This window comes from Carcharhinus amblyrhynchos, unplaced genomic scaffold (assembly GCF_965287045.1).
Source record: "Carcharhinus amblyrhynchos unplaced genomic scaffold, sCarAmb.v2.hapA scaffold_38, whole genome shotgun sequence".
NCBI lineage: Eukaryota > Metazoa > Chordata > Chondrichthyes > Carcharhiniformes > Carcharhinidae > Carcharhinus > Carcharhinus amblyrhynchos.
Window position 1 is genome coordinate 8,372,432 of NW_027649779.1, and position 539,074 is coordinate 8,911,505.

General features: G+C 44.9%; 24 protein-coding genes, 32 non-coding genes, 4 pseudogenes and 1 gene segment (V, D, J or C); 29 read left to right on the forward strand and 32 right to left on the reverse strand.

Annotated features, from left to right (window-relative positions):
• Positions 1–253: 253 nt before the first annotated feature.
• LOC145362533 (uncharacterized) lies at positions 254–27,975 on the reverse strand. Of its 2 annotated transcripts, none has more exons than XM_080218555.1 (2): positions 15,277–16,221; positions 254–1,479 (listed from the first exon to the last, which is right to left on the reverse strand). In XM_080218555.1, the coding sequence occupies exons 1-2, from the start codon at positions 16,197–16,199 to the stop codon at positions 357–359; spliced, it is 2,046 nt and encodes a 681-aa protein (XP_080074681.1). In that variant the 5' UTR covers positions 16,200–16,221; the 3' UTR covers positions 254–356. The 2 variants fall into 2 exon arrangements, with proteins under 2 accessions (XP_080074681.1, XP_080074682.1); XM_080218556.1 differs by lacking the exon at positions 254–1,479 and adding an exon at positions 27,221–27,975 and having other exon boundaries at positions 15,273–16,134.
• On the forward strand, positions 5,480–13,829 carry LOC145362316 (uncharacterized). Its single transcript, XM_080218395.1, has 2 exons — positions 5,480–6,590; positions 13,797–13,829. Exons 1-2 carry the CDS (start codon positions 5,808–5,810, stop codon positions 13,827–13,829), a joined length of 816 nt encoding a protein of 271 aa, XP_080074521.1. The 5' UTR covers positions 5,480–5,807.
• A 7,359-nt stretch (positions 27,976–35,334) lies between the features above and the next one.
• Positions 35,335–36,653, reverse strand: LOC145362516 (uncharacterized). Its single transcript, XM_080218535.1, has one exon. It carries the CDS (start codon positions 36,402–36,404, stop codon positions 35,463–35,465), a length of 942 nt encoding a protein of 313 aa, XP_080074661.1. The 5' UTR covers positions 36,405–36,653; the 3' UTR covers positions 35,335–35,462.
• On the reverse strand, positions 36,653–84,113 carry LOC145362481 (uncharacterized). The gene is given in 8 exon segments (XM_080218492.1): positions 36,653–36,741; positions 39,790–40,542; positions 59,930–61,123; positions 65,855–65,858; positions 67,622–68,115; positions 70,209–71,139; positions 79,469–80,859; positions 84,033–84,113. Coding segments are annotated over 7 exon segments (4,746 nt in total). The 5' UTR covers positions 80,799–80,859; positions 84,033–84,113; the 3' UTR covers positions 36,653–36,701.
• On the forward strand, positions 44,179–45,465 carry LOC145362317 (uncharacterized). Its single transcript, XM_080218396.1, has 2 exons — positions 44,179–44,970; positions 45,085–45,465. Exons 1-2 carry the CDS (start codon positions 44,479–44,481, stop codon positions 45,463–45,465), a joined length of 873 nt encoding a protein of 290 aa, XP_080074522.1. The 5' UTR covers positions 44,179–44,478.
• Positions 84,114–85,074: 961 nt separating the features above from the next.
• LOC145362536 (uncharacterized) lies at positions 85,075–92,529 on the forward strand. Its single transcript, XM_080218557.1, has 3 exons — positions 85,075–85,180; positions 85,272–86,729; positions 91,432–92,529. Exons 2-3 carry the CDS (start codon positions 85,628–85,630, stop codon positions 92,202–92,204), a joined length of 1,875 nt encoding a protein of 624 aa, XP_080074683.1. The 5' UTR covers positions 85,075–85,180; positions 85,272–85,627; the 3' UTR covers positions 92,205–92,529.
• Positions 92,530–96,514: 3,985 nt separating this feature from the next.
• Positions 96,515–99,352, reverse strand: LOC145362457 (uncharacterized; annotated as a pseudogene).
• A 3,145-nt stretch (positions 99,353–102,497) lies between these two features.
• On the forward strand, positions 102,498–106,784 carry LOC145362494 (uncharacterized). The gene is made up of 2 exons (XM_080218514.1): positions 102,498–102,660; positions 103,848–106,784. The coding sequence occupies exon 2, from the start codon at positions 103,950–103,952 to the stop codon at positions 105,378–105,380; it is 1,431 nt and encodes a 476-aa protein (XP_080074640.1). The 5' UTR covers positions 102,498–102,660; positions 103,848–103,949; the 3' UTR covers positions 105,381–106,784.
• A 583-nt stretch (positions 106,785–107,367) lies between these two features.
• LOC145362509 (uncharacterized) lies at positions 107,368–113,767 on the forward strand. Of its 3 annotated transcripts, none has more exons than XM_080218530.1 (2): positions 107,368–107,461; positions 112,516–113,767. In XM_080218530.1, exon 2 carries the CDS (start codon positions 112,598–112,600, stop codon positions 113,633–113,635), a length of 1,038 nt encoding a protein of 345 aa, XP_080074656.1. In that variant the 5' UTR covers positions 107,368–107,461; positions 112,516–112,597; the 3' UTR covers positions 113,636–113,767. The 3 variants fall into 3 exon arrangements, with proteins under 3 accessions (XP_080074656.1, XP_080074655.1, XP_080074654.1); XM_080218529.1 differs by lacking the exon at positions 107,368–107,461 and adding an exon at positions 107,742–107,803; XM_080218528.1 differs by lacking the exon at positions 107,368–107,461 and adding an exon at positions 107,750–107,803 and having other exon boundaries at positions 111,631–113,767.
• Positions 113,768–122,394: 8,627 nt separating this feature from the next.
• LOC145362504 (uncharacterized) lies at positions 122,395–125,530 on the forward strand. The gene is made up of 2 exons (XM_080218524.1): positions 122,395–123,126; positions 123,230–125,530. The coding sequence occupies exon 2, from the start codon at positions 123,689–123,691 to the stop codon at positions 124,835–124,837; it is 1,149 nt and encodes a 382-aa protein (XP_080074650.1). The 5' UTR covers positions 122,395–123,126; positions 123,230–123,688; the 3' UTR covers positions 124,838–125,530.
• Positions 125,531–132,396: 6,866 nt separating this feature from the next.
• Positions 132,397–146,757, reverse strand: LOC145362458 (uncharacterized; annotated as a pseudogene).
• Positions 137,420–151,790, forward strand: LOC145362513 (uncharacterized). 2 transcript variants are annotated; one of them, XM_080218534.1, is made up of 2 exons: positions 137,420–137,936; positions 149,012–151,790. In XM_080218534.1, exon 2 carries the CDS (start codon positions 149,922–149,924, stop codon positions 150,882–150,884), a length of 963 nt encoding a protein of 320 aa, XP_080074660.1. In that variant the 5' UTR covers positions 137,420–137,936; positions 149,012–149,921; the 3' UTR covers positions 150,885–151,790. The 2 variants fall into 2 exon arrangements, with proteins under 2 accessions (XP_080074660.1, XP_080074659.1); XM_080218533.1 differs by lacking the exon at positions 137,420–137,936 and adding an exon at positions 148,326–148,399.
• A 20,162-nt stretch (positions 151,791–171,952) lies between these two features.
• On the forward strand, positions 171,953–175,311 carry LOC145362529 (uncharacterized). Its single transcript, XM_080218551.1, has 2 exons — positions 171,953–172,022; positions 173,658–175,311. The coding sequence occupies exon 2, from the start codon at positions 174,003–174,005 to the stop codon at positions 174,594–174,596; it is 594 nt and encodes a 197-aa protein (XP_080074677.1). The 5' UTR covers positions 171,953–172,022; positions 173,658–174,002; the 3' UTR covers positions 174,597–175,311.
• A 4,888-nt stretch (positions 175,312–180,199) lies between these two features.
• Positions 180,200–184,003, reverse strand: LOC145362460 (uncharacterized). Its single transcript, XM_080218473.1, is given in 3 exon segments — positions 180,200–180,316; positions 180,319–181,176; positions 183,478–184,003. Coding segments are annotated over 3 exon segments (1,461 nt in total). The 3' UTR covers positions 180,200–180,239.
• Positions 184,004–189,803: 5,800 nt separating this feature from the next.
• LOC145362514 (uncharacterized) lies at positions 189,804–197,719 on the forward strand (annotated as a pseudogene). Its single transcript, XR_013889990.1, has 2 exons — positions 189,804–189,815; positions 195,895–197,719. The product of XR_013889990.1 is annotated as an uncharacterized LOC145362514 (transcript).
• On the forward strand, positions 191,254–192,608 carry LOC145362461 (uncharacterized). The gene has a single exon (XM_080218474.1). The coding sequence runs from the start codon at positions 191,490–191,492 to the stop codon at positions 192,606–192,608; it is 1,119 nt and encodes a 372-aa protein (XP_080074600.1). The 5' UTR covers positions 191,254–191,489.
• A 5,944-nt stretch (positions 197,720–203,663) lies between the features above and the next one.
• LOC145362502 (uncharacterized) lies at positions 203,664–204,951 on the reverse strand. The gene has a single exon (XM_080218522.1). It carries the CDS (start codon positions 204,949–204,951, stop codon positions 203,746–203,748), a length of 1,206 nt encoding a protein of 401 aa, XP_080074648.1. The 3' UTR covers positions 203,664–203,745.
• A 3,507-nt stretch (positions 204,952–208,458) lies between these two features.
• Positions 208,459–447,355, reverse strand: LOC145362485 (uncharacterized). Its single transcript, XM_080218498.1, has 7 exons — positions 446,472–447,355; positions 438,994–439,460; positions 333,334–333,340; positions 222,902–223,387; positions 222,647–222,817; positions 220,752–220,753; positions 208,459–209,769 (listed from the first exon to the last, which is right to left on the reverse strand). The coding sequence occupies exons 1-7, from the start codon at positions 447,270–447,272 to the stop codon at positions 208,833–208,835; spliced, it is 2,871 nt and encodes a 956-aa protein (XP_080074624.1). The 5' UTR covers positions 447,273–447,355; the 3' UTR covers positions 208,459–208,832.
• LOC145362318 (uncharacterized) lies at positions 216,987–217,661 on the forward strand. Its single transcript, XM_080218397.1, has one exon. It carries the CDS (start codon positions 216,987–216,989, stop codon positions 217,659–217,661), a length of 675 nt encoding a protein of 224 aa, XP_080074523.1.
• Positions 239,160–239,230, forward strand: trnag-gcc (transfer RNA glycine (anticodon GCC)). The gene has a single exon. It is a non-coding gene; the product is annotated as a tRNA-Gly (tRNA).
• Positions 239,661–239,734, forward strand: trnan-guu (transfer RNA asparagine (anticodon GUU)). The gene has a single exon. It is a non-coding gene; the product is annotated as a tRNA-Asn (tRNA).
• Positions 241,467–241,540, forward strand: trnan-auu (transfer RNA asparagine (anticodon AUU)). The gene has a single exon. It is a non-coding gene; the product is annotated as a tRNA-Asn (tRNA).
• trnae-uuc (transfer RNA glutamic acid (anticodon UUC)) lies at positions 242,085–242,156 on the forward strand. The gene has a single exon. It is a non-coding gene; the product is annotated as a tRNA-Glu (tRNA).
• Positions 242,577–242,649, forward strand: trnav-cac (transfer RNA valine (anticodon CAC)). The gene has a single exon. It is a non-coding gene; the product is annotated as a tRNA-Val (tRNA).
• On the reverse strand, positions 243,720–243,801 carry trnal-uag (transfer RNA leucine (anticodon UAG)). Its single transcript has one exon. It is a non-coding gene; the product is annotated as a tRNA-Leu (tRNA).
• trnae-cuc (transfer RNA glutamic acid (anticodon CUC)) lies at positions 244,997–245,068 on the forward strand. Its single transcript has one exon. It is a non-coding gene; the product is annotated as a tRNA-Glu (tRNA).
• Positions 246,185–246,257, reverse strand: trnat-agu (transfer RNA threonine (anticodon AGU)). Its single transcript has one exon. It is a non-coding gene; the product is annotated as a tRNA-Thr (tRNA).
• Positions 247,314–247,386, forward strand: trnav-aac (transfer RNA valine (anticodon AAC)). The gene has a single exon. It is a non-coding gene; the product is annotated as a tRNA-Val (tRNA).
• On the forward strand, positions 248,139–248,212 carry trnan-guu (transfer RNA asparagine (anticodon GUU)). The gene has a single exon. It is a non-coding gene; the product is annotated as a tRNA-Asn (tRNA).
• trnai-uau (transfer RNA isoleucine (anticodon UAU)) lies at positions 250,855–250,936 on the reverse strand. Its single transcript has one exon. It is a non-coding gene; the product is annotated as a tRNA-Ile (tRNA).
• trnaf-gaa (transfer RNA phenylalanine (anticodon GAA)) lies at positions 253,610–253,682 on the reverse strand. Its single transcript has one exon. It is a non-coding gene; the product is annotated as a tRNA-Phe (tRNA).
• On the forward strand, positions 254,605–254,675 carry trnag-gcc (transfer RNA glycine (anticodon GCC)). The gene has a single exon. It is a non-coding gene; the product is annotated as a tRNA-Gly (tRNA).
• On the forward strand, positions 255,098–255,171 carry trnan-guu (transfer RNA asparagine (anticodon GUU)). The gene has a single exon. It is a non-coding gene; the product is annotated as a tRNA-Asn (tRNA).
• trnak-cuu (transfer RNA lysine (anticodon CUU)) lies at positions 258,467–258,539 on the reverse strand. The gene has a single exon. It is a non-coding gene; the product is annotated as a tRNA-Lys (tRNA).
• Positions 259,570–259,642, forward strand: trnar-ucu (transfer RNA arginine (anticodon UCU)). The gene has a single exon. It is a non-coding gene; the product is annotated as a tRNA-Arg (tRNA).
• Positions 261,447–261,519, reverse strand: trnae-cuc (transfer RNA glutamic acid (anticodon CUC)). Its single transcript has one exon. It is a non-coding gene; the product is annotated as a tRNA-Glu (tRNA).
• trnav-cac (transfer RNA valine (anticodon CAC)) lies at positions 262,801–262,873 on the reverse strand. Its single transcript has one exon. It is a non-coding gene; the product is annotated as a tRNA-Val (tRNA).
• Positions 263,294–263,365, reverse strand: trnae-uuc (transfer RNA glutamic acid (anticodon UUC)). Its single transcript has one exon. It is a non-coding gene; the product is annotated as a tRNA-Glu (tRNA).
• trnan-guu (transfer RNA asparagine (anticodon GUU)) lies at positions 265,754–265,827 on the reverse strand. Its single transcript has one exon. It is a non-coding gene; the product is annotated as a tRNA-Asn (tRNA).
• Positions 266,237–266,307, reverse strand: trnag-ccc (transfer RNA glycine (anticodon CCC)). Its single transcript has one exon. It is a non-coding gene; the product is annotated as a tRNA-Gly (tRNA).
• Positions 348,827–349,427, reverse strand: LOC145362319 (Ig heavy chain V region-like). The segment is given in 2 exon segments: positions 348,827–349,203; positions 349,336–349,427. Coding segments are annotated over 2 exon segments (423 nt in total).
• On the reverse strand, positions 386,328–389,432 carry LOC145362320 (putative G-protein coupled receptor 139). The gene is made up of 2 exons (XM_080218398.1): positions 389,189–389,432; positions 386,328–387,226 (listed from the first exon to the last, which is right to left on the reverse strand). Exons 1-2 carry the CDS (start codon positions 389,430–389,432, stop codon positions 386,328–386,330), a joined length of 1,143 nt encoding a protein of 380 aa, XP_080074524.1.
• On the forward strand, positions 394,090–408,120 carry LOC145362322 (putative G-protein coupled receptor 139). Its single transcript, XM_080218400.1, has 3 exons — positions 394,090–394,285; positions 403,391–403,465; positions 407,219–408,120. The coding sequence occupies exons 1-3, from the start codon at positions 394,090–394,092 to the stop codon at positions 408,118–408,120; spliced, it is 1,173 nt and encodes a 390-aa protein (XP_080074526.1).
• Positions 413,356–413,429, forward strand: trnan-auu (transfer RNA asparagine (anticodon AUU)). The gene has a single exon. It is a non-coding gene; the product is annotated as a tRNA-Asn (tRNA).
• On the reverse strand, positions 415,046–415,122 carry trnar-acg (transfer RNA arginine (anticodon ACG)). Its single transcript has one exon. It is a non-coding gene; the product is annotated as a tRNA-Arg (tRNA).
• Positions 416,488–416,560, reverse strand: trnaf-gaa (transfer RNA phenylalanine (anticodon GAA)). The gene has a single exon. It is a non-coding gene; the product is annotated as a tRNA-Phe (tRNA).
• trnat-ugu (transfer RNA threonine (anticodon UGU)) lies at positions 417,470–417,542 on the forward strand. Its single transcript has one exon. It is a non-coding gene; the product is annotated as a tRNA-Thr (tRNA).
• On the reverse strand, positions 418,880–418,952 carry trnav-cac (transfer RNA valine (anticodon CAC)). The gene has a single exon. It is a non-coding gene; the product is annotated as a tRNA-Val (tRNA).
• Positions 419,330–419,401, reverse strand: trnae-cuc (transfer RNA glutamic acid (anticodon CUC)). Its single transcript has one exon. It is a non-coding gene; the product is annotated as a tRNA-Glu (tRNA).
• On the reverse strand, positions 420,683–420,755 carry trnav-cac (transfer RNA valine (anticodon CAC)). The gene has a single exon. It is a non-coding gene; the product is annotated as a tRNA-Val (tRNA).
• On the reverse strand, positions 421,795–421,868 carry trnan-guu (transfer RNA asparagine (anticodon GUU)). The gene has a single exon. It is a non-coding gene; the product is annotated as a tRNA-Asn (tRNA).
• trnan-guu (transfer RNA asparagine (anticodon GUU)) lies at positions 423,582–423,655 on the reverse strand. Its single transcript has one exon. It is a non-coding gene; the product is annotated as a tRNA-Asn (tRNA).
• trnag-gcc (transfer RNA glycine (anticodon GCC)) lies at positions 424,097–424,167 on the reverse strand. The gene has a single exon. It is a non-coding gene; the product is annotated as a tRNA-Gly (tRNA).
• On the forward strand, positions 425,225–425,296 carry trnaq-cug (transfer RNA glutamine (anticodon CUG)). The gene has a single exon. It is a non-coding gene; the product is annotated as a tRNA-Gln (tRNA).
• Positions 447,356–463,886: 16,531 nt separating the features above from the next.
• LOC145362522 (uncharacterized) lies at positions 463,887–465,058 on the reverse strand. Its single transcript, XM_080218542.1, has one exon. The coding sequence runs from the start codon at positions 465,034–465,036 to the stop codon at positions 464,194–464,196; it is 843 nt and encodes a 280-aa protein (XP_080074668.1). The 5' UTR covers positions 465,037–465,058; the 3' UTR covers positions 463,887–464,193.
• A 22,216-nt stretch (positions 465,059–487,274) lies between these two features.
• LOC145362462 (uncharacterized) lies at positions 487,275–509,576 on the reverse strand. The gene is given in 8 exon segments (XM_080218475.1): positions 487,275–488,134; positions 489,890–490,000; positions 496,736–496,838; positions 498,467–498,522; positions 501,639–501,813; positions 507,449–507,578; positions 507,581–507,988; positions 509,507–509,576. Coding segments are annotated over 8 exon segments (1,779 nt in total). The 3' UTR covers positions 487,275–487,408.
• On the forward strand, positions 499,500–502,578 carry LOC145362520 (uncharacterized). Its single transcript, XM_080218540.1, has one exon. The coding sequence runs from the start codon at positions 499,918–499,920 to the stop codon at positions 500,800–500,802; it is 885 nt and encodes a 294-aa protein (XP_080074666.1). The 5' UTR covers positions 499,500–499,917; the 3' UTR covers positions 500,803–502,578.
• Positions 509,577–509,620: 44 nt separating the features above from the next.
• On the forward strand, positions 509,621–511,734 carry LOC145362518 (uncharacterized). Its single transcript, XM_080218537.1, has one exon. It carries the CDS (start codon positions 510,517–510,519, stop codon positions 511,438–511,440), a length of 924 nt encoding a protein of 307 aa, XP_080074663.1. The 5' UTR covers positions 509,621–510,516; the 3' UTR covers positions 511,441–511,734.
• A 5,836-nt stretch (positions 511,735–517,570) lies between these two features.
• LOC145362463 (uncharacterized) lies at positions 517,571–519,153 on the reverse strand. Its single transcript, XM_080218477.1, has one exon. It carries the CDS (start codon positions 518,774–518,776, stop codon positions 517,571–517,573), a length of 1,206 nt encoding a protein of 401 aa, XP_080074603.1. The 5' UTR covers positions 518,777–519,153.
• Positions 519,154–522,859: 3,706 nt separating this feature from the next.
• On the forward strand, positions 522,860–533,986 carry LOC145362464 (uncharacterized; annotated as a pseudogene).
• Positions 530,373–531,411, reverse strand: LOC145362512 (uncharacterized). Its single transcript, XM_080218532.1, has one exon. It carries the CDS (start codon positions 531,339–531,341, stop codon positions 530,373–530,375), a length of 969 nt encoding a protein of 322 aa, XP_080074658.1. The 5' UTR covers positions 531,342–531,411.
• Positions 533,987–539,074: the final 5,088 nt, after the last annotated feature.

Below are 539,074 nucleotides of genomic sequence, written 5' to 3' on the forward strand. Positions count from 1 at the left end.
GGACTAGGGGGCACAGCCTCAAGATAAAGGGGGGGCGGTTTAGAACGGAGTTGAGGAGGAACTTCTTCACTCAAAAGGTGGTGAATTTCTGGAATTCTCTGCCCGTTGAAGTGGTGGAGGCTGCCTCGCTAAATATTTTTAAGAAGCGGGTTGATGGGTTTTTGATAAGAGAGGGGATTAAGGGTTATGGGGAGAGGGCGGGAATGTGGAACTGAGCCACAACAGATCAGCCATGATCTTATTGAATGGCGGGGCAGGCTCGAAGGGCTAGATGGCCTACTCCTGCTCCTATTTCTTATGTTCTTATGAATGTGCTCGGGGATCATCAGCTCCTCAGAGCTTCTGAAACCGGCCTCTCAGGCAGAGCATTTAAAGGGGCTCTCCTCGGAGTGAGTGGCTCTGTGTCTCAGCAAGCTGGATGAGTGAGTGAATCCCTTCCCACACACACAGCAGGTGAATGGTCTGTCCTCAGTGTGAGTGCGCTGGTGTACCCGCAGGTTGGATGATGTTTTAAATCTCTTTGAGCAGTAAGAGCAGCGGAACGGTCTCTCCTCAGTGTGAACACGCTGGTGGATCATCAGTTCCTGAGAGCTTTTGAATCCACTCCCACAGTCAGAGCATTTAAAGGGTCTCTCGTTGGTGTGAGTGAGACTGTGTGTGCGCAGGTTCGATGAATGAGTGAATCCCTTCCCACACACCGAGCAGGTGAACGGCCTTTCCCTGGTGTGAACTCGCTGGTGTGTCTGCAGGTTGGATGATGTTTTAAATCTCTTTGTGCAGTGAGGGCAGCCGAATGGTCTCTCCTCAGTCTGAATACACTGGTGGGACACCAGCTCTCCAGAACTTTCAAAGCTTCCCCCACAGCCAGAGCATTTAAAGGGTCTCTCCTGGGTGTGAGAGAGATTGTGTTTCAGCAAGCTGGACAACTGAGTGAATCCCCTCTCACACACAGAGCAGGTGAATGGTCTCTCCCCGGTGTGAACTCGCTGGTGTGTCTGCAGGTTGGACGATGTTCTGAATCTCTTGGCGCAGTGAGAGCAGCCGAACGGTCTCTCCTCAGTGTGAGTGCGCTGGTGGGACACCAGCTCTCCAGAGCTTTTGAAACCACTCCCACAGTCAGAACATTTAAAGGGTCTCTCGTTGGTGTGAGTGAAATTGTGTCTGAGCAGGTGGGATGGATGAGTGAATCCCTTCCCACACACCGAGCAGGTGAACGGCCTCTCCCCGGTGTGAACTCGCTGGTGTCTCTGCAGGTTGTACAATGTTCTAAACCTCTTTGAGCAGTGAGAGCAGCTGAAGGGTCTGTCCTCAGTGTGAACGCGCCGGTGAGACATCAGATACCGAGAGCTTTTGAAACCCTTCCCACAGTCAGAGCATTTAAAGGGTCTCTCCTGGGTGTGAGTGAGATTGTGTTTCTGCAGTCCGGGTAACTGAGTGAATCCCTTCCCACACACAGAGCAGGTGAATGGCCTCTCCCCGCTGTGACTGCGTTGATGAATTTCCAGCTCAGATGGGATTTTGTATCTCTTCCCACACTCCCCACATTCCCACGGTTTCTCCATGGTGCGGGTGTGACTCTCCAGGTTAAACAATCAGTTAAATCTCACACAGAACACGGGTACACTCTCTCCCCGCTGTGAACGCTGCGATGTATTTTCAGGCTGTGTAACTGGTTAAAGCTCTTTCCACACTCAGTGCACTGGAACACTCTCTCTCGGGTTTGTGTGTATCTCAGTGCATTTCTAGTCAGTGATGTTTACAATCTTTTGAGGCCAAACAAGTATTTCTCCTGCTAGACTCAAAGGCCGATGATATTCAGGTCCCAGGAAATTGAGTCACTCTGTCAGATTTAGCTGTGACGTTGGCGATTTCTGTCTGATTTCTCCTTGTCTGATATCCTGTAAGTCAATTTAGCAAAAAAAAATCGCAGTTCAGAATACGATCAAAATTCAAATCTACATTTCTCATTTCTATGGAGCATTCATTAAAGACACAATCATGGAACATTAAACACGCCTCACAGGGCCTCCCGTATCAGCACACAGGGAGCTGCTTTGTGAGACTGACAGCAGTACAGACAAGTCAGGGATAAGGGGGTCCTCAGAAGTGGGATTCACTGTGAAAGCTCAGGGACAGTTGATAAGATGTAGCAATACTATGATCCTGATGAACGTTCTTTCCACTTTCATTCCCCAAAAGCTGTAAATCTCCATCCCACACATTCTCCCTCCATTCTCACTCTGCTGTATCTAATATTCACCCTCCCAATTCTCCTGAAGGTGCTGATGGACAGATCCATGCTCACTGCTTCCTGTCCTGGACACACACATCATAACAAACAGGAGCTGCAGTCAGCATTCAGCCCATCGAGTCTGCTCAAACATTCATTGGGATTATTGGTTGATCTACCTCTGCATTACTTTCCCCACACTGTCCCCCGTATCCATCGATATCTTCAATATCTAGAAACCTATCGATCCCTCTCTCGAACATTCTTGATGACAGAAGCTCAATAGTCCTCTGGGGTAGAGAATCCTAAACATCAGCACATCCTTGAGTGAAGAAATCCTTCCTCATCTCAGCTTTCTCTCCATTTTCCAGTCTGTTCCCAAAATTTATTGACTCCCTTGTTATTCTAACTCATCCTTGAATATATTCAATCCCTCCACTGGTCCCCATGGAAGAGAAATCTAGATCCTAACAATTCTCTGAGGGAAGAGATTTCTGGAAATATGTAATATAGCTACAGTCCAAAATTACATAACCAGATGTAATGAGCATATTTTGTTACAGAGCGGTAACAATATATCTAATCTGTACCATATAACAACATGGCAGTTGATAGCCTACTGGTATTATCGCTAGACTATTAATCCAGAAACTCAGCTAATGTTCTGGGGGACCCAGGTTCAAATCCTGCTGCGGCAGATGGTGGAATCTGAATTTAAAAACAAAATCTAGAATGAAGAGTCTACTGATGACTATGAAACCATTGTTGGTTGGCCAGAAAAATCCATAGAACAGTACAGCACAGTACAGGGCCTTTGGCCCGCAATGTTGTGCCGAGCTATGTCCAATCCCAAGATCAAGCTATCCCACTCCCTACAATTCTGGTGTGCTCCACGTGCCTATCCAATAACCGCTTGAAAGTTCCTAAGGTGTCCGACTCCACTATCAGAGCAGGCAGTGTATTCCACAGCCCAACCACTCTCTAAGTGAAGAATCTACCTCGGACATCCCTCCTATATCTCCCACCATGAACCTTATAGTTATGCCCCCTAGTAACAGCTACATCCACCCAAGGAAATAATCTCTATCAATCCCTCTCATCTTATAAACCTTGATTAAGTCACCTCTCATCCTCCTCCACTCCAAAGAGAAAAGCCCCAGCTCCCTCAACCTTTCCTCAGAAGATCTACCCTCCAAACCAGGCAGCATCCTGGTAAATCTCCTCTGCACTCTCTCCAATGCTTCCTCGTCCTTCTTGTAGTGAGGCGACCATCTGGTTCATTAATGTACTTTAGAGAAGGGAATCTACTGTCCTTACCAAGTCTGGCCTGTATGTGACACCAGAGCCACAGCAATGTACTTGACTCTCAAGCATCCTCTGAAATGGCCTGGCGACCCATTCAGTTTGAGGGCAATTAGGGATGGGCAATAAATGCTGGCCCAGCCTACAACAAAGATGAATTTTTAAAAAAATCAGACACATCTCTGTCCTATATTAGTTTACTGTCCCCTTTAATATATTTCATAAATTAGATGGACACATGAAGGAAATAAACTTGCAGGGGAAAGGGAATATAGAAAGGGAATGCAACTGACTGGATTGTCGACAAAGAGTTGGCATGGATTCAAGTTACTGAATGGACTCTTTCTGTGCTGTAATGATTTGATGAGTGAAACTATGTAACATAGCTTCAGTGCTACATTACAAAATGAGAAATAATAATAAATGCACTTTGTGAACAGAACCATAAATAATATACCAAATCTACAATATAACAACACTAGGCATATCTCTGTCCTATATTCATTTATTGTTCTTTTAAATTTCAGCCATTTCCTGGGGAAAACCAGTCCTTTAATTGTGAATATTAGGAAAGGGATCTTTTAGCCAGATGAATAAATGTGTCAGGCTGAGGGAGTAAAGGATATCAATGTCTTTAAGAGAGAGAAAGACCTGGGCCAACCTTTCCAGAATCTGCTCCCTCCCTGGATTCACTTCCTTTCCCTTCAGTTGCTGCAGGTCCCCAATTTCCCCCAGAATGAGAATAGAAATGGAAAGGGGGGAGAAAAGAAAGTGTTTTACTCACAGATGTTGTAGACAGGATGAAGTTTGAGTCAGTCTGAAGCTCAGTCTCCATTCAGAGAGAGAACAGCAGCACCTTTCCTGGGCAGGAATGAGCTCCTTATCCAACTTCCGCATTCAGACAATGGGGAGGCTCTGATTGGCTGGCGGACCAGTGTCCTTCCGGTCCTCCCACTCTTCCCATTGGTGAAAACCTCAGCATGTCTGTCAGCGAGTGGGGTTTCCCCTACACATGCGCATCTTCCCCCTCTCCCTTGGACATGCGCAATCCCTGGCCGGGGGGGGGCGGTATGGGGAGAGAACCGAGAGGCTTCTCGCTCTGGGCGGAGCCGCCAGCCGCTTGTCTGGAAACCTTGGCTCGAGGAGGGGGAGGGGAACAACGGGTGGGGGCGGGGCTCCCGGGAGGGGGAGGGGAATAATGGGTGGGGGCGGGGCACCCGGGGGGGGGGGAAAAAACGGGTGGGGGCGGGGCACCCGGGAGGGGACAATGAGTGGGGGCGGGGCGCCCGGGAAGGGAGGGGCCAGTGGGCGGGGGCCCGGGTTGGAGACGGGAACAATGGGTGGGGGCGGGGCTCCAAGCGCCCGGGCCTGCGCACTGGAACCCCAAAACGTCACCGCAGAGCAGAGTGATTCCTATTGGCTGATTCAGGCAGGGTTCCATTGTGACCTCACAATGCGGAAGTTGGTCAATGAGCTTCAGAGTGAAACTTCCTCCTCTGGGCAACATCTGGGAGGAAATCAATGTTTCCCCCTTTCCATTTCTCATTCTGGGGGAAATTGGGGACCTGCAGCAACTGAAGGGTAAGGAAGTGAATCCAGTCTGTATATTCCACACATTTTTAATCCAGTCAGACAAACATAGATCTGTCTGGCAGCCTGCATGGAGATTTTCAGCTCTCTGTGTGTCCAGGACAGGAAGCAGTGAGCATGGATCTGTCACTCAGCCTCAATCAGCATCTTCAGGAGAATTGGGAGGGTGAATATTAGATACAGCAGAGTGAGAATGGAGGGAGAGTGCATGGGATAAAGATTCACAGATTTTAGGGAATGAGAGAGGAAAGAATGTTCCATAGAAACTGGAATTGTCTGTTCTGAATTTCTATCCTGTGCTGACACTGATGACTTGTGTCAATTTGTTTTACAGGATATTGAAAGAGGAATCACAGGCTGAAATCACAAACGTCACGTCTAGTTCTGGCAGAAGCATATTCTGTGGGACCTGAATATCATCAGCCATTGAATCTGGAAGGAGAAATTGTTGCCCGGTTTGTCGATTTGAAAAGATTTCAAACGTCAGTGTGACTGGAAAAGCAACAACACGCTGCCAAATTCAAGTGAGAGTGTTCCCGTGCACTGACTGAAGAGCTTTAACCAGTTACACAGCCTGAATAAATATCACACCGTTCACAGCAGGGAGAGACTGTACACGTGTTCTGTGTGTGGACGAGGCTTCAACTGATTGTCCACACAAGAGAGAGGCAGGGACACCTGCACCATGGAGAAACCATGGAAATGTGCGGACTGTGGGAAGAGATACAGATTCCCATCTCTGCTGGATGCTCATCGGCGCAGCCACACTGGGGAGAGGCCGTTCATCTGCTCTCAGTGTGGGGAGGGATTCATTTGTTTTTCCCACCTGCGGACACACCAGCGAGTTCACACTGGGGAGAAACCATTCACCTGCTCTCAGTGTGGGAAGGGATTCACTTGGTCATCCAGCCTGCAGAGACACCAGCGCGTTCACACAGGGGAGAGGCCCTTCACCTGCTCTCAGTGTGGGAAGGGATTCAACCAGTTATCCAATCTGTGGACACATCAGCGCGTTCACACTGGGGAGAGACCATTCACCTGCTCTCAGTGTGAGAAGAGATTCACTCGGTTATCCGACCTGCAGATACACCAGCGAGTTCACACTGGGGAGAGGCCATTCATCTGCTCTGAGTGTGGAAAGGGATTTGCTGTGTCCTCTGCCTTCCAGAAACACCAGCGAGTTCACACTGGGGAGAGGCCATTCACCTGCTCTCAGTGTGAGAAGGGATTCAACCAGTTATCTGACCTGCAAACACATCAGCGCATTCACACTGGGGAGAGGCCATTCACCTGCTCTCAGTGTGGGAAGGGATTCACTCGACAATTCCACCTGCGGACACAGCAGCGAGTTCACAGTGGGGAGAAGCCGTTTACCTGCTCTCAGTGTGGGAAGGGTTTCAGTCAGTTATCCAACCTGCGGAGACACCAGCGAGTTCACATGGGGAGAGGCCGTTCACCTGCTCTCAGTGTGGGAAGGAATTCACTCAGTTATCCCACCTGCTGAGACATCAGTGAGGTTACACTGGGGAGAAACCTGCTCAGTGTATAAAAAGGGTTCAGAATTTCATCACAGCTGCTGAGGCACCAACAAGATCACAGGGGTTTGGATTCAGCTGTTATTGTTCCTGCTCTCAGTTACATCCAGGACTGCATTTTGTTCATTCTCACAGTTAGTCAATGGGGAGGGTCAGAGCGTTTCTTTCTGCTCCCTGTTCGAATGTAGCGCTATCCTTTATTACGAGAGAAATTGAACATAGATGTTCTGCTTTGGTTCTACAGGGCATTGCTGAGGCTGCATCTCGAACACTGGCTGCAGTTTTGTTAAGAAATGATACAAATGCATTGGAAGTGGTTCAGAGAAGGTTTAATAGATTGTTTCCAAATTCTTAACCCTCACAGGATAAATTTTGTCCAATTTTTCCGTGTATTCACCTCTGACAAAGAGTCACCCTGACTCAAAATGCTGTCTCTATTCCCGCCCTATAGATGCTGTCAGACTTGCTGAGATTATCCAGCATTTTCTGTTTCAGTTTCAGGTTCCAGCAAAGAACAAGGAACAACACAGCCTGGGAAACAGGCCCTTCGGTCCATCGAGCCCACGCCACCCATTTCTACATTGTGAGTCCCCTCTTCCACCCATGACCCTTGTCTGCACTTATGGCACTCCAGATTGGAAACCAGATTGAGGGGAGACTAGGGACAATTTGTTACACCAATCAGCCTAAGAGCACATCTTTGGGGTGTGGGAGGAAACCGGAGCACCCGGAGAAAACCCACGCAAGCACGGGGAGAATGTGCAAACTCCCACAGACACCGGCCCAAATCCATGTAACTGGACAGCAAACAGTGATAGTCACTGAGCTGTCGTGTTGCCCAGCATCTGGTCCAGTTTAAGCGTACACTAACGACGTGAAGCACTAGGCGACTCTCGAAGCAACATCCAAGAGCAGCCCACGCACGACCCACCGTGTGTATGCCCCTTGGTGGACAACAAGGCAGACCGAATCACGTAAACCCACGCAAGTACAGGGAGAATGTGCAAACTCCCACAGACACTGGCCCAAATCCATGTATCTGCACAGCAAACAGTGATAGTCACTGAGCTGTTGTGTTGCCCAGCATCTGGTCCAGTTTAAGTACACACTAACGACGTGAAGTACTAGGCTACTCTCGAAACAACCAAGAGCAGCCCTCGTACAACCCACTGCGTGTATGCCCCTTGTTGGACAACACCTGTGGATTAAAAGAGAAAAACATCAATACCATGCACATCCTTATACAAACATTCAAGGGAATCCCCAGAAGCTCAAAAGTAAAACTAGTGAGCCAGAAAATATGTTGGAAGGTCCAGAGGAATTAGTTGATTCCCAGGGACATCCCAAGGCTCCTGAACCTTGTTTAAAACAGTCTCCTATATCCCTCCATCTCCATCCCGCTCATGTGCCTGTCTAAGTAACTCTTAAACAAATCCAGTGTGCTTGAGTCCACCACCTTGCTTGGCAGAGTATTCCATACTCCCACAACCCTCTGTGTGAAAAACCTCCCTCTAATATCCGAATTATACCTCGCCCCTCTCACCCTAAGCAGCAGCAGAATTTTGCCTTTGTACCAATTTTTGTTGGATAAGGGAATGTAAAGTATCAGCTGGAGAATGACAGTGTGGAATGCAACACAACCAGATCAGCCATGATCTCAGTAAATGGTGGGAGCGGACTCAAAGGGCCAACTTCTGCTCCAATGTCAAATGTTGGTCACAATTGTGAAACAAGACTGGAAGATTCACCTTGCTTGTGTTAAAACCATCACTGTGAAATTCAGTTCTAAGACTAAAGTTTGCCAGACTGGAGAAGGAAAACAGTGGAAATACACTCTTGGGGAGTCACCTTGTCGGAATCATTCCTGGAGAATTAACATCAACATTCCAGAGTAAAACAGAACCATTGAATGGGATATTTGAGTGCGTCAAGAGTAAAAGGGCAAAGTTTAATTTTACAGCTTGTGTTTCTACAAGAAGTGTTTATTCATTGTTGCTTCCAGTTTTGTCAGAGTAAAATTCATGAAACTTGAAGTTTTGTCTTGTGGTTTTTTACTCAATGGGTTTACATTCATTTCTTTAAATTATTGATCATTTCAGAGATCCTAATAATTCATCTAAAGCCCCGAGTTTTGACTTCCCGTCTGAGCCTGGGGCACCTTTCTGTCTCTCTGTTGCTTGTCTCAATGATAGCCAGGCGATGGAGCTGAGGGCTGAATTTAGCTGAGAATAATGAGGCCTGTGCCCCAGTTGGAAAACTGCCCTGGGCGTCGCAGTAATAGAGAGACAGGAAGGTGCTGGAGAACTCAGTGGGAAATGGGCCTCCAGCCAATTATTGTATTGGTCTCTCTCTTCATTTTGAATAATAGCAAAATACTAATTCTGTTTCTCTCTCCACAGTCAAACCTGCTGCAATTTTCCAATTCTTTCTGCATTTAGTTTAGATCTAGCTGCAGAGGTAGGAGAAACACTGTTTACTATCCAGGATAAATGTCCTTCATCAGCTTTTGTGAATCATTTCAGTGGGAAATGTGCTCTCCCAGGCTCAAAGAGCATCAACCCACTGGAAGCAAAGGCACATAACAGGCCAGTCCAACAGAAAGAAACCCTCCAACCCTCCGTGAGTGGGGTTTACGAGGTGGCCGGGCATCGCCAAAACTTCAGCGAATACAAAGACTCACGAAAGCCATTTTCCCAATTTAAAGATGTATCTTTTATTTCACCAGCTCAGTGCAGGAAGAGATTATCGAAAAGTCCGAGGTCTCTCCAGAGGGAAAGCAGACTGACATCTCCAATAAACTTTGACCAATACAGTTTAGGATAAATCAATTATACATTTTTCTTATCAAATTCTCCCACCTATCATTAGCTTTGAATCAATCTTCAATATACTTAAATCATAATAACATCTGTCACGTACTTTAGACAATTGCATTATACCCTCTTACAGGATGGTTATTCATTGAACCTGGATGTTACAAGAGGTTATTGCAGAAGGTCGAGGGACATGGAGTTGGGGGTAAGGTGTTAGCGTGGATAGAGGATTGGTTGTCAAATAGGAGGCAGAGAGTGGGGGTCAACGGGTGCTATTCGGATTGGCGGATGGTGACTAGTGGAGTGCCCCAGGGGTCGGTGCTGGGGCCTCAGCTATTTACCATTTATATAGATGATCTGGAGGAGGGAACCAAGTGTAGGGTGTCGAAATTTGCTGATGACACCAAGATTGGGGGAACGGCAAATTGTGCGGAGGGTGTGGAGAGTCTGCAGAAGGATCTAGATAGGCTGGGTGAATGGGCCAGGAAATGGCAAATGGAATTTAATGTTGGCAAGTGTGAGGTGGTCCACTTTGGTAGGAATAATGGTAGGAAGGACTATTACTTACGGGGCGAAAAACTGCAGCAGGCGACGGTGCAGAGGGACCTGGGGGTCCTTGTGCATGAGTCGCAAAAACCCAGCTTGCAGGTGCAGCAGGTGGTCAGGAAGGCGAATGGGATGCTGGCCTTCATAGCGAAGGGGATTGAATATAAAAGTAGGGAGGTCTTGCTGCAGCTGTATAGGGCATTGGTGAGGCCGCAGCTGGAGTACTGTGTGCAGTTTTGGGCGCCGCACCTGCGCAAAGATATTTTGGCCTTGGAGGGAGTGCAGAGGAGGTTTACTAGGCTGATACCGGAGTTGAGGGGGTTGAGCTATGAGGAGAGGCTGAATAAACTAGGCTTGTACTCGTTGGAGTTTAGAAGAATGAGGGGAGATCTCATTGAGACGTATAAGATGATGAATGGGATGGATAGGATAGAGGTGGAGAGACTCTTCCCGCTCAAAAAAGACAGTAGGACTAGGGGGCACAGCCTCAAGATAAAGGGGGGGCGGTTTAGAACGAAGTTGAGGAGGAACTTCTTCACTCAAAGGGTGGTGAATCTCTGGAATTCTCTGCCCGTTGAAGTGGTGGAGGCTGCCTCGCTAAATATTTTTAAGACGCGGGTTGATGGGTTTTTGATAAGAGAGGGGATTAAGGGTTATGGGGAGAGGGCGGGAAGGTGGAACTGAGCCGCGACAGATCAGCCATGATCTTATTGAATGGCGGGGCAGGCTCGAAGGGCTAGATGGCCTACTCCTGCTCCTATTTCTTAGGTTCTTATGTTTCCTTCCCCCTGTATCAGTGACTCCACTTCTTCCACTGCTTAGCAACCTCAGATGTTCAGGTCAAAGTTCATTTTTCCACCGTTTTCTTCCACGTCACTGGTCCCATCAGACTAATGTACATTCTTGTGTCTTATCTAGATAGGGAATAACTCTGTTCGTAAGCAGCCCTGAGAACCTTACTGCTCGCAATTCCCGATGAGAAGAACATTCCGAGGTTTCATTGTTTCCTAAGAATGTGGTTCTCTCTGGAAATCCATCAGGCCTTGGGGCAACTTGCTCCTGGCTAAAGCGCACACTTTAACAATACAGTTAATACCTTTAAAATATCAAAATGAAATCATAATCACTTGTTTTAATCGCTTACTGCATTCACATGTGTGTAGTTTAGAAGTCTGATTTGTGGGATCTTCAAGAGCTCATTGAAATTGTTTGTGCCAAATTGGAGAAAATAAAAATATTGTTTGTCAAAACTGAATTGCGACTGACTCTGAGTGGAACGAAATTTGTTATTCGATGAATCCCTTGGTTAATAAACAATGTCAACATTTACAAAAACAGAAGCGGGTTCAGACCCCTCTGATGAAAGGTAATCTAGACTCCGAACGTTGACTCTATTCTCTCCCCACCGACAATGTCAACATTTCTTTACTCCTGGAATGTGGGTGCCACTGGCTGGTACAGCATTTATTGCCCATTGTTCTAAATAAGGATCAAGAGCCTCAGGACATTTCTGGGAATCAATAGATTCCTGTGGACCATCCAACATATTTTATGGCTCACCTGTCTTACGTTTGCCTTCATTAATCGAGGGATTGAGTTTAGGAGTCGGGAGGTAATGCTGCAACTTTATAAGACCCTTGTCAGTCCCCACTTGGAGTACTGTGCGCAGTTCTGGTCGCCTCACTACAGGAAGGATGTGGAGGCTATTGAGATGGTGCAGAGGAGATTTACAAGGATGTTGCCTGGATTGGGAGGCATGCCTTATGAAGATAGGTTGAGGGAGCTCGGTCTCTTCTCCCTGGAGAGACGAAGGATGAGAGGTGATCTGATGGAGGTTTATAAAATGTTGACAGGAATAGATCGGGTGGATTCTCGGAGGCTATTTCCCAGGGCTGAAATGGTCGCTACGAGAGGACACAGGTTTAAGGTGCTGGGAAGCAAGTACAGAGGAGATGTTAGGTGTAAGTTTTTCACTCAGAGGGTGGTGAGTGAATGGAATCGGCTGCCGTCGGTGGTGGTAGAGGCGAACTCGCTGGAGTCTTTTAAAAGACTTCTGGATGACTATATGAGATCTAATGGGATTGGAAGTTACAGATAGTTCTATGGATTGGTAGGTATAGATGTGATCGGTGCAACTTGTGGGCCGAAGGGCCTGTTTGTGCTGTAGTGTTCTATGTTCTGGGGATCTTCCGTAAATGTCTGTATAAGCTGTGTATGTTGATTGATGTCTATTTTTTACATCCACAGGGGATTCGGTCTGCCTTGTTGTCCAACAAGGGTCATACATGCGGTGGGTCATGCGAGGGCTGCTCTTGGATGTTGCTTCGAGAGTTGCCTAGTGCTTCACGTTGTTAGTGTACGCTTAAACTGACGGGCAACATGACAGCTCAGTGACTATCACTGTTTGCTGTGCAGATATATAGATTTGGGCCGGTGTCTGTGGGAGTTTGCGCATTCTCCCTGTGATTGCGTGGGTTTTCTCCGGGTGCTCCGGTTTCCTCCCACACCCCAAAGGTCTGCTCTTAGGCTGATTGGTGTAACAAATTGTCCCTAAATTAGTCTTCCCTCAATCTTCCCCAACAGGCGTAGACAAGGGTCATGAGTAGAGGAGGGAACTCAGAATGTTAAAATGGCAGCGTGGGCTTGTTGGGCCGAAGGGCCTGTTTCCTGTGCTGTGTTGTTCTTTGTTCTTTGAAATTCTGAGTGAAATTAAGCTTTTATTGGATCCACAGTCATTGTATATTTCGTATTGTTCGCTTGAGATGATTCTCCAGCGGTTTGGGGCAACGTTATGGAGCATGAATATTTGGGCGACATGGTGTCACTGTGGTGAGCACTGCTGCCTCACAGTGCCAGGGACCCAGGTTCAATTCCTGGCTTGGGTCACTGTGTAGAGTCTGCACATTCTCCCTGCGTCTACGTGGAATTCATCCAGTTTCCTCCCACTGTCCGAAAGACGTACTGGTTAGGGTGCATTGGTCATGCTAAATTCTCCCTCGGTGTAACCGAACAGGGGCAGGAGTGTGTCGTCCGGGGGGATTTTCATTAACTTCGTTGCAGTGTTAATACTTTGACACTAATAAATAAACTTTATTAATCCGGTCTATAAATTACAGAAAAAAAGCCAAATGATTAGCAATAAATTATTTATAAAATGTCCAGGTTTTGAAGTTTAGGGAGTCAGTGAACTGAATACTGCAAAGATTTTGGAAGAAGCAAAAAAAGCCTGAAAATTTGCAAAGAAACTATTGACTTTAAAGGCTAATGATCATGAATTAAATAGAAAAAAAACAAGTTTAAAAAATAGACTGGGTCTGTACTCGTTGGAGTTTAGAATGATGAGGGGGGATCTTATAGAGATGTATAAGATAATGAAGGGGATGGATAGGGTAGAGGTAGAGACATTCTTCCCGCTTAGAGGGGACAGTAGGACTAGAGGGCACAGCCTCAAGATAAGGGGGGGTGCAGTTTAGATCGGAGTTGAGGAGGAACTTCTTCACTCAAAGGGTGGTAAATCTCTGGAATTCTCTGCCCATTGAAGTGGTGGAGGCTGCCTCGCTAAATATATTTAAGACACGGGTAGATAGGTTTTTGACAGACAGGGGAATTAAGGGTTATGGGGAGAAAGCGGGAAAGTGGAACTGATCCACTTCAGATCAGCAATGATCTTATTGAATGGCGGGGCAGGCTCGAAGGGTTAGATGGCCTACTCCTGCTCCTATTTCTTACGCTCTTAAAAGTGTTCTGTTTGTACAACTTTGAAGTCTGCATATATTTCAGTTTGTGGACGAGTCTTTGGAATGCTTTGGGTGAAGATTTGTGTAAATACAGTTCTAAAACAATGTATAAGCTTCAAATGTTAGTTTATATGAAGTCATGGAACAAAATAATATTATCTCTGAGATTAATAGAGATACTATTTGAATAATCAGAACAAAATAATGAGAAAATGATGAAGTATTTGATCTGTATTTGTGAAAAGGGGTTGAGATTTATAAGTTTGTACTTTTTCTGAGTCCTTTTTGATCAGGTATTTATTTTGTTTATGTGCAGCGTAATATAGTATCTTAGGGCAGCACGGTGGCACAGTAGTTAGCACTGCTGCCTCATGGCACCAGGGACCCGTGGTCCATTCCCGGCTTGGGTCACTGTCTGTGTCTGCACGTTCTCCCTGCGTCTGCACAGATTTCCTCTGGGTGCTGCGGTTTCCTCCCATAGTCCGAAAGACGTGCTGGTGGGGCACCCTGGCCACACTAAATTCTCCCTCAGTGTCCCCAAACAGGCGCTGGGCTGTGGTGACTAGGGGATTTTCACAGTAACTTCATTGCAGAGTTAATGTAAGCCAGTTTGTGACACTAATAAATAAATATACTACATATAAATAAATCAGTTGTGTAACTTTGGTAAGGGGCCATTAATTACTCCCACAAGAGACCTCATATCTTTTCTATTTCTTATCTCGACCCAAACCCATTCCTCATCCTGATCTTTCAGGCTAAGATGGTCTCTCTGTACTGAACTAACGTCGTTGTTAATCAATGGGAGAGATCCCGTCACTTTCCTGCTATTCCGTTATGTCAATTACCCTTCAATATTTAGATCCCAGCCTCGGTCACCTTTCAACTAAATCTCTCTAATGTCTATCAGGACAGACATTTATCTCTACCCACGTGGACAATTCATCCTTTTTGTTATAAATGCAGAGTACATTTTCAGAGATTTAATTATCTAATAGGGAGTTCAGTGAGAAACCTCTTGGCCCAGCGAGTGGTGAGAATGTGGAACTCGCTACCACAGCGAGTGGTTGAGGTGAACAGCATGAATACATTGAAGGGGAAGCTGGATACATACATGAGGGATAAAGGAATAGAAGGATATGCTGATGGGGGGAGATGAAGAGGGGTGGGTGGAGGGTCATAAATACTGACACAGACTGATTGAGCCGACTGGCCTGGCACTGTGCTTGTAGACTCAATGGAACAGAGAGAAATGTATTTATTTTAGATCTACCTGTAGTGGTAGGGAAAACACTATTTATAATCTAGGCTAAAATAAATCTCCTTCACCAGTTTTTGTGGATTATTTCAGTGGAGATGTGCTCTCCCAGGCTCAAAGAGCAACAGCCCACTGGAAACAAAGTCCTGAGACCTGCCAGTCCAGCAGAAAGAAACCCTCCGACCCTCCCACTTCACCCACTGTCAGAATGAACGTGGTTCAGTCCTGGGTGTGATTAACAGCAAAATCCAATGCTTGTAATCACTTGTGAACTCGCTGGTGTCTCAGCAGGTGGGATGACCGTGTGAATCCCTTTCCACATTCAGTGCAGGTGAACGGCCTCTCCCCAGTGTGAAGTCGCTGGTGTGTCAGCAGGTTGGAGAATCGACTGAATCCCTTCTGACACACAATGCAGTTAAATGGCCTCTCCCCAGTGTGAACTCGCTGGTGTGAAATCAGGTTGGACGAATCACTGAATCCCTTGCCGCACACAGAGCAGGTGAATGGTCTCTCCCCGGTGTGAACTCGCTGGTGTGTCTGCAGGCTGGATGCCTGACTAAATCCCTTCCCACACAGAAAGCAGGTGAATGGCCTCTCCCCAGTGTGAGTTCGCTGGTGTGAAAACAGATTGGATGAATCACTGAATCCTTTACCACACTCAAAGCAGGTGAAGGAAGCCTCCCCAGTGTGAAGTTGCTGGTGTCTCAGCAGGTTGGCAGAGTTACTGAATCCCTTCCCACACACAGAGCAGGGGAATGGTCTTTCTCCGGTGTGAACTCGCTGGTGTGAATATAGGTTGGATGACTGAGCAAATCCTTTACCACACATGGAGCAGATGAATGGCCTCTCCCCAGTGTGAACTCTCTGGTGTGTCTGCAGGGTGGATGAATCGCTGAATCCCTTCTCACACACGGGACAAGTGAATGGCTTCTCTCCATTGTGAACTCGCTGGTGTATCAGCAAGTGTGATGACTGAGTGAATCCCTTCCCACAATCAGAGCAGGTGAAGGGCCTCTCCCCTGTGTGAACTCGCTGGTGTGTCAGCAAGATCGATAACCGAGTGAACCCTTTCCCACAATTGGAGCAGGTGAATGGCCTCTCCCCAGTGTGAATGCGTCGATGAATTTCCAGCACCGATGGGGAACGGAATGACTTTTCACAGTCGCCACATTGCCATGGTTTTTCCATGATCTGAGTGTCTTTCTGTCTCTCCTGCAGTTTTCACGAAATGTGCACTGGAACACTGTCACTTTGGTTCCACGTGCCTCTATGCTTTACTGTTCACACCAAATTGTTCACCCAAGTCAAAAAGATAAACGTTTCTGGTTCCAGATTCAAAACTGATGACATTCAGTTCCCATGAATTGAGTGACTGTTCGATCTTGAGATTTCTATCGGCAAATCGTCTCCTTCTAATATCCTGTAAAAAGAATTTACAAAAGTCATCACTGTCAGAACAAGATAGAAATTCAGAACAGTCATTTCTAGTCCCTGTGGAACACTACAAAGGATGCCAATGTCTTTAAGAGAGAGAGAAACCTGGGCCAACCTTTCCAGAGTCTGCACCCTCCCTGGATTCACTTCCTTACCCTTCAGTTGCTGCAGGTCCCCAGTTTCCCCCAGAATGAGAATAGAAATGGAAAGGGGGAGACACTGACTTCCTCCCAGATGTTGCCCAGAGGAGGGAATCTGAACCTGAAATCTGAATCAATCCAACTTCCGCATTGTGACGTCGACAATGGAGCCTGTCTGAATCACCCAATAAGAATCAGTCTCTTCTGTGATGACGTCATAGAAAGTCAGTGCGCAAGCGCGCAGACCCTGGTGCCCCACCCCCACCCCTGCCCCTCTTCGAGCCAAGGTTTCCAGACAAGCGGCTGGCGGCTCCGGCCAGAGCGAGAAGCCGCTCGGTGATCTCCCCCTCCCCCCCCCCCGGCCCGGGACTGCGCATGTCCAAGGGAGAGGGGCGGTTGCTCATGTGCGGGTTAGCCCGCCTCCTGACCCTCGTGCTGGGGTGTTGACCAATGGGAGAAGTTGGAGGACCGGAAGGACTCTGGTCCTCCATCCAATCAGGTCTTTGTGACACTCAGATTGAGGTCCACAACAGACTAAAACCTCCTCCTGTCGCCTTCATTTGTGAGTAAAACACTTTCTTTTCTCCCTCTTTCCATTTCTATTCTCATTCTGAGGGAAATTGGGGACTTGCAGCAACTGAAGGGTAAGGAAGTGAATCCAGGGAGGCTGCAGACTCTGGAAAGGTTGGCCCAGGACTCTCTCTATCAGAGACATTGACATTCTTTCACTCCCTCAGTTTGACACATTTATTTGTCTGGGTAAAAGGATGATCTCTTTCCTAATGTTCACAATTAAAGAGATAGTTTCTCCAGGAGTTGGCTGACTTTTAAGGGGACAGTAAATTAAGATAAGCCAGAGATGTCTAGTCTTGCAATATGGTACTGATTAGATCTGTATTTGTAATAAAATACAGTAGTTACTTCTAACCTTGTATTATTCCGCTGCAGCTGCAATATGCATTTCCAGCAGAGTCATTATGACACAAAGTGTCCATTCAGTAACTTGGGCTCATGCTAACACTCTGGAGGACAATCTAGTCACTCCCATATCTTCTCTACATCCCCATTCCCCCTACACGTTTATTTCCTTGAAGAGCCCCTTCAATTTAATTCTGAAATTATTCTCCTCTTCTACTTCAAACAAGCTAGTCGGCAGAGAGTTTCAGGTCAGCAACACTTTTGAAATAAAATACTCCCTAACAGTTCTGTGTATCTCTAATCATGTGATAGAGTACTGTATAATTATAGATCATAGTGTTATTGGGTGTGTATTGAATACAGCAGAATGTGAATAGAGAGTATGTGGTCCAGATATTTACAGCCTTCAATAAATGAGAGAAGAATGAATGTTCCTTAGCAATTAAAATTCTGTTCTGAATTTCTACCCTGTACTGTATCTGATAACGTTTGTAAATTCTTTTACAATATATTAGGAGAGGCAATATCGCAGACAGAACACTCAAAGTAGACAGCACATCAGGATCTGACAGAGTCATTCCATTCATCAGGAGCTGAATATCATCAACCTTCAGTTTTTGTCTGCTGTGAGAGATTTTAATATCAGTGTGACTGGAATAATACAGAGAAAGACACCTGACTGAGAGTGTACAATGCGGTGACTGTGAAAGACATTTTAATCAGTTACGTTGGCTGAAGAAACATCACATCATTCACAGCAGGGAGAGACTGCACATGGGTTGTATGTGTGAACGAGGCTTCAACTGATTGTCAGACTTGGAGAGACACAAGGACATCGACACCATGGAGAAACCATGGAAATGTGGAGATTGTGGGAAATGTTTGCGTTGCCCGTCTCACCTGGAAATTCATCGACGTTGTCACACAGGGGAAAAGCCATTCATCTGCCCTGTTTGTGGGAAGGGATTCCGTAACCCATCCATCTTACAGACACACCAGCGAATTCACACTGGAGAGAGACCATTTGTCTGTCCTAATTGTGAGAAGGGATTCACCCAGTTATCCCACCTACAGTCACACCAGCGAATTCACACTGGGGAGCAACCATTCACTTGCTGTGTGTGTGGGAAGGAATTCAGTAATTCATCCATCCTGCGGACGCACATACGAGTCCACACTGGGGAGAAGCCATTCTCCTGTTCTGAGTGTGAGAAGCAATTCAGCCATTCATCTGACCTCAGGAAACACGAGCGAGTTCATGCTGGGCTGAGGTCGTTCATCTGCTCCCAGCGCAGGAAGCGATTCAGTGATTCATCTGACCTGAGGAGACACCAGCGAGTTCACACTGGGGAGAGGCCATTCACCTGCTCTGATTGTGGGAAGGGATTCACTCAGTTATCGAACATGCGGACACACCAGCGAGTTCACAAGTGATTACAAGTGTTGGATTCTGCTGTTAATCACACCCAGGACAGAACCATGTTCATTCTGACAGTTGGTGAAGTGGGAGGGTCAGAGGGTTTTTCTCCTGTTGGATTGGCATCAGCAAGTTCACAAGTGATTACAAGTGTTGGATTCTGACTGATGCTGTTCTGTCGGTAGTAATGTTCATCAGTTCGCATGTCCGGCCGATATCTTTGTAAGGGGCAATGTGCAGCAGCGCGCAGGTGCAGACACCATGTTTGTTGGGATCTGAACCACTGCAGTCCATATGGTGTAGGTACATCCATGCTGCTGGTAGGGAGGGAATTCCAAGATTTTGACCTTGTGACTGCGAAGGAATGCGATATATTTCCAAGTCAGGATGGTGAGTGGTTTGGAGTGGAGCTTGCAGTTGGTGGCGTTCCCATTGTCTCTGCTGCCCTTGTCCTTTTAGATGGAAGTGGTTGTGGGTTGGAAGGTGCTAAGATGAATTTCTGGAGTGCATCTTGTAGATAGTACACAATGCTGCTCCTGAGTTCCCCATTGTTCAGAATGGAGACGACCTATCCATCAAACTACATCATCCCTCTGAGTCCCAATGTCTTATTGATCAGACAGAGCAGTGACAGCGCAGGAATGAAAAGGAAGCAAATACTGTTCTCCAAAACCTATTCCCTCATGACAACGTCCGAGTCTCATAGAATTCCTACAGAGCAGAAGGAGGCAACTTTCATAGTCGCTCTTTCCTAGTGCCGGCCCCACAAGTTACCTGATTCATTCAGCTCAATTTTAAAACCTGCCTTTGTGTTTTTTTTGGTTCTGTCTCACTCATTTTCTTTCTGTTTTAAATCAATTTGATAGGGCCTTAAAAGGGGAAGTTTTGTATTTGGGGAACAGGAAACGAAACATCACACCAGGGTCTGATAAGTTCACCCAAGTTATTGGAACTGAATATCATTGAGTCTTGAACATGGAAGGAAAAAGCACCATTCAGAGTGGGGAGAAACCATACACCTGTTCTGTGTGTAGATGAGGCTTCAATCGATCATCAGGCTTGTGGCAACATAAACATGTTCACACGAAGAAACTATGGAAACGCAGGGATTGTGAGGAGTCATTTTGTTGCCCGTCTCAGCTAGAAACTCATCAACAAGGTCACACTGGGGAGAAACCTTTCACTTGTTCTAAGTGTGGGAAGGGATTCAGTGATTTATCCAGCCTGCTGAGACACTGGGGAGAGGCCATTCAGTTATAATGTGTGTGGGAAAGGATTCAATGATTTATCCAACCTGTTGAAGCACCAGCGAGTCCACACTTTGGAAAACCGTTCACCTGCCCCAAGTGTGGGAAAGGATTCACTGATTCATCCCAGATGTTGAGACACCAGCGAGTTTACAACAAGAGACCATTTAAATGCTTAAGTGCTTTAAAGGTTTTGAGAATCTGATGTCCCATCAATGTGTTCGCACTGAGGAGAGACTTTTCCAATATCTGGACTGTGGTAAATGTTATAAAAGACGTTGAGATCTGATGTTCCATCAGCGAATTCACATTGATGAGAGACCGTTCAGGTGCTCCAGCTCTGGGACTGGGTTCAGGCGATCATCCAAACTCACTGTACACCAGCAAATTCAAACCAAGAAAAGACTGTGGAATGTAGAAAGGGATTCACTCCGTCATTCCACCTGCTGAGACACCAGCAACTTTGTGAGTAACTTCAGTCAATGAATTCATTGGAGTCTTTTTCTGTTCTTTTTCAAACCCCAGCCCAGTTACAGGGGCTAATATTTTTTGCTTAAGAAAATAGTTTGTGTAAAATACACTGTGCTGAATCTTTTTTAATAGCTGTTACAGTTTGTTCCTTTTGAAATTCTCTCCCCTGTCTCGTCCATGCTCACCAACAACAAGTGTGAGAGGCTCGTGGAACTTTTTGGCACTAACATGGAGACAATCTGGTCAGCTGCCTCTGCTGCTTCCCTTCCTTCCACAAGCCCACCGGGCCAAACTATCCTTAACTAAGTCTGGAACTCACATTTTTCTCCAGTTTCCCTCCCATCTGTCTCTTATGCCCTGTCAGAACTCAGCTTGTGCATGACCCCACCCCACAACCCCCATGACCCTTATGTTCTATTGACCCTATTCACACTAAGCTGCTGACCATTTGCCTTCTCTATATTAATTGATACTGTTTACTTGTGGTCCTAATCCTTCTCACCTTTAAATCCACTGTCACCACACATTCTGAAAAATCAATCTTTGACCTCCTCTCCAGCTTCCTTTTCCTCTCCAAGGCCCCTGAACTTGATGTTCCCCAAGGATCTATCTGTGGTCCCTCCTATTTCTCATCCACATGCTGCCATTAAGTGACATCATTCGAAAGCACCGTGTGAAATTTCCCATGTACACTGATAACACCCAGCTGTAACTCACCCTCATCCCTCTCCATTCCTCCACTGTTACTAAATTATCAAACTGCTTCTCCCACATTCAGTACTGAATGAGTAGAAATTTCCTCCAGTTAAAAATTGAGAAGATCAAAGCGATTGTCTTCGGTCACCGTTACAAATCCCATTCCCTAACAACTGAGCACATCCATCTTCCTCGGAACTGTCTGAGGCTGTCCCACACCCTTCACAATCTCAATGTCAGATTTGACCCCAAGATGAGTTTCTGACCACATTTCCACACCATCACTAATATCAGATATTTCAGTCTCCATCATGTAGCCCGTGCACCCCACCTGCTGCTGAAACCCTCATCCATGCCTGTTACCTTTAAACGGAATGATTCAATCCATTCCTGACCAGCCTCCCACACTCACCCCACCCCCACAGTAAACATGTTTAGTTTTAATTTGTGTAACTTGGGTGTCTCTGGCTGGCCAGCAATAATTCTCCATCCCTAATTGGTGGGCAGTTGAGGGTCAACCACATTGCAGTGGGCCTGGAGTCACGTGTAGGCCAGACCAGGTAAGGACGGCACATTTCCTTCCCTAAAGGACATTAGTGAACAAGATGGGTTTTTCCAATAATCGACAATTGTTTCATGGCCATCAGTAGATCCTTAATTCCAGGTTTTTTTTTTATTGAATTCAAATTCCAGCACCTGTCGTGGTGGGATTCAAACCTGGGTTCCCAGAACATTAACAATAGTCTAGCGGCAGCACCACCAGGCCATCACCAATGCAAGTTATTAATATAATATAATAATATAAATATAAGTTATTACTGATCCCAGCAGTCAGTTTGTGCACAGTAAGATTCCACAAACAGCAGTCTGATTAATCCACAGTGACGTTAGTTAAAACACGAATGTTGGTCCCATTGCACGGTTGCATTGTGGTCAGCACTTCTACCTCGCAGCGCCGGCTTCAACTCCAGGCTCGGGTCACTATCTGCATGGAGTTTGCACATTCTCCTTGTGTCTGCATGGGTTTCCTCCAAGTGCTGTGGTTCCCTCCCACAGCACAAAGATGTGTGGCCATGCTGAATTGCCTGTTAGTGTCAGAGGATTAGAAAGGTGGGGTTATGGGGATGGGGCCTGGGTGCGATTGTGGTCAATGCAGACTCGGTGCCGAATGGCCTCCTCCTGCACTGTAGGGATTCTATGCAGCAGAGGAACTCCCCTGTGGACAGTATGTGAAGTTGCTGAGTTCTCCTGAACTGAGAGTGGAGCTGACTGAACTACCAAGCCTGCAATGTACCTTAAAGGACCTGATCTTTCCTCTTAATTCTTCCTGATCAGTCAAATAATTAACTCTGAAATCAATCCCAATTTAATCTTTGAAGCAAAATCTACCGCCTTAAATCAGCTGTGAAAGAGAAAGAAATTTCTTGTTCAGAACCTTTCACACCCTCAGAACATCCCAAAGTGATTTAGTCAGTGATAGATTTTGGAAGGAAGAATGTGGAGAGGCAGAATAAACAAAATGGGACAGTTTTAAACAGGGTGCAGGAACACAGTGACTGGGAGTGGATGTACACAAATCCTTGACTGTGTCAGGACAAGGAATCGAACCTTGGCCCTGGGTGATGAGGCAGCAGTGCTAACCACTGTGCTACTGTCCTACTTGTTGTCTGTCTTGAATCACAACCTTTATTTTAATCAAAAATGTTGATTGTCCCTAATTGGATTTTCCCTCACGTCCCAGAGTCTGGTCAAAGATCATAACAATAAATAAGAGGGTGAAAAGTTATCAGGGGCTTTGGAACTGAGATTACAATCAGATCAGACATGAGCTTACTGAATGGCAAACCAGACTCAAGGGGCTGAGTGGCCTACTCCTAATTCATATATCTGCATATATGTTCACAAATGTCCTTGAGGGAAAGAAATCTGCCATCATTACCTGGTCTGGCTTCCAAGTGACACCAAAGCCACAGCAATGTGGTTGACTGTTAGATGCTCACCAAGGGCAACTAGGGATGGGCAATAAATGCTGGCCAGCCAATGATGACCATGTCCCACAAATGAATAAAAAAAATTGTAATGATAGCCATGTACTCAATATCAATGTGTATATATATATATTTCTTATTTAAGGGGGGGTGGTGTTTAAAATTTCAGATTTCTTCCGTAGGTAGCCAGTGTGTCTGGAAAACATTTAGCTTCAGGTGTAAAAGCAAGTTAGAACAGAAAGTCCAGTGGTTAGTTCAGAGCTTTCTTCTCCCCAGGTCAGTTCTAATAAACTGTGTCCACCTGAGTTACATTTATACAGATTCACTCGCACAGTGAGCAAACAGATCTCACTGAACTCGAACAACAACTTATATTTATGTAGAGTTTTTCATTTAATAACATGTCCTAAGCAGTTTCACAGGAACAAAAGGACATATTGCGTCAGATGATACAAAGAGATTGGTTATAAGGACAGTCTTTAGGAAGGAAAATGAAGTGGAAAGGTGGAGAGGTTTAGGGAGGAAATTCCAGAGCTTAGGGTCCAGGCATCTGAAGGCATGACCACCAATGGTGGAGTGATTTAAATCAGGGGTGAAGGACATCCGTGAATGATGCTCCATGTGTGTGGCCCCATAGCCCAGGCTCAGGGCCCTAATCTGAACTTTGGGACAGAGTTTGACCGTCCCTGGTCTCACAGAAAAACAATTCCCCTGATAAACATCTTGTAAGATTTGTGTTTATTTATACTATAAAAAATTGGGTCCAGTCCTCCTGTGTACTGAATGGGGATTGATTTTAACAGATTTAAACTCCTTTGGATTTCAGTGTTACAACTTGAATATCTTTTGGTTAAAAATGGAAATAAATAAATATTGGAAAAGTGAACAAAACAAAAATGGGGAAACACACCCAATCTCCTTCATGTGCATTGAACATTCCTTCACCCACTCATCCACCCAGTGGCTCCCAGCCGGATTGATAATCAGCACAAAGCCAGAGAGAGGGGGAGCTGGTTCTCGGGATGTAAGAATGGACAAGGGCTGGAAGTTTACAGTTTATGGTCATGACCTGCATGGAGGTAAGTCAGAATCGTACTTGAAGCTCCATAGAGGCAGCCACTTTCTCCATGATAGACAGCCTCTGGAACCTCCACTAGCCCCTTAACCTTCCAACCTCCCTGCCCTCCTCCAATTAGGGAAGAAGGTGACATAGTGGTAATGTCTTTGATTGGATTTATTATTGTCACCTATATTGGGATACAGTGAAAAGTATTGTTTCTTGCACAACATACAAACAAAACATATTGTTTGTAAAGTACATCAGGGAAAAAGAAAGGAGACAGTGCAGAAAATAGTGTTAGAGTCATAGCTAGAACATAGAACATTACAGCACAGTACAGGCCCTTTGGCCCTCAATGTTGTGCCGAGCTATGTCCAATTCCAAGATCAAGCTATCCCACTCCCTATAATTCTGGTGTAGAGAAAAGCTTAATGCAAGGTAGGTCCATTCAAGAGTCTGATGGCAGTAGAGAAGAAGGTGTTCTTGAGTTGGTTGGTCTGTGATCTCAGACTTGAATGCTTTCTATGATGCATCTGTAAAAGCTAATGAGAGTTGTAGCAGACATGCCAAATTTTCTTAGCCTCCTGAGAAAGCAGAGGTGTTGGTTGGGTTTCTTAACTATAGTGTTAGTGTGGAGGGACCAGGACAGGTTGTTGGTGATCTGGACACCTCAAAACATGAAGCTGTTAACCATGTCCACTTCTGGAATAGTCATCTTGAAGTCCAGCCTAATGCTCTGGGGACATGGGTTCAAATCCCCAATTCAGTTAATGAATCTGGAATTCTAAAGCTAGTCTCAGTAATGATGTCCACGTTAGTTATCATCAATTGTTGTAAAACTTTACTAAGTTCCTTTAGAGAAGGAAATGTGCCATCCTTATCTGGTCTGGCCTACGTGTGACTCTGGACTCACAGCAATGTGGTTGAGTCTAGAGCCGAGCAAGCCACTCAGTTCAAGGACAATAAGGGATGGGTAATAAGTTCTGGCCTTTCCAGTGATGCCCACGTCTCAGGAGACAACAAAATAACACGTCCTGACCTTCTTCAGCTCCCCCAACTGGCTTCACTTCACTTATACTTTCACCAGCTGAGGTCCTAAAGGATGGAAATCCCTCCTAAATTTGCCTCCTTACCTTTTCAATCCAGCTTCTTACTGTCTGTGAAGGGTCTTGGTACATTTTAACCTGCTACTGGATAAATACTAACTGTTACGGTTAGTAACTGAGTTCGGTTACGAGTGGTGTGCCTCAGGGATCTGTTTTGGGGCCGCTGCTGTTTGTAATTTTTATTAATGATCTGGATGAGGGTATAGTTGGGTGGATTAGTAAATTTGCTGATGACACCAAAGTCAGAGGTGTGGTAGATTGTGAGGAAGGATGTCATAGTTTGCAGGAAGACTTGGACAGGTTGCAGAGCTGGGCTGAGAGGTGGCGGATGGAGTTTAATGCGGAGAAGTGTGAGGTAATTCACTTTGATAGGAATAACAGATGTGTTGAGTATAGGGCTAACGGGAGGACTTTGAATAGTGTGGATGAACAGAGGGATCTAGGTGTATGTGTACATAGATCCCTGAAAGTTGGGAATCAAGTAGATAGGGTTGTTAAGAAGGCATACGGTGTCTTGGCGTTTATTGGTAGGGGGATTGAATTTAGGAGTCGCAGCGTCATGTTGCAACTGTACACAACTCTGGTGCGGCCGCACTTGGAGTACTGTGTGCAGTTCTGGTCCCCACATTACAGGAAGGATGTGGAGGCTTTGGAGAGGGTGCAGAGGAGGTTTACCAGGATGTTGCCTGGTATGGAGGGGAAGTCCTATGAGGAGAGACTGAGGGATTTGGGGTTGTTTTCGCTGGAAAGAAGGCGGCTAAGAGGGGACCTTATTGAAACATATAAGATGATTAGAGGTTTAGATAGGGTGGACAGTGATAGCCTTTTTCCTCTGATGGAGAAATCTAGCATGAGGGGGCATGGCTTTAAATTAAGGGGGGGTAGTTATAGGACGGATGTCAGGGGTAGGTTCTTTACCCAGAGGGTGGTGAGGGATTGGAATGCCCTGCCTGCTGCGGTTGTAAATGCGCCTAGTTTGGGGGCGTTTAAGAGATCCGTGGATAGGTTTATGGATGGAAAGGGATTGGTTTAGGTTAGTGGGTCATTGTTTTTCAACTGGTCGGCGCAACATCGTGGGCCGAAGGGCCTGTTCTGCGCTGTAATGTTCTATGTTTTGTTATTGTCAGTGCTTTTCATCTGAAAACTCAAATGCCACAAAAACATTTGGAAACTTCAGATCAGAGACGTTTTCAGACTGGGAATAGTCACTTGTGATCAGGAATAGCTCACAGTTCTATATCAATCTCAATCAATCTGTAAACAATCACTATCTAATAATCTTCATAAGATGTAAAAAAAATTCCTTGAAAATTAACAGAACAGGGCTCTCTGTCCTTCCCTCTCTCCTTATGAAGAAAGCTTCCACAGCAACTTGCCGGGTGACAACCCAGAGTGGACCTGTTTTCTCTACCCAGATAAGGAGCTCTGATCCATGGAAGAGAGTGGCTGGGACACATTTCTTACACACCTCAGGATTAACCCACACATTCAGTCCTCAATGTGATTAACAGCAGTAAAAGCAGTTGAATCCAACCCCTGCACACACTCATGAAATTGCTGGTGTCTGAGCATTTGCTGTAAGTCAGTGAATACATTCGCACACTCGGAACAGGTGAACAGTCTCTCTCCAGTGTGAACTTGCTGGTGTATCATTAGGTCATTGCTACTTTTAATGTTCTGCTCAAAATCAAAATATTTATAATGTTTTATATCAGAGTGAATCCGCTGATGTTTCAACAGGTTGTATGACTGAGTGAATCCCTTCCCACACACACAGCAGGTGAACGGTCTCTCCCCAGTGTGAACTCGTTGGTGCATCACAAGATTTTTGCTGCTTTTAAAGCTCTGCTCACAGTCAAAACATTTAAAAGGTTTTATATCGGAATGAATTTGCTGGTGTTTCAGCAGGTGGTATGACTGAATGAAGTTCTTCCCACACACAGAGCAGCTGTATGGCCTCTCTCCAGTGTGAATTCGCTGGTGTACAGTGAGTTCAGATGATCGCCTGAAGCCAGTCCCACAGTGAGAGCATCTGAATGGTCTCTCATCAGTGTGAACACGTTGATGACACGTCATTTCACCGGAGGTTTTAAAGCACTTCCTGCAGTCTGGACATTTAAAGGGTCTCTTGTCAGTGTGAACTCGTTGGTGTTTCTGCAGGTTGGATGTAGCAGTGAATCCCTTCCCACACAAGGGGCAGGTGAATGGCTTCTCCTCACTGTGAATGTGTTGGTGCCTCAGCAGATACTTTTTGCTTTTAAATGCCTTCTCACAGTCAGAACATTTGAAAGGTGTCTGATCAGTGTGAACATACTGGTGTGTCAGCAGGCTGGATGACTGAGTGAATCCCTTCCCACAGGTGGAGCAGGTGAACGGCCTCTCCCCAGTGTGAGCGCGTCGATGCATTTCCAGTTCGGAAGGGTAACTGAATCCCTTCCCACAATCCCCACATTTCCATGGTTTCTCCATGGTGCCGGTGTCCTTGTGTCTCTCCAGTTTGGACACACAGCTAAATCCTCATCCACACACATAACATGTGAATGGTTTCTCCTTGCGGTGAATGGTGTGGTGTTCTTTCAGGCTGTGTATCTGGTTAAAGCTCTTTCCGTAGTCAGTTCACAGAAATACTCTCACTCAGGTATTTGTGTGTCTCAGTGCTTTTCCAGTCACATTGATGTCTGAAATCATTTCTCACAGACAGAACAAACATTTCTCCTTCCACATTCAAAGGCCAATGATATTCAGACCCTGATGAATCGAGTGACTCTGTCAGATCTCAATGTGATATCTGTTTCTGTCTGTAATTCCTCCTTTCCAATATTCTGTAAAACAGTTTACAAAAGTCATCAGTCAGTCCAGGATAAAAATTCTGAACAATTTTAGTTTCTCTGGAACATTTTTTCCTCTCTTGCTTGCCTTTATTGGCCAGAACATCAAGTATAAAAGTTGGCAAGAAGTGTTACAGCTGCATAAAACTTTAGTTAGGCCACATTTAGAGTATTTCATGCAGTTATGGTCACCTCATGACCAAAAGGACGTGGGTGCTTTGGAGAGAGTATAAAGAAGGTTTACCAGACGTTGCCCGGTCTAGAGGGTTTAAGGTATGAGAAGAGGTTGGATAAACCCGGATTGTTTTTACTGGAAAGACAGAGGCTTGAGAGGGTGACCTGATAGAGGTCTACAAGATCATGAGATGCATAGATAGGATGGATAGTCAGAGGTTCTTTCCCAGGGCGGGAGGGTCAACTACGAGAGGGCACAGGTTGAAGAAGAGATGGGGAAAGTTTTTCACACAGAGGGTTATGGTGCCTGGAACGTACTGCCAATGGAGGTGATGGAAGCAGGCACTTTAGCAACATTCAAGGCGTGTCTTGATAGATATGTGAACAGGAGGTGAACAGAGGGATAGAAACCACGTAGGACAATAAGTCGTGGATCTAAATTAGGAATCAGCACAGGCTTGGTGGGCCAAAGGGCCTGTTCCTGCACTGCATTGTTCTTTGTTCTAAATCTGTAAATCCCTGTCCCACACACTGTCCCTCCTCCTTGGTCTGAAATCCAAACCCATCTCACCATTTCTTTCCTCCCTCCCTGTCCTCTGTCTGGGTTCAGTTCTCCAGCTCCTGTCTGCAGACTGACAGTAAACCCAATGGGTCTTATTGGGGGGGTTTGGAACCTCCTCCACTCACCCGCCTGAGTCCAGCTTCACAGTCACACTGCGCATGCTCCAGCTCACAATGGGCCGGGGAGTGATTGACGGGCAGATCCGGGCCAATAGGAAGAGGATCATCCGGGACTTGGATTGAACCCAGGTCACCGCCGCCATCTTGGGAGAGGAAGGCGTGTCTTTTGTTCAGGGAGCGGAGCGCGGGGACGGCCATCTTGGTAAGGGAGGGGGGGTGAGTGGGCGGGCTTCCTCCCCGTTGCCTGGGCCCGGTTACCCGGGCAACCGGCGGGCGCCGCCATGTTGTGGTGGTGATTGTCCATCCGGGTGTTTAGTGAAGGAATGGACAATGAGCTGGAGGTGAGTTTGGAAAGTGTTCAGAGGAAGGTGTGAAATCAGATTGACATCCAGATCTGTGTAAGAACTAGAAATTCACATTCAGAATGTTTCTCAAAGCTCAGCACAATGCTGCAAATACTCAGCTCATCAACAACAATCCCCTGGCATTGCAAATGTTAACTCTGTTTCTCTTCACAGAAGCTGCCAAAACCTGCTGAGGATTTCCACAACTTACTGTTTTTAACTCCCATTTCCACAACTTTCTGTTTTTACTTCCCATTTCCACAACTTTCTGTTTTTACTTCCCATTTCCACAACTTTCTGTTTTTACTTCCCATTTCCAGCTTCTCCAGTCTTTAACCGCAATTATTATCAAATTCCTACAGTGCAGAAGCAGGCCATTTGGCCCATTGAGCCTGCACTGAACAACAGTCCCACTCAGGCCCTATCCCTGTAATCTCACCTAGTTACCCTGTTAATCCCCCTGAGGGTACTAAGGTCAATTTAGCATGGCCAGCCCACCTAGCCTGCAGATCTTTGGACTGGGGAGGAAACCGGAGCACCCGGAGGAAACTCACGCAGATATGGGGAGAATGTGCAAACTCCACACAGATAGTGACCCAAGCCGGGAATCGAACCCAGGTCCCTGGCGCTGTCAGGCAGCAGTGCTAACCACTGCTTTTTTTTTGTTTTTGAAGTTAAAATTTATTTATTAATCACAAATAAGGCTTACATTAACACGGCAATGAAGTTACTGTGAAATTCCCTGAGTCGCCACGCTCCAGCATCTGTTTGGGTCAATGCACCGAACAGCACACCTTTCAGACGGTGAGCGGAAGCCGGAGCACCCAGAGGAAACCCACACAGACACGGGGAGAATGTACAAGCTCCACACAGAGCCAAGGCCGGAATTGAACTGGGTCCCTGTCGCTATGAGACAGCAGTGCTAACCACTGTGCTTTTTTTAAAAATGTCACCATTTAAATATACAAATCAGCAATGTTTATTTGTTTAACTGAGACTGGGGTGTTCAGGAGCAATATCAGGAATCACTTCACGGAAAATAGAAATCTGGAATTCTGATCAGATTCAGTCAACAGAAAATTTAAAAACTGAGATTGTGAGAAGGTTGTGAGATGAGAGTATTAAGGATTATGGAATCAAGGGAGATGGGTGGATTTAACAATCAGATCAGGCAATTCATCCTCAAAGCCAAGAGACTACCAATGAAATAGAAAGTCAGGGCAGATTGGGAACATAAGAACATAAGAAATAGGAGCAGGAGTAGGCCATCTAGCCCTTCGAGCCTGCCCCACCATTCAGTAAGATCATGGCTGATCTGTCGTGGCTCAGTTCCACATTCCCGCCCTCTCCCCATAACCCTTAATCCCCTCGCTTATCAAAAACCCATCAACCCGCGTCTTAAAAATATTTAGCGAGGCAGCCTCCACCACTTCAACGGGCAGAGAATTCCAGAGATTCACCACCCTTTGAGTGAAGAAGTTCCTCCTCAACTCCGTTCTAAACCGCCCCCCCTTTATCTTGAGGCTGTGCCCCCTAGTCCTACCGTCCTTTCTGAGCGGGAAGAGTCTCTCCACCTCTATCCTATCCATCCCATTCATAATCTTATATGTCTCAATGAGATCTCCCCTCATTCTTCTAAACTCGAACGAGTACAAGCCTAGTTTATTCAGCCTCTCCTCATAGCTCAACTCCCTCAACTCCGGCATCAGCCTAGTAAACCTCCTCTGCACTCCCTCCAAGGTCAAAATATCCTTGCGTAAGTGCGGCGACCAAAACTGCACACAGTACTCCAGCTGTGGCCTCACCAATGCCCTATACAGCCGCAGCAAGACCTCCCTACTTTTATATTCAATCCCCCTCGCTATGAAGGCCAGCATCCCATTTGCCTTCCTGACCACCTTCTGCACCTGCAGGCTGGGTTTTTGCGACTTATGCACAAGGACCCCGAGGTCCCTCTGCACCGTCGCCTGCTGCAGTTTTTCGCCACGTAAGTAATAGTCCTTCCTACCATTACTCCTACCAAAGTGGACCACCTCGCACTTGCCAACATTAAATTCCATTTGCCAGTTCCTGGCCCATTTGCCCAGCCTATCTAGATCCTTCTGCAGACTCTCCACACCCTCCGCGCAATTTGCCGTTCCACCAATCTTGGTGTCATCAGCAAATTTCGACACCATACACTCGGTTCCCTCCTCCAGATCATCTATATAAATGGTGAATAGCTGAGGCCCCAGCACCGACCCCTGGGAAGGTGGGGCTCTTTTCGTGTCATGCCCAAGGTACTCAGGTGACCAGATACCACTTAACAGAGGAAGCTGGCGAGTCTTGTCCAGCCAACAGGGTACAGGTGTGACTGTCATAGTGAAGGGGCATTGAGTAGATGGGGCATCAGGGATGCAGTGAGCAGGAGAGAAAATGATTGAATTTATTCTTATTCTGCAAACACAGCTGGAGATCTGAACACAGCCCAAGGGGGAGGGAAAACTGGGAGTGGAGGAAAGACACTTCACTGGATTCTGGATTCTGATTGTTGGGATGGGGAACAAAACTGAAACTGGAATTGTCTGTTCTGAATTTCTATCCTGGATTTACAGTGATGACATTTTAGAGCTGCTGCCTTTAGGGCGAGATGCCACCCAAGTACCCCATCTGCCCCTTCAAGGACATAGATGTTGCCATGGATATGATTTTGAAGACTGGGGGTGGGGCTATCCCCAAAGTCCTGACCAATATTTATCAATCAACATCACTACAAACAAATCATCTGCTCGTGATCATGTTGCTGCTTTTGGGATCTTGCTGTGTATGCATTAGTTGTCACAGTTCCTGCATTACAACAATGACCACACTTCAAAGACACTTCATTGGTTGGAAAGTGCATTGGGAGACCCTGTAGTCCTGAACGATGCTAAATGCAAGTTTTTAAATTTCAGATTTGTGTTACCTGATCTTGATATCTGAATTTTAATTGACTTCAGCCCCCTCCAACTTGCCATTTAATAAATTAAATGGATGGAAGAATATTTTAACCAGGTAAGGCAACAGCAGGATTCTCCGGTGAGTAAGTTTTAAAAATAAGTTTACTCGTCGAGAAACGTTTACTGCAAACTTTGGCTTTTATAATTTGACGTGGGTGATCAGTCTGTGAAAGGTTAACCCTCTCTGGCTCCTTGGAAAGGAATTCTTGTGGATTTGAACCTCAGAAGTCTGGTTCCTTCTTTGACAATAATTTATCTGGAACTCGACCCCATGAATATTCAGTACTTGGCTGGCAAGTACTGATGTTGGGATGTTGGGAATCTCTACTTTTATTCCCAAAGTGAACATTACCTGACATCAGAGTTGGGTTGATTGTGACATGACACTTGGTCAATTTGGTTACAGATTAATTAAACCCAGATCCCCAATTACTTACACCACCTTCTCTCATTATCTTCGACAGAAATACAATTGCAGAGTTTCGTATTAACCCCGTTATCTGATTCTATACAATCAGATATTCAGACAATTTCAAATTCTGAGATGAATCAGAGTTTGAAGTTCTCTCTTGAAAGTATATTTATTGTATTTGCACATTCTTTATATACGCAGTAATTCAGATCATACCTTTTTACAGCAAATAAAACTCAGTTTTTTTTACTATAAGCTTACATGTGACACTAATAAATAAACTTAAAAATAATGATTCTTTATTATTAATTGTAACCCAATTAAATCTCACTACTACTACAATTATTTATTTATTACTGACTGCTAGCTAATTAATACAATAATCTTAATTAATATGCTTGTCACTACAAGATAGACTGGTTCAAAAAGACAGTTAACAGCTTTCTTCCTTATTAATCCTGACCAGACTGAACAATGAACCTTATTCGTCAGCTGGACTTTGGAAGAATATGATATCCTGTAGCTTATTAAAATTAGAAAATAATTTCTTCCTTTAAACAATTTCTACCAGGTCTGCAGTTTCTGGAAACATTTCAGGTTATTCAGTGTTAATATTTATAAATAAAGATCTAGTCTTTACGATATAATTGTCTATTATATTGAGTCACGAACAATATCTTAACCAAAGTTCAATACTGAATCTGTTTCATGACTGGTTTTTAATATAGAATCAATTTGTAGCGAATAAAGACAACTGACAGAAGGTGAACAGACTGTGAGAAGCCACATGTTCGAGTTTAAAATGGCTTCCTTGACCTTGTTACTTATAGCAATGAATATGGTATGGAAGTGATTGAATTTTAAAACTAAATTTGATTACCCAAGCCTGCAGTTTCCTCCATTACAACAGTCACTACAATTCACAGAACTTCATTCACTGTATAATGCTTCAGGACAAAGGCAGAGTGAGATAGGTTCCAGATAAACAAGGTGCTGAAAGGTATTGGGGTAGGTGGGAATGTGGAGTTGAGATTTCAATCAGATCAGCCATGATCATGTTGAATGGCAGAACAGGCTCCTGATTCACATGTTCAGCTGACACCTTGTGGTTGTGAGAGGTGCTATAGAAATTCATTTTTTTCTTATTCTCCACAATGTTGGATATATCACACTCAGTTCTTGCATCAAAGTCATTGTTAAAGGCTTAGTCTAAATTTGACACATTTTGAATGATGGGCTGCTTTTCTCCAGAAACGAACATAAGAACATAAGAAATAGGAGCAGGAGTAGGCCATCTAGCCCCTCGAGCCTGCCCCGCCATTCAGTAAGATCATGGCTGATCTGTCGTGGCTCAGTTCCACATTCCCGCCCTCTCCCCATAACCCTTAAACCCCTTGCCTATCAACCCGCGTCTTAAAAATATTTAGCAAGGCAGCCTCCACCACTTCAACGGGCAGAGAATTCCAGAGATTCACCACCCTTTGAGTGAAGAAGTTCCTCCTCAACTCCGTTCTAAACCGCCCCCCCCTTTATCTTGAGGCTGTGCCCCCTAGTCCTACTGTCCTTTCTGAGCGGGAAGAGTCTCTCCACCTCTATCCTATCCATCCCATTCATCATCTTATACGTCTCAATGAGATCTCCCCTCATTCTTCTAAACTCTAATGAGCACAAGCCTAGTTTATTCAGCCTCTCCTCATAGTTCAACCCCCTCAACACCGGCATCAGCCTAGTAAACCTCCTCTGCACTCCCTCCAAGGCCAAAATATCCTTGCGTAAGTGCAGCGACAAAAACTGCACACAGTACTCCAGCTGCGGCCTCACCAATGCCCTATACAGCCGCAGCAAGACCTCCCTACTTTTATATTCAATCCCCCTCGCTATGAAGGCCAGCATCCCAGTCGCCTTCCTGACCACCTGCAGGCTGGGTTTTTGTGACTCATGCACAAGGACCCCGAGAAGACTGAAGGGTGACCTGGTGGAAGTCTCTAAGATTATGAAGGGGTTCAATAATCCAACAGGGAATTAATGAGAAACCTCTTTACCCAGCAAGTGGTGAGAATGTGGAACTCACTACCACAGTGAGCGGTTGAGGTGAACAGCGTGAATACATTGAAGGGGAAGCGAGATACGTACATGAGGGAGAAGGAATAGAAGGATATGCTGATGGGGGAAGATGAAGAGGGGTGTGTGGAGGCTCATGTGGAGCATAAATACTGACATAGACCAATTGAGCTGACTGACCTGGCCCTGTGCTGTAGACTCAATGGAACAGAGACAAATGTACTTATTGTACATCTACCTGTCGTGGTGGAAAAACCTCTATTTACTATCCAGGATAGAATAAATGTCCTTCATCAGCTTTTATGGATCATTTCAGTGAAAATGTGCTCTCCTAGATTTAAAGAACATCAGTCCACTGGAAGCAAAGTCGTGAGACCGGCCAGTCCAGCAGAAAGAAACCCTCCGACCCTCTCACTTCACCCACTGTCAGAATGAACATGGTTCAGTCCCGGATGTGATTAACAGCAGCAATAACAGCAGAATCCAACCCCTGTCATCACTTGTGAATTCGCTGATGTCTCAGCAGTTGTGATGATTTAGTGAATCCTTTCCCACAGTCAGAGCAGGTAAATGGTCTCTCCCCAGTGTGAACTCGCTGGTGTGTCCGCAGGTTGGATGAATTACTGAATCCTTTCCCACACTGAGAGCAGGTGAATGGTCTCTCCCCGGTGTGAACTCGCTGGTGTGTCTGCAGGTGGGATGACTGAGTGAATGTTTTCCCACAGTCGGAGCAGGTGAATGGTCTCTCCCCAGTGTGCAATCGGCGGTGTTTTTGCAGATTTGATGCATAAGGGAAACGCTTCCCACACTCAGAGCAGATGAACGGCCTCTCCCCAGTGTGAACGCGCTGATGTATCAGCAGATAGGATGAATCAGTGAATCCCTTCCCACACTCGGAGCAGCTGAACAGTCTCTCCCTGGTGTGAATTCGCTGGTGCCTCTGCAGGTTGGATGAATTACTGAATCCCTTCCCACAGTCAGAGCAGAGGAATGGCCTTTCCCCGGTGTGAACTCGCTCGTGTGTCTGCAGGTGGGATAACTGAGTGAATCCCTTCCCACACTCCGAGCACGTGAACCATTTCTCCCCAGTGTGAACTCGCTGGTGCATCAGCAAGTTGGATGATTCACTGAATCCCTTCCCACAATCGGAGCAGGTGAATGGCTTCTCCCCGCTGTGAACCCGATTGTGTTTCTGCAGGTGGGATGAACTTTTGAATCCTTTCCCACACTCGGGGCAGGTGAATGGCCAGTCCCCTGTGTGAACTCGTTTGTGTGTCTGCAGGGAGGATGAATGAGCAAATCCCTTCCCACACTCCAAGCAAATGAATGGCCTCTCCCCAGTGTGGTTACATCGATGAGTTTCCAGTTGGTGTGGAAAATGGAATCCTTTACCACAGTCTCCACATTTCCATGGCTTCTCCATGGTGCTGGTGTCCATGTGTCTGTCACAGTTTGACAGTCAGCTGAAGCCTCATCCACAACAAAACACCTGAACGGTCTCACCCCAATGTGACTGGTGATGTCTTTTCAAGCTGTGTTGGAGTTTTTTTCCACAGTCAGTTCACTGGAACACTCTCACTCGGATCTGTGTGACTCCATGCTTTTCCAATCACACTTATGGTTGAAATCTCTTGAAGCAGGCAGAACAGATAAGTATTTCCCTTTGTAGATTCCAAAGGCTGATGTTGTCCAGGTTCCGATGAATGGAGTTAATCTGTCAGATCACCACGAGTATTTATTTTGAGGTTTCTGTCTGGAAATCCTCTTCTGATATCCTGTAACACAAATTTCCAAAATTCATCACTGTCAGTGCAACTTAGAAATTCAGAAAAGACAAATCTAGTTTTTATAGAAAATGCTTCACTTTTCCCCACTATTCTTACCCTGCTGTATCCCAATAAATAGCCTCCCAGTTCTCCTAAAGGTGCCAATTCATGTTGGTTAATGAATCCATGCACATCACTTCCTGTTCAAATGTGTGCATTATGCGGCACTCATTACCTGGTTGGAGATATGGTGGGTGCAGCAAGTGGTCATGATCTGGAACTAGGTGCCCATGGATCTGGTGGCAGTGAAGGCAGTTAAAGATTTCAAAATGAAATTGGATATGCATTTGAAGCAAATACTCTTGCAGGAGAATGAGTATATGGAGGGACAATGGGTCTAACTGGATTGCTCTACAGGGAGTTGACATACACTCCTTCTCTATCAGAATAACAATGCCTTGAAATATATTAACATAGTTACAATATTCTATTACAAGACTAGAATTGTAGAATCCCTACAATGCAGAAGGAGGCTATTCATCTCATCCAGTCCACACCGACCACAATCCCACCCAGACCCTATTCCTGTAACCTTACTTAATAACCTTCCTATTCCCACAGACACTAGGGTCAATTTTACCATGGTCAATCAACGTAACTCACATGTCTTTGGACTATTCCGTGTAAGAGATATTGAAAAGGCATAGCACCATGTGTTTAACACAAAGCCAATTTATTTGACTATTATTAACAATATTAACAGACATATAAATGGACTGCTGTTTATTAATAGAAACAGACCCATTCAAACATAATAATTAGGAACAGAAAGAGGCCACTCAACCCCTCGAGCCTGTTCCGACATTGGGGATGACCTCAACCCCACATTCCTGCCCACTACCCTCACCAATAATCTTCCATCTCCTAGTTAATTAGGAGATCATTTTGTTCTGTCTTCAAAATATTCCAAGATTCTGGTTCCTCTGCCTTTTGAGGAAGAGAGTTCCAAAGATCCATGATCCTCTGAAAGAAAACATTTCTCCCCATCTCTGTCTTAAATGAGCAACACATTTTAAACAGTGTCTCCTTCTTCAAGATTCTCCCACAAGAAAAAAAAATCCTTTCCACATCAACCCAGTCAATAACCCTCAAACCTAAAAGGCTTTAATCAAAGTACCTCTTACTCTTTTGAACTCCGGTGGACACAAGCCCAGACACTCCAATCTTTCCTCGTAAGACAACCTGCCAATTTTATTGTATTAATCTGGTAGGCATTCTCTGAACTGCTTCCAATGCATTTACATTTTACTTAAATAAGGAGTTCAGTACTTTAATAACACTCCAGATGTGGTGTCACCAGTGTCCTGTATGACTGAAACATAAGCTCACTCCCTTTGTAACCAATTTCCTCAGAATAAACAACAACATTCTATTAACTTTCCTGATTACTTGTTGTACTTGCGTTTCAGCCTTTTGTGATTCATGCTTTAGGAGACCCAGATCCCTCTGAATCTCAGAGTTCTGCAATCTTTCACCATTTAATGTTTTTAAATTTGGCAGGAATTCCAGCCAAAATTGATAATTCCACATTTGCCCATCTTATACTCAATTTGCCAAATCTTTGCCCATTAGCTGAACCTATCTACATTCCTTACATCCTCTTCACAACTTATTTTCTCCTCAGCAAATTTAACGACCATGCTTGCATCCAAGTCATTTATATAAATTGTTAAAAGTCGGGGTCCCAGGTCTGATCACTTTGGCACATCACTTGTCACATCCTGCCAACCAGATAAAGATCCATGTGTGCCAACTCTGTTTCCTGTTAGCTAGCCAATCATCTTTCCATGTCATGTTACCCCTCTACACTGTGAGATTCTATTTTCCGTATTAAGCTTTGATGTGGCAGCTTATCAGATGCATTTTGGAAATCTAAGTACAGTACATTCACCTTTGCTGCCCCATTTACCAATACATAAAGTCACCATCTCCCAGTTGTCTCACTGAGAAGGAGAGCTGACTGATGGTCACTTAACCTGAGGATCATAAATTCATAAGATATAGGAGCAGAATTAGACCATTCGGCCAACTGAGTCTATTCCATCATTCGGTCACGGCTGAAATGCTCCTCATTCCTATTTTCCTGCCTTCTCCCCAAAACACTTCAACTCATTACCAATTAAAAATCTGTTTAACTCCTCCTTAAATTTTCTCACTGTCCCAACATCCACTGCAATGTGAATTCCACAGATTCACAACCCTTTGGGAGAAGCAGTTTCTCTTCAACTCTGTTTTAGATTTGCTACCCCTTATCCTAAGACTAGACCGCTCATCCTAGAATGCCCCAGAAGAGGAAGCATCTGCTCCACGTCTACTTTATCCATACCTTTCATCATCTTAGATCACCACACCTCAGGTGAGGGGCAAAATTGAGGAGACAGCACCTTCATGAATAACCTTGGTTGGCACGACAATTGAACCTGTGCTATTGGTATCGCTGTGCATCACAAACCAGCCACCCAGCCAACTAACCCCCTTTATCCAAAGCATATGTGACTCCTTCAAAGAACTCCAATAAATAGGTTGAATATGATATCCCTTTCTCAAACCGTGCTGACTCTCTCTTATTGTCTGACTTTTTCTCATTCTCATGATATCTTTAATAAAGCTTTAATATTTTCCCTACATCAGATTTTCGATTAAGTGGCCTTTAGTTTCTTTTTTGCCTTCTTCCTTTTTTTGAGTAAAGGAGTTACATTTGCTATTTTGCAATCTACTGGAATCTTCCCCAGATCTCGAACTTTTAGATAATGAAAACGGTGCTATTTTCTTCCACGTTCAAAATTTTTTGCTGTTCAGGTTATAATACGTTGTACAATTTCATTCAATCCTGATCTGATGTTCTGTGCAAGTTTCCTGACCCCATATCCTCCCCTTTAAGACCAATTATAACAACACCTATAACAGAGCTGGAATCGCTTTTCAATTCAGCAGAAACAGACCCAAAGGTTCAACAGTCTGAACATGAAAACAGCAAAATCCAATCACAACAGTTACTTGTGAACTCGCTGGTGTCTCAGCAGATTGGATGACTGATTGAATCCCCTTCCACACTTGGAACAAATGAACGGCTTCTCCCCAGTGTGAATTCGCTGGTGTGTCAGCAGAGTGGATGAGTGAGCAAATCCATCCCCACACTGGGAACAGGTGAACGGTCTCTCCCCAGTGTGAGTGCGCTGGTGTACAGTCAGTTGAGATGATTGCTTGAACCCAGTCCCACAGTGAGAGCACCTGAATGGTTTCTCATTAGTGTGAACACGTTGATGATAGTGCAGATTTACAGAATTTTTAAAGCATTTTCCACAGTCTGGACATTTAAAAGGTCTCTCATCAGTGTGAATCCGCTGGTGTGTGAAGAGGGTGGCTGACTGAGCAAATCTCTTCCCACACAGAAAGCAAGTGAATGGCCTCTCCCCAGTGTGAATTCGCTGGTGTAACATGAGGTTGGAAGACTGAGTGAATCCCTTCCCACACACAGAGCAGGTGAACGGCCTCTCCCCGGTGTGAATTCGCTGATGTTTCTGCAGATGGGATGAGGTAGTGAATCCCTTCCCACACTGGGGGCAGGTGAATGGTCTCTCCTCAGTGTGAGTCCTCTGGTGAACATGTAAGCTGTTTGACTGAGTGAATCCCTTCCCACACTGGGAGCAGGTGAATGGTCTCTCCCCACTGTGACTGCGCTGATGAATCTCCAGCTGGGATGGGTAATCGAATTCCTTCCCACAGTCCCCACATTTCCACAGCTTCTCCCTGTTGTGACTGCAATTATGTTCTGAAAGGCTGGATGATTGGTTGAAGTCTTGACCACACACAGAACACGTGTACAGTTTTGCTTCATTATGAATGGTGCTATTTCCTTCCATGTTCGAAACACACTGATATTCAGGTTACAATAAATTGGCTAGCTCCACCAGGCTTTGATATAATATTTGGTTTCAGTTTCCCAACTGCAAATCCTCCTCTTCTAAAACCCTGTGAAACTGATTTAAAACAGAAAAAAAAGTGAGAGAGAACCTACAAAAACACAAAGGCAGGTTGTGAAATTGAGCTGAATGAAGCTGGTCATTTGTGGGGCTGGCACGAGGAAAAAAGTGATCATAAAAGCTGCTGGATTGTCATAAAAACCCAGTGGGTTCACTGATATCCTTCAGGTTAGGAAATCTACCACACGGTCTGGACACAAGACTCTGGACACTGTGAGAGAAGATAGAGAGAAGTAGGAGAGGGATTTGGACATTGACAACTCAATTAGGACTTTGGCAGAAAGTTTCCCAAACCCTCAACCTCCACCCATCTAGAAGGACCAGTGTAGCAAACAGATGGGAACACCATCACCTTCAAGTTCCCCTCCAACTCACACACCATCCTGACTTGTCTGACATCCAGTAGCAAAAGAACAGAAATTTCTTTCATATAAACACTGGGAAGACTGAACCCATTGTCTTCAGTCCCCACTACAAACTCCACTCCCTCACCAGCAAATCTCTCCCTCTTTCTGGCAGCTGTCTGAGGCTGAACCAATCTCTTTACAACCATGGTAAAATATTTCAGCCCAAGTTGAGCTTCCAGCCACATTGCCACATCATTAAGACCACCTATTTGCACCTCAGTGCCATGACCCAACTCCACTCCTTTGGAACTTCCATTGTGACATGAAACACGGGGGAATGGGGATACAGAGAGAGAATGGGATTGACCTAATTGCTCTACAGAGATTGGCATGGATTTGAGTTGCCAAATGGGTGCCTTCCATGTTGTAATGTTTCCATCACTGGAAATAGATAATGTTGATACACTGCTACATATTTTAAGACAAGAAATAGGGAATAGTAAATAACATAGTACATACCATGTATATTGTATACATTAAACATATTTCTCTCCCATACAAATTTACTGTTCATTAAAATGTTAGCCCTCTCCTGGGAAAACTCCCCCTTGAATTATGAACATTGGGTAAGAGGCCATCCGATTAGCCAGATATATAAACGTGTCACAGTGAGAGAGCTAAAGGATGTCAATGTCTTTGAGAGAGAATGAGAGATACCTGGGCCTGGGCTGCTCCTGCTCCTCATTCCGATGTTCGTCTGTAATGTTTCCAGAGTTTGCAGCCTCACTGGATTCACTTCCTTACCCTTCAGTTGCTGCAGGTCCCCAATTTCCCCCAGAATGAGAAATGGAAAGGGGGAGACATTGATTCCCTCCCGGATGTTGCCCAGAGGAGGAAGTTTCACTCGGAAACTCAGTGGACAACTCGTGACGCCACGACAGAGCCCAAATCAGCCAATAGGAATCACTCTGCTCCGCGGTGACGTCTCGGGGTTCCAGTGCGCAGGCCCAGGCTCGCGGACCCGGGAGCCCCGCCCCCACCCATTGTTCCCCTCCTCGAGACAAGGTTTCCAGACAAGCGGCTGGCGGCTCCGCCCAGAGCGAGAAGCCGCTCGGTGATCTCCCCGTGCCCCCCCGGTCCGGACTGCGCATGTCCAATGGAGAGGGGAAACTGCGCATGTGCGGGGCGTGTCCCCCTTCCTCGGCCGTCGCGCTGAGGTATTGACCAATGAGAAGAGCTGGAGGACCGGAAGGACTCTGGTCCTCCAGCCAATCAAAGCTCCCCATTGTCTGAATGCGGACGTGGACATTGAGCTTGTTGAGCTGCTCATTCCTGCCCAGCAAAGCTGCTGCTCTCTCTCTCTGAATGAAGACTGAGCTTCAGGCAGACTCAAACTTCCTTCTGTCTCCAACATTTGTGAGTAAAACACTTTCTTTCCCCCCCCCCTCCTTTCCATTTCTTTTCTCATTCTGGGCTTCAGTTTTTTTTAACTTCCAGGTCACTCTCGCTGCCTAAATAAAGACCCTCCTCACATTCTTCATGAGTCTGTAACCAGGTAATACAGTGTATTACAAACATCATCAGTCTGCTCATTAATGGCCAAATGTAAAACTGTAACGTGGCTGTCAGCTTGAAGATTTTCAGCTCTCTGTGTCCAGGGCAGGAAGCAGTGAGCATGGATCTATCAATCAGCCTCAATCAGCACCCTCAGGGAAATCTTTTAATTTATTCATTCATGAGACATGGATGTCGCTGACTGGTCAGCATTTATTGCCCATCCCTAGTTGCCGTTGAGAAAGTGGTGGTGAGCTAAAATCTTGAATCGCTACAGTCTGTATTTGTGGGTTAACCCACAATGATGTGGAGATGCCGGCATTGGATTGGGGTAAACACACTAAGAAGTCTCACAATGCCAAGTTAAAGTCCATGATGCAGGTGTCCTTGTGTCTCTCCAGGTCAGACAATCAGTCAAAGCCACAGAGGGTTACAGTTCCCCCCACTGCTGGTAACCATGTGGTTTTCGTTCAGGCTGTAGAACTGGTTAAAGCTCTTTCCACAGTCAGTTCACTGGAGCACTCGTGCTCGGAAGTGTACGTGTCTTGGTCCTTTTCCAGCCACACTGATGTTTAAAGCCTTCTGAAGCAAACAGAACAGACAAAGACATTCACCTTCTAGAATCAGAGGTCATTGATATTCACTTTGCAATGAATCAAATGCAAATGCCAGATCCTGACATGACGTTTGGTTTGAGGTTTCTTGCTGAAAATTCTTCCCTTCTAATATCCTGTAAAAGAGTTTACAAAAGACATTACTGTCAGTACTGGGTAGAAATTCAGAACAGACAATTCTAGTTTCTATGGAACATTTTTTCCTCATTCATTCCCCAAAAGCTGTAAATCTCCATCCCCCACCCTCTCCTTCCCTTCTCATTCTGTTGTATCTAATATTCACCCTCCCAATTCACCAAAGATCCTCAGACAGCACCTTGCAAAACCAGGACCATTTCCATCTGAAGGATAAGGGCAGCAGTTACTTGGGAGTAAACCCAAAAGCTTTAGGGGTTTGCCCCTTCATCAGGTGTGTGGAGAGTGAACTCCACTCACCTTTAAACTGGTGTTGTCAGACTTCTCACCGTGTTAACCCACACTGCTGGTAGGGAGGGAATTTCTGGATTTTGACCCAGTGACTGAAAAGGAATGGCGATATAGTTCCAAGTCAGGATCGTGAGTGGCTTGGAGGGGAACTCCCAAGTAACTGCTGCCCTTAATCCTTCAGATGGAAATGGTCCTGGTTTTGCAAGGTGCTGTCTGAGGATCTTTGGTGAATTGGGAGGGTGAATATTAGATACAACAGAATGAGAAGGGAAGGAGAGGGTGGGGGATGGAGATTTACAGCTTTTGGGGAATGAATGAGGAAAAAGTGTTCCATAGAAACTAGAATTGTCTGTTCTGAATTTCTACCCAGTACTGACAGTAATGTCTTTTGTAAACTCTTTTACAGGATATTAGAAGGGAAGAATTTTCAGCAAGAAACCTCAAACCAAACGTCATGTCAGGATCTGGCATTTGCATTTGATTCATTGCAAAGTGAATATCAATGGCCTCTGATTCTAGAAGGTGAATGTCTTTGTCTGTTCTGTTTGCTTCAGAAGGCTTTAAACGTCAGTGTGGCTGGAAAAGGACCAAGACACGTACACTTCCGAGTACGAGTGCTCCAGTGAACTGACTGTGGAAAGAGCTTTAACCAGTTCTACAGCCTGAACGAAAACCACATGGTTACCAGCAGTGGGGGGAACTGTAACCCTCTGTGGCTTTGACTGATTGTCTGACCTGGAGAGACACAAGGACACCTGCATCATGGAGAAACGATGGAAATGTGGGGACTGTGGGAAGGGGTTTAAGTATCCATCCAAACTGGAAACACATCAGCACAGTCACACTGGGTTGAGGCCATTCACCTGCCCTCAGTGTGGGAAGGGATTCAGTGATTCATCCAGCCTGCGGATTCACCAGCGAGTTCACACCAAGGAGAGACTGTTCACTTGCACAATGTGTGGGAAGGGATTCACTCAGTTTTCCAATATGCAGACACACCAGCGTGTTCATTCTGGGGAGAGGCCATTCACCTGCTCTCAATGTGGGAAGGCATTCACTCAGTTATCTCACTTGCAGACACATCAGCGAGTTCACACTGGTGAGAAACCGTTTACCTGCTCCAAATGTGGGAAATGCTTCACGCGGTCATCCAGCCTCCTGACACACCAGCAGGTTCACACTGGAGTCGGGTCATTCAATGGCACCAAGTGTGGGAATGAGTTCACTCAGTCATCCCATCTGCTGATGCACAAAGTCACTCAAACCAATGAGAAACCCTTTAAATGCTCCCACTGTGGGCGTGGTTTCAAAAGGTCTCAGAAGCTGATGTCCCACCAGCGCAGTCACACTGAGGAGAGACCGTTCAGCTGCTCTCACTGCACAAAGAGATTCAAAACATCATCAAACCTCCGGGTGCACCAGCGAGTTCACACTGGGGAGAAACCATTCACCTGTTCTCACTGTGGGAAGGGATTCAGTGATTCATCCACCTTACAGACACACCAACGAGTTCACACTGGGCAGAGGCCATTCACCTGCTTTGTGTGTGGACAGCGTTTTGCTCAGTCTTCCGCCCTGCTGAGACACAAAGTCACTCACACCAACGAGAGACCCTTTAGATGCACCGACTGTGGGCAGGGATTCAAAAGCTCCCAGGTACTGATGATTCACCAGCGCTTTCACACTGGGGAGAGACCGTTCAGCTGCTGTCACTGCACAAAGAGGTTTAGAACGTCATCCGCCCTGTGAACACACCAACGAGTTCACACCGGGGAGAGACCTTTCACCTGCACTGACTGTGGGAAGGGATTCACTCAATCATCTGCCCTGCTGAGACACCAACAAGTTCATAAGTGATGACAGGAGTTGGATTCTGCTGTTATTGCTGTAGTTAATCATATCCAGGACAGAACCATGTTCATTCTGACAGCTGGTGAAGTGGGAGGGTCGGAAGGTTTCTTTCTGCTGGAATGGCCAGTCTCACTACTTTGCTTTCAGTAGATTGCTGTTTGAGTTAGGGATTGGTGAGAGGGTGAGTGAGATCAAATGACAAAAATGTCCTGGAACGAAAGGGAGAGGTAATGGTTGTTGCAAAGAAACAAAGCATTGGTCCAGAATAAGGTGTTAGTGGCAGAACAAAGGACAGCTCCATCTGGCAGCAAAAAAACATGAAAACAAGATGCAGGCTGCCACTTGGCCAAAAAAAGAGAGTAGATTGATGCAATGTTTGTAAACTGAGTGAGACGAATTGGCAAGTTCTTCAACAGAAAATGAATCCCTCACAAATTTCTCATGTGAGTGTCCCTGTGTCCTTAGTTGACTCTGTTGCAAGGGTCAATATTTGGCATGCCTGGGTGGACACAGTTAAGTAATAGCCTTAAAGTCACATTGTGAATGAATCATAGATGTACCAGACAAATAGCAGAGTTATAGAAAGTTGCACTGGGAGACCAGACACCTAAAAGAAACAGCATGTAAGCGAGTTGATAAGAACTATTCAGGTCCAAAGTCAAACTCCACAGAGATGGGCAGTGATAGAATGTCATCAGGAAAAGAAGAACGGAGTGCCATGAAGAGTGCTCACTTTTAACATTTAAGATAAACTTGGACAGGTACATGGATGAGAGAGGTTTGGAGGGATATGGTCTAGGTGCATGTCAGTGGGATTAGGCAGAAAAATGATTTGACGCAACCAAGAAGGGCCAAAAGGCCTGTTTCTGTGCTGTAATGTTCTATGGATCTATGTTCTAACAACACCCCAGATTGTAGATAGTAAATCATTGAATCCCTATAATCTAGAAGACCATTCAGCCCATCAGGTCTGCACCGACTCTCTCGAACAGTGACCTTACCCAGGCCCTTTGTCCCACCCTATGCCCATAACCTCACACACTTAACATGGCTAATCCATCCAACCTACACATCTTGGAACACGAAGATGGAATTTAGCATTGCAAATCCACCCAACCTGCACACCTTTGGTCTGTGGTTGGAAACTGGAGCACTTGGAGGAAGCCCATGCAGACATGGAGAACGTGCAAACTCCGCACAGTCACTCAAGTCTGGAATTGAAGGTGGGTCCCTGGCGCTGTGAGGCAGCAGTGCTTGGCACTGTGCCACCCTATAGTTGAGGCCAAAACACTGATTGATTTCAAGAAGAAATTAGATACAGCTCTTGGGGTAAGAGGATCAAGGAATATGGGAGAAAGGGGGGATCAGGATATTGACAGGAATTTCCTTGGAACTCCGCCTCGGGAGTCTTCAATATTTGATTCGCAAGGAAGACCTTCAGAATCTCTACTTTTATCCCCAAAGTGATGATTACCTCATGTCAGAGTTGGGGCTGTTGTTACGTGACTATTGGTCCATTTGATCAGTCGATTAATTTAACTGGATCCTAAATTACTGACACACCACCTTCTCTCATTATCTTAGACAGGAATACAAGAGAACTGGTTCAATATATCCCTTTAGCTGATTCTGTACAATCCCTTATTTACACAGTTTTAAATGTTGAGGCTAATCAGAGTTTGAAGGTCTCACTCGTCAGTACGTTTATCTTCATTGCACATTCTTTACATACACAGCAATTAAACTCTTACATTTTTACAGCAAATAAAACTCAGTCTTTTACAATAATAATTCCAGTTTCTGTGGAACATTCTTTCCTGTCTCATTCCCTAAAAGCTGTAAATCTCCATCCCACACACTCTCCCTCCATTCTCACTCTGCTGTATCTAATGTTCACCCTCCCAATTCTCCTGAAGGTGCTGATTGAGGCTGATTGACAGATCCATGCTCACTGCTGCCTGTCCTGGACAAACAGAGAGCTGAAAATCTCCATGCAGGCTGCAGACAGATATCTGTCTATCTCACTGGACTGACAATGTGTGGAATATACAGACTGGACTCACTTCCTTACCCTTCAGTTGCTGCAAGTCCCCACTGACCCCCCAGAATGGGAAAAGAAATGGAAAGGGGGAGAAAAGAAAGTGTTTTACTCACAGGAGGAAGTTTTAATGTTTCTGAAACTCCATCTTCAGTCACACAAAGCTCATACACTGATTGGCTGGAGGAGCAGAGTCCTTCCGGTCCTCCAACTTTTTCCATTGGCCAACACCTCAGCACGAGGGTCAGGGGGTGGGCGCTCATCGGCACACGCGCAGCTTCTCCTCTCCCTTGGACATGCGCAGTCCCAGACCGCCCGCCTGCGCGGCGGATAGAGTGGTTTCTGCGGCGCGATGGAGTGTGGGAGATGCAGCCGCCATTACGCATCCAGACCGCAGTATCCAAAACCCTGGGACTGGAATGGAAAGTTGGGCGCAGTGACCCCGCCCTTTCATAAAGTACAATGGGATATCACTGGATTGGATTGGAATGTCACCTTATAGTAAAATAGGTTGTTAAATTTAGATGGAATGACTTAGAGAACTGGGTGACATATTGGGGAGGACAATAGGTGAGTATGAGACTGAAGTCGAGAGGCAACACCTTCAGGGGAGGAAAATTGGAGAAAAAGCAAGAGGAGGATAGTAGGATGACGTAATTTTACAATCAATAGGTCTGCACGGATTTTTCCCGGGGCTCTGGTTACTTCTCACAGTCTGAAAGATGTACTGGTTAGGTGCATTGACCCGAACAGGCGCTGTAATGTGGCGATTAGGGAAATTTCACTGTATCTCATTGAGACATATAAGATGATGAATGGGATGGATAGGATAGAGGTGGAGAGACTCTTCCCGCTCAAAAAAGACAGTAGGACTAGGGGGCACAGCCTCAAGATAAAGGGGGGGGCGGTTTAGAACGGAGTTGAGGAGGAACTTCTTCACTCAAAGGGTGGTGAATCTCTGGAATTCTCTGCCCGTTGAAGTGGTGGAGGCTGCCTCGCTAAATATTTTTAAGACGCGGGTTGATGGGTTTTTGATAAGAGAGGGGATTAAGGGTTATGGGGAGAGGGTGGGAATGTGGAACTGAGCCACGACAGATCAGCCATGATCTTATTGAATGGCGGGGCAGGCTCGGGGGCTAGATGGCCTACTCCTGCTCCTATTTCTTATGTTCTTTCTTATGTTCTCAAATTCATTGCAGTCTTAAAGTAAACTTTGCTTTTGACTGATAAATAAACTTTACTTCAGAAAAGACGGAGTGTGTGGGGACATATATTTATAATTTGAGATGAAGAACGATTTTCTGTGAGAACTAGAATTGTCAGTTCCAGATTTCTATCCTGTAATCACAGTGATGACTTGATGATATCAATCCTATCACACCCATTAAAATCTCTGTCAGGTCAGTCTTCAGCCTTCTCTTTCCTGGCAAAATTATCCCCAGCCTATTCAATCTATCCTGTGACTTAAACACACTCAGCTCTGTTAACATCCTTGTGAATCTTATTTGAACCTTCGTAAAGCTTTTCTGTCAGCTTTACAGGGATATACTATTAATATTTAGACACAATTTGATTTGGTTACAACAGCATGGTAACTCAGTTCCATATTGACCCTCTAAATGCTTTAGTTTGAAAGGGACTTAACCATCAAGAAAAGCCTCTGAAACAGCAAATGAATTGAAATTTATTTTAAGGTACAATGGTGAACTAGACAAGCGACTTTAATCACTTCAGTTGGGTGGCCATCCCTGTAGAAATATGAATTTTCCTCAGGTTCCTGAACCAAAGGCGATTTCCCAAAATCCTGCCCCCGGGGCATTCAGTACCTCCACAACCAGAGTCCAACCTGCAAAGCCCAAATTCACTCACCAATCCCACTGAGCTTTCCAACACCGCTCTCAGCTGCAATACAGATATCAATGCTATACTGTTAGTCAAAACACAAAACATTGTTCTAAAATTCCTACCTTGCCAATGTAGGTTTATTATTAAAACTTCACCCAAGGCTTGTCTGTAATCTAGAAATTGTTTGTTCCTCAAACAAGTAAACAACCTTGCTGATATTAGAACCTTGACGTAGAGCATTTGACAAACATGTGATTTTACTCGAATGCAGGGGTATTACATCTATCACCTCTTTTATGAAATCTATTAATTCACTCTGATATTTCCCCCCTTTTGTTCATTGGCCTTGTCCAAGATAGCCAACTTCCTTTCCCTTTACAATCTTCTTCTCATAACTAATTTTTAGATATAATTGAACCGGTATAATTGGATATAAAAGCAGTGATAACATATAATTCCTATACAAATTGCATAGACTTAAAAAAAATTCTCAAAGCTGTTCCTTCACCTGTATCCATCTTGTAATTCATTCTGATTAACTATTATTTCTCCCTCGGCTTCATTTGATCTAATCAAAAATTCCATTTAGTTTGGTCTTACAATCAGTTTCTCTATGGAGTATGTGTCAGTGCCTTTATCATTTCAAAGTGATTTCTTACTCTTCAGACCATATTAACCATTTCATGTCATGCTGTTGGTCAAGTAGCTGAGAAAGTCCCATTTAAATCATAGAATCATTACAGTGCAGAAGGAGGCCCATCAAGGCTGCACAGACCACAATCCCATCCAGGCCATATCCCCATAACCCCACTTATTTACCCTGCTAGTCCAGCTGGCAATAAGGCACAATTTACTATGGCCAATCAACTCGCACATCTTTGGATGAAGGCAAAAAACTGGAACACCTAAAGGAAATCCACGCAGACCCAAGGAGAATGTGTAAACTCTATACAGGCAGTCATCCAAGGCTGGAATTGAATCCAGGTCCTTGGCGCTGTAAGGGAGTAGTGTTAACCACTCTGCCACTGGACTGCCCTTCACTTTTCAGTGCAGCTGCACCGTGTACTCTCGGATGTAAGTTAATTCCCAATTTACAAACCATTTCTGCAGTCTCACATCGGTGTTCCAATTTCTTCTTTAATTCTCTGTTGGAATCTCACCTTCACTTATTTCCCTCCCTGTTAAATGTTGTCACTCATTTTCTTTCAAACCAGACAGTGTTCTTTTGCCCTACTTGTTGGCATCTCTCTGCCCTCTCCCACAAATCATTGTTTTGCATTTGTGGAAGGATTATCAGGTCTTTTGGGATTGTGCTGTCTATTTTACCAATTAGTTTCATCATCCTGGATTCCACTGTCTTACAAAGGATGCACCATTCAATAATTCTGTCAGAGTCTTCAAAAGAAAATCCAAAGTCAGGTTTACAGGTGTCCTTCATCTCAATGTCTTTACTTGTTTCCTCCTGTACAGTCCCAGTGTTTTAGATGGTGGCCAGATTATCAAATTCATTTTTCTCAAATAGTTCATAGACAAAGAAACAAGTATCTCCAAGAGAAAACTGTCACCTCATTCATCTCATCGAGACGTCCCTTTCACTCAAATCTTCATAAACACCCAAATGTATGGATTTAAACTACACTTTCAGGAGTTCTGGAGAATCTTTAGAGTCAAATAAATTATTAAGTATTCTTATAATATGTTTTTACAGAAATTAAACATTTCCATTTGATTCCAGGCATTATCAATTTTATTCTTTCCTTTAAACACCAGGTAATTTCCATTTCAAATGCTTGAAATAGCAACTCATGTCAGATATTTATCAATTCCAATCCCAAAAGCAGTCTTGTTGGCTTTCTGAAAGGTAAAGTCTTTTATTCTCTGCTTTCATTCTCAAAACTGCTGCCTTCACTCAGAGCTGGAAACCATCATCACCTGTTTAAACAAAAAACACAAACAATCCATCTGGCTCTGGTCAAGATCTCAGTGAGTTAATGTGTCCAATCATAGGTTACATTAAAAAAAACAAAGGCTGTGTGTCGATTTATAAAAATCAACTGTCTACTGAAAGGGTTAACTTTTCTGTAGAACCTAGAGAGGTGGGGAGTGGGCAGAGGAAATTTGGCATGCAAATAAATTACATAATTTAAGAAACTTCTCTCGTGTTATTTTCTTCAAATTTCATCTCTTTTATCCTTTTTTGAACACCAATTTCAATTTTCAATATTTGCTATTTAATCAAAGTTGAAAGAAGTACTTTGTGAAATGTATTGTTAATTGAATCTCAACAATTTTAATTCAAATGTTTTGGAAAGTTGAAACTGGTTTGCAGCCTTATCTTCATGTTTTGGGAGCAAAATTGGCCTTCACAATCCTAACCTTGAACAACTTAATTTCAAACCCAAATCATTCCTTTTATATTTAGGTACAGTCTGTATTTATTTCAAATAGAAACACACAGCAGTTCAAATTAAATTAATTTTCATTCCCTTTCCAAACTAATTCTTCAAATCTGCGATGCTTGCAAACAACACTCTGCTTCAACAATTATGACTCAAATGTACGGTATTCCTTCAGCTGAGCAAACAAACTTGGAGTAAGTGTTGTGGATCATGACAGTGCAAAAGTCATGGCTAATCACACACACACTGGCATTCCCTTATCACACAGGAGAGGTGGGAGTACTTTTAGTGATTCTTTTTTTGAAGAAAACAACTACATCTGCTGGCTGGTGACTCATTTGTGTCTCAAGTTGTTTGGTTTTAGCTAAACACAGGGAGTGGACTGCTTCAGGGAGGTGTCACTTTGTGGCTGAATTAGCTCCCTCAAAGTCCCCATGCCATCTTCGAACTCTTCACTGGATCTGATATTTTCTGACTGTAAATCAATATCTTGTTCCAAGGTTTGGCCGAACAGCAGTAGGTTTTTCTGAGCACCACTCACCCTATCATCTGTCCCCTGTTCCCAATGTAACTGATTGCCCAGGACAGACATGCTCTCCTGCCAGCAATCAGGTCCATTATGCAGTTTATCCACCAGTTCCCTGAACCCTTTGTATTTTGTATTCAGTTGTAAGGCACAGTTTCCAGTGCAACTGTAGATTAATTTATTCTGGACTTTTTCCAACTTGCTACTTCCTTTGGGAATCTCTTTAGAAAACCTACCAAGGACCCACTCGTAATCTCTGTCACTTTCTTCTACACCTCCCAAGGTATCTTTTGCTCCTGATGCCCTTGACTCCATTGTGAAACTGTCAGTCACATTCTAGTTTATGCCAAAGCCATTGTTGTGTTTGCTTTTTTAAGGCAGCAATGCTAACCACTGTGCCACTGGATGGATTGCTGGCACAGTGGAGAGAAACATAGAAACTAGAAGCAGGAGTAGGCCATTTGGCCCTTTGCGCCTGCTACACCATTCATCTTGATCATGACCTTCGAATTCAATATCCTGTTTCTCCCCCACCCCCACCACCTCCCATATCCCTTGATCCCTTTAGCCCCAAGAGTATATATCACATCTTCTTGAAATCAGACAATGTTTTGGCCTCAACTATAGGGTGATATGGTTGCAAAGAGGTTAGCACTGCTACCTCGCAATGCCCCGCATTTAATTCCAGCCTTGGGTGAGTGTCTGTGTGGAGTTTGCACGTTCTCTCTGTGTCTGCATGGGCTTCTTCCAGCTGCTCCAGTTTCCACCCACAGACCAAAGATGCCCAGGTTTGGTGGATTTGCAGTGTTGAATTCCCTCTTAGTATCCCAAGCTGTGTGGGTTAGAAAGGTTAACCATGGTAAATGTGTGAGATTACAGGGACAGGGCAGGGTCAGGGCCTGTGTAAGATGCTCTGTTACAGAGATGGAGCAGACTGGATAATCTGAATGGTCCCTTCTGCGCTGGAGAGATTCTATGATTCAATGAACACAGGATTGGTCAGAATTATAGGGAGTGGGATAGCTTGATCTTGGGTTTGGACATAGCTCAGCACAACATTGAGGGCCAATGGGCCTGTACTGTGCTGTGCTGTTCCATGTAATCTTTTCACGTGTCCCAAATTTTAAATAACCATTACAATTAAAATTCTCTCATACTCACATGTGTGAGTTTGGATCTGGATTAAAGTCCCCACAAATTTAGAAAAGTCTCCTGGAATCATGTCTCTGGCCAGTGAATATGGCTCTAGGTTCACAACTTCTGTGAAAAAAAAGCTTTATTTATTACACTTCCTTTATTTAAATCTGTTTGACTTAAATCACAGACAGAAAACCTCAAAGCTTGAAGCATTCAACCCACAAATATTATCCTTACCCAGAGAAACATAGTATTAGCTGTATAACAACAATAACCAGAATGAATTCCTTAAACGTTCTTGTGGTTCTGTTTCTAAACTTCCAGGAATGCCTTTAAATAAAGACTCAAGATAAGGTTAATTCCCCTGAAAGATAAGCCTTAACAAATGTAGCCCAAAACAATGATAAAACACATCTACAAACATCCACCAAAACAAACAAAACACACCAATTCTCACAGCTCGTAAATTTCAAACAATGAATCCTCAGCATTTTCTCTCACAGCTTTAGCTTCTTAAAGTGACAGAGCGCCACAAACATTTCACAATATACTTTAATGATTGGAAGGTGGTGCGCGACAGACTGGAGGGGCTGATTGTGGACAAGTCCCCAGGACCGGATGGAATGCATCCGAGGGTTCTGAAAGAAATGGCGGAGGTGATAGTGGATGCCTTGGTGGTTATTTTCCAGACGTCGCTGGATTCCGGGGAAGTGCCGGAGGATTGGAAAACGGCTAATGTTACGCCGTTGTTTAAGAAGGGTGCCAGGCAAAAGGCGGGGAATTACAGGCCGGTTAGTTTAACGTCTGTGGTAGGTAAAATGTTAGAATCCGTCATTAAGGAGGAAATTGCGAGGCATCTTGAAGGGAATTGCTTGATAGGGCAGACGCAACACGGTTTCATTAAAGGGAAGTCGTGTCTGACAAATTTACTGGAGTTCTATGAGGATGTGTCTAGGGCGGTGGATAGAGGAGAGCCGGTGGATGTGGTCTTTCTGGATTTTCAGAAGGCGTTTGATAAGGTACCTCACAAGAGGTTACTGCAGAAGGTCAGAGGACATGGAGTTGGGGGTAGGGTGTTAGCGTGGATAGAGGATTGGTTGTCAAATAGGAGGCAGAGAGTGGGGGTCAATGGGTGCTATTCGGATTGGCGGTTGGTGACTAGTGGGGTGCCCCAGGGGTCGGTGCTGGGGCCTCAGCTATTTACCATTTATATAGATGATCTGGAGGAGGGAACCGAGTGTAGGGTGTCGAAATTTGCTGATGACACCAAGATTGGGGGAAAGGCAAATTGTGCGGAGGGTGTGGAGAGTCTGCAGAAGGATCTAGATAGGCTGGGCGAATGGGCCAGGAAATGGCAAATGGAATTTAATGTTGGCAAGTGTGAGGTGGTCCACTTTGGTAGGAAGAATGGTAGGAAGGACTATTACTTACGTGGCGAAAAACTGCAGCAGGCGACGGTGCAGAGGGACCTCGGGGTCCTTGTGCATGAGTCGCAAAAACCCAGCCTGCAGGTGCAGCAGGTGGTCAGGAAGGCGAATGGGATGCTGGCCTTCATAGCGAGGGGGATTGAATATAAAAGTAGGGAGGTCTTGCTGCAGCTGTATAGGGCATTGGTGAGGCCGCAGCTGGAGTACTGTGTGCAGTTTTGGGCGCCGCACCTGCGCAAGGATATTTTGGCCTTGGAGGGAGTGCAGAGGAGGTTTACTAGGCTGATACCGGAGTTGAGGGGGTTGAGCTATGAGGAGAGGCTGAATAAACTAGGCTTGTACTCGTTAGAGTTTAGAAGAATGAGGGGAGATCTCATTGAGACGTATAAGATGATGAATGGGATGGATAGGATAGAGGTGGAAAGACTCTTCCCGCTCAAAAAAGACAGTAGGACTAGGGGGCACAGCCTCAAGATAAAGGGGGGGCGGTTCAGAACGGAGTTGAGGAGGAACTTCTTCACTCAAAGGGTGGTGAATCTCTGGAATTCTCTGCCCGTTGAAGTGGTGGAGGCTGCCTCGCTAAATATTTTTAAGAAGCGGGTTGATGGGTTTTTGATAAGAGAAGGGATTAAGGGTTATGGGGAGAGGGCGGGAAAGTGGAACTGAGCCACGACAGATCAGCCATGATCTTATTGAATGGCGGGGCAGGCTCGAAGGGCCAGATGGCCTACTTCTGCTCCTATTTCTTATGTTCTTATGTTCTTATGAAGATGGAAAAGAAGGTACTGTTGCCTTCTAGTATATGCCAAAACCATTGTTGTATTTGCTTTTTTAAGGCAGCAGTGCCACTGGATGGTCTGCAGATGATACAAAGATATGTGGAGGGACAGGTAGTACTGGGGAAGCAGGAGGGCTGCAGAAGGACTTTGATGGGCTAGGAAAGTGGGCAAAGAAGTGGCAGGTGGAATACAATCTGGACAACCGTGAGATTATACACTTGGGTAGGAGGATTGGAGGCATAGACTATTTTCTAAATGGGGAAATGCTTTGAAAATCAAAAGCACAAAGGGACTTGGGAGTTATTGTTCAAGATTCTTTTAAAGCTAACATGCAGGTTTAGTCAGCAGTTAGGAAGGCAAATGCAATGTTAGCATTCATGTCAAGAAGGCTAGAATACAAGAGCAGCGATATACTTCTGAGACTGTATAAGGCTCTGGTCAGGCCCCATCTGGAGTATTGTGAGCAGTTTTGGGCCACACACCTAAGGAAGGATATGCTGGTCTCGGAAAGAATCTGGAGGAGGTTCACAAGAATGATCTCTGGAATGAAGAGCTATGTGAAGAATGGTTGAGGTCTCTGGGTTTGTATTCATTGGAGTTAAGAAGGATGAGGGAGGATCTTATTGAAACTTAGTAAAAAACTAGAACTAGAGGGCACAACCTCAGGCTAAAGGGATAATCCTTTAAAACAAAGATGAGGAGCAATTTCTTCAGCCAGAGAGTGGTGAATCTGTGGAACACTTTACCACATAAAGCTGTGAAGGCCAGCTCATCGAGAGTCTGTAAGACAGAGATAGATAGGTTCTTGATTAATAAGGGATCAGGGATTATGGGGAATGGGGATGAGAAAAATATCAGTCATGATTGAATAGTGGAGAAGACTTGATGGACTGAGTGGCCTAATTCTGCTCCTATGTCTTATGGTCTAAGCTCACAACGCCTTGATTAAATAAGATGTAAGATCCTTCATTCCCCTTCATTATAACAACCTTATTTTTAAGCCGACCTCCAAGGCTGATTTTAGAGGCAACATCTAGTCTTTGTTAATTTAAAATCCCAAACATGTTGCAGGTGTAAAATATTTGTTCTTTATCTGGGACTGGGTTGACAACACAATAAAAGTCTCAGTTATTCCAAGTTCCTCCAGGCTACGCTTAAAATTTCTACATTTAACTGGTTCCCATAAATCCTCAATCAAAAACTACCAGGTGATTTACAAACAAACCAACTGTTCACTGAAAGTGTTAGCTTTTCTACAGAACTTAAAGGGGTGGGGAGTGAGCAAAAAAAACTTGGCACACAATTACATCACTTTACATATGATGGGAGTTTTTCTCAGAAGCCAAGTGTTGGGATGAACCCAGTTCATACAAAGATTTGCGGAAGACACTGTATTGGTTTAAGACATTCTTTATTGACCAACGCGCACTGGGAGAAAGGCAGCTGGGCAGTCCAACTCCTTTATAAAGTTATTCATTGGCCATATAGTTATACTATTTTGAAGGTTCATTTCACCCACCCACTCTGTCATCCCAACTGGATGCTCCAATCATGTTCGTGCACAATATTTACCTTGGCCAATAACGTTCCATCTTTTGGAAGAATGGGAATTCATTGGTCTGTAGAATCTGAAAGTTCCTGCCCACTGTTACTTTGCAACTTTCACTTATGGAGGTCCACAGGGTTCAAAGGTTGCTTTCTAACTGATTCTCAGCAACTTCTATTACACAGCTTATAGAGTTCAAAAGTTTCTTTCCACTACCTGCTTAGCCATCCCTTATCAGTAAAAAATGAATAATTCTATTCATTCTAATGTCTGGGAAGCGTGTACTTTTATAACTCATACTGATAAAAACTGTGTTCTGTGGCTTCACTATTCTGAAAGAATGTGGCCTGTCTCACTCAGTTTTTATCCCATTATACTTTATGCGGTCTGCAGTTTGGCCAAGGTACACATTTTAGTAAAAAAAGTACATATTTAAATCTGAAATACATGTTTAAATTCTCTATGTGTCTCTATGCAGACAGTACCTTTGTATTATATAAATAAGGCACACTGTGGTCCTTATTCTACGTTAGTCTAAGTCAGTCCACCCTGTTTCAATAGCCTTTATTAGTTTTTAATCTCAAGGTATTCTGAACCCATATAACAAAATAATTTTAACAAACTTAAAGCTTATAATTAGTCTCAAGTAGGCTTCACTGCAATGAAGTTATTGTGAGAAACCCCCTCTCTAACAACAAAAGAAACTTGATTTTAAACTTCATCTATTAATTTTTTTTGTTATATTCCTCAAACTATTTTAATTTGATCAGTTTTTGTTAGGGATGGGTAATTTCTGTTCTTCTCAACTGGTTCACTCATTTTCTTAATTCTACACGGGCTCAGAGAATCAGAACCCACACTTTATCATCCATATCCTTCTTCTCCTTTTGTCACCAATTTCTCTCTGTATTGCAGGAGGGTCGTGGGGATTCCAATCAGACTTAATCATTTATTATAAAAGTCAAACAAAAACAGAAAATGTTGGAAAATCCCAGCAGGTCTGACAGCATCCGTGTCGAGGTGCAAGATCCGTGTTCTTATGAGAGCATAGAGCCAACTTTTCAAGTCTGGATGACCCTTCACGAGAGGTCCTATGAAGTGTCATCCAGACTCAAAATGTTGGCTCTATTCTCAAATCATTTTATCGATAAGTTTCTGGCTCTTAGTTTCCAAAACGCAGATAAGAAATCTGTCTGGTGCCCACTCGAGCTGTGAATTTTTCACTGTCCACGCTTGGGTCGGATTATAACCATTAGAATCCACTCTTAGAGGTCAACTTTTCAGTCCAGTGCTGCTTGGAGTGTATTGTCACTTCACTGACTACCGGATAACAAAACCTTCACAGTTCTTATCACAAATCTATGATAAAATAATTGAAGCAATGCCTGAGAACGCTTCTTAATATACTACCTACCATCGTTTGTTGATTGGTCAGACCCGCTTTTTTACAGTTTCGGACATCTCAGCCGCTGAACACCAGCTGGTTATTCATAGATTCATAGAATCTTATAGTGCAGAAGGAGGCCATTTGGCCCATTGAGTCTGCACCGACCACAATCACACCCAGGCCCTATCTCCCATGCATTTACCCTAGCTAGTCCCCCTGATACTAAGGGGCAATTTAACACGGCCAATCCACCTAATCTGCACATCTTTAGACTTTGGGAGGAAACTGGAGCACCCGGAGGAAAGGAGGACATGGGGAGAATGTGCAGACTCCACACAGATAGTGACGTAAGCCAGGAATCAAATCCTATGAGATAGCAGTGCTAACCACTGTGCTACCATGCTGCTCAAACTTATGGAGTAAGTTTAATGCTAATGCATTCTGTGTAAATATTCTCACCAGGTCCTCTTTTGGAGCCTTGCTAAGCAGCTTTAATGATCTGTGATTGCAGAAACTGAGTAGTCACAAGAATGTGGTCAAGAGAGTCCAGTCCCATAATCTGCAGTCCTTTTATAACAGAATATGTGGCTGTATGTAGCTGCCTCGGCCATGGTCAACCCCAACACTGCCTTCTTGAACTGCTACAATGCCTAAGGTGTAAGTATGCCCACAGTGCTATTAGGGAGGGATTTCCAGCTACACATTCCTGACAAGATTCTGACAGGTTTAAATCAGGTGGACAAAGAAAAGCTGTTCCCATTCGTTGGTGGGACAAGAACAAGGCGGGGTCATAGATTTAAAGTTTTGAGTCAGAGATGGGGGGGATGTGAGGAAGAATAATTTGATGTAGCGAATGGTGATGACCTGGAACTCGCTGCCTAAGAAGGTGGAGAAAGTGGAGACAATAAATAATTTCAAAGAAAATTGGATGGGCATTTGGGGGTTCCAAACAGAAATCCTTACTAATTATCTCTGAACTTCCTAACATCCTGTCACTGATGATACTTTTGTGAAATTTGAAAGCAGGTATTTGCAACAAGTCTCAAAGATCATTAACCCACTGGATGCAATGTCATGAGGCCAGCCAGTCCAGCTGAAAGAAACCCTCCAACATTCCCCATTGTCCAACTGTGAGAATGAACAAAATGCAGTCCTGGATGTAATTGAGAGCAGAAACAATAAACAGAATCCAACCCCTGGAATCACTCGTGAACTTGTTGGTGTCTCAACAGCTGGGATGAAAGTCTAAAACCCTTCCCACACTGAGAGCAGATGAACGGCCTCTCCCCACTGTGAACTCGCTGGTGTGTGCACAGGTTGGATAGGTCAGTGAATCCCTTCCCACACTGAGGGCAGATGAATGGTTTCTCCCCAGTGTGAATTCGCTCGTGTGTCCGCAGACTGGATATCTGAGTGAATCCCTTCTCACACTGAGAGCAGATGAATGGCTTCTCCCCAGTGTGAACTCGCTGGTGTCTCCGCATGTTGGATGAATCACTGAATCCCTTGCCACACTGAGAGCACGTGAATGGTCTCTCTCCAGTGTGAACTCGCTGGTGTATCTGCAGGCTCGATAAATGAGTGAATTCCTTCTCACACTGAGAGCAGGTGAACGGTCTCTCCCCAATGTGAACTCGCTGGTGTGTCTGCAGGCTTGATAAATGAGTGAATTCCTTCTCACACTGAGAGCAGGTGAATGGCCTCTCCCCACTGTGAACTCGCTGGTGTCTCTGCAGGCTGGATAACTGACTGAATCCCTTCCCACACTGAGAGCAGGTGAATGGCCTCTCCCCAGTGTGAACACACTGGTGTGACTGTAGATGGGACGATTGTGTGAATCCCTTCTCACACTGAGAGCAGGTGAACGGCCTCTCCCCACTGTGAACTCGCTGGTGTCTCTGCAGGCTGGATAACTGACTGAATCCCTTCCCACACTGAGAGCAGGTGAATGGCCTCTCCCCAGTGTGAACACACTGGTGTGACTGTAGATGGGACGATTGTGTGAATCCCTTCTCACACTGAGAGCAGGTGAACGGTCTCTCCCCACTGTGAACTCGCTGGTGTCTCTGCAGGTTGGATAACTGACTGAATCCCTTCCCACACTGAGAGCAGGTGAATGGCCTCTCCCCAGTGTGAACACACTGGTGTGACTGTAGATGGGACGATTGTGTGAATCCCTTCCCACACTGAGAGCAGGTGAATGGCCTCTCCCCAGCGTGAACACACTGGTGTGACTGTAGATGGGACGATTGTGTGAATCTCTTCCCACACTGAGAGCAGGTGAATGGTCTCTCTCCAGTGTGAACACACTGGTGTGACTGTAGATGGGACGATTGTGTGAATCCCTTCCCACACTGAGAGCAGGTGAATGGTCTCTCTCCAGTGTGAATTCGCTGGTGTGTCCGCAGGTGGGATAACTGAGTGAATCCCTTCCCACACTGAGAGCAGGTGAATGGCCTCTCCCCAGTGTGACTGCGCCGGTGAACCTCCAGCTCTGATGGGAATCTGTATCTCTTCCCACAGTCCCCACATTTCCATGGTTTCTCCATGGTGCAGGCGTCCTTGCCTCTCCCTTGGGTGGACAATCTGATTGGCTGGAGGACAAGAGTCCTTCCGGTGTTCTAACACTTCCCATTGGCCAGCTACGGTGAGAGGCAGTGAGTCGGAAGTGCACATTGGCGGAATTTGGGGAATGCGCATGTGCGGGTGTGGGGCGGGGCCCGGGACAAAGCCGGCGCACTGACCATTGTCTGTCCGGGTCTTCCAGCCTTTCCCATTGGACAGCCGCTCAGCGCGGCTGGAAGGCAAAGTCCCGCCTACCCCCACGTGGGGCTCCGCCTCCCATTGTCTGTATGCGGGGGATTGACCAATGGGAACTCTGGACGACCGGAAGGACTCTGTTCCCCCAGCCAATCACCGCTCTTCATTGTCTGAATGCGGAAATGGACAATGGGCTTGTTCAGCGGCTCACTCCTGGCCAGCAAAGCTGCTGCTGCTCTCTCTCTCTGAATGAAGATTGAGCTTTAGACAGATTCAAACTTCCTTATGTCTCCAACATTTGCGAATAAAACACTTTTTTTCTCTTACTCTAGTCTTTAATTTTTAACTTCCTGATCATCACTTGTTGCCTAAATTAGGATCCTCCTTACATTTTTCATGTATCTCTTGCTTTGTATTATACACATCGTTGCAGCGGCACCGTGGCAGAGGCTGGCACAGCTGCTTCACTGATCCAGGGACACTGGTTCGATTCTCCGGCTTGGGTCACTGTCTGAGCGGATCTGCAGATTTTCCCTGTGTCTTCATGGACTTCCTCTGGGTGCTCCAATTCTCTTCCACACTCTAAAGATGTGCAGCTTAGGCTGATTGAACATGCTAAATTGTCCCTTACCTCCAAAGATGTGTAGGTGAGAGGGAATGGCGGGGTAAATAGGAATGGTGTCTGGGTGGGATTCTCTGTCAGAGTCATTGCAGACTCAATGGACCAAATGATCTCCTGCACTGTAAGCATTCTAAGATTCCGTGATTAGTCTGTTCATTTATGTCCAAATGTAAAACTTTAACATGGTTGTCAGCTTGAAGATTTTCAACTCTCTGTGTCCAGGACAGGAAGAAGTGAGAATGGATCTGTTAATCAGCCTCAATCAGCACCTTCAGGAGAATTGGGAGGGTGAATATTAGATACAGCAGGGTGAGAATGGAGGGAGAGTGTGTGAGATGGGGATTTACAGCTTTTGGGGAATGAGAGAGGATAGAATGTTTCATAGCAACTAGAATTGTCTGTTCTGAATTTCTATCCTGTACTGACACGATGACTTTTGTAAACTCATTCTACAGGACATCAGAAGGTGACAATTTACAGACCGAAATCTAAAATAAACATCATATCTAGATCTGACAGAGTCGCTTGATTCATCGGGGCCTGACCATCATTGACTGTTGAATCAAGCAGGAAAAATGTTGCTCTGTATTGTCTGCTTCAGAATACTTTAAAATAAGTGAGATTGTGAAAACTCCGAGATATGCAGACACCCAAGTGAGAGTTTTCCAGTACACTGAATGTGGAAAAAGAACTTCAATCAGTTACATAGCCTGAAAATACATTGCAGCAATCATAGCAAGGACAGACTGTACCTGTGCTCTGTGTGAGATTTAACTGATCGTTTAATCTGAAGAGTCACAAGGACACCCACAGCATGGAGAAACCATGGAAATGTGTGGACTGTGGGAAAGGATTCAGACACCCATGTTGACTGGAAATTCACCAACGCATTCACACTGGGGTGAGGCCATTCACCTGCTCTGTGAGTGGGAAGGGATTCACTCAGTTACTCTCACTTGTTGAAACACACTGTCACTCACAGCAATGAAGACCCTTTAAATGTTCTGACAGTGGGAGCGGCTTCAAAAGATATTGGCAACTGGTGTCCCATTGTGACATTCACACTAAGGAGAGATCGTACAGCTGCTCTCACTGCACAAAGAAGTTTAGAAGGTTATCCAGCTTGCGGGCACACCAGTGGGTTCACACTGGAAAGGGACCATTTGTGTGTGGGAAGGGATTCTTTCAGTCATCCCACCTGGTAACACACCAGCAAGTTCACAAGTGATGACCAGGAGTGTATTCTGCTGTTATTGCTGCTGTTAATCACATCCAAGACTGCACCATGTTCATTCTGACAGTTGGTGAAGTGGGAGGGTCGGAGGGTTTCTTTCTGCTGGACTTGGCAGTTTCAAAACTTTGCTTCCAGTGGGCTGATGCTCTTTGAGCCTGGGAGAGCACATTTCCACTGAAATGATCCACAGAAGCTGAAGAAGGACATTTATGTTATCCTGGATGGTAAATAGTGTTTTTCCCACCCATAAATACAGAGAGAGCTGGAAAAAAGCAGCAGGTTTGGCAACATCTGTGGAGAGAGAAACAGTGTTAATGTTTCATGATGTAACTCTACTTCAGAACTAAAGAGCAGGAGAAATGTGGTGAGTTTGTTGATGGGGGAGGATCAGATAGAACAAAAGTTTGTTATGGACAAAGTACTCAATGACTTGCAAAAAAAATTTGGGACGGGTGGGGAGAGTGGATTTTAGTAAAATAAGGCAGGATCTGGCCTTGACCGCTGAAGTGTTCGCCAACAGGAAGGGAACAGTCTTGCCTGGTGATTGTCGAGCGATGTTCATTCATCCGTTGTCGTAGTGTCTGCATGGTCTCCTTAATGTACTATGCCTCGGGATTTCAGTGGTCATGGGCATTTGGCCTCTGATCTTTGGGTAAATGTTCTCCAAGGTGGCCTTCATGACATACGACAGCGCAGAGTCGTTGCGCAGAAACTGATAGCCAAGTTTCGCACACATGAGGACGGCCTCAAGTGGGATCTTGGGTTCATGTCACACTATCTGTAACCTCCATGACTTGCCTGGGCTTGCAACATCTCACTTTCTGTCCTGTCTGGAGACAATACACATCTCTTTAACCTGTGCTTAATGCTATCTCCACTCACATTGTCTGCACCTTTAAGAATTGATTAACTGTAAAGACTCACATTCTAATCAGTATTCTGTAAACTGTGTGTGCCTTTATATGCTCTGTTTCAGACCAGAACTCTCCACTCACCAGACGAAGGGGCAAACCCCGAAAGCTTGTGGGTTTACTATCAAATAAACCTGTTGGACTTTAACCTGGTGTTGTGAGACTTCTTACTGTGTTTACCCCAGTCCAATGCCAGCATCTCCACATCATAATTACAGCAATGGTAGAGTGGCTTCTTTCTGAGCTGTGGTGAATCTGTTCTGCACCATGTGTCATGGCCTTCCTGGTGTCAGATCCCCAAAACCTGACTCAATTCTCAAACAGCAGCTGAACCATTGTTGAGAAGTTTATTTTATAAAATGTCAGATGATTTTTTTAAACACACCCTCCAGCTTGAATGATTTCTGTGTCTAAACCCTTTATAACTTGGTGGAAATTTATTGAGGTACAGGGTGTAATATTTTGTGCGCTGTGGGAGAAAATAGTTTAGTCTGAGTTAGAGAGTCAAACAGGCTCTTTACTGCAGACAGCTCACCATGGCAACACTGATAAGATATTCCATTGCACAGAATCGACTCTGAAACCCTTGCCTCAGGCCTGGTTGTACTCAGTAGCCATTGATGATTTAATATGTTTTTGTGACTGTCTTGAATCAGTGACTTTAAGGCTGATGTTACTAATTTAAAATAAACCCATTCAAACTAATTTATAAAAGTCTGCATTAAAATATCAGATGGAGGAATTCACCGGAGCCTGTTAACCGCTGGGACAATGATACAACAGACATTGAGTGAGGTACAGATCCGACCTGGAAACTGGAGGAGTGAATATTGGAAATACTGTCCCTCCAGCACTCAGTGCCTTGTGACTTCACCCAAAGCTTTGGGCTCCTAGACACAGAACAGGAGCTCCTTTACATCTGGGCTTAGAGTCAGGAAGGACAAAGGTGAAGGCTGGAAACGTGCTGACAAATCAGAGATCAGTGTAAAACTGGGATCTATTCCTGACCGAGAGTGAAACAGTGGGTTTAAATTTCAGGGCTGAAAAATGATTGGTAATTATTACGGTTCCATCTAGTCAGCAGAATTTCTAATACCAGGGAGAGACACAGAAGTTCTGCTTCCCAGTCTGGAGTCCAATAGCTTCTAACTAAAACTGAAAGTGAATCCTTGGATTCTTCTGTGAAGGAACCACCTGACCTTGACCTGTCAATCAATCTTCCCACAACAATTCAAAAGGGATGTAAACTCAGAAAACTACAGGACATTCCATTAGGCCCAAATTACAAATAAAAAGGCCAATTGTGCTTTCATCAGACATCAGGCAATGAAAGAAAAAACACAGAAATAGAATTAAAATACATTCCTTAAATGCACAGTAGCATCACAAGTGAAATGTGAGCTCACTGGTGTCTCAGAAGATGAGATGCCTGATTCAATCCTTTCTGTAAGTAATTGTCAGGATTGCATTCTCATGGATGTTCCACATCTTGTACTTTATTTATGGTGGCACATCATTAAAACAGGAAATTATTGGATACAACCTGCAGCTCCTTCCTTTTCAGATATGTATAAGAAATAGGAGCAGGATTCGGCCATTTCACCCACCGAGATTGCTCTGCCAATCAATGAGATTGTGGCTGGTCAGATTATGGCTGATTGCAGCCTGAACTCCACATTCCTGCCTTGCTCCCGTTACCTTTGACTCCCTTTTGATCAAAGCTCTGGGGAACTCAGCCTTGAATATATTCAATGACCCAGCCTCCGCTGCTCTCTAAGGAGAGAGAATTCCAAAAGTGAATGAGAAGAAATTCCTCCTCTCCTCTCGTTTAATTCCTCCTCACCTCCCCAATTATTATTAAACTGCGCTTCCAGTTTGAGATTTCCAGAAGGGAAAACATCCTCTCAGCATCCACTCTGTCAAACCCCCTCAGAATCTTAGGTTTCAATAAGATCATCTCTCATTCTGATAAACTCTGTGGTCAGACCCAACCTTTCCACATAAAGTAACCCCTTCATCCCAGGAATCAGCCCAGTGAACCTTCTCTGAACTGTTTCCAACACAATTGTATTTTGTGCCTTTTACTGAAAACAGGAACAAATATTTGTTCAGAGTCTGGGCCATTCCATCATTTATTGCTCAGTCTTAAAGTTTAAAGTTTATTAGTCACAAGTAAGGCTTACATTAACAACAGAGATGAAGTTACTGTGAAATTCCCCTAGTTGGCACTCTATGGTGCCAGTTCAGGTCAATGCACCTAACCAACAGGTCTTTTGACTGTGGGAGGAAACCGGAGCACCCGGAGGAAACCCACGCAGACACAGGGAGGACGTGCAAACTCCATACAGACAGTGACCCAAACCGGGAACTGAACCCAATTTCCTGGCAGCGTGAGGCACAGTGTTAACCGCTGCGCCGCTTCGTCTCACCTGCCAAGGAACCAATGCTCACTTCAGCTTCTCTTTCCCAATTTATAAACTTGGAGAAAGTTTAATTTGAATTTTTTCCTGTGAGTTTCCCCGCATTCTCCATTTTCCAAGACATTCAGTGATTTTAGAGAGGAATGGGAAGTTGAAAATCGGTAGTAGTTTGCTCGGACGGTGGGAGCAAGAGCTGGTTCTTTGAGGAGGGGGTGATGTTGGCAGTTTTGCAGATAGTGACAGGAGCCGAGGCAAGGGAACAATTAAAACAATCAGCTCAGACGGGGAAGGTGATGGTCAGCAACCTAGTGAGAATAGAGTGAAGGGAGCAGAGGGTGAGTCTCACGGAGAAGGCGAGCTCTAGAGGGGATGAGAGGAGATAGGAGAAAAACTAAAGAAAGAGGCAAGTTTAAGGCTGAGGGAAGAAGGAGATTTTAGAGACAGTTTGGCCCAATGGAAGGGAATGAATCAGCGGAGGCAGCTGATCAGATTGTCTCAATCTTAGTGACAAAGAAGCTCCATGAGCTCCTCACTCTTGTTGGAGGAAACGGGGGAGGGAGAGAATTTAAAAAGGAACTAACTTATGTTGGTGACAATAAAAGGACTTGTCACACTATGTTTAACACAAAGCTGATTTATTTGTCCTTTATCCAGAATATTAATCTCTACCTGAAATGGAACTCATTAACATCAGAAACAGACCCAAAGAACATAGTTCAGTCCTGGATGTTATTAACAGAAGAATCCAATCTCAGTAATTACATGTGAACTCTCAGGTCTGTCAACAGGTTGGGTAAACAGATAAATCCCTTCCTACACACTGAGCAGTGAACAGCCTCTCCCCAGCATCAGTGTGCTGGTTTACAGTGAGTTGAGATGATTGTCTGAACTCAGTCCTACAGTGAGAGCATCTGAATAGTCTCTTATAAGTGTGAACACATTGACGGGACATCGGTTCCTCCAATCTTCCATGGCACTTCCTGGAGTTGAGCCTTCAAACACATTTCTTATCAGTGTGACTGCGCTGGTGTTTTCGCAGGTTGGCTAACCGAGTGAATCCTTTCCCACACTCGGGGCAGGTGAATGGTTTCTCCCCAGTGTGAACTCGCTCATGTGCCAGTAGGTTCGATGAGTGAGTGAATCCCATCCCACAGTCAGAGCAGAGGAATGGCCTCTCCCCGGTGTGAACTCTCCGGTGGTTCAGCAGGTTGTATGAATGAGTGAATCGCTTTCCACAGTCAGAGCAGATGAACGGCCTCTCCCCGGTGTGAATTCGCTGATGTGTCACCAGACTGGATGACTGAGTGAATCCCTTCCCACACACCGGGCAGGTGAACTGTCGTTCCCCAGTGTGATTTCGCCCATGAGCTTTCAGTTCAAATGGGTAACTGAATCCCTTCCCACAGTCCCCACATTTATAGGGTCTCTCTCCAGTGTGAACGTGCTTGTGTCTCAACAAGCCAGATGATCGGCTGTAGCCTTGCCCACACTCAGAACACGTGTACGGTTTCTCCCCACTCTTAACGGTGCTTTTACATTCCATGTTCAAATTCTGATGATACTGAAGTTCTGATGAATTGGGTGACTCTCAGATCCTGAGGTGATGTTCAAATTTCCCAACTGTAAATCCTCAACTTCCAATACCCTGTGAAATTGATTTAAAACAGAAAAAAAGGGAATGAGAGAGAACCCACAAAACACAAAGGCAGGTTGTGAAATCGAGCTGAACGAATCTGGTAATTTGTGAAGCTGGCAGTAGGAAAAAATGACCATGAAAACTGCTTGATTGTCACAAAAACCCAACTGGCCTCTATGGGAGGTGAGAGAAAGAGGTGAAGGAGAGAGATTTTTTATATCTACAAGACATACTAAGAGAGTAGTCAGCAAAGCAAATTTGACCCCGAGCTTCATAAAGTGTGATATTGATATATAAACAGGGAAGTTATTCTGAATATTTATAAAGCTCTGGGCACCACTTAAGACCCCGCCCCTCATTCACTCTGATTGGTTGGAGGATGAGCCGCTCTCCCTCGGTTCTCTTCCTATTGGTTCAAATCAGCCATCAATCAGCCCCCGGGCATTGTGACACGGGGCACGTGCAGTGCGGCTCATGTCCAGGGACAGACACTTGTTAGTTTCACCTTCAGGCGGGAAGGAGGTGGTTAAGCAGAGGCAGCGTTAGGGGCAGTAAGTGGGAGGGGAGGCCTCAACATTCAGGGCAAACCCCATTCATCAGGGTCTGGATATTATCAGCCTTTGAGTTTAACAGTTGAGTTCCAGCTCATTACCATTTACTTTTTAAAAGAAGTCCTCATTTTCCCTGTCTCTCTTTCCAAAATCTTAAAACTGTGTTCATAAGTTTGTAAGATTATAGGAGCAGAATTAGGCCATTCGGCCCATCAAGTTTTCTCTGCCATTCGACCATGGCTGATATGCTCCTCCTCCTCATTTTCCTGCTTTCTCCCCATAACCCTTCAACCCATTACCAATTAAAAATCTGTCTAACTCCTCCTTAAAATTTACTCACTATCCCAGCAACCACCGCACTTTGGGGTAGTGAATTCCACAGATTCACAGCCCTTTAGGAGAAGTGGTTTCGCCTCAACTCTATCTTAAATTTGCTATCCCTTATCCTTAGACTACGACCTCTCATCCTAGAATGCCCCACAAGAGAAAGTATCTGCTCCACATCTACTTTATCCACACCTTTTATAATCTTGTATACCTTAATTTGATCTTCCCTCATTCTTCTAAATTCCAGAGAATATAAATTGGAAAAAATTGTTCAGAGTGCGGCCAACTCCGCACTCCAAATGAGGATGGATAAAAGACAGCACACCTGTTTGTGTGGAGTTTGCACATTCTCCTCTTGTCTGCATGGGTTTCCTCCGGGTGCTCCGGTTTCCTCCCACAATCCAAAGATTTGCGGGTTAGGTTGATTGGACATGCTACAGAATTGCCCCTTAGTGTCCTGAGATGCGTAGGTTAGAGGAATTAGTGGGTAACTATGGAGGGATATGGGGGTAGGACCTGGGTGGGATTGTGGTTGGTGCAGACTCAATGGGCCCAGTGCCTCTTTCTGCACTGTAGAGATTCTACGATTCTTCTATGACCTGTAGTGGTCGGAAAAAGACTATTTACGATCCAGTATAAAGTTAATGTACTATATAGAAACTAAGGGCAGGCCATTTGAGTCTGCTCCACCATTCAATATGATCATGGCTGATCCACTACCTCAATGCTATATCCTCCCCATACCACCTGAAGCCATTAAAATCTAAAACAAAAACTATCTCTTCCTTGAATATATTCAGTAATTTGAATTCCACAGCCTTCTGTGATAGAGAATTCCCCACGGTCACTGTCCTTTGAATTATGAATTTTTTCCTCATCTCAGTCTCATCTGACATCTGCTTTCGTGGATCATTTCAGTGGAAATGTGCCATCGCTCAAAGGGAATCAGCCACTGGAATGAAAATTGAGAGACTGGCCAGTCCAACAGCAAGAAACCCTCTGACCTCCCACTTTACCAACTGTCAGAATGAACATGCTTCAGTCCTGGATATGATTAACAGCAGCAATAACAGCAGAATCCAACTCCTGTCATCACTTGTGAATGGGCTGATGTTTCAACAAGGTGGATAACTGAGTGAATCCCTTTCCACACACAGAGCAGGTAAATGGCCTCTCCCCAGTGTGAACTCGCTGGTGTCTCAACAGGTGGAATGACCGAATGAACCCCTTTCCACACACAGAGCAGGAGAATGGCTTCTCCCCAGTGTGAACTCGCTGATGTGTCAGCAGGGTGGCTAACTGGGTGAATCCTTTCCCACAACTGGAACAGGTAAATGGTCTCTCTCCAGTGTGAACTCACTGGTGTGTCTGCAGCGCAGATAAATCACTGAATCCCTTCTCACACTCTGAGCAGGTAAATGGCCTCTCCCCAGTGTGAACTTGCTGGTGTCTCAACAGGTGGAATGACCGAATGAACCCCTTTCCACACACAGAGCAGGTGAATGGCTTCTCCCCAGTGTGAACTCGCTGATGTGTCAGCAGGGTGGCTAACTGGGTGAATCCTTTCCCACAACTGGAACAGGTAAATGGTCTCTCCCCAGTGTGAACTCGCTGGTGTGTCAGCAGAGTGGATGACCGAGAGAATCCCTTCCCACAATTGGAGCAGATGAACGGTCTCTCTCCAGTATGAACTCTCTTGTGTCTCAGCAGGCTGGAGGAATCTCCGAATCCTTTCCCGCACACAGAGCAGGTGAACGGTCTCTCCCCAGTGTGAACGAGCTGGTGTGTCAGCAGATGGGATGACTGAGTGAATCCCTTCCCACAACTGGAACAGGTGAACAGTCTCTCCCCAGTGTGAACTCGCTGGTGTTTCAGCAAGTTGGAAGACTGATTGAATCCTTTCCCACAATTGGAGCAGGTGAACGGTTTCTCCCCAGTGTGAACTCGCTGGTGTGCCAGTAGGGTGGAGGAATCTGCGAATCCTTTCCCACAATTGGAGCAGGTGAACGGTTTCTCCCCAGTGTGACGGCGTTGATGTGTTTCCAGCCCAGACGGGAATTTGAATCGCTTTCCACAATCCCCACATTTCCACAGTTTTCCCATGGTGTGGGTGTCTGCATCTCAGTGCTTTTCCTGTCACTCTGATGGTTTCCCCAACGTAATGAATGACTCTATCAGAGCTTGACGTGAAATTTTGTTTGAGATTTCGGATGGCAAATCCTCCCCTTTTAACATCCTGTAAAAGGAGTTTACAAATGTCATCACAGTCAGTACAGCTCAGAAATTGAGAATAGGCAACCCTAGTTGCTGTGGAATATCCCTCACTGGTTTAAAGTGAATAATGAATTTAAAACATCACTGCGAGTCAGCAAATCAATCAAAATGCTCACATAGGAGTAGAATTTATCTCCAGATGTACAGAAATCAGAAATAATGAAATTATGTTCAATTTGTACAGAATTTTAGAATCCATAGAACCCTTGCAGTGCAGGAACTGCATCAAGTCTGCACCGATGACTTGGATGAATGAACATGGTTCAATCCTAGACATAATTAACAGCAGCAATAACAGCAGAATCCAACCCCTGTCATCACTTGTGAACTTGCTCGTATCTCAGCAGGTGGAATGACTGAGTGAATTCCTTCCCATAGTCAGAACAGGTAAATGGCCCCTCACCAACGCGAACTCACCAATGTGTCAGCAGGTGGAATGACCGACTGAACCCTCCCCACACAAAGTGCAGGTGATCAGCCTTTCCTCAGTGTGAACTTGCTGGTGAATCACACCAGCCCTAGAGCCATGGAATCTCACACAGATAACAGAGCGCAGCACTAAAAACTCTGAACTGTAGATGAGTGTTCAATAATACTCACTTCTGGAACAATTTCACTATTTTCAAATTTAAACTTGCTGCTGGAGCCTGCAGCTGGAAAGATGTCAGAAGCACTGGAGTCAGAGAAAAATTGCAGTCTCTAAATCTTCTCACTCCCTTTAAAAGCAAATTACAAGAGTCATGTGTCAACTGTGGTTTGAAATTACGAGATAAACTTTTTTTTGTTTGAGATTGCTGTGTAAATCCTCCCCTTCTAAACCCCTGGAAAAGGAGTTTCCAAATCCATCATTCAGTCCAGGATAGAAACAGGGAATATTCTCTCCTCCTGTTTCCTAATGTAGGATGATTTAAGATCAATATGTTTAAATTGGGAGTAGTTCAGACAAGGTACGTTAAGCTGATTTGGGACACAAATGGGTTTGTTTTATGAAGAAAGTTTGGGCAGGGTGCATCTATAATCATTGAAGTTTAGAGAAATGAGATTCTAACTTATTGAAGCATATAAAATTATCTGGGTGTTTGACAAAATAAGTCCTGAAAGGATGTTTCTCCTCAACGGTGAATCTAGAACACCAGGTCATTTAAAAATAAAGCTCTAAGACAAAGATGCTTACCACTTGAACACACCACCCTGACTTCCTGTCCACACATCCATCCTTGGCCTTTTGCAATGTTCAATTGAACCCCAAAGCAAACCAAAAGGACAGTACCTCATCTTCCGAATGGGCACTTCACAGCCTTCGGAACTGAACATTGAGTGAACAACTTTACAGCGTGATCTCTCTCCTCCATCACCTGCGAATTTCCATTAGTTTTACTTAATTTTGTTTCATTTTTTTCATCTCTTTCATCCATTTGTATCATTCTTCTTTCTCTCTTCCATTTTTCCACTTCCCTATTCCCACTCTCCTTCTTGTGCCTCCCCACTCCTGGCCAACTGCCTTAACCATCTATACCTCTGCTCTGCCAAACAAAACATTCTGATCTCTTAATGGTCACTGCTAACCACTGTGCCACAGTGGTTGCACTGCTGCCTCACAGCACCAGGGTTCAATTCCCAGCTTGGGTCACTGTCTGTGTGGAGTTGGCACGTTCTCCCCATGTCTGTGTGGGTTTTGTCCAGGTGCTCAGGTTTCCTCCCACAGACCCAAGATGTGCAGGTTAGGTGGAATGGCCATGCTAAATTGCCCCTTCGTATTAGGGGTACTAGCTTGGTAAGTGCATGAGCTTATGGGGATAGGGCCTGGGTGGGACTGTGATCAGTGCAGACTCGAGGGGGCCAAATGGCCGCCTTCTGCACTGTAAGATTCTGATTCTCTGATTTTTAGCAACTTCTCAGTCATCTTTATCCTCACTTACATTCCCTTCAACCCATTCCACCCCATAGTATAATTTTTTTTGATTCTCTTTACCCTTAGCTCTGACATAGGATCATCGAGACTGGAAACATTACCTCTATTTTCTCCCCACAGAAGCTGTCAGACCTGCTGAGATTTTCCAGCATTGTCTGCTTTAGCTCCGCCCACTGACCGCGCATGCGCTCTGCTCCCCGCTGAACAAAGATGGCGGCCGCGGCGCGGGGCCGAATCCCCGATAAAATCCCCGCAGCTGCAAACCCGGGACCCGCAGGCTCTGATTCGGACCTTGCGGTCTACAGCGGGTGTTTGTGAAGCCTCCGCTCCCTCCCCACCTCGACTCCCGGCTCCATTTCTACCTCCACCCCACCGACTCTCACCCGCTAAAAAAAACCGTCTCCCGCACTCGCAAGCTCCGAGGAAAGTGACACTGCGCATGCTCCAGAGGCAGCACCGCGCCTGCGTACTGGCCACCTGTGGAGTGAATAGGGGACTTTCACACCCGCAGCGAATGCTGGGTGATAACTGCACCACTGAAATTTCAGAGTTAATACAAAATAAAATTGTTAACATTTGAGATAAATTAACAAAATATTGTGAATTGGTGATCTTCTGTGCTCCATTTCTGGAAGTTCTGCTGTGGATCACACAGAGGTATCAAAGCTTTTTTTAACGTTTCCCCTCTCACTCCTTCCTTGATTGTGTTGATTCTGGCTGGGTTCAATTATGATGTGGAGATGTCGGCGTTGAACTGGGGTGAGCACAAAGGTCTCACAATACCAGGTTAAAGTCCAACAGGTTTATTTGGTAGCACAAGCTTTTGGAGTGTTCTTCCTTCAGTTGAGTGAAGAATTGTGTTCACAAACAGGGCAAACATAGACACAGACTCAATTTACAAGTTAATGGTTGGAATGCGAGTCTTTACAGGTAATCAAGTCTTTACAGGTACAGACAATGTGAGTGGAGAGAGGGTTAAGCACAGGTTAAAGAGGTGTGAATTGTCTCCAGCCAGGACAGTTACTGAGATTTTGCAAGTCCAGGCAAGTTGTGGGAGTTCTCATTTCACAGCAGAAATATGTAATAACTCTCCAAAAGAAAAAATCCAGAAGAATAATTTTGAAAAAGAGTTGACTAATTTCGTATTCTCCAGTCAAGTTAGGATGGTTATTACTGTCAGAAACAAAACCTGACTCTCAGAATGAACATTGTTCAGTCCAACTGGGTGGCATGGTGGCACTGTGGCTAGCACTGCTGTCTCATAGCGTTAGGGACCCAGGTGCAATTCCCAGCTTGAGCCACTGTCTTATGGAGTCAGCACGTTCTCTCTGTATCTGCATAAGTTTCCTCTGGGTGCTTTGGTTTCCTCCCACATTCCGAAAAATGTGCTGGTTAGGTGCATTGGCCATGCTAAATTCTCCAAAATTCAGTGTATCCGGACACTGGAGTGGGGCAACTAGGGAATTTTCAGAGTAACTTCATTGCAGAGTTAATGTAAACCTACTTGTGACACTACTAAATAAACTTAAAAAAAAGTAGTAATGTCAATAGAAGCCAATCTCTGTCGTCGCATGTGATCTCATTGGTGTTTAATCAGGTTGGGTGACTGAATGAAGCTCTTCCCTGTGTGAGCTCACTGGGGTCTCAACAGGTTGAAAGGGCAAATCCTTTCCCACACATGGAGCAGATGAATGACATCACCCTTGAATGAATGAGCATAAGATCATAAGACATAGGAGCAGAATTCGGCCACTCGACCCATCAAGTCTGCTCTGCCATTCAGTCATGGCTGATATTTTTCTCACCCCCATTCTTCTGCCTTTTCCCCACAACCCTTGATTCCCTTATTAATCACGAATGAGTTGGTGTTTCAACACTTCTTGTCTGCTTTTAAAATTTTTACACATTTAGAACATTTAAAAGGACTATTTTCAGTGTGAAGAATTTCAGTGAGGCAGGATGACTGAGCGAATCCCTTCACACACAAGTTAGGGTCTGTAATGCACTTCTGATTGTGTGGTGCAGACAGATTCAATTGAAGTATTCAAAGGGCAATGAGACATCATTTGAATAGGAAGAATGTGCAGAAATACAGGGCGAAGGTGGCTAGTTGAGTTATGCATTCAGAGAACCGGGGCAGACATAATGGGTCATGTGGCCTCCTTCTGCACCAAAGCTATTTGGTGATTCTGTGAAATCTTGAAAAGCACAAAAATGCTGGAATAAAACTCAGCAGGTGAGGCAGCATCTGTGCAGAGAAAGAAACAGTGTTAATATTTCAGGTCTGTGACCTCTCATCAGAACTGGGAAAAGTTAGAAATGTAACAGGTTTGGAGAAAGCGGAGGAGTGTGACATGGACTAAAGGAAAGTCTGTGACAGGGTGGAAGACAGGAGAGATTGAATGAGAGAAAAGTAAATCCCCCAGAGCCAGAGGGAATGGAGATGGAGTGGGAAAAAAAACAAAAGCTGTGTCAGGACCAGGGGAGTGGGGGAGGGGGGGGGGAGGGGTTGGTTGTTGACTGAAAGGAGGAAAAATGAAACAATCAAAGACAAAGAAACAGAATGGGCTGAGAGTTAACTCTCTGAAATTGATGGACTGAATGTTGAGTCCAGAAGGCTGTATAGTGTGGAGGGAGTGGGTGAGTGGGAGCATGTTCTCCTGGGCCTGCTCTAGACCCTGGTTAGAACAGTAATCTGTAGATCCAGGATAGGAGGGGCTGAAGGGGGAGACAGGGGTCACTCTGGTTGATCTTCTGTGGTCTTTGTCTGTGCCCAGGTGGCCCTGAAGAGGGAGATTCTGTTGGGACTTTGTTGTTGATTTTGGTCTTTTAGTTTGATTGAACTATAAGTTTGGGGAAACGAGGGGGAAGAGTGTTCCAGAGAAACTGGAATTATCTGTTTTGAATTTCTATTCTGCATTGACAGTGACACTGACACCGTCAACTCCTTTTTTTAAATTAAAAGGGAAGGATTTAATGATAGGAAATTAAAACCAAACATTAGATCAAAATTCGACAGGGTCACTCGATCCACCAGGACCTGAATTTCACAGAATCGTGGTGCAGGAGACCACTTGGCCCATCATGTTTACACTGGCCCTCCAAATGAACATTATGGCTTATTGCCATTCTCCTGCCTTTTCTCCATACCCTTTGTTAGGGAACTTTACTAACTGTCCCATTCTTCACTCCCCCGAGAATCCAGACAAATATTTTCAAAGTTTAAAATTGGCCTTTATTCAATCTAATAGCAGGGGAAACCTGATTCCACACGTGACATACAGGCTCCCAGAGCAAAGGAATACAACAGCAATTATATCTTTAACATCAACTATGAGTCATTAACACACAAATCAAAGTTGTAAACTTATTCAAATGTACTCAATATCCAATCCCAACTAATAGTTCTGATTACTTCATTTGTTTTCCACATTAGTGTTTTACCAATGACAGCAGCCCTACGCTTGCCTAATTACAATATTCAGTCAACAGGGCACATCTACACAGTTACATTATCAATAAACACATGAATGTGGTCCTTGACTGTTTGGCAACCTGAGTGGTGACTTATGATTTCTGTCAAAATACACTGCAGTCTGTTATCTGAAAGCAGTGATGTTGTAGTTACAGCCCTCCTGTGGTCCATCAAAGGCCCCATGTCGATTGTTTTTGCGGCTGTATCTTGCAGCTTGAGCAGTTTCTCAGGAACTTTGCTGCATTGAATGATTTTTAACCCTTTCGCCATCTATCCCAGGTATTAGTGCAGTGGACCTTCTCTGAACTGCTTCTTACACATATATATCCTTAAGGAGATGAATAATACTCCAACTGTGGTCACATCAGTGTTCTGTATAACTGACGAATAACGTCTCTTCTTTTGTAACTAATTCTTTTCACAATAAACAATAACATTCCATTAACTTTCCTGATTACTTGCTGGACCTGCCTTTTGTGATTCATGCACAAAGACACACAGATACCTCTGAATCCTTCACTGTTTTGATGATATACTTTGTTTTTATTCTTCCTACCAAAATGGACAATTTCACATTTGTCCACATTTATATTATATTTACTGGTTCTTTGCCCACTCGCTTAACCTATGTCCCTTTATAGCCTCCTTCCATCCTTTTCATTACTTACTTTTCCAGCTAGCTTTATATCATCAGCAAATTTAACAACGATATCTTCAATTCCCTTATCGGAGTCATTGAGACAAATGGTAAAAAGGTTGAGGTCCCAGCATTGATCCCTGTGGCACACCACTCTTCACATACAGCCAACTAGAAAAAAGACCCATTTATGCCAACCATTTCCTATTAACTAGCCAATCTTCTTTCTGTGTCAATATGTTACCATTCCCCCCCCCGCCCCATGAGGAGTTTTCATTTTCCACAATAACCTTTGATGTGGTAGCTTACAAATGCATTCTGGAAATCTCAGTACATTCACCTTTACGCACCTCTGGTTCCCCTTTATCCACGGCACATGTGAATCCTTCAAAGAACTGAAAAAATAGATTGAATATGATTTCCCTTTCTCAAAACCGTGTTGACTCTCCTTCATAGCCAGATTTTTTTCTCACTACCATGCTGTAACATATTTAATAATAACTTCTAACATTTTTCCTATGACATGTTAACTGTTCTGTAGTTTCCTGCTTTTTGCCTCTCTCTTTTGAATAAAGGAGTTACATTTGCTACTTTCCAATCTAATGGAACTTCCACCAAAACCAGAGAATTTTGGAAAATTAAAAATAATGCATCAATGATCTCACCAGTCATTTCTACCCGTCTTCAGCTGAAGAACAGCCTCATGGCCTCAAAACGTCAACTCTGTTTCTCCCTTCACAGATGCTGCCCGACCTGCTGAGTCTTTCCAGCATTTTCTGTTTTCAATTAAGATTATCAGTATCCACAGTACTTTGCTTCTAGTTTACGAGCTACTTCTTTTAAGAGCCTAGAATGGAGTACATCAAGGCCCAGGATTTGTCAGCCCACAGCTCCAACCATTTGCTCTGTACCACTTCATAAGTGACAGCAGTTTTCCTGAGTTTCTCCCTCCTTTCCACACCCTGATAGGATATAACTTCTATCCTCGATACTATCGGATACAGTATTAAACTACAGTGAAGACTGATGCGGAATGCCTGTTGAATTCATCTTCCATCTCCTTACTTTTTATTATTAATTCCCCAGAATCACTTTCTCCTGGACCAACATTCACTTTGTTAACTCTTTTTTATTTAAATATCCAGAGAAACATTTACTATCTATCTTTATATTTCTAACTGCCTTCTCTCGTACTCAAATTCTTCTCTCCTTATTAATCTTTTTATCATTCTTTGCTGTTTATATTCTGTCTAGTTTTCTGACCTGCCACCCGTCTTTGTGCAATTCTTGGCTTTTTTCTTTAAGTTTTATACTATCTTTAACTTCTCTAATGAACCACGACGGTGGATCCTCCTCTTGGAATTTTTCTTTCTCATTGGAATCAGTATCTGTTCTGGGTTTTCTGAAATATCCCTTTCAATATCTGCCACTGCACCTCTATTGACCTGTCCCTTAACCTCATTTGCTGGTTCACTTACACTGAACACAGCTCAGTCCTTGATGTGATTAACAGATAAATCCAATCATTGTGGTTAGTTGTAAACTTGCTGGTGAATCAGCAGTGTGGATGGTCGACTGTATCTCTTCTGAAACTCAGGGCAGTTGAATGGTTTCTCCCCAGTCTGAACTCACTGGTGTGTAGTCAGCTCAGAAGACTGAGTGAATCCATTCCCACACTCAGAGCGGGTGAATGGCCTCCCCCCAGTGTGAGTGCACTGCTGAGTTTCTAGCTCTGACAAGTAACTGAGTCTCTCCTCAGAGTCTCCACATTTCCACTGTCTCCCTAATGTGACTGTGGTTGTGAATGGTGTTGTTTCCTTCCAGGTTCAAAATTCTCCACTGTTTAGGTTACGGTAAATTGTGTGGCTCCATCCAATCCTGATCTGACATTTTCCGTGAGTTTCCTGACCCCCAAATCCTCCCATTCTCAGACGAACTATATTAACACCTGTAGCAGGGCTGGAGTCACTTTTCAATTCAGCAGAACTGACCCAAATGGACATGGTTCAGTCTGAATATGATTCACAGCAAAATTCAATCACAATAGTTCCTTGTGAATTCGCTGGTGTTTCAATAGATTTGATGACTGACTGAATCCCTTCCCACACACAGAGCAAGTGAATGGCTTCTCTCCAGTGTGAACTCGCTGGTGAGCCTGCAGCGTGTGTGAGTGAGCAAAGCCCTTCCCACATTGGGAACCAGTGAACATCCTTTCCCCAGTGTGAATCCGTTGGTGTATTGCTAGGTTGGATGATTGACTAAATCCCTTCCCACACTGGGAACAGATGAACGGTTTCTCCCCGGTGTGAACTCGCTGGTGTGTCCACAGATTGCCTGAGTGTGCAAATCCCTTCCCACACTGGGAGCAGATGAAAGGCCTCTCCCCGGTGTGAGTTCGCTGGTGTGCCAGCAAGTGAGATGAGTCAGTGAATCGCTTCCCACATTGGGAGCAAGTTAACGGCCTCTCCCCAGTGTGAACTCGCAGGTGTATCAGGAGATTGGATGAGCGAGCAAATCCCTTCCCACACTGGGAGCAAGTGAATGGCTTTTCCCCAGTGTGAACTTGCTGGTGTAATGTTAGGTTAGATGACTGACTGAATGCCTTCCCACACACAGAACAGGTGAATGGTCTCTCCCCAGTGTGGGTCCTCTGGTGTATATGTAAACTGGATGACTGAGTGAATCCTTTCCCACACTGGGAGCAGATGAATGGCCTCTCCCCAGTGTGAATTCGCTGGTGTGTCAGCAGGTTGGCTGAGAGCGCGAATCTCCTCCCACATTGAGAACAGCTGAATGGCCTCTCCCCATTGTGAACGCGGTGGTGTTTTGTTAACATGGATGATGCTTTGAAGCCCTTCCCACACACACAGCAGGTGAATGGTCTGTCCTCACTGTGAACTCGCTGGTGTTTTGCTAGGTTTGATGACTGATTGAATCCCTTCCCACACACAGAGCAGGTGAACGGTTTCTCCCCCGTGTGAGTTCGCTTGTGCAAGGCTAGGCTGAATGACCGATTGAATGCCTTCCCACACACAGAGCAGGTGAATGGCCTCTCCTCAGTGTGAGTCCTCTGGTGAATATGTAAACTGGATGATTGAGTGAATCTTTTCCCACACTGGGAGCAGGTGAATGGCCTCTCCCCAGTGTGACTACGTAGATGAATTTCCAGCAAGGATGGGGATTTGAATCCCTTCTCACAGTCCCCACATTTCCACAACAGTTTCTCTCTGTTGTGACTGCAATTATGTTCCAAAAGGTCAGATGATTGGCTGAAGTCTTGTCCACACACAGAACACGTGTATAGTTTCTCTCCACTGTGAATGATGCTATTTTCTTCCATGTTCAAAACACATTGATATTCAGATTGCAATAAATTGGCTGGCTCCATAAGGTGCTGATACCAAGCTTGGTTTCAGTTTCCAAACTGCAAAACCTCCTCTTCTAATACCCTGTGAAATTGATTTAAAATAGAAAAAGGAAGTGAGAGTGAACCCACAAAAACACAATGGCAAGTTGTGAAACTGAGCTGAAAGAATCTGGTAATTTGTGGGGACGGCACTGGGAAAAGGTGACTATGAAAACTGCTGGATTGTCAAAAAACCCAATTGATTTCCTTATGTCCTTCAGGGAAGGGAACCTGCCATCCAGTCTGGGCACTATGGAAAAAGACAGAGAAATAGGAGAGATCGGGGATGAAGGAGAGGGATTTTATACATCTACAACTCAATGAGAACACTGACAGAATCTCCCAAACCCTCAACCTCCACCATCTCAAAGGATCAAGATAGCAGGTAGATGTGAACATCAACTCCAAGTTCCCCTCCAAATCATGTCTTGACTTGTCTGATAGCCAGTATTAACGAACAGAAATTTCTTTCAATACTGGGAAGACTGAACCCATTGTGTTCAGTCCCCATCACAAACTCCACTTCATCACCAGCAGCTCTATCCTGCTTCCTGGCAACTGTCTGAGGCTGAACTAGGCTGTTCACAACCCTGGTGAAATATTTCACTCTAGGAGGAGCTCCCAGCCACATATCCACATCATCATCAAGACTGCCTATTTCCATCTTCATTCATTGAAACCCTAGTGTGAGGAGGCCATTTGGCCCATCGAGCCTGCACTGACAACAATCCCATCCAAGCCCTATCATCCCCATTTATCCTATGTTTTTACCTTGTTAATCCTGTTGATGCCAAGGGTTAATTTAGCCTGGCCAATCCATCTAACCTGCACATCTTTGGGCTATGGGAGGAAACTGGAGCACCTGGAGAAAACCCACACAGCCACAAGGAGAATGTGCAAACTCCTCATAGTGCCCCGAGGCCGGAATTCCACCTGGGTCCCTGGCACTGTTAGGCAGCTGTGCTAACCACTGTGACACCGGGCCACATGTCAGTGCCATCGCCCGAGTCCACCCAAGTCTCAACTCATCTGGAGACCTCACCCATTGTGACGTCACACATTCAATCATTCATAAGAACATAAGAAATAGGAGCAGGAGTAGGCCATCTAGCCCTTCGAGCCTGCCCCGCCATTCAATAAGATCATGGCTGATCTGTCGCGGCTCAGTTCCACTTTCCCCCCCTCTCCCCATAACCCTTAATCCTCTCTCTTATCAAAAACCCATCAACCCGCGTCTTAAAAATATTTAGCGAGGCAGCCTCCACCACTTCAACGGGCAGAGAATTCCAGAGATTCACCACCCTTTGAGTGAAGAAGTTCCTCCTCAACTCCGTTCTAAACTGCCCCCCTTTATCTTGAGACTGTGCCCCCTAGTCCTACTGTCTTTTTTGAGCGGCAAGAGTCTCTCCACCTCTATCCTATCCATCCCATTCATCATCTTATACGTCTCAATGAGATCTCCCCTCATTCTTCTAAACTCTAACGAGTACAAGCCTAGTTTATTCAGCCTCTCCTCATAGCTCAACCCCCTCAACTCCGGTATCAGCCTAGTAAACCTCCTCTGCACTCCTTACAAGGCCAAAATATCTTTGCGCAGGTGCGGCGCCCAAAACTGCACACAGTACTCCAGCTGCGGCCTCACCAATGCCCTATACAGCTGCAGCAAGACCTCCCTACTTTTATATTCAATCCCCCTCGCTATGAAGGCCAGCATCCCATTCGCCTTCCTGACCACCTGCTGCACCTGCAAGCTGGGTTTTTGCGACTCATGCACAAGGACCCCGAGGTCCCTCTGCACCGTTGCCTGCTGCAGTTTTTCGCCCCGTAAGTAATAGTCCTTCCTACCATTATTCCTACCAAAGTGGACCACCTCACACTTGCCAACATTAAATTCCATTTGCCATTTCCTGGCCCATTCCCCCAGCCTATCTAGATCCTTCTGCAGACTCTCCACACCCTCTGCACAATTTGCCGTTCCCCCAATCTTGGTGTCATCAGCAAATTTCGACACCCTACACTCGGTTCCCTCCTCCAGATCATCTATATAAATGGTAAAAAGCTGAGGCCCCAGCACCGACCCCTGGGGCACCCCACTAGTCACCATCCGCCAATCCGAATAGCACCCATTGACCCCCACTCTCTGCCTCCTATTTGACAACCAATCCTCTATCCACGCTAACACCCTACCCCCAACTCCATGTCCCTCGACCTTCTGCAATAACCTCTTGTCAGGTACTTTGTCAAACGCCTTCTGAAAATCCAGAAAGACCACATCCACCGGCTCTCCTCTATCCACCGCCCTAGACACATCCTCATAGAATTCCAGTAAATTTGTCAGACACGACTTCCCTTTAATGAAACCGTGCTGCGTCTGCTCTATCAAGCAATTCCCTTCAAGATGCCTTGCAATTTCCTCCTTAATGACAGATTCTAACATTTTACCTACCACAGACGTTAAACTAACCGGCCTATAATTCCCCGCCTTTTGCCTGGCACCCTTCTTAAACAACGGCGTAACATTAGCCGTTTTCCAATCATCCGGCACTTCCCCGGAATCCAGCGACGTCTGGAAAATAACCACCAAGGCATCCACTATCACCTCCGCCATTTCTTTCAGAACCCTCGGATGCATTCCATCCGGTCCTGGGGACTTGTCCACAATCAGCCCCTCCAGTCTGTCGAGCACCGCCTCTCTAGTAACAGTAATGTCATCAAGACCCTCCAGTCCTACCACCTTTCCATCTCTAACACCCGGCAAATTATTCACGTCCTCCTCCGTGAAGACAGAAACAAAAAAGTTATTCAATACCTTAGCCATATCCCCATCCCCTACCACTAGGTCCCCTTTCTCATCCTCTAAAGGACCAACGTTCACCCTAGCCAGCCTCTTCCTTTTTATATATTTATAAAAACTCTTGCTATCCTTTTTTATATTAAGCGCTAGCCCAGCTTCATAGTTTCTCCTACCCTTCTATATTCCACTGTGACAGCACATTCTCACCCACTTCCATTGTGACGTCACACTCTCACCCATTCCATTGTGACGTCAGGGCTTCACTCTTCATTCACAATCTGCCGGCCTCCCACATTCAGCCTCAATGGCGGCAGTCAGCCCGGGCCCAACACTACCACCTGCGGCTCCATTTGATACAAACGGGGTGGAGGGGACCGGAAAGTTCTTTTCGGGAGTTGAGTTTAAGAAGCCTCTCCACCCACCCGCCATATTTATCGTTCCCCGCACGTCACCCTCTACCTCGTATCGATCTCGCTTCCAAACTAAAACTGTCCATCCATCGCCATTACCCGCAATGCGCATGCTTCAGGTCACGCCCCCCTCTTTCACTCTGATTGGTTGGAGGATCAGCCGCTCCAGCTCGATCCTGAAGGCCCGCCCCTCATTCACTCCGATTGGTTGGAGGACCAGCCCCTTCTTCCGCTCAGTCCTCCAGGCCCACCCCCCTCTTCCTATTGGTCCGGAGCCGCCGTCAATCAGTCCCTGGGCATTGTGATGTGGAGCATGCGCAGTGTCATTGCTGTCCTTGGTGCTGGTTTGTCCCGGAGAAGCGGAGTCAGCGTTAGGCGGTGGCTGGGCGGGTCTGGAAACACTTTGTGGATTCGCTTTAGAATCATTGTCAGCTCCCTGGTTTGCAGCTGTGGGGCCTCTCCCTCCCTCCCGGGAACAGACCCAGGTTAACGGCCCCATCCTGGCTCAGCCACTGGAGGATGGTTCACATCAGAATATGGGGGAGGGGGACAGTAAACAAGAGGTTTCACTTTGGCCTCAAATCAATGAGGACTCTGATCTCTGGGAAGGAAGGAAACCCTGGGAGGATTCACAAACACCCACCGGAGGCCCCAACACCCCCAATAAGACCCATCGGTTTTATTGTCAGTCTGCAGAGAGGAGCTGGAGAACTGAACCCATGATGTGGGAATGCCGGCGTTGGACTGGCATAAACACAGTAAAAAGTCTGACCACACCAGGTTTTAGTCCAACCGATTTATTTGATAATAGACTCACAAGCTTTCGGGGTTAGTCCCTTCGTCAGGTGAATGGAGAGTTCTGGCCTCAGACAGAGCATATAAAGTATATAAAGTATATGCTCTGTCTGAGGCCAGAACTCTCCATTCACCTGACGAAGGGACTAACCCCGAAAGCTTGTGAGTCTATTATCAAATAAATCGGTTGGACTAAAACCTGGCGTTGTCAGACTTTTTACTGAACTGAACCCAGACAGAGAAGAGGGAGGGAGAAAACTGGGAGTGGAGGAAAGAAATGGTGGAGATGGTGAGATAGATTTGGATTTCAGCCCAGGGAGGGGGGAGAGTTTGTGGGGTGGGGAATTACAGATTTGGGAGAACAGGTGAGGAAAAAATGTTGCAAAGAAACTAGAATTGTTTGTTTGGAATTTCTATCCTGGACTGACGGTGATGAGTTTTCTCAACTTTTTACAGGATATTGGAAGTGGAGGATTGGCAGATGGAAAACGGAAACTGAACATCACGTCTGACAAAGCCATTTGGTTCATCAGGAGCTGAATATCATCGGTCTTTGAATGTGAAAGGAGAAATGTTTGTCTATTCTGTCTGTGGGCAAAGATTTTAAACATAGTGTGACCGGAAAAGCATCGGGACAAACATGCACCCAAGTGAGAATGGTCCAGTGAACTGACTGTGGAAAGAGCTTTAACCAGTTACACAGCCTGAAAAATCATCACACCATTCACAGCAGCGTGAAACTATATACATGTGAGTGTGGGTGAGGCTTCTACTGTTCATCCAACCTGGAGAAACACAAGAGCACCAGCACCATGGAGAAACCGTGGAAATGTGTGGAGTGCGGGAAGGAATTTGGTTTCCCGTCACAACTGGAAGTTCATCGGCGCAGTCACACTGGGGAGAGACCATTCACCTGCTCCGTCTGTGGGAAGGGATTCACCCATTCGTACAACCTTTTAACACACCATCGAGTTCACACTGGGGAGAGGCCATTCACCTGCCCTGTGTGTGGGAAGAGATTCACTCGCTCATCTCACATTGTGACACACCAACTTGTTCACACTGATGAGAGACTGTTTAGATGTTCTGACTGTGAGAAGAGTTTTAAATGCGAAAAAGATGTGCTGACACACCAACGCATTCACACTGGGGAGAGACCGTTCACCTGCTCTGTGTGTGGGAAAGGATTCATTCAGTCATCCCACCTGCAGACACATCAACTTGTTCACTCTGACAACAAACTTTTTAATTGTTCTGACTGTGAGAAGAGCTTTAAAAACAAAAAGGATCTGCTAACACACCAATATACACACACTGGGGAGAGGCCATTCACCTGCTGTGTGTGTGGGAAGGGATTCAGCCGTCCATCTGCCCTACTGAACCACCAGAGAATTCACACTGGGGAGAGGCCCTTCACCTGCTCAGTCTGTGGGAAGGGATTCATTAATTCATCCAATCTTCTGATACACCAGCAGCTCCATACAGGGGATCGACCGTTCACCTGCTCTGAATGTGGGAAGGGATTCACCCGTTCATACAACCTTCCGACTCACCAGCAGGTTCACAGTGAGGAGAGGCCATTCACTTGCTCCGTGTGTGGGAAGGGATTCACTCGTTCATCCAACCTACTGAACCACCAGCGAGTTCACACTGGGGAGAGGCCGTTCACCTGCTCCGTGTGTGGGAAAGGATTCAGTCAGTCATCCAACCTGCTGACACATCAGAGAGTTCACAGTGGGGAGAAGCCATTTACCTGCTCTGTATGTGGGAAGGGATTTTCTCATTTATCTTATCTTCTGCAACACCAGCGAGTTCACACTGGGGAGAGGCCGTTCTCCTGTACTGTCTGTGGAAAGGGATTTGTTCAGTCATCCCACCTGCTAACACACCAGCGAGTTCACAAGAGATTGCGAGGTTTGGATTCTACACATATTGATGCTGTTAATCATACCCAGGACTGAATTATGTTCACTCTGACTTTTTTCTTCTATTGAGGTTTGATATTCTGAATAAATGTGAAATAGACATTTGATGGAATTATTGTTGTAGATTTTTGTCAGTTCCATTTGAGTGTTCAACATCACCAAGCTGCAGCTCAGAAAGGGCAGTCTGAGGGAGGATCATACAGTAAACAGAACTTCATTCTTGACACAGTCCTCCATGGTCACGCTAAGAGGAACACACAACACTTTGGTCTTTCTCGTCACTTTTCCCTGACAGCGGAGTCCCCATGTGGGTGAATCCTGAGGAATGTAAGAAATGTGTCCCAGTCGCTTTTTTCCAATGTTCAGAGCCTCTGGACGTGGAACAGAAGCTCCTTTACAACTGTGTTTAGAGTCAGGAAGAACAATGGTGAATGCTGGAAACATGCTGTCAAAGATTGGTGTAAAACTGGGATCTGTTCCTGACTGAGAATGAAACGGCAGGTTTAGGTTTCCAGACTAAAAATGCAAAAAAGTCTGAAACGTTTTAATGTGTGTGCGTGTGTGTCAGTCATGGTTTATTGAACAGAAACTGGCTTAAAATAAATTGGTTGAAGTCTGCATTAACGTAGCAGCTGGAGAAGTTCAAAGGATGTCATGATGTGGGTATGCCGGCGTTGGACTGGCGTAAACACAGTAAAAAGTCTGACAACACCAGGTTTTAGTCCAACCTATTTATTTGATAATATACTCACAAGCTTTCGGGGTTAGCCCCTTCGTCAGGTGAATGGAGAGTTCTGGCCTCAGTCAGAGCATATAAAGCACAGACAGTTTAGAGATTACTGATTAGAATGCGAATCCTTCTGCTTTCTTGCATCTCTGTAAAAACTTGATGTCTGTGTCGATATGCGCAATCTTCTTGGAGATCCTCTCAGAACTCTCCATTCACCTGACGAAGGGGCTAACCCCGAAAGCTTGTGAGTATATTATCAAATAAATAGGTTGGACTAAAACCTGGTGTTGTCAGACTTTTTACTGAGTTCAAAGGAGCCAGGTAACTGCTGGGACAATTAGACAACAATTTTGATTCTCAGATGAATAGAGAAAGAGCTGCAGTATGTGTCCAAGAATTCTCAGTTTTGATGATGTGTGCTTCCCACACACTATCGTTTTAAATAAGCATCACTCCTAATAGCCTTTAACCATTATAAACAGAACAGAGAGAAGCTGAGCAGCATCAGAGTCCTGACTGACCATTTAAGAATGAGTGACTTGTTTAGCTGAAGTTTCCTGTTGGTAGTTTTCTGGGTCATCTCCTTATTTTGATCATTGTCAGTGATCCCTAGGTATGTGAACCTGTTCTCCTCTCTTTCAGACATTCACTCACTTAACATCTCTCTCTCAGAAACTCAATATTTAACACCCCTCATCTCTTTCACATTCACTGAACGTTGCTCTTTCTCTCCAGGCATTCACTCACACTTACCTTCCACCTCTCTCACACTCTAACCTCAGTCCTCTCTCACATTCACTCAACCTCTCTCCTCTCAGGTTCTGTCTTTGTCACTTAATGTCTCTCTATCTTTCTTTCAAACACTCTCTCATTTAACCTTCCTATTTCAGATAATGCTTAAACTTAATCATTGTTTTCTCTCTCTCGTTACCTCTCTGAAAAAGCACAAACACTTCATCACTTTGATGTCTGAGAAAACATCCCATTGATGGAGATTCAATCTTCTCTGTTTCTCTCTCCCACTTCCTCCGACAGGCCCTGACTCACTTTAAATCTCTTTTCTAATAACTCTCTTTGGGAAAACTCATTTGTTCTCTAATTCCTCCACATTTCTCCCAGTGATGACCCTCAATCCATCTCCCAATTCAATGACTGTGTTAAAAATCCAAATTATCCCCTTTCTTTATTGTTTAACATAGGAATGGAGGTGAATGTAATGCTGAGACCAGCAGCAATCTGTGTGGTCGTTCTTGATGCTGTCAGAGTGAGTTCACCCTCACAGGCAGGAAGACTGTTCACGATGATAACAGCAAACTGACGTGGGCTGTTTCATTCTCAGGTAACACAACTTCCTGTTTCTCTGCCAGTTCCAAACCGCACATCTCACTTCTAAGCAGAAAATAAATCCAGGGACCACAATCTGGTGAGAACATCTGTCAATGCAGCCTATATCTGTTCACAGGGTCAGGGCAGAATCACACAGGTCACATTGTGGTGACATTTACAAATGAGCCAGTTATTTCTGTTCAGAGTTTCCATTCACAGATATAACCAGCTGTGTCTGTGGATCAATTGCTGAGTTCCCTGTACTCCCCATAGCCAAGAACTGATAGCCTGCTCCCTTATATTCTATATTATTCTCTCTGTATTGCTTGTTTCCGCTGTTTCTCAGCTTTTATCTTTGACCGCCCCATCTTTCTGCTTTTTAAAATCTTTCTCAATTTTTCTCTCAGTCTTTCTGTCTCCCCTTTCCTCTGTATCTTTCTCAGGCTGAGTGTGTTCCTATTTAATCGAGACGTTCAAGATCATGGAGAGTTTCTGATTGATTATAGAAGGAAAGACAGGGAGAAAAGCAAAAAAGCCCAACAGGTCTCATGGCATCTGTTGAGAGAGGAACAGTTCATATTATAAAATAATAATTTTGAGTTCATATAATTCTTCAGGGCAAGAGAAACATGTGTTATCCATCTTAGATTGGGGAATATGATGGGGAGATTTAATAAAGGTGTTTAAAGTGACAAATGTCAATGGAAAGAAACTATGTCCAAGGAGCAGGAGGGTCTGTCAATGGAGAGAATCAATTTCCCAGGTGCAGGAGGCTCTGTAAGCAGAGGACACAGAGATTTGATATAATTGTCAACAGAATTGAAGGGGTTAAAAAAGAGAATTTTTTTTACACAATAAATTGAAATGATCTGGAGTGCACAAACTGACTGGTTGCTAGAAGCAGGTTTAATAGTAATTTTCAAAGGGAATTGGATAAATACTGACAGAGTTATGGTGAATGGGATTAATTAGATACTTCATTCATCTTTGTGACAGTCTGAATGTTTCTCCCCTAAGGTTTTAATATTTGATCTTTTCAGTCACCATGTGTCTCAAGCAGAAGATTTAAACATTGGGTTTGATGAGCTGTCAGATCTGTTTCCTATGTATCTTTGTAACTTCAGAACTGCAGATAACCATGAAAAGGAACTGATTATTTTCAATTTCTCTAACAGATACACTTCAGATATCAGAAATCTCAGGAGATCCTCATTTCCTCATTATTCTCGTCTCAAATATAACAGCTCTCAGTCAGGCCAAGTCAGTCACATGTGTCTCTGTTACGATGTTTCCACTTCTATTTTATCACTCACCTCCCAGTGACACTCACCATAACACAGACACCTTAAAATATCATTGCTCCCTTACATCTTGTCCTCCTATTATAATCGAATGTTTGTTGGGCCTCTTGTCTCCCTTAAGGTCAGATTACCTGCAGTTCAAATGACCTTTGTGATTATTATACCAGACTCCAATCAGCCCCAGGAGCTGCAGTTGTGAAATACAGCAAAATTGGAATAACAGACAGGTTATTGTCTGATACTGACAGTGGGAAAGTAACACACACCGGAATTTAAATATATTACATCAATAGACCATGACTCACACACTATCAAATGAAACCTAAACTTTGATTATGGTGCACTAGATACTGACTGTACTATCATTACATTGGATCTAATGCTGTGTTCACTAACATACTGCAATGTGACTCTTATTATGTGAACAAACACTGTTTATGTTACACTCAGAGTCAGTCAGTGTTTTGCTGGGTTTTCTCTGTGCTCCATCTCCACTCTGATTGGACTGGAGCCTGTGTGTGTGTCATTGTTACACTGAGACTCTTATTATTGGACAAGCAGCAAGTCACCGTCACAATGCTCGGATGATTGACGGCAGCACGGACCAATGGGAAGAGGGGGCAGTGCTGGAGGACCGATCGGGAGCGGTCGGTCCTCCAACCAATAGGAGCGAATGAGGGGCAGGGCCAGCTCTGATTGGAGCATGCGCAATGTGAGTAATGGCAACGGAAGGGGGCTTTTGCTTTGGGCTGGGAAATCTCTGAGTGATTGGCGGTACGGAGAGAGCAATGGATCGCCCAGGTGGGTGGAAACGCTGCGTAAGCATGTGGTGTAAGCAGCAAACCGCGGAAGAGAGCTTCCCGGACCCAGTCTGTACCGAGCAGGGCTACAGCTGCTCATATTCGCCACCTTTATTGGGGGTAATGTGCAGCAGTGAGCACGCGCTGTATATGTTTGTAGAGGGCAATGATGTCATTGAGTGGGAGGAGCTTGTTCCCCATTGTTCAGAATGGAGACAACTTGTCCATCAAACTGCATCAACCCTCTGAGTCCCAATGTCTCATTGATGAGACACATTTCCCTAGTGCCGGCCCCACAAATTACCAGATTCATTTAGCTCAATTTCACAACCTGCCTTTCTGTATTTGTGGGTTCTCTTTCACTCTTTTTTTCTGTTTTAAATCCATTTCACAGGCGATTGGAAGAGGAGCATTTGGAGTTGGGAAATTCCATCCAAGCATCACGTCAAAATCTGACAGAGTTGTGTCGTTTATCATAACCTCAATATTATTGGATCTTGAACATGGAAGGAAAAAACACTGTTGATAGTGGAGAGAAACCATACACATGTTCTGTGTGTGGACGAGGCTTCAGCCGATCATCTGGCCTGGCAAAACACCAGCGCAGTCACAGCAGGGAGAAACCGTGGAAATGTGGGGACTGTGGGAAGGTGTTCAATTACCCATCTGAACTGGCAACGCATCGACGCAGTCACACTGGGGAAAGACCGTTCATCTGTCCTGAGTGTGGGCAAGGCTTCACTCAGTCATACAGCCTGCTGCTTCACCAGCGAGTTCACACCGGGGAGAGGCCTTTCACCTGTTCAGAGTGTGGGAAAGGATTCACTCAGTCAACCCACCTGCTGAAACACCAGCAGATTCACACTGATGAGAGACCTTTTAAATGCAGAAAATGCGGGAAGTGCTTTAAGAGTTCTCGGGAACAAGTGCTGCATCAAAGAGTTCACACAGATGAGAGACCTTTTCAATGCCCAGACTGTGGGAAATGCTTTAAAAGTTCTGGGGAACTGGTGTCCCACCAACATGTTCACACTAACGAGAAGCCGTTTAGGTGCTCTTACTGTGGGACTGGGTTCAGGCGATCATCTCAACTCACTGTACACCAGCGGGTTCACACTGGGGAGAGGCTGTTCACCTGCTTCAAGTGCGGGAAGGGATTCATTCACTCAGGCAACCTGCTGAGACACCAGTTCACAAGTAATTACAGTGATTGGATTGTGCAGATAATCACATTCAGCACTGAACAATACTCATTAGAGTCTGTTTCTGCTGATATTTATAAATGTCAGCCCAGTTACAGGGGATAATATTCTGGATAAAAGTCACATAAATCAATTTTGTGTTAAACATGCAGTGTGTCGAATCTTCTTAATATGTCTAACATGAATTAGTTCCTTTTAAAATCTCCCCCTCTCCCCTGTCTCCTCCATCCTCACCTCTAACAAGTGTGGGGAGCTCATGGAGCTTCTTTATAAGATAATGAAGGGGATGGATACGGTAGACGTAGAGAGATTCTTCCCGCTCAGAAAGGACAGCAGGACTAGAGGGCACAGCCTCAAGATAAGGGGGGGACAGTTCAGATCAGAGTTCAGGAGGAACTTCTTCACTCAAAGGGTGGTGAATCTCTGGAATTCTCTGCCTGTTGAAGTGGTGGAGGCTACCTCGCTAAATATATTTAGTCACAGGTAGATAGGTTTTTGATAGACAAGGGAATTAAGGGTTATGGGGAGAAAGCGGGAAAGTGGAACTGATCCACTTCAGATCAGCAATGATCTTATTGAATGGTGGGGCAGGCTCAAAGGGCTAGATGGCCTACTCTTGCTCCTATTTCTTATGTAAGATTGAGACAATCTGATCAGCTGCCTCTGCTGCTTCCCTCCCTTTCACTGTACCAGCCGGACCAGACTCTTTTTCTGAGCTCTGTCTGAACTCTCACCTTTCTCCAGATTCTATTCCATCTTCTCCCTTGCGACTTATTATCTAATGGGGAGAGACTTAAGGATGCTCCGGTGCAGAGGGATATGGGTGTCCTTGTTCATGAGTCACAGAAAACTAGCATGCAGTTATAGATAATAAAGAAAGTAAATGGAATGTTGGCATTTGTAGTTAAAGGAATAGATTATAAATGTAAGGAAGTGTTGTTGCAACTATACAAGGCATTGGTGAGACCGCAGCTGGAGTATTGTGCACAGTTTGGTCTTATTTGAGGAAAAATGTAATGGCATTGGAGGCAGTTCAGAGAAGGTTCACTAGATTGATTCCAGAGATGAGGGGTTTGTTGTATGAAGAGAGATTGAACAGTTTAGAGCTATACAGTCTGGAACTGAGAAGAATGAGGGGAGATCAAATTGACGTATACAAGATGATAAAAGGTACAGATAAAGTCGACATGAAGTGGATGTTTCCTCTTGTGGGGCATTCTAGGATGGGAGTTCTTAGTCTTAGGATAAGGTTGAGGAGAAACAACTTCTCCCAAACGATTGTTAATCTGTGGAATTTGGCTACCCCAAACTGCGGTGGATGCTGGGATAGTGAGTAAATTGAAGGAGGAGTTAGACAGATTTTTAATTGGTAATGAGATGAAGGATTATGGGGAGAAGGCAGGAAAATGGGGATGAGGAGCATATCAGCCATGGTCAAATGGCGTAGTTACACCACATAGCACCACAGAAAAGTTACAACACGAGAGGAGGTCATTTGGCCCATTTTGTCCATGCCAGCCCGAAGTTGCCCTTTCTAATCCCACCTCCTGTACCCGGCCAATAGCTCAGTAGCTGGCAGCACTTAAGGTGCAGATCCAGGTGCATTTTAAAAGAGTTTAGGGTCTCTGCATCCACTACCACCTCAAGCAGCAAATTCCAATCACCCACCACCCTCTGCGTAAAAAAGTTTTTTCTCATGTCTCCTCTACCCCTACTGCCACTTATTTTGAATCTGTCTCCCCTGGTCCAAGAAACATCTCACATTTGCACACTCACACCGGTATCCCAAAATAATGGGTCCATGTGCTGTCTAAGACAGTCCACTCAAATTTTCAAGTGATATTAAGGTGCTGTCTATAATGAAGATGTTTGCTGATCTCTCTTGTGGGTTCTCGCTCACTCTATTTTTTCTGTTTTAAATCAATTTCACAGGGAATTGGAAGAGGTGTATTGCAGTTGGGAATTCCATCCAAGCATCACATCAAAATCTGACAGAGTTGTTAGTTTATCATAACCTGAATATTATTGGATTTTGAACATGGAAGGAAAAAAACACCAGTTACAGTGGAAGTGGTTCCGATAGTTTCTTCCTTCAGGTAGTTGCCAGACTTTCAGATTCAGTTTCATTTTTAAGTTCACAAGCAAGGATACAAACTTCTCCAAGAGAAAACTATCAATTACTTGTCACATCGTCACTTTCCTAACTTCCACTAGAATGTCCCAGAGTGAATTATTCAAATTCCCAATCACCGGTGTGAATTTTTTCCATCTTTGATTCCAAATGGGGCTTCCCATTCTCTCTGTTTCAGGAGACCGCGGAAACTTTACTGTCCAGTTAGACTCCCACATAATGGTGTAATTGTGATCACAGACAGTTGTTTCAGTTTGGGGTGGGGGTAACGCTCAGGATCTCCTGTTTTCAGGAACTTTGTCTTAAATGACAACAAATGGGATGAAATAAAATCTTCAAGAGCAGAATCTTTGGATTAAATTGTCACCGTGCTGCCTGATTGTAAAAGGGTGAAGCAAGGGCTCACAAGTATGCACATTTGTGTCAATTTGATTTTCAGATTAAAAATGAACCTATCACATTTCGATCTTATCTGGTCTCAAAAGTTTTTGTTGTCTTTCTTCAAGTGTCTTTCTAAATAACTGTTATAACTCAAGAAAAGAATAAACTAAAAAAGGTACCTCTTCAACCTTCTTAGACAAAAATGTTAAAGAGCGTGGACCCTCTCACAGCTGAAGTTGATTTTCAGGGAACCAAACATTTTTGCACCTTTCCCAATTGTACAAGTAAACTGTGATTCACTTTCAGGTTTACTTTCATTCAGTAATTAGAACATTTCACTTTTCTCAGCACAGGAACTGGCAGCATTTTCGATTCAATACCAATTGTTCACTTCTCTTGTAGCTGGTGTGTGCAGAAGATCACGTTCACTACAGATCTTTCAGCACAGAAACCACACTGTGATTCTGGACACACTCAGTCGGCAAGTAGCTAGACTCTTTTAAAGATGACCCTAGTGAAGGCCTTCCCAGTGATGTTAAGGAGTGAGATGTCCCTGTGGTTGTTGCTGTCTCCTCTGTCACTGTTGTTACTGCATATGGTGAAAATGTTCATGTCACATATCTCCTGTGAACCAGTCTCACACCCAAAAGAGGAGGAGGCTGTGAAGATGTGGCAGTGGATGGGACTTTGTGTTTGATCGGTTCAGCTGGAATTCCATGCTTGCTGGGAGCCTTTCTACTTGCTCTGCAACCAATGGCCTTTTCCAGGTCAAATGATGAGGGTTCCTTGTTGAACTCAACCAAGACAGGAAACTGCAAGAGAATCAAACAGAGACTGCATGGTATCTGTCTCACAGTATAGCTCGGTGGCACAGCGGTTAGCACTGCTGCCTCACAGCGCAGGGACCCAGGTTTGATTCCCGGTTTGGATCACTGGCTGTGCGGAATCTGCATGTTCGCCCTGTGTCTGCATGGGTTTCCTCCGGGTGCGCCGGTTTCCTCCCACAATGTGAAATTCTCTCAGTGCACAGGTGCCGGAATGTGGCATCTTGGGTATTTTCACAGTAACTTCATTGCAGTGTTAACATTTGCCTATTTGTGACAAAAAAAACTTAAAAACTTCAAACCAGCGGGACTTCTGTCAGTGAAAACATCACCGTCTGCCAATTTCAGGGGCCAAATTTCGAGCCGGTAGCACCACTTTCTTAATCCCATCAAACACAGCAGAGATATTCATTATCACAGGCAGTTTGGAATTACTGGTGTAGGATTGTCCTGTGTTTATTAACAGCGTATCTCCGTTTTCAACACTTCTTTCAACTGATGCAGTGTTCCAGCTGTTGGGTTTATATTGTCCATCAGACAGGCTTCATTTTTTGCTTCAATGGCAGGTGTCATCTCTGCTGAATGGATCTCAAACCAGTCTTTGTTGTGGGTCTCACCTTTACCAACATTGCTGCTGCTGTGCCAGAAATGATTGAACTCCCAGTTTCATCAATATCACTGCTTATTCTTAAAGTTTTCATGTAAACTTTTACTGTGCCTATATAGTATTTCACTATTTGTTTAGGATCCTTCATAATTTATTTTCATAACAGACGTGAAGATATCAGTCAGAATTATCAGCAAGGATTAATTAGCATTTTCTAACTGGAGTTGTTAATCAGGAATCATTCACACACTGATTTGCATCAAAGATTAGTTTAGGATTGAGGTAAAGTTCATAATTTTATGTTGAACAGGTTCTTGTTGAGGATTCTTGAATTAAGGAGAAAGATCACAGAAGGTGTTTTCAAAAAGGGATATTACAGCTCCAAAAATCAGTGACATCTCCAGAATATTAAACTCCAGCTATTTATAGGGATGTCAATATCAGCAAAAATTGAACCAATATTGTTAGGCTATCAATCCTGGCTGTGATTAAAAGCAGAATCCAATCCTTGCATTCTATTATGAATTTGTTGGTGTCTCCACAGGCTGGAGGACCTTGTGAATGTCTTTCTACACAAGGAGCAGGTGAAAGGCCTCTCCCCAGAGTGAGTACGTTGGTGAGTAAGAAGGTTGGATGACTGCTTGAAACTCTTTCCATAGGTACTGCAGCTGAATGGATTCTCCTGAGTGTGAATGCGGTGGTGGGACTGGAGGGTGAATAACCGAGCGAATCCCTTCCCACACACCGAGCAGGTGAACGGTCTCTCCCCGGTGTGAAGTCGCTGGTGTCTCACCAGATCGAATGACTGGGAGAATTTCTTCCCACACACGGAGCAGGTGAATGGTCTCTCCCCGGTGTGAGTGCGTTGGTGTGCAGTCAGGGTCGATGACTGTCTGAAATTCTTTCCACAGGAGGTGCAGCTGAATGGTTTCTCCTCAGTGTGAATTCGCTGATGTGTCCAAAGGCCGGATGACCGAGTGAATCTCTCACTGCACACAGAGCAGGTGAACGGCTTCACCCCAGTGTGAATTCGCTGGTGTGTAGCGAGGCTGGATGTGCTGTTGAATCTCTTCCCACAGTAAGTGCAGCTGAAGGGCCTCTCCTCAGTGTGAATTCTCTGGTGTAACATCAGGTAGGTTGTCTTGGTAAATTTCTTCCCACACACAGAACAGACGAATGGCTTCTCCCCCGTGTGACTGCGTCAATGGATTTCCAGCCGGAATAAAGACTTGAATCCTTTACCACAGTCCCCACATTTCCAAGGTTTCTCCATGGTCTGGGTCTCTTCCTGTCTCTCCAGCCTAGAGAGCAGTTGAAACCTCGTCCACATACAGAACACGAGTTTGCTCCCCTCTGCGAATGGTGTGATGTTTTTTCAGGCTGTGTTACTGGTTAAAGTTCTTTCCACAGTCAGTTCATTGGAACACTCTCACTCAGGTGTGTGGATGTGTGTCTTGGTGTTTCTCCAGTTGCACTGATGTTTAAGATCTTTTCCACAGATAAACATATCTCCTTCCACATTGAAAGATTGATGAATAGTTGAATGACTCATACCAAAATGTTGTTTTGAGTTTTGCATCTACAAATCTTTCCCTTGTAAGATCTGTAAAAAAACATTATAAAATTAATCACTGTCAGTCCAGGATAGAAATTCATTTCAAACATTCCTAATTTCTCTGGAACATTCTTTCCTCTCTTGTTCCCCCAAATTTGTAAAGCCCACTCTCCCTCCTCCCTGGGCCGAAATCCAAACCCATCCCACCATCTCTGCCCTCCACTCCCTGTTTCCTCCCTCCCTCCAGTCTGTCTGCCTTCAGCTCTCTTGCTTCTCTGTGCAAAATCAAGAAGATTGTTTTCTCTCCTGGTCACTGGGACCCTCAAGACCCACCCACTCTCTGGTTCACTGTGACTGTTGGCTGCAGAGACCAATCTGTGAGAGGCAGGTTCTGCTTCAAGTGCCACATATTAAGTGGTTCTCAGGTCTGGTTATGGGTTGTTGTTTTCAGTTTGGCTCTTGTTGCTGAGCTGTTGGAATGATCATCCTTTCTCCTGTGAATGTACCCAAGCTGGCAAAGTCACCTCCACTTGATGAAAACCCATATTCTCAGGAGACAATGAATTGTAGATTTTGCATCTAAGATCAATTTAGCATTGAAGTAAAAATTTCAGTCTTATCACAACCAGATTTCTGTTGAGAGTTCTTGAATTCAGCTGAAAGATCACAGATGGTGCTTTAAAAAGGGACACTGTAGCTTTGAACGTTAGTGACACCTACAGACTATTAAACTTCAGCCAGTTATAGGTTGTTAATATCAACAGAAACAAACTTAAACTTGTCCAACAATCAATCCTAGATGTAATGAACATTAGCAGAAACAGCAGAATCCAACCTCTCAGTTACATATGAGGACTAGGCTGCAGGACCGAGTAAATCCCTTCCCACACACAGAGCAAGTAAATGGTCTCTCCCCAGTGTGAACTCGCTGATGTACAAAGAGAGCAGATGAAGACCTGAAACTCTTTCCACAGTCAGAGCAGCTGAATGGATTCTCCTCAGTGTGAATTTGAGGCTGGATGACACAGTGAATCCCTTCCCACACACTGAGCAGGTAAATGGTCTGTCCCCGGTGTGAACTCGCTGGTGTTGTATGAGGGGATATGTTTGCTTGAAACTCTTCCCACAGGAGGTGCAGCTAAATGGCTTCTGCCTGGTGTGAACTCTCTGATGACTCACCATACTGGATGACTGAGTGAATCCCTGTCCACAGATTGAACAGATGAAAGGCTTCTCCCCAGTGTGAATTCGCTGGTGTTCTTCGAGGCTGTGTGAAAATCTGAACCTCTTTTCAAAGGAAGTGCAGTTAAACGGCTTCTCCTCAGAGTGAATTCGCTGGTGTGTCACCAGGTTGGAGGACTTTGTGAATCCCTTCCCACACATGGAACAGGTGAATGGCCTCTCCCCAGTGTGAACGTGATGATGTTGACTGAGGTCTGATGAAGATCTGAAACTTTTTCCACAGTGAGTGCAGCTGAACAGCCTCTCCTCAGTGTTAATGTGCTGGTGTAACGTGAGGCTGGTTGGCTGAGTAAATCCTTTTCCACATACAGAACAGGTGAATGGCTGCTCCCCAGTGTGAATGCGTCAGTCGTTGTCCAACAGGGATGAGTAATTGAATCCTTTCCCACAGTCCTCACATTTCCACGGTTTCTCCAAAGCGTCGGCCCCAGTGTGACTGTGTCTATGATATTCCAGCTGGGATCTATAACTGAATTCCTTCCCACAGTCCTCACATTTCCATGGTCTCTCCATGGTGTCGGTGTCCTTGTGTCTCTCCAGGTTGGATGATTAGTTGATGGCTTGTCCACACTGTGAATGGTGTGATGTTTTATCAGGCTGTGTAACTGGTTAAAGTTCTTTCCACAGTCAGTTCACTGGAACACTCTCACTCAGGTGTGCGTGTGTCTCTTGGTGCTTTTCCAGTAACACTTAAAATATTTTCCCTCGGACAGAACAAAGGAACAATTCTCCTGTAAGCCTCAAAGCTGATGATATTCAGGTCACAATGAACCAAATGACTGTCAGGTGAAGTTTGACAGTAAGTTTGGTTAGGGTTAGCCCTAACCCATCTGCATTCATCCTTTCTAATATCCTGTAAAATGAGTTTACAAAAGTCATCGTCGTCAGTCCAGGATAGAAATTCTGAACAGAGAATTCTAGTTTCCCTGGGACATTTTTTCCTCTCTTGTTCCCCCAAATCTGTAAATCCACATCCCACACTCTCCCTGGTCCCTGGGCTGAAATCTAACCCATCTCACCATTTCTTTCCTCCACTCTCAGTTTCCTCCCTCCCTCTCCTCTGACTGGGTTCAGTTCTCCAGCTCCTGTCTGCAGACTGACAATAAAACCCAATGGCTCTTATTGGGGTGTGCGGGCCTCCAGCGGGTGTTTATAAATCCTCTCCCTCACCTCACAATGCCCCAGGGTGATTGACAGCAGACCCGGACCAATAGGAAGAGGGGGCGGGACTAGAGGACCGACCGAGACAGACTGGTCCTCCAACCAATCAGACTGAATTAGGGGCGGAGCCCTCCTCAGTGCGCATGCGCCTAGCCACACAGTTTCCCGATAAACATGGCGGTGGGGAATCTGGGCCTAACTCCGGGAAAAGTCCGAACTGATTTCCCAGGTTCACAACCCGCACCGGAGCTTTGTATACGGGGCTCGGCGCCGACACGGCGTTATTGAAGCCTCCAGCTCACCCGCCGGCTCCATCCCTCCCTCATTACCCACCCGCCGGTTTCTGATGCGATGAGAATTTTCACCGCCTCAATCCTGAGTTTCCAGTGGCACTGCGCATGCTCCACATCACAATGGCAGTGATTGACAGCAGCTGCGGCCCAATAGGAAGAGGGGGCGGGGCTGTTCCTCCAACCAGAGTGGATGGGGGCGGGGCTGGAAGACCGAGCGGAGCGGTTGGTCCTCCAACCAATCGGAGTGAGTGAGGGGCGGGGCTGAAACCGGGTCTATCTCATTGGCTGAAACTCTGCATCATTGTGAAAGCTGCTTTGTGTCAAACTCCAGCAGAAAAACTGGACCTTTCTGTTTGTAACTTTAAACAGATGAGCAGAAAGAAAGGGATCTGAAAAGCAGCAGACACTTCAGGTTATTCTGGAAGAAGTGAGGCCTGTGTAATGTCGGATTTCACACAGCACAGCTTGTGGTTTCAACCTGGATGATGGATCTGCTAATTGTATCACTCAAATCACTCAATGGGACTCTTAGGAACACAGTAAAAAGTCTGACAACACCAGGTTTTAGTCCAACCTATTTATTTGATAATATACTCACAAGCTTTATCAAATAAATAGGTTGGACTAAAACCTGGTGTTGTCAGACTTTTTACTGTGTTTACGCCAGTCCAACGCCGGCATACCCACATCATGACTCTTAGGAACCACATTGCCTGCTTGGCGGAAACAGTTTGTGCTAAGTTGATGAGAATCAGCACACACAGACACCTAAACACAGATCCACAAACACTCTCACCCTCTGTTACACACACACATCCTCTCCACACATGCACCCACACAGATATATTTCACAATACACAACTCATGTATACACCAGCTCCCACACATACACCCACAAGGGACACTTCCTGTCCTTTCCATGGCCAACAGCAGCCTAATGTTGGGCTAAAGTATTAATGTCAGTAAGAGCCAAAAATGAAAAGAAATTCCAGGAAAAAATGATGTTCCAAAGGTGATAAGCAATTTTGACCATCCAATTCCACCTCTTTCCATGAACCTTAAATCTATACTGAACAATAATTGGTACAGAGGCAACTACAAAACATTAAAGAACAATTTAGTATGGTAATCCACCTAACATGCACATCTTGGAGTATGCTCGTCCCCTGACACTAAGGGGCAATTTACCATGGCCAATAAGCTGGCCAATAAATACACATCTTTGGACTCTGGGAGGAAACCAGAGCACCTAGAGGAAACCCTTGCTGATAATGTGCAAATTCCATACAGACTACGCACATTCTCCTGTGATCTGTTTCCCAACTTCATTGTTGGCCTTTCAGTCCTGATAAAAGCAAAAGAATGATTATAAGCTATTTGTGAATCTGAAACCAAAAGAGAAAGTGTTGGAAAATCTCAGCAGGTTTGGCAGCATCTGTACAGAGAGAAAAGAGCTGACATATCATAGAACCTATGCAGTACAGAGTGAGGCCATTAGGCCCATCGAGTCTGCACCAACAACAATCCCACCCAGACCCTATTCCCGCAACCCCACATATTTACCCCCAATCCCTCTAACATACGCATCCCAAGCTACCAAGGCGGAATTTAACATAGCCAATGCAGCTAACCCACACATCTTTTGGACTGTGGGATGAAACTGGAGTATCTGGAGGAAACCCATGCAGACATGGAGAGAACGTGCAAACTCCACACAGTCAGTGATCCAAGCCAGGAATCAAACCCAGGTGCCTGGCACTGTGAGGTAACAGTGCTAACCACTGTGCCATTTTGAGTCCAGATTACCTTTTGTCAAAGCTAAAAGGCATAGAAAGTGGGAGATATTTATACTGCAGGGTGAGGGAATGAAAGATGAATCATACCCACAGAAACCAGGGGAAAATGTTTATTTGGAATTACGAGTTTTTGGTGCACTGCTCCTTCATTAGGTGAGTCGCTCACCTAACGAAGCAGCAGCGCTCCGAAAGCTGGTGATTCCAAATAAACCTGTTGGACTTTAACCTGGTGTTGTGAGACGTCTTACTGTGTTTACCCCAGTCCAACGCCGGCATCTCCACCTCACCCCAACTCAGGCAGCAGAGGAGTTCCGCGCAGGCGCAGTACAGACCATGTTCTGAGTTTGCGCAGTGGGAGTGCTGGCGGTCGGGAGTTCCTTGTTTCTTGTCCTTGCGGCGGGTCCGAGGGAGAGACCGCCGCAAAGGGAAGGTGGAAAGGCTTCATAAACAACCAGTGAAGGCTGCAAACCTCGAATAAGACGGTTCCAGGCCAGTCCCGAGTTTGTCCTGAGCCGCTCTGCTTCCCGCAGAGACAAACCCGGAAGAAGGACCGCCAGCTTCCCCAGGCAAGGTGCAGCAGTGCGCATGCGCGGTGCTCCCTGCCAGCAGGAGGAGAGAGATTGTCAATGTCTATCCTGGAATGAGAGTGATGGATTTTAAAACTCCTTTTACAGGGAGTTAGGGTTTATTTATTGGTGTCACAAGTATGCTTACATTGACACTGCATTGAAGTTACTGTGAAAACCCCCAGGTCGCCACACTCCAGTGCCTGTTCGGGTGCACTGAGGGAGTTGGAGGGCGAGGATTTGTCAATGAGAATTTTAAGCCAAGCATCACTTCAACATTGATAGAATCTCCAGATTCATTAGGATCTGGATAGTTCACAAAGGAAATTTCCGTTCATCCAATTCTGGATGCCATAAGAGTTAAAGAACAAAGAAAATACAGCACAGGAAAAGACCCTTCGGTTCTCCAAACCTGTGCCGATCATGGTGCCCTAAATTGTCAAAAAGGTACCTTCTGCCCTTACTTCATCCATATCCGTCTACTCCCTCCCCATTCATGTACCCATTCAGATGCCTGTTAAATGTCGCTAATGTCCCTCCTTCCACCACCTCCTCTGGCAGCATGTTCCAGGCATCCACCACTCTCTGCGTGAAAAACTTCCCCTGCATATCCCCCTTAAACTCCCGCCCCCCCCCCCCCCCCCCACCTCACCTTGAACCTGTATCCCCTTGTAATTGACACTTCCACCCTGGGAAAAATCATCTGAATAGCCACCTTGTCTATGCCTTTCAGAATTTTTTCACCTCCATCAGATCTGCCCTCTGCCTCTGTCTTTACAGTGAAAACAATCCTAGTTTGTTCAACCACTCCTCATAGCTGATGTCCTTGAGACCAGGCAACATCCTAGTCAACCTTCAGTCAGGACAGTGTGTGAATACCAGTGATGATGTTCACAGACTCCTGAGACCTCATCTCACCAAGTGATAGAGGTTGAGCATTTGGGAGATTTTAAAGAAGTCTTGGTTGATTGTCGATATGACTCCTGCCTCTTCCATCTTCTCCTTCTCACCCCTTTCCCTGAAGGAAATTTGTTAATCTGTTGAATTTTTTACAACAATCTGGCAGCTTTCATGGTCATGTTTTCCTCCTGTCGGCCCCACAAATTACCAGATTCATTCAGCTCAATTTCACAACCTGTTTTGTGGGTTCTCTCTCTCACTCCCTTTTTTCTGTTTCAAACCAATTTCACAGGATTTCGAGAGGGCTTGCAGTCAGGAGATTCAAACCAAACATCACATCTGGATCTGACAGTTGCATAACTTATCACAGTGTAAATATCAGCAGATTTTGAACATGGCAAGAAAAAGCACCGTTCACACTGGGGAGAAACCGTACACGTGTTCTGTGTGTGGAAGAGGCTTCAGCCAATTATCTTACCTGTCGATACACAATTGCAGTCACACCAAGAAGAAACCGTGGAAATGTGAAGACTGTGGGAAGAGATTCCAATCCCCATCTCACCTGGAAATGCATCGCCGCAGTCACACTGGGGAGAAACCATTCATCTGCTCTGACTGTGGGAAGAGATTCACTCAGTTAACCAACTTGCTAAGACACCAGGAAGTCCACAATGGGAAGAGGCTATTGAGCTCCTCTGAGTGTGGGATGAAACGCCAGCGAGTTCAGACCGGGGAGAAGCCATTCATCTGCTCCGAATGTGGGAAGAGGTTCTCAAGGTCGCCTAACCTGCTGGCACACCAGCGAGTTCATACTGAGGACAGACCTTTTAAATGCCCAGACTGTGGGAAGTGCTTTAAAAGTGCAGGGGAACTCATGTCCCATCAACATATTCACACTGACGAGAGACCTTTCAGGTGCTCTGACTGTGGGAGTGGGTTCAAGTCATCCAATGCCCTAACTAAACACCAGCGCACTCACACTGATGAGAGACCTTTCAGATGCTCTCAGTGTGGCACTGCATTCAGGCAATCGAGTGACCTGTCTGTACACCGGCACACTCACACTGGGGAGAGGCCATTCTCCTGCTCTCAATGTGGGAAGGGATTCACTCACTCATCTAGTCTGCAGAGACACCAGCGAATTCACACTCATGAGAAACCTTACATCTGCTCCAAATGTGGGAAGGGATTCAGTCAGTCCACCAATTTGCTAACACACCAGCAAGTTCACACTACTGAGAGACCATTTAAATGCCCAGAATGTGGGAAGTGCTATAAAAGTTCTGCGAAGCTGCTGTGCCATCAACGTGTCCACACTGATGAGAGCCCATTCAGGTGCTCTCACTGTGGGATTGGGTTCAAGACATCATCTGCCCTCACATCACATCAGCGCACTCACACTGAGGAGAGACCTTTTAAATGCCCAGAATGTGGAAAGAGCTTTAAACGTTCAGGGGAACTGGTATGCCATCAACGAGTTCACACTGAGGAGAGACCTTTTAAATGTCCAGATTGCGGGAAGGGCTTTAAGATTTCCTGCAATCTGGTGTCCCATCGACGCGTTCACACTGGAGAGAGACCGTTCAGGTGCTCTGATTGTGGGACTGCATTCAGAGAATTATGTCATCTCACTGTACACCAGCGCATTCACACTGGGGAGAGGCCGTTCACCTGCTCAGAATGTGGAAAGGGATTTTCTCATTCATTCAACTTGCTGATACACAAGCGAGTTCACACTGGGGAGAGGCCTTACACCTGCTCTGTGTGTGGGAAGGGATTTGCTCATTCATCCAATCTGCTAACACACCAGCGAGTTCACAAGTGAGTGGATTTTGCCATCAATTACATCCAGAAAGGAAGCATATTCATTGGGCTCTGTTTCTGCTGATGTATATTCCATCTCAGGGTGGTACGGTAACAGTTGTTAGTACTGCTGCATCACAGCGCTAGGGATCCAAGTTCAATTCTGGCCCTGGAATGCCGGATGACTGTCTGCGTGTGTTTTCTCCCACAGTCCAAAGATATGTGGGTTAGGTTGATTGGCCATGCTAGGTGGCTCCTCATTGTCAGAGGGATTGGCAGAGCAAATACATGGAGTTACTGGGTGGGAATATTGTCAGTGTATGCTCAATGAGCCAAATGGCCTCCTTCTGCACTTTGGTATTCTAGATTTGTCTTAAACATTGTGAATATTTTTAATATCTCTAATACAAGTCATTTCCTTTTGAAGGGCTCTCCCTCTACCCTGTTTTCTCCATCCTCACCTCCAACAACAAGTGTGAGCAGCTCATGGAAATGCTTTGTCACTAAGATTGAGATAATCCCATCAGCTGTCTCTGCTGCTTTGCTCCATTCCATTAGCCTAATGGGCCAAACTGTCTCTCAACATCCTTCTTGTCTGAGCCCTGAACTCCCACTTTTCTCCATCCAGTCTCACACACACCAGTGGGTTCATACTGCAGAGAGAGGATTTAAATTCTGCAACTGTGACAGGAGCTTTAAAAATGCACTTCACTGATGGTTCACCAGTGCATTCACTCTGGTTCCACTCCACTCATCTGCTCTCAGTGTAGTAAGAGATTCAGGCAATTGTCCATCCTGCAGCAACTGCAGACAGTTCACACCAGGAAGAGGTCATTCACCTGCTCCATGTATTGAAAGCAATTCACTGATTCATTCATTTTGTTAATTCACCAGTGAGTTCACACTGATGGAATATATTTTAAATGTCTGGATTGTGGAAAATGTTTTAAAATTTCTGTGGATCTGATGAGCTAGCAGCAGGTTCACACTGACAGCAAACCATCCAGAGTCTCTCACTGTGGAACTGGGTTCAGCTGGTCATGTGAACTGAGTGTTCACCAGTGCACTCACTCTGTGTGAGGCCATTCACCTGCTCCAGTTTGGGAAGAGATTCACTCAGTCATCGCACCTCAATACACATCAACTTGTTCGCACTGATAAGGAATCTTTTCAAAGTTCTGACTGTGAGCAGAGATTTAAATGGAAAATGTATCTGCTGATACACAGATACATTCAAAGACTATTCACCTGCTCCATGTGTGAGGAGAGAGTCACTCAGTTATCTTACCTTCTAACACAGCAGAGTGTTCCTAAGTGACTACAGGGGCCGGATTCTGTTGTTATTCCTTCTGTGAATCACATTCAGCACTGAACTATGTTCGTTCTGATATTTGAAATTTGTTTCTAATTATGTTAATAATCTCTGTAACTGGACTGAAGTTGAGTATTCTAAATAAATGTGAAATAAAACAGATTTGTTTGAATACATTATTGCAGATGTTTGTCTTTCCCAGCTGAGTGTTTAACATTGACTGGCTGGAGCTCAGAAAGGGCAATATGGGGGAGGATCATACAGCAGGAACAGAACTTCAGTCTGTTCCTGCTGTAGGGTCACACTGAGAGGGACAAACAACACTTTGGTCTTTCTCATCTCTCTGACAGCAAAGTGGGTTAATCCTGAGGTGTGTCAGAAATATGTCCCAGCTGCTCTCTTCCATTGTCCAGAGCTCCTAGACATGGAACAGAAGGCTCTTTTAAAACTATATTTAGAGTCAGGATGAATAATTGTGAAAGAAAATCAAAATACTACATATGCTGGAAATCTGAAATAAAAACAAAGCTAGAAAAACTCAGCAGGTCTGGCAGCACTTCTGCAGAAACAGAGCTAATGTTTTGGAACTGAAGAAGAGTCATATTGGACTGGAAACATTGACTCTGTTTCTGTTTTTACAGATACTGTCACAGCTGCAGAGAGTTTGCAACAATTCCGGCTTTTGAACAAACGTGAAGGCTGTCAAATCAAAGATTAGTGTAAAACTACGACCTGCTCCTGACTGAAAGTGAAACAGCAGGTTTAAATTTCCAGACTGATAAATGATTGTGGTAATTACACTATGCACACTATTTCGAGGAAGGTGTTAACTAATTTAAAATAAGCCTGTTTAAATATATTTTCATAGAAAATAGGAGCAGGAGTAAGCCATTCTCGGCCAGTCATTTTGATCATGGACCAGGGAAGATGTATTTATATTTGATAATATCAAGTGGCAATGGCGGTGCTATTACCCAGCGTGCACCGAGAGAGTGACTACACCCTATCTTGAATACAGGCGATCATTGCGCAGGCTCAGTGCCGCTCTGGCTGGAGCATGCGCAGTGCAGTGTAGGCCGTGATCGGATGGGATGGTGTTGGAGCAGCAGGGAGAGCAGAAACTGGAGATAGCGGTGAGTGAGATTAAGTGGAGCCTGAGGATCAAAAGGGAGGACTCATAACACCCGGTGTAGGAAGCAAAGCTTTCATAAACATCGGATATGAGCTTCAAACCACAAATAAGACGCCCGAGGCCCTGCTTGACCGATTTTGTAGCCTCCATCTTTAGAGAACAATGGGCAGCGTGGCCGCCATATTTATTGGAGGCAATGGACAGCAGGGCGGTGGCCATCTTTATAGGGGGCAATAAGCAACAGGGCGCATGTGCAACACCACCTCTATAAGAGGCAATGGGCATTGATTCCAGAAGTTAGTTCCTGGCCTCCAGAATCGGTCTCTTTTCCATTAAGGCACAGAAACATTGAATTATTACACTACAGAAAATGACTAACCCGTCATGCATGTGCTGGTTCTCTACAAGGGAAATCAGTTCATAAGAACATAAGAAATAGGAGCAGGAGTAGGCCATCTGGCCCTTCGAGCCTGCCCCGCCATTCAATAAGATCATGGCTGATCTGTCGTGGCTCAGTTCCACTTTCCGGCCCTCTCCCCATAACCCTTAATCCCCTCTCTTATCAAAAACCCATCAACCCGCTTCTTGAAAATATTTAGTGAGGCAGCCTCCACCACTTCAACGGGTAGAGAATTCCAGAGATTCATCCCACTACTCTGTCTTTTCACTAACAAAACCAACAGAAAATATTTCCCATCCCAATTACCTGTGGAGAAAATTGTGATCAATTGCAGTCCATGTCGTGGAGGTGCTCCCCGTTAGGTCAGGAGTTACAAGCTATTCACCCAGTGATGATGAAGGGACGGTGTTACATCTCTGCATACATCTCTGTGGCATGGTAGCACAGTGGTTAGCACTGCTGCTCCCGGGACCCAGATTCGATTCCCGGCGCGGGTCGCTGTGTGTGTGGAGTTTGCACATTCTACTTGTGTCTGCGTGGGTTTCATCTGGGTGCTCTAATTTCCTCCCACAGTCCAAAGATGTGCGGGTTAGGTTGATTGGCCATGGTAAAAAAATTGCCTTAGCGTCCTCAGATGCATAGGTTAGAGGGATTAATGGGTAAAATATGTGGGGGTAGGCCCTGGGTGGGATTGTGGTCGGTGCAGACTCAATGGGCCGAATAGCCTCTTTCTGCACTGTAGGGTTCTATGATTCTATGATCTCTGAATCAATAATTACAATATGTATTTATACAGCATCTTACATGTACTGAAACATTCTGAGGTGTTTCTCAGATGTGTTATAAAGCAACATTTGACACAGAGTCATGTGAGCAGACATGAGGGTGGATGGTTAAAGGCTTGGTTAAAGAGGTAATTTTAATGAGTATCTTAAAGAGGCGGGTAGGATGATATAGAGGGGGAGCAGTTTAAGGGGAAATTCGAAAGATTGTGGCCTTGGTAACTGGGAGTGCGTATACGTGAGATAGAGTGTTTAAAACTGTGAATGTTGAGGAAGCTGGAATGAAAGGAATGCAGAGATACTGGAGGGTTGTGAGCCAAGAGGAGATTACAGAGGTAGGGAGGGGCAAAACCATGGAGGGATTTGAGAACAAGGATGAGTAATTTAAAATGTTGATTCGTAAACAGGAGCCTTTGTAGCACAGGGGTGATGGGTGAACAAGATTTGGAATGAGTAAACACGTGGGCAGCAGAATTGTGATGACCTGAAGTTAATGGACAGGTTGAGTGAGGAAGACAGGCCAGGGGTGTGTTAGAATTATTAAGTCTAATGCTAACAAGCACTCAGATCCTGCATGGACCAGCTGGAGGGGGTATTCACAGACATCATCAACATCTCTTCACAACAATCTGAGGTCTGCCTGCTTCAAGATGGCGACCATCATCCCAGTACCAAAGAAAAGCCAAGCAGTGTGCCTTAATGACTATCGTCTGATGGGTCTAACATCCATCTTTATGAAGTGCTTCAAAAGGTTAGTCATGGCACGAATCAATTCCAGCCTCTCAGACTGCCTGGATCCAATACAGTTCACGTACTGCCTCAACAAGTCCACAGCAGACACTAATTCCCTGGCCCTGCACTCAACCCTGGAACATCTAGATTACAAAGACAGATATGTCAGACTCCTATTTATTGACTACAGCTCAGCCTTCAACATCATTATTCCCACAAAACTCATCTCCAAACTGCATGGCCTGGGCTCGGTTCCTCCCTCTGCGACTGGATGCTGAACTTTCTAACCCACAGACCACAATCAATAAGGATAGGCAACTACACCTCCTCCTCGATCATCCTCAAAACCGATGCTCCACAAGGTTATGTTCTCAGCCCTTACTATACACGTTATACACATATGACTGTGTGGCCAAATTTCCCTCCAACTCGATTTTCAAGTTTGCTGGTGACACCACCGTAGTGGGTTGGATCTCCAGCAATGATGAGACAGAGTACAGGAATGAGACAGAGAATCTGGTGAACTGGTGCGGCAACAATAATCTCTCCCTTAAAGTAAACAAAATTAAGGAAATTGTCATTGACTAAAGGAAACATAGTGGAGAACATGCCCTGTCTACAACAACGGGGAAGAAATAGAAATGGTTGAACATTTCAAGTTTTTAGGAGTCCAAATAATTAACAACTTGTCCTGGTCCCCCCAAGCCAACACTGTAGTTAAGAAAGCCCACCAATGCCTCTACTTTCTCAGAAGACTATGGAAAATCTCATAGGATCCAGGGTGAGGTAGCTAAATGCATACAAAATTGACTTGGTGACAGAAGCCAGATGGTGGTTGGAGAGGGTTGTTTTTCAAACTGGAGACCGGTGACCAGCAGAGTGTCTCAGGGATCGGTGCTGTGTCCACTGTTATCTGTCATTTATATTAATGATTTGGATGAGAATATAGGAGGCATGGTTTGTAAGTTTGCAGATGACACCAAGATTGGTGGCGTAGTAGACAGGGAAGAAGGTTATCTTGGATTGCAACAGGATCTTGATCAATTGGGCCAGTGAGCCGATGAATGACAGATAGAGTTTAATTCAGATAACTGCAAGGTGTTGCATTTTGGGAGATTGAACCGGGACAGGACTTACCCAGTTAATGGTAGGCCACTGGAGAGAGTTACAGGACAAAGAGATCTAGGAGTACAGGTTCATAGCTCATTGAGAGTGGAGTCACAGGTGGCCAGAGAGTGAAGAAGGCATTCAGCATGCTTGGTTTCATTGGTCAGCATATTGAATACAGGAGTTGTTGAAATTGTATAAGACATTGGTAAGGCCACTTGGAATACTGTGTTCAGTTCTGGTCACCCTATTATAGAAAGGATATTATTAAACTAGAAAGAGTGCAGAAGAGATTTACTAGGATGCTACCGGGACTTGATGGTTTGAGTTATAAAGAGAGGCTGGACAGACTGGGACTTTTTTTTATCTGGCGCGTTAGAGGCTGAGGGGTGATCTTATAGAGGTCTATAAAACAACAAGAAGCATAGATCAGCTCGATAGTCAATATCTTTTCCCAAAGGTAGGGGAGTCTAAAACTAGAGGGTATCGGTTTAAGGTGAGAGGGGAGAGATACAAAAGGATCCAGAGGGGTAATTATTTCACACAGAGGGTGGTGAGTGTCTGGGACAAGCTGCCAGACATAGTAGTAGAGGTGGGTACAATTTTGGCTTTTAAAATAAGTTTAGACAGTTACATGGGTAAGATGGGTATAGAGGGATAGGGGCCAAATGCAAGCAATTGGAACGAGCTTAGGTGTTTAAAAAATGGCAGTATGGCAAGTTGGGCCGAAGGGCCTGTTTCCATGCTGTAAACCTGTATGACTATGAAATTTGGCATGTTAGCTGTGACTTTCACCAACTTTTACAGATGCACCATAGAAAGCATTTGCATCAGCTTGGTATGGCTCCTGCTCTGCCTAAGACTGCAAAGAACTACAGAAGGTTGTGAATGTAGCCCAATCCATCACACAAACCAGCCTGCCATCCATTGACCCTGTCTACACTTCCTGTTGCCTTGCTAAAGCAGCCAGCATAATTAAAGACTCCAAGCACCTCGGATATTCTCTCTTCCACTTTCTTCCGTCGGGAAAAAGATACAAAAATCTGAGGTCACATCCCAACCGACTCAAGGATAGCTTCTTCCCTGCTGCTGTCAGACTTTTGAATGGACCAACGTTGCATTAAGTTGATCTTTCTCTAAACCCTAGCTATGACTCTAGCACTACAATCTCCTTTCCTTCTCTATGAATGGTATGCTTTGTCTGTATAGCATGCAGGAAACAATACTTTTCACTGTATACTAATACATGTGACAATAATAAATCAAATCGAAACAAAGGAATGAGTGACAGTTTTAGCAGCAGATGAACAGAGTAGACTGGAGTTGGGTGATGTTACTGAGGTGGAATGGGTCGTGGTAATGATACGGATTTGTGGTCAGATTCTCAGGTTGGGTGAAATATTTTGCTGTGGTTGTGAACAGTCTGGCTCAGTCTCAGACAATTTCCGAGGAAGGGGATGGAGTCCAATGGGTAGAATTTGTAGCAGAGAGTGGAGACAATAACAATAGTTTTCCCAGGATTAAAATGGAGGAAAATTCTAGCCCAGAGCTGGAGAGATCTTTCAGGGAATCAAAGGATTCGGGGAGGGGTGGGAAATTGGTGCTAAAACCAGCTTAATTTCACAACCTGCCTTTCTGTTTTTTGTGAGTTCTCTCTCACTCCATTTTTTGTGTTTTAAATCAATTTCACAGGGCATTAGAAGGGGAAGATTTGCAGTCAGGGAAACTGAAACCAAACATCACATCAGGATCTGAATATCATTGGGTTTTTACCATGCAAGAAAACAGCAATGTTCACAGTGTAGATAAACCGTGGAAGTCTGGGGACTGTGAGCAGGGATTCAGATCCCCGTCTGAGCTGGAAACTCATCAGCCCTGTCACACTGGGGAGAGGCCGTTCACCTGCCCTGAGTGTGGGAAGGGGTTCACTTGGTCATCCAACCTGTTGAGGCACCAGCATGTTCATAATGGGCAGAAGCCATTCATCTGCCCCGAGTGTGGGAAGGGATTCACTCGATCATCTGGGCTGCAACAACACCACCGAGTTCACACCGGGGAGAGGCCGTTCACCTGCTCCAAGTGTGGGAAGGGATTTACTGATTCATCCACTCTGCTGAAACATCAGCAAGTTCACACTGATGAGAGACCATTCAAATGCCCGAACTGTGGGAAGTGCTATAAAAGTTCTCTGAACCTAATCCGACATCAGCTTGTTCACACTGATGAAAGACCCTTCAGATGCTCTCACTGCGAGACAGGGTTCAGACAATCATCTGAACTCGCTGCACATCAGCGAATTCACACTGGGGAGAAGCCATTCATCTGTTTCAAATGTGGGAAGAGATTCACTCGATCATCAGGGCTTCTACAACATCATCGAGTTCACACAGGGGAGAGAACATTCACCTGCTCCAAATGTGGGAAGGGATTCAGTGATTCGTCCACTCTGCTGAAACACCAGCAAGTTCACACTGACGAGAGACCTTTCAAATGTGCTGACTGTGAGAAATGCTACAAAGGTTCTGCGGACCTGATGCGCCATCAGCTTGTTCACACTGACGAGAGACCGTTCAGGTGCTCTCACTGCGGGACTGGGTTTAGACAATTATGTCAACTGACTGCACACCAGCGGGTTCACACTGGGGAGAAGCCATTCGTTTGTTTGCAGTGTGAGAAAGGATTTACTCAGTCAGCCACCCTGCAGAGACACCAGCGAATTCACACTGGGGAGAGACCATTCATCTGCTTCGTGTGTGGGAAGAGATTCACTCGCTCATCCACCCTGATGAGTCACCAGCGAGTTCACAAATAACCAGTGACTGGATTTTACTATAAATCACATCCAGGAATGAATTATGTTCATTGACGTCCATTTCTACTGATATGTCAAGAAAATCTGAGAAATTAAAATATTTTCTGTGCGTACATTCTGATTTTTTTTAAACTGGTGAAGTGGGTGATAATTAGAAAAGGAGACGGAATGGCTGTGTGAATTTAAACTGTGAGGATGTTTTATGCATTCATGGGACATGGGCGTCACTGCACAGCCAGCATTTATTGCCATCCCTAGTAACCATTGAACTGAGCAGCTTACTAGGCCATTTCAGAGGGGAGTTGACAGTCGATCACATTACTATGGCTCCAGAGTCACATGTAGGCCAGATAGGTAAGGACAGCAGATTTTTTTCCCCCGAAAGGACATTCATGGGGTGTCACAGTGGTTAGCACTGTTGCCTCACAGCGCCAGGGACCTGGGTTCAATTCCTGGCATGGGTCACTGTCTGTGTGGAGTTTGCATGTACTCTGCGTGGGTTTCCTCAGGTAGTCCAGTTTCCTCTCAGTCTGAAAGACATGCTGGTGAGGTGCATTGACTCAAACAAATGCTGGAGTGTGGCGGCCAGGGGAATTTCACAGTGACTTCACTGCACTGTTAACGTAAGCCTACTTGTGACTAATAAACAAACTTTACTTTTTACGTTACTGAACCAAATGTTTTTTTTTCTGACAATTGACAATGGTTTCATGGTCAGCAGTAGATTCTTAATTCTGATTTTTTTTATTGAATTCAATTATTTTTATTGAATTAGATGTACGAGGCAAGTTTTTTTTTAAACAGTGGGTAGTAGATGCCTGGAACTCAATGCCGGGAGTTAGTGGAAGCAGATATGACAGTGACTTAAGGGGCGCCTGGACAAATGCATGAATAAGATGGGAAGAGAGGGATATGGTCCACAAAGGGGTTTTTAGTTCAGACAGGCAGCATGGTCAGTACAGGCTTGGAGGGCCAAAGGGCCTGTTCCTGTGCTGTAATTTTCTTTTTTCTTGTTCTTTGTTCAAATTACACCACTTGGTATGGTGGGATTTGAACCCAGTCCCCAGAACATTAGCTGAGGCTAGAGATAATAGCACTGGGCCATCACCTCCCATCTGGAACAAAACTCTTTTCATCACTAAGGCTCCGCTGTGATGTAATAGTCTCTATGACATCATCGCAGCAGAACTGGATGACATCATCAGCGTCCATTGTTTCTGAATGATCCACATCAATAACAGGAAATAAGAACAAAGAACAACCCAGCACGGGAAACAGGCCCTTCGGCCCAACGAGCCCGTGCCGCCGCATCACCCTACACCTATTTTACCCTGCATGTCTACGAATGGGACCCTACTCAGTCAGATTCAGGGAAGAAATAGTGTCAATTTGGTGGAAACCGATTAGCCTAAGAGCACATCTTTGGGGTGTGGGAGGAAACCGGAGCGCCCGGAGGAAACCCACGCAACCACAGGGAGAATGCACAAACTCCCACAGACACAGGCCCAAATCCATGTATCTGCACAGCTAGCAGTGCTAGTCACTGAGCTGTTGTGGCGCCCGTCTATCGGTCCAGGATCAAGCACACACACCGACATGAAGTACTAGGCCACTCCTGGACTTCCAAGAGCAGCCCACGCACGACCCGCCGTGTGCATGCCCCTCGCTTGACACGAGGTGGACCTCCACCTGTGGAATAAAGACAAAAAATATTAATCATACAGCCTGCCCTTCCGGTGTCTCCCGAGGTTTAACCCTATTTAATAGCCCCTACCATATCCCTCCATTCTTGTTTCACTCATGTGCCTATCTAACTGCATCTTAAACGAGTCCAACGTTCCTGCCTCCACCACCCTACTCGGTAGCGCATTCCAGACCCCCACAACTCTCTGCGTAAAGAACCTTCCTCTTACCTCCAAATTATACCTCCCCCCCCTCACCCTTAAGTGATGACCTCTCGTGTTCGTACCCAGTCTAGGGAGCAGTCTCTCACTATTAACTCTATCTATTCCCTTCAGTATCTTATATACCTCTATCATGTCCCCTCTCAATCTCCGTCTTTCCAAGGAGAATAGCCCCAGTCTCTTCAATCTCTCCTCATAACCCAGTCCCCCCATGCCAGGCAACATCCTGGTAAACCTCCTCTGCACCCTTTCCAGAGACTCCACGTCCTTCCGGTAATAAGGTGACCAGAACTGGACGCAGTACTCCAAATGCGGTCTAACCAATGTTCTGTATAACTGAAGCATTAGACGGCAGCTTTTATACTCTAAGCCCCTTCCTATAAAGGCTAACATCCCATAAGCCTTCCTAACAACGTTCTCCACTTGTGACGCAACCTTCATGGATTTGTGAACCTGCACTCCCAGGTCCCTCTGTACGTCTATACTCCTAATCGGCCTACCTTTTATCACATAGCTCCTCTCTGCATTATTCCGTCCAAAATGCATCACCTCGCATTTGTCAGGATTAAATGCCATCTGCCACCTATCTGCCCACTGCACCAACCTATCTATATCCTGTTGTATCATCTGACAATCCAGTTCCGTACCCGCCAACCCTGCCATCTTGGTGTCATCAGCAAACTTGCTGATCACACCACCTATGCCCTCTTCTAAGTCATTTATGTAGACTACAAAGAGGAGAGGTCCCAGTACCGAGCCCTGCGGCACACCACTGGTCACTGGCCTCCAGCCCGACAAGGTACCCTCCACAACTACCCTCTGTCTCCTATTTCCCAGCCAGTTCTCAATCCACCAAGCTACCTGGCCTCGTATCCCATGCGCCTTAACCTTTTCTACCAGCCTACCGTGAGGGACTTTGTCAAACGCCTTACTGAAATCCATATAGATGACATCAACGGCTCTCCCATCGTCAACCGTTTTTGTCACCTCCTCAAAGAATTCCACCAGATTCGTAAGGCAAGACCTCCCTCTAACAAAGCCATGTTGCGTATCCCTAATCAGATCGCAACGCTCCAAATGCTCATACATCCTACCCCTAAGTATTTTTTCCATTAATTTCCCTACCACCGACGTCAAACTCACCGGCCTATAATTCCCAGGGTTATCCCTACTACCTTTTTTGAACAACGGGACCACATTTGCTACCCTCCAGTCTTCTGGGACCTCACCTGTGTCCAAAGAAGAGACAAAGATGTGCGCCAGAGGCCCAGCAATTTCATCTTTCGCCTCCCTAAGCAGCCTGGGATAAATACCATCAGGCCCCGGAGCTTTATCCGTCCTTACGCTACCTAAAAGCCCTAGCACTTCCTCTCTCGTAATAACTATATCCTGCAACTGAACCTCCACTCCCTCCAAGAGACCGCACGATTCCGAACCCCTCTCCTTCGTGAATACCGACGCAAAGTATTCATTCAGGAGCTCCCCCATTCCCTCCGACTCAATACACAACTCTCCACTCTTGTCCCTAAGAGGACCAATTTTCCCTCTAAATACTCATCAAGCTGAGCACATTATCTAGGCTGACACTCCAGTCTGACATTGAGGGATTGCTTCACTCCGACACACACACTGTCCTTCACATGGAGCTTGTGCAGTTCTGGCCACAACTTTCCAATCTTCCTTACAGAGTAATGGTGACAAAGGGTTGTGAGAGATTGTAAATGTTACATCCCTATTCAAAAACACAGCAATTACAGAACAATCAGCTTAACATCAGCAGTAAGGAAAAGCTAATAATCTGAGACACAATCAACTGACATTTGAAAAAGTATGGATTATAATTTCCAGTATGTTTTGTTTTTAAATACTGAAAAGTTCCCTGGATCTCAAGGCTTGGACAGATACTCTGAAAGGTATAGGGAGCTGGGACTTGTCCATGATAGGAAACAATACTTTTCACTGTATGCTAATACATGTCACAATAACAAATCAAATGTTAAAAAAATGAGTGTAACTGAAAGTCTGAAATAATCTAGAGTTAGAAAGGAGAAAAGAATGGGACATCAATTAATCTCTTATCCTGGAGAAATCAAGAGTTTGACACACCATGTGTTTGAAACAAAGCTGATTTATTTAACAGACATCAGGATATGAAACTCCCGCCCAGATACAGAGATTATTATCAGAAGAAATAAACGTAAATTGTCTGAATGAAGATGGTCGAGAGGAGATTGATCGAGGTATTCAAGATCCTGAGGAGTTGGGCAGGTGAAATAGTGAGAAAATATTCCCACCAAGAGAACATCAAGAACCAGAGGACACAGACCTACGTTAATGGGGAAAACAGAGTCAAAGTGATGTGAGAAAAATTATTTTCACCGAGAGGGTGGTTGGAATCTGGAATAAACTTCCTGTGAGGGCAGTGGAGGCAAGTTTGATCAAGATACTCAAAAGAGAATTGGATTATCTGAAAAGAAAGAATGTGCAAGGTTACAGGGGTTATGGCAGGGGGGCGGAATTAGACTCTTTTCATTCACAGGTTTTAAGTCGGTCCACCTCGTGTCCAACGAGGGGCGTACATGCGATGGGTCGTACTGTGGCTGCTCTTGGTTGTTCGAGATTGGCCTAGTGCTTTTTGATAAGCGAGGGGATTAAGGGTTATGGGGAGAGGGCGGGAATGTGGAACTGAGCCACGACAGATCAGCCATGATCTTACTGAATGGCGGGGCAGGCTCGAAGGGCCAGATGGCCTACTCCTGCTCCTATTTCTTATCTTCATGTCGTGTGTCTAAACTGGACCAGATACTGGGCAAGACGACAGCTCAGTGACTATCGCTGATTGCTGTGCAGACACATGGATTTGGGCCGGTGTCTGTGGGAGTTTGCGCACTCTCCCCGTGCTTGTGTGGGTTTTCTCCGGGTGCTCCGGTTTCCTCCCAAAGACCTGCTGTTAGGCTGATTGAGGGAATCTGATTTAGGGACAATTTATTCCTGCCAATCTGGATGGCCATAAAACATTAGACAGGGGTCATGGGTGGAGTAGGGGGACTGGTGGTGTTGAGATGGCGGCGCGGGCTCAGGCCGAAGGGCCTGTTTCCCGGGCTGATATGGTTCTTTGTTCTTTCAGTGAGCCAGTGCAGACTTGATGGGCTGAATGGCTCTTTCTGTACTGTAAAGAATGTGATGAGAGTTCCTGAATGATGGGGAAAGATCACAGATAGCAGTTCTTAAAGAGAAACTGCAACCCCCAAAACGCAATCAGCTCTCGATCGAGAATATTAAGCTGCAGCCCACCTACAGGGATTAGTAACATCAGCAGAAACAAACCTCAAATTTCAGAATGAATGTGGCTCACTCCTGGATGTGATTAACAGCAGCAGCTACAGCAGAATCCACTCCCTGCACTCACTCATGAAGTCGCTGGTGTGTCACCAGGTGGGAGGAGGTGGTGAATCCCTTCCCACACTCTGAGCAGGTGAATGGTCTCTCCCCAGTGTGAAGTCGCTGATGTGCTTTGAGGCTGGATGAATGTCTGAAGCTCTTTCCACAGTCAGTGCAGCTGAACGGCCTCTTCTCAGTGTGAACTCGCCGGTGTCACAAGGTTGGATGAATTAATGAATCGCTTCCCACACACGGAGCAGGTGAACGGCCTCTCCCCGGTGTGAACTCTCCGGTGTAATTGCAGGTTATACATCTGGATGAATCCCTTGCCACAAACAGAGCAAGTTTATGGTCTCTCTCCAGTGTGAACTCGCTGGTGTAATATTAGACAGGATGATTGAGTAAATTCCTTCCAACACACAGGGCAGGTGAAGGGTCTCTCCCCAGTGTGGCTGCGTCGATGAGTTTCCAGTTTGGATGGGCAAGTGAATGCTTTCCCACAGTCCCCACATATCCACGGTTTCTCCATGATGTCAGTATCATCATGTCTCTCCATATCGGGTGATTAGTTGAAGCTTCGTCCACACAAAGAACACATGCACAGATTCACATTGCTGTGAATGGTGTGATCTTTTTTCAGGCTGTGTAACTGGTTAAAGCTCTTTCCACAGTCAGTTCACTGGAAAACTCTCACTCGGTTGTGTGAATGTCTTAGTGCTTTTCCAGTCACATTGATATTGAAATTTTTTCCTGCACTCCATGTTCAAAGGCTGATAGTCTTCAGGTGCTGGTGAATCGAGCGACTGTTAAATCTTGATTCCATTTTTCTGACTGTAAATCTTCCCCTTCAAATATCCTGCAAAAGGAGTTTACAAAACTACTGTCAGTCCAGCACAGAAATTCTGATCAGATAAATCTAATTTTGAAACAATATCTTTTCTGCTGTTGTTCCCAAAAACAGTAAACCTCTCTCCCAGTACTCCCTCCTCCCTGGGGAAAAGGCAGCACAGTGGTTAGCACTGCTGCATCACAGCACCAGGTACCTGCGTTTGATTCCCAGCTTGGATCACTATGTGTGTGTAAGTTACATATTCTCCCTGTGTTTGCATGGGTTTCCTTCGGATGCTCCAATTTCTTCCCACAGTCCAAAGATGTGTGTTTTAGGTGGATTGGCTATGCTAAATTACTCCTTAGTGTCAGGGGGTCTAGCTAAGGTAAATGCATGGGGTAATGGGGATAGGGCCTGCATGGGATTGTGGTCAGCGCAGACTCGATGGACTGAATGGCCTCCTTCTGCACTGTAGGATTCCATGAGATCCAAATGAAATGTTGCATATTTTTCATGCATCCTTACAACTAATTTGTACAAATCACTGCAATGCCAGTTTCCCCCCTATCTCTGGAATCACCTCTAACATTGCTCCGATTCTGGCTTCCTGCACATTCCCTATTTTAATCACTCCAACATTAGTGACCAGACTTTCAGGGCGCAGGGATGAATTCTCAAAGAATTCCTAGAATGCAGAAGGAAATCATTTGGCCCATCAAGTCTGCATCGACTTTCTGAATATTTTACCCCTGATCTGTACCTGTAACCCACATTTTTACCCCACTAATCCCCCTTACACGCACATCTTAAAGCAAAGCGTAAAGGAGAACATACCCCTGTTTACATCAACAGGAATGAAGTAGAAAGTGTCGAGAACTTCAAGTTTTTAGGTGTCCTGATTACCAACAACCTGTCTTGATTTCCCCATGCCGACACTATAGTTAAGAAAGCTCATCAACGCACATCTTTTACAGATGCACCATAGAAAGCATTCTTTCTGGTTGTATCACAGCTTGGTGTGGCTCTTGTTCTGCCCAAGACTGGAAAGATCTACAAAAGATCATGAATGTAGCCCAATCCATCACACAAACCATCCATTGACTCTGTCTACACTTCCCACTGCCTCAGCAAAGCAGCCAACATAATTAAGGACCCCGCACACCCCGGACATCCTCTTTACCACTTTCTCCCTTTGAAAAATGATACAAAAGTCTGAGGTCACGTACCGACCAACTCAAGAACAGCTTCTTCCCTGCTGCTTCAGACTTACCTTGCATTAAGTTGATCTACACCTTAAACATGACTATATTCTGCACTCTCTCATGTCCTTGTCTATGAATGGTTTGGCCTGTACAACGTGCAAGAAACAATAATTTTCACTGTATGTTAATACATGTGACAATCAAATTAAATCAAATCTTTGTACACAAAGGGGCAATGTAACATGGCCAATCCCCCCTAAGCATCACATCTTTGGATGGTGGGAGGAAACCAGAATGTCCAGGTGAAACCCACGCAGTCACAGGGATAACGTGCAAACTCTGCACAGACAGTGACCTAAGGCTGAAATCGAACCAGAGTTCCTGGAGCTGTGAGGCAGCAGTGCAAACCACCCTGATATTAATGGTATTTTATGAATATAAGTTGTTGTTGGCTATAATCCTAACTTCCGATTTTACAACAATGGATTGACTTAATAACAAACTCTATCTCTGATTTTTTGTCCCCTGTGGGTTATTCATTTGGTTTCATCCTCAAGAACTACCGTGGCTGCGCATGCGCTGTTCCAATTTACCTGAATAAAGATGGCGGACGCGCATGCGCTTTGCAGTACCTGGCTCCCGATAAAGATGGCGGATGTGAACTCGGGCCTGAAGCTTCGGAAGGCCCGAGGAATTTTCTTCGCAGATTGAGAGTTTTTGGTTAACGCCGGGTGTTTATAAAGCCTCAGCAACCACCCACCAACTCCATTTATATTTCCGGTTTTATTTCGGGCTCTGGACCACACTCGGTCTTTGTAAAAATCTCCATTTAAAACCCGCTCGCTCGAGCTCCTGACCGTCTGTCTCCAGGCACTGCGCATGCTCCAGCTCCCAAACCAGGATGGCGCCGTTAACCTGGGCCTGTTCCCGGGAGGGAGGGAGAGGCCCCGCAGCTGCAAACCAGGGAGCTGACAATGATTCTGAAGCGGATCCACAAAGTGTTTCCAGACCCGCCCAGCCACCGCCTAACGCTGACTCCGCTTCTCCGGGACAAACCAGCGCCAAGGACAGCAATGACACTGCGCATGCTCCACATCACAATGCCCGGGGGCTGATTGACGGCAGCTCCGGACCAATAGGAAGAGGGGGCGGGGCAGGTCCTCCAACCAATCGGAGTGAATGAGGGGCGGGGCTGGAGACCAACACTCTGAAGAAACCCGGTGAATGCGGAGCGAACGTTGCAGCAGCGGAGGGGGAGGCGCTGGATATTGGGGCGGGTCTGGAAACACTTTGTGGATCTGCAAACCCTTCAGAATCATTGTCAGCTCCCTGGTTTGCAGCTTCGGGGCTTCTCCCTCTCTCCCTCCCTCCCTCCCTCCTGGCAACAGGCCCAGGTTAACGGCCCCATCCTGGCTTAGACACTGGAAGATGGTTCACATCAGAGGATGGGGGAGGGGACAGTAAATAAGAGGTTACACTTTGGCCTCAAATCAATGAGGACTCTGATCTCTGGAAAGGAAGGAAACCCTGGGAGGATTCACAAACACCCGCCGGAGGCCCCAACACCCCCAATAAGACCCATCGGTTTTATTGTCAGTCTGCAGACAAGAACTGGAGAACTGAACCCAGACAGAGGAGAGGGAGGGAGAAAACTGGGAGTGGAGGAAAGAGAATTGTCTGTTCAGCGTTTCTATTGTGGGCTGATTTTTAAAACTTTTTACATACCGTTACAAGTTGACGATTTACACAGAAAACTCAACCCCAGTAGAAATATTTGTCTCTCTGTAATTTATATTCTGCATTGGTTGTGATGGTTTTTGTAAACAGAGATTACAGCTTTCAGGAAAAATTAAATGGATTGAAGTTTTTTCCTGTAGAGCAGTGACCTGATACAAGTCTTTAAAATTATCAATGCCTTGGACAGGGGAAATGTGGAAAGAATGCTTCCATTTGTGACAGAATCTAAAAGGAGGAGCAATCAATAAACAAAGACTCATTAATACTAGATAGTTACTAATAAATCCAGGAAGGCAATAAGGACAAATTTGTTCGCTCACAGGTTGAGAATTACCACAGAAATTAGTTGAGGAAAGTGCTGAGATTGTTTCAAAAGGAAATGGGAGAAACGCACAAGAGAAAAAGAAATAGAAAAATCAACTGAATGGCTGAGATGAGGTATATGGGACGGGAGAAGCTGTGTCATATATAAAGAATTAAACTGAATGGTTTATTTGTGTCTTGTATATTCAAAGTAATTCAATGTAAACTCCTTTTCCAGAATATCTGCAGACGGGCGATTCAAACCAAACGTCTTGGGATCTGACAGTGTCACACAATTCTTCAGGATCTGAATATCAAAGGCCTATGAATGTGGAAGGAGAAATGTTTGTCTATTTTGTCTTTGGGAAATTATTCAACATCATTGTGACTGGAAAAGCCCTGAGACACAGACATCTGTTATTTTTCCACAGCTGGAGCAGATCTTTAACCAGTTACACAGTGTGAAAAAAAACACATTTACATCAGCTAGACACCGTACTCGTGTTCTTTGTGTGAACCTGGTTTCAACTGATTGTATAACCTGGAGAGACATGAGGACACCTGCACCATGTGAACAAGGAGCAGCAATAGGCCATTCGGCCCCACAGGCCAGTTCCACCATTTAATAACATCATAGCTGATCTAATAGTGAGTTCAAATCTGCATTCCGCCTACGCCCGATAGCCTGTCAATAATCATGGAGAAACCGTGGAAATGTGCGGACTGTGGGATGGGATTCAATTACCCATCTGAATTGGAAACCCATCGACGTATTCACACTGGGGAGAGACCATTCACCTGCTCTGTGTGTGGGAAAGGATTCACTCAGGCATCCAGCCTGTACACACACCAGCATGTCCATACTGGTGAGAGGCCATTCACCTGTCTTCAATGTGGGAAGGGATTTAATGCCTTATCAAACCTCCGGACTCACCACCAGGTTCACTCTGATCAGAGACCATTTAAATGTTCTGACTGTGAGAAGAGCTTTAAAAGCAGAAAGGATTTATTGATTCACCAACGCACTCACACTGGGGAGAGGCCGTTCATCTGCAACATTTGTGGTAAGGGATTCACTCAGTCGTCCCACCTCCTGACACACCAAAGTGTTCACACTGATCAGAGACCATTTAAATGTTCTGACTGTGAGAAGAACTTTAAAAGCAGAAAGGATTTACTGATTCATCAACGCACTCACACTGGGGAGAGGCCGTTCATCTGCCCCGTGTGTGGGAAGAGATTCACTTGTTCATCGCAGCTCCTGAAACACCGATTTGTTCACACTGATCAGAGACCTATCAATTGTTCTGAATGTGAGAAAACATTTAAAAGCAAAAAGGATCTTCTGAAACACCAGCACACTCACACTGGGGAGAGGCCATTCACCTGCTCTCTCTGTGGGAAGGGATTCACTCGATTAGCCCACCTTCTGAGACACCATCGAGTTCACACTGGGGAGAGGCCATTCACCTGCCCTGTGTGTTGTCAGGAATTCATTGACACATCCGACCTTCTGATACACCGGCGAGTTCACACGGGAGAGAGACCTTACACTTGCCTCCTGTGCGGCAAGAGATTCACTCAGTCATCCCACCTGACTACACACCAACTTGTTCACACTGATCAGAGACCGTTTGAATGTCCTGATTGTGAGAAGAGATTTAAAAGTAAACAGAATCTGCTGAAACACCAGCGAGTTCACACTGGGGAAAGGCCGTTCAACTGTTCCATGTGTGGGAAGGGATTCGCTCAGTCAAACAACCTGCTGAAACACCAGCAAGTTCACAGGCGACAGCAGGGGTTGGATTCTGCTGTTATTGCTGCTGTTAATCACATCCAGGACTGAATAGTGTCTGGTTACCAGTGAGGGGCTGTCTCACAATGCTCCACTTCTCCAGTTTCCACCCTAAACATGTTAAAGAAGCCATTCCCTATGGACAAGCCCTCCGTATACACAGGATTTGCTCAGATGAGGAGGATCGTGACAGACACCTCCAGACCCTGAAAGATGCCCTCATAAGAACAGGATATGGTGCTCGACTCATAGATCGGCAGTTCCGATGCGCCACAGCGAAAAACCGCACCAATCTCCTCAGAAGGCAAACACAGGACACAGTGGACAGAGTACCCTTCGTCGTCCAGTACTTCCCCGGAGCGGAGAAGCTACGACATCTTCTCCGGAGTCTTCAACATATCATTGATGAAGACGAACATCTCGCCAGGGCTATCCCCACACCCCCACTTCTTGCTTTCAGACAACCACACAATCTCAAACAGACCATTGTTCGCAGCAAACTACCCAGTCTTCAGGAGAACAGTGACCACAATACCACACAACCCTGCCACAGCAACCTCTGCAAGACATGCCGGATCATCGACATGGATACCATCATCACACGTGAGAATACCGTCCACCAGGTACGTGGTAAATACTCTTGCAACTCGGCCAACATTGTCTACCTGATACGTTGGAAGAAAGGATGTCCCGAAGCATGGTACATTGGGGAGACCATGCAGACGCTATGACAACGGATGAATGAACATCGCTCGACAGTCACCAGGCAAGATTGTTCCCTTCCTGTTGGCGAACACTTCAGTGGTCACGGGCATTCAGCCTCTGACCTTCGGGTAAGCATTCTCCAAGGCGGCCTTCACGACACACGACAGCGCAGAGTCGCTGAACAGAGACTGATAGCCAAGTTCCGCACACATGAGGACGGTCTCAACAGGGATCTTGGGTTCATGTCGCACTATCTGTAACCCCCGTGACTTGCCTGGGTTTGCAAAACCTCACTTACTGTACTGTCTGGAGACAATACACATCTCTTTAAACTGTGATCAGTGCTCCTTCCACTCACATTATCAGCCACTTCAGGTCTTGAACAGCAGGTTAGATGTAAGGATTCGCATTCTAATCAGTAATCTCTAAACTGTCTGTGCTTTATATGCTCTGTCTGAGGCCAGAACTCTCCATTCACCTGACGAAGGGGCTAACCCGAAAGCTTGTGAGTATATTATCAAATAAATAGGTTGGACTAAAACCTGGTGTTGTCAGACTTTTTACTGTGTTTACGCCAGTCCAACGCCGGCATACCCACATCATGTCAAATAGGAGGCAGAGAGTGGGGGTCAATGGGTGCTATTCGGATTGGCGGATGGTGACTAGTGGAGTGCCCCAGGGGTCGGTGCTTGGGCCTCAGCTATTTACCATTTATATAGATGATCTGGAGGAGGGAACCGAGTGTAGGGTGTCGAAATTTGCTGATGACACCAAAATTGGTGGAAAGGCAAATTGTGCAGAGGGTGGGGAGAGTCTACAGAAGGATCTAGATAGGCTGGGCGAATGGGCCAGGAAATGGCAAATGGAATTTAATGTTGGCAAGTGCGAGGTGGTCCACTTTGGTAGGAATAATGGTAGGAAGGATTATTACTTACGTGGAGAAAAACTGCAGCAGGCGACGGTGCAGAGGGACCTCGGGGTCCTTGTGCATGAGTCGCAAAAACCCAGCTTGCAGGTGCAGCAGGTGGTCAGGAAGGCGAATGGGATGCTGGCCTTCATCGCGAGGGGGATTGAATATAAAAGTAGGGAGGTCTTGCTGCGGCTGTATAGGGCATTGGTGAGGCCGCAGCTGGAATACTGTGTGCAGTTTTGGGCGCCGTACTTACGCAAGGATATTTTGGCCTTGGAGGGAGTGCAGAGGAGGTTTACTAGGCTGATGCGGGAGTTGAGGGGGTTGAGCTATGAGGAGAGGCTGAATAAATTAGGCTTGTACTCGTTAGAGTTTAGAAGAATGAGGGGAGATCTCATTGAGACATATAAGATGATGAATGGGATGGATAGGATAGAGGTGGAGAGACTCTTCCCGCTCAGAAAGGATAGTAGGACTAGGGGGCACAGCCTCAAGATAAAGGGGGGGGGGGGCGGTTTAGAACGGAGTTGAGGAGGAACTTCTTTACTCAAAGGGTGGTGAATCTCTGGAATTCTCTGCCCGTTGAAGTGGTGGAGGCTACCTCGCTAAATATTTTTAAGACGCGGGTTGATGGGTTTTTGATAAGCGAGGGGATTAAGGGTTATGGGGAGAGGGTGGGAATGTGGAGCTGAGCCAAGACAGATCAGCCATGATCTTATTGAATGGCGGGGCAGGCTCGAAGGGCTAGTTGGCCTACTCCTGCTCCTATTTCTTATATTCTTATGTTCTAACTTATGCATCCGGGCAATTTAGCATGGTCAAGCCACCTAACCCGCACATCTTTGGGCTGTGGGAGGAAACTGGAGGAAATCTGTACAGATATAGGGAGAACCTGTAAACTCCACACAGTGACCCAAGCCGGGAATCGAATCCGGGTCTCTGGAGCTGTGAGACAGCACTCCTAACTACTTGCCCATCCCTAACTGCCTTCCCAGCATCAGAGGAAACCCATGCAGATACGGAGAGAACATGCAAACAGTCACCCAAGACTGGATTTGAACTGGATTCCTGGCACTCTGAGGTAGCAGCGCTAACCACTGTCCCACAGCTCTCTGTGTGGAGTTTGCATGTTCTCCCTGTGTCTGCGTGGGTTTGCCTAGTGTGCTCCAATTTCCTCCCACATTCCAAAGATGTGCAGATTTGGTGGATTGGCCATGCAAATTACCTCTTAGTGTATGGGTTAGGGGAATTAATGCAGTAAATACATGGGGCTAGGGTTCAGCCTACATAAGAGTCTGTAAGACTCAATGGGCTGAATGACCTCTTTCTCCACTGCAGTGATTTTATAAGAAACATTATTTAATATCTTCAGACCTGATTCAGCATTCCTCCTCTTCACAGCACATGAATTTTTCTTTAAGGTGAGTTGTTCCTTTATAGTCTGTGTTGTTCTGAATGATGACAGTATTAACCTTATCCCAAACCTGCCCTAACCTTCCTGTTGGTTCATTTATTGAAACAAGGGTGTATTGTTTTAATGGTGACAATCCCTGTCTGCTTGGTTATTCCTTTAACTCAGCCCTATAATTGCTGTGAATCGCTGTCTCATTTCAGTGACAAATGTTGATGTGTTTGTTCCACACCCACAGGGCTCCATCTGTTTAAAGCCACAAACAGAAAGGTCCAGTTTTTCTCCTGGAGTTTGACACAAACCAGCTTTCACAATGAAGGCAGCACTGCTGCCTCACAGCGCCAAGGACCCAGATTCTATTCCCAGCTTGGGTCACTGTCTGCATGGAGTTTGTACATTCTGCCCATGTCTGTGTGGGTTTCCTCCAGTTCCCTCCCAGTCTAAAAGATGTACTGATTTAGGTGCATTGACCCAAACAGGTGCTGGACTGTGGCGTCTAGGGAAATTTTACAGTCACTTCATTGCAGTGTTAATGTAAGCCTACTTGTGACTAATAAATAAGCTTTACTTTGATGCAGAGTTTCAGCCAATGAGGGAGATCCGGGCTCAGCCCCGCTCCTCATTCACTCTGGTTGGAGGACCAGCCGCTCCTGCTCGGTCCTCCAGCCCTGCCCCCTCTTCCTATTGGTCCTGAGCTGCCGTCAATCAGTCCTGGACATTGTGATGTGGAGCATGCGCAGTGCCGATACTGGAGTGATGATGTTGGAGGGAAATTCACAGTGAGTCAGATTCAGAAACTGGAGGTGAGCGGGGAGGAACGGGGCCAGTATTTGAGTTTGAAAGGCTAAATAAACAGCCTGTGTAGGCTGGGAATCCAGAACTGGCAGCTACAGATCCCTTGTTTGCATTGTATGGCCGCAGTTGCATTTCTATAGCAACTTTCAGAACCACAGGATCTCCAAAAGCATTTTACAGCCAATGAAATACATTTGAAGTGTAATCTCTATTTAAGAAACGATAGGTAGCCCTGGGTAATCAGATTTTAGTTTAAAACATCAATCACTTTCATATTCTATTCACTGTTACTGGTAACAAGGTCAAGGAAGCCAATTTGATCATGTGGTTTCTTGTAGTCTTTCCACATTCTGTAGCTTCTCTTTATTAAGTCTGTATTGGTTTTGTATTAAAAGCCAGTTATGAACAGATGATTATTCAGTGATGAATTTTGATTAACTTATCATTGATGAATCAATGTAATAGACCATTGTAATGATTGGATCAGATAACATAAATCTTACACTTATTTGCATCTACATAGTATCTTACACATCCACAGGAAGTCCTAGAACATTTTACAGCCATTCTCAAGTGTAGTCACTGTTGCAATTTAGGAAATGTGGCAGCCAATTTACACACAGCAAGAGCCCATAAACAATGTCCATTGATGTGTTTTTAGTGATGTTGGTTGATAGAAATTGGCCTGCACTCAGGATAATTCCTCAATATAGTGGGCATGGGATACTTGGTAATTTGACAAAGTGGATTCAACATAGGCTCAGTTGTAGGAGACAGAGGGTGATGACAGAAAGCTGCTTTAATAACTGGAGGCCAGGGTCCAGTGACGTACCCCAATTATTTATCATTTATATAAATGACATAGATGACTATGTGGGGGATAGGATTGATAAGTTTGCGGATGACACAAAGATTGGCCAGGTGATCTGCCAAAGACCTACAAAAGGTCGTGAATGGAGCCCAATCCATCATACAAACCACTCTCCCATCAATGACTCTGCTACACTTCCCGCTGCCTTGACAAAGCAGCCAGCATAATTAAGGACCCCACGCAGCGGGACATTCTCTCTTCCACCTTCGTTCAGGAATTAGATACAAAAGTCTGAGGTCAGATACCAACTAACTGAAGAACAGCTTCTTCCCTGCTACTGTCTGACTTTTGAATGGACTTACCTTGCATTAAGTTGCTCTTTCTCTAAGCCCTAGCTATGACAAACACTACATTCTGCACTCTCTCGTTTCCTTCTCTGTGAACAGAATGTTTTGTCTTATAGCGTGCAAGAAACATGTGACAATAATAAATCAAATCAAAATCAGTGAGAGTGTGTGTCTTCGGCTGCAGGAAGATATAGACAGAATGATCAAATGGGCAGATAAGTGGCAGATTGAGTGTGAGGTGAGGTCCACTTTTTGGAAGGAGTAATTTGACAAGGAAAAATTCAATGATCGGCATGACGCTGGTAAGCTCTGTGGAACAAAGGGACCAGGGTGTGATTGTCCATAGATCTCTCAGGCAGAAGTGTATGTTAGTAGGCTGGTGAAATAGGCATGCAGGACACTTGCCTTTATCAATTGAGGTATAGATTACAAAAACAAGGAAGTCATGTTGGAGTTGCATAGAACCGTGGTGAGGTCACTGCGAGAGCACTGTGTGCAATTCTGGTTGCCACATTATAAGGAGGTGATTGCACTGGAGGGGGTGCAGTGGAGATTCACTAGTGAAGGTGTGTTACAGATGAGAGGGACAGTATCAAAAGAGACAGAACCATTGACAGTATTAGAAAATGTGGAGAAGTTGGGTTATCAGTGGTTTAGAGAGTAAAGGGAGATGAAGAGAGGTCTCAGGGACAAGATGAGCAGTGAGAGGGTTTGATGGGAGATAGCAGAAGAATTGGAGAAAGATGTGAGTTCAATACTTAGAAAAAGGGAAATTTCAGAGACAGTTTGGTCTGGTGGTCCAGTGGAAGAGAGGGAAGCAGCAGAGGCAGCTGATCAGATTGTCTCAATCTCAGAAACAAAGAAGCTCCATGAGCTCCTCACACTTGTTGAAGATGAGGATGGAGGAGACATAAGAAATAGGAGCAGGAGTAGGCCATCTAGCTCCTCAAGCCTGCCCCGCCATTCAATAAGATCATGGCTGATCTAAGGTGGCTCAGTTCCACTTTCCCGCTTTCTCCCCATAACCCTTAATCCCCTTGCCTACCAAAAACCTATCTACCCGTGTCTTAAATATATTTAGTGAGGTAGCCTCCACCACTTCAACGGGCAGAGAATTCCAGAGATTCACCACCCTTTGAGTGAAGAAGTTCCTCCTCAACTCCGTTCTAAACCGCCCCCCCGCCTTATCTTGAGGCTGTGCCCTCTAGTCCTACTGTCCTTTCTGAGCGGGAAGAGCCTCTCCACCTCTAACCTATCCATCCCATTCATCACCTTGTATGTTTCAGTGAGATCTCCCCTCATTCTTCTAAACTCTAACGAGTACAAGCCCAGTCTATTCAGCCTCTCTTCATAGTTCAACCCCCTCAACTCCGGCATCAACCTAGTGAACCTCCTCTGCACTCCCTCCAAGGCCAAGATATCCTTGCGCAAGTGCGGCGACCAAAACTGCACACACTACTCCAGCTGCGGCCTCACCAGTGCCCTGTACAGTTGCAGCAAGACCTCCCTGCTTTTATATTCTATCCCCCTCGCTATAAAGGCCAGCATCCCATTCGCCTTCCTGACCACCTGCTGCACCTGCAGGCTGGGTTTTTGCGACTCATGCACAAGGACCCCCAGGTCCCTCTGCACCATAGCATGCTGCAGCTTTTCGCCCTTTAAATAGTCGTCCCTCCTGCTATTATTCCTGCCAAAGTGGATAACCTCACACTTGCCAACATTGTATTCCATCTGCCAGGTCCTCGCCCACTCGCTTAGCCTATCCAGATCCCTCTGCAGACTTTCTACACCCTCCACACAATTTGCTTTTCCACTTATCTTTGTGTCATCAGCAAATTTCAATACCCTACACTCAGCTCCCTCCTCCAGATCATCTATATAAATGGTAAATAGCTGAGGCCCCAGCACCGATCCTTGGGGCCCTCCACAGGTCACCAACTGCCAATCCGAATAGCACCCATTGACACCTACTCTCTGCCTCCTATTAGACAGCCAATCCTCTATCCACATTAACACCTTACCCCCAACTCCATGCCCCCTAACCTTCTGTAACAACCTTTTGTGCGGCACTTTATCAAACGCCTTCTGAAAATCGAGAAACACCACATGCACCAGTTCCCCTCCGTCCACCGCACTAGTCACATCCTCATAGAATTCCGATAAATTTGTCAGACACAACTTCCCCTTAACAAATCCGTGCTGCGTCTGCTCTATCAAACAATTCTTCTCAAGGTGTCTCGCTATTTCTTCTTTGATGACGGATTCAAGCATTTTTCCCACAACAGACGTTAAACTAACTGGCCTATAATTCCCTGCCTTTTGCCTGCTACCCTTTTTAAACAGTGGCGTAACATTAGCCGTTTTCCAATCTTCCGGCACTTCCCCGGAATCCAGCGAGGTTTGGAAAATAATCACTAAGGCATCCACTATCACCTCTGCCATTTCCTTCAGAACCCTGGGATGCATTCCATCCGGTCCTGGGGACTTGTCCACCATCAGTCCCGCTTGTCTATCGAGCATTACCTCTCAAGTGACAGTGACAGGAGAGAGGCCCTTCAAAAGGAGAACCGTTCACAGATTTTAAAAAGACAACAGAGAATACATTATCACAAAGACAGTGTATTTGAATTTTGTTCAGAATATTAGCCTCTATAACAGGCCTGAAATTTATGAACATCAGCAGATGCAGACCACAATGTGATTGACAACAAACTCCAATCTCTAGTTATTTGTGAACTTGCTGGTGTCTCAGCAATGCAGATGACTGAGTGAATCTCTTCCCACACTTGGAGCAGGTGAATGGTCTCTCCCCGGTGTGAACCCGCTGATGTACAGTGAGATGAGATGATCATCTGAACCCAGTGCCACAGTGAGAGCATCTGAATGGTTTCTCGTCAGTGTGAACTTGTTGATGGGACACCAGCTCCTGAGAGGTTTTAAAACATTTCCCACAATCCAGACACTTAAACGGTCTCTCATCAGTGTGACCTCTTTGGTGTGTAATTAGGATGGATGAATTAACAAATCCCTTTCCACACTGGGAGCAGGTGAATGGTCTCTGCCTGGTGTGAATTTGCCAGTGTGTCAGCAGGGTGGATTTGTGAGTGAATCCCTTTCCGCACTCAGAGCAGGTGAATTGCTTCTCCCTGGTGTGAACTCGCTGGTGTGTAAGCAGCGTGGATGATTGAGTGAATCCCATCCCACACACAGGGCAGGTGAATGGTCTCTCCCCAGTGTGAATTAGTTTGTGTTTAATCAGGGTGGATGACTGAGTGAATCCCTTCCCACAGTCAGAGCAGGTGAATGGCCTCTGCCCAGTGTGTGCGCTGGTGATTTTGCAGGGTGGATAACTTAGTGAATCCCTTCCCGCAGTCCGAGCAGGTGAATGGCCTCTCCCTGGTGTGGCCACGCCGATGGGTTTCCAGCTGGGATGGGTAATTGAATCCCTTCCCACAGACCCCACATTTCCACAGCTTCTCCCCATCATGACTGCATTTATGTTTTAACAGGCCAGATGATTGGTTGAAGCCTTGTCCACACACAGAACACGAGTATGGTTTCTCCTCACTGTGAACGGTGCTTTTTCCATCCATGTCCAAAATCCAATGATATTCCGATTACGAAAAATTAGGCGACTCTGTGAGATCCTGATGTGGAGTTTAGTTTCAGTTTCCCAACTGCAAATCCTAATCTTCTAAGATACGATGAAACTGATTTAAAACAGAAAAAAAGTGACTGAGAGAGAACACACAAAAACAGGTTGTGAAATTGAGTTGAATGAATGGGGTCACTTGTGGGGCCGGCATTAAGAAAAAGTGACCATGAAAGCTGCTGGATCGTCATAAAAACCCAACTGATTCGCTCATGTGCTTCAGGGAAGGAAACCTGCCACCTGGTCTGGACTGACACATAAACCAATATCTACTGGAGGGGTGAGAGGGAGGTGGAAGAAGCAGAGGGTGAAGGAGGGGGTTTCTCTACATCTACATCCTGACCAGAACTCTGACAGAATCTCCCACTCTCTCAACCTCCACCATTAGCTGGACCAGGGTAGTAGGTGCATGTGAAGATCATCACCTTCTAATTCCTGTCCAACTCATACAACATCCGGAGTTGTCTGACATCAATTACAGAAGTTTCCAGCATTTAAATATCAGGAAGACTGGAGTTACTGTCTACAGTCCCCACTACAAACTTCACCACCCTCACACCTGACTTCACCCTCTCCATGTTAAATGTCTGAAGCTGAACTAAGTTGTTCACAACCATGATGTCTTACTTGAGAAGACTTTTAGACCACATATCCACATCATCGCCAAAATTATCTACTTCCACCTCAGTAACATCCCCCAACTCTGCCTTAGCCTCAGTCAACCAAAGAATCTCTGCAATGCAGAAGGAGGCCTTTTGGCCCATAAAGCCCACACCAACAACAATCCCACCTAGGCTCTATCCCCATAGCCCCATGTATTTACCCTGACACTAAGGGGCAACTTAGCATAGCCAACCAACCTAACCCACATACTTTTGGAGTATGGGAGGAAACCGACACAGACACGGGGAGAATGTGAAGACTCCAACAGACAGTGATTCATGCTGGGAATTGAACCCAGGTCCCTGGCACCGTAAGGCAGCAGTGCTAACCACTGTGCCACCATGTCGCTGCAGAAACCATCATCCATTCTTTTCTTACCTCTAGACTAAACAACTTCAATACAGTTTCAACTGGCTTCCAACATTAAGCAACCCCCTCCAAACCATCCTAAACTGCTCATATGCTTACTCACACCAAATCATGTTCACCCATCGCCCCTATGCTTGCTGATCTACAAATGATTTCTTTTAAGAAGCATCAGAATTTGAAAGTTCTTATCTTTGTTTTCCTCCATGGTTACAATCATTCTTGTGTCAGTAATCTTCTCCAGCCTCACACTCCTCTGAGATCTCTACTGTAATCTAATTCCTCTTCAGCATTCTCAGTTTTAATCGTTGTACCATTACAAACTATCCTTCCAGTTGCACAGGCCACAAGCTCTGCAATCTCTTCTTTAAATCTCTCTGCCTGTCCATCACTTCTGCTTTCTTTAAAACCCACCTCTTTGACGAAACCTTTGGTCACCTGTCCTAATATGGCTCAGTATCAAGTGTCACTTCTGAGAAACTGTCTGGGGCTGTTTTATTATGTTAAAGACACAATATGAATATAAACGATTGCAACTGCCCTGATATCGTTGTTCTCATCAGTCAGAAATTGGAAGTTGAAGGGTGCAGCAGTTAAATAGTCAAGTTGTTCACATTCTGTCACTGGCAATTCCAAACCATCGCCCCAAACAAATATGGCGGACGCGCCTGCGTCCTGCTGCTATGCCCCGATAAAGATGGTGGACGCGCATGCGCCCTGTTGCTATGCCCCGATGAAAATGGCCCTGATTAACCCGGGTCTGTAACTGGGAGAATGCTGAGGCCCTGCTCTGCGCAAAGGGCTAGGACCATCCTCTGATATCGGTAGGTTCTTTTTAAGGGTCCGCGGTTCACGTAACATGTTTACGAAGCCTTTCCAAACCCCCGCCTGGTCCATCGCGTCCTCCGCCCCGCCATTCCCACCTTTACTGATTGTGGATCCGAGAATCTCTCCATCGCCATTAACCACACTGCGCATGCTTCACACAGTCCCGCCCCTCACTCACTCCGATTGGTCGGAGGACCAGCTGTTCCCTCGCAGTCGTCCATCTTCTTCTTCTCCTCCTATTGGCCCCGGAGCTGCTGTCAATCAGTCCCTGGGCATTGTGAGGTATCGGGTGAGAGGTCAGTGCGGGTAGGGGGGCGGGGTTTACAATGACCATTCTCCACTCTCACTATCCGCCGCTTCCGGCTTCTCCCCACAAACCATCTCCAGCAAAGAGAGAAGCTGACACACTGACTTAGTGGCAGTGTTACTGCACAATGTTCTGGGGATAAGGCTTCAAATCCATTCAATTAATACAATCTGCAATTTAAAGTTAGATTCAGTGATGGTAATCATAAGATCCCTACAATTGAGAAGAAGGCCATTGAGTCTGCACTGTCCTCAATCCCATGTAGGCCCTATTCCCATAACCCCACACATTTACTCTGCTAATCCCCCTGACACTAAGGTCAATTTAACATGGGCAATCAAGCTAACTTGCAAACCTTTGGACTGGGAGGAAACCGGACTACCCGAGGAAACCCACGTAAACATAGGGGGAAAGTGCAAACTCCACAAGCTGGGAATTGAACCTGGGTCCCTGATACTGGAGGCAAACCCATTGTGAACGCCAGCTGACTAAGGCTGCTCTGAGAAAATCTCCACACACACAGTTCTGGATACAAGGTTAGAGTCATAGGGGTTTACAGCATGGAAACAGGCCCTTCGGCCCAACTAGTCCATGCCATCCTTTTTGTTTAAACCCTTAAACTACTCCCAATTGCCTGCATTTGGCCCATATCCCTCTATACCCATCATACCCATGTAACTGTTACTGTTAACTTCTGTTATTCTGTCTGGTCAGTCAAAGTGATTCAGATTCATGTTTTTCACAAGTAATGAATGAAATTATGCTCAATTTGTTATTTTGTTAAAATTGATTATTTTTGTTAAAAGGATCGCAAAAGAATACCAAAACTTAATTTGGATTTCCAGGGAGGAAGAGTGTGTGGGATGGGGATATACGATTTGAATTGTTTGTTCAAAATGTAACTGTCATTGGTTACATTTGTAAACTCCATTGACAACATATTAGAAGCTGAGGATTTGTGGAGAAAATATTTCATTTAGGATCAATTCAGGATCAAATTAATTTGGGGGAATGAAAGTGGAAAACATTCCACCAAAAGAGAACTATCTGTTCGGAATTTCTACCTTATAATGACAGTGATGACTTTTTAAACTCCTTCATCAGGTTATTAGAAGCAGAGGATTTGGAGATGGGAAACGTAAACCAAACATCACATTAGCATTGATTCTTAGTGAATTGAATTGAGAGTATCATTGGTCTTTGAATGTGAAGGAAGATTGTTTTAACAAATTGCATAGCCTATAAAATATTGCAACATTTGAAGCAGAGAGAATCCACGTGTACTGTGTACGAAGCTTGAACTGGTCAACCAACCTGGAGAGAAACAAGGATGTCGGCAACGTGGAGAAACCATGTAAATGTGGGGATTGTGGAAAGGGATTCAAATACCCATCCCTGCTGGAAATTCATCGACGCAGTCACACTGGAGAGAAGCCATTCACCTGCTCCGTATGTGGGAAGGGTTTCACTCAGTCAACCACTCTGCTGAGACACCAGCGATTTCACACAGGGGAGAGACCGTTCCCCTGTTGTGTGTGTGGGAAGGGATTCACTCAGTCATCTGAGCTTCTGGTACACCAGAGAGTTCATACTGGAGAGAAGCCATTCACCTGTCCTGTTTGTGAGAGAGGATTCACTCAGTTATCCCAGCTGCTGACACACCAGCGAGTTCACAGTGGGGAGAGGCCATTCACCTGTTCTGTGTGTGAGAAGGGATTCACTAATTCATCAAACCTTCTGACACACCAGCGAGTTCACACTGGTGAGAGACCATTCATTTGTTCCATGTGTGAGAGGGGATTCAGTCAGCTAGCCCATCTGCTGACACACCAGCAAGTTCACAAGTGACTAAAGGGTTTGGATTCCACTGATGTTGCTGGTGTTCATCATACCCAGGGTGGATCCTTGTTCATTCTGACGTTTCAAGTTTGTCTCTCTGATGTTACCAAATATAGTACGGGCTGGAGTTTAGGATTCTAGTTAATCAGCTGCTTACGTTCTTGGGCCTCTAGTCTCCCTTTAAGAGTGTGTGTCTGCAATCATTCCCCTGAATTCAGAGAATTCCACCAGCAATCATTTTGCCACAAATATTAAACTTTTACTTCAATCCTAAATTGATCTTCAGGACAAGCTCCACAAATCACTGTCTGAGAGGCTCCACTAATGAACATCTCCAATCAGAAAGCGCTGATCAATCCTTGCTGACAATTCTTACTGACTTCTACATTATACACAGTGATACCTCCATTATCCACCAGAAAGAAGGGGGATGGGAGTTGGTGGAGAATTGAGAGTCTCCAAATGTTACCCCTCCAGTTTGGTACAGAAATCCCCTCAGCTCAAGAATGAAGACAGGTCCAATTGAAATAATTAACTTTTGTATATTCTTTCTGAGAAAGAGGCTACATTATAATCAGACAGGAGGGGATTTGGTGTCAATCTTTTTGACTCAACAAGTAAACTAAATCAAATTAACTGAGGGGAGGGGATTGGTGTCGGTGACTGTGGGGTTGGTTTGTATCAGGCAGGAGGAGATTGGTGTCGGTGACTGTGGGGTTAGTTTATATCAGACAGGAGGAGATTGGTGTCAGTGACTGTGGGGTTGGTTTATATCAGGCAGGAGGAGATTGGTGTCAGTGACTGTGGGGTTAGTTTATATCAGACAGGAGGAGATTGGTGTCAGTGACTGTGGGGTTGGTTTGTATCAGACAGGAGGGGATTGGTGTCAGTGACTGTGGGGTTGGTTTGTATCAGACAGGAGGAGATTGGTGTCAGTGACTGTGGGGTTGGTTTGTATCAGACAGGAGGAGATTGGTGTCGGTGACTGTGGGGTTGGTTTATATCAGACAGGAGGAGATTGGTGTCGGTGAGTGTGGGGTTGGTTTATATCAGACAGGAGGGGATTGGTGTCAGTGACTGTGGGGTTGGTTTGTATCAGACAGGAGGAGATTGGTGTCAGTGACTGTGGGGTTGGTTTGTATCAGACAGGAGGGGATTGGTGTCAGTGACTGTGGGGTTGGTTTGTATCAGACAGGAGGAGATTGGTGTCGGTGACTGTGGGGTTGGTTTATATCAGACAGGAGGAGATTGGTGTCGGTGACTGTGGGGTTGGTTTATATCAGACAGGAGGGGATTGGTGTCAGTGACTGTGGGGTTGGCTTATATCAGACAGGAGGAGATTGGTGTCGGTGACTGTGCGGTTGGTTTGTATCAGACAGGAGGAGATTGGTGTCAGTGACTGTGGGGTTGGTTTATATCAGACAGGAGGGGATTGGTGTCAGTGACTGTGGGGTTGGTTTGTATCAGACAGGAGGGGATTGGTGTCGGTGACGGTGGGGTTGGTTTGTATCAGACAGGAGGAGATTGGTGTCGGTGACTGTGGGGTTGGTTTGTATCAGACAGGAGGAGATTGGTGTCGGTGACTGTGGGGTTGGTTTGTATCAGACAGGAGGGGATTGGTGTCAGTGACTGTGGGGTTGGTTTATATCAGACAGGAGGAGATTGGTGTCGGTGACTGTGGGGTTGGTTTGTATCAGACAGGAGGGGATTGGTGTCGGTGACTGTGGGGTTGGTTTGTATCAGACAGGAGGAGATTGGTGTCGGTGACTGTGGGGTTGGTTTATATCAGACAGGAGGAGATTGGTGTCAGTGAGTATGGGGTTAGTTTATATCAGACAGGAGGAGATTGGTGTCGGTGACTGTGGGGTTGGCTTATATCAGACAGGAGGAGATTGGTGTCAGTGAGTGTGGGGTTGGTTTGTATCAGACAGGAGGAGATTGGTGTCAGTGACTGTGGGGTTGGTTTATATCAGACAGGAGGAGATTGGTGTCATCCGGCATGAAGAGATTCCACCTTCCCTGTAACCAATCCCAATGTGCCAGGAATCTAAAACTCTCCTTGCACCATCTCTTCAGCCTTGCTTTGATCTGCTCTATCCTCCTCCTCCTGTATTTACCAGCACGTGACACTGGGGTTGATCAGATTTATTGTCTGAAGTTCTGCTTGCTGATAGATTTATTTGTGGATAGGTTTATGGATGGAAAGGGTTTGGTTTAGGTTAGAGGGTCGGCGCAACATCGTGGGCCAAAGGGCCTGTTCTGCGCTGTAATGTTCTATGTTCTATGCTGCTCTCTTTCCAGATCCCAAAGATCTGCCGGCAGGACCAGGACTCCATAACATCCATGTGTTTTCCTTTTTATTGTATGGATATTATCCCAGTATTCTGGAGACCACACTGGAGATGTAAATTCAGACATGTCAGGAATCACAAGTCTTAAAGTGGGAAGGTTCGGGAAATACTCAGATGTTCAGTCTCCATTTATGAAAGGAGGCATGAAGCATTGCCACACAGGTACACACACTGGGGACAGGCCATTCACCTGCTCCAAATGTGGGAAGTGATTCGCCAGTTCATTCAACTTTCTGAGACACCAGTAAGTTCACCCTGGGGAGAAGTTGTTTACCTGCTGTGTGCGTGGGAAGGGATTTGCTCAGTCAAACACCCTGGTTAGATACTAAGCAAGTTCTCAAGTGACTACAGGAGTTGGATTAAACTGTTATTGCTGCTGTTAATCACATTTGTCACTAAACCATGTCTATTCTGACTGTTGTGTTTTTTTCTGCTGATAATTGAACTGAAGTTTAATATTCTGGATATATCTCAATTAAATCAGCTCTTGTTTAAAGGCATTATTGTAGATTTCCTTTCTGAACCTCAGAAAGGACAATCCGGGGGAGGATAGTACGGCAGGAACAGAACTTCAGCCTGGACACAGTCCAAGGGCAGGCTGACCATCCACATCTTGTCCCTGTTGGATAAAATCAAACACAGCGTTTATTCTCCATCCAGTTGTCTGAACTTTTCATTTTGCACGTTTCACAATGATTGTTATGCTAACACAGATATTGTGTTTCTTCTTCATTTCCACGTGATTATTTTTGTTTTCGACAAACAAAATATCATATGGACCTTCACAATTAACTTCTCAATCCCATTTCTTTCAGCAATGCTTTTAACTTTCACTGTTCAATAGCTGATTATTGCCCGTAGCAGGGAGAATGGTATGGTTTATTGGAGTTTCTGTAGAAACTGGTCATGAGTCCGTTGAGTAGCAATGGGGAGTGGGACCCTGGTGGAAAGCACGATCTGGCTTGGCCGACCAATTGTGAGCTGAAATGGGCTGTGAGCAGGGATTTGAAAAGGAGAATGGGCAGCGGATGAGAGTTGGTGGGGCGGAGGGAGGAATGGAGCCGGGAGCCGGGGTGGGGAGGGAGGAATGGAGCCGGGAGCCGGGGTGGGGAGGGAGGAATGGAGCCGGGAGCCGGGGTGGGGAGGGAGGAATGGAGCCGGGAGCCGGGGTGGAGAGGGAGGAATGGAGCCGGGAGCCGGGGTGGGGAGGGAGGAATGGAACTGGGAGCCAGGGTGAGAGTGGGGGCGGGGAGGGAGGAATGGAGCCTGGAGCCGGGGTGGGGAGGGAGTGGAGGCTTCACAAACACCCGCTGAATCCGCAAGGCCCAAATCAGACCTTACGGGTCCTGACTTTGCAGCTGCAGGGATTTTATCCAGAATCAGGGCCAGTTCTGTGGCTGCCGTGTGAGGGAAGGAGATTAGTGGGATCAGCATGAGTGATATCAGCAAGGTGACTGGGGCGGCACAATGGTACAGCCGCCCCACTGCACCAGGGACCCAGGTTCAATTCCAGCCTTGGGTCACTGTCTTTGTGGAGTTTGCATGTTCTCCCCGTGTCTGCATGGGTTTCCTCCGGGAGCTCCAGTTCCCTCCCACATTCCGAAGATGTGTGCTTTAGGTTGATTGGCCATTCCATACTGCTCCTTAGTGTCAGAGGCACTGGCAGGGTAAATATGTGAGGTGACAGGGACAGGGATTGGGGAGGATTGTGGTTAGTGCAGACTCGATGGACCAAATGGCCTCCTCTTGCACTGTGGGGATTCGATGATTTCTATGATTTAATGGGAAGTGACATCAGCAATACGACCAATATCCTTCAGGGACCAATCAGACATTGATCATGCACCATTTGACCAATTGGGGACTGATCATGTGCTGTTTGGACCAATCAGAACCACAGCAGACTAGTGACAAAGCCGAATATAAGTAGAGACTAACTCGGTTAGGATTATATTAACTGGAGTTTAGAAGAGAGAGAGGGGATCTTATAGAACTTATAACACTCTAACAGGGTCAGACAGTAGATTCAGAAAGAATGTTCCCGATGGTGGGAGAGTTCAGAATTAGGGGTCACAGTTTGAAGATAAAGTTTAAACATTTTAGGACTGAGGTGAGGAGAAATTTCTTCACTCAGAGAATGGTGACTGTGGGGAATTCACTACCATATTAAGTAGTTGTGGCCCAAACGTTGTGTGATTTCAAGAAGAAATTAGGTATAGCTCTTGGGGCTAAAGGGATATGGGGGGAAGACGGTATTAGGATATTAAATTTGGTGATCAGCCAAGATCAAAATGAATGGGGCAGCAGGCTCGAAGGGCCAAATGGACGATTACTGCTTCTGTTTTCTATGTTTCTGTATGTCTATGTTTCTATGCACTGTAGAGGGTGTCAGAGCATTGACCCTAACGGAACGCATAACAGTGAGAACAATTTGAGTCGAAGCTTCAGTTTGAGGTGATGTTGCTTTTCTCTTCAAAGGGCATTTCAGTAGCTGACCGTTCCACTGTGTCCTCTTCACTCCACTCTGACATGTTAGTGAGAATCATTGTTTCATCATCAGCAACATCCTCGTCAGTGTGTCCATTAGAACATCTCGGTTACAGAATTGAAATGATGGATTTAAACTGGGAAGGCATTATTGATTTAGACATGAATAATGAGCAGTAACCTTGTTCCACAATAACTGCAACTGCAGTCTGAGAAATCCTTTACCAGAGACAGAAATACCTGCTCAGAAATTGGTCTGCCACCAACTATCACGTGTGTTTTCAGATTTCAATCAATGGCATTGCAATAAGTGAATACAATATTTACCTGTTTCCTTCTCCAAACTGGCCTACCTGCATTGTTGAATTTTCTGCTGTTCAAAGCAGTAATGCACAATCTATTACAGCAATTTAGAATCTGGAATAATACATATCTCTGTTAATTATTTGATAATTGGAGGCACAGTGGTCAGTACTGCTGTCTCAGGTTCAGTTACTGCCTTGGGTGAGTGCCTGGGTGAAGTTTTCACATTCTCCTCATGTCTGCCCGGGTTACCTCCGGGTGCTCCGGTTTCTACCCACACACCAAACATCTGCCAATTAGGTTGATTGGCCATGCCAAATTGCCCCTCACTATCACAGGGATTAGCAGGGTAAATTCACCAAAGGTCCTCAGACGGCATCTTCCAAACCCGCGACCACTTCCATCTAGAAGGACAAGGACAGCAGATACATGGGAGCATCACCACCTGCAAGTTCCCCTCCAAGCCACTCACCGCCCTGACTTGGAAATATATTGGTATTCCTTCATGGTCGCTGGGTCAAAATCTCAGAATTCCCTTCCTAACAGCATTGTGGGTCAACCCACAACACGTGGTCTGCAGCAATTCAGGAACATAGCCCACCATCACCTCCTCAAGGGCAACTAGCAATGAGCTCCCTGACCTCAGCCTCAAAAACTTCAAGCAAAATCAGAAATGTTGTAGTTTAGGATGCAATGAGAGGAAAGAAATGTTTGTATTTTTAACTCTGTACGCATATTAGCAACTTGTTCAGTCCACAACAGAATTCAGTGGGTTCACAGATGCAGGCAAACATAGTTAATCACCATCTGAAACACATCTAGTAATACTGATTGAATTATAGAATCCCTATAGTGCAGAAGGAGGCCATTCCCACCCAAGCCCTAGTCCCGTAACTCCACACATTTACCCTGCTTCTCCCTGAACACAAGGGTCAATTTGACATGGCCAATCCACCTAACCAGCTCCTCATTAGACTGTTTATGTCTCATAAAGACAGACAGAAGTGATACTGCAACTGAATGAGAGGAAATGGCGCACAATGGTGCGAAACCATCTTTTTAAAATTATCATTATAAAGAAATAGGAAAAATCACTCAGGCAGATGAGGAAATCGAGACTCAGATGAGATCTGCTAGACTTTCCTTTAGATGAATGTGATTTAGGCACCAGAATGTTTCACATCGAAAATAATGAGGATCAAATATAACTAACAGATCATTCTTAAATCTCCTCCCTTGAAAGATATTTTACTTTGGTTAAAAGCTGACTGTGGCCAATCTCAAATAAGCACCATGAGATGTGTATTATCCAGTGAATCGATTTCTTTTGTTGATCAGTCATGTTTGCAATTCAATGTTGCATATTCCAGAGATATTCAATTCAGAATGAGGACATCTGTGTTAAGTAAATGTCCTGATTTTAAATGTTGAATATAGATGCACAGATTCGGTGGATTGGCCGTTCTAAATTGCCCCTCAGGTGAGCAAGATTAGCCACGAGAAAAGTGTGGTGTTATGGGATAGGGTAGTGGAGGGGCCTCTGTCAGAGGGTTGGTGCAGACTCGATGGGCAGAATGGCCTTTTCTGCACTGTAGGAATTCTATGATACTTTGAAACAATTCTGGGTAAAATTGAATGAAATTATTCGAAGATGAGAATGATGCATTAATGATTGAGCAGAAATCATTGCTCCCTTAGACATTTGTTGGGTGAACACTTTTAAATTTTGAAGTTCAAGATAAGTTGAGACATTAGGTGGAAATTAACGGTTGTCTTCTTGTATTAAGTGACAGGGGTTCTCAGTCGAAACATCAGACCCTGCAGCAGCACAGCAGAGTTGAACATCGCAGACAGGCCGATTGGATCCCGGGTGCAGTTAGTTGTTTCTGTAGTGTACTGGTTATCACACTCGCCTAATACGCGAAAGGTCCCCAGTTTGAAACCGGGCAGGAACATTAATCAAACCTTCTCATTTAGGGTGAGGGATGTCTGCATGATTGGAGTTTGTTGCTGAACATTATCCGAACCTCGGTGTTGCAGCTGTATTATCTTCACTCTGATCTCAGCCTGAAATGTTTTAGGAAATCAGAACTGTTGTAGTTTAGGATGCAATGAGAGGAAAGAAATGTTTGTATTTTGACACTGTGCGGATATTGGCGACTCATTCAGTCCACAACAGAATTTAATGGGTTTATAAATGCAGGTAACACCATTTGAAACATGTCTAATAGTATTCATAGAATCATAGGATCCCTACAGTGTAGGAGGAGGCCATTTGGTCCACCGAGTCTGTACTCACCACAATCCCATCAAAGCCCTATTCCTGCAATCCTACACATTTACCCTGCTAATTCCCCCTAACACTAGGGTCAATTTGGCATGGCCAATCCACCTATCCCGCACATCTTTGGGTTTTATGTGCTCATAAAGACAGACACAAGCCTGGCACCAGTGTCCTGAACAAAGTCATGAACATTCTCTGGGTTAAAGGTTCCTCCTGATTCTTGCTGTCTGTTGTGTCCTTTGTCACTGTCTGTACCAGGACATCTCTATTGAAAGGTTGTTAAGAAATTCCAGTGAATTCCAGCCCCTTGTGTAATGTTCCATTTGGTGTACGTCAGATTCAGAGATGTCCACGTGTGTGTGAAAAGGGTTCTGGGTGAGGATTTTAGCCCTTCTTTACCTGTAGTAACAATGCACCCTTTATTCAATTCTAAAGTATAAAGTCCTCATTAGATATCAATTCTACCTGTGATATACATTTCACTGAACCAGTCTATATTTTCATCACAAGATTACACAGGGTGAGGGATGTTAACACATGTTAACATTTGCGATCTCCATTTAGAAAAAGGAAATAGAGACACAGGAAAAGGCACAACAAAGATTTACAAGAATAATCCCAGAACTGTAATCACTTGTGAACTTGCTGGTATCTCACCAAGTTTACTGACTGAGTGAATCCCTTCCCACACACACAGCAGGTGAGCAGTCACTCCCTGGTGTGAACCCGCTGGTGTACCCGTAGGCTGGATGACTGAGTGAATCCCTTCCCACACATGGAGCAGGTGAATGGTTTCTCCCCAGTGTGAACTGGCTGATGTTTCAGCAGGTCAGATGACCGATGAAACCTCTTTGTGCAGTGAGAGCAACTGAACGGTCTCTCCCCAGGGTGAACTCACTGGTGTGTCTGCAGATCGGACGACCGATGGAACCTCTTTGTGCAATGAGAGCAACTGAATGGCTTCTCCCCAGTATGAATTCGCTGGTGTGTCTGCAGGTCGGCAGAGTGAATGTATCCTTTCCCACACAGAGTGCATTTGAATGGTCTCTCCCCAGTGTGAACTTGTTGGTGTGCCCGCAGGGTGGATGAATCATTGAATCCTTTCCCACACACAGAGCAGATGAATGGTTTCTCCCCAGTGTGAATTCGTTGGTGTGTCCGCAGATCGGATGACTGAGTGAATCCCTGCCCACACTCAGTGCAGGTGAATGGTCTCTCCCCCGTGTGAACTCGCTGGTGTCTCTGCAGAGTGTATAACCTTTTAAATCCCTTCGAGCAGTGAGAGCATTTGAACGGTCTCTCCCCAGTGTGAATGCGCTGGTGGGTTACAAGTTCTGCAGTGCTTTTGAAACCACTCCCACAGTCAGAGCATTTAAAGGGTCTCTCCTGGGTGTGTGTGAGATTGTGTGCACGCAGCCTGGATAACTGAATGAATCCCTTCTCACACACAGAGCAGGTAAACGGTCTCTCCCCAGTGTGACTGCGTTGATGAATTTCCAGCTGAAATGGGAACCTGAATCCCTTCCCACATTCCGCACATTTCCACGGTTTCTCCATGGTGTGGGTGTCCTTGTGATTCTCCAGGTCAAACAATCAGTTAAATCTCACACAGAACAGGATAGTTTCTCCCTGCTGTGAATGCTGCGATGTATTTTCAGGTTGCGTAACTGGTTAAAGCTCTTTCCACAGTCAGCCAGTGCAATGGGACATTCACTCGGATGTTTGTGTGTCTCTCAGTAACGTCCCAGTCACACTGATGTTTAAAGTCTTTAGAAGTAGACAGAAGAGAGAAATATTTCTCCTTCTAGAATTAAAGGCTGATAATATTCAGGTCCCAATGAACTGAGTGACTCTGTCAGATCTTGACTTAATATTTGATTTGAGATATCTGTCTGCAAATCCTCCACCTTCTGGTATCCTGTGAAAGGGGTTTACAAAAATAATCACTGTCAGCACAGGCTAGAAATTCAGAACAGACAATTCTAGTTTCCATGGAACATTCATTCTTTCCTCTCTTGTTCCCTGAAAGCCATAAATCTCCATCCCACTCACCCTGCTGTATCTAATATTCCCCCTCCCAATTCTCCTGAAGGTGCTGATTGACAGATCATAGAATCAATTAGAATCATAGAATCTCTACAGTACAGAAGGAGGCCATTCGGTCCACTGAGTCTGCACCAATCACAATCCCAGGTCCTATCCCCATGTATTTACACCGACACTAAAGTCAAATTAGCATTGCCAATCCACCTGACCCACACATCTTCACTCTGTGGGAAGAAACCGGAGCACCCAGAGGAAACCCGCACAGACACGGGAGAATGTACAGACTCCACACAGACAGTAAGCCAAGGCTGGAACTGAACCCCGGTCCCTGGTGCTGTGAGGCCACAGTGTTAACCACTGTACCACTGTATCGCCCTAAATTCAAATTTCACCATCTACAGTGGTGGGATTTGAAGCAGGTCCCTAGTACGTCACACTGGGTCTGTGACAATACCACTATGCCATCATCTCCAATGCTCACTGCTTCCTGTCCTGGACACAGTAAGAAGTCTCACAACACCAGGCTAAAGTCCAACCAGTTTATTTGATAGTAAACCCACAAGCTTTCGGGGTTTCTTACTGAGACTTCTTACTGTGTTTACCCCAGTCCAATGCCGGAATCTCCACATCCTGTCCTGGACACAGAGAGCTGAAAATCTCCATGCAGGCTGCCAGACAGATATCTGTCTATCTGACTGGACTGACAATGTGTGGAATGCAGTAAGAAGTCTCACACCAGGTTAAAGTCCAACCAGTTTATTTGATAATAAACCCACAAGCTTTCAGGGTTTGCCCCTTCGTCAGGTGAATGGAGAGTTCTCACCTGTGGAATGCACAGACTGGATTCACTCCCTTGCCCTTCAGTTGCTGCAAGTCCCCAGTTTCCCCCAGAATGAGAAATGGAAAGGGGGAGAGAGGAAAGTGTTTCACTCACAGATGTTGCAGACAGGAGCAAGTTTACAGGGGGTGGGATCTCCGGCGCGCGGACCCGGGATCCCCGCCCCCACCCATTGTTCTCCTCCCGGAAGCCCCGCCCCCACCCATTGTTCCCCTCCCGGGAGCCCCGCCCCCACCCATTGTTCCCCTCCCGGGAGCCCCGCCCCACCCATTGTTCCCCTCCCGGGAGCCCCGCCCCCACCCATTGTTCCCCTGCCCCTCCCCCTCCTCGAGCCAAGGTTTCCAGACAAGCGGCTGGCGGCTCCGGCCAGAGCGAGAAGCCATTCGGGGATCTCCCCCTCCCTCCAGCCCGGGACTGCGCATGTCCAAGAGAGTGGGGAAGCTGCGCATGTGCATGTGCTCCCCGTTCCCCCGGCCCTCATGCTGAAGTGTTAACCAATGGAAAGAGTTGGAGGACCGGAAGGAGTCTGGTCCTCCAGCCAGTCAGAGCTCCCTGAATGCGGAAGTTGGACAATGAGCTTGTTCATTCCTACCCAGCAAAGCTGCTGCTCTCTCTCTGAATGAAGATTGAGCTTCAGACAGACTCAAACCTCCTCCTTTCTCCACCATCTGTGAGTAAAATACTTTCTTTCCTCCCCTTTCCATTTTCAGCTTCAATTTTGAACTTCCAGGTCACCACCCGCTGCCTAAATAAAAACCCTCCTCACATTCTTCACGTGTCTGTAACCAGGTAATCCAGTGTATTACACACATCATCAGTCTGCTCATTTATATCCAAATGTAAAACTTTAACGTGGCTGTCAGCTTGAAGATTAATCATGGGTCATTTGCATGAGGCAGCGGGTTCCAGGTAATGACCTTTCTGTACTGAAGTAAAAATCTTCCCCACATCCTTCTCTTCTCCCAATCCAGTAATTCAGTCCCGCATATGGCACAGATTTTAATTCCGAGCGTGTAGGCCGGTCGTTACACGTAGATTTTCATATCTCTGTGTCCAATACAGAAAGTAGTCAGCATGGATCCGTTAATCAGCCTGAATCAATAGACTTGGGAGGTTGTATATGCAGGAGAGCAGAGTGAGAATTGAGGGACAGTGTGTGGGATGGAGATTGACAGCTTTTGGGGAATGAGAAAGGAATGAATGTTCCATAGACACTAGAATCGTGTGTTCTGAATTTCTATCCTGTACTGACACTGATGTCTGTTGTAAATTCCTTTCATAGATATCAAGAGGTGAGGATTTACAGACAGAAATTTCAAACTAAACGTCACATCAAGATTTGACAGAGTCATTCGATTTATTGGGACCTGAATATCATCAAGCTTTGAATCTAGAAAAGCAATGTTTCTCTGATCTGTTTGCTTAAGGAGATTTTAAACATCAGTGTGACTTGATCACACCCGAGTGAGGGTGTTCCAGTGCACTGATAGTGGAAAGAACTTTACCCAGTTACACAGGCTGAAACAATATTACACTGTTACAGTGGAGAGAGACCATACACGTGTTCTGTGTGTGGACAAGGATTCAACTGATCTTCAAACCTGGAGAGACACAAGGACACATGCGCCATGGAGAAACTGTGGAAATGTGACGATTGTGGACGAGGATTCATGTTGCCCTGTGATTTGGAAATTCATCAACGCAGTCACACTCGGGAGAGACCCTTCACTTGCTCAGTCTGTGGGAAGGGATACATTAAGTTCTCCCACCTGCTGAGTCACAATCTCACTCACACCAATGAGAGACCCTTTAAATGCTCTGACTGTGGGAGCGAATTCAAAAGCTCTGGAGAGCTGATGTCCCACCAGCGCAGTCACAGTGAGGAGAGACCATTCAGCTGCTCTCACTGCACAATGAAATTTAAATGGTCATCCACACTGCGGAGACACCAGCGAGTTCACACCGGGGAGAGACCGTTCAGCTGCTCCATGTGTGGGAAGGGATTCACTCGGTCCTCTGAACTGCGGGCACACCAATGAATTCACACTGGGGAGAGACCGTTCACCTGCAGTGTGTGTGGGAAGGGATTCTTTCGGTCATCCGCCCTGCTGACACACAAAGTCACTCACACCAATGAGAGACCCTTTAAATGCTCTGACTGTGAGAGTTGCTTCAAAAGTTCTCGGGATCTGATGTCCCATCAGCGAGTTCACACTGAGGACAGACCATTCAGCTGCTCTCACTGCTCAATGAGATTTAGATCACCATCAAACCTGCGGAACCACCAGCGAGTTCACTCCAGAGAGAGACCATTCACTTGCCCTGACTGTGGGAAGGGATTCACTCAGTTATCTGCCCTGCTGACACATCAGCGAGTTCACACCGGAGAGAGGCCATTCACCTGCTCTGTGTGTGGGAAGGGATTCACTAATTTATCCAACCTGCTGAGTCATAAAGTCACTCACACCAGTGAGAGGCCCTTTAAATGCTCGGACTGTGGGAGTGAGTTCAGAATTTCTGGGGAACTTGTGTCCCACCAGCGCATTCACACTGAGGACAGACCGTTCAGCTGCTCTCTCTGCTCAAAGAGGTTTAAGAGATCATCCACGCTGCAGAGACACCAGCGAGTTCACACCAGGGAGAGACCGTTTACCTGCTCTGTGTGTGGGAAGGGATTCAGTCAGTCATACACCCTGTTGACACACCAACGTCTTCACACTGAGGAGAGACCATTTACCTGCACCGAGTGTGGGAAGGGATTCACTCAGTCATCCAGCCTGCTAACCCACCAGCGAGTTCACAGCGGGGAGAGACCGTTCACCTGCTCCGAGTGTGGGAACAGATTCACTCGGTTATCCAGCCTGCAGAGACACAAAGTCACTCACTCCCAGGAACGACCCTTTAAATGCTCTGACTGTGGGAGTAGCTTCAAAATTTCTGAGCATCTGGTAGACCACCAGCGCAGTCACACTGGGGAGAGACCGTTCAGCTGCTGTCTCTGCACAAAGAGGTTTGGAAGAGCGTGCACACTGCGGAGACACCAGCGAGTTCATTCTGGGAGAGACCATTCACCTGCTCTGTGTGTGCGAAAGGATTCACTCGATACCCCAGCTGCTGATGCACAATGTCCCTCACACCCGGGAGAGACCCTTTAAATGCTCTGACTGTGGGAATAGTTTCAAAAGCTCTCAGGAACTGATGATCCACCAGTCCTTTCACAGCTGCTGTGTGTGGGAAGAAATTCACCAGTTTATCACTCCTGTTCGGACACCAGCGAGCTCACAAGTGATCACTTGTGGATTCTGCTGTTATTGCTGCTGTTAATTACATCCAGGACTGAACCCTGTTCATTCTGACAGTGGGTGAAGTGGGAGGGTCGGAGGGTTTCTTTCTGCTGGACTGGCTGGTCTCATGATTTTGCTTCCAGTGGGCTGATGCTCTTTGAGCCTGGGAAAGTACATTTCCACTGAAATGACCCACACAAACTGATGAAGGACATTTATTTAATCCTGGACAGTAAATAGTGTTTTTCCTACCACTACAGATCGATCTAAAATAAATACATTTGTCTCTGTTCCATTGAGTCTACAGCACAGGGCCAGGCCAGTCGGCTCAGTCAGTCTGTGTCAGTGTTTATGTTCCACATGACCCTCCACCCACCTCACTTCATCTCCCCCCATCAGCATATCCTTCTATTCCTTTCTCCCTCATGTATGTATCCAGCTTCCCCTTCAGTGTATTCATGCTGTTCACCTCAACCACTTGCTGTGGTAGTGAGTTCCACATTCTCACCACTCGCTGGGTAAAGAGGTTTCTCACTGAAACCCCTATTGGATTATTGAACCCCTTCACAATCTTAAAAATTTCCATCAGGTCACCCTTCAGTCTTCTCCTTTCTAGAGAAAAGCAGCCCCAGCCTTTTCTGAGGGTTAAATGCTCTCAGTTCTGGGATTATTCTTGTGAATCTTTGTTGCTCCTTCTCCAGTGTCTCTATTTCCTTTTACTAAATGGAGATTATAAATGTTGACAGTGCTCCCTGTGTAGTCTAACCCTGGTTCTAAACAAGTTATGATGTGGGTATGCCGGCGTTGGACTGGCGTAAACACAGTAAAAAGTCTGACAACACCAGGTTTTAGTCCAACCTATTTATTTGATAATATTCTCACTAGCTTTCGAGGTAACCCCGAAAGCTAGTGAGTATATTATCAAATAAATAGGTTGGACTAAAACCTGGTGTTGTCAGACTATTTACTGTCTAAACAACTTGAACAGAATTTCCCTGCTTTTCAATTCTATCCCTCTAGAATAGAAGCCTATATATGGGCCCCACACTTTAGGAAAGATGTGATGTTCTTAGAGAGAGTGCAGAGGAGATTTACGAGAATGACTCCAGGGATGAGGGACTTCAGTGAGTTGGAGAGACTGGAGCAGCTGAAATTTCTCTCTCTAGATCAGACAGGCATTAATGTTGGGAAAGGGACCATTCAGCCCTTTGAGTCAATGCCGGCTCGCTGTAGACCAAACCATTTCCTCGGTCCATCCTTGGATGCCTGGAGATCTATTTCCCTGAAATGCCCATCCAGTTTTATTTAGGAAACATTCCATCATCTCTGCTTCTCCCTCTTTGTAGGAAGTATAATTTCTTCCAATGCAAACGAGGAGCACAAAAGGAGGCCATTCCACCCAATGTTCCCATGCTGGCATGTTATACATTATAAGTAACAAGGTCAAGGTAGTCGATGTTTCTATGTTAAGCCAAGTTAAACTCTAACACCTGATTAGAGTTTAATTTAAAAATGAATACTTCACCTAAATGCTGTGGAAGCTGCATAGTGAGTAGAAATTGTATAATTTCTTCTTCCATTTTGATCAGCTATTCTGTCAAATCTGCCTCAAGAATAAGGCTGATAGTTCAGTCCGAGTAAGAAAGAAGAATATTGTCTTCCACTGAGTTTCTTTTTAAACCAGTGTGTTTGGATTAAAGAGTAGTGTTTATTAGATACAAATCAGTAATTTGGGATTGAATAAATTGAATCTTAGTTGAGTTACATTTAATGAATCAGTAGTTTTCTAAAAGGCTGAGTTTTTATTTGTCATATAATGTAAAAGCTTAATTAGTGTATATGTAAAGGATGTGCACTGAAGATAAATGTACTGGCAAGAGAGACCTTCAAGCTCTGATTAGGAAGTGGGTTCGTCAACATTTGAATAAAGGATTGTATAGTGTCAGATAAAGGGATAGTGTGAAACTGTTCTATTGTATTCATAGAATAGAATCACTGCAGTGAGAAAGAGGCAATTTGGTCCATTGAGGCTGCACCAACAATAATCACCCCCCTCCCCCCTCCAGCCCTATCCCCATAATCCACACATTTACCCTCTAATCCTCCTGACATGAAGGGGCAATTTAACACCAGGGGCAATCAACCAAACCTGCACATCTTTGGAGTGTGGGAGGAAACCTGAGCACCCAGAGGAAACCCACACAGACACATGGGTGAACTTGCAAACTCCACACAGTTACCCAAGGCTGAAATTGAACCTGGGTCCCTGGCACTGTGAGGCAGCAGTGCTAACCACTGTGCCACTGTCCCCCCTCTGTCTAAGGTAATGAGAGAAGGTGGTGTAAGTAATTGGGGATTTATTATATATTTAAAAGGAATGCATGGTTGCATTAAGAGCTGATTTTATGGTTGTTTGGGAGAATGAACTCAGAAGAATCATTCCACACTCGAGCCTGATTCAATCAACAAACAGTTTATAAAGTTACGCCAGCGGGGAGAATCCACATGGACTGACCATGTCCAACTCCACCCAGCAAAAAAATCATCAATTCTTATACAGTTCCTCAGCCCATCTCGGCTGGACACAAACCAATCAGAATGTTTATAGATTACACACATGATACTTCGGTCCAATGAAATTAAAAACTGAGCATAGAACATAGAACACTACAGCACAAACAGGCCCTTCGGCCCACGAGTTGCGCCGAACACATCAACACCTACCAACCTATAGACCTATCTATAACCCCCAATCCCATAAAACCCCATATACTCATCCAGAAGTCTTTTAAAAGACCCCAGCGAGTTCGCCTCCACCACCACTGACGGCAGCCGATTCCACTCACTCACCACTCTCTGAGTGAAAAACTTACCCCTAACATCACTTCTGAACCTCCCTCCCCGCACCTTAAATCTGTGTCCTCTCGTAGCGACCATTTCAACCCGGGGAAATAGCCTCTGAGAATCCACCCTATCCATTCCTCTCAACATTTTATAAACTTCTATCGGGTCGCCTCTCAACCTTCGTCTCTCCAGGGAGAAAAGTCCCAGCTCCCTCAACCTAACTTCATAAGGCATGCCGCCCAGTCCAGGCAACATCCTTGTAAATCTCCTCTGTACCCTTTCAATAGCTTCCACATCCTTCCTATAGTGAGGCGACCAGAACTGCGCACAGTACTCCAAATGAGGCCTGACAAGGGTCTTATAAAGTTGCAGCATTACCTCCCGACTCCTAAACTCAATCCCTCGATTAATGAAGGCCAGTACACCATACGCCTTCTTGACCACCTCCTCCACCTGCGAGGCCGATTTAAGAGTCCTGTGGACCCGGACCCCTAGATCCTTCTGCTCTTCAACACTACTCAGACTCCTGCCCTTGATAGTGTACTCGTTCATCCCATTGGTCCTGCCAAAATGGACGACTACACATTTATCCGCGTTGAAGTCCATCTGCCACTTCTCTGCCCAGTCCTGCATCCTATTTATGTCCTGCTGCAACTTCTGACATCCTTCCAGACCATCCACAACACCACCGACCTTCATGTCATCAGCGAACTTACTTACCCATCCCTCCACTTCCTCATCCAGGTCATTTATGAAAATGACAAACAGCAAGGGTCCTAGAACAGATCCCTGGGGCACTCCACTGGTGACTGACCTCCATTCAGAAAAAGACCCATCCACATCTTGATCATACAGCATCTTGAGGCTGTATGATCAGCTCATGAACAGATAGGTTTCCTCTCTCATGTTTCCCAGACCCCTCATCAACTGTCCTTGGGCCTTCTCTGTACATAGACATTGGCTTCTTTGTCTCGACTTTGTCTCTGCCTAGTAACTGTAAACAGTTATTCAGAGGCAGCTGCCTGGGGGCAGCTAAAGTGGGAGGTCCTGTTGAGTGAGCTGTTTCCTGTGTCTGTATTACTGAAAACTCCCTGGAATGTGGTCAAGACAGCTCGCGCCAAGATGCTTCTCAAACTGTTATGCTCCATTGTGATTAATATTGTATATTGCTGGTATGAAATGGAATATCTGTATATCCAATTATATGTATTGCCAGTGCCTTTGCCTCGGGTTCACCTCAACAATCTTCCCCCTTTGGGTAGTGGACCAGCCCTAGTCCCAGTTACTGACACCATTAGTTTACCATTAGCACCTCCCCCCGCTGCCCCGTTTCGTTCAGCTGCCCGGTCTATGGATATGATTGATTACTAATTTGTTTTTTGAGGCTGCTAATCATCGATTCATATCATTTCCCAATGTCTCCGATTTTGTGCAAAACCAAGTAAACAAAATCAAAGAAACTTGGAGATCCCGTAGGCCTCCTCCCCACCCCATTCCCTGACTGACCTGAGGTGTCAATTACTTTTGGAACCCTCCCTCTCATTGAAGTTTGTTTCTGTTACTTCTTGCTAAGATTAAAGAACACTTTGATATGTCCCTTGCCCATTTGTCCAGGATGGGGGTAATAGGGTGTCTGTTTTGGACAGATTATTGGAAGATTACAATTATTCCTCTCTTGTTATTTGGAATGAATTACTTTAAGGTTATTTCCTTATAACCTTAATACACATCTCAGTGCTTGAAAGTGATCGGTCTATTTAGTATAACACAGTACAATCAATTTTTGTTGTTTTTAGCTTATTTATTAGTGTCGTAAGTAGGCTTACAGTATAACTGTAATGAAGCAGTCTATACTTGGGTACACTAAGGAAGAATTTAGCATGGCTGATGCACCTAACGAGCACATTTTTCAGATTGTGGGAAGAAACCAGAACATCTGGAGGAAACCCACGCAGACACAGAGAGAATGTGCAAACTCCCCACACAATGACCCAAGCTGGGAATCGAATGCGGGTCCTTGGCCTTGTGAGGCAGCAGTGCTGACCACTGTGCCACCATACTTTCCAAATGTCAGAAGCGGGATTTGAATCCATGATGCTAGAAAAGAACCAGACCTCATCAGGCTCCACAAGGGAAACAACCATATTGCATAAGTCTAGCGCTTTAGACCACTTGGCCATCATAACAACTTGCTAAACAAATAGCCTGGCTATTAAGTTAATGTATCAGTGTCGCATGTAGGCTTACATTAACACTGCAATGAAATTACGTGAAAATCCCCTAGTCACCACACTCCAGCGCCTGTTTGGGTAACACTGAGGGAGAACAGATATGAAATATTTAAAAGTAAAGAGTTACAAAACCTAACTAAGGAAACTTCATTCTCAACTTACAAAATTAGAGATAGTAACACAGTGTGAACTAAAGAGACTTCTCTTGAGCATCACCATTTGAAGAATGAATCATTTAATGTTGGATTCTGTATCTTGAGGCTGAAATTTCCTGGATATTTGATGCTCAACATAATAACTCTACTGCTGTGTGTCAAATATCTCACATTGTGCTTTCTCCCATAATTGTCAGCACTAGACTGGCTCCACAATCATCATTATAACTCGCACACCATTTCCCAACCTCCTTTCATTTGTAAAGGATGAAATTGGATCTGTTGCTATGTTACTAATTCCGTTAATTAATTCCTCTGTGGGTAAAATGTCATTTCAACTGGATTCTTACAGGGTGAGATTTTACTCCTTCGCATCTTGTCTCATTATTATTCCTGATCACTGACATCCGGCAGAGCATTTACCCAGGCCCAATCTCAGTAATCCAATATATTTGCTCTGCTAATCCCTCGAACCTACACATCTTAGGACACTAAGGGACAATTTAGCATGGCCAGTCCCTCTAACCCATATATCTTAGGACACTAAGGGGCAATATAGCATAGCCAATCCACTCAATTTACAATCTTTAGAAACTAAGGGGTAATTTAGCATGGCCAGTCCATCTAACCTGTACATCTTTGGACCATGGGAGGAAACCGGAGCACCCAGAGGAAACCCATTCAGACATGGGAGAACATGCAAACTCCACACACACACACACACATGGTCAGAATTGAATATGGTTCCTTGGTGCTGTTAGGCAGCAATGCTAACCAGTACCCCACTATGCCACCTCTTATAATTGAGATATATATGATAGAGCGGCATGGTGGCACAGTACTTAGCACTGCTGCCTCACAGTGCCATGGACCCAGGTTCAATTCCAGCCTTGAGTCACTCTGTGTGGAGTTTGCATGTTTTCCCCATGTCTGCATGGGTTTCCTCTGGGTGTTCTGGTTTCCTCCCACAGTCCATAGATGTGTAGATTAGCATGGATTGGCCATGATAAATTGTCCCTTAGTGTCAGGGGAGCTAGCTACAGTAAATGCATGGGGTTATGGGGATAGGGTCTGGGTGGGATTGTGGTCGGTGCAGACTCGATGGGCCAAATGGCCTCCTTCTGCATTGTAGGGATTCTATGATTTAAAAAAAATTGACAAAGCAGATGTAAAGTGGATGCTTCCTCTTTGTGTTTTAGAGTTAGGCGTAGCTGATGTAAAACAGAGATGAAGAGAAAGAAATTCTCCCAAAGGAAGTTGAGTCTGTGGGATTCACTACCGCAGAGTATGATGGATGCCGGGACATTGAATAAATTTGATGAGATAAAAAGCTTTTTAATTAGAAATGGGTTGAAAGGTTATGGAGAACGGGAACAAAATTGGAGTTGGAGCAGAGGTGAGATCAGCCTTCATCATATTGAATGGTGGTGCAGACTCAAGGGGCTGAATTGCCTACTCCTGCTCAGAGTTCTTAAGTTCATTGTCTGAACATGGCTCAGTCCTGGATGTGACTAACAGCAAATTCAACCCTGCAAATCACTTATGAACTCATTGGTGTGTCTGTCGGTGGGGTGCCTGAGTGAAGCCTTTCCCACAGTCTGAGCAGGTGAGTGTGAACTCGCTGGTGTCTTTGCAGGTTGGATGAAGTTTGAAACCTCTTTGTACAGGGAGAGCCACTGAACGGCCTCCTTAGTGTGAATGTGTGGTGGGTCATCAGTTCCTCAGAGCTTTTGAAACCACTCCCGTACTCAGGGCACTTAAAAGGTCTCTCCTCAATATGAGCCAAACTATAGCGTAGCAGGCTGGACGAATGAGTGAATTCCTCCCCACACATAGAGCAGGTGAATGGCGTCTGTCCAGTGTGATTGAGTTGATGAATTTACAGCTAAGATGGAGATGTGAATTCCTTCCCACAGTCCTCACATTTCCACGGTTTCTCCATGGTGTGGGTGTCCTTATAACTCTCCAGGTTAAACAATCAGTCAGTTAAATCTCACACAGAGCTCGGGTACAGAGCTGTGAATACTGCAGTGTATTTTCAGGCTGCGTTAAAGCTCTTTCCACGCTCAGTGCACTGGAACACTGTCACTCAGGTGTGTGTGTCTCAGTGCTTTTCCAGTCACACTGATGTTCAAAGTCTTCTGAAGGAGACAGAACAGAGAAACATTTCTCCTTCTAGATTCAATGGCCAATGATATTCAGATCCCAATAATTTGACAGTGGATTCCAGATTTCACTGTGAGTTTTCTGTCTGTAATTTCTCATCTTCCATATCCTGTAAAAACAATTTCTAAAAATCATCACTGTCAGTACAGGATAGAAATTCAGAACAGACAATTCTTGTTTTTATGGAACATTCTTTCCTTTCTCATTCCCCAAAAGCTATAAATCTCCATCCCACATGCTCTCCCATCATTCTCACTCTGCTGTATCTAATATTCACTCTCCCAATTCTCCTGAAGGTGCTGAATGAGGCTGATTGACAGATCCATGCTCACTGCTTCCTGTCCTGGACACCGAGAGCTGACAATCTCCATGCAGGCTGCTAGATAAATATATATCTAAATTACTGGACTAAGAATGTGTGGAATATACAAACTGAATTCACTTCCTTTCCCTTCAGTTGCTGCAGGTCCCCAATTTCCCCCAGAATGAGAAATGGAAAGGGGGAGACATTGATTTCCTCCCAGATGTTGCCCAGAGGAGGAAGTTTCACTCTGAAGCTCATTGACTAACCCCTGCGTTGCGACGTCACAATGGCGCACTGCCTGAATCACCCAATAAGAATCACAACTGCGCGATGACGTCTCCGACTTCCAGTGCGCAGGCCCGGGCGCGTGGGCACGGGAGCCCCGCCCCCACCCATTGTTCCCCACCCCATCCCGGGAGCCCCGCCCCCACCCATTGTTCCCCTCCCCCTCCCGGGAGCCCCGCCCCCACCCATTGTTCCCCTCCCCCGAGCCCCGCCCCCCACCCATTGTTTTCCCCCTCCTCGAGCCAAGGTTTCCAGACAAGCGGCTGGCGGCTCCGCCCAGAGCGAGAAGCCGCTCGGTGATCTGCCCCTCCCCCCGGCCCGGACTGCGCATGTGCAGGCAGCATCAAACCACCCTTCACGCTTGAGGTGTTGACCAATGGGAAGAATTGGAGGACCGGAAGGACACTTGTCCTCCAGCCAATCAGAGCGCGGACCTTGTGTGAGTGCAGATTGAGCTTCAGACTGCCTCCTGTCTGGTAGATGTGTCAGGGTGTCTTTCTGTAATGTAGTGGTTATCATGCCCACGTTACACCGTTCGAAACTAGGCAGAAACATTTCCAAATGGTTTACCTAAAAGAGGCCAACATCTGTGAGTAAAACACTTCCTTTCCTCCCCCTTTCCATTTCTATTCTCATTCTGGGGGAAATTGGGGAATTAAAATGTTTGAAGTTTATTTATTGGTGACAAGTAAGGCTTACATTAACACTGCAATGAAGTTACTATGAAATTCCCCTAGTAGCCACACTACAGCACCTATTCGGGTCAGTGCACCTAATCAGCAGATCTTTGGATCTCCCGGTGGGAGAAAACCGGAACATCCCGGAGGAAACCCACGCAGACATGGGGAGAACATGCAGACTCCACACAGACAGTGACCCAAGCCACAGATCGAACCTGGGTCCCTGGTACTGTGAGGCAGCAGTGCTAACCACTGTGCCTCCCACTTACAGCAACTGAAGGGAAATGAAGTGAATCCAGGGAGGACTCTAGAAAGGTTGGCTCAGGTCTCTCACTCTCTTAAAGACATTGACATTCTTTTCTCCCTCAGCTTGACACATTTATTTGTCTGGCTAAAAGGATGGTCTCTTTCCTAATGTTCACAATTAAAGGGCTGGTTTCTCCAGGAGATGGCTGACATTTACATGGAAAGTAAATTAAAACAGGTCAGAGATATGTCTAGTGTTGTTATATTGTGCAGATTAGATATTATTTATGGTTCTGTAACAAAGTACATGTATTATTTCTAGTCTTGTAATATAATGCTGTAGCTATGTTATATATTTCCAGTAATAGAATCATTGCAGCACAGAAGGAATCCATTCAGTAACTCAAGTCCATGTTGACTCTCTGTAGAACAATCCAATCCCATTGTCCCTCTATATCCCATTCTCCTGCAAACTTATTTCCTTCAAGTACACATCCAGGTTCATTTTTAAATAGAATCCATACACTTGTAATATAGAATTGTAGCTCCGTTATATATTTCCAGACATTTCTTCCCTCAGAGGGTTGTTAGTCTTTTGGATCTCTCTTTCACAGGGACCAGTAGAGGCTGAGGATCATTGAATATATTCCAGGATGAGTTAGTCAGATTTGTGACTGACAAGAGTGTCCAGGGTCATAGGCAAAAGGTAGGAAGATTGAGAAAAAGTTAAAATGACCAGGGGTTTCATCACTGAAGGATGTGGGGAGGCTTTGGAATTCTCAAATCCTGAGGAATGTGGAACCTCAGTCTCAGTCATCAAGTATTTTTAGGATAAAGATTGATTGGTTTCTAGATATTGAAGATATCAAGGGATATTGGTTTAGTGTGGAGAGAATGATGCTTAGGTAGATGAGCCAATTATCTCATTGAATGGTTTAAAGGGTTCGATGGACCAAATGGCTGACTTTAGCTACTATTTGTTACGGTCTGTGTCCAGGACAGGAAGCAGTGAGCATAGATCTGTCAATCAGCCTCAATCAGCAACGTCAAGAGAATTGGGAGGGTGAACATTAGATACAGCAGAGTGAGAATGGAGGGAGAGTGTGTGGGATGGAGATTTACAGCTTTTGGGGAATGTGAGAGGAAAGAATGTTCCATAGAAACTAGAATTGTCTGTTCTGAATTTCTATCCTGTACTGATACTGATGACTTGTGTTAATTTGTTTTACAGGATATTGAAAGAGGAATCACAGGCTGAAATCTCAAACATAGCATCTAGATCTGACAGAGTCATATTCTTTGGGACCTGAATGTCATCGGCCTTTGAATCTAGAAGGAGAAATTATTGTCCAGTCTGTCGATTTGAAAATATTTCAAACATCAGAGTGACTCGAAAAACACCAACACATTGCCACACTCAAGTGAGAGTGTTCCAGTGTACTGACTAAAGAGACTTAGCCAGTTACACAACCTGAATAAATATCACACCATTCACAGCAGGGAGAGACTGTACACGTGTTCTGTGGGTGGACGAGGCTTCAACTGATTGTCCACACAAGAGAGAGGAAAGGACACCTACACCATCAAGAAACCATGGAAATGTGTGGACTGTGGGAAGAGATACAGATACCCTTCAGAGCTAGGAGCTCATCGGCGCAGCCACACTGGGGAGAGACCATTCACCTGCTCTCAGTGTGCGGAGGGATTCACTCAGTTATACTGCCTGCAGACACATGAACGAGTTCACACTGGAGACAGGCCATTCACTTGCTCTCAGTGTGGGAAGGGATTCAGTCAGTCATCTCACCTGCAGTTACACCAGCGAATTCACACTGGGGAGAGACCCCGCACTGGTAGAAAAGGTTAAGGCGCATGGGATACAAGGACAGGTAGCTAGGTGGATTGAAAATTGGCTGGGCAATAGGAGACAGAGAGTAGTAGTGGAAGGGTCCTTTTCTGGCTGGAGGCCAGTCACCAGTGGTGTGCCGCAGGGCTCAGTACTGGGACCTCTCTTTGTAGTATATATAAACAACTTGGAAGAGGGCGTACGTGGTGTGATCAGCAAGTTTGCAGATGACACCAAGATGGCAGATACTGAGGAGGAATGTCAGGTGACACAGCAGGATATAGATAGGCTGGTATATTGGGCAGATAGATGGCAGATGGAATTTAATCCTGACAAATGCGAGGTGATGCATTTTGGAAGGAATAATGCAGGGAGGAGTTACGTGATAAAAGGTAGACCGATTAAGAGTATAGAAATACAGAGGGACCTGGGAGTGCAGGTGCACAAGTCTCTGAAGGTATCAACACAGGTAGGGAAGGTTGTGAAGAAAGCTTACGGAATGCTAGCCTTTATAGGAAGGGGTATAGAGTATAGGAGCTGCTGTCTAATGCTTCAGTTGTACAGAACGTTGGTTAGGCCGCATTTGGAGTACTGCATCCAGTTCTGGTCACCTTACTACCGGAAGGACGTGGAGACCCTGGAGAGGGTGCAGGGGAGGTTTACCAGGATGTTGCCTGGCATGGAAGGACTGAGTTACGAGGAAACGCTGGAGAAACTGGGGCTCTTCTCCTTAGAAAGACGGAGATTAAGGGGGGATCTGATGGAGGTGTATAAAATACTGAAGGGAATAGATAGAGTAAACAGTGGTAGGCTGTTCCCTAGATTGGGGACAATTACGAGAGGTCACGATCTAAGGGTGACGGGGGAGAAGTATAATTTGGATACGAGAGGAAGGTTTTTCACGCAGAGGGTTGTGGGGGTATGGAACGCGCTACTGAGTAGGGTGGTGGAGGCAGGCATGTTGGACTTGTTTAAGGTTTACTTAGATAGGCACATGAGCGAAACAGGGTTGGAGGGTTATAGTAGAGGGTATTAAATAGGGTCAGAGCCTTGGGACGACACCGGAAATGTAGAATTACATGTTAACGTTTTGTCTTTTTTAATCTACAGGTGTCGGTCCACCTTGTTGTCAAACGAGGGGCATGCACACAGTGGGTCGTGCGTGGGCTGCTCTTGGAGGTTTCGAGAGTGGCCTAGTACTTCGTGTCGTTGTGTGTGCTTAATCCTGGACCAGCAGATGGGCACCACGACAGCTCAGTGACTATCACTGCTAGCTGTGCAGATACATGGATTTGGGCCAGTGTCTGTGGGAGTTTGCACATTCTCCCTGTGGTTGCGTGGGTTTCCTCCGGGAGCTCCGGTTTCCTCCCACACCCCAAAGAGGTGCTCTTAGGCTGATTGGTGTACCAAATTGACCCTACACTATTCTCCCCTGAATCTGGCTACATTAGGGGTACCATTCACATACACACAGGGCAGGGTAGGTGTAGGAAAATGCTTTGTTGAAGGAGCAGCGCGGGCTCGTTGGGCCGAAGGGCCTGTTTCCCGTGCTGGGTTGTTCCTTGTTCACACCTGCTGTCAATGTGGGAAGGGATTTACTCAGTTATCTGACCTGTGGAGACACCAGCGAGTTCACACTGGGAAGGAAACATTCACCTGCTCTCAGTGTGGGAAGGGATTTAGAGTTTCATCCCATCTGCTGAGACACCAACAAGTTCACAAGTGATTATAGGGGTTGGACTCTGCTGTTATTGTTTCTGCTCTCAATTACATCCGGGACTGCATGTTGTTCATTTTCAAAGTTGGCCAGTGGGGAGTGTCAGAGGGTTTCTTTCTGCTGGACTGGCTGGTCTCAGCCTCCAGTGGGCTGATGCTCTTTGAGTCTTGGTGCAAATACCTGGTTTCAAATTTCACAAGGATCACAGAGTGACAGGGTATTAGGGAGGTCAGGGATATTTAGTCAGCATTTCTGTTTCAAACCCCCCAAATGCCCATCCAGTTTCCTTTGTAATTGTTTAGTGTGTCCACTTCCTCCTCCCTCATAGGGAGCGAGTTCCAGGTCATTACCATTTGCTGTATCAAAATATTCTTCCTCACATTATCCCCTCCCCACATCCCTGATCCAGAACCTTAAATCTGTGGCTCCCTCTTCCTTGTCTCATCAGCGAATGGGAACAGCTTTTCTTTGACTTATCTAAACCTGTCAGAATCTTGTCTACCTCTATCAATTCTCTCCAACCTCCTTTGCTCCAAGGCAAAGAACCCCAGACTGATATTGACAATAAAGAACAAATTAACAGAATATATTAATATCTGAAATCAAATGGGAATGTTTAATTTCTGTTTTAAAGATATTTTGAATATATTGTCCTGGACAATAAAGGAACTCACTTTGGGTGTTGTTAAGAACATAAGAACATAAGAAATAGGAGCAGGAGTAGGCCATCCAGCCCTTCGAGCCTGCCCCGCCATTCAATAAGATCATGGCTGATCTGTCGTGGCTCAGTTCCACTTTCCCGCCCTCTCCCCATAACCCTTAATCCCCTCTCTTATCAAAAACCCATCAACCCGCTTCTTAAAAATATTTAGCGAGGCAGCCTCCACCACTTCAACGGGCAGAGAATTCCAGAGATTCACCACCCTTTGAGTGAAGAAGTTCCTCCTCAACTCCATTCTAAACCGCCCCCCCTTTATCTTGAGGCTGTGCCCCCTAGTCCTACTGTCTTTTTTGAGCGGGAAGAGTCTTTCCACCTCTATCCTATCCATCCCATTCATCATCTTATACGTCTCAATGAGATCTCCCCTCATTCTTCTAAACTCCAACGAGTACAAGCCCAGTTTATTCAGCCTCTCCTCATAGCTCAACCCCCTCAACTCCGGTATCAGCCTAGTAAACCTCCTCTGCACTCCCTCCAAGGCCAAAATATCCTTGCGCAGGTGCGGCGCCCAAAACTGCACACAGTACTCCAGCTGCGGCCTCACCAATGCCCTATACAGCTGCAGCAAGACCTCCCTACTTTTATATTCAATCCCCCTCGCTATGAAGGCCAGCATCCCATTCGCCTTCCTGACCACCTGCTGCACCTGCAAGCTGGGTTTTTGCGACTCATGCACAAGGACCCCGAGGTCCCTCTGCACCGTCGCCTGCTGCAGTTTTTCGCCTCGTAAGTAATAGTCCTTCCTACCATTCTTCCTACCAAAGTGGACCACCTCACACTTGCCAACATTAAATTCCATTTGCCATTTCCTGGCCCATTCGCCCAGCCTATCTAGATCCTTCTGCAGACTCTCAACACCCTCCGCACAATTTGCCGTTCCCCCAATCTTGGTGTCATCAGCAAATTTCGACACTCTACACTCGGTTCCCTCCTCCAGATCATCTATATAAATGGTAAAAAGCTGAGGCCCCAGCACCAACCCCTGGGGCACTCCACTAGTCACCATCCGCCAATCCGAATAGCACCCGTTGACCCCCACTCTCTGCCTCCTATTTGACAACCAATCCTCTATCCACGCTAACACCCTACCCCCAACTCCATGTCCCTCGACCTTCTGCAATAACCTCTTGTGAGGCACTTTGTCAAACGCCTTCTGAAAATCTAGAAAGACCACATCCACCGGCTCTCCTCTATCCACCGCCCTAGACACATCCTCATAGAACTCCAGTAAATTTGTCAGACACGACTTCCCTTTAATGAAACCGTGCTGCGTCTGCTCTATCAAGCAATTCCCTTCAAGATGCTTTGCAATTTCCTCCTTAATGACAGATTCTAACATTTTACCTACCACAGACGTTAAACTAACCGGCCTATAATTGCCCGCCTTTTGCCTGGCACCCTTCTTAAACAACGGCGTAACATTAGCCGTTTTCCAATCATCCGGCACTTCCCCGGAATCCAGCGACGTTTGGAAAATAACCACCAAGGCATCCACTATCACCTCCGCCATTTCTTTCAGAACCCTCGGATGCATTCCATCCGGTCCTGGGGACTTGTCCACAATCAGCCCCTCCAGTCTGTCGAGCACCGCCTTTCTAGTAACAGTAATGTCATTAAGACCCTCCAGTCCTACCACCTTTCCATCGCTAACACCCGGCAAATTATTCACGTCCTCCTCCATGAAGACAGAAACAAAAAAGTTATTCAATACCTTAGCCATATCCCCATCCCCTACCACTAGGTCCCCTTTCTCATCCTCTAAAGGACCAACGTTCACCCTAGCCAGCCTCTTCCTTTTTATATATTTATAAAAACTCTTGCTATCCTTTTTTATATTAAGCGCTAGCCCAGCTTCATAGTTTCTCCTACCCTTCCTTATCAACTTCTTTGTCAATCTTTGTTGACATTTAAACCTCTCCCAATCCTCTTCTCGCCCACTACTCTTAGCTACTCTAAATTCCTCCGCTTTTAGTTTAACACTTTTCTTCATCTCCTTTGTTATCCACGGCTTATTACCTCTCCTCCTACTATCCTTTTTGACCATCGGAATAAATTTCCGTTGAGCACCAAGAAAGATCTCCTTAAAGATCCTCCACTGCTCCTCAACAGACCCTCCCTCCAACGCGCATTCAACGTTGTTGAATGGAATATATCAATCTGGTATCCACCTACATTTCAGTGAAAGTTTTGAATGTGTAAGTGGGATGAATAAGTTGATCACTTTCTCTGGGAGATATTTATATCTTTGTCCATGAACTTTGTTTTAAAAAAATCTGCATTTGAAAGCACAGTCACTGCATGAAATATCAACACTATAACAAGAGGAGGTAAGAAAGACAGACGCTCACTTTAATCTTTTCATCTGCGCATCTGAGAGTTAAGAATGGGAGACATGATTTTGAGACACCAGTGTGAGTGCGCAGATGTGATTTGTTACATGTGAAAAATAGCAAGCCTAAATTCATGGTGAGATGGAGTGAAGAGTGGGTCCCAAACACACACAGCTACTTGAGACACAGCAGGAGATGAAATGGTTAATGTGGCCAGGGGATTGAGACAACATTGTGACACCATCAAGGCACTGACACACACTCCAGAGAGAAACTGAGTTCAGAACAATCAGGATTCAATTAAACACACTGCACATGATCACAAAACGAGTAAAATTAAAGTAAAATGGATAATCTATTCATCGAGAAGAAAAGAAGCTGGTGCAGAATGTAGTGTTACAGTCATAGTGAGGGTGCAGAGAAAGATCAACCGAATGCGAGGTAGGTCCATTCAGAAGTCTGATGGCAGCAGGGAAGGAGCTGTTCTTGAGTTTGATATGTGTCCTGACTTTTGTATCTTTTTCTCAAAAGAAGAAGGTGGAAGAGAGAATGTCCAGGGTGGGTGGGATCCTTCACTATGCTGGCTGCTTTACTGAGGCAACTGGAAGTGGAGACAGAGTTAATGGATGGGAGGCTGGTTTGTGTGATGGACTGAGTTTGTTTATGACACTTGGTAGTTTATTGTGGTCTTGGACAGAGCAGGGGGCCATACCAAGCTGTGATACAACCAGAGAGAATTCTTTCTATGTTGCATCTGTAAAAGTTGATGAGAATCATAGCTGATGTGCCAAATTTCCTTAATATTCTGAGAAAGTAGAGGCATTCATGGGCTTTCTTCAACACAGTATCGGCATGGGGAGACCAGGACATGTTGTTAGTGATCTGGATATCTAAAAACATGAAGCTCTTGACCATTTCTGTATCATCCCCATTGATGTAGACAGAGGCATGTTCTCCACTGAAATTGATGACAATCTCCTTCATTTTGTTGATATTGAGGGAGAGATTATTATTGCTACACCAGTTCACCAGATTCTTTATTTCTTCCCTGCACTCCATCTTGTCATTGTTTGAGATCCAATCCACTACGGTGGTGTCATCAGCAAATTTGAACATAAGAACATAAGAAATAGGAGCAGGAATAGGCCATCTGGCCCTTCGAGCCTGCCCCGCCATTCAATAAGATCATGGCTGATCTGTCGCTGCTCAGTTCCACATTCCCGCCCTCTCCCCATTACCCGTAATCCCCTCTCTTATCAAAAACCCATCAACCCGCTTCTTAAAAATATTTAGCGAGGCAGCCTCCACCACTTCAACGGGCAGAGATTCACCACCCTTTGAGTGAAGAAGTTCCTCCTCAACTCCGTTCTAAACCGCCCCCCTTTATCTTGAGGCTGTGCCCCCTAGCCCTATTGTCTTTTTTGAGCGGGAAGAGTCTTTCCACCTCTATCCTATCCATCCCATTCATCATCTTATACGCCTCAATGAGATCTCCTCTCATTCTTCTAAACTCCAACGAGTACAAGCCTAGTTTATTCAGCCTCTCCTCATAGCTCAATCCCCTCAACTCCGGTATCAGCCTAGTAAACCTCCTCTGCACTCCCTCCAAGGCCAAAATATCCTTGCGCAGGTGCGGCGCCCAAAACTGCACACAGTACTCCAGCTGCGGCCTCACCGATGCCCTATACAGCCGCAGCAAGACCTCCCTACTTTTATATTCAATCCCCCTCGCTATGAAGGCCAGCATCCCATTCGCCTTCCTGACCACCTGCTGCACCTGCAGGCATCGAGTTGGAGGAGAACTTGGCCACAATGTCATAGGTATATAATGAGTATAGTAGGAGCTGAGAACACAGCCTTGTGGGGCACCAGTGTCGAAGATAATCATGGAAAAGGTGTTATCTATCCTTACTGATTGTGGTCTGTGGCACAGTGGTTAGCAGTGCTGCCTCACAGTGCCAGGGACCCAGGTTCAATTCCACCCTCGGTTCTCTGTCTGTGCAGTGAGAATGTGCTGGTGGGACACCAGTTAGCCAGAGCTTTTGAAGCCCTGCCCACATACAGAGCAGCTGAACTGTCTCTCCCCAGTGTAAATGCACTGGTTGATCATCAGTTTCTGAGAGGTTTTGAGTCCGGCCTCTCAGTCAGAGTATTTAAAGGATCTCTCCTTGTTGTGAGTAGAACATAGAACACTACAGCACAAACAGGCCCTTCAGCCCACGAGTTGCGCTGATCACATCAATACCTACCAATCCATAGACCTATCTATAACCTCCAATCCCATTAGATCCCATATACTCATCCAGAAGTCTTTTAAAAGACCCCAGCGAGTTCGCCTCCACCACCACTGACGGCAGCCGATTCCATTCACTCACCACCCTCTGTGTGAAAAACTTACCCCTGACATCTCCTCTGTACTTGCCTCCCCGCACCTTAAATCTGTGTCATATTGTGTCTGAGTAATATTGTGTCTCAGCAGGCTGGATGACTGAGTGAATCCCTTTCCACACACACACAGCAGGGCAATGATTTCTCCCCAGTGTGAACTCGCTGGTGTATCCGCAGTGCAGATGAACTTTTAAATCTCTTTGTGCAGTGAGAGCAACTGAAGGGTCTCTCCTCAGTGTGAACTCGCTGGTGAACCAACAGTTCGAGAGCTTTCAAAACCAGTTCCACAGTCAGTGCATTGAAAGGGTCTCTCCTGGGTGTGAGTGCTTTTGTGTTTCAGCAGGTTGGACAACTGAGTGAATCCCTTCCCACACACAGAGCGGGGGAATGATTTCTCCCCGGTGTGAACTCGCTGGTGTATCCGCAGATTGGATGAACTTTTAAATCTCTTTGTGCAATGAGAGCAGCTGAAGGGTCTCTCCTCAGTGTGAACTCGCTGGTGGATCATCAGATCCGCAGCACTTTTGAAGCCACGCCCACAGTCAGAGCATTTAAAAGGTCTCTCATTGCTGTGAGTGACTTTGTGTGTTGTCAGACCAGATAACTGAGTGAATCCCTTCCCACACTGAGAGCAGGTGAACGGTCTCTCCCCAGTGTGAACTCGCTGGTGTGTCCGCAGGTGGGATGACCGATTGAATCCCTTCCCACACACAGAGCAGGTGCATGGCCTCTCCCCAGTGTGAACTCGCTGGTGTACCTGCAGATTGGATGAGGTTTTGAACCTCTTTGTGCAGTGAGAGCAGCTGAAGGGTCTCTCCTCAGTGTGAGTGCGCTGGTGGATGTTCAAATCCGCAGCACTTTTGAAGCCGCTCCCACAATCAGAGCATTTAAAGGGTCTCTCATTACTGTGAGTGACTTTGTGATTCTGTAGGTGGGACGACTGAGTGAATCCCTTCCCACACACAGAGCAGATGAACAGTCTCTCCCCAGTGTGAACTCGCTGGTGTCTCTGCAGGTGGGATGATGTTCTAAATGTCTTTGTGCAGTGAGAGCAGCTGAATGGTCTCTCCTCAGTGTGAATGCGCTCGTGGTCTCTCAGATCCGCAGCACGTTTGAAGCCGCTTCCACAGTCAGAGCATTTAAAGGGTCTCTCATTGCTGTGAGTGACTTTGTGTCTGAGCAGGTGGGATAACTGAATGTATCCCTTCCCACACAAAGAACAGGTGAATGGTCTCTCCCCGGTGTGACTGCGTCGATGGATTTCCAGGTCACAGGGGGCTCTGTATCTCTTTCCACAGTCCCCACATTTCCACGGTTTCTCCACAGTGCGGGTGTCCTTGTGACTCTCCAGGTTAAACAATCAGTTAAATCTCACACAGAACACGGGTACAGTCTCTCCCCGCTGTGAATGCTGCGATGTATTTTCAGGCTGTGTAACTGGTTGAAGTTCTTTCCACACTCAGTGCAGTGAAGCACTCTCACTCGGGTGTAGTTGTGCCTTGGTGCTTTTCCAGTCACATTGACATTAAAGGGCAGTTGACGCAGACAGAACAGAGAAACATTTCTCCTTCCAGATTCATAGGTCTATAATATTCAGGTTCCGATGAATTGAGTGAGGGTGTCAGCTGCTGATATGATGTTTGTTTCAAGATTTTGGTCTGTCAATCCTCATCTTCTCATATCCTGTAAACAAGTTTGAAAAATTCATCAGTGTCAGTGCAGGATAGAAATTCAGAAAAGACAATTCTAGTTTTTATGGAATATGTTTTTCTCTCTCATTCCCCAAAAGCTGTAAATCCCCATCTCACACATCCTCCCTCTATTCTCACTCTGCTGTATCTAATATTCACCCTTCCAATTCTCGTGAAGGTGCTGATTGAGGCTGATTGACAGATCCATGCTCACTGCTTCCTGTCCTGGACACCGAGAGCTGAAAATCTCCATGCAGGCTGGCAGATAGTTATATGTCTGTATGACTGGACTAACAATGTGTGGAATGTACAAACTGGATTCACTTCCTTTCCCTTCCGTTGCTGCGAGTTACCAATTTCTCCCAGGTTGAGAAAAGTAAGTGTTTTACTCACAGATATTGGCCTCTTTAAGGACAGGAGGGAGTTTGAGTCTGTCTGAAGCTCAATCTTCATTCACACAAAGCCCGTGATCTGATTGGCTGGAGGACCAGAGTCCTTCCGGTCATCCAAATCTTCCCATTGGTCCCATTACCCTCAGCATGACGGTCAGGGGGTGGGATCTCCACTGCGCGAACCCGGGAGCCCCGCCCCCACCCATTGTTCCCCTCCCGGGAGCCCCGCCCCCACCCATTGTTCCCCTCCCGGGAGCCCCGCCCCCACCCACTGCTCCCCTCCCCCTTCTCGAGACAAGGTTTCCAGACTGGCGGCTGCGGCCAGAGCGAGAGGCCGCTCGGTGATCTCCCCCTCCCTCCAGCCCGGGACTGCGCATGTCCAGGGGAGAGAGGAAGCTGCGCATGTGCGGAGCGATGCCCACCCACTGACCTTCATGCTGCGGTGTTGATCAATGGGAGCTCTGGAGGACCGCAAGGCCTCTGGTCCTCCAGCCATGATGTGGATGTGCCGGCGTTGGACTGGGGTAAACACAGTAAAGAGTCTGACCACACCAGGTTTTAGTCCAACCGATTTATTTGATAGGAAACGCACAAGCTTTCGAGGCCCGCACATGCGCAGCTTCCTCTCTCCCTTGGACATGCGCAGTCCCGGGCTGGAGGGAAGGGGAGATCACCGAGCGGCTTCTCGCTCTGGCCGCAGCCGCTTGTCTGGAAACCTTGGCTCGAGAGAGGGGAGGGGCGGGGGGAGGGGAACAATGGGTGGGGGCGGGGCTCCCGGGTTCGCGCGGTGGAGATCCCACCCCCTGACCTTCATGCTGAGGGTAATGGGACCAATGGGAAGATTTGGATGACCGGAAGGACTCTGGTCCTCCAGCCAATCAGAGCTCCCCATTGTCTGAATGCGGAAGTTGGACAATGAGCTTGTTCATCCCTGCCCCGCAAAGCTGCTGCTCTCTCTCTGAGTGAAGATTGAGCTTCAGACAGACTCAGACTTCCTCCTGTCTGCAACATCTGTGAGTAAAACACTTTCTTTTCTCCCCCTTCCCATTTCTTCCCTCATTCTATACTTGAATTTTTAACTTGCAGGTCACCACTCGCTGCCAAAATAAAAATCCTCCTCGCATTCTTCATGTATCTATGTATTACACACATTAGTCTACTCATTTATGTCTAAATGTAGAACTTTCTGGGGAAATTGTTGTCTTGCAGGAACTGATGACAACAATTAGAAGCAGGAGTGACCACCAGGCCCATCAAGCCTGTCCAGCCATTCAATCCGATCGTGGCTGATCTATTCCATCCTCAACTCCTTTTCTGTGCCATTTCCCCATAGCCTTCTATTCCCCGATCTATCAAATATTTATCCATCTCCACTTTAAATGCTTCTAATGATCCAGCCTCCACCACCGTTTGGGGCAGAGAATTCCAGATATTCCCCACCCTTTGTGAGAAAAAAATTCTGTGCAACTCAAGTTTAAATGACTGACCCTTTATCTTGTTGCTTGTTCATAACTCTTCCACTGGTGAAAATATCTCACTATCTACCCTGTCAAGCCCCCTCAGGATCTTTTACGTTCAATAAAGTCACCCTTTTATCTTCAAAACTTCAATGAATACAGACCTAGACAACTTATTCTCTCTTGGTAGGACCACCCTGTAATCTCAGGAATTAACCTGGTGCATCTCCTTTGGACCACCTCCAATGTTACTATATCCTTGTCTAGGTAAGAGGATCAAAAATGTATACAGTATTCCAGGTGAGGCCTCACCAACACCCTGTACAATTGCAACAAAACATCCCAGTTTTTAAACTTCAAGCCCTTTGCAAAAATATCCAAAATGCCATTTTCCTTTTTGGCTATTGTTGGACCTGCTTGCTAACGCTTTGCAATTCACGTGCAAGACCCCTTTGTACTTCATTCAGTTGCAGCCTCTCTCCATGTAGATAATCTCCCTTTTGATTCCTCCTACTGAAATACACAACCCTATACTTTCACACGTTAAACCCCATTTGCCAGGTTTTCACCCAGTCACTCCATCTGTCTATACCCCATTGCAGAATCAAAAGATCCTCAATCGAACATGTCTGTCCACCTATCTTCAAATCATTTCGAAACCTTACATTCTGTTCCTTCCTTCAGGTCATTAATTGAATAATGAACAATTGCAGGCCAAGAACTGATCCCTATGGTACTCGACTAGTTACATCTTTCCACTCTGAAAATGACCCATTTATTCCAATTTTCTGTTTTCTATGTGATGGCCAGTTTTCAATCCATGCTTACACACTTCCTCCAATTCCATGGGCTTTTACTTTATGTACCAGTCTCTTACACAGTACCTTGTCAAATGCCTTTTGGAAATCATAGCATCCCTAGAGTGCAGGATGCCATTTGGCTCATCGAGTCTGCACTGACTCTCAAACAGAGCATCTTTCCCAGGCCCTCTCCCCATAACCCCACATCTTTACCATACTAATCCTCCTAATCTATATCTATTGGGACTGTTGCGATTAGCGGAATTTCACAGTAACTTCACTGCAGTGTTAATGTAAACCTTACTTGTGACTAATGAATAAACTTTAAAAAAAGGAAATGTCTATTCTGAATTTCTGTCCTGTACTGACAGTGATGACTTCTACATTGCAGGATAACAGAAGGTGAGGATTTACAGACAGAAATCTCAAACCAAACGTCACATCAAAATCTGATTGATCAGGACCAGAATATCATTGGCCTTTAAATGTAGAAGGAAAATATTTTTCTATTCTGTCTGCTTCAGAACTTTTTAAACACAAATGTGACTGAAAAAGCACCAAGACTCAGACACACCCGAGTGAGAGTGTTCCAGTGCACTGAATTTGGAAAGAGCTTTTACCAGTTCCACAGCCTGAAGATACATCGCAGCATTCACAGCGGGGAGAGACTGTACCTGTGTCCTGTATGAGATTTAACTGATTGTTTAACCTGGAGAGTCGGAAGGACACCAGCACCATGGAGAAACCTTGGAAATGTGGGGACTGTGGGAAAGGATTCAGTTTCCCATCTCAGCTGGAAATTCATTGGCGCAGTCACTCTGGGGAGAGGCCGTTCACCTGCTCTGTGTGTGGGAAGGGATACACTCAGTTAATTGATTTACAGAGACACCAGCGAGTTCACACTGGGGAGAGATTGTTCACTTGCTCTGACTGTGGGAAAGGATTCACTCAGTTATCCAGTCTGCGGAGACACCAGCGAGTTCACACTGGGGAGAGACCATTCATCTGCTCTGTGTGTGAGAAGAGATTCACTCAGTTATTTCATTTGCAGAGCCATCAGCGAGTTCATACGGGGGAGAAACCATTCACTTGCTCTGTGTGTGGGAAAGGATTCAGTGTGTCATCAAGCCTGCACAGACACCAGCAAGTTCACACTGGGGACAGGCCGTTCTCCTGCTGTGTGTGTGGGAAAGGGTTCAGTGTGCCAGCTGCCCTGCGGAGACACCAGTGGGTTCACACTGGGGAGAGACCGTTCACCTGCACTGTGTGTGGGACGGGATTCACTCAGTCATCCCGACTGCAGCAACACCAGCGAGTTCACAAGTCATAGATTCATACAGTACAGAAGAGGCCTTTCAGCCCATCGAGTCTGCACTAAATTTGCATTAATCCATTTTCCAGCACTTGACTGATGGTGTTTGAACTGTCAAAACATTCAAGTGCTCATCCATGTGCTTTTTAAAGGTTGTGACACTTCCTGCCTCTACTACCCTCCCAGACAGTGAATTCCAGACTCCCACCACCCTCTGGGTGAAAACACTTTTCCTCAAATCCCCCAAAACCTCCTGCCCCTCACCTTAAAATGATCCCACCTTGTTAGTGACCCTTCAACTAAGGTGAACAGCTGCTTCCTTTTCACTCTGTCCATTCCCCTCATAATCTTATACACCTCAATCATGTCCCCCCTCAGCCTTCTCTGCTCTAAAGAAAACAATTCAAGCCGATCGAGTCTCTCCTTATAGCTCAGCTGCTCCATCCCAGGCAACATCCTGGTGAACCTCCTGTGAACCCCCTCCAGCACAATCACATCCTTACTGCAGCGAGAGAATCAGTACGAGTGCAAACTGGGATCAAACAGGGCTGCATCATCGCGCCAACCTTCATCCCCACCTTCCCCGCAGCAACACTCCACCCCAGCACCATGAAGCTTCCCGCTGGAGTCCAGCTCATCTACTGGACCAGTGGGAAGCTTTCAATGTCCCACCCCTCCAGGCCAGAACCAAGACCAGCCCAATCTCAGTCATCGGGCTGCAGTACGCAGACTCTGGGGGTGGGATGGGGGGGATGCTAAGTAATGGACTTGGGTATTATCACTAGACCATTAATCCAGAAACTCAGCTAATGTACAGGAGACCCGGGTTCGAATCCCGCCACGGCAGGTGGTGGAATTTGAATTCAGTAAAAAAAAGAACCTACTGATGACCATGAAACCATTGACTGTCAGGAAAAAAACCCATCTGATTCACCAATGTACTTTAGGGAAGGAAATCTGCCGTCCTTACCTGGTCTGGCCTATGTGTGACTCCAGAGCCACCGTGATGTGGTTAACTCTCAAATGTCCTCTGGCAACTAGGGATGGGCAATAAATGTGGGCCAGCCAGCGATGCCCATGTCCCACAAATGAATTTTAAAAATGCCTATTTGATTTGATTTATTGTCACATGTATTAGTTTACAGTGAAAAGTATTGTTTCTTACGCTATACAGAGCATATCGTACAAAGGGAAGGACAGAGTGCAGAATGTTAGTCATAGGTGTATGCATTAGGTCCACTCAAAAGTCTGATGGCAGCATGCAAGAAGCTGTTTTTGAGTGGATTGGTACATGTTCTCAGACTTTTGTATCTTTTTCTCAATGGAAGAAGGTGGAAGAGAGAATGTCCAGTGTGCACGGGGTCCTTAATTATGATGGCTGATTTTCGAGGCAGTGGGAAGTGTAGACAGTGTCAGTGAGTGGGAGGCTGGTTTGAGTGAGGGACTGGACTTTGTTCACGATCTGAGTGTGTCTGTGTGCACAGTCAGAGGTTGATCTAGGGGATTTTCACTGTAACTGGATGGTAGGGTCAGTGTAAGCCTACTTTTGACACCAGTAAACAAGCTTAAACATATCTACAAACTACTGTTGATGCATCCACTGAGGCATGTGAGAGAATGGGCCTCAGACTAAACATCCAGGAGACAAAGGTTCTCTCCCAGTCCGCTCCTACTCCCCCTCCCAACCATGGTGAGCCCCTGGACAATGTGGATCATTACCCATACTTTGGGAGCCTCTTCTCAGCACAGGCAGACATCGGCGATGAAATTCAGCAGTGACTCCAGTGTGCTAGTGCAGGCTTCGGATGCCTGAGGAACAGAGTGTTCAAAGCCCGAGACCTCAAATCCAGCACCGAGCTCATGGTGTACAGAGTAGCTGTAGTTTCTGTCCTACTGTATCCATCAGAAACATGGTCAGTGAACTGCAGACACCTCAAATCCCTGGAGAGATGTCACCAAAGTCGCCTCCACAAAATCCTGCAAATCCACTGGCAGGATAGGCATACCGATGTGAGTGCCCTCTCCTGGTCCAATATCCCCAGTAGGGAGGCACTGATCGCACTAGACCAGCTGCGATGGACAGGCCAAATTGTCCTCACGCCCCACACAAGACTCCCACAACAAGTGCTGTACTCCAAGCTCCGCAATGGAAAGCTGTTGGAGAAAATTCCTAAAGTTTGAGAAATTTTAAACCATTAGGCATTTCAGACACTACCAGCATTGAGTTAAATGACTTAGAAGCTAACAAGGGAACAGTCTACATATGTAAATGCAGTAAGAGATTTAATCAATTAATTCTGATTTACTTGTAATTCAGAGATTTAAACAAATAATTCTGATTTTAAAATGGATATTAGCTGTATTTTAAAAGCAGTTGTAACCTTTAGCCAAAGGCAGGCTGCTGCAAGGCATGATGGTACAGGGATACTTACAGACAGGCTACATTCTTCAGAACAATGAAACCACAGAATTTGCCAACATTTGCCAGTGAAGTTTCCAACAGAAAGGTTTTCAAGGCAGCTTCATAAATAGGATCTATTCACACTGTCCAGATAAGACAATGCCTTCTCAGGCATGAAAATTTGCATTTGTCTGGTTGGCCAGTGGCAGAGTACGAGCGAATGGGAACAGTAACTTTGATCTTTATAGCTAAGCATCTGGGGTTACTAAGCAATAGGGGAAGGATGTCAGCAATAGGGGGAGGAAGTGACTGGATTCTACGGACAAATCAAATCCCATTGTGTCAGAGGATAAAATGCAATTGGCTAAAGTATATGACATATGTAATTAATGATATTTTGTGTTAAAAATGATTGGTTCGTACCTAATGAAAGGTGGGAGAATTTGACATGAACAACGCATAATTGATCTATCAAAAGCATTTTATGTCAGTTATTGCAGAGATCAGGATGCTTCTCTTCTAGAGAGGTATTACACTGTCCAATAATGTTTCCCTTTGATCATTGGTCAAATAAAAGATAAGTCTTTAAACTGGGACACTGGTTTTCGTGAGTCTTTGTATTGTCTGAAGGTTTTGGTAATATCTGGTCTCCAGTGGTAATGTACCCAGTGTGTTGGGGGCAATGAACTCAGAAAAATCATTCAACACTCAAGGATTCAGTCAACAAACAGTTTATTGAGTTACCATTACCACCTGTTAGATTTTTGTTCTTTACCTGGGGTTGAGGTGACAACGAGAGAATTCTCAGTTATTCCAAATTCCTCCAGGATACATTTAAAATTTCCAGATTTAACTGGTTCGAATAAATCCACAATTATAAACTAAAATAGACACAAGTTTCCGAGTGATTCAAAAACAAATCAACTGAGTGCTGAAAGGATTAACTTTTGTACAGAGCCTAAAGGGGTGGGGAGTGAGCAGAAAAAACTTGGCTCGCAATTATGGCACTTTACATGGTTTTAAAAAACTTTTCTAACAACAAAACAAACTTGATTTTAAACTTCATCCATTCATTTTTTGTTACATTCTTCAACCTAATTATTGTAATTTGATCAGTTATAGTGAGGGATGGGTAACTTTTGTGCTTTATAAACTGATTCACTCATTTTGTTAATTCTACATGGGCTCGGAGAATCAGCAGCCAGACTTCTTCATTCTTATCCTTATTTTCCTCTCCCACCACTCCCTCTGTTTTGCGGGAGGGTCGTGGGGATTCCAAATCTCATTTTATCATAAAAGTGAAATACTGCGGATGCTGGAATCTGAAACAAAAACACAAAATGCTGGAAAATCTCAGCAGGTCTGACAGCATCTGTGGAGAAAGAATAGAGCCAATGTCTCGAGTCTGGATGACCCTTTATCAGAGCTCTAATGAAGTGTCATCAAGACTCGAAATGGCTCTATTCTCAAACCAGCATGAGGGGGCATGGCTTTAAATTAAGGGGGGGTAGTTATAGGACAGATGTCAGGGGTAGGTTCTTTACCCAGAGGGTGGTGAGGGATTGGAATGCGCTGCCTGCTGCGGTTGTAAATGCGCCTAGTTTGGGGGCGTTTAAGAGATCTATGGATAGGTTTATGGACGAAAAGGGATTGGTTTAGATTAGTGGGTCAGTGTTTTTTTTTTAAAGAAACTGGTCGGCGCAACATCGTGGGCCAAAGGGCCTGTTCTGCGCTGTAATGTTCTATGTTCTATTTTATCAATAGGTTTTGTGTTCTTAGTTTCTAAATGGCAGGTAAGAGACCTGTCCAGTACCCACTCGAGCTCTGATTTTTCACTGGCCATGATGGGGTAAGATCATAACCATTCGGATCTACTCTCAGAGGGTCCACTTTTCAGTCCTGTGCTACTTGGAATATGCCGTCACTTCACTGACTATCGGGTCACAAATCAGTCACAGCTTTTAATCACAAATTTAGGATAAATTAATTTAAACAATGCCTGAGAATGCTTCTTAATTTCTTATCCAACTACCTACCACTGTTTGTTGATTGGTCAGACCCCCCTTTTTACAGATTCGGGTATCTCAACCGCTGAACACCAGCCGGTCCTGGGATAAGTTTAATTCCAACTCATTCCCAGTAAATATTCTCACCAGGTCCTCCCTGGGGGCCCTGCTAAGCAGCTTTACTGGTCTGTAATTATAGAAACTGAGCTGTCACAGGAATGTGGTCAAGACAGTCCAGTCCCATAATGCCTCACATTCAATCTACAGTCCTTCCATTATAACAGAATATGTGTCTGTCTGTAGCTGCCTCGGCCATGGTCAACCCCAACACTGCCTTCCTGAACTGCTACAATGCCTGTAAATACACCCACAGTGCTGTTAGGGAGTGATTTCCAGCTACACGTTCCAGACTTTCACTAACTGTAGGTGGATACCAGATTGATATATTCCATTCAACCACACCCAAGCTGAGTTATCCCAGTTTCATTATTGTCCAGACTAATATATTCACAATATCTTTAAAACAGAAATTAAACATTCCCATTTGATTTCAGGTACTAACATATTCTGTTAGTTTGTTCTTTATTGTCGATGTCAGGCTGGGGTTGTTCCCCTTGGAGCAAAGGAGGTTGAGGGGAGATTTGAACGAGGTGGACAAGATTCTGACAGGTTTAGATAAGGTGGACAAAGTAAAGTTGTTCCCATTCGCTGATGGGACAGGGACGAGGGGGACACAGATTTCAAGTTTTGGGTCAGAGATGTAGGGGGAGGAATGTGAGGAAGAATATTTTGATGCAGTGAATGGTAATGACCTGGAACTCGCTGCCTCCGAGGGTGGAGGAAATGGAGACACTAAACAATTACAAAGGAAACTGGATGCGCATTTTGGTGGGGGGGGGCGGGGGGAGGTTTCAAACAGAAATATTGACTAAATATCTCTAAACTTCCTAACACCCTGTCGCTCTGTGATCCTTGTGAAATTTAAAACCAGGTATTCACAACAAGACTCAAAGAGCATCAGCCCACTGGAGGCAAAGTCGTGAGACTGGCCAGTCCAGCAGAAAGAAACCCTCTGACCCTCCCCATTGACTAACTGTGAGAATGAACAATATGCAGTCCTGGATGTAATTGAGAGCAGAAACAATAACAGCAGAATCCAATCTCTGTGATCTTGTTGGTGCCTCAGCAGCTGTGATAAAACTCTGAACCCTTTTTATACACTGAGCAGGTGAACAGTTTCTCCCCAGTGTAACCTCACTGATGTCTCAGCAGGTGGGATAACTGAGTGAATTCCTTCCCACACTGAGAGCAGGTAAACAGCCTCTCCCCATGTGAACTCGCTGGTGTCTCTGCAGGTTGGATAACTGACTGAAACCCTTCCCACACTGACAGCAGGTAAACGGCTTCTCCCCAGTGTGAACTCGCTGGTGTGTCCGCAGGTGGAATTGTCGAGTGAATCCCTTCCCACACTGAGAGCAGGTGAACGGTCTCTCCCCAGTATGAACTCGCTGGTGTGTCTGCAGGCTGGAGAATTGAGTGAATCCCTTCCCACACTGAGAGCAGATGAACAGCCTCTCCCCAGTATGAACTCGCTGGTGTGTCTGCAGGCTGGACAATTGAATGAATCCCTTCCCACACTGAGAGCAGATGAATGGCCTCTCCCCATTGTGAATTTGTTTGTGCCTCTGCAAGGTGGATGACACAGTGAATCTCTTCCCACACTGAGAGCAGGTGAACGGCCTCTCCCCAGTGTGGATGCGCTGATGTGCCTGCAGGTCGCATAACCGAGTGAACCTCTTCTCACACTGAGAGCAGGTGAATGGCCTCTCCCCAGTGTGAACTCGCTGGTGTGTCCGCAGATTGGACAACTGGTTGAATCCCTTCCCACACTGAGAGCAGGTGAATGGCCTCTCCCCAGTGTGAATTCGCTGGTGTCTCTGCAAAGTGGTTAACACAGTGAATCCTTTTCCACACTGAGAGCAGGTGAATGGCCTTTCTCCAGTGTGAACTCGCTTGTGTGACTGCAGGTGGGGGAGTCGAATGAATCCCTCCCCACACTGAGAGCAGATGAATGGCCTCTCCCCAGTGTGGCTGCGCCGATGAGCATCCAGCAGAGATGGGAATCTGTATCTCTTTCCACAGTCCGCACATTTCCATGGTTTCTCCATGGTGCAGGCGTCCTTGCCTCTGCCTTGGGTGGACAATCAGTTGAAGCCTCACCCACACACGCAATACATGTACAGTCTCTCCCTGCTGTGAATGGTGTGATATTTATTCAGGCTGTGTAACTGGTTAAAGCTCTTCAGTCAGTGCACTGGAACACTCTCACTTGAATGTGGAAGTGTGTTGATGCTTTTCCAGTCGCACTGATGTTTGAAATCTTTTCAAATCTCCTTCCAGATTCAATGGTTGATGATGTTCAGCTTCCAAGGAACATGACTCTGCCAGATCTAGACCTGACATTTGAGATCTCAGCCTGTGATTCCTCTTTCAATATCCTGTAAAACAAGTTGACGCAAGTCATCAGTGTCCGTACAGGATAGAAATTCAGAACAGACAATTCTAGTTTCTATGGAACATTCTTTCCTCTCTCATTCCCCAAAAGCTGCAAATCTCCATCCCACACACTCCCTCCATTCTCACGCTGCTGTATCTAACATTCACCCTCCCAATTCTCCTGAAGTTGATGATTGAGGCTGATTGACAGATTCATACTCACTGATTCCTGTCCTGGATGTGGAGATGTCGGTGTTGGACTGGGGTTAACACAGTAAGAAGTCTTACAACACCAGGTTAAAGTCCAAAGGTTTATTTGGTAGCAAACGTCACTATCTGAAAATCTCCATGCAGGCTGCCAGACAGATATGACTGGACTAAAAACGTGCGGAATATACAGACTGGATTCACTCCCTTACCCTTCAGTTGCTGCAGGTCCCCAATTTCCCCCAGAATGAGAATAGAAATGGAAAGAGGGAGACATTGATTTCCTCGCAGAGGAGGAAGCGGCTTCTCAAGCTCATTGGCTAACTTCCGCATTGTGACGTCACAATCGAGCACTGCCAGAATCAGCCAATAGGAATCACTCCGCGGTGACGTTCTAGGATTTCAATGCGCACGCCCGGGCACACGAACCCAGGAGCCCCGCCCCCATGCTCCTCCCCCCCCGCCCCTCCCCCCTATCGAGCAAAGGTCATCGAAGCAAAACACAGCGGATTGGACACCAGCTCAGGGCTGGCGGTCAAAGCCCCGCCCACCGCCACGTGAGTTCGGGTTCCGTCTCCTCATTGTCCTCATGCGGGAGATTGACCAATGGCAACGCGTGGAGGACCGCATGGCGCTGGTCCTCCAGCCAATCAGAGTCTTGTATCAATGGCCTCGCGGAGCTTCCTGTGGACATGAATGTGGGGGTTCGATCAGTAAGTTTGCTGATGATAGAAAAATTGGTGTTGTGGTCAATAGTGAAGAGGAAAGCCTTGGATTACAGGACGGTATGACTGGCTGGTTAGATGGACAGAACAGTGGCAAATGTCATTTAACCCCGAAATGTCTGAGGTGATGCATTTTGGAAGAACTACAAGGCAGGGAATACACAATGAACAATAGGACACCAGGAAGTACAGAGGACCAGAGGGATCTTGGGGTGCATGTCCATCAGACCCTGAAGACAGCAGGACCAGACTGATAAAGTGGTTAAGAACGGATATGGGATACATATCTTTTTTAGCTAAGGCATCAAATATTCCAATAGTAAGAAGTCTTACAACACCAGGTGAAAGTCCAACAGGTTTATTTAGTAGCAAACACCATTAGCTTTCGCTTGCTGCTCCTTCGTCAGGTGATTGGGAGATCTTTTCACAAACAGAGCATATAAAGACACAAACTCAATCACAGAATAGTGATTGAAACACCAGACTTTACAGCTTAAAGGTACAATGTAAGTGGAGAGAGCATGAGCACAAGTTAAAGAGATGTGTATTGTCTCCAGACAGACTGTTTGTGAGATTTTGCAAGTCCAGGAAAGTCATGGGGGTTACAGATAGTGTGAAATAAAACCAAGATCCCAGTTGAGGCCATCCTCATGTGTGCGGAACTTGGCTATCAGTCTCTGCTCAGCGACTCTGCGCTATCGTGCGTCGTGAAGGATGCCTTGAAGAACGCTTACCCGAAGACCAGAAGCCGAATGCCCATGACCGCTGAAGTGTTCCCCGACAGGAAGAGAACAGTCTTGCCTGGTGATTGTCAAGCGGTGTTCATTCATCCGTTGACATAGCGTCTGCATGGTCTCCCCAATGTACCATACCATGGTTGTGAGACCGGCCAGCCCAGCAGAAATACTCTGATCCTCCCCATTGACCAACTGTGAGAATGAACAAAATGCAGTCCTGGATGTAATTGAGAGCTGAAACAGGAACAGCAGATTCCAACCCTGAATATCACTCGTGAACTTGTTGGTGTCTCAGCAGCTGGGATGAAATTCTGAATCCCATCTCACGCTGAGAGCAGGTGAATGGTCTCTCCCCAGTGTGAACTCGCTGGTGTAGCCACAGTTCGGATATTCGAGTGAATCCCTCCCCACACTGAGAGCAGGTGAACTGTCTCTCCCCAGTGTGAACTCGCTGGTGTGTCTGCAAAGTGGATAACTGAGTGAATCCTTCCCCACACTGAGAGCAGGTGAATGGACTCTCCCCAGTGTGAATTCGCTGATGTCGCCACAGGTTGGATGAGTCAATGAATCCCTTCCCACACTGAGAGCAGGTGAATGGCCCCTCCCCAGTGTGAATTCGTTGATGTGTCTGCAGGTGGGGGAACAGCATGAATCCCTTCCCACACTGAGAGCAGGTGAATGGCCCCTCCCCAGTGTGAACTCGCTGGTGTCTCTGCAGTTGGGGGAACTGCATGAATCCCTTCCCACGCTGAGAGCAGGCCTCTCCCCAGTGTGGTTGCGCCAATGAGCTTCCAGCAGAGATGGGGACACTGTATCTCTTTCCACATTCCGCACATTTCCATGGTTTATCCATGATGCAGGCGTCCTTGCCTCTGCCTTGGGTGGACAATCAGTTGAAGCCTTGTCCACACACACAACATGTGTACAGTCTCTCCCCACTGTGAATGGTGTGATATTTATTCAGGCTGTGTAACTGGTTAAAGCTCTTCAATCAGTGCTCTGGAAAACTCTCACTTGAATTTGGCAGTATGTTGATGTTTTTCCAGTCACACTGATGTTTGAAATCTTTTCAAATCTCCTTCCAGATTCAATGGCCGATGATATTCAGGTCCCAAGGAATATGACTCTGTCAGATCTAGACTTGATGTTTGAGATTACAGCCTCTGGTTCCTCTTTCAATATCCTGTAAAACAAGTTGACACAAGTCATCAGCATCAGTACAGGTTAGAAATCTAGAACAGACAATTCTAGTTTCTAAGGACATTTTTTCCTCTCTTATTCCCTGCTGAGAATGAGCAAAAGACAACCAAGAAGTGAAGTTTGTGGGGTGTGACAGTGAGGGGGTGGGAAGAGACACAGGATCTGGGGGAGGGTGAGGGGAGGGGGTGGGAGTGGTCTCTCCTGTGGAGTCAGTGCCCAGCTCCCAGTCTCTGGAGAAAAGTCTCAGGAAGCCCACAATGGTGTGACTGATTGATAAAAATAAATCAATGCTGGGAGGGTGATTTTAGAAAGTCTCTCCCTAAGGGGATGGACACAGCTTGTTACCAGGTTAAAGAGGGGACTTTAGCTCTTTCCAGGGACTGGAGGAGGGAGAGGGGGAGGTGGGGTGGGGTGGGGGGGTGTGTTTCCAGACTCTGTCCTTTCCCCCGGCTCTCGGATGAACCAGTTCTGATTAGATTGTGGGCTGGGGGGGCCTGGAGCCGGAAACCCTGGGGTTAAAATAGCCCGGCTTTGTAATTAGTCACAAACACGTTAACCCTTTGGTGTGTGGCAAAGCGTAAATTAAATATCTGTAAAATGAAACTGTCTATTGGTTGTGTGTGTTTGAGAGCTTGTTTTAAAACCATTGGTCCAATTCAGAGCCTGTTTTGCTGCTGGGATTCTGGCTGCTGCTTTGGACACAAATGTTGTAAAGTTGTCTTCTGCAGCCTGCTTTCTGCAGTTTAAAATCCCAAGCACAAAGACACAGGTTTTTGAAAGACTCAACGCTGGATGATTTATTTTAGTTTTCTCAGCATTTCTTTACAATATTTATATTGGGCAAACACCACACTTTTTACCTAATATATGCAACTTCATTACAATATTCGATGGGGGGGAAGAGAGAGGGGGGAAAGAGTGGGGGAGAGAGACACAGACAGGCAGGGAGAGAGAAAGAGACATGGGAAAAAGGTGGGGCAGAGTGAGGGGAAATTAGGAAAAGACAGCAAAAGGTGAGGCTTGTGGGGGTTGCGGTGAGGGGGTGAGAAGAGATACAGAATCTGGGGGTGGGGTCTCATGTGGAGAGGGAGAGAGAGGAAGATGTCTGATTCCCTTATTTCCCACTCACTTGACCCCAATCCTGACAATATTACTTTGTATCTGGCCCTGTTCAGGCTATGTATATGTGGGATCTTGCTGCACACTCATGCTCTCTGTTTCTCCACCCCCCCCAACATTTCTCGCACTGTGACTACGCCCCACAATTTAAATGTAAAAAAGATGGAGAAGAAGAAGGAGGGTGGGGTAGCAGAGAGAAACAGGGGGAATGGAGAAGGGGTGGGGAGTGTCGGGGGTTCAGTGAACGGGGGTCAGGGACAGAGACAGAGGCTCTGAGGGTGGGGATGTCCTCCTGCAGTGTGAGATTCCTTGTGGGATCCGGATTGTAACATTCTCAGTCTCTCTCTCTCTCTCCCTCTCACTGTAAAGCACTCAGGAGGGAGAGGGAGCTGAAATTCAAATTCCTGAGCCTGGGGGAAAGGCTTGGTCTCAAACCCAGAGTCCTGCTTGTGTTTTTGGACAGGGCGCTGGGATTTGTGGGTGTGGATGGAGAGGATTGTTCTGGTTAACTGGGGAGAGGGAGATTTGTTCTTTCTAGCTGAGGTATAATGCAGCCTCTGTGACTAGGCCTCACTTCAAGGACTAATTCTCAGGAGCCCTTTTGCATTCCCCAACAGGGTTTAAGTGGCTGGATTCAGTGGTTCAATAAACTGTGCAGCAGCCACTTCAGGATCAGAGTGTGGATTTTCGTGCTCTCCCTCTCTCATTTCTCTTTTGAATGTGAGGTTTTATTTTGAATGGTTGAGAGGGATTTGGAGGGGGATTGAAGAGGGTTTGGGCAGTGGCGGGTACGGGACTGAGAGAGATTTGGAGGGGGATTGGAGAGGGTTTGGGCAATGGCGGGTACGGGGCTGAGAGGAACTTTGGAGGGAAACTGACGAGGGCTTGGACAAGTGAGGAGGGTTTGGGCAGTGAGGGGGGTCCGGGGCTGAGAGGGATTTGGAGGGGGATTGAAGAGGGTTTGGGCAATGGGGGGTATGGGGCTGAGAGGGACTTTGGAGGGGAATTGACGAGGGTTTGGACAGTGAGGAGGGTTTGGGCAGTGGTGGGGTGTATGGAGCTGAGAGGGATTTTGGAGGGGAATTGGAGAGGGTTTGGGCAGTGAGGAGGGTTCGGGCAGTGAGGGGGGTACGGGGCTGAGGGGGATTTGGAGAGGGATTGAAGAGGGTTTGCCAAAAATTTATCTGTCTCAAGATTTAAAAGTAGCAACTAACTTAGCATCAACTGCCTTCTGTAGGACAGAGTTCCAAACCTCTACCATCCTGAGTAGAGGTGCTTCTTAACCAGGATTTGTGAATCTCAGGGCTTTTCCAGTCACAGAAAGACCTGAAATTTGCTCTCTGACAGAATCAACAAACCTGTAACATTCCACATTCAGATTCTGCTGACATTCAGGTCCTGTTGTGTTGAGTGACTCAGTCAGATCACATTGTGATGTTTGATTTGTGTTTCCCGTCTGTCAATCCTCCACTTCCAGCACCCTGTAAATTTACAGAAACCATCACTGTCAGTCCAGGATAGAAATTCACAACATTCTCTCCTCTATAATCACCAACTGTAATTCAATGAGTTCCTGGACGTTTTATCACACCTTTTATATTGCCCCCATTCTCAACCACTAATCAGTCAACACATCAATCCCACACTGCTTTCCTAGACCAACTGAAAAGCAAAAAGACTCATCACTTTACAGGATAATGACTGACGGTCAACCAAACAATCTTTATCTGTTGTCAATATTTTAACAGCCAGTGAAAAGAAATATTCAAAGAAAAATTACAAAAAACTATATTTTTTAATGTCCGGACAATTTTCCAGAGATTTGGGTTGGAATCCCACAGTCCAAAGATGTATAGGTTAGGTGGATTAGCCGTGCGAAATGCACATGGTTCCAGGGATAGGGCTGGGAAGTGGGTCAGGGAAGCTGCTTTGTTGGAGAGTCAGTGCATACTTGATGGGCTGAATGGCTTCCTTCTGCACTGTAGGGATTCTATGATCCTATGGTGAATGGTATGGTGAATTTTGAATATAATTAAAATCTGGAACTAAAAGCCTAGTGATCACCATGAATCCTCCCATCTCATTCACTAATGCCTTCGAGGGAGGGAAATCTGCTCTCCTTACCTGATCTAGCCTATGTGTAACTCCAGATCATGATGTGGAGATGCCGGCGTTGGACTGGGGTAAAACAGAAAGGAATCCCACAACACCAGTTTAGAGTCCAAACAGGTTTATTTGTGACAAATAACTGTGTTATTTGTGTTTTTACTGTGCTTACCCAAGTCCAACGCCAGCATATCCACATCATAACTCCAGATCCACAGCAATGTGGTTGACTCTTAAAATGTCCTCCGAAACTCAGTTCAAGAACAAATAGGAATGGGTGATGAATGCTGGCCCAGCCAGTGACACCCACAGTGTGAATGAATTAGGAAAAATATCTGCCATTCTTATCTGGTCTGGTCTAACTATATATCAAGAGCAATGTGGTTGACTCTTAAAATGCCCTCTGAGACGGCCTAGCAAACCACTCAGTTGAAGGACAATTAGGGATGGACAATAAATTCTGGCCCAGCCAGTAACTCCCACATCCCATAGACAAATAAAAAAATTGCCGGAGACTCCAGTCCAATCCGGGAGAGTTGGTAACTGGTCCAGGCTCACAGCGCATGCGTCCTGTTGTACATTGTTCCTATAAAGATGGTGGCCGGTAATCAGTCTTAATATCATTCCCCTTCATAAAAACATGCATTATTTCTCCTTTCAAATAATTGTTCAATTCTCTTTATGAAAAACCTGAATTAACAAAAAATAACATTGGAAGAGTTGCAGAAGCCTCTGCAGTGTTCATGGACATTTTTAAAATTAACAAAGTTTCCTTCACTCAATAGTGTCAGCTGCGAATTCTCGTACAGTTTTAGAAATAAAACTATTTGCAGTGATGCAGTTAATTTCATAACTTTTCAAGGATCACAGAATCCTATACTGCAGAAGAAGGCCGTTCAGCCCATCAAGTTGGGACCGACCACAATCCCCCCCATGCCTATCCTCATAAGCCATGCATTATCTCTCGCTAGTCCCCCTGACAATTTTTAGCATTGCCAATCCACCTAACCTGCATATCTTTGGACTGTGGGAGGAAACCTATGCAGACACGGGGAGAACATGCAAACTCCACACAAATAGTGACTCAAGCTGGGAATAGAACCTGGGTCCCTGGTGCTGTGCAACATCAGTGCTAACCACTGTGCTGTCCCTCAATGTTGGTCTTGGAAATAGGGCAGTGCTGACCCAGTCAGTTCTGGAATGTAAGTGGTCAGTTATCCTATTTACAGCAGCACGGCTACACCAGAAAGAGACCATTCATATATGTTATGTGTGTAGATAGATTTATTCATTTTCCCCTTCTGTTGACATATTTAAAAGTTCAAAGGATTTGATCAACCATGAGTTCACTCTTATTGTCAAGTCAGTGTGTGTGTGTGGAGAGGGGGGTGGATGGTAAATCATCAGTTTGTTACACCAGCTGACACTCCAAGGAGTTCATCTTCAGGTGTAGACGTTTGTTTTGCAACTAACTAAACTCAGGACAGAGCTGTGGTGCCTGTTGACACTAGCTGCTGCGTTAGTTATTTAAATTGTATACCTTGCTGCTTTAGCTTCAATCGTAATTGAAGCACAAAACATGATTATTTTGATGCAATAGCACCCTTCAATGGCGGCTATCTTACCCAGCATTCACAGCGTACCAGAATATGCCCTCATCCCGGAACAGATTTCGCGCATGCGTACTGTAGATCTGAAGCGCATGCGCAGTGGGTGCTGCTGCGCTCGCGGGAAGGCGGTTTTATCGGCTCCGGGTTTCCAGGGAAACGGCTGATTCTGGAGGGTAATGGAGGCGGTGGGGTGGGTGGGGAGGCTTCATCAGCACCCAGTGGAGACAGGAAACCCCGAGTAATAACTGCTGGGTGCCGCCTTCGTCCCATTGGGGACCGCGAGCACAGATGCCGGAGTTGGAGGCCCCGAGTTAACGGCTGTCATCCTGAGGGAAGCGCTGCGCATGCGCGGAGCTCCCTGCCAGCAGGAGGAGAGAATGTTGTGAATTTCTATCCGGGACTGACAGGGAGGGACTTTGTTTGGAACCTCCTTTTACAGGGAGTTAGAGGGGGAGGATTTACACACAGAAAACTCAACCCCAAGACAAACGTTCCTCGCTTAATTTCTATTCTTGACTGACGGTGGTGATCTTTTTTACAGGAAATTTGATGACAAAATTTGAAGGCAAACTCAAACCAGACATCAGATCAAAACCTGACAGAGTCCACTCCTTTCATCAGAACCTGAATGTAAGTATGTCTGTAGATAAAGATCCAAACACTTGTGTGACTGGAAATAGGAAACAATAATGTCGTGGAAGGATTTGCAAAAATGGGATCCAAAACTTCACCACATCCTTGAGTGAAGAAATCCTTCCTCATCTGAGCTTTCTCTCCATTTTTCAGCCTGTTCCAATAAGTCTTGACTCCCTTGTCATTCAAAAACTGTCTAACTCACCCTTGAAGATATTCAATGCCTCCACTGGTCCCCATGGAGAGGAATCGAGATACTAACAGTTCTCTGAGGGAAGAGATTTGTCCAAATATATAATGTCCCTCCAGTCCAATGTTACACAACCAGATAAGTGCATTTTATTACAGAGCCATAAATAATATATCTAATCTCTGCCGTATAAAAATATCAGACACGTCTCTGTCCTATATTAGTATACTGTCCCCTTTAATATATTTCAGAAATGAGATGGGCACGTGAAGGACATAAACTTGCAGGGGAAAGGGAATATAGAAGGGGAATGGGACTCACTGGATTGTTCGACAGAAGTCAGCATGGACTTGAGTTACTGAATGGATTCCTTCTGTGCTGTAATGACTCGATGAGTGGAAACATACAGAGCTACAGAGCCTCATTACAAGATGAGAAATACTAAATGTACTTTGTTACAGAACCATAAATAGTATATCAGATCCACAATATTAACAACACTCGGCATACCTCTGTCCTCTAATAATTTATTATTCTCTTAAATGTCAGCCATCTCTGAGGGAAACCAGCCCTTTAATTGTGAACATTAGGAAAGAGACCATCCTTTTAGCCAGACAAATAAATGTGTCAAGCTGAGGGAGCAAAGGATGTCAATGTCTTTGAGAAAGAGAGTCGTAATGCAGAAGTCAGCCAATGAGCTTCAGAGTGAAACTTCCTCCTCTGTGCAACATCTGGGAGGAAATCAATGTTTCCCCCTTTCCATTTCTTTTCTCATTCTGGGAAAAATTGGGGACTTGCAGCAACTGAAGGGAAAGGAAGTGAATCCAGTCTGTATATTCCACACATTTTCAGTCCAGTCATATCGGCATAGATCTGTCTGGCAGCCTGCATGGAGATTTTCAGCTGTGAGTCTCCAGGACAGGAAGCAGTGAGGCTGATTGAGCATGGATCTGTCAATCAGCACCTTCAGGAGAATTGGGAGGGTGAATATTAGATACAGCAGAGTGAGAATGGAGGGAGAGTGTGTGGGATGGAGATTTCCAGCTTTTGGGGAATGAGAGAGGAAAAAAAAATTGCATAGAAACTAGAATTGTTCTGAATTTCTATCTTGTACTGACACTGATGACTTGTATCAATTTGTTTTACAGGATATTGAAAGAGGAATCACAGGCTGAAATCTCACATCTCACGTCACATCTAGATCTGGCAGAGTCATATTCCTCAGGATCTGAATATCATCGGCCATTGAATCCGGAAAGAGATTTGAAAAGATTTCAAACATCAGTGTGACTGGAAAAGCATCAACACACGGCCAAATTCAAGTGAATGTGTTCCAGAGCACTGACTGAAGAGCTTTAACCAGTTACACAGCCTGAATAAATATCACACCATTCACAGTGGGGAGAGACTGTACACGTATTGTGTGTGGGCGAGGCTTCACCTGATTGTCCACCCAAGGGAGAGGCAAGGACACCTGCACCATGGAGAAACCATGGAAATGTGCAGACTGTGGGAAGAGATACAGAGCCCCATCTCTGCTGGATGCTCATCGGCGCATCCACACTGAAGAGAGACCATTCACCTGCTCTCAGTGTGGGAAGGGATTCAACCAGTTATTCCACTTGCAGAGACACCAGCAAGTTCACACTGGGGAGAGACCATTCACCTGCTCTCAGTGTGGAAAGGGATTCCCTCGATTATCCACTTTGCAGAGACACCAGCGAGTTCACACTGGGGAGAGACCGTTCACCTGCTCTCAGTGTGGAAAGGGATTCACTGTGTTATTCCAACTGCGGAGACACCAGCGAATTCACACTGGGGAGAGGCCATTCATCTGCTGTCAGTGTGGGAAGAGATTCATTGACTCAACCAGTCTGCAGATACATGAGCGAGTTCACACTGGGGAGAGGCCGTTCACCTGCTCTCAGTGTGGAGAGAGATTCATTCAGTTGTCCCACTTGCAGAGACACCAGCAAGTTCACACTGGGGACAGGCCATTCACCTGCTCTCAGTGTGGAGAGAGATTCATTCAGTTGTCCCACTTGCAGAGACACCAGCAAGTTCACACTGGGGAAAAGCCATTCACCTGCTCTCTGTGTGGAAAGGGATTCACTCTGTTATCCACTTTGCAGAAACACCAGCGAACTCACACTGGGGAGAGACCGTTCACCTGCTCTCAGTGTGGAACTGGATTCACTGTGTTATCCCATCTGCGGAGACACCAGCGAATTCACACTGGGGAGAAGCCATTCCCCTGCTGTCAGTGTGGGAAGAGATTCATTGACTCATCCAGCCTGCAGATACATAAGCGAGTTCACACTGGGGAGAGGCCGTTCACCTGCTCTCAGTGCAGGAAGAGTTTCAACCAGTTATCCCACTTGCAGAGACACCAGCGAGTTCACACTGGGGACAGGCCATTCACCTGCTCTCAGTGTGGGAAGGGATTCACTCAGTTAACCCATTTGCAGAGACACCAGCAAGTTCACACTGGGGAGAGGCCATTCACGTGCTCTCAGTGTGGAAAGGGATTCACTCGGTCATCCAGCCTGCAGTCACACAAGCGAGTTCACACTGGGGAGAGGCTGTACATAAGAACATAAGAACATGAGAAATAGGAGCAGGAGTAGGCCATCCAGCCCTTCGAGCCTGCCCCGCCATTCAATAAGATCATGGCTGATCTGTCGCTGCTCAGTTCCACTTTCCCGCCCTTTCCCCATAACCCTTAATCCCCTCTCCTATCAAAAACCCATCAACCCGCGTCTTAAAAATATCTGCTGTTAGTGTGGGAAGGGGTTCACTGACTCATCCAGCCTGCTGCAACACCAGCAAGTTCACACTGGGGAGAGGCCATTCACCTGCTGTCAGTGTGGGAAAGGATTAAGAACTTTGTCCGCCCTGCTGAGACACCATGAGTGATTCCAGGGGTGGGATTCTGCAGTTATTGTTTCTGCTGTCTTATGTCAAGGGCTGCTTTTTTTTCATTCTTACAGTTGGTCACTGGGGAGGGGCAGAGGGTGACTTTAAGAACATAAGAACTAGGAGCAGGAGTGGGCCATCTGGCCCCTCGAGCCTGCTGCGCCATTCAATAAGATCATGGCTGTTCTTTCTGTGGACTCAACTCCACTTACCTGCCTGCTCAGCATAGCCCTTAATCCCTTTACTGTTAAAATCTCATCTATCCTTGCCTTAAAAGCATTCAATGAGGTAGCCTCAACTGCTCCCTGTGCAGGGAATTCCACAGATTCACAACCTTCTGCTGGACTGGCCGGTCTCACAACTTTGCCTCCAGTGAGCTGATGCTCTTTGAGTCTTGTTGCGAATACCTGGTTTCAAATTTCACAAGGATCACAGAGTGACAGGGTATTAGGAAGTTCAGAGATACTTAGTCAGCATTTCTGTTTCAAACCCCCCAAATGCCCATCCAATTTCCTTTGTAATTGTTTATTGTCTCCACTTCCTCCTCCCTCATAGGCAGTGAGTTCCAGGTCATTACAATTCACTGTATCAAAATATTCTTCCTCACATCCTCCCCAGTATCTCTGATCCAAAACCTTAAATCTGTGTTCCCAGCCTCCCAACCCCCACCCCGTCCTTTTCCCATCAGCTAATAGGAACAGCTTTTCTTTGTCCACCTTATCTAAACCTGTCAGAATTTTGTCCACCTCTGTCAAATCTCCCCTCAACCTCCTTTGTTCCAAGGAGAACAACAGAGGCCTGACATCGACAATAAAAAAAACTAACAGAATATCTTAATACTTGAAATCAAAACTGGAATGTTTAAATTCTGTGTTAAAGATATTGTGAATATATTGTTCTGTACAATAAAGAGATTTGAATAACTCAGCTTGGGTGTGGTTGAATGAAATGTATCAATCTGGTATCCACCTACAGTCCAGAGGAAATCTGGAATGTGTGGCTGGAAATACTTCCCTAACAACACGGTGGGCGTATTTACATCTCACGCATTGTAGTCGTTCAAAATGGCAGTGTCGGGATTGACAATAGCCAAGACAGCTACATACAGGCACATATACTGTCATAACTGAAGGACTTCAGATTGAATGTGAGGCATGATGAGACTGGACTATCTTGACCACATTCCTATGACTGCTCAGTTTGTGCTACAATGAACCATTAAAGCTGCTTAGCAGGCTCTCAACAGAGGGCCGGGTGAGAATATTTACTTAGAATGAGTTAGAATTAAACTTATTCCAGGACTGGCTGGTGCTCAGCGATTGAGATACCCAAAGCTGTAATCAATCAAGAAACAGTGGTAGGTAATTGATGAAGAAGAAGTGTTTTCAGGCATTGTTTAAATTATTTCATCATAAATTTGTGATAAGAACTGTAAGGACTTGCAACCCAAGAGTCGATGCACTGATGGTATACTCCAAATAGCACTGCGCTGAAAAAGGGGTCAGAGCAAGAAGTAAAGTGTTTTCAGGCATTATTTAAATTATTTCATCATGAATTTGTGGTAAGAGCTGTGAGGGACCTGTAACCCAGCAGCCGGTGAATTAACAGTGTGCTCCAAGTTGCACTGGGCTGAAAAGGGGATCTGAGCAACAAGTGGTGACCTCAGACATTGTTTAAATTACATCATCACTGGCCAACTTCCGCTTTGTGACGTCACAACGGAGCCATCACTGAAACAACCAATAGGAATCACTGCTCCGCGGTGACGGCTGCGGGTCCCAGTGCGCAGGCCGGGGCCTGTGCGGACCCGGGAGCCCCGCCCCCACCCGTTGCTCCCCTCCCCCGGCCCCTCCTCGAGCCAAGGTTTCCAGACAAGCGGCTGGCGGATCCGGCCAGAGCGAGAGGCCGCTCGGTGATCTCCCCCTCCCCCACGGCCCTGGACTGCGCATGTCCAAGGGAGAGGGGGAGCTGCGCATGTTCCGGGGGAGAGCCCACCCTCTGACCTTCACGTTGAATTGTTGACCAATGGGAAGAGTTAGAGGACCGGAAGGACTGTGGCCCTCCAGCCAATCAGAGCGCGATCTTTGTGACAATGCAGATTGAACTTCAGACAGACTGAAATGTCCTCTTTTGTTGGTCAGTTGGATAACAAGCCATACCTAAAAGAGACCAACATCTGTGAGTAAAATACTTTCTATTTCTTCTCATTCTGGGGGAATTGTTGACTTGCTGCAACGAAAGGGAAAGGAAGTGAATCTAGGGAGGTTGCAGACTCTGGAAAGTTTGGCCCAGCTCTGTCAATCAGCCTGTGGAGGCTCAGTATTATATCCAGCAGAATGAGAATGGAAGGAGAGTTATTTTTTCTTCATTCATGAGACATGGGCATCGCTGGCTTTTGCTACCAAATGAACCTGTTGGACTTTTAACCTGGTGTTGTGAATTGTCTGACTGTATTTACCCCAGTCCAACGTCGGCATCTCCACATCATTGCTGGCTGGCCAGCATTTATTGCCCATCCCTCAGTGCCCTTGAACCAATTGGTTTACTGGGGCGTTTCAGAGGGCAATGTGAATCAGCACATTACTGTGCCTTTGGTGGCACATGTAGGCCATGCCAGGTGAGGATGGCAGATTTCCTTCCCTAAAAAGCATGAGTGATGGGGTTTTCTGACAATCTACAATAGTTTCACAATCATCAATAGATTCTTAATTCCACATGTTTGTACTGAATTCAAATTCTACCATTTGCTGTGGCAGGATTCGAACCTGGGTCCCCAAAACATTAGCTGAATTTTGGATTAATAGTCTAGCGATAATACCACAAGGGAATTGCCTCACAATGTGTGAGATGGAAACTTACAGCTTTTGGGGAATGAAAGGGGGGAAAAAATGCTCCAGAGAAACTAGAATTGTCTGTTCTGAATGTCTATCCTGTACTAACGCTGATTACTTTTGTCAACTTCTTTTACAGATGTTAGAAATGAGGATTTAAGCCAGAAATCTCAAACCAAACGTTGCATCAGGATCTGAAAGATTCAGTTGATTCATTGCAAAGTGAAGATCAGTGGCCTTTGAATCTAGATGGAGAAATAATTGTCTGCTCTATCAGCTTCATCAGTTATTAATTCTCAGTGTGACTCGAAAAGCATCAGCACACACACTTTGAACTGATTGTTCCAGCCTTAACCAGTTACACAGCTTGAAAAAACATTCCCGTTTGGAGCTTGGAAAGACCCTATGTGTGTCCAGTGTGCGGAAACTTAATTTGATTGTTGAACATGGAGAGACTCGAAGACACCTACACCACGGAGAAACCGTGGAAATGTGAGGACTGTGGAAAGAGATTCATAACCCCCTCAAAACTAGAAACTCATCGACGTATTCACACCGGGGAGCGGCCGTTTACCTGCTCTGATTGTGGGAAGGGATTCACAAATTCATCCCACCTGCTGACACACCAGCGAATTCACATGAAGGAAAGGCCATTCACCTGCACAGCATGTGGGAAAGGTTTCAAACATTCATCCACCCTGAAGATACATCAGCGAGTTCACTCTGGGGAGAGGCCATTTGCTTGCTCTGAGTGTGGGAAAGGATTCACTCAGTTATCCAACTTGCAGACACACATCAGCGAATTCACACTGGGGAGAGGCCATTCAGCTGCTCTGAGTGTGGGAAGAGATTCAATCAGTTATCCGATTTGCTGACACACCAGCGAGCTCACACTGGGGAGAGGCCGTTTACCTGCTCTCAGTGTGGAAAGGGATTCACTCAGTCATCCAACCTGCAGACACACCAGCGAGTTCACACTGAGCAGAAACAATTCAGCTGCTCTCTCTGCGCGAGAAGGTTTAAATGGTTATCCAACCTGATGCGACACTGACAGGTTCACACCGAGGAGAGGTCATTCATCTGTTCTGACTGTGGGAAGGGATTCAAAAATTCAACCCATCTGCTGACACACCAACAAATTCACACTGAGGAGAAGCCGTTCATCTGCACAGTGTGCGCAAAGAAATTCAAAGATTCATCCACTCTGCAAAAACACCAGCGAGTTCACACTGGGGAGAGACCATTCACCTGCTCTGATTGTGGGAAGCAGTTCCGAGATTTGTCCAACCTGAGAAGACACCAATGAGTCCACACTGGGGAGAGACCATTCACCTGCTCTGACTGTGGGAAAGGATTCACTCAGTCATCTACCCTGTTGAGACACCAGCGAGTTCATAATTGATTCCAGTCGTTGGATTCTGCTGTTATTGCTGCTGTTAATCACATCAACACTGAAATATGTTCACTCTGACAGTTGAAGTGGGAGGGTCAGTGAGTTTCTTTCTGCTGAACTGGCCGGTCTCACAACTTTGCTTCCCTGTTTTTAAACAAAGGCACAACATTTGCCACCCTCCAATCTTCAGGCACCTCACCTGTGGATGTCAGTTCAAATATCTCTGCTCGGGGACTTGCAATTTCCTCCCTAGCCTCCCACAGTGTCCTGGGATACACTTCATTAGGCCCTGGGGATTTATCTACCTTGATGCACTTTAAAGAGCCTCACATCTGTAGTGGGTACGCTGGTAGAAGGTATTCTGAGAGACAGAATCTACAGGCATTTAGAGAGGCAAGGACTGATTAGGGACAGTCAGCATGGCTTTGTGAGTGGAAAATCATGTCTCAGAAGTTTGAGTTTTTTGAAAGGGTAACCAAGAAGGTAGATGAGGGCAGTGCAGTTGATGTTGTCTACATGAACTTTAGCAAGGCCTTTGATAAGATACCACATAGTAGGTTGTTGCATCAGATTAAATCTCACGGGATCCAATGTGAGGTAGCTAAATGGATGCAAAATTAGCTTGTTGACAGAAACCAGAGGGTAGATATAGAGAGTTGTTTTTCAAACTGGAAGCCTGTGACCAGCGGTGTGCCTCAGGGATCGGTGCTGGGTCCACTGTTATTTGTCATTTGTATTAATGATTTGGATGAGAATTTAGGAGGCATGATTACTAAGTTTGCAGATAACACCAAGGTGAGTGGCTTAGTGGACAGTGAAGAAGGTTAGTTCGGATTGCAGTGGGTTCTTGATCAATTGGGCCAGTGGGCTGACGATTGACAGATGGAATTTAATTTAATGCGAGGTGATGCATTTTGATAGATCGAACCAGGGTAGGGCTTAGTTAATGGTAGTGCATTGGGGAGAGTTGTAGAACAAAGAGATCTAGGGGTACATGTTCATAGCTCATTGAAAGTGGAGTCACAGATGGACAGGGTGGTGAAGAAGGCATTCGGCAAGCTTGGTTTCATTGGTCAGAACATTGAATACAGGAGTTGGGACGTCTTGTTGAAGTTGCACAAGACTTTGGTAAGACCACTTGTAATACTGCACACAGTTCTGGTCACCTTATTATAGACAGGATATTATTAAACTAGAAAGAAGGCAGAAAAGATTTATTAGGATGCTTCTGGGAGTTGATGGTTTGAGTTATAAGGAGACGCTGGATAGACTGGGACATTTTTCCTCTGGCGCATAGGAGGCTTAGGGGTGATCTTGTAGAAATTTATAAAATAATGAGGGGCATAGATCAGCTAGATAGTCAATATCTTTTTCCAAAGGTGGGGAAGTCTAAAACTAGAGGCCATAGGTTTAAGATGAGAGGGGAGAGATACAAAAGGGTCCAGAGGGGTGACTTTTCAGACACAGCATGGTGAGTGTCTGGAACAAATTGCCAGAGGTAGTAGTCGAGGCGGGTGCAATTTTGTCTTTTGAAAAACATTTAGACTGTTACGAGTAAGATTGCTATCAAGGGATATGGGCCAAATGCAGGCAATTGGGACTAGCTTAGTCATTTAAAAAAAGGGGCGGCATATAGAAAAACGGACAAGCACATTCACGTACAAACACAAATTCACGTGCAAACACGTGCACAACACACATAAACATGCATGCATACAAATATGTATTCATACACCATAAGTTCATGCAAGATATACACAAACGAACACAAACAAGCACGCTCACGCAAATACACTCATGGGCAACACATACGCGAACAAAAACACACACACACACACAAATTCGCTCTGACACAAATACTTCCATGCACAAATGTACAGAGGCACACATACATTCATTCCCTCCCTCACCACACACACACACACACACACACACGCACTCATTGACATGAACTTGTACAAACAGGCAGAAAAACAACATGCACGTAAATAATCAAACATGTACAAACACACATACACACACAGAAATGCAAACACACAAGTACAACACACGCATAAACATACGCAAATAGGTACACAGATCCAAGCTCAAACAGATACATGCATATTCACATTCCGGACAGAAGCACATGCATGCAGATCCACATACATACACAAACACATACATACATTCAGATGAATACATGTTATTCGATGTTCACACTGACAGGAATATAGATACAGAGACACGTAATGTTCTACACATTAACACGCAAACATGGAAAATACATATGTACACATTAACAGACTGCACACAGATGGCCAGAGAGTCAAACTTTTACACGCAAAACATTACCATGCTCAAATAGAACAGAACACCATAGCACACATTGCTACACACGGAAACACAAACATCGTTATGAAGATATCAACACGGATATACATAAGAACATAAGAAATAGGAGCAGGAGTAGGCCATCCAGCCCTTCGAGCCTGCCCCGCCATTCAATAAGATCATGGCTGATCTGTCGCTGCTCAGTTCCACTTTCCCGCCCTCTCCCCATAACCCTTAATCCCCTCTCCTATCAAAAACCCATCAACCCGCGTCTTAAAAATATTTAGCGAGGCAGCCTCCACCACTTCAATGGGCAGAGAATTCCAGAGATTCACCACCCTTTGAGTGAAGAAGTTCCTCCTCAACTCTGTTCTAAACCGCCCCCCTTTTATCTCGAGGCTGTGCCCCCTAGTCCTATTGTCTTTTTTGAGCGGGAAGAGTCTTTCCACCTCTATCCTATCCATCCCATTCATCATCTTATACGTCTCAATGAGATCTCCTCTCATTCGTCTAAACTCTAACGAGTACAAGCCCAGTTTATTCAGCCTCTCCTCATAGCTCAACCCCTTCAACTCCGGTATCAGCCTAGTAAACCTCCTCTGCACTCCCTCCAAGGCCAAAATATCTTTGCGCAGGTGCGGCGCCCAAAAATGCACACAGTACTCCAGTTGCGGCCTCACCAATGCCCTATACAGCTGCAGCAAGACCTCCCTACTTTTATATTCAATCCCCTTCGCTATGAAGGCCAGCATCCCATTCGCCTTCCTGACCACCTGCTGCACCTGCAAGCTGGGTTTTTGCGACTCATGCACAAGGACCCCGAGGTCCCTCTGCACCGTCGCCTGCTGCAGTTTTTCGCCTCGTAAGTAATAGTCCTTCCTACCATTTTTCCTACCAAAGTGGACCACCTCACACTTGCCAACATTAAATTCCATTTGCCATTTCCTGGTCCATTCGCCCAGCCTATCTAGATCCTTCTGCAGACTCTCCACACCCTCCGCACAATTTGCCGTTCCCCCAATCTTGGTGTCATCAGCAAATTTCGACACTCTACACTCGGTTCCCTCCTCCAGATCATCTATATAAATGGTAAAAAGCTGAGGCCCCAGCACCGACCCCTGGGGCACTCCACTAGTCACCATCCGCCAATCCGAATAGCACCCGTTGACCCCCACTCTCTGCCTCCTATCTGACAACCAATCCTCTATCCACGCTAACACCCTACCCCCAACTCCATGTCCCTCGACCTTCTGCAATAACCTCTTGTGAGGTACCTTGTCAAACGCCTTCTGAAAATCCAGAAAGACCACATCCACCGGCTCTCCTCTATCCACCGCCCTAGACACATCCTCATAGAACTCCAGTAAATTTGTCAGACACGACTTCCCTTTAATGAAACCGTGCTGCGTCTGCTCTATCAAGCAATTCCCTTCAAGATGCCTTGCAATTTCCTCCTTAATGACAGATTCTAACATTTTACCTACCACAGACGTTAAACTAACCGGCCTATAATTCCCTGCCTTTTGCCTGGCACCCTTCTTAAACAACGGCACTAATATGTTACCAGACATGCGCACAAAAAGACTGAGGAACAGGCTCACACAGAATGGGAAGGAAACCATCCCCGTGTGACAGAAATCAACATATTAAAGTAGGCATGAACACATGCATACATTGTGCGTGACATTAGTAAATATGTATCAACTTCACACAATGAGAGCCATGCATCCACAATGTCAGCCGAATAAAATATACACAGACCCAGACACACAACAACACAAATCAACAAGCACAAGAAAATGAACACGTTCATTAACCCTCATTCACACACATTAACGCAGGGCCAAAGGTTAATGCAGACCACGAGATTCTCATGCATATGCACACGAATGCAAATTTCATCGATAAACACGTTGAGAAACTGAATTTAAGCTCATGATCTACTAAGCATTTCCACCATCAATGAGAAAAGATCGGAAATTGCATCCCGGCTCTTAAACAGCAACATTCACTGTTTACAGATCAGTAAACATCTGTGAAAACAATCACTGATCAGTGAATGTTCCTCCATATCAGTCATAACATTCTTCAATGCTATGAAGTGTTCAAAAATGAACTGACACTCAAGAAAACATCTTCAGTCCTTCTGACATGGACTGCCCAAGGAATGTAAAGAAAGATCAGCTGTGAAAATAATTATGGAGATCGGCTACTGAGTGCCCTGAACTTAATCGTAGATATATATCGAAAATTATACAGAGAATACATTAACAGTTTAAGAAGGAGAACGGGGAAAGAAAAATAACAATAAGATTCCCTGGATCAATAAAGTAATCTAATTTCATTTCCTGGTGTCTATCCCCTAGACTTCACCGATCACATCTGGATTGAAAGCAATGAGGATGATAACAGCAACATCTGGACAACCGCTTCCACATTCATCGTCCTGTTCTTCCTGAGCATGTCCTACAGCACTGCCATCACTCTGGTGAAGGTGAGATGATTCAACTCACTCACATTTCACACTGGCAGAATGTATTTGAAACATCTCTCAATGTTTCACTGTTTAAAAAAACTCCAACATTAATGTCCCACATCATAAACATTTGCTTCAATACTGTATCTTTCTTTTACAGATCAAGTAATGAGCTGAATTTTGAACGCAGTAGATTTACCACAGATTATCAAAATCTCTGGATGACACAGATACAATATCTGCTCTCAGTGACTATCAGTAAAAAAAATTCTCAGCTTGTCATTCTGAATCTGTAATTGAGGTAATGATAGACATTATTTCAGTTTCCAGTGTGAAATGTACGAGGCATTTTTGTTAGAATATAATTGTGGTTAATAGTTTAAATATCATGTATAATTAAGAAACTTTTCTCATTCCTCATTCGCATCTGATAATTCCTCTTTCTATTAAGATCCTGTTTCCTCTTTCTGGTGTATGTACCAGATGTACAAATATTGATGGATTCCCTGTGCATGTGTCCTGTTCTCAATGTGAAGCTCGATCGTTATGTTCACTTTTCCAGCTTAAAACAAATGTCGCTGTAAAATATTCTCTGAATTTTTAAAATAAATATTGAATGAAATTTTAACTAACTCTGGCTTGGATTAATTCCTTTCTTTTCAAAACCTATCAACTCTGCCCCATTTTCCCTATTATACGGTTTCCCCTCTTTCCCAGGCAGGGATTTTTCCCAGTCAAGTGTGGGAAGTGGTTGAACTCAAGACCCTTCAGTGAAAGAGCCACTCTGCCACCCAGTGACCCATCCGTTTAAATACACATTCATTTCTGCCTTTTCGTGATAAAATCCAGAGACGTGAGTGAATAATGCGGAGAACCGCGGCGATTTCACGCATAAACTGGTCTGTCACTGACGAGTTTCAGGTAATCCTAAACAGCAAAATGTCATCTTCATTCAAGGCCAATGCAGGACAGTGTGTGACAGAAGATAGTTTTCTATGCACTGCCTCTTAAAAAAAATGTTATCAGTGTCACCATAGGGTGGGTTACCAGACTGTATCTCTCTTTATATCATCCGATGAAATACTTCCCAGACATGCAAACCACAAGCTGGATAGAGGAGACATACAGAACAGATATACAAATCATGACGTGAAATGAAGAAATTGAGGTGTATTTCACTTAAACACATCATCGATTACAAATTTCCAAATTATGACTAATGTTGTGGGTAATTTGACAATTTGAGATAGTCTTCGACTATAGACAATATAAAACTCACGAGACAGATATCTCTGTGTGAGGGGGTAACATTAATTGAAAACAAAAGCAAAATATACAGCTGCTGGGAGATCACCAAAAGGGTTAAGTGGCTCTGGAATAGGGCCACTGGAATATTTTGTTATTCATTGTTACAGGATGTAGGCGTCACTTGCTGGGCCAGCATTTCTTGCCCATCCCTAACTGCCCTCCATTTCAGAGGGTATTTGAGAATCAACCACATTGCTGTCAGTCTGGAGTTCACATGTAGGTCAGGCCAGGTAAGGACGGCAGCTTTCCTTTTCTAAAGGACGTTACTAAATCAAATGGGTTTTTACCACAATTGACAATGGTTAAGGTTTGTCAGACTTTTAATTCCAGATTTTAATTGAACACAAATTTCACCATCGACTGTGGTGGGATTCGAACCTGGGTCCCCAGAGTCTTACCCTGAGTCCTGTGATAATTCCACTGTGTCACTGCCTCCCCTATTGATCCAATTGTTATTGTTTATCTCAGGGTGCAGGAACAACAGAATCCAGCTTTGTGGGTCACACATGAAGTCGTCTATGTTTCAGCAGGCTGTAATACTGATTAAATCCCTTCCCACACATGGAGCAGTTGAATGGTTTCGACCCAGTGTGAACTCGCTGGTGTCTCTGCAGGCGGGATGGATCAGTGAATCCCTTCCCACACAGGGAACAGGTGAACGGTTCTGTTGCAGTGTGAGCTCGCTGGTGTTTCAGCATATAGGATGAATCAGTGAATCCCTTCCCACACACAGAGCAGGTGAACGGTTTCTCCCCGGTGTGAATGCGTTGGTGCCTCAGCAGGCCAGACAACTGAGCGAATCTCTTTCCACACACAGAGCACAGGAATGGTCTCTCCCCGGTGTGAATGCGTTTGTGTTTCAGCAGATCATCACTTCTTTTAAAGCTCTTACTGCATTCTGAGCATTGAAAAGGTCTCTTATCAGAGTGAATGTGTTGGTGTTGATTGCAGTAGGAAAACTGAGCAAATCTTTTGCCACAAATGGAACAGGAGAACGGCTTCTCCCCTGTGTGAGTGCGGCGGTGTCTCTGGAGGCTGGATGACTCTGTGAAAGCCTTCCCACACACGGAGCAGATGAATGCCCTCTCCGCGGTGTGAATACGCCGGTGACTTAGCAGATGCTGTAAAGAAGGAAATGTTTTCCCACACACAGGGCAAACGTACGGCTCCTCCCCAGTGTGAGTGCCCTGGTGTATCAGCAGACTAATCCTTCTTTTGAAGGTCTTCTCACATTTAAAGCATTTAAAATGTCTCTTCTGAAAATGAACCTGTAGGTGAATGGTGCAGTGGGAGGACTGAGTGAATCTCTTCCCACACTGGGAGCAGCTGAATGGCCTGTCCTTGGTGTGAACTTGTTGGTGCTCAGTGAGATGCACTGAGTCACTGAACGACTCCCCACAGTGGGAGCAGCTGAACGGTCTCTCGTGTGTGTGAAGGAGCTGGTGCTCTGCGAGGCGGGAGGACTGAGTGAACCTCTCCCCGCAGTGAGAGCAGCTGAACGGTCTCTCGGCAGTGAGAAGGAGCTGCTGTTGGGCCTGTTCCTCAGAGGTTTCAATGCTTTCCCTAGAGTCAGAGCTTTGAAGAGGCTTTTGAATAATGTGGTTGAGTTGGTGAGCCAGCAGGTTGGACGAACACATGAATTTCTTCCCACACATGGAGCAGGTGAATGAACTCTCACTATTGCAAGCTCGCTGTCGTGTCAGCATGTTTTCCAGCTGTATCAATCCCTTCCCACAGGAGGAGAAAGGAAACAGGTTCTCACCAGTTTCCAACTGAGATGGACAATTAAATCCCCTCAGTTGTACAAATCCCAATGAACTCTGTCTGACGTGAGATTTGTTTGTCCAAACTGCAAATCCCCCTCTTCTATTTCCTGTAAAATTAGTTTACAAAGAATTACATGACTGGCACAGTGGCAAAGTGGTTAGTACTCCTGCCTCACAGTGCCAGGGACTTGGGTTCGATTCCAGCCTTGGTTACCTATCTGTGTGGAGTTTACACATTCTCCACTTGTCTGGGTGGGTTTCCTCCGGGTGCTCCAGTTTTCTCCCACAGTCCAAAGATATTCAGGTTAGGTGAACTGACCATGTTAAATTATCCATTATTTCCCCCCCAGGATGTGTAGGTTAGGGAGATTAGTGAGGTAAATAATTTGGGTTACGTTGTTAATGCTATCTTTGGAGCTCTGTTCCTCAAAAGTGGAAGTAGACCTTGATTTCAATTAGATATATCTCTTGGGGCTAAGGGGATTTAATGGTGGGGGGTGGATTAGGAATTGAATCTGAGGATCAGCCATGACCATAATGAATGGCAGGGAATGTTCAAAGGGCTGAATGGCCTACTTCCGTTTCTATTTTCTATCTATGTTTCTATGTAAACATAAACAGTCTGGGGCAGAAGTGTAACCAAAATAACCATAAGACATAGGAGCAGAATTAGGCCACTCGGCCCATCGAGTCTACTCCACCATTCAGGCATGGCTGATATTTTTCTCGTTCCCATTCTCCTATCTTTTCCCCATAACCCCCTGATCCCCTTATTAATCAAGAACCTATCTATCGCTGTCTTAAAGACACTCAATGACCCAGCCTTCTCTGCAGCAAAGAGTTCCACACATTTCCCACTCTCTGGCTGAAGAGATCCCTCCTCGTCTGTTTTAAAGGATTGTCCCTTTAGTCTAAGGTTGTGCCCTCTCTGATTCTAGTTTTTCCTACTAGTGGAAACATCCTCTCCATGTCCACTCTATCCAGGGCCTCACAGCATCCTGTAAGTTTCAATAAGATTCCCCCCTCATCCTTCTAAACTCCAACGAGTATAAAGCCGTATATCCGATGCAGGTAACTATACAGGGATGCAACCACTCATACTGAATATGTACATGACCCATAAACTTCTCCCGGCTGCAAATGTCAGGTGCAGCCTGGGAGTGGGTGAAGCTGTTTGAAAACCTGTTACTCATGGCCCAGTGCATCCCGAGCACTAGGACCCGGTGGGAGCAGAAACACAAAGACCCACCCACTCATGGATGCGTCAACAAGACACCAGCGCATGCGCTCTGCTCCTTGCTCAATCAAGATGGCGGCCGTTAACCTGAGATTCGTCTCCGAAAAAAGACCGGAAGCTGCAAACACGGGACCTACGGGCTCATATTCGAGGTTTGAGGCCTTCACCAGATATTTAGAAACCCTCTACATCCATCCGCCGGTTCCATTGCTCCCTCTATGTTTCCCCATCCTTACCGGCTGCTGATGAGACAGAGGAACTTCGCTCCGAATGCGCTCACCCACACTGCGCGTGCCGCAAACACCGTTACTGACTGCGCATGTGCATTCCTTCCATACGGTGAATTCCAGCCCCGCCCCTCATTCACTCCGATTGGTTGGAGGACCAGCCTCTACCGCTCGGTCCTCCAGCCCCGCCCCCTCTTCCTATTGGTCCGTAGCTGCCGTCAATCAGTTCCCCGGGCATTGTGATGTGGAGCATGCGCAGAGTCATTGGTGCTGGTTTGTCCCGGAGAAGCGGAGTCAGCGTTAGGCGGTGGCTGGGCGGGTCTGGAAACACTTTGTGGATCCGCTTCAGAATCATTGTCAGCTCCCTGGCTTGTAGCTGCGGGGCCTCTCCCTCCTGGGAACAGACCCAGGTTAACGGCCCCATCCTGGCTCAGCCACTGGAGGATGGTTCACATCAGAGGATGGGGGAGGGGGACAGTAAACAAGAGGTTTCACTTTGGCCTCAAATCAATGAGGACTCTGATCTCTGGGAAGGAAACCCTGGGAGGATTCACAAACAGCCGCTGGAGGATGCAACACCCCCATAAGACCCATTGGTTTTATTGTCAGTCTGCAGACAGGAGCTGGAGAACTGAACCCATGATGTGGATGTGCCGGTGTTGGACTGGGGTAAACACAGTAAAAAGTCTGACAACACCAGGTTTTGGTCCAACTGATTTATTTGATAGTAAACTCACAAGCTTTCGAGGGGACTCCCTCTTCGTCAGGTGAATGGAGAGTTCTGGCCTCAGACAGAGCATATAAAGCACAGACAGTTCAGAGATTACTGATTAGAATGCGAATCTTTACACCTAACCTGCTGTTCAAGTCCTAAAGTGGCTGACAATGTGAATGGAAGGAGCACTGATCACAGGTTACAGAGATGTGTATTGTCTCCAGACAGCACAGTGAGTGAGGTTTTGCAAACCCAGGCAAGTCACGGGGGTTACAGATAGTGCGACATGAACCCAAGATCCCTGTTGAGACCGTCCTCATGTGTGTGGAACTTGGCTATCAATCTCTGCTCAGCGACTCTGCACTGTCGTGTGTCGTGAAGGCCGCCTTGGAGAATGCTTACCCGAAGGTCAGAGGCTGAATGCCCGTGACCACGGAAGTGTTCGCCAACAGGAAGGGAACAGTCTTACCTGGTGATTGTTGAGCGATGTTCATTCATCCGTTGTCGTTGTCGTAGCGTACATTGGGGAGACCATGTAAAATAAAACCCTGGGAAATAGCCTCCGAGAATCCACCCTATCTATTCCTCTCAACATTTTATAAACCTCTATCAGGTCGCCTCTCAACCTTCATCTCTCCAGGGAGAAGAGACCTAGCTCCCTCAACCTATCTTCATAAGGCATGCCTCCCAATCCAGGCAACATCCTTGTAAATCTCCTCTGCACCCTCTCAATAGCTTCCACATCCTTCCTGTACTGAGGCAACCAGAACTGCGCACAGTACTCCAAGTGGGGTCTGACAAGGGTCTTATAAAGTTGCAGCAATACCTCCCGATTCCTAAACTCAATCCCTCGATTAATGAAGGCCAGTACACCATACGCCTTCTTGACCACATCCTCCACCTGCGAGGCCAATTTAAGAGTCCTATGGACCCGGACCCCAAGGTCCTTCTGCTCAACACAGCTAAGACTCCTACCCTTGATATTGTACTCCTTCATCCCATTGGTCCTGCCAAAATGGACCACTACACATTTTTCCTGTTGTTTTGCTTCCAGACAGAGCTGTCCTTTATTCTGCCATTAACACTTACTCTGGACCAATGCTTTGTGTCTTTATTACAACCATTACCTCTCCCTTCGCCTTTTGTTCCAGGACATTTTTGTCATTTAATCTCACCCGCTCTCTGACCAATCCCTGATTTTCCCTCTCGTTCTCCCTGACCCTCCGTTCTTTCTTACCAGCATCAAACCCATCCCGTTTCCCCCTCTCGTTCTGAGGTTGAGTTACGTTGGGCGTGAAACATTAACTCGGTTTCTCTCTCCACTGTTGCTGCCAGACTTGCTGCATTTTTCTGGTTCTTTCTGTATTTATTTTTGATCTAGCTGTAGTTGAGGGGAAGAGGCTATTTACTAACCCGGAAAAAAAACAAATGTCCTTCATCAGCTTTTGTGGATCATTTCAGTAGGAAATGTGCTCTCCCAGGTTCAAAGAGCATCAGCCCACTGGGAGCAAAGTCATGAGAGCGGCCAGTCCGGCAGAAAGAAACCCTCCGACCCTCGCCAGTGACCTACTGTCAGAATGAATAAATTGCAGACCTTGCTATAATTCAGAGCAGAAACAATAACAGCAGAATCTAACTCCTGTTATCGCTCGTGAACTCGCTGGTGTCTCTGCAGAGAGGATGAAACAGTGAATCTCTTCCCACACACGGAGCAGGTGAACGGTCTCTCCCCGGTGTGAACTCGCTGGTGTCTCTGCAGGTTGGACGCTGTTCTAAACCTCTTTGAGCAGTGAGAGCAGCCGAAGGGTCTCTCCTCAGTGTGAACGCGCTGGTGGACCATCAGTTCCTGAGAGCTTTTGAAATCCCTCCCGCAGTCAGAGCATTTAAAGGGTCTGTCCTGGGTGTGAGTGACTGTGTGCGTCGACAGGGCAGATGACTGAGTGAAGCCCTTCCCACACACACAGCAGATAAATGGTTTCTCCCCGGTGTGAGTGCGCTGGTGTACCTGCAAGTGCGAGGACGTTCTAAACCTCTTTGTGCAGTGACAGCAGCTGAACGGTCTGTCCCCGGTGTGAATGCGCTTGTGGACCCCCAGATCTGAAGCGTGTTTGAAGGCACTCCCACACTCAGAGCATTTAAAGTTTCTCTCATTGGTGTGAATGACTTTGTGACTCAGCAGGTGGGATAACTGAGTAAATCCCATCCCACAGTCAGAGCAGGTGAACGGTCTCTCCCCGGTGTGAACTCGCTGGTGTGTCTGCAGGTTGGACGATGTTCTGAATCTCTTGGCGCAGTGAGAGCAGCCGAACGGTCTCTCCTCAGTGTGAGTGCGCTGGTGGGACACCAGCTCTCCAGAGCTTTTGAAACCACTCCCACAGTCAGAACATTTAAAGGGTCTCTCGTTGGTGTGAGTGACATTGTGACTCAGCAGGTGGGATAACTGAGTGAATCCTTTCCCACAGTCAGAGCAGGTGAACGGCCTCTCCCCGGTGTGAACTCGCTGGTGTCTTTGCAGATTCGGTAAGTCAGTGTATCCCTTCCCACACACAGGGCAGGTGAACGGTCTCTCCCCAGAGTGACTGCGCTGATGAACTTCCAGCCGAGATGGGACCATGAATGCCTTCCCACAGTCCCCACATTTCCACGGTTTCTCCATGGTGCAGGTGTGACTCTCCAATCAGTTAAATCTCACACAGAACACGGTTACACTCTCTCCCCGCTGTGAACGCTGCCATGTATTTTCAGACTCTGGAACACACTTACTCAGGTGTGTGTCTTGGTACATTTCCACTTGCGCTGATGCTTAAAATCTCCACAAACAGGCAGCTCAGAGAAACATTTCTCCTTCTAGATTTAAAGGCCGATGATATTGAGGTCCCAATGGATTGAGTGATTCTGTCAGATGTTGATGTGATGTTTGGTTTGAGATTTCTGTCTGTAAGTCTGTACCTTCAAATATCCTGTAAAAGGAGTTTACAAAAGTGATCGGTGTCAGTACAGGATAGAAATTCAGAACAGACAATTCTAGTTTCTGTAGAACATTCTTTTCTCTCTCATTCCCCAAAAGCTGTGAATGTCCATCCCACACACTCTCCCTCCACTCTCACTCTGCTGTATCTAATATTCACCCTCCCAATTCTCCTCAAGGTGCTGATTGAGGCTGATTGACAGATCCATGCTCACTGCTTCCTGTCCTGGACACAGAGAGCTGAAAATCTCCATGCAGGCTGCCAGACAGATCTATGTCTATATGACTGGACTAACAATGTGTGGAATATACACACTGGACTCACTTCCTTTCCCTTCAGCGGCTAAGGACAAACAAGTTACCAGGGCCCAATGAACTGCACACTAGGCTTTTATTGGAGGTTGCTGAAGAGATAGTGGATACTTTAGTTAAAATTTTTTGTGACTTGTTAAATTCTGGGGGGGGTATCAGAAGATTGGAAAACATCCAATGTGCCGCCTTTGTTCAAAGAGGGATAAAGGCAGAAGGGAGTGAACTATAAACCGGTTTATAAAACCATAGAATCTACAGTACATTTGGCCCATCAAGCCTGCACCGACAACAATCCCATCCAGATTCGATTCCCGCAACCCCAAGTATTTACCCTCCTAATGTGTTGACACTAAGGGACAATTCATCACGGCCAATCAATCTAACCCGCATTTCTTTGGAATGAGGTAGGAAATCGGAGCACGCAGAGAAAACCCACGCAGGCATGGGGAGAACATGCAAACTCCACAGGTCCCTGGCGCTGTGGGGCAGCAGTGCCAACCACTGTGCCAACAAGCCATCCTGTGCTGCCCCATTTAATTTAGCAGCGGTTTTATGAAAGTTTGACAAATTTGCTCAACTTCTTTGAGGATGCAAGAGGTCAAGTAAACGGAGAGTAATCTATAGATGTTGTGTATTTAAATAGGCTGGCACAGTGGTTAACACTGCTGCCTCACAGTGCCTGGGACAAGGGTTCAATTCCAGCCTTGGGTCACTGTCTGTGTGGAGTCTGCACATTCTCCCCATGTCTGTGTGGGTTTCCACCAAGTGCTCCAGGTCAGATTGATTGGCCACACTAAATTAGCCCTTAGATTTAGAATTGGGGGATTAGTGGGGAAAAAGTGTAGGGTGATGAGATTAGGGCCTGGGAAAGATGCTCTGTTCATGAGTCAGTGCAGACGAGATGAGCCAAACGGCCTCCTACTGCGCTCTAGGGATTCTATGATTTCCAAAGGGCATTTGTCAAAATGCCACATAAGAGGCTGGTGCATTAAGTAAAGGCCAATGGAATTGGTGCAAGTGTGTTAACATGGATTGAAAACTGGCTGTCACATAGAAAACAGGGAGTTGGAACAAATGGGTCACTTTCAGAGTGGAAACCTGGGGAAGGAATAGAATGATACAAAGATAGGTGAATGGACATGTTATGACGAGGATATTTTGATTCTGCAGTGGGATATGGATAGATTGGGTGATGAAAACCTGGCAAACGGACTTCAACGTGGGGAAGTGTGAGGTCATGTATTTCAGTAGGAAGAATCAAAATGGAGATTATCTACGTGGGGAGACACTGCAGGGTGAGTGAAGTACAGAGGGATCGAAGTGTTCTTGTGCACGAACCACAAAAAGCTACCAGCCAAGTCCCACAATCGCTAAAAAGGAAAATGGAATTTTGACCTTTATTGCAAAGGATTGGAGTTTAAAAACAGGGAGGTTTTGTGGCAACTGCACAGGGTGTTGGTGAGACCTTGCCTGGAATACTGCGTACAGTTTTGATCCCCCTTACTTAAACAAGGATTATAGTAATATTAGAAGTTGTCCAACGGAGGTTCACCAGGCTAATTCCTGGGAATGAGAGGGTTGTCCTATTAAGAGCAAATAAATTGTCTATTTATTCCTGGAAGCTTTGAAGATAAAGAGGTGACTTTATTGAAACATATAAGATCCTGAAGGAGCTTGACAGGGTAGACGATGAGATATTTTCAGATAGCCCCGAATAAGATAAAGAGTCAGTCATTTAATATTGAGGTGTGTAGAAATTTCTTCTTGCATCCCTGGTATTCTCTGCCCCAGAGGGGTTGTGGAGGCTGGATCATTAGGAGTGGAGGTGGATAAATAGTTGATAAGCCTTTTCCTCGATCATTGGGAAAAGGCAAGGAGTTGAAGGCCGTATGGTTCAGCCAATGATTGGATTGAGTGGCTGGACAGGCTTGAAGGGCCTGGTGGCCATTCCTGCTTCTATTACTCCTAATGAATGGAAAGGGGGGAGAAAAGAAAGTGTTTTACTCACAGATGTTGGAGACAGGAGGAAGTCTGACTCAGTCTGAAGCTCAATCTTCATTCAGAGAGAGCAGCACCTTTCCTGTGCAGGAATGAGCAGCTCAACAAGCTCACTGACCAACTTCCGCAGTCAGACAATGGCGGAGCTTTGATTGGCTAGAGGACCAGATTCCTTCCGGTCCTCCAGCTTTTCCCATTGGCCAGAACGATTGAGAGACAGCGATCACAGCACAGTCCTTCCGGTCCTCCAGAGTTCCCATTGGGCAATCCACCCGCAGACAGACAATGGGGGGCGGAGGCCTACTTTGGGGGGGGCGGGGCGGGACATGCCGTCCCAGTCGCGCTGAGCTGCTGTCCAATGGGAAAGGCTGGAAGACAATGGTCAGGGCGCCGGTCCCGCCCCACGGCCGCACATGCGCATTCACTCCAAAAACCCGCACTTGCGCATTCACTCCAAAAATCCGCACATGCGAAGTCACTCCAAACACCCGCACATGCGCATTCACTACAAAAATATGCACATGCGCATTCACTACAAACACCCGCACATGCGCACCTTTGATTCAGTGCCCCCTCACCAGCTCTGGCCAATGGGAAGAATTGGAGGACCGGAAGGCCGCTGTTCTTCCAGCCAATCAGAGCGTGGGTTTTTGGGTGAATGAAGATGGGGGCAACAGACAGATTGAAAATTCTTCCTGTTTCCAACATCTGAGAATAAAACACTGAGATCCGACACCTGTCCTGGTTCATTCGCCAGCACCAGGTCAAGTACAGCCTCTCCTCTCGTAGGCTTATCCACGTACTGTGTCAGGAACCCCTCCTGAACACACCTAACAAACTCCTCCCCATCCAAACCCCGTACCCTAGGGATATTCCAGTCGATGTTTGGGAAATTGAAGTCTCCCATCACGACAACTCTGTTATTACTACATCTCTCTAGGATCTGTTTCCCTATCTGCACCTCAACTTCCCTGTCACTATTGGGCAGCCTATAGAAAACACCCAGCAAAGTTATCAACCTTTTGCTGTTCCTAACTTCCACCCACAGAGACTCCATAGACAGTCCCTCCACGGCATCCTCCTTCTCTGCAGCCATGACACTGTTCCTGATCAACAGTGCCACTCCGCCACCTCTTATGTGCCCCTCTCTGTCCTTCCTGAAGCATCTGAATCCTGGCACCTGAATACCCAGTCCTGTCCCTGAGATATCCAAGTCTCTGTAATGGCCACCACATCACATTCCCAAGCAGCAATCCACGCCCTAAGCTCATCTACCTTATTTACTACACTCCTGGCGTTAAAATAGACACACCTCAGCCCCTCAGTCTGGACATTTCTCTTCTCCATCACCCGTCTAACCTCCCTCTCATACTGTCTACAGTCCTTCCCTACCCAGGAGCTAACCTCCTCGGTCTCAGTCTCCTCATCTCTATTCCCTCCCCCCATCCTTTCTAGTTTAAAATCCCCCCAGTAGCCCCTAGCCAGTCTTCCTGCCAAGATATTGGTCCCCCTGGGATTCAAGTGCCACCCGTCTTTACTGTACAGGTCACACCTGCCCCTAAAGAGGTCCCAATGATCCAGGAACCGCAATCCCTGCCCCCTGCTCCAGTCCCTCAGCCACGCACTCACCCTCCACCTCATTCCATTCCTGCTCTCACTCTCCCGTGGCACAGGCAGCAATCCTGAGATTACTACCTTCGCATTCCTCTTTCTCAGCTGTCTACCCAGTTCCCTATAATCCCTTTTCATGACCCCTTCCCTCTTCCTGCCTATGTCAATGGTATCTATATGAAACACAACCTCCGACTCCTCACCCTCCCCTTTCAGGATGTCTGGGAAGCATCCAGAGACATCCCAGATCCCAGCTCCAGGGAGGCAAACCACCATCCGCGACTCCCGTCTCCGTCCGCAGAAACGCTTGTCTGATCCCCTCACTATGGAGTCTCCTATTAACGCTGCCTAACTTCTCTCTTTCTTACTTTTTTGAAATACTGGGTCGGGCTGAACTCCAGAGACCTGGCCACTGCTTCCTCCCCGAGGTGAGCTGTCCCCCCCAGCAGTACTCAGTACTCAGACAGGAGTACTTATTTTGAAGGGGGACATCCACTGGCGCACTCTCCATCACGTGAGCTTTCCCCTTCCTAACAGTTACCCACTTGCCTTCTTCCCGTTGCCCCAGTGTGACCACTTGCTGGTAGCTCCTGTCAATTATCTCCTCATTCTCTCTAATGAGACGAAGGTCCTCAAGCTGCAGTTCCAGTTCCTTTACCAGGTCCCGTAGGGACTGCAGCTCCACACACCGAGCACAGATACGGATGTCTGGGAGACCAGGAGCCTCCAGGACCTCCCACATGTTGCATTGGGAGCAACGTACTGGCCTCACACTCATACTTCTTTTTAGAAATTCAGAGAAAAAAGTAATTTTAAAAACTTATAAACTTACCTTGCCACACCCTTTTCGCTTAGGCCCTCTGAGTCAAAGCCCTTCCAGCTCACACAAAAACAAGCTTTCCTGCTCTCACTCCGAGCCTCTCTCTCTCCTTTTTAGGTTAGAGGAGGTGGGAGGGTGGGATACTCTACCTGTGTGGAGTATCGGGATTCCTCGCCGTTCCAATTTACGGTAAGGAAAAAGAAAATACCCAAGACTCTTTGCAAACTGCTTCCAGTTTCCGGAATAAAATTTTTTAAAAAACGAGCAAAGTAAGTTTTAAAAATCGCTCTAACTTACCCTCAAGCTCTCCTCTTACAAATCTCTGCCTCTCTTCAGTGCTCCCAAGGATCAATGTGGATTGTGAATATATTGTCCTGGACAATAATTGGGATAACTCAGCTTGGGTGTGGTTGAATGGAATATATCAATCTGGTATCCACCTACAGTTAGTGAAAATCTGGAACGTGTAGCTGGAAATCACTCCCTAACAGCACTGTGGGTGTATTTACAGGCATTGTAGCAGTTCAGGAAGGCAGTAAGAAATCTGACAACACCAGGTTAAAGTCCAACCGATTTATTTGATAGTAAATTCACAAGCTTTCGAGTCTCCATGCAGGCTGCCAGACAGATCCCTGTCCTGGACACACACACACACACACACACACACACACACAGCTGACAGTCTCCATTCAGGCTGCCAGACAGATCTCTGTATGAATGAATCGAGTAACAATGTGTGAAATGTACAAGCTGGGGGAGATGAATGAATGAATGGGCGGGGGCGGGTCTCCGGAGACGTCACCGCGGAGCGGACTGATTGGCTGATTCAGGCCGGGCTCTATTGTGCCGTCACAGGGGCGTGCCCAGCACTCAGCCTCCCATTGGCGGCCACTGGCTGCAGAAGCAGAACACTTGCGGATTGGACACCAGCTGAGCGCGGCTGGGCGGGTCAAAGCCCCACGTGGGCTCGGGTTCCGCCCTCCATTGTCTGTGTGCGGGGACATCGACCAATGGGAACGCCTGGCAGACCGGATGAGGCGCTGGTCCTCCAGCCAATCAGAGTCTGAGATTTGGCTGAATGGCGCTTCCTGTATTGTGGCCCAGCATTGCTGCTGCTCCTCCCTCTGTCTGAATGAAGACAGATTAATATAGATATTTCCAGGCATTAATCTCCTGCCTATCATTAGCTGTTTGGATTTCTCTTCCACAGGGATCAGTGGAGGCTGAGGCTCAGTGAATATATCCCAGGGTGAGTTAGACTGATTTTTGATTGATAAACGAGTCAAGAGTTATGGGGAACAGATAGGAAAGTGGAGAGAAAGGAGGGATTTCCTCACTCAAGGATGTGGTGAAGTTTTTGCACCACAAAAACCCTCAGTCATCAAGCAATTTCAAGCCGGGGATTGATAAGATTTTGAGATATCGAAGACACTGGGGCATCGAGGCATCTGGGGGAATAGCGTGGGAAATGTGGCAATCGGCCAATTCTCAATCAATGGTTGTGGCAATCTGATGGGCTGAATGGCCCAACTTGTTGCTTCTATTGCTTACGATTTCTGTGTGCTAGAGTGGAGGCAGTGAGCGTGGACCTGTCAATTGGCCTCAATCAGTATCTTCAGGAAAATTGGGAGGGTGAATATCGGAGTGAGAATGGAGGGAGAGTGTGTGTGGGACAGAGATTTACAGCTTTTGGGGAATGAGAGAGGAAAGAATGTTCTGTGGAAACTAGAATTTTCTGTTCCGAATTTCTGTTCTGACACTGATGACTTTTTTTCAACTCGTTTTACAGGATATTGAGAGAGGAATCGTGGGCAGAATTCTCAAAAGTCACGTCTAGACGTGACAGAGTCACATTCCTTGGGACCTGAATTGTCCTTTGAATCCAGGAGGAGAAATGGCTGTCCGGTCTGTTGATTTGAAAAGATTTCAAACATCAGTGTGACTGGAAAAGCACCAACTGTGTTCCAGTGCACTGACTAAAGAGCTTTAACCAGTTACAAAGCCTGAATAGATATCACAGCTGGGAGAAACTGTACTTGTGTTCTGTGTGTGGACAAGGCTGCAACTGAGGCAAGATCACATGCACCATGGAGAAACCATGGAAATGTGCGGACTGTGGGAAGAGATACAGAGTCCCATCTAAGCTGGAAATACATAAGCGCAGCCACACTGGGGAGAGGCCATTCATCTGCTCTCAGTGCAAGAAGGGATTCAACCAGTCATCCAGCCTCCAGAGACACCAGCGAGTTCACACTGGGGAGAGACCATTTACTTGCTCTCAGTGTGGGGAGGGATTCATTCAGTTATCCAGCCTGCAGACACACCAGCGAGTTCACACTGGGGAGAGGCCGTTCGCCTGCTCTCAGTGTGGGAAGGGATTCACTCGGTTATCCCACCTGCAGAGACACCAGCGAGTTCACACTGGGGAGAGACCGTTCACCTGCTCGCAGTGTGGGGAGGGATTCACTTGGTCAGCCCATCTGCAGAGACACCAGCGGATTCACACAGGGGAGAGGCCGTTCACCTGCTCGCAGTGTGGGAAAGAATTCACTCAGTCATCCCACCTGCAGAGACACCAGCGAGTTCACACCGGGGAGAGGCCTTTCACCTGCTCGCAGTGTGGGGAGAAATTCACGCAGTCATCCCACCTGCAGACACACCAGCGACGTCACACCGGGGAGAGACCATTCACCTGCTCGCAGTGTGGGAAGGGATTCAGAGTTTCATCCCAGCTGCTGAGACACCAGCGAATTCACGAGTGATTCCAGGGGTTTGGATTCTGCTGTTACTGTTTCAGCTCTCAGTTATATCCAGGACTGTATTTTGTTCATTCTCACGGTTGGTCAATGGGGAGGGTTTCTTTCTGCTGGACTGGCCGGTCTCAGCCTCCAGTGGGCTGATTCTGTTTGTCTTGTTGCGAATACTTTGTTTTAAATTTCACAAGGATCACAGAGTGACAGGGTGTTAGGAAGTTTAGAGATATTTAGTCAACATTTCTGTTTGAAACCCTCCCCCCCCCCCCAAATGCGCTTCCAATTTCCTTTAATTGTTTAGTGTCTCCATTTCCTCCACCCTCGTAGGCAGCGAGTTCCAGGTCATTACCATTCGCTGCATCGAAATATTCTTCCTCACATTCCTCCCCCTGCATCTCTGACCCAAAACTTGAAATCTGTGTCCCCCTCGTCCCTGTCCCATCAGCGAATGGGAACAGCTTTTCTTTGTCCACTTTATCTAAACCTGTCAGAATCTTGTCCACCTCGTTCAAATCTCCCCTCAACCTCCTTTGCTCCAAGGGGAACAACCCCAGCCTGACATCGACAATAAAGAACAAACTAACAGAATATGTTAATACCTGAAATCAAATGGGAATGTTTAATTCCTGTTATAAAGATATTGTGAATATATTATTCTGGACAATAATGAAATTGGGATAACTCAGCTTGGGTGTGGTTGAATGGAATATATCAATCTGGTAACCACCTACAGTTAGTGAAAGTCTGGAACGTGTAGCTGGAAATCACTCCCTAACAGCACTGTGGGTGTATTTACAGGCATTGTAGCAGTTCAGGAAGGCAGTGTTGGGGTTGACCATGGCCGAGGCAGCTACAGACAGACACATATTCTGTTATAATGGAAGGAGTGCAGATTGAATGTGAGGCATTATGGGACTGGACTGTCTTGACCACATTCCTGTGACAGCTCAGTTTCTGCAATTACTGACCATTAAAGCTGCTGAGCAGGGCCCCCAGGGAGGACCTGGTGAGAATATTTACTGGGAATGAGTTGGAATTAAACTTATCCCAGGACCGGCTGGTGTTCAGTGGTTGAGATACCCGAATCTGTAAAAAGGGGGGTCTGACCAATCAACAAACAGTGGTAGGTAGTTGATTAAGAAATTAAGAGGCGTTCTCAGGCATTGTTTAAATTAATTTACCCTAAATTTGTGCTCAGAAACTGTGACTGATTTGTGACCCGATAGTCAGTGAAGTGACGGTATATTCCAAGTAGCACAGGACTGAAAAGCAGACCCTCTGAGAGTAGATCCGAATGGTTATTATCTTACCCCATCATGGCCAGTGAAAAATCAGAGCTCGAGTGGGTACCGGACAGGTCTCTTACCTGCCATTTGGAAACTAAGAACACAAAACCTATTGAGAAAATGGTTCGAGAATAGAGCCATTTCGAGTCTGGATGACACTTCATAAGAGCTCTGATAAAGGGTCATCCAGACTTGAGACATTGATTCTATTCTTTCTCCACAGATGCTGTCAGACCTGCTGAGATTTTCCAGCATCCGCAGTATTTCAGTTTTATGATAAAATGAGATTTGGAATCCCCACGACCCTCCCGCAAAACAGAGGGAGTGGTGGGAGAGGAAAATAAGGATAAGAATGAAGAAGTCTGGCTTCTGATTCTCCGAGCCCATGTAGAATTAACAAAATGAGTGAATCAGTTTATAAAGCACAAAAGTTACCCATCCCTCACTATAACTGATCAAATTACAATAATTAGGTTGAAGAATGTAACAAAAAATGAACGGATGAAGTTTAAAATCAAGTTTGTTTTGTTGTTAGAAAAGTTTTTTTTAATCATGTAAAGTGCCATAATTGCGTGCCAAGTTTTTTCTGCTCACTCCCCACCCCTTTAGGCTCTGTAGAAAAGTTAAGCCTTTCAGCACTCAGTTGATTTGTGTTTAAATCACTCGGAAACTCGTGTCTATTTTAATTTATAATTGTGGATTTATTCGAACCAGTTAAATCTGAAAATTTTAAATGTAGCCTGGAGGAATTTGGAATAACTGAGAATTCTCTCGTTGTCACCTCAACCCCAGATAAAGAAAAAAAAATTTACAGGTGGTAATAGTAATTCAATAAACTGTTTGTTGATTGAATCAGGCTTGAGTGTTGAATGATTTTTCTGAGTTCATTGCCCCCAACACACTGGGTACATTACCACTGGAGACCAGGTATTACCAAAACCTTCAGACAATACAAAGACTCACGAAAACCAGTGTCCCAGTTTAAAGACTTATCTTTTATTTGACCAATGATCGAAGGGAAACATTATTGGACAGTGTAATACCTCTCTAGAAGAGAAGCATCTTGATCTCTGCAATAACTCTGACATAAAATGCTTTCGATAGATCAATTATACATTCTTCATGTCAAATTCTCCCACCTTTCATTAGGTACGAACCAATCATTTTTAACACAAAAAATCCTTTGACACAATGGGATTTGATTTGTCCGTAGAATCCGGACACTTCGTCTCCCTATTGCTGACTCCACTTCCCCTATTGCTCAGCAACCCCAGATGCTTAGCGAGAAAGATCAAAGTTACTGTTCCCATTGGCTCTTACTCTGCCACTGGCCAACCAGACAAATGCAAATTTTCATGTCTGAGAAGGCAGTGTCTTATCTGGACAGTGTGAATGGATCGTATTCATGAAGCTGCCTTGAAAACCTTTCTATTAGAAACTTCACTGGCAAATGTTGGCAAATTCTGTGGCTTCATTCTTCTGAAGAATGTCGCCTGTCTGTAAGTATCCCTGTACCATCATGCCTTGCAGCAGCCTGCCTTTGGCTAAAGGTTACAATTGCTTTTAAAATACAGCTAATATCCATTTTAAAATTGGAAAATTCAGATTTAAATCAAAATTACTTATTTAAATCTCTGAATTACAAGTAAATCAGAATTACTTGATTAAATCTCTTACTGCAGTTACATATGTAGACTGTTCCCTTGTTAGCTTCTAAATCATTAACTCAATGCTGGTAGTGTCTGAAATGCCTAATGGTTTAAAATTTCTCAAATTTGGATTTGCAGGATTTAGTGGAGGAAACTTTGACGACATCTCTCCAGGGAGTTGAGGTATCTGCTATTCTGATGGATACAGGAGGGCGGGGACCACAGCTGCTCTGTAGACCATGAGCTCGGTGCTGGATTTGAGGTCTCGGGCTTTGAACACTCTGTTCCTCATGTGTCCGAAGCCTGCATTGGCGCATTGGAGCCGCTTCTGGATTTCATCGTCGATGTCTGCCTGTGCCAACAGGAGGCTCCCAAGGTGTGGGAAATGATCCACATTGTCCAGGGGCTCAACATGGATTTTGATGGTCAGGAGGGGGAGTAGGAGTGGGCTGGGAGAGAGCCTTTGTTTCCCGGATGTTTAGTTTGGAGATAAGTTTAAGCTTGTTTATTGGTGTCACAAATAGGCTTACATTAATGCTACAATCGAGTTACATTGAAAATCACCAAGATCAACCTCCGAGTGTGCGCACAGACACACTCAGATTGTGACTGGAGCCCAATCCCTCACTCAAACCAGCCTCCCACTTATTGACTCTGTCTACACTTCCCACTGCCTCGGAAAAGCAGCCATCATAATTAAGGACCCCATGCACACTGGACATTCTCTCTTCCACCTTCGTCCATTGAGAAAGAGATACAAAAGTGCCTCAAAAACAGCTTCTTGCATGATGCCAGACTATTGAGTGGACCTAACACATACACCTCTGACTGTAACATTCTGCATTCTCTCCTTTCCTTCCCTTTGTACAGTGTGCTCTGTCTGTACAGCATAAGAAACAATACTTTTCACTGTAAACTAATACATGTGACAATAATAAATCAAATCAAATAGGCATTTTTAAAATTCATTTGTGGGACATGGGTATCGCTGGCTGGCCAGCATTTATTGCCCATCCCTAGTTGCCTGAGGGCATTTGAGAGTTAACCACATCACTGTGGCTCCTGAGTCACACACAGGTCAGATCAGGAAAGTACTGCAGATTCCCTTCTCTAAAGGACATTAGTGAATCAAATGGGTTTTTCCGACAATTGACAATGGTTTCATGGTCATCAGTAGGTTCTTAATTTTTTTTATTGAATTCAAATTCCACCATCGGCTGTGGCGGGATTCGAACCCGGGTCTCCAGAACATTAGCTGGATTAATAGTCTAGTGATAATACCACTAGGCCATCACTTACCCCACCCCCCTCCCCCAGAGTCTGCGTACTGCAGTCCGATGACGGAGATTGGGCTGGTCTTGGTTCTGGCCTGGAGGGGTGGGACATTGAAAGCTTCTCACTGGTCCAGTAGATGAGCTGGACTCCAGCGGGAAGCTTCATGGTGCTGGGGTGGAGTGTTGCTGCGGGGAAGGTGGGGATGAAGGTTGGCGCGATGATGCAGCCCTGTTTGATCCCAGTTTGCACTCGTACTGATTCTCTCGCTGTAGTAAGAATGTGATTGCACTGGAGGGGGTTCACAGGAGGTTCACCAGGATGTTGCCTGTGATGGAGCAGCTGAGCTATAAGGAGAGACTCGATAGGGTTGAATTGTTTTCTTTAGAGCAGAGAAGGCTGAGGGGGGACATGATTGAGGTGTATAAGATTATGAGGGGTACGGACAGGGTGGATAGGAAGCAGCTGTTCCCCGTTGTTGAAGGGTCAGTAACAAGGTGGGATCATTTTAAGGTGAGGGGCAGGAGGTTTGGGGGATTTGAGGAAAAATGTTTTCACCCAGAGGGTGGTGGGAGTCTGGAATTCACTGTCTGGGAGGGTAGTAGAGGCAGGAAGTGTCACAACCTTTAAAAAGCACATGGATGAGCACTGGAATGTTTTGACAGTTCAAACTCTATCAGCAAAGTGCTGGAAAATGAATTAGTGTAAATTTAATATAGTTTTGTCAGTGCAGACTCGATGGGCTGAAAGGCCTCTTCTGTACTGTATGACTCTCTGCCTTGTGAACTCGCTGGTGTTTCTGCAATCGGGATGACTGAGTGAATCCCGTCCCACACACAGTGCAGGTGAACGGTCTCTCCCCAGTGTGAACTCGCTGGTGTGTCCGCAGGGCAGATGATGATCTGAATCTCTTTGTGCAGTGAGAGCAGCTGAACGGTCTCTCCTCAGTGTGAATGCGCTGGTGGGACATCATTAGCTGAGAGCTTTTGAAATCCCTCCCACAGTCAGAACATTTAAAGGGTCTCTCCTGGGTGTGAGTGACATTGTGCCTCTGCAAGTAGGGCAGTTGACTGAAACCTTTCCCACACTCAGAGCAAGTGAACGGCCTCTCCCCAGTGTGAACTAACTGGTGTCTCCGCAGACCTGATGCCACACTGAATCCTTTCCCACACTCAGTGCAGGTGAACGGCCTCTCCCCAGTGTGAACTAACTGGTGTCTCCGCAGGCCTGATGCCACACTGAATCCTTTCCCACACTCAGTGCAGGTGAATGGCCTCTCCCCAGTGTGAACTCGCTGATGGCTCTGCAAATCAATTAACTGAGTGAATCCCTTCCCACACACAGAGCAGATGAAAGGTCTCTCTCCAGTGTGAAATCGATGGTGTCTCTGCAGACTGGATAACCGAGTGAATCCTTTCCCACACACAGAGCAGGTGAATGGCCTCTCCCCAGTGTGAACTCGCTGGTGTCTCTGTAAATCAATTATCTGAGTGTATCCCTTCCCACACACAGAGCAGGTGAATGGCCTCTCCCCAGAGTGACTGCGCCGATGAATTTCCAGCTGAGATGGAAAACTGAATCCTCTCCCACAGTCCTCACATTTCCACTGTTTCTCCATGGTGCTGGTGTCCTTCCGACTCTCCAGGTTAAACAGTTAAATCTCACACAGAACACGGGTACCGTCTCTCCCCGCTGTGAACGCTGAGATGTATTTTCAGGCTGTGTAACTGGTTAAAGCTCTTTCCACACTCAGTGCACTGGAACACTCTGACTCAACTGTGTTTGTGCATCTCGCTGCTTTTCTAGTCACACTGTTGCTTAAAATCTCCTTAAGCAGACAGAACAGAGAAACATTTCTCCTTCTAGATCCAAAGGCCGATGACATTGAGGTCCCGATGAATTGAGTGACTCTGTCAGATCTTGATGTGATGTTTGGTTTGAGATTTCTGTATATAAATCCTCACCTTCTGTTCCCCTATAAAACAAATTTACAAAAGTCATCTGTGTCATAGAAATTCAGAACAGACAATTCTAGTTTCTATGGAACATTCTTTCCTCTCTCATTCCCCAGAAGCTGTACATCTCCATCCCACACACTCTCCCTCCATTCTCACTCTGCTGTATCTAATATTCACCCTCCCAATTCTCCTGAAGGTGCTGATTGACAGATCCATGCTCACTGCTTCCCGTCCTGGATACAGAGAGCTGAAAATCTCCATGCAGGCTGCCAGATAGATGTCTATAATAATGGATAAAAGTGTAATTATTAACTGAGATGTGGTAGAATAGGGATTTGAGGAAGATTTATATCTAGGTAGGGAGAGCACATATCTAGAACTCGCTGCCTATGAGGATGGTGGAACAGAAGATGTTCAATCATTTCAAAATGAAATTGGGTGGGCACTTGAAGGAAATAAAACTTGCAGAGGAATGTTGATAGAGAGATAGAAAAGGACTAATTGGTTCGTTCTGCAGAGAATCAATCTGCAGTCTATAAGATGATGTGGAGATGTCGAAGGTGGACAGTGGTGGGCACACAACACCAGGTTCATCAGGTGAGTGGCCACTCCCCTGAAGGAGCAGTGCTCCGAAAGCTCCTGGTAACAAATAAACCTGTTGGACTTTAACCTGGTATTGTGAGACTTCTTACTGTCCATAAGATGTACAGGTTAGGTTGATTAGCCCTACTCAATTGCCACTTAGTGTCCCAGGATGTGTGGGTTGGGGGATTAGCAGGATAAATCTGTCATACTACAGGGAGAGAGTCTCTGAAGAATGCTCTGTTGGAGAGTCAGTGCAGACTTGATGGGCCGAAAGGCCTCCTTCTGCACTGTAGGGATTCCATGACTCGAGTTGCCCAATAGACTCCTGTGCTGCAATGAGTTTATGACTGGAAATATATAATATGGTTACAGTAATATATTACAGAACTAGAAATAATAAGAAATGGAAAGGGGGTGGGGGGAGGAAAGTGTTTTACTCACAAATGTTGGAGACAGGAGCAAGTTTTAGATTTTCTGAAGCTCAATCTTCACTCACACAAAGCCCGTGATTGGTTGGAGGACCAGAGTTCTTCCAGTCCACCAACTCTCCCATCTAAGCTTGCTGGTCACGGAAGAGGTGGACACAGCCCTGCACATGCACAGGTTCCCCTCTCCCTTGGACATGCGCACTCCTGGGCCGGGGGGGAGGGGCAGATCACCGAGCAGCTTCTCACTCTGGCCAGAGCCGCCAGCCGCTTGTCTGGAAACCTTGGCTCAAGGAGGGGCAGGGGCAGGGGAACAATGGGTGGGGGCGGGGGTCCCAGGAGGGGGAGGGGAGCAGCGGGTGGGGGCGGGGCTCCCGGGAGGGGGAGGGGTGCAGTGGGTGGGGGCAGGGCTCCTGGGAGGGGGAGGGGAGCAGTGGGTGGGGGCGGGGCTCCCGGGAGGGGGAGGGGAGCAGTGGGTGGGGGCGGGGCTCCCGGGTAGGAGACTGGAACAATGGGTGGGGGCGGGGCTCCCGGGAGGGGGAGGGGAGCAGCGGGTGGGGGCGGGGCTCCCAGGAGGGGGAGGGGAGCAGCGGGTGGGGGCGGGGCTCCCAGGAGGGGGAGGGGAGCAGCGGGTGGGGGCGGGGCTCCCGTGAGGGGGAGGGGAGCAGTGGGTGGGGGCGGGGCTCCCGGGTCCGCACGCCTGCGCACTGGAATCCGGAGACATCACCGCGGGGCAGTGATTCCTATTGGCTGATTAAATTCGGGCTCCAATGTGACATCACAATGCGGATGTTAGCCAATGACCTTCAGGGTAAAGCTTCCTCTGTGCAACAAACGATCATAGAATCCCTTCAGTGCAGAAAGAGGCCCTTCGGCCCATCGAGTCTGCACTCACCACAATCCCACCCAGGCCCTACCCCTTTATCCCTACATATTTACCCGCTAATCCCTCTAACCTATGCATCTCAGGACTCGAAGGGGCAATTGTTAGCATGGCCAATCAACCTAACCTGCACATCTTTGGACTGTGGGAGGAAACAGGAGCACCCAAAGGAAACCCATGCAGACACAAGGAGACTGTGCAAACTCCACATGGACAGTGACCCAAGCCGGGAATCAAACCCAGATCCCTGGAGCTGTGAAGCAGCAATGCTAAAACACTGTGCTACCATGCAACCTATCTGGGTGGGAACATCTGGGAGGAAATCAATGTTTTCCACTTTCCATTTCTTTTCTCATTCTGGGGGAAATTGGGGACTTGCAGCACCTGAAGGGAAAGGAAGTGGATCCAGTCTATATATTCCACACATTTTTAGTCCAGTCATATAGATGTATATCTGTATGACAGCCTGTATGGAGATTTTCAGCTATGTGCCTCCAGGACAGGAAGTGTGGATCTGTCAATCAGCACCTTCAGGAGAATTGGGAGGGTGAATATTAGATACAGCAGACTGAGAATGGAGGGAGAGTGTGTGGGATGGAGATTTACAACTTTTGGGGAATGAGAGAGGAAAGAATGTTCCATAGAAATTACAATTACCTGTTCTGAATTTCTATGCTGTACTGACACTGATTATTTTTGTAAAGCCCTCTTACAGGATCTTATAAACTTCTATTAAGTCGCCTCTCATCCTCCTCCGCTCTAAAGAGAAAAGCCCCAGCTCCCTCAACCTTTCCTCATAAGACCTATCCCCCAAAGCATGCAGCTTCCTGGTAAATCTCCTCTGCACTCTCTCAAATGTTTCCACATCCTTCTTATAGCGAGGTGACCAGAATTGAACACAATATTCCAAATGTGGTCTTACCAAGGTCCTGTATAGTTGCAGCATAACCCCACTGCTCTTAAACTCAAACCCCCTGTTAATAAACGCTAACACACTATAGGCCTTCTTCACAGCTCTATCCACTTGAGTGGCAACCTTCAGAGATCTGTGGATATGAACCCCAAGATCTCTTTGTTCCTCCATATTCCTCAGAACCCTGCTGTTGACTCTGTAATCCGCATTCAAGTTTGTCCTACCAAAATTAATCACTTCGCACCTCAGCCCAGCTCTGCATCCTATCAATGTCTATTTGCAGCCTATAAGAGCCCTCCAACTCATCCACTACTCCACCAATCTTGGTGTCATCAACAAATTTACTAACCCCCCCTTCAGCCCCCTCTTCCAAGTCATTGATAAAAATCACAAATAGCAGAGGACCCAGCAGTGATCCCTGTGGTACAGAGCTGGTAACTGGCCTCCAGTCTGAAAATTTTCCCTCCACCACCACCCTCTGTCTTCCATGAGATAGCCAGTTACTTATCAAACCAGCAAATTTCCTTCTATCCCACACCTCCCTATTTTCTTCATGAGCCTACCATGGGGAACCTTATCAAATGCCTTACTAAAATCCATGTATACGACATCAAATGCTCTACTTTTGTCCTCACACTTAGTTACCTACTCAAAGAATTCAATCAAATTTGTGAGGCAAGACTTGCCCCTCACAAATCCGTGCTGACCATCCCAGATTAAGCTGCATCTTTCCAAATGGTCATAAATGCTATCCCTCAGGACCTTTTCCATTAACTTACCGACCACTGAAGTAAGACTAACTGGCCTATAATTACAAGAAGAATTTTTTTTTTTACTCAGTTTTGAACCGAGGACTTACGGTGTGGGAAGCGAGCATGATAACCACTACACCACAGAAATAGCTGACACTGTGCATGGATGTTAGGGAACTTGAGGAAATAAATAGTGATGTCTTGAGGAGTGTACATATAACAAAGAAGGAGGTGCTGGATGGCTTAAAGCACATCAAGATAGATAAATCCCCTGGACATGATGAAGAGTATCCCAGGACATTGTGGGAGGCTAGGGAGGAAATTGTGGGTCCCCTAGCAATGATATTTGGATCATCGATAATCATTGACGAGGTGCCTGAAGATTGGAGGGTGGCAAATGTTGTGCCTTTGTTTAAAAAGGGCTGCAGGGAAAATCCTGGGAACTACAGGCCAGTGAGCCTTTCATCTGTAGTGGGTAAGCTGTTAGAAGATATTTTGAGACAGGATCCACAGGCATTTAAAAACACAGGGACTGATAAGGGACAGTCAGCATGGCTTTGTGAGTGTCTCACAGATTTGATTGAGTTTTTTGAAGGGGTAACCAAGAAAGTTGATGAGAGGAATGCAGTTGATGTTGTCAATCTGGACTTCAGCAAGCCAAAAGAGAAAATTCTGGAAAATCTCAACAGATCTGGCAGCATCTGTACAGAATAAAAGGACTTTAGCAAGGCATTTGACAAGGTACCGCATGGGAGGTTGTTGCACAAGGTTAAATCTTACGGGATCCACGATAAGGTAGCTAAATGGATACAAAATTGGCTTGATGACAGAAGCCAGAGAGTGGATGTTGTTTCTCAGATTGGAACTCTGTGACCAGCAGTGTGCCTCAGGGATCAGTGTTGGGTCCACTGTTATTTGTCATTTATATTAATTATTTGGATGAGAATATAGGAGGCATGGTTAGTAAGTTTGCAGATGACACCAAGATTGCTGGCATGGTGGACAGTGAAGAAGGTTATCTAGGATTGCAATGAGATCTTGATCAATTGGGCCAATGGGCTGACGAATGGCGTGAGTTGGCCTTGATTGACTGGGGAGAGTTACTTAAAGGGATGACAGTGGATAGGTGGCACAGGGAGCAATCCTGTGATTACAACCGAAGAGGTCTTGCTTTTTAACTTTCTACCTAACTCCCTTAACTGCTGTTGTAGGGCCTCGTCCTACCTTTGTACCAATATGTACCATGACCACTGGCTGTTCACCCTCTCGTTTCAGAATGCTTTCTGCCCTTTTAGAGACTTCCTGGACCCTGACATCAGGGAGACAACACAACGTCCTGGAGTCTCTTTCATATCCACAGAAGCACCTATCTGCACCCCTAAGTATAGAGCTCCTTGTAATTATTGTTCTAGTGGTCTTTGTACCTCCCTGCTTAACAAAGCCAGCCGTGGTGCCAGGTCTCTGGATGCTCTATTTATCCCCTGATAAGCTATACCCCCTCCCAATAGTATCCAAACGGTATATTTGTTAGAGAAGGAGATGACCACAGGGGATTCCTGTACTGACTGCCTGCCCCTTCTAGCAGTCACGCATTTATCTGCCTGCGCCTTGAGTGTGACCATGTCTCTAAAGCTCCTAACTGTGACACTTTCCACCACCTTCATGCTCCGAAATGCATCCAACTGCTGCTCCAACCTATCCATGCGGTCCATAAGGAGCTGCAATTGGGTGCAATTCCTGTAGACGTAGTCATCTGTGACACTGGAAGCATCACAGATCTCCCACATCTCACAAGTGCAGCACTTAACCCCACAGGCTGACATTTCGAGTACCAATTATTTAAGAAAATTTATAAAACTCTTACCTTCACTTTTACCTTGTTGCAGTGTCTTTCTTTTAAGATAAATCGGGGTTGTTTTCCTTGGAGCAAAGTAGATTGATAGAGGTGTACAAAGGTACATGGAGGTGTTGAAGTTTACATGCTCTTTGTACACATGTACAAGCTTTAAGGGTCATCCAGTCTCGAAACGTTGGTTCTATTTTCTCTGATGTGGAGATGGCGGTGTTGGACTGGGGTAAACCCAGTAAGAAGTCTCAGTACACCAGATTAAAGTCCAATGGGTTTATTTGATAGCAAAATCCACTAGCTTTCGGAGCGATGCTTCTTTGTCAGGTGAGTGGGAGTTCTGTTCACAAACAAGGCATAGAAAGACATAAGAACATAAGAAATAGGAGCAGGAGTAGGCCATCTAGCCCTTCGAGCCTGCCCCGCCATTCAATAAGATCATGGCTGATCTGTTGTGGCTCAGTTCCACTTTCCCGCCCTCTCCCCATAACCCTTAATCCCCTCTCTTATCAAGAACCCATCAACCCGCTTCTTAAAAATATTTAGCGAGGCAGCCTCCACCACTTCAACGGGCAGAGAATTCCAGAGATTCACCACCCTTTGAGTGAAGAAGTTCCTCCTCAACTCTGTTCTAAACCGCCTCCCCTTTATCTTGAGGCTGTGCCCCCTAGTCCTACTGTCCTTTCTGAGTGGGAAGAGTCTCTCCACCTCTATCCTATCCATCCCATTCATCATCTTATACGTCTCAATGAGATCTCCCCTCATTCTTCTAAACTCTAACGAGTACAAGCCTAGTTTATTCAGCCTCTCCTCATAGCTCAATCCCCTCAACTCCGGTATCAGCCTAGTAAACCTCCTCTGCACTCCCTCCAGGGCCAAAATATCCTTGCGCAGGTGCGGCGCCCAAAACTGCACACAGTACTCCAGCTGCGGCCTCACCAATGCCCTATACAGCTGCAGCAAGACCTCCCTACTTTTATATTCAATCCCCCTCGCTATGAAGGCCAGCATCCCATTCGCCTTCCTGACCACCTGCTGCACCTGCAGGCTGGGTTTTTGCGACTCATGCACAAGGACCCCAAGGTCCCTCTGCACCGTCGCCTGCTGCAGTTTTTCGCCACGTAAGTAATAGTCCTTCCTACCATTCTTCAAACTCAATTCACAAAATAATGGTTGGAATGCCAATTTTTACAGGTAATCAAGTCTTAAAGGTACAGACAATGTGAGTGGAGAGAGCGTTCTATTCTCTCCCGACAGATGCTGTCAGATCTGCTGAGATTTTCCAGCATTTTCTGTTTTTATTTCCCTTTATTTTTCCTTCTCTGTCACCGCTCTGCCTCATCAATGAGACATTGGGACTCAGAGTGTTGATGCAGTTTGATGGACAAGTTGTCTCCATTCTGAACAATGGGGAACAAGCTCCTCCCACTCAATGACATCATTGCCCGCTACAAACATGGCGGCCGCGCGTGCGCACTGCTGTGTGTGTGTGTGTGTGTGTGTGTGTGTGTTGCCCCCAATAAAGATGGCGAACGTTAACCCGGACCGAACCTGAGGAGCTGCGGCCCTGCTCAGTACAAACTGGGTCCGGGAAGCTCTCTTACGCGATTTGCTACTTACACAACATGCTTAAGCAGCGTTTTCACCCACCTGGGCGATCCATTGCTCTCTCCGTACCGCCAATCAGCTCTAACAGATTTCCGAGCCCAAAACAAAACCGGCTTTCCACCGCCATTACTCACACTGCGCATGCTCCAATCAGAGCTGGGCCCGCCCCTCTTTCGCTCCTATTGGTTGGAGGACCGAACGCTCCCGTTCAGTCCTCCAGCACCGCCTCCTCTTCCCATTGGTTCGCGTCGCCGTCGATCAGCCGGGCATTGTGACAGTGACTTGCTGCTTGTCCAATAATAACAGATTCTCAGTGTAACAATGACACACACACACAGGGTCCAGTCCAATCAGAGTGGAGATGGAGCACAGAGAAAACCCAGCAAAACACTGACTGACTCTGAGTGTAACATAAACAGTGTTTGTTCACATAATAAGAGTCACATTGCAGTATGTTAGTGAACACAGCATTAGATCCAATGTAATGATAATCCAGTCAGTATCCAGTGCACCATAACCAAAGTTTAGGTTTCATTTGATATTGTGAGATAGTCATGGTCTACTGATATAATGTATTTAAATTCCAGTGTGTGTTACTCTGCCACTGTCAGTATCAACCAATAACCTGTCTGTTATTCCAATTCTGCTGTATTTTACAACGTCGATGGTCGGCTTGACGTAGAGATGCCGGCGTTGGACTGGAGTAAACACAGTAAGAGGTCTCACAACACCAGGTTGAAGTTCAACCAGTTTATTTGATCATAATCCCACAAGCTTTACTATCAAATGAACTGTTTGGACTTAAACCTAGTGTTGTGAGACTTCTTACCGTATTTTACAGCTGGAGCTCCTGGGGCTGACTGGAGTCTGGTATAATAATAATCACAAAGGTCGGTTTCAGTGTCCCTGAAGTCATTTGAACTCCAGGTAATCTGATCTTAAGTGAGACAAGAGGCCCAACAAACATCCGACTACAATAGGAGGACAAGATGTAAGGGAGCAATGATATTTTAAAGTGTCTGTGTTATGGTGAGTGTCACTGGGAAGTGAGTGATAAAATAGAAGTGGAAACATCATAACAGAGACACATGTGACTGACTCAGCCTGACTGAGAGCTGTTATATTCGTGGCGAGAATAATGAGGGCATGAGGATCTCCTGAGATTTCTGATATCTGAGGTGTATCTGTCAGAGGAACTGAAAATAATCAGTTCCTTCTCATGGTCATCTGCAGTTCTCAAGTTACACAGACACACAGTAAACAGATCTGACAGCTCATCAAACCCAATGGTTTAATCTTTTGTTTCAGACACATTGTGACTGAAAAGATCATAAGAACATAAGAAATAGGAGCAGGAGTAGGCCATTTAGCCCTTCGAGCCTGCCCCGCCATTCAATAAGATCATGGCTGATCTGTCGTGGCTCAGTTCCACATTCCCGCCCTCTCCCCATAACCCTTAATCCCCTCTTGTCCCTCTGCACAAATATTAAAACCTGAGGCGAGAAACATTCAAAATGTCAAAAAGATGAGTGAACTATCTAATTAATCCCATTCACCATAACTCCTTCAATATTTATTCAATTTTCTTTTAAAGTTACTATTAAACCTGCTTCCAGCACCTGTCAGGTTGTGCACTCCAGATCATATGATTGTGTAAAAAAATCTCCTTATCTCCTCCTTCAATTCTGTTGTCAACTATATTAAATCTCTGTGTCCTCTGCTTAAAGCCTAGATTGTAAGAACTGAGAAAGGTTTAGGGCAGAGTTTACTGATACAAGGCCCAGATTTTAATAACTGAGAGAGGTTTAGGGCAGACATTACTGATACAAGGCCCAGATTGTAATAACTGAGAGAGGTTTAGGGCAGAGATTACTGACACAAGGCAAAGATTGTAATAACTGAGAGAGGTTTAGGGCAGAGATTACTGACACAAGGCCCAGATTGTAATAACTGAGTGAGGTTTCAGGCAGAAATTACTGATACAAGGCCCAGATTGTAATAACTGAGAGAATTTTAGGGCCGAGTTTACTGATACAAGGCCCAGATTATAATAACTGAGAGGGGTTTAGGGCAGAGATTACTGATACAAGGCCCAGATTGTAATAGCTGAGAAGGGTCCCCTTTGCCACATCAGGATGTGGTGTGAGTTTACATCTCTCGGTTATATTGGGAGTCAGTGACAATGTCCAATTTCAGGATAAATGACTTTTAACCTTGGACTGCACCATCGTTTTAATATAGACCTGGACAATGACCGTCATTGAGATTTACCTGAACATGTCAACAAATATCCCATTGATTTCTGAATAAGTACCCCAACATTTGCAAAGTCTCTGTTTCTCATTTGTGTGTAAAATCCCAACAGTACAGGGGGAGGCCATTCAGTCCATCAAGTCTGCACTAACCACAATCCCATCCATGCCCTGTCCCCGTATCCCACACATTTACCCTGCAACTCCCCCTGTCACTAAAGCATGACCAATCAACCTATCCCACACATCTTTAAACAGTGGGAGGAAACCGGAGCACACAGAGGAAACCCATGCAGACATGGGGAGAACATGCAAACTCCACACGGGGCCAGAATTGAACCAAGTCCCTTTGAGGCAGCAGTGCGAACCAGTGTGCCACAGTGGTGCCAGTATCTGGTGGTTGTTCACAGTTGGCGATGGGACAATGTTAAATGGACAGTTTAGTCGGATTGGATAACCATTTGGATTTACAACAGTGTTTCCAGGGCTGGGGAATTGTGGTGATGAGGAAAGACTGGATTGGCAAGGTTTGTTTTCCTCAGAGCAGAGGAGGCTGAGGGAGACCGAACTGAGGTGTCCAAAATTATGAGGGAGCCAAGACAGGGTGGATAGAAAAGGCCTGTTTCCCCTGAGCAGAGAGAGGTCACTTATTGTGGGTGGGTGGGGATGGGGGAGGTAGGAGGGGGGTTAGTGGGGGCTGCACAGATATAAAGTGATTGGTGGAAGGATTAGAGGGGGCATTAGGAAGAAGGTTCTCATTCAAGGGATGGTGGGTGTCTGGAATTTGCTGCCTAAACTGATGGTTCAGACAGAAATCTCTCGGCTCACTCACCTCACACTCAGATCTATAGCTGAAATGCTGGAACCTGTAGTAAGGGGGGCTAGGGGCTGGATCACTGGAAAGTGGGATTAGAACGAAGGGCTAGTCTTTATTTCCCAAGCTGGTGAAGATATGATGGGCTGAATGGCCTCTTTCTGTGCCACAACCTTTTCCCTGCTTTCTGTTAGCCCCATTGATGGGCAGAATGGAGGAGTGAGCTGGTTTTTAATTAGTAACAAGAGAAGGAATGAGGGAAAATGTTGATGCGAAGCTTTTTTTTTACTGATTTCCACCCCTCCCCTCATCAAAGTGAGCTAGAAATCATCACCCCCCCCCAACCCCCCCTCCTGTCCTGTGCTCCCTCCAAATACACTTGCCTGAGTGGCAGCACATTAGCACAGTTGTTAGCACTGCAGCCTCCTAGTGCCAAGGACCTGTGTTCAATTCCAGCGTCGGGTCATTGTCTGTGTGGGGTTTTCATGTTCCTCCCATATAGAGTCATAGAGGTTTACAGCATGGAAACAGGCCCTTCAGCCCAACTGCTCCATGCTGCCCTTTTTAAAAACCCCTAAGCTCATCCCAATTGCTTGTCTTTGGCCCATATCCCTCTATACCCATCACAACCATGTAACTGTCTAAATGCATTTTAAAAGACAAAATTGCACCCATGTCTACGACTAAACCTGGCAGCTTGTTCCAGATGCTCACCACCCTCTGTGTGAAAAAAAATGCTCCTCTGGACACTTCTGTATCTTTCCCCTCCCATCTTAAACTTAGGCACTCGAGTTTTAGACTCCCCTAACTTTGGGAAGAGATATTGACTATCAAGCTGATCTGTGCCCCTCATTATTTTATAGAACTCTATAAGATCACCCCTCAGCCTCCTACGCTCCAGTGAAAAAAGTCACAGTCTATCCAGCTTCTCCTTATAACTCAATCCATCAAGAACCAGTAGCATCCTTGTAAATCTTTTCTGCACTCTTTCTAGTTTAATAATATACTTTTTATAATAGGGTGACCAGAATATCTGTGGGGTCTGAAAGATGGGCAGGTTAGGTGGATTGACAATCCCTTAATGTCCAAAGATGTGAAGGTTAGGGGGATTAGAGGGTATTGTGGGGTTACGGGAATCGGGCAAAATACTCTTGATGTAGACTTGATGCACTTTCGGGATTTTATGATTTTAATGGCGGGGGGGGGGATGCGGGGGGATGTAGTTTGGTATCTGGGGGAGAATGTTGCAACACAGTGGCACGGTGGTTACCATTGCTGCCTCTAAGCGCTAGGGCCCCAAACTCGATTCCCAGCTTGGGTCACTGTCTGTGTAGAGTTTGCACATTCTCCCCATGTCTGCACAGGTTTCCTCCAGATGCTCTGCTTTCCTCCAGCAGTCCAAAAGACTTGCTGGTTAGATGCATTGGCCATGCCAAATTCTCCATCAGTATTTCCCGAACAGGAATGTGGCGACTACAGAATTTTCACAGGAATTGCATTGCAGTGTGAATGTAAGCCTAATTATTCGTGATACTAATAAATAAAACTAAACTGCAGGTCAAGGTGCTGCTGTGACAATGCACCCTCTTGTTTAAACACTCTGCAATGCTGAGACTGGGGAGAGGAGTGAACAACAGGGAGCAGCATTGCAGCTTCTCTCCCCGCATTGAAACTGGGATTGTTGCTCCATCTGCTGCACCATCCCCACCACATCCACTGGGGGGCAATCTGGACAATGGGCTGCAGGCAGACCTCACTGCGCCTGCGCCACAATCACTCACCGCCAGCGGCCATCTTGCGTTGCCAGGTGAGACGGCCAGCGGCCATCTTGCGTTGCCAGGGGAGACGGCCGGCGGCCATGTTGCGTTGCCAGGGGAGACGGCCAGCGGCCATGTTGCGTTGCCAAGGGAGACGGCGTCCCGCGCGCTGCACTTTGGTTGAATTCCCCTCCTGCACATGCGCCCAGGCAGTTCCATTTTAATCTTTTAATATTTTGAATCTTGATGATTATTATTCACATCCTCACCCGTCAGACTTTCGGTTCCTTCTCCATTCGGGAAAATCGTTTTTTTTATTGCGTCTTTTTTTCAATCACACCCGCGCGGTGCGCTCTGGGAAAATACTACAGCACATGCGCGGTTCCGTCACCTGCCTCTTTATAAAAATATGTATTTTATTTAATTTTAATTCCGCTCCGGGCGGGATTTCCGGGTGGGAATTTCTCTCACTTTCTACATTTCTGAACCGTCGCTTTTTCCTCGACGGGGGGGGAGGGGCTGATGGTAACGTCACGGCAATATGGCGGCTGGCCCCGCCTCTCTACAGGACCCGGATGCTCCGCCAACGAGCAGCGGCCGGGCCGGAGTGGGCAAGAGGTGACACTGGGCGGAGCAGCGCCCGGGCGTGTTACAGCGACCCCCGGTGGCCAGGAAGGGAAATAGCAGCAGCACAGTCTCCGCCCAAAGGCTTCCCCAGTTCAGCTGCTCAGAGACCCTGGGAACCTCTTCAACTGGAAACTTCAGCTTCTCACATTCACCCCCTGTGTTCAGAATTTGTTTAATAGACAATCTCTGAAGTGAAATCAGAAACAACTTGTTCACATTGAAGATGGTGGGAATCTGGACCATTCTGCTCAAAAGGCTCTGCTCGCCTTGAAATTTCAATTGAAATGTTGAAGATGAGAATTTATAGATACAAGTCATGTTGTATGTGGAACGCTCATGATGCCACAATAAGATCAGTACAGACATCTCACAGGGTTGTGTGACTGGAGAAGATGTCAGAGATGGAATGGTTAAATATAGAGCTACAGGGTCTGAAGCTCAGTTTTGGGGAAAGAAAAATGGCAGGACAAAGAACAGAGAAAATTACAGCACAGGGACATGCCATTCGGCCCTTCAAACCTTCACTGACCATGCTGTCCGACTTAACTAAAACCCCCTATCCTTCCGGGACCATATCCCTCTATTTCCATCCTATTCATGTACTTCTCAAGTGACTTAAAAGTCACAACTGCATCCGCTTCTACTATCTCTCCCCAGCAGCGAGTTCCAGGAACCCCCTACTCTCTGTGCAAACAATCTGCCATGTCCATCTCCTTTAAACCTTGCCCCTCGCACTTTAAAGTATGCCTTCATCGGCCGGGCCATTTTGTTCCTGAACATTATCTGAATCTCGATGTTACACCCATAGCATCTTCGCTCTGGCCTCGGCCTCAAATGCTTTGTGTGAAATAAGAAATGATAAATTGTTTGATGCATTGCCAGGAAAGAAACTTTCCTATTTTGACACCTGCACATCTCAGCAAGTCATCCAGCCTTCAAGACAATTGAATCGGTTTAGGTGCTGACTAACATAGTTAATCAACATCTGAAACATGCTCGGGTGAGGGAAGTCTGTATGATTTCAGTTTGGTGCTGAATATTATCAGAATCTCGATGTTACAGTCATATTATCTTTGCACTGACCTCAGCTTGAAATGCTTTCTCCAAAATCAAAAATGCTGAATTTTATGAAAAAATTGACAAAATTGTGTAAATTCTCAAAGACATGTTGAATTTTGTCCAAAATGTATTTGCGGTTAGCATTTATTTAACATCCTAATCTTATTGAATGATTTTTTTTCCGAAAAAAATAACGTAAAATAGTCGGTTGCTGTTCATTAGCAATCTCCTAACATTACTTTCTCCAGAGAAGCTGAAAATATGCTTGCCAACATTTGTCTGAATAAGTATGAAGCTATTAAATACCTTTTTTTATCGAAAGTAACAAGGAATTTGTGAACACCTTTTGAAGGTTTGGATTGAGCCAACCAGGAATCTTCTGATCCGTCGTCAGACGCGTTATCCGTTGCGCCACTGGCCCACATGTGATCATTAGGATAGTTGTTACATATTAGCTCGATGTTTCGAAAGTTTCAGGCACAAGAACTGTCAGAAAATTTGCTTTTACTTGTGAGGAAAAGGTCCATTATTGAGATTGTCTTTATTCATTTACTACCAATCCTAATTGCCCTTGAATTGAGTAACAGCAGTTGAACGGGCTGTCAAATTTTTCTGTCGATTAGGATTTGGTGATAAACTGAAACGAAACGCCCTTCAGCCAATCCATCATCTGTATTTGCAAATTATAACAAGGTTCTGCCGACATTTGAACTCGGATCGCTGGATTCAGAATCCAGAGTGCTCACCATTACAGCACGGAACCCAACACATGGTGAAACTTGAAAATCATGGATCAATACTTGTGTCAATTTGAACAGTAGAGAAAAATATCAGTCCCGTTGTACAATTATTCATATTTATATTTCCCTTGCTGGTTCCTCCTGTAAAAGCGAGTAGGCTACTTTCCACTGCATTAAATTTCACTGTAACTGACCACATTCAAACACCAATGTTTGCATCGAACTGACATAAACCTTACTGCAGTAAATCCACTGAACAACATCAGCTTATCACAGCTCTGCTTTCATCACACTGGAAGCCAATGTGAAAGTATGAACAATTTCAAATCTTAACAGACAGGAAGGAGTGTGTAAGTGCGGACAATTGGCGCTGTGCACATTCCTGTAATCAGTATCTGGGAGAATCAGGTAGATGGGATCCTGGGGGTCTCGTGGTTAGGATTTGGTTCTTTCAGATGTCACAGACTGGCCTCGATTTCTAAAGATTTAATGCATTTTTTAACGTAAGAATAAAAACGTTTGGGGTTTTCCTTTATCCGACTTGCCAAGGACTTTTCATGCCTCCTCCTAGTTCTCCAAAGCCCTATTTTTTAACTCATTCCGAGCTAACTTGTAACCCTATATAGGTGTTATCAAGTGTTGACAGTGGAAGTTTGGCCTGGTGTCGCACTGGTTACCAGCTTTGAAGAAATGTAGCAACTTAAAGCTTTTGCAGAATGGCATGATGCGTATTGTAGTGATATGAGTTGAGTATAAGAGACAATATGCAAATAATTTGAATACGTTTTAAGCATGTTTAGACTGATGTGGTGAAAGCAGAGGCAAATTTGGGAGAATGAGGCTGTGTGAGAGGGGGACTGTTGCAGAGTGTTTGTGTTTTGGAGGAAGGGTGAAAGTTTGAGATGCGGTTGTGAATGAAAGGAAGGTGTTGAACAGCATGAGAGGCTTGTGCGATGTTGCGTGTGAGATTTGAGTGAGAGCATTTGTGGGCATTTGGGGAACGAAAGCACAAAGTAAGGAAATTACGGTGTTGCTGAGTGTGAAGGAAGAGAGAGCATGTGGGGTAGTATTAGCAAGAGCAGCATTGGTGGTTCAGTGGTAGAATTCTCGCCTGCCACGCGGGAGGCCCGGGTTCGATTCCCGGCCAATGCAAAGCTTCTTCTTTCCCCGTTCACTCTGTATATTGAAGTGAATTTCCTGTCAAATTTGGGGGAAAAGCAGGGAAATATTAAGTCTTGTAAGTAAATCCTGAGGGAAATGGATCACAATATTCGGAAGGAGATGCAGTTGTGAATGGTGTTACTGATGATGGAATGGAAAGTATTGCATCTTTGGGCTCCTGGTGGTTAGTTCCCTTCCCTCCCGTTGAATTCCTGCCTGTGATAAGAGACACGGATTCATTTTACCTGCCCGTTCATAGGAGAAACACACTACAGCAGTGCTGCAGGATCAACGGAACTAAAGAGACTTGTATAGAATTGTAAACAGTGCGGTCATGCTGCAGTTCTGGAACAGGTTTTCAGAAATAGAATTGTGGTCATTGACACACTAGTTTAGAATATATTTAACTGCTATTGTATCAGTCTCTGTGGCGCAATTGGTCAGCGCGTTCGGCTGTTAACCGAAAGGTTGGTGGTTCGAGACCACCCCGGGACGGATTTTTGCTATTTTTCTCACTATCAGCATTCACGGGTAAACAGTTGCCTCCTTCAACTCAATGAAAAGTCTGGAACTACGAGAGAGAATTTGGCAGTGTACAAGCGGAGACATTGTATATACCTCTGATTCTGTGTGTGCCCTTGTATCTTTCGAGTTACCAGGATCTCTATATGTCTGCGTCTGAATCTAGTGTGCCCCTACATCTATATTTGTCCCTGAATCTGTGTATGCCCCCCTGTATCTCTGTAGGCTCCAATACGTGTGTGTCTGTGTGTGTGTGTGTGTGTCCCTGTAAATGTCTGATTCTTTGTGCCTTTTTTAAGACTATACCGTGAAAATGTCTGACAAACGAATTGCAGACGGCAGAAATGTTTACCCACTAAGATTCTGAATTTGATTAACGTCTGATAACTGCATCGAATGTACAATTTGAAGTTTCAAATAATACCAACTTCAATCTCCAGACATTATCTCCCAATGGGAAATGAAGAACACGATTTATCTGTGGTGCCTGGTTATGAAAAGGGCGAATACGCCAGCCGAGATCCTTCTACAAACTCCAATCTCGGGCAATATCGTTCAATATTCATATTTCAGGAACCGGTTCGCAGACTCACAAACACCAGCGCCTGCAGTCGCTGTTATCCGCCAGCAGATGGTGGTGTTGTATCATTTTAATCACAAGATAGTGAAGCAGGTTTGAGGAGATATTTGAGGAAAATTTATTTCCCTGTTTCCTTGGAAAGGGAACAATCAGTAAAGCAATGGCATTAGTATCTCTGTCAGTAACATTCACAGGAAAATCTGGCCGAAGGATAGTGAATTTAATACTTTCGTTCATATTTACCTTCCGGTTACTGAACATGTCGATTACCAGCTAATTATTGAATAACCTTACCTTTTAATGATTTAAAGATTTGTCCATTTTATCATCCAGACACTATCAAATAATATTTCATTATAGTTGGACACGTGCCTCTTTTTCGCTGGATTTTCCATTCCTCGGCGCTCATTTTTTTTCCTTAGTCCGTTCAGAAATCCAGCCGAACCCTGCCTCGATAATATGTTCTGTGTATATGTAAATATAGTTCCTTGTTATAATTTTTAACTTCAGCACAATTCGAGCCCTAACTCACTCTGATCTATAACACAATTTCATCCACACAATTATATTGCACTTTTTAGTTAATATCCATCTACTCTTCTCACTCGCTCTTTGTTCGATTCCATCTATTAGGCACATTTTATAGAAAAACAATTAGTGAGAAAGTGTCTGCTTTATTAGTGATACACGGGTGTGTTCAGTAGTGCATGACATAGAGCCTAGCACAATAATATCTGAGATGGAGCCTAATGTAACGTAAGTGAACTCTTGACTAAGTAATAATAGTTCAGAGACGATGATTTGTAGCATTTATCATGGCATGTCTATATGTATTAATAAATGAAGCGGCATGTAATGTACTGTAAACAGTTGCAAAGTCTATTGCAATAATGATTCAAATGAGTCAAACGCAGTATATAAAGAGACATGGCATAGTGCATTACTGTACAAGACTGCACCAAATGTGTGATTGTAGTGAACACTGCCATGAACAGTCATAAATGAGACAGGGTTAATTGTAGCCCTGATAGAAGCAAAGCCCAGTGCATGAATGATAAAATTAAGCTTCAGATTGCGTGATCATTGGTCCCAAACTGGTTTAGAATATATTTAGTTGCTGTCTCAGTCTCTGTGACGTAATTAGTCAGCGCGTTCGGCTATTAACCGAGAGGTTGGTGGTTCGAGACCACCCAGGGACGGAATTTTACTATTTCCTCACCATCAGCATTCACGGGTAAACAGTTGCCTGTTGGCAATGGGCCCGTGGGTGCCAATAAAAATTAGCTGTCAATTGTTCCAGGCTGTACTGTTATCTGGTATTACCAACATTATTTAATGACGATTGACTTCAAACATATTACATATAACATTATATATACATATATACATATCTGTACACCATTACATATATATATCATATATATATAAATGCTTCCATTATACCTTTAAACATAAAAAAAATGAAAAATGAACTTGTTGCTGAGCATTTGTTCCAATTCCATATTCCTGCTTCCATTCATTCCTGGATAGATCATAAACCTGTCTAACCCAAACTGAAAAGTGTTCAATGATGGAGCATCAGAACCCTCTGGGGTAGAGAATTCCCAAGATTCACCAGCCTTTGAGTGAAGCAATTTCTCCTCATCTCAGTCCTAAATCATCAGCTCCTTATCCTGAGATTGTGCCTCCGCGTGGAAATAAAACAAAATGCAGGTGACATTAATATTTTAAAATCAGTCAGCTTCCCTGGTGGTCTAGTGGTTAGGATTCGGTGCTTTCACCACCGCGGCCCGGGTTCGATTCCCGGTCAGGGAATGTAGATTTATTGCTGTACAACAATCCTGCGTTACTTCCCGGTCTGCACCAGTTCTGTCGGAATCAATATCAGGGAGATTTCCTCTTTAGTATCTGATTTGGAAATGTCACATTTAAAGAACAAAGAAAAAAGAGAGCGACAGGTTACAAAGCGCTGATGATACAAATGCTGAGATTATTCGAAGAAAGATGAAAATGATGCATTAATGAATGGGTAGAAATCATTGATCCCTTAGATATTTGCGAGACGAACGCTTTTAAATGTTGATGTTGGGGATAAGTTGTACAATCAGATTGAAAGTAACGGTTATCTTCCTGAATTCAGTGACATGGACTCTCAGTCTAACCATCGGAACCTGCAGCAACACAGCCTAGTTGAACATTGGAGACAGGCAGATTTGCTCCATTAGTTTTCCAGTTGTTTCTGTAGTGTAGTGGTTATCACATTCACCTCACACGCGAAAGGCCCCCAGTTCGTAACCGGGCAGAAACAATCATTAAGCTTGCTTATGTCGGCGAAGAGAAATTATTTGATTTCAGTTTGTTGCTGCACATTATCCGAACCTTGATGTTCAAGGCATGTTATTATTGCTCTGATTTCACCCTCAAATACTTTCTGTGAAATAACGTGCACTGACGGGAAAGTTCGATTTTGACACCGATCATTTATCCGCATCTAGTTCATTCTCCAACAGAATTTAATGGGTTTATAGGCGCAGACTAATATGGCTAATCACCACCTGAAATATCTGATAGTTGTGCGCGCTCAAACAGACAGATACAAGTGATACTGTAAGTGAACTAGAGAAAATGGCGCACGTTTCACAGAAAAATCACACGACGAAAATGACACTACACACGCTCCTGCTTTCAATCTGAGCTGTGAGACGACAGCAGTAAGGACCAAAACTCAAATCCATTTTGGCAGCGATAGGATTCGGACCCACGCCTTCACAGTAGACTAAAGCCTTAATCCAGCGCCTTAGACAGCTCGACCACATTACCAGGTACCACAATCATATTATTTAATGACAACGTTACTGAAATTTGTTTAACGTAATGCAGTTGGGAAGGGCCATCGAGAGGATTGAGCCTGCTCCTTTTCTGAATCAGGTAAGTCTGAACTGTGTAACAAACAGAAATTATCTCACTTCAGAAACACAATGAGCGGCACTGAAGGGACAGCATCATTTAAACTGTCCTTAAGCTCGTCGTTTCTCAATTTCCTGTTGCTCTGTGTTTTGAAGGTAAGTAGTGGGGGTGTGGAGATGGCCTTCGCGTGACATTCGTCTCCATCCATTGTACACTGAAGGCTCCAAAGAAGATGTCACAGCTTCTGAATTCTGGGGACTTACTGGGCGAGGAAGAACACTCTGACCGCCGGGTCCCAGAGGAGGTCGGTGCGTTTGTTTTTGCTGTGCCGTATCGGAACTGACGATTGATGAGTCAAACATAATATTCTGTTCTTACAAAGGCATCTGTCAAAAACGGCACCGCACAGAATCCTGCGTCCAACCCGAGCTGTTGGATTTCAGCTCCAAGGACAAAAACTGGCACCAATTCTGGCAGCGGTGGGATTCGAACCCACGCCTCTAGAGAGACTGGAGCCTAAATCCAGCGCCTTAGACCGCTCGGCCACGCTACCACACAGGAAAACCGCCTAGTCATGTCATTTCATTGCATTAATAATGAAATATATCAGAATCCGTGGAGTTGGGATGGGCCATGAGGAAATCGTAACCGAATCAGATGATCCTGAAATGTGCAGCAAACAAAAATCATCTCCAGTCAGAAACACAATGAGCTGCAGTGAAGATCCGGCCCCATTTAAACTGTCCTTAACCTCGTCTGGACCTCAGAAAGAACAATATGGCCCCCTGTTGAATTTGCTCAGGGTCTTCACTTGAGAAGGGACAGGATACAAGGCGAGGCTGAGATTTGAGCGTTCTGCCGGGAAATAACTGATATTTATTGTCACGGATTGGAGGAGAGCAATAAATCTTCATTTCCTGACCTGCAATCAAAACAGCAGTGAAAGTTTCAAACTCTAACCACCAGACCAACAGATTATAGCGGGTTTTACAATTTGTTTTGTCCATGATCCTTTTGTTACTTTAATTTCCACGCCAGACCACTTGCACCAAAACCTAACACCTGCAAAATGTCACCTTCTTTTTCAACACCAGGGAAGTGTTCAGCCAATTGCAGCAATAATTCTACAATAGTTATCCCGTCCGAATCCCATGGAATGAAACTGGGCAGATTTTTTTTCCGAATCCTTTTTATTGAATACTGAGGGAAAAGTTCTATTATTCATATTTTTGTAAATTTTAATTAGTCTGATAGGTTCACCCTGCATTCTCTAATTGTGAAATCAGGGGTCAGTCCTTAAAAGGGGCAGAACGTAAGGTTGGAGGATGTTTTAGTTGACACAAGGAATGATGGACAAGGTAACACTGAGCTGGTGATGGCGGAACCGGGTGTTCCAATGGTGCAAAGTCATCGTTTTCACCACCATGGGCTCGATGGCAGATGTCAAGTGTGGAAATAAGCAGAGTGCGTTTTTTTTTAATGAGAAACCTGCCTATTGTGTGACGGAACAGAACGAAGAGAAAGGCTAAAATGATGATGATCCGCTGATTGGGAAAGTCACTGCCAGCTTCCCTGTTGGATCAGTGGTTTGGATTCTGCACTGTGGCCACAAGTTTATATCACTTGTCTGTGAAATAAACATGGCAATGTGACGGAGAAACTTGTATTTGGTGAATAAAAAGACAGAAACAAAACAAAAGGCAGGTGGCTCATGGATAATATAATACTTTATAAGGTAGGCATCAGCTTCCCTGGTGGTCTAGTGGTTAGGATTCGGCGCTCTCACCACCGCGGCCCGGGTTCGATTCCCGGTCAGGGAATGTAGATTTATTGCTGTACAACAATCCTGCGTTACTTCCCGGTCTGCACCAGTTCTGTCGGAGTCAGTATCAGGGAGATTTCCTCTTTAGTACCTGAATTGGAAATGTTACATTTAAAGAAAAAAAGGGAGCGACAGGCTACAAAGCGCTGAAGAGACAAAATGCGGATGATTTTTGGAAGAAAGATGAAAATGATGCATTAATGAATGGGTAGAAATCACTGATCCCTTAGATATTTGCGAGACAAACGCTTTTAAATGTTTTTATTCTAACATGAATCATAGGAGGAGGAGCAGACCACTCGGTCCATCGAGATTTCCACCATTCAATATCATCATGGCTGATCTTTGGATATAGCTTAGTTTTTCCAGCAACTCCCCATATCCCTGAATTCTCCAAGAAATCAGAAACCTGTTTATCCCAACTTTATACGTGCTTGATGATGGGACATACATCACTGTCAGGTACAGAGAATGCCAAACATTCTCACCCTTTGAGTGAAGCAATTTCTGCTTATCTTAGCCCTAAATGATAATCTGTGCCGCATTGGGTCAGATTCCCGAACAGCAGAAAAAAGAAAATCTCTCAGCCTTCTTCCATCAAACCGAATCAGAACTGTGTAGGTTCAAAGAGATCACCTCATATTCTTCTAAACTACAGACAATTTCATCATAGGACAACTCACTGACCCCAGTGAGCAATCTGGTGAACCTTCTCCTTACCGTTTCTAATGCAAAGCATAAACATTTTTAAATGTGACTGTCACATCTGCGCAGAATATTCAACCTGACTTCAACAAAACCCTGTGTAACAGGAGAAACACCTCGTTATTTTTAAACTCCTGTCTGCCGCCAGTAAGAACAAAATGTAATTTCCCTTCCAATTAACTGCTGCACCTACATGTGTATTCCTTGTGTAAATACATCTATTCTGTTCTTAATATCAACATTTATATTTTTCAGCTCCTCAAATATGCTCTGGTCATTCTATATTTTTTCACGAAGAAGAAAATCGGTTTACTTTCCAAAGTTGCACCCGATCTGCCCCGACACTCTGTTCCACCTCCCACTCTGCCTGCCTTTTTCCTACGGTTTATTGTAGCTAAAGTTTGTGTGGAGGCTCCAGCGAGAATTGAACTCGCGACCGCTGGTTTACTAGACCAGTACTCTAACCACTGAGCTATAGAGCCAAATGCTATCGCCAGCTTGCGGTACGAATAGCATTATCAGCGGATTGAGGAGCAGGATGGGGTTTGAAGTGGGGGATTTTTGATGAATGTGGAAATGTCTGAGGTGGAGAGCAGAAAGTTAAAAGACGCAACTTGAAAGTGACATGATTTGACACGTGTGCTGTGTGTGTATTTGACATGTATGTTGTGTATCTGACATGTATGTTCTTTAGAGTTTATCGTTAGTGTTACATCGCTGTCTTCTCCAGCTCCGATCCCAGTTCATCCAGCTGGAAGATTTAGATGCTGTTCCCTTCACAGACGCTGTGGGGCGTGTTTTCATTAAATGAAGAATTGAACAAAAAATGATTCACTCCGTGACTGGGAATCGAAACCGCGTCACGGCGCTGATCCTGATCACTGGACCTTCAGTGATGCTGATGTGAGAGATTTGTAATGAATTGACCATCTCTGTACCCATTGCTTTATTTCCAATAATTTTCAACAAAAATAAGTCACGATGAGAAATGACTGGAAGCGAAAATGACAGGATTTGAACCTCAGTTAGAAAGTCCCAATCCATCCTCTGGGCAGGAATTGCAACCTCAATGTTGGCAATTCTGTCGCTTATACCGACAAACAGCCATTCAGCCTGTGTTCCTGTCTGTCTTCTCGATCGGAGTAACTCCGTTTGATAAAGTGTCACCTGGACTCGAAACGTCCGCCCTTTTCACTCCTTACAGGAGCTGTCAGACATTGGGAGATTTTGGAGCATTTCCCCTTTTCCCATCCGCAGTAATTTGTTTTTATCACTGAGTACAATTGATTGGGATTATTCGAAGAAAGTTGAAAATGATGCATCAATGAATGGGCAGAAATCATTGCTCCATTAGATATTTGCCAGATGAACTCTTTTAAGTTTTGGTGTTCGGGATAAGTTGTACAATCAGATTGAAAGTAACGGTTATCTTCCTGAATTCAGTGACATGGGCTCTCAGTCTGACCATCGGAACCTGCAGCAACACAGCGCAGCTGAATATTGCAGACAGGCAGATTGTCTATACCATGCTTTCAGCTGTTTCTGTAGTGTAGTGGTTATCACGTTCGTCTAACACACGGAAGGTCCCCGGTTCGAAACCGGGCAGAAACATTTACTAAGCTTTCTCGTGTGGTGGAAGAGAAAACTGTTTGATTTCAGTTTGTTGCTCAACATGAACCGAAGTTCGATGTTAAACACATGTTATCGTTGATCTGATATCACCCTCAAATACTTACTGTGACATTATAAACACGTTATTTTGACGAAAAGACAGGGAAGTTCGATTTTGACACCGAGCATTTATCCGCATCTTGTTCAGTCTACAACAGAATTTAATGGGTTTCTAGGTGCAAACTAATATGGTTAATCACCATCTGAAATATCTGATAGTAGTGTGTGCTCAAAAAGACAGATACAAGTGATATTGTAAGTGAACTAGGGGAAATGGCACACATTTCACAGAAGAATTTTTTTTCATATATCGTTTTTCATCACTAAGAAACAGGAAATGCCACCCAGACCGATGAGGGAATCGAGACTCAGTGCGGATCAACTGGACTTTCCTGTAACGGACCGAATTTATGTGCCTGAATGTTTCAATTCCATAATAAAAATGGTGAGCAGTTCCCTTTGTCTCCCGTTGAATTCCTCCCTGTGGTAAGAGACGTGGATTTATTTGACTTGCCCGTTCATAAGAGAAAGGGAATAACCAACACACTATAGCAGCGCTGCGGGATCAACGGAACTAAAGAGACTTGTATAGAATTGTAAACAGTGCGGTCATGCTGCAGTTCTGGAATAGGTTTTCAGAAATAGAATTGTGGTCATTGACACACTACTTTAGCACACACTTAGTATCTACTGTCTCTGTGGCGCAATTGGTCAGCGCGTTCGGCTGTTAATCGAAAGGTTGGTGGTTCGAGACCACCCAAAGACGGAATTTTACTATTTTTCTCACCATCAGCGTTCACAGTAAACAGTTGCCTGTTGGCAAAGGGTCCGTGGGTGCCAATAAAAAATCGCTGTCAATTGTTCCCGGCTGTACTGTTACCTAGTGTTACCAACATTATTTAATGACGATTGATTTCTAACACATCACCTATAACATTATATATTCCATTACACCACTAAACATAAAAAAAATACAGTCGGAACATGAATTTGTGGCTGAGCATTTGTTCCAATTCCATATTCCTGCTTCCATTCATTCCTGGATAGATCATAAATCTGTCTAACCCAAACTGAAATGTGTTCAATGATGGAGCATCAGAACCCTCTGGAGTGGAGAATTCCCAAAATTCACCAGCCTTTGAGTGAAGAAATTTCTCCTCATCTCAGTCCTAAAGCATCAGCGCCTTATCCTGAGATTGTGCTCCCGTGTTTCAGATTCCCGGATCAGAGGAAATAATGTTTCAGTTTTTTAATGCTATCTATTCTTTCCCGTTAAAGCTGTCGACATTTTCCTGCATTTTCTGTTTTTGATTCAGATTCCAGCATCCTCAGATTTTGCTTTGATTCTGTTTAAAATGCGGGCATCCAAACTGCACACACTGTTCCAAATGTGGTCTCAACAAAACCCTGAATTACTGGGGCAAGATTTCAATCACTTCAAAACATAACTCCGTGCTCAAGGCTGGAAGGAGAGTGTGGCAGTGGATAATTCTCACTGTGTACATTCCTGTAATCAGTAACTGGATCAGGAAGATGAGATATCTGTGTTTCTTTGTGCTGTCATCTGTAAACTCCATCTCCCCTCAATGCCGTGTGTCTTACATTCGTTTTCCCTGCTTTCCAGGTGAAGCTCGGGTTTACCAACTGTCTGTTTCTGTATCAAGTAACTAATTTAACCTCGGAGCTGGACAACCAGAGGGAGCTGGAAGAGAGGCAGCGACAGAAACGGGAAGAGAAGCGACATGATACCGTTTGGTAAATGACTTGTTCCAGTTACCCTCCGTGATGAAAGCCTGCCGTGTGTTACCTTCCAAGTTTCACAGGAGCCACAGTGATGAGGTTGGTGGGTTTTGGAAATTGAAAGTGCCACATGAGCAGTTTGCGGGACTATTTCACCTCACTGTCCATTTCCTGTTCCAGCTAACAGGAATCACTGCTCTCATTGGCTGAAACAGTCACTTGTGTGTGATATAAACATGGCAATGTGAAGGATAAACTTGTATTTGGTGAATTTAAAAGTCTGTAATAGAATAAATAGAAATTGGTTCATGGATAAGTTCATCTTTTAAAAATTTTCCATCAGCTTCCCTGGTGGTCTAGTGGTTAGGATTCGGCGCTCTCACCGCCGCGGCCCGGGTTCGCTTCCCCATTAGGGAATGTAGATTCATTGCTGTACAGCAATCCTGCGTTACTTACAGTTCTGTCGGAATCAGTATTTGAGAGTTTTCCTCTTTTACGTCTGAATTGGAAATGTCACATGAAAAGAACGAGAAAAAAAAGAGAGCGATAGACGACAAAGCGCAGATGATATAAAATGCTGAAGTTAGAATTTGGCTGTTAATGGGGAAAAAAATATTCCTTCTACTGACACAAATACCTCGCAGATCTGGGTCCAAATCTTGTGCTCAATGACAAGAAGACACTTTCATTGAATTAAGCAGGAACTCTCCTACCTCCAGTGAAGAAGAGGCAGTTTTCACTCAGAAGAAGCAACTGTGAGATTAAGTGGAGAGGGGGATAAGGACAGGTTAAAGCAATGTGAATTGTCTCAAGCCTGGACAGTTGCTCGAATTTTGCAAGCCCATGCCAAAAGGTGGGGGTTACAAGTCGTGTTTCATGAACGCAAAATCCCGGTTGAAGCCGTTCTCTGTATTTGGAATTTGTCGATCAGATCTGTTCAGCGATTCTGTGTTGTGTTGTGTCTTGAAGGCCGCCTTGGAGAAAGCTTACCCGAAGATGGGTGGTTGAATGCCCTTGACTGCTTAAGTGTTCCCCGACAGGAATGGAATACCTTGTCGGCTGTGAAGCGGTGTCCATTCATCTGCTGTCGTAGCGTCTGCATGGTCTGGGCGATATACCATGATACGGAATATCCTTTCATGCAGTGGATGAGGTAGACCACGGTGGCTCAGTTACATGTGTATATACCGTCTACCTGGTGGATTCTGTCCTCACGTTTGATGATGGCATCCATTTCGATGATCCGCCACATCTTGCAGAGGTTACCGTGGCGGTGGTGTGTGGTGTCATTGTCGCTGTTCTCCTGCAGGCTGGGTAGTTTTCTGCGAACAATGGTCTGTTTAAGGTTGCTCTGTGTTTTGAAGGCAAAGTTCGGGGGGGGGGCGGTGGTGTGGAGATGGCTTTCGCGAGATATTTGTCTTCATCGATTACATGCAGAAGGTTCCCAAGAAGATGCCGTAGCTTCTCCACTCTGGGGACGTACTGGAGAAGGAAGGGACTCTAACGTTGTCCCCTGTATGTATTCTGAGGAGGTCGGTGAGTTTTTCTTTTTGCAATGGTGTGTCGAAAATCTCGATCGATGAGTCAAGCGCAATATCCCGTTCCTACAAGGGTTTTTGTCAAAATAAAAATGAGACCACACACACACCCCTGCGCTCAACTGCTCTTTGGCAGTGGTGGGATTCGAACCCACGCCTCGAAAGAGACTGGAGCATAAATCCAGCGCCTTAGACCGCTCGGCCACACTACCACAGGGGAAAATGTGATAATCCTGTCATTTCACTGCATTGATACTGAAACATGTTAAAATCAGTGGAGTTGGGATGGGCGATGAAGAAATCGTCACCGAATCAGATGGCCCTGAAATGTGCAGCAAACAAAACTCATCTCCAGTCAGAAACACAATGAGCTGCAGTGAAGAGCTGGCTCCATTTAAACTGTCCTTAACCTCGTCTGCTCCTCAGATGGGAGAATATGGCTTCCTGTTGAGTCTGCTGCGAGAAAGGACAGGACACAAGGCGAGACTGAGATTGGTGCCTGCTGCCGGGAAATAACTGATACTTATTGTCACGGATTGGAGGAGAGTAATAAAGCTTCATTTCCTGACTTGCAATCAAAACAGCAGTGAAAGTGGATTTGAAACTGATGTTTTCTCACGAAGATTTGAATCTCACCCACTGCTCTGCTCAGCATTCATTCCTTTAGGTGACTGCAGGATTAATTCTTCGTTCAATGCAATCAAATCCTTTCAAATATTCCAGATTTTTTTTTCCTGTTTCATTTCCAGATTCCTTCATTTATGTTCATCAGCGATAATTTACTAACCTCCAGCCAGAAATTGAACAAAACTGACCCCAGTTGGTGACATCCTTGATTTCTGGATGTTTGCATCTCCTCAAGCCTCTGTCCGCCTTTGTGTCTGTGTGTGTTGCTCTGTGCAGTGGGACAGAGCAACACACTGTGTACATTCCTGTAATCATTACCTGGATCAGGAAGATGAGATATGTTTGTCTCTTTGTACTGTCATCTCTAAACTCCATCTCTGCTCCATGTTGTGTGTCATACATTCGCTTTCCCTGCTGTCCAAATAAAATTCGGGTTCACCAGCTGTCTGTGTGTGGATCAAGCAGGTAACTGACCCTGGGAGCTGAACAGCCAGAGGGAGCTGGAAGAGAGGCAGCGACAGAAACGGGAAGAGAAGGTAAATGACTTGTGCCCTCCGTGATGAATTCCTGCCGTGTGTTACCTTCCAAGTTTCAAAGGAGCCACAGTGATGAGGTTGGTGGGTTTTGGAAATTGAAAGTGCCACATGAGCAGTTTGCGGGACTATTTCACCTCACTGTCCATTTCCTGTTCCAGCTAACAGGAATCACTGCTTTCATAGGCCGAAACAGTCACTTGTGTGTGATATAAACATGGCAATGTGAAAGATAAACTTGTATTTGGTGAATTAAAAAGTCCGAAATACAGTAAAAAGCAGGTGATTCATGGATAAATGAACATTTTAAAACATTTGCATTAACTTCCCTGGTGGTCTAGTGGTTAGGATTCGGCGCTTTCACCACCGTGGTCTGGGTTCGATTCCTGGGCAGGGAATGTAGATTTATTGCTGTACAACAATCTTGCGTTACTTACAGTTCTGTCGGAATCAGTATCAGGGAGATGTACAACAATCCTGTATGACTTACTGGTCTGCAACTCTCAGAATCAATATTCGGCAGATTTCCTTGTTTGCGTCTGAATTGGAAAAGTCACATGTAAAGAACCAAAAAGAAAATAAGAGAGCGATAGGCTAGAAAGTGCTGATGGTACAAAATGCTGATACGGGTTAAAATCTGGCTGTTAATGGGGGAAATTTTATGGTTTCGACCGACACAAATATCTCGCAGATCTCGGCCCAAATCTCTGCTTCAATGACAAGAAAACTTTTAATTGAATAAAATAGGAAACTCTCCCACCTCCAGTGAAGTGGAGGCAGTTTTCACTCAGAAACCAGTAACTGTGAGTTTAACAATGTGGGAAAGAGAAAGACTCAGTTTGAGCGGTGACATTGCGGGAGGAATGGAGAGCTGGAGTTCACCCAGAAAAGCAGCAAAGTTTAAAATCAATGGTGTCCAACGTTGGATGGTCCATTAACGGTGATAATTTAATGTTATTCAGCAGAATCACCACAGGATGGTTTATCACAGATTGATGCTAAAACTTTGAATGGAGTGAACTGCAGTAACATTGAATGCAGTAGAAAGGGCAGCACGGTAGCACAGTGATTAGCACTGATGCCTCACAGCGCCAGGGACTCAGGTCCTCGGGTCACCGTCTGTGCAGAGTTTGCACGTTCTCCCCGTGCCTCCGTGGGTTTCCTCCAGGTGTTCTGGTTTCCGTGTCAATGATGCGTGGGTTAGTTTGATTGGCCATGCTAAATTGGTCCTAGTGTCACAGGGATTAGGAGGGTAAATATGTGGGTTTACGGGGAATAGGGCGTGAGTGGGATTGTTGTGGGTGCGAACTCGATGGGTCCAATGGCCTCTTTCTGGAGGAATCAAAAGAGGTAATGCAAATATACATTGTTTTGGATGAAACAGCAGGTCAACTAAATGTATTTTCACTGCCATGTAAAAACGGACCTGACATCTGCACTGAAATGTGATGAGGTTGGAAAAACTCAGGACGTTACATGGCATGTGTGCATCAGGAAACAAAGATAAACCTTCACCTCCATCACCTTTCATTAACATTGGGAATGTTTAGAAATAGAGGAAGTTTTTTAAAAAGCGAAATCCAACAAGGCGGAAATATAACAACATCTGGCAGGGTGGAAATTGCGAGGGGTATTTGGTCTGTTGCAGATTGTATGAACTGATGTTTGAAGACAGTGCGAGACAAAACGCAGTGCAATTAGCAGAGAAAACCAGCAATGGGATCCTGCCGAAACCCGGGATTGAACCAGGGACCTTTAGATCTTCAGTCTAACGCTCTGCCAACTGAGCTATTTCGGCTGACTGGTAAAGTAGTAGCTTCCGTCTCCCAAATATCCAAGAGAGCAATGATTTCTGCCTATTCGTTTATGCATCATTTTCAGGTGTTGATCTGATTTGCTTTAAACGTCACGAATATTTTTTTCTCGAACATGTTATTCCAAAACTTTAATGCAGTGGGAAACATCATTATTCATTTTGACAGGAGGAACCAGCAAAGACAATGTAATATCAATTGCTGTGGGCAAAAGATGGGCTTCTGGAGCCAGTCTAGTTGTTTCTCCAGTAAACCGGGTCTGCTTGCACTGAGTCATCACCGTGTTTCTGTAGTGTGGTGGTTATCACAAGGTCCAGGTTAATTCTGTAAATACCTGGTTAGAACGAGGACTGATGGGAAGTGTACAGCTTTAGTTAGAAAATGCAAGTCCATCATCTTAATTCTCGATCAGTTAATACAGTCTCACAGTTTGCAATCCTGTTAATATATCACGATGTGGAGATGCCAGTGTTGGATTGAAGTGGGTACAGGAAGCATTCTCACAACACCAGGTTAAAGTAAAACAGAACAATTTGAATTACGAGCTTTTGGAGCGCTGCTCCTTCATCAGAGTGTTTAACTCGGCAGTCAGAAATTCACTGTGTGTGTGCTCTCGAAAGGGGCCACTTGCACACACTGCTTTACCCCAGCAAATTGTTCAGTTGGTAATGTTTCTGTTCGTTGTTCTTGACGAAAACGACACAGGACACAAACCTGCATTCAATCTGAGCTGTGAGACCAAAACACAAATCCACTTTGACTGGAAGAGGCTTGCGCGATGTTGCGTATGAGATTTGAGTGAAAGCATTTGTGAGCATTTGAGGAACGAAAAGACAAAGTGAGGAAATTACAATGCTGCTGAGCGTGAAGGAAGAGAGAGCATGTGGGGTCACTCTCCCAAGAGTAGCACTGGTGGTTCAGTGGTAGAATTCTCGCTTGCCACGCGGGAGGCCGGGGTTCGATTCCCGGCCAATGCGAAGCTTCTTCTATCTCCGTTCACTCTGTGTATTGTAAGCGAATCTCCCGTCAAAATTGGGGGAAAACAAGGGGAAATATTAAGTCTTGGAACTAAATCCTGAGGGCAATAGTCGGAAGGAGGTGCAGTTGTGAACGGTGTTATTGATGATTGAGTGGAAAGTATTGGATCTTTGGGCTACTGGTGGTCAGTTCCCTTCCCTCCCGTTGAATTCCTGCCTTTGATAAAAGACATGGATTCACTTTACCTGCCCGTTCATAGGAGAAACACACTACAGCAGCGCTGCGGGATCAACGGAACTAAAGAGACTTGTATAGAATTGTAAACAGTGCGGTCATGCTGCAGTTCTGGAACAGGTTTTCAGAAATAGAATTGTGGTCACTGACACACTAGTTTAGAATATATTTAACTGCTGTTGTCTCAGTCTCTGTGGCGCAATTGGTCAGCGCGTTCGGCTGTTAACCGAAAGGTTGGTGGTTCGAGACCACCCAGGGACGGAATTTTACTATTTTCTCACCATCAGCATTCACGGGTAAACAGTTGCGTGCTTCAACTCATTGAAAAGTCTGGAACTACGAGAGAGAATTTGGTAGTGTACAAGCCGAGACATTGTATGTACCTCTGATTCTGTGCGTGCCCTTGTTTCTTTCGAGTTACCAGGATCTCTATATGTCTGCGCCTGAATCTAGTGTGCCCCTGCTTCTATATGTGTCCCTGAATCTGTGTATGCCCCCCTGTATCTCTGTTGGCTCCAATACCTGTGTGTGTGTGTGTGTGTGTGTGTGTGTGTGTGTGTGTGTGCATCCCTGTAAATGTCTGATTCTTTGTGTTTTTTTTATGACTAAACCGTGAAAATGTCTGACAAACGAATTGCAGAGGGCAGCAATGTTTACCCACTAAGATTCTGAATTTGATTAACGTCTGATAACTGCATCGAATGTACAATTTGAAGTTTCAAATAATCCCAACTTCAGTCTCCAGACATTATCTCCCAATGGGAAATGAAGAACACGGTTTATCTGCGGTGCCTGGTTATAAAAAGGGCGAATACGCCAGCCGAGATCCTTCTACAAACTCCAATCTCGGACAATATCGTTCAATATTCATATTTCAGTAACCGGTTCGCAGGCTTACAAGCACCAGCGCCTGCAGTCTCTGTGGTCCGCCAGCAGATGGCGGTGATGTATCACTTTAGTCACAAGACCGTGCAGCAGGTTTGAGAAGATATTTGAGGAACATTTATTTCCCTGTCTCCATGGAAAGGGAACAATTAGTAAAGCAATGGCATTAATATCTCTGTCAGTAACATTCACAGGGAAATCTGGCCAAGAAGAGCGAATTTAATACTTGTGTTCATATTTACCTTCCGGCTAGTGAACATGTCGATTACCAGCTAATTATTGTATAACCTTACATTTTAGTGATTTAAAGATGTGTCTATTTTCTCATGAAGACATTATCAAATAATATTTCATTATAATTGGACACATATCTCTTTTCCGCGGGATTTTCCATTCCTCGGCGCTCATTTTTTTCCCTTAGTCCGTTTAGAAATCCAGCCGAACCCTGCCTCTATGTTATGTTCTGTGTATATTTAAAATGTAGTTGCTTGTTATAATTTTTGACTTCAGCACAATTCGCGCCCTAACTCACTCTGATCTACAACACACACTGTAAATTGCATGAGCGCCTCAAAATGACTTACTGTGCACTGATTTGAGTTATTAGCTCATTATACCAATCTCACTGTCGAATGCTGACACGGGATTTTATTACGTGTAATCGCAGACAATCCAATTTTCTGTTCCGAGCTGCAATCTGACTCTGAATGTAACTCAATGGGAGTTTGGGGCTAGTATTTCATGGACATTATCATCTCAGTATCCATCACAATTTCCCATGCCCTCCGCAACCCCCTCCCTCCACACCCCCAAACCCTCCCTCCCCCCACCTCCATCCCCTCCCCCACAAACCACAACCCGTCGCCCCCCCCCCCCCCCCACACCCCCGCCCCGGCCGCAAACCAACACCATTTATTAATCTCGATTCCACGTCTTCAATTCGCCATCATTAGTTTTAATATTTATCAATGAGTTGGAGCGATGGAGGGTGAGGGGGCGGGGCTAAATACGCGGGGGTTCAGTGAGGTTTCAGAACTGGTGGAGTCACCAACTCCCACCCACTTTGACACGGTGCTACTCCATTCTGGAACGGGATTGATGATAAACTGTCAGCTAAACAGAACATTATACTCACCATGTAATCAGTTTCTGGAGGTGAATGTATGTGAAAGAAAAGGAAGGGAATATCATTTACTGCAGATGATAGAATGACTGTGTGACTATATCTGTAGTGACAGTGACCTGGGATGAATCAATGGAGACGGTAATGATGATCAATGAGATACAAATCTCAGATACCACAGCAGAACTGTGAAAAGCTAATGTTGTTCAGCAGATTTCCCACAAGAAGCTATAGAAGAGGCAGAGGCTACGAATGATCTTTGAATGTGGTGAGCTACAGTGAAATGTAGTGGAGTAGAATGTATTATTATTCATTTTGACAGGAGGAAACAGCAAGGGGAATGTAAATATAAATTGCCGGGATTGGGCCAATGGGATCATTTTGTTTCTCCAGGTAGTTCAAACTGACACAATGATCGCTCCTGTTTTCCATCAGGAAGGAATTTCAGCCCCTCCGAAATCTTGTGCTGGTCGGCAGCAATAAAAATCTACATTCCCTAACCGGGAATCGAACCCGAGCCGCGGCGCTGAGAGCGCTGAATCCTAATCACTAGACCACCAGGAAAGGTGCGAGCAGCTGTCTTAATCTGACCCATACACTGCAGCGTTTTTCAAATTCTCCAGAACGGCTTGTCGAAGAAAAAAAATGTTTTGATAGAACAGGAATGACTCCTTCAGCCAACAGCAAATTACTGCAGATGCTGGAACTTAAAAAAAAACTTAAAATGCTGGAAAATCTCACCAGGCATGACGGCATCTCTGGAGAGAGAATGTAAGACAATGTAATTGAGTCTAAACTGCCCTCTGAAATGGCCCAACAACATAGTTAGTTCAGTGGGAAATAGGGATGGACAACAAATGCCGACAATGAAATCTATATTGTGTTAGCTGCATTTTATGAAATAATTAATAATTTTCATTTTGTTTCATTTCATGTCAGACAGGGTGACATATTCGGGGCACTTAATATTTAAAACCTGAGCCCTTTAACTATTGAGACAGTTGTGGTTCAGTCACAGAAAAGTGATCCACTGTGATCCAAAGGAAGGAATTGTAGTTGCTGGAAATCCCACCTCAAAACGGAAAATGTTGGAAGATTCATCAGTTTCAACAGCTTCTGTGGAGAGGGAAAGAGAGGGAATGATACAGGTTGCTGATCTTTGACCCTAACTGGAAGAAATTGATGCTTTAATGGTTTACAAACAAGTACAGCGTCAAGGAAAATAGAGAGAGAGAGGAGGAAAGAACAAATAGTCTTTAGATAGGATGGAAGGCTGGAGTGATTGAATTACAATGGAGATGATTGTTGTTTCCACTGACACAATCTCGCAGATCTGGGTTTAAAACTCATAATAAATGAGAACAAAATCTCTCGCTGAGTTCAGCGCTAAACTCACCGTCTTCCAGTGATCTGGAGGCAGTTTTCATTCACAGCTGTGAGATGAACAAGGCAGAAAGGAGAGAGGGACTCAGTTTGAGCCGTGACACTTCTGGGGGAACAGAGATCTGGAATTCACCCAGGAATGAGGCAAAGTCTAAAAATTATTAACGCCCAACGTGGGGCTCGAGCCCACGACCCTGAGATAAAGAGTCTCATGCTCTACCGACTGAGCTAGCCGGGCACATATCCTAGAGTCCTTTCCTTAACCTGAAATGCATGGAGAAAATATGGCTTTTCCATTTGGTGTCTCAGTTTGTTCAGATTTCAGTTTACAATGAATCATAAGAACATGAGAAATAGGAGCAGGAGTAGGCCATCTAGCCCCACGAGCCTGCCCCGCCATTCAATAAGATCATGGCTGATCTGAAGTGGCTCAGTTCCACTTTCCCGCTTTCTCCCCATAACCCTTAATCCCCTTGCCTACCAAAAACCTACCTACCCGTGTCTTAAGTATATTTAGCGAGGTAGCCTCCACCACTTCAACGGGCAGAGAATTCCAGAGATTCATCACCCTTTGAGTGAAGAAGTTCCTCCTCAACTCCGTTCTAAACTGCACCCCCCCCCCCTTATTTTGAGGCTGTGCCCTCTAGTTCTGCTGTCCTTTCTGAGACAGAATCCCCAAAGTTTCTATCCATCCCTCTCAATCATCAATTACATCAATCACATCTTTCAATTCTGAGCTTCACCTTTCCCAAACATTCCAAACTCCTCTTACATCATTCACCTTCTTTTTTTTGTTCGTAATAATTTAGCCAGGGGAGGGGCCGGCGGAAAAACCTTCTCAAGATTTTCATGTCACACTGTTTCCCAGTTTCAGATGTTTCAATAAGATCATCTCTGATTATTCTAAACTCCAGAGCGAACAGACTCATCCCACTGAATCTCTCCTCTCAGGAGAAACACAGAAATCAATCGCCCCACAGCGTCTGTGAAGGGAACAACATCTAAATCTTCCGGCTGGATGAACTGGCATCGGAGCTGGAGAAGTCAGAGATGTAACACTCTGAAGATGATAAACTCTGAAGAACATACATGTCAGATACACACACAGCACACATGTCAAATCATGTCACTTCCAAGTTGCGTCTTTTAACTTTCTGCTCTCCACCTCAGACATTTCCACATTCATCAAAAATCCCCCACCTCAAACCCGATCCTGCTCCTCAATCCACCGATAATGTTACTCGCACCGCAACGAGCTGGTAGCATTTGGCTCTATTGCTCAGTGGTTAGAGCACTGGTCTTCTAAACCAGGGGCCGCGAGTTCAATTCTCGCTGGAGCCTCCAGGCAAAGTTTAGCTGATATAAACTGTAGGAAAAAGGCAAGTAATACTCAGAAGCGAAACAGAGTGTTCTTATGAGTGGAGGGGCAGATTAGGTGCTAATTTGGAAAGCAAAACGATATTCGTCTTCGCGAAAAGAAATCGAAAGAGCAGAACATGTTTGACAAGCTGATAAATATAAATGTTGATATTAATGGAATAGATGCGTTTGTACAAGGAATGCTTAAAGTTAGCATGTAGGTGCAGCAGATATTTGGAAGGGAAATTACATTTTGTTCTCATTGCCGGCAGACTGGAGTTTAAAAATAACGAGGTGTTTCTGCTGTTACACAGGATTTTGTGGAAACCAGGTTGAATATTCTGTGCAGATGTGACTTTCACATTTAAAAAGGGATATGCTTTGCATTAGAAACGGTAAAGCAAAGGTTCACCAGATTGTTCCCTGGGGTCAGTGAGTTGTCCTGAAATGAAATTCTCTGGAGTTTAGAAGAATAAGCGGTGATCTCTTTAAACTTACACAGTTCTGATTCGGTTTGATAGGATGGATGCTGAGAGATTTTCTTTTTCTCTGCTGGTCGGGAATCTAACCCCCTGCGGCACAGATCACCGGCTGGTCATTTAGGGCTAAGATAAGGAGAAACTACTTCACTCAAAGGGCAAGAATCTTTGGTATTTTCTGTGCCTGACAGTTATGTATGCCCCATCATCGAGCACATTTAAGGTTGTGATAAACAGGTTTCTGATCTCTTGGAGAATTCAGGGATATGGGGAACTGGTGGAAAAACTAAGTTGTATCCCAAGATCAGCCATGATGGTATTGAATGGTGGAAATCTCTGATGGACCGAGTGGTCTGTTCCTCCTCCTATGATTCCTGTTAGAATAAAAACAGAAAGGACTGGAATTTCTCAGCAGGGTTTGCAATAAATGTGGAGTTAAGTTTCCGAGTTCAATATGATTCTCTTCAAACGAGTAACTGAGTGTGAATTATAACAACTAGCACAACATCGAGACTGCAAACACTTCCAGTATCACTTCTATCTGTCTTTTTGAGCACACACTACTATCAGATATTTCAGATGGTGATTAACCATATTAGTCTGCACCTATAAACCCATTAAATTCTGTTGGAGACTGAACGAAATGCGAATAAATGCTCGGTGTCAAAATCGAACTTTCCCGTCAGTGCACTTTATTTCACAGAAAACATTTGAGGGTGAAATCAGAGCAGTGATAACATGTCTTTAACATCGAGATTCAGGTAAGGTTAAGCAACAAACTGAAATCAAACAATTTTCCCTTCCCCAACATGAGAAAGCTTAATAAATGCTCCTACCTGGATTCGAACCGGGGACTTTCCGCGTGTGAGGCGAATGTAATAACCACTACACTACAGAAACAGCGTGAAATGTGGTGGAGCGAATCTGCCTGTCTGCAATGTTCAACTGCGCTGTGTCGCTGCAGGTTCCGATGGTTAGACTGAGAGCCCATGTCACAGAATTCAGGAAGATAACCGTTACTTTCAATCTGATTGTACAACTTATCCCCAACATCAACATTTAAAAACGTTCGTCTCGCAAATATCTAAGGGAGCAATGAGCAATGCCCATTCATTAATGCATCATTTTCATCTTCCTTCCAATAATCATCCGCATTTTGTATCCTGTCGCTCCCCTTTTTTCTTTGTACTTAAAATCTGATATTTCCAATTCAGATACTAAAGAGGAAATCTCCCTGATACTGATTCCGCCAGAACTGGTGCAGACCGGGAAGTAACACAGGATTGTTGTACAGCAATAAATCTACATTCCCTGACCGGGAATACGAACCCGGGCCGCGGCGGTGAGAGCGCCAAATCCTAACCACTAGACCACCAGGGAAGATGATAAACGATTTATAAAATATTAATTTATCCATGAACCACCTGCCTTTTGTTTTGTTTCTGTCTTTTTATTCACCAAATACAAGTTTCTCCTTCACATTGTCATGTTTATATCACACACAAGTGATATAAACTACTGGCCACAGTGCAGAATGCAAACCACTGATCCAACAGGGAAGCTGACAGTAACTTTCCCAATCAGCGGATCATCGTCATTTTAGCCTTTCTCTTCCTTCTCTTCCGTCACACAATAGGTAGGTTTCCCATTATAAAAACATACTCTGCTTATTTCCACACTTGACACCTGTCATCGAGCCCATGGTGGTGAAAACGATGGCGTTGCACCATTGGAACACCTGGGTTCCGCCATCACCAGCTCAGTGTTACCTTGTTACTCCGGGACCCGGCAGTCAGAGTGTTCTCCCACCCCCAGTAAGTCCCCAGAGTTCAGAAGCTGTGACATCTTCTTCAGAGCCTTCAGCGTATACCCGATGGAGACGAATATCACGCGAAGGCCACCTCCACGCCCCCACTACTTCCCTTCAAAAAATAGAGCAACAGGAAATTAAGAAACGACGAGCTTAAGGGCAGTTTAAATGATGGTGTCCCTTCAGTGCAGCTCATTGTGTTTCTAAAGTGAGATGATTTCTGTTTGTTACACAGTTCAGGCTGACCTGATTCAGAGAAGGATCAGGCTCAATCCTCCCGATGGCCTTTCCCAACTCCATTTCTTTAAACGAATTTCAGTAACATTTCCGTTAAATAATATGACTGTGACATATGTCAATGTGGTTGTATGGCCGAGCGGTATAAGGCTCCAATCTCCGTGGAGGTGTGGGTTCGAATCCCAACGCGAGCGGAATTGATTTAAACTTTGATCCTTACTGCTTTTGTAAGATTGAATGCAGGAGTGTGTGCAGTGTCGTTTTCGTCATGTGATTCTTCTATGAAATGTGCGCCTTTTCCTCTAGTTCACTTACAGTATTACTTGTATCTGACTGTTTGAGCACACACTACTATCAGAAATTTCTGATGGTGATTAACCATATTCGTCTGCACCTATAAACCCATTAAATTCTGTTGGAGACTGAACGAGATGCGAATAAATGCTCGGTGTCAAAATCGAACTTCCCCGTCAGTGCACCTTATTTCACAGGAAGTATTTGAGGATGAAATCAGAGAAATGATAACATGTCTTTAACATCGAGGTTCGGATAATGTGTAGCAACAAACTGAAACCAAATAGTTTCCCTTCCCCGACATAAGCAAGCTTAATGATTGTTCCTGCCCGGTTTCGGGCCGGGGACCTTTCGCGTGTGAGGCGAACGTGATAACCACTACACTACAGAAACAACTGGAAAGCTAATGGAGCAAATCAGCCTGTCTGCAATGTTCAACTGCGCTGTGTTGCTGCAGGTTCCGATAGTCAGACTGAGAGCCCATGTCACTGAATTCAGGAAGATAACCGTTACTTTCAATCTGATTGTACAACTTATCCCGAACAGCAAAATTTAAAAGCGTTCGTCTCGCAAATATCTAAGGGAGCAATGATTTCTACCCATTCATTAATGCATCATTTTCATCTTTCTTCGAATACTCTCAGCATTTGTATCATCAGCGCTTTGTAACCTGTCGCTCCCTTTTATCTTTGTTCTTTAAATGTGACATTTCCAATTCAGATACTAAAGAGGAAATCTCCCTGATACTGATTCCGACAGAACTGGTGCAGATCGGGAAGTGACGCAGGATTGTTGTACAGCAATAAATCTACATTCCCTGACCGGGAATCGAACCCGGGCCGTGACGGTGAAAGCGCCGAATCCTAACCACTAGACCACCAGGGAAGCTGGCTAATAGTAAAATATTAATTTATCCATGCGCCACCTGCCTTTTGTTTTATTTCTACACGGGGACACAATCCCAGGATAAGGTGCTGATGATTCAGGGCTGAGATGAGGAGAAATTGCTTCACTCAAAGGCTCGTGAATCTTCCGAATTCTCTACTCCAGAGGTTTCTGATGTTCCATCATTGAACACATTTCAGTTTGGGTTAGACAGATTTATGATCATTCCAGGAATGAATGGAAGCAGGAATATGGAATTGGAACAAATGCTTAGCCACAAGTTCATGTTTCAATTGTATTTTTTTATGTTTAAAGGTATAATGGAAGCATATATATAAATATATATGATATATATATGTAATGGTGTACTGATATATATGTATGTATATATAATGTTATATGTAATATGTTTGAAGTCAATCGTCATTAAATAATGTTGGTAATACCAGATAACAGTACAGCCGGGAACAATTCACAGCTATTTTTTATTGGCACCCACGGACCCATTGCCAACAGGCAACTGTTTACCCGTGAATGCTGATGGTGAGGAAATAGTAAAATTCCGTCCCTGCGTAGTCTCGAACCACCAACCTTTCGGTTAATAGCCGAACACGCTAACCAATTGCGCCATAGAGACTGAGACAGCAGCAATTTGTGACCAATGATCACGCAATCTGAAGCTTAATTTCATTATTCATGCACTGGGCTTTGCTTTTATAAGGGCTACAATTAACCTTGTCTCATTTATGACTGTTCATGGCAGTGTTCACTACAATCACACATTTGGTGCAGTCTTGTACAGTAATGCACTATGCCATGTCTCTTTATATACTGCGTTTGACTCATTTGAATCATTATTGCAATAGACTTTGCAACTGTGTACACTACATTACATGCCGCTTCATTTATTAATACATGTAGACATGCCATGATAAATGCTACAAATCATCGTCTCTGAACTATTATTACTTAGTCAAGAGTTCACTTACGTTACATTAGGTTCCATCTCAGATATTATTGTGCTAGGCTCGATGTCATGCACTACTGAACACACCGGTGTATCACTGAAAAAGAAGACACTTTCTCACTAATTGTTTTTCTATAAAATGTGTCTAATAGATGGAATCGAACCAAGAGCGAGTGAGAAGAATAGATGGATATGAACTAAAAAGTGCAATATAATTGTGTGGATGAAATTGTGTTATAGATCAGAGTGAGTTAGGGCTCGAATTGTGCTGAAGTTAAAAATTATAACAAGGAACTATATTTACATATACACAGAACATATTATAGAAGCAGGGTTCGGCTGGATTTCTGAACGGACTAAGGAAAAAAATGAGAGCCGAGGAATGGAAAATCCAGCGAAAAAGAGACTTGTGTCCAATTATAATGAAATATTATTTGATAATGTCTGGATGATAAAATGGACAAATCTTTAAATCACTAAAAGGTAAGGTTATTCAATAATTAGTTGGTAATTGACATGTTCAGTAACCGGAAGGTAAATATGAATGCAAGTATTAAATTCACTATCCTTCGGCCAGATTTTCCTGTGAATGTTACTGACAGATATTAATGCCATTGCTTTACTGATTGTTCCCTTTCCATGGAAACAGGGAAATAAATTTTCCTCAAATATCTTCTCAAACCTGCTGCACTGACCTTGGGATTAAAGTGATACAACACCACCATCTGCTGGCGGACAACAGCGACTGCAGGCGCTGATACTTGTGAGTCTGAGAACCGGTTACTGAAATATGAATATTGAACGATATTGTCCGAGATCGGAGTTTGTAGAAGGATCTCGGCTGGCGTATTCGCCCTTTTTATAACCAGGCACCGCAGATAAATCGTGTTCTTCATTTCCCATTGGGAGATAATGTCTGGAGATTGAAGTTGGGATTATTTGAAACTTCAAACTGTACATTCGATGCAGTTATCAGACGGTAATCAAATTCAGAATCTTAGTGGGTAAACATTGCTGCCCTCTGCAATTCGTTTGTCAGACATTTTCACGGTTTAGTCTCAAAAAAGGCACAAAGAATCAGACATTTACAGGGACACACACACACACACACACACACACACACACACACACACACACACACACACACACGCACACGCAGGTATTGGAGCCTACAGAGATACAGGGGGGCATACACAGATTCAGGGACACATATAGATGTAGGGGCACACTAGATTCAGGCGCAGACATATAGAGATCCTCGTAACTCGAAAAATACAAGGGCACACACAGAATCAGAGGCATATACAATGTCTCAGCTTGTACACTGCCGAATTCTCTCTCGTAGTTCCAGACTTTTCAATGAGTTCAAGCAGGCAACTGTTTGCCCGTGAATGCTGATAGTGAGAAAAATAGCAAAAATCCGTCCCTGAGTGGTCTTGAACCACCAACCTTTCGATTAACAGCCGAACACGCTGACCAATTGCGCCACATAGACAGCAGTAATTAAATATATTCTAAACTAGTGTGTCACTGGCCGCAATTCTATTTCTGAAAACCTGTTCCAGAACTGCAGCATGACCGCACTGTTTACAATTCGATGCAAGTCTCTTTAGTTCCGTTGATCCTGCAGCACTGCTGGAGTGTGTTTCTCCTATGAACGGGCAGGTAAAATGAATCCATGTCTCTCATCACAGGCAGGAAGGGAACTAACGACCAGTAGCCCAAAGATCCAATATATTCCACTCAATCATCAATAACACCATTCACAACTGCACCTCCTTCCGAATATTGTGAACCATTTCCCTCAGGATTTAGTTCCAAGACTTAATATTTCCCTGGTTTTCCCCCAATTTTGACAGGAGATTCACTTCAATATACAGAGTAAATGGAGAAAGAAGAAGCTTTGCATTGGCCCGGAATCGAACCCGGGCCTCCCGCGTGGGAAGCGAGAATTCTACCACTGAACCACCAATGCTGCTCTTGCTAATGCAACCCCCACATGCTCTCTCTTCCTTCACACTCAGCAGCATTGTAATTTCCTTACTTTGTCCTTTCGTTCCCCAAATGCCCACAAAAACTCTCACTCAAATCTCACACGCAATATCGCACAAGCCTCTCATGCTGTTCAACACCTTCCTTTCATTCACAACCGCATCTCAAACTTTCAACCTTCCTCCAAAACACAAGCACTCTACAACAATCCCCCTCTCACACCGTCTCATTCTCCCAAATATGCCTCTGCTTTCACCACATCAGTCTAAACACGCTTAAAACGTATTCAAATCATTTGCACACTGTCTCTTCCACTCAACTCATATCACTACAATACGCCTCATGCCATTCTGCAAAAGCTTTAAGTTGCTACATTTCTTCAAAGCTGGTACCCAGTGCGACACCAGGCCAAACTTCCACTTTCAACACTTGATGGCGCCTATATAGGGTTACAAGTTAGCTCGGAATGAGTTAAAAAAATAGGGCTTAGGCGAGCTAGGAGGAGGCATGAGAAGTCCTTGCCAAGTTGGATAAAGGAAAACCCCAAAGCTTTTTACTCTTACGTTAAAAACATGCATTAAATCTTCATATATCGAGGCCAGTCTGTGACATCTGAAAGCAATGAATCCTAACGACGAGACTACCAGCATCCCGTCTACCTGATTCTCCCAGATACTGGTTACAGGAATGTGCACAGCGCCGATTGTCCGCACTCACACACTCCTTCCTGTCTGTTAAGACGTGAAATTGTTTATATTTTCCACATTGGCTTCCAGTGTGATGAAAGCAGAGCTGTGATAAGCTGATGTTCTTCAGTGGATTTACTGCAGAAAGGTTTATATCAATTCGATGCAAACATTGGCGTTTGAATGTGGTCAGTTACAGTGAAATTTAATGCAGTGGAAGGGAGCCTACTCGCTTTTACAGGAGGAACCAGCAAGGGAAATATAAATATGAATAATTGTACAACGGGACTGGTATTTATCCCTGCTGTTCAAATTGGCACAAGTATTGATCCACGATTTTCAAATTTCACCACATGTTGGGTTCTGTGGTGTAATGGTGAGCACTCTAGACTCTAAATCCAGCGATCCGAGTTCAAATCTCTGCATGAGCCTTGTTTTAATTTGCAAATACAGATGATGGATTGGCTGAAGGGCGTTTCGTTTAAGTTTATCACCAAATCCTAATCGAAAGAAAAAATTGACAGCCTGTTCAACTGCTGTTACTCAATTCAAGGGCAATTAGGATTGGTAGTAAATGAATAAAGACAATCTCAATAATGGACCTTTTCCTCACAAGTAAAAGCAAACTTTCTGACAGTTCTTGTGCCTGAAACTTTCGAAACATCGAGCTAATATGTAACAACTATCCTAATGATCACAGGTGGGCCAGTGGCGCAATGGATAACGCGTCTGACTACGGATCGGAAGATTCCCGGTTCGACTCGTGGTTGGCTCAGTACAAACCTTTAAAAGGTGTTTACTAATTCCTTGTTACTTTCGATGAAAAAGTTATTCAATAGCTTTATACTTATTCAGACAAATGCTGGCAAGCATATTTTCAGCTTCTCTGGAGAAAGTAATTTTTGGAGATTGCTAAAGAAGAGCAACCGACTATTTTAAGTTATTTTTTTCGAAAAAAAAATCGTTTAATAAGATTAGGATATTAAATAAATGCTAAACTCAAATGCATTTTGGACAAAATTCAACATGTCTTAGAAAATTTACAGAATTTTATCATTTTTTTCATAAAATTCCGCATTTCTGATTTTGGAGAAAGCATTTCAAGCTGAGGTCAGTGCAAAGATAATATGACTGTAACATCGAGTTTGTGATAATATTCAGCACCAAACTGAAATCATACAGACTTCCCTCACCCTAGCATGTTTCAGATGTTGATGAACTATGTTAGTCAGCGCCTAAACCTATTGAATTGTCCTGTAGACTGGATGACTTGCTGATATGTGCAGGTGTCAAAATAGGAACGTTTCATTCCTGGCATTGCATCAAACAATTTATCATTTCTTATTTCACACAAAGCATTTGAGGCCGAGGTCAGAGCGAAGGTACTATGGGTGTAACATCGAGATTCAGATAATGTTCAGGAACAAAATGGCCGGGCCGATGAAGGCATGCTTTAAGGTGCGAGGGGCAAGGTTTAAAGGAGATGAATATGGCAGATTGTTTGCACAGAGAGTAGTGGGTTCCTGGAACTCGCTGCCGGGGAGACATAGTAGAAGAGGATGCAGTTGTGACTTTTAAGTCAGTTGACAAGTACATGAATAGGATGGGAATAGAGGGATATGGTCCCGGAAGGATAGGGGGTTTTAGTTAAGTGGGGCAGCATGGTCAGTGAAGGTTTGAAGGGCCGAATGGCATGATCCTAGGCTGTAATTTTCTTTGTTCTTTGTACTGCCGTTCTTCTTTACCGAAAACTGAGCTTCAGACTCCGTAGCTCTATGTTTAACCACTCCATCTCTGACATCTCCAGTCACACAACCCTGTGAGATGTCTATACTGATCTTATTGTGGCATCATGAGCGTTCCACATACAACATGACTTGTATCTATAAATTCTCATCTTGAACGTTTCAATTGAAATTTCAAGGCGAGCAGAGCTTTTTGAGCAGAATGGTTCAGATTCCCATCCCCTTTTAATGTGAACAAGTTATTTCTGATTTCACAACAGGGGTTGTCTATGAAACAATGACTGAACACAGGGGGTGAATGTGAGAAGCTGAAGTTTCCAGTTGAAGAGGTTCCCAGTGTCTCTGAGCAGCTGAACTGGGGAAGCCTTTGGGCAGAGACTGTCCTGCTGCTATTTCCCTTCCTGACCACCGGGGGTCGCTGTAACACGCCCGGGCGCTGCCCCGCCCAGTGTCACCTTTGCCCACTCCGGCCCGGCCGCTGCTCGTTGGCGGAACATCCGGGTCCTGTAGAGAGGCGGGGACAGCCGCCATATTGCAGTGACGTCACCATCAGCCCCTCCCCCGTCGAGGAAAAAGCGACGGTTCAGAAATGTAGAAAGTGAGAGAAATTCCCACCCGGAAAGGAATTAAAATTAAATAAAATACATATTTTTATAAAGAGGCAGGTGGCGGAACCGCGCATGTGCTGTAGTATTTTCCCAGAGCGCACCGCGCGGCAGTGATTGAAAAACAGACGGAATAAAAAATAGAAACGATTTTCCCGAATGGAGAAGGAACCGAAAGTCTGACGGGTGAGGATGTGAATAATAATCATCAAGATTCAACATATTAAAAGATTAAAATGTAACTGCCTGGGCGCATGTGCGGGAGGGGAATTCCCCCAGAGTGCAGCGCGTGGGACGCCGTCTCCCCTGGCAACGCAAGATGGACGCCGGCCGTCTCCCCTGGCAACGCAAGGTGGACGCCGGCCGTCTCCCCTGACAACGCAAGATGGCCGCTGGCCGTGAGTGATTGTGGCGCAGGCGCAGTGAGGTCTGCCTGCAGCCCATTGTCCAGATTGCCCCCCAGTGGATGTGGTGGGGATGGTGCAGCAGATGGAGCAACAATCCCAGTTTCAATGGGTGGAGAGAAGCTGCAATGCTGCTCCCTGTTGTTCACTCCTCTCCCCAGTCTCAGCATTGCAGAGTGTTTAAACAAGAGGGTGCATTGTCACAGCAGCAGGGTCTCCACGTCCTTCCGGTAGTAAGGTGACCAGAACTGGACGCAGTTCTCCAAATGCAGTCTAACCAACGTTCTGTACAACTGCAGCATTAGACGCCAGCTCTTATACTATATACCCCTTCCTATAAAAGCTAGCATTCTGTAAGCTTTCTTGGCAACCTTCTCCACCTGTGTTGCCACCTTCAGAGACTTGAGCACTTGCACTCCCGGGTCCCTCTGCATTTCTATACTCTTAACTGGTCTACCCTTTATCATGCAACTTTCTCTACATTATTCCTTCCAAAACGCATCACCTCGCATTTATCAGGATCAATATATATCTTGAGAAATTTGCCTACCTCGGAATTACTCTCGCAGAGATATTACCACGATGCCACTGTCACCCTTTCAACATTGATAGAGTACTTACAGCAGAGAAGAAGGCCGCTTTGAAGCGTCATGTGTGTGTTGGCCCTCTAAAGGTCCAGTTCATCCAATAACACTCTGTACCCCACAGTCTCGCATTTAGTTCATTTTCAGACAATTATCCAATCCCATTTTGAACCCATTAGTTGGCTCTGCCTGCACCACACTCTCAAACAGCACATTCCAGGTCTGGGTCACTCACTGTCTGAAAATGTTTTTTCGTGATGTCTCCACGTTTCCTTCACCAATTTACTTCAACCCGTGCCCTCTGTGTCAAAATCCTTCTGCCATTGAAAGTTTCTCTCTATCTACTCTGTCAAAATCCCTCAGGATTTTGAATGCCTCATTAAAGTCACATCAGCAACTTTCTGTCAAGAAAATTAGTCCCAAACTCTCCAAAATATATTCGCCACTGAAGTTTCTGATCTCTGGAACTATTCTCGTGTTTTTCTCCTGCATCCAGTCCACTGATTTTACATTCTGCCTTACGTTCGGTCAGTTAGTGCCTGCTTGAACACATGAAACACAATCTTTCTTCATGCCCTGGAGTGAAGATTCGGAGCAAATTCATGTCTCATTTCTGGCGGACTAAGGGGAATCAGACAAGGTTAAGGGCAGTTTAAATGCTGCTGGTCCTCCATAAGGACATAGGAAAGGAACATAAGAAATAGGAGCAGGAGTAGGCCATCTAGCCCTTCGAGCCTGCCCCGCCATTCAATAAGATCATGGCTGATCTCAAGTGGATCAGTTCCACTTTCCCGCTTTCTCCCCATAACCCTTAATTCCGTTGTCTGTCAAAATCTATCCGTGTCTTAAATATATTCAACGAGGTAGCCTCCACCACTTCAATGGGCAGAGAATTCCAGAGATTCACCACCCCTTTGAGTGAAGAAGTTCCTCCTCAACTCTGATCTAAAGTGCACCTCTCCCCCCCCCCCCCCCCCTTATCTTGAGGCTGTGCTCTCTAGCCCTGCTATCCTTTCTAAGCGGGGAGAATCTCTCTCCCTCTACCCTATCCATCCCTTTCATTATCTTATACGTCTCTATAACATCCCCCCTCATCCTTCTAAACTCCATGACAGACCAGTTTATGAGTGAATTCACCGAGGTTCTCCTCATTCTTCTCTCATTCTGTCTCTGGATTTGATCAGAAAAAGGCAGAGATGAAGGTGTCTTTACACGGGTGGGTCACTGGGTGGCACAGTGACTCTGTCTCTAAAGGGTCCTGATTTCAACCACATCCCACCCATGACTGGGGGGGACATGCCTGTCTGGGAAAGTGGTGGGGGGGAACCGTATCATAAGGAAATGGAGTGGAGTTGATGGGTTTAGGAGAACGGAATTAAGCCAAGACAGGGATGGTTAAATTTTTATTCAAAATTTATTTAAAAATTCAGAGAATATTTTACAGCAAAATTGTTTTTTTTTAAGTTACGAAAGTGAACATAGCGATCGAGGTTCACATTGAGAACAGGAGACATGTACAGAGAATCCGTCAATATTTGTACATCTGTTACATACACCAGAAAGAGAAAACAGATCCTTAATAGAAAGAGGAATTAACAAACGTGAATAAGGAATGAGAAATTATTTATACATGAAATTTAAACTAGGGGAGAAACTATTAACCACAATAACATTATAACAAAAAAAACTCGTACTTTTCACACTGAAAACTGAAATAATGTCTAATGTTGCCTCAGTTACAGATCCAGAATGATAAACTGAGAGATATTTACTGATAGATTCACCGAGAGCAGATATTGTATTGAAGCCATACGCAGATCTTTATAATCAGCTGAGGGAAATCTGCAGCGTCCAAAATTCAACCCATCATTTGATCTGTAAAATAAAGAGACAATATTGAAGCAGATGTTTCTGATGCGGGACATTAATGTTTTTAACCAGTGAAACATTGAGAGATGTTTCAAATCCATTCTGCCAGTTTGAAATGTGAGTGAATTGAATCATCTCACCTTCATCAGAGTGACGGCAGTGCTGTAGAAAATGCTCAGGAAGAACAGGACGATGAATGTGGAAGCGGTTGTCCAGATGTTGCTGTTATCATCCTCACTGTCTTCAATCCAGATGCGGTCGGTGGGGTCTAGGGGACAGAGACCAGGAAATGGAATTAGATTACTTTATTTATCCAGGGAATCTTATTGTTTTCTTTTCCCTGTTCTCCTTCATAAACTGTTCATTCATTCTCATCTCTAATTTTCAATGTATATCTCCTGTTAAATTCAGGACACTCAGTAACAGATCTCCATAACTATTTTCACACCTGATCCTTATTGGTATTCCTTGGAGAGTCCATGTCAGAAAGCACTGAAGGTGTTTTCTTGAGAATCAGTTCATTTCGAACTATTTGCCACGAACTCTTATTGAAGAATGTTCTGACTGATCTGGAGGAACATTCCCCTGTCAATGATTGTTTCCACAGATGGTGACTGATCTGTAAACTGTGAATGCTGCTGTTTAAGGTCTGGGATGCAATTTCTAATCTTTGCTTCTTTACGGTGGAGATGTTTAGTAAATCATGAGCTTAATTCAGTTTCTCAACGTGTTTGGCGGTGTTTTGAGAATTGGGATAGTTATCGGTGTGTATGTCCATTCAAATTCACACTTCAATTTTACTTTCACCATTTACCTGCCGTTTATATTTAAGATTGTGTGTGTGAGTGTGTGTGTGTGTGTGTGTGTGTGTGTGTGTGTGTGTGTGTGTGTGTGTGTGTGTGTGTGTGTGAACACTTCCTGAGCTGCATTAATCTTTGGTCCTGAGTTAATCTGTGTGTATGAGGGATTCATTTGCCTGTGTTTGTTGATTTGTGTAGTTGTGTGTCTGTGTGTACAATTTATTCTTCAGACATTGTGGATAATTTGTATAATGTATTCTTCAGACATTGTGGATATATGACTATTATTGTGTGTAGTCTCTGTATATTTATTAATGCCACTCTTAACGTGTGCCCGTGTTTCTGCCTATTTCAATGTGTGAATTTCTGTCACTCGAGTAATGTTTCCTTCCCTTTCTGTGTTTGTCTGTTTGTGTGTGTATCTGTTAACATGTTAGTGCATGTAAATCCGCGTTGATAGTTATTTATAACAATGTGTCAGCATATACCTGTGTTTCCATGTGTAGTACTGTGTCCCGTGGTGTTCTGTTTTGTATGAGCATGTGAATGTTTGCATCCACATGTTTGTGTGAAAATATTTTGCTCTCTGTTTATCTATATGCAGTGTGTTAATATTGTTACATGTATTTCCCTGTATAAGTGATAATGTGTATAACATTATGGGTCTCTATATCAGTATTCATTTCAGCGAGAACGTGTGAGAATATGCATTTGTTTGTGTGTGTGTATCTGTTTGTGTATGTTTTGGACCTGCATGCGTGTGATCTGTCCGTATTGTGTGTATGCATGTATGTGTTTGCGTTTGGGTCTGTGTACCTAGTCACGTATGTTTAGGTAATGCGTATTTGTGTGTTTGCATGTGTTTCTGCGTGCGTTTGTATATATTTGATAATTTGTGTGCATGTTTTGTTTTGTGCCTTTTTATACAAGTACGTGTCTGTGTGTGCGGGTGTGGGTGCATGCCCCCTTGTGCATCCATGTGTGCGTGTATATGTGTGTGTGTGTGTTTGTGTGTGTGTGCATGGTGCGTGTGGGACAGAGAGAGCGAAAGAGGAAGGGAGAGAGAGTATTTGTGCATGCATGTATTTTTGTTTGTATACGTGTGGTCCATTAGTGTATTTGTGGGAGCGTGCTTGTTTGAGTTTGTTTGTGCGTATATTGTGTATTTTTCTGATCCGTGAATGTGCATTTTTATTTATGAATGTATCTGTGTTTTTGTTGTGGATGCATTTGTGTGTATTGTGTATTTGTGAGATTCTGTGTCTGTATTTGAATGTACCTGTCTATATTTCTGTGTGTGGGAGTACGTGTATGCGTTTGTGTGTGTATATTAACATTCTGTATTCGTGCGCATATGTATGAGTATGTGTATTTGTGCAATTGTGTCCACGTGTCTGTGTGTGCGTGTGTGTGTGTGTGTGTGAGTGTGTGTATGTGTGTGAGTGTGTAGTGTGTCTGTATGTGTGAGTGTGTGTGTGTGTGAGTGTGTGTATGTGTGTGTGAGTGTGTAGTGTGTGTATGTATGTGTGTATGAGTGTGTGTGTGTGTGAGTGTGTAGTGTGTGTAGTGTGTGAGTGTGTGTAGTGTGTGTAGTGTGTGAGTGTGTGTATGTGTGTGTGTGTGAGTGTGTGTATGTGTGTATGTGTGTGTGAGTGTGTGAGTGCGTGAGTGTGTGAGTGTGGGTGTGTACGCCTATGTATGTATGTATAATTGTGACAGTTGTGTGCAGTATTATCAGTGTGTGTATTTTTTTTAACCGTTGCTCCAAGTTTCACCGACAATAGTGAACTGAATATGATCCAGACAACCCGGACAATGGAACATATTTTCAATGTTTTGCTGTAGAAATGTATTTTATGTGAGGGGCACGGTGATATCAGGAGAGAGAATGAAATAATCCATTGATGTATCTCAGAGACCTCAGGGAGAGAACAGTTAAAACCCGGGGAGGAATCTATGACTTGTTTAAATTTGTATTCTGGGAAATCAATGCCAGCACATGGTTAACAGGAACAAGAGTGTTGAGACATTTTAAAATTATGTTGCATTAGTATATATATATTTCAATGAATAAGATAATGATACTTCAAAATCTGTAGCAAGTAAACCGGAAACTAATTTGTACTGTTGGCAACTGGGTCCTTATAATAGAGAACTGTTCCCTTCCAAACACGGGAGAGGGAGGAGAGTGAGCCCAGAGTTTCCCTCTCTCTACCCGGTGGTACAATGTCCCTGATGGTTCGAACCACTGAGGAGGTGGAGGTGAGTGGATTAAATAATGACATTCCTCCTCTTTTCATTGAGGAAGTTTTGGGACATGGATTAGCTCCTGCTCCTCCCCTCTCTCTGCCGGGTTAGTGGGAATCCAGGATGTCAACAATTTCACTCTCCCTCAATCCGATGGGGGGAAGATTTCTCCATGTTTTTTGTGTGACCCTCACTTCAGTTCCCAGTGGGTGTGGTGCAGCAGCTTAAAGAGGTGGTCAATGAGAGAAGCAGGGACACAGAGATCTAAATGTTGTGTTTGTGTGTCAGACATGTTAAAAATGTCGGATTGTTTCCCCCTCAGCGGGAGGAAAGTCAGTGAAGATATTTTGCAGAATCCTGTAATGAATGTGTTCTATTCTATCCCTGACCCACTGTCTATCTCCGCAGGGAGCACTGGTTCAACAATGTTGGGTCCGAGACATGAAAATATCTGACTCAAATCAAAGATATGGAAGTAAAACTGAAAAACAACCAATTAAACAATTGGGTATTTCATTGATCGTTAGAGGAAAATGTTTTTATTCTTTTTATTGTAGTTTTTAATGGAAGTGAGTGACTCTCATTGACATGAATTAACCGTGTCCATCAGTGCAAGGGAAATGTTCACAAAACTGGGTTTACCGCTGGATTTGTCAACTGTTCTGTTGATGATCTTCAAGGGGATGGCTTCATGTCCCACCACACAGGAGTAAGAAGCGCCGCTGGACCATTCCTCTGCTGCAATGGATAACAGGCTGTACATGAAGAAGGAGCTATCGCCGTTCTCCGCCACCACCTCGGTGTTCCTGTAGTTGCCGGGATTCACCGGCTTGTCGTTGATGGTCCACTTGACGAAGATCTCTCGGGGGGAGAAACCTCTCACTAAGCAGCTGAGGGAGACGAAACTCTGAGCGGAGACGTCTTCTGCCGAGGGCAGGAGGACAGAGACGACCGGTTCCCGCGGATTTGGATCTGCAGAAAATATACAATAAATGTCAATAAACTGGAGAATTCTGGAGACAATGAAGCCACTGGTTAGATATCAGGAAAATGTGCTTCGCTTCTGATTTTAACTCTTCCCATTTTTGATTTGCAGCTTGGAGGAGAGGTGAACACAATTGTTTTCTCAAATAACTCAGGGGGGGCGAAGTGGAAAGATTCTGAATGTTTACAGCGCAGAATCAGGCCATTCGGCCCAACTGATCTACTTTTCCTTTTTGGTTTTCTGGTTTTTGATTCTCCACATCAGGCTCCTCCCTTCTTCGATCCAAACCCAATAACATCGCCTTCAGTTCAGTTTTCACTCATCAACACATCAAACTCCCCATAAACATATCAATCGGCCCAGAGTCGTTTAGTTCAGGGGAGAACATTAATGCACTGAAAACTAAATATTGAGTAGTACACTTTCACTGGCGATAGACACAGTGATGCATTTACATAGAAACATAGAACAGTACAGCACAGTACAGGCCCTTCGGCCCTCAATGTTGTGCCGAGCTATGTCCGAACCCAAGATCAAGCTATCCCACTCCCTATCATTCTGGTGTGCTCCATGTGCCTATCCAATAACCGCTTGAAAGTTCCTAAAGTGTCCGACTCCACTATCACAGCAGGCAGTGTATTCCACACCCCAACCACTCTCTGAGTGAAGAATCTACCTCGGACATCCCTCCTATATCTCCCACCATGAACCTTATAGTAATGCCCCCCTAGTAACAGCTACATCCACACGAGGAAATAGTCTCTGCACATCCACTCTATCAATCCCCCTCATCATCTTATAAACCTCTATTTAGTCGTCTCTCATCCTCCTCTGCTATAAAGAGAAAAGCCCCAGCTCCCTCAACCTTTCCTCATAAGACCTACCCTCCAAACCAGGCAGCATCCTGGTAAATCTCCTCTGCACTCCACTGTCACAGCAGGCAGTGTGTCACTCTCTCCAATGCTTCCACATCCTTCTTACAGTGAGGTGACCAGAACTGAACACAATATTCCAAATGTGGTCTCACCAAGGCCCTGTATAGTTGCAGCATAACCCCACGGCTCTTAACCTCAAACCCCCTGTTAATAAACACTAACACACTTTAAGCCTTCTTCACGGCTCTATCCACTTGAGTGGCAACCTTCAGAGATCTGTGGATATGAACCCTAAGATCTCCCTGTTCCTCCACATTGCTCAGAACCCTGTCGTTGACCCTACATTTATTGTTTCAATCTCTCAGCTCACCTGTTTCCTTGTGGACAGATGTTCTTAGAGGAGTCGGCAGATCCTGATGGCTCACCACGCACTCAAACACAGCCGCACTCAGCCAGGCTTGTGTGGAGATGCTTAATTTGCTGATCACGCTGTCACGATCCGCTCCGGGCTTTTTGGCAATCTCTGATTTCAAATACTTCCTGTCTCGGATCCAAGACACGTTAACGCCATCAGGAGGATTAGAAATGATGCAGGTTAAGGTCGCAGTCGCCTCCAGTAAGACCTGTTCTATTGGTGGTGGCTGTATCTTCACTGTGGTATCAAGGCACTGGGGAGGATCTGTGAATGAGAAATGGAAATGAACCCTAGTTCCCCTTCAGAAGCAGGACAGCAGTCTTCAGCCTGAAGGAGACAAAGTGGCCTTCAATATATCAATCTCTAACTATCGCCTTTCACCTTCCATGGCGAATGGGAAACCAGCTTGCTCTATGGAATTATTCCCTGTATTAAATATTGGAGCAGCGGTAACATTTCCATGAATCAGGATTGGAGAATTCCCAAACAAACACACCATCCTGAACTCAGGGAAAAAGTACTGACCGTTGGTTTATAAATAGGGTGGATGCACTTTCTAATATTTTACCCCTGTGCTGTGACCTGTGAAACAGTCTCACACCTACTGTCTCTCCAAATTTTACCAGCTGTCTCAGGAACAAGCTGACATCAAGGCCACCTCGCTCACTATATTGCTTCAAACCGAAAGGGGGCACTCTTTTAAGGGGAGGCAGTGGCATATGGTGTTGTCAATGGGCTTATAACCTCGGGCAAGTCTCTGGGGACACAGATTCGAATCCCATCATTGCAAATGTGAAATTTGAATTTTGTAAAAATCTATAATTAAAAGTTGAAATGGTTCTCATGAAGCTATTGCTGTAAAACCCCTCCTAGTTCACAAATGTTCCTTAGCAAAATCAACCTGCTGTCTTTATCTGGCCTGGCATGCATGTGACTCCAGATTCACAGCAACGTGAGTGACACTTCAGTGCCCTCGGGTTTGGGAAATAAACGCACATCTCAGGAAAGGATAACAAAAAAATTGTTTTTCTGATGAAATTCTGAATGAAATATTGTCCTAATGCAGCAAACTACATGACAATAACTTACAAGTTGTTCTATGCTTTGTACCAACTTGAATAGATCCCTAATTCTGATTAACATCAGAATGATATATGTTGTCCTCTGTTTGAGTCTCTTACCCTGAGATGCGCTGATGTCCAGACGCTGAGTGTGCCCTTGATGAGTGACCTGGCAGGTATAGACCGCTTTGCTGAACCATTCCCCAGCGGAAACTGTCAGCCGACTGCTGGCCGAGAAGTTCCCGTTCATTTCACAGGGGGGAGAGGTGACAATTCCTGAATGCGTGGGTTTCCCATTCTTCAGCCAACTCACTTCCATTGACCCTGGCTGGAAATCGATGATTAAACAGACGATGATTGCGAATTTCCTGTTTGAGATGTCTTTACTGGAACTCACGGTGATGATAACAGTTGGATGGATCACAAGCAGAGGGCCTTCAGAATGAAAAAACAGATCAGTCATTTCCTGCAGAAGATGTGGATCAATTAAACTTTTGTCAACAGAGGGTAGTAAGGGCGTGGAATGCCCTGCCTGCAGCAGTTGTGGACTCGCCAATTTTAAATGGTCAGTGGATAGGCATATGGATAACATTGGAATAGTTTAGGTTAGAGGGTCATTAGATTGGTTCCACTTGACGGCGCAACATCGAGGGCCGAAGGGCCTGTACTGCGCTGGAATGTTCTATGTTCTATGTTCTAACTCATTTGCAGTCAATAGACACTAACTGGACCAATCCAGAGGGCAGGATTATGCACATCTATTTAAATGAGTTATAACCAAGGTCCTACATGTTAATCACAGTGTTTCTGTTTTACACAAACTCCACAACACTTACATGGCATTTCAACACTCTTGACTGTGTTGATGTGTCGAACCTCACAGTCAATTGTGGGGCATTCTCCCGCTGAGTCGCTGATGGTTAACTGGCTGCTCATGGTGTAGGTTCCATCCGTATTTCTCACTGACGGGAACGTCTTAGACCCACTGGTAAACGGCTGCCCTTTTCTCTTCCAGGTTAGTTTGGCAACATCTGGAGAGTAATTCATCGCCAAACATCCGAAGGTGATGGAGCCGTCGGAGTTCTGTTGCTGACAGGAGGAGACCAGGCCGTAGAGAGTGGGCGCAGATGGTGTCGCTGGGAAAGAATAGCCAATTGAATACGTTAGACTCGTGCGTTTATTAAGTCAACAAACATATTGTTACAAATAGGTTTCTGTATTAGATATAGCTCTTGGTGTTAAAGGGATGAAGGGATGTGGGTAGTAGGTGTGATCAGGATAGTGATGAGCTCTGACCAAAGTGAATGGCGGAGTAGGCTCCGAGGGCCAAATGGCCAACTCCAGCTTCTATTTTCTATGTTTCTATCTCGAACATTGATTAGAATTATGAACTTATCCCTAATATTTCCCGAATAAATCTTTCATCCGCCTTTGAGATGATGTTACTTCTATCATTTGGGAATTGTCATCTCTGTAGAAACTCATATCCCTGTCTCCACTTCTATCAAATTAGGAAGAAAAAAAACACATTCTGTTAGTCTCACAATGACATGTCATTCATTGGATTAACAGAGAACAGGAAAATTTTTCTCCATTATTGCAGCAACTATTTATTTCTCAAACAACAGCAGTGTGTGACAAACCGCTGTTTATTTCTCAAACAACAACACTTTGTGATGAAGAAGTTCTCCCTCCATTCAGACTATCCACTCACCTGATGAGGGTGCTCCAACAGCTTGTGATTCCAAATAAACCTGTTGGACTTTAACCTGGTGTTGTGAGAATCCTTCCTGTGCCCACACCAACCTCACTCCGGCATCTCCACACTAGTTTTGGAAATTGCCTGGGTTCAATCTGATTGGTGCCCCTTCCTCTCTCCAACTCACTGCCTCTCACTCCACAAAACAGAGATTAGTGACTTTGCTTCAAAAATACCTCCGGAATGAATACTTACTGAATGATCAGGAAACTCTAAATGTGATTATAAATTCAAATAAATCCAACATTGACTTAATGAAGGATCATACATTAATAGCAGGAGTTTCCCATTCGGGCCCTGAAGTCTCCTCCATCATTCACTGAGATTACAGATGAGCTGATTGTGGTGCTAGCTCTATTCTGAACCCCCTCACTCCGCCCATCCATCACCCGCTCTCTGCCCATTTCCCCAGCTCTTTGCCCTTTCCCCTGGCTCTCTGCCTTTCACGGTGGCTCTTTTCCCCTTTTATCCAGCTCTCTGTATTTCCACCTGGTTGTCTACGCTTTCCCTCAGCTCTCTGCTCTCTGCCCCTGCTCCCTCCCCTCTTTCTCCTTTCCCCCAGCTCTCTGACCTTTCCCCCTGGCTCTTCTGCCTTTTCCCCTGGCCTCTCTACCCTTTCCCCCATCTCTCTGCCCGTCCTTTCAGCTCTCTCCCCTTTCACTGGTCTCTCTGCCCTTTCCCCTGCTCCCTGTCCTTTCCCCTCTCTGTCTGCCCTTTCCCCTGACTTTCCGCCCTGTTCCCCGGCTGTGTGCCATTTCCCTCTGCTCTCTGTCCTTCCCCCAGCTCTCTGCTGTTTCCCCTGGCTCTCTGCCCACCCCCACCCCGGCTCTCTGCCCTTTCCCTCGCCTCCTGTTCTCCCCTGACTCTTTGCCATTGCCCCTGTCCCCGAGCCCCCAGCGATTCCCTCCAGCTCTCTGCACTCCCAGGGCATCTCCCACCTTTGAACACCAAACTGCCACTTGAGATCTTTCTTCTCTCTCGTTGCAGACCTTCCCCACACAGATTCAGTGAGTGTGAGTGAGAGAATGTGAGTGTGAGTGATTAGATGAGTGAGAGTGGATGAGTGATGGTATATGTGTGACGGAAGGTGAGTGAGTGAAGTTCTTTGAGTGAGAATGAGTGATTGAGGGTGAGTAAGCGTGGGTGAGGGTGAGAGAGCGTGAGTAAATGAGGGTGTGTGAGCGAGGGTAGGTGAGTGAAGGTGGCTGAATGTGAGTGAAGGTGGCTGGATGAGTGTAGGTAAGCAAGATTGAAAGAATGAGGGAGAGTGAGTGAGGATGTGTGAAGGTTAGTGGAGGTGGGTGATTGAAAGTGAGTGAGATTGAGTGAATGGGGGTGATGGAGTGAATTTAACTGAGTAAGTGAGGGGTGAGAGTGAGTGAGTCAGGGACTGTTACTGAGGGTGGTGTGTGAGAGTGTGTGAGGGAGAATGTGGATGGGTGGGAGAGTGAGGGTGAGTGAGTGAAGGTGTTTGAGTGAGGATGAGTGATTGAGGATCTGTGAGTTAGGTTGCGTGATGTTGAGTGATGATGAGGATGTGAGGGTGTGTGAGTGAATGTAAGTGCGTGAGTCTGAGTGAGTTTGAATGGGTGAGGTGGCGCATGTGAGAGAGAGACAGAGAGAGGGTCATTGAGCTTGAGTCTGTGGGGGTGAGTCTGGGTGATTGAGGGTGGTAGGTGAGTGAGTGAGTGTGAGTGAGAGTGACTGAGACTGGGTGAGTGAGGGTGGATTAATGGATGAGTGAATGAAGGTGAGTATGAATGTTAGTGACTGACTGAGGGTCTAAGTCAGTGAGTGAGGTTTAGTGAGTGAGGTTGAGTGAGTGATGGTGTATGAGTGTGGGTGGCTGAGTGACAGGGAGTTAATGAGGGCGCGTGAGGGTGAGTGCGTGAGGGTCAGTGAATGTGGGTGCGTGACTGAGGGTGTGAGAGTGAGTGAATGTGAGTGAGTCAGTGAGGGTGTGAGAATGAGAGAGGCAGGGTGTGTGATTGAGGTTGAACGAGTGAGGATGAATGAGTGCTTGTGGGTGAGTGAGGATGGATGAGAGTGAGTGAGCGAATATGAGTGAGTGATTGTGAGTGAGTGAGTGTGTGAGGGTGTGAGGATGAGTGAGTCAGGGCGTGTGTTTGAGTGAACGAGTGAGGTTGAATGAGGGTGTGTGAGTGCTTGTGTGTGAGATTGGCGATGGATGAGAGTGAGTGAGTGAATATGAGTGAGTGATTCTGAGTGAGTGAGTGTGTGAGGGTGAGTGACTCAGGGTGAATCAGGATCAGTGAGTTTCTGAGTTTGAGTGCATGAGTTTGAGTGCTTGAAGTTGAGTGCATGAGGTTGTGTGCATGAGGTTGTGTGCATGAGGTTGTGTGCATGAGGTTGTGTGCATGAGGTTGAGTGCATGAGGTTGAGTGCATGAGGGCGAGTGCGTGAGGTTGAGTGCATGAGGTTGTGTGCATGAGGTTGAGTGCATGAGGTTGAGTGCATGAGGTTGAGTGCATGAGGTTGAGTGCGTGCGGGCGAGTGCGTGAGGGCGAGTACGTGAGGGTGGATGAGTGAGCAAGGGTGAGTGAGTAAGCGTGAATGAGAATGAGTGAGTGAGGGTGAGTGATTGTGGTTGAGTGAGTGAGGATGAATGAATGAGGGTGAGTGAGTGAAGGTGAGTGAGTGAAGGTGAGTGAGTGAGAGTGTGTCAGTGAGGGAAGGTGGGTAAGTGAGGGTGAGTGAGTGAAGTTATTTGAGTGAGGATGAGAGATTGAGGGTGAGTGAGTGAGGGTGAGTGAGTGAGAGTGTGTCAGTGAGGGAAGGTGGGTAAGTGAGGGTGAGTGAGTGAAGTTATTTGAGTGAGGATGAGAGATTGAGGGTGAGTGAGTGAGGGTGAGTGAGTGAGAGTGTGTCAGTGAGGGAAGGTGGGTAAGTGAGGGTGAGTGAGTGAAGTTATTTGAGTGAGGATGAGAGATTGAGGGTGAGTGAGTCAGTGTGGGTGAGGGTGAGAGAGTCAGTGAGCCACCTCCTCCTCTCCCTCTCCATCGATCTTTTCCCGATTCTCTCCATTGATCAGCTTTCAGTAACAGGGCTGTGTAAAGTCAGGAATCAGTGTAGATCACCGGGCAGCTGCTTTAATGTCGGGGCCTTTCTTTCAGAAACACGGATCAGTGAACAAATAGACAGACTGAGGGAGCTGGAAGGGAAGCTTCCAGCAAAACTAGGGTCACACAGGAATCAAACACCAAGTTTCCACCAGTATTGGGGAGCCAGGCGGACTTAGTCTCAGCCAGATCCCTTCTTATTGATTGTGTCTTTGTGTCCGGTGTAACACATGGAAATCCCTACTTCTGACCTCCTGTTGGATGGAATGTGTCACTGATGAAGCAATAGAAGATTGTTGGTCCCAGAACAGTCCCCTGCCGAACTCCTGCAGTGATATCTCAACTTAGATGTTTGACCTCCAACAACCATCACCATCTTGCTTTGTGCTAAATATGACTCCAAACAGAGAAGAATTTCCCGCTGAAACTTATTCACATGAGTTTTACTCGGGCTCCTCGATCCCACCCTCATTCAAATGTTAGTGGGGGAGGGGGAGGGGGTGGCCGAGGTGGCACAGTGATTAGCGCTGCCGCCTCACAGTTCAATTCCCGATATGAGTCATTGTGTATGGAGTTAGTAAGTTCACCCCGTGTCTGCTTCGGTTTCCTTCGGGTGCTCCTGTTTCCTCCCACAGTCCAAAGAAGTTTGGGTTTAGGGGATTGGCCGTGCTAAATTGCCCCTTAGTTTCAGGAGGTCTAGTTAGAGTAAACACATGTGGTTATGGGGATAGGGCTTTGGTGGGATTCCTGATGATGCAGACTCGATGGGCTGAATGGCCTCCTTCTGTACTGTAGGATTTCGTGATTCTATTCTATGATGTAAATGACAGTCTCTCTGACACATGTGAGGTGGAAAGTGTGTGAGAGAGTGTTTGGGTGTGTGTTTGATAGAGAGAGAGGGTGAATGTGTGTGTGAAGGTGCCTGTGTGTGATAGACTGTATTTGCACATGTGTGAGACAGTGAGCTGCGTTTGCAAGAGGGGACAGTGTGCCTATTGGAAAGCAAAATAATCTGTTCATGAGTGTGTGGAAATGTGCATGGGATTGTGTGTGAGTGAGAAAGATGTGTGCAATGTGTGTGGGTGACAGAAGCAAGTGTGTGTGTGCGTGTGTGTGTGTGTGTGTGTGTGTGTGTGTGTGTGTGTCTGCGTGTAAGAGAGAGTGTGTGCGGACGTGTTTGCGTCTGAGTGTTTTTATGTATGAGATGTGAGAGACTGATTGAGAGAGCGAGAGTAAACCTGTATTTGTATTTGAGACAGAGTATGTAGATCGTAAGGGAAAGAGAATGTGTGTGAGATATCGTATGAGAGAGAAAGTAAGTATGCGTATGTATGTGTGAGAGAATATGAGCGTCTGTATGTGTGTATTTATGTGTGTGAGAGTGTGTGATGTGTGTCAGTCTCTATCTGGCTGATTCAGTCTGGAAAAGCACCCTCACTCCACACATACTCACCCACTCACACAGTAAGTGGGAGTGATAAGTGAGCACAATACGGACTGTGGGGCAAGTGTTGGAAAAACATTTAAATCTTTCACAAGTCAGTCACAATTAAATAATTTTCTCTTTCCTCAATGAGAGAAACTTGTAAAACCTCACGCAATCTGACGCAATCCAGGGCAAAGCCACCCACAAGATTACCCATCTCCTCATTCACCCTATTCACTCTCTCCATCACTAACAAGCAGTGACAGCACTGTGTGTATTATATACAACATGCACTGCAGCAACTCACCAAGGCTCCATAGAATACACTGTCCAAACCCGCTGCGTTTACATCCTAACAGGACAAGGGCAGCAGCCACATCTGAAACACTATAACCTGTAAGCTTCCCTCCAAAACACACACCATCCAGACCTGAAACAATATCTCAATTCATTCATAATCGCTGGGTCAAAATCCTGGAGCTCCCTGCCTAACAGCAGGGCGGATGCCTGCAGCATATGGACTGCAGTTGCTCAAGGATGCTTCATATCAACACTTTGTGAAGGAACAATTAGATTAAAAATTCTGGCCGAGCAAATGTCTCTAAAATGCCTTGAGAAGATTAAAAATAATATGCAAGTGAATTTGACCCTTCAACTGTCAAACTAAACAGTTCAGGGGCTGCTGTAGTACGGAACAGAATGTAGTAAATCTCACTCTGTATTTGTTCATCGAACATTCCCAAGGCCGGTCCATCACTGCTTAAAAATCACCCAATTCTCCCTCTACAGCCTGATGTTTCTGCTTCTCTGATGGACACAATATGCTTCAGGGATTTAATTTATGAGCCGCCGAGTCAAACAGTCACATTCCCACAGATACAAGTGCATCGAAGAAATAAATCAAATTTCACTTCCTGCAGTACAGGAGAAGGAACCAAAAGATTTATAACCAGTCAGGGAGATTCCTGGTCCCAACACAGTGACCACACGCCCAGAAACAGAGCAGACACAAACAGTTCAACAGTCGATTTCCTAGCAGAAAGATCTGTTCAATCTGTCAATTTCAAACTGTTGGATTCTCATTGATCAATAGTCAAGTTACAACAGAAAATCAATAACCTATTTTAAATTAAACGGGTATTCATTTCAGAACTCCTCTCGACTTTTAATTATTTCTCTCTGCCTGTCTCACTTCGCGAAAATTGTGTAAAAATGTAATTTCGCTGAAAATGAGCAAAAATAACAGATTCAGGACAGTTCAATGTCCCTAACAGAGATACAGTGACACAGTAACAGTTCAAATTCCCTAACAGAGATAGAGTGACACACTAAGAATTAAACAAACCGGGGAATATTTACATTGAAAATCGTTACCTGATTCGATCTAATTTCTTAATTAAATGTAATCAACAAAATAATCAAGGCAAAACAACTTATCGAGCCGAGCACAGCTGAGTAAAGAAATGTTTTGTTTCTGAATTCATTTTGATACAATTAAATATTCTCTAAAACTGACGCTAGTGCAATATTCAAGGTCTTTTGTTTTGAATTCATCAGCGTCAATATTACATTTTAAGTTATTGTTAATTGTCCTGCCAGCTGATTTGAACTCTGTAATAAAACGAGTTTTCAATCATTCAAAACGTGCTTCTGCCCCCAACATTGTTAAATAATTAGGTTCCAATTAAATCTCAATGTTAAACTATAATTACAAATTACTGAATGGAAACATTCAAACATCTGTCATTCATTTACTTAAATCTAATCACATTGTAATATTTTACTCTTTCTCTTTTACTACAAATGTCTTACTATAACCATCAATCGTGTTAAAAATGCAGATTTCTGAATTTGTATAGACTGTAACGGCCTGGCCGTTTGAAATCAATAATACTGCTTCCGAGATTTAATAATTTAGACCACCCATATAACTTCATTATTGAACACATTGTTTAATTAAAGAACATCTGAATTAAACAGTGCAAACACAAAGACGATAATTGATTCAAATCCTCTGTAATGCTAAAAACACGATGCAGAATATAAGTCTCAACCTTTTCTTCATTATAATATTTAATAAGAATTAAACATAAGCTTCAGTTAGTATGAATTCTTCCATTCTGTCATTTATTCTTCCGAGAATTCTATTCTGTGTTTAACATTAATGGGAGACATGATGTTATTAAGTGCAGAGCTAATATTATTTTTATAATATTTATATTATCATATTATTTTTATATAAAGTAATCTTTTTGAATTTCAAGCATTTAATTGTTAATCTGTAGCCAGTTCCTGTTGACACTTTACTACAATTCAAACACAATCATTTGAACAATTTTGCTTGAGTGTCAGCGAATTCCGTCTGTCAGAAAACTGTGTTCAGTCTGTCAAATTTTTATAAACTGTTTGATTCTAATTGATCCAAGGTCAAATTACAACAGTGAAAAAAATCAATAAACATTTTAAATTAACCTGATGTTCATTTTAAAACTCCCTTTGCCTTTTAACTATCTCTCCCTGACTGTCTCAAATCTCAAAAACTGGGCAATTATTTTTTCTGAAAATGAGAACTTCGAATATAACAGATTGAGGTTCGTGTAATGTCCCTAACAGAGATGCAGTGAATTGTAATTCATGTTTTATGTTAAACTGTCAAACTAAACAGTTCAGGGGCTGCTGTAGTACGGAGCACAATATAGTAAATCTCACTTCGTATTTGTTCATCGAACATTCCCAAGGCCGGTACATCACTGCTTAAAAATCACCCAATTCTCCCTCTACAGCCTGATGTTTCTGCTTCTCTGATGAACACAATGTGCTTCAGGGACTTAATTTCTGAGACGCAGAGTCAGACAGTCACATTTCTCACAGATACAAGTGTATTGAAGAAATAAATCAAATTTCAGTCCCCGAAATACAGCAGAAGGGGCCGGAAGATTTATAACCATTCAGAGAGATTCCTGGTCCCAACATAGTGACCACACGCTCAGAAACAGAAGACACAAACGGTGCAACAGCCGAGTTCCCAGCAGAAAGATCTGTTCAATCTGTCAATTTCATTCAAACTTTTGGATTCTCATTGATCAATGGTCAACTTACAACAACAGAAATCCAATAACCTGTTTTAAATTAAACTGGTATTAATTTGAAAAAAAAAAATCCCTTGACCTTTAATTATTTCTCTCTATCTGTATCACCTCTCGTAAAGATGTAATTTCGCTGAAAATGAGCAATCAAAAATATCAGTTTCAGGGCAGTTCAATGTCCCTCACAAAGATGCCGTAACATTATAAGAATTAAACAAACATGGAAACAAAAACATTGAAAATCATTACATGATTCGAACTAATTTCTTAACTAAATGTAGTCAACGGAATAATAAAGGCAAAACAATTTATCGAGCTGAGCAAAGAAATGTTTTGTTTCTGAATTCATTTTTGATACCATTAAATATTCTTTAAAACAGATGATATGTTGTACACCAGTGCAATATTCAAGGTATTTTGTTTTGAATTAATTAGCTCCAATATTATATTTTGTTATTGTTAATTGTCAGTTAGTTCTCCTGTTACTGATTTGTACTTCGCAATAAAATCAGTTTTCAATCATTCAAAACGTGTCTTTGCCTCGAACATTGTGAAGTAATAAGGTTTCAATTAAATCTTAAACAATAAACTTCAAATTACTGAGTGGAAAGATTCAGACATTTGAATTTCATTTGCTTAAATCGAATCGCATTGTAATGTTTTTCATTTCCACTTTACTTCCAATGCCTTATTATAACCTACAAACGTTTTAAAATGCGTGCTTCTGTATTTGTATTTGCTGTAACGACCTGACGGTTTGAGATCGATGAAACTGCTTCTTAGATTGAATAATTTGGATCATCCATATAATTTACTTACTGAAAATATTGATTAATTTAAGAAGATCTGAATTAAACAGTGAAAAAATCAATGAGGACAATTGATTCAAATCCTCTGCAACATTGAAAAATGATGCACAAAGTAAGTCGAGACTTTTTCTTCAGTATAATATTTAATAAGAATTAAACATAATGTTCCAATAGAATCGATTCTTCTATCCTGTCATTTATTCATCTTTATTTAACATTTATTCTGTTTTCAGCAGTAATGGAGCCATGATGTTATTATTAAGCGTAGAACAAATATTACTATATTACAAATATTGTTAAATAATATTATTATATTTGTATATAAAATAATCTTTTTGAATTTCATGTATTAACTTGTCAATCTCTTTCCAGTTTCTGTTGACACCTTACGACAATTCAAACACCATTAATTGAACAATTGCTTAGTGCTAGCAAATTCCACCTGTCAGAAAACTGTGCCCACCCTGTCAAGTTTATTCAAAATGTGGGATTCTAAGTGGTCAATTGTCAAATTACAACAAAGATTCAATAACTTATTTTAAATTAAACAGATATTAATTTCAAAATCCCCTTCAACTTTTAACTACCTGTACCTCTCTGTCTTAAATCTAGAAAATTGGGCATAAAATATATTTTTTCCTGAAAATGTTACATCAAATGTAACAGATTCAGGTTAGTGTAATGTCCCTCTCAGAGATATAGTGACACAGTAAGAATTATAAATCATGTTTTATTATAATCTGCTACTATTAGTTAACATGAATAAAATGTCCTGGCATGCATTTTTTTTGACACTTGTTTGTTTTATCTTGAAAATAATTTTTAAACGTAGTTTGCCTTTTGTTCATTTAGCTGGAAAAAGTGTAACCGCTCAGGATCACGGTGCTCAACAAAATACAGAAGCAATTGAGAAACACCAAACCATTCCAAAAATTTTGAGATGACATGAGTAATTAACTACCTTGACATCCACCTACAAATGAATTGGAAGGAATGCTGTGCCTCCACAGAAAGAATGTAATAATCGGACACAAAAATACCAAATAGCCACGTCTTATTCTCTAAAATTCGTATTTAAGTGAAAGCGAACTTCATTGGGATATAACAATTAATGCAAAGTATCTTGATGAACTGAGCACTGCTGTGGAAACAGATTGTTCTCATTGAAACAGTTTCCGGAATTATCACAAAATATTTCCAGCATAAAAACATTTCTGGTCATGTTAGTTGTGTGTGAAGCACAGCAGAACTATTAGGAGGGAATAATGAATAATGATATTAATATAAAATGATCTTTGGTGAACATGGAGTTATATTACCTACTTAAAAATATTTAATTTATATTAATTTTACGATTAAATTTGTTAATGAGAAGTCTGTAGTTGCAGCAACGACTTAGTGTCCCAGTGAACGTTGTATGTTATGATTTATTTTAATTTGTAAACGTTCGTTTAACTTTAATTAAAAATGCTGTAATATGTTTGCTTTTGTTTTCAAAACCTGCCTGTTCTCTCCCTGCAAGGATTTTCAAACTCAAAGATTGTTTGCATTCAACCAGAAAACATGTAACTGCTCAGTGCCACCCAGTTTAAACAATGCAGAAACACCAAACCATTTCACACATTTTAACATTCATAGCGACCGAACCACAGAACCTCCTCAACAGAAACACACCAAAACACATCACTGAGGGAATGAATCTGTTGAATGTATCCATTCAATAAAATCAAAAATATCATCGCAAGAAAATTTCAGTATCCAATCCGGCAAACCAGCTCGTCACCAAATATATGAATGACTAAACTAAACAGAAATCTGGAATAAGAGCAACAGCATTGTGAGGAGGTGAAATATGTACAACAAATTAACATTGAAACTTTACCACATTCTATTCATATTGGGTCATATTTCAAAAAGATTTCAAACATATTTAAACATTTACCTGCAGCCATCAGGTAAAACATTGCACCTACCCCAAATTGGGTATGCAGTGGCAAACTGTGTTTTGGACGAGTGGCGTAAACCGTGGTTTGATTTTACCAGCAATTATCGGTTACGATTAAAAAAAATACAAATGCAATAAAGCCTGCCTGATTTCTTTGTGTAGGCACACGTCAAATAGTTTAAAACCCGCAGACTCTGGATTCAATCACAAAGTGTTTAACCGCTCAGTATGACGGAGTGTGAACAATGCAGAATCGCCAAACCATTTCACAAATTTCACTTCTTCAATGTCACCCAGACAGACAATCTCCTCACCAGAAAAAATACATCACTGAGGGACTGAACCCCGGTTCATGCAGAAACAGCTCAATTCTACAAACTGTTTCAACAGAATCAAATTTCACATTGGCGGAAAGTCTCAATTAAAAATCCAGCCAATCCGCCCATCACCAAAGTAACTAATAATTAAGCTGAGCACAACAATAACATAACAAAACCAGCATTGTGATTAAGCCGAAAATGTTCATAACATTAATGCAGAAACTTTAACACATTTTGTTAAGATTGGGTTAGATTTCTAACACTTGTGCAGTAGATGGTGCAACTCGCAGCCACGAGATGTCACCGAGATTAAACATTGCAGAAACGCCGAACTGTTTCACAAAAGGAAGACATTTAATGTAACCCAGCCAAACAATGTCCTCAGCAGATAAACACCAAATCACAAGAGACTGAATTCACCTTTTATCAATTAACAGAATTCTATAACCCCAATTTAAGCAGGAGCACCTGAAACATTGTAAAGATTTTCAGCACAGAATCCACCAAACCACATTTCAGTGAACAAGTGAATTAATAAAATCGAGAAAAATGTAAAACAAAAGCTCAAATAAAACACTGACTAAATAAATGCATGGTTTTTACCTGCAGTCACCGTCACCATGGTCCCTTGTCCCCAGTAGCCCATAGCGTCACAGTGTCACATTCTCTAGGCTGGGCCATACAATAACCATTCCTGCACAAAATAGACAGAAATCCATCAGTATTTAAACAAAATCACAAGCCAGAGGGAAAGTAAATCATTGCATTTTTCATGAAATTATTACTATCCTGGTGGATACCGTTCGCTCAACATAAATAACCTTAATGTTTTATATTTCACATGGGATCACATGATCAAGTTATTGAAAACACTATTTGATAATCAAATAGTTATCAAAAAAATTTCATATTAATTCTCACTATTTGTGTAGTGCTGGGTTATAAATAATACAGCACTGTAAATAATGATGGATTGTAAAACAAAGCACTGACCCAGACTCGGTCAACTAGCGCTGAGGGGTTTTTGTATTGACAGCAACTGTTGTGCCATCCATATATCACATTGAGACACAGCATGTCAAATACCGTGCCTGCCTGCTCACTGTAAAATACGGAGATTTAATTTCACTGTTCTGTGAAAAATCTGATTCTGCCTCATCCACGAGCGAATGAGTGAGTTATTTCAGTTTGACCTGGTCATTATATTTAGAAAGGGTATCGGATTGCTTTTAAACTCTCCGTGTAGATTTAGCATGTCGGTCAATATCGATTTTATGGAAAGAGTTTTATACCTAATCACAAACTAATATTACGTCCACACATTATCTCTTTGAAGCCTCGTTTACTTTGGAAATGCTGCTGTGATACTGATTACCAATTTGAACAATCCCTTTCTCTGAGGTTTTTGTATGAGGATGTCGCTGTGCTCAGCACTGTGACCCCCGTAGTATCACAGTGACACACACCCGCACAAAAACTGCACTCACTCTCTGTTCAGTACTGCCACTCAATATTTACTTCAAATAGACCCGTATTCCTGATGTAATTTACAATTTATGCAGCTGTTTACAAAACACAATCTAGAAACACCTCCTCCAAGTATCAGAAATAGTAAAACGAGCATTATATCCAGCTGAAACAGTAAATATAAACAGAGTGAAAATCTCAGCCCATTATGTCTGTGTGTTTTCCTGATTTAATGTTTAATTTTCACTACGTTAGGTTTGTCAGAACTGGTTTGTGTTTTGGTTCTGATTACTGGCGCTATTGTTATATTTAAAACAGATACTGACCTTCAGGTTATGATGGAAGTTGCGGAATCCCCTCCCGGGCTGTTCTTGTTCGGGTCCATCCCTGGTTCCTCTCGCTGTGGTCACTTGCACAGTAATAGATGGCGGTGTCATCGATCTTTAGGCTCGTCATCTCCAAAGAGAAGATGTTGTTTGAAGTGTCTTTGGACGCAGTAAATCGACCCTGAATTGATGGGGCGTAGCTGTTGTCAGATGAACTATAGTAGTAAAGCAGCCACTCCAGCCCCTCTCCGGGAACCTGTCGGACCCAGTACATGCTGTAGCTGCCAAGATTGAACCCGCTGGTTTTACAGGTCAGTCTCAGGGAGCCTCCGGGACGCCCGGTCTCTGCCTCTGGCTGGGTCAACACAATCTCCGACTGGACACCTGTAAAAATAGATCAAAAACACCAGGGATTAATCTTAGTGAAATGATTGCTGACTCTGGAACATTCCAGAGAGAGACTAACACTGAGACGGTAACAGTGAGAGACTTGAACAATAATAAAAAAATACTCACCAGATAAGAAAGTCAGCAACAAACTGAGAGAAATGGCCGACCTCATCTTTCTGGTGATTTGGGGGAAATGGTTGTGTCAGGAACTCAGTGAACAAACCAGCTCTCGGACTGTTGGATTCCGGTCCCAGTGAGCGGTATTTAAATACCCGGCAGAAGGGGGCGGCTTTCCAGGCGCCGCCTGTTGATTCCCTGCTGGAGGCGGCGCCTGGATCCACGTCCCACCTTCCACACCCTCAACAGAATGGACTCGGAGATTTACAATAGATTAATATTAAAATGGACATTTTATCTGTATCGGGATATTTGTTTGGCTAAAATGTTCATGGTATTGTCCGCATTATTTCTGATGATGATATTACAGTTCATCACCTCTTTACTTTTAAAATAACTAATTCCATTGTAAATATGGTGATTTTATTACCACACCCCCAACAAGAAAATAAATCTAAAAATGATGAACTAACATTTTGGAACATTAGACAATTTTGCAACAATTCCGTGTCTCTGCCATATTACAATAATAAAGCACAATTTATCAGAAGAAATACCATCGATTTCTGTAATTAAATGTGTAGAATATACAAAGTGATTCTATTTACAGTGCGGATGGCTATCACTGTACAATTTGGGTTTGGAGATGAGAAGAAACTCTCACACAATACAATGTTTCTCCTTATATTTTCAAAATGTCCCAATCTCGAAGACAGACCTTTGAAAATAATGAGAATCCCAACCTCCTGATAATTAAATAGTGAGTTGACAGAGAAACATAAAATTAAATTGATTTTTGACGGAGAGGTTAATGAATCGGAACGGACACTGAGATCATTAAAGTTCTCCTTCAGCATCCAGATCATTACAGCTCACTCTATTGGCCACTGGCTGTCTAACATACACTGGTATTGGGAACACAGGATATCAGGACTTTACCGCACATTGCACAATATCACAAAAATAAATGTTTTATCTTCCATTGAATCAGGTTATGAACTGATCATTTCTCCACTCATTGGCAGCTATGAGAGGAACTCTTCAATAACAGAAATCAGATTATACTGTACAATAGAACACGGTGCTAATCAGGGACAAGAGACGCTGCTGTTTCAATAGGATGCAGAAATTTCAGAATATTCCAGGAATCCCAGGTGTTCATGTCAGTTTTATGATGTTGTTTTAATATTATTTCATGTCATTGCACCGATTTTACTTCACTGGGAACTGGTCCCACCTACATCTCTCTCTCTCTCTCTCTCATTTCATGAAGTGATTAATAAACAGAATTTAATTATTGGAATGAAATTTACGCGGAAACTATACACATGAAAAAAATCATCCGGTCACTTTATTGTTTTGCGATGCTATTTACTCAGATAATGAACAGGACACTGAATGAAAATATTTGATGAGAATGATTACGATTTAAAATGTGTCTTTCTTGTGGGGATGAAACATTTACTGTTTAAATGTCTGAATCCCATGCTGTCCATTCAGCTTCACGCTAATCTGTCCCACACAGTATTTGGCAGCAATCCAGGCTGGTGTCAAATGCTCAAAGTTATTGACAGGAAACATCTGGGGCTGTTTGTGCAGTACATCAAAGATCAGTTTCATCAGCACTGACCGCTTGGCTACAAGCCAACTTAAAACCCTGCATGTTGTCAGTCAGGTCTATTTATAAACAAATCTACACAGCAACAGTACTGGAGGCACTTGAATTTTTGGAAGTTATAAATCTAGATGATGTTTTCCCATCTCTAAAGAAAGGATTATTTTCCACCTTCTCTGGTACCCTATTAACAACAATGATGATTTTTCCATCACATCAGGATATTGTGATGGACGGACAGAAATAATCACAGGCTGACTGAGAAATGGCTCAGAGAGATGATACATGATGTTATATTTGAGCAGGCACATTTATATTTTATTTCCTTTTTTCTTTCCATGGGATGTTTGTTTGGAAAGACCAACACTCTTTGCCTGTCCCAAATTCCCTTAAATTGACTGGTTTTCTTGGACACTTCTGTAGATATTAAAGAGTCAGCTATTTTGCTTTCAGTCTGCAGTTATATCCTTGTGAGACAATGTAGCGATGGCAGATTTCCACCATTGGGGAATCAGAGCGGTTCCAATGATCGCAATTAGTATCCATTCCAGATTTATCAATAGAATTCAAAATCTACCTGCGGGAACGGCCCGACTTAAATCCCTGTCCTCACATCATTGCCCTGGGCCTCTGGATCACTGGATCAATTAAAATAATTGATTTCACCATCTACACAAACAATAAATGTATGACTGTGTTGACACAGGAATGAATGACATTTGAATGACTGATGGATGAATGACTGTTGGATGCCTGAATATTTTGATTGAGGAATTAGTGAACGGATTGGTGGATTCATTGATAAATGGTACTGAATGATGTTGTTCTATATTTCCATATTTGTGTTTGACTACTTCATAAATTGAAACAACTCCTTTATTCAATATGTGCCCATCTAATACCTTCGATCCTTCCAGAGTGTCTGGGTGAAATACATGCCGAGTTTGTCGGGAGTTAGCAAGCTGATCCTCTTGAAGAGTCGGGGGAGATTTTCCTGCAGTTCGGATGGTTCATTTCTCTGCTGATGCTGAATCTTCACATCCAGGACAGAAAGAGAGAGCGTGATTTGGTTGAGGAGGAATGATTGTACTATATAAAATACTGGCTCTTTCATATACAACAAATCAATCAACACACCCTCACCCAAATTAGTGAAGGCAACAGGGTGAAAAGTAAATAAGGTGGCAACAGAAATATTTGTGAAACTTACTGGAAAACTACAAGTGTCACTTATAGGCTTGTACTAGGCTTGTACTCGTTGGAGTTTAGAAGAATGAGGAGAGATCTCATTGAGACGTATAAGATGATGAATGGGATGGATAGGATAGAGGTGGAGAGACTCTTCCCGCTCAGAAAGGACAGTAGGACTAGGGGGCACACCCTCAAGATAAAGGGGGGGGGCGGTTTAGAACGGAGTTGAGGAAGTACTTCTTCACTCAAAGGGTGGTGAATCTCTGGAATTCTCTGCCCGTTGAAGTGGTGGAGGCTGCCTCGCTAAATATTTTTAAGACGCGGGTTGATGGGTTTTTGATAAGAGAGGGGATTAAGGGTTATGGGGAGAGGTTGGGAATGTGGAACTGAGCCACGACAGATCAGCCATGATCTTATTGAATGGCGGGGCAGGCTCGAAGGGCCAGATGGCCTACTCCTGCTCCTATTTCTTATGTTCTTATGTCACATTATTTCCCAAAACTGTGTAATAATGAATCGGAATTTAAAGATTCAGTAACTTCACATGAAGTACAGGTTGTTTCATTTATATCATCACTTTGAATTTCATTCCAATAATTAAAGTCTGTTTATTAATCACTTCATGAAATGAGGGAGAGAGAGAGATGTTGATGGGCCCAGTACCCCAGCGAAGTAAAATCGGTGCAATGATATGAAATAATATTAAAACAACATCATAAAACTGACATGAACACCGGGGATTCCTGGAATATTCTGAAAGTTCTGCACCCTATTGTCAGGGAAGTTGCATAAATTTCCTGTGAGATGGCAATAACAGAAATAATAGATACTATTTTGAGACACACTCAAGCTGCATCAATTCACATAGTGATCCTAAATATCATAACAAACTTCTTCATCCTAAACTAATCAACATCCCAATCACGAACTATATCCTAAAAAAATCCTAATCCCTATCCACCCACATCATTTCTCAATGTCATCACTCTCTTCAATTTCCTCCAAATAACAAAAAAAATCACACTGACTCGAAACGTTGGCTCTATTCTCTCTCCACACATGCTATCAGACCCGTTGAGATTTTCCAGCATTCATTATTTTTGTTTCAGTTTCCAGAATCTGCAGTATTTTGCTTTTATAAAACTGATGAACATAATTGGTGAACTAATTGTTTATCTGTATGAATTGATGATAACTGGTGAATTGGAACAACCTCGCCTGAAAATTCCTCTCCAAGACACTCACAAACCTCACTTGGACCACTCCTTCACTTACGCTGCATCGGAGTCCAGGAGCACCCTCCCTAAGAGCACTGTCGGTGTACCTACACTGCAGGTTCTGCAGCAATTGAATAAGGCGGCTCACCACCAGCTTACCGAATGCAATTAGCAATGGGGAATAAATGGGGGCCGAGGCAACGTCGCTTTCCTATCACAGAGTAATTGTAAATATACTCCTCATTATATATGAATGGGAACTGGTGAATTGAATTAATAAATTGCAAATGGATGGTAATTGGTGAAAATAATTACTATCTTTCTGGACTTTTTTTAATATTCTCCTTATTCGGTCCAGTATCATTAATTACTCAGCACTGTCTCAGTTCATGTCTAAGAAGTTCCTATATCAGTGAAACTGTGCGAGACACTGCCTCAGTTTTATTTTCCTTGACAATGTCATTTTTGAAAATGTTTCTTTCACGGGATATGGGTCTCATTGGAATTTGGCATTTGACCATCCCCACATGGCACTCGGCACTAACTCATTACTATTTTCTTGAAACAGGCCCTTGCTTATATTAAAATACAGCCTGGCTCTGTTAATACTCTGCTAGGCCAGAGCTCAGTTTACATTGCACACGGCATTCTCTCTGGTTATGTAATATTTGATACTCACCCTGTATATATATTTCACTGCGGCAATTTTGTTCCTGCACTTAACTATGCCTCTCTTTGAATTATATTTGTGTTACTCCACGGTTTTGTGAGAAGAAGAGATAATATGTTGGGATAAAAAAGATTGTTATCAGACAAGATCCAGAAACGGGCAGTATTGGATCACCAGTATTTTATTGTGCTGTAATTTTCTTTGATTTTTTGTTCTTCATTGACCGTGCATGCTACACAGGACTTGATATCCATTTTCACTGCAGCCAGCAGAAGTAGATTTCAGATTTCTTTTCCAGTGTCCAAAACCTCACACGGTTTGCCCTTGCAGAAGGATGCAGAGAATTGTGTTCTCCCAACCACTTTAATCATTACTGGCATTGACCAGTGCAGTAAAAACTGAGACCATGTCTAGTACAATATAAACGTGGATATGGACAATTGCAGAAATCAGATTGCATCTACTTTGATACAAACAGAGAGAGATCTAAATTAATATGAACAGAGACAATGTCTCGTTTAATATAAACAGAAACATGGTGACATATAATATAAGCAGGGACAGCGTCGAATTTAGTACAGACAGATAATATATCCAATGTACGATGTGCAGAGACAGACAACATAACATTCTACATGCAAGATAAAAAGACTTAGGGTCCAGTGGAAAATAAACAAAGGCATGGCTCATAATACAAGCTGACACAGGGTAAATTTACTGTAATATAAAGAGACTGGTTCAATCCCCATGAAATTTGTAGAGACGGCCGACTGTCCCATCAAAATCATACAGGACAGGAGTAACATGGGGTTAGCTGCAGAATGCAAAGTCCCCTCTGTACTGGCAAATTAATAACTCCCAAAGCAGGAATAGCATGAGTGAGATGCAAAGTGAATCTCCCTCCAAACTATCCAATTCAAACATTGTCACAACAGTATACTGTCTATAAACAGAGTGAAACTCCGTCTACAAATCTGTTCAAACAAAATTAAGACAGAAAGAGCATGGACACTCTTCTGTGTAAGAACTCTCCTGCACTCTTCCTTCAGAGATCCAGGAGGCAGGTTTAAATTAGTGTTAGGTGTAGGGGAAAGAGCCGTCTACACAGTTCCAGAAAACACACCCAGGCCAGGTACAGCAGAGATTAGATACGGATTAAATCTTCCCTGATAAAGATATATCAACATTCATAAATCAGAAACGATGAGTTTAGACGCAGCGTAAATGTTCCTCTACACTGTCCAGTCAAATACTCCAAGGACAGGGACAACACCGGCTAAATATAGGGAAAGATTCCACATTGAATCCTTATCCGAGGTTAGGTGCAGAAGGAAATGTATCAAGCATTTCAAGATCATTGGTTTCTCAAGAGATCTTTTAGAGTAAATCTCACTCACAGATTCCAATTTATTGAATTATATTCTTTTAGAAACCTGTAACTGTGGCTGAGAGAATACATTGGGCAGACATTGACTTTATGCTGTGGAGTGAAACGATGAACCATCGTGGAGAGAAAAGACACAGAACCAGACAGGAGAAAGACATGGAAAGAGATGAAACACAGGAAATTTCCATGAACACATTTGCCATTTTATTTCGGGATCAGAAGGATTATTTCCTAATTCTGAACATAGATATCATCATAATGTTTTTCTTCACATAACTGATGAATAAATAATGTTGAAAAAACAACCATTACTGGAATCCGTTGATTGATTTGCATGGTTGTCTCTATTTCTGTGCTGTGTTGGTGGGGAAATATTTGTTGTGTTTTTGTCAGTCAACAATCTAATTTGGAATTACTATTTTTGTATTAATTTCCATAAATACTCACTGTTTACAATGAAATGTTCATGACAGAAAAAACAGATAAACCGTCACTTATTGATCAGTTTCAACTCAAAATAGCGATTTATTTTAAGAATGTTAACTGTTGGTTCAAAATGAATAAAACTTTTTGAACATTCATAACACCGGCTGTATTTAATTAAAATAAAATAATACATTTCATTTCAGAATTAGTTCTGAAAGTTCTGATGTCACAATTAATAAAACATCTCTGAAGAGGCAGATATTCCACTGAATGTTAATCTGATTGAGGATTTAATCTGTTTAAACTAGACAAGTTAAATAAAAAAACAGATCTGATGTCTGAAATATTCCTTCACAAATAGCGATCACAGTGACACGAGGGAAGAGTAAAAAATGTGGTTATCACTAAGAGATACAATTATTTTTGCTCCCTCACAGGCGACAGGGAAGCGGGTTCGATTCTAACATTGGGTGACTGTGTGTGGTTTTCACATTCTATCCATATCCATGTGGGTTCCCTCCGAGGGCTCCAGTTTCCTTCCACAGTCCCAGGATGTGCAGGTTAGGTGGATTGGCTATGATAAATTGCCCCTTCGCGCCCAATGATGTGCAAATTAGAATCATAGAATCCCTCCAGTGCAGAAGGAGGCCATTCGGTTCATCACGTCTGCTATCCGGCAGAGCATCCTTCCCAGGCCCAATGTAAATTGTGTATGCTAAATTTCCTGTTAGTGTCCAATAATGTGTAGGTTCGGGGGATTAGCCTGTGAATATGTGTGGTTGCCGGGATCGGATGAAAGCTTGCCGAGGTAGGATGCTCTGCTGGAGAGCCCGCTGCAGAGTTATTGGACCGAATGACCATGTTGAACTGTAGGGATTCTATGATTTTATGCTACTATGATCAGGCAGAGGAGTGATTATATTCACATTAATCTCAGCGATTCCAAAGTATTACAAATTATGGGGGAACTCGAATGTTAAGAACATTTTACCCGACCTCATGTCGCCCCAAAGTTCTTGAAACTCACTGATGTACCTTTGCTGAATTTAGTCACTGTTCTCATGTTGCAACTAACCAGGCAAGTTGCGTACCAGAAACTCCCACAAACCGGGACGTAATAAATGGCCAACAAATTTGCGATTTTATTTGACAAATGAGGATTTGGGTAGGATATTGGACAGAACAGACTTGCTGTTCATAATTATATCAAGAGATTTTACATCCTGGCATTGATGTTAAATACGAATCTGGTTCTCTCTCTCTGATGATGCCCATTGAGATATTGAGTAGCACTGTTGCTGTTTTAGTTTTAGATTTCCGGAATCTGCAACAATTTGCACTGATTTTGTTGAATCTCTGGATGCGAGCGTCACTGACAAAGCTAACATTAATTGGTGATCGTGAACCATCTTGCTGAAACCTGCCCTCTGGATGGGTGACTTTCCACTGCAGCTTTAATACAACTGGGTGGATTTCTCGGATATTTCAGTGGTGGTGAAGGGTTATTTTCATCACATGGAACTGGAGTCGGTGTAGGACAGATAGGGGAAAGATAGGAATATTCGGTTTATAGTTATTTGCAAAGAGATGTTGTTTGAAGTATAAAAACAATTCTGTGGATTCTGGAATTCAAACCCAAAGAGAAAATGCTGGAAAATCTCAGCAGGCCTGGCAATATTTGTAAGGAGAGGGAACAGCTGACGTTTCGAGTCCAGATGTCCTGAGACTGTCCAGCATTTTCTCTTTACGTTTTTTTAAGTGTCTTTGGGTGGAATAAATTGATTCTGAATCTCTGGGGCGGAGGAATTGTGGGTTGATCCAAGACTATCAGACTGAAGGAGAGACTATAAACGCTATGAGGGACGGGTCGGACCCAGACCATCCAGTTGCTGCCCATATTGAACACTTTGTCTTTACAGCTCAGTCTCAGGGAGCCTCAGGGATGCCCGGTTTCTGCCTCTGGCTGAGTCAACACAACCTCCGATTCGACACTTAAAAAAAAACTATGGAAAGAAAACACAACTCACCCCGGACATACTCTCTCACCTTTTTCCACCGGGGACTAGGTAAAAACAAAGTCTGAGGACACTACAAACCGACTCAGAAACAATTTCTTTACAGCTGCAATCAGATTTTTGAATGATCTACCTCGCATTAAATTGATATTTTTCTAGACCCGAGCTATGGCTGTAACATAATATTCCTCACTCTCTCCCTTCCTTCTCTATGCACGGTATGCTCCGTCTGTACAGTGCGCAAGACTGTGTACTAATATGCGTGATAATAATAATTGAAATGAAATATATCAAAAAACACCGAGGATTATTCCCAGTGAATTGATTGCTGACGCTGGAATATTCAAGAGACAGACTAACACTGAGGCAGTAAGAGTGAGATCCATTGGAACGTCTCTGCTAGTCCAAAAGGTGAAATTATATTTGAGCCTCTGTTATAGAGAAAAAAACAATTTGATCGTAAATCAAGTCCCTTAATTCTGCACCCCTTCACAAGAGAATAGACATAAAGAAGGTGACATGACCTTATCAGGGTAAAAACGTCAGTCTGATTTGCACATTGCAGCAAAAATATAATCCATCTGAAGAATTATTATCGATTTATGTAACTAATTGCTGGAATGATTTTATTTCAGGTGTGGGTAGCTGTCACTGTAATTTGGGACTGGATACAAGAAGGAGGGAAGAAATGGCCTCATGTTATCGCTCGGCAATTAATGCACAAACTTAACTAATGTTCTCAGGACCCGACTTCGAATCCCACCGCCACAGATGGTGGGATTTAAATTCAGTAAAAACATCTGGAAATAAGAATCCACTTATGGTCATGATATCATTGTCGATTGTGTAAAAACCTACCTGCTTCACTAATGTATTTTAGAGAAGGGAATCTGCCGTCCTTACCTGGTCTGGCCTATGTGTGACCCAAGAGCCATAGCAATGTGATTGGCTCTCACTGCCCTCGGACAAGAAGTAGGCAATCAATTCTGATCATCCAAAGGTGCCCATGTCCATAGAATCATTACAGAGCAGAAGAAGGCCTTTTGGCCTATCAGGCCCAAACCCACAACATTCCCACCTAAGTCTATCCCCATCACCCCACGTATACTCCCTGCTAATTCTCTTGACACGATTGGACAATTCATCATCGTGGATCAACCTAAGCGGCATATCCTTGAACAATGTGAGTAAATGAGCAGGCAATTGGAGAATATGCAGACTCCACACAGACAGACCCAAACCGGGAGTTGAACCCGGGTCCCTGGCGCTTTGAGCTAGAAACCCTAACATATATGCCACCGTGCCATCCACAAATTAATTCAAAAAGGACAATCCTCATGTGATGCAATATTACACGTTAGATTTCCCCAACGGCTCCTTTACCCTGTGAAAATTAACACTGAAAGAAAACTGGTTGACTTAAAATTAATTGAGTTGACAGCGAAACATGACATCGACATCAACCTTTGACACAGAATTTATAGAATCCGAACGGACATGGCGATCAGGAAAGTTCTGTGTCAACATCCAAATCATTGTTGCTCATTTTATTGGCCATCGGCTGTCGAACATTCACTGGTAGTGGGAACTCAGGATATTAGGACTTTGTGGCATATTGCACAATATCACAAAAAATAAATGTTTTGTCTTTCACTAAACCAGGCCGTTTCTTCACTCATTGGCAGCTATGAGACCGACTGTTAAATAATCGAAATCAGATTGTGCTGGACAACAGAACATGGTGCTGACCAGGGATAAGAGAGGTTGTCTTTTTAAAGAGGTGCAGAACACTGAGAATATTCCAGGTATCCGCGCTTTTCAAGACAATTGTATGATTTTATTTTACTTTTAATTATTTCCATTTTGGGGCCATTGCACTGATCTCATTGGACTGAGGGGGTGGGGAGGTCAAAGTCTCTACCTTGCAGGTCATGAAGTTACTCACAAAGTGGCTTTAATTGTTGGAAGGACATTTATTTGGAAGTTACACAAATGAAATAGCATCTGGCCAATTTACTCGTTCCCCATACTGTTTAATCACAGTGCAGCCCTTTAAAATATTTGTTTGGAAGGAATACCATTTAAAAACGTGTCTTTATTCTGTGAATGAAGCATTTATTGTATAACTGGATAAGTCCCATTTTATCCTTACATATTCACGTTAATCTGTCCCACGCAGTATTTGGCAGCAGTCCAACCTGCTGCCAACTGCCCGAAGATATTTACAGGAAGCATCTGACGGTGTTTGTTCAGTAAGTCAAAGATCTGTTTCCTCGGTACTGAACAGTTGGCTGCAAGCCAACTTCAAACTCTTAACATTGTCAATAGAGCCTATTTATAAACAAATCTGCCCAGCAACAACTGGAGGCAATCTTAATTATTATTTTTTAAAGCTGTAAACCTATATGAACGCTTCCCATTTCATTGGAAAAGAAAGGTACCCAGATTCTCTGGCACCTTGTTAGTAACAATGATGATCTCTCCAACCCAACAATACACTGTGATGGATGGATAGAAGTAAATACAGGCAGATTGTGTGAGTTGATTCAGAGAGGTGATATATCTTATACTGCATAAATATGTCGGCTGGTGTTTTATTTCACTTTATTCTTCCATGGGACGTGGGGGTCCCTGGAAAGAACAACATTTATTTCCTGTGCTTAATTCCTTTTCAGCTGAGTGGTGTGTTAGGGCATCTCAGAAGGCATTGCCCAGTTATATATATGGCGGTCCATCTTGAGTTACACCCTGCTGAGACCAAGTAGGGATGGCAGATGTCCTTCACTGGGGAATCAGAGGGTTATCTCGTCGCTATCAGTATGAATCAAGATTTAAGATTGAATCAAGATTGAATTCAAATTCCACCTGCTGCCATGGTCGGATTTAATCTCAATTTAATTTAGTTTAATTTAACTCCAGAGATTCACCACCCTTTCAGTTAAGAAGTTCCTCCTCAACTCCATTCTAAACTGCTGCCCCCCACTTATCTTGAGGCTGTGCCCTCTCGTCCTGCTGTCCTTTCTGAGTGGGAAGAATCTCTCTACCTCTACCCTATCCATCCCATTCATTATCTTATACGTCTCTATAAGTTCCCCCTTCATCCTCCTAAACTCCAACGAGTACAAACCCAGTCTATTCAGCCTCTCCTCATAGTCCAACCCCCTCATCTCCGGTATCAGCGTCGTGAACCTCCTCTGCACTCCCTCCAAGGCCAAAATATCCTTGCGGAAGTGCGGCGACCAAAACTGCACACAGTACTCCAGCTGTGGCCTCACCAGTGCCCTGTACAGTTGCAGCAAGACCTCCCTGCTTGTATATTCTATCCCCCTCGCTATAAAGGCCAGCATCCCATTTGCCTTCCTGAACACCTGCTGCACCTGCAGACTGGGTTTTTGCGATTCGTGCACAAGGACCCCCAGGTCCCTCTGCACCAGAGCAAGCCGCAGCTTTTCGACCTTTAAATAGTAATCTCTCCTACTATTGTTTACTTTTGTGAATTTAATTATTTTTATTTATTTTTGTGAATTTTTACTATTTATTTTTGTGAATGGAGAATTATTGGTAATAATGGCGTCAGGCGATGACCATCTCCAAAAAGGGAGAATCTGACCGGTGCCCCTTGTCACTCAGTGATATTGCAACACTGAATCAACAACCATCAGCATCTTCGAGGTTATCATTGGCTAATCGCTATGTTAGCTGGGTATATACATGCCCCAGCTGGAATATCAGCTCAGCCTGCTGTGAGTAACCCACCTCCTAACTCCCCAAACCTGTGCACCACCTGCACGACACATATTAGGAGACAAAAATGGTTCTCTCCACTTACTTGAATAAGTACACCTCAATCAACATTGAAAAATCCTCATCCCATTCAGGCCAAAGCAGCCAGCTTGACAGGAATAACATTTGCAAATGCTCACTCCCTCCACCACACAGAGCATCATTATGTACCATCTACAAGTTTCACTTCCGAACCTCACCAAGGCTCCTTAGGCAGCCGCATGGTGGATTGCCATTTGCAAGGACAGGGGTAACAGTTACCAGGGAATATCACCTATAAATTTCCCTCCAAGTCAGTCATATACCTGATGTGGAAATATATCATCCTTCCATCACTATCGCGGGACCGAGATCCTAGAACTCCCCCTGTCACAGGACTGTATGGGTATCTACACCACAGGATCTGCAGCAATTCAAGAAGGTAGCTTACACCAGTTTACTAAAGGCAATGAGGAATAGGCAACAAATACTGACTAGGCCAGCAACGCCCATATCCCTTAAATTAAAACATCAACATATCAATGTTTATGAATGGATGATAACGAATGAACACAATTGGGCATCTTTGTAAATGGATGTCAATTGATGGAAATAAATATCAACTTTCTGAACATTTATGACCTTCTCTTTCTCTGCCAGAAGATAGGTTCCGTTCCACAGGAGATTCATGATTCAGAAACATCGCACTATCCGAAGACAAGGCGGACAGAAGAGACGGTAACATCTGTAGGTGTATCTCAATCATAACATTACGGGACAGGCCTTTGATAGGATGACAATTTTGTTACTCATCTGCTTGAAGACCGGGATTAAGCTGAAGCGCAGTGTTTTGTTTATGTTGGGAGATATACATATCATACCCATACATGGATGAATCTCCGTCAGACATTCGATACTAACATCAGGTCAGAGACTACAACATTTGGGGAACTAAGCTCTCCATCAGAAAATTCTCAGTCTCATTCATGACACAGAAAAGGACAATTTACAACACAACTGATAGCTTCATGGACAACACTTTGAGTTGAATCAACATCTCAAAAATTGTCCTCCTCAGTCATCAACAAATGTGAAATATGATAAAAAGACACCAAATTAAAATGAATAGAACAAAGACCAAAGAACAACACAGCACGGGAAACAGGCCCTTTGGCCCAACGAGCCCCCGCCACCACCTTAACAATGTGTTTTCCCTCCTCCACCCTTGACCCATGTCTATGCTTATGGTACCCCATTGGAAACCAGATTAAGGAGAGGATAATTTAGGGACAATTTATTACACCAATCTGCCTAGTAACACTTCTTTGGGGTGTGGGAGGAAACCAGAGCACCCGGAGAAAACTGACGCAACCACAGGGAGAATGCACAAACTCCCACAGACACCGGCCCAAATCCATGTGTCTGCACAGCTAACAGTGATAGTCACTGAGCAGTTGTGGTGCCCATCTGCCGGTCCAGTTTTAAGCATACACAAACGACGCAAAGTACTAGGCCACTCTCAAAACATCCAAGAGCAGCCCACACACGACCCACCGTGTGTATGCCCCTCGTTAGACAACAAGGTGGACCGACACACTTGTGGAGTAAAAGAGAAAAATATCAACACGTGTAGCATTAGATTTCCAGTAACGTCCCGAGGCTCTGACCCTTATTTAAAACAGTCTCCTGTAACCCTCCATCCTTATTTTGCTCATGTGTCTATCTAAGTAAACCTTAAACAAGTCCAGCGTGCCTGCCTCCACCGCCTTACTTGGTAGTGCATTCCATACCTCCACGACCCTGTGTGTGAAAAACCTCCCTCCAGCATCCAAATCCGTCACCTTAAGCCCGTGGCCCCTCGTGATATTTGTCTCCAATCTAGGAAAAAGCCTGCCACTGTTTACTCTATCTATACCCTTCATTATTTTATACACCTCTATTAGATCCCCCCTCAATCTCTGACTTTCTAAGGAAAACAGCCCCAGTTGACCAAATCTTCCCTCATAACCCAGTCCTTCCATACCAGGTAGCATCCTGGTAAACCTCCTCTGCACTTTCTCCTGGGTTTCCACGTCCTTCCTGTAGTCAGGTGACCAGAACTGGATGCAGTACTCCAAATGCGGTCTAACCAACGTTCTGGAACAAAGAAGAACAAGGAACAACCCAGCACGGGAAACAGGCCCTTCGGCCCAACGAGCCTGCGCCACCATTTCAACAAAGCATTTTCCTACACCTAGCCTGCCCCGTGTGTATGCGAATGGTACCCCTAATGTAGCCAGATTCAGGGGAGAATAGTGTAGGGTCAATTTTTTACACCAATCAGCCTAAGAGCATATCTTTGGGGTGTGTGAGGAAACCGGAGCACCCGGAGGAAACCCACGCAACCACAGGGAGAATGTGCAAAGTCCCACAGACACAGGCCCAAATCCATGTATCTGCACAGCTAGCAGTGATAGTCACTGAGCCGTCTGCTGGTCCAGGTTTAAGCACACACAACGACACGAAGTACTAGGCCACTCTCTAAACCTCCAAGAGCAGCCCACGCACGACCCACCGTGTGCATGCCCCTCGTTTGACAACAAGGTGGACCGACACCTGTGGATTAAAAGAGACAAAACATCGACGTGTAATACTACATTTCCAGTGTCGTCCCGAGGCTCTGACCCTTTTTAATACCGTCTACTATAACCCTCCATCCCTGTTTCGCTCATGTGTCTATCTAAGTAAACCTTAAACAACTCCAACGTCCCTGCCTCCACCACCAGTTCTGTACAAGTGTAGCATTAGACGCCAGCTCTTATACTCTATACCCCTTCCTATAAAGGCTAGCATACCATAAGCTTTCTTCGCAACCTTCTCCACCTGTGTTGCCACCTTCAAAGACTTGTGAACTTGCACTCCCAGGTCCCTCTGCATTTCTATACACTTAATAGGTCTACCCTTTATCATGTAACTCCCCTCTACATTATTCCTTCCAAAATGCATCACCTCGCATTTATCAGGATTAAATTCCATCTGCCATTTATCTGCCCAATATACCAGCCTATCTACATCCTGCTGTATTGCCAGACACTACTCCTCACTGCCCGCCAATCCTGCCATCTTCGTGTCATCTGCAAATTTGCTGATCACACCATGTACGCCCTCTTCCAAGTCATTTGTATATATTACGAATAGAAGAGGTCCCAGTACTGAGCCCTGCGGCACACCACTGGTGACAGACCTCCGGCTAGAAAAAGGCCCTTCCACTACTACTCTCTGTCTCCTCTTAACTAGCCAGTTTTCAATCCATCTAGATACTTGTCCCTGTATCCCATGAGCCTTAACCTTTTCAACCAACCTACCATGAGGGACTTTGTCAAACGCCTTACTGAAATCCATATAGACAACATCAACGGCTTGTCCTTCATCAACCGTTTTTGTCACCTCCTCAAAAAATTCTACCAGATTCGTAAGGCAAGACCTCCCCTTAACAAAGCCATGCTGCGTATCCCTAATCAGATCGCAACGCTCCAAATGCTGATACATCCTATCCCTAAGAATTTTTTCCAACAACTTTCCTACCACTGCGTATAATTACCAGGGTTATCCCGACTGCCCTTTTTAAACAACGGTACCACATTATCTACCCTCCAGTCCTCTGGGTCCTCACCTGTGTCCAAAGAAGAGACAAAGATTTGCGTCAGAGGCCTAGCAATTTCATCTCTCACCTCCCTAAGCAGCCTGGGATAATTGCCATCAGCCCCCGGAGCTTTATCAGTTTTTATGCTGCCTAAAAACCCTAACACTTCTCTCGTAATGGATATTTCCTTCAACTGGTCTACAGCTCCCTCCAAGACAGTACAAGACACCAAGCCCCTCTCCTTCGTGAATAGCGACGCAAAGTATTCATTCAGGATCTCCCCCATTCCCTCAGACTCGATTCACAGTTCCCCTCCTTTGTCCCTAAGAGGACCAATTTTCCCTCTAACCACCCTTTTGTTACTAATGTCAGAGTAAAATGCCTTTGGATTTTCCTTAATCCTATCCGCCAAAGCCATTTCATGCCCCCTTTTCACCCTTCTAACTCCCCGTTTGAGCTCCCTCATACTCTCTCTATATTCCTCTAGTGCTCTCTCCGTTCCCAGTTGCTTCGACCTAACATATGCCTCTCTCTTCTTCCTGACCAAGTCCTCAATATCCCCTGTAATCCACAGCTCTCTAATCCTACCTTTTCCATCCTTCCTCTGAACCGGCACATGTCTTTCCTGCAACCTTTTCAGTTTTCCCTTGAAAGCCTCCCACTTACCGACCGTGGACATGTGTTTACTGTGTTTCTAACTTTTCTATTGGAAATGGAAGGATGCCGGTTTTAATTGTGATGTTGATTTGTAAACTATATGACATTTATCAGACAACACACAAAGACATACACACAAATATTCTGTCGTTCTCATTCTTTCCCACAAATTGTTTCCCTTACACACACATTTTCTTTCAACTTAAAACTGCATCATGGATTCCTGGGAGTCTTCAGAGACCCAACTAAATTTCAAAATGAATGACGAACATTTTCCCCAGCGCCATGTTTGCTGAGCTGGATATTAAAGGCCCCGTGGTCTCTAACAGCTCCCTGGGCAACTTCCCTCCTTTTAACAAAAATCAACAAAAATACATTCCCATGGATTGAGCCATTTTCACCTGATGCTGCCCTGGCAACATCGGGACATAGCCACAGGAGTAGGCCACTCAGCTCCTGGAACTCGCCCCACCATTGAATAAGATCATGGCTGATCTGTGGCGAATCCATTTTGGCTTCGATAAGTCTATATCTCTTGAGACACCTGTTCAATTTAAAAAAAACGACCTCAGACTTATATCTAACAATTGTACCAGCACCCACCGGCAATTGCCAAAGAGAGTTCCAATCATTCACCTCTCTGGACATGTACTAATGTTTTCTATCAACCCTCCTGAAAGGCCTTTCCCTACTTTTTTTTTAAACTATGGTCTTTTAATCTCGAACCTTCAACTAATGGAAACAGCCCTTCCCTGTAGGTATTTCATAGGTTTCTATCAGAACAGCCCTCAGCCTCCCGAATTCGAGAGAAAAATGTCTTAATTCGTCTGATCTCTCCTTGCAACTTGCGTTGAACTCCGTCCAGAGTCAACATTTTTCCAAAGATATGTCGCTCATACTTGCTCACAGTCCTCTAATTGGGGTGGAACAAGGATTGTGCACAATTGGAGCACAACATCTGCCTCCGTATCCCCCAGTCCTTTGGATATGAAGGGAGGCATTCCATTGGTCTTAATGATTATTTTCTGCAGCAGATCGTGACATTTTAAGAATCTATGTGCCGAACCCCAAATCCTGTTTGGCATCCACTAAATTTAGCGTTGTCCCTTCTAAAAATTATACCTTGATCTACCATTTGGATATTTGACTTTTTGTCCCATTATCTAAGCCCTTATTGAATATTGTAAATAATTGAGGCCCCCGACAGATTCCTGCCGTCCACCACTTCATCTGCATAATTCAGCAACGGACATGTACAATTCATTGCACCATAAATTTTGGCACCTTGCAGAGGGAATGTGATATTACATTAATGGATGTGAATTCTTGTTACATTGATACCATAGATCATACCTGACAATGATATTTTCACACTGACTGTAATTACAAAGTTTTGCCAGCAGATGGAAATAAATCTTGGTGGGTTACATTACATGAAGCATGGACCGCCGCAATACACTGGACACTGCATCTGTTCATTTTGAATTGGCCTCCATATGTATATATGTTAGAATGGACCCTGTCCATGATTATAATATATTATAACATATAGCACGCTGTTTAAACTAGTGTTGCACCAGTACATGTCAATGTATACATCACACAATCACCTTGATCTGAATTTTTCCAGGTAGGATCTAACTTGGCAGTTCTGCCACATACAGTTCTGAATGGTGGTGGACATTAAAGCAATTAACCGCAGCAGGAGCCTCAAATAAAACCTCAATTCTTAATGATGTGGGAACTCAGCAAATGGAGAAGAACAAAACTGAAACAATTGCTACAATCTTCCGCCAGAAGTGCCGAGAGGATTTTCCATCTCGGCCTCCTCCTGAGGCCCCCAGCATCACAGATGCCAGTTTCCAAGCAGTTCAATACCTTTCACAGGATAAGATTGGAACAGGAGTAGGCCATTCGAGCCCGGGAGCCCGCTCCACCATGCAATATGACCATGATTGATCTGCGGCCTAACCCTGTGCTGAAGAGGTTGGACACTGCAAGGATTATTGGTCCTGACAATATTTCAGCAATAATAATGATGATTTGTGCTCTGGAGCGAGCTGCGCCCCAGCCAATCTATTAAAGTATAGCTACTTCACTATCACATACCCAACAGTGTGGAAAATTAGCAGGCATGCTCTATCGCAAAAGGAAGGACAAATCCATCCCGGCCAATTATCGCCCAATGCGATCTCACTCGATCAAAATAATAGAAAGTATCGAGGATCAACCGATCAGTAATAATAATAATAATAATAATAATAATAATAATAATAATAATCTACTCAATGAAGCTCAGTCTGGGTTCCACTAGGAGGATTCGGTTCCAGAAATCATTTAAACTTAGTCCAAATATAGTGGAAATAGCTGTTTTAATGAGGTGAGAGTGCCCACCCTCCACATCAACACAGCACTTGACCGATGATGGCATCAAGAACCCTGAGCCAATCTGCAGTCAATGGGGATCCGGGGGTAAACATTCCACTGGCTTCAGTCACACCGAGTACAGAGTAAGATGGTTGGGGTTGTTGAAAGCCAATCAGCTCAGTGCCAGGGTATTGCTGCAGGAACTCCTCAGGATAGTGTGGCCTCATCTTCACCCTTCATTAGATGGTCAGAAGTGGGATGTTCACTAATGATTGCACACTGTTCAGCACATTAGCGACTCCTCAGATACTGGAGCAGTCCGTGCCCATATGCAGCAAGACTTAGAACACATTCAGGCTTTGGTTGAGGAGTGGAGAGTAACATTCACGCCACACAGTGTCAGACAATGACCTCCTTCAAGTAAGAGAGATTCCAAACATCTCCCTTTGACACTAAATGGCATGACCACCGCTGAAACCCCCACTATCATCATTCTGGGAATTACCGATGATTAAAAACTGAACTGGGCCAGACATGTCAACAATACTGCGACAAGAACAGGCCAGAGGCTGGGAATTTTGAGCTGAGTAACTCACCTCCTGACTTCCCAAACCCTCTCCATCACTACAGGGCAAAAGTCAGGAGCGTGATTGAATATTCTCCACTTGTCTAACCTGTGGCCCTGAAACAACACCCAAATATTTTGATACCACCCAGCAAAAAAACAAGTGGCTCGATGAATGCCCCACACATCACTTGAAGAGTTCACTCTCTGTGTCACAGATGTACAACTCCTGTAGTGTGAACTATTCACAACTTGTATAGCAGCAACATAAACCTTCGATAGCACCTTCCAAACACATTAACTCTGACACTTAAAACGACAAGGACAGCAGATTCACGAGGACACAATTATCTGCAAGTGACCATAAAACCTACACACCCCGTCCTGACTGTATATTCCAGTGTCAATGGATGAAAATCTAGTAACTCCCTGCCCGTCAGCACTGAGCGTGTATTTACTCTGTGGAATTCAATGGTTGGAGAATAGGGTTCACCACCACATTCTCAAAGGGAAAAACCAAAGTGTCAACAAATGCTACTTCACCAGTGACACCAAAATCTCATAAAATAATTTGGAACATGTCATATCTCTGCTTATATTCAACTAGCCCCCATCTCTGTTTGCATTGCAATAGGCCATGTCTCGATAACATTACAACATCTCCTTTAGTTCTCCACTCGGCTCATTATCAGTTGCTCCTACATGATAGACGATACTTTCTAAGTTAAAACTGGATTACTGAACTATGCTTCAGTTAAGATGGCGGCACGGTGACACAATAGTTATCACTGCTGTCTAATATCACCAGGGACCCGGCTTCAATTCCCAGCTATGGGGACTGTCTGTTGGCGTCTGCAAGTTCTCCCTGTGTCTGGGTGAGTTTCATCCGGATCCTCCGCTTTCTTCACACAGTCCGAAAGATTTGCTGTTTCGGTCCGTTTTGGCCAGGCTAAATTCTCCCCTAAATTCTACCCGAACAGGCGACTAGGGGATCTTCACATTAACTTAATTGCATTGTTAATGGAAAGCTACTTGTGACACTAATAAGTAAGTTTAAAAATTTTAATCTGGCTCAGTCTCAATTCCTACTGCATCAGAACATTTCTCTGTATATTCTAAACTGAAACATATTCTTGCATTACAGGCGTTTCGTCACAGTATTTGCCTGAATAGCTCATTGGATCAAATGAACTCGATCTTGTTTTAATTAGAGCTTGCCTATTAGGACCGGTTGAGGACTCTGTGTCTGTACTCGTTGGGAGTTTAGAAGGATGAGGGGGGGATCTTATTGAAACTTACAGGATACTGCGAGGCCCTGGATAGAGTGGACGTGGAGAGGATGTTTCCACTAGTGGGAAAAACTAGAACCAGAGAGGGCACAACCTCAGGGTGAAGGGACGCTCCTTTAAAACAGAGACGAGGAGGGATTTCTTCAGCCAGAGAGTGGGGAATGTGTGGAACTCTTTGCCGCAGAAGGCTGTGGAGGGCCGGGTCATTGAGTGTCTTTAAGACAGAGATGGATAGGTTCTTGATGAATAAGGGGATCAGGGGTTATGGGGAAAAGGCAGGAGAATGGGGATGAGAGAAATATCAGCCATGATTGAATGGTGAAGCAGACTCGATGGGTCCAGTAGCTAATTGTGTTTCTCTCTCTTATGGGACCGTCTTAATACTGCATCAATCCATGTGTGTGTTTATTTGATCCTGACTCTGCCTATATTTCATGCGGCCAGGTCAATGTTTTAATGCACTGGATTATGTCTCTGTTTGAATTATGGCCGCACTATTTCACTGTTCTGTGAGGAGGAGAGACAATGCAATACACAAACCTGCTGTGCTAAAAACATCTGTATTCAGCAGGATCCTGAAACAGAAACTATTGGATCGACAGTACATCCAGCGCAGGGTTTGATATCCACTTGCAATGCAGTCAGCAGAATTGGATTTCAGATATCACACCTTCCAGTGTCCAAGACCAGTCTCCATCCGAGAGAGTTGTGTCTGTAGGAGAACACAGAGAAATGTGTTCCCCCAGCCACTTTTCACATTATTGCGTCTTGTTTAGTGCAGTAATAATTGAATTCGTGCCTAATATAAAATAAACATGGACATAGTCAAGTGCAGAACTAAGACCGCATCCAGTTTAGTACAGAGACAGATCTACATTCATAAAAACAGAGTCTCTGTCGAGCTTAATAGGAACAGATAAATGGTGATGCGTAATATAAACAGAGACAGCATCTAGTTTAGTATGATCAGAGAATACATCTAGTGTAATATGAACAGAGACAAAACTTTCTTTAATATAAACTGACACACAGGTGAGTGAATTTAACATCAGCAGAGCAGGGTCACAGATGAGTACAATATAGAGACAGGGCCGAGTGTCCCATCAAACATTCCCAGGACAGGTGCAGCATGTGTTTAGGTACCGAATATTAATCTCCTTCCACATCGCAACATTAAACCCCCCCAAGGCAGGTGTAACACGGGATAGATACGAAGTGAATCTCCATCTACACTGTCCCAATCAAACATTCCGAGAAAATGTAGGTTGTTTAGAAACTGTAAATCTCTCTCTACTCTGTCCATTCAAACAGTTGGGTGGCCGGGACTCTCTTGATATATTCCAATTAATTGAATTAGATCCGTTTAGTTAGAAGCCTATTAATATGTCTGAGAGAATACATTAACTGGAGTTTGACTTGATGTTGATAATGACCTAACATGGCGAGACAAGACACAGAATCAGACAGGAGAAACACACAGAGAGATAAAGCGCAGGTATTTTCTGCAAATATATTTGCTGTGACATTATATTTCGAGATTACAGGGAATCTTGCCGCCTTTTTAACACAGAAATGATCATAGCCCTTTTTGCGCAAATAACCGATGAAGAAAAATGTCCAAAAAAAAAATTCCCGACTGGAATCCGTTGATTTATTTACAGATTTGTCTATTTCTGTGTTGTGTCGATGGGGAAATTTTTGAAGTGTTTTTTTTCTCAATCAATAAATGTATTCTGGGATTGCTATTTCTCTGGTTATTTACACGTACACCTCACTGGTTAGGATGAAGTGTCACGGCAGCAAAACCAGGCAAACGGTCACTTATTGATTCGTTTCAACTCAAAATAACAGTTTAATTTAAGCCCATTGGTTCAAAATGAATAGAATCTTCGTGAATACCCATTAGAACAGACACTATTTCATTCAAATAAAGAGATATATTCTAAACTAACATTGGTTCAGAGTATTCTGATGCCACAATAAATAAAACATATTTGAACAGTTTGGTTTTCCACTGAATGTCAATTTGATTAATGATTTAATCTACTTAAACTGGACAAGATATCAGGCAGCGGAATGAATCACATTAATCTCAGAGCTTTCAACATATCAAATCCTGTATTTTGTAATTTTAACACTTGCAAAGAACTGGCATTTAGTTTATAGAAACATAGAAGCCCCACAGTGCAGAAGGAGGTCATTCAACCCGCCAAGTCTGCACCGAACACAATCCCACCCAGGCTCTATCCCCTGAACCCAACACATTTACCCTGTCAATCTCACTAACCTCCGTATCCTAAGCCATTAAGGACAATTCATCATGGCCAATCAACCTGAACCGTACATCGTTGTACTGTGGAAGGAAACCGGAGCATCTGGAGGAAACCCAAGCAGACATGGGGAGAATGTGCGCACCTTAAACAAACAGGGACCCACGGCAAGAATCGAACCCAGGGCTCTGGAGCTCTAAGATAACAGTGCTAACAACTGTGTCACTGTGCCACCTCACTGTGCCACCTCACTATGCCACTGTGCCACCCGTGTTTATATAACACTTTCCCCGGCCTCAGGTCGCGCCAAATCATTTAAAACTCTGTGAAGTATTTTCACTGAATTTATTCTTTGCTGTAATATTGGGAAAGCAGCAAGTGTTTGTGGTACAACAGCCTCCCAGATTTGAGAAATTAACAGCAATTTTGTGATTTTAGTTGAAGAATGAATGGCCCAGGGAGAGTTTAGCATGGCCAATGCACCTAACCAGCACATTTTTCGGACTGTTGGAGGAAACTCGAGCACCCGAAGGAAACCCACACAGACACGGGGATAATGTGCAGACTCTAGACAGACAGTGACCCAAGCTGGGAATCGAGGCAGCAGTGCCAGCCACTGTCCCACCGCCCCGCCCTCATGTTATATGTTTTATATGGTTCAATCACAATTTTATGGGTTTCAATCAGATCTCCTCTCATCCTTCTAAACTCAAGTGAATACATGAGGTGGAGATGCCGGTGATGGACTGGTGTGGGCACAGAAAGAAATCTCACAACACCAGGTTGAAGTGTAACATGATTATTTGGAATCACAAGCTTTCGGAGCACTACTCCTTCATCAGGTGAGTCAAGCGAATAAAGGCCCAGTCAAATCAATCTCGCCTCATAGGACAGTCCCAACCATCTTAGTATCAACTGTACTCTCCCCAGACCCTTTCTTATTGAGTGAGATCAGAACTCCATGTACTACACCACGGGTGGTCTGATGAAGACCCAGCAAAACTACATTAATACCACCCCCGCCCCCCATTTTCTAAACTCAAATCCTCTTCTAACGAATGTGTTCCTAATTGCTTGCTGTATATGCCTCTCCAATTTCATTAACTGATGTACAAGGACACGCAGATCCATTTGTACATTACACTTCCTCATATATACTGCTTTCTGCTTTACACACCAGTATATAACTGCACATTTAGCGACATTGTACTCCAAATTTGGTTACTATTCCCGTTATGTACACTGAGCCATCTCTCTATTTATGCTCCATTAGCTCCTCTCTATTAGTACTCCAGTAGATCACGGATCTGATCGTATTACTTCTGATCCCATCTCTGTTGGGGTCATGGGTAGACAGGTGGACTGGTGGTGTTGAGATGGCGGCGCGGGCTGTTGGGCCGAAGGGTCTGTTTCCCGGGCTGATTTTGCTCTTTGTTCTTTGTTTATATTACACAGGATTTGTATATTTACATCCATCTCTGTTAATTCAACATATGACCATGTATATGTTGCCTGGCATTTAACTGTCAGAAGCAAGTCTTCTCCTGGCCTTGAATCTTATTCTGACAGAATGACAATGATTCATGGGAATCCATGTAAAAGTTCCATCAATTCATGAAATGACAAGGGGGAACAGGTGAGGTAGAGAAGGTCATATCGGGCTTGACGTTAATCATGTATAAACTGCACTATCAGAACAGCTGAACACTTGGTTTGGTTCCCTTAGAACTGAGCAGTTTATGGGAGATTTAGTACGAACGCTCAAAGTGATGAATGGGAATGTTTTACTCATTAGAAAGAGACTGTTACCCACTGGCAAGAGGGCCAGTATACAGAAGATTGATTACAATGCACTAGGATATGCTTCTTTATATACTGAATGTGACTCAAATGATTCATTATTTCAATAGATCTTACATTTGTTTACATTGCATAAAATGCCACTTTATTTATGACTTCTATTTGTGTTGTATCAGAGCCAGTCTTTAATTACATGACAGTAGGTCTTGTCTCTTTTTACACTACATTCGGTTATTTCTCTCGTTATGCCACCCTCGGCCATCTCTCTATTTATGCTGCATTAGATCCTCTCAATTAATACGACAGTAGACCACGGATCTGTTCACATTTCATCAGATCTCGTCTCTTTTTTATATTACACGGGATTTGTCTCTTTGAATGACATCAGAATTTGTCTCTGTTAACCTAACAAACGACCATGAATATGTTGCCTGCCGAGGTATTATCAATCCCGATATAATATGGGTGTGCCTGTCTGACACTAATCATTCTTGTTTGGAGCAGTAAGTTTAATTTTTACTAATTTCGATTAGTAGCTGCGAGAAATACCTAATTGCTCTGTTATTGTGTGAGCAGTTTTCAGTTTGAGCAATTTCTCAGTGAATAATCCTACAGTGCTCATTACAATATCTTCAAGCAACCACCGTTGTGATACATTTTATTAGTTGAATATTGCACTGCACTGTGTCAATTTGACACAGATTTTAGAGATAAAGATTGACCTGTCTTATTTATAGCATTCAACAGATACACTGACAGTGTGAGACAGAATTCTGTACTCGCAATATCGCCAGATGGGCTCCCAGAGGCTAAATATCTATCCACTTATTAATTTCTTATCTGTTTCGGAGAGAAATAAAACGAAATCGCCGCAGAACGAGTGTTGACAGTTAGGTTATGTTTGAACAGAATTATATATATTTATGTGTATTCTGTAATTTGCATTGTTACCTTCGAAATTATTTTTCACTTTCGGATGTCTTCATCTGCCAATGCCTAAGCTTTGTAATTCCCACCCTAAATCTCCTTATTTCACTTTCCTCGTCTAAGTCAATCCATAAAACTGTCCCTGTATTGGCCATCCTGTCAGTCACCTGTTCAAATATCTCGTTGGTCAAAAGCAAGATGCTGTGGGTGCCTGAGATCCGAACAGAAAATGCTAGAAACACTCAGTGGATCATTCATCATCAGTGGAATGGTTTTCGGCTCTCTCTCTCTCTCTCTCTCCCTCGCCTCTCCCCCTGCCTCCCTCTCTCTCTCTCCCTCTCTCTCGCACACACATTTGTTGTAGACATGTACAGCAAGACACTGGGCCTTGTATCTTTATTTACTGCATGCGACTCATTTGAATCATTATTGCAATCGATCTTATATTTGTTTATATTACATAACACACCATTCCATTTATTATTATATGATGGCATGCCGTGAGAAATGTTACAAATCATCATTTCTGAGTTCTTGTGCAGCCAAGAGGCCAATTCTGTGACATTAGGCTCCATCTCAGATATGATTGTGTTAGGCTCTGTGTCATGCACTGCTGAACTTTGTATGATATTGGACACTAATAATAAAGCCAACACTGTCTCAGTAACAGGCTTTCTGTAAAATGCGTTTGCCAGATAGAAAAAAAAACAGAACGAGATGAAAAGATGGAAATTAGCTTTAAAAATGTAATGGGGTTCGAATAATGTGTTTCGTCTTGTTAATAACTACTAGGTATTGTGCATCATATCTAATTGCTATCGCATAGCCTGGAATATTTTATTGAAAGTTTGGGATGAAACTTGTAACATCCTCTAGTTCAAAAGAGATTGAGGAACAGAATGAATGTATGCCACGTTGCACTGCAAATGGACATTAAAGGACAATTCAACATGACCACTCCAACTAACCTGTACATCTTTGGACTGTAGGAAGAAAGCAGTAAACCTGGAGGAAACCCACGCACATACGGGGTGAATGTGTTAACACCACACAGTTATACAAAGCTTAAATGGAACCTGTGTCACTATCAGTGTGAGGTACCAGTGCTAATTACTGTGTAAATAATTGCTATTAATTTTAAGCATGATATTGTAATTTATTCAGTATTTATTGCACATTCTATGTCTCAGTCAATAAATAAAGTTAATGAATGGCCCTGGACGCTCTTGAGTGTGATGTACAGCTGGTCATTCCGCTGCCAAGGCAATGCATCTTTCAAATGATTCACTGAACTTCTCTCTTACTCTGTCTCAGACTGAACCTAAATCAGATAACCTCTCTTCTCTCTCTCAGTCTCCATTAACTCACACAGGTTCTCAGGAGACGGATCTGACTCCGAGATTACTTCTTTTTTTGCCTTAAGGCACCTTGTGACTGAAAAGATAAAGCACAAAAATCTCAGCAGAGGAAAATTCATTGCAGGAACTTAACCATTTCACTCAATTAACCTCTCTCTATTTCTCGCACACAACACCCAGCACACTTAAACTTTCTATTTTGGAATACCTCTGCGGATAAAAAATGTTGCTCTAATTTTCCCCCTTTTCCCTCAATGGTAACCCTCAGTCCATCTTCCCTTCAATTAATCTGTTTAAACCCCAAATATGACCATTTTCTTGATTCATTAACATGGGAATGGGGGTGACTGTAATGCTGAGACCGGCAGCAATCTGTGTGGTTGTTCTTGATGCTTTCAGAGTGAGTTTACCCTCACAGGCAGGAGGACTGTTCACGGTGATAACACCAAACTGGCCCCGGTTGTTTCATTCTCAGGTAACACAACTTCCCGTTTCTCTGCTGCCGGTTCCAAACCGCACATCTCACTTCCGAGCAGAAAATAAATCCAGAGACCACAATCTGGTGAGAACATCTGTCAGTGCGGCTTATATCTGCGCACAGAGTCAGGGCAGAGTCAGACAGGTCACATTGCGGTGACATTTACAAATGAGCCTGGTGCGATCTGGTTAAAGTTTCCATTCCCGGACATAACTGGATGGTCAGTGGATCAGTCACTGAACTCCCCCGGGATCTGTGAAGGGAGGGAATGATAGCTGTTATCTTTCATTGTTTGATCATTTTCTCTCCATCTGCTATTTATTTTTGTTCCTCAGCTTTTATCTGTCAGCCCCCCCGGTTTGCTTTCTCCTAACCCTCCCGCTGTCTCTATCTCCTTGCCAGTCGTTTCCACACATTTATTAGTGTTCATAATCATGAAGTTGTGATTGGGTTAATTAAAGAGAGAATCTTTCAACTGGGGGGACGGTCAGCAACCAATGGGCACAAATTTATTTTATTGAGCAGCGAGACAGAAAGATAAGAGTTTACTTTTACACCAGAGTTGTGATGAACTGGAATGAACAGCTTAGAAGGGTGATGGAATTAGATTTCACCGAAACTTTGGAAAATAAGTTCGATATATCCTTCATGGGATGAAGTTTTGAAGGATTCTCGAGAATGGGAGCATTTTAAGGTTCATCTATATCATTGTCCTAGCATCCTTTTTGTGTCTCTCCCTGCCCTTCATTAAAACGGAATAAAATGGAATATTCATACAACTGTCGTCTTGTGCTAATCTTATCTTTTGACAGAACCTGTGTGTTGTGTGAGTGTGTTGTGTGTGTGCGTTTGTGTGTGTCTGTGTGTGTGTGTGTGTGTGTGTGTGTGTTTGTGTGTGTGTGTGTGTGCGTGTGTGTCTGTGTGTGTGTGTGTTTGTGTGTGTGTTTGTTTGTGTTTGAGTGTGTGTGTTTGTGTGTCTGCGTGTGTATGCGTTTGTGTGTTGTGTGTGCGTGTGCGTGTGCGTGTGTGTGTAATTGCCAGGAACCATTCCGAAAGTCCATTCTATTTACAAAACATCACTTTGAACAGATTAGCTTTGGATCGAACTTTTTTTTTAGGAAAAACACAATAATCCTTAACATTTATTGCACTGTTTTTCTCCCTCTGATGAGGGTTTCATACTTAGTCGTTTCAGACCTCACGTGTGCTAATTCTGTCTGTAAATATGAAACAGCTTGTAAAAATGAGAGGGAAGAGATTATTTTCTATTCCTCCGACAGATTCGCCATTGGTGCCTCAGATAACAGAAATGTATGGAGTCCGCCATGACTGTCCCACCTTGTGAATACAAGCCTCAGTCAGGTGGAGTCAGTCACTCCTGCGGTTGTGGTAGGGTTTCCAATCCGTGTTTGCCACACAAATCCCTGCCTCACTCCTCATGACAAAGAAACCTGCCCTAAGGCCCCAGAAACGATTCCTTCCTTATATCAGGTTCCAGCCTGACTCCGGGCCCAGCTGTCTCTGTCAGTGATACACTGGGGCCAGTCATTCACATTGTAATGTTCTAATTCTCAGGTTCCAGTCTGACTCCGGGCCCAGCTGTCTCTGTCAGTGATACACTGGGGCCAGACATTCACATTGTAATGTTCTAATTCTCAGGTCCCAGTCTGACTCCGGGCCCAGCTGTCTCTGTCAGTGATACACTGGGGCCAGTCATTCACATTGTAATGTTCTAATTCTCTATGATTATTTTGGAAACCGTTACCCAATCAGTTGTGAATTAGAACCTGCATCTGGTTTTGCTTCATTAGACACCTGTCTGTTATTATTGGACAAATTACTTTTTTCTAGAATTATCACATGCACAAAAACTGTTCATTTAAATATTCTATCATGTTCTGTCTCTCTTACTCTAGAGTTCCCATCCATTGGTTTACATGACTCTCCCAGTCAGTTTATGTCATCATTGTGCTAGCATATCTGTCAATATTAGATTAGATTCTGTCTCTGTTGTCACTACAGAATTTTTAATCATTGAGAGGATGTGGGCAGCACTGACATCTGATGCCCTCCTCTAATTGCCCCTGACAAAGTGTTGATGAGCTGCTAACTTGAATCGCTGCAGTCCATGTTCACTCGGCAATATCACTGTTTATATCACACAAGGTCTGGCCACCCTTATGGTAGACCTGATCCTGAATCATCGTGTTCCCGAGATTGTATAACCTATACACATTAGGCAATATTTAGAATGGTTACCATGGAATTGGTGGAGGTAACGGTTACACAGGAGAGTAGCAGATGTTTTAATCTTTTGCATCAATAGAAATAAGAAGCCTGAGAATTCCAGGTGTAATTATCTCCTGTCGGCCATATATCCAGGGTCATTTTCACCATCATTTTCACAAATCAGCACACAATTGAGTCGTATTTCAGGATGCTTAGTGAGACACTGAGTCTAATTTTCATAATAGAACATAGAACAGCACAAACAGGCCCTTCGGCCCACAAGTTGTGTCGATCATGTCCATACCTACCAGGCCTATCTGTAACTCTCAATCTCATTAAATCCCATATACTCATCCAGAAGTCTCTTAAAAGATCCCAGCGAGTTCGCCTCTACCACCACCGACGGCAGCCGATTCCACTCACTCACCACCATCTGAGTGAAAAACTTACCCCTAAAATCTCCCCTGTACCTGCTCCCCAGCACTTTAAACCTGTGTCCTCTCGTCGTGACCATTTCAGACCTGGGAAATAGCCTCTATGAATCCACCCTATCTATTCCTCTCAACATTTTATAAACCTCTATCAGGTCGCCTCTCAACCTTCGTCTCTCCAGGGAGGAGAGCCCTATTCATCCGGATAAACCCATGAACAGGAAGAGCATCAATAGAGAAAGCTGGGATTCAGCCTGGGCTGGACACAGGGAGAGTTCCAGAATAGAGTGTCTCCAGGTCAAAGTGGGAGATTGGTGACCCCAGCGGTTCTGAAACCTCACTGCACCGCCGCCCACTCAACCCCCCTCCTCCCCACCCTCCCCGCCCTCCCCACCCTCCATCACATTGGTGAATGTCCTCTATTTAATCTATTGATGGTGAATCGGAGAAGTGGAATCGAGCTGAGTGACTGGTGTTAGTTTGGGTACAGGGAAGGGGGTTGGGGCGGGGTGGTGGTCGGGGAGAGAGATGGAACTGGGGGAGGGAGGCGTTGGGGGGCGTGGAGGAATAGAGGGGGGAGGGCATGGGAAATTGTGATGGATACTGGGATGAAAATGTCCATGAAATACTCGCCCTAAACTCCCATTGAGTTACTTTCAGAGTCAGATTGCAGCTGGGAATAGAAAATTGGAGAGTCTGTGACTCCACTTAATAAAATCCAGTGTCAGCACTGGACAGTGAGAAAGGGTCTAATCACTCAAATCAGTGCACAGAAAGTCACTTTGAGGCGTTCATGCAATTTGCAGTGTGTGTGTTTTATAGATCAGAGTGAGTTAGGGATGGAAATGTGCTGTAGTCAAAAATTAGAACAAGGAACTACATTTAAATCTACACAGAACAGAACATAGAGACTGGGTTCGGCTGGAATTCTGAAGGGGCTAAGGAAAAAGATGCGAGTAAACAAAATGGAAAATTCAGCGAAAACGAGATATGTGTGCAATTATAATGAACAATTATTTAATAATATCTGGATGAGAAAGTAGACAAATCTTTCAATCAATAAAAGATAAGGTTATAAAATAATTAGCTGGTAATCGACATATTTACTCGCGGGAGGTATTAAATTCACTATCCTCCGGTCAGATTTCCCTGTGAATATTACTGACAGAGAGATTAATGCAGTTACTTTCCTAATTGTTCCCTTTCTGGAGAAACAGGGAAATAAATTTTCCCCAAATATCTCCTCAAACCTGCTGCACTTTCTTGTGATTAGAGTGATACAGCACCACCATCTGCTGGCGGCCCACTGTAACTGCAGGCGCAGGTGTTTGTGAGTCTGGGAACCGCTGAAATGTGAATATTGAACGATATGATCCGTGATTGGAGTTTCCAGAAGGAGTTCCCCTTTTTTTATAACCTGACACCGCACATAAACCGTGTTCTTCATCCCCCACAGGGGGGTATTGTCCGGAGATTGAAGTTGGGATTATTTCAGAGTGCAAATTGTACATTCGATGCAGTTATCAGATGCCTTAAAATGGTAGTGTTTTCAATCGTGAAAGTGTGAAATTTAGATAATTATGATGGAAATATTAAAGTTTATTTATTAGTGTCACAAGTAGGATTACATTAACATTGCAATGAAGTTACTGTGACAATCCTTTCGCAGGATCTGTGTGTATGTTCGCACCCTTTTAAGTCTGTGTGTGTGTGTGTGTGTTTGTCAATGTGTGTGTGTGTTTGTCAGTGTGTGTGTGTGCCCCTGTAAGTCTGTGAATGTGTGTGTGTGTATGTGTGTGTGTGTGTGTGTGCCCTGTGAGTCTGTGTATGTATGTGTGTGTGTGTGTGTGTGTGTATGTGTGTGTGTGTGTGTGTGTGTGTCCCTTGGAAATGTCTCTGCCCTTCTGCCCTTGTAAGACAAAACCTTGAAAATTTCTGACAAACGGAGTACAGAGGACAGAAACGTTTACCCACTAAGACTCTGAATGTGATTAACATGTGATAACTGCATCGAACGTACAACTTGGAGTCTGAAATAATCCCAACTTCAATCTCCGGACGAACATTTCAGCGGTTCCCAGGCTCACAAACACCAGCGCCTGCAGTTACAGTGGGCCGCCAGCACATGGTGGTGCTGTATCACTCTAATCACAAGAAAGTGCAGCAGGTTTGAGGAGAGATTTGGGGAAAATATATTTCCCTGTTTCTCCAGAAAGGGAACAATTAATAAAGCAACTGCATTAATCTCTCTGGCAGTAATATTCATTTTAACGGCCGTTATTAGCATTGTGTCGGTCCTGGATAGATAAAATATTCCCATTTTGAAGCTTTTGGTCTACATTATACAAGTTACTCTGATGCAGGAAAAGATCACCGGCGTTGGAATGAAAATGTGGAACCCTCATTCCTGTCCCGATTTTCCCTGCCAGTTATAAACCTCAACAGCTTTCACATTTATTTAGCAGGAAAGGTTTTGGTGTTGGTTCTTGCGCAACAGGCGGTCCCTAAAACACAATAAACAAAGAGGTTAAATGTTGCTTCAATTGTTTCTGTTGGTTATTCCCTTTCTCTTATGAACGCGCATCTCTGACATCTCCTCCAGTCACACAACCCTGTGAGACGTCTGCACTGATCTTATTGTGGCATCATGAGTGTTCCACATACAACATGACTTGTATCTATAAATTCTCATCTTGAACATTTCAATTGAAATTTCAAGGCAAGCAGAGGTTTTTGAGCAGAATGGTTCAGATTCCCATCCCCTTTAATGTGAACAAGTTGTTTCTGATTTCACTACAGAGCTTGTCTATTAAACAATGACTGAACACAGGGGGTGAATGTGAGAAGCTGAAGTTTCCAGTTGAAGAGGTTCCCAGTGTCACTGAGCAGCTGAACTGGGGAAGCCTTTGGGCAGACTGCGCTGCTGCTATTTCCCTTCCTGAACACCGGGGGTCGCTGTAACACGCCCGGGCGCTGCTCCGCCCAGTGTCACCTCTTGCCCACTCCGGCCCAGCCGCTGCTCGTTGGCGGAACATCCGGGTCCTGTAGAGAGGCGTGGCCAGCCGCCATATTTCCGTGACGTCACCATCAGCCCCTCCCCCCGTCGAGGAAAAAGCGGCGGTTCAGAAATGTAGAAAGTGAGAGAAATTCCCACCCCGAAATCCCGCCCGGAGCGGAATTAAAATTAAATAAAATACGTATTTTTATAAAGAGGCAGGTGGCGGAACCGCGCATGTGCTGTAGTATTTTCCCAGAGCGCACCGCGCGGGTGTAATTGAAAAACAGACGGAATAAAACACAGAAACGATTTTCCCGAATGGAGAAGGAACCGAAAGTCTGACGGGTGAGGATGTGAATAATAATCATCAAGATTCAAAATATCAGAAGATTCAAATGTAACTGTCTGGGCGCATGTGCAGGAGGGGAATTCCCCCAGAGTGCAGCGCGCGGGACGCCGTCTCCCCTGGCAACGCAACATGGCCGCTGGCCGTCTCCCCTGGCAAGGTAAGATGGCCGCCGGCGGTGGGTGCGATTGTGGCGCAGGCGCAGTGAGGTCTGCCTGCAGCCCATTGTCCAGATTGCCCCCAGTGGATGTGGTGGGGACGGTGCAGCAGATGGAGCAACAATCCCAGTTTCAATGGGGGGAGAGAAGCTGCAATGCTGCTCCCTGTTGTTCACTCCTCTCCCCAGTCTCAGCATTGCAGAGTGTTTCAACAAGAGGGTGCATTGTCACAGCAGCAGGGTCTCCACGTCCTTCCGGTAGTAAGGTGACCAGAACTGGACGCAGTTCTCCAAATGCGGTCTAACCAACGTTCTGTACAACTGCAGCATTAGACGCCAACTCTTATACTCTATACCCCTTCCTATAAAGGCTAGCATTCCGTAAGCTTTCTTTGCAACCTTCTCCACCTGTGTTGCCACCTTCAGAGACTTGAGCACTTGCACTCCCGGGTCCCTCTGCATTTCTATACTCTTAACTGGTCTACCATTTATCATGTAAGTCCCCTCTACATAATTCCTTCCAAAATGCATCACCTCACATTTATCAGGATCAATATCTATCTTGTGAAATTTGCCTACCTCGGAATTACTCTCGCAGAGATATTACCACGATGCCACTGTCACCCTTTCAACATTGATGGAGTACTTACAGCAGAGAAGAAGGCCGTTTTGAAGCGTCATGTATGCGTTGGCCCTCTAAAGGACCAGTTCATCCAATAACACTCTGTACCCCACAGTCTAGCATTTAGTTCATTTTCAGACAATTATCCAATCCCATTTTGAACCCATTAATTGGCGCTGCCTGCAGCACACTCTCAAACAGCACATTCCAGGTCTGGGTCACTCACTGCCTGAAAATGTTTTTTCGTGATATCTCCACGTTTCCGTCACCAATTTACTTCAACCCATGCCCTCTGTGTCAAAATCCTTCTGCCATTGAAAGTTTCTCTCTATCTACTCTGTCAAGACCCCTCAGGATTTTGAATGCCTCATTAAAGTCACAACAGCAACTTTCTGTCAAGAAAATTAGTCCCAAACTCTCCAAAATGTATCCGTCACTGAAGTTTCTGATCTCTGGAACTATTCTCGTGTTTTCCTCCTGCATCCAGTCCACTGATTTTACATTCTGCCTTACGTTCGGTCAGTTAGTGCCTGCTCGAACACATGAAACACAATCTTTCTTCATGCCCTGGAGTGAAGATTCGGAGCAAATTCATTTCTCATTTCTGGCGGACTAAGGGGAATCAGACAAGGTTAAGGCAGTTTAAATGCTGCTGGTCCTCCATAAGAACGTAAGAAAGGAACATAAGAAATAGGAGCAGGAGTAGGCCACCTCGCCCTTCGAGCCTGCCCCGCCATTCAATAAGATCATGGCTGACCTGAAGTGGATCAGTTCCACTTTCCCGCTTTCTCCCCTTAATTCCCCTGTCTACCAGAAACCTATCTACCCGTGTCTTAAATATGTTCAGCGAGGTAGCGTCCACCACTTCAACGGGCAGAGAATTCCAGAGATTCACCACCCTTTGAGTGAAGAAGTTCCTCCTCAATTCTGATCTAAACTGCACCCCCCTTATCTTGAGGCTGTGTCCTCTCGTACTGCTGTCATTTCTAAGCGGGAATAATCTCCCTACCTCTACCCTATCCATCCCTTTCATTGTCTTATACGTCTCTATAACATCCCCCCTCATCCTTCTAAACTCCATGATAGACCAGTTTATGAGTGAATTCACCGAGGTTCTCCTCATTCTTCTCTCATTCTGTCTCTGGATTTGATCAGAAAAAGGCAGAGATGAAGGTGTCTTTACACGGGTGGGTCACTGGGTGGCGCAGTGACTCTGTCTCTAAAGGGTCCTGAGTTCAACCACATCCCACCCATGACTGGGGGGGGGACATGCCTGTCTGGGAAAGCGGGGGGTTGGGGGGGCGGGGGGAGAGGGTGGGTGGGAACCGTGTAATAGGGAAATGGAGCGGAGTTGATGGGTTTAGGAGAACGGAATTAAGCCAAGACAGGGATGGTTAAATTTTTATTCAAAATTTATTGAAAAATTCAGAGAATATTTTGCAGCGAAATTGTTTTTTTTAAAGTTGGGAAAGTGAACATCGCGATCGAGGTTCACATTGAGAACAGGAGACATGTACAGAGAATCCGTCAATATTTGTACATCTGTTACATACACGAGAAAGAGAATACAGATCCTTAATAGAAAGAGGAATTAACAAACGTGAATAAGGAATGAGAAATTATTTATACATGAAATTTAAACTAGGGGGAAACTATTAACCACAATAACATTATAACAAAAAAAACTCGTACTTTTCACACTGAAAACTGAAATAATGTCTAATGTTGCCTCAGTTACAGATCCAGAATGATAAACTGAGAGAAATTTACTGATAGATTCACCGAGAGCAGATATTATATTGGAGCCATACACAGATCTTTATAATCAGCTGAGGGAAATCTGCAGCGTCCAAAATTCAACCCATCATTTGATCTGTAAAATAAAGAGACAATATTGAAGCAGATGTTTCTGATGCGGGACATTAATGTTTTTAATCAGTGAAACATTGAGAGATGTTTCAAATCCATTCTGCCAGTTTGAAATGTGAGTGAATTGAATCATCTCACCTTCATCAGAGTGACGGCAGTGCTGTAGAAAATGCTCAGGAAGAACAGGACGATGAATGTGGAAGCGGTTGTCCAGATGTTGCTGTTATCATCCTCACTGTCTTCAATCCAGATGCGGTCGGTGGGGTCTGAGGGGCAGAGACCAGGAAATGGAATTAGATTCCTTTATTTATCCAGGGAATCTTATTGTTTTCTTTTCCCTGTTCTCCTTCATAAACTGTTCATTCATTCTCATCTCTAATTTTCAATGTATATCTCCTGTTAAATTCAGGACACTCAGTAACAGATCTCCATAATTATTTTCACACCTGCTCCTTATTGGTATTCCTTGGAGAGTCCATGTCAGAAAGCACTGAAGGTGTTTTCTTGAGAATCAGTTCATTTTGAACTATTTGCCACTAACCCTTATTGAAGAATGTTCTGACTGATCTGGAGGAACATTCCCCTGTCAATGATTGTTTCCACAGATGGTGACTGATCTGTAAACTGTGAATGCTGCTGTTTAAGATCTGGGATGCAATTTCTAATCTTTGCTTATTTACGGTGGAAATGTTTAGTAAATCATGAGCTTAATTCAGTTTCTCAACGTGTTTGGCGGTGTTTTGAGAATTGGGATAGTTATCGGTGTGTATGTCCATTCAAATTCACACTTAAATTTTCCTTTCATCATTTACCTGCCGTTTATATTTAAGATTTTGTGTGTGTGTGTGTGTGTGTGTGTGTGTGTGTGTGTGTGTGTGTGTGTGTGTGTGTGTGAACACTTCCTGAGCTGAATTAATCTTTGGTCCTGAGTTAATCTGTGTGTATGAGGGATAATGAACGTGTTCATTTGCCTGTGTTTGTTGATTTGTGTAGTTGTGTGTCTGTGTGTATAATTTATTCTTCAGACATTGTGGATAATTTGTATAATTTGTATAATTTATTCTTCAGACATTGTGGATATATGACTATTATTGTGTGAAGTCTCTGTATATTTATTAATGCCACTCTTAACGTGTGCTCGTGTTTCTGCCTATTTCAATGTGTGAATTTCTGTCACTCGAGTAATGTTTCCTTCCTTTTCTGTGTGTGTCTGTTCCTCCGTGTGTTTGTGTGTGTATCTGTTAACATGTTAGTGCATGTAAATCCTGTTGATAGTTATTTATAACAATGTGTCAGCATATACCTGTGTTTCCATGTGTTGTACTGTGTCCCGTGGTGTTCTGTTCTGTATGAGCATGTGAATGTTTGCATCCACATGTTTGTGTGAAAATATTTTGCTCTCTGTTTATCTATATGCAGTGTGTTAATATTGTTACATGTATTTCCCTGTATAAGTGATAATGTGTTTAACATTGTGGGTCTCTATATCAGTAATCATTTCAGCGTGAACATGTGAGAATATGCATTTGTTTGAGTGTATGTATCTGTTTGTGTATGTTTTGGACCTGCATGCATGTTATCTGTCCGTATTGTGTGTACACATGTATGTGTTTGTGTTTGGGTCTGTGTACCTAGTCACGTATGTTTAGGTAAGTGTGTACTTGTGTGTTTGTATGTGGTTCTGCGTGCGTATGTACAAGTTTGATAATTTGTGTGCATGTTCTGTTTTGTGCCTTCTTGTACAAGTACGTGTCTGTGTGTGCGGGTGTATGCCCCTTGTGCATGCATGTGTGTGTGTGTGTGTGTGTTTGTGTGTATGTGCATGGTGCGTGTGGGACAGAGAGAGCGAAAGAGAAAGGGAGAGAGAGTATTTGTGTATGCATGTATTTTTGTTTGTATACGTGTGGTCCATTCGTGTATTTGTGGGAGCGTGCTTGTTTGAGTTCGTTTGTGCGTATATTGTGTGTTCTTCTGATCCGTGAATGTGCATTTTTATTTATGAATCTATCTGTGTTTTTGTTGTGTATGTATTTGTGTGTATTGTGTATTTGTGAGATTCTGTGTCTGTATTTGAATGTGCCTGTCTATATTTCTGTGTGTGGGAGTATGTGTATGCTTTTGTGTGTGTATATTAACATTCTGTATTCGTGTGCATATGTATGAGCATGTGTATTTGTGCAATTGTGTCCACGTGTCTGTGTGTGCGTATGTGTGTGTGTGTGTGTGAGTGTGTGTGTGAATGAGTGTGTGAGTGTGTAGTGTGTCTGTATGTGTGAGCGTGTGTATGTGTGTGTGAATGTGTAGTGTGTGTATTTATGTGTGTGAGTGTGTGTGTGAGTGTGTGAGAGTGAGTGTGTGAGTGTGTGTGAGTGTGTAGTATGTGTAGTGTGTGAGTGTGTGTATAGTGTGTGAGTGTGTGAATGTCTGTATGTGTGTATGTGTGTGTGAGTGTGTACGCCTATGTATGTATGTATAATTGTTACAGTTTTGGGCAGTTTTATCAGTGTGTGTTTTTTTTAACTATTGCTCCAAGTTTCACCGACAATCGTGAAGTGAATATGATCCAGACAACCCGAATAATGGAACATATTTTCAATGTTCTGCTGTAGAAATGTATTTTATGTGAGGGGCACGGTGATATCAGGAGAGAGAATGAAATAATTCATTGATGTATCTCAGAGACCTCAGGGACAGAACAGTTAAAACCCGGGGAGGAATCTATGACTTGTTTAAATTTGTATTCTGGGAAATCAATGCCAGCACATGGTTAACAGGAACAAGAGTGTTGAAACATTTTAAAATTATGTTGCATTAGTATATTTATATTTCAATGATTAAGATAATGATACTTCAAAATCTGTTGCAAGTAAACCGGAAACTAATTTGTACTGTTGGCAACTGGGTCCTTATAGTAGAGAACTGTTCCCTTCCAAACACGGGAGAGGGAGGAGAGTGAGCTCAGAGTTTCCCTCTCTCTACCCGGTGATACAATGTCCCTGATGGTTCTAACCACTGAGGAGGTGGAGGTGAGTGGATTCAATAATGACATTCCTCCTCTTTTCATTGAGGAAGTTTTGGGACATGGATTAGCTCCTGCTCCTCCCCTCTCTTTGCTGGGTTAGTGGGAATCCAGGATGTTAACAATTTCACTCTCCATCAATCCGATGGGGGGAATATTTCTCCATGTTTTTTGTGTGACCCTCACTTCAGTTCCCAGTGGGTGCGGTGCAGTAGCTTAAAGAGGTGGTCAATGAGAGAAACAGGGACACAGAGATCTAAATGTTGTGTTTGTGTGTCAGACATGTTAAAAATGTCGGATTTTTTCCCCCTCAGCGGGAGAAAAGTCAGTGAAGATATTTTGCAGAATCCTGTAATGAATCTGCTCTATCCTATCCCTGACCCAGTGTCTATCTCCGCTGGGAGCACTGGTTCAACAATGTTGGGTCCGAGACATGAAAATATCTGACTCAAAATCAAAGATATGGAAGTAAAACTGAAAAACAACCAATTAAACAATTGGGTATTTCATTGATCGTTAGAGGAAAATGTTTTTATTCTTTTTATTGTAGTTTTTAATGGAAGTGAGTGACTCTCATTGACATGAATTAACCGTGTCCATCAGTGCAAGGGAAATGTTCACAAAACTGGGTTTACCGCTGGATTTGTCAACTGTTCTGTTGATGATCTTCAAGGGGATGGCTTCATGTCCCACCACACAGGAGTAAGAAGCGCCGCTGGACCATTCCTCTGCTGCAATGGATAACAGGCTGTACATGAAGAAGGAGCTATCGCCGTTCTCCGCCACCACCTCGGTGTTCCTGTAGTTCCCGGGATTCACCGGCTTGTCGTTGATGGTCCACTTGACGAAGATCTCTCGGGGGGAGAAACCTCTCACTAAGCAGCTGAGGGAGACGAAACTCTGAGCGGAGACGTCTTCTGCCGAGGGCAGGAGGACAGAGACGACCGGTTCCCGCGGATTTGGATCTGCAGAAAATGTACAATAAATGTCAATAAACTGGAGAATTCTGGAGACAATGAAACCACTGGTTAGATATCAGGAAAATGTGCTTCGCTTCTGATTTTAACTGTTCCCAGTTTTGATTTGCAGCTTGGAGGAGAGGTGAACACAATTGTTTTCTCAAATAACTCAGGGGGGGCGGAGTGGAAAGATTCAGAAAGTTTACAGCACAGAATCAGGCCATTCGGCCCAACTGATCTACTTTTGCTTTTTGGTTTTCTGGTTTTTGATGCTCCACATCAGGCTCCTCCCTTCTTCTTCGATCTAAACCCAATAACATCGCCTTCAGTTCACTTTTCACTCATCAACACATCAAACTCCCCATAAACATATCAATCCGCCCAGAGTCGTTCAGTTCAGGGGAGAACATTAATGCACTGAGTACTAAATATTGACGAGTACACTTTCACTGGAGATAGACACAATGATGCATTTACATAGAAACATAGAACAGTACAGCACAGTACAGGCCCTTCGGCCCTCAATGTTGTGCCGAGCTATGTCCGAACCCAAGATCAAGCTATCCCACTCCCTATCATTCTGGTGTGCTCCATGTGCCTATCCAATAACCGCTTGAAAGTTCCTAAAGTGTCCGACTCCACTATCACAGCAGGCAGTGTATTCCACACCCCAACCACTCTCTGAGTGAAGAATCTACCTCGGACATCCCTCCTATATCTCCCACCATGAACCTTATAGTAATGCCCCCCTAGTAACAGCTACATCCACACGAGGAAATAGTCTCTGCACATCCACTCTATCAATCCCCCTCATCATCTTATAAACCTCTATTTAGTCGTCTCTCATCCTCCTCTGCTCCAAAGAGAAAAGCCCCAGCTCCCTCAACCTTTCCTCATAAGACCTACCCTCCAAACCAGGCAGCATCCTGGTAAATCTCCTCTGCACTCCACTATCACAGCAGGCAGTGTGTCACTCTCTCCAATGCTTCCACATCCTTCTTATAGTGAGGTGACCAGAACTGAACACAATATTCCAAATGTGGTCTCACCAAGGCCCTGTACAGTTGCAGCATAACCCCACGGCTCTTAAACTCAAACCCCCTGTTAATAAACACTAACACGCTTTAAGCCTTCTTCACAGCTCTATCCACTTGAGTGGCAACCTTCAGAGATCTGTGGATATGAACCCCAAGATCTCCCTGTTCCTCCACATTCCTCAGAACCCTGACGTTGACCCTACATTTATTGTTTCAATCTCTCAGCTCACCTGTTTCCTTGTGGATAGATGTTCTTAGAGGAGTCGGCAGATCCTGATGGCTCACCACGCACTCAAACACAGCCGCACTCAGCCAGGCTTGTGTGGAGATGCTTAATTTGCTGATCACGCTGTCACGATCCGCTCCGGGCTTTTTGGCAATCTCTGATTTCAAATACTTCCTGTCTCGGATCCAGGACACGTTAACGCCATCAGGAGGATTAGAAATGATGCAGGTTAAGGTCGCAGTCGCCTCCAGTAAGACCTGTTCTATTGGTGGTGGCTGTATCTTCACTGTGGTATCAAGGCACTGGGGAGGATCTGTGAATGAGAAATGGAAATGAGCCCTAGTTCCCCTTCAGAAGCAGGACAGCAGTCTTCAGCCTGAAGGAGACAAAGTCGCCTTCAATATATCAATCTCCAACTATCGCCTTTCACCTTCCATGGCGAATGGGAAACCAGCTTGCTCTATGGAATTATTCCCTGTATTAAATATTGGAGCAGCGGTAACATTTCCATGAATCAGGATTGGCGAATTCCCAAACAAACACACCATCCTGAACTCAGGGAAAAAGCACTGACCGTTGGTTTATAAATAGGGTGGATGCACTTTCTAATATTTTACCCTTGTGCTGTGACCTGTGAAACAGTCTCACACCTACTGTCTCTCCAAATTTTACCAGCTGTCTCAGGAACAAGCTGACATCAAGGCCACCTCACTCACTATATTGCTTCAAACGGAAAGGGGGCACTCTTTTAAGGGGAGGCAGTGGCATATGGTGTTGTCAATAGGCTTCTCACCTAGGGCAAGACTCTGGGGACACAGATTCGAATCCCATCATTGCAAATGTGAAATTTGAATTGTGTAAAAATCTATAATTAAAAGTTGAAATGATTCTCATGAAGCTATTGCTGTAAAACCCCTCCTAGTTCACAAATGTTCCTTAGCAAAATCAACCTGCTGTCTTTATCTGGCCTGGCTTGCATGTGACTCAAGATTCACAGCAACGTGAGTGACACTTCAGTGCCCTCAGGTTTGGGAAATAAACGCACATCCCAGGAAGAGATAACAAAAAATTGTTTTTCTGATGAAATTCTGAATGAGATAATGTCCTAATGCAGCAAACTACATGACAATAACTTACAAGTTGTTCTATGCTTTGTACCAACTTTAATAGATCCCTAATTCTGATTAACATCAGAATGATATATGTTGTCCTCTGTTTGAGTCTCTTACCCTGAGATGCGCTGATGTCCAGACTCTGAGTGTGTCCTTGGTGAGTGACCTGGCAGGTATAGACCGCTTTGCTGAACCATTCCCCAGCGGAGACTGTCAGCCGACTGCTGGCCGAGAAGTTCCCGTTCACTTCACAGGGGGGAGAGGTGACAATTCCTGAATGCGTGGGTTCCCCATTCTTCAGCCAACTCACTTCCATTGACCCTGGCTGGAAATCGATGATTGAACAGACGATGATTGCGAATTTCCTGTTTGAGATTTCTTTACTGGAACTCACGGTGATGATAACAGTTGGATGGATCACAGGCAGAGGGCCTTCAGAATAAAAAAACAGATCAGTCATTTCCTGCAGAAGATGTGGATCAATTAAACTTTTGTCAACAGAGGGTAGTAAGGGCGTGGAATGCCCTGCCTGCAACAGTTGTGGACTTGCCAATTTTAAATGGTCAGTGGATAGGCATATGGATAACATTGGAATAGTTTAGGTCAGAGGGTCATTAGATTGGTTCCACTTGACGGCGCAACATCGAGGGCCGAAGGGCCTGAACTGCGCTGGAATGTTCTATGTTCTATGTTCTAACTCATTTGCAGTCAATAGACACTAACTGGACCAATCCAGAGGGCAGGATTATGCACATCTATTTAAATGAGTTATAACCAAGGCCCTACATGTTAATCACAGTGTTTCTGTTTTACACAAACTCCACAACACTTACATGGCATTTCAACACTCTTGACTGTTTTGATGTGTCGAACCTCACAGTCAATTGTGGGGCATTCTCCCGCTGAGTCGCTGATGGTTAACTGGCTGCTCATGGTGTAGGTTCCATCCGTATTTCTCACTGACGGGAACGTCTTAGACCCACTGGTAAACGGCTGCCCTTTTCTCTTCCAGGTTAGTTTGGCAACATCTGGAGAGTAATTCATCGCCAAACATCCGAAGGTGATGGAGCCGTCGGAGTTCTGTTGCTGACAGGAGGAGACCAGGCCGTAGAGAGTGGGCGCAGATGGTGTCGCTGGGAAAGAATAGCCAATTGAACAAGTTAGACTCGTGCGTTTATTAAGTCAACAAACATATTGTTACAAATAGGTTTCTGTATTAGATATAGCTCTTGGTGTTAAAAGGATGAAGGGATGTGGGTAGTAGGTGTGATCAGGGTAGTGATGAGCTCTGACCAAAGTGAATGGCGGAGTAGGCTCCGAGGGCCGAATGGCCAACTCCAGCTTCTATTTTCTATGTTTCTATCTCGAACATTGATTAGAATTATGAACTTATCCCTAATATTTCCCGAATAAATCTTTCATCCGCCTTTGAGGTGATGTTACTTCTATCATTTGGGAATTGTCATCTCTGTAGAAACTCATATCCCTGTCTCCACTTCTATCAAATTAGGAAGAAAAAAAAACACATTCTGTTAGTCTCACAATGACATGTCATTCATTGGATTAACAGAGAACAGGAAAAATTTTCTCCATTATTGCAGCAACTATTTATTTCTCAAACAACAGCAGTGTGTGACAAACCGCTGTTTATTTCTCAAACAACAACACTTTGTGATGAAGAAGTTCTCCCTTCATTCAGACCATCCACTCACCTGATGAGGGAGCTCCAACAGCTTGTGATTGCAAATAAACCTGTTGGACTTTAACCTGGTGTTGTGAGAATCCTTACTGTGCCCACACCAACCTCACTCCGGCATCTCCACACTAGTTTTGGAAATTGCCTGTGTTCAAACTGATTGGTGCCCCTTCCTCTCTCCAACTCACTGCCTCTCACTCCACAAAACGGAGATTAGTGATTTTGCTTCAAAAATACCTCCGGAATGAATACTTACTGAATGATCAGGGAACTCTAAATGTGATTATAAATTCAAATAAATCCAACAGTGACCAATTGAAGGATCATACATTAATAGCAGGAGTTTCCCATTCGGGTCCTGAAGTCTCCTCCATCATTCACTGAGATTACAGATGAGCTGATTGTGGTGCTAGCTCTATTCTGAACCTCCTCACTCTGCCCGTCCATCACCCGCTCTCTGCCCATTTTCCCCAGCTCTTTGCCCTTTCCCCTGGCTCTCTGCCTTTCACGGTGGCTCTTTTCCCCTTTTATCCAGCTCTCTGTATTTCGACCTGGTTCTCTCCACTTCCCTCCAGCTCTGTGCCCTCTCTCCCGGCTCTCTACTCTTTCCCTCGGCTCCCTACGCTTTCCCTCAGCTCTCTGCCCTCTGTCCCTGCTCCCTCCCCTCTGTCTCCTTTCCCCCAGCTCTCTGACCTTTCCCCCTGACTCTCCTCCCCTTTCCCCTGGGCTCTCTGCCCTTCCCCTCGGCTCTCTGGCCTTTCTCCTGCCTCCCTGCCCTTTATCGTGCCTCCCTGCCCTTTTTCCTGGTTCTCTCCCCTTTCCCTGGTCTTTCTGCCCTTTCCCCCATCTCTCTGCCCTTTCTTTCAGCTCTCTCCCCTTTCTCTGGTCTCTCTGCCCTTTCCCCCTGCTCCCTGTCCTTTCCCCTCTCTGTCTGCCCTTTCCCCTGGCTTTCCGCCCTGTTCCCCGGCTGTCTGCCCTTTCCCCCGCCTCTCTGCCCTTCCCCCAGCTCTCTGCTGTTTCCCCTGGCTCTCTGCCCTCCCTCCACGCCCCCTCTCTGCCGTTTCCCCCGCCTCCTGTTCTCCCCTGACTCTTTGCCATTGCCCCTGGCCCCGAGCCCCCAGCGATTCCCTCCAGCTCTCTGCACTCCCAGGGCAGCTCCCACCTTTGAACACCAAACTGCCGCTTGAGATCTTTCTTCTCTCTCGTTGCAGACGCTCACCACACAGATTCAGTGAGTGGGAGTGAGGGAATGTGAGTGTGTGAGGGTGAGTGATTAAATGAGTGAGAGTGGATGAGTGATGGTGTATGTGTGAAGGAAGGCGGGGAATTGAGGGTGCGTGAGTGAAGTTCTTGAGTGAGGATGAGTGATTGAGGGTGAGTAAGTGTGGGTGAGGGTGAGAGAGTGTGAGTAAATGAGGGTGCGTTAGAGAGGGTAGGTGAGTGAAGGAGGCTGAATGTGAGTGAAGGTGGCTGGATGAGTGTAGGTAAGCAAGAGTGAAAAAGTGTGGGAGAGTGAGTGAGGATGTGTGAAGGTTAATTGAGATGGGCGAGTGGAAGTGAGTGAGATTGAGTGAATGAGGGTGAGGGAGTGAATGTAACTGTGTAAGTGAGGGGTGAGAGTGAATGAGTCAGGGTGTGTTACTGAGGGTGGTGTGTGAGGGAGAATGAATGTGGATGGGTGGGAGAGTGAGGGTGAGTGAGTGAAGGTGTTTGAGAGAGGATGAGTGATTGAGGATCTGTGGGTTAGGGTGCGTGATGTTGAGTGATGATGAGTATGTGAGGGTCTGTGAGTGAATGTAAGTGCGTGAGTCTGAGTGAGTTTGAATGGGTGAGGTGGCGTAAGTGAGAGAGACAGAGAGACGGTCATTGAGCTTGAGTCTGTGGGGGTGAGTCTGGGTGATTGAGGGTCGGTAGGTGAGTGAGTGAGTGTGAGTGAGAGTGAGTGAGACTGGATGAGTGAGGGTGGGTAAGTGGGGTGAGTGAGTGAGTGTGAGAGAATGGGGTGAGTGAGTGAGTGAGAGTGAGTGAGACTGGGTGAGTGAGGGTGGATTAGTGGGATGAGTGAATGAAGGTGAGTATGAATGTTGGTGACTGACTGAGGGTCCAAGTCAGTGAGTGAGGTTGAGTGAGTGAGGTTGAGTGAGTGATGGTGTATGAGTGTGGGTGGCTGAGTGACAGTGAGTTAATGAGGGCGCGTGAGGGTGAGTGCGTGTGAGTGAGTGAATGTGGGTGCGTGACTGAGGGTGAGAGAGTCAGTGAATGTGAGTGAATCAGTGAGGGTGTGAGAATGAGAGAGTTAGGATGTGTGATTGAGGGTGAACGAGTGAGGTTGAATGAGTGTTTTTGGGTGAGTGAGTGAGGATGGATGAGAGTGAGTGAGCAAATATTAGTGAGTGATTGTGAGTGAGTGAGGGTGTGAGGATGAGTGAGTCAGGGCGTGTGTTTGAGTGAACGAGTGAGGTTGAATGAGGGTGTGTGAGTGCTTGTGTGTGAGTTAGTGGGGATGGATGAGAGTGATTGAGGGAATATGAGTGAGTGATTGTGAGTGAGTGAGTGTGAGGGACTCAGGGTGAATCAGGATCAGTGAGTTTCTGAGGGCGAGTGCATGAGGTTGAGCGCGTGAGGTTGAGCGCGTGAGGGCGAGCGCGTGAGGGCGAGCGCGTGAGGGAGTGGGGGTGAGGGAGTGGGGGTGAGTGAGTAAGGGTGAGTGAGTGGGGGTGAGTGAGTGGGGGTGTGAGTGAGTAAGGGTGAGTGAATAAGGGTGAGTGAGTGGGGGTGAGTGTGTGAAGTTGAGTGTGTGAGGGAGTGTGTGTGTGTAAGTAAGCGTGAATGAGGGTGAGTGATTGGGGATGAGTGAGTGAGGGTGAGTGAATGAGGGTGAGTGAGTGAGGGTGTGTCAGTGAGGGAAGGTGGGTAAGTGAGGGTGAGTGAGTTAAGTTATTTGAGTGAGGATGAGAGATTGAGGGTGAGTGAATGAGGGAGAGTGAGTGAGAGAGTGTACCAGCGAGGGAAGATAGGTAAGATAAGGAGAATGAGTGAAGTTCTTTGAGTGAGGATGAGAGATTGAGGGTGAATGAGTGAGGATGAGTGAGTTAGAGTGTGTCAGTGAGGGAAGGTAGGTAAGATAAGGTGAGTGAGTGAAGTTCTTTGAGTGAGGATGAGAGATTGAGGGTGAGTGAGTGAGTGTGGGTGAGGGTGCGAGAGTCAGTGAGCCACCTCCTCCTCTCCCTCTCCATCGATCTTTTCCCGATTCTCTCCATTGATCAGCTTTCAGTAACAGGGCTGTGTAAAGTCAGGAATCAGTGTAGATCACCGGGCAGCTGCTTTAATGTCGGGGCCTTTCTTTCAGAAACACGGATCAATGAACAAATAGACAGACTGAGGGAGCTGGAAGGGAAGCTTCCAGCAAAACTAGGGTCACACAGGAATCAAACACCAAGTTTCCACCAGTATTGGGGAGCCAGGCGGACTTAGTCTCAGCCAGATCCCTTCTTATTGATTGTGTCTTTGTGTCCGGTGTAACACATGGAAATCCCTACTTCTGACCTCATGTTGGATGGAATGTGTCATTGATGAAGCAATAGAAGATTGTTGGTCCCAGAACAGTCCCCTGCCGAACTCCTGCAGTGATTTCTCAACTTAGATGTTAGACCTTCAACAACCATCACCATCTTGCTTTGTGCTAAATATGACTCCAAACAGAGAAGAATTTCCCGCTGAAACTTATTCACATGAGTTTTACTCGGGCTCCTCGATCCCACCCTCATTCAAATGTTAGTGGGGGAGGGGGTGGCCGAGGTGATTAGTGCTGCTGCCTCACAGTTCAATTCCCGATATTGGTCATTGTGTATGGAGTTAGTAAGTTCACCCCGTGTCTGCTTGGGTTTCCTTCGGGTGCTCCTGTTTCCTCCCACAGTCCAAAGAAGTTTGGGTTCAGGGGACTGGCCGTGCTAAATTGCCCCTTAGTTTCAGGAGGACTAGTTAGAGTAAACACATGTGGTTATGGGGATAGGGCTTTGGTGGAATTCCTGTTGATGCAGACTCGATGGGCTGAATGGCCTCCATCTGTACTGTAGGATCTTGTGATTCTATTCTATGATGTAAATGACAGTCTCTTTGACGTATGTGAGGTGGAAAGTGTGTGAGAGGGTGTTTGGGTGTGTGTTTGATAGAGAGAGAGGGTGAATGTGTGTGAGAAGGTACCTGTGTGTGATAGACTGTGTTTGCACATGTGTGAGACAGTGGGCTGCGTTTGCAAGGGGACAGTGTGCCTACTAGAGAGCAAAATAAAGTGTTCATGAGTGTGTGGAAATGTGCATGGGATTGTGTGTGAGAGAGAAAGATGTGTGCAATGTGTGTGGGTGACAGAAGCAAAGTGTGTGTGTGTGTGTGTGTGTGTGTGTGTGTGTGTGTGTGTGTGTGTGTGTGTGTGTGTGTGTGTGTGTGTGTGTGTGTGAGAGAGAGAGAGAGAGAGAATGTTTGCGCGAGACTGTGCTTATGTGAGAGACTGTGTCTGTGTGTAAGTTAGAGCGTGTGCATAGGTCTATGTTTGTGAGAGAGTGTGAGCGAGCTAGTGTGAGAGAGAGCAAGAATGTACAGGTGTGAGATAGTGTGTGTAAGAGAGATAGAAATATGTGTGTGTGTTTGAGAGAGAGAGAGAGACAGATGTGAGTGCAAGAGGAATTGTGAGAAAGTTTGTGTGAACAAATGTGAGACAACTTGAGCGTGTGTGACAGAGTTTGGGAGAGAGAGTGCGTGTGCGAGAGCGTGAGACTATGCTTATATGTGTGTGTGTGTCTGCGTGTAAGAGAGAATGTGTGTGGAGGTGTGTGCGTGTGAGTGTTCTTGTGTATGAGATGTGAGAGACTGATTGAGAGAGTGAGAGTATGTCTGTATTTGTATTTGAGACAGAGTATGTAGACCATGAGAGAAAGAGAATGTGTGTGAGATATCGTATGAGAGACAAAGTGAGTGTGTGTATGTATATGTGAGAGAATATGAGCGTCTGTATGTCTGTATTTATGTGTGTGAGAGTGTGTGATGTGTGTAAGTCTCTATCTGGCTGATTGAGTCTGGAAAAGCACCCTCACTCCACACATACTCACCCACTCACACAGTAAGTGGGAGTGACAAGCGAGCACAACACAGACTGTGGGGCAAGTGTTGGAAAAACATTTAAATCTTTCACAAGTCAGTCACAATTAAATAATTTCCTCTTTCCTCAATGAGAGAAACTTGTAAAACCTCATGGAATCTGACACAATCCAGGGCAAAGCCACCCACAAGATTACCCGGCCCCTCGTTCACCCTATTCACTCTCTCCATCACTAACAAGCAGTGCCAGCACTGTGTGTATTATATACAACATGCACTGCAGCAACTCACCAAGGCTCCATAGAATACACTGTCCAAACCTGCTGCCTTTACATCCTAACAGGACAAGGGCAGCAGCCACATCTGAAACACTATAACCTGTAATTTCCCCTCTAAAACACACACCATCCTGACCTGAAACAATATCTCAATTCATTCATAATCGCTGGGTCAAAATCCTGGAACTCCCTGCCTAACAGCAGGGCGGATGCCTGCAGCATATGGACTGCAGTTGTTTAAGGATGCTTCATATCAACACTTTGTGAAGGAACAATTAGATGAAAAATTCTGGCCAAGCAAATGTCTCTAAAATGTCTTTAGAAGATTAAAAATAATATGCAAGTGAATTTGACCATTCAACTGTCAAACTAAACAGTTCAGGGGCTACTGTAGTACGGAGCACAATATAATAAATCTCACTTTGTATTTGTTCATCGAACATTCCCAAGGCCGGTACATCACTGCTTAAAATCACCCAATTCTCCCTCTACAGCCTGATGTTTCTGCTTCTCTGATGGACACAATATGCTTTAGGGATTTAATTTCTGAGACGCCGAGTCAAACGGTCACATTTCTCACAGCTACAAGCGCATTGAAGAAATAAATCAAATTTCACTTCCTGCAGGACAGGAGAAGGAACCAGAAGATTTATAACCAGTCAGGGAGATTCCTGGTCCCAACACAGTGACCACCCGCCCAGAAACAGAACAGACACAAACAGTTCAGCAGTCGAGTTCCCAGCAGAAAGGTCTGTTCAATCTGTCAATTTCAAACTGTTGGATTCTCATTGATCAATAGTCAAGTTACAACAGAAAATCAATAACCTATTTTAAATTAAACTGATATTCATTTCAGAACTCCTCTCGACTTTTAATTATTTCTCTCTGCCTGTCTCACTTCTCGAAAACTGTGTAAAAATGTAATTTCGCTGAAAATGAGCAAAAATAACAGATTCAGGACATTTTAATGTCCCGAATAGAGATACAGAGACACAGTAACAGTTCAATATCCCTAACAGAGGTGCAGTGACACAGTAACAGTTCAATGTTCCTGACAAAGATGCAGTGACACAGTGACAGTTCAATGTCCCTAACAGAGATACAGTGACACAGTAACTGTTCAATGTCCCTAACAGAGATACAGTGACACAGTAACAGTTCAATTTCCCACAATAGAGATGCAGCGACACAGTAACAGTTCAATATCCCTAACAGAGATACAGTGACACAGTAACAGTTCAATGTCCGTAACAGAGATACAGTGACACAGTAACAGTTCAATTTCCCCCAACAGAATGTTTCCCCAAACCGGGAAACATTCACATTGAAAATCGTTACCTGATTCGATCTAATTTCTTAATTAAATGTAATCAACAAAATAATCAAGGCAAAACACTTTGTCGAGCCGAGCACAGCTGAGTAAAGAAATGTTTTGTTTTTGAATTCATTTTGATATAATTACATATTCTCTAAAACGGATAATATTTTGCACGCTAGTACAATATTCAAGGTCTTTTGTTTTGAATTAATCAGCGTCAATATTACATTTTAAGTTATTGTTAATTGACAGTTAGTTCTCCTGCCAGCTGATTTGAACTCTGTAATAAAATGAGTTTTCAATCATTCAAAACGTGCTTCTGCCCCCAACATTGTTAAATAATTAGGTTCCAATTAAATCTCAATGTTAAACTATAATTTCAAATTACTGAATGGAAACATTCAAACATCTGTCATTCATTTACTTAAATCTAATCACATTGTAATATTTTACTGTTTCACTTTTACGACAAATGTCTCATTATAACCAACAATCGTGTTCAAAATGCAGATTTCTGAGTTTGTATAGACTGTAACGGCCTGGCCGTTTGAAACCAATAATACTGCTTCCGAGATTTAATAATTTAGACCACCCATATAACAACTTCATTACTGAACACATTGTTTAATTAAAGAAGATCTGAATTAAACAGTGCAAACACAGACGACAATTGATTCAAATTCTCTGTAACGCTAAAAACACGATGCAGAATATGTCTCGACCTTTTCTTCATTATAATATTTAATAAGAATTAAACATAAGCTTCAGTTAGTATGAATTCTTCCATTCTGTCATTTATTCTTCCTATAATTCTATTCTGTGTTTAACATTAATGGGAGACATGATGTTATTAAGTGCAGAGCTAATATTATTTTTATAATATTTATAATATTATACTATTTTTATATAAAGTAATCTTTTTGAATTTCAAGCATTTAATTGTCAATCTGTAGCCAGTTTCTGTTCACACTTTACTACAATTCAAACACAATCAGTTGAACAATTTTGTTTGAGTGTCAGCGAATTCCATCTGTCAGAAAACTGTGTTCACTCTGTCAAATTTTTATAAACTGATTCTAATTGATCAAAGGTCAAATTACAACAGTGAAAAAAAATCAATAAACATTTTAAATTGACCTGATGATCATTTTAAAACTCCCTTTGCCTTTTAACTATCTCTCCCTGACTGTCTCAAATCCCAAAAACTGGGCAATTAATTTTCTGAAAACGAGAACTTCGAATATAACAGATTCAGGGCAGTGTAATGTCCCTAACAGAGATACAGTGAATTGTAATTCATGCTTTATTTTAATATGTAACCATAAGTTAACATGAATAAAATGGCCTAACATATATTTATTTTATTTTCCGAAACTTTTCTGCTTTATCCCTACAAGAATATTCAAAGGCAATTTTATTTTCATTTAGCCAGAACTGCTCAGTTTCACTGAGCGGAAACAATGTAAAAACAATTGAGGAACACCAATTTCACAAATTTTGAGATGGGATAAGTAATTAATTATCTCGGTATCTAATTTAAAAAGAATAGTTAGAGCGAATAATCTGGTTGCAATTGCATAGTAAAAAAATTAATAATCGGATACAACAATTTCCAAACAGGAAATTATTCTGCAAAACTCGTATTGCAACACAGCAAAACTATTAAAGGGAATTATTGCTAAATTATTAATATAAAATAATCTCTGGTGAATACGGAGTTATATTACTGATTAATAATTCTTTGATTTATATTAATTTTACCATTAAACTTGTTCATGAGACGTTTCTGATTGCAGCAAAGACTAAGTGTCCGAATGAGCGTTGTAAGTCATGACTTACTTGAATTTGTGAGCATTAGTTAAAATTTTTAAAAATGCTGTGATATCTTTTAGTTTTTTTGCCCCAAACCTGCTTGTTTACTCCCTACAAGGATTTTCAAACTCAAAGATTGTTTGCATTCAACCAGAAAACATCTAAACTCTCAACGGCACCGTTAAAACACTATTCAAACAACACAGAAATAATGCCACAAAGCCAAACCATTGCACAAATTTTAAACATTCACAGTGCCTGCACCGCAGAATCTCCTCAGCAGAAACACAACAAAACGCATCAATGAGGGAATGAACCCGTTTCACAGAAAAACAGCTCAATTATCCATTCAACAGAATCAAATGTAACATTACAAAAAAAAAACTCAGTATCGAATCTAGCAAACCAGCTCTTAACCAATAATTAAACTCAACAGAAATCTGGAATACGAGCAATAGCATTGCGAGGAGGTGGAATTTGTCCAACAAATTAGTGTTGAAACTTTATCACATCTTATTCATATTGGGTCATATTTCAAACATATTTAAACAATTGGATGGTAAAAGTTCCAGCCATCAAATGCCTCCGAGATGAAACATTGCAGGTACCCCAAATTCTGAAAGAAGTGAGAAACTATGTTCTGAACGAGTGGCGTAAGCCGTTATCACTAAAGATTTTAAACATACAAACACAATAAAGCCTGCTTTATTTCTCCCTGCAGTTATGCGTCAAACAGTTGCGAACTCGCAGAATGTTCATATTCAATCACAAAACGTGTAACAGCTCAGTGTCACTGAGTTCAAACAACGCAGAGACACCAAATTAATTCACAAATTTTACGTATTTAGAGTCACCCAGATACATAATCTCCTCACCAAAAAAAAATCGCATCACTGAGAGACTGAACCCCGCTTCATGCAGAAGCAGCACAATTCTGCAAACACTTTCAACAGAATCAAGTATAACATTTACAGAAATGTTAAATATAAATTCCAGGCAATTCGCCCAACACCAAACTAATTAATGTTTAGAATAAGCAGAAAATATTGCACAGCAGCACCAGCATTGAGAGTGAGTGGAACATTTTCACTGGATATGGAAATTTTAGATTTTTGAAAATTTTTGGTTTAAATTTCAAACACTTGTGCAGTAGATGGTACAACCCGCAGCCACTAGATGTCGCCGAGATTAAACGCTGCAGAAACGCTGAATTGTTGAACAGACATTCAGATTTTAAAGTCACCCAACCACACAGTAACCTCAACAGATAAACACAAAATCCCGACAATTTGGGATTGAATCCCTCAGCAGCACCTATTGTCCAGAAAGAGCGGAATTCTAAAACCCCTTTGCAGCAGAATCACAGGAAACATTGTAACAATTCTCAACCGAGAATCCACCAAACTCACATTTATGTTACCAAATGGATTATTAGTACAGATAAAATCATAAAACAAAGACCCATGTAAACCAGTTACTCAATAAGTGGATGGTTCTTACCTGTCGTCACCGTCACCATGGTCCCTTGTCCCCAGTAAGCGAAGTAGTCACAGTGTCACATTCTGTAGGCTGTGTCATACAATAACGGTCCCTGTACAAAATAGACACAAAATTAACATTATTTTAAATATTCACAAACCCAAGGAAAAGCAAAATCAATTAATGTTCATTAGATTATAATTGTATTTCTGGATACCATTTGACATTCATAAATGACCCAAATGATTTATATTTCACAGAGTTACACGTGAACATGTTGTTGAAAACACACATCGATAATTGAGTAATTATCAAGATTTTCCATGTTTATTCTTGTCATGTGGTCAGTGCTGGACATAAATAATACTGTGCTGTGATTACAGTTGGGATTTAAAAGTGACACTGATCCAGTTCCAGTCAATCAGTGCTGAGGGGTTTTTGTATTGACAGTAACTGCTGTGCCATCCAGTTATCACAGTGAGACACAGCATGACAAATACTGAGGCGGACTGTTAACTGTAAAATACAGACAGTTAATTTCACTGCTATTTCGAAAAGCCTGTTTCCAGCTCGTTAAGGGTGAGTCAGTGAGATATTTCAATTTTTACTGGTCATGATATTGATAAAGGGGGTTAGAAACTTTTCCACTCTCTGTGCACATTCAGCATGTAAATCAATAACAATAAAATTGAAGCATTTTACATCTTAAAAAAAAATGTTGTTTCTAAGTATTATTTTGTTGAACCCTCATTTACTTTGGCATTCGGCAATGGCATTGGTCACAAAGTTAAGCAACGTCCTTTTCTGAGGTTTTTGTATGAGGATGGCGCTTTTCTCAGCACTGTGACTCCCATAGTATCTCACAGTGACACACACCCATACAAAAACTGCACTCACTCTGTTCAGTACTGCTGTTCAATATTCACTTTAAATGGACCATTAGTTTTGCTCTAATGTAAAATGTAGGCAACTGTTTATATAACACAATCTATCAGAAATATTAAAAAGAGTAACATATCGTGTGTGGTACTTGCTGAAACTACAATGAATATAAAGTCAGTGAAAAGCTCACCAGTTATATCGGTGAGTTTGGGAAGTTTTACTGTTAAATGCTTTCTGTGTTACTCTTTTTTAAACACGATTATAGTTTGATTCTGACCACCCTCGATCATATTGCATTTAAAACAGATACTGACCTTCAGGTTATGATGGAAGACGTTGATATCCCTCTCGGGCTGTTCTTGTCCGGGTGCAGCCCTGGATCCTCTCGCTGTGTTGTCTTGCGCAGTAATAGATGGCCGTGTCTTCAATCTTTAGGCTCCTCATGTCCAAAGAGAAGATGTTGTTTGAAGTGTCTGTGGACGCAGTAAATCGACCCTGAATTGATGGCGCGTAGTAGCTGCTGGATGAACTAGCATAGCTAACCAGCCACTCCAGGCCCTGTCCGGGAACCTGCCGGATCCAGTACATCCAGTAGCCGCTAAGACTGAAACCGCTGGCTTTACAGGTCAGTTTCAGGGAACCTCCGGGACTCCCGGTCTCTGCCTCTGGCTGGGTCAACACAACATCCGATTGGACACCTGTAAAAATAGATCAAAAACACCGGGGGTTAATCTTAGTGAAATGATTGCTGACTCTGGAACTTTCCAGAGAGAGACTAACACTGAGACAGTAACAGTGAGAGACTTGAACAATAATAAAAAAATACTCACCAGATAAGAAAGTCAGCAACAAACTGAGAGAAATGGCCGACCTCATCTTTCTGGTGATTTGGGGGAAATGGTTGTGTCAGGAACTCAGTGAACAAACCAGCTCCCGGACTGTTGGATTCCGGTCCCAGTGAGCGGTATTTAAATACCCGGCAGAAGGGGGCGGCTTTCCAGGCGCCGCCTGTTGATTCCCTGCTGGAGGCGGCGCCTGGATCCACGTCCCACCTTCCACACCCCCAACAGAATGGACTCGGAGATTTACAATAGATTAATATTAAAATGGACATTTTATCTGTATCGGGATATTTGTTTGGCTGAAATGTTCATTGTATTGTCCCCATTATTTCTGATGGTGATATTACAGTTCATCATCTCTTTACTTTTAAAATAACTAATTCCATTGTAAATATGGTGATTTTATTACCATACCCCCAACAAGAAAAGAAATCTAAAAATGATGAACTAACATTTTGGAACATTAGACAATTTTGCAACAACTCCGTGTCTCTGCCACATTATAATAATAAAACACATTTTATCAGAAGATATACCATTGATTTCTGTAACTAAATGTGTGGAATATACAAAGTGATTCTATTTACAGTGTGGATGGCTATCACTGAACAATTTGGGTTTGGAGGTGAGAAGAAACTCTCACACAATACAATCTTTCTCCTTATATTTTCAAACTGTCTCAATCTCGAAGACAGGCCTTTGAAAATAATGAGAATCCCAACCTCCTGATAATTAAATAGTGAATTGACAGAGAAACATAAAATTAAATTGATTTTTGACACAGAAGTTAATGAATCGGAACGGACACTGAGATCATTAAAGCTCTCCTTCAGTATCCAAATCTTTGCAGCTCACTCTATTGGCCCGGCTGTCTAACATACACTGGTATTGGGAATACAGGATATCAGGACTTTGCGGCACATTGCACAATATCACAAGAATAAATGTTTTATCTTCCATTGAATCAGGTTATGAACTGATCATTTCTCCACTCATTGGCAGCTATGGGAGGAACTCTTCAATAACAGAAATCAGATTATATTGTACAATAGAACACGGGGCTAATCAGGGACAAGAGACGCTGCTGTTTCAATAGGATGCAGAACTTTCAGAATATTCCAGGAATCCCCGGTGTTCATGTCAGTTTTATGATGTTGTTTTAATATTATTTCATGTCATTGCACCGATTTTACTTCACTGGGGAACTGGGCCCACCAACATCTCTCTCTCTCTCTCATTTCATGAAGTGATTAATAAACAGAATTTAATTATTGGAATGAAATTTACTCGGAAACTATACAAATGAAAAAAATCATCCGGTCACTTTATTGTTTTGCGATACTATTTACTCAGATAATGAACAGGACACTGAATGAAAATATTTGATGAGAATGATTATGATTTAAAATGTGTCTTTCTTGTGGGAATGAAACATTTACTGTTTAAATGTTTGAATCCCTTGTTGTCCATTCAGCTTCACGCTAATCTGTCCCACACAGTATTTGGCAGCAATCCAGGCTGCTGTCAAATGCTCAAAGTTATTGACAGGAAACATCTGGGGGTGTTTGTGCAGTAGATCAAAGATCAGTTTCATCAACACTGACCGCTTGGCTACAAGCCAACTTAAAACCCTGCATGTTGTCAGTAAGGTCTATTTATAAACAAATCTACCCAGCAACAGTACTGGAGGCACTTGAATTTTTGGAAGATATAAATCTAGATGATGTTTTCCCATCTCTAAAGAAAGGATTATTTTCCACCTTCTCTGGCACCCTATTAACAACAATGATGATTTTTCTAACACATCAGGATATTGTGATGGACGGACAGAAATAATCACAGGCTGACTGAAAAATGCCTCAGAGAGACGATACATGCTGTTATAGTTGAGCATGTACATTTATATTTTATTTCCTTTTATCTTTCCATGGGATGTTTGTTTGGAAAGACCAACACTCTTTGCCTGTCCCAAATTCCCTTAAATTGACTGGTTTTCTTGGACGCTTCTGAAGATATTAAAGAGTCAGCTATTTTGCTTTCAGTCTGCAGTTATATCCTTGTGAGACAATGTAGCCGATGGCAGATTTCCTCCATTGGGGAATCAGAGCGGTTCCAATGATCGCAATTAGTATCCATTCCAGATTTATCAATAGAATTCAAAATCTACCTGCGGGAACGGCCCGACATAAATCCCTGTCCTCACACCATTGCCCTGGGCCTCTGGATCACTGGATCAATTAAAATAATTGATGTCACCATCTACACAAACAATAAATGTCTGACTGTGTTGACACAGGAATGAATGACATTTGAATGACTGATGGATGAATGACTGTTGGATTCCTGAATATTTTGATTGAGGAATTAGTGAATGGATTGGTGGATTCATTGATAAATGGTACTGAATGATGCTGTTCTACATTTCCATATTTGTGTTTGACTACTTCATAAATTGAAACAACTCCTTTATTCAATGTGTGTCCATCTAATACCTTCAATCCTTCCAGAGTGTCTGGGTGAAATACATTCCGAGTTTCTCGGGAGTTAGCAAGCTGATCCTCTTGAAGAGTAGGGGGAGATTTTCCTGCAGTTCGGATGGTTCATTTCTCTGCTGATGCTGAATCTTCATATCCAGGACAGAAAGAGAGAGCATGATATGGTTGAGGAGGAATGATTGTACTATATAAAACACTGGTTCTTTCATATACAACAAATCAATCAACAAACCCTCACCCAAATTAGTGAAGGCAACAGGGTGAAAAGTAAATAAGATAGCAACGGAAATATTTGTGAAACTCACTGGAAAACTACAAGTGTTACATTATTTCCCAAAACAGTGTAATAATGAATCGGAAATTAAAGATTCAGTAACTTCACATGAAGTACAGGTAGTTTCATTTATATCATCACTTTGACAATCATCACACACTCCAGCTATGTACCAGGACTTTCTGTGTGATGAGGAGGTGATGACTTGTCAATGAAGCGCAGAGGCTGCTGGGTAGCTGTTCATTCTCCTTGGTCTGAATTAATTCCATTCCCCACTGAATTCTGGGACAGATTTCATTCCTTGGTGTCAAAAAAGCCAATGTGTTGTCAATAAATTTTAAAATCAATAAATTATACGAAGCAAAGTACAGTTATATATTGAATAGAATGAAATGCCGAAAATAAACAGAAAATACTGGAGAATCTCAGTAACATCTGTGGAGACAGAATAGAGCCTTTGTTTCACATCTGGATGACCCTTCGGCAGAGTATTCCTGCTGCTTTGGAGAGATCGTCATTGTTTCCAACAACGTGTCAGAAAAGCTGCATAAATTTCCTGTGAGATGGGAATAACAGAAATCATAGATACTATTTCGAGACACACACAAGTTGCATCAATTCACATAGTGATCCCAAATATCATAACAAACTTCTTCATCCTAAACTAATCAACATCTCAATCACAAACTATATCCTAAAAAAAATCCTAATCCCTATCCACCCACATCATTTCTCAATGTCATCACCCACTTCAATTTCCTCCAAATAAAAAAAACTCACACTGACTCGAAACGTTGGCTCTATTCTCTCTCCACACATGCTATCAGACCCGTTGAGATTGTCCAGCATTCATTATTTTTGTTTCAGTTTCCAGAATCTGCAGTATTTTGCTTTTATCAAACTGATGAACATAATTGGTGAACTAATTGTTTATCTGTATGAATTGATGATAACTGGGGAATTGGAACAACCCCGCCTGGAAATTCCTCTCTAAAGCACTCACAAACCTCACTTGGACCACTCCTTTACTGATGCTGCGTCGGAGCCCAGAAGCACCTTCCCCAAGAGCACTGTCGGTGTACCTACACTGCAGGTTCTGCAGCAATTGAATAAGGCGGCTCACCACCAGCTTACCGAATGCAATTAGCAATGGGGAATAAATGGGGGCCTAGGCAACGTCGCCTTCCTATCACAGAGTAATTTTAAATACACTCCTCATTATATATGAATGAGATCTGGTGAATGAAATAATCAAATTGCAAATGGATGGTAATTCGTGAAAATAATTATTATCTTTCTGGACATTTATTTTATATTCTCCTTATTCGGTCCAGTATCATTAATTACTCGGCGCTGTCTCAGTTCATGCCTAAGAAGTTCCTATATCAGTGAAACTGTGCGAGCCACTGCCTCAGTTTTATTTTCCTTGACAATGTTAGTTTTAAAAATGTTTCTTTCACAGGATATGGGTCTCATTGGAATTTGGCATTCGACCATCCCCACAAGGCCCTCGGCACTAACTCATTGCTATTTTCTTGAACCTGGCCCCTGTTTATATTAAAATACAGCCTGGCTCTGTTAATACTCTGCTAGACCAGAGCTCAGTTTACATTGCACACGGCATTCTCTCTGGTTATGTAATATTTGATACTCACCCTGTATATATACTTCACTGTGGCAATTTTGTTCCTGCACTTCACTATGCCTCTCTTTGAATTATGTTTGTTTTACTCCACGGTTTTGTGAGAAGAAGAGATAATATGTTGGGATAAAAAAGATTGCTATCAGGCAAGATCCAGAAACGGGCAGTATTGGATCACCAGTATTTTATTGTGCTGTAATTTTCTTTGTTTTTTTGTTCTTCATTTACAGTGCATGCTACACAGGACTTGATATCCATTTTCACTGCAGCCAGCAGAAGTAGATTTCAGGTTTCTTTCCCACTGTCCAAAACCTCACACGGTTTGCCCTTGCAGAAGGATGCAGAGAATTGTGTTCTCCCAGCCACTTTAATCATTACTGGCATTGACCAGTGCAGTAAAAACTGAGACCATGTCTAATACAATATAAACGTGGATATGGACAATTGCAGAAATAAGATTGCATTTACTTTGATATAAACAGAGTGAGATCTAAATTAATATAAACAGAGACAATGTGGAGTTTCATACAAACAGAAACATGGTGACATATAATATAAGCAGGGACAGCGTCGAATTTAATACAGACAGATAATATATCCAATTTACTATGTGTAGAGACAGGCAACATAACATTCTACATGCAAGATAAAAAGACTTAGGGTCTAGTGGAAAATAAACAAAGGCATGGCTCACAATACAAGCTGACACAGGGTAAATTTACTGTAATATAAAGAGACTGGTTCAATCACCATGAAATTTGTAAAGACGGCCGACTGTCCCATCAAAATCTTACAGGACAGGAGTAACATGGGGTTAGCTGCAGGATGCAAAGCCCCCTCTGCACTGGCAAATTAATAACTCCCAAAGCAGGAATAGCATGAGTTAGATGCAAAGTGAATCTCCCTCCAAACTATCCAATTCCAACATTCTCACAACAGTATACTGTCTACAAACAGAGTGAAACTCCGTCTACAAATCTGTTCAAACAAAATTAAGGCAGAAAGAGCATGGACACTCTTCTATGTAAAAACTCTCCTGCACTCTTCCTTCAGAGATCCAGGAGGCAGGTTTAAATTAGCGTTAGGTGTAGGGGAAAGAGCCGTCTACACAGTTCCAGAAAACACACCCAGGCCAGGTACAGCAGAGATTAGATACGGATTAAATCTTCCCTGATAAAGATATATCAACATTCATAAATCAGAAACGATGAGTTTAGACGCAGCGTAAATGTTCCTCTACACTGTCCAGTCAAATACTCCAAGGACAGGGACAACACCGGCTAAATATAGGGAAAGATTCCACATTGAATCCTTATCCGAGGTTAGGTGCAGAAGGAAATGTATCAAGCATTTCAAGATCATTGGTTTCTCAAGAGATCTTTTAGAGTAAATCTCACTCACAGATTCCAATTTATTGAATTATATTCTTTTAGAAACCTGTAACTGTGGCTGAGAGAATACATTGGGCAGACATTGACTTTGTGCTGTGGAGTGAAGACGATGAACCATCGTGGAGAGAAAAGACACAGAACCAGACAGGAGAAAGACATGGAAAGAGATGAAACACAGGAAATTTCCATGAACACATTTGCCATTTTATTTCGGGATCAGAAGGATTATTTCCTAATTCTGAACATAGATATCATCATAATGTTTTTCCTCACATAACTGATGAATAAATAATGTTGAAAAACAACCATTACTGGAATCCGTTGATTGATTTGCATGGTTCTCTCTATTTCTGTGCTGTGTTGGTGGGGAAATATTTGTTGTGTTTTTGTCAGTCAACAATCTAATTTGGAATTACTATTCTTGTATTAATTTACATAAATACCTCACTGTTTACAATGAAATGTTCATGACAGAAAAAACAGATAAACCGTCACTTATTGATCAGTTTCAACTCAAAATAACGATTTATTTTAAGAATTTTAACAGTTGGTTCAAAATGAATAGAAACTTTTTGAACATTCATTGCACCAGTTGTATTTAATTAAAATAAAGTGATACATTTCATTTCAGAATTAGTTCTGAAACTTCTGATGTCACAATTAATAAAACATCTGTGAACAGGCAGATATTCCACTGAATGTTAATTTGATTGAGGATTTAATCTGTTTCAACTGGACAAGTTAACTTAAAAAAAACAGATCTGATGTCTGAAATATTCCTTCACAAATAGTGATCACACTCACACGAGGGAGGAGTAAAAAATATGGTTATCACTAAGAGATACAATTATTTTTGCTCCCTCGCAGGCGACAGGGAAGCGGGTTCGATTGTAACATCGAGTGACTGTGTGTGGTTTTCACACTCTATCCATATCCATGTGAGTTTCCTCCGAGTGCTCCAGTTTCCTTCCACAGTCCCAGGATATGCAGGTTAAGTGGATTGGCTGTGATGAATTGCCCCTTAGCGCCCAATGATGTGCAAAGTCGAATCATAGAATACCTACAGTGCAGAAGGAGACCATTCGGTTCATCAAGTCTGCTTTCCGGCAGAGCATCCTTCCCAGGCCCAATGTAAATTGTCTATGCTAAATTTCCTGTTAGTGTCCAATAATGTGTAGGTTCGGGGGATTAGCCTGTGAATATGTGTGGTTGCCGGGATCGGATGAAAGCTTGCCGAGGTAGGATGCTCTGCTGGAGAGCCCACTGCAGAGTTATTGGACCGAATGACCATGTTGAACTGTAGGGATTCTATGATTTTCTGCTTCTATGATCAGGCAAGGAAGTGATTATATTCACATTAATCTCAGCGATTCCAAAGTATTACAAATTATGGGGGAACTCGAATGTATAGAACATTTTACCCGACCTCACGTCGCCCCAGAGTTCTTAAAACTCACTGATGTACCTTTGCTGAATTTAGTCACTGTTCTCATGTTGCAACTAACCGGCAAGTTGCATACCACAAACTCCCACGAACCCGGTTGTGATAAATGGCCAACAAATTTGCGATTTTATTTGATAAATGAGGATTTGGGTCGGATATTGGACAGAACAGACTTGCTGTTCATAATTATATCAAGAGATTTTACATCTTGGCATTGGTGTTAAATACGAATCTGGTTCTCTCTCTCTCTCTGATGATGCCCATTGAGATGCTGAGTAGCACTGTTGCTGTTTTAGTTTTAGATTTCCGGAATCTGCAGCAATTTGCACTGATTTTATTGACTCTTTGGATGCGAGCGTCACTGACAAAGCTAACATTAATTGGTGATTGTGAAACATCTTGCTGAAACCTGCCGTCTGGATGGGTGACATCCACTGCAGCTTTAATACAACTGGGTGGCTTTCTCGGATATTTCAGTGGTGGTGAAGGGTTATTTTCATCACATGGAACTGGAGTCTGTGTAGGACAGACAGGGGAAAGATAGGAATATTCGGTTTATAGTTATTTGCAAAGAGAAGATGTTGTTTGAAGTATAAAAATAATTCTGTGGATTCTGGAATTCAAACACAAAGAGAAAATGCTGGAAAATCTCAGCAGGCCTGGCAATATTTGTAAGGAGAGCGAAGAGCTGACGTTTCGAGTCCAGATGTCCTGAGACTGTCCAGCATTTTCTCTTTACGTTGTTTTAAGTGTCTTTGGGTGGAATAAATTGATTCTGAATCTCTGGGGCGGAGGAATTGTGGGTTGATCCAAGACTATCATACTGAAGGAGAGACTATAAACACTATCAGGGACTGGTCGGACCCAGACCATCCAGTTGTTGCCCATATTGAACACTTTGTCTTTACAGCTCAGTCTCAGGGAGCCTCAGGGATGCCCGGTTTCTGCCTCTGGCTGAGTCAACACAACCTCCGATTCGACATTTAAAAAAAACTGTGAAAACAAAACACACCTCACCCCGGACACACTCTCTCACCTTTTTCCACCGGGGACTAGATAAAAAACAAAGTCTGAGGACACTACAAACCGACTCAGAAACAATTTCTTTACAGCTGCAATCAGATTTTTGAATGGATCTACCTCGCATTAAACTGATATTTTTCTAGACCCGAGCTATGACTGCAACATAATATTCTTCACTCTCTCCCTTCCTTCTCTATGCACGGTATGCTCTGTCTGTATAGCTCGCAAGACTTTGTACTAATATGTGTGATAATAATAAATCAAATAAAATATATCAATAAACACCGAGGATTATTCCCAGTGAATTGATTGCTGGCACTGGAATATTCAAGAGACAGACTAACACTGAGGCAGAAAGAGTGAGATCCATTGGAACGTCTCTGCTAGTCCAAAATGTGAAATTATATTTGAGCCTCTGTTATAGAGAAAAAAAACAATTTGATTGTAAATCAAGTCCCTTAATTTCTGCACCCCTTCACAAGAGAATAGACATAAAAAAGATGACATTACCTTATCAGGGTTAAAACGTCAGTCTGATTTGCACATTGCAGCAAAAATATAATCCATTTGAAGAATTATTATCGATTTATGTAACTAATTGCTGGAATGATTTTGTTTCAGGCGTGGGTAGCTGTCACTGTAATTTGGGACTGGATACAAGAAGGAGGGAGGAAATTGCCTCATGTCATCGCTCGGCAATTAATGCACAAACTTAACTAATGTCCTCAGGACCCGACTTCGAATCCCACCACCACAGATGGCGGGATTTAAATTCAGTAAAAAAAGCATCTGGAAATAAGAATCCACTTATGGTCATGATATCATTGTCGATTGTGTAAAAACCTATCTGCTTCACTCATGTATTTTAGAGAAGGGAATCTGCCGTCCTTACCTGGTCAGGCCTATGTGTGATCCAAGAGCCACAGCAATGTGATTGGCTCTCACTGCCCTCGGACAAGAAGTAGGCAATCAATTCTGAACAGCCAAAGGTGCCCATGTCCATAGAATCATTACAGAGCAGAAGAAGGCCTTTTGGCCTATGGCCCAAACCGACAACATTCCCACCTCAGTCTATCCCCATCACCCCACGTATATTCCCTGCTAATTCTCTTGACACGATTGGACAATTCATCATCGTGGATCAACCTAAGCTGCATATCCTTGAACAATGTGAGTAAATGAGCAGGCAATTGGAGAATATGCAGACTCCACACAGACAGACCCAAGCCGGGAGTTGAACCCGGGTCCCTGGCGCTTTGAGGCAGAAGCCCTAACATATATGCCACCGTGCCACCCACAAATTAATTCAAAAAGGACAATCCTCATATGATGCAATATTACACGTTAGATTTCCCCAACGGCTCCTTTACCCTGTGAAAATTAATACTGAAAGAAAACTGCTTGACTCATAATTAATTGAGTTGACAGGGAAACATGACATCGACATCAACCTTTGACAGAGAATTTATAGAATCCGACCGGACACGGTGATCAGGAAAGTTCTTTGTCAACATCCAAATCATTGCTGCTCATTTCATTGGTCATCGGCTGTCGAACATTCACTGGTAGTGGGAACTCAGGATATTAGGACTTCGTGGCATATTGCACAATATCACAAAAAAATAAATGTTTTGTCTTCCACTAAACCAGGCCGTTTCTTCACTCATTGGCAGCTATGAGACCGACTGTTAAATAATCGAAATCAGATTGTGCTGGACAACAGAACATGGTGCTGACCAGGGATAAGAGAGGTTGTCTTTTTAAAGAGGTGCAGAACACTTAGAATATTCCAGGTATCCGCGCTTTTCAAGACAATTGTATGATTTTATTTTACTTTTAATTATTTTCATTTTGGGGCCATTGCACTGATCTCATTGGACTTTGGGGGTGGGGAGGTCAAAATCTCTTCCTTGCAGGTCATGAAGTTACTCACAAAGTGGCTTTAATTGTTGGAAGGACATTTATTTGGAAGTTATACAAATGAAATAGCATCTGGCCAATTTACTCGTTCCCCATACTGTTTAATCACAGTGCAGCCCTTTAAAATATTTGCTTGGAAGGAATACCATTTAAAAACGTTTCTTTATTGTGGGAATCAAGAATTTATTGTATAACTGGATAAGTCCCATTTAATCCTTACATATTCACGTTAATCTGCCCCACGCAGTATTTGGCAGCAGTCCAACCTGCTGCCAACTGCCCGAAGATATTTACAGGAAGCATCTGACGGTGTTTGTTCAGTAAGTCAAAGATCTGTTTCCTCAGTACTGAACAGTTGGCTGCAAGCCAATTTCAAACTCTTAGCATTGTCAATAGAGCCTATTTATAAACAAATCTGCCCAGCAACAACTGGAGGCAATCTTAATTATTATTTTTAAAGCTGTAAACCGATATGAATGCTTCCCATTTCATTGGAAAAGAAAGCTACCCAGATTCTCTGGCACCTTGTTAGTAACAATGATGATCTCTCCAACCCAACAATACACTGTGATGGATGGATAGAAATAAATACAGGCAGATTGTGAGAGTTGATTCAGAGAGGTGATATATCTTATACTGCATAAATATGTAGGCTGGTGTTTTATTTCACTTTATTCTTCCATGGGACGTGGGGGTCCCTGGAAAGAACAACATTTGTTTCCTGTGCTTAATTCCTTTTCAGCTGAGTGGTGTGTTGGGGCATCTCAGAAGGCGTTGCCCAGTTATATATATGGCGGTCCATCTTGAGTTACACCCTGCTGAGACCAAGTAGGGATGGCAGATGTCCTTCATTGGGGAATCAGAGGGTTATCTCGTCGCTATCAGTATGAATCAAAATTTATTGATTGAATTCAAATTCCACCAGCTGCCATGGTCGGATTTAATCTCAATTTAATTTAATTTAATTTAATTCCAGAGATTCACCACCCTTTGAGTGAAGAAGTTCCTCCTCAACTCCATTCTAAACTGCCGCCCCCCCCCCCCCCCCCCCTTATCTTGAGGCTGTGCCCTCTAGTCCTGCTGTCCTTCTGAGCGGGAAGAATCTCTCTACCTCTACCCTATCCATCCCCTTCATTATCTTATACGTCTCTATAAGATCCACCCTCATCCTTCTAAATTCCAACGAGTACAGACCCAGTCTATTCAGCCTCTCTTCAAAGTTCAACCCCCTCATCTCCGGTATCAGCCTAGTAAACCTCCTCTGCACTCCCTCCAAGGCCAAAATATCCTTCCACAAGTGCGGCGACCAAAACTGCACACAGTACTCCAGCTGCGGCCTCACCAGTACCCTGTACAGCTGCAGCAAGACCTCCCTGCTTTTATATTGTCTCCCCCTCGCTATAAAGGCCAGCATCCCATTCGCCTTCCTGATCACCTGCTGCACCTGCAGACTGGGTTTTTGCGACTCATGCACAAGGACCTCCAGGTCCCTCTGCACCGTAGCATGCTGCAGCTTTTCGCCCTAGAAATAGTAATCCCTCCTACTATTATTTATTTTTGAGAATTTATTTATTTTTATTTATTTTTGTGAATTGTTACTATTTATTTTTGTGAATGGAGAGTTACTGGTAATATTGGCGTCAGGCGATGACCATCTCCAAAAAGGGAGAAACTGACCGTTGCCCCTTGTCACTCAATGATATTGCAACATTGAATCAGCAACTATCAACATCTTCGAGGTTACCATTGGCTAATCGCTATGTTAGCTGGGTATATACATGCTCCAGCTGGAATATCAACTCAGCCTGCTGTGAGTAACCCACCTCCTAACTCCCCAAACCTGTGCACCACCTGCACGACACATATTAGGGGACAAAAATGGTTCTCTCCACTTACTTGAATAGGTACAGCTCAAACAACATTCAAAAATCTTCATCCCATTCAGGCCAAAGCAGCCGGCTTGACAGGAATAACATTTGCAAATGCTCACTCCCTCCACCACACAGAGCATCATTATGTACCATCTACAAGTTTCACTTCCGAACCTCACCAAGCTCCTTAGGCAGCCACACGGTGGGTTGCTATTTGCAAGGACAGGGGTAACAGTTACCAGGAAATATCACCTATAAATTCCCCTCCAAGTCAGTCATATACCTGATGTGGAAATATATCATCCTTCCATCACTGTCGCGGGACCGAGATCCTAGAACTCCCTCTGTAACAGGACTGTATGGGTATCTACACCACAGGGTCTGCAGCATTTCAGGAAGGTAGCTTACCACCAGTTTACTAAAGGCAATGAGGAATAGGGAACATACTGACTTGGCCAGCAACGCCCATATCCCTTAAATTAAAACATCAACATATCAATGTTTATGAATGGATGATAACTAATGAACACAATTGGGCATCTTTGTAAATGGATGGCAATTGATGAAAATAAATATCAACTTTCTGAACATTTATGACCTTCTCTTTCTCTGCCAGAAGATAGGTTCCGTTCCACAGGAGATTCATGATTCAGAAACATCACACTATCCAAAGACAAGGAAGACAGAAGAGACGGCAACATCTGTAGCTGTATCTCAATCATAACATTACGGGACAGGCCTTTGATAGGATGACAATTTTGTTACTCATCTGCTTGAAGACCGGGATTAAGCTGAAGCGCAGTGTTTTGTTTGTGTTGGGATGATGGTTATCACCATGTATGGGTATGGGAATGTATGGGTATGGCATGTATCGAGATATGTATGTCTATATATAGAGATATGCATAGAGATATGATACGTATAGAGATATACATATCATACCCATACATTGGTGAATCTCAGTAAGACATTCGATACTAACATCAGGTCAGAGACTACAACATTTGGGGGAACTAAGCTCTCCATCAAAAAATTCTCGGTCTCATTCATGACACAGAAAAGGACAATTTACAACACAACTGTTAGCCTCATGGACAACACTTAGGGTTGAATCAACCTCTCAAAAATTGACCTCCTCAGTCATCAACAAATGTGAAATATGAAAAAAGGCACCAAACTAAAATGAATAGTACAAAGAACAAAGAACAACATAGCACGGGAAACAGGCCCTTCGGCCCAACGAGCCCGCGCCACCATCTTAACAATGTGCTTTTCCTCCTCCACCCTTGACCCATGTCTATGCTTATGGTACCCCATTGGAAACCAGATTAAGGGAAGAATAATTTAGGGACAATTTGTTACACCAATCAGCCTAATAGCACTTCTTTGGGGTGTGGGAGGAAACCGGAGAACCCGGAGCAAACCCACGCAACCACAGGGAGAATGCACAAACTCCCACAGACACTGGCCCAAATCCGTGTGTCTGCACAGCTAGCAGTGATAGTCACTGAGCAGTTGTGGTGCCCATCTGCTGGTCCAGTTTTAAGCAGACACAAACGACACGAAGTACTAGGCCACTCTCGAAACATCCAAGAGCAGCCCACACACGACCCACCGTGTGCATGCCCCTCGTTAGACAAGGTGGACCGACACACCTGTGGAGTAAAAGAGAAAAACATCAACACGTGTAGCATTAGATTTCCAGTAACGTCCCGAGGCTCTGATCCTTATTTAAAACAGTCTCCTGTAACCCTCCATCCCTATTTTGCTCATGTATCTATCAAAGTAAACCTTAAACAAGTCCAGCATGCCTGCCTCCACCACCTTACCTGGCAGTGCATTCCATACCCACACGACCCTCTGTGTGAAAAACCTCCCTCTAGCATCCAAATCCCTCACCTTAAGCCCGTGGCCCCTCGTGATATTTGTCTCCAATCTAGGAAAAAGCCTGCCACTGTTTACTCTATCTATACCCTTCATTATTTTATACACCTCTATTAGATCCCCCCTCAATCTCTGACTTTCTAAGGAAAACAGCCCCAGTTGACCAAATCTTCCCTCATAACCCAGTCCTTCCATACCAGGTAGCATCCTGGTAAACCTCCTCTGCACTTTCTCCTGGGTTTCCACGTCCTTCCTGTAGTCAGGTGACCAGAACTGGATGCAGTACTCCAAATGCGGTCTAACCAACGTTCTAGAACAAAGAAGAAGAAGGAACAACCCAGCACGGGAAACAGGCCCTTCGGCCCAACGAGCCTGCGCCACCATTTCAACAAAGCATTTTCCTACACCTAGCCTGCCCCGTGTGTATGCGAATGGTACCCCTAATGTAGCCAGATTCAGGGGAGAATAGTGTAGGGTCAATTTGGTACACCAATCAGCCTAAGAGCATATCTTTGGGGTGTGTGAGGAAACCGGAGCACCCGGAGGAAACCCACGCAACCACAGGGAGAATGTGCAAAGTCCCACAGACACAGGCCCAAATCCATGTATCTGCACAGCAAGCAGTGATAGTCACTGAGCCGTCTGCTGGTCCAGGTTTAAGCACACACAACGACACGAAGTACTAGGCCACTCTCTAAACCTCCAAGAGCAGCCCACGCACGACCCACCGTGTGCATGCCCCTCGTTTGACAACAAGGTGGACCGACACCTGTGGATTAAAAGAGACAAAACATCGACGTGTAATACTACATTTCCAGTGTCGTCCCGAGGCTCTGACCCTTTTTAATACCGTCTACTATAACCCTCCATCCCTGTTTCGCTCATGTGTCTATCTAAGTAAACCTTAAACAACTCCAACGTCCCTGCCTCCACCACCAGTTCTGTACAAGTGTAGCATTAGACGCCAGCTCTTATACTCTATACCCCTTCCTATAAAGGCTAGCATACCATAAGCTTTCTTCGCAACCTTCTCCACCTGTGTTGCCACCTTCAAAGACTTGTGAACTTGCACTCCCAGGTCCCTCTGCATTTCTATACACTTAATAGGTCTACCCTTTATCATGTAACTCCCCTCTACATTATTCCTTCCAAAATGCATCACCTCGCATTTATCAGGATTAAATTCCATCTGCCATTTATCTGCCCAATATACCAGCCTATCTACATCCTGCTGTATTGCCAGACACTACTCCTCACTGCCCGCCAATCCTGCCATCTTCGTGTCATCTGCAAATTTGCTGATCACACCATGTACGCCCTCTTCCAAGTCATTTGTATATATTACGAATAGAAGAGGTCCCAGTACTGAGCCCTGCGGCACACCACTGGTGACAGACCTCCGGCTAGAAAAAGGCCCTTCCACTACTACTCTCTGTCTCCTCTTAACTAGCCAGTTTTCAATCCATCTAGATACTTGTCCCTGTATCCCATGAGCCTTAACCTTTTCAACCAACCTACCATGAGGGACTTTGTCAAACGCCTTACTGAAATCCATATAGACAACATCAACGGCTTGTCCTTCATCAACCGTTTTTGTCACCTCCTCAAAAAATTCTACCAGATTCGTAAGGCAAGACCTCCCCTTAACAAAGCCATGCTGCGTATCCCTAATCAGATCGCAACGCTCCAAATGCTGATACATCCTATCCCTAAGAATTTTTTCCAACAACTTTCCTACCACTGCGTATAATTACCAGGGTTATCCCGACTGCCCTTTTTAAACAACGATACCACATTATCTACCCTCCAGTCCTCTGGGTCCTCACCTGTGTCCAAAGAAGAGACAAAGATTTGCGTCAGAGGCCTAGCAATTTCATCTCTCACCTCCCTAAGCAGCCTGGGATAATTGCCATCAGCCCCCGGAGCTTTATCAGTTTTTATGCTGCCTAAAAACCCTAACACTTCTCTCGTAATGGATATTTCCTTCAACTGGTCTACAGCTCCCTCCAAGACAGTACAAGACACCAAGCCCCTCTCCTTCGTGAATAGCGACGCAAAGTATTCATTCAGGATCTCCCCCATTCCCTCAGACTCGATTCACAGTTCCCCTCCTTTGTCCCTAAGAGGACCAATTTTCCCTCTAACCACCCTTTTGTTACTAATGTCAGAGTAAAATGCCTTTGGATTTTCCTTAATCCTATCCGCCAAAGCCATTTCATGCCCCCTTTTCACCCTTCTAACTCCCCGTTTGAGCTCCCTCATACTCTCTCTATATTCCTCTAGTGCTCTCTCCGTTCCCAGTTGCTTAGACCTAACATATGCCTCTCTCTTCTTCCTGACCAAGTCCTCAATATCCCCTGTAATCCACAGCTCTCTAATCCTACCTTTTCCATCCTTCCTCTGAACCGGCACATGTCTTTCCTGCAACCTTTTCAGTTTTCCCTTGAAAGCCTCCCACTTACCGACCGTGGACATGTGTTTACTGTGTTTCTAACTTTTCTATTGGAAATGGAAGGATGCCGGTTTTAATTGTGATGTTGATTTGTAAACTATATGACATTTATCAGACAACACACAAAGACATACACACAAATATTCTGTCGTTCTCATTCTTTCCCACAAATTGTTTCCCTTACACACACATTTTCTTTCAACTTAAAACTACATCATGGATTCCTGGGAGTCTTCAGAGACCCAACTAAATTTCAAATGGAATGACGAACATTTTCCCCAGCGCCATGTTTGCTGAGCTGGATATTAAAGGCCCCGTGGTCTCCAACAGCTCCCTGGGCAACTTCCCTCCTTTTAACAAAAATCAACAAAAATACATTCCCATGGATTGAGCCATTTTCACCTGATGCTGCCCTGGCAACATCGGGACATAGCCACAGGAGTAGGCCACTCAGCTCCTGGAACTCGCCCCACCATTGAATAAGATCATGGCTGATCTGTGGCGAATCCATTTTGGCTTCGATAAGTCTATATCTCTTGAGACACCTGTTCAATTAAAAAAAAACGACCCGAGACTTATATCTAACAATTGTACCAGCACCCACCGGCAATTGCCAAAGAGAGTTCCAATCATTCACCTCTCTGGACATGTACTAATGTTTTCTATCAACCCTCCTGAAAGGCCTTTCCCTACTTTTTTTTTAAACTATGGTCTTTTAATCTCGAACCTTCAACTAATGGAAACAGCCCTTCCCTGTAGGTATTTCATAGGTTTCTATCAGAACAGCCCTCAGCCTCCCGAATTCGAGAGAAAAATGTCTTAATTCGTCTGATCTCTCCTTGCAACTTGCGTTGAACTCCGTCCAGAGTCAACATTTTTCCAAAGATATGTTGCTCATACTTGCTCACAGTCCTCTAATTGGGGTGGAACAAGGATTGTGCACAATTGGAGCACAACATCTGCCTCCGTATCCCCCAGTCCTTTGGATATGAAGGGAGGCATTCCATTGGTCTTAATGATTATTTTCTGCAGCAGATCGTGACATTTTAAGAAACTATGTGCCGAACCCCAAATCCTGTTTGGCATCCACTAAATTTAGCGTTGCCCCTTCTAAAAATTATACCTTGATCTACCATTTGGATATTTGACTTTTTGTCCCATTATCTAAGCCCTTATTGAATATTGTAAATAATTGAGGCCCCCGACAGTTTCCTGCCGTCCACCACTTCATCTGCATAATTCAGCAACGGACATGTACAATTCATTGCACCATAAATTTTGGCACCTTGCAGAGGGAATGTGATATTACATTAATGGATGTGAATTCTTGTTACATTGATACCATAGATCATACCTGACAATGATATTTTCACACTGACTGTAATTACAAAGTTTTGCCAGCAGATGGAAATAAATCTTGGTGGGTTACATTACATGAAGCATGGACCGCCGCAATACACTGGACACTGCATCTGTTCATTTTGAATTGGCCTCCATATGTATATATGTTAGAATGGAACCTGTCCATGATTATAATATATTATAACATATAGCACGCTGTTTAAACTAGTGTTGCACCAGTACATGTCAATGTATACATCACACAATCACCTTGATCTGAATTTTTCCAGGTAGGATCTAACTTGGCAGTTCTGCCACATACAGTTCTGAATGGTGGTGGACATTAAAGCAATTAACCGCAGCAGGAGCCTCAAATAAAACCTCAATTCTTAATGATGTGGGAACTCAGCAAATGGAGAAGAACAAAACTGAAACAATTGCTACAATCTTCCGCCAGAAGTGCCGAGAGGATTTTCCATCTCGGCCTCCTCCTGAGGCCCCCAGCATCACAGATGCCAGTTTCCAAGCAGTTCAATACCTTTCACAGGATAAGATTGGAACAGGAGTAGGCCATTCGAGCCCGGGAGCCCGCTCCACCATGCAATATGACCATGATTGATCTGCGGCCTAACCCTGTGCTGAAGAGGTTGGACACTGCAAGGATTATTGGTCCTGACAATATTTCAGCAATAATAATGATGATTTGTGCTCTGGAGCGAGCTGCGCCCCAGCCAATCTATTAAAGTATAGCTACTTCACTATCACATATCCAACAGTGTGGAAAACTAGCAGGCATGCTCTATCGCAAAAGGAAGGGCAAATCCATCCCGGCCAATTATCGCCCAATGCGATCTCACTCGATCAAAATAATAGAAAGTATCGAGGATCAACCGATCAGTAATAATAATAATAATAATAATAATAATCTACTCAATGAAGCTCAGTCTGGGTTCCACTAGGACGATTCGGTTCCAGAAATCATTTAAACTTAGTCCAAATATAGTGGAAATAGCTGTTTTAATGAGGTGAGAGTGCCCACCCTCCACATCAACACAGCACTTGACCGATGATGGCATCAAGAACCCTGAGCCAATCTGCAGTCAATGGGGATCCGGGGGTAAACATTCCACTGGCTTCAGTCACACCGAGTACAGAGTAAGATGGTTGGGGTTGTTGAAAGCCAATCAGCTCAGTCCCAGGGTATTGCTGCAGGAACTCCTCAGGATAGTGTGGCCTCATCTTCACCCTTCATTAGAAGGTCAGAAGTGGGATGTTCACTAATGATTGCACAGTGTTCAGCAGATTAGCGACCCCTCAGATACTGGAGCAGTCCGTGCCCATATGCAGCAAGACTTAGAACACATTCAGGCTTTGGTTGAGGAGTGGAGAGTAACATTCACGCCACACAGTGTCAGACAATGACCTCCTTCAAGTAAGAGAGATTCCAAACATCTCCCTTTGACACTAAATGGCATGACCACCGCTGAAACCCCCACTATCATCATTCTGGGAATTACCGATGATTAAAAACTGAACTGGGCCAGACATGTCAACAATACTGCGACAAGAACAGGCCAGAGGCTGGGAATTTTGAGCTGAGTAACTCACCTCCTGACTTCCCAAACCCTCTCCATCACTACAGGGCAAAAGTCAGGAGCGTGATTGAATATTCTCCACTTGTCTAACCTGTGGCCCTGAAACAACACCCAAATATTTTGATACCACCCAGCAAAAAAACAAGTGGCTCGATGAATGCCCCACACATCACTTGAAGAGTTCACTCTCTGTGTCACAGATGTACAACTCCTGTAGTGTGAACTATTCACAACTTGTATAGCAGCAACATAAACCTTCGATAGCACCTTCCAAACACATTAACTCTGACACTTAAAACGACAAGGACAGCAGATTCACGAGGACACAATTATCTGCAAGTGACCATAAAACCTACACACCCCGTCCTGACTGTATATTCCAGTGTCAATGGATGAAAATCTAGTAACTCCCTGCCCGTCAGCACTGAGCGTGTATTTACTCTGTGGAATTTAATGGTTGGAGAATAGGGTTCACCACCACATTCTCAAAGGGAAAAACCAAAGTGTCAACAAATGCTACTTCACCAGTGACACCAAAATCTCATAAAATAATTTGGAACATGTCATATCTCTGCTTATATTCAACTAGCCCCCATCTCTGTTTGCATTGCAATAGGCCATGTCTCGATAACATTACAACATCTCCTTTAGTTCTCCACTCGGCTCATTATCAGTTGCTCCTACATGATAGACGATACTTTCTAAGTTAAAACTGGATTACTGAACTATGCTTCAGTTAAGATGGCGGCACGGTGACACAATAGTTATCACTGCTGTCTAATATCACCAGGGACCCGGCTTCAATTCCCAGCTATGGGGACTGTCTGTTGGCGTCTGCAAGTTCTCCCTGTGTCTGGGTGAGTTTCATCCGGATCCTCCGCTTTCTTCACACAGTCCGAAAGATTTGCTGTTTCGGTCCGTTTTGGCCAGGCTAAATTCTCCCCTAAATTCTACCCGAACAGGCGACTAGGGGATCTTCACATTAACTTAATTGCATTGTTAATGGAAAGCTACTTGTGACACTAATAAGTAAGTTTAAAAACTTTAATCTGGCTCAGTCTCAATTCCTACTGCATCAGAACATTTCTCTGTGTATTCTAAACTGAAACATATTCTTGCATTACAGGCGTTTCGTCACAGTATTTGCCTGAATAGCTCATTGGATCAAATGAACTCGATCTTGTTTTAATTAGAGCTTGCCTATTAGGACCGGTTGAGGACTCTGTGTCTGTACTCGTTGGGAGTTTAGAAGGATGAGGGGGGGATCTTATTGAAACTTACAGGATACTGCGAGGCCCTGGATAGAGTGGACGTGGAGAGGATGTTTCCACTAGTGGGAAAAACTAGAACCAGAGAGGGCACAACCTCAGGGTGAAGGGACGCTCCTTTAAAACAGAGACGAGGAGGGATTTCTTCAGCCAGAGAGTGGGGAATGTGTGGAACTCTTTGCCGCAGAAGGCTGTGGAGGGCCGGGTCATTGAGTGTCTTTAAGACAGAGATGGATAGGTTCTTGATGAATAAGGGGATCAGGGGTTATGGGGAAAAGGCAGGAGAATGGGGATGAGAGAAATATCAGCCATGATTGAATGGTGAAGCAGACTCGATGGGCCCAGTAGCTAATTGTGTTACTATGTCTTATGGGACCGTCTTAATACTGCATCAATCCATGTGTGTGTTTATTTGATCCTGACTTTGCCTATATTTCATGCGACCAGGTCAATGTTTTAATGCACTGGATTATATCTCTGTTTGAATTATGGCCGCACTATTTCACTGTTCTGTGAGGAGGAGAGACAATGCAATACACAAACCTGCTGTGCTAAAAACATCTGTATTCAGCAGGATCCTGAAACAGAAACTATTGAATCGACAGTACATCCAGCGCAGGGTTTGATATCCACTTGCAATGCAGTCAGCAGAATTGGATTTCAGATATCACATCTTCCAGTGTCCAAGACCAGTCTCCATCCGAGAGAGTTGTGTCTGTAGGAGAACACAGAGAAATGTGTTTCCCCAGCCACTTTTCACATTATTCCGTCTTGTTTAGTGCAGTAATAATTGAATTCGTGCCGAATATAAAATAAACATGGACATAGTCAAGTGCAGAACTAAAACTGCATCCAGTTTAGTACAGAAACAGATCTATATTCATAAAAACAGAGTCTCTGTCGAGCTTAATAGGAACAGATAAATGGCGATGTGTAATATAAACAGAGACAGCATCTAGGTTAATATGATCAGAGAATACATCTAGTGTAATATAAACAGAGACAAAACTTTCTTTAATATAAACTGACACACAGATGAGTTAATTTAACAACAGCAGAGCAGGGCCACAGATGAGTACAATATAGAGACAGGGCCGAGTGTCCCATCAAACATTCCAAGGACAGGGGCAGCTTGTGTTTAGGAACCGAAGGTTCATCTCCTTCCACATTGCAACATTAAACCCTCCCAAGGCAGGTGTAACATGGGATAGATACGAAGTGAATCCCACCCAGGCTCTCCCCTTAACCCAACACATTTACCCTGTCAATCTCACTACCCTACGTATCCTAAACCATTAAGGACAATTTAGCATGGCCAATCAACCGGAACCGTACATCTTTGCACTGTGGGAGGAAACCGGAGCATCTGGAGGAAACCCTAGCAGATATGGGGAGAATGTCCGAATTCTACACAGACAGGGAATCGCACCCAGGGCTCTGGAACTCTAAGATAGCAGTGCTAACAACTCTGTCACCGTGCCACCTCACTGTGCCACCTCACTATGCCACCGTGCCACCCGTGTTTATATAATGCTTTCCCCGGCCTCAGGTCGCGCCAAATCATTTAAAACTCTGTGAAGTATTTTCGCTGAATTTATTCATTGCTGTAATATTGGGAAAGCAGCAATTGTTTGTGGTACAACCGCCTCCCAGATTTCAGAAATGAACAGCAATTTTGTGATTTTAGTTGAACAATGAATGGCCCAGGGAAAATTTAGCATGGGCCAATGCACCTAACCAGCACATCTTTTAGACTGTGGGAGGAAACTGGAGCACCCGAAGGAAACCCACACAGACACGGGGATAATGTGCAGACTCTAGACAGACAGTGACCCAAGCTGGGAATCGAGGCAGCAGTGCCAGCCACTGTGCCACCGCCTCGCCCTCATGTTATATGTTTTATATAGTTCAATCACAATTTTATGGGTTTCAATCAGATCTCCTCTCATCCTTCTAAACTCAAGTGAATACATGAGGTGGAGATGCCGGTGATGGGCTGGTGTGGGCACAGGAAAAAATCTCACAACACCAGGTTAAAGCGTAACATGTTTATTTGGAATCACAAGCTTTCGGAGCACTGCTCCTTCATCAGGTGAGTCAAGCGAATAAAGGCCCAGTCAAATCAATCTCGCCTCATAGGACAGTCCCAACAATTTTGGTATCAACTGTACTCTCCCCAGACCCTTTCTTATTGAGTGAGATCAGAACTCCATGTACTACACCACGGGTGGTCTGATGAAGACCCGGCATAACCACAGGAATACCTCCCTAATTCCAAACTCCTATCTTATTGCAGCGAAGGTGTTCCGAATTGCTTGCTGTATATGTCTCTCCAATTACATTAACTGATGTACAAGGACACACAGATCCATTTGTGCATCACACTTCCTCATATATACTGCTTTCTGCTTTACACACCAGTATATAACTGTACATTTAGCTACATTGTACTCTAAATTCCATGTGTCCGCCCATTCAAACAACTTGTCCAGATCACATTGAAGCACCCCCACCTCCCCCCCCCCCCCCACCTCCCCCCCCCCCCCCCCCACCCCCCCCCCCGTATCCTCTTCACAGCTCACAATTCCGCCCAGTTCCGTATCACCAATCCTTTTGGACATGTTACATTTGTTTCTCTCATCCAGATCCCACAGTGACACGGCGCCAGGGGCCTGGATTCGATTCCTGGCATGGTTCACTGTCTGTACGGAGTCTGCACGTTCTTTCCGTGTCTATATGGGTTTCTTCCGGGTGTTCCGGATTCCTCCCACAGTCCAAAAGACGTTCTGGTTAGGGTGCATTGGGCCGTGCTAAATTCTCCCTCAGTGTAACCCGAACAGATGCTGGAATGTGGCGACATGTAGGAACTCGGGGATTTTCACAGTAACTTCATTCCTGTGTTAACATAAATTTATTTGTGACGAATGAATACATTTAAATGTTGGGACCTGCGGTACCCCACTGTTAGCTGACTTCCAGTCGGAAAAAGACTCATTTATCTCCACTCTCTGTTTCTTATCTGTCAATGAATTCTATACCTAGGCCAACACATCACTCCCCATCTCACGTGCTTTCATTGGGCCTACCAATATTTTATGAAGAACCTTCTCAAATATCTTCTGAAAGTGCAAATACACCACGTAAACTGGTTGCATCCCTCCCCGTCCTCACACGAAAGAACCCCCCACTGCCCCTTCCTCCCCCGCCCCCACCTATTATTTACATCCTTAAAAAATGCAAGTAGTTTTGTTAAAATAAACATGTCTTTCTTAAGCCCATTCTGGTTTCATCAAACTCCGTCCATGCTTTCCAAATATTTTCCTATCATGGATTTGATAACAATCTCTAACTGATGCTAATGTCAGTCTGTAATTTATCTGTTTTATTCTCTCTTTCTCTGTATATATCGGGGTTACATTTGTCACCCTCCAACCTGTAGGAACTGTTTCGGCCTGTATGGAATTTTAGAAGATGGACAACAATGTATCCAACATTTCCTGGGCCATTTCCTTCCATATTCTGGGATTATCAGGTCCCAGTGACTTACCAGAATTTCACCCTATTATTTTCCCCAGAATGATTTTATTAATACTGGTTTCCCTCAATACCGTCTTACAACTACCCCCTTGGTCCCCGAACATTTCTGGGTTGATACTTGTGTGAAGGTAGTGTCAAACTTAGTGTTCTATTCATTCAATATTTCTTTATTCCCCATTGTAATTTCCCTGGATTCGGGCTCTAAGGGATTTACATTTATCTTAACCAATCCTTCTCTCTTCAGATTTATATTCCCTGCAATTTTACTCCCATTCTCTATTTCCCCCGTCGATTATTTGGACTTTTTTTTGTTGAATTTTAAAATGCTCCAAAACCTCAGGCTTGTTTCTTCTTCTGGTAATTTTATGTGTCTTTTAACTAAGAAGTAAAATTTCCTCCCCTGAAAGACATCCGAGAAAAAGATGAGCTTTGACCATGTATGATTTTCACAGTAACTTCATTACAGTGTGAATGTAAACCCATTTGTGACGAATAAATAAACTTCAAACCTTTAAATACACACGATGCCTTTATCAATAAACTGAGTTGAAATTCCCCAGCTGCCAGGGTGGAACTGGAACTCCTGTCCCAAGCTTCTGGAATACTAGCTTAATAATGATATTACTATACTACCCCTGAGACTGAAATATCATCACATTTATTAATGGAATAATTGAACATTCAGTACTGGGTCACAGGTTGGATCGCGAGGTATCTTGTGGGAATTGAATACATTACAGTTTGACTCAGAAATAATGTTCTTTCCATTCTTAACTGATCACAGTTTGTGTTTTGGCATGATGACATTTAACTCAGTGTGCCTGAAGTCTGAGGTCTATGTCCAATATTACACCATACATTTATAACACGAATACATGACAAATGAATTTATTCTACATTCGGTTATTTTTCTCGTTATGTACACTGAGCCATCTCTCTATTTATGCTACATTAGTTCCTCTCTATTAGTACTAGAGTAGATCACGGATCTGATCCTATTACATCTGATCCCATCTCTGTTTATTTCACGCAGGATTTGTAAATTTACATCCATCTCTGTTAATTCAACACATGACCATGTATATGTTGCCTGGCATTTAACTGTCAGAAGCAAGTCTTCCCCTGGCCTTGAATCTTATTCTGACAGAATGACAATGATTCATGGGAATCCATGTTAAAAGTTCCATCAATTCATGAAATGAAAAGGGGGAACAGGTGAGGTAGAGAAGGTCATATCGGGCTTGACGTTAATCGTGTATAAGCTGCACTATCAGAACAGCTGAACACTTGGTTTGGTTCCCTTAGAACTGAGCAGTTTATGGGAGATTGAGTACAGACGCTCAAAGTGATGAATGGGAATGTTTTACTCATTAGAAAGAAACTGTTACCCACTAACAAGAGGGCCAGTATACAGAAGATTGATTACAATACACTTGGATATGCCTCTTCATGTGCTGAATGTGACTCAGATGATTCATTATTGCAACGGATCTTATGTTTGTTTACATAAAATGCCACTTTATTTATTACTTCTATTTGTGTTGTACCAGAGCCAGTCTTTGATTATATGACAGTAGTTCTTGTCTCTTTTTACACCACATTCGGTTATTTCTCTCGTTATGCCACCCTCGGCCATCTCTCTATTTATGCTGCATTAGGTCCTCTCAATTAATACGACAGTAGACCACGGATCTCTTCATATTCCATCAGATCTCATCTCTTTTTGATATTACACGGGATTTGTCTCTTTGAATGACATCAGAATTTGTCTCTGTTAACCTAACATACGACCATGAATATGTTGCCTGCCGAGATATTATCAATGCCGATATAATATGGGTGTGCCTGTCTGACACTAATCATTCTTGTTTGGAGCAGTAAGTTTAATTTTTACTAATTTCGATAAGTAGCTGCGAGAAATATCTAATTGCTCTGTTATTGTGTGAGTAGTTTTCAGTTTGAACAATTTCTCAGTGATTCACTGGTATTCGGGGACAGGTCAATATCTGAATAATCGTACAGTGCTCATTACAATATCTTCAAGCAACCACCGTTGTGATACATTTCATTAGTTGAATATTGCACTGCACTGTGTCAATTTGACACAGACTTTAGAGATAAAGATTGACCTGTTTTATTTATAGCATTCAACAGATACACTGACAGAGTGAGACAGAATTCTGTACTCACAATATCGTCAGATGGGCTCCCAGAGGCTAAATATCTATCCACTCATTAATTACTTATCTGTTTATTTCTCCTTATTTCACTTTCCTCGTCTAAGTCAATCCATAAAACTGTCCCTGTATTGGCCATCCTTTCAGTCACCTGTTCAAATATCTCGTTGTTCAAAAGCAAGAAATGTGGATGCCTGAGATCCGAACAGAAAATGCTAGAAACACTCAGTGGATCATTCATCATCAGTGGAATGGTTTTTGGCTCTCTCTCTCTCTCTCTCTCCCTCCGCCTCTGCCCCTGCCTCCCTCTCTCTCTCTCCCTCTCTCTCGCACACACATTTGTTGTAGACATGTACAGCAAGACACTGGGCCTTGTATCATTTTTTACTGCATGCGACTCATTTGAATCATTATTACAATAGATTTTATATTTGTTTATATTACATAACACACCATTCCATTTATTATTATATGATGACATGCCGTGATAAATGCTACAAATTATCATTTCTGAGTTTTTGTTCAGCCAAGAGGCCATTTCTGTTACATTCGGCTCCATCTCAGATATGATTGTGTTAGGCGCTGTGTCATGCACTACTGAACGCATCCGTGCCTTACTTTGTATTATATTGGACACTAATAATAAAGCCAACACTGTCTCAGTAACTGGTTTTCTATAAAATGCGTTTGACAGATGGAAAACGAAAGGAGAGAACGAGATGAAAAGATGGAAATTAGCTTTAAAAATGAAACACATTTGTGTCGATGAATGGGGTTCGAAGAATGAGTTTCGTCTTGTTAATAACTACTGTGTGTTGTGCATCATATCTAATTACTCTCGCATTGCCTGGAATATTTTATTGGAAGCTTGGGATGAAACTTGTAACATCCTCTTGTTCAAAAGAGATTGAGGAACAGAATGAATGTATGCCACGTTGCACTGCAAATGGACATTAAAGGACAATTCAACATGGCCACTCCAACTAAGCTGTACATCTTTGGACTGGAGGAAGAACGCAGTAAACCTGGAGGAAACCCACGCACATACGGGGTGAATGTGTAAACACCACAGAGTTATACAAGGCTTAAATTGAATCTGTGTCCCTAACAGTGTGAGGTACCAGTGCTAATCACTGTGTAAATAATTGCTATTAATTTTAAGCATGATATTGTAATTTATTCAGTATTTATTACACATTCTGTGTCTCAGTCAATAAATAAAGTTAATAAATGGCCCTGGACGCTCTTGAGTGTGATGTACAGCTGGTCATTCCGCTGCCAAGGCAATGCATCTTTCAAATGACTCACTGAACTTCTCTCTTTCTCTGTCTCAGACTGAACCTAAATCAGATAACCTCTCTTCTCTCTCTCAGTCTCCATTAACTCACACAGGTTCCCAGGAGACGGATCTGACTCCGAGATTTTTTTTTTGTCCTTAAGGCACCTTGTGACTGAAAAGATAAAGCACAAAAATCTCAGCAGAGGAAAATTCATTGTAGGAACTTAACCATTTCACTCAATTAACCTCTCTCCTCTATTTCTCGCACACAACACCCAGCACACTTAAACATTCTATTTTGGAATACCTCTGCGGAAAAATAAATGTTGCTTTAATTTTCCCTCTTTCCCCTCAATGGTAACCCTCAGTCCATCTTCCCTTCAATTCATCTGTTTAAACCCCAAATATGATCATTTTCTTGATTCATTAATATGGGAATGGAGGTGACTGTAACGCTGAGACCGGCAGCAATCTGTGTGGTTGTTCTTGATGATTTCAGAGTGAGTTCACCCTCACAGGCAGGAAGTCTGTTCACGGTGATAACATCAAACTGGCCCCGGTTGTTTCATTCTCAGGTAACACAACTTCCCGTTTCTCTGCTGCCGGTTCCAAACCGCACATCTCACTTCCGAGCAGAAAATAAATCCAGAGACCACAATCTGGTGAGAACATCTGTCAGTGCGGCTTATATCTGCCCACAGAGTCAGGGCAGAGTCAGACAGGTCACATTGCGGTGACATTTACAAATGAGCCTGGTGGGATCTGGTTAAAGTTTCCATTCCCGGACATAACTGGATGGTCAGTGGATCAGTCACTGAACTCCCCCGGGATCTGTGAAGGGAGGGAATGGTAGCTGTTATCTTTCATTGTTTGATCATTTTCTCTCCATCTGCTATTTATTTTTGTTCCTCAGCTTTTATCTGTCAGCCGCCCCGGTTTGCTTTCTCCGAACTCTCCCGCTGTCTCTATCTCCTTGCCAGTCTTTTCAACACATTTATTAGTGTTCATAATCATGAAGTTGTGATTGGGTTAATTAAAGAGAGAATCTTTCAACTGGGGGGACAGTCAGTAACCAGTGGGCACAAATTTATTTTATTGAGCAGCGAGACAGAAAGATAAGTGTTTACTTTTACACAAGAGTTGTGATGAACTGGAATGAACAGCTTGGAAGGGTGATGGAATTAGATTTCACCGAAACTTTGGAAAATAAATTCGATATATCCTTCATGGGATGAAGTTTTGAAGGATTCTCGAGAATGGGAGCATTTTAATGGATCACCTATATCAGTGTCCCAGCATCCTTTTTGTGTCTCTCCCTGTCCTTTATTAAAACGGAATAAAATGGAATATTTATACAACTGTCGTCTTGTGCTAATCTTATCTTTTGACAGAACCTGTGTGTTGTTTTTGTGTGTGTGTGTGTGTGTTTGCGTGTGTTTTGTGTGAGTGTGTGTGTTTGTGTGTGTGTTTGTGTGTGTGAGTGTGTGTGTTTGTATATGTGTTTGTGTGTGTTGTATGTGTGTGTGTTTGTGTGTGTGTGTATGTGTTTGTGTGTGTGTGTTTGTATATGTGTTTGTGTGTGTGTATGTTTGTGTGTGTGTTTGTGTGTTGTGTGTGTGTGTGTGTGTGTATGTGTGTGTGAGTGTGTGTTTGTATATGTGTTTGTGTGTGTGTGTGTGAATCTGTGTGTTTTGTGTGTGTGTAATTGCCAGGAACCATTCCGAAAGTCCATTCTATTTGCAAAACATCACTTTGAACAGATTAGCATCGGATCGAACTTTTTTTTAGGAAAAACACAATAATCCTTAACATTTATTGCACTGTTTTTCTCCCTCCGATGAGGGTTTCACAGTTCTCGTTTCAGTCCTCACGTGTGCTAATTCTGTCTGTAAATGTGAAACTCCTTGTAAAAACGAGAAGGAAGAGATTATTTTCTGTTCCTCTGACAGATTCGCCATCGGTACCTCAGATAACAGAAATGTATGGAGTCCGCCATGACTATCCCACCTTGTGAATACAAGCCTCAGTCAGGTGGAGTCAGTCACTCTTGCGGTTGTGATAGGGTTTCCAATCCGTGTTAGCCACACAAATCCCTGCCTCACTCCTCATGACAAAGAAACCTGCTCTCAGGCCCCAGAAATGATTCCTTCCTTATATCAGGTTCCAGTCTGACTCCGGGCCCAGCTGTCTCTGTCAGTGATACACTGGGGCCAGTCATTCACATTGTAATGTTCTAATTCTCAGGTTCCAGTCTGACTCCGGGCCCAGCTGTCTCTGTCAGTGATACACTGGAGCCAGTCATTCACATTGTAATGTTCTAATTCTAATTCTAATTCTCAGGTTCCAGTCTGACAATTGAGTCCTATATCAGGAAGTTTAATGAGACACTGAGAAGAACAATTTTCATAATCTCCCCGTCATTCGAGACGTGACTTATCCATTTTCCAACAGATCTCTGAAGACAGATAAGTCATCACCGGGGACAAAATAGTGAGGCTGCAATAATTGTATATGCAAGAGCACACAACGGAAGGGTTGTCAGTAAATAATTACATATTAAACGTTCTTCAGTTGAAACAGATAAACTGTTTGGTGTTTTCATGCACTCATGGAAGGCAGTAATGGGCTGAAGGTTATCACTGGGAAAACTGAAGGGGAATTGCTAAAAGAGATCATTTCTCCAAAGGGGGTTATTAGAAAATAGAATATTTAAAATAAGTAAGCACGCAAATGTTTATGGTATTTGTTAGACATAAAACCATAAAATTCCTACAGTTCAGAAGAAAGGCCATCTGGCCCACCGAGTCTGCATCCCACCCCAGGTCCTCCGCTCTGCCATATCCCCGTTAGCCCCACACATTTACCATGGCTAATCCATATACTCTGAGGGAAAATAACGGGCAATTTTGCATGGCGAATCCAACTAATACTATCTGTTGCAATATAATCGAGAGACTGGTTTCGTGCAGTAATATTCAGATAGGGCCGAATACACCAGATATCAATATAGCACCTGTACTAATATAAATGCAGGCTGGGCCCAGTTCAGTCATTACTGAGAGGGTGTATACGGTATCTAACACTCTCTAACCAGCGTCGCATTTTCTCATATAAACAGAGACATGCCATACTCAAACAACTGGGATTTCGCTGAGTACAGTATCAACTGAGATTATTGTCATATAATCAGAAATATGATTTTGTGTCATATAAACTGGGTCACGTTTAGGATGGACAAAGACTGAGTCTATTACAGAAATAACAGACGATCTTCCGTATCTTGTCGTACCAAAAAAATGCAGTTTCACTGCCATCTCCTGGACTAGCCTTGCTATTGCAGGAGTTGTGAAATGCTGATTTTAGTTGCTGTTTCTTATTCTTTCATGGGCTGTATATCCAGCTGGTAAGGCCAGCATATATTGGCAATCGCTAATACACTGAATTTACTGGTTTTCTAGACCATCATAAAAGGCATGTAATAGCCAAGCACGTGTGCGCCTAGAGTCACCTCTGGGCTAAACTGGGAAAAGATGGAAAGTTTTCTTTTCTGCAGGGCATTAGAGAATCTGACATATTTCAGGTCATGGCCGCAATCACGGAAATGACCTTTACATTCAAAATTGTAATTGCATTTTGAAACCTGTTGTAGTTGGACTTGAACATTTATCTTGAGAAATTGGCCTACCTTCACAGAGATATTACCACTCTGTCACTGTCACCCTTTCAACATTGATAAAGTACTTACAGCAGAGAAGAAAGCCATTTTGAAGCGTCATGTGTGTGTTGGCCCTCGAAAGGAGCAATTCATCCAATAACACTCTGTACCCCACAGTCTAGCATTTTGTTCATTTTCAGACACTTATCCAATCCCATTTTGAACCCATTAATTGGCGCTGCCTGCACCACACTCTCAAACAGCACATTCCAGGTCTGGATCACTCACTGTCTGAAAATGTTTTTCGTGATGTCTCCATGTTTCTTCCACCAATTTACTTCAACCCGCGCCCTCTGTGTCAAAATCCTTCTGCCATTGACCAGTTTCTCTCTATCTACTCTGTCAAGACCCCTCAGGATTTTGAATGCCTCGTTAAAGTCACATCAGCAACTTTCTATCAAGGAAATTAGTCCGAACCCCTCCAAAATATTTTCGTCCCCGAAGTTTCTGATCTCTGGACTTATTCTCGTGTTTTCCGTTCCATCCAGCCTATTGACTTTACATTCTGCCTGAGTTCGGTGCCGAAAATTGGACCGAATTTTTCGGTTGACGATTTTCGATGTGTTTTCTACAAATTTAGCACAACTTCCTTGCTTCTGTATTCTTTTCCCCAATAGACAAAAACTATTCACTTCTTTTTTGTTTGCAGCTGTCTCAACCTGTCTTGCATCCTGAATGATTTATACACATATTCAATCAAGTCCCTGGGCGTCTATATTCACTTTCATAGCGTTTTCATCATTTCCATTTTTCTCTTCACATTCTGCTGAACAAAACTGATCATGTAACTTTTCTCTGCAATAAATTAAATATGCAAATTACTCGTCCATTCAACCAATTAGTTCTTTTTGCCCTGTCACCATTTACCTTAAATCCCCATCCTCTGCTTTCCAATCTTTCCCCCAATGTGCCGATTATCTCCAAGCTGATTCCCCAATTTCCTTCAATTCATTTATATATGTATGACAAACAGCAAAGGTCTCAGAACTAATCCCTGAGTCACAACACAGCATTCAGAAACACACACTTGCACAGCTACACTCTGTTTTCTATGACCGATCCAGTTCTCCATCCACCTAGCCAGGACACCTCTGGTCTCATTTTACTGCACCTTCTGTACCAGTCTGCCATGAGGGACCTTGTCAGAGTGTTTACTGGTGTCCATGTAGATAATATCCACTGCTCTGTCCTCATCAATCATCTTCGTCACTTCCTCGAAAAAACTCGATCACGTTATTGGCACATGATCTGGCCTTCAAAAAAAAGTTACCTCTCACTAATACATCCACTTATTTCCAAGTGGGATTAAATCCTGTCTCGAAGAATTTTCTTCAATAATTTCCTTACCACTGACGTAAGGCTCACTGGCCTGTGCTTACCTGGATTATTGTTGCCATTCTTCCTAAACAATAACCGGCTATTCTCCAATCCTCGTAATTCCACTATAGCCAGTGATGATACAAAGATTTCTCTCAAGGCCCCAGCAATTTCCTCCTGGCCTGTCTCAGTATTCTGCGGTATATCACATCAGGCCCTGGGGCCTTGACCACCTTAATGTTTCTCAAGAACCCAAACATCTCCTCCTTTTTGATCTCAACATGACTCAAACTATCTGCACATCCTTTCCCAGACTCATCATGCACGAAGTACTTCTCTTAAGTGAATACTGACGTAAAGTATTCAATACCTCGTCATTTCCCTGGCTCCGTGCATAGAATCCCTCACCTGTCCTCGGGTGTGCCAACCCCCTCCCTGGCTAAACTTTTGCCCTTTATATATGTGCAAAACGCCTTCGGATTTTCTTCCATCCTGCGGCCAAACAGTTCTCGTGAACCTTTTTCGCCCTCTTTACTCTTTGCTTAAGTTTTGTTTTACTTTCCTTGTATTTCATAATTGTTTTGTGTCTTCCTAGGTTAGAAAAAATCTTTTTTTTCACTTTAACGAGGCTCATAATTTCTCTCGTTTTACAATGTTCCCGAAATTTGCCATACCTACCCTTCATTCTCATTGGAATGCGCCAGTCCGGAATTCCTATCAACTTGCACTTGAAAGCCTCCCACGTGCCAGATGTTGATTTGCCCTCAAATATTTGCCCCAATCTACATTCTTCAGTTTCTGCCTAATATTGTTATAATTAGTCATCCCCCAGTTTAGTGTCTTCACTTGAGTATTACACTTACCTTTCTCTGTCCGTACCTTAACACTTACTGAGTTGTGCTCTCTGTTCCCCAACTGCTCCCTTACTGAAATGTCGACCACCTGTCCAGGCTGATTCCCGAATACCAGGTCCAGTTCAGCAGCTTCCCTAGTTGGATTACCTATATAATGTTTCGGGAAGCCCTCCTGGATGCTCCTTACAAACTCTGCCCCATCCACACACTGAGCACAAAATGAGTCCCTGTCAATTTTGAGGAAGCTGACTCTCCCACCACAACAAGGCTGTTACTTTTACACCTTGCCAAAATCTCACTCATATCTGTTTCTAAATCTGCCGCAGGTTGTTGGGAGGCCAATAGAAAATGCCGAATCTTGTGAGTACACCCTTCCTATTCCTGCACTCCACCCATACTGCCTCGCTGTATAAGCCATGCGAAGTACATTGGGTGCAGTCCTCCTGCAGTACTGCTGCAATATTCTCCTTACCAGTCTTGAAAATGTCCTTCCCCTGTTACATCACTCTCTATCCTGCTTGAATCATTTGTATCCTTGTACGTTAAGCTGTCAATCCTCTCCTTTGCTTAGCCAAGTCTCTGTAATAGCAGCAACATCACAGTTACAAGAACAAATCCAAGCTCCAAGTCCATCAGCCTGACCTGTTACACTTCTTGTATTGAAACAAATGCACTTCAGCCTGCCGGACCCGCTTTAATTAGGAGCCACACTATTTCTGCTCTTTCTCTGAGTCTTACTGGCCCTGTTCTCTAGTTCCACTTCAGCTAATTCACCTTTGCTTTATTCCCCTCTCCCTGGTAGATTTCCTTCCCTAAAGGACATTAGTGAAAGAAATTTGTCCTTTCGACAATCAAACATGGTTTTATGGTCATCAGTAGATTTTTATTTCCAGACATTTTTTATTTAATTCAAGTTCCATCAGCTGCAGTGACCGGATTCGTACCTAGAACATTAACAACATGAGGAATCCTTCCTGAAATTATGACATCAGTAGGAGCTACTCAGAAAATTTCCTCAGTTTTCCTTTCAAAGACTTACTCAACAATCAGCTGCTTCTGTTGGTCTCACGTCACTTTCTGAACTGTAATACCTGATAGACACCTACCCAACTGGACATTGCAGTATGGACCGGGTAGTAAGGGACACAAGACACAGCAACACCTCTCCACCCACTTCCCTAAACTCCCACACTTACCACAACTCTCAGCGTTTCACTCTCTGCAACTTACAGTCTGTGGAGAGCCCTCAATAGGCAGATTTCACAGGCCTCAGTTCCGAAGCTCATACTTGGTCATGCCCAAATCATTAATCAATTTTAAGTTATTACACCCCTCCCCCTCTAGGTCTGAGCAACCGCCGAGGGCTGACGGGCTTGGAAGACTTATTTTCTGAAATTTCACTGCTGGGTCTGGTTCCTCCTGCTCAGCCTCGGAAGTGAGTGGGGTTTAGCAGACCGGAGCTCGCCTCTTCCACCATGAGCGTTGTGGCCCGAGTTACCTTTATCGGGAGACAATGTGGCCGAGAGGCTAAACCCGCTGTGTCCATTTCAGACTCCGAGTTTCTCACTGGTGGAGATGGAGAGCAGGAGCCGGAGTATCTGGAATTCTTTCCAAAGTTCCGGGTGTGCCGGGAATTGATTTTCCCTGCATGTCTTGGGGTTTCATGGATTGTAGATGTTTGAAACATTCCCATGGGATGGTATCTCCAAAGCGGACTTGAAAGGAAACTGGCCCTGCTCCTGACCTGAATGTGCCTCATAACCAGCGTATCCATTGCCATGCTTCTTAACTAATCGCCTAACAACTGCCTTTAAGGGCCTGTCCCAGTTGATGGAAACGGCACTGGGTGTCAGCTCCCGCTTTCAGAGGATCAGACTTAACTTTAGGAAGAGTGATCATGAGCAACTCTGCTTCAGCTATTCCATTTGTTGAACAGGGGAGGAGAGTGGTGATTGTGGGGATGTTGTCCTGTAATTGAAGAGCAATTTGGGTAGTGTGGTGTCAAAGGAGGCAGTGGGTTTTTTTTTGAACCTGTTTTTACTGTTTGGGCCGCTCTTTCTGCCAGGCCGTTGGATGATGGTTAATATGGGCACTGTACTAATGTGTCAAATTCAGTTCAACTTCATGCAATGCACAAAGTCCTGGCTCATGAAGGGTGGCCCATTTTCAGAAACCAACAGCTGTGGGATCCCCGGTGTCAAGAAAGAGGAGTGAGGTCTCTCCACCCTTGTCCTTGTGTTTGATGAACTCACCCTCTGTACGGCCATCCATTGTGAATCAGCATCTACCATTATCAGGAACATAGGCCCCAGGAACGGTCCGGCACTGTCCAAGTGCAGCCACGTCTACGGCCGTTCCAGCCATTCCCAAGTGTGAAGAGTAGTGACTCGTGACATTCGTCCCTTGTTGATATTGTTAACACTGACATTATCTGCTGCCTAGTTGCCCATGTTCAGAGGGCAATGAAGTGTCAACCACATTGCTGTGGCCCTTCCCTGGGACATTGATAAACACAGTAAAAAGTCTGACAACACCAGGTTTAAGTCCAACCGATTTATTTGATAGTAAATTCACTAGCTTTCGAGGTTACCCTCTTCGTCAGGTGAATGGAGAGTTCTAGTGACAAACATTAACTGCCTCAACCAGGGAGCTCATATTCCAAAGCTCCACCTGATGGTTATCGTTAAAGTCCTTAGATATATCTCTCTACCTCTTTCTATGTTTCTTGTGGCTCTCTCTCTGTCACTCTTTCTCTATGTCTTTCTGTCCCTCTGTCTCTCTTGATGTTTCACTGTGTCTTTTGATGTCTTTCCGCCTCTCCCCCACTCTCCCTCTCTCTTCCCTCTTCCTCTGTCTCTCCTGCACCCCCCCCCCCCCCAGTGTCACTCTCCTACTCCCACTCCCTGTCCCTCTTTAACTTATTTGTCTGTCTGCCCCCCGCTGACGCACCTTGCTCTGACTTTTGCTCTTGCTTTGTCCATTGTGCTTTCTCAGTCTCACTCTTTCCCATTTTCTCCTGCTCTGTGTCTCTATATCTCTGTTTCTATCTGTCTCTGCGTATTTCCTTCTGTGTCACTTTTTGTCTCCCGTTTCCCTGCCACCACCCCCCCCCCCCCGCCTTGTTTCCCTCTCCCTCTCGTATTACAAACTCCAATCTGTCTTCCTCTATCTCCCTTTCTCATTCCCTGTATATCTCTCTCGCCATTTTCCTCACTATTTCTGTCTTTCTCGTTCTGTGAGACTCTGTCTTTGTCTCCCTTCTATCTCTCTGTCTCCCTGTTTATTTTCCTGTACCTGTTAGAAACTCTTTCAAATTCTGTTGCTCTCCAAGTCTTTGTGCCTTTCCCTTTCTCTGCCACTCTCTGTCTAATAATCTCGCTGTTGCTAACATTGTCCACTCGCTCTATCTGTCACTCTTTCTGTCTCTGTGAGGCTGTTTGGCGATTTACAGTTTGAATGCCCAATAGGAAGAGTCAGAGGTCTTGTTGTTGGCATTTCCTCTCAGGCTGTATTGAGTTGAAAAATTGCAGTAAGGGGATATTTCAGTAGATTTTTTAGCTGCTGCCTGAACTGAGTTTGTGTCACTGCATAAATAGCAGTATTTGTACAGCAACTTGTGAGTTGCAGCATGAAGCCCAATTCCATAACATAAAAATCTAATCTAAAATTAAACCCCAAATCATGCATGCGATTCCATACTGAATAAACCATGAATGTTGACCATAAGATAATGAAATTGGCTGAGATAACAAATAGGAAAATGATGGATTTCCTTCGACTCTCCATCTCTGGGTCTCTGGGATTGTCCCCGCTGCTGTGACCCCGGAGTCTCCTGCGGGCTCTGCTGCTCACTAAAATGTGTCTGACGGTGAGAGCATTGAGCAACAGAATCAGGACGAATGGGGCACACGGGGTTAGAGTGTAGTGGAGGAACTCGATTGTTCCCCAGACCAGAGAGTACATAAAACCATTTGTGAAGTCACAAAACCAGGGGAAGTTCTGCAGCCAATATGTATTTAATAACATAAAATACCAGATGATGTTCTTTAAACAGCTCAGCACCGTCACTGTTCCCAGAACCACAGCCGCCGATTTCTCAGTACAATATTTACTTCTCAGCTTGGGGCAGCAAATGGCCACAAATCGATCAAAGGTGAAAGTGACGGTGAACCAGACAGAACAGTCAGTGGCTGCATAAAGCAGGACGGCGTGGATGTTACACACGGGAAGAGAGCGCACAAAATAAAAGTGTTCCTTATAAACAATGGGAATGTGTCTCAATATCAGGTCGAGGATAATGACCAGCAGATCCCCCACTGACATGGCCACCAGGTAACGAGTGACACATTTGGACAGACCACAGTTTCTGCTCGTCAGTGTCACAATTGTGATTATGTTCACTATCAGGGAGGGAAATACAGAATAAAATTAGATATGATTCGATGGACGGAATTACCATTTAGGCTTACGATGGGTTAAAATTTTTAAAAAGTACAAAAACACAACAATTGGAATATATATTTTTTAAGCCAGCACGTCTTTTGGAGTGTGAGAGGAAAGTGGAGCATCTGGAGTAAACCTGTACAGACACAGAGAGAATGTACTAACTCAACACAGACAATGACCCAAAACTGGAACTGAACCCAGGTTCCTGATGCTGTGAGTCAGCAGTACTAACCACTATACCACCGTACTGCTGCTTGGTAGTGACACAAAGTTAACATTTGGGAGAGAGCTTTCCAGGGAGTCCTCAACATTGTCCCTCACTCAGCTGCAGGTAAATATCCCCTCTGCCTGTGAAGGATTTGGAGGGTAAGAAGGATGAGGCAGTGAACCCTAACAGAAGATGCGGCGTGGAGTCCCGTAGGTGGTAATCTGTTGTCTCTCAGGCAGCTCACTGACAACTCCCACAACAGAGCTGGTAGCAAACAGTGTTGGTTTGACCCTTTCCTCTGGACAATACTAACAGTTGGCAGAGGGAGACCCTGATGCCCTGATGCACAGAATCTCTATTAGATTTACATCTCCATGAGTCCTCTCTTGGCAGGAATGTTGTCAATATATGCACCAGGTAAAAACTCAAACAAAGGCCAGTAGCAAAGGAAAAGCCAAGCAAGCTGCCTAATGACTCTCAGCCTGTGACTCCGACATCCAATATTATGAAATGCATGAAAAGGTTAGTCATGACATGAATCAGTTCTGGCTTCCCAGGCAGCCTCGATCCACTACGGTTCACTACATCCACAACAGGTCCAAAATGTCATCTCTCTGACACTACTGTCAACCCTGTAACACCGACTCATGTTTATCAACGACAGCTCAGCCATTAACACCATTATTCCTATGCATGTGTGTGTGTGTGTGTGTGTGTGTGTGTGTGCGTGTTGTGTGTGAGCACCAGAGTACCTGATGAGTGTTCTTAAGTGTGTGTTATTCCGGAGCCTTACAACAATTTTGGCTTCTGAATTTGTGTGTGAGTGGGAGTAAGTGTCTAAATCTGATTGCTTCTATCAGTAAATGTCTCTATTAATGCATGTATGTTTGTGTTTCTGTGACTCCAGGAAAGTTTGTGGTGGTACAGGGGACAGTGTTGTTGCCTCATAGCACTAGGCTCCCTGGTTCAATTTCAGGCTTGGCTACTGACTGTGCAGAGTCTACTCGTTCTCACTGTGTCTGCGTGGGTTTCCTCCAGGTGCTCCGGTTTCCCCCAAAAATCTGAAAGTTGTGCTGGTTTGATGCACTGGCCATGCTAAATTCTCCCTCAGTGTACCTGAACAGGCGCCGGAGCGTGGCAACTCGGGGATTTTTATAGCAACTTCATTGCAGTGTTAATGTTTGCATACTTGTGACATTGATGAATGAATTTCAATACGAAACATGTTTTCTCTTGAGATCCTGCTGTGCAAACAGGATCAATAGAATGCATTCTGCAGCGTGGTGACTGGGTGGGCAATTGGCAGTGAGCTGGCGTTACATGTAGATGGTAAAAAACGATTCTGCTTTATATTTTTCTCACAAAGGATTAGTGTTAGGTCACATGTCCATGGATAGTCACCGCACACAGAAGACACCCTAGCCCATAGGCCCTGAGACAATTGTCAGCGGCTGAAAGAACTAATAACTGGATATAGGGATTCAACAGGAACAACAAGAGCAGCAAACCCAGTACAGTAAATGACAAGGAAATCAATACAGTTAAACAGCCTTTCTAGAATTAGGAACTGGGGACAGAACTTTACAGCCTCACTTTTCCGAAAACTGCAAAATCCTACCCATGTTCAACAGACCTTCCCATGCTCTGACCCTTGCCTGCTCCGATTCCAGTGGCAGTCGGACTGGTACAATTCCAGACAGGGACTTACCCGGAACTCCAACAATCGCCAAGATGGGATAGTAAAAGTACTGAATCGCCATCAGTAGACTTTCAATCCGATAAGCTAATGGCATCCTCCAATCATCTAAGGTAAGTATAGAAATCCAATAGTATAAACTTTTGTCCATGGCTGGAAACTTCCAATCCATTGTTCCCAGATTCTGATCAATTGTTGGAACTTTCTGGGTCATTGTCCCCAGATTCTGATCCACTGTTGGAACATTCTGGGCCATTGCTCCCAGATTCTGATCTCTCCTCTCCCTTCCTCTCTCTCCACAGCCGCTGATCGCTGTTAGTGTTGGAGTTGTCGCTCCCGCTGACTCAATGGGACAACACACTGAACGGAGTCCCTTATTATTAGAAGGGGGAAATCCCTCCAGGCACACTAATCAGATCCATGCAGACTCACATCAATTACAGTCACTAAACAAACAGCTTCACCTCAACCTGTTCAATCCAACACTTTTTACACGCAAAGAAGAGAATTTACATCCTAGATGGGGTGTTGAAGTTGAAGTGTGGGAAGTTGGAAATAATGGAGAGGCAGACATGACTGTGCAGAAGGAGGCCATATGGCCCATTGAGTCTGCACCGAGTCTCCGACAGACCATCCTACCGGCATTGGAATGATCATAGTATATGTTTGCTTTTAAGATCAATGTAAAGGTTTAAGTGTGGAGACCTGAACGCACATCTCAATGCACACATATTATTGGTTTTGAGATAATTTACTTTAGCATTAACATAAACCCATTTATATTATATCAGGATATGCCCGTAAATATTACCGTAAGGATAATATACATCATTGAACTTTTTGCCATTCATCGCCTCCAATAAATTCGTGACTTGATTAATTAAGCGCTAAAATCATTCATTTTTTTTCAGGCTTTAGAGTAAGAACAAAGAAAATTACAGCACAGGAACAGGCCCGTTTGGCCCTCGAAGCCTGCACTGACCATGCTGCGTCGACTGAACTAAAATCCTTCCCCTTCTAGGATCCATCGTCCTCCGTTCCCAACCTATTCATTTAGTTGTCAAGACGCCTCTTAAAAGTCACTACCGTATCCGCTTCCACTACTTCCCCCGGCAATGAGTTACAGGCTCCCACCACCACTTTTGTAGAAAAAAAATCTGCCTCGTAATCTCCTTTAAACCTTGACCGTCGCACCTTGAACATGTGCCACCGAGTAAATGACTCTTCCACTCTGGGAAAAAAAAGCTTCTGACTACCCACTCTGTCGACCCCTCTCATAATCGTGTAGACTTCTATCAGGTCACCCCTCAACCTCTGCCATTCCAGTGAGGTCAAATTACGTTTTTCCACCTCTCCGCCCAAGTCTCCAATCGATCCATATCTTGCTGCATCCTCTTATGGTCCTCACCGCTATCTACAAATCCACCAACTTTTGTATCATCCACAAACTTACAACCTTTGTGTCATACACAATGTTGCAAAGAGCAAAGTTCTCAGCTCTGATCCCTGAGGAGTGCCACTTGTCGCTCCGGTTTCCTCCCACAGTCCAAAAGACCTGCTCGTTAGGGTGCATTTGCCATGCTAAATTCTCCATCAGTTTTGCCCGAACAGGCTCCAAAGTGTGGAGACACGTGGATTTCCACAGTAACTTCATTACAGTGTTAATATAAGCAGACTTGTGACATTACTAAAAAAACTAAATTCCTCGTCTCCATCCAAACCAAAGGTATATTCCAATAACCTCAACATAAGTTAGGGAGGAAATGGCCTAGTGGTATTATCACTAGACAATTAATTGAAAAACTCACCTCATGTCTGGTGGATCATTGGGTCGAGTCCCACTGCAGCAGATGGTGGAATTCGAACTGAAGGAACGTGACAGTCTATTGCTCTCAGAATCTGAGGCATTGCTGTCTATTCTTCTCAGGTTTTTATCCAGTATTGGAACATCGTAGCATATTGATCTCAGATTATGATCCAGAATTGTAACATTGCAGTCTATTGTTCTCCAGTGCTGCGGAATTTTTGTTCTGAAGTGAAGTTGAATAGACTGGGGAATCCGCCGCCCTCTCCTATTCTGGCCTACATATCACTCCAAATCCTCATCACTATGCTTATTTCATAACTATCCTGTAAAAGAGTTAAGCAAGCCATTGAGTTGATTGGTAACTAGACACAAGCTACAAATGCTAGCCCAGCCAACGACATCACGTCCATGAATGAATGAAAATAGAAATAGTCATTCACATTGTGTTTGCTTTCTTGTGGAAAATGATGACACATCTGGTGTATTATTATTATTTAAAATGGGTTTCCTTTACTTATTAACTTTACCTAACCACTGGTTTGGTGTGATGTCTCACAGCACCAGGGACCTGGGCTCGATCCTGGCTTGGGTCACTATCTGTTCAGAGACGACATGTTCTTTCCGCGTCTGGGTGGGCTTCCCCCGGCTGTTACGATTTCCTGCCAAATTCCAGAGATGTGCGGGTTAGGTGGATTGGTCATGCAAAGTTGCCCCTTATTGTCAGGGGGATTAGCGAGGGTAAATGTGTGGGGTTATGGAGATAGGGCATGGGTTGGTTTGTGTTCAGTGCAGACTAGAATCGCCTCCATCTTCACTGAAGGATTCTATGATATTCCCTATGTTATTAAGGCAGGTGTGGTTCAGAACGGGAAAACTGATCAACCTTTACCCAAAGACAAGACATTGCACATATTACAAATGCCATCTGACAACAGAACATTTTGTGAAACTGAGGGAAATGGAGAGCATGTTTCATTTCGGTGGTCTTTTATTCGGAAGAATTCAGATATTTAGTTTTTTTCTAACCAGTGCAGAGTCAGGGAAAAGACAGAGGGAGAGGAAGAAAGGACAAATGGTCTTGTGATTAAGAGGGAAGGCTGGAGTTTTTTTTTATTTGACAAAGGGAATGATGCTAAGAGACAATAAGAAATCTCACAACACCTGGTTAATGTCCAAAAGATTTATTCGGAATCACAAACTTTTGGAGCGTTGCTCCATCCTCAGGTGAGTGGAGAACTGGACTAACAAACACGGCATATATATACTATAAACAAATACTGATGCAAATGCAAGTAAATAGTTGGAATGCGAGTCTCGACAGGTAATTAAGTCTTTAGAGCCACAGAAAATGAAATTGTCGGGACGATGACTCACAGGTTAAAGATGTATGAATTGTCTCAAGGCAGGATAGTTAGCAAGATTTCACAAGCTCAGGCCAAATACTGAGAACGATATGCAGTATAGCAAGAACTCAACGTTGAGGCCGTCCTCGTGCAGAACTTGGCTATCAGTTTCTGCCCGGTGATTTGCATTGCCCTGTGCCTTGAAGGCCACCTTTGCAGGACGCTGATCCAAAGATCGGAAGCTGAGCGGGATTGACTGCTGACATTTTCCCCGATCAGCATTGCATCGACCTCCTCAGAATTTAAACACAGGACATGACCGACACATTATCCTTCATCATCCAGTACTTTCACGGACCAGAAAAGCTATGAGATCTTCTTCGGAGCCTTCAACATGTCATTGATGAAGACGAACATCTGGTCAAGGCCTCCCCATACCCCCAATACCTGCCTTCAGACAACCACACAACCTCAAGCAGACAATTGTCGCAGCAAACGACCCAACCTTCAGGAAAATAGCGCTCTGGACACTAGACAACAACCTCTGTAGGACGTGCCGGATCATCGACATGGATATCACCATCACAAATGAGGACACTATCCAGCAGGCACACGATATATACTCATGCGACTCAGTCAATGTGGTCTACCTTACACACTGCAGGAAAGGATATCCTGAGGTGTGGTACGTTGGTGAAACAATGCAGACGCTACAACATTGTCTAAATAGATACCGCAGGACAATCACCGGGCAGGAGTGTCCCCTTCCTGTCGGAGAACAGGTCAGCAGTCAGGGGCAATCAGCCTCTGATCATTGGGTCAGCGTTCTCCAAGGCAGCTTTCAAGACACATGACAACACCAAATCACTGAGCAGAGACCGATAGCCAAGTTCCACATGTGTGAGGATGGTTTCAACCCAGATCTTGGGTTCATGTCACATTACATTTAAACTCCAACATTTGGCCTCAGCTTGCAAAATTTTACTAATTGTCATGGTTTGAGACAATGCATACCTCTTTAACCTGTGATTATCTCTCTCCATTCGCTTTATCTGTAACTGTAAAGACTTGATTACCTGCAAAGACTTCAATTGTAAACATTACCTTGCAATTCTGTCGATCTATATAGGCCCTGTTTGTGAACTCTCCATTCACCTGATGAAGGAGCAGTGCTCCAAAAGTTCGTGCTACCATATACAGCTGTTGGACTGTAACTTGGTGTTGTGAGACTTGTTTCTGTGACGACTCCAGTCCAATGCCAGCATCTCTACTTCATGGCTATCACCAACAGCACAAATCATCGGTTCAAAGTGGAGAGGATCTTCAACGATATCACCCACATCAACACAGACATCATAATCCTACAAAATGCAAGAAAGCAAACAAGGTCCCAAAAGGGTACAGATCACGAACTCAGTCAACACGGCCTACAATACAAATTATGTCTAGAGACGTTGCCGTTGCACCTCTCTCACACTCCTCAATCACCTTGTACATTACTCTACAGCGGATGTCACAGCCTTGAAACTAAAATAGAGACAATATTCTGAATTTGTCCTCAGGACACAGCAGACCAGAAATTAGAGGCCACCAAGCAGACAAGACAACAAAACTACACCATCTACATGAACAACAAGAAGATGAAACTTGAAAAACTCGACATTCCCACCAGCAGCAACCAAGTCTTCCTCGTACCACAGTAGAAAACCATACCAATACAGTGAAGTCCATTGTCAACTTGCCGGACTACACCCTTCAACCAGATGAAGTCGAAGTTCTCAGTCGAAGACCCATTTCTGCCCCATTACCAAAATGGACCCATTGGTCATGCGGCAGAAGGAGAGAAAAACGTCAGTCAAATGAGGCTCAGGCAGCCCTTCGACAAGCCCCTTGAGGATAACAGCCAACCCAATGAGACAACCAGATTATCTCAGCTGATGAAGGAGCAGCCCTCCAAAAGTTCACAATCACAAATAAAACTACTGGACTTTAAGCTGGTTTAGCAATCAAATATCTGTTTGACTGAAAAAGTCGTTAAGCAATCCCGCCTCTGATTGGCTGAGGCGGTCGCTCTACGTTCCAGTTCCTTACATGATGATGTGGTCAGTTATGAAATTAGTCTCTGATTGGCTGAGTTGGCTGTTTGCCCAACTAGTCCCTTATTGGCCGAAGCAGTCATTTAGCGATCTAACCTCTGATTGGCTGAGGTTGTCGTTTAGCAATCCTGTCTCTGATTGGCTCTGGCAGTTGTTAGAAATCTAGTCTTTGATTGTCTGAGATGGTAAGTTATTGACCCAGTCTATTATTGGCTGAGGACATCAGTTAATCATCCCGGGCTTATTGGATGTCACTCAGTTTTGTCTCTTCATTAAATTAGTAATTGCTATACACGGATATTTCACCGCGATTCTGAACTGCTCCCTGAATTTGGATTGAGCCACTGCATAAATAAATGTGTTTGTGCATCAATTTAAATCCCGCAGGGTAAATCCGACTATTTGGAATGTATATTCCGGAATAGTGAGATACATTAATCTTCTCACATCTACATAGAAAAATTTCACAACATAAACCGATCAGAGCAGAATGAAAGCTCCGGATATGCTAAAGAGTAAAATCATTGACTTCCTTCTGCTTCCCATTTCAGGGTCTCTGCGATTATCTCCTTTACTCTGAGCCCTCAGACCCTTCCGCACTCGACTGGTCACTAAAATGTGACTGACTGTTAGAGCATTAATCAACAGGATTAAACTGAATGGGAGCAGTGGGGTTAAAACCTGATTAAACCAGTTAAAACCAATCCACCCGGGATCAGTCCAAACACTTGGCTTGGCATTACAGCCCCACTCGACATTGTCGATTATCAGTTGAGGTTCAGATACAAAGTAGAAGGGAATGTTTTTCACAGAGAGCAGGATGCCAGTTGTTGCCAGAACCACAGCTGCAGTTTTCCCAGTGCAATATTTAGTTTTCATTTTTTGGCAGCGAATGGCCACAAATCGATCAAAGGAGAAAGTGACAGTGAACCAGACAGAACAGTCTGCAGTTGAAGTCTCCAGGACAGCTTTCATCCGACATACAGATGTGAGGGACAGGAAATTCAGGGGGAAATAATAATTATTGATGTAGTTGAGGGTGGGGCTTATGATGATGAACAGTAGATCCACCACTGCCATGGCCACCAGGTAGCGAGTTGTGCAGGTGGAGAGGCCACACTTTCCCCGACTCAGGATGACAATTCCCAGTAAATTAACTGTCAGAGAAAAAAAACAAGGTATAAGTACCTGAAAATTAGTGACAAAAAATGTGAATATTTCTCCATCTCTGAACCGACAATAAGGAGAAGATTTCAGCATCAATCTAACGGGCAGGACTTCCCTATGTGGTGCTGTTGTTAGAGGAGTTCAGTTCAAGATTAGCATTGCAGACTGGAAACAGCCAATACACCATTCCTGGTTAATCGGGGCAGGGGATCAGAAATCTGTGAATTACACTTCTATCAATTTGATGGAGCATGTCTGCAAATTATGATCAGACAAATATTACCGAGAGGTTGGATTTCTCATCTGATCTGTGTTACAGGATTAGCTGACACAGGGCGGGTTTTCTAATTAGACCCGAAATGGACAGAAGTATGTCAGAGATTGGCAATACAACCTGCCATCCGTTCCTACACCCAATTGTAAAAGACCACAGCAGATTGAACACTTCTTTAGACGGGTCAGCTGATTGATTTTGATGTCACTTCAGGATTGTTCATTCCCTTCTCAAATCTCTTCCTCAATCTGTTATTTCTCCCCAGCTTTTTCTGGTTCTGGTTTCCAGATTCCTTGTTCTGTTTGTCTTTCTTTCCATTCTTGTCTCCCTGTCTCTACATCTCCCCTATTTCTTTCCTAATCTGACTCTTGCCATCCTATCCCTTTCTCCCTTTGCAGTTTTCTTCCCCGATCTCCAGGTTTCTGTCCCATCCAACCTCTTTCCATTCTTAACTCGCAGTTCAGGTTTTTCCCCGTATTTATCCATCTATCTTCAAACATTTCTCGCTCACTTTCCCCATATCTATTCTGTCTCTCTCTCCTACTGTTTAAAATAGAATCAAAGAAGATAGTAACAGCAGGAGGCCATTTGGCCCTTCGAGCCTGCTCCGCTATTCATCACAATCATGGCTGATCATCCAACTCAATAGCCTAATGCTGCTTTCTTCCCATAAATCTCCATCCCATTCAGCCCAAATGCTATATCTAGTCGCCTTTTTAATACACTACACATTTTGACATCAAGTGCTTCCTGCAGTAATGAATTTCACAATCTCCCAACTGTTTGGGTGAAGAAATGGCTCCACATCCCTGTCTTAAATGGTTTACCCTGTTTCCTCAGACTGTTACCCCTGGTTCTGGACACTCTCACCATCGGAAACATCTGTTCTCGCGCTGTTAGAATTTTATGAGCCTGTATGAAATGGTATCAATGGGTGATATTCTGGGTGCTATTCTGATTGGCGCTTGGTGACTAGTGGAGTGCCCCAGGGGTCGGTGCTGGGGCCTCAGCTATTTACCATTTATATAGATGATCTGGAGGAGGGGGCTGAGTGTAGGATGATGAAATTTGTTGATGATACGAAGATGAGTGGTAAAGCAAATTGCGTGGAGGGTGTGGAAAGTCTGCAGAGGGATCTGGATAGGCTGAGCAAGTGGGTGAGGACCTGGCAGATGGAGTATAATGTTAGCAAGTGTGAGGTTATCCACTTTGGCAGAAATAATAGTAGGAGGGATTATTATTTAAAGGGCGAAAAGCTGCAGCATGCTACGGTGCAGAGGGACCTGGGGGTCCTCATGCATGAGTCGCAAAAACCCAGTCTGCAGGTGCAGCAGGTGATCAAGAAGGCGAACGGAATGTTGGTCTTTATAGCAAGGGGGATAGAATATAAAAGCAGGGAGGTCTTGCTGCAACTGTACAGGGTACTGGTGAGGCCGCAGCTGGAGTACTGTGTGCAGTTTTGGTCGCCGCACTTGCGCAAGGATATTTTGGCCTTGGAGGGAGTGCAGAGGAGGTTTACTAGGCTGAAACCGGAGATGAGGGGGTTGGACTATGAAGAGAGACTAAATGGACTGGGTCTGTACTCGTTGGATTTTAGAAGGATGAGGGGGGATCTCATAGGCTCGTATAAGATAATGAAAGGGATGGATAGGGTAGAGGTAGAGAGATTCTTCTCACTTAGAAAGGATAGCAGGACTAGAGGGCACAGCCTCAAGATAAGGGTGGTGGGCTGTTTAGAACGGAGTTGAGGAGGAACTTCTTCACTCAAAGGGTGGTGAAGCTCTGGAATTCTCTGCCCGTTGAACTGGTGGAGACTACCTCGCTGCATATATTTAAGTCACGGGTAGATAGGTTTCTGATAGACAGGGGAATTTTGGGTTATGGGGAGAAAGTGGGAAAGTGGAACTGATTCACTTCAGATCAGCCATGATCTTATTGAATGGTGGGACAGGCTCTAAGGGCTAGGTGGCCTACTCCTGCTCCTATTTCTGACGTTCTTAATCCCACTCATTCACCTGAATTTCAGCGAAAACAATCCGAAGCTAACCAATCTCTCCTCATAGTCCAGTTCTGCCACCCCTGGAATTAGCCTATTAAACGTCACTGTACTTCCTCGAGAGCCAGAACATCTTTCCTCTGAAAACCGGACAAAAATTGCACACAATATGGCAATTGTGCCTCACCAAGCCACATTGTAACACACATTCCTGCTTCTCTCCTTCGAAGTTTCTCGCCATGAAGGCCCACATACAATTTGCCTTCTATACTGTTTGCTGCATCTGCATGGTTACATTCAGCGATTGGTCCACATGGATACCCAGGATCCATTGTACATTTCTGTGTCCCAATTTACAGCCATTCAGGCAGTAATCTGTCTTCTTGTCCTTTTTTATTTCCGAAGTGAATAACCTCACATTTATCCAAATTATACTGCATCTGCCATTAATTTGACCACTCAGCCAACCTATCCACATCATGCTGATGGACCTCTGCATCCTCGTCACTCTTCTCCCTTCCACCCAATTCGGTATCAACTGCAAGCTTTGAGATGTCATATTTTGTATTTATATTTTGTTCACTCGTCAAATAAGTGATATATGTCATGAATAGCTAGGGCTTCAGCACTGATCCCTCTAGCACCACACTACATACTGCCTGCCAATTTCCAAAGAACCAATTAATTCCTACTCTTTGTTTCATCATTGCCAACGAGTTTTCTAACCATCTCAATCCAACTCCCCCAATCCTATGTGATTTAATCTTGCAGGATAATTTCTTATAGGGGACTTTGGCAAACGCTTTCTGAAAGTCCAAGTATACCACTTGGACTGGCTCCCCCTTGTCAACCCTACTCGCAATATATTTAAAGACATTTCTCCCCATCTCTCTCTATTTGTCTCTATTCCTTTTCATTTCCCCCAGCATCTAACTCTTCCTGTCTCTCTCTCTCTCTCTCTCACACACACACACACACACAAACGCACACACACACACACACACACACACGCGCGCATGTGCGTGCTTTCTCTCTCTCTCTCTCACACACACGCATACACACACACACACACACACACACACACACACACATACACACACACACACACTCGCACACAGTGTGACAACATACTGTGTAAATTCCTTTGGTAGTTTGTTTTAAAATAAGCCCCCCCCCCACCCCGTGCTTATTAATGTATTAATTTGTTTGTTTATTTATACATTGATTGATGTCTGTAAATCAGCAATCCCAGAGGGTTGTTGCTGATGCTTTTCTTCAGAGACTGGCAGCTGGGCAATAACCCCAACCTGGAGACCCCAGATCTTGTGCCACTTCTCAGCCCCTCGCAGCAATTTGATTTGTGGTTATTGGCAAAGATGGTCAGAAATATTGCATCACTCCTTTGAAAACAGAGGGCATAAGAGGCAGGGAAAGTTGCAAAGATAGGGACAGTTAGAAGTACTTAGAAGGAGGATAGAAGGAGAGGTTGTGGGTGAGTTGATGCGGGGTCACGACCTAGATAAGATCATCCATCTTCACAATTACAGAGAGTGAGCAGAAGGTGAAAAAGGAAGAATGTAGGTGAAACAGAGAGAGGTGGGACAAAAGGTCAAAATAGAGATGGTGAGGGAGGAAGAGAACATAAGGTAGAGACAATGTGTGAAAGCCTCCAGAGTATAGTCACTAGATGCAACTCCAATCACACCCTTTCAGATAGTCTGAACATGTGGAGAAAAATCCTGGGAGAATGATTTTAGAAGTGTCAGGAAGGAATCTGCAGCCCCATCCCAAACTGAGAGAGGGAGTTGAGTAGCTTCTGGATACTGAGAGTGGGACGGGAGATGGGGGTGGGGGAGGATGAACATTTTATTTAGTTTTTGAAGATTATGTTTGGAGATCTCTATCTTTTTTCCATTTCAAATCCCATTTAATAATATCTTTCCTATAACAGGGTGACCAGAGCTGTACACAGAATTCCAAGTTTGGCCTTACCAATCTCTTGTACAACTTCAGCAAGAAGTCCCAACTCATTTATTCGCTGTTTTGACCAATGAAACCAAGCTTGCCAAATGCTTTCTTCACAACTCTATCCACCTGTGTCTCCACTGTCAAGGAGCTATGAACCTGTAACCTCCCAGATTTTTTTGTTCTCTAACTGTCCCCAATACCTTAGCATTAACTAAGTGCTGCCCTGGTTCGATCTATCAGATGCATCATCTCGCATTTATCTAAATTAAACCCCATGTGCCATTCATCAATGCACTGGCCCAATTGATCAAGATCCCGTTACAATTCGAGAACGGGGAGATGAAAAATAACAATGAGATTCCCTGGATAAATAAAGTAATCTAATTTCATTTCCTGGTCTCCACCCCTAGAACCCACCGACCGCATCTGGATTGAAGACAATGAGGATGATAACAGCAACATCTGGAGAACCGCTTCCACATTCATCGTCCTGTTCTTCCTGAGCATTTTCTACAGCACTGCCGTCACTCTGGTGAAGGTGAGATGATTCAATTCACTCACTTTTCAAACTGACAGAATGGATTTGAAAAATCTCTCAATGTTCCACTGATTAAAAACATTAATGTCCCGCATCATAAACATCTGCTTCAATATTGCCTCTACTTTACAGATCAAATGACGGGTTGAACTTTGGACGATGAAGACTTCCCTCAGCTGATTATCAAGATCTGTGTATGGTTCAACCATAATATCAGCTCTCGGTGACTGTATCAGTAAAATTCTCCCAGCTTATCATTCTGAATCTGTAACTTAGGCTACCTTAGGTTTTAATTCAGTTTTCAGTGTCAAATGTATCAGGCATTTTTATGATAATGTAATTATGGTTAATAGTTTCCCCGTAGATCAAATTTCATGCATAAATTCGAAAATTGTTTGTTTTCTTATTCACGTTTGTTCATTGTTCTTCCTATTAATGTCCTGTTTTCTATTTCTGGTGTATGTAACAGATGTCCAAATATTGACGGATTCCCTGTGCATGTGTTCTATTTTCAATGTAAAGTTCGATCGTTATATTCACTTTTCTAACATTAAAAAAAATTGTAAAACATTCTCAGAACTTTTAAAATAAACATTGAATAAAAGTTTAACCATCTCTGGCTTGGTTTAATTCCGTTCTCTAAAACCCATCAACTCCGCTCCATTTCCCTATTATAGAGACCCCACCCCCCTTTCCCAGACAGGCATGTCCCCCCCGTGTATGGGATGTGGTTGAACTCAAGGCCCTTCCGTGAAAGAGTCATTGCGCCACCCAGTGATCCAGCCGTGTAAGGACACCTTCATCTCTGCCTTTTTATGATAAAATCCAGAGGCAGAATGAGTGAACAATGAGGAAACATTGATAATTTCATTCCTAAACTAGTCCGTCACTGACTAGCATCAGATAATCCTAAACAGCAAAGGCTCTGCTTCATCAGAGGTCGATGCAGGGCAGAGCTAGGCAGGAAATAGTTCCCTTTACACCGCCCCTTAAAAACACTATCAGAGTCCCTACAGCATGGACTAACAGAACAAATCTCTCTGTACATTGTCCGATGAAACAATTTCAAGGCAGGCATACCACAAACTAGATAGAGAACACACACAGAGCAGTGATGCAAACCATGAGATGAAACAAAGAGACTGAGGTGTATTTCACAAAAGCACATTATCGATGACAAATTTCCAAATTGTGACGAGTGTTATGGGATAATTTGAAGAGTCCAATATTGTATTTACCTGAAGACAATATCAATCTCACTATGATTCTATGACATAAGCACGGATTGCTACTGATTAACACGGGTTGGAATTTTCCTATCCTGTCCAATACGATTCTCATGTCAGGCGACCTCAGGCGGGTATTTTCTGGCATTGGAACAAACACGGCCTGAAAATCATAGAGTCATTGATGTTTACAGAATGGAAACGGGCCCTTCGGCCCAACTTGTCCATGCTGCCTTTTTTATAGACCGCTAAAGTCTCCAATTGCCGGCATTTGGCCCAATTTCATCTATCTTATCCATCTACCTGCCTTAATGTTTTCTTCACTGTCAAAACTGTACCCACCTCTACTCCCTCTAGCAGCTTGTTCCAGAAACTTACTACCCTCTGTGTGAAACAATCGCTCACCCAGACCCTTTTGCATCTTCTCATCTCGCCTTAAACGTATTCCCTCTAGTTTTTGAATCTCCTGCCTTTGGGAAAATACATTGACTATCTGGCTGATCAGTGCCCCCATTATTTTCTAGGCCTCTGTAAGATCAACCCTAGGTTTCCTACACCCCAGGGAAAAAAAATTCTAGTCTATCACGTTTCTCCTTAAGACACAAACATTCTAGTCCCAATACCCTCTTCGTAAATCTTTTCTGCACTCTTCGTAGTTTAATAATATACTTCCTATAACAGATTGACCAGATCTGTACAGAACATTCCAAGTGTGGCCTTACCAATGTCTTCTACAACTTCAACAAGGTGCCCCAACCCTTTCATTCGCTGTTCTGTCCAAGGAAACCAAGTGTGCCAAATTCATTCTTCACAACTCTGCCCAACGGTGACTCCACTTTCAAGGAGCTATGAATCTGTAACCTCCCAGATTCCTTGGTTCTCTAACTGTCCCCAGTACCTCAGCATTAACTAATAGCTGTCCTGGTTCGATCTATCAAATGCATCACCTCGCATTTATCTAAATTAAACTCCATCTGTCATTCATCAACCCACTGGTCCAATTGATCACGATCCCGTTACAATCGGAGATAACCTTTTTTTTCACTATCCACTATGCCACCAATCTTGTTGTCATCTGCAAACGGACTAACCATGCCCCCTGAATTCTCACCCAACTCATTAATATAAATGACAAATCACAATGGACCCACCCATGGTGTTAGAAGTCACAAGTTATTTTCTCCAAGATTTTGGGTTCAGACTTTCCCGATTTTTTTTCACTGATGCGATGCTGACAGCTCTACATTTCCAGGTTTAAAATATTCTCCCTTTACGGACAAGTTGGGGGGACTTTTGCATAATGTGTTCCTTTCTTTGTTACAATCCCATCTCCCAGCAGGATTGAAAGATACTGGTCAACCCTTCCAGCATTTCCAAAATTCCTTCCATCAGGAACGCTCACACAGACCCAGACTTATTTTGTGATGCATTTACAAAAACATATTTTGAATGGAAAATATTAACCTGTTTGTTCAGTTACTGTAATTAATGTCGGAATTAATTCAACCAGTACTAATCGTGTCTCTGGAGCATTCCCATCCATGCTTCATAAAGGAGTTATGCACGGTGTCACTGACAGTGTCACAGTGATAAGCGGCTCCACAGAGAGGGAGTCGAGGTATCAACATTGGGAGAGAGAAATTGCAAGCTTTCTGCAATGGAGGTGTATCCAGGAAAGGTAGATCTGGACGTTCCCACAATGGTTCAGCATCTGAGGGGCAGAGATCTGAATGTTACAACAACTGAGAGGAGTTTATACTCGATACTTTACTTGCTGTCTCAAGGTTGGCCGTCTACAGCTAAGCGTGTTGAATATGTATTGAAACTGATTCGATACTTTTACTATCCAATCCTGGCTATTGTTGGTGTCCCCGGTAAGTTTCTTCACTGATTATTAATGATGTAACCCGTGTTTAACTCTGCCACTCTTGCCGTCTGCTCTACCCTGTTTGCAACTGATGCTTGTGGTCTGCGTCCTTATTGAGTTATCACATCTACAAAGCGCGGATCACGATGTTAATGTTGCCTGTGTTGTGGAGTTTAGTTTGTAAAGATGTAAAAGATGTTTAGGAAGATGAAAAAGAATTGTGAAAACCGGTAGGAGGGGGGAAAAGTGTGCAAACTCCTTAAAAATGTGTTTTTGTTTGACGCTAAGATGTTTAAATTGCTGAATACACAGAAACTTTAAGTTGTAACAATTATTCCAGAGGCGAAAAACATAGGGGTTGCCTTGGTAATTGGCACGACAGGTTTTGCATTGTGGTCAGCACAGTCCGAAGTCTCACAACACCAGGTTAAAATCCAACAGGTTTATTTGGCACCATTGGCTTTTGGAATGTTGTTCTTTCTTCAGGCGAGTGAGGAGCTGTGTTCAAAAATAGGACATGTAAAGACATAAACTCAATTAACAAAATAATGGTTGGAATGTGAGTCTTTCCAGGTAAGCAAGTCTGAAAGATACAGACAATGTGAGTGGAGAGAGGGTTAAGCAGAGGTTAAAGAGGTGTGTACTGTCTCCAGCCAGGACAGTTAGTGAGATTTTGCAAGCCCAGGCAAGTCGTGGGGGTTACAGATAGTGTGACATCAACACAAGAGCCCAGTTGAGGCCGTCCTCTGGTGTGCGGGACTTGGCTATCAGTCTCTGTTCAGCGAACCTGCACTGTCGTGTGTCATGAAAAAAGCCTTGGAGAATGCTTACCTGAAGATCAGAGGCCGGATGTCCATGACTGCAGAAGAATGCCCCAGCTGGAAGAAAACACTCCTGGTGATCGACAACCTGGGTTTGAGAAATCTCACTACCTGCCCTGACTGGAGACAATACACATCTCTTTAACCTGTGTTTGGCCATCTCTCCACTCGCATTGTCTGTACCTTTAAGACTTGATTATCTCTAAAGACTCATATTGCAACCATTATTTTGTCAGTTGAGTTTGTATCTTTATATGCCCTGTTTGTGAACAGAACTTCCACTCACCTGATGAAGGGGCAGCGCCCCAAAAGCTAGTGCTGCCAAATAAACCTGTTGGATTTTAACCTGGTGTTGTGAGACTTCTTACTGTGCTTACCCCAGTCCAACGCTGGCACCTCCACATCATGGTTTTGCATTGTGCCAGCCGATGAATTTAAATAAAAAAACACAGCTAAAAGGGACCTATTTGAAGTTATTGTTGTTGTCAACCTCAAGCCAATCTGAGTCCAGGGTTGTTGATAGCTCATTAGGATTATATAAAAAACACACAACTGCCTTCAGGGCAGATCCACCAGTGCTGAGCCAGGAGTACAACCAGAAGCAGAGCCCGAACACCTGAAATAGTCAGGATTAAGACAGACATGGAGAGAGATTAATTCTCTCAATGGGTGGTGAATCTGTTGAATTCATTACCTCAGTGTGGTGGATGCTGGGATTTCTTAAATTTGAGGAGACAGAGTTTTAAATAGTAATGGATTAGAGCGTGGGCTGGGGGATGGTTCGTGAGGGGGGTGGGGGAGGTTAATATCGGACTTGTTGCGCCCCTGATAGTTAGGTGTTTACCTGGCAATAGTCCAGAAGGCCTATTCCACTGGAGAATTGTACTGTGCCTGCTATCATCTGGCAAACTGATTTCAATCGCTTACATCAGATCAGAGTTACACTGAAATAAAAAGGGGGGGAACCACTTGTCACTTTGGATTTTATTTTAAAAGTGCAGACAGTGCTTCATATGGGACAGCTCCACACGCCCCACCCCCACACCCCGCCCCCACCCCACATATTCCATGTGCATCCAGCAGAAGGGATTCTTCAGTTCTTGGCAATAAAATGAAACAAAACTTACTCCAATTTGTAAAGAAAACAAAAAAGCTTTAATAAGGAAACTTCATAACACTAACACTCGAGGCCTCACCCTAGGCCACTCCAAGCTCCCTCAAACCCCAGCAGCATGTTATTTGTACTGAGTCGGTTGGTCAGCTGACCACCACATCATGTTCTCATTGGTTAGATAGCTTTCACCTTGTTCCCATTGGTCACTATAACAGATCTAAGGTGATGCTGTTGGTTGTTATATTGGTTCCATTCTAACGTTCTACTCAAACCTGCCTCTCCCACGACCTGATCCCTGTCAACCCAACCAACTCAAACCCAATACTTCCTAGACACTTCCCAGATATTGTGGTCCCACTGGTTCACCAGATTTTCCATCTCTTCACTGTTCTTGGCGTCATCTTTGTTCGCGATCTGACCCACTTGAGTGGCGTCATCAGCAAATTTGGATGTCAAGTTGGAGGGGAGTTTGTCCACACAGCCATTGCTGTATAAGGAGTATAGTAAGGGGCTGAGGACACAGGTTTGTGGGGCACCGCTGATGGGAATGATTGTGGAGGAGGTTGTTTGACTGTCCTTATTTATTGCTGTCTGTCAGGATCAAATTGCAGAGGTAGGGGCCTCGCCCCAGGCCAGAGACTTTGTCGATGAGTTTCATTGGAATAAAGATGTTAAAGGCTGAGCTGTAGTCGATAAACAGGAGTCATTTTACAATGTTGAATGTAGGGCCAGGGCGATGTCATCTGTGGATCTATTGCAGAGACAAGTGAACAGTAGTGGATCCAGGCAATCTGGGAGACTGGAACTGATTCATACCTCAACTAATCTTTTGCTGCATCATATAATATTGGATATATATGTCACTGGACAATCATCATTCAGGCAGGCTGCTTGGTTTCTGTTTGACAGCGGCCTTGGTTTGAGTTTTTCTTACCTGGTGCATCGATCAGCAACTATCCCACTGAGAGAGGAATCGCTGAGCTTCACTTGTCCAGTAGACCATAGTGGGGCAGCAGCAAATATACTGGGCACTATGGACAGTAGCTATACACTGAACCAGGAAGATTTGAAATCAAACCCTGGTAGTTGTATTCTGTGCCATTCGAGTGTGAGATTATGATTTCTTCCCGTGTTGTGCAAACAGCGGACACAATACTGTGGTCTCCTCTCCAGGATACAGTCCTGTGTAAACATAATAGATATTCTGAGCTGCTGAGGCATTGGGATCTCTCTCTTCCAACTGCTGGTGGAGTCCAGAGGAAAGGGTGAAACCAGCACTGTTTGGTACTTGCTCTGCTGCAGGGGTTGTCAGTAAGCTGTTTGAAAGATGACAGATTACTACCTCCAGGACTCCACTCTGAATTATCTGTCAGGGTTACCCCCACAGCCTTCTCACTCTCCAAACCCCCACAAGGTAGAGAGACTATTTACCTGCAGCTGAGTGAGGTTTAATGTTGAGGACCCCCCCGGAAAACACTTTCCAAAATGTATATCATTTTGTCCCTAACATGGAGCAGTGTGGTGGTACAGTGATTAACACTGCTGACTCAGAGCATCAGGGACCTGGCTTCAATCCCATGTTTGGGTCACTGCCTGTGTCGAGTTTGGACTTTCTCCCCGACTCTGTGTGGCTTTCCTCAAGATGTTCCACTTTCCTCTCACACTCCAATATACGTGCCAGATCATACAAAGAGATATAAAAAAGATTTAAGTGTTTCAGTGTGTGTGCGCTTTTTTAATTTAAATTGTGTTCAATCTGCAATCTAAATGGTAACTTCTTCCCCTGACTCATATCTAATTTTATTATTTATTTCCTTCCTGACAGTGAACATAATCACAATTGTGACGTTGATGAGCAGAAACTGTGGTTTGTCCAAATGTGTCACTCGTTACCTGGTGGCCATGTCAGCGGGGGATCTGCTGGTCATTATCCTCGACCTGATATTGAGACACATTCCCATTGTTTATTGGAAACAGTTTTATTTCCTGTACTCAGTCCCCGTGTGTAATATCCACGCCGTCCTGCTTTATGCAGCCACTGACTGTTCTGTCTGGTTCACCGTCACTTTCACCTTTGATCGATTTGTGGCCATTTGCTGCCCCAAGCTGAAAAGTAAATATTGCACTGAGAAATCGGCGGCTGTGGTTCTGGGAACAGTGACAGTGCTGAGCTGTTTAAAGAACATTTTCTGGTATTTTATGTTATTAAATGGATATGGGCTGGCGAACAATCCCTGGTTTTGTCGCTTCTCATGGGAAGTTGTGGATTCTCTGGTCTGGACAACAATTGAGTTTCTCCACAACATTCTAACCCCGTGTGTCCCATTCGCCCTGATTCTGCTGCTCAATGCTCTCACCGTCAGACACATTTTAGTGAGCAGCAGAGCCCGCAGGAGACTCCGGGCTCACAGCAGCGGGGAGAATCCTAGTGACCCAGAGATGGAGAGTCGAAGGAAATCCATCATTTTACTGTTTGTTATCTCAGCGAATTTCATCATCTTATGGTCGACATTAATGTTTTATTCAGTTTGGAGTCGGATGTATGGCTTAGGCTATCAGTCGATGAGTTTACATCTTTTTGTTATGGAATTGGGTTTTATGCTACAACTCACAAGTTGCTGCACAAATACCGCCATTTATGCTGTGACACAGACTCACTTTAGACAGCAGCTAAAAGATCTTCTGAAATACCCCTTTACTGCAATTCTTCATCTCAATACACCCTGACAGGAAACTACAACCACAAGGTCCATGATTCTTCGTGTTAAGCATTCACATAGTAAACAACAAAACAGCATCACAGAGACAGAAATAATTACACACACATACACACAGAGAGAGAAAGTGAGAGGGAGACAGAGAGAGAGAGTGAGGGGCGGGGGGTGGGGGACAGTGTTAGCAACAGTGAGAGTGAGAGAGATTGGCAGAGAGAGGGAAAGGCACAAAGGCGTGGAGAACAACAAAATTTGGAAGATTTTCTAACAGGTGTAATCAGAGAGAAAGAACAGAGACAGAGAGAGACTCTCACAGAGCGAGAGAGACAGGGATAGGGAGTAGAGAGAACGGAGAGGGTGATATGCAGGGAATGAGAAAGGGAGACAGAGGAAGACAGTTTGGAAGTTGTAATGAGAAAGTGAAAGGAAGATGAACAGGAAATGGGAGGCAGAAAGTGAGGCAGAGGGAAATAGCCAGAGACAAAGAGAAACACAGATGTAGAGACAGGCAGCGGGAGTGAATGGGAAAAAGTGAGAGTGAATGAGCACAGTGGAAACAACAAGAAAAAGAGACAGATCGAGGTAGACAGTTGGAGAGGAAGACGCAAAAGGGGGACAGAGAGTGGGACTGATAGGGGGCAGGAGAGAGAGAGAGAAGGGTTGAGAGAGGGACAGTGGTGGAGAGGCGGAGAGACAGAAAAAGACAAAGAGAAACGTCGAGAGAGAGAGACAGAGGCACAGAGAGACACAGAGAAAGAGTGACAGAGAGAGAGAAAGGCACAAACACAAAAAGAGGCAGAGAGACACATTTAATGAGTTTAACGATACCCATCAGGTGGAGTTATTGGAATATGCCCTTCCTGATTGAGGCAGCTAATGCTGTCCAATTCGGGAGCTCTACAGATCTACATAATATGGTATCTCGAGGTTACAGGAACTCAGGATGCTTACACTCAGCTTGTGTACGTGTTGGACTGGTGGTTTTATCACTAGACTATTAATGCAGAAACTCAGCTAATGTTCTGGACATCAGGGTTCCAATCTTGTCACGGCGTATGGTGAAGTTTGAATAAATATATCTGGAGTTTAGAATCTGCTGGTGACCATAAAAAAAATGTTGGTTTTCTGAAAAAAACCCATCTAGTTCACCAATGTCCCAGGGAGGGTAATCTGACGTCCTACTGTTGTCAGGCATAATCGTGACCCCAGGACCACAGCAATGTAGTTGACACTTAATTACCCTCTGAACATGGGCAACCAGGGGGTCGAGTCGCGAAGGCTGATGCCTTGAGTTGGTTATAAGTAACAGACACTGGTCGTATTCTCAATGGAAGACAGGGTTATCATGAACTTCTTTCGAAATTCTCCCAGTGGCAGCCAATAATATTCGGTTGTGGACGCAAATTTACCCATTCCTGAAGAAACTGAAAAAGCTAGTGTTGATGGGGGAAACCAAAAAGCTGTTGCAGACTGAATTGCACCCATATTGGAGTGGCAGAGAGAAGCTGACTGTGGAAGATGGCACAGGCCTATATGGTTCAAGCTGGTTGTCTTGAATCAGTATCAGCATCACATCCTGGCTGAAATTTATCTTAGCCACCCAGGAGTGACAGACTGAATGTCCTCCAAATTGCCATGTCTGTTGGCCAGGTATGGATACAGATATTTGCTCGAGGGTCATTGTTGGCAATATCAACAAGGGCAGAACTATGACCAGTCACTACTCTCCACTCTTGGGAATGGCTGGGATGGTTGTAGGCGTAGCTGCACTTGGACAGTGCCGGACCCTTCATGGGGTCAGTGTTCCTGATAATGGTAGGTGCTGCTTCAAAGGCATAGTCAGTTAATCAAACACAAGGACAAGAGTGGAGAAAACTCACACCTCTTTTGACTCCCGCAGGTGTTGGTTTCTGAAAATGGACCACCCTTCATCAGCCAGGAATTTGTGCATTGCATGAAGTAGAACAGAATTTGACACGTTAGGACAGTGCCCATATTACCCATCATTCAACGGCCTGGCAGAAAGAGCGGCCCAAACGGTAAAAACAGGTTCAAAAAACCATCCCACAGCCTCCTTGGGCACCAAACCATCCAGGTTCATCTTCAATTACAGGGCAACATCCTGCTTCAATCATCTACAAGCCATGAAGCCCCAAGCCATGCAGGACAAGTCAATTCCCAGCACACCGGGAACTTCGGAAAGAATTCAGGGCACTCCAGCTCCTGCTCTTCATCTCCGCCAGTGGGGCCCTTGGAGTCTGAAATGGACACAGCGGTTTTAGCCTCTCGACAACTTTGTCTCCCAATAAAGGGAACTCGGGCCACAGCGCTCATGGTGGGAGAGAACAGCTCCGGTCTGCTGAACACCCCCCTCACTGCCCAGGCTGAGCTGGAGGAACCACACCCAGCTTTGAAACGCCAAAAAGGCTTACAAAGCAGAGAGCTCTCGGTGGTTACTTAGACCCAGAGGGAGAGGGGTGCAATGAATTCCAATAGGTTCACAGTCGGACGTACATAAATATAAACTACCGAACTGAGGCCTGTGTAATCTGTCCACTCAGTGAGCTCCACAGGGAGCTCCAAGCTGCAAGGAGCGAAACACTGAGATTTGGGGTACGTTTCGGGAACTGGATGGAATGGTGTTTCAGTGTGCTGTGTCCCCTACTGCCCGGTCCAGTGCGGGCAGTGTCTCCCAGACATTACAGTTCAGGAAGTGAGGTGAGCAGATGGGATTATTGAAGCTTTCAGAAGGATTTTGACAAGGTCTCACATATCAGACTGCCATGTAAAGTGAAAGCGCTTGGGATTGCAGGCAATGTTTTGAGATGTATAGAAAGCTGGTTAACAGATAGAAAACAGAGAGTTGGCATTCAGTGTCTAGTGGGGTGCGGCAGAAATCTGTCCATGGACCCAACTGTTCACATTATATATTTTTTCAGTGTCTAGTGGGGTGCGGCAGAAATCTGTCCATGGACCCAACTGTTCACATTATATATTTATTCATCTAAAAATGGAATTAAATGTATTATTCCCAAATTTTCAGAGGATTGAAGGTGGGTGAGGGTGAGCTCTGAGAAACATACAGACAAGCTTCAGTGTGATTTGAACTGTCTCAATGTGTGGGCATGTGCAAAGCAGTTCCAGTAAAATGTGGGTAAGTGTGAGGTTATCTCTTTGCAGCAATAATAGGAAGACAGATTATTATCTGAATGTGTGTAAATTCAGAGAGGTGGATACTCAGTGAGGCCTTATATCAGACTAGATCATGTCCCTGGTGTTGAAAAAGAAGGTGCCATTTTGCAGGTGTCAGATTGTGGTTCAAGTGGTCTGACGTGGAAATTAAAATAACAAAAGGATCGTGGACAAAGCAAATTGTAATCCCGCTGTAATCTGTTGGTCTGGTGGTTAGAGGTTGAAGCTTTCACTGCTGTTTTGATTGCAGGTCAGGAAAAGAAGATTTATTGCTCTCCTCCAATCGGTGACAATAAATATCAGTTATTTCCCGGCAGAACGCTCAATCTCAGTCTCGCCTTGTATCCTGTCCTTTCTCAAGTGAAGACCCTGAGCCAATTCAACAGGAAACCATGTTGTTCTTTCTGGGGTCCAGTCCAGGTTAATTCAGTTTAAATAGAGCGGGCTCTTCACTGCAGCTCATTGTGTTTCTGACTGGAGATGAGTTTTGTCTACTACACATTTCAGGATCATCTCTCAGTAATCGCCGGCAAGGATATTCCCTTCCCGTGGGGAGCACTAAAGAAGTCAAGGGCATTAACCACCAAACTTCCGATAAGCATTCTCCAAGGCGGCCTTCAAGACACACGACAACACAGAATCTCTGATCAGAAACTGATAATCCAATTCCATATACATGAGAATGGCCTCAATCGTGATCTTGGGTTCATGTGACACGACTTTTAACCCCCACCATTCTTCCTGGGCTTGCAAAATCCTACAAACTGGCCAGGCGTGAGACAATTCACACTGCTTTAACCTGTCACTATCCCACTCTCCATTCGCATTTTCTGCACCCGAAATGAATGATTTCGTGAATCATGATTTTTTTTCCAACAATAGACAGCAGTTTCATGCTCATCAATGCATTTCTATTCCGAACTTATTTGTTGTATTCAAATTCCACGACCGTTCTAGTGATTCCCAGATGATGAGCTGGTCGAGGGATTAGACCACTGGACGATCCGCTCACCTAAAACAGGTGCTCCAGGTGCGGCTCGAATTCACAACCTCGGCATAGCCCGCTGGCTGTACTGCTGTATAAGTACCGCGCGCTAACCGATTGCGCCACTGGAGCACTGCGCTGGGCTCGTTTTTGTCAGGTTATTAAAGGTTCCCGCAGCGTTACCTCCGTTAATAACCGCTATTCGAGGCCACATTTCAGACCGGGAAACAAACCCATCAATGATTCTCTTTCCCCGGCTCCACAGTGAGTGAGACAGGGAGAAGCAGCAGGATTATATCCCGCAGTCTCCAATCGCCAGCAGAAAGCGGCGACTGCAGCTTCAATCGGCGGGTTACTGCCCATCCCCGGGACACAAGATCCAAACCCGTTCAAACCTCCCCATACACCGAACACAAGCTCAGCAAAACGCAGATAGATTATATCCCGCTCACTGAACCTTCGAGTAGCATTTACACAACACTCGAGTGATTCACAAACAAAATTCACACCAACTTTCCAACACTTTTCAGTGATAAATTCCTCCATTTGGTTGAAAAGCTGAGTGTTGGGAATCTGGAAATGAGCACCATGGGATTTGTGTTATCCAGTGACTTGTTTCCTACTGTTCTCCCTCAGGTTTGTAATTCCATTTGTGTTGTATATTGAAGCGAATCTTATATCAAAATTAGAAGAAAACAAGGGAAATATTAAATCTTGGAACAAATCCTAAGGGAAATGGATCACAATATTCGGAAGGAGGTGCAGTTGTGAATGGTATTATTGATGATTGAGTGGAAAGTATTGGATGGTTGGGCTGCTGGTGGTCGGTTCCCTTCCCTCCCGTTGAATTCCTCCCTGTGATAAGAGACACGGATTTATTTTACCTGCCCGTTCATAGGAGAAAGGGAATAACCAACACACTACAGCAGTGCTGCGGGATCAACGGAACTAGAGACTTTTATAGAATTGTAAACAGTGCGGTCATGCTGCAGTTCTGGAACAGGTTTTGCAGAAATTGAATTGTGGTCATTGACACACTCGTTTAGAATGTATTTAACAGCGGTTGTTTTAGTCTCTGCGGCGCAATTGGTCAGCGCGTTCGGCTATTAACCAAAAGGTTGGTGGTTCGAAACCACCCGGGGACGGAATTTACTGTTACCTGGTGTTACCTACATTATTTAATGACAACTGACTTCAAACATATTACATATAACATTATATATATGCTTCCATTATACTATTAAAGAAATACAATTGAAACATGAACTTGTGGCAAAGCATTTGTTCCAATTCCATGTTCCTGCTTCCATTCATTCCTGGATAGATCATAAATCTGTGTAACCCAAACTGAAATGTGTTCAATGATGGAACATCGGAACCTTCTGGAGTAGAGAATTCCCAAGATTCACGAGTCTTTGAGTGAAGCAATTTCTCCTCATTGCTGTCCTAAATCATCAGCGCCTTATCCTGAGATTGTGTCCCCGTGTTTCAGATTCCCGGATCAGGGGAAATAATGTTTCAGTTTTGTAATACTATTTATTGTTTCTCGTTAAAGATGTTGAGATTTTCCAGCATTTTTATAGGAGGAACCAGTAAGAGCAATGCGAGTATGAATGGGTGTTGGCCATTGAGGGGATTGCTCAACGGGATTTACATTTCTCTCTGCTATTCAAGGTGGCAGAAATATTGAACGAGGATTTTCGGTGTGCCTGTGTGGTTCCGTGGTGTAATGGCGAGCACTCTGGACTCTGAATTCAGCGATCCGAGTTTAAATCTCGGCGAAGACCTTGTTTTCACATGCAGATAGTTGATTTGCTGAAGAGTGTTTTGTTTAAATGTATCACAAAGCACCAATCGAGAGGACAATTTGTCAGCCAGTTCAATTGGTATGACAATGCACAGACTGATAATCCTCTGGTTCCAGATGTCTGCAACGTCAGTGCTTTTCGTTTTTTTGCTGCTCTTTAATTCCTCTGTTGGAAAATAAAAAGAAGCGGTTTGTGTCGCATAATAGCAATTCGACTCGAGTCTAGCAATTATTGAGCAAGTGTGTGTGTGTGTGTGTGTGCGTGTGTGTGTGTGAGCGTGAGAGAGAGAGATAGAGAGTGTGTAGGAGTGTGTGCATGTGTGATGTCCCCGACTTGCCCCAAATTTTATAAATTGCCGCTCCCTCTATAAACTTGCCCTAATCTAGTTCACCTCGATTAAATCACTCCTCAATCTCCTCTCCAATGGACAACAATCCCAGCATCACAAACCAGAAACTTCTGGCTAATTTGAACTTTTCAGAATAAAACTTACTCCGAAGAAATTCCTCCATCTGTTTTAATTGAAATTTGTCAGCTTAAAAAAAAATCTCTGTATTTTGCTTCTTAAAATTAAACATGCTTAAAAGAAATTCTTCAACAGATTTCATCAACTTTTTTAGAAAATATTTTCACCATTCTGAAAAATGTAATGTTTCCATTTTTTTCGAGAAATTTCCAACTTTTAAAAGGTAGGTTAAACTTGCTGACGTAGTTTTCCCAAATACTTTAACGAGAATTTTTCATTTAAAAAAGAAACATTTTTCTTTCAAAAGAAAAGTTTTTTTCATTTCTTTTGTCAACATTGTTTTTTTGAAAAATAAGTAGCTAAGATAAATATCTTCACAGAAGCTGATTGCATTTGGTCAACATTTCCCAGAATTGGTCTAAAATTAATGAAAAAAAAAAAATTTTCATCAACAAGAACGTGGAGTTTTTAAAGTAAAGTGACATTGCGAGCCAGCCAGCCAGGAGTCGAACCTGGAATCTTCTGATCCGTAATCAGACGCGTTATCCATTGCGCCACTGGCCCACAGCAAAACTACCTGCAGCACTATTTACATATCCGTCCGAAGCTTCAAAATTGGCGGAAACATGGTCAAAACATATTCAATTTAGTGAGGAAATGTTACATAATTGAAATTTGCTACTCTCACTCACAGTCATTCTACTTTGCCTTGAATTGAGTTAACCTGCTGTGTTGGAATTCGAACCCTGGTTCTCAAAGCGTCATTTGCTTCTCTGCGTTATCAATCCAGCGTCAACAACATGAGTGGAAACCGCACCCCTCCCGCCAGTGAATCCACTATTGAATATTACCTGAACACAGATCTTACAATCAAATGACATTGGCTCTTTCTTCAGCCTCAAAATACATTCAGGAAAAGACAAAAGTGCTGAAAATTCATGACAACACAGAGCAGGAAAGAAGATAGACCTATTCTGACTCAGCACACGTTTTACCAGTTCGTTCAGTGGCTAAAAGAGCAGGTCAGAGGCTGGGAATCCTGCAGGAGTATCTTACCTCCTGACTCCCAAAAAACATCGAACATAGAACAGTACATCACAGTACAGGTCATTCGTCCCACGATGTTGTGCTGAGCTTTGTCCGAACCCATGATCAAGATCAAGATCAAGCTATCCCACTCCCTATCATTCTGGAGTGCTCCATGTGCCGACCCAATAACCGCTTGAAAGTTCCTAAAGTGTCCGACTCCACTATCACAGCAGTGAGTCCATTCCACACCCCAACCACTTTCTGAGTAAAGAACCTACCTCGGACATCCCTCCTATATGTCCCCGAGTGACAGCTACATCCACTCGAGGAAATAGTCCCTGAATCAGTGGAACAGTCCACCATCGACGTGGCACAAGTCAGGAGTGCGATAGAATGTTCCCCACTTGTCTGCATGATGCAGGAATCCACCAAAGGCACCTAAGACAGCACCTTCCAAACACAAGACCACTTCCACCCGGCAGCACTCCCGCACCCCTCCAACACCACACAGACAACAGCATCACCAAGCCTCTCAGCTTTCTGTGTGGCGGGAATGTTATTTGCCATTTGTCAGCTCCAAACATAAACATAAAGTAGCCGACTGCGGACTTTCGAAATCTGAAATAAAAACAGAAAATACTGGGTAATGTCAGTACGTTTGGCACTATCTGTGGAGCGGGAATCAGAACTAACTTGTCCCGTCCAGCATGGGTGTGGGCGCCTGCCATGTGGGTGTCCGAGTGGGCTCTTTCCGTGCTCTTAAACTCTGCCTTTTTACGGAGCCAGTCAGTAGAAAGCCTTTTGGTATTTGGTTTGTTGCAGCTTGTGTGAACTGATGTTTGAAGACAGTGTGAGGCAAAATGTACTGCCAATTAGCACAGAAAACCAGCAAAGTGATCCTGCCGAAACCCGGGATTGAACCAGGGACCTTTAGATCTTCAGTCCAACGCACTCCCAGCTGAGCTATTTCGGCTGGTGGATAAGCTAGAAGCTTTCGTTTCCCAGATATCTAAGAGAACAATGATTTCTGCCCATTCGTTAATGCATCATTTTCATCTTTCTTCAAATAATCTCAACCAAATGTCCTCAGTGATAAAAACAAATTACTGCGGATGGGAAAAGAGGAAATGTTCCAAAATCTCCCAATGTCTGACAGCACCTGTAAGGAGTGAAAAGGGCGGACGTTTCGAGTCCAGATGACACTTTATCAAACGGAGTTACTCCGATCGAGAAGACAGACAGGAACACAGGCTGAATGGCTTTTTGTCGATATAAGCGACAGAATTGCCAACATTGAGACTGCAATCCCTGCCCAGAGGATGGGTTGGGACTTTCTAACTGAGGTTCAAATCCTGTCATTTTCACCTCCCGTCATTTCTCATCGTGACTTATTTTTGTTGAAAATTATTGGAAATAAAGCAATGGGTACAAAGATGATCAAGTCATTACAAATCTCTCACATCAGCAACACTGAAGGTCCAGTGATCAGGATCGGCGCCGTGACGAGATTTCGACTCCCAGTCACGGAGTGAATCATTTTTTTGTTCAATTCTTTATTTAATGAAAACACGCCCCACAGCGTCTGTGAAGGGAACAACATCTAAATCTTCCGGCTGGATGAACTGGCATCGGAGCTGGAGAAGTCAGAGATGTAACACTAACGATAAACTCTGAAGAACATACATGCCAGATACACAACATACATGTCAGATACACACACAGCACACATGTCAAATCATGTCACTTTGAAGGTGTGTCTTTTAACTTCCTGCCCTCCACCTCAGACATTTCCACATTCATCAAAAATCCCCCACCACAAACCCCATCCTTCTCCTCAATCCACTGATAATGCTACTCGTACCGGGAGGGCCTGACAGTATTTGGCTCCATAGCTCAGTGGTTAGAGCACTGGTCTTGTAAACCAGGGGTCGCGAGTTCAATTCTCGCTGGAGCCTCCATCCAAAGTTTAGCAAATACAAACTGTTGGAAAAAGGCAGACAAAGTGGGAGGTGAAACGGAGTCCTCTTATGAGTGGAGGGGCAGATTAAGTGCTAATTTGGAAAGTAAAACGATGTTCTTCGTCGTGAAAAGAAATCGAAAGATCAGAACATATTTGACGAGCTGACAAATATAAATGTTGATATTAAGAATGGAATAGATGCGTTTGTACAAGGAATGTATAAAGTTAGCATGTAGGTGCAGCAGATAATTGGAAGGGAAATTACATTTTGTTCTCATTGCCGGCAGACTGGAGTTTAAAAATAACGAGGTGTTTCTGCTGCTACACAGGATTTTGTGGAAACCAGGTTGAATATTCTGCGCAGATGTGACTTTCACATTTAAAAAGGGATATGCTTTGCATTAGAACCGGTAAAGAGAAGGTTCACCAGATTGTTCCCTGGGGTCAGTGAGTTGTCCTGTGATGAAATTCTCTGGAGTTTAGAAGAATAAGCGGTGATCTATTTAAACTTACACAGTTCTGATTCGGTTTGATAGGATGGAGGCTGAGAGATTTTCTTTTTCTCTGCTGGTGGGGAATCTAACCCCCTGCGGCACAGATCACCGGCTGGTCATTTAGGGCTAAGATAAGGAGAAATTACTTCACTCAAAGGGCAAGAATCTTTGGCATTCTCTGTACCTGACAGTTATGTATGCCCCATCATCGAGCACATTTAAGGTTGGGATAAACAGGTTTCTGATCTCTTGGAGAACTCAGGGATACGGGGAGCTGGTGGAAAAACTAAGTTGTATCCCAAGATCAGCCATGATGGTATTGAATGGTGGAAATCTCGATGGACCGAGTGGTCTGCTCCTCCTCCTATGATTCCTGTTAGAATAAAAACAGAAAGGACTGGAATTTCTCAGCAGGGCTTGCAATAAAGGTGGAGCAAGACACAGAGTTAAGTTTCCGAGTTCAATATGATTCTTTTCAAACCTGTAACTGAATGTGAATTATAACAACTAGCACAACATCGAGACTGCAAACACTTCCAGTATCACTTGTAACTGTCTGTTTGAGTACTCAATACGATCAGATATTTCAGATGGTGATTAACCACATTAGTCTGCACCTATAAATCCATTAAATTCTGTTGGGGACTGAACGAAATGCGAATAAATGCTCCGTGTCAAAATCGAACATTCCCCTCAGTGCACTTTATTTCTCAGAAAACATTTGAGGGTGAAATCAGAGCGGTGATAACATGTTTTTAACGTCGAAGTTCAGATAATGTTAAGCAACAAACTGAAATCAAACAATTTTCCCTTCCCCGACATGAGAAAGCTTAATGAATGTTTCTGCCTGGTTTCAAACCGGGGACTTTCCGCATGTGAGGCGAATGTGATAACCACTACACTACAGAAACAGCGTGAAACGCGGTGGAGCAAATCAGCCTGTCTGCAATGTTCAACTGCGCTGTGTCGCTGCAGGTTCCGATGGTCAGACTGAGAGCCCATGCCACTGAATTCAGGAAGATAACCGTTACTTTCAATCTGATTGTACAACTTATCCCCAACATCAACATTTAAAAGCGTTCGTCTCGCAAATATCTAAGGGAGCAATGATTTCTACCCATGCATTAATGCATCATTTTCATCTTTCTTGCAATAATCATCCGCATTCTGTATCCTGTCGCTCCCCTTTTTTCTTAAAACCTGATATTTCCCATTCAGATACTGATTCCGCCAGAACTGGTGCAGACCGGGAAGTAACACAGGATTGTTGTACCGCAATAAATCTACATTCCCTGACCGGGAATCGAACCCGGGCTACGGAGGTGAGAGCGCCGAATCCTAACCACTAGACCACCAGGGAAGCTGGTAAATGCTTTATAAAATATTAATTTATCCATGAGCCACCTGCCTTTTGTTTTGTTTCTGTCTTTTTATTCACCAAATACAAGTTTCTCCTTCACATTGTCATGTTTATATCACACACAAGTGATATAAACTTGTGGCCACAGTGCAGAATCCAAACCACTGATCCAACAGGGAAGCTGGCAGTGACTTTCCCAATCAGCGGATCATCGTCATTTTAGCCTTTCTCTTCGTTCTCTTCCGTCACACAATAGGCAGGTTTCTCATTATAAAAACATACTCTGCTTATTTCCACACTTGACACCTGTCATCGAGCCCATGGTGGTGAAAACGATGGCGTTGCACCATTGGAACACCCGGGTTCCGCCATCACCAGCTCAGTGTTACCTTGTTACGCCGGGACCCGGCAGTCAGAGTGTTCTCCCACCCCCAGTAAGTCCCCAGAGTTCAGAAGCTGTGACATCTTCTTCAGAGCCTTCAGTGTATACTCGATGGAGACGAATATCACGCGAAGGCCACCTCCACGCCCCCACTACTTCCCTTCAAAAAACAGAGCAACAGGAAATTAAGAAACGACGAGTTTCAGGACAGTTTGAATGATGGTGTCCCTTCAGTGCAGCTCATTGTGTTTCTAAAGTGAGATGATTTCTGTTTGTTACACAGTTCAGGCTGACCTGATTCAGAGAAGGATCAGGCTCAATCCTCCCGATGGCCTTTCCCAACTCCATTTCTTAAAACGAATTTCAGTAACATTTCCATTAAATAATATGATTGTAATAGGCGTCAATGTGGTTGTATGGCCGAGTGGTCTAAGGCTCCAGTCTTCGTGGAGGTGTGGGTTCGAATCCCAACGCGAGCAAAATGGATTTAAATTTTGATCCTTACTGCTGTTGTAAGATTGAATGCAGGAGTGTGTGCAGTGTCGTCTTTGTCATGTGATTCTTCTGTGAAATGTGCGCCTTTTCCTCCAGTTCACTTACAGTATTACTTGTATCTGTCTGTTTGAGCAGACACTACTATCAGAAATTTCTGATGGTGAATAACCATATTCGTCTGCACCTATAAACCCATTAAATTCTGTTGGAGACTGAACGAGATGCGAATAAATGTTCGGTGTCAAAATCGAACTTCCCCGTCAGTGCACCTTATTTCACAGAAAGTATTTGAGGATGAAATCAGAGAAATGATAACATGTCTTTAACATCGAGGTTCGGATAATGTGCAGCAACAAACTGAAACCAAATAATTTCCCTTCCCCGACATAAGCAAGCTTAATGATTGTTTCTACCCGGTTTCGAACCGGGGACCTTTCGCGTGTGAGGCGAACGTGATAACCACTACACTACAGAAACAACTGGAAAACTAACGGAGCAAATCAGCCTGTCTGCAATGTTCAACTACACTGTGTTGCTGCAGGTTCCGATGGTCAGACTGAGAGCCCATGTCACTGAATTCAGGAACATAACCGTTACTTTCAATCTGATTGTACATCTTATCCCGAACAGCAAAATTTAAAAGCGTTCGTCTCGCAAATATCTAAGGGATCAATGATTTCTACCCATTCATTAATGCATCATTTTCATCTTTCTTCGAATAATCATCCGCATTTTGTATCATCAGCGCTTCGTAACCTGTCGCTCCCTTTTTTCTTTGTTCTTTAAATGTGACATTTCCAATTCAGATACTAAAGAGGAAATTTCCCTGATGCTGATTCCCACGGAACTGGTGCAGACCGGGAAGTAACACAGGATTGTTGTACAGCAATAAATCTACACTCCCTAACCGGGAATCGAAGCCGGGCGGTGGTGGTGAAAGCGCCGAATCCTAACCACTAGACCACCAGGGAAGCTAGCTGATTTTAAAATATTAATGTCACCTGCATTTTGTTTTATTTCCACGCGGAGGCACAATCTCAGGATAAGAAGCTGATGATTTAGGACTGAGATGAGGAGAAATTGCTTCACTCAAAGGCTGGTGAATCTTGGGAATTCTCTACTCCAGAGGATTCTGATACTCCATCATTGAACACTTTTCAGTTTGGGTTAGACAGATTTATGATCTATCCAGGAATGAAAGGAAGCAGGAATATGGAATTGGAACAAATGCTCAGCAACAAGTTCATTTTTCAATTTTTTTTATGTTTAAAGGTATAATGGAAGCATTTATATATATATTATATATATATGTAATGGTGTACAGGTATGTATATATGTATGTATAATGTTATATGTAATATGTTTGAAGTCAATCGTCATTAAATAATGTTGGTAATACCAGATAACAGTACAGCCGGGAACAATTGACAGCTAATTTTTATTGGCACCCACGGACCCATTGCCAACAGGCAACTGTTTACCCGTGAATGCTGATGGTGAGGAAATAGTAAAATTCCGTCCCCAGGTGGTCTCGAACCACCAACCTTTCGGTTAACAGCCGAACGCGCTGACCAATTGCGCCACAGAGACAGCAACTAAATATACTCCCAACCAGTTTGGGACCAATGATCACGCAATCTGAAGCTTAATTTTATTATTCATGCACTGGGCTTTGCTTCTATCAGGGCTACAATTAACCTTGTCTCGTTTATGGCTGTTCATGGCAGTGTTCACTACAATCACACATTTGGTGCAGTCTTGTACAGTAATGCACTAGGCCATGTCTCTTTATATACTGCGTTTGACTCATTTGAATCATTATTGCAATAGACTTTGCAACTGTGTACACTACATTATATGCCGCTTCATTTATTAATACATGTGGACATGCCATGATAAATCCTACAAATCATCGTCTCTGAACTATTATTACTTAGTCAAGAGTTCACTTACGTTACATTAGGCTCCATCTCAGATATTATTGTGCTAGGCTCGATGTCATGCACTACTGAACACACCCGTGTATCACTAATAAAGCAGACACTTTCTCACTAATTGTTTTTCTATCAAATGTGTCTAATAGATGGAATCGAACAACGAAAGAGTGAGAAGAAAAAATGGATATTAACTAAAAAGTGCAACATAATTGTGTGGATGAAATTGTGTTATAGATCAGAGTGAGTTAGGGCTCGAATTGTGTTGAAGTCAAAAATTATAACAAGGAACTATATTTACATATACACAGAACATATTATAGAGGCAGGGTTCGGCTGGATTTCTGAACGGACTAAGGAAAAAACTGAGCGCCGAGGAATGGAAAATCCAGCGAAAAAGAGGCACGTGTCCAATTATAATGAAATATTATTTGATAATGTCTGGATGATAAAATGGACAAATCTTTAAATCACTAAAAGGTAAGGTTATACAATAATTAGCTGGTAATCGACATGTTCAGTAACCGGAAGGTAAATATGAACGAAAGTATTAAATTCACTATCCTTCGGCCAGATTTCCCTGTGAATGCTACTGACAGAGATATTAATGCCATTGCTTTACTGATTGTTCGCTTTCCAAGGAAACAGGGAAATACATTTTCCTCAAATATCTCCTCAAACCTGCTGCACGGTCTTGTGATTAAAATGATACAACACCACCATCTTCTGGTGGATAACAGCGACTGCAGGCGCTGGTGTTTGTGAGTCTGCGAACCGGTTCCTGAAATATGAATATTGAACGATATTGCCCGAGATTGCAGTTTATAGAAGGATCTCGGCTGGCGTATTCGCCCTTTCTATAGCCAGGCACCGCAGGTAAATCGTGTTCTTCATTTCCCATTGGGAGATAATGTCTGGAGATTGAAGTTAGGATTATTTGAAACTTCAAATTGTACATTCGATGCAGTTATCAGACGTTAATCAAATTCAGAATCTTAGTGGGTAAACATTGCTGCCCTCTGCAATTCGTTTGTCAGACATTTTCACGGTTTAGTCTTAAAAAAGTACAAAGAATCAAACATTTACAGGGATACACACACACACACAGGTATTGGAGCCGACAGAGAAACAGGGGGGCATACACAGATTCAGGGACACATATAGATGTAGGGACACACTAGATTCAGATACAGACATGTAGAGATCCCCGTAACTCGAAAGATACAAGGGCACACGCAGAATCAGAGGTACACACAATGTCTCGGCTTGTACACTACAAAATTCTCTCTCGTAGTTCCAAACTTTTCAATGAGTTGAAGCAGACAACTGTTTCCCGTGAATGCTGATAGTGAGAGAAATAGCAAAAATCCGTCCGTGGGTGGTCTCGAACCACCAACCTTTCGGTTAACAGCCGAACGCGCTGACCAATTGCGCCACAGAGACTGAGACAGCAGCGGTTACATATATTCCAAACTAGTGTGTCAATGACCACAATTCTATTTCTGAAAACCTGTTCCGGAACTGCAGCATGACGGCACTGTTTACAATTCTATACAAGTCTCTTCAGTTCCGTTGATGCCGCAGCACTGCTGTAGTGTGTTGGTTATTCCCTTTCTCCCATGAACGGACAGGTAAAATGAATCCATGTTTCTTATCACAGGCAGGAATTCAACGGGAGGGAAGGGAACGAACCACCAGTCGCCCAACGATCCAATACGTTCCACTCAATCATCAATAACAACGTTCACAACTGCACCTCCTTCCGAATATTGTGACCCATTTCCCTCGCGATTTGTTCCAATACTTAGTATTTCCCTTGTTTTCTCCTAATTTTGGCAGGAGATTCGCGTCAACTTACAGAGTGAACGGAGAAAGAAGAAGCTTTGCATTGGCCGGGAATCGAACCCGGGCCTCCCGCGTGGCAGGCGAGAATTCTACCACTGAGCCACCAATGCTGCTCTTGCTGACGCTACCCCCGCATGCTCTCTCTTCCTTCACACTCAGCAGCATTGTAATTTCCTTACTTTGTCCTTTCGTTCCCCAAATGCCCACAAATGCTGTCACTCAAATCTCACACGCAACATCGCACAAGCCTCTCATGCTGTTCCACACCTTCCTTTCATTCACAACCACATCTCAAACTTTCAACCTTCCTCCAAAACACATCCACTCTGCAACAGTCCCCCTCTCACACAGCCTCATTCTCCCAAATATGCCTCTGCTTTCTCCACAACAGTCTAAACACGCTTAAAACGTATTCAAATTATTTGCATATTGTCTCTTATACTCAACTCATACCACTACAATACGCATCATGCCATTCTGCAAAAGCTTTAAGTTGCTTCATTTCTTCAAAGCTGGTACCCAGTGCGACACCAGGCCAAACTTCCACTTTCAACACTTGATGGCACCTGTATAGGGTTACAAGTTAGCTCGGAATGAGTTAAAAAATAGGGCTTAGGAGAGCTAGTAGGGGGCATGAGAAGTCCTTGGCAAGTCGGATAAAGGAAAACCCCAAAGCTTTTTACTCTTACGTTAAAAAATGCATTAAATCTTCATATATCGAGGCCAGTCTGCGACATCTGAAAGAACCAAATCCTAACCACGAGACCCCCAGGATCCCATCTGCCTGATTCTCCCAGATACTGGTTACAGGAATGTGCACAACGCCAATTGTCCGCACTCACACACTCCTTCCTGTCTGTTAAGATTTGAAATTGTTCATATTTTCCCATTGGCTTCCAGTGTGATGAAAGCAGAGCTGTGATAAGCTGATGTTGTTCAGTGGATTTACTGCAGTAAGGTTTATGTCATTTCGATGCAAACACTGGTGTTTGAATGTGGTCAGTTACAGTGAAATGTAATGCATGGGAAGGTAGACTACTCGCTTTTACAGGAGGAACCAGCAAGGGAAATATAAATCTGAATTGTGCAACGGGACTGATATTTCTCCCTGCTGTTCAAATTGGCACAAGTATTGATCCACGATTTTCAGGCTGTGACTACGTGTTGGGTTCCGTGGTGTAATGGTGAGCACTCTGGACTCTGAATCCAGTGATCCGAGTTCAAATTTCGGCAGAACCTTGTTTTAATTTGCAAATACAGATGATGGATTGGCTGTAGCGCATTTCCTTTAAATTTATCACCAAGTCCGAATCGAGAGGAGAATTTGCCAGCCCGTTCAACTGATGTCACTCAATTCAAGGGCAATTAGGGATGATAGTAAATGAATAAAGACAATCTCAATAATGGAACTTCTCTTCACAAGTAAATACAAACTTTTTGACAATGTTTCTGCCTGAAACTTTCGAAACGTCGAGCTAATATGTAACAACTATCCCTTTTCACATGTGGGCCAGTGGCGCAATGGGTAACGCGGCTGATTACGGATCTAGGAGATTCTAGGTTCGACTAGTGGTTGGTTCAGTACAAACCTTTAAAAAGTGTTTACTAATTCCTTGTTACTTTCGATGAAAAAGTTATTCAATAGCTTTATACTTATTCAGACAAATGCAGGCAAGCATATTTTCAGTTTCTCTGGAGAAAGTAATTTTAGGAGATTGCTAAAGAAGAGCAACCGACTATTTTAAGTTATTTTTTTCGAAAAAAAACGTTTAATAAGATTAGGATATTAAATAAATGCTAAACTCAAATACATTTTGGACAAAATTCAACATGTCTTAGAGAATTTACAGAATTTTATCATTTTTTTCATAAAATTCCGCATTTCTGATTTTGGAGAAAGCATTTCAAGCTGAGGTCAGTGCAAAGATAATATGACTGTAACATCGAGGTTCTGATAATATTCAGCACCAAACTGAAATCATACAGACTTCCCTCACCCTGGCATGTTTCAGATGGTGATTAACTATGTTAGTCTGCACCTAAACCTATTAAATTGTCTTGTAGACTGGATGACTTGCTGACATGTGCAGGTGTCAAAATAGGAACGTTTCTTTCCTGGCAATGCATCAAACAATTTATCATTTCTTATTTGACACAAAGCATTTGAGGCCGAGACCAGAGCGAAGATACTATGGGTGTAACATCGAGATTCAGATAACGTTCGGGAACAAAATGCCCCGGCCGATGAAGGCATGCTTTAAGGTGCGAGGGGCAAGGTTTAAAGGAGATGGACATGGCAGATTGTTTGCACAGAGAGTAGTGGGTTCCTGGAACTCGCTGCCGGGGAGAGATAGTAGAAGCGGATGCAGTTGTGACTTTTAAGTCAGTTGACAAGTACATGAATAGGATGGGAATAGAGGGATATGGTCCCGGAAGGATAGGGGGTTTTAGTTAAGTCGGACAGCATGGTCAGTGAAGGTTTGAAGGGCCGAAGGGCATGTTCCTGTGTTGTAATTTTCTCTGTTCTTTGTCCTGCCATTTTTCTTTCCCCAAAACTGACCTTCAGACCCTGTAGCTCTATATTTAACCATTCCATCTCAGACATCTTCTCCAGTCACACAATCCTGTGAGATGTCTGTACTGATCTTATTGTGGCATCATGAGCGTTCCACATACAACATGACTTGTATCTATAAATTCACATCTTGAACACTTCAATTGAAATTTCAAGGCGAGCAGAGCCTTTTGAGCAGAATGGTTCAGATTCCCATCCCCTTTAATGTGAACAAGTTGTTTTTGATTTCACTACAGAGCTTGTCTATTAAACAAAGACTGAACACAGGGGGGTGAATGTGAGAAGGTGAAGTTTCCAGTTGAAGAGGTTCCCAGTGTCTCTGAGCAGCTGAACTGGGGAAGCCTTTGGGCAGAGACAGCGCTGCTGCTATTTCCCTTCCTGGCCACCGGGGGTCATTGTAACACACCCGGGCGCTGCTCGCCCAGTGTCACCTCTTGCCCACTCCGGCCCGGCCGCTGCTCGTTGGCGGAACATCCGGGTCCTGTAGAGAGGCGGGGCCAGCCGCCATATTGCCGTGACGTCACCATTAGCCCCTCCCCCCGTCGAGGAAAAAGCGACGGTTCAGAAATGTAGAAAGTGAGAGAAATTCCCACCCGGAAATCCCGCCCGGAGCGGAATTAAAATTAAATAAAATACATATTTTTATAAAGAGGCAGGTGGCGGAACCGCGCATGTGCTGCAGTATTTTACCAGAGCGCAGCGCGCGGATGCGATTGAAAAAAAGACGGAATAAAAAAAACGATTTTCCTGAATGGAGAAGGAACCGAAAGTCTGACGGGTGAGGATTTGAATAATAATCATCAAGATTCAAAATATTAAAAGATTCAAATGGAACTGCCTGGGCGCATGTGCAGGAGGGGAATTCAACCAAAGTGCAGCGCGCGGGACGCCGTCTCCCTTGGCAACGCAACATGGCCGCTGGCCGTCTCCCCTGGCAACGCAACATGGCCGCCGGCCGTCTCCCCTGGCAACGCAAGATGGCCGCTGGCCGTCTCCCCTGGCAACGCAAGATGGCCGCTGGCGGTGAGTGATTATGGCGCAGGCGCAGTGAGGTCTGTCTGCAGCCCATTGTCCAGATTGCCCCCCAGTGGATGTGGTGGGGATGGTGCAGCAGATGGAGCAACAATCCCAGTTTCAATGGGGGGAGAGAAGCTGCAATGCTGCTCCCTGTTGTTCACTCCTCTCCCCAGTCTCAGCATTGCAGAGTGTTTAAACAAGAGGGTGCATTGTCACAGCAGCACCTTGACCTGCAGTTTAGTTTTATTTATTAGTGTCACGAATAATTAGGCTTACGTTAACACTGCAATGCAATTCCTGTGAAAATTCTCTAGTCGCCACATTCCTGTTCGGGAAACTCGGATGGAGAATTTGGCATGGCCAATGCATCTAACCAGCACGTCTTTTGGACTGCTGGAGGAAACCAGAGCATCTGGAGGAAACCCATGCAGACATGGGGAGAATGTGCAAACTCTACACAGACAGTGACCCAAGCTGGGAATCGAATTTGGGGCCCTAGCGCTTAGAGGCAGCAATGCTAACCACCGTGCCACTCTGTTGCAACACTCTCCCCCAGATATCAAACTACGCCCCCCCCCCATTAAAATCATAAAATCCCGACAGTGCATCAAGTCTACATCAAGAGTATTTTACCCGATTCCCGTAACCCCACAATACCCTCTAATCCCCCTAACCTTCACATCTTTGGACATTAAGGGATGGTCAATCCACCTAACCTGCCCATCTTTCAGACCCCACAGATATTCTGGTCACCCTATTATAAAAAGTATATTATTAAACTAGAAAGAGTGCAGAAAAGATTTACAAGGATGCTACTGGTTCTTGATGGATTGAGTTATAAGGAGAAGCTGGATAGACTGTGACTTTTTTCACTGGAGCGTAGGAGGCTGAGGGGTGATCTTATAGAGGTCTATAAAATAATGAGGGGCACAGATCAGCTTGATAGTCAATATCTCTTCCCAAAGTTAGGGGAGTCTAAAACTCGAGTGCCTAAGTTTAAGATGGGAGGGGAAAGATACAGAAGTGTCCAGAGGAGCATTTTTTTTCACACAGAGGGTGGTGAGCATCTGGAACAAGCTGCCAGGTTTAGTCGTAGACATGGGTGCAATTTTGTCTTTTAAAATGCATTTAGACAGTTACATGGTTGTGATGGGTATAGAGGGATATGGGCCAAAGACAAGCAATTGGGATGAGCTTAGGGGTTTTTAAAAAGGGCAGCATGGAGCAGTTGGGCTGAAGGGCCTGTTTCCATGCTGTAAACCTCTATGACTCTATATGGGAGGAACATGAAAACCCCACACAGACAATGACCCGACGCTGGAATTGAACACGGGTCCTTGGCACTAGGAGGCTGCAGTGCTAACCACTGTGCTAATGGGCTGCCACTCAGGCAAGTGTATTTGGAAGGAGCTCAGGACAGGTGGGGGGGTTTGGGGGGGGGGGTGATGATTTCTAGCTCACTTTGATGAGGGGAGGGCTGGAAATCAGTAAAAAAAAACAGCTTCGCATCAACATTTTCCCTCATTCCTGCTCTTTTTACTAATTAAAAACCAGCTCACTCCTCCATTCTGCCTATCAATGGGGCTAACAGAAAGCAGGGAAAAGGTTGTGGCACAGAAAGAGGCCATTCAGCCCATCACATCTTCACCAGCTTGGGAAATAAAGACTTGCCCTTTATTCTAATCCCACTTTCCAGCGATCCAGTCCCTAGCCCCCCTTACTATAGGTTCCAGCATTTCAGCTATAGATCTGTGTGCGATGAGAGTGAGCCAAGAGATTTCTGGCTGAACCATCAGTTTAGGGAGTGAATTCCAGACACCCACCATCCCTTGAATGAGAACCCTTTTCCTAATGCCCCCTCTAATCCTTCCACCAATCACTTTATATCTGTGCAGCCCCCACTAACCCCTCTCCCACCCCCCCATCCCCACCCACCCACAATAAGTGACCTCTCTCTGCTCAGGGGAAACAGGCCTTTTCTATCCACCCTGTCTTGGCTCCCTCATAATTTTGGACACCTCAGTTCAGTCTCCCTCAGCCTCCTCTGCTCTGAGGAAAACAAACCTTGCCAATCCAGTCTTTCCTCATCACCACAATTCCACAGCCCTGGAAACACTGTTGTAAATCCAAATGGTTATCCAATCCGACTAAACTGTCCATTTAACATTGTCCCATCGCCAACTGTGAACAACCACCAGATACTGGCACCACTGTGGCACACTAGTTCGCACTGCTGCCTCAAAGGGACTTGGTTCAATTCTGGCCTCGTGTGACTGTGCGGAGTTTGCATGTTCTCCCCATGTCTGCGTGGGTTTCCTCTGGGTGCTCCGGTTTCCTCCCACTGTTTAAAGATGTGCGGGAGAGGTTGATTGGTCATGCTTTAGTGACAGGGGGAGTTGCAGTGTAAATGTGTGGGATACGGGGACAGGGCATGGATGGGATTGTGGTTAGTGCAGAATTGATGGACCGAATGGCCTCCCCGTGTACTGTATGGATTTTACACACAAATGGGGAACAGAGACTTTGCAAATGTTGGGGTAATTATTCAAAAAACAATGGGATATTTGTTGACAAATCCGATAAATCTCAATGATGGTCATTGTCCAGGTCTACATTAAAACAATGGTGCAGTCCAAGGTTAAAAGTCATTTATCCTGAAATTGGACATTGTCACTGACTCCCAATATAACCGAGAGATGTAAACTCACACCACATCCTGATGTGGCAAAGGGGACCCTTCTCAGCTATTACAATCTGGGCCTTGTATCAGTAATCTCTGCCCTAAACCCCTCTCAGTTATTACAATCTGGGCCTTATATCAGTAATCTCTGCCCTAAACCCCTCTCAGTTATTATAATCTGGGCCTTGTATCAGTAAACTCTGCCCTAAAATTCTCTCAGTTATTACAATCTGGGCCTTGTATCAGTAATTTCTGCCTGAAACCTCACTCAGTTATTACAATCTTTGCCTTGTGTCAGTAATCTCTGCCCCAAACCTCTCTCAGTTATTACAATCTGGGCCTTGTATCAGTAATGTCTGCCCTAAACCTCTCTCAGTTATTAAAATCTGGGCCTTGTATCAGTAAACTCTGCCCTAAACCTTTCTCAGTTCTTACAATCTAGGCTTTAAGCAGAGGACACAGAGATTTAATATAGTTGACAACAGAATTGAAGGGGGAGATAAGGAGATTTTTTTACACAATCATATGATCTGGAGTGCACAACCTGACAGGTGCTAGAAGCAGGTTTAATAGTAACTTTAAAAGAAAATTGGATAAATATTGAAGGAGTTATGGTGAATGGGATTAATTAGATAGTTCACTCATCTTTTTGACATTTTGAATGTTTCTCGCCTCAGGTTTTAATATTTGTGCAGAGGGACAAGAGGGGATTAAGGGTTATGGGGAGAGGGCGGGAATGTGGAACTGAGCCACGACAGATCAGCCATGATCTTATTGAATGGCGGGGCAGGCTCGAAGGGCTAAATGGCCTACTCCTGCTCCTATTTCTTATGTTCTTATGATCTTTTCAGTCACAATGTGTCTGAAACAAAAGATTAAACCATTGGGTTTGATGAGCTGTCAGATCTGTTTCCTATGTGTCTGTGTAACTTGAGAACTGCAGATGACCATGAGAAGGAACTGATTATTTTCAGTTCCTCTGACAGATACACCTCAGATATCAGAAATCTCAGGATATCCTCATGCCCTCATTATTCTCACCACAAATATAACAGCTCTCAGTCAGGCTGAGTCAGTCACATGTGTCTCTGTTATGATGTTTCCACTTCTATTTTATCACTCACTTCCCAGTGACACTCACCATAACACAGACACTTTAAAATATCATTGCTCCCTTACATCTTGTCCTCCTATTGTAATCGGATGCTTGTTGGGCCTCTTGTCTCCCTTAAGGTCAGATTACCTGCAGTTCAAATGACCTCAGAGACACTGAAACCGACCTTTGTGATTATTATTATACCAGACTCCAGTCAGCCCCAGGAGCTGCAGTTGTAAAATACAGTAAGAAGTCTCACAACACCAGGTTTAAGTCCAAACAGTTTATTTGATAGTAAAGCTTGTGGGATTACTATCAAATAAACTGGTTGAACTTCAGCCTAGTGTTGTGAGACTTCTTACTGTGTTTACCCCAGTCCAACGCCGGTATCTCTACATCAAGACTACCATCAACGTTGTAAAATAAAGCAGATATGGAATAACAGACAGGTTATTGTTTGATACTGACAGTGGCAGAGTCTTTTCTCTTTTCATTCACAGGTTTTGAGTCAGTCCACCTCGTGTCCAGTGAGGGGCATACACGCGATGGGTCATACTGGGGCTGCTCTTGGTTTTTCGAGATTGGCCTAGTGCTTCATGTCGTCCGTGTGTGCGCCTAAACTGGACCAGATACTGGGCAAGATGACAGCTCAGTGACTATCGCTGATTGCTGTGCAGACACATGGATTCGGGCCGGTGTCTGTGGGAGTTTGCGCATTCTCCCCGTGCTTGCGTGGGTTTTCTCCGGGTGCTCCGGTTTCCTCCCACACCCCAAAGATGTGCTGTTAGGCTGATTGGCAGGAATAAATTGTCCCTAAATCAGATTCCCTCAATCTGGATGGCCATAAAACATTAGACAGGGGTTGTGGGTGGAGAGGGGGACTGGTGGTGTTGAGATGGCAGGGCGGGCTCGTTGGACCGAAGGGCCTGTTTCCCGGGCTGATTTTGTTCTTTGTTCTTTAACACACACTGGAATTTAAATACATTATATCAATAGACCATGACTCACTCACACTATCAAATGAAACCTAAACTTTGGTTATGGTGTACTGGATACTGACTGTATTATCATTGCATTGGATCTAATGCTGTGTTCACTAACATACTGCAATGTGACTCTTATTATGTGAACAAACACTGTTTATGTTACACTCAGAGTCAGTCAGTGTTTTGCTGGGTTTTCTCTGTGCTCCATCTCCACTCTGATTGGACTGGAGCCTGTGTGTGTGTCATTGTTACACTGAGACTCTGTTATTATTGGACAAGCAGCAAGTCATCGTCACAATACTGGGCGGATTGACGGCATCGCGGACCAATGGGAAGAGGGGGCGGTGTTGGAGGACTGATCGGGAGCGTTCAGTCCTCCAACCAATAGGAGCGAATGAGGGGCGGGGCCTGCTTTGACTGGAGCATGCGCAGTGTGAGTAATGGCGGTGGAAAGCCGGTTTTGTTTTGGGCTGGGAAATCTGTTAGAGGTGATTGACGGTACGGAGAGAGCAATGGATCGCCCAGGTGGGTGAAAACGCTGCGTAAGCATGTGGTGTAAGTAGCAAACCGCGGAAGAGAGCTTCCCGGACCCAGTTTGTTCCGAGCAGGGCCGCAGCTCCTCAGGTTCGCTCCGGGTTACCGTTCGCCATCTTTATTGGGGGGCAATATGCAGCGGTGCGGACGCGCGGCCGCCATGTTTGTAGAGGGCAATGATGTCATTAAGTGGGAGGAGCTTGTTCCCCATTGTTCAGAATGGAGACAACTTGTCCATCAAACTGCATCAACCCTCTGAGTCCCAATGTCTCATTGATGAGGCAGAGCGGTGACAGAGAAGAAAAAATAAAGGGAAATAAAAACAGAAAATGCTGGAAAATCTCAGCAGATCTGACAGCATCTGTGGAGAGAGAATAGAACGCTCTCTCCACTCACATTGTCTGTACCTTTAAGACTTGATTACCTGTAAAAATTTGCATTCCAATCATTATTTTGTGAATTGAGTTTGTGTCTTTCTATGCCTTGTTTGTGGACAGAACTCCCACTCACCTGACGAAGGAGCAGCGCACAGAAAGCTAGTGGATTTTGCTACCAAATAAACCTATTGGACTTTAATCTGGTGCAGTGAGACGTCTTACTGTGTTTACTCCAGTCCAACACCACCATCTCCACTTCAGAGTAAATAGAACCAACGTTTCGAGACTGGATGACCCATAAAGCTTGTACATGTGTAAACAGAGCATGTAAACTTCAACACCTCCATGTACCTTTGTACACCTCTATCAATCTACTTTGCTCCAAGGAGAACAACCCCAATTTATCTAAAAAAAAGGACACTGCAAGAAGGTAAAAGTGAAGGTAAGAGTTTTATAAATTTTCTGAAATAATTTAGTTGGTGCTTGAAATGTCAGTCAGTGGGTTTAAGTGCTGCACTTGTGAAATGTGGGAGATCTGTGATGCTTCTTTACAGACGGCATGGATAGGTTGGAGCAGCAGTTGGATGCACTGAGGAGCATGAAGGTGGCAGAAACTGTCATAGACAGGAGCTTTAGAAACTTCGTCACACCCAAGGTGCAGGCAGATAGATGGGTGATTGCTACAAGGGGCAGGCAGTCAGTGCAGGAACAATACTAGGCAGGAACTGAAGAATGTAGATTGGGAGCTGATGTAAGAGGGCAAATCGATATCTGGCATCTTAGAGAGACATATAAGATAATGACGGGGATAGACAGGGTAGAGGTAGAGAGATTCTTAGAGTCTCTGGAATTCTCTGCCCATTGTAACGGTGGAGGCTACCTCGCTGAATATACTTAAGTCACGGGTAGATAGGTATTTGATAGACAGGGGAATTACGGGTTATGGGGAGAAAGCGGGAAAGTGAAACTGATCCACTTCAGATCAGCCATGATATTATTGAATGGCGGGGTAGGCTTGAAGGGCTAGATGGCCTATGCCTGCTCCTATTTCTTATATTCTGGAATGTGGGAGGCTTTTAAGTGCAAGTTGATAGGAATTCAGGATCGGCACATTCCTGTAAGGATGAAACATAGAAACATAGAAGATAGGAGAAAGAGGAGACCATTTGGCCCTTTGAACCTGCCCTGCCATTCGTTACAATTATCGCTGATCATCCATCTCAGTAGCCTCATCCTGCTTTCTCCCTATAACCTTTGATCCCATTCGCCCCAAGAGCTATATCCAACCGCCTCTTGAATACATTCAGTGTTTTGACATCAACTGCTTCCTGTGGGAATGAATTCCACAGACTCACCACTTTCTGGGTGAAGAAATGTCTCCTCATCTCTGTCCTAAATAGTCTATCCTGAATCCTCAGACTGTGACCCCCTGGTTCTGGACACCCCCACCTTTGGGAATATCCTCCCTGCATCTATCCCTGTCTAGTCCTGTTAAAATTTTATAAGTCACTATGAGATCCCTCCTCATTTGTCTGAACTGCAGCAAAAACAATCCTAACCTAGTCAATCTCTCCTTGTATGTCAGTCCCGCCATTCCCGGAATCAGCCTGGTAAAACTTCGCTGCACTCCCTCGAGATCAAGAACATCCTTCCTCAGAAAAGGAGACCAAAATGGCACACAACACTCTAGCTGTGGCCTCATCAAGGCTCTGTATAATTGCAACAACACATCCCTGCCCCTGTACGTTAACTTTTACAGTGAAGGCCAACATGCCATTTGCCGTCTTTACTGCCTGCTGCACCTGCATGCTCACCTTCAGTGACTGATGCACAAGGATAACCAGGTCCCTCTGCACACTCCCCCCTCCCAATTTACAGACATTCAGGTAGTAATCTGCCTTCTTGTTTTTGCTTCCAAAGTGAATAAGCTCACACTTATCCTAATTATCCTGCATCTGCCATTGATTAGCCCACTCACCCAACCTTTCCAGATCATTCCGAAGGATCTCTGCATCATAATTCACCCTCCCACCCAACTTGGTATCTATCATCCGGAAAATCCATGGTGAGCCCCTGGACAATGTGGATCATTACCCACACTTGGGAGTCTCCTATCGGCACAGGCAGACATCGGCGATGAAATTCAGCAGCGACTCCAATGCGTCAGTGCAGGCTTCGGACACATGAGGAACAGAGTGTTTGAAGCCTGAGATCTCAAATCCAGCACCAAGCTCATGGTGTACAGAGCAGCTGTAGTCTCTGTCCTCCTGTATCCATCGGAAACATTGACAGTGAACAGCAGATACCTCAAATCCCTGGAGAGATGTCACCAACATTGCCTCCACAAAATCCTGCAAATCCACTGGCAGGATAGGCATACCAATGTGAGTGTTCTGTCCTGGACCAATATCCCCAGTAGTGAGGCACTGATCACACTAGAGCAGCTGCGATGGGCAGGCCACATTGTCCTCAAGCCCCACACAAGACTCCCACAACAAGTGCTGTACTTCAAGCTCCGCAATGGAAAGCTGTTGGAGAAAATTCCTAAAGTTTGAGAAATTTTAAACCATTAGGCATTTCAGACACTACCAGCATTGAGTTAAATGATTTAGAAGCTAACAAGGGAACAGTCTACATATGCAAATGCAGTAAGAGATTTTGATTTACTTGTAATTCAGAGATTTAAACAAGTAATTCTGATTTAAACATGGATTTTCTGATTTTAAAATGGATATTAGCTGTATTTTAAAAGCAAATGTAACCTTAAGCCAAAGGCAGGCTGCTGCAAGGCATGATGGTACAGGGATACTTACAGACAGGCTACATTCTTCAGAACAATGAAACCACAGAATTTGCCAGCATTGGTCAGGAAAGTTTCTAATAGAAAGGTTTTCAAAGCAGCTTCATGAATAGGATTCATTCACACTGCCCAGATAAGACAGTGCCTTCTCAGACATGAAAATTTACATTTGGCTGGTTGGCCAATGGGAACAGTAACTTTGATCTTTATAGCTAAGCGTCTGGGGTTACTAAGCAATAGGGGAAGTACATCAGCAAGAGGGGGAGGAAGCATCCGGATTCTACGGACAAATTAAATCCCATTGTGTCAGAGGATAAAATGGAATTGGCTAAAGTATATGACATATATAATTAATGATTTTTTTGTATGGAAATTGATTGGTTCACACCTAATGAAGGGCAGGAGAATTTGACATGAAGAATCTATCCTAAGCATTCTACGTCAGAGTTATTGTAGAGATCAGGATGCTTCTCTTCTAGAGCAGTATTACACTGTCCAATAATGTTTCCCTTCGATCGTTGGTCAAATAAAAGATAAATCTTTAAACTGGGACACTGGCTTTCGTGAGTCTTTGTATTGTCTGAAAGTTTTGGCAATACTTGGTTTCCAGTGTGTTGGGGGCCATGAACTCAGAAGAATCATTCAACATTCAAGGATTTAATCAACAAACAGTTTATTGAGTTACCATTACCACCTGTTAGATTGTTGTTCTTTATCTGGGGTTGAAGTGACAACGAGAGAATTCTCAGTTATTCCAAATTCCTCCCGGCTACATTTAAAATTTTCAGATTTAACTGGTTTGAATAAATCCACAATTATAAACTAAAATAGACACGAGTTTCCGAGTGATTCAAAAACAAATCAACTGAGTGCTGAAAGGGTTAACTTTTCTACAGAGCCTAAAGGGGTGGGGAGAGAGCAGAAAAAAACTTGGCACACAATTATGGCACTTTACATGATTAAAAAAAACTTTTCTAACAAAACAAACTTGATTTTAAACTTCATTATTTTTTTTTGTTACATTCCTCAACCTAATTATTGTAATTTGATCAGTTATTGTTAGGGATGGATAACTTCTGTGCTTTGTAAACTGATTCACTCATTTTGTTAATCAGAAGCCAGACTTCTTCATTCTTATCCGTTTTTTTCCTCTCCCACCACTCCCTCTGTTTTGCGGGAGGGTCGTGGGGATTTCAAATCTCATTTTATCATAAAAGTGAAATACTGCGGATGCTGGAATCTGAAACAAAAACACAAAATGCTGGAAAATCTCAGCAGGTCTGCAGCATCTTTGGAGAAAGAATAGAGCCAATGTCTCGAATCTGAACCATCGAAATGGCTCTATTCTCGAACCATTTTATCGATAGGTTTTGTGTTCCTAGTTTCCAAATGGCAGGTAAGAGACCTGTCTGGTACCCACTCGAGCTCTGATTTTTCACTGGCCATGATGGGGGAAGATCATAACCATTCGGATCTATTCTCAGAGGGTCCACTTTTCAGTCTGTGCTACTTGGAATATACCGTCACTTCACTGACTATTGGGACACAAATCAGTCAGTTTTTATCACAAATTTAGGATAAATTAATTTAAACAATGCCTGAGAACACCTCTTAATTTCTTAACCAACTACCTACCACTGTTTGTTGATTGGTCAGACCCCCCCTTTTTACAGATTCGGGTATCTCAACCGCTGAACACCAGCCAGTCCTGGGATAAGTTTAATTCCAACTCATTCCCAGTAAATATTCTCACCAGGTCCTCCCTGGGGGCCCTGCTCAGCAGCTTTAATGGTCAGTAATTGCAGAAACTGAGCTGTCACAGGAATGTGGTCAAGACAGTCCAGTCCCATAATGCCTCACATTCAATCTGCACTCCTTCCATTATAACAGAATATATGTCTGTCTGTAGCTGCCTCGGCCATGGTCAACCCCAACACTGCCTTCCTGAACTGCTACAATGCCTGTAAATACACCCACAGTGCTGTTAGGGAGTGATTTCCAGCTACACGTTCCAGACTTTCACTAACTGTAGGTGGTTAACAGATTGATATATTCCATTCAACCACACCCAAGCTGAGTTATCCCAGTTTCATTATTGTCCAGAATAATATATTCACAATATCTTTAAAACAGGAATTAAACATTCCCATTTGATTTCAGGTATTAACATATTCTGTTAGTTTGTTCTTTATTGTCGATGTCAGGCTGGGGTTGTTCCCCTTGGAGCAAAGGAGGTTGAGGGGAGATTTGAACGAGGTGGACAAGATTCTGACAGGTTTAGATAAAGTGGACAAAGAAAAGCTGTTCCCGTTCGCTGATGGGACAGGGACGAGGGGGACACAGATTTAAGGTTTTGAGTCAGAGATGCGGGGGAGGGACGTGAGGAAGAATATTTTGCTGCAGTGAGTTGTATTGACTTGGAACCCGCGCCCTATGAGGGTGGAGGAAGTGGAAACAATCAATTACAAAGGAAATTGGATGGAGATTTGGGGATTGGCGGGGGATGGTTTCAGACAGAAATGCTGATTAAATATCCCTGACCTTCCTAACACCCCGTCACTCTGTGATCCTTATGAAATTTAAAACCAGGTATTCACAACAAGACTCAAACAACATCAGCCCACTGGAGGCAAAAAAAGAACAAAGAACAACACAGCACGGGAAACAGGCCCTTTGGCCCAACGAGCCCACGCCACCATTTCAACATTGTGAGTCCCCTCTTCCACCCATCCAAAGTCATGAGTCCTGCCAGTCCAGCAGAAAGAAACCCTCTGACTCTCTCCATTCACCAACCATGAGAATGAACAAAATGCAGTCCTGGATGTAACTGAGAGCGAAACAGTAACAGCAGAATCCAACCCCTGGAATCACTCATGAACCTGTTGGTGTCTCAGCAGCTGGGATGAAACTCTGAATCCCTTCCCACACTGAGAGCAGGTGAACGGTCTCTCCCCAGTGTGAATTCGCTGGTGTATCTGCAGGTGGGACGACTGAGTGAATCTCTCCCCACAATGAGAACAAGTGAACAGTCTCTCCCCAGTGTGAACTCGCTGGTGTCTCTGCAAGTTGGATAACTGGTTGAATCCCTTCCCACACTGAGAGCAGGTAAATGGTCTCTCTCCAGTGTGAACGCGCTGGTGTCTCTGCAGGCTGGATGACCAAGTGAATCTCTTCCCACACTGAGAGCAGGTGAACGGGCTCTCCCCAGTGTGAACTCGCTGGTGTGACTGCAGGTGGGGGAACCGAATGAATCCCTTCCCACACTGAGAGCAGGTGAATGGCCTCTCCCCAGTGTGGCTGCGCCGATGAGTATCCAACAGAGAGGGGACACTGTATCTCTTTCCACAGTCCACACATTTCCATGGTTTATCCATGGTGCAGGTTTTCCTGCCTCTCACTTGGGTGGACAATCAGGTGAAGACTCACCCACACACAGAACAGTCTCTCCCTGCTGTGAATGGTGTGATATTTATTCAGGCTGTGTAACTGGTTAAAGCTCTTCACTCAGTGCACGGGAACACTCTCACTTGAATTTGGCAGTGTGTTGGAGTTTTTCCAATCACAGTGATGTTTAAAATCTTTTCAAATCTCCTTCCAGATTCAATGGTTGATGATATTCAGCTTCCAAGGAATATGACTCTGCCAGATCAGGACCTGACATTTGAGATTTCAGCCTGTGATTCCTCTTTCAATATCCTGTAAAACAAGTTGACACAAGTTATCAGTGTCAGTACAGGATCGAAATTCAGAACAGACAATTCTACTTTCTATGGAAATGTTTTCCTCTCGTTCCTCAAAAGCTGTGAATCTCCATCCCACACATTCTCCCTCCATTCTCACTCTGCTGTATCTAATATTCACCCTCCCAATTCTCCTGAAGATGCTGATTGAGTCTGATTGACAGATCCATGCTCACTGCTTCCTGTCCTGGACACAGAGAGCTGAAAATCTCCATGCAGGCTGCCAGACAGATCTATGCACATATGACTGGACTAAAAATGTGTCGAATGTAAGACTGGATTCACTTTCTTTCCCTTCAGTTGGTGCAAGTCCCCAATTTCCCCGAGAATGAGAAAAGAAATGGAAATGGGGAAACATTGATTTTCTCCCAGATGTTGCACAGAGGAGGAAGTTTTAGTCTGAACTTTATTGGCTGACTTCTGCATTACGACTCTTTCTCAAAGACATTGACATCCTTTGCTCCCTCAGCTTGACACATTTATTTGTCTGGCCAAAAGGATGGTCTCTTTCCTAATGTTCACAATTAAAGGGCTGGTTTCCCTCAGAGATGGCTGACATTTAAGAGAATAATAAATTATTAGAGGACAGAGATATGCCGAGTGTTGTTATATTGTGGATCTGATATATTATTTATGGTTCTGTAACAAAATACATTTATTATTTCTCGTCTTGTAATGAGGCACTGTCGCTCTGCTATACATTTCCACTCAGAGTCATTACAACACAGAAAGAATCCATTTTATATTTACAGGGTGAGGGGGTGGAGAAACTCAACTCAAAATCCTGCAGTCTCTCCATGCTGCTTTTTAAATTTCAGTTCAAACCCTGGGCCACACGGGAAGCTGCAGAGATTGGGGAAACTTAACAAAGCAGTTTGTGTCTGTGAGTGTCTTTGAGCTTGCCGGGGTGCCAGGGAGAGAATGTCACTGTCTTCACCTCTCTGTATAAAACAGACACCAAATTACAGGACACTCAATATACATTTAATTATCAAATATCTGTCTGTGTCTCGTTCTCTCTCCCGATTTGTCCCCCTGTCTGTCTCTCATTCTCTCTCCCGATTTCTCCCCCTGTCTGTCTCTCATTCTCTCTCTCGATTTCTCCCCCTGTCTGTCTCTCGTTCTCTCTCCCGATTTCTCTCCCTGTCTGTTTTTCTCTCTCTCTCTCCCTGTATCTTCTGCAGCAGAAACAGACAGAGACAGGGAGAGAGGAAAAGAGGGAGGGATGGAAACAGCTGTAGGTGTGGGTTAGACACAGTAAAAAGTCTGACAACACCAGGTTTTAGTCCAACCTATTTATTTGATAATATACTCACAAGCTTTCGAGGGACACCCTCTTCTTCAGGTGAATGGAGAGTTCTGGCCTCAGACAGAGCATAGATGCAGGGGAGAGACACAGGCTGTTAGAGGGAGGGGGGCTTCAGTGAGGGACGGGGTCTCCAGTTTAATTCTGAGGGACCCAGTGGCGGGATTTCACTGTCTCAGCCTCTCTCTGTATAAACATTTCACAAATTAAAAAAAACACTCAACACAGCTGATTGCACCTCGTGGGATCCTGCTGTGCACCACCAGGATTTTTGTTTCAAAAGAATTTGGCTTCATTTTAAGAGAGTTCCAGCCTTTCTGGAAATTTGGGATGATGCAGACACACACAAACACACAGTAGTGAATGAGGAAAGGGTCTCATAGCAGGCGAAAGGGTGGGAGCACTGTGGGGAGGGGGAAGGACTGTGTCCCATCTGATTCAGGTTCGCATTGCTGCTGCTGTGGGATCTTGCTGTGCACACACTGGGCCTGTGGCCTTTGCCCCGCACTGCAACAGCGACCACACTTTTTATTTTGAAACAAGATCAGGCTCAGGGATCGCAGAGTGGGTTCAAGGAAAAACCTGGAAAGGGGGTTGGGTAAATTCAAACACTTTAATCTCTGAGGCATCGTAGACTATGGAGCAAGTGCTGGGGAATGGGAGGAGTATAGATTGGGATTGGATGGGCCAGCATTGAGCTGGTGGGCCAAAGGGCCTGTTTCTGTGTTGTGTGACTCCAAATTCTTTTCTCTCTCTCTCTGTTTTCCCAGGAATTTCTATTTGAATCATAGAATCCTAGAGTGCAGAAAGAGGCCATTCGGCCCATCGAGTCTGCACCAAACACAATCCCACCCAGGCCTTACCCCCATATCCCTACATATTATACCCACTAATCCCTCTAACCTACGCATCCCTGGACGCTAAGGGGCAATTTTTAGCATAGCCAATCAACCTAACCCGCACATCTTTGGACTGTGGGAGAAAACCGGAGAACCCAGAGGAAACCCACACAGACACGAGGAGAATGTGCAAACTCCACACAGACGGTCCACCTTGTTGTCCAGCAAGGGGCATACATGCAGTGGGTCGTACGAGGGCTGCTCTTGGATGTTTCGAGAGTGGCCTAGTACTTCACGTCGTTAGTGTGTGCTTAAACTGGACCAGATACTGGGCAAGACGACAGCTCAGTGACTATCACTGTTTGCTGTGCAGATACATGGATTTGGGCCGGTGTCTGTGGGAGTTTGCACATTCTCCCCGTGCTTGCGTGGGTTTTCTCCGGTTTCCTCCCACACCCCAAAGATGTGCTCTTAGGTTGATTGGTGTAACAAATTGTCCCTAAATTAGTCTCCCCTCAATCTGGAGTGTCATAAGCATAGACGTGGGTCATGGGTGGAAGAGTGAACTCACAATGTTAAAATGGCAGCACGGGCTCGTTGGGTCTGTTTCCTGTGCTGTGTTGTTCTTTGACCCAAGCACGGGAATCGAACCCAGGACCCTGGAGCTATGAAGCAGCAGTGCTAACCACTGTGCTGCTGTGCAACCCTATTTGGATGGGAGATGGTATAGATGAGAGATGGGATGGTATAGAATTTCTCTGTCCCTCCAGTGTTTTTGCCGATCCTTGCACCCCTCCCAGACACTCCTATCGATATTTCATCTTTCAACAAAATGTGGGAGAAAACCCCAGTGTGAATTGTTGTCAATTTAATTTGGAAAGAGAGGAAGAGAGAGGTGTGGATCCCATTCCCCACACACGCTCCTGCAGTCCTCACCCACAACATTTATTTAATCTGGCCCTCACCAGGTTGTGTGTGTGTGTGGGATCTTGCTGTGTACACAGGTGGGTCCGGCTCCCTATTCCTCGCACTGTGACCGTGAGCGGAACTTTAAACAGAAAACACTGAGGGGGAAGAGAAGGGTTGGGGAGGGGGAAGGAGAGAAGGGTTGGGGAGGGGGACGGAGAGAAGGGTTGGGGAGGGGGAAGGAGAGAAGGGTTGGGGAGGGGGATGGAGAGAAGGGTTGGGGAGGGGGAAGGAGAGAAGGGTTGAGGAGGGGGTTGGAGAAGGGTTGGCGAGGGGGAGGGGGCGGAGAGAGATAGAGAAATGGAGGGAGAGCTAAACAGAGAGGGAGTGGAGGGTGTGAGGGTCTCAGGAGTAGCAGGGGGAAAGAGACACAGTTTGGGGGGGTGTCCTTCTCCATTGTGGGACTGCCAGTGGGATCTTGCTGTGCAGAATTCATTGTAATTTGAATCATTCATTCATTGATTAAGGGAGGGGGGATGTGATTGGGGAATTATAAATATTGATACAACGCTGCACAATTTTGGAAACCCCCCACCCGCCAAAAGGATACAACTCATCATGTAATCTTAATTAAGTGTGTGTGAGATAGTAGGAAGTTACTGGTTTTAGACATAGAATCCGTACATTGCAGAAGGAGACCATTCGGCCCATCTAGTCTGTACTGACCACAACCCCCCCACCCCCACTCCCAGGCCTTATTCCCGTAATCCTGCACTTTTAACCTGCTGATCCCCCCCGACACTGGGGTCAATTTAACACGGCCAGTCCACTGAACCTGCACATCTTTGGAGTGTGGGAGGAATTGGTAAATTAAAGCAGGATCTAACACTCTCTCTATCAGGAACAACTAACAGCTCTTTCATTTAGACTGGGGGGGTGACAACCTTATTAAAACAAGGAACAAACTGAATAAACTCCCCAATAGAATGCTGTTCCAATGACCAAACTCACTCGGGAATAATGAAATAAATCATTCCAGAATAGAGTCACCCTCAAATAATATAATACCAGGTGTCTGTTGGAAGTGTGAACTTTCTTCTGCTGTTTCAGTCTGGAATACTTTCTGAGTTGGTTTGTGTTTAGAGGGTGATGTGATGAAGCTCTATATATTACTACAGGATTCAGAATCAGACTCTCCCTCCTTCAATCTAAAGAGGCAGCAATGTCCCCCTCTCCCTGTTATTCCCCCCTGTCGGGGTTTAAACACCTAGAATTCCCTCACAGTATTCCTGCAATTTGAGTAGCTCGAGGCTGTCACCAACACTGCAATCTGAATGTAATCGGTTGTGTGTGTGTTTGAGAGCTTGTTTTAAAATCATTGGTCCAATTCAGAACCTGTTTTGCTGCTGGGATTCTGGCTGCTGCTTTGGACACAGATGTTATAAAGTTGTCTTCTGCAGCCTGCTTTCTGTAGTTTAAAATCCCAAAGACACAGGCTTTTGAAAGACTCAATACTGGATGGGTTATTTTGATTTTCTCAGCATTTCTTTTCAATATTTACATTGGGCAAACACCAGATTTTTATATGCAACTTCATAACAATATTCGATGGGGATGTGGGGTGGGGTGGGGATGTGGGGTGGGGTGGGGTGGGGATGTGGGGTGGGGTGGGGTGGGGATGTGGGGATGTGGGGTGGGGTGGGGATGTGGGGTGGGGTGGGGTGGGGGGGAAGGAAGAGAGAGATGGGGGGAAGAGACACGAGGGTGGGGGGAAGAGAGAGAGAGAGACAGGGAGGGGGGAGAGAGAGAGAGAGAGAGAGAGAGATGGGAAGAAGTGGGGGGAGAGAGAGGGGAAAATAGGAAGACAGCAAGAGGTGAGGTTTGTGGGGGGTTGCAGTGAGGGGGTGGGAAGAGGCACAGGATCTGGGAGGGGGGCTGTCTCGTATGGAGAGGGAGAGAGAGGGAGATGTCTGGTTCCCTTATTTCCCACTCACTTGACCCCAATCCTGACGATATCACTTTGTATCTGGCCTTGTTCAGACTGTGTGTATGTGGGATCTTACTGCGCACTCATGCTCTGTGTTTCTTTCCGCCCCCCCCCACAACCACCACCGCATTTCTCGCACTGTGACTGTGCCTCACACTTTAAACGTAAAAAAAATGGAGGGAAAGAGGGAGGGTGGGGTAGTGAGAGAGAAACAGGGTGAATGGAGAAGGGGTGGGAGCGTGTCAGGGGCTCAGTGGAGGGTTGGGGAAAGAGACAGAGGCTCTGGGGGTGGGGGTGTCCTCCTGTGGGGGGGCGGGATGCAGGTGACTGATAGAAGTGGGAATAAGCTCCTGTGTTTATTCACTGGCCTGTCTCTGGAGTAAATCCACCCCCCACCCCCAGAATGTTTTGATATGTTTTAATAAATTATATATCGGGACAGTCACGAGGCATTTGGAAGTTCATTTCATTTGAAAATTGTTCCCATTTTGTCGGGGTTTAATAATGAGGATGTGAAAATGAATGTTCCCCCTACCCCCCCTCAGTGAGATTGTGAATTTCAGAAAGTAGGGAGGTCTTGCTGCAGCTGTATAGGGCATTGGTGAGGCCGCAGCTGGAGTACTGTGTGCAGTTTTGGGCGCCGCACTTACGCAAGGATATTTTGGCCCTGGAGGGAGTGCAGAGGAGGTTTACTAGGCTGATACCGGAGTTGAGGGGATTGAGCTATGAGGAGAGGCTGAATAAACTAGGCTTGTACTCGTTAGAGTTTAGAAGAATGAGGGGAGATCTCATTGAGACGTATAAGATGATGAATGGGATGGACAGGATAGAGGTGGAGAGACTCTTCCCGCTCAAAAAAGACAGTAGGACTAGGGGGCACAGCCTCAAGATAAAGGGGGGAGCAGTTTAGAACGGAGTTGAGGAGGAACTTCTTCACTCAAAGGGTGGTGAATCTCTGGAATTCTCTGCCCGTTGAAGTGGTGGAGGCTGCCTCGCTAAATATTTTTAAGACGCGGGTTGATGGGTTTTTGATAGGAGAGGGGATTAAGGGTTATGGGGAGAGGGCGGGAATGTGGAACTGAGCAGCGACAGATCAGCCATGATCTTATTGAATGGCGGGGCAGGCTCGAAGGGCTGGATGGCCTACTCCTGCTCCTATTTCTTATGTTCTTATGTTCTTATGCTGATTAAATATCCCTGACCTCCCTAACACCCCGTCACTCTGTGATCCTTATGAAATTTAAAACCAAGTATTCACAACAAGACTCAAAGAGCATCAGCCCACTGGAGGCAAAAAAAGAACAAAGAACAACACAGCACGGGAAACAGGCCCTTTGGCCCAACGAGCCCGCGCCACCATTTCAACATTGTGAGTCCCCCCTTCCACCCATCCAAAGTCATGAGTCCTGCCAGTCCAGCAGAAAGAAACCCTCTGACTCTCTCCATTCACCAACCATGAGAATGAACAAAATGCAGTCCTGGATGTAACTGAGAGCTGAAACAGTAACAGCAGAATCCAATACTGAATATCACTCATGAACCTGTTGGTGTCTCAGCAGCTGGGATGAAACTCTGAATCCCTTCCCACACTGAGAGCAGGTGAACGGTCTCTCCCCAGTGTGAATTCGCTGGTGTATCTGCAGGTGGGATGACTGAGTGAATCCTTCCCCACAATGAGAACAAGTGAACAGTCTCTCCCCAGTGTGAACTCGCTGGTGTCTCTGCAAGTTGGATAACTGGTTGAATCCCTTCCCACACTGAGAGCAGGTGAACGGTCTCTCTCCAGTGTGAACTCGCTGGTGTCTCTGCAGGCTGGATGACTGAGTGAATCCCTCCCCACACTGAGAGCAGGTGAACGGCCTCTCCCCAGTGTGAACTCGCTGGTGTCTCTGCAGGCTGGATGACTGAGTGAATCCCTCCCCACACTGAGAGCAGGTGAACGGCCTCTCCCCAGTGTGAACTCGCTGGTGTGCCTGCAGGTTGGATGACCGAGTGAATCCCTCCCCACACTGAGAGCAGGTGAACGGCCTCTCCCCAGTGTGAACTCGCTGGTGTCTCTGCAGATTGGATGACCGAATGAATCCCTCCCCACACTGAGAGCAGGTAAATGGTCTCTCTCCAGTGTGAACGCGCTGGTGTGCCTGCAGGCTGGATGACCAACTGAATCCCTCCCCACACTGAGAGCAGGTGAACGGCTTCTCCCCAGTGTGAACTCGCTGGTGTGACTGCAGGTGGGGGAACCGAATGAATCCCTTCCCACACTGAGAGCAGGTGAATGGCCTCTCCCCAGTGTGGCTGCGCCGATGAGTATCCAACAGAGAGGGGACACTGTATCTCTTTCCACAGTCCGCACATTTCCATGGTTTATCCATGGTGCAGGTGACCCTGCCTCTCACTTGGGTGGACAATCAGGTGAAGACTCACCCACACACAGAACAGTCTCTCCCTGCTGTGAATGGTGTGATATTTATTCAGGCTGTGTAACTGGTTAAAGCTCTTCACTCAGTGCACGGGAACACTCTCACTTGAATTTGGCAGTGTGTTGGAGTTTTTCCAATCACAGTGATGTTTAAAATCTTTTCAAATCTCCTTCCAGATTCAATGGTTGATGATATTCAGGTTCCAAGGAATATGACTCTGCCAGATCAGGACCTGACATTTGAGATTTCAGCCTGTGATTCCTCTTTCAATATCCTGTAAAACAAGTTGACACAAGTTATCAGTGTCAGTACAGGATCGAAATTCAGAACAGACAACTCTACTTTCTATGGAAATGTTTTCCTCTCGTTCCTCAAAAGCTGTGAATCTCCATCCCACACATTCTCCCTCCATTCTCACTCTGCTGTATCTAATATTCACCCTCCCAATTCTCCTGAAGGTGCTGATTGAGTCTGATTGACAGATCCATGCTCACTGCTTCCTGTCCTGGACACAGAGAGCTGAAAATCTCCATGCAGGCTGCCAGACAGATCTATGCACATATGACTGGACTAAAAATGTGTCGAATGTAAGACTGGATTCACTTTCTTTCCCTTCAGTTGGTGCAAGTCCCCAGTTTCCCCGAGAATGAGAAAAGAAATGGAAATGGGGAAACATTGATTTCCTCCCAGATGTTGCACAGAGGAGGAAGTTTTAGTCTGAACTTTATTGGCTGACTTCTGCATTACGACTCTCTCTCAAAGACATTGACATCCTTTGCTCCCTCAGCTTGACACATTTATTTGTCTGGCCAAAAGGGTGGTCTCTTTCCTAATGTTCACAATTAAAGGGCTGGTTTCCCTCAGAGATGGCTGACATTTAAGAGAATAATAAATTATTAGAGGACAGAGATATGCCGAGTGTTGTTATATTGTGGATCTGATGTATTTTGTTACAGAACCATAAATAATATATTTATTATTTCTCGTCTTGTAATGAGGCACTGTCGCTCTGCTATACATTTCCACTCAGAGTCATTACAACACAGAAAGAATCCATTTTATATTTACAGGGTGAGTGAGTGGAGAAACTCAACTCAAAATCCTGCAGTCTCTCCGTGCTGCTTTTTAAATTTCAGTTCAAACCCTGGGCCACACGGGAAGCTGCAGAGATTGGGGAAACTTAACAAAACAGTTTGTGTCTGTGAGTGTCTTTGAGCTTGCTGGGGTGCCAGGGAGAGAATGTCACTGTCTTCACCTCTCTGTATAAAACAGACACCAAATTACAGGACACTCAATATACATTTAATTATCAAATATCTGTCTGTGTCTCGTTCTCTCTCCCGATTTCTCCCCCTGTCTGTCTCTCATTCTCTCTCCCAATTTCTCCCCGTCTGTCTCTCATTCTCTCTCCCGATTTGTCCCCCTGTCTGTCTCTCGTTCTCTCTCCCGATTTCTCCCCCGTCTGTCTCTCGTTCTCTCTCCCGATTTCTCCCCCGTCTGTCTCTCATTCTCTCTCCCGATTTCTCCCCCGTCTGTCTCTCATTCTCCCTCCCAATTTCTCCCCCTGTCTGTCTCTCGTTCTCTCTCCCGATTTGTCCCCCTGTCTGTCTCTCATTCTCTCTCCCAATTTTTCCCCCTGTCTGTCTCTCATTCTCCCTCCCAATTTCTCCCCCTGTCTGTCTCTCGTTCTCTCTCCCGATTTGTCCCCCTGTCTGTCTCTCGTTCTCTCTCTCGATTTCTCCCCCTGTCTGTCTCTCGTTCTCTCTCCCGATTTGTCCCCCTGTCTGTCTCTCATTCTCTCTCCCAATTTCTCCCCCTGTCTGTCTCTCGTTCTCTCTCCCGATTTGTCCCCCTGTCTGTCTCTCGTTCTCTCTCTCGATTTCTCCCCCTGTCTGTCTCTCATTCTCTCTCCCGATTTGTCCCCCTGTCTGTCTCTCATTCTCTCTCCCGATTTCTCCCCCTGTCTGTCTCTCATTCTCTCTCCCGATTTGTCCCCCTTCTGTCTCTCGTTCTCTCTCTCGATTTCTCCCCCTGTCTGTCTCTCATTCTCTCTCCCAATTTCTCTCCCTGTCTGTTTTTCTCTCTCTCTCTCCCTGTATCTTCTGCAGCAGAAACAGACAGAGACAGGGAGAGAGGAAAAGAGGCAGGGATGGAAACAGCTGTAGGTGTGGGTTAGATGCAGGGGAGAGACACAGGCTGTTAGAGGGAGGGGGCTTCAGTGAGGGACGGGGTCTCCAGTTTAATTCTGAGGGACCCAGTGGCGGGATTTCACTGTCTCAGCCTCTCTCTGTATAAACATTTCACAAATTAAAAAAAAACACTCAACACAGCTGATTGCACCTCGTGGGATCCTGCTGTGCACCACCAGGATTTTTATTTCAAAAGAATTTGGCTTCAGTTTAAGAGAGTTCCAGACTTTCTGGAAATTTGGGATGATGCAGACACACACAAACACACAGTAGTGAATGAGGAAAGGGTCTCATAGCAGGCGAAAGGGTGGGAGCACTGTGGGGAGGGGGAAGGACTGTGTCCCATCTGATTCAGGTTCACATTGCTGCTGCTGTGGGATCTTGCTGTGCACACACTGGGCCTTTGCCCCGCACTGCAACAGCGACCACACTTTTTATTTTGAAACAAGATCAGGCTCAGGGACCGCAGAGTGGGGTTCAAGGAAAAACCTGGAAAGAGGGTTGGGTAAATTCAAGCACTTTAATCTCTGAGGCATCGTAGACTATGGAGCAAGTGCTGGGGAATGGGAGGAGTATAGATTGGGATTGGATGGGCCAGCATTGAGCTGGTGGGCCAAAGGGCCTGTTTCTGTGCTGTGTGACTCCAAATTCTTTTCTCTCTCTCTGTTTTCCCAGGAATTTCTATTTGAATCATAGAACCCTACAGTGCAGAAAGAGGCCATTCGGCCCATCGAGTCTGCACCAAACACAATCCCACCCAGGCCCTACCCCCCTATCCCTACATATTATACCCACTAATCCCTCTAACCTACACATCCCTGGACGCTAAGGGGCAATTTTTAGCATAGCCAATCAACCTAACCCGCACATCTTTGGACCGTGGGAGGAAACCGGAGAACCCAGAGGAAACCCACACAGACACGAGGAGAATGTGCAAACTCCACACAGACGGTCCACCTTGTTGTCCAGCGAGGGGCATACATGCGGTGGGTCATACGAGGGCTGCTCTTGGATGTTTCGAGAGTGGCCTAGTACTTCACGTCGTTAGTGTACGCTTAAACTGGACCAGATACTGGGCAAGACGACAGCTCAGTGACTATCACTGTTTGCTGTGCAGATACTGTCGTGGTTCCCCAAGACGACAACTTATTTAACCCGATTGAAACAGAGAGTCTGAGTTGTAATCCTCCAAGCAGTAGACTTTATTTTCCAGTACAAGAGAAATAAAGCCGGGAGGTCCGGAACACTCCACAGAGCCCTCGGCTTACAGTCTTTTTATGTACATTTCAGCTCCATATCTCAAGATTCTTATCTCGTCTTTACAATGCGACCTCGTTTAGCCACCATTGTTTCTGTACTGACCCCTTATTTACCTTGCTTGAGATTGGTCACCCATTGTTACGTCTCTTTTCCTCTCGAAACCATGGTAGTTACATCCTTTGCCCTTATCTTTACGACTCTGCTTGTACAACAATAGTGGTTTAGCTGACTTAGGCCGAATGTGAAGAAAAACATGCTCACTTTATTCTTTCCTGCTTGTTACGATCATATATTAAGCTGGACAGCTGTGTAGTACCCATTGTCTCCCCAAGTGACTGCTGTTTGCATTTGCTAATAAGTAACTGCTATACTACTTCTCTGGGTCTCCTGCTCTGATCACATTTGCTACACTTGATTATATTAGGTTACTTACTTATCAACTATACTTGATTACCCATCCCAATTCTACTTACCCATCCTAATTCTACTTCAAGGAAGACACTCTAATACTATCCGTGATTCCGTATTTCATACCCAGTTTAGGTACAATTGTTCAGTACAAATTCTCTAAGTACTAACATGCTTACATATTGAGTACAAATTTCCTTACATATCCCCCCTTTGAGACTATCCCCTAGTCTCATCCCAATTACCAAGGCCAGCTCAGATAGTCCCCCTTGTTTGGCCCTGTTCACATGCACATATTTAATCACACTTGTAGGCAACGTGGGGGAGCCAAGTACTTTGGCCAGGGATCAATGTCCCCATTCTAGTCTTATCATGGCTTGTCTAGCAAAAGTCCTGATTTTTAGGTTGCTCCCCCAGATTGCCTGCCCCTAACAGTCATCAGCCAAAAACCTTCCCACCCTTGTCTAGGGAAGGGAAAAAGACTGATTCCTGTGTACAGACTAAGTCTCTTGGTCTCCGTAGGCATCGGTGAGGTTGTAGAACGATCCTCCACTAGTGCAGCTATTTCGCAAACTGACAGGTTTCAATTTCAACCAGGGTCATTGTGAATTCATCCAGCGGGGGCAGTTCAATGTTTCCCCATTCCTTAGTTGTCCCTCCCAAACGTGGGTTGCTTGTCACTTGTGTTACCATTTGTCGCACTGCCAATCTGGCAAGGAGGGATCTCAAGACAGGTAAAAAACAGCAAAATATTAATCCCAGGATGGTTATTGTCATGGCTGCCACAACTCCAGCTTTAGCAAACCAGGCCCCCCATCTTCCTAACATATTGTCCAGCCAATTCCATACCCCATTGTGACTGTGGCTGCCTTTTCGTATGCCCACCAAGCTGCTGCCAGACCTTGATAGCAAGGAGGATACCCCATTGCTACGTCGTCTAGCTTGGTGCTGTAATATGCTACAGCCTGCCTTCGTCTGCCCTTGCAATTCTCCTGCATTAACACTGCTGTAGCAAACCCTGCTTCTCTGTTACTCACAAATAAGTCAAAGGGTTTGTCATAGGTTGGTAAAGCCAATGCTGGTGCCTGTGCCATTTCTTTCTTTATATTCTCAAATGCGTCTGAAGCATCTTTGTCCCATTTTAGTTTGGCTTTTAACTCTTCACATCCCGCCTCTTTCATTATTTTCCGTAGTGCCTGTGTTTTTTCTGCATAGCTTTCCACCCATTCTGAACTGAATCCTGTCATTCCCAAAAATGTCATCATTTGCCCCACCGTCTGTGGTTTCGGAACTTTCAGTACTGCTTCTATTTGCTGTGAAGCTATCCCCTTTTGCCCTGCTGATATCTCTCTCCCCAAATATTCTACTTTTTCCTGGCACAACTGCAGCTTTTTCCTGGATACTTTGTGACCCCCTTCTGCTAATCTTTCCAATAGTTTTAAACTGTCCTTCCTGCATTGCTCTCTTGTCTCTGCGCATAATAATAAATCATCCACATACTGTATCAATGTTCCCTCCAACTGTATCCCCTCCAAATCTGCCCTCAACACCTGATTGAATGCATGTGGGGAATGCTTGAATCCTTGGGGCATCCTGTTATACGTGTATTGTTTCCCTTCAAACGTAAATGCAAAGAGATACTGGCTTTCTTGGGCTAGCGGCACGCTAAAAAATGCTGAGCATAGGTCTACTACAGTGAACCATCTGCTTTCAGGCGGTATATTAGTCAACAGGGTGTAGGGGTTGGGAACCTCTACTGGCATGTCCTCCACTACCTCATTTACTGCCCTCAAGTCATGCACCAATCTCCATTTTTCCCCATCCGCCTTTTTTACCGGTAGCAGTGGTGTGTTACACTTGCTCCGAGTTTCCTTTAATACCCCTGCTTCTATCAGTCCCCTAATTGTTCCTCTAATTCCCTCAATTGCTTCTGCCTTAATCGGATACTGTGGTCTGTAAGGTCCTTGTCGTCCGGTCTTTAGTCTAACCTCCACTGGATTAGCATTTTTAACCCTCCCCACATCCGTGTCCTGTCTGGACCATAGCTCCTGTGGGAGGGAATTCAAATCCTTTTCTAAGCTCTCTCTCCACTCCTGCTCCTGCTTCTCAATCTCTGCCTCTATTTTTACCTGTTTTGGCTTCCCGATCATTTTAACATCCAAGATTATCTTCAACATTTGTCCATTACTGGACGTCCAAATATCTACGTTTTCTGTCTGAACAAATTCTAATTCTTGTGCTCTCAGCACCATTGGTCCTAGGTCCTTTGATCTATATCCCGGATTCACTTTCAGTGTAACATGTGGTTCTGCTCCAGGTACAGAGAACCATTTGTTAACCCATTCATCCCTCACGACCGCGAGGGCCGCTCCCTCTGGGCCAACTAAAATACTTTCCGACCTTATCTCCTGTTCTCGTCCTGCCTCCTTTTCCCATTTCTCCTGTATCTCGGGTTTCTGTTCTTCATCAAATATCATTGTGCTGTGTAGTTCTGTCCTTGGCCATTCGGCCTGTGGAACCCAAGTATCTATCAGCTCCCCCCAAACTTCCCATACCTGTTTTTTAACTTGTTCCTCTATGTCTCCCAACCAGTACACATTAACCCCTTCCTTTCCTGGTACTCCGAGTAAATACACTCCCATCAAATCAATTCCTTGTTCTGTACATTCTAATTTTAGTCCTAAACCTAAGATTGCATCTCTTCCTAATAAATTTAATGGCGTTCTATCACACACTAATATAGGTACATGAGTAGTTTTGCTTCCAATGGTGACAGGTACCGGCGTTGTCATCTGAGTTAACGTTACTTTCCCCGAGAACCCCACAGTTTTCACAAACTGGTTTGATAATGGTAGGTGATTCGCATATTTTGTTTGTATGCACATACACGTGGCGCCGGTGTCTATCATCATGGGGACCTCAACCCCTCCTACTCTAACACTAATTATGGGTTCCTGATCTGCTGTATCTGTTATTTGTACGTACTGTCCTACCATTTCAGGGTTCTCAGGGCCCCCCTATAGGGAGCTCTGAAAATTCACAGGTCCCTGCAGCACGGGAGTGTTATTCAACGGCATTTGCGCCATTTGCTGGCCTATCTGCTGCTGGTTTTCTCCCTGCCTGTAAGAGTTCTGTGGGCAATTTCTTTTTATATGTCCTGCTTCCCCGCACCCCCAGCATACGCCTGGAGGGCCAGGCGGCAGTCCCTGCCTTAGAAGCTGCTGATTTCCCTGTCCCTGTCCTCTCTGATTCTGATAGGGTGGCCTACCACCTCCTTGTCCTTTCCCATTTCTATTCCAGTCAGTCTGATTTTGTGGGGTATAAGGGTTCTGATAACTCAGGCCATAGCCTCCTGGGTTCATGGACAGCAGGAAGGCAGAAATGTTGTAGGTTATGATGGGCTGGCCTCCATCTCCGTTCCTCCCTAGCATCGGTGCAGGTATTTCCTCTGTCTTTTGGTTCACCACCATCGGTGCTATTTTCTTGGGTGTGGGGTCTTCTTTCACTTTCAGCTTTTCCTTACTTTTAATTTCTTCCAGCTGGGCTTGCAGGAATTTGCGTTGTATCTCCTTCAACTGTTTGTCTGCATTTTTTCCTCCCTGCGGTGTCTCTCCACTGCATGGGCAACATAATCCACAAACTCTCGGTAGTTTTTCGAATCCAGGCCCACCACTTCTTCCAGCCTTGCCTTAGCTGAAGCTGGCAAGCCCTCTAGGATTGCGGCTCGGAACAGGGAGTTGGTTAGCGGGTCTGTTAGAATGTCCCTCTCCGTGTCCCTTCTCCACCTTCTTAATTGGTTTTCTATGTACACGGCCGCATTCTCTTCCTCACCCAACGGTTCCCCTCTCAGAGTTTTTATATCCATCCGATTGGGGTACATATCCCGTAGTGCTTGCCAAATGTCGTGGCGGTATGGGTCCATTAGTGTCCCATCCACATCCGGGTCATAGGCTGCGGTCGGGATGCCAGCACGTCTCATTACTTCAGCCATTTGGTCCATTCCCAGCACTTTTGTCAGGAGAGCTTTGATGTCACCCAGCGCCATCCTCTTTCCCATCATTCCAGCCTCCAGCTGTCCAATCCACCTCCCGGCTCCGTCCAAAATATTGGGTAATTCGTTAATTAAATTAGGCAAGTCCTGACCTGACCAAGGGATATATTGCAGTCTGCCACCCTTCAGAATCACCGGGAACATCCCTTTCTCCCTTCGTTCCTCGGCTGGATATTTTACAGGTTGGTGTCTTTTCCGCATTGATTTTCTTCGTCCCCCTAACACTGACTGTCTCTCCTCCTCTTCACTACTTTCTTCTGTCCCTCCTTCCATTCTTTCTCTCTCTGGGTGCTTCCATGTCCATGCTCCCATATTTTCGTTTGTCTCCCCATCTCTGGATTTCCCAGCATTTTTCCTCTCTGTTTCTTTCTTTCTCTTTTTCCTCTTTCCTCACTCCGACTCTCTTTCCTTCTATCTTTTCTTGTGATATCTCACTTTCACATTCGTGGAGATCCTCTCTCATTTTCTGCTCGCATTCTTTTCTGGCCCCAGTCCCTTCTCTTTCGTGCCTCTTGTCTCTTTCTCCTTCTATTACCTTTTTTGCCCATTCAAAAGATCTACCGCGTTTACTTCTGCCTCTAACTGCCTCCTCCTTTGAATTAACCCATCCAGGCTTTCTTCCATCCTCCTAGTCTCTTCCTCAATACCTTGTCTCCTTTCTTCCTCCTCCTGTGCCCACTGTTCCTTTGTCATTTGCTTCACGTCAAACTCTCCCTCAAAATTCATTGTGCCTGATATAACTGGGTACAGTCCTACGGGATTTGACCCTTCCAGGTATGGGGGTGGGGCTACGTTTGGGTCTTCCAGCTCCTTCTTCTCCTGAGTCTGGACTGGCATTAGCATCCTACCCCACCCCCCCATGCTCCTCTTCTCTCTCTCCCTTCTTCTTCGAACAACGCTAATATCTCTAACTCCTTTTCTCGCTTCTCCCTTCTTTTGCTCGATCTATCCTTGATTTTATAGTTCTTTATCATTCCCTTCTGATCCTCACACCTCTCTATGCACCAGGTGCCTTCCTCCGGCCATTGTGTATTTGTCTTACTTGTTCTTTTAGCCCATTTTTTAGAGATATGTGCTATATCCCCTCTGAGGGCTGGGAACTTATCCTTTAACATCTCCACTGGTGTTTTAGCTTTGCCTGCCATTATTTGTACTCTCGTCTCGCTGCCGTGATCTTTATTGCTTAATTCGTCAGAGTTTGGTATTATAGTTATTATCACTCGATGTACTGTTTTTCCAGGCTCGGTCCCCCGTTCACTTATCCCTTGCGACTCCCCTGCCAGTATTTGTAACTCTAACCGGGGTTCCGATATCCACTTCCCCGTAGCCCCCTGCCCCGGCACTATCTTTCTTTACTCCGGCGATCTCTCAGACAGATTCTTTCTTACTCTCATCTGAACATCACATCCCAGGCATCCTTTTCTAGCCTTTACACTCACTTCAAACTTCTGAGCTTCGCATAGGGGGCTACCCCTCTTAACAACTGGTCTAAGGCTGGGTGTAAAGACAGACACCTCCTTATTTGCACGTGCTCAGCTCAGACCTCTCACACACTCTCACACTCTTTCATCACAGATGAGCACCTACTGTACTTTGATTCACTCCCTTAAATTCGGTAATCTATTCCGGAGCTCCGGTTGTGGCCATTCAACCGGACCCATAAACAGATCCCAGGTTTCAGCACCAATTCTTGTAGGTAAAGATACCTCTGAGACTAATTGTGAGTCAAAGTACAGCAGTTTAATTAACTAAAGCCTGATTCAGAAAATCCAAAATAAGATTTATTTTTATCACCATTAAATATCCTCACTAAATCAAGACCCTTGCACCTTCTTACAATTCTGGTACAATAAAACAAAACATCACTTGGAACACAGATGCACGAAGAAATACTGAAAGCATTCTAATGTGCAATCTACATGTTTAATTATTTCTACAGCTCTGCCTTTGTAACCAACACAGGCAAGTACAAAATCAAATCTACTGTGTGCCTAAATGGTTAACTCTCCTTACAACTTTAAGATGCAATGTAATGCCACCTTTCCCACTTGGCAGAATTCAAATCTCTGTCCGATCCCTGCATAATTTAGTAAACTTAAAGCAATTCACTTTGATTGGCTATACCTATTACATCACCTGAGGGTCTCAATTACACAGTTCCACCCTCTCTCTCTCTCTCTCTCTCTCTGTACCATACAGAGTCAGCCTGCTTGTCTCTTTTTTTAACCCTTTACTGGTGGGAGCTCACTGGCCTCTAATAAATTTGATGGGTGTCTCATGTCGTGACAAATCCCCTTCTCTCTCAAACAGTCATATAGTCATGCACAATTCCAAATACATAACTGCTATTAGCGTTCACCCCGCACCTCAGTAAAAGCCTATGTCAGGGTTCCCAGTTCCATTGACATACTTCTCTCTACTCTTTCTGCTCCCTCATCACATAACCTCCCCTTAGTTTTAACTACCGTATTAGGTAAGAGAGCAATCTCTCACAGATCTCTCTCCCTCTCGGTTGACGTCTTTTCCCCGAGGTCCTGGGTAGGTTCGGACTGGCAGGCCTTCCTACACTTACTCTCCTTGGGCAAGTCGTAACCTGGAATCCCGCTCCAAACCGCTTGACTTAACCTAGTTGCATCGATTAGCGTTCGGTTCTTTTTGCGTCGCACTTTTTACCCATTCACAGACAACACAGTATTCGCAGCGCGCTTTGCATGCAAAACTCTACCCTTCAGATCAGACTCAGTCTCTCAAAATGTTTTTCCCAATTTAGTTTTACCTATGCAGGATGTTCTTTGGGTTGGGGAGATCCAGGACCAGCAGAGAGCCGGGTGCGCCGGGCCTCGAGATCCCTTTTTCCGACAACAAGGATTTACATGCAATATAAGTCTGCTCACCTTGCTGTCAGAATGCCGGCTTTGGGATGTCCAGCCCCAGTCGGACCACCGTCTCCGCTGCTCCTTCCAGATGCTATTTTCTGGGCGATTTCCCACAACACCCTGCTCGCAGCGCCAATTTTGTCGTGGTTCCCCAAGACGACAACTTATTTAACCCGATTGAAACAGAGAGCCTGAGTTGTAATCCTCCAAGCAGTAGACTTTATTTTCCAGTACAAGAGAAATAAAGCCGGGAGGTCCGGAACACTCCACAGAGCCCTCGGCTTACAGTCTTTTTATGTACATTTCAGCTCCATATCTCAAGATTCTTATCTCGTCTTTACAATGCGACCTCGTTTAGCCACCATTGTTTCTGTACTGACCCCTTATTTACCTTGCTTGAGATTGGTCACCCATTGTTACGTCTCTTTTCCTCTCGAAACCATGGTAGTTACATCCTTTGCCCTTATCTTTACGACTCTGCTTGTACAACAATAGTGGTTTAGCTGACTTAGGCCGAATGTGAAGAAAAACATGCTCACTTTATTCTTTCCTGCTTGTTACGATCATATATTAAGCTGGACAGCTGTATAGTACCCATTGTCTCCCCAAGTGACTGCTGTTTGCATTTGCTAATAAGTAACTGCTATACTACTTCTCTGGGTCTCCTGCTCTGATCACATTTGCTACACTTGATTATATTAGGTTACTTACTTATCAACTATACTTGATTACCCATCCCAATTCTACTTACCCATCCTAATTCTACTTCAAGGAAGACACTCTAATACTATCCGTGATTCCGTATTTCATACCCAGTTTAGGTACAATTGTTCAGTACAAATTCTCTAAGTACTAACATGCTTACATATTGAGTACAAATTTCCTTACAATACATGGATTTGGGCCAGTATGTGTGGGAGTTTGCGCATTCTCCCTGTGCTTGCATGGGTTTTCTCCGGTTTCCTCCCACACCCCAAAGATGTGCTCTTAGGTTGATTGGTGTAACAAATTGTCCCTAAATTAGTCTCCCCTCAATCTGGAGTGCCATAAGCATAGACGTGGGTCATGGGTGGAAGAGTGAACTCACAATGTTAAAATGGCAGCACGGGCTCGTTGGGTCTGTTTCCCGTGCTGTGTTGTTCTTTGACCCAAGCACAGGAATAGAACCCAGGACCCTGGAGCTATGAAGCAGCAGTGCTAACCACTGTGCTGCTGTGCAACCCTATTTGGATGAGAGATGGTATAGATGAGAGATGGGATGGTATAGAATTTCTCTGTCCCTCCAGTGTTTTTGCCGATCCTTGCACCCCTCCCAGACACTCCTATCGATATTTCATCTTTCAACAAAATGTGGGAGAAAACCCCAGTGTGAATTGTTGTCAATTTAATTTGGAAAGAGAGGGAGAGAGAGGTGTGGATCCCATTCCCCACACACGCTCCTGCAGTCCTCACCCACAACATTTATTTAACCTGGCCCTCACCAGGTTGTGTGTGTGTGTGGGATGTTGCTGTGTACACAGGTGGGTCCAGCTCCCTATTCCTCGCACTGTGACCATGAGCGGAACTTTAAACAGAAAGCACTGAGGGGAAGGAGAAGGGTTGGGGAGGGGGAGGAGAGAAGGGTTGGGGAGGGGGAGGAGAAGGGTTGAGGAGGGGGAAGGAGAGAAGGGTTGAGGAGGGGGAGGAGAAGGGTTGGGGAGGGGGAAGGAGAGAAGGGCTGGGGAGGGGGTTGGAGAGAAGGGTTGGGGAGGGGGAAGGAGAGAAGGGTTGGCGAGTGGGAGGAGAAGGGTTGGGGAGGGGGAGGAGAGAAGGGTTGGGGAGGGGGAAGGAGAGAAGGGTTGGGGAGGGGGACGGAGAGAAGGGTTGGGGAGGGGGAAGGAGAGAAGGGTTGGCGAGTGGGAGGAGAAGGGTTGGGGAGGGGGAGGAGAGAAGGGTTGGGGAGGGGGAAGGAGAGAAGGGTTGGGGAGGGGGACGGAGAGAAGGGTTGGGGAGGGGGAGGAGAGAAGGGTTGGGGAGGGGGACGGAGAGAAGGGTTGAGGAGGGGGAGGAGAAGGGTTGGGGAGGGGGAAGGAGAGAAGGGCTGGGGAGGGGGTTGGAGAGAAGGGTTGGGGAGGGGGTTGGAGAAGGGTTGGGGAGGGGGAAGGAGAGAAGGGTTGGCGAGTGGGAGGAGAAGGGTTGGGGAGGGGGAGGAGAGAAGGGTTGGGGAGGGGGAAGGAGAGAAGGGTTGGGGAGGGGGACGGAGAGAAGGGTTGGGGAGGGGGAAGGAGAGAAGGGTTGGCGAGTGGGAGGAGAAGGGTTGGGGAGGGGGAGGAGAGAAGGGTTGGGGAGGGGGAAGGAGAGAAGGGTTGGGGAGGGGGACGGAGAGAAGGGTTGGGGAGGGGGACGGAGAGAAGGGTTGGGGAGGGGGAGGAGAGAAGGGTTGGGGAGGGGGACGGAGAGAAGGGTTGGGGAGGGGGACGGAGAGAAGGGTTGGGGAGGGGGAAGGAGAGAAGGGTTGGGGAGGGGGACGGAGAGAAGGGTTGGGGAGGGGGACGGAGAGAAGGGTTGGGGAGGGGGACGGAGAGAAGGGTTGGGGAGGGGGACGGAGAGAAGGGTTGGGGAGGGGGACGGAGAGAAGGGTTGGGGAGGGGGAAGGAGAGAAGGGTTGGGGAGGGGGAAGGAGAGAAGGGTTGGGGAGGGGGAAGGAGAGAAGGGTTGGGGAGGGGGAAGGAGAGAAGGGTTGGGGAGGGGGAAGGAGAGAAGGGTTGGGGAGGGGGAAGGAGAGAAGGGTTGGGGAGGGGGAAGGAGAGAAGGGTTGGGGAGGGGGAAGGAGAGAAGGGTTGGGGAGGGGGAAGGAGAGAAGGGTTGGGGAGGGGGAAGGAGAGAAGGGTTGGCGAGGGGGAGGAGAAGGGTTGGCGAGGGGGAAGGAGAGAAGGGTTGGGGAGGGGGAAGGAGAGAAGGGTTGGGGAGGGGGATGGAGAAGGGTTGGGGAGGGGGATGGAGAAGGGTTGGCGAGGGGGAGGAGGCGGAGAGAGATAGAGAAATGGAGGGAGAGCTAAACAGAGAGGGAGTGGAGGGTGTGAGGGTCTCAGGAGTAGCAGGGGGAAAGAGACACAGAGTTTGGGGGGGTGTCCTTCTCCATTGTGGGACTGCCAGTGGGATCTTGCTGTGCAGAATTATCTTCATTGTAATTTGAATCATTCATTCATTGATTAAGGGAGGGGGGATGTGATTGGGGAATTATAAATATTGATACAACGCTGCACAATTTTGGAACCCCCCCCACCCGCCAAAGGGATACAACTCATCTCGCAATTTTAAGTAAGTGTGTGTGAGATAGTAGGAAGCTGCTGGTTTTAGACATAGAATCCCTACAGTGCAGAAGGAGGCCATTCGGCCCATCTAGTCCATACTGACCACAATCCCACCCAGGCCTTATTCCCGTAACCCTGCACTTTTAACCTGCTGATCCCCTCTGACACTGGGGTCAATTTAACACGGCCAGTCCACCGAACCTGCACATCTTTGGAGTGTGGGAGGAATTGGTAAATTAAAGCAGGATCTAACACTCTCTCTATCAGGAACAACTAACAGCTCTTTCATTTAGACTGGGGGGGTGACAACCTTATTAAAACAAGGAACAAACTGAATAAACTCCCCAATAGAATGCTGTTCCAATAACCAAACTCACTCGGGAATAATGAAATAAATCATTCCAGAATAGAGTCACCCTCAGATAATATAATACCAGGCGGCTGTTGGAAGTGTGAACTTTCTTCTGCTGTTTCAGTCTGGAATACTTTCTGAGTTGGTTTGTGTTTAGAGGGTGATGTGATGAAGCTCTATATATTACTACAGGATTCAGAATCAGACTCTCCCTCCTTCAATCTAAAGAGGCAGCAATGTCCCCCTCTCCCTGTTATTCCCCCCTGTCGGGGTTTAAACACCTAGAATTCCCTCACAGTATTCCTGCAATTTGAGTGGCTCGAGGCTGTCACCAACACTGCAATCTGAATGTAATCGGTTGTGTGTGTTTGAGAGCTTGTGTTAAAATCATTGGTCCAATTCAGAACCTGTTTTGCTGCTGGGATTCTGGCTGCTGCTTTGGACACAGATGTTATAAAGTTGTCTTCTGCAGCCTGCTTTCTGTAGTTTAAAATCCCAAAGACACAGGCTTTCGAAAGACTCAATACTGGGTGGGTTATTTTGATTTTCTCAGCATTTCTTTTCAATACTTACATTGGGCAAACACCAGATTTTTATATGCAACTTCATAACAATATTCGATGGGGATGTGGGGTGGGGTGGGGATGTGGGGTGGGGTGGGGATGTGGGGTGGGGTGGGGTGGGGTGGGGGGGGAAGGAAGAGAGAGAGAGAGACAGGGAGGGGGGAGAGAGAGAGAGAGAGAGATGGGAAGAAGTGGGGGGAGAGAGAGGGGAAAATAGGAAGACAGCAAGAGGTGAGGTTTGTGGGGGGTTGCGGTGAGGGGGTGGGAAGAGGTACAGGATCTGGGAGGGGGGCTGTCTCGTATGGAGAGGGAGAGAGAGGGAGATGTCTGGTTCCCTTCTTTCCCACTCACTTGACCCCAATCCTGACGATATCACTTTGTATCTGGCCTTGTTCAGACTGTGTGTATGTGGGATCTTGCTGCGCACTCATGCTCTGTGTTTCTTTCCGCCCCCCCCCACAACCACCACCGCATTTCTCGCACTGTGACTGTGCCTCACACTTTAAACGTAAAAAAAATGGAGGGAAAGAGGGAGGGTGGGGTAGTGAGAGAGAAACAGGGTGAATGGAGAAGGGGTGGGAGCGTGTCAGGGGCTCAGTGGAGGGTTGGGGAAAGAGACAGAGGCTCTGGGGGTGGGGGTGTCCTCCTGTGGGGGGGGCGGGGTGCAGGTGACTGATAGAAGTGGGAATAAGCTCCTGTGTTTATTCACTGGCCTGTCTCTGGAGTAAATCCACCCCCCACCCCCAGAATGTTTTGATATGTTTTAATAAATTATATATCGGGACAGTCACGAGGCATTTGGAAGTTCATTTCATTTGAAAATTTTTCCCATTTTGTCGGGGTTTAATAATGAGGATGTGAAAATGAATGTTCCCCCTACCCCCCCTCAGTGAGATTGTGAATTTCAGAAAGTAGGGAGGTCTTGCTGCAGCTGTATAGGGCATTGGTGAGGCCGCAGCTGGAGTACTGTGTGCAGTTTTGGGCGCCGCACTTACGCAAGGATATTTTGGCCCTGGAGGGAGTGCAGAGGAGGTTTACTAGGCTGATACCGGAGTTGAGGGGATTGAGCTATGAGGAGAGGCTGAATAAACTAGGCTTGTACTCGTTAGAGTTTAGAAGAATGAGGGGAGATCTCATTGAGACGTATAAGATGATGAATGGGATGGATAGGATAGAGGTGGAGAGACTCTTCCCGCTCAAAAAAGACAGTAGGACTAGGGGGCACAGCGTCAAGATAAAGGGGAGGCGGTTTAGAATGGAGTTGAGGACGAACTTCTTCACTCAAAGGGTGGTGAATCTCTGGAATTCTCTGCCCGTTGAAGTGGTGGAGGCTGCCTCGCTAAATATTTTTAAGACGCGGGTTGATGGGTTTTTGATAGGAGAGGGGATTAAGGGTTATGGGGAGAGGGCGGGAATGTGGAACTGAGCAGCGACAGATCAGCCATGATCTTATTGAATGGCGGGGCAGGCTCGAAGGGCTGGATGGCCTACTCCTGCTCCTATTTCTTATGTTCTTATGTTCTTATGTTCTTATGCTGATTAAATATCCCTGACCTCCCTAACACCCCGTCACTCTGTGATCCTTATGAAATTTAAAACCAAGTATTCACAACAAGACTCAAAGAGCATCAGCCCACTGGAGGCAAAAAAAGAACAAAGAACAACACAGCACGGGAAACAGGCCCTTTGGCCCAACGAGCCCGCGCCACCATTTCAACATTGTGAGTCCCCTCTTCCACCCATCCAAAGTCATGAGTCCTGCCAGTCCAGCAGAAAGAAACCCTCTGACTCTCTCCATTCACCAACCATGAGAATGAACAAAATGCAGTCCTGGATGTAACTGAGAGCTGAAACAGTAACAGCAGAATCCAATACTGAATATCACTCATGAACCTGTTGGTGTCTCAGCAGCTGGGATGAAACTCTGAATCCCTTCCCACACTGAGAGCAGGTGAACGGTCTCTCCCCAGTGTGAATTCGCTGGTGTATCTGCAGGTGGGATGACTGAGTGAATCCTTCCCCACAATGAGAACAAGTGAACAGTCTCTCCCCAGTGTGAACTCGCTGGTGTCTCTGCAAGTTGGATAACTGGTTGAATCCCTTCCCACACTGAGAGCAGGTGAACGGTCTCTCTCCAGTGTGAACTCGCTGGTGTCTCTGCAGGCTGGATGACTGAGTGAATCCCTCCCCACACTGAGAGCAGGTGAACGGCCTCTCCCCAGTGTGAACTCGCTGGTGTCTCTGCAGGCTGGATGACTGAGTGAATCCCTCCCCACACTGAGAGCAGGTGAACGGCCTCTCCCCAGTGTGAACTCGCTGGTGTGCCTGCAGGTTGGATGACCGAGTGAATCCCTCCCCACACTGAGAGCAGGTGAACGGCCTCTCCCCAGTGTGAACTCGCTGGTGTGCCTGCAGATTGGATGACCGAGTGAATCCCTCCCCACACTGAGAGCAGGTAAATGGTCTCTCTCCAGTGTGAACGCGCTGGTGTGCCTGCAGGCTGGATGACCAACTGAATCCCTCCCCACACTGAGAGCAGGTGAACGGCTTCTCCCCAGTGTGAACTCGCTGGTGTGACTGCAGGTGGGGGAACCGAATGAATCCCTTCCCACACTGAGAGCAGGTGAATGGCCTCTCCCCAGTGTGGCTGCGCCGATGAGTATCCAACAGAGAGGGGACACTGTATCTCTTTCCACAGTCCGCACATTTCCATGGTTTATCCATGGTGCAGGTGACCCTGCCTCTCACTTGGGTGGACAATCAGGTGAAGACTCACCCACACACAGAATAGTCTCTCCCTGCTGTGAATGGTGTGATATTTATTCAGGCTGTGTAACTGGTTAAAGCTCTTCACTCAGTGCACGGGAACACTCTCACTTGAATTTGGCAGTGTGTTGGAGTTTTTCCAATCACAGTGATGTTTAAAATCTTTTCAAATCTCCTTCCAGATTCAATGGTTGATGATATTCAGGTTCCAAGGAATATGACTCTGCCAGATCAGGACCTGACATTTGAGATTTCAGCCTGTGATTCCTCTTTCAATATCCTGTAAAACAAGTTGACACAAGTTATCAGTGGCAGTACAGGATCGAAATTCAGAACAGACAACTCTACTTTCTATGGAAATGTTTTCCTCTCGTTCCTCAAAAGCTGTGAATCTCCATCCCACACATTCTCCCTCCATTCTCACTCTGCTGTATCTAATATTCACCCTCCCAATTCTCCTGAAGGTGCTGATTGAGTCTGATTGACAGATCCATGCTCACTGCTTCCTGTCCTGGACACAGAGAGCTGAAAATCTCCATGCAGGCTGCCAGACAGATCTATGCACATATGACTGGACTAAAAATGTGTGGAATGTAAGACTGGATTCACTTTCTTTCCCTTCAGTTGGTGCAAGTCCCCAATTTCCCCGAGAATGAGAAAAGAAATGGAAATGGGGAAACATTGATTTCCTCCCAGATGTTGCACAGAGGAGGAAGTTTTAGTCTGAACTTTATTGGCTGACTTCTGCATTACGACTCTTTCTCAAAGACATTGACATCCTTTGCTCCCTCAGCTTGACACATTTATTTGTCTGGCCAAAAGGATGGTCTCTTTCCTAATGTTCACAATTAAAGGGCTGGTTTCCCTTGGAGATGGCTGACATTTAAGAGAATAATAAATTATTAGAGGACAGAGATATGCCGAGCGTTGTTATATTGTGGATCTGATATATTATTTATGGTTCTGTAACAAAATACATTTATTATTTCTCGTCTTGTAATGAGGCACTGTAGCTCTGCTATACATTTCCACTCAGAGTCATTACAGCACAGAAAGAATCCATTTTATATTTACAGTGTGAGGGGGTGGAGAAACTCAACTCAAAATCCTGCAGTCTCTCCATGCTGCTTTTTAAATTTCAGTTCAAACCCTGGGCCACACGGGAAGCTGCAGAGATTGGGGAAACTTAACAAAGCAGTTTGTGTCTGTGAGTGTCTTTGAGCTTGCTGGGGTGCCAGGGAGAGAATGTCACTGTCTTCACCTCTCTGTATAAAACAGACACCAAATTACAGGACACTCAATATACATTTAATTATCAAATATCTGTCTGTGTCTCGTTCTCTCTCCCGATTTCTCCCCCTGTCTGTCTCTCATTCTCTCTCCCAATTTCTCCCCCTGTCTGTCTCTCATTCTCTCTCCCAATTTCTCCCCGTCTGTCTCTCATTCTCTCTCCCAATTTCTCCCCGTCTGTCTCTCATTCTCTCTCCCGATTTGTCCCCCTGTTTGTCTCTCATTCTCTCTCCCGATTTGTCCCCCTTCTGTCTCTCATTCTCTCTCTCGATTTCTCCCCCTGTCTGTCTCTCATTCTCTCTCTCGATTTCTCCCCCTGTCTGTCTCTCATTCTCTCTCCCAATTTCTCTCCCTGTCTGTTTTTCTCTCTCTCTCTCCCTGTATCTTCTGCAGCAGAAACAGACAGAGACAGGGAGAGAGGAAAAGAGGCAGGGATGGAAACAGCTGTAGGTGTGGGTTAGATGCAGGGGAGAGACACAGGCTGTTAGAGGGAGGGGGCTTCAGTGAGGGACGGGGTCTCCAGTTTAATTCTGAGGGACCCAGTGGCGGGATTTCACTGTCTCAGCCTCTCTCTGTATAAACATTTCACAAATTAAAAAAAAACACTCAACACAGCTGATTGCACCTCGTGGGATCCTGCTGTGCACCACCAGGATTTTTGTTTCAAAAGAATTTGGCTTCATTTTAAGAGAGTTCCAGCCTTTCTGGAAATTTGGGATGATGCAGACACACACAAACACACAGTAGTGATTGAGGAAAGGGTCTCATAGCAGGCGAAAGGGTGGGAGCACTGTGGGGAGGGGGAAGGACTGTGTCCCATCTGATTCAGGTTCACATTGCTGCTGCTGTGGGATCTTGCTGTGCACACACTGGGCCTGTGGCCTTTGCCCCACACTGCAACAGCGACCACACTTTTTATTTTGACACAAGATCAGGCTCAGGGACCGCAGAGTGGGGTTCAAGGAAAAACCTGGAAAGGGGGTTGGGTAAACTCAAACACTTTAATCTCTGAGGCATCGTAGACTATGGAGCAAGTGCTGGGAAATGGGAGGAGTATAGATTGGGATTGGATGGGCCAGCATTGAGCTGGTGGGCCAAAGGGCCTGTTTCTGTGTTGTGTGACTCCAAATTCTTTTCTCTCTCTCTCTGTTTTCCCAGGAATTTCTATTTGAATCATAGAACCCTACAGTGCAGAAAGAGGCCATTCGGCCCATCGAGTCTGCACCAAACACAATCCCACCCAGGCCCTACCCCCATATCCCTACATATTACACCCGCTAATCCCTCTAACCTACACATCCCTGGACGCTAAGGGGCAATTTTTAGCATACCCAATCAACCTAACCTGCACATCTTTGGACCGTGGGAGGAAACCGGAGAACCCAGAGGAAACCCACACAGACACGAGGAGAATGTGCAAACTCCACACAGACGATCCACCTTGTTGTCCAGCGAGGGGAATACATGCAGTGGGTCGTACGAGGGCTGCTCTAGGATGTTTCGAGAGTGGCCTAGTACTTCACGTCGTTAGTGTACGCTTAAACTGGACCAGATACTGGGCAAGACGACAGCTCAGTGACTATCACTGTTTGCTGTGCAGATACATGGATTTGGGCCGGTATGTGTGGGAGTTTGCGCATTCTCCCCGTGCTTGCGTGGGTTTTCTCCGGTTTCCTCCCACACCTCAAAGATGTGCTCTTAGGTTGATTGGTGTAACAAATTGTCCCTAAATTAGTCTCCCCTCAATCTGGAGTGCCATAAGCATAGACGTGGGTCTTGGGTGGAAGAGTGAACTCACAATGTTAAAATGGCAGCACGGGCTCGTTGGGTCTGTTTCCTGTGCTGTGTTGTTCTTTGACCCAAGCACGGGAATCGAACCCAGGACCCTGGAGCTATGAAGCAGCAGTGCTAACCACTGTGCTGCTGTGCAACCCTATTTGGATGGGAGATGGTATAGATGAGAGATGGGATGGTATAGAATTTCTCTGTCCCTCCAGTGTTTTTGCCGATCCTTGCACCCCTCCCAGACACTCCTATCGATATTTCATCTTTCAACAAAATGTGGGAGAAAACCCCAGTGTGAATTGTTGTCAATTTAATTTGGAAAGAGAGGGAGAGAGAGGTGTGGATCCCATTCCCCACACACGCTCCTGCAGTCCTCACCCACAACATTTATTTAACCTGGCCCTCACCAGGTTGTGTGTGTGTGTGTGGGGTCTTGCTGTGTACACAGGTGGGTCCGACTCCCTATTCCTCGCACTGTGACCGTGAGCGGAACTTTAAACAGAAAGCACTGAGGGGAAGGAGAAGGGTTGGGGAGGGGGAGGAGAAGGGTTGGGGAGGGGGATGGAGAAGGGTTGGGGAGGGGGATGGAGAAGGGTTGGGGAGGGGGAAGGAGAAGGGTTGGGGAGGGGGAAGGAGAAGGGTTGGGGAGGGGGAAGGAGAAGGGTTGGGGAGGGGGAGGAGAAGGGTTGGGGAGGGGGACGGAGAGAAGGGTTGGGGAGGGGGAAGGAGAGAAGGGTTGGGGAGGGGGAGGAGAGAAGGGTTGGGGAGGGGGATGGAGAAGGGTTGGGGAGGGGGATGGAGAAGGGTTGGGGAGGGGGAAGGAGAAGGGTTGGGGAGGGGGAGGAGAAGGGTTGGGGAGGGGGAAGGAGAGAAGGGTTGGGGAGGGGGAAGGAGAGAAGGGTTGGGGAGGGGGATGGAGAGAAGGGTTGGGGAGGGGGAGGAGAGAAGGGTTGGGGAGGGGGAAGGAGAGAAGGGTTGGGGAGGGGGAAGGAGAGAAGGGTTGGGGAGGGGGAAGGAGAGAAGGGTTGGGGAGGGGGAAGGAGAGAAGGGTTGGGGAGGGGGACGGAGAGAAGGGTTGGGGAGGAGGAGGAGAGAAGGGTTGGGGAGGGGGAAGGAGAAGGGTCGGGGAGGGGGAAGGAGAGAAGGGTTGGGGAGGGGGACGGAGAGAAGGGTTGGGGAGGGGGAAGGAGAGAAGGGTTGGGGAGGGGGAAGGAGAGAAGGGTTGGGGAGGGGGAAGGAGAGAAGGGTTGGGGAGGGGGAAGGAGAGAAGGGTTGGGGAGGGGGAAGGAGAGAAGGGTTGGGGAGGGGGAAGGAGAGAAGGGTTGGGGAGGGGGACGGAGAGAAGGGTTGGGGAGGGGGACGGAGAGAAGGGTTGGGGAGGGGGACGGAGAGAAGGGTTGGGGAGGGGGACGGAGAGAAGGGTTGGGGAGGGGGACGGAGAGAAGGGTTGGGGAGGGGGACGGAGAGAAGGGTTGGGGAGGGGGACGGAGAGAAGGGTTGGGGAGGGGGACGGAGAGAAGGGTTGGGGAGGGGGACGGAGAGAAGGGTTGGGGAGGGGGACGGAGAGAAGGGTTGGGGAGGGGGACGGAGAGAAGGGTTGGGGAGGGGGACGGAGAGAAGGGTTGGGGAGGGGGACGGAGAGAAGGGTTGGGGAGGGGGACGGAGAGAAGGGTTGGGGAGGGGGACGGAGAGAAAGGTTGGGGAGGGGGACGGAGAGAAGGGTTGGGGAGGGGGACGGAGAGAAGGGTTGGGGAGGGGGACGGAGGGAAGGGTTGGGGAGGGGGACGGAGGGAAGGGTTGGGGAGGGGGACGGAGGGAAGGGTTGGGGAGGGGGACGGAGGGAAGGGTTGGGGAGGGGGACGGAGGGAAGGGTTGGGGAGGGGGACGGAGGGAAGGGTTGGGGAGGGGGACGGAGGGAAGGGTTGGGGAGGGGGACGGAGGGAAGGGTTGGGGAGGGGGAAGGAGGGAAGGGTTGGGGAGGGGGAAGGAGGGAAGGGTTGGGGAGGGGGAAGGAGAGAAGGGTTGGGGAGGGGGAAGGAGAGAAGGGTTGGGGAGGGGGAAGGAGAGAAGGGTTGGGGAGGGGGAAGGAGAGAAGGGTTGGGGAGGGGGAAGGAGAGAAGGGTTGGGGAGGGGGAGGAGAGAAGGGTTGGGGAGGGGGAAGGAGAGAAGGGTTGGGGAGGGGGAAGGAGAGAAGGGTTGGGGAGGGGGAAGGAGAGAAGGGTTGGGGAGGGGGAAGGAGAGAAGGGTTGGGGAGGGGGAAGGAGAGAAGGGTTGGGGAGGGGGAAGGAGAGAAGGGTCGGGGAGGGGGAAGGAGAGAAGGGTTGGGGAGGGGGAAGGAGAGAAGGGTTGGGGAGGGGGAAGGAGAGAAGGGTTGGGGAGGGGGAAGGAGAGAAGGGTTGGGGAGGGGGAAGGAGAGAAGGGTTGGGGAGGGGGAAGGAGAGAAGGGTTGGGGAGGGGGAAGGAGAGAAGGGTTGGGGAGGGGGAGGAGAGAAGGGTTGGGGAGGGGGACGGAGAGAAGGGTCGGGGAGGGGGACGGAGAGAAGGGTCGGGGAGGGGGTTGGAGAGAAGGGTCGGGGAGGGGGAAGGAGAGAAGGGTCGGGGAGGGGGAAGGAGAGAAGGGTCGGGGAGGGGGAAGGAGAGAAGGGTTGGGGAGGGGGACGGAGAGAAGGGTTGGGGAGGGGGACGGAGAGAAGGGTTGGGGAGGGGGAAGGAGAGAAGGGTTGGGGAGGGGGAAGGAGAGAAGGGTTGGGGAGGGGGAAGGAGAGAAGGGTTGGGGAGGGGGACGGAGAGAAGGGTTGGGGAGGGGGACGGAGAGAAGGGTTGGGGAGGGGGAAGGAGAGAAGGGTTGGGGAGGGGGAAGGAGAGAAGGGTTGGGGAGGGGGAAGGAGAGAAGGGTTGGGGAGGGGGATGGAGAGAAGGGTTGGGGAGGGGGATGGAGAAGGGTTGGGGAGGGGGAGGAGGCGGAGAGAGATAGAGAAATGGACGTAGAGCTAAACAGAGAGGGAGTGGAGGGTATGAGGGTCTCAGGAGTATTGGGGGAAAGAGACACAGAGTTTGGGGGGGATGCCCTTCTCCATCGTGGGACTGCCAGTGGGATCTTGCTGTGCAATTATCTTCATTGAATTTGAATCATTCATTCATTGATTAAGGGAGGGGGGATGTGATTGGGGAGTTATAAATATTGATACAACGCTGCACAATTTTGGAACCCCCCCCCACACCTGCCAAAAGGATACAACTCGTCTCGTAATCTTAAGTGTGCGTGAGATAGTAGGAAACTACTGGTTTTAGACATAGAATCCCGACATCTAGTCCGTACTGACCACAATCCCACCCAGGCTTTATTCCCGTAACCCTGCACTTTTAACCTGCTGATCCCCCCTGACACTGGGGTCAAATTAACACGGCCAGTCCACCGAACCCACACATCTTTGGAGTGTGGGAGGAATTGGTAAATTAAAGCAGGATCTAACACTCTCTCTATCAGGAACAACTAACAGCTCTTTCATTTAGACTGGGGGGTGACAACCTTATTAAAACAAGGAACAAACTGAATAAACTCCCCAATAGAATGCTGTTCCAATGACCAAACTCACTCGGGAATAATGAAATAAATCATTCCAGAATAGAGTCACCCTCAAATAATATAATACCAGGTGTCTGTTGGAAGTGTGAACTTTCTTCTGCTGTTTCAGTCTGGAATACTTTCTGAGTTGGTTTGTGTTTGGAGGGTGATGTGATGAAGGTGTATATATTACTGGAGCATTCAGTATCAGACTCTCCCTCCTTCAATCTAAAGAGGCAGCAAGGTCCCTCTTTCCCCATTATTTCCCCCCCGTCCGGGTTTAAACACCTAGAATTCCCTCCCAGTATTCCTGCAATTTGAGTAGCTCGAGGCTGTCACCAACACTGCAATCTGAATGTAATTGGTTGTGTGTGTGTGTGTGTGTGTGTGTGTTTGAGAGCTTGTGTTAAAATCATTGGTCCAATTCAGAACCTATTTTGCTGCTGGGATTCTGGCTGCTGATTTGGACACAGATGTTATAAAGTTGTCTTCTGCAGCCTGCTTTCTGCAGTTTAAAATCCCAAAGACACAGGCTTTCGAAAGACTCAATACTGGATGGGTTATTTTGATTTTCTCGGCATTTCTTTTCAATACTTACATTGGGCAAACACCAGATTTTTATATGCAACTTCATAACAATATTCGATGGAGGGGGGTGGAACAGAGAGACGGTGGCGAGAGACACGGTGGGGGGGGTGGGGGGAACAGAGAGAGAGAGACAGGGAGGGGGGAGAGAGAGAGAGAGAGAGAGACGGGAAGAAGTCTGGCGAGAGAGAGGGGAAAATAGGAAGACAGCAAGAGGTGAGGTTTGTGGGGGGTTGCGGTGAGGGGGTGGGAAGAGGCACAGGATCTGGGTGGGGGGGCTGTCTCATGTGGAGAGGAGAGAGAGGGAGGTGTCTGGTTCCCTTATTTCCCACTCACTTGACCCCAATCCTGACAATATTACTCTGTATCTGGCCTTGTTCAGACTGTGTGTATGTGGGATCTTGCTGCGCACTCATGCTCTGTGTTTCTTCCCAGGGCTCGGTGGAGGAGGGTTGGGGAAAGAGACAGAGGCTCTGGGGGTGGGGGTGTCCTCCTGCGGGGGGGCGGGATGCAGGTGACTGATAGAAGTGGGAATAAGCTCCTGTGTTTATTCACTGGCCTGTCTCTGGAGTAAATGCCTCCCCCCCAGAATGTTTTGATGTGTTTTAATAAATTAGATATCGGGACAGTCACGAGGCATTTGGAAGTTCATTTCATTTGAAAATTGTTCCCATTTTGTCGGGGTTTAATAATGAGGATGTGAAAATGAATGTTCCCCCTACCCCCCCTCAGTGAGATTGTGAATTTCAGCAAGTCCTGGGATCTTGCTGTGCCTTTTATTTACAACCAGCTTTTTTGTTTTGTGTTTAACCAAATTTCACTTCATTTTCTCTTTCTCTCTTCCAAGGAGAATTCTTTTGGAAACTTTGACGATGCAGAGAGCGAATAGTTTGCCGTGAGGAATCCTCGGACAAGAGGTATAACCAGAGAGAAAAATATTAATAAAAATCCCTGTGTCTTTGTCATTCATTTTTATACACAGATAGACTGGTGGGGCTTTTACACTGAGGGTTAGTGGTCTGTGTGTCAGGGGGAGGGGGGTTATTCCGAGTGATCCCTGCTCCAATGTAATCCCACAGCTTCCAATCCCTCTCCCTGAAGCTCTGTCTGTGTAACTCCCACATCCTCAGAACTGTTTCTCCACATCTTTCCAATCCCTGTCTCTCCCCATCCTTTCCACCTCAGCCTCTCACAATGGCAGCATCTTTCCCTTTTTCTCTCATTCTATCTTTCTCTTCCTGAAACTTCATCAGTCTGTCTTCCCAAAGCTCCCCTTTCCATTCATCTCCACATCTCGCTTTGTATCTCAGCCTCTCTGCTCATCTCTCCCTCTCCGTGGGTCATTTTATCTCAATCACAGCAGCCCCTTCTCCATCTCTCTGTCCCTTTCTATCTATCTCTGCTGCCCTTTGTGACTCATTCTGTCTGAATTACAGTAACATCCTGTCTCCATCCCTATATCTTTTCACAGTAGTTTCACTGAAATGTTAATGTGAGCCTTCTTGTGACTAACAAGTAAAATTTTAACTCTGCTTCTTTCTGTCTCTAGCTATCTGCCTCTCTCTCTCGACCTCTGCCTGATTCCCACCCTCTGAATCATTGCTGCTGTAGACACTCCCCATCTCCATATCTGTCTCTTACCTCTCTCTGTCTGTGAATCATTCTGTCTGAATTACAGCAGCATCCTCCCGATCTCCATCTCTCTTCTCTGTCTCATGACAGGCCAGATCAGAGGTTCACTGTTTTCAAGCAGCAAGGACCCAGGAACACAGTGAGGGGAATGGCAAAAAAAACTACTGAAAGGGGGAGTTTGTAATACACAGGTAAATAGATAGAGGGGAGGGGTGTGGGGTCTGTTGTACAAGAGGGGGGAATATTATAACACAGGCTGCCCAGAGTCAGAGGTTATTACAGAAAGGGGGCAATGGAGGAGAGGGGACGGGGATATTATAACAGTGTCAGGGCAATTCATCATTCCAGCATTTTAAATGGGCAGAGTTTCCACATCCAACTCAACCAGGGGCTGTTTACAGGGGGAGTGGAGGGGGATTGACGGGATGGGGGTGGGCGGGGGGTGGTGTCAGTCTGTCTAGGGGCTTTTCACAAGGAGGGAGTGGGGATTTGCTGGAGGGAGGGGAGAAACTTAGGGGGATATTCAGCAGGACACTGAGGGATTTGGAGGGGGATTGAAGAGGGTTTGGGCAGTGGGGGGGGGGCATGGGACTGAGAGGGATTTGGAGGGGGATTGAAGAGGGTTTGGGCAGTGGGGGGGGTACGGGGCTGAGGGGGATTTGGAGGGGGATTGAAGAGGGTTTGGGCAGTGAGGGGGGGGGTACGGGGCTGAGAGGGACTTTGGAGGGGGATTGAAGAGGGTTTGGGCAGTGGGGGGGGGGTACGGGGCTGAGAGGGACTTTGGAGGGGGATTGAAGAGGGTTTGGGCAGTGAGGGGGGGGGTACGGGGCTGAGAGGGATTCGGAGGGGGATTGAAGAGGGTTTGGACAGTGGTGGGGGGGCATGGGGCTGAGAGGGATTTGGAGGGGGATTGAAGAGGGTTTGGGCAGTGGGGGGGGGGTACGGGACTGAGAGGGATTCGGAGGGGGATTGAAGAGGGTTTGGGCAGTGGGGGGAGGATGGTACAGGACAGAGGGATTTGGAGGGGGATTGAAGAGGGTTTGGGCAGTGGGGGGGGGGGTGATGGGGGGGTACGGCACTGGGAGGAATGGATTCGGTGGGTGGGAGATTTAGAGGGATTGTGGAAATGACGATAGATTCAGCTGGAGTGAGGGGGGGAAATTCATAGAACCCTACAATGCAGAAAGAGGCCCTTCGGCCCATCGAGTCTGCACCGAACACAATCCCACACAGGCCCTACCCCCACATCCCTACATATTAAACCCTCTTAACATATTCCTCTAACCTACACATCCCTGGACACTAAGGGGCAATTTTAGCACGGCCAATCAACCTAACCCACACATCTTTGGACTGTGGGAGGAAACCCACGCAGACACGAGGAGAATGTGCAAACTCCACGCAGACAGTGACCTGAGCCGGGAATTGAACCCAGGACCCTGGAGCTGTGAAGCAGCCGTTGAGAGGGATTAAAGAGGAGAGTGGAGAGGGATGTAGGGAGAGACTCAGAGGGATTGTGGTGGGGAATTTGAGGGATTCAGGGAGATTTAAAGGAGAGTCTCATGGATTTAGTGATTCAGCAGTGGGGAGTGAGAGGGCGGGAATCAGGGAGAATTGAGAGGATTCAGGAAGGGGAGACAGAGGGGGGGGTTTCTCGGGGTCTGACGGATACAGGAGGGATGTGGAGGGGGGGCCTTAAGAGGATTCAGCAGTGGGGGGAGGGAATTAAAAGACATGGTTTGGGGCTCAGCGATTAAAGGGGGTGGGATTTGAGAAGGAGCAGGATATGGGGGCAGAGGGATGTGGTGAGGGGGGCCAATCCAGGGAGATATTCAAGGGGATTCCAGAGGAATCTCAGGGGGCTTAGAACTGAGAGCATGTCTGGGTGGGAGAGAGAGAGTTAGTGCAGGAGGGTGAATGTCAGGGTGGAGGGAAAGGGATTGAGGCCGGATGGGATTTTTAGCAGTTTGAGAAGGGGGATTCAGAGAGGGATTTGGGGGGTGGGGCTTGCTTCAGGGTTAGAATTGGGGGCACGTCAAAGGATTCGAGGGGAGAGGTGACGCAGATTTGGAGCTGGGGAGGACTTGAGGGATTTGAGTTTGGGGGATTAGGAGGGACTGGAGGTGGGGGGGGGTCATAGGGAGTCTTTAGGGGGTGGTTAAGGAATTGGGACGGGACCTTGGGGGATTCAGAGGGGCTTAGAGGGATTTGGCAGTGGGTTCTGAGAGATTTTTGGGGGGTGGGCTTCGAGTCAGATTGAAGGAGATTGGGCAGACGAGACAGGGCACCGGTGAGGGAATAGAGAGGGATTCAGGATAGGTGAAGGATAGGCTTTGAGGGATTTGGTGGGGGAAGGGGCTGAGGGAACCACTGGGATTCACAAGGGGAAGTGGGAATAGAGGGACTGGGAGGAGGGGAGTGTGCTTAGGGATCTAGTGAGGGGAGAGGGTGGAAAAGAGAGCAGGGCAGGGAAAAAAAAGTCCAGGGGGAGAAAAAGTGTCCAGGGGAAAAAAAAGAGAGAAAGCAAAAAGATAGCTAGAGAGCAGAGAGAAATAGAGAGCAGATAGAGAAAGAAAGATTGAGAGGAGGCTGCAAACAGAGAAAAGCAGGGCTGGGGCGGGAAAGAGGTACAGACACAAAGTGAAGAGGTTCATACTCACCATCACACATGTTTCCCCTCGGTGATCTCTCCAACTCCTTCCATCCCCTCTCCCATAGTGGGGGAGACAGATCCTGGGCCAGGGGCTTTGTGCTGGATAAATGGGAGTTAAAATATCAGAGCTGGAACTCCATGACTCACTCACAGAGTTTACCTGATACTTACCAACTCACGTGTAGAGAGAGAGAAAACAATGCATACCCTGCCTTTTTATATCCTCACTGAGTCACACACAAACTGTCCACACCTCCCCAATCAAACCCCATCCAACCACATCTCCTACACCTCACCTGGACGCACCTCCTCCAGGTATGGCCCAGTCCAAAACCAACCTGTCTCTGAGTGTGTGGGGGGTGTTGTGTGGGTTAGTGAGCACCAGGCAAATGGTTTATCCCAAGGCTCGCTCGCTCTCTCTCTCCCCCACCCCCATCCCCATCCCAGCTTCACATTACCAGCACCTGGAGCTGAGAGAAAATTGGGTCAAATTAACTCGCAGCCCTGTATTGCCAGACTGAGAGAGAGACAGAGGCCAGTCTAAATGTAGATCATACAACTTGTTCATCCAAGACTCCATCGGCTACAGATTTGCACCCTTTGCTGGTTCTTGCAAAATTCCCTTCTCCTTAAGTTGCCTGAAGAAATATCTTGCAAAGTCCTTTGTTGTTGCATTTACAATTCCACTTCTGATTTACAATGCAATCTGTCTGTTGTTGTCTGTCTGGGTGTTTAAATGTGTCTGCCCTCTGCTTAATGTTCAATGACTCACCAGAAATCAGAACTGCAAAAAAAAACGCTTAGATTTCTTTTAAGAACAGAAGCACTGGCTGGGGGAGGGGAGGGAGAGAATGAGAGTGAAGTTTCTGTCTCATAAATGCTGCAAACCAGCAGCTTTGAAGAGAGACAGAAGCCGGATTTTAAACTCTCTGGGAACTGTGCCCAGGGACACATGCACATCTGTAACATATCACTGTGTAATTCAACAATTAATCCAGTTCCCCTGAATTACTTCTCTGTAACATATCACTGTATAATCCAACAATTAATCCAGTTCTCCTGGATTCCTGCTGTGTAATATATCACTGTGTAATCCAACAATTAATCCAGTTCTCCTGGATTCCTGCTCTGTAATATATCACTGTGTAATCCAACAATTAATCCAGTTCTCCTGGATTTCTGCTCTGTAACATGTCACTGTGTAATCCAACAATTAATCCAGTTCTCCTGGATTTCTGCTCTGCAGTAAAAAGAGCCAACATATATCAACTCTGCAAGACATGCCGGCTCATCGACATGGATACCATCATCACACGTGAGAATACCATCCACCAGGTACATGGTAAATACTCTTGCAACTCGGCCAACATATATCACTTTTTACTGTGTTTACGCCAGTCCAACGCCGGCATACCCACATCATTTCTGCTCTGCAACATGGAATGGAACCCGCTTCTGCTGCGGAGAACACACAAGTAGTCTGACAACACCAGGTTTAAGTTATTTGACAGTAAACTCGGCTTTCACGACACACGACAGCGCAGAGTTGCTGAGCAGAGACAGATAACCAAGTTCTGCACACATGACGACGGCCTCAAAAGGGATCTTAGGTTCATGTTGCCCTATCTGTAACCCCCATAACTTGCCTGAACTTGTAAAATCTCACTAACTGCCCTATCTGGAGACAATACACATCTCTTTTGCCTGTGCCTGATGCTATCTCCACTCACATTGTCTGCATCTTTAAGACTTGAATAGCAGGTTAGCTGTAAAGACTCGCATTCTAATCAGTATTCTGTAAACTGTCTGTGCCTTTTATATGCTCTGTTTGAGACCAGAACTTTCCACTCAACTGATGAACAGGCAAACCCTGAAAGCTTATGGGTTTACTATCAAATAAACTTGTTGGACTTTAACCTGGTGTTGTGAGACTTCTTACTGTGTTTAACCCAGTCCAACGCCAGTATCTCCACATCATCACACAAGCACATTCACAGACATACAAACACACTCAAAAAAAACACAGACACACACATATGATTTCAAGAAGAAATTAGATATAGCTCTTGGTGCTAAAGGGATCGAGGGATATGGGAGAGGGGGTGATCGGGGTATTGAATTTGATGATCAGCTATGATCAAAATGAATGGTGGAGCAGGCTCAAAGGGCTGAATGGCCTCCTCTAGTTTCTATGATCTCACACAAACTCGCACACATACACTATCTCAGACACTCTCACAAACACAGAGACAAACTGAGCCCACAAAGGATTGATATCAGTTTCAGTCCAAATAATCTGCTGGGCACTAAAGTAATAACAGAAGCAGATCTGAAGCTGGGTGTGTGGATTTTATTGTGAAAAGGGATAACATATCAATATATCCCCATAGCTCCTGGCGGGAATGGAATTGATGATTTGTCTGCTGTCTACGATTGAATAAATATTAAATTGGAGAGATTATAAAGTTTGAATTGTAATATCTAATGGTGTAAAGTATCTGGAAGCTGAGTGGATGTAATAAAGGCTGGAATGAGGGTGAAACTGCTGCACTGAGTGAATGATTCTTGTTGTAGGGAGGGATGGGAGGAGGGAGAGAGGGATGGATGGTGAGAGGAAGGGAGAGTGAGATGGATGGACGGAGAGAGGGACGAATGGGGGTTAATACGAGAAGCTGAAGTTTACATTTGAAGAGGTTCCCAGTGTCCCTGAGCAGCCGAACTGGGGAAGCTTTAGTACAGGCTGTGCTGCTGCTGTTTCCCCTCCAGGCCACCAAGGGTCGCTGTAAGCCTTCCGACTGCTGCTCCTCCCACTTGGCCACTCCGGCCTGTCCAGTGCCACTCACTGGAGCCCTGGGCCATTCTTGCCATCCTGCCAGGTCACAGATACTGAGGACAACAGGAAAGTTTACTTATGAGTCACAAGTCGGCTTACATTTATACTGTAATGAAGTTACTGTGAAAATCCCCTAATCGCCATACTTGTTTGAGTACACCGAGGGAAAATTTAGTATGACTACTGTACCTGACCAGCACATCTTTTCAACTGCAGCAGGAAACCAAAGCACCCAGAGGAAACACACGCAGACAATGATCCAAGCCAGTGATTGAACCCATGTCCCTGGCACTGTGAGGCAGCAATGCTAACCACTGTACCACCATAGCGTCCAGTGCCCTAAGGTTAAGTTTCTTCTTCAAACCTAAGAAGCTTCAGTGCCACATCAGGGTGGGGAAAGTGAAGACCATTGGTTCAAGATGTCAATAGTTAGTTAATATTCCAATTTATTTGCTTTATTCTTTCAAGCTGAGGTTTACAAAGAAAATTCCAGTTTATAAAAGTGATTAAATAAGCAATGACCCATCACATAGCCAGTAGTTCAGAACTTATCCCTTAGGCAAGTTCTTGGCTCCTTGTCTGCAGATGTGTCATCCAGCGTTGTCTACTGATGTGTTTTCCTGCCGTTAGTATTCACAATTGGGCAGGGTGAGGAGGCAGCTCCAACACCGACCTCAGCTGAAATGGGAATTGAACTCACACTTTTGGTGTTATTCTGAACCATACATTAGCTCACACGCCAACAATGCTGCAGCAATTGCAAAGGGCTTGCACAAGGTTCCAGAATTCGAAGAGAGGGTTGTGGAGATGAAGGAACGGTCTGCAAGACATGGGATATTTTGGATTACCTCAAATTGACAGAATGTGGGAGCCCAATCAGGAATGTGTTGGACTCATCAAGTCTGGCGGTAACGTGTGGACGTGGGATTCAGCAGCAGTTGAAGGGCTGCATGATGGAACAGTGGTTAGCACTGCTGCCTGACGGCGCCAGGGACCTGGGTATGGTTCCAACCTGGGGTTTGTGTGTGGAGTTTGCTTGTTCTCCCCATGTCTGTGTGAGTTTGCTCCAGTTTCCTCCTGCAGTCTAAACATGTGCAAGTTAAGTAGATTGGCTGTGTTAAATTGTCCCTTAGCATCCAAAGAAATGTAGGTTAGGGGGATTAGCAGGGTAAATGTGTGAGGGTATAGGGCCCATCAACTCTACACCAACTCTCCAACACAGCATCTTACCCAGGCCCTCATATTTACCCCACTATTCCACTGTGTTACTTATTAATTACAACAGGGAACAGAGTCTGGGGTTATAAATAGGTGAGTTTACTCCAATAGTAATTCTTTCAACATCTGACAAGTTTACAGCTATGAACATCCCGCCTATCAAATAGCTCCAGCCTACAGATGAGATTACCAACATTCAGAGCTTCCAAATCCTTATCCTGAAGTTACGAAACAGACTTTAGTCATCAGCCTGCTGATACATCAGCACATTCACACAGGGGTGGATTGGACTGTGATCCGTTTATTATTCAACTTTAGTTCAATACAGTTTCTGAGTGATTTAAATTTCAAATAAGATATGCAGGTGTGAAAATTTATTGACACATGAATGAGAGATGCCGTGGGGCATTCTCCAAGTCCAACAGGGTTGATTTACATCAGAAAAACTCCAACTATCTATAAATATAATTCAGTTGGGATGCAGCAGCAATAACAGCAGAATCACACCCCTGTGATCACTGGTGAATTCGCTGGTGTCTCACCAAGTTGTGTGACTGGGTGAATCTCTTTACACACATTGAACAAGTGACTGGTTTCTCCTCACTGTGAACTTGTTAATGTCTCAGCTGAATGGATGACCGGGTGAATCCTTTCTCACACTCAGTGCAGGTGAACGGTCTCTCCTCAGAGTGATTTCCCTGGTGTGCGAGCAGATGTTTTCTGCTTTTAAAGCTCTTCTCACAGTCAGAACATGTGAATGGTCTCTCATTTGTGTGAACAAGTTGGTGTGAAGTGAGAAAGGATAAACAAGTGAATCCCTTCCTGCACACAGGGCAGGTGAACAGTCTCTCCCCAGTGTGAATTCGCTGGTGTACAGTGAGGTCGCCTGATCGCCTGAAGCCAGTCCCGCAGTGAGAACACGTGAATGGTCTCTTGTCAGAGTGAACATGTTGTGACTGCGCTTGTGTCTTGACAGGCCAGACGATCGTTTGAAGTCTTGTCCACACACAGAACACATGTACGGTTTGTCCCCACTGTGAACGGTACTTTTCTCTTCCATGTTCAAAAGCCGATGATTATTTAGATCCTGACGAATCGAGGCACTCTGTAAGATTTTGATGTGATCTTTGATTTACAGTTGTCTGTAATTCCTCACCTTCCAATCCCTTGAAAAATGATGTAAAAACAGAAAGGAGGAAACATGAGAGACAAGCCGTAAATACACAAAGGCAAGATGCGAAATTGAGCTGAATGAATCTGATAAATTGTGGGATTGGGAACCAGAAAAGGGATATGAAAACTGCTGGATTGTCATAAAGCTTCAAACTGTTCACCAGTGCACTGAGGGAAAGGAACCCTTCGCCCCTTCAGAGCCCATAACAAGAATCCAGCCTTTATGCGTGAAGAGGGAGAGGTCAGAAAGGAAGGTGATGGAAAGAGATTTTATACATCAGCAACTCAACTAGGATTTTGGCAGAATTGCCGAAACGCACAGTCTTTCCCACCTGGAAGTATCACAGCAGCTGAGACATGGGAAAATCACGCAACTCCTTGACTTGGACAAATATCACTATCCCTTCAATGAGACTGGGTTAAAATCCTAATACTGTTGCATTGTGGGAGCACCTTTACTACATGGACTACAGAGGTTTAAGAAAAAGGCCAACTATACAATCACAAAGGACAACTAGTGATTGGTAACACATCACTGTCAGTGCAGGATAGTAATTCAGGACAGTAATCTGGGCCTTGTCAGTAATGTCCACATCTTAAGAAGTTTTATTTTTTGCAAATCTATATGAAACCTGCAAAAAAGAGAAACCCCACGACCACTACAATCTAAAAGGACAAGGACAGTGGGAAAACCACCATTTGGAAGTTCCCCTCCAAGCCATTCACTATCCTGATTTGGAAATATTCTTTCACTGTCATTGGATCAAAATCCTGGAAATCCCTTCCTAACAGCATTGTGGGTGTACCAACCACATGGACTGCTGCGATGCAAGAAGGCAGCTCACCAACACCTTTTCAAGGGCAATTAGGGATGGGAAGTAAGTGCTGGTCTAATCCAATGACACCTACCTCCATTGAATGATTTTGAGAAATGACCTGGAATATCGATGAGAATACAATTCTGATAATTACTAAGTGAAATACTTCACTCAGTCACATCACTTTCTGAGTTTACATTTGACCGGAGCTCTTGGATTCCGCTTTTCATTGCTGCTGCTTTTGGAACACTTTGGGGCATTTGCAATTCTCCACCTATTCCCACTCCCCTTCTTTCTGATGGATAATGAAGGATCTGTGCACATACATTTCTGTATAACTTGGTTCCTCCTTTAATTAATTTATAGAACCCGCCCCCGTTCTCCAATCTACACACAATAGTAAAAACGTAACGAGCTCCTAATAATGACTTGCAATGGCAGAGTCCTGACCCAGCATTCCCCGCGGTGCAGAATGTCCCCTATTCACACCACAGGCTGGCATCGCACAGGCGCACTAATCACCTATTGGAGCATGCGCACTGTCAGTAATGGCGATGGGGTGAGTCTGTGTTTTTGCCTCTGTGCAGCGGGGAAGGGAGAGGAAACTCCGAGGGAGCGGGCCCTGGATAAGGGGAGTTTCTAAATACCTGGCGAGTTCCTCAAACCCCGATTGAGACTCTGCCGCTCCCGTGTTTGCAGTTCCGGATCTTTTCCCCTCCGAGGCCCAAATCCAGGCTGACGACCACCATCTTTGTTCAACGATGACCGCATGCGCGGCGTATCCTTGACGCAACAGTATGGGGCGTGGCGAAGGTTATTCTCTTCCCACCGGGTCCTAGTGTCCGGGCTGCAACAAGATAATCAGACTTTTCAACATTTCCACCCAGTCTCAGGCTGCAGCTGATGTTTTGCAAGGTTGATAATCTACCTCAACCCCACCTCTCCATATAGAACATAGAACATAGAACATTACAGCGCAGAACAGGCCCTTCGGCCCACGATGTTGCGCCGACCAGTTAAAAAAAACAACAATGACCCACTAACCTAAACCAATCCCTTTCCATCCATAAACCTATCCACAGACCTCTTAAACGCCCCCAAACTAGGCGCATTTACAACTGCAGCAGGCAGGGCATTCCAGTCCCTCACCACCCTCTGGGTAAAGAACCTACCCCTGACATCTGTCCTATAACTACCCCCCCTTAGTTTAAAGCCATGCCCCCTCGTGCTAGATTTTTCCATCAGAGGAAAAAGGCTATCACTATCCACCCTATCTAAACCTCTAATCATCTTATATGTTTCAATAAGATCCCCTCTTAGCCGCCTTCTTTCCAGCGAAAACAACCCCAAATCCCTCAGCCTCTCCTCATAGGATCTCCCCTCCATACCAGGCAACATCCTGGTAAACCTCCTCTGCACCCTCTCCAAAGCCTCCACATCCTTCCTGTAATGTGGGGACCAGAACTGCACACAATACTCCAAGTGCGGCCGCACCAGAGTTGTGTACAGTTGCAACATAACGCTACGACTCCTAAATTCAATCCCCCTACCAATAAACGCCAAGACACTGTATGCCTTCTTAACAACCTTATCTACTTGATTCCCAACTTTCAGGGATCTATGTACACATACACCTAGATCCCTCTGCTCCTCCACACTATTCAAAGTCTTCCCGTTAGCCCTATACTCAACACATCTGTTATTTCTACCAAAGTGAATTACCTCACATTTCTCTGCATTAAACTCCATCCGCCACCTCTCGGCCCAGCTCTGCAACCTGTCTAAGTCTTCCTGCAAACTATGACACCCTTCCTCACTATCTACCACACCTCTGACTTTGGTGTCATCAGCAAATTTACTGATCCACCCAACTATACCCTCATCCAGATCATTAATAAAAATCACAAACAGCAGTGGCCCCAACACAGATCCCTGAGGCTCAGCTTCTCTTTGTACCCAAATATTTATCAATCTTTATCTTAATTACATTCAATGGCCCAGCATCCTCTGCTCCCTGGAATATAAAATTCCAGACATTCACAACTGAATGAAGAATTTTCTCCTCATTTCAATCTAAATGATTGACTCCTTATTCAGAGGCTGTGACCCAGTAATCAAGACTCTCCAGTCAAGAGAAATAATTTCACACCATCTAACCTCTCAGACCCATGAAGAATCATATACTCTAATTAGATCACCTCTCATTTTTCTCACCACTATTAATTTGATCCTAGTCTAATTTAATAGATAAAAGTGAAATACTGCAGATGCTGGCATCAGAAACATAAGTAGAAAATGCTGGAAAATCTCAGCCGATCTGACAGCATCTGTGGGGAAAGAATGGAACCAACATGTCAAGTCTGGATGACAGTCCATCAGAGCTGATGGAGGGTCATCCAAATTTGAAATGTTGGCTCTATTCTCTCTCCACAGATGCTATCAGACCTGCTGAGATTTTCCAGCATTTTCTGTTTTTTTTTTATTTTACAGGTACCATGTTACCAAGTCCCAAACAATAAGATTTCTAGTATTTCACCTACAACTGATGTTAACTGGTCTAGATTCCCCATTCTCTCTCCTTCTACTTTCTGGACTAGTGCGGTTAATGTTTGCTAACCTCCGATCCTTGGGAACTGTTCTAGAGTTTAAGGAATTCTGGAAGATCACACTAACACAGCAACTATTTCTGAAGCTCCCCCTTCTAAATCCCCAAGATGCAGGTTGTCTGATCCAGGGAAATTGTCACCATTTAGTCCCATTAATTTCTCCAGTCTCTATTTCTAGAAGACCCTCATTCTTATGGGACAAGGGAGTGTGTAACCTGTGTTTCCAAAGCCACAACAGCTTTGGACTTGTGCAACTCCCACCATTGATCAATCAAACCCATTTTGATGGGAATTAAATGGCTTGTTTCATTTTTAAAAAACTTTTATTCACATTGTACTTGTCAGAAAGGATGATTCAATTCACAACTTTACAGTAAAGTTCCATAAGATGATGTTGGAACATGTCTGTCAGGTTTTTCATTATTATTGACATTTGATGAACATTACAACTCGAACGACATTGGGGTGGTGACTCATGTTTGAAAATGGTTCTTCCTTGTATTAAAGTTCCTGCCCCCTGGCTTCCCCATTACTAGAATGTTTCTTTTGTCTTCTACCATGAGGACAGATGGATACAAAGTATTTGTTGCATTTCTCTGCCATTTCCTTGTTCCCCATTATATTTTCCCTTTTACCTGTCTCCCGTAGAGAATGTTTACTTTCACTCGCTTCTTCCTATTCACAAACCTACAGAAACATTTAAAAATCGACTTTGTAAACTCTTACTGGTCTCCACCCAAAAAGAGAATTGAGCTCAGTAGTGATTTTAAAACAGTTTATTGAGAAGCGACATTTAAAACAAGATGCATGAGTTAAATAGATAGGAAAAGCACCTGACCTGTGAGAGAGGTTTACAGATCCCAGAGGACAAGTAGACGGCTGAAACCAAGTGAATGTTGATGTCCATAGCTAGTACCTATGGAAGATTCACTTCAATGAGCCTGATTGGGGAGAAGCCAGTCAATTTGAAACCTCCTTGCTCGAGGGCCTATTTTAACCTGTACATGTAGCTAGTTACCATAAGAGCCAATGGTATCGGGGTTAAAAATGTCTTGCTTCAGGGCTTGTGTTAGACACAGGTCCTTGACAGGGAGAAAGGCTTGTCCCATGTTTGTCAGCCAGCAAGCTTTCTTCCGAAGACGTTTCTTTCTATAATATTCCATCAGTATCCAAAGATTTTGTAAGGCTATTAGATGGTGATTTCTTCCAATCTATTACTTGGATTCGACTTATTGCCATTCCTGAGCTGGCGCTGCAGGGGCTGGGGTGCATTATTGACCCTAATAATCACATTTTAATTTGATGTTTTTAAGTTTCCTTTGTACTTTGATTTTGTTCAGGCTGTTCCCTTTCCTTTTGGGGAGCTGCCCCTTTTACCTTGTCCTGATTTAACTTGAGTTTATTTGGTTTAATCTTAAAAGATGCTATCCCTGTGCTGAGGGCATTTCTGTTCCAGATGGGATGGGTGACATTTGGAGAGACTCTTGATTCTCCAGCAATTCCCATTCCCCTTCTTTCTGATGGATTATGGTGGTGTCACTGTGTGTAATGTGACAGTGAGTAAGAATTCTCAGCAAGGATTAATCAACACTTTCTAAGTGGAGATGTTCATCAGTGCAACCTCTCATATACTGAATAGTGGAATTTGGGCCAAGATCAGTAGGGCGACGCGGTAACACAGTGGTTCGCACTGCTGCCTCACAGTGCCAGGACCCGGGTTCGATTCCTGACTTGGGTCACTGTCCGTGTGGAATCTGCACGTTCTCTCCGTGTCCCCATGGGTTTCCTCTGGGTGCTCCGGTTTCCTCACACAGTCCGAATGACGTGCTGGTTAGGTATACTGGCTATGCTAAATTCTCCCTCAGTGTACCCAAACAGATGTGTAGAGTGGCGACTGGGAGAATGTTTACAGTAAATTCATTGCAGTGTTAATGTAAGCCTACTTGTAACACTAATAAAGAAACTTAACTTAAACAATTTGAGACGGAAGTAAAAGTTCCACATCTTGTTGTAAACTAATTTCTGATGGACAGCAGTAACTGCAACCCCAGGAGCACAATCACCTCTTGATCCAGGATATGAAACTCCAGCCCAGTTACTGGCTGTATTAACATCAGCAGAAACAAACTCCTGCTGTCAGAATGAATTAACAGCAGAATCCAATCCCTGCTGTCACTTGTGAACTCGCTGGTGTTTCAGTAATTGAGATGAATCAATGAATCCCTTCCCACACTTGGAGCAGGAGAACGGCCTCTCCCCAGTGTGAACCTGTTCATGTCTCAGCAGTTGGCATGAATCAGTGAATCCCTTCCCACACATGGAGCAGGTGAATGGCTTCTCCCCGGTGTGAGCTCGCTGGTGTACAGTGAGACCGCCTGAGTGTCTGAAGCTCCTTCCACAGTCAGTGCAGCTGAATGGTTTCTCCCCAGTGTGAACTCGCTGGTGTTTCAGCAGAGTGGATGAAAGCTTAAAGCTCATTCCACAGTCAGTGCAGCTGAATGGTTTCTCCCCAGAGTGAACTCGCTGGTGTGCCACGAGGTTCGAGGAATTAATGAATCCCTTCCCACACACGGGGCAGGTGAATGGCCTCTCCCCAGTGTGAACCCGCCGGTGTAATGCTAGATTGTATGACTGAATGAATCTTTTCCCACACACAGAGCAGCTAAACGGCCTCTCCCCAGTGTGAACACGCTGGTGTAATGCCAGGTTGGATGACTGAGTGAAATCCTTTCCACATATGGAGCAGGTGAAGGGTCTCTCCCCAGTGTGGGTGCGTCGATGAGTTTCCAGTTTGGATGGGCAAGTGAATGCTTTCCCACAGTCCCCACATATCCACGGTTTCTCTGCAGTGTCAGTGTCATCATGTCTCTCCATGTTGATGATCAGATGAAGCCTTTTCTACACACACAACACGAGAACATTTCTCCTCACTGAATGGTGATGTTTTTTTCAGGCTGTCTAACTGGTTTAAGCTCTTTTCACAGTCAGTTCACTGGAACACGCTCACTCAGGTGTGTCTCAGTGCTTTTCCAGTCACACTGATGTTTGATTGTTTTGTCTGTAGGAAAAGATTTCAAACATTTCTCCTTCCACATTCCAAGTACGATTCCTAGGAATCGAGTGATTCTGTCAGATCTTGATGTGATGTTTGGTCTAATACCTGTAAAAACCGTCAATAAAAGTCATCACTGACAGTCCAGAATAGAAATTCTGACATGACAGTTCTAGTTTCTCTGCAATTTTTTTTGTCCACTTGAACCCCCAAAGTTGCAGATCCCCATCCCACACACTCTCCCTCCTCCCTGAACTGAAATCCAAATAAACTGTCAGATAATCATTTCAGTATGCTTTTAAAAAATGTGTGCAACTAGAGATAGTATTTTTGATGATTCAATTCATTCAAAACACAAGAGAAAACATTAATCAGAATCACCCTGAACCCATCAGTCAGAATAGCAGATGTTAACTTTGTGTCCAGAACTGACTGTTTAGAGATTTGATGAGAAATTGTGAAGGGGGTTTCTCCAAACCTCTCTCTCTCTAACTAATTTAAACCTGGTATCAGTGTCAGAGCCCATTCTGCTTTCTGGTTCTCTTCCTGCTGACTAATTAACCTCAATTCAATATCAAGAATATGGAAGCCACTGTTTTTGGCCCCCCTTCCAAGTCTTGTTCCTTTGCAATCCACTCAATCCCTCTTCCTGGCGAATGTCTGAAATTAAGCCAGTTTGTTCATAACCTCAGTGTCCCATTTGATCCCAAGTTTCTGGGACCGCCTATTTCCACCTCAGTAACATCACATGACCTCAACTCTACCTCAATGCTGCTCAAACCCTCATTCAGGCCATTGTTACCTCCAAACTCAACTGTTCCATCGCACTCTTACGGGTCTCCATTTTACCTATGGAAATGTGAAGTCATCCAAAAGTCCACCAACCCTTTCCTAATTAACAGCAAGTCCTGTCCCCCAATCACCTCTGTCCTCCCTGATCTGCCTTGGCTCCCACGCATGTAACACCTTGATTGTAAGATTCTCATCCTTGTTTTCAAATCATTCCATAGCTTCAGCCCTCCCGATCTCTGTAATCTTCCCACAAACATCCGAGATATCAGTGCTGTTCTGGTACATTCACTACTGCAATTACTCCACCACTGGTGGTCATGTCTTCAGCCCTAGGTTCTGAATTCCCTCCCTGTACTTCTCTGTCTCTGCCTCACTTTCCTCCTTTAATACTCTCTTTAAAACTCACCTTGTTGTCCAAGTTTTTGGTCACCTGTCCTATTATCTCCTGATGTATCTGGGAATCTCACTTCGTTTTATAATGTTCCTTAAAGTTTATTTATTAGTCACAAGTAAGGCTTACATTAACACTGCAATTAAATTCCCCTCATCACCAGCACCTGTTTGGGTCAATGCACCTAACTAGCTCATCTTTCCAACTGTGGGAGGAAACTGGAGCATCCGGAGAAAACCCATGCAGACACAGGGAGCACATGCAAACTCCACAGTGACCCGAGCTGGGAATCGAACCCAGGACCCTGGCACTGTGAGGCAGCAGTGCTAACCACCGTGCCACCCTGACCCGAGATCCAGCATCTAGCCCACACTGGGTGTTTATGAAGACTCATCGCCCAGATCCATTTAAATCCCACTGGTTCCAGCTCCTCACCGCCTGCGGATCCACAAAGTGTTTCCAGAACCTCCAGTGTCTGAGCCAGGATGGGGCTGTTAACCTGGGCTTGTTCCCGGGAGAAGCCCCACAGCTGCAAACCAGGGAGCTGACAATGATTCTGAAGCGGATCCACAAAGTGTTTCCAGACCCGCCCAGCCACCGCCTAACGCTGACTCCGCTTCTCCGGGACAAACCAGCACCAAGGACAGCAATGACACTGCGTATGCTCCACATCACAATGCCGGGGACTGATTGACGGTGGCTATGGACCAATAGGAAGAGGGGGCGGGGCTGGAGGACCAAGCGGGAGAAGCTGGTCCTCCAACCAATCGAAGTGAATGAGGGGCGGGGCTGGAGGACCGCGCAGGAGCGGCTGGTCCTCCAATCAGTTATCGGGGCGGGAGTGTAAATGAAGCATGCGCAGTGATTAACGGCGACGGAGAAACGATTCTTGCTCAGATACACAATTAGTAAAAGGTGGGAATGGCGAGGCAGAGGGAGCGATGGATCAGGCGGGCGGTTTACGAGACTTCGTAAACACCTTACATAAACCGCGTATCCTTGAAAAAGAACCTACCGGTAATTGGGGATGGTCCCCGGCCTGTTTGTACAGAGCAGAACCGTAACTTTCTCTCAGTTACAAACCCCGGTTAACCGCCGCCATCTTTTTCAGGTGATCCCAGTAAGGAGCATGCGCAGCTGTCATCTTTATCGGGGGGATTCGCACTAAGGCGCATGCGCAGCTGTCATCCTCGTCGGCGCATTCGCACTAGGGCGCATGCGCAGCTGCCTTCTTTATCGGGGTAATCACACGGGTGCGCGCGTAGCTGACAACTTTATCGGTGCATTGGCAGTAGGGCGCATGCGCAGCTGACATCTTTATCGGAGCGCTCGCATTAGGGCGCATGTGTAGATGCCATTTTTGTTGGGGGCAATAAGTTCCTTATTGGAAATTCCTCCCAGTGACTTGCCCATCAAACTGCTTCACTCTTTCACTTCCAATTTCTCACTGATGCAGCACAACTGTGCCATCCCCTCAACCATGGTTATATAACATCATGGTTCTGAACAACCTGGTTATTTACTAGTGCTACAAGTAGGCTTACATTAACACTGCAATGAAATTAATGTAAAAATCCCCCAAGTCACCACACCGACACCTGTTCAGGTTACGCTGAGGGAGAATTTAGCACGGCCCAATGCTCCCTAACCAGCACGTCTTTCAGACTGTGGGAGGAAACTGGAGCACCAGAGGAAACCCACACAAATACGAGGAGAATGTGCAAACTCCACGTAGACAGTCACCCAAGCCAGGAATCGAACCCAGTTCCCTGACACTGTGAGGCAGCAGTGTTAATCACTGAACCACTGTGCCGCCCACACAGCTAACCTCAGACAGTTGGCAGTGAGAGTGACGGTGTCAGTAGTCAGGGAAAGAAGTTTGGAGTGGGAACTGGAAAGAATGGCTTCAACTTTCCCAATATCTAAATGAGAGAAAGTTCCTGATGTTCCGGTATTGGATGTCAGACAAATCGGGATGATGTGTGAGTTGGAGGGGAACTCAGAGGTGATCGTCTTCACATATATCTAATACCCTGGACATTGTAAATGTTGGAGGTTTAGCATTACATGATTCTGCCAGAGTTCTGATCAAGCTAATACAGAAAAATCCCTTTTCTTCATCCTCTACTTCTTCTACCCCCCTCTCTCTCCCTCTTATTCCTGTCCATAGATACTGGATCGTGTATCAGCCCAGACTGGGTGGCAGGTTCCCTTTCCTGAAGGATATAATGAACTAGTTGTTACATTTATGACAATCCAGCAGTTCTCATGGTCACTCATTCCTTGTGCCGGCCCCACAGATTACAAGATCCATTCAGCTCAGTTTCACCACCTGCTTTTGTGGCTTGACTCTCACTTTTTCTGTTTCAGAAAGGGTGAATTTGCAATCAGGAAGCTCAACCCCAAACATCACGTCAGGATCACCCAGTTTACCGTAGCCGGAATATCATTGGATTTTGAACATGGAAGGAAAAAGCACTGTTCACAGTGGGGAGAAACTGTACACATGTTCTGTGTGTGCGCGAGACTTCAGTCAGTCATCCGGCCTGTCAAGACACAAATGCAGTCACAGCAGGGAGAAGCCGTGGAAATGCGGGGAATGTGGGAAGGGATTCAATTATCCGTCACAGCTGGAAATTCATCAGCGTGGTCACACAGGACAGAGGCCGTTCACCTGCTGTGTGTGTGGGAAGGGATTCATTAATTCATCCAACCTGATGACACACCAAAGTATCCACAGCGAACACAGACCTTTTAAATGTCCGGACTGCAGGAAGTGCTACAAAAATTGTCAAGAACTAATGTACCATCAACGTGTTCACACTGATGAGAGACCATTCAGGTGCCCTCAGTGTGGGACTGGGTTCAGACAATCATCTCATCTCACTGTCCACCAGCGCACTCACACCGGGGAGAGGCCGTTCGTCTGCTCCGAGTGTGGGAAGAGATTCACTCAGTCCTCCCACCTGCTGAAACACCAGCGCACGTACCAACATAAAAATTAGGAGCAGGAAGAGGCCCCTCGAGCCTGCTCCATCATTCAGTAAGCTGATCTGATTGTAACTTCAACCCTACATTCCTGTCTAAACCCCCATCACCTTTCACTGCATTCTTAAACAGGAATTTATCCAGCTTTGTCTTAAAAATATTCAAAGACTATACTTCCACTGCCTTTTGAGAAAGAGAATGGCTTTTAACATTTCCTCTGTGACAAATGTTCAGCTAACTGGGCCGAACTTTCCCACTTTCTCCCTTTTTCCCTGAATCGATGGAATTTTGTAAAATTAAAACCACTACAACAACAATCTCAATAGTCTCTTCTTTCAACACCTGAGGGGGAAATCCATTTGGATCAGAGAATCTCTCAGCGCGCACACCCAAACAATGTGCTCAATAACACTGTTCGTAATCTTCCTGATTTGCGCCATCTCTTCCATCTCCTGATTTAGAACTATCTCTGGGAGGTTACTTCTGCCCTCTTTAGCAAAGATGGGTGCAAAAGACAGGGCAGCACGGAACCATAGAACCCTACAGTGCAGAAGGAGGCGCTTCGAGTCTGCACCGAACACAATCCCACCCAGAACCTACCGCCAGATCCCTATGTATTATACCCACTAATCCCTCTAACCTACACACCCCAGGACACTAAGGGGCAATTTCTTAGCACGGCCAATCAACCTAACCCGCATATCTTTGGACTGTGGGAGGAAACCCACACAGACACGAGGAGAATGTGCAAACTCCACACAGACAGTGACCCAAGGCCGGGAATTGAACCCAGGACCCTGGAACTGTGAAGCAGCAGTGCTAACCCACTGTGCCACCATGCTGCCCTGCTGCTAACCAGTGATTAGCACTGCTGCTTCACAGCTTCAGGGACCTGGGTTCAATTCCCGGCTCGAGTCACTGTGTGTGTGAAGTTTGCACATTCTCCTCATGTCTGCGTGGGTTTCATCCGGGTGCTCCGGTTTCCTCCCACAGTCCAAAGATGTGCAGGTTAGGTTGATCGGCTATGCTAAAAATTGCTCCTTAGTGTCCCAAGATGCTTAGGTTAGAGGGATTAGCAGGTACGATATGGGGGTAGGGCCTGAGTGAGATTGTGGTCGGTGCAGACTCGATGGGGTGAAGGGCCTCTTTCTGCACTGTAGGGTTCTATGAAAATCTCTCTTTAGTTCACCCACAGTAGCCCGACTTTTCACAATCAGTTCTCCAGATGCACTTTCTATGGGAGCAATGCTCACTTTTTTCTTGTTAAGTATCTATACAAATTCCCTTACAGCCAAGGGCTAGGATGGAGAACAGTTTGTTAGACGTGCCCTGGAGGGCTTTTTGATACAGTGTGTTGACAATCCATCCAGGGAGGGAACCGTAACAGACCTGATACTGGGGATTGAGCTGGGTCAGGTGATCAGTGTTTGAGTGGGGGGGGTGCATTTTGGGCTTAGCCGCCATAATCCCATAGGATTTGAGATAGTCATTGATAAGAGTGGCCCTCAGGGTGAGGGTGGTTAATTAGGCGAGGGCCAGTTAGATCCAGATTAGATGGGAACTGGGGAACGTGGATGGAGAACAACTATTTGAGGGCAAATCCATGTCTGGCACGTGGAAGACTTTTAAAAGGCCTGTTGATTGAAGTGCAGGACAGGCAATATTCTCGCAAACAACTGAAGGATAGAAATGGCAGGATTCGGGAAACAGGAATGACAAGGGAAATTGTAAGCTCAGTAAAAAGGAAGCATGTGATAGACCGAGTCTAAGAATGGACGAAACCCTTGAGGAGCACGTTGAAAGTAGGAAGGAACTTAAACGTGGAATTAATAGTAGGAGGGATTATTATTTAAAGGGTGAAAAGCTGCAGCATGCTACAGTGCAGAGGGACCTCGGGGTCCTTGTGCATGAGTCGCAAAAACCCAGTCTGCAGGTGCAGCAGGTGATCAAGAAGGCGAATGGGATGTTGGTCTTTATAGCGAGGGGGATAGAATATAAAAGTAGGGAGGTCTTGCTGCAACTGTACAGGGCACTGGTGAGGCCGCAGCTGGAGTACTGTGTGCAGTTTTGGTCGCCACACTTGCGGAAGGATATATTGGCCTTGGAGGGAGTACAGAGAAGGTTCACTAGGCTGATACCGGAGATGAGGGGGTTCGCCTATGAAGAGAGACTGAATAGACCGGGTCTGTACTTGTTGGAGTTTAGAAGGCTGAGGGGGGATCTTATAGAGATGTATAAGATAATGAAGGGGATAGATAGGGTAGAGGTAGAGAGATTCTTCCCACTTAGAAAGGATAGCAGGACTAGAGGGCACAGCCTCAAAATAAGTGGGGGGGGGGAGCAATTTAGATCAGAGTTGAGGAGGAACTTCTTCACTCAAAGGGTGGTGAATCTCTGGAATTCTCTGCCTGTTGAAGTGGTAGAGGCTACCTCGCTGAATATATTTATGTCACGGGTAGATAGGTTTCTGATAGACAAGGGAATTAAGGGTTATGGGGAGAAAGCGGGAAAGTGGAACTGATCCACTTCAGATCAGCCATGATCTTATTGAATGGCGGGGCACGCTCAAAGGGGTAGGTGGCCTACTCCTGCTCCAATTTCTTACGTTCTTATGAACCCATATCTTCCTCCATTTTTTCTGCTATTTCCTTCATCCTCACTCCAACAAGTACGAGGAGTGCATGGAACTTATTTGTCATTGAAACAATCTGACCAGCTGGTTCTGCTGCTTCCCTCTCTTCCACTGGTGCACTGAGTTAAATTGTCTCTAAAGTTCCTGTTTCTGGAGTCCTAAATGCACACTGCTCTCTCCCATCATCCCCCTTGTCAATTTCTGGGACTCGGGTGGAAGGACACGATGACACAGCTGTTGCATTCCGTCTTGACTTGGCCCTTTATTAATAATTCCGTTAGTATCTGCGGTGTTTTGAATTAAACTCTACTCTGTGTGATTAACTCACCAATGGCTCCTAATATCTTAATAAATTGGGCAATCAAACCTTCTAAAGAGGGTGAATATGTCTGAGAATTATCCAGCTGCAAAACTATTTCTATTAAGGTCATGGATTATTACAGTCGATGTACCCTGTTTTGATTCTGCCAGCAGGGCTGTGGAATTAATTGGATAGATTTCTAAAGAGACAGCATGATGGGTGAAGTGGGTTACATCTGTGGAATAACCAATAAATATTCAGTATCCATCAAGAGGGCAACATTCATCTGGAATTTTTTTATCTGGGTTCAGGTCAGTATTCAGTCTCTGGAGATAGAGACAGGAACGAATGATTATGAATTGAACGCAGCCAGAATCTGCACCTTCAGGAGAACCAGTGTGAAAGTCATAACAGTCACAGCACTTAGAATAGAGGGATAGAAGCAGATAGTCCAGTTGGGAACACATGATGGGTGCAGGCTTGGAGGGCCAAAGGGCCTGTTCCTGTGCTGTATTGTTCTTTGTTCACTTACCCACTGGAGATTTACGTGCAAAACTTGACAAATAGAATCCTTATTGGATAGGCACATGGAGCACACCAGAATTATAGGGAGTGGGATAGCTTGATCTTGGGATTGGACATAGCTCGGCACAACACTGAGGGCCAAAGGGCCTGTACTGTGCTGTAATGTTCTATGTTCTAGAACAGCAGAACTAGAGGGCACAGCCTCAAAATAAGGGGGGGGGGGGGGGGCAGTTTAGATCGGAGTTGAGGAGGAACTTCTTCACTCAAAGGGTGGTGAGTCTCTAGTATTCCCTGCCCATTGAAGTGGTGGAGGCTACCTTGCTGAATATATTTAAGTCATGGGTAGATAGGTTGATAGACAGGGAAATTAAGGGTCATGGGGAGAAAGCGGGAAAGTTCAGCCAAGATCTTATTGAATGGCGGGGCAGGCTCGAAGGGCTAGATGGCCTACTCCTGCTCCTATTTCTTATGTGGAATATATCACCGCATTCGTCCACAGATGCTGCGTATGTTTAAAAATACATCGGAATTGAGAATCAATACTGTCGTTTGACTGGGAATTGAATGGCACTGCTGTTACCCGGCATTCGCTGCGGTTATGAAAGCGCCCCATTTACGGCACCGGAACCCAGTGCACAGGCGCAGTGCTGTACTTGGCGCATGCGCAATTCACTTTGCACAGGATCCCTGCGATGGCGGGCGATGCTTTTTTCCAGCGGGTAAGAGTTGGTGCGGTGGGGAATGGAGCCGGGACACAGGGTGGGGAGGGAACGGAAGCTTCACAAACACCCGCTATAGGCCGCAGGGCCCGAGTATACCCCACGGGTCCCGTATTCACAGCCGCGAGTCTTTTTCCCCGGGATCCGGGGCCCAGTGCCTCCGCCGCCATGTTGGTTTAACGGGGAGCGCATGCGTGGCCGTCTATTACGCAATCACTGGGTGGGCGGGGCCTCAGGGTCTGGCTGACCGGGGAGAAACTTGTCTCATTGTGAAGTTCACTTATCACAAGTAGGCCTTACATTAACACCTCAATGAAGTTACTGTGAAATTCTCCTGATGGCCATAGTCCAGCACCTGTTCGGGGTCAATGCACCCTAACCAGCACATCTTTCAGACTGTGGGATGAAACAGGAGCACCCGGAGGAAACCCACGCAGACACGGGGAGAATGCGCAAACTCCAAAGCCGGGAATCGAACCCGGATCCCTGGCGCTGTGGGACAGCAGTGCTAACCACTCATGTGCATAGTATTGATGTTTTTCTCTTTTAATCCACAGGTGCTTTGGTCTGCCTTGTTGTCCAACGAGGGGCATACACGCGGTGGGTCGTACAAGGGCTGCTCTTGGATGTTTTCAAGAATAGCCTAGTACTTCACGTCATTAGTGTATGCTTAAACTGGACCAGATGCTGGGTAACACGACAGCTCAGTGACTATCACTGCTAGCTGTGCAGATACGTGGATTTGGGCCAGTGCCTGTGGGAGTTTGCGCATTCTCCCCGTGCTTGCGTGGGTTTCCTTCGGGTGCTCCGGTTTCCTCCCACACCCCAAAGATGTGCTGTTAGGCTGATTGGTGTAACAAATTGTCCCTAAATTAATTTTCCCTCAATGTGGATGGCCATAAGCATAGACAAGGGTCATGGGTAGAGAGGAGACTCAATGTTAAAATGGCGGCGCGGGCTCGTTGGGTCGAAGGGCCTGTTTGCCGTGCTGTGTTGTTCTTTGTTCACTCAGACTGCAGACAGGCCCGGGTTAACAATTGACAACTTTATAGAATCCCCACAGTACAGAAGGAGGAGGTCATTTGGCCCATTGAGTCCATAATCCAAATCTAGAAAGAGAGACAGACCCGTTCAGAACTGGTTTGTATTGGGCTAGATGTTTGGTGATTGGCCACCAGTATTCACTCCTTTTTCATTGACTCACAGAACCACTGAATGATTACAATACACGGTGGTGGTGGTGGTGGTGGTGGTGGTGGTGGTGGTGGTGGTGGGGGTGGTGGGGGGAGCAGCAGCAATCAATCCATTATACCCATTCTTGGCTTTGTAACAGCGAATCAGCTCCTCCCACTGCTGGCCCTTCTCGTAGTCCAGCATTTTTTATCTCCTCCAGGTAATGATTCTGTTTCCTTTTGGATCAGTTTGAGCTGTAGTGGAGATGGAAGTGAAACTGCTACTTTTAACATAGAGGATGTTGGAATCCAGTTGGGCCCAGCAATTTTCAAAGTGACACCATCAAAGGGGATAAATTTTAGGGGAAATCGGATTGTCAAATGGGTATTGTTTTTGAATAGTTATTTTTATCAGTGATTTAATCTAATTTAATGAAATCAAATGTTGTAAAATGTTAAGAGGCAGCTAGATGGGTACGTGAATAGGGAGGGAAACAGACCAAGTAAGGGCAGAAGGTTTCTTTTCAGTTTGGTTGGGGCATTATGATCAGCATAGACTTGAAGGGCCAAGGGGCTTGTTCCTGTGCTCTACTTTGTTTTGTTCTTTGCTGTGTTTTTGGGATTTGGACAGGAGTAAATATTGCCCACCGCCAGTTACCTGTGGAGAAGATGATGTTTGTTGCTCAGCAGCTGGTAAGAGGCGCTGCAGGGGAACTAGTGGGTGGAGAGGTGTCGGTAAGAGGTGTCAGTAACAGTCAGTGTAGACTACAAACCCCAAATGAGAAACTGCAGCTGCACGAAATTTGCCCAAAAACAGGCCCAGCTTGTTTCATGGTAAATGTGGTGCAGCCATCTTGATCTGATGGAATCTCTACAGTGCTGAGGGAGGCCATTTGGCCCATCAGGTCTGTACCAACTACAATCCGACCCAGGCCCTGTTCCCACAACCACACACATTTACCCCACCAATCTCCCTGACACTAGGCTCGATTGATCATGGCCAATTAACCTAACCTGCAAACACGAGGAGAACGTGCAAACTCCACACGGACAGTGACCCGAGGCCGGAATTGAACCCGGGTCCCTGGTAATGTGAGGCAACAGTGCCAGGTGCTGTGAGGCAGCAATGCCAACCACTGTGCCACCGTGCTGCCCCCCCTTATAATGATGTAACAAAAAGTGGGTGATGGTTCTTCGTATCAGGAGAGAAAATTATTGGTTCCTTCGTTTGATTTTTCACTCAACCCAGAACTGAACCCAGACAGAGGAGAGAGTGGAGGAAAGAAATGGTGAGATGGGTTTGGATTTCAGTAAAAAGTCTGACAACACCAGGTTTTAGTCCAACCGATTTGTTTGATAATAGACTCACAAGCTTTCGGGTTAGTCCCTTCGTCAGGTGAATGGAGAGTTCTGGCCTCAGACAGAGCCTGTCTGAGGCCAGAACTCTCCATTCACCTGACGAAGGGACTAACCCGAAAGCTTGTGAGTCTATTATCAAACAAATCGGTTGGACTAAAACCTGGTGTTGTCAGACTTTTTGCTGTGTTTACGCCAGTCCAACGCCGGCATACCCACATTTGGATTTCAGCCCAGGGAGGAGTGGCAGTGTGTGTGGGAAGGGGATTTATAGATTTGGGAGAACAAGAGAGGGAAAAATGTTCCAGAGAAACTCCAATTATCTATTCTGGATTTATATCCTGCTCACTCGCAGTGAAGAGTTTTTAAATCTCCTTTTCCAGGCTTTCAGAAGGGGAAGATGATCATAAGGGGCCAGGTAGCTCACACGGAACATCGCAGCAAGCTCTGGCAGAATCATTCAATTCATCAGGGCCTGAATATTATCCACATTTGAATGTGAAAGCAGAAATGTTTGTTCTGCCTGCAGGGAAAGATTTCAAACATCAGTGTGACTGGAAAAGCAGCGAGACACACACACACATCCGAGTAAGTGTGTTCCAGTGAACTGAGTGTGGAAAGAGCTTTAACCAGTTACTCAGCCTGAAAGAACATCACACCATTGACAGCGAGGAGTTATTATACACATGTTCTGCATGTGGACAAGGCTTCAACTGATCATCCAACCTGGAGAGATACAAGGACACTGGCACCATGGAGAAACCTTGGAAATGTGAGGATTGCGGGAAAGGTTACAATTATCCATCCCGGCTGGAATATCATCGACGCACACACACTGGGGAGAGGCCGTGGAAATGTGGGGATTGTGAGAAAGGATTCAATTCTCAATACCAGCTGGAAAACCACCGACGCAGTCACACTGGGGAGAGGCCCTTCACCTGCTCGGTGTGTGGGAAGGGATTCACTCAGTCAGCCTGTCTCATGTCACACCAGCGACTTCACACTGAGGAGAGGCCCTTCAGCTGTACCGACTGCGGAAAGAGATTCAGACATTCATCCCACCTCAGTAAGCACCAGCGAGTTCACACTGGGGAGAGACTGTTCACCTGTCCTGAGTGTGGCAAGCGATTCACGGTATCCTCGGATCTGCTGAAACACCAGCGAGTTCACACCGGGGAGAGGCCATTCACCTGCTCAGTGTGCGGGAAGGGATTCACTCAGTCAGCCAACCTGGTGGTCCACCAGCGAGTTCACACCGGGGAGAGGCCATTCAGCTGCACTCACTGTGGAAAGAGGTTACGGTCGTCGTCGGAACTCACTGCACACCAGCGGGTTCACACTGGGGAGAAACCATTCACCTGCTCCGTGTGTGGGAAGGGATTCGCTCAGTCATCCCACTGCCTGACCCACCAGCGAGTTCACACTAAGGAGAAGCCATTCAGCTGCTCTTCCTGCGGAAAGAGGTTCAGGCATTCAGGCAACCTCAGAGCGCACCAGCGAGTTCACACCGGGGAGAGGCCATTCACCTGCTCCGTGTGTGGGAGGGGATTCCATTGGCTATCCAGCCTGCTGACACATCAGCGAGTTCATAAACAACCACAGGAATTGGATTCTGCTGTTAATCACATTCAAAACTGATGGTCTGATAATAATTGTTCTGTTTCTGCTGATGTTCGCTATCACCCAGAATCATCAAACAAAAACACCACCCCTCAAACTCGTATCAAATTCCCACCCCGTCTGACTGAAATAAAGAACCAAAAGCTCTCCAGGTCCCCGTTAAATCCGAGAGAAATGTGACACAGCACCCCACAAAGAGAAGAAGATAAACCACAACTGCAACAACGTGACTGAACACAGCAAACTCAACACATCTACTTGGAATAGGTTCCCTACAAGAGACCTCAAAACAGACACTGATGGAGAACAGAATCAACAGCCCAAACCAAGGGGAAGGAATACAGCAAGCTCACAAACACATTGCTCCAGGATGGGGAAGACAAGCGTCAGGCAGAGCGCAGCGAAAACAGGCAGAGCACAAAAGATGCCACCACACGTAGATAATAAAGGAAGACGAGAACGCACTAACTAGGAGGATAGTGACAAGGAGCTACAACTGGAACCTTAATGAACTGGACAGCGAGGAGAACACGCTATCCCTGAGCATCCCACCAAAGCAAGAAGTTGTGGTTTATCTCCCTCTGTTTGTGGGTGCTGTATCACATTTCTCTCAGACTTACTGGGGACCTGGAGAATTGTAAAAGGACCTGTAAAGGGAAGCACGAGACTGGACAAGCTCAGAATTCATCCCGGGTATACCCCTAAGGCAGGGAGCCCTAGGGCCAGAAAAAAGACTAAGAACAGAACCAAAGCAAACCACGAGCCAAAGGACACTCCCAGTAAACAGCAAAAGACAAAATGGTACCCAGTCCCAGACCACTGGGGGAACCGGAGGAAAATGTCAAACTGCTCACCATAGAGGAGCTATTCAGAATAATGATTAAGGAACACGATAAAAGAATGAAAGTTAGAGTCATCCACTGGATGGAGACCACAGTGCAGATGGAAAAGTTTAACCAAGGATCACAGAAACCGTGCAGAGGGACAGCCAGCCCAGAGCAGAACACCTCCTCAGAATAGGCAGCATTACTAGAAACATCAGCACAACTTTACAACTAACACAAACACAAAAGGTTCCAGGGAAAAGACTTTGCTTCATATCCGCCGCCAAACCCAAAACCAACCAACAGAATCAGACCTTGAGGAATTCTTCAAAAGGATAAAAAATTGACAGTTTGCTTTGAGGAAACGAACTCAGAAAACCCCCCTTGACACCAAAATCCAAATGGATACCACCCAAAATCAGCAGGGATACCTTAGAATTTACCAAGAAGAAGATAGAAAACATCCCATCATTGAAAAGAAACTAAATAGAATCACAGAATATTCTAGTGCAGAAGAGGCCTTTCGGCCCATCGAGTCTGCACTGTTGTATGAAATGCCCTGACTGGTCCATCTAATCCCACTTGCCAGCACTTGGCACACCAAGGCTGTGGGCAAACTACTCATCCAGGTTTTTTTTTGAAGGATGTGAGACATCACACCTCCACCACCCTCCCAGGCAACGCAAACCTCAGAACAACAGGAGACAAAGGAACTAAGAGACAACACGGACATCATCATAAAACTGGCAGAGAAAGGACACATTATTATCACGGACAGACAACAAAACCTACCAAAGGACACAGTTCAACTACACAACCCAGAACATTACAAACAACTGGAGAGACCGATTTTATCCAGAAACAAGACAAACGATAGCACAGACACTGGAGAAACCATTGACAGATAGCTGCGTTACCTAGAAATGTAGATAATACTTAGACCAACACTCCTGCCAAAGAGTCTTTTACATGTTCCTGGAGGGAGTGCAGAGGAGGTTTACTAGGCTGATACCGGAGTTGAGGGGATTGAGCTATGAGGAGAGGCTGAATAAACTAGGCTTGTACTCGTTAGAGTTTAGAAGAATGAGGGGAGATCTCATTGAGACGTATAAGATGATGAATGGGATGGATAGGATAGAGGTGGAGAGACTCTTCCCGCTCAAAAAAGACAGTAGGACTAGGGGGCACAGCCTCAAGATAAAGGGGAGGCGGTTTAGAACGGAGTTGAGGAGGAACTTCTTCACTCAAAGGGTGGTGAATCTCTGGAATTCTCTGCCCGTTGAAGTGGTAGAGGCTGCCTCGCTAAATATTTTTAAGAAGCGGGTTGATGGGTTCTTGATAAGAGAGGGGATTAAGGGTTATGGGGAGAGGGCGGGAATGTGGAACTGAGCCACAACAGATCAGCCATGATCTTATTGAATGGCGGGGCAGGCTCGAAGGGCTAGATGGCCTACTCCTGCTCCTATTTCTTATGTTCTTAAAATACACAAACATCCTGACACAATTCTGGGAGAAATTCCTCCAAGCCTTCCATTTTGGCTACCATAGCAATATAGCAGCTGGTCTCTCTACAGGCCCCGGATGTCCCACCAGCGACTGGGGTGGACTGGGCAATAGGTGACACCAGGAGGAGGAGCAGCAGCTCAGAAGGATACAGCCATCCCTGATGTACATTTCACATCATCTCTGACCCCCCACGACTTACCCGGGCTTGCAAAATCTCACTAACTTTCCTGGCTGCAGACAATACACATTAACCTGTGCTTAACCCTCTCTCCACTCACGTCGATTCAACCATTATCTTGTAAATTGAGTTTGTGTCCATATCTGCCCTGTCTGTGAACACAACTCCTCACTCACCTGAGGAAGAGGCCTGAGACTCCGAAACCTTGTGCTACCAAATAAACCTGTTGGACTTTAACTTGGTCATTGTGAGACTTCTTACTGTACAGGAGGGGAAACAGCAGCAGCACAGTCTCGGCCCAAAGGCTTCCCCAGTTCAGCTGCTCAGAGACACTGGGAACCTCTTCAAACATAAATTTATTTGATGAGATTTGATTTATTATTGTCACATGTCTTAGTATACAGTGAACAGTATTGTTTCTTGCACACTATACAGACAAAGCATACCATTCATAGAGAAGGAAAGGAGAGAATGCAGAATGTAGTGTTACAGTCACAGCTGGGGTGTAAAAAAAGTTCAACTTAATGCAAGGTAGGTCCATTCAAAAGTCTGACAGTAGCAGGGAAGAAGCTGTTCGAGTTGGTTGGTACGTGACCTCAGCCTTTTGTATCGTTTTCCTGACGGAAGAAGGTGGAAGAGAGAACGGCCGGGGTGTCTGGGGTCCTTAATTATACTGGCTGCTTTTCCCGAGGCAGCGGGAAGTGTAGACAGAGTCAATGGATGGGAGGCTGGTTTATGTGATGGATTGGGTTACATTCACGAGTTTTGTAGTTTCTTTCAGCCTTCAGCTTCTCACATTCACCCCGATTCATCCCTCTCTCCATCCATCCATCCATCCCTACAACTCAGCACAGTAGTTTCACTCTCGTTCTCCCAATCTGTATTCCAGCCTTTATCACATCCACGCTGCTCCCACATACTTCACACCATTAGGTCTTACAATTCAAACGTTATAACCTGTCCAATTTAATATCTGTTCAGGTAGCTTACAGACGGCAGACAAATCACCAGTTCCGCTCCACACGGAGCGACATTTATACATGATCCCATTTCACAATAAAACCCAGATTAAATTCAGATTTGTTTGTAATTATTTTAGTGCCCAGCGGCTGATTTGAACTGAAATTGATATCTGGTCTCAGCCTGGCTCTGTGTTTGTGTGGGAGTGTGTGTGTGTGTGAGGTAGTGTATTTGTGTAAAGGCAGAGTGTTGCCCATAGTTGTGTCTGAGATTGGTATCAATTCTCTAAATAGGTTGGGCTGCAGCAGCACAATCCTGCAACAAGACCCTCCATCAGTCTGAGGATACAATGACCCACCCCAGGTAGAGACCGTGTACCTCACATCACCACAAGAGGGAGCATCCTCTGGTGTGTTGACTGCAGCAGGAGTTGGCTGGAAAGAAGGAGTCTGATGTTACTGTTATTTATGTTTAAAAGATGTTTTTGTTAAAAGCTAATTGGCCGTCCAGTGCCTCTGTTCATCCACATAAAAGTTACGGTCAATGGAGCCAAGGTTTTGGGACAGTCAAAGAACAACACAGAATGGGAAACAGGCCCAACAAGCCCGTGCCGCCATTTTAACATTGAGTGCCCTCCTCTACCCATCACCTTTGTCTACGCCTATTGGGGAAGATTGAGAGAAGACTAATTTAGGGATAATTTGTTACACCAATCAGCCTAAGAGCACGTTTTTTGGGATGTGGGAGGAAACCGGAGCACCCGGAGAAATGCCACGCAAGCACGGGGAGAATGTGCAAACTCCCACAGACACCGGCCCAAATCCATGTGTCTGCACAGCAAACAGTGATAGTCACTGAGCTGTCGTGTTGCCCGTCAGTTGGTCCAGTTTAAGCACACATTAATGACGTGAAGCACTAGGCTACTCTCGAAGCAACATCCAAGAGCAGCCCTCACACGACCCACCGCGTGTACGCCCCTTGTTGGACAACAAGGCGGACCGAATCGCCTGTGAAGTCGGGTCCAGTAATAACATTAGCTGGGATTGTAGCACTCTCCATTTCCTCTTAGCAATTCATCTCGTTCAGGAGACCCACCTTCTGTTTGTTCCCCTCAATTCCTACTAAACTGCTTTTAGATTTGGGTGAGTTTGTGTAAAATAGATAAAGGTGGACATTCAACAGACTTAACAAGTGAATAAAGGCACAAGATTCCACAGATCCTGAATAAAAATAAATTTTACAAGGTCAGAAAGGTTTAAGGACTTTCGAGAGGGACAGAAGATGGGATGGTAGTTTAAAAGTGTCAGGGATTAGTTTGAGAAGTGGTTGATGTCATTGGGTTTGAGAGAGAGAGGAAGGTATTGACAATATCAGCTAATATGGAGAAGTTGCAGTGTCACCCCCACCCCAACAACCCCCGCGAACCTTATGTTCTATTGACCCTATTCACACTAAGCTGCTGACCATTCTCTGTATTAATCAATACCTTTTACAGTTCTTGTTCTCTTCTGGTCCTATCCTTCTCATAAATCCACTGTCACCACACTTTCTGAAAAAACAATCTCTGCCCTCCTCTCCAGCTTCCTTTTCCTTTCCAAGGCCGCTGAACTAGATGTTTCCTCAAGGATCTATCCGTGGCCTCTCCTATTTCTCATCCGCATGCTGCCATTAAGTGACAAAAGCACCGTGTGAAATTTCCCGTGTACATTGGTAACACCCAGCTCTACCTCACCCCCATCCCTCTCCATTCATCCACTGTTACTAAATGATCAAACTGCTTCTCCCACATCCAGTACTGAAATTTCCTCCAGTTAAAAATTGAAAAGATCAAAGCCATTGTCTTCAGTCACCGTTACAAATCCCATTAGGTTTTATTGGTAGAGGGATTGAATTTTGGAGCCATGAGGTCATGTTGCAACTGTTCAAGTCTGGTGCGGCCGCACTTGGAGTATTGTGTACCATTCTGGTCGCCGCATTATAAGAAGGATGTGGAGGCATTGGAAAGGGTGCAGAGGAGGTTTACCAGGATGTTGCCTGGTATGGTGGGAAGGTCTTATGAGGAAAGGCTGAGGGACTTGAGGTTATTTTCATTAGAGAGAAGAAGGTTAAGAGGTGACCTAATTGAGGCATACAAGATGATCAGAGGGTTAGATAGGATGGACAGTGAGAGCCTTTTTCCTCGGATAGTGATGGCTAACACGAGGGGACATAGCTTTGAATTAAGGGGTGATAATTATACGACAGATGTCAGAGGTAGGTTCTTTACTCAGAGGGTAGTAAGGGCGTGGAATGCCCTGCCTGCAGCAGTTGTGGACTCGGCAACTTTTAAGGGTGTTCAAATGGTCAGTGGATAGGCGTATGGATAACATTGGAATAGTTTAGGTTAGAGGGTCATTAGATTGGTTCCACTGGTCGGCACAACATCAAGGGCCGAAGGGACTGTACTGCGCTGGAATATTCTGTGAAATGCCGGCTTTGGGCTGATGTGGGCAAAGCAAAAAGTCACAAAACCAGGTTAAGTTCCAACAGGTTTATGTGGAACCATGAACTTCTGGAACGCTGCTCCTTCATCAGCTGAATGGAGATGTAGGTTCACAAACACAACATATAGAGACAGAGACACAAATGCAAAATGATGGTTGGAATTCAAGTAACCTGATGAAGGAGCAGCATTCTGAAAGTTTGCGATGCCAAATCAACCTGTTGGGGAACGTCTTGCAGTAGATGAGTGGGAATAGGAATAGGATTGAGGAATCAGCTGGTGGGTCTCGTGGACAAGATGAGCTCTCAGAGGACAGGAGGGGAGCAGAAGGAAAACTGGAGAAAGATGTGAGTTCAGAGGTCAGACAAAGGGGAGTGTTAGAGGTGGTTTGGTCCAGTGGATTAGGGGAAGGGAGGGAAGCAGCAGAGGCAGCTGGTTGGATTGTCTTCACAAAGAAGATCATGAGTTTCTCCTCCATGAGCACTCGTGGGGAGGTGAAGATGAAGGAGGGAGAAAGAGAGAACACCTCAAAAAGGAATTAACTCATGTTGAGGATATCAAAAAGATTCAACACAAAGCTAATCTATTTGACTTTTCTTCAGAATATTAAACCTTAAAACTGGCTGGAGTTCAATAACATCAGCAAAAACAAACCCAATGAATGTATTACAGTCACGGATAGGATTATCATCAGATTCCAATCACTGTGGTTACTTGTGAATTATTTGGTGTCTAAGCAGTATGGAGGACTGAGTGACTCCCTTCCCACACTCGGAGCAGGTGAATGGTCTCTCCCCAGGGTGGGTGCACAGATGTCTAAGCAGTATGGAGGACTGAGTGAATCCCCACACTCGGAGCAGGTGACTGGCCTCTCCCCAGTGTGGGTGAGTTGGTGTCTAAGCAGTATGGAGGACTGAGTGAATCCCTTCCCACACTCGGAGCAGGTGAATGGCCTTTCCCCAGTGTGGGTGCGTTGGTGTCTAAGCAGTACGGAGGACTGAGTGAATCCCTTCCCACACTCGGAGCAGGTGAATGGCCTTTCCCCAGTGTGGGTGCGTTGGTGTCTAAGCAGTACGGAGGACTGAGTGAATCCCTTCCCACACTCGGAGCAGGTGAATGGCCTTTCCCCAGTGTGGGTGCGTTGGTGTCTAAGCAGTATGGAGGACTGAGTGAATCCCTTCCCACACTCGGAGCAGGTGAATGGCCTTTCCCCAGTGTGGGTGCACTGATAATGCAGTGAGATTCTGTGAATGCCTGAATCCAGTACGACAGAGAGAGGACCCGAATGGTCTCTCGTCAGTGTGAACACATTGATGTGTCAGGAGGTTCGGTGACTGAATGACACTGAGAGCAGGTGAATGGTCTCTCTGCAGTGTGACTGCGCCGATGAGTTTCCAGCCTGGATGTGGGTGATTGAATTTCTTCCCACAGTCCCCACATTACTGCAGTTTCCCATGGAGTGACCGCACTGGTGTTTTGGGAGGTCAGATGACGGGCTGAAACCTCGTTCACACACGGTTTCTCCCCACTGTGAATAGTGCTTTTACTTTCCGTGTTCAAAATTCACTGATTCTCAGTTACAATAATTAGAATGACTGTCAGATTCTGATATATTTATTTTCAGTTTCCAGACTGCTGATCATCTCCTAGTTCCTGTGAAATTTATTTGAAACGGAAAGTAAGGGGATTGAGAGAGAACCCACAGAGACAGGTTATAAATGAAGTTCACACTGATGCAACAATAAAAAAGACCCACACAGGAGGCCAGGGACCGAGTTCTGCATCCAACACATAGCCAGCTCCTGACTAGTCAGCCTGTGATTCAATGAAAAAGGGACCAACTCTGCAATCAATGCCCACTGCCCCCTATGAATATGGCAGCTGCATATGCACCCTGCTGCCCATTGCCCCTTATAAAGAAGGCAGCTGCATATGCACCCTGCTGCCCATTGCCCCTTATAAAGATGGCAGCTGCATATGCACCCTGCTGCCCATTGCCCCTTATGAAGATGGCAGCTGCATATGCATCCTGCTGCCCATTGCCCCTTATAAAGATGGCAGCTGCATATGTGCCCTGCTGCCCATTGCCCCTTATAAAGATGGCAGCTGCATATGAAGTCTGAGATCATGTACCAATCACCTCAAAAACAGCTTCTTCCCTGTTGCCATCAGACTTTTGAATGGCATTAAGTTGCACTGCATTAACATTATCTTTCTCTACAACCAAAAGAGAAAATGCTGGGAAATCTTAGTAGTTCTGGCAGCAGCTGTGAGGAGAGAAAAGAGCTTTGACAAAGAGTCATCTGGACTCAAAAGATCAGCTCTTTTCTCTCCTTCCAGATGCTGTCAGACCTGCTGAGATTTTCCAGTATTTTCTCTTTTGGTTTCAGATTCCAGATTTGTTTTTATTTTCCTCTACACTATAGCAATGACTGTAACACTAAATTCTGCACTTTCTCGTTTCCTTCTCTATGAATGGTATGCTCTGTCTGTATAGTGCAGGAAACAATATTTTTCACTGTGTGTTAATACATGTGACAATAAATCAGATCAAAATCCAATTCCCATCTACACCACAGGATGGTGGTGCGCAGGCGCAGTGCCCATTCCAATGGGAGCATGCGCACTGAGTGACAGGGCCTGCGGGACAGACGCTGGTTTGGTTCTTGCGCGGCCGATAAAGCTGCGGAAACCCAGAGGGAATAATGGAGCGGCCTTTGATCGGGGAGGGTGTGTAAACATTGGGTGAAGGTCCGAAACCCGGATACAAACCTGAAGCTCCCGCGTTGGCAGCTCCGGGTCTCTTTCCCCGATTCGAGGCCCCCCGGTTAACGGCCGCCATCTTGGTTTACAGCAGAGAAGTGCGCATGCGTTTTTATTCTGGTGACGTAACAGAGTGGGCGGAGGCTCCGGGTCCCTGTTCCCCACCGGGTCCTAGTGCCCAGGAATGCAGTGATTTGGACCAAAGGGTTTTAAACAGCTTCCTTCACTACCAAGCTGCAGCTGATGTTTGCAGCCTTCAGGGCCATGCACACATCAGTGTGAGAGGTTGTAGTCCCTGTAATAGTTAATTATAATTGCCTTTTAGTGTCTAAAGATGTGCAGGTTAGGTTAATATCAGGCACTCACCTGATGAAGGAGCAATGCTCCGAATACTCATGCTATCCAATAAACCTGTTGGACTTTAACCTGGTGCTGTGAGACTTCTCACTGTGCCAACTTCAGTCCAATGCCGGCATCTCCACATCAATGTTAATATTAGGTTGATTAGGATGGAGTTGTGGGCATAGGGCCTGGATAGGATTGTTGTTGGTGCAGGGCTTGATGGATCGAATGTCCTCCTGCTGCACTGTCGGGACTCTATGATTTAAATCGAATTATCTGTTCTGAATTTCCATCACTATACAAACTTTTGTCTACAGTGTCTTAGAAGAGGAAGTTTTTTCAAATGGGAAACTCAAACGATACATTTCAGAACGATCTAACAAAATTATTCCGCTCATCAGCACCTGATATAGATTTTTAAACATGGAAGGAGAAATATTTTTCTCTTCTATCTCCGGGAAAAGATTTTAAACATCAGTGTGAATGGAAAAGCATCGAGACACACACACACACTCGAGTGAGAGTGTTCCAGTGAACTGACTGTGGAAAGAGCTTTAACCAGTTACACAGCCTGAAAAAAGCATCACAGCATTCACAACGAGGAGAAACTGGACCTGTGTTCTGTGTTTGAATAAGGCTTCAACTGATCATCCAACCTGGAGAGACACAAGGACACCATGGAGAAACTGTGGAAATGTGAAGACTGTGGGAAGGAATTCAGTTTTCCATCCCAGCTTAAAAACCATCGGCGCAGTCACACTGGGGAGAGACCGTTCACCTGCACCGTGTGTGGGAAGGGATTCATTCAGTCATCCCACCTGCTGTCACACCAGCAAGTTCATCTTGATGCGAGGCTGTTTGACCACTCAGACTGTGATAATAACTCTAAAAGCTCCAAGGACCAGATCACACAACAGGGTGTTCACACCCAGAGACAGTTCAGCTGCTCGCACTGTGGGAAGGCGTTCATACGATCACAGAACCTCATCGAACATGAACGCAGTCACACTGGGGAGAGGCCATTCACCTGCTCTCTGTGCGGGAAGGGATTCACACGATTATCCTACCTCACTACACACCGACTGGTTCACACTGATAACAGACCTTTCAAATGTACTGAGTGTGAGAAGAGTTATAAAACCACGAGTGAATTGTTGATACACCGGCGAGTTCACACTGGAGAGAGGCCATTCACCTGCGCCGTGTGTGGAAAGGGATTCTCACGATCGTCCCACCTCAGTAAACACCAACTGGTTCACACGGATAAACGACTTTTCAAATGCTCCGGGTGTGAGAAGACTTACAGAACCACGACTGACCTGCTGACTCACCAGCGAATTCACAACGGGGAGAGGCCTTTCAGATGCACAGTGTGCGGGAAGGGATTCACTCTGTCGTCCAGCCTCCAGAAACACCAGCGAGTTCACACTGGGGAGAGGTCGTTCACCTGCTCCACGTGTGGAAAAGGATTCATTCATTCAGCCAATCTTCTGACACACCAGCGAGTTCACACTGGGGAGAGGCCATTCCTTTGCTCTGACTGTGGGAAGACATTCATCCACTCATCCCACCTTTTGAGACACCAAAAAGTTCACAAATGATGGAAGGATTTGGATTCTGCTGTTACTTTTAAAAATTCATGTTACTGGGCGTGAGGGTAACTGTCTGGACCGAGCATTTATCACCCATCCCTCGTTGCCCTCCATTTCAGAGGCCGTCTAAGAGTCAGCCACATTGCTGTGTCTCTGGAGTCACATGTAGGCCAGACCAACTAAGGACTACAGATTTCCTTCCCTAAAGGACATTAGTGAACCAGATGGGTTTTAACAACAATTGACAATGGTTTCATGGTCATCATTAGGCTTTTAATTCCAGTTTAATCACATCCAAATCTGAAACAATGTTCACCTCGAGAACTGGAGTTTTTTCAGGCTGATCTCCAGAACATGTTGCAGTTTATTATCTGATAAGTGTTAAATGAACTAATATTGTTTCAGACACACAGTCGTGTCCTTCATTTCTTCAGGATAAGAGATTAATTCTTCTCCTGTTACCGACTGCTCCATGTGTGAGGGTTTTTTCTTCTCTCCTTTCTAACTGTCTAGATCATTTCAGTTTTCGGACCTTCCGCCATTCTCTTGGGCCCTTACCTTCCAGAGCGTCTCTGCTAGCCTGAGGTGTGTAAGGAATGTACCGCAGCCACTCCCTTCCATGGTTCACAGCTCCTAGACAAGGAATAGAAACTCCTATACAACTGCGTTTAGTCAGGAAAAGCGATGGTGAATGCTGGAAATGTGCTGTCAGATCAGAGATGGGTGTAAAACTGGGATCTGTTCCTGACAGAGTGAAATTCCTAGTTTAACTTTACAGCCTGAAAATAGAACGAAGAATTAAAATGTTTGTGCGACATTCCTGAATCTATCAATGTATGGTAATGGTAACATCAAGTTACATATCTATCTGGAACCTTTAACAATCTCCCATTGACTTCGATGTGATAGAAGCTGACTTAAAATCTGTCAGCGTTTGAAACATATTTATTAAAGATTGGAGTATTTCTTACACTTGGATCTCTCTCTGTTCGGTCCACTTGAAGTGTCCGATAACAACTTTTTTCCTGTGAATATCCAGCTGCAGTATTGATGTGCTTCTGTGGGTTTCCTCCGGGTGCTCCAGTTTCCTCCCACATTCTGAAAGACGTGCTGGTTAAATGCATTGACCCGAACTGGCACTGGACTAGGGGAATTTCACAGGGCCTTCATTGCAGTGTTTAATGTAAGTCTTACTTGTGACTAATAAATAACCTTCTAACTTTGTTCATCTTGTTGATTCTAAATATTGAATCTTCTGGTTTTAGACACCAGATCATCAAATTGCCAACAACAGATTATCTTTTACTGACTTTCCTAACTGTGCTGCAATAAGAAGAGAGGATGTCCAGGGTGCGTAGAGTCTTTAATTGTGCTTGTTGCTCTTCTGAGGCAGCGGTGAGTGTAGACAGAGTCAATGGAGGGGAGGCTGGGTTGTGTGATAGATTGAGCAACATTCCCCAAGGTTTCTTTGGTCTTGGGCAGAGCAGAAACCTTCAATAGATTTGGAAAGATTGCTTTCTATTGTGCACCAGTACAAATTGATGAGAATCCTAGCATGTTCGATCAGAGCTGGGGAGAAGAGAGTTCTGAATCCACTCTACAATCTCTGTTCGGATAACTAGCTAGTTTGGGGGGGATTAGCAGGGTAAATATGTGGGGTTGCAGGAATAAGGTGGGATTGTTGTCGGTGCGGGCTCAATGGGCCGAATGACCTCCTTCTGTACTGTCGGGAGTCTATAATTCAATGAGGCACACGAGATTGTCCTCTTGGAGTATGAGCTCCCTGACTGAGGGAATGTTCACTTACCTAATCAGGGTGCACCACATATATTGTATATATCATATATCAAGGTTACTGCCACTCCTGATTCTGATCTTGTAACTGAAGCAATCTTCGGAGTGGAACTGAGTTTGTAAATAAAGGAAATCTGTTGAAGAGACACTGGTCTCTGAGGAGTTATTTCATGTACCATGTTCTGTTCAAACTCATCCACGAGCTTTTGAGACACATTGTTACAGACAGGGATGCTTTGTGACAACAAAGCTAAAGATAGTACATTTATTCATTAAGAGAACTGTCTCACCAGGAGATTTTAGGCAAATCCTGATCCAACAACCTGCTGTGAAAACTCAGCTCACGTTTGACAGCTGTGACAAATTCCACCCCAGGAGCCGAGATAGAATTCTAAAACAATCAAAATAAAACAAACCATAACAGTCTAAAAGAGAAAGTGAATTTGCCCCGTTGCGAATGGATCCTGTATAAAATTCCCAGATCCCGATCTTAACCAAAAATGGTTCATTTCTTCCAACGGCCATACTCGGTCAGTTTAGCAAGGTTTGGTGAAATCTACCCGTTAGTCTGTGAGATAAATTATTTACAGCAGAATCATAGGGGGAAATATTATCTCTGCCTGTCCTCAGTGGCAGAGGTACAGTCCAGATGTTACTTCCAGGTCAGCATTATTCCATGAGATTCTGTGAATGTCTGTCTAAGTTGTACATGTTTATTGATGTCTTTTCTTTTAATCCACAGGCAATTCGGTCCGCCTTGTTGTCCAACAAGGGGCATACACACAGTGGCTCGTGCGAGGGCTGCTCTTGGATGTTGCTTCGAGAGTTGCCTAGTGCTTCACATCGTTAGTCTACACTTAAACTGACGGGCAACATGACAGCTCAGTGACTATCACTGTTTGCTGTGCAGACACATGGATTTGGGCCGGTGTCTGTGGGAGTTTGCACATTCTCCCCATGCTTGCTTGGGTTTTCTCCGGGTGCTCCGGTTTCCTCCCACACCCCAAAAACGTGCTCTTAGGCTGATTGGTGTAACAAATTGTCCCTAAATTAGCCTCCCCTCAATCTGGTTATAATTCCTTTATTGTGGAGTCCAATAGGCGTAGACAAAGGTCGTAGGGAGAAGAGGGCACTCACAATGTTAAAATGGCGGCGTGGGCTCGGTCGAAGGGCCTGTTTCCTGAGCTGTGTTGTTCTTTGTTCTATTACAGAGGGAGAAGGGGGCTGGATTCACAGCTCAGCAAGTCAAGGTATCCTCTTTAAATGGTCAGGTCCCACAATGAAGAGAAGCAGTCTTGGTTCACACTGGAAGTTCCTGTCCTCCCGCACTCAGCCAGCTCGAGCTGACCCCTGGCCTTCTGGGCGATCTGTCCATAAGGATAGGAGCCTGTTGATTCATAAGGAAGCTTGCATTTATATAGTGCCTTCCACCTTTTGGGATACTGCGGTCAACGCTTTCTGAAGATTGCAGCCAATTTACGCACAGCAAGCTCCCACAGAAGGTAACGTGATGATGACCAGATCACCCGGTCTCACTCATTAATTGTGGGATAAATATCAGGCCCCGGGACACCCCGGGGTCACACCTGTCCTCTTCCAGCTGTTGCTGTTTGATCTTTTATGTCTACCTGAGGTAGAAACAGGGCTCTCGGGTTAGTCCCTCACTCGAGACATGGTCGCTCTGCCTGTCCGGCTCTCCCTTAGTACCGGGAATGGTTTGGAAATTCAACCCCCGCACTGACCTCCTGACTCAGGGACTCGACAGATACCAACTGTCTTGTTGTGCTGTTCAGAATCAGCGAGCTGGTAATCCAGAATGGTTAGACAGAAGGAGACCATTCGGCCCGTTTTGTCTGTGCTAGCCCTCTGCAATGAAAATTCACACAGTGCCCATTTCCCCCGCGTCTGGTCAATTTTTCCTCTTCAAAAAAAAGATCCAATTCTCTATTGAGAACGGTGACTGAATCTGCCTCCAGCACATCTCCTTTGCCCAGACTCGAAACATTCACAGCTTTCCCCACAGTGTCGGGCCCTATAAAGAGCTCCTATTGGAGTAGGTTAGGACTGGAAAGCAGGGGAGGTCAGATTCAACTCGTTTTGAACCAGGGTTAGACTGCACTGGGAGCACTGCCAACGTCAGTGATCTCCAAGGAAGAACAGCAGCCCACTGGAAGCCAAATTGTGAGACTGGCCAGACCAGCAGAAAGAAACACTCCAACTGTCAAGATGAACATAGAATCATAGAAGCCTACAGTGCAGAAAGAGGCCCTTCGGCCCATCGAGTCTGCATCGAACACAATCCCACCCAGGCCCTACCCCCATATCCCTACATATTACACCCACTAATCCCTCTAACCTACACACCCCTGGATACTAAGGGGCAATTTCTTAGCATAGCCAATCAACCTAACCCACACATCTTTGGACTGTGGTAGGAAACCGGACAAACCCGAAAGCTTGTGAATTTACTATCAAATAAATCGGTTGGACTTAAACCTGGTGTTGTCAGACTTTTTACTGTGTTTACCCCAGTCCAACGCCGGCATCTCCACATCATGCTCTGAAGTGGATCAGTTCCATACTTTATTAAGTACGAGAGTCAGCGTGCCATGTTGCAGATTTATAAAACTTTGTTTGGGCCGCACTTAGAACATTGCGTTCGATTCTGGTCGCCACATTCCAGAAAGGATGCAGAGGCTTTGATGAGGGTGCAGAAGAGGTTTCCCAGGATGCTGCCTGGATTGGAGAGTGGGAGCGACTGACAAACGAGGGTTGTTTTCTCGATAGTGGTGGAGGGTGAGAGGAGACCTGATAGCGGTCTATAAAATGAGGGACATAGAATCTTTTCCCCCAGAGTTGATATGTTTAATACTAGGGAGCACGAACTTAAGGTGAGACGGGGAAAGTTTATGTGAGAGGTAAATGTTTTTTTACACAGAGAGAGGTAGGTGTGTGGAGCACTCTGCCAGGGATGGTGGTGGAGGCAGATACGATAGGGGCATTTAAGGGAGTTTTAAATAAGCTCATGAATATGCGAGGAATAGAGGAATACGGATCAAGGGCAGGCAGAAAGGAATAGTTTAATTTGGCATCATGTTCAACACAACATCGTGGGCTGAAGGGTCTGTCCCTGTGCTGTTCTACATCCTATTAGTGATCTCCATCTAGAAAAAGGAAATAGAGGCACTGGAGAAGGGGCAAGAAAGATTGACAAGAATAATCCCAGAACTGTAATCACTTGTGAACTCACTTTCACCGAGTTTGCTGACTGAGTGAATCCCTTCCCAGTCAGAGCAGGTGACCAGCCTCTGCCCAGTGTGAACTCACTGGTGGGACATTAGTTCCCGAGAGGTTTGGAAGCCAGGCCCAGATTTAAAGGGTCTCTCCTGGGTGTGATGGTGGTGTGTCTGGGCAGGCTGGATAACCGGGTAAATCCTTTCACACACACCGAGCAGGTGAATGGTTTCTCCCCGGTGTGAACTCACTGGTGTTTCAGCAGTGTTGATGATATTCTAAACCTCCTTGAACAGAGAGAGCAGCTGAATGGCCTCTACTGCAGCAGGCGACGGTGCAGAGGGACCTGGGGGTCCTTGTGCATGAGTCGCAAAAACCCAGCCTGCAGGTGCAGCAGGTGGTCAGGAAGGCGAATGGGATGCTGGCCTTCATAGCGAGGGGGATTGAATATAAAAGTAGGGAGGTCTTGCTGCAGCTGTATAGGGCATTGGTGAGGCCGCAGCTGGAGTACTGTATGCAGTTTTGGTCGCCGTACTTACGCAAGGATATTTTGGCCTTGGAGGAAGTGCAGAGGAGGTTTACTAGGCTGATGCCGGAGTTGAGGGGGTTGAGCTATGAGGAGAGGCTGAATAAACTAGGCTTGTACTCGTTAGAGTTTAGAAGAATGAGGGGAGATCTCATTGAGACATATAAGATGATGAATGGGATGGATAGGATAGAGGTGGAGAGGCTCTTCCCGCTCAGAAAGGATAGTAGGACTAGGGGGCACAGCCTCAAGATAAAGGGGAGGCGGTTTAGAACGGAGTTGAGGAGGAACTTCTTCACTCAAAGGGTGGTGAATCTCTGGAATTCTCTGCCCGTTGAAGTGGTGGAGGCTGCCTCGCTAAATATTTTTAAGACGCGGGTTGATGGGTTTTTGATAAGAGAGGGGATTAAGGGTTATGGGGAGAGGGCGGGAATGTGGAACTGAGCCACGACAGATCAGCCATGATCTTATTGAATGGCGGGGCAGGCTCGAAGGGCTAGATGGCCTACTCCTGCTCCTATTTCTTATGTTCTTATGAATGTGCTCGGGGATCATCAGCTCCTCAGAGCTTCTGAAACCGGCCTCTCAGGCAGAGCATTTAAAGGGGCTCTCCTCGGAGTGAGTGGCTCTGTGTCTCAGCAGGCTGGATGAGTGAGTGAATCCCTTCCCACACACACAGCAGGCGAATGGTCTGTCCTCAGTGTGAGTGCGCTGGTGAACCCGCAGGTTGGATGATGTTTTAAATCTCTTTGAGCAGTGAGAGCAGCGGAACGGTCTCTCCTCAGTGTGAACACGCTGGTGGATCATCAGCTCCTGAGAGCTTTTGAATCCACTCCCACAGTCAGAGCATTTAAAGGGTCTCTCGTTGGTGTGAGTGAGACTGTGTGTGCGCAGGTTCGATGAATGAGTGAATCCCTTCCCACACACCGAGCAGGTGAACGGCCTTTCCCTGGTGTGAACTCGCTGGTGTGTCTGCAGGTTGGATGATGTTTTAAACCTCTTTGTGCAGTGAGGGCAGCCGAATGGTCTCTCCTCAGTCTGAATACACTGGTGGGACACCAACTCTCCAGAACTTTCGAAGCTTCCCCCACAGCCAGAGCATTTACAGGGTCTCTCCTGGGTGTGAGAGAGATTGTGTTTCAGCAAGCTGGACAACTGAGTGAATCCCCTCTCACACACAGAGCAGGTGAAGGGTCTCTCCCCGGTGTGAACTCGCTGGTGTGTCTGCAGGTTGGACGATGTTCTGAATCTCTTGGCGCAGTGAGAGCAGCCGAACGGTCTCTCCTCAGTGTGAGTGCGCTGGTGGGACACCAGCTCTCCAGAGCTTTTGAAACCACTCCCACAGTCAGAACATTGAAAGGGTCTCTCGTTGGTGTGAGTGAAATTGTGTCTGAGCAGGTGGGATGGATGAGTGAATCCCTTCCCACACACCGAGCAGGTGAACGGCCTCTCCCCGGTGTGAACTCGCTGGTGTCTCTGCAGGTTGTACAATGTTCTAAACCTCTTTGAGCAGTGAGAGCAGCTGAAGGGTCTGTCCTCAGTGTGAACGCGCCGGTGAGACATCAGATACCGAGAGCTTTTGAAACCCTTCCCACAGTCAGAGCATTTAAAGGGTCTCTCCTGGGTGTGAGTGAGATTGTGTTTCTGCAGTCCGGGTAACTGAGTGAATCCCTTCCCACACACAGAGCAGGTGAATGGCCTCTCCCCGCTGTGACTGCGTTGATGAATTTCCAGCTCAGATGGGATTTTGTATCTCTTCCCACACTCCCCACATTCCCACGGTTTCTCCATGGTGTGGGTGTGACTCTCCAGGTTAAATAATCAGTTAAATCTCACACAGAACACGGGTACAGTCTCTCCCCGCTGTGAACGCTGCGATGTATTTTCAGGCTGTGTAACTGGTTAAAGCTCTTTCCACACTCAGTGCACTGGAACACTCTCTCTCGGGTTTGTGTGTATCTCAGTGCATTTCTAGTAAGTGACGTTTACAATCTTTTGAGGCCAAACAAGCATTTCTCCTGCTCGACTCAAAGGCCGATGATATTCAGGTCCCAGGAAATTGAGTCACTCTGTCAGATTTAGCTGTGACATTGGCGATTTCTGTCTGATTTCTCCTTGTCTGATATCCTGTAAGTCAATTTAGCAAAAAAAAAATCGCAATTCAGAATACGATCGAAATTCAAATCTACATTTCTCATTTCTATGGAGCATTCATTAAAGACACAATCATGGAACATTAAACTCGCCTCACAGGGCCTCCCGTATCAGCACACAGGGAGCTGCTTTGTGAGACTGACAGCAGTACAGACAAGTCAGGGATAAGGGGGTCCTCAGAAGTGGGATTCACTGTGAAAGCTCAGGGACAGTTGATAAGATGTAGCGATTCTATGATCCTGATGAACGTTCTTTCCACTTTCATTCCCCATAAGCTGTAAATCTCCATCCCACACATTCTCCCTCCATTCTCACTCAGCTGTATCTAATATTCACCCTCCCAATTCTCCTGAAGGTGCGGATGGACAGATCCATGCTCACTGCTTCCTGTCCTGGACACACACATCATAACAAACAGGAGCTGCAGTCAGCATTCAGCCCATCGAGTCTGCTCAAACATTCATTGGGATTATTGGTTGATCTACCTCTGCATTACTTTCCCCACACTGTCCCCCATATCCATCGATATCTTCAATATCTAGAAACCTATCGATCCCTCTCTCGAACATTCTTGACGACAGAAGCTCGATAGTCCTCTGGGGTAGAGAATCCTAAACATCAGCACATCCTTGAGTGAAGAAATCCTTCCTCATCTCAGCTTTCTCTCCATTTTCCAGTCTGTTCCCAAAATTTATTGACTACCTTGTTATTCTAACTCATACTTAAATATATTCAATCCCTCCATTGGTCCCCATGGAAGAGAAATCTAGATACTAACAATTCTCTGAGGGAAGAGATTTCTGGAAATATGTAATATAGCTACAGTCCAAAATTTCACAACCAGATGTAATGAGTGTATTTTGTTACAGAGCTGTAATAATATATCTAATCTGTATCATATAACAACAGGGCAGTTGATGGCCTACTGGTATTATCGCTGGACGATTAATCCAGAAACTCAGCTAATGTTCTGGGGGACCCACGTTCGAATCCTGCTATGGCAGATGGTGGAATCTGAATTTAAAAACAAAATCTAGAATGAAGAATCTACTGATGACTATGAAACCATTGTTGGTTGGCCAGAAAAACCCATAGAACAGTACAGTCCTTTTGGCCCTCAATGTTGTGCAGAGCTATGTCCAATCCCAAGATCAAGCTATCCCACTCCGTATCATTCTGGTGTGCTCCATGTGCCTATCCAATAACCGCTTGAAAGTTCCTAAAGTGTCCGACTCCACTATCACAGCAGGCAGTCTATTCCACACCCCAACCACTCTCTGAGTAAAGAACCTACCTCGGACATCCCTCCTATATCTCCCACCATCAACGTTATAGTTATGCCCCCTTGTAACAGCTACATCCACCCAAGGAAATAGTCTCTGCACATCCACTCTATCAATCCCTCTCATCATCTTATAAACCTCGATTAAGTCGCCTCTCATCCTCCTCCACTCCGAACAGTAAAGCCCCAGCTCCCTCAACCTTTCCTCATAAGGCCTACCCTCCAAACCAGGCAGCTTCCTGGTAAATCTCCTCTGCACTCTCTCCAATGCTTCCACATCCTTCTTATAGTGAGGCGACCATCTGGTTCATTAATGTACTTTAGAGAAGGGAATCTACTGTCCTTACCCAGTCTGGCCTGTATGTGACACCAGAGCCACAGCAATGTACTTGACTCTCAAGCATCCTCTGAAATGGCCTGGCGACCCATTCAGTTCGAGGGCAATTAGGGATGGGCAATAAATGCTGGCCCAGCCTACAACAAAGATGAATTTTTTAAAAAATCAGACACATCTCTGTTCTATATTAGTTTACTGTCCCCTTTAATATATTTCATAAATTAGATGGACACATGAAGGACATAAACTTGCAGGGGAAAGGGAATACAACTGACTGGATTGTCTACAAAGAGTTGGCATGGATTCAAGATACTGAATGAACTCCTTCTGTGCTGTAATGATTCGATGAGTGAAAATATGTAACATAGCTTCAGTGCTACATTACAAAATGAGAAATAATAATAAATGCACTTTGTGACAGAACCATAACTAATATACCAAATCTACAATATAACAACACTAGGCATATCTCTGTCCTATATTACTTTATTGTTCTTTTAAATTTCAGCCATTTCCTGGGGAAAACCAGTCCTTTAATTGTGAATATTAGGAAAGGGATCTTTTAGCCAGATGAATAAATGTGTCAGGCTGAGGGAGTAAAGGATATCAATGTCTATAAGAGAGAGAGAGACCTGGGCCAACATTTCCAGAATCTGCTCCCTCCCTGGATTCACTTCCTTACCCTTCAGTTGCTGCAGGTCCCCAATTTCCCCCAGAATGAGAAATGGAAAGGGGGGAGAAAAGAAAGTGTTTTACTCACAGATGTTGGAGACAGGATGAAGTTTGAGTCAGTCTGAAGCTCATTCAGAGAGAGAACAGCAGCACCTTTCCTGGGCAGGAATGAGCAGGAAAACAAATTCATTACCATTTCCGCATTCAGACAATGGGGAGGCTCTGATTGGCAGGCGGACCAGTGTCCTTCCGGTCCTCCCACTCTTCCCATTGGTGAAAACCTCAGCATGTCTGTCAGCGGGTGGGGTTTCCCATACACATGCGCATCTTCCCCCTCTCCCTAGGACATGCGCAGTCCCGAGGAGGGGGAGAGCACCGAGTGGCTTCTCGCTCTGGGCGGAGCCGCCAGCCACTTGTCTGGAAACCTTGGCTCGAGGAGGGGGAGGGGAACAATGGGTGGGGGCGGGGCTCCCGGGAGGGGGAGGGGAACAATGGGTGGGGGCGGGGCTCCCGGGAGGGGGAGGGGAACAATGGGTGGGGGCGGGGCTCCCGGGAGGGGGAGGGGAACAACGGGTGGGGGCGGGGCACCCGGGAGGTGGAGGGGAACAACGGGTGGGGGCGGGGCACCTGGGAGGGGAACAATGAGTGGGGGCGGGGCGCCCGGGAGGGGGAGTGGATCAGTGGGCGGGGGCGGGTGTCCCGGGTAGGAGACGGGAACAATGGGTGGGGGCGGGGCTCCGCGCGCCCGGGCCTGCGCACTGGAACCCGGAGACGTCACCGCGGAGCAGAGTGATTCCTATTGGCTGATTCAGTCAGGGTTCCATTGTGACCTCACAATGCGGAAGTTGGTCAATGAGCTTCAGAGTGAAACTTCCTCCTCTGGGCAACATCTGGGAGGAAATCAATGTCTCCCCCTTTCCATTTCTCATTCTGGGGGAAATTGGGGACCTGCAGCAACTGAAGGGTAAGGGAGTGAATCCAGTCTGTACATTCCACACATTTTTAATCCAGTCAGACAAACATGGATCTGTCTGCAGCCTGCATGGAGATTTTCAGCTCTCTGTGTGTCCAGGACAGGAAGCAGTGAGCATGGATCTGTCACTCAGACTCAATCAGCAACTTCAGGAGAATTGGGAGGGTGAATATTAGATACAGCAGAGTGAGAATGGAGGGAGAGCGTATGGGATAGAGATTCACAGATTTTAGGGAATGAGAAAGGAAAGAATGTTCCATAGAAACTGGAATTGTCTGTTCTGAATTTCTATCCTGTACTAACACCGATGACTTGTGTCAATTTGTTTTACAGGATATTGAAAGAGGAATCACAGGCTGAAATCACAAACATCGCATCTAGTTCTGGCAGAAGCATATTCTGTGGGACCTGAATATCATCAGCCATTGAATCTGGAAGGAGAAATTGTTGCCCGGTTTGTCGATTTGAAAAGATTTCAAACATCAGTGTGACTGGAAAAGCAACAACACACTGCCAAATTCAAGTGAGAGTGTTCCCGTGCACTGACTGAAGAGCTTTAACCAGTTACACAGCCTGAATAAATATCACACCATTCACAGCAGGGCGAGACTGTACAAGTGTTCTGTGTGTGGGTGAGGCTTCACCTGATTGTCCACACAAGAGAGAGGCAGGGATACCTGCACCATGGAGAAACCATGGAAATGTGCGGACTGTGGGAAGAGATACAGATTCCCATCTCTGCTGGATGCTCATCGGCGCAGCCACACTGGGGAGAGGCCATTCATCTGCTCTCAGTGTGGGGAGGGATTCATTCGTTTTTCCCACCTGCGGACACACCAGCGAGTTCACACTGGGGAGAAACCATTCACCTGCTCTCAGTGTGGGAAGGGATTCACTTGGTCATCCAGCCTGCAGAGACACCAGCGCGTTCACACAGGGGAGAGGCCATTCACCTGCTCTCAGTGTGGGAAGGGATTCAACCAGTTATCCAATCTGCGGACACATCAGCGCGTTCACACTGGGGAGAGACCATTCACCTGCTCTCAGTGTGGGAAGAGATTCACTCGGTTATCCGACCTGCAGATACACCAGCGAGTTCACACTGGGGAGAGGCCATTCATCTGCTCTGAGTGTGGAAAGGGATTTGCTGTGTCCTCTGCCTTCCAGAAACACCAGCGAATTCACACTGGGGAGAGGCCATTCACCTGCTCTCAGTGTGGGAAGGGATTCACTCAGCGATCCTACCTGCGGACACACCAGCGAGTTCACACTGGGGAGAAGCCGTTTACTTGCTCTCAGTGTGGGAAGGGTTTCAGTCAGTTATCCAACCTGCAGAGACACCAGCGAGTTCACATGGGGAGAGGCCGTTCACCTGCTGTCAGTGTGGGAAGGAATTCACTCAGTTATCCCACCTGCTGAGACATCAGTGAGGTTACACTGGGGAGAAACCTGCTCAGTGTATAAAAAGGGTTCAGTATTTCATCACAGCTGCTGAGGCACCAACAAGATCACAGAGATTGGATTCTGCTGTTATTGTTTCTGCTCTCAGTTACATCCAGGACTGCATTTTGTTCATTCTCACAGTTAGTCAATGGGGAGGGTCAGAGGGTTTCTTTCTGCTCCCTGTCCAAATGTAACGCTATCCTTTATTACGAGAGAAATTGAACATAGATGTTCAGCTTTGGTTCTACAGGGCATTGCTGAGGCTGCATCTCGAATACTGGCTGCAGTTTTGCTAAGAAATGATACAAATGCATTGAAAGTGGTTCAGAGAAGGTTTAATAGATTGTTTCCCAATTCTTAACCCTCTCAGGATAAATTTTGTCCAATTTTTCCATGTATTCACCTCTGACAAAGAATCACCCTGACTCAAAATGCTGTCTCTATTCCCGCTCTATAGATGCTGTCAGACTTGCTGAGATTATCCAGCATTTTCTGTTTCAGTTTCAGGTTCCAGCAAAGAACAAAGAACAACACAGCCTGGGAAACAGGCCCTTCGGTCCATCGAGCCCACGCCGCCCATTTCTACATCGTGAGTTCCCTCTTCCACCCATGACCCTTGTCTGCGCTTATGGCACTCCAGATTGGAAACCAGATTGAGGGAAGACTAATTTAGGGATTTGTTACACCAATCAGCCTAAGAGCACATCTTTGGGGTGTGGGAGGAAACTGGAGCGCCCGGAGAAAACCCACGCAAGCACGGGGAGAATGTGCAAACTCCCACAGACACCGGCCCAAATCCATGTAACTGGACAGCAAACAGTGATAGTCACTGAGCTGTCGTGTTGCCCGTCAGTTGGTCCAGTTTAAGCGTACACTAACGACGTGAAGCACTAGGCAACTCTCAAAGCAACATCCAAGAGCAGCCCTCGCACGACCCACCGTGTGTATGCACCTTGGTGGACAACAAGGCAGACCGAATCACGCAAGTACAGGGAGAATGTGCAAACTCCCACAGACACTGGCCCAAATCCATGTATCTGCACAGCAAACAGTGATAGTCACTGAGCTGTCGTGTTGCCCAGCATCTGGTCCAGTTTAAGTACACACTAATGACGTGAAGTACTAGGCTACTCTCGAAACAACCAAGAGCAGCCCTCGTACAACCCACCGCGTGTATGCCCCTTGTTGGACAACACCTGTGGATTAAAAGAGAAAAACATCAATACCATGCACATCCTTATACAAACATTCAAGGGAATCCCCAGAAGCTCAAAAGTAAAACAAGTGAGCCGGAAAATATATTGGAAGGTCCATAGGAATTAGTTGATTCCCAGGGATGTCCCAAGGCTCCTGAACCTTATTTAAAACAGTGTCCTATATCCCTCCATCTCCATCCTGCTCATGTGCCTGTCTAAGTAACTCTTAAACAAATCCAGTGTGCTTGAGTCCACCACCTTGCTTGGCAGAGTATTCCATACCCCCACAATCCTCTGTGTGAAAAACCTCCCTCTAATATCCGAATTATACCTCGCCCCTCTCACCCTAAGCAGCAGCAGAATTTTGCCTTTATACCAATTTTTGTTGGATAAGGGAATGTAAAGTATCGGCTGGAGAATGACAGTGTGGAATGCAACACAAACAGATCAGCCATGATCTCAGTAAATGGTGGGAGCGGACTCAAAGGGCCAACTTCTGCTCCAATGTCAAATGTTGGTCACAATTGTGAAACAAGACTGGAAGATTCACCTTGCTTGTGTTAAAACCATCACTGTGAAATTCAGTTCTAGGACTAAAGTTTGCCAGACTGGAGAAGGAAAACAGTGGAAATACACTCTTGGGGAGTCACCTTGCCAGAATCATTCCTGGAGAATTAACATCAACATTCCAGAGTAAAACAGAACCATTGAGTGGGATATTTGAGTGCGTCAAGAGTAAAAGGGCAAAGTTTAATTTTACAGCTTGTGTTTCTACAAGAAGTGTTTATTCATTGTTGCTTCCAGTTTTGTCAGAGTAAAATTCATGAAACTTGAAGTTTTGTCTTGTGATTCTTTACTCAATGGGTTTAAATTCATTTCTTTAAATTATTGATCATTTCAGAGATCCTAATAATTCATCTAAAGCCCCGAGTTTTGACTTCCCGTCTGAGCCTGGGGCACCTTTCTGTCTCTCCGTTACTTGTTTCAATGACAGCCAGGCAATGGAGCTGAGGGCTGAATTTAGCCGAGAATAATGAGGTCTGTGCCCCAGTTGGAAAACTGCCCTGGGCGTCGCAGTAATAGAGAGACAGGAAGGTGCTGGAGAACTCAGTGGGAAATGGGCCTCCAGCCAATTATTGTATTGGTCTCTCTCTTCATTTTGAATAATAGCAAAATACTAATTCTGTTTCTCCCTCCACAGTGAAACCTGCTGCAATTTTCCAATTCTTTCTGCATTTATTTTAGATCTAGCTGCAGGGGTAGGAGAAACACTGTTTACTATCCAGGATAAATGTCCTTCATCAGCTTTTGTGGATCATTTCAGTGGGAAACGTGCTCTCCCAGGCTCAAAAAGCATCAACCCACTGAAAGCAAAGGCACATAACAGGCCAGTCCAACAGAAAGAAACCCTCCAACCCTCCGTTAGTGGGGTTTACGAGGTGGCCAGGCATCGCCAAAACTTCAGCGAATATAAAGACTCACGAAAGCCATTTTCCCAATTTAAAGACATATCTTTTATTTCACCAGCTCAGTGCAGGAAGAGATTATCGAAGAGTCCGAGGTCTCTCCAGAGGGAAAGCAGACTGACATCTCCAATAAACTTCGACCAATACAGTTTAGGATAAATCAATTATACATTTTTCTTATCAAATTCTCCCACCTATCATTAGCTTTGAATCAATCTTCAATATACTTAAATCATAATAATATCTGTCATGTACTTTAGACAATTGCATTATACCCTCTTACAGGATGGTTATTCATTGAACCTGGATGTTTCCTTCCCCCTGTATCAGTGACTCCACTTCCTCCACTGCTTAGCAACCTCAGATGTTCAGGTCAAAGTTCATTTCTCCACCGTTTTCTTCCACGTCACTGCTCCCATCAGACTAATGTACATTCTCGTGTCTTATCTAGATAGAGAATAACTCTGTCCGTAAGCAGCACTGAGAACCTTACTGCTCGCAATTCCCGAAGAACATTCCGAGGTTTCAGCCCTGGGAAATTTCCCAGGGCTGAAATGGTCGCTATGAGAGGACACAGGTTTAAGGTGCTGGGGAGCAGGTACAGAGGAGATGTTAGGGGTAAGTTTTTCACTCAGAGGGTGGTGAGTGAGTGGAATCGGCTGCTGTCGGTAGTGGTAGAGGCGAACTCGCTGGGGTCTTTTAAAAGACTTCTGGATGAGTACATGGGATCTAATGGGATTGGGAGTTACAGATAGTTCTATGGCTTGGTAGGTATAGATGTGATTGGCGCAACTTGTGGGCTGAAGGGCCTGTTTGTGGTGTAGTGTTCTATGTTCTGGGGATCTTCCGTAAATGTCTGTATAAGTTGTGTATGTTTATTGATGTCTTTTTTTAACATCCACAGGTGATTCGGTCCGCCTTGTTGTCCAACAAGGGGCATACACGCGGTGGGTCGTACGAGGGCTGCTCTTGGATGTTGCTTCGAGAGTTGCCTAGTGCTTCATGTCATTAGTGTACGCTTAAACTGACGGGCAACACGACAGCTCAGCGACTATCACTGTTTGCTGTGCAGACACATGGATTTGGGCCTGTGTCTGTGGGAGTTTGCACATTCTCCCCGTGATTGCGTGGGTTTTCTCCGGGTGCTCCGGTTTCCTCCCACACCCCAAAGGTGTGCTATTAGGCTGACTGGTGTAACAAATTGTCCCTAAATTAGTCTTCCCTCAATCTTCCCCAACAGGCGTAGACAAGGGTCATGAGTAGAGGAGGGAACTCAGAATGTTAAAGTGGCAGCGTGGGCTTGTTAGGCCGAAGGGCCTGTTTCCTGTGCTGTGTTGTTCTTTGTTCTTTGAAATTCTAAGTGAAATTAAGCTTTTATTGGATCCACAGTCATTGTATATTTCGTATTGTTCGCTTGAGATGATTCTCTAGCGGTTTGGGGCAACGTTATGGAGCATGAATATTTGGGCGACATGGTGTCACTGTGGTGAGCACTGCTGCCTCACAGTGCCAGGGACCCAGGTTCAATTCCTGGCTTGGGTCACTGTGTAGAGTCTGCACATTCTCCCTGCGTCTACGTGGAATTCATCCAGTTTCCTCCCACTGTCCGAAAGATGTGCTGGTTAGGCGCATTGGTCATGCTAAATTCTCCCTCGGTGTAACCGAACAGGGGCAGGAGTGTGTCGTCCGGGGGGATTTTCATTAACTTCGTTGCAGTGTTAATACTTTGACACTAATAAATACACTTTATTAATCCGGTCTATAAATTACAGAAAAAAAGCCAAATGATTAGCAATAAATTATTTATAAAATGTCCAGGTTTTGAAGTTTAGGGAGTCAGTGAACTGAATACTGCAAAGATTTTGGAAGAAGCAAAAAAATGCCTGAAAATTTGCGAAGAAACTATTGACTTTAAAGGACAATGATCATGAAGTAAATAGAAAAAAAACAAGTTTAAAAAATAGACTGGGTCTGTACTCGTTGGAGTTTAGAAGGATGAGGGGGGATCTTATAGAGATGCATGAGATAATGAAGGGGATGGATACGGTAGAGGTAGAGATTCTTCCCGCTCAGAAAGGATAGCAGGACTAGGGGGCACAGCCTCAAGATAAGGGGGGTGTAGTTTAGAACGGAGTTGAGGAGGAACTTCTTCATTCAAAGGGTGGTAAATCTCTGGAATTCTCTGCCTGTTGAAGTGTGGAGGCTACCTTGCTAAATATATTTAAGTCACGGGTAGATAGGTTTCTGATAGACAAGGGAATTAAGGGTTATGGGGAGAAAGCGGGAAAGTGGAACTGATCCACTTCAGATCAGCCATGATCTTATTGAATGGCGGGGCAGGCTCGAAGGGCTAGATGGCCTACTCCTGCTCCTATTTCTTATGTTCTTAAAAATGTTATGTTTGTACAACTTTGAAGTCTGCGTATGTTTCAGTTTGTGGACGAGTCTTTGGAATGCTTTGGGTGAAGATTTGTGTAAATACAGTTCTAAAACAATGTATAAGCTTCAAATGTTAGTTTATATGAAGTCATGGAATAAAATATTATCTCTGAGTTTAATAGAGATACTATTTGAATAACCAGAACAAAATAATGAGAAAATGATGAAGTATTTGATCTGTATTTGTGAAAAGGGGTTGAGATTTATAAGTTTGTACTTTTTCTGAGTCCTTTTTGATCAGGTATTTATTTTGTTTATGTGCAGCGTAATATAGTATCTTAGGGCAGCACGGTGGCACAGTAGTTAGCACTGCTGCCTCATGGCACCAGGGACCCGTGGTCCATTCCCGGCTTGGGTCACTGTCTGTGTCTGCACGTTCTCCCTGTGTCTGCACAGATTTCCTCTGGGTGCTGCGGTTTCCTCCCATAGTCCAAAAGACGTGCTGGTGGGGCACCCTGGCCATGCTAAATTCTCCCTCAGTGTCCCCAGACTGGCGTTGGGTTGTGGCGACTAGGGGATTTTCACAGTAACTTCATTGCAGAGTTAATGTAAGCTAGTTTGTGGCACTAATAAATAAATATACTATATATAAATAAATCACTTGTGTAACTTAGGTAAGGGGCCATTAACTACTCCCACAAGAGACCTCATATCTTTTCTATTTCTTATCTCGACCCAAATCCATTCCTCATCCTGATCTTTCAGGCTAAGATGGTCTCTCTGTATTGAACTAATGCCATTGTTAATTAATGGGAGAGATCCTGTCACTTTCCTGCTATTCCGTTATGTCAAATACCCTTCAATATTTAGATCCCAGCCTCGGTCACCTTTCAACCAAATCTCTCCAATATCTATCAGGACAGACATTTATCTCTATCCACATGGACAATTCATCCTTTTTGTTATAAATGCAGAGTACATTTTCAGAGATTTAATTATCTAATAGGGAGTTCAGTGAGAAACCTCTTGGCCCAGCGAGTGGTGAGAATGTGGAACTCGCTACCACAGCGAGTGGTTGAGGTGAATAGTAATGACTACATTGAAACAGGCAGGTAGATACACATGAGGGAGAAAGGAATAGAAGGATATGCTGATGGGGGGAGATGAAGAGGGGTGGGTGGAGGCTCATATATACTGACACAGACCAACTGAGCTGACTGGACTGGCCCTGTGCTTGTAGACTCAACAGAACAGAGAGAAATGTATTTATTTTAGATCTACCTGTAGTGGTAGGGAAAACACTGTTTACAATCGAGGCTAAAATAAACATCCTTCACCAGTTTTTGTGGATCATTTCAGTGGAGATGTGCTCTCCCAGGCTCAAAGAGCATCAGCCCACTGGAAACAAAGTCCTGAGACCTGCCAGTCCAGCAGAAAGAAACCCTCCAACCCTCCCACTTCACCCACTGTCAGAATGAACGTGGTTCAGTCCTGGGTGTGATTAACAGCAGAATCCAATGCTTGTAATCGCTTATGAACTCGCTGGTGTCTCAGCAGGTGGGATGACCGTGTGAATCCCTTTCCACATTCAGTGCAGGTGAACGGCCTCTCCCCAGTGTGAAGTCGCTGGTGTGTCAGCAGGTTGGAGAATCGACTGAATCCCTTCTGACACACAATGCAGTTAAATGGCCTCTCCCCAGTGTGAACTCGCTGGTGTGAAATCAGGTTGGATGAGTCACTGAATCCCTTGCCGCACACAGAGCAGGTGAATGGTCTCTCCCCGGTGTGAACTCGCTGGTGTGTCTGCAGGCTGGATGCCTGACTAAATCCCTTCCCGCACAGAAAGCAGGTGAATGGCCTCTCCCCAGTGTGAGTTCGCTGGTGTGAAAACAGATTGGATGAATCACTGAATCCTTTACCACACTCAAAGCAGGTGAAGGAAGCCTCCCCAGTGTGAAGTTGCTGGTGTCTCAGCAGGTTGGCAGAGTTACTGAATCCCTTCCCACACACAGAGCAGGGGAATGGTCTTTCGCCGGTGTGAACTCGCTGGTGTGAATACAGGTTGGATGACTGAGCAAATCCCTTACCACACATGGAGCAGATGAATGGCCTCTCCCCAGTGTGAACTCTCTGGTGTGTCTGCAGGGTGGATGAATCGCTGAATCCCTTCTCACACACGGGACAAGTGAATGGCTTCTCTCCATTGTGAACTCGCTGGTGTATCAGCAAGTGTGATGACTGAGTGAATCCCTTCCCACAATCAGAGCAGGTGAATGGCCTCTCCCCTGTGTGAACTCGCTGGTGTGTCAGCAAGATTGATAACCGAGTGAACCCTTTCCCACAACCGGAGCAGGTGAATGGCCTCTCCCCAGTGTGAATGCGTCGATGAATTTCCAGCACCGATGGGGAACGGAATGACTTTTCACAGTCACCACATTGCCATGGTTTTTCCATGATCTGAGTGTCTTTCTGTCTCTCCTGCAGTTTTCACAAAATGTGCACTGGAACACTGCCACTCCGGTTGCGTGTGCCTCAATGCTTTACTGTTCACACCAAATTGTTCACCCAATTCAAAAAGATAAACGTTTCTGGTTCCAGATTCAAAACTGATGACATTCAGTTCCCATGAATCGAGTGACTGTTCGATCTTGAGATTTCTATCGGCAAATCGTCTCCTTCTAATATCCTGTAAAAAGAATTTACAAAAGTCATCACTGTCAGAACAAGATGGAAATTCAGAACAGACATTTCTAGTCCCTGTGGAACACTACAAAGGATGCCAATGTCTTTAAGAGAGAGAGAGAAACCTGGGCCAACCTCTCCAGTGTCTGCACCCTCCCTGGATTCACTCCCTTACCCTTCAGTTGCTGCAGGTCCCCAATTTCCCCCAGAATGAGAATAGAAATGGAAAGGGGGAGACATTGACTTCCTCCCAGATGTTGCCCAGAGGAGGGAGTCTGAACCTGAAATCTGAATCAATCCAACTTCCGCATTGTGACATCGACAATGGAGCCTGTCTGAATCACCCAATAAGAATCAGCCTCTTCTGTGATGACGTCACAGAGTTTCAGTGCGCAAGCGCGCAGACCCGGGAGCCCCGCCCCCACCCCTGGGAGCTAAGGTTTCCAGACAAGCGGCTGGCGGCTCCGGCCAGCGCGAGAAGCCGCTCAGTGATCTCCCCCTCCCCCCCCCGGCCCGGGACAGCGCATGTCCAAGGGAGAGGGGAGGCTGCTCATGCGCGGGTTAGCCCGCCTCCTGACCCTCGTGCTGGGGTGTTGACCAATGGGAGAAGTTGGAGGACCGGAAGGACTCTGGTCCTCCATCCAATCAGGTCTTTGTGACACTCAGATTGAGGTCCACAACAGACTGAAACCTCCTCCTGTCGCCTTCATTTGTGAGGAAAACACTTTCTTTTCTCCCTCTTTCCATTTCTATTCTCATTCTGAGGGAAACTGGGGACTTGCAGCAACTGAAGGGAAAGGAAGTGAATCCAGGGAGGCTGCAGACTCTGGAAAGGTTGGCCCAGGACTCTCTCTATCAGAGACATTGACATTCTTTCACTCCCTCAGTTTGACACATTTATTTGTCTGGGTAAAAGGATGATCTCTTTCCTAATGTTCACAATTAAAGAGATAGTTTCTCCAGGAGTTGGCTGACTTTTAAGGGGACAGTAAATTAAGATAGGCCAGAGATGTCTAGTCTTGTAATATGGTACTGATTAGATCTGTATTTGTAATAAAATACAGTAGTTACTTCTAATCTTGTATTATTCTGCTGCAGCTACAATATGCATTTCCAGCAGAGTCATTATGGCACAAAGTGTCCATTCAGTAACTTGGGCTCATGCTAACACTCTGTAGGACAATCTAGTCACTCCCATATCTTCTCTACATCCCCATTCCCCCTACACGTTTATTTCCTTGAAGAGCCCCTTCAATTTAATTCTGAAATTATTCTCCTCTTCTACTTCAAACAAGCTAGTCGGCAGAGAGTTTCAGGTCAGCAACACTTTTGAAATAAAATACTCCCTAACAGTTCTGTGTATCTCTAATCATGTGATAGAGTACTGTATAATTATAGATCATGGTGTTATTGGGTGTGTATTGAATACAGCAGAATGTGATTAGAGAGTATGTGGTCCAGATATTTACAGCCTTCAATAAATGAGAGAAGAATGAATGTTCCTTAGCAATTAAAATTCTGTTCTGAATTTCTACCCTGTACTGTATCTGATAACGTTTGTAAATTCTTTTACAATATATTAGGAGAGGCAATATCGCAGACAGAACACTCAAAGTAGACAGCACATCAGGATCTGACAGAGTCATTCCATTCATCAGGAGCTGAATATCATCAACCTTCAGTTTTTGTCTGCTGTGAGAGATTTTAATATCAGTGTGACTGGAATAGTACGGAGAAAGACACCTGACTGAGAGTGTACAGTGCGGTGACTGTGAAAGACATTTTAATCAGTTACGTTGGCTGAAGAAACATCACATCATTCACAGCAGGGAGAGACTGCACATGGGTGTATGTGTGAACGAGGCTTCAACTGATTGTCAGACTTGGAGAGACACAAGGACATCGACACCATGGAAAAACCATGGAAATGTGGAGATTGTGGGAAATGTTTTCGTTGCCCGTCTCACCTGGAAATTCATCAACGTTGTCACACAGGGGAAAAGCCATTCATCTGCCCTGTTTGTGGGAAGGGATTCCGTAACCCATCCATCTTACAGACACACCAGCGAATTCACACTGGAGAGAGACCATTTGTCTGTCCTAATTGTGAGAAGGGATTCACCCAGTTATCCCACCTACAGTCACACCAGCGAATTCACACTGGGGAGCGACCATTCACTTGCTCAGTGTGTGGGAAGGGATTCAGTAATTCATCCATCCTGCGGACGCACATACGAGTCCACACTGGGGAGAAGCCATTCTCCTGTTCTGAATGTGAGAAGCGATTCAGTGATTCATCTGACCTGAGGAGACACCAGCGAGTTCACACTGGGGAGAGGCCATTCACCTGCTCTGATTGTGGGAAGGGATTCACTCAGTTATCGAACATGCGGACACACCAGCAAGTTCACAAGTGATTACAAGTGTTGGATTCTGCTGTTAATCACACCCAGGACAGAACCATGTTCATTCTGACAGTTGGTGAAGTGGGAGGGTCAGAGGGTTTTTCTCCTGTTGGATTGGCATCAGCGAGTTCACAAGTGATTACAAGTGTTGGATTCTGACTGATGCTGTTCTGTCGGTAGTAATGTTCATCAGTTCGCATGTGCGGCTGATATCTTTGTAAGGGGCAATGTGCAGCAGCGCGCAGGTGCAGACACCGTGTTTGTTGGGATCTGAACCACTGCAGTCCATATGGTGTAGGTACATCCATGCTGCTGGTAGGGAGGGAATTCCAAGATTTTGACCTTGTGACTGCGAAGGAATGCGATATATTTCCAAGTCAGGATGGTGAGTGGTTTGGAGTGGAGCTTGCAGTTGGTGGTGTTCCCATGTCTCTGCTGCCCTTGTCCTTTTAGATGGAAGTGGTTGTGGGTTGGAAGGTGCTAAGATGAATTTCTGGAGTGCATCTTGTAGATAGTACACAATGCTGCTCCTGAGTTCCCCATTGTTCAGAATGGAGACAACCTATCCATCAAACTACATCATCCATCCCTCTGAGTCCCAATGTCTTATTGATCAGACAGAGCAGTGACAGCGCAGGAATGAAAAGGAAGCAAATACTGTTCTCCAAAACCTATTCCCTCATGACAACGTCCGAGTCTCACAGAATTCCTACAGAGCAGAAGGAGGCAACTTTCATAGTTGCTCTTTCCTAGTGCCAGCCCCACAAATTACCTGATTCATTCAGCTCAATTTTAAAACCTGCCTTTGTGTTTTTTTGGTTCTGTCTCACTCATTTTCTTTCTGTTTTAAATCAATTTGATAGGGCCTTAAAAGGGGAAGTTTTGTATTTGGGGAACAGGAAACGAAACATCACACCAGGGTCTGATAAGTTCACCCAAGTTATTGGAACTGAATATCATTGAGTCTTGAACATGGAAGGAAAAAGCACCATTCAGAGTGGGGAGAAACCATACACCTGTTCTGTGTGTAGATGAGGCTTCAATCGATCATCAGGCTTGTGGCAACATAAACGTGTTCACACGAAGACACCATGGAAATGCAGGGATTGTGAGGAGTCATTTTGTTGCCCGTCTCAGCTAGAAACTCATCAACACAGTCACACTGGGGAGAAACCTTTCACTTGTTCTAAGTGTGGGAAGGGATTCAGTGATTTATCCAGCCTGCGGAGACACTGGGGAGAGGCCATTCAGTTATAATGTGTGTGGGAAAGGATTCAATGATTCATCCAACCTGTTGAAGCACCAGCGAGTCCACACTTTGGAAAACCGTTCACCTGCCCCAAGCGTGGGAAAGGATTCACTGATTCATCCAAGATGTTGAGACACCAGCGAGTTTACGACAAGAGACCATTTAAATGCTTAAGTGCTTTAAAGGTTTTGAGAATCTGATGTCCCATCAATGTGTTCGCACTGAGGAGAGACTTTTCCAATATCTGGACTGTGGTACATGCTATAAAAGACGTTGAGATCTGATGTTCCATCAGCGAATTCACATTGATGAGAGACCGTTCAGGTGCTCCAGCTCTGGGACTGGGTTCAGGCGATCATCCGAACTCACTGTACACCAGCAAATTCAAACCAAGAAAAGACTGTGGAATGTAGAAAGGGATTCACTCCGTCATTCCACCTGCTGAGACACCAGCAACTTTGTGAGTAACTTCAGTCAATGAATTCATTGGAGTCTTTTTCTGTTCTTTTTCAAACCCCAGCCCAGTTACAGGGGCTAATATTTTTTGCTTAAGAAAATAGTTTGTGTAAAATACACTGTGCTGAATCTTTTTTAATAGCTGTTACAGTTTGTTCCTTTTGAAATTCTCTCCCCTGTCTCATCCATGCTCACCAACAACAAGTGTGAGAGGCTCATGGAACTTTTTGGCACTAACATGGAGACAATCTGGTCAGCTGCCTCTGCTGCTTCCCTTCCTTCCACAAGCCCACCGGGCCAAACTATCCTTAACTAAGTCTGGAACTCACATTTTTCTCCAGTTTCCCTCCCATCTGTCTCTTATGCCCTGTCAGAACTCAGCTTGTGCATGACCCCACCCCACAACCCCCATGACCCTTATGTTCTATTGACCCTATTCACACTAAGCTGCTGACCATTTGCCTTCTCTATATTAATTGATACTGTTTACTTGTGGTCCTAATCCTTCTCACCTTTAAATCCACTGTCACCACACATTCTGAAAAATCAATCTTTGACCTCCTCTCCAGCTTCCTTTTACTCTCCAAGGCCCCTGAACTTGATGTTCCCCAAGGATCTATCTGTGGTCCCTCCTATTTCTCATCCACATGCTGCCATTAAGTGACATCATTCGAAAGCACCGTGTGAAATTTCCCATGTACACTGATAACACCCAGCTCTAACTCACCCTCATCCCTCTCCATTCCTCCACTGTTACTAAATTATCAAACTGCTTCTCCCACATTCAGTACTGAATGAGTAGAAATTTCCTCCAGTTAAAAATTGAGAAGATCAAAGCGATTGTCTTCGGTCACCGTTACAAATCCCATTCCCTAACAACTGAGCACATCCATCTTCCTCGGAACTGTCTGAGGCTGTCCCACACCCTTCACAATCTCAGTGTCAGATTTGACCCCAAGATGAGTTTCTGACCACATTTCCACACCATCACTAATATCAGATATTTCAGTCTCCATCATGTAGCCCGTGCACCCCACCTGCTGCTGAAACCCTCATCCATGCCTGTGTTACCTTTAAACGGAATGATTCAATCCATTCCTGACCAGCCTCCCACACTCACCCCACCCCCACAGTAAACATGTTTAGTTTTAATTTGTGTAACTTGGGTGTCTCTGGCTGGCCAGCAATAATTCTCCATCCCTAATTGGCGGGCAGTTGAGGGTCAACCACATTGCAGTGGGCCTGGAGTCACGTGTAGGCCAGACCAGGTAAGGACGGCACATTTCCTTCCCGAAAGGACATTAGTGAACAAGATGGGTTTTTCCAACAATCGACAATTGTTTCATGGCCATCAGTAGATTCTTAATTCCAGGGTTTTTTTTATTGAATTGAAATTCCAGCACCTGTCGTGGTGGGATTCAAACCTGGGTTCCCAGAACATTAACAATAGTCTAGTGGCAGCACCACCAGGCCATCACCAATGCAAGTTATTAATATAATATAATAATAGAAATATAAGTTATTACTGATCCCAGCAGTCAGTTTGTGCACAGTAAGATTCCACAAACAGCAGTCTGATTAATCCACAGTGACGTTAGTTAAAACACGAATGTTGGTCCCATTGCACGGTTGCATTGTGGTTAGCACTTCTACCTCGCAGCGCCGGCTTCAATTCCAGGCTCGGGTCACTATCTGCATGGAGTTTGCACATTCTCCTTGTGTCTGCATGGGTTTCCTCCAAGTGCTGTGGTTCCCTCCCACAGCACAAAGATGTGTGGCCGTGCTGAATTGCCTGTTAGTGTCAGAGGATTAGAAAGGTGGGGTTATGGGGATAGGGCCTGGGTGCGATTGTGGTCAATGCAGACTCGGTGCCGAATGGCCTCCTCCTGCACTGTAGGGATTCTATGCAGCAGAGGAACTCCCCTGTGGACAGTATGTGAAGTTGCTGAGTTCTCCTGAACTGAGAGTGGAGCTGACTGAACTACCAAGCCTGCAATGTACCTTAAAGGACCTGATCTTTCCTCTTAATTCTTCCTGATCAGTCAAATAATTAACTCTGAAATCAATCCCAATTTAATCTTTGAAGCAAAATCTACCGCCTTAAATCAGTTGTGAAAGAGAAAGAAATTTCTTGTTCAGAACCTTTCACACCCTCAGAACATCCCAAAGTGATTTAGTCAATGATAGATTTTAGAAGGAAGAATGTGGAGAGGCAGAATAAACAAAATGGGACAGTTTTAAACAGGGTGCAGGAACACAGTGACTGGGAGTGGATGTACACAAATCCTTGACTGTGTCAGGACAAGGAATCGAACCTTGGCCCTGGGTGATGAGGCAGCAGTGCTAACCAGTGTGCTACTGTCCTACTTGTTATCTGTCTTGAATCACAACCTTTATTTTAATCAAAAATGTTGATTGTCCCTAATTGGATTTTCCCTCACATCCCGGAGTCTGGTCAAAGATCGTAACAATAAATAAGAGGGTGAAAAGTTATCAGGGGCTTTGGAACTGAGATTACAATCAGATCAGACATGAGCTTACTGAATGGCAAACCAGACTCAAGGGGCTGAGTGGCCTACTCCTAATTCATATATCTGCATATATGTTCACAAATGTCCTTTAGGGAAAGAAATCTGCCATCATTACCCGGTCTGGCTTCCATGTGACACCAAAGCCACAGCAATGTGGTTGATTCTTAGATGCTCACCAAGGGCAACTAGGGATGGGCAATAAATGCTGGCCAGCCAATGATGACCATGTCCCACAAATGAATAAAAAAAATTGTAATGATAGCCATGTACTTGATATCAATGTGTATATATATATTTTTCTTATTTAGAACATAAGAACATAAGAAATAGGAGCAGGAGTAGGCCATCTAGCCCTTCGAGCCTGCCCCGCCATTCAATAAGATCATGGCTGATCTGTCGTGGCTCAGTTCCACTTTCCCGCCCTCTCCCCATAACCCTTAATCCCCTCTCTTAACAAGAACCCATCAACCCGCTTCTTAAAAATATTTAGCGAGGCAGCCTCCACCACTTCAACGGGCAGAGAATTCCAGAGATTCACCACCTTTTGAGTGAAGAAGTTCCTCCTCAACTCCGTTCTAAACCGCCTCCCCTTTATCTTGAGGCTGTGCTCCCTAGTCCTACTGTCTTTTTTGAGCGGGAAGAGTCTCTCCACCTCTATCCTATCCATCCCATTCATCATCTTATACGTCTCAATGAGATCTCCCCTCATTCTTCTAAACTCTAACGAGTACAAGCCTAGTTTATTCAGCCTCTCCTCATAGCTCAATCCCCTCAACTCCGGTATCAGCCTAGTAAACCTCCTCTGCACTCCCTCCAGGGCCAAAATATCCTTGCGCAGGTGCGGCGCCCAAAACTGCACACAGT

Coding starts and splice junctions, on each gene's coding strand:
- LOC145362485 (XM_080218498.1), bottom strand. CDS start 447,272: ATGGATAAACCATGGAAATGTGCGGACTGTGGAAAGAGATACAGTGTC. Junction 439,461..446,471: donor AGTGTGGGAAGGGATTCAGA/GTTTCATCCCAG, acceptor GACTGTGGAAAG/AGATACAGTGTCCCCTCTCT. Junction 222,818..222,901: donor CCTACTTGCAGAGGCACAAT/GTCACTCACACC, acceptor ATGTCCCACCAG/CGCATTCACACTGAGGAGAG.
- LOC145362318 (XM_080218397.1), top strand. CDS start 216,987: ATGGAGAAACCATGGAAATGTGCGGACTGTGGGAAGAGATACAGAGTC.
- LOC145362529 (XM_080218551.1), top strand. CDS start 174,003: ATGGAGAAACCTTGGAAATGTGGGGACTGTGGGAAAGGATTCAGTTTC.
- LOC145362504 (XM_080218524.1), top strand. CDS start 123,689: ATGGAGAAACCGTGGAAATGTGCGGACTGTGGGATGGGATTCAATTAC.
- LOC145362533 (XM_080218555.1), bottom strand. CDS start 16,199: ATGGAAAAACCATGGCAATGTGGCGACTGTGAAAAGTCATTCCGTTCC. Junction 1,480..15,276: donor AGACACCAGCGAGTTCACAA/GTGATTACAAGC, acceptor ACGCAGTCACAG/CGGGGAGAGGCCATTCACCT.
- LOC145362461 (XM_080218474.1), top strand. CDS start 191,490: ATGGAGAAACCATGGAAATGTGCAGACTGTGGGAAGAGATACAGAGCC.
- LOC145362502 (XM_080218522.1), bottom strand. CDS start 204,951: ATGCTGACACGACAGCGAGCTTGCAATAGTGAGAGTTCATTCACCTGC.
- LOC145362520 (XM_080218540.1), top strand. CDS start 499,918: ATGGAGAAACCTTGGAAATGTGAGGATTGCGGGAAAGGTTACAATTAT.
- LOC145362516 (XM_080218535.1), bottom strand. CDS start 36,404: ATGGACACCAGCACCATGGAGAAGCCATGGAAATGTGGAGACTGTGGT.
- LOC145362522 (XM_080218542.1), bottom strand. CDS start 465,036: ATGGATAAACCATGGAAATGTGCGGACTGTGGAAAGAGATACAGTGTC.
- LOC145362512 (XM_080218532.1), bottom strand. CDS start 531,341: ATGGAAAAACCATGGCAATGTGGTGACTGTGAAAAGTCATTCCGTTCC.
- LOC145362320 (XM_080218398.1), bottom strand. CDS start 389,432: ATGGCCCAGAATGTTCCAACAGTGGATCAGAATCTGGGGACAATGACC. Junction 387,227..389,188: donor GGCGATTGTTGGAGTTCCGG/GTAAGTCCCTGT, acceptor CCTCCCTGATAG/TGAACATAATCACAATTGTG.
- LOC145362518 (XM_080218537.1), top strand. CDS start 510,517: ATGGAGAAACTGTGGAAATGTGAAGACTGTGGGAAGGAATTCAGTTTT.
- LOC145362509 (XM_080218530.1), top strand. CDS start 112,598: ATGCAAGAAAACAGCAATGTTCACAGTGTAGATAAACCGTGGAAGTCT.
- LOC145362513 (XM_080218534.1), top strand. CDS start 149,922: ATGTCCCATCAGCGAGTTCACACTGAGGACAGACCATTCAGCTGCTCT.
- LOC145362494 (XM_080218514.1), top strand. CDS start 103,950: ATGGCAAGAAAAAGCACCGTTCACACTGGGGAGAAACCGTACACGTGT.
- LOC145362317 (XM_080218396.1), top strand. CDS start 44,479: ATGGAGAAACGATGGAAATGTGGGGACTGTGGGAAGGGGTTTAAGTAT. Junction 44,971..45,084: donor CCCATCTGCTGATGCACAAA/GTCACTCAAACC, acceptor AGACCGTTCAGC/TGCTCTCACTGCACAAAGAG.
- LOC145362463 (XM_080218477.1), bottom strand. CDS start 518,776: ATGGAGAAACCGTGGGAATGTGGGGAGTGTGGGAAGAGATACAAAATC.
- LOC145362316 (XM_080218395.1), top strand. CDS start 5,808: ATGGAGAAACCATGGAAATGTGCGGACTGTGGGAAGAGATACAGATTC. Junction 6,591..13,796: donor GCCGTTCACCTGCTCTCAGT/GTGGGAAGGAAT, acceptor CATATATTTCAG/TTTGTGGACGAGTCTTTGGA.
- LOC145362536 (XM_080218557.1), top strand. CDS start 85,628: ATGGAGAAACCGTGGAAATGTGTGGAGTGCGGGAAGGAATTTGGTTTC. Junction 86,730..91,431: donor AGTTCACAAGAGATTGCGAG/GTTTGGATTCTA, acceptor TTGATAGTGGAG/AGAAACCATACACATGTTCT.
- LOC145362322 (XM_080218400.1), top strand. CDS start 394,090: ATGAAGTCGAAGTTCTCAGTCGAAGACCCATTTCTGCCCCATTACCAA. Junction 394,286..403,390: donor GAAGGAGCAGCCCTCCAAAA/GTTCACAATCAC, acceptor GGCCGTCTACAG/CTAAGCGTGTTGAATATGTA. Junction 403,466..407,218: donor GGCTATTGTTGGTGTCCCCG/GTAAGTTTCTTC, acceptor CCTTCCTGACAG/TGAACATAATCACAATTGTG.